Source organism: Equus przewalskii, chromosome 22 (assembly GCF_037783145.1).
Source record: "Equus przewalskii isolate Varuska chromosome 22, EquPr2, whole genome shotgun sequence".
Classification (NCBI taxonomy): Eukaryota; Metazoa; Chordata; class Mammalia; order Perissodactyla; family Equidae; genus Equus; species Equus przewalskii.
The window spans coordinates 33624554-34201269 of record NC_091852.1 but is presented as its reverse complement, the minus strand read 5'-3'; the positions used below and the strand labels follow the sequence as shown (position 1 = coordinate 34201269).

Sequence of the window (576716 nt, the reverse complement as noted above, 5' to 3'; positions counted from 1 at the left end):
ACATTGTACCAAGTCAATGAGAGTGATGTTTTGGGGCAGTCTTAGAATCTTTTCCAGAAAGGCGCTAATCTAATCAGGCCGAGTTTTAGGACAGAGCTGCCCGTTTACCAGCCAGGGAGACCTAGTGGATGAGCTACACGTGCAGTTCTCCGAGGGGCTGCCCAGATGGGTTTACAGCCAGGAACTGGCGATCCAGGAGCTTGGAGGACAGTGTTGATGCATTTGTCTGTAGCTCCCCTCGCCTGTTTGGCTAATCTCTCCACTCCGTTTTTGTCTCCCCTTTTCCAAGTCCAAGCCTTAAGGATTCAGTGTTTGCCTCTATAAAAATGAGCCCTGTTGGCCCTTTCTCTTTGATTAAGCAAAGAAGGGAAACAAAGCTGAGGGTCTGAGGCCTTGGGAAAGGTGTCTTGGGGAAGAAACTGAATGCAGAAGGCTGGAATCCCAGTCTTAACTCTGTCACTCTGGGCAAGTCGCCTCACCTCTCTGGGCCTCAATTCCCTCTTGTCTAAAGACAGGAGATTGGAGCAGCTCAGTATTCTTCACACTGTGCCCCGTGGAGCCTGGTGTCCCATGGCAGTGCCCTTGGAGCGGCCACAGGGACTGGGGCAGAAGTCAAAGTCAAGCAGCTCATGGTCAGCTTACAGATGAGTTTTTCCTGCTCTGTACCATGGTTTGATTTTCCTTAAATATGGAATGAGTAGCTCAACTTTCAAAATCAGAAGTTTTTAAAACACTAGACTTTATTTTTCACAGCAGTTTTAGCTTTACAGAAAAATTGAACAGAAAGGACAGAGTTCCCAAATACCCCCCCTCCCCTCCCACCTCTCTGAGCCCCCAGTTTCCTTTGGTAGCATCTTGCATTAGTGTGCTATTCTTGTCACAATTGATGAATCAATATAGATACATGATTATTAACTAAAGTCCACAGTTTACATGTGCTGTATATTTTATGGGTTTTGCAAATGCACAATGTCATGTACCCCCCATTATAGTATCATACAGAATGGTTTCACTGCCCTAAAAATTCCCTGTGCTCCACCTATTCACCTCTCTCCCTCCCCGCAAACCCCTGGAAACCACCAATAATTTTTACCGTCATTATAGTTTTGCCTTTTCCAGAATGTCGTATAGTTGGAATCATACAGTGTGTAACGTTTTCAGATTTTCTTCTTTCACTTAGCAATCTGCATTTAAGATTCCTCCATGTCTTTTCGTGGCTTGATAGCTCATTTCTCTTTAGTATTACGGTGTACCAGAGGTTATTTATCCATTCACCTACTGAAAGACATCTTGGTTGCTTACAAGTTGGGGCAATTATGAATAAAGCTGCCATAAACATTCCTGTGCAGATTTTTGTGTAGATGTAAGTTTTCAACTCATTTGCGTGGATATCAAGGAATGAGATTTCTAGAGCATAAGATAAGACATGTTTAGCTTTTTAAGAAACTGCCAGACTGTCTTCCAAAGTGGCTGCCCCATTTTGCATTCCCATCAGGAGTGAATGAGAAATCTTGTCGCTCTACATCTTAACCAGCATTTGGTGTTGTGTAGGGGTATCTAATAGGTGTGCAGTGGTATCCTGTTGTTTTAATTGGCAATTCCCATGGGTCATGATATATGATGTTGGGCATATTTTTATGTGCTTCTTTGTCACCTGTATATCTTCTTTAGTGAAGTGTCTTTTCAGATCTTTTGCCTGTTTTGATTGGATTGTTTGTTTTCTCATTATTGAATTCTTTGTATACTTTGGATACATGTCCTTTATGGAAGACGTGTTTTACAAATATTTTCTCCCACTCTGTAGCTTGTCTTTTCATTCTTTTAACAGTGTCTTCCACAGAGCAGAAGTTTTAGAACTGAGGAGTTTTCGAAGACAATCCAGCATTCTGGCTTCCCTTGGAAGTAGAAGCTCTGGTAGCACTGGGACCATCCCTGCAGGGCTGAAGCCATCTAGTGGGGCCTCTCCAGACCGGAATGTTCTCTCCGGTTCACCAGAATTGTGCCCAGCCCACTGCAGCTACACGACATGCCTCGAGATATTTGATTGGTGTCACTCTGGCCAAGGGGAAGCTCACCCTTATCTACTTTATACATTGGGTTCCACATAGGTTTGCTTTGTATAAAACTATCTGGTGCTTAAAAAGAAAAGTTTAAACATGATTGGCTTAGATGCTCTTCCTGCTCTTTCACACTAGTCCTACCCATTCATTGTCATATTTGACTTGAGTGAGAGAAGAAATAATTTCATAAACACTCTCTGCATGGCATCTTCTAATTAGCCTGTTGTGCCTGCTCCAACCCACACCATGGAGCACGACGTCTACATAAGGATCACCACCACATGCCATTGTGCCCACTGAAAGTGCCCCACACCAGCATTTATGCAGAGTCACCTCCTATGTAGGATGTATCATCTTATAAGGCAAGTAATTTAAACCCAAAATAACGAAAAATAGGCACCTTTATACATGCATTGCCCAGGAAGATGCTCTCATGTGAAGGCACATGAGAACTGAGAACAGCAGGAAACAGCAGATTGGAATAGGAGAGTCCTGTCTCTTGGCTCATACTCATTCTGAAGCATAAACGTATTGAGTCGGATGGTGGGCAAACTTGCTAGCAACACGCCCACTGCTCTCCTTCTCTTTCTTTCCTGAATTGGTGTACTTGACTTTCTCTGAGGTATAAATGGATGACATGAATCTGTTTTCACCAGGGCCACTGGTGCAGCTGGAGAAATGATTCTCAGGTTCTAAGAAGCATCAGTAAAGACAAATTCAGGGAGTCCAGCACAGAGGACTTCACAGCACATCAGAGGTGAAGAAATGTGTTTTGCACAAATGTCTCCTCCTCAGGCCAAGCCTGGTATGCTATTGTGTCTATGGTTGAAGTTATGTATGTGGAGGCCTGTAAAAGTTTGCTAGGCCTGCTGCAACAAAGGACCGCAAACTGGGTGGTTTATACAATCGAAATTTATTGTCTCACAATTCTGGAAGTCTTAAACCAAGGTGTCGGCAGGGATGGTTCCTTCTCAGGGCAGCTGGGAAGGATGTGTGTCCTGTCTCTCTCCTTGGCTTGTCGATGACTGTCTTCTCTCTGTGTCTCTTCATATCGTCTTCCTTCTATGCCTGTCTCTGCATCCAAATTTCCCTTTTCTACAAGAACACCAGTCATGTTGGACTAGGGCCCACTCTAATGACCTCATCTTAACTAATTACATCTGCAATGACCCAATTTCCAAATAAGGTCACATTCTGTGGTACTGGGAGTTAGGACTTCAACATACGAATTTGCAAGGAGGACACAATTCAACCTATAACAAGACCCCTTGTATAGGGGGACAAAAATGCCTTGTCTCCATCAATCAGTTGAAAATAGGTCATTGGGAAAGTGAATTCATGAAGAAAGTCCACAGAAGCAAACGTTAGTGATGGCATTCTTGGCTCTCTCCATTCTTCTAGAATCTTGCTCTCCTTTTTCAGCTAATACAGGCATGGTGGAAACAAAGAGTTGCTAAAAATAAAAGCAAGTTTCATTATAAGTCCCCAAGCCCTGCTCCAGTCTTCTGCCAATCCCCATGATATCTTTAGAAAAGCTGTTCTTAATGGCAGTACCATGAACAGACCCATCAAGCAGCTGTCTTGACCAGGTGAACACAGCTCTGAAGAAAAGGACAGTCTCCAAAGATATGGTCTCTGAAGCTCCTCACTTAACTTTGTGGGTTCTTGCAGGATTCCTCATTCTACTCCCCTGACCACCTTTACCACCACCCCAGCTGCCATCTCACCAACGGCTTTATCTATGACTTGGGCCTTGAGAGACTCACCATTTCCTTTCCCTGGTGATCTCATTCCACCAGCTTTTGACCCCAGCTCTGTTTTCATCTCACGTCCTTTGGTTTACCTTTTGGTGTTTCTGGCTTTTAGAGCATCCTTTTCTGTGTAGTCTCTCTCCTGGACTGGAACATATTTTATTTCCTTTCTGTGAAATAGTGAAGGCACAAATTAAAAGTGAAAAAGGGTGTTGGGGGAGAGGAAGAAGGAAGGAGCAATTAACAATGGATCCGAAAGACAGATGAGCAGTTTCTGGGTAGTGGAGAGTTGGATCGCTAGTGTGGCTGAGTGGAAGAAGCTCGGCTTTGTCATAAGACAGACACATGTCAGGGAATCTTAGCTACGCCAGTACCTGGAAAAATTTCATTACCTTTCTGAGTGTGGCTTTAAATGTCATCTAAACATCAACAACTCCCCAGTTGATGTCTTCAACCCTCATCTTCCACCTAAATTGGAGGGTCAAATTCCAACTTCCTTCTAGACATTTCTATTTGGATGTTTGATAGTCATCTCAGACTCAATATGTCCAACACCAAACTCTTAATTTCACCCCCAAATCTGCCCTTTACCCAGTCTTTCCCATCTTGGTAAATGGTAAGTCCATTCTTTCAGTACTCAAGTCAAAAATTTTAGGAGACATCCTTGACTCCTTTTTTTCTCTCACACCTCACATTTTTATCTCCCAGGAAATCTTTCTAGCTTTACTTTTAAATAGATCCAGAATCTGTATGCTTCTCAGCATCTCTATTCCCGTCACCCCAGCCTGTGCTATCATTATTTATTACCCGGATTATTAAAATTGCTTTCTAACTAGTCTTCTTACTTCTGTCCCCGGCCCTCCAGATGATTTCTCAAGCCAATGTTTAGAGCAGTCTTTAAAAAAAAATAAATCAGATCACGTCGGTCCTCCACTCAAGACCTTTTGTGACAGACTCCTAGCTGTCACCCAACATCCATTTTCCCCTCCTTCCGTTAATAACAGACCCTCCAAAATTTATCTGGGTAATGCCTAAAGACTATTTCCCAGCCTCCATTGAAGTTGGTGCACATGTGACTAGGTTGGAGCCATGTAACCAGGTTGGAGCCAGGTGACAAGTTTGGAGTCATGTGACTAGGTTGGAATCCATGGGCTGAGAGGAGAATCAACATATACAATGTCTAGACCACCCACTAAAAGAAGAGGAGGCCCCTGCACTTCCTTTTCTCCCCTCTTCTGGTGAGCCGTTGCCCTCCTCACACCCAGAGAAGGGTAGAGCGGAGCCACCCGAACAACTCTGGGCTTCCTACCTCTGCATATGACCTGAGAACTAGACTTCCATCTTACGACACCATAGCAGCTGATTGTGTGCACTAGCTGTACACCCTCCCCTGCCTTGCTTTTTCACTTAGTACAAAGTCTAAAACCTTCCCACCAAACCCTGTGTGAGCTTGCCCTTGACCAGCCCTGCAACTTCCTTTCTTATCCCCCTCTCCCTTGTTCTCTGTGCTGCAGCCACCAAGGATGTTCCTCCTCAGGGCTCTGCTTACATGTCACCTCATCAGGGAGCTCTGTCTGGCCACCTGATGGCACCTCCCACCCCGCTTTGTTTTTCTTCATCACTTTCATTGCTACTTGACAAGTAACTGTTGTCTGTCTCTGCCCTGTCCCACAAGACTGTGACCTTCCTGAGAAAGGGACTTTGTGGTTTTGTTGCCTGCTTTAAACCGCTGATAAATTCTCCAAATTATTGATTGGCTGAATGAATGAACAAGCTTCAGTTTCCTCGTCTGTGAGCTGGGAATGGTGATCTTTGCCACATAGGCTTGTGGGGAGAGTGGAGGAACATGCTGCCAATGGCTTCATGTGTCTGGCACTCGGTGGATCCTCAGGAGACATTAGTCACTCAATTTGAGAGACTAGTTCCTGTGACTTCCTGCCCGTGCACAGATGCGTGTGTTCCAGCAGGATGCTTTCCTATTTAGACCTGGAAATTAAAAAAAAAAATTTCTGAATCAGAGAAGTCCCTTTCAATAATATTTTCTGTGTTATAATATGTCTCTGTTCATTCATTACTTCTTCCTAGTCTCTGTCATGTGGGTCTCTGTAACATCCATTTATTGGCTCTGTCATTGATCCAGACATCCCTGAAACTGGCGACTGTTCCTCATCATCACCATGATCACGTCCAAGCCTGGACTTTTTAGAAACAAGCGACATCCCCAAGACGGCAACCTCAGGGGCTGCTCCCTGCTGACCATCTCTTTTAAGTTGGTGGGGGGAAAGTGTCTTGTGTCTTGTGTTTCTCCAACTCGAACAGAGCTATGCTGATTTAGCACAAATTTCCCATAAAAAGCTGGCCTCCAGGGAGCAGAGACTGAACTTGGAAAGTTTTATCCCCAAAGGAGAGTTTGTTGTAAAGTTATGAGTGACTGAAATGTGAGGGGCTGGAGCTGTTGGAAGGGGGGTTGAACGGCAGTGGTTTTACAACTCCTGCGATTACGTTTCCTCCCATGAATGCTCAACTGCTCCCCCATGCACCACCCTTCCCCATGACCCTTGGCCAAAAGCATCATTACCCTGTTCACCCGCTGAAAAGGAAGATTAGCACTGTTACCAACAAAGCTACTTCCCATGGTTAAAAAGAGGCTCTTGGATCAAGTTTTCTCTCTATGGTCACTGGAAATGACAATTCATTTCTTCTCCATCAGCCAAACACTCTCTCCAAATGCACACATGTGGATCCCATTGAAGTCAGAGAGGCCCCAAACACATTTGAGGCCTCTTCTTGGTGGCAAGAAAGTGAAGCTATAAAGACGAGCTCTAGAACAGGTGTGCATGAGCATGTGTGCGTGTGTGTATGTATGTGTGCGGGTATGTGTGTGCACGTGCACACATGGGTGCAGTGTTTTTACTAAAGCCTAAAACCTACTTTCATAGTTTAAAAGCAGCTGACCTGATTGTCCTGGGAATGCTCTCCTGTCTAATTGTTCTTTAATGTCTAATGTTCCAGTGTAAGAGTGAAGATGATGGAAAAGTTCTATTGACAGCAACTGCCAGCTTACAAAACCATGAGATCTGCAGATCAGGAGATAGAGGGCACAGTAGGTGACAGCAACATACACTGGTTTTGAGGCCACAGACGTATCTTCAAATCCCTATCCTGTCACCTCCTAGCTCTGTGCTCTTGAGCAGGTTCCTTAATTTCTCTAAGCACTAGCTCTCATGACTTCCTGCCTCCATAAAATGGAGATTAATATATTGTAAGTGCCTAGCATCTAACAAGTGCTCAGATGGAGGCCGTTATCATTTCAATAACAGGAGACTGGAGGACATCACCAACGCTGACCCCCTCCAGGACTCCCCCCACCCCGCCCCCACACACAAACATTCACACAAACACGTACTCTCAACCCAACTCTGAAACCTCTTAGGTGTGGCACATGCTTGTAAGAGTAGCTTTCTGGCCTCCAAGTCCTTCCCATTCACAAACCGCGACCTCTCGCCTCCACCTCAATGTGTGGAGTAGCCCAGGCCAGCAGTTTAGCGGTTCAGCCTCCAGCCATACTCAATGCCTGGCCCCACTTGGAAGTAGACCGGATTCTAATCTTGCTTCCACTCTTGACGGCCATTGTCCATTCTGGCTTAAATGTGACACGTGATGATGGCCATTTGTCTGCAGTCTTCACAGAGGTATAAAACTCAAGTAAAATAAGATGGAATAGATACCCTCCTAATATTCTGTTCCTTTCATGCACAGCACTGCTTATGGTTAAAGTCGACTGTGCACCGATTTGTTTAAAATCTGCCTCCTCCACTAGACTGTAGACTGCATGAGGCCTGCTTTGCTCATGATTGTGGCTCAGTGCAGAACACTGTAGCAGAGTGATTAGGACGTAGCGGGTCTTCAGTAAATGTTTGCTGAATACATACAACAATGAAAGGTAAAAAGAACTTTGAAAACTGCGAAGCACATACTAATGTCAGATACTATTATTATTACGAGACGTCACACAAATACCAAGAGATTGGTTACGGAGTTGCCCTGTTCAACCAATTTATGGTATTTAAAAGTTTTCCACTGTACAGTTTTTAGGCATATCACTTCTACATAAATGAGTATGCTTTTAGTCATTTCTATAGAAATTCAGCATGGGGGCCTGATTCAAGAGGATAAAATCCTGCATTTAATATCGTTTCTTTGTGAAAATATATTTTCTTTTCAGGTGGGCATGTCTATGTGAGGGCTATCTATGTTTTATCTTTATCCATTCACCAATTTATTCATACACTTAAGAATTATTTATTAAATTCCTGTTTTGCGCCAGGCACTGTATGAAATACTGAGGATATAATGATAAATCTGACCAATGGCCCTTGTACTCAGCTCACTGTCTGCTGGGGGAGGCTAACCCATAAATGCAGTTACAACAATGTGATGGGAGCTATAAAGGAGAGGTGTGCATGGACCAGGGGCCACAGAAGCACACAGGGGGAAGCATTTATTTTGGAACGGGTGAAGAGTTTTAAGAAGCCTTTCAGAGGAGGTGATATTTGAAGGATAAGTATGGGTTTCCCAGGTGAACTGGGTGAAGAAGATGCATTTCCGGCAAAGGGAAGAGCATGCGATCTGATGGATAAAGGAAGCTGAATAAGTAAAGAGACAGCTGAGATCATGAAGGAAATGAGCCTAAACCATCTGCCACCTTGTATTTCAATTGCATGGATATTTGTGGTTGGAAGTGGGTGCAATGAGCTTCTTTTAACTCCATATGTCGCCCCATAGCCAAAAAAGGACACCTGGAGCCATGGAAACAGGTCTTAGCAAAAGAATATCAAGGGAGGAGTTTTAGGCAGATACTAGCCGCTTGGCCCCTTCTGGGAGGGGGGTAAGAAATAATCCTCAGTGCTGGTTCAACCAATTTGGAGATGTCAAAACGCTACAGAGGACTTAATCTTCGAATATCACAAAGATGTTCCAAAGAATGGATGGAGTGATGGACGTTTTCCTCCTCCCCGGGATGCACAAATGCACTTTGGTTCAAAGCAGGGGACATTGTTAAAGACAACATTATTCTTGCAGAAAGCCAAACCCAGTGCTTTTGAAAGCCTCTGACTGCAATCTGCATGCTTTGCAATCTATGCATTTAAATTATTTTCTAAGCTGGGACAATGACACAAACATCCACAAAACACAAGCTGCTGTGGATAAAGTTGGGCTGCCTGGTCTAGTTGAGCTGAAAAGTGCTGTTGCAGGGTGTTTTCATTTAAAAAATTCTTCTTATTATTTTTTAAAGAATTCTTGTTATAAATAAAAAAAATTATTATTATTCAAGTGCATGCTGAAACTGAATCATGCCATTCTTACATAATTTTTCATTGGATTGTTGCAACCCATAAAGAAATCCAATTAAATTTCCCTTGCAGGCACAGGCCTTCATTCAGGGGGCCTTGAAAAAGCTGGTTTGTTGTATTGTATGGCAGGTCGATGAATCGAGAAGCAGAGAGAGCCTGTCCCATTTCTTGTCCTGTGTGACATGATGTGAAGAGAGTCTGCCAGCAATGTTTCAAAGAGCTGCATTATCAGACAACATAAAGGCCCTCCATCAGTCCTTTCTGCCGCTGTACCACAGAATATGCACATGCCGGTGTCTCCGTCCGGTGAACACTTTTGAACACTGTGTGGTTAACATACTGCTTTCCAGATCTCGTGAGCATTCACCATCATTATCCCCGACATCGGACCAAGGTTAAGAGGGGAGTGAGCCAGAGATAAGATGATGTTTTTGAAGATACTTTAAAGGGAATGTCCTGGAAGCCAGACTACATAACATGTGTTTTCATTACCTAAAAAGAAGGCAGAAGCCAGCGTGTCGCAGAATTATATTATTTTACGTTACTCGGTTTCTCAGCTGCTATCTGGATTGTTTATGTGTTTTCCTTCATTGATTTATATATTACGTGGGGCCTCAATTATTTCCAGACATACAGAATTTTTGTTTTTAAATACAAATTCTCCAGGAGTGGACACATACACACTTTTTTCCCCTCATCTTCCCTCTACTATAGAGAAAAGCTTTTCTAGACTTCAACCGTGTAACAGAAACTTCCTTTAAGATGTCAACCATGTTGTGGAATTCAGTCTTCTTGCTATCTATCATACTAGATGTGGAGAACTGAGGTTAGAGCCAAAACAAAGAGAAAGACACTAACACGCATGAGGAAGAAAGACGCTGCTCTTTGTGTCCCTTACCCGGCTGCTACCTGGAAATGATTTTACACTCTCTTTTCCCACTGGCTTGTTTTTGGTTTTGTTTTTGTGTTACTTTTCACGGTATTTCAGAAAAGTAGCAGTTGCCTAATTCTTTTCCACCATCATTCATCAGCAAACATGAGGAACTCATTTCACAACAGCGAGGGTTTTATAGGACAAGGATGGACCTTCAACTCTGCCCTTTCATATTCTCTCTTGGAACAGGCATATCTCACAATCAAATTTTCCAAATAATTCACTTATGTTTTTTTCCCCGTGCAAGGAATGCAGGCTTGTGTTTGTCTTCACTTTAACATGAAGCAAGATTTGATTGGTGACAAGATACATAGGCAGATATAATTGTTTTACTTAAAAAGAATCTTAGGGAGCAAAGTATGTGAGTGTTGGTCTGCACTTACTAATTGGGAAGCCATGCCAGGCTGTTCTGGGTCTAACGCTTGCAAGTTATTTGTGTGTCAGAAATGTTTCTTTAAAGTTGGAGTTGCGAAGTGAGCACTGGTGATTGTCACCCTTCTTCCCAGAGAAGTCTAGTTAGAGGAGGAAATCGGGTCGATGAAGCCATCAGAGGCGTGGAACACTTTCTTCTTTGTTTTGGATTTCCGGATTTCTTACCACAGAAAATTGCCACTTTTTTTGTTTTGTTTTTTTAAAGTACAGTTCTCTGAACTTGAAACTATCCAAGTGAAATGGAGTTGGAAAAGCCCCTCTCATGCAAACCTTATAAAACCCAGAGAAGATGTCTGTCAGTGTGTCTGCGTCTGCGTTTGTGCGTGCATGCATGGCTTCCCTTTAGAGGAACCCTCAATTCTTCCTTAGGTCACAAGAAACCCCCTCGCACATCAAGTCCTAATTGGACACAGACTTTCTCCCACAAACTGACCTGGGGTCCCCCAGAAACCAATCCTGATGAACTATCAAGTTTGTCTGGTCCTCAAGGGTCACAACCGCAAATCAGCCTTTTGCTGAATTTGGCCCATGTTTTAGGTTTTCAGTGAAACTTGAGCTCAGGGAAGAGCTCTTAACTTCAAATTTAGTTATGAGCATTTCCTCCAACATGCTCACAGTCATGCTCTTCTCACCAGGACCCCAAGACACACACACCCCCCACAGCACAAACACACATATCTCACTCACACACACACACACACCACAGCACAAACACATCCAACAAATACCCATATCTCACTCACACCACAGCACAAATACGTCCCACATACACACATATCTCACATGCACACGCACACACACACACACCAGTCCCAGAGTTACAATTTCACTAAAAAGGACAACTTCAAAAGGAATTGGATTTCAATGACTCTATCTTATCCTTGAGAAGAACCGTAACTGACTAACTAACTTATTTCCCTCAGAAAAACAACTCCCATTCTGAAAGCTTATTAGAAGTTTAAAACTTAGATAAAGGCTCAAATGTTGTTGTTCTTTGTAACGTGAGGTTTCATTTTCATCAAACAGCATTTACAAAATGTCCGCCAAGTAGTAGGGGAAATGGAGCAGAACATGGACCAAAAAAACGGCTCCTTTCCTTTCTGCACATACATGGTGGGATCTAAAAGAAATGAGGAGCTCTGGGGAACGTGGCCAAATAACTCATGCACTAGAAGATTAACTTCATGTCTAATCAAGCCACTCATTTGTTCTGAGGAATCTATCTGCACCTCATTTTGCCGTTTGTAAACCAGAGTTCCTCATCATTGTGCAGGAAAATTAAATCACCCCAAGCAGCTGGAGCCACAGGAGTGAGTGGACCAGGTTAGGTAAAGACAACGTCTGACACTGAAGACGTGGAACACTGAAAACCCAGGGGGCCGGGAAGTCACACCCCGCAAGGGGCAGGCATTGGGCAAATAGGAAAATAAAAGAATCTTAATTATGCGAGAGCCAAGGGAGCTGGGAGGACGAGAAGACACGTGTGCTTTGGATGTTGCTATAAGTCACCACTGTCCCTCAGTGGGCAGAATGGTCATTGGGAAGGAAACGGGATTTCAGAAAATCTTTGACAAATAAAAGAGGGAGCGAGGCAAACTGAGGAATAAAATGGCATTTTCAGCACAGGACTGGAAAGACATGGAGAAAGTGGTCATGCCCTTTTCTTAGGGGGAAAAGAAGGAGAGTATACGGTTGTAAAGTTATAAAGTTCTTAAAGACTTAAAGTTGCTGGTAGGAGACCTGGTCGCTCTCTAGGTCTGGAGGAGGAAGAATTTTGGGGTGGGGTATTGGGATGAAGCTGGGTTGAAAAGAAATGTTTTCAAGACCTGTAAGAAATTTGAAAGACAAAACCCTACAGAAATAGAAAAACATCTAGAGGTAACTGGCCTTGAGCTAAAACATCAAATAAAGGGTGGAGCTGTGGACTCATCTTTGTCCAGGAATTTCTAGTAAAATTTCACAAAGAACCAAAAAGCCTTAGGAACACACACACACACACACACACACATGACCCAGGAGAAAAATGCTGCAGTCAGGATTGCAGGGAACTTTATTTCCTTTGGTGCTGGAGACCTAGGATGCCTTTAGAAACCCGAGACTTCCCTTGGATAGTGACATGGTGGATTAAAGTGTTAGTTGAAAGAGGATTCCCAAGCTTAGAGTTCCCAGTCATCCTCTTTCACCTGAAACGAGCCAGTCCGAGGTTAGAGAGAGTAGACGTTTTGAGAGACTTACTGAGATTCACCTGCAAACCAGGTTTGCTGACGTTCTAGGGCTAGAAGAATTGATCTAGAGAGTGGGCCAAAGGGAAAGACAGGGGAGTTGGTCTTAGATTGGAGCCTTTAGAAGATGACATCAAGCCATTCAGAAAATAATTCCAAGCCAGGCCAGTTCTCCAAATGAGCCCAAGTAAATACGACCCAAGAAACAGCGGGGCCTGCCAAGCAGTGACCACACATTATAAGCAAAATTAGCCCATTAATGGGCTCTCCTGTCTCATGGCTGGATTGCTGCGCTTGCTACTGCAGGACCAGCCTGGCCTTGGATCCGCAAACCAGCCCCCTGCCGACCCTGGGCAGCCGCTCCACCAGGTGAGCGACAGAAGGTGGTGGAGAACTGGGGCTCGCCAGATGGCTGAGCCACGAGTAGCTGTGCTCAGCTTTTTCTTTCCTGCAAGTTCCTCTTAACCAACGCACTCCGTAACCTTCCGGAAGTGATTGCTGATCTGCATGTAAGTTGCCGAGTGTTACCTACAGGGGTGATTTTAACACGATGCCCCTCTTTTTTCCCCATGCAAAAACTATCTTTGAAAGATTTTCCAACAGTGAACTGAAACCTCGCCTAATGCTTTAGGTTGCTATAGCAACTTTTTCTTTTGAGGAATTGAAAGTGTTCGAAGGCTCTTCTTTCATTCATCTTTACAGCACAGCTGACAAATGACCAGGAGGAGTGAACATTGTCCCCATCTTACAGATGAGAAGAACGGGAATGAAGAAGTGTTAAATAACTAGTCTGTGCATGTCCAGAAAGCTAATACGTAGTGGACTCCCGATTTCAATTACAAATGGGACGACATATTCCAACTGTGCACTTTGGGCTCTGTTACAGAATGCTTTTAAGAGAAAAGAGGCAAAAAGCCTTTGCCCCTAAGTTAAGTAAAGTAGAGCTGTTTGTTGTATGCCACAGACAGAATTAAAATCCTGCCTTTGTAACTTCCCTAATGTGATGATGTAGGAGCCTGAATCAATGCTGCTCTCAAATGGGAAGTCATTATCATAATAATATTTATAACATTAATCAAAACAGTCCAATTAAACTCAAGAAACACATGTCACATGCTGATTTTTTGCCAAATATTGAGCTAGGCTTTTTAGAGATTGTATTTTATCCTTAAAGGGAGATATTATTCCCACATTTTATACACAAGGGAGTTGAGAAAGTAAAGGCTTATGAAGGTGTAATTGAAAGAAGAACTAACTTCCTGCCCCATTTCCCATCTCTCACCCAGAGCTAGGGAGGAGGATGAGACTGGTCCAGGAACCTTGTTTGGCCATGACAAGCTTTGTGTAGGAGGCTCTGTGAAGAGATGGGAGCGACCTCACATGAAGGAATCCAGGACTTTAGAGCTGAGAGGGGAAGTTAATGAGTGAGGGCTCATGGCAGAGCAAAACACAGTAGGGGGAAACAGGGAGAGCAGAGGTTGGAAAGAGGATAACACCACCGCTCACTCAACTCTTCTCTTACCACCATCACCACCAAAAACAACACCCTCACTCTCTGCAAATACATTTGAGGGAGACGACCCCTACAGAGCAGGGGAAAACGGATCCACGTTCGCCGGGTGCAGCAGCGGTGGTTCATTTTTTCCAGAGAACTGCGTAGAGACCCCCTCAGTCCTCAGAGAAGGAATGGACCCCCAGCTTTGGAGACGCTGGAGCAAACAGAGGCTCTGTGACCCCGAAGGACACACAGCGCATGAATGATGGAGCCCGTAAAACAATCCAGAAGAGGAAGGTCGCACCTGCCATAGAAATACAGAAGCTACACATGTAACTCAATTGAGGGAACAAGCCACTCAACTGAATGTGAACTTTCCTGAGGTTTTTTTTAAAGCCAGACAAACAAGGAGCCAGAAGCTTCTCATCCAAGTCTCATGCATTGTTTCCTTTGAAAGAGTCCTTCCCTTAAACACAGGCCTCTTTCCTGACTAAATATGTCATTTCAGCCCTGCTCATTCTGCTTGTTACCACGATGGTGCTAATTCGAGCATGGCTCACTTCAAAGTTGACACTGATCCTCCTCATAAGCAATTGTTTTTCAGCCGGACCCATCAGTGGCTCCCGTCAGCCCCTTTCAAGCATGGCGCCAGCTTTTTAAAATGCTGACAAGAGTTCCCCTCTGTTGCCTAGGACAAGCCATGGTTGTCCTTTTCAGACCATGTAATTGTCTCCTGTGGAGAGCAGACCCCCTACTCTATGGGCCCAGCCACCTGTCTTTCCCATCGCAGCAACTGGTAGCTCAGACTCAGGCAAATGCTGGGGAAAGTTGAAACAGTTTTAGAGGTTGGAGCCGGAATATAGTTTTGAACCAGAATAAAAACAAGACTGATTAGTGAAATCCACTGGGATCCTTAAACGGCTGCCCTGAAGCAGCAGACCATAGACCATAGGACTAGAAGGGTTTCCTTGTCTGTTTCTAGGGAAGACCAACCTGAGCTGCCACAATGGCAATCTTATTCCATTTGAAGGCAGTGGTTCTCCAACTTTAATCATCAGGGGAACTTGTCAAAAATGCAAATTTCTGGGCTCTATCCCCAGAAGTTCTGATTCAGCGAGTCTGGGGAGAAGCCCAGAAACCACATGTTTGACAAGCTCCCCTCTGCTTCAGACGCAGGTGGTCTCGAACAACACTGTGAAACACTGCTGTAGAGTCTTAAGCAAACAGAACTCTTCAACCTCCGGGACGAACCCATCTGGGAATTTCAAAGCCTTCAGAAAATTCTTCCTTCCATCTATTCCCGTGGGTTTTGGGACTCACAATGACAGTCCTTGAAAAGAAAATCAAGGCACTTTCTAAGTCAGAGGAGGATAGGAGCCAAGTGCCAGCCCCTGCTCCCTTCCCCAACTCTTCTCATCCCTATTTCCTCACAGGCACATCTTCCCTTGGGCTTCTCCAGCAAGGCCCGGAAAACCTGCCACCGAGCACGCTGAGGGAAGGAACATGTTTGCGGACTCAGTCCCCCCACTGGGAGAGGATGGATCTGGAGCTGAGTTATCAGCCAACCAGACCCAATCCCCGGGGACAGCCCTGAGGCAGGCATGGCCGCTGAGCCGTAACACACCTCTCTGTCACCTTGGGCTTCCCACCTCCACTTTTTTGGGGCTGTCTCAAATCTTGAGCTTCTGCCTCGGCCCCCCATTTCTCATCCTCCAGATTCTCTCCCTCATACTCCCAAACTCCCCTGGATCTCACGCCCTGACTTGAATGACATTCTCCTCACTATTTCCTGAGCACGCCATAGGACCAGGAAGGGGTTGCACCTATCATTAATGCTAATCACCCTGTGTTTCCAGTTTTTCACCCTCTACATACCAACTCGGTAGGACTGTACTTTCCCTTGTGTAACAGTCACGAAACTAGTTCTGGCCAGTGAGTTTTAAGCAGAATTTGTGTGGGTCAGTTCTGGGATAGAGCATTTAATTACCAGTGCAAAACTTCCTAGAGCTCTCTTTTCTCTTAGGCAGGGTGACTGGCAACATTTGAGATGGCGACTGCTCCATCAGCCTGGGTTCCCAAGTGACCATGATGAGCTGAGCCTCTTGCTGGTGTGCTATGTGCATATAGTATGTGTGAGAAATGAACCTTCGTGGTTTAAGTCACTGAGCTTGGGGATTGTGTTTCTACAACATAACTTAGCTTGTCCTGGCTCTGGAACGTCTTGGTGTGTTTTCAGCTCTTGCTAATCCCCTTCTCATGGACTTGAGTTCTTTCCTTTTATCCCTGGCTATCAGCTGAGACACTTCATGAATCACCAGACAGACAGATGGACCAGAAAAAGAGTGCAGCCCTGCCTGCTGTTGGGGTGAGGATTCTCCTATGTTCTACTGGTACTGTTGCTTCCCTCAGTATCACCTGTACTTTTATACCCTTGGCTCATTGCTTGCTCTCCAACCAGGTGCAATTCCTCCACCTTACACCTAACACCCTGGTAGGGCGGCTCTGCCAGTCACACTTCTTTCTCCTCCTCCTGGCCAGTGTTGCTGCCCTTTGATCAAAGCGTCTCAGACCCTGTTCTCACAATGACAGGAAGGTAGCTATCTTCACAATTTCCAGAGATAGCTTCATCACTAAAAGTTTTTGCCTAGAGTTAGGAAATTGTTACAAGTAGAGCCAACCTTACTACCTCTATTTTTTATGATGATGATAATATAACTGCTAGAAATAATTCACTTCCAGGAGTTGCCTTGTCTACCTCGTGTTCCGATTCCTAAGGACACTTGGCAAGTGACCCTCCTCTGCTGCAGGCTTTGGCAGCTCACGTGACTATCTGGTTTTGCAATGATGACAAATGAAATTACTGCAGGTCCTGGAGCCTTAGTCCCTGGAAACCATCAACAGGATGACAGCTCCTTCTATTTGGCTTGTAACAAGCTCTTCCAGGCAACTAATCACCAGACAGGGTCTTCCATCCAGAATGCAGAGTTTCTTAATCTTATTCTGAAGAATTAATTGTGTGACCTCAGTACTGGGATTATTCCTCATCAGGAATTCCAAAATTGCAACTCCGTGCAAAAGAGTAATTGTAATCCCAAGACAGGATGATATAAAAAGAAAAAATATAAAGAAGAGATATGCTTAAAAACAAAGTAAAATTTCTGAACATATATGAGTGTAAACAAGTATTTTCCCATGTAAATTTTATGTTACAATTACAATAAGTAGAACAGATTTAGGTACGAGCCAATGAAAAGGGGTTTTGCCGAGAGAAAAGATCATTTTTATTCCTTTTTCTAGGCCTTTCCTCTTGCCCCTGCACCTGGTAGAGGGCTTTGTACTAAGAGGGTGTTCAATTAATGCTTAATGAATTTGAAATGACCTCATGCCTAAATGTTTTGTGCTTAGTATACGTGTGATGTATGATATGTGTGTGTGTGTGCGTGTGTGTGTGCATGTGTGTGGGGGGTATGTGTGTGTACTTGGAACAAAAATACATAGAGAGAGATATAAAGATATGTGAACACTTAATATAAGGTGTTTATTCATTTCTTCTACAAATGTTTATTTAATATCTACCATGTATTAAGTAGTAGTCTAAGAATATAGACAAAGTGACTAGCCTCATGGTATCTATATTTTGAATGAAAGAGACAGGAAATAAATAACAAAAATACTGGTGTTATAAAGAAAGGTAAGATGAGGAAATGGAGAATGATGGATCAGGTGTTATAGGGTGGTCAAGGAAATCTCTCTGAGCAGAAACGTGAATGAATCAAGAGTTAAATATATGGCTCTTGTGCAGAAAACATTCCAGGAACATAAAACAGCAAGTGCAAAAGCCCTGAGGCAGGACCTGTTTTGTGTATTATTAGTGCCTATGTGATTAGAACAGAATGAAGGACAGAAAATGGTAGGAGATGAATTCCATGGAGGTAGGCAAGGGCCAGATCACGTATGGCCTTTTACGTCGTGGGGAGGACTTTAAATTTTGTTCTGAGTGAAGGGAAGCCACTGGAAGATTCTGAGCAAGAGAATGACAAGATCTAAGTTTTGAAAATATTTTCCCCTATTACGGTGCAGAGAATAGGCTGTGGATTTCAGGGGCCGGTTATATCTGGTTATATTGAGTTTCATTCTTCACGAATAAGAATACAATTGGACTTCCATCTCAAGGCAGGAAGATCACCAGAGAACTGTGTGTTTGACTTCCAAATGGATTCCTGCCTCTGTGTGACCATCCTTTTCTCTCAGAATCTCACCATGGGAACTTGGCAATCAAATCAAAGAATCAGGACACCAAAGATTGTTCCATATGGATTTGAGAACACAAGGAAGAATTCCTGGACACCCAGGAGAAGAGGAAAGGATAAAAGTAGAATTTGTACCACCTTGCTAGCCTATCCACCCTCAATGCCATAGCTAGTAATTCTCAGCTCTGAAAAGTGATGACACAGTATAACACCCACATTTACGGCATCTCCAGTTTTGAGCATTAACCAGGAGTGAGCCTCCTCTGATATTTTGGCTCCTCACCAGTTTGAGTTGACATCAAGACATTTTCAAAGGAGGGATAAAATATTTCAGAGGCTCTCCAAGTTAAAGTTTTCTTCGGCCACTAAGACCCTCACAAAATTGTTTGCCTAACATAGGCATGCCCCAGTAGCCTTTTGCAAAATACGAAAGACCTCCAGATCCCTTGTTTTTAGAGCATGAGGCTGCAGTCAGAGAGACAGAAAGCGAGAAAACTGTAGCCCACGAAAGGAGGGGAGTTCACGGGGCTGGTAGTGCCCTCTGAAAGGTTTTCATGCTCCACCAGGAAAAAGAAAGGCTTCTCCTCAGTCTGAAGTTGTAATTGGTACCATTTCTCCAAACTCAGACTTTAGGACTCACCTTGTCTCTGTGATAATTATCGAGAATCTTAACTTCTCTGGCCTTGGCTTCCTCCTTTGTCAGAAGAAAATGGAATTGGACTATATGATTTATATGTGATGAATTTAGCTGTAAAATTCTGATTCTCAGAATCACACAAAGAGAATCCAAACCAACATGTACCAAGACCAGTGACCTAGTCCTGTAACACGGAGATTCAAGCATGAACTCTAAGACCTACTCTAAGTGACTTTGCTCACTCTTACATATTTCATTTTAGATATTGTCCTGTTTTCATAAAGGAAATGAAGGCAGAAAGATGGAAGGAAGAAGGAAGGAAGGAGGATGGGGAAAAGAAACCCAAAAAATATGTAATTATGCAATTGGCATCCACTAGATAGAGAATAGCCTTCATTTCCAAATACCAGTGGAAATAGGAATTTCCTGCTATCCTCCCATGTAACCCATGTGTTGTTGTGGGGCTGGAAAATTTGACGGCCCTCACTTGCATGTCAACCCTGATGCTCACATCATTTTTTTAAGAAGACAGCTATTTTGAAAGGCACTTTGTTTTTCCTTTGCGTTTTCCTCTGACACAAGTGGAGAGAGTACATGTGACTGACTTCTGCAGTGGGTCTTTACATGGAAAATACCCTTTCATCTTGTAACCCACTCATGGCATTGGGAGATAGCTGGGCCACCATGGGGACTCTCTGACTATTCTACATTTGTCTTGCCCTTAACTAGTACTCGCTGGAGAGTGGATCTAGTGATCAGAAGCATCCTCTTGGAGACATCATTATTGGGATAAAATCCTGTTTAATCAATTCTCTGATAAAGCAAATAAAAAGGAAACCCAGATTTCTATGCAGAGGATGAGACCAATCAATTGACTTATTCAGACCTAAACAGCAACTTCGAGGGGCCCTCACCACCCCATCTCTGATTGCACTTCTCTGCCCGTAATGAGGTTCTGCATCCCGGGGTAACTTGACCATCTTGGCTCAAGTTGAGAAACACCTGTGGTATTTGAATCTCGTGGAGCCAGTGGCTCCTAAAACTCTGAAACACGAGAAGCAACATCTGTCTGCCTTTCTCCTCTTCCAGCAACCAGTCTGTGGCACTACCAGGGGGTAAATGCTGAATAAGGCCTGGTGGCTGGTGCTGAACAGGGGAGACTCAGCAAGGCTGTAAACACCACACCTTCAGCATGTGGGGCTTCCTGTCCAAGCTGGCTGGCTTCTCTCTTTCCTATCCCCCTCACACAATGGAAAGGAAATTTATTAGGCAAATTATTCCACAACAGAAATAGTGTGGGAGTCTTAACAGTTGCTGGTGCTTGATTTCTGGTCTGCAACATGTTAGGATCATGATTCGTAATGGCCAGAACCATTTGTCTTGTGTTTACATGCAGTCTGAGGGACACTGGCTAGGAGGAATTAGGGTGGTCATCTTGCTGACCGTTTACATCCAGCTCAACACAGAAGGTGGAGGCAGAGGGGGAAGTGGCCTAGAGACCAAGGGGAGAGAGGGCTCTGTGAGGGGGTCACTGGCAGACATGGCGCAGAGCTGATGACTTCCTTCTTGCCTCATTTTCTTGGGTTCTTCACCCTTCTCTAGGGGGCCTGAAGCTGGAAAAAAGTTTTACTTTCCAATTCTAATTCATCATTTCTTGAGGCTCTTCATGGGAATTTAAATTTCTCTTCCTTTTGTCTCTTACCTTTCACTGGGTGTTAGAAGGATCCTCAGGTTTCCGAGCACAGGCAGGAGAGTAATGAGGTCTTGACCCCAGACAGTGAAGGTAGGAGGTGGATGGCCTGGTCCTCTGGAGGCTGATGGGCACCCTGGCTTCTAATGTCTGGGAACCCAGCCACTCAGACCACACAGTGCTTGGTTTGGGAAAGTAGAAGCCCCAAATCCAATTTGATGCCCTTGGGGAATTTGTAAGTAAATGAATTTCTGGAAAGGGTCTCAGCGAGGCAACGATCTGAGAATGAAAGTGCTTTTGGAGTGCAATATAAAAGAACAGAGAAACCACAAGTGTGCTGGGCATTGCCCCTAATGCTGGACATCCCCATTAATACCAGTCAGATGCTGGTGCTCCCAATGGAGAAGGTTGAAAACTGCTGACCCGGGGGGCGAAAGATGATCGACCAGACTGCTTCATAGCATGCCTGGCTCTTCATAGATACTCCCAAATATTTGAATGATGCAGTGAGCAAGAGATTCACTGATCGTTATTTAACATGACACCCCTGCCGAGCATATGTGTTTTCAAATGGGGTCTTTGTGAGTAAAACCAGGGAGGGAGGCAGTACAGTGCAATGGCTGAGGGTGGTCTCCAGAATCAGGCAATCCTGGATCTGAGTCCTGGCTCCATCACCCGCTAGCTGTGTTATTTTCGGCAACTTGTGAACTTTCTTTAGTCTCAATTTCCTGGCCTGTAAATGGGGATTATACCAGTTCCTACTTCACAGAGCTGTGGGTAGGATTAAAAGAAGTAAAGTACAGCTGATGGTTCATTTTATATGTCAACCTGGCTAGGCTATAATGTTCATTTGCTTAGTAAACACCAAACTAGATGTCGTTGTGAAGGTATTTTTTAGATGTGATTAACATTTAAATCGGCAGATTACCCTCCAGAATGTGGGTGGGCCTCATCCAATCAGTTGAAAGCCTTCAGTGAAAAGACTGAGGTCCCCCAAAGAGGGAAGAATTGTACCTCCAGACTGTCTTTGGACTCGAGACTGCAACATCAATTCTTCCTTGGGTCTCCAGCCTGCCCCGCTGCCCTGCAGATTTCTGACTTGCCAGACCCCACCGCTGGGTGAGCCAATTCCTTAAAATAAATCTCTCTCTCTAGATGGATGGTTGGATGGATGCATGCATGGATGGCTAGATCTCCTATTGGTTTCTCTGGAGAACCCTGACTAATACAGTAGATACAAAGTACTGAGTACAGGTCCTGGCACAGTGTGTGTTCTGTAAAAGTTTTCTCTTATTATCACTAGTTCTCTAAATAATAAAGTTCTCCACACCTGGACAGAATTCCAGGTGCCCGTGGGAAGGTTATTAGGGGCTAGGAATTAGGGAGAACAGAAGACCTGCTCAGCAGCTCTGAGCATACAGTTTAGGTAGCACTAGTTCTGGGAGTCACCTTGGCCTGACACCTGCTGCCCCTCAGCCCCCCGCCCATCTAGGCCTCGCTCCCCTGCTGTCTTCCCAGCTCCTGGGCCCTCACCAGGGAGGTGATTTGCGATTCAGTCTCCTTGGCAGCTGCGTAGTGAATGCTGGCTTTTTTCTCACACCCCATCCCCGCAGCCCAGCCTCCAGATGTTTCTCCTGACCTTTCTTCTTTTAGACCCTGTTTGGTCAGACCCTGACCCAAACTCCCAGCGAGGTTTTTTGGTAAGCTATGCTTTTCCTCCAGAGTCTCTTTGACTCTGTTTAGATCATCACTAAATCATCTGAATCATCAGCTCAGTATGGAGCCACTGACATAGGACAGAGACCCCCAGCTCACCCTTCTCCCCTCTTCTTCCCTGGGGTGGCTATTATGGGCGGAGAATAGGAGAAAGGGGAATCCTCAGCACTAAAAGGCCCGTTGTTTGCTCCCTGAGCCCAGAGAATCTGCGTCTTCCTGCTTGCCCTTCTTCATCCCCCTGCTTTGGGCTCCCCTTGCCTTTCTGAGAGGAGCCCTTCCCTGTAATTCACCTCCACCCTGGGCGTTCTTCGGGCATTCTTCGTCATGAAGCCCTGTCCCTCTTACCTCGCTCTCTGGCTATGGCTCCAAGGACAGGTCTGTCAACAGGACTGGAAGCCATTCCACTGGGCTCCCTCGTTGCCTCATTCCCATGAGCTGAGGAACATAGGTCTGAGCTTCAGATACTTGATAATTCAGCTGAAGCCTCTAAAGAGTCTGTGGATTTGGGTGACTGTGGCTCCTGCAAGGAAGGCCAAGTGTGTGATGGCTGTGGTACCATCAAAGACCACTTATAGAGAATCATATTTTGATGGGCTCCAGCAGACCACCTAGGCCATGTCCTCCTTTGACAGAGGCAGTAGCTAATGCCCAGAGAAGAGAATAGTCCTAATTAAGGTCATGCAGTTCGCTGGGAGCCAAATTGGAGCATAAAGATGGGTCTCCTGATTCCACCCCAGTGCTCTCCACGGACTGCCTGGTACAGGCCAGGGAGATGATGGTCTCCTTGGCAATGACCTGGATACTGTATCCGAGGGTTGTTGATAGATTGATTCAAATTTTCTTCATTTAGAAAGTAGCAGACAGGACTTCCAGGTAGCTTGTAGAATTTGTATATAGACAGAAAGAGAAAGGAGAGGGAAGACCAGAATAGCCCAAGATCCACCCCTCTATTTGTTGATTCATTCATTGATTCATTCATGTGGTCATTCTTTTATTCCACTATGGATGTATGAGGATGCCCTGGTTTAACTCCCACCAAACAATCTCACGGGTTCTACCTTGGACAATTCCTGGCCATACTCCAGACATAGGAAGTTTGAGTGCTAGCCATAGTGATGGCCCCCCCCCCCCCAACACACACACACATACACACAACTTTGGCCAAACCAAAGCCCACACCATGAAGAAGAGAATGTTGGGGCTGAAGGGCCGGCTGCAGGTGAGGGCCTGCCGATGTGGGCTCCTTACCACAGATCTTGGAGTCACAGACTGCTCTCTCTTTCTCTGCTTTTCAGTGGGACACTAAACCTGGAAATCTGTTGGCTGCAGTGGCTGTGGCTGCAGTGGCCGTGGTTTCGGGGGTCCTGGGTGGACTTTGTGTGTGGTACCAGCCCTCCATGCTTCCTCCTTTCTCAGACCCACTCCTCAGGGCCTGACTGAGTGACCTCTTCCTCCTTCCTGGCCATCTCCCCTCGCCCCCACAGCTGTTAGAGCTCGGCCTGCCAAGTATCTCGGAATCATATGGATCACACCGCCCAGTGTAGGTGGGAAGGACATGGAGATGCAGTCAGCTTGGTGGGAAGGCCACTCCCAGGAGGCGATACTCTGGGGTCCAAGCCAACCCCACCCCTGAGTGATATTTTCAACATTTCCATGAGGAACATTGGGAAGGGCATTTGGCCAAAAGACCACCGCTCATCACAGCTCTGCCACTTAGAAACATGTCAGAGATTCTTTAAAGAGTCCCAGAGGCCAGTGCGCAGGGTGAGGGGAAGGAGAAGCAAGGAGACAACTTCTCTCCAAGGAGAGACTGAGGGCCCCGTGGCCCCTGAGAATCTAGTACTGCTTGTGGTCTGTCCCTGTGCAGTCCATCCAGACAGAGAAAAAAGAGGACAGAGAAGAAGAGTTAGGAGGCTGTGGGTTTTCCTATCAAGAGTGCAGACTTCAGAGTTGGACAGCCTCTAACACTGCCTAGCTCTGCGACCTTGGGCAAGTTACTTAACTTCTCTGAGCCAAATCTCTAAAATGGAGATAATAATGCCTCTCTTGCTGGGTCGGTGTAAGAATTAGAGAAAACATTTGCAAAGCAGCAAGACAGTGCCTAGCAGTACCTTAATAATGAGGAAGACAGTTGAAGTCTGGGAGCTGCTAGCAATAGGTTATTTTATGTTTATTCTTGGTAGAAGAGAATGGACATTACAGGTACAAACACAGACTGGGTCTCTGACTTCACGGCTCAGCTCCTTCCCCAGGAGAATTGAAGTCCTGTCATCTTCTCACAGGGGCAGGTGACTCACAAGACAGGATGCCAGGACATGAGTCACCGGCCCCACTGTCTCACGCACCTAGGTCCCCTTGGGTGGACTCTGCAGCACCCGGAGATCAGACCCAGCCCTGCTCTGCTTCTGCAGCCACAAGGTGGTATGGCCGGCAGCCATGGGAGAATTCTTCTTTTTCCAAAGTATGTTTGCTGTATAAACACGATCGTAAAGTGAAAGCCAAGTGTCGGCCATGGCGGGGTTGGAGCAAGAGCGGGGAGAGGCAGCGTTCCTGCGATGGCCAGCCGCACCCAGCCCGGCCCGGCGGTCAGTGTGGAGGAGGAGAGGTCCTGCATCCCATCATGCTGTCAGGCCGCACAGACCCTACTTTCTTCAAACTTCACTTGGCTAGGGCGATGGAGAGAGGGTCAGGGGAGGAGGCGGCGGCTGGGGGACGGAGGAGGAGGCAGCCAGGGAGTTAGGCTCAACTTCTTCCTCTCCCAGCCTCCAAGGCCTTGATGGACTCAGAAAAATAATCCAGCTTCCACTTGTCATTTGATCCATAAAATTCACCGCTTGGGTACTTAAGATATTCCCCTGGGGCTGCATCTGTGTGATTCAGATTCAAAAGCAGAGTTACTGACCCTGGAGATGGCTCCACCATCAAGTAGCCCGAAGGATGAACGGGGTGCTGAGAGCCCCTCTGGCTGTGTCTCCACGAGTAGAATCAAGCAGAAGATTGGAACAATGATTTTAGGCAGCTCCAGCCTCTGCTCCTTCAAAACACGAAATGCAAAAACTTGTGTAAATCAGGAGGAAGGAGGCACAGGCACTTGAATGATCAAAACAGCTGTCTCAACTCTCAGCATCATTTGGCTACGGAATTCCATCTCTGACGCCCTGCCCCTTGCCCTGTTTCTCATTCCCCCCACCCCCAACCCGACTGCCATGACTTGTGGGCTTTAAGCTCCCCCCCAAAATAATTCCAAATTACCACCAGTTCCAGCCCCCCGCATTCCATCCCTTGCCCCTCTCTGACTTGCTGGGGGAATTTTAGTTCTTCCAGGAGGGTGAGGAGTAGGAGGGGTTGAGGGCTCTGGAAAGGGTATGCTAGGTTTCGAATCGAATTCACATGTACTGTACTCTGTCTGTTCCGAAGGAAGGAAAACTTACGACTCGCAGCTGCGTTGCAACAAGCACGGGGATGAAGCCATCGAGGGCCCCCGCATATTTTCCTTGGCCTCGGCTTATGCTGTTGACATCATTTCAGGCTTCGCCATTCATCCACTGCTGTTTGGAGCTTGTGGCTGCGTGCGGCTGTGTTCCAGAGTCTGGGGAAGGTCTGATTGCAAATTGGGTGGTGGTGGAGATGGAGGTGGTCCCGTTGAGTTTGTCAAAACAAACAGAAATGCACTGAACCTTGCTTTTCCTCCACTGGAATGATGAGTGGAACTAACCCCCACCCCCTCTGCCCGGCCCGCTCCCCCAGTGCAAACAGATCCAGGCCAGGGCTAGCCCAGAGACCCAGAGAAGCCTTTGTTCTGTCCGCACTATTTTGGGGAACGATGACGAATGTCCGCCACAGGTAAGCTAAGCAGGAGTTCCAGTAGCAAATTCTATCACATCCTTCCAGACGTCACTCGGGCCGCGCTGGGCCCATCAGCATTCTCCTGCAAATCCTGGGGAGCAGGAAAACCCTGTTAATGGTTCCCAGAGGTCTCAGAAAAGAAAATGGCAATAGTAGGAAATGTTAATATTAGGAAACAGGGCATGTGCATAGGTGCCTGCTGTGCAGGATTAATAATCATTTTTAGGAGACAGCTCTTCTATACAGGGATGTTGTAAAGGAGAGCCTGTGTGAGCTGAGCTTCCCAACTTCTTGAATCTTCTCAATCCCGGTAGCATGGACTGCAGTTGGGCCAGTGGTCCAGACCGGGGGAATACTTTGAGGCAGGATTAGAGAATGCAGGTGGAGAGTGTCTCTGACCTACCCAAATGTTGCTTGCCATGTTGAGAATGTGAGATGTCATGCTTCCCACCACCAGCAAAGCTCTTGACTTTGTCACTGAGACAAAGCATGGCTTAGCAAAAAGTACCCAGCCTCTAGACACTGTGGAACTGAATTCAAATCCTGGCAGAGGCCACTCTTTGTTCTGTAGCAGCCAGGGCTTGCTCCTCTGCACAGAGGCAGGAATAGAAACACTTCTTTCCTTCCTTTTTTTTTTTTTTTGAGGAAGATTAGCCCTGAGCTAACATCTGCCACCAATCCTCCTCTTTTTGCTGAGAAAGATTGGCCCTGAGCCAATATCTGTGCCCATCCTCCTCAACTTTATTCGTGGGACGCCTGCCACAGCATGGCTCAATAAGCGGTGTGGATGTCTGCCCCTGGGATCCGAACTGGTAAACCCCAGGCCACTGAAGCGAAGTGCGCAAACCCAACTATTTTATGTCCCCAGCCGGGCCCCAGAACCACTTCTTTCTTAAACATCGTTTGACACAAAGGGCTTGTGGAGAGTGCTCAGCCCCAGCGATTTGTATTTAACTCAGGGCTAGAAGGGACCAGCGATGTTCTTGGAAATGTTTAACAACCAGTTGCTGGAGGGAAATAGCCCTGACTTGTAGCATTTGCCATTTTCTGTGGTATAAATACTCCCATTGTGGTCAGTTTCAAGCTACCAACTGTTGGGAGACAATTCATTGGTCTCTTGCATTTCTGCACATTTTGTGAGCAGAGGTACAGTTGTCCCTCAGTATCTGTAAGAGATTGGTTCCAGGATCCCCCACTGACACCAAAGTCCTAGGATAGTTGAGTGCCTTATACCAAATGGCATACTATTTGCATATAACCTACATACATACTCTTGTATACTTCAAATCATCTCTAGATAACTTATAATACCTAAGACAATGCTGGAACCACAGAACTCCAGGTCCCTAGAAGATAGGAGATAGGCACAATAGAGTCCTGATCTCTGAATCGATTCTCATAGATGAGCCTGGCTATGAAAAACATCCACAGTAGACTCTGCATAAGTGAGAACTAAACCTTTCTCATGGTACGGCATTGATAGTTATGGTTATTGGTTATGGTACTAGCACTATTTGCTCTGATTGATACAAGTAGTCATCACTATTATCTCTATTCATTGATGAGGAAACTGAGGCTTGAAGGCTAGTAGGTTGGTCTCATTACTAGTAAATGGCAGAGGCAGGATTCAAACCTAGGCCTGTCTGCCTCCGAAGCTTTTCGCTCTGCTCTGCTGACTCTTCATGACAAAGGCCCACGTGTGGCAAGGGTTCCGAGACCCCCAGATTCGCCCAGAGCAGGAAACAGGTCCCCCTGCAAGAGAAAGCTAGTCATCTTTGGAAATCAGTCCAGCCTCCAGGGAAGTCTGGAAGGAAGTCTGACCATCTGCAGCTTCCAGAAGATTGATTCCTTGTGTCCAAGCCACTGCTGTTCAGAGCAGGCAAGGATCCCCTGAAGAACTCTTAACCTGATGAGTATTGCGCATTCAGGACAGCTGGTGGACTAAATGAGGGCCCCCCATGGCCACCGAGAGACCCCTGTCACCATGGGATCGCAAACATTGCAACAATCCGGTAAGAACGGATGCCATGAAATTGCTGAACACCTGCAGTCTGCAGTCAGATGGGAGCTCCCAGGGTGTCAGAGCCATAATGCCCAGGACCCAGGAAGCAGCTGCCTGGCTTTAATTTCCAGAGTGTCCCACATGACTTAGGTTAGGCACATTTTAAGCACTTATTGAGCACCTGCTGTGTACACTACAACTGCAATTACTACTCCTTGTGAGACTGTTTCACACACTGACAAAGGATTTGTTGTTGTGATTTTTGGATATATTTAAAAGAAAAATCTGACTACAGTACTAAAATAAGGTCACATTTGGTTTGACATTTAATGAATCATCTTTGCTGAAGAGGATGAAAATACATAAATTCAGGACCGTCTTGGAAAATACGCGACACAGAAGTGCTGTGGGGTGATCAGAATGAAACAGAAGAAGTGAGGGGGCCTCATCCGGCTTATCCACTTCTGTGTCCCAGTGCCAACTTAGAGTCAACACTCGGAAAATATCGATGAAATGTTTGGCTTAGTAAACGAGGGTTTTCTGAGCTGTCTTGGTGGTTCTTACATCTTTTCTGGACCCTCAAGAAATCCGAGAGGTTGACCCACGTGCTAACTCAGGGTGGAGTGGAGGCATTTTTACTGTAGTCTTTCCCAGGATATTTGCGAAAACACAGGATGCTCAGCAGCAGGTCTAAGCAGCCAGGCACCTCTGAGCCTGTGCCCTGTGGTTCTACCATCACCACTTCCAGGTTCTTGGTGCCTCTGACGCAAACTGAGGAACACAGCCCGAGGTGTGAAAGTGGGGAGCGTAAAATGATGAGCTGCAAGGCTGGGTGCCTGTCTGCCGAGCTCTGGCAAATGCTCACTTCACAGACCATTACTTTCTCTGGGTCCTTCCCAGCTCCTCCCAAGCCTTGGCCTTCCACAGTTCAAGAGTAGTAATAGGAACTGATAATAGGAATCATTTCCAATCATAACACGTGGCCTGATCTTACTATAGAGTCATAGGGATTAAAATATCCTCTGTATGAAAGAAACTGTTTGTTTCATGATTTGACCTTTGGCAAACACAGCTGCTAGATTTCCAGCCATCTCCCCGGGCAGGCCGTTGCGGCGTGCATGGGGAAATTCCAGTGTGTGCGACACTCACAGGGGCCCATGCCCCATCGCAACTTGTTATCTTACTGCCTTCCCTCCTCCACTCCGCCACCATTTAGATTCCCAGAACTGGTACATGAGCTTGTTTCTCCCCTTCTCAAAGCCTTGGCTGGCTCCCCATTGTTTAGGTAAACTTCTAAACCTAAAATTCCAAACTCTTTTGGCATTAAATACTCCAAACTCTATACCAGTCTTATATGCTACTGGTTTCTACCGCTATTCCCACATCTAGAACCTTATGCTCTAATCAAAATTATCCATTCATTTTCCCTGAACAAATTCTTGTTGTTTAGTTAACATTAGAGTAAAATGTATATACAGTGAAATGCATGGATCTTCAGGGCCTCATCTGATGAGTTTTGATAAATGTATACAGCCATGTAAGCACCTCCTCAATATTTCCATATCTCAGAAAGTTTCTTCACATCTCCTTCCAGTCAATTCTCTCCCCCATAGGCAACCAGTGTCCTGACTGCTGTCACCATAGACCAGTTTGGTTGCCTTGAACATCATGTAAAGGAATCACACAGGATGTAGTCTTTTGTGTCTGGCTGCTTCTGCACAAAATTATGTTTTTGATATTCATACATGTTGTCACAGGAATTGGTAATTCATTCTTTATTTATTAATTATTACTAAACAGTATTCTGTAGTATGCATATGCCACAGTGGTTTTATCCATTCACCTGTCGGTGGATCCTTGGACTGTTGGTAGGTTTTGGCTCTTACGAATAAAGCTGTTATGATCACGCTGGCACAAGTCTTTCTGTGGACATATATCTTCATTAATCTTAGGTAAATACCTAGGAGTGGAATTGCTGGGACATAGGGCAGGTGCATTTTTAAGTTTGTAGAAACTGTCAAGCTATTTTCCAGAGTGGTTGCACCATTTTACACCTCCATCAACAATGTAGGAGATTGAATACACTCTTTGTTTTCTTGCCTCTGTGTCTTTTTCAATGTTTTCTCTACCTGGAGAGCCATAGGCTACAGCCTGACTCTCCTCCCATTAGCCACCTCTATTAAGCTACCTAATGTCTGTAACAAATGGACCCAAATTGTATAACACCTTAAACCCAGTAACGTCTCCTCTTCACTCACCTAGTGTCCAAGGCAGTTCTATGCCAGCAGGGTGTTGGGAGGGGAGTGGGTTTGTTGCACCCAGTCACTTAAATACCAGGCTACTGGCAGCCCTGCCATCCCCAAATAAAGCTTACAAGGTAACCCCGAGCATCAACACTTGGGCAATGGATGGAGAATGAGCGGATGGAGAAAGAACACCTTTTTCTTTACTGACTTGGCTCGGAGGTAACTATCATCATTTTGGCTAATATTTCACTTTGAGAATTAGTCCCAGGCCTCACCTAGATGATGCAAAGAAGGCTGTGGAACAGAGACCCAGCTGGGCAGCTGCTTACCAGCTACAAGTCTGTACCACAGGAGGGGGAACAGAAGTCTTTGGTGTACAGTTAGCCATCTCCACCACACCAGGGATTAAAGTCTGACCCTCCTTTCCAACCTGACCCTGCCTGCTGAACCTGCCCCACAATCCATGGGATTAATCCCTCCTTCCTCTATACTCCCATCATACTCGTGATCCCTCTACTACAGCACTTGTTAAGATCTGCCTTTCTTTACAGTCGTGTGCTGCATAACAATGTTTCAGTCAATGATGGACCACATCTATGACGGTGGTCCCATAAAATTTGTACCATATAGCCCAGGTGTGTAGAACGCTATACTATCTAGGTTTGCGTAAGTGCACTCCATGATCTTTGCACAACAACGAAGTCGCCTGATGACGCGTTTCTGAAAACATATCCCCATCGTTAAACAATGTGTGACTGTAGTTATTTCCATGTTTTGCCCACTAGGTGACATCCTCTTGGAGGGTTCTGTGGTCTGGCCATCCTGGATCCCAGTGTTTGGCACACAGTGGAGTCTCCCTAAGTGTTTGCTGAACTCACTGTGGTAGAGACATATGGCGCCCACCACCTACTCCTCTTGGTCACACTACTTGTCTACACCTCCGCAGTTCCCCAGCATCTAGCTGAGGCCATGTGACTTGTCTCACCAATGCAACATGAGGCACAGTTACATGGCACCCTCCAGGTTGATGCAGTAAGGAGCGGGTGTGCTCCCTGATGTTCTAGATCTCTTTCCCTTCACCTGCCAGCTGGATGTGGAAGCTCCAGTGGAGGACCCTACACCTGAAAGGTAGGGCCTGTGTCCTGAATACTTTGCAGAGCTGAGTCCCTCTGCCGACCTCACTGCTGAGACTGGGCATTGTTTGCTAAATAAGAGCCTACCCTGACTGACACTCCTGTTGTATGAACCGAGCCACTCAACTCAGGGAGGGACAACTGGTTTCCTTGTCTTTCCATTTCCTTTCATTACTTGCCAGGACATGGCAACTGGGTGACATCAGGCCCCATGCTGGTATGTGATGCCTGTGCCTTGGTAAAGAGAGTTTTCAAGGTGTAAGTTTAATTGTGATTTTGTAGCTAAAGCTGCTAATGATCCCTTTAAGTCTTAAATGTTATGCATTTTCTCCGTACCCCATTCAACTATAAGCTCTGAAAAGTCAGGTACTAGTCCTTTCTCTATACCCTAAGTATATAGCTATTCACTCATTTAGTAAATATTTACTGAGTGCTTGCTATATGTCATTCACTATTCTAGACACTGGAGATAGAGCAGTGACTTGAACAGACCAGGTCCCTGTCCTCAGTTGGAGGGACAGATAATAAACAAATAAATGTGATTGTTGAAAAAGCAGGAACAACAGACATTTCCTTGTGTAGCATTATGTCCTTCCTTTCCAGCTCCTAGCACAGGAGCATTTTTACATTTATGTGGGTCAATAACTGGTTAATGTGTGTCTCACCCACAGAGCTGTGAGACATGAGGCTGGGGGACCACTCTACCCCCAGCAGCTAGCACAGGCCGGCACAGAGCAAACACTCCACAAATATTTATTGAATCCAAAAAAATGAATAATTTTGGCAATATCTACTACCTGCTGAGGGTCCATTATTTTCCAGGCACCATGCAAAATGTTTGCACGCATTATCTCATTTAATCCTTACACCATTACATTGCACCATTGGTCAATAATAACCAAAGGAGTTATTATTATCTCTGTTTTACCTGTTAGGGAATTGGGGTTCAGAGAAGTTAAGTGTCTGGCCCAATGTTACATAGCTAGTAGCAAATGACAGACCTGAGGTTAGAATCCACACGCTTTCTTCAGGACCTCACTGCAACACAAAACAACAACGAGTGCTTTTTTATGTCCCACATATTCTTTCTAAACAATGAGGAGCAACAACTACAGGCCACTGTTTCTGTGAGCTGGACAATTCCTCCCCCTCCGCATTTGCCCTGGCCAGCCCAGGCCGCCATCCCCAGCAGATGGAAGATGTGCGCTTGTGGTAATTACAGACCATGTTGTCCTTTTCATTTATGTCTTCACAATCCAGCTTGACACCGTGTCATAAAAGTTTATGTACTGTGTTCTCTCCGCTCCTTACTAATATTCTCTGGCATTCTCCCTGGCCATCCAGAATCAATACCATCGCTCCTCTCTCAATAAAGTAGGGAGCCACGAACAAGGCCCAAATGTGCACAATGACTATTTGCAGCAATTAGACGTCACACTGAAAAATGACCACGCTGAAAGAACGCAGGCAAGATCTAAGGACCGGCACATCACTAATGTCCCTCCCTCACCAGGGACCTTGGAAAGTGGACTGCTTAAAAAAAAATACCCTCTCTCCTCTTACCTCTTCTCTTTCTCACACTCTGTCTCTTGCTTTCTCACAAGAGATAAGGAGAGAGAAGTGCATTCAAATTAGGGACCCCAGCAATCGATTTTTACTTGCAGTCGGTGGATTGTAATCAATGTTAATTAACCAGATTCTTTGTCAGGGAAGGTTGGGACAGGAGAGTAACTGCACAATATTTTTGACCAAGACAACGGATATTAATGGGCTTTGGTACCGTCAGAGAGCAGGAGGGAGAAGGAAGGAGGGTGCTGAGAGGCTCAGTGAAAGGTCACATGTGCACAGGAAGAGAAGAGACTGGAACAATTTTAAAGTGATCCTATCAATGGGCCCTGGTAGCCTTTTTTGGAAGCTGGAGCAGAGAAGCTCAGCTATTGGCACGTCCTTCGCCAAAGAGCAGGTTTTCTGCCCCAGGAAAAGTGGGCTTCATCAGGGGATGATTCCTACATTGTCAGCTAGGTTGGTGGAGGCCATCAAGAGCATGACAGGTGACTCAGGCCAAGCACATTCCCATCATGGTAATCACTCTTGGGCGTTGCTCAGACCTGGACCATATGACACAACGGGAAGAGCAAGGAATTTAGCAACAGAAAGTGGGTTTGAACTTTAGGAGGTGCCTCCCCGCTATGCAACTGTGGGCAAGTTACATAACTTCCGGACCCTCAATTCACTCACCTACAACGGATATGATTATGACAACTGACTTCATGGGCATTGGCACAAGACTCAGATAATGTATGGAGGCACATTGTAACATGCAACAGGAGCGTCAGCAGGTACCTTTGTTGTAAATAACAAGAACAAAACCCTAGGGCCTCTGATCTCCACCAGCCAACATGTGAGATGGGACCTGAGGTTCCTTTCTAATCTCTAATGATGTCGGAAGTGGTCTTGGCAGTTATCCATGCCAATTTTTATTTCAAAAGATTACCTATCTCTAAATGTAAGTGTAACATTGAGGAAAGGACCCCCAAATGTGCCAGTGCTACTTATCAATATCCCAGAGGAAGTGAAAGAAAATTAGAACAGTTGGAAATATGATAGAGCTGCCAAAAATAAAACCAAAAGTTGTATCTGGTTTTGAAACAGTGCATGAATTACAAATTTTTGGTCAATATAGACAAGAAAGAGAAGCCCATGGGCACTATGTCCTGGAGAGATGTAGCATGGCCAGGTTCTCTGGGCTTCCCCAACGCCATCTTGGTCAAATGGTGCCTCCACCTCCAAGAGAAACTCCCCAAGCCTTCAATCAAGAGAAGGACACCAATATTTTTCATGTTCTTCAAGTCTCCTGGGGGTGAGGGAGCACACTGGGGAACATTATAGCCGGTCATGTTGTCATGCAAGAAACAGATTCCTAATTATCCTAGGTGACCCCTTGGCCTCTGGGATGTGGAAGTCCTAACTGAGGTGATATACACTAGCTCTGCCTTTCCCAGGCAAAAGGAGGATAGATGAGGAGGAAGAGAGGAGCAGAGCAGTTTGTCCAAGCTTCACTGGTTCCATGAACTGTGCTGAGCATCTGCCATGAGGTAGCCCCCTGGCACAAGCTGGAGAACCAGGGGGAAATATCTTCTCTGCACTCACAGAATCCTGGGGTCAGCTGGAGGGAGGGCAAATTAACAGACAATCACCATGCAGGGCATGAGGGAGCGCAGAGGAGGGGAGCTTTCCCCAGCTGGGGCTGTAGGGGTTAGAGAAAGAAGGAGTCTCTAAAGAAAGGACATAATCAGTACAGAGAAGGACAAAAGAGCAGAAGGGAGAATGAACTGAGGAAACAGGAAGGAGAGAAAATCAGGAGATAGCAGGAAAAAAATTATTACCTCACCCCAGGATTTATATACTAAGTTCATATGCAAATCTTGTCTCATTGATCTGTGATCTCAGTGAATAAAGCTGCCTTTTCTGGAGCTATTGATTGTGAAGCAAGCTGAGAAGGCCAGGTCAGTCCTGAATAGACTTGGGGAGTGAGCTCACAGTGGGTGGGCCTTGCACTTAGAGAAGAGCAATCGCCTACCGTGACCGAAGGTGCATCCTTGAGGGAGGAAGTATCTTTAATAGTACCTCCTTTCCCAATGCAAAGAACATTGTAGTTTGCAAACAGGGCCACATCCACCATCTCAGAGCCCTTCTTGGCCTGGTCTAAGGGTGAGGAGACTCCTTTGGTCACAGGAGTGCTGTGCGGAAGCACATCCCATTTTCCTCAACTGTTCAGAGCCACCCATACTCAAGCCTTGGCCCCTCTGGCATGAGTGTTGAATCCCACTAGTTTCTGGGGAAGAGTCAGGAAGTCAGCCTGACTTAGGGGAAGAGAAAAGTTCAGTTTTGGATACATTCCAGCAAGCACCTAGGAAATACCAGGGGCCAGGAGAGAGTCTGGCCTGGGGCCAGGACCTGGGGGTCTTTCTCTTGCTGGAGCATTAATACTGCTGAAGTAGGCAAGCCCAGAGCCGGAGGATGTGGAAAGAGAGAGGCCAAGGGCTCAGTGCTGAAGCTTGGGAAGTCACCACATCCAAGCGTTCAGAGAAAAAGAGGGACATGGGAGATGCTGACTGGAGGGCAAGAGAAGAGCACAAAAAGGAGATCACGAAGGGACACAGGAAAGGAGAGAAATTCAGCCATATCAGAGCAGGTGAGCTGAGTAAGAACCATGTGGTGTGGATTTGGTGCTTATCCTGATTCAATGGCTCACCAAGCACCTCTTCGTTAGGAGTTGTAGTGGGACCTGTGAATACAACAGGCAGCAGAGCTCACCTGCCCTCGTGACTCTTGCAGTCTCGTGGCAAGACAGAGGACTTGTGGCAGGCAGGGCTTCTCAAACTCTGTGGTGAAGGACCAGTTGTTACTAGTTTATCACCTATCCATTGTGGATTGCTACCTTGTCACATCAATGTCAAGTTGCTATAAAAGTTTCTAAATGCCTACATTTCTGTACTTATCTGCTCACAGACTGACGTGGACTGCCTACCACATCTCGAGTAGCCTAGATGACAGAGATGCTGATCGCCTAACAAACAGCTGCTCTCTCCCACCTTTCCAAGGGCATCCAGTGTTTTTCAGGTGCTAAAAGACTTCATTTACCAGCTGAAGATAGGCAAGCAGATATCTCTTGGTAGAACTTACAGGAAAGTTTCATAAAGGGGGCCGACTCACCTGGGAGACATTCCCTTTAGTTCCTGCCCCTTTCATGGATGTGACAGCTTGCATTCCAACGGCCATCTTGCAAGCATGAGGCAAGACTAAGGACACTGGAGCAGAAAGCTTTAAGGACCTGGGTTCCTGTTGACCAAAAACAAATTTCTTGTTACATGAAAGAAACTTAAACTTTTATCTTGTTTGCACCACTGCAATTCTGGGACAATCACCAAGTGTATTTTTCATTTGTGACACGAGTTAACAGACGCTTACCACGTGAGGTGGTAAGTATTATTATCACAACCATTAGGAAGGACAGAGTACTATGGGGTCCAGAGAAATTGCCTCTAGCATAGGTTTGAAGGAGGGTTGGGGAAACCTATCTGAAAGAAGCAATGGCAGGTTGAAAACCTGAAGGAAGAGGAGGAGTTAACTAGGGAAAGAGATGATTGGAGAAAAGAAGTTTTTTTTCCAAGCCAAAACAATAAACCCAGTTTATGCAAAGACCAGGAGGTGAGAGGGAGTGGGGCCATCAGAAGAACTCAGAGTAGTTTAGTGTGGCTGGGACAAGAGTGTGAGGAAGGAGTGGGAAGGGAGGAAATAGTGGTGGTCTGCCTGAGGACTGTGGCTGCCAGGTGGTGGAAGGTGGTTGTCCACATGAAGGAAATCAGACTCCTGACCTTCTGGAAGCCTCTCTTCCAACCGAACTCAGACAGAAACTTTCACAAGACAGTGTCACCTGCTAGAAAGTCAGCTAGCAGACATTGGTTCTGGTCCTATCTCTTAGGAGGGGAATTGTGTTCAGTTTAGCCAAGTCACTCACCTCTTGGGGGTGACCCTTTCCAAATCTTCAAAACAAGCCTCATAATGCTGCCCTATCAACCTCACAAAGGGTTTGTGAACAGAGTCGTGATATCCTACAAATAAGGAACATAAAGATATCATGTTCAACCCTCTCATTGTACTGATAAGGAACGTGAAGTCCAGAGAAGTCGTCCCAGCTAGATGTTGAGAGCTGAGCCCAGAATTTCACTCTCCCAACTCTCAGGCTGTTATTCTTTTGCTGCAAATAGCTAAATGTTACGCACTTGAAGGGGATGGTTATTGTTCCTGCCAAAGGGAACACAGCAGAGCAAGATGATAGAGTTTCTTATTTCAAGAAACCTAGTACTTGAAGGTGCTTTGAATAACACATACTTTTGAAACTAACTAAATATTTGGAGTGTGTCTTCCCATCCTTCCTTTCTGCACTAAAAGCAAAAACAAGTCTCTGTAAATTGGCGGGGGGATTGAATTAGATAAAAGGGAAAATCTAACTCAGTAACCACAGATGTGAAAGTGCCCCGAAGTCATTAGACAAGATTCACATCTTTGGAGGTAACTCCTAAGTTTCCACTGAATCACTGAGAAAACACAGCCAACCTCCTTCAGTGACTTCACAATTCTCTGAAAAGATCATTGTAATCCACCTTCTTCAATCCAGCCAGTGACTCCTAGAGCCCTGTTGGGATGACCATTCTTTGGGGGAGTACAGGGAAAGTTCGTAACCAAATGAAATGATATTATAGTGGTAAATGTTACTTATTGAAAGTTTGCCAGTTACTTCGCTTGGGGTTCATACTAACCCTGAGCAATAGGAATTACTGTCCCCATTGTCTGGATGAGGAAACTGCCTGTATCCGCCACCGACTTCCTTCACATCCAGACAGTCATTAAGCCCTGTTGAATCATCCCTCCTGATGTCTCTTTCATGTGTCTTAGCTTTCTCAGTGCTTCCTGGAAAGTCTGGTGCCTTCTACTCTCTGGTAGTTCCTATCCACCCAACACCCTCCATTCCCAGATGGATGTGGGATATTTCTTAGGTATCATGGTATCACTACAAACTCAAAATTTCTAAACCACCAGAACTTGTGTTCCCTTGCAAACTCCCCCTTCATCTTTATTGTGAGTCTCTTGCCCAAGATTGAGACCACACAACCTACACTTCACCAAAAAAGGTCTATCCACAGACCCCTGAGTATACCTTGTACTTTCCATCTCTGCTCACGCCATTCTCTGCCCCAGGCTCTACTGAAATCTACCTTTTCTCTGAAATCTTCCCTGATCTTCCCAGAAGAAATTGGTTCAACAAGTATAGAAAAACAAATGAACAAGGATATTCACTACAACACTGTTTCTAGGGGAGTATATAACCTCAGAGAACTGAGTCCAACTGTTGATCAGTAACTGACATTACGGTATACACATACAATGGAATATTACGCAGCCAGTGAAAAAGTAAAACAGAGATAAGATATATCTATATGTCTTGATACAGCTCAGAGAACAGTATGTATAATATGTCCCATTATATAAAAACACATATTTCTAAATGCATAAAAATTCTGAAAGAGTACAACAAAATCCTTAATAGTGCCAATCTCTGGGATTAGAGATGGAGAAGTAGAAATTTTAGTCTCTTTATTCATTTCTATTTTATATTAAGTTTTACAGCAGTGAATTACTTTTATAATTAAAATTTTTTCCTTTTTGAAAAAAAGCAGTTCCCCCCCCCCTTTTGAATTACCTATAGCCCATAGCATACGGGGGGATCTGAATATGTCTGACACATCTTCTGTCCCCTAGGGCATGTAGCACTCTGTCTCACATGTCAAAAGCTGTCTGAAACTGGGATGTCTTCACTGATAGTAGAGCACTGACATAGGAGATTAAATTTAAAAGCCCTGCTTTCTGCATTCCCTTGTATATATTGTGGATGCTCCTGACACATAAACATGCACGTAATTCACCACAACTACCTTCACACACGTGGGTGGAAAGTAAACAAGGCAAAGGATGGATAACCATCTTCAAAGGGAAAACCTGGTCATCAGATTTGGAGAGAAGATACATAAAATATATGTAAAATAAGATACATAAAATAAGGAGGAAAAAATGAGGACGAATTTGTTGACTCTTACTCATTCCCTGTTTTCTCTTGGTTTTAAGGTTTTAAAATATTGTCTCTGGGAGATACTATATGATAACCAGAGTCAAAATCCATCACCAGTTGGGGCTGGCCCAGTGGCGCAGGGGTTACGTTCGCACGTTCCGCTTCTCGGCGGCCTCGGGTTCGTTGGTCCCGATCCCGGGTGCGGACACAGCACCGCTTGGCACGCCATGCTGTGGTAGGCGTCTCACATATAAAGTAGAGGAAGATGGGCACGGATGTTAGCTCAGGGCCAAGCTTCCTCAGCAAAAAAAGAGGAGGAGTGGCAGTAGTTAGCTCAGGGCTCATCTTCCTCAAAAAATAATAATAATAATCCATCACCAAGATAGGAGAAACTCTGTTTAAAATGGCAGAGAAGGGGTGGGGAAATATAGGTCCCTGAATCTACCTCTCCCTGGTTGGTGGGTTGTTGCAAGTCAGTGTAAATAATTTACACTGCTGAGTTATATTCTCGCATATCGGTCATTGTGGCGAAGTGTGAAACACAGACAGCCAGAGCATCTCATCAGAGGACCTTCTCAAGGACAGAAAACAGAGTGCCCAGTGCCCTTTCAGCAAACAGTAGGATTTTTTGGAGACCCAGAGGGGTACACCTAGGAAGTAGAGCTTCTAAGATAGAAATGTCCAGTAGGTTGAGAAAGAAAACTGGGCTCCCTAACTACCCACAGATAACAGCAAAGTGGTCTCAATGTCTGGACAAGGATACCAGTGTGTGGTGTCACTTCCAAAAGCAGCCCCCAACCCAAAAGATATTTTAGAATGTTAGTTCCACCTCCACTACTCTCCAGTCCTTGAGAGGTTTCAGTTCACCAAAATCACTTTGTGGGATTGTGATATGTACGGAGACAATACTTTAATATTCTCATCTGTTAATAACAAAGGCTTTATTGATGCCGGCTCTGTGCCTGTTAGGGTATAGAATAAAGAAGAAGAAGGTGAGAACTTGTGCCATCAAGGAACTGAGACAGACATGCAAGAATGCATAATTACAAACTTTGGTAGGATTTGATGTTGTACAAGGTTACAGAGGATTAGCCCATCAGGAAGTTCTTAGATGCCTCTTATGAGCCCTACCAATGCTGAGAACCGTATGAGCTACCAAAGAAATGGGAGATGAGGCTCAGGTGCTGTTCTTCAGGACCTTAACATCTTCTTAGGAAGAGCGAGTCTTTCAATGGCAAACAATGTGAGAACAAAAGTATAGAATAAAATACTAGAATACATGGTACAAAAATAAGTGACAAATTGAGGGTTAGGAAAAAGGAGAAAAAAGGTAGTTAAAGACTTCGGTTCAATTCCACAAACATTTATAGAGCTCCTTACTATGTAACAGGCATTAGGCAGATAATTGGGAGAGGAGAAAAATAGGACAATTTTGGACAAAATGGATTTCCTCCCCTCAGAGAACCTATAATTTAATAGGGCAGACAAAACATATAAATAAATACAATTAATACCACATGCTGTCAATTGGACTCAGGTGCTGGGCCCTACACAGTCCAACCAAGGACTGGTATGAAGTTCCAAATCAATTAGGAAGATTTCGGCAGCAAAAAAAAAATAAAAGGAAAAGAGGAAGGAGGAGGAGGATGAGCAGAAGGAGGGAAAAGAAAAAGGAGAAGGAGAAGAGGAAAAGAACGGAAAGGAAGGGAAGGGAAGACCTTGACTCAGAATGGCTTAAACCTAAGAAATTTGCTAGTCTCATAACTTCAAGTCCAGAGGCCGGGTGAGCTCAGGCTGATGTTCCTTTCAACTCTCTGCCCTGCGGTCCTTGTTATTGGTTTCTTTCTAAGGCTAGTTCCATCTAGACAGCAAGACGGCTGCAGGGGTTCCAGGCATCACTTCCAGATATGATACCAAAGAGAAAATAAGGGACAGTTGCTTTTAGAACTTTCTCTCTCAGAAGACCCCCAACAGACCTTTCCTCACATCTCCTTGGCCAAAGTCAATGCAGCCATGGAACCAAGACCACTAGAGTCACCTACCACAAGCCGGGCCCTATGCTAGGTGCTATGAATAAGACAAAGTCCTTGTCCTCAAGAATCTCATAGACAAAGTGGAGAAAAAGATAAGTAACACCTAATTACAGTACCATGTGCTATCAGAGTACTCAAGAGTGGCATCTCGGAGGGATGGGAGGGTTGAAGAAGAAAACTCTTGGAACAGTAAAGCTAGCTGGTGGAAGAGGAGGGAGTTACAGACAGAGAGAAGTAAGTTCTAAGGCCAGAGGCAGGTGCCATGAGTCTTGATCAGACCATGTTCTAGGCACCGCTGGGAGTGGCTTATTCCCAGTGCCTGGTGAACCAGCTGGAAAATATTAACCCCTCAATAAATGGCAGTTTGATGTCTGAACAAATGAGTGAACTAATGAGCATGGAGCATGAAACACAGCAGGCAGTCTCACACATCTGGTGGGAATGATAGGGGTCTTCCATGCTGTGCTAAGGAGTTTGAATTTTATTTTGAAGACTATAAGAAGCCATTGAATGTTTTAAGGACAGCAATAGTATAATCAGATTTTTGTTTTTATAAAGGATCATTCTTGCTGCAGTAGGTGAAAGAAAGACTGGGGGCAGTGAGATAGGGCAGCAAGAGTCTGCACAAGAACAAAGGTCAAAGAAGCTTCGAGACTAGTCCCCGCCACCCACCGGTGAGTCTATCACATAGAAAAACCTGGATCTCTCTTCCTGTTTGATCCATTTGGCAGAAAAACCTGGGAATCATCTCTGAGACATCTGACAGGGAATTTTTGCCTTCATTTCCTGAGCTCAACGGACTCCAGTTTGAAAGAATCAGTCCTTCTGCTCCAGCCTTTGTAACTGCTTAGGGGTAGTTGCGATGCTATTGCTATGGGACCTGGAGGCATCCTGTGAGAAGAGAACGCCCTTGCCAGTTAAAACAGACCAAAAACCCTATTAGCGGACCAGCTTCTGGGGCAAGGTGTTAAATACACCAAGACTTTTAAATAGTCCTGATCTCCTTCCTGTGCCTATGGTGAGTGAGCATGGGGTTAGCCAAGAGAATTCCTGCCTCTGTAAAGGACTCGCACCAAGTCAGCTCTTCCCTCCCTGCCTGCTTCCTGTTGCCCCAGCATAGCTCACTCCCAGAGACTGGTTGTTCTGGGCCCTTGTTTCCTCATCTGTTTAAAAGAAAGGCAGATTGGGGGTGAAGGGGCGCAAAACCTGCTTTAGCCTCAGGGAGCTGTTGAGGGTGAAGAACATCCTGTGTGCTGGGCGCTCTGAGCTCTTCAAAAGAGCAAAGGAGAAGGCATATTATTCATGCAAGGCAGTGTTTTCCACTCTCCTCACTGGAGAGTCCCTCACTGGGGAACGGAGAAGATGGAGCGTGGTCCCCCCACACCTTCTCCGCACACTCTCTCCCCGAGCCCGGCCTCGAGGAGGCTCCAGGGGGGAATAAATCGCCTGCAGCACAGCCCTGAGACAGGAGAAGCCGAGCCGCAGGTGTGCAGTAGGCAGTCCTGGAGGGAGCCCCGGCCCACGGCCAGCTGCGGTCTGGGCCAGGCTCAGAGGCTGCCTGCTCCCGGGCCCGGCTCCTCTCCAGGGAAGGGACTCTCCCACGGCCACCCCCACCCTCTTCACATGAGCCCCATCTCCAACCCCAGCTCAGAACTTGAGGCGCATTAATAATGAATCACTGGGACTTGAATTCAATTGGGCCAATGCACATTCATCGGGGGTAATAATCAGGGTTTTTATCCATCCTGCGTGTTAGCCTGTTTTTCCTTTTTGTTACAGTCACCACCTGAATAGGATTAGAGAAAACAAAATATTGCAATTCACCGGAGATCACATTTCCCTTTCCTCAACCTTTGCCTCCACTTGCTGCTGAAAAACAAAGGGAAGCCTGGGGCTGGGGCTCTGGCTGCAGAGGAGCCGCCGAGGCAGTGATGGGCCCCACCAGGCTCAGCTCCACCTGCTCATGTCCTCGCCTTCACTGGCTGGCATCGCTGAGCTCTCTCTGCCACATAAGCCCCAGCACTTAGTCAGTTGTTTACATAGCCAAGTGAGGGCTTTCGGCTTCCAGAAGGCCTGGCAAGGGCCAAACGTTTTTGCCTTGAGGCAAAGACTTCTCGGTGGAAAATATCCTTGGAGAGAAGTTATACAGTGTCTTGTGTTTTCACGTCAGGGGCTGGGGGGGGGTGGGGGGCGGCACAGAGGGCGTAAAACTCCCAACGCCCTCACCTATGCTCATAAATGGACAGCAGTGGGTCTTGAGCACCGTGACAAGCAGCTGTCTCTCATACATGCAGGCACATGCACACCCTACCCCCTGCCTTCCTGATGAGGGAGAGGAATTCGATGATCTGTTTTTGTGAGCACCCCATAGTGGTTTGGGGGCATTTCCCAGTTAGCTTCTTCTCTGGGACCATGGTTAGATCTGCTCGGAAGGGAGCCTTACTGGGATATTCAATATCGTGCATTTGTTGCTTTAAAAATACCAGTGCCCCAGGAAGAGAAGGTCATGTACTTCTTGTTGGCACGTGTCCCTAGACATGGTGTTTTCTTTGTCTTGGAGAACTGCTTAGGTTTAATGGGTGTTGCGTACAAAGTATGATGGGAATTTGGTGATCATTTCAAAAAAATAAAAAAACAAAAACAAGAGAAATCAAACAAAAACAGGCCATCCTCAGGGCTTGTCCAGGAAGATGATGAGAAGCTGCTTGGAGCAGTTCTTAGCCACCCTCAGGAAAAGCCTTTGGTGGCTCAGGGACCCTCTGGATGCATTTCGTGTCACAGAAGCCACTCTCTAGTGCTCAGGTCCTCATTGTCTCTCCATGGACCACTTGAGCAATTCCACTCCACTTCTCCCACATCCTCCTTCTGCTCCACCCTAACCAATACCATTCCTCTGTCCTGTGAGCTCTGGGAAGAAATATGAGTGTATCATTTCCTGGGCAACCGCCACAGAGGTAGGGATCTTATTCCAGGCATTTTCTCCTAAGACGTCCTGACTGAGTCTTACCCCTCAGTCAATCACATTAGATCCAAGAAAACAAGGCAATAATCATTGTCTAAATGGAAGGGTGGGGCGTTCCTAATGATCACTGTTTTCTTCCCTCTCCAGCAACCTGTCTGCGGGTGCTTGCTTTGGGGCCTGTTGATTGCAGTGGGAGGGTTCCATCCCTACCTTTGAGAAGAGACAGAACGTTGATCCATAAAGGGCCCTGGGCCTTCCACTCCTGGCCTGAATTTGCCTGGCCTACACATACTTTAAACAGGAATCTTCTTTTTTCTTTTTAAATCAGAGTTGCTGGCTTTTCAAGGCAATCCTAGAAGCAGATCCCCCAGCAAGGTCTGCTTTATCCTCTCAGCCTGAGCTCCTTAAGGGAAAGGGCGTGGTCATGTTCACCTCTTGTGTTGCCAGCACTTGGCATACAGTAAATGCTAATAATAGCCTAACACTTAGTGAGGATGTTACCATGCACCAGGCGCTTTGTAAATATTATCTCTCGCCCTTAAATATGCTGAATTGACCTTAACTGACCCACAGGTAGGAATGGCATCACTTTAAAGGGACATGGGGTAACCCAGATGTGGAATCAGAGAGGCGTCAGTTCAAAACCCAGCTTTGTCACATATTAGTCATTTGAAATTTGAAACTCTGGGCCTGAGTTTTCTCATCTTTAAATGGAGGCAAATCATGTCTGCCCTGGCTGCTCCACAGAGCTGCTGGGAAGCAAATGTAGAGAAATATTTGAGAGATTTCCTTGTAAGTTCTAAGGTTCCCTACAAATCTCGTGGTTTAACAGATCACACAGTGGGGCCATCATAGTTCGTGAAGAGGTATGATTTGAGGAAAGGTCACATTTCCCGAAATATCTTCCCCATTGATGTACCATGGATTGTTCCCTCTTGTCTGTCTTGTAACTCTCATGGCTGGCATGAGCAACAGCTTGAATAGAAAAAGAGGTTGTTGCTGAGTCACTGTGTCTATTGCTGTGTAACAAATTAGCCAGAACTGAGGCAGCTTTAAACAACAAGAAACATGTCTCATCTCACATAGTTTGTGTGGGTCAGGAATTTGGAACAGCTTTGTTCCGGGTTTCTCCTGGTGTGTGCGGTTAAGATGTTGGCTGCGGCTGCAGACATCCGAAGGCTTTATTGGCACTGAGGATTCACTTCCAATATAGTTCACCCACACGGTGCCGTTTGTTGGTAGGAGGCCTCAGTTCTTCTTCCTCTGAGCTTCTTCATGGGCTGCTTGAATGTTCTCATGACATTGTCCCTCAGAGCGAGCAGCCCAAAAGGGAGAGCAAGGAGGAAGCCAAAATACCTTTATGATCTCGGTTTGGAGGTCACATACTATTACTTCCACCACATTCTATCTGTTAGAAAGGAGGTGATAATTCTGGCCAAGACTCAAGGGAAGAAGAACTGGGCTCTACATTTTGAGTGGAGAACTGTCGAAGAATTTTTGGATATATTTTCAAACCATCACAGTCTCTATGAAAATTCACTGATTATCTTGGCGGCCTCTCCTATTAGTGCTTAACTGGGTCATCCTGGAGGGGGTGCTGAGATGGGGACAAGGTTCAAGATCAGGAGAGTTCACAAGTCAGACACAGAGATGAAGGACTCTAGGCTTTATGACCTTACCAGGTCATAAAGTAGTTTAGGGGGAGACGTTCATGACTGTGGGACATTCCCTGGGAGATCAGCTGCCCTGGTCTGGCCTAAAGGCTGACCACAGGTCTGTATCCTAGAGCAGTTAGTCTTGCTCCCTCCTTGTTGAATGGCTTCTTCTCCCTATTGGCAGGGAGCTCATAGAGTCACTCCTGGAAGGTTTGACTGGTTTGGGGGATGGAAGAGAAATCTTCTCCTTCAAAAGACATTTATTCTCCTGGTGTGAGTCAGTCCTATTTTCTTCTGGGCCTTGGCCCTCACAAGGGTTGAACAAGAGACTAAAGCAGGGGGTCATGAACTCAAGAGCCAAAAGGGGATGGTCAAAGGGAGCAAACAGATCCAAGAAACAATTACAAGTGGTAAGCTTTGAGGCAGACTGGAAAGCAAGTTACAGATAATTTCACACCAGAAAAAGAGAGCTCTCTGGATCTTTTAGGAATTATTGGACATTGATTCTAAACTAATCATTAGGGTTCCAGAAAACCACCATGACCCATAGGTAAAAATGGACGTTTATGGGAGTTCTTTGATAAACAGAATTTGGGGTGACTTCCATCTCTCAGTGGTCCCAGCACATCCATGAACGTATTCTTTTGTTATTTCTATAGTTCCTGAAAATGGAGTTTGAGCAAATACACTCAGCAACTGGCGGAATCACCTCATTGACTCGTTGACTTGTAGAGTGAGGGCTTTAATGATACAATAGGCAACGGAGAGGAACCTGCAGCCCTTCCCTCTACACCAAAATAATGAACCAAGAGCAATATTACATCCCCAGGGAACTAACACGTGTTAGTCCACCAACAAAGACTTTAAAGTTGTAAAGGTGGTGATCTCTACCGCATCTCTATTTAACTGGCCTGTTTGGCCTCTGCAAAAGACACAAAGAAAATGATAGGGTATTATTTTAAGCGTTATTGGATAATAACTACCATTAAAGCTGCTGTTCTAAATGTTGTCTCTTTACTCTGTAGGCCTGCTATATGGCTATTGATCTGGTGAATGAATTTTCTCTATCAGAAGAAGTTTGCTTTTACCTGACAGGAATAACAGCACATACTCACCATCCTGGTCATGGGGCCACAGTAATTTTTTTTGCTTTATGCCATAATTTAGATCAGAGGGAGTTTTGAGCCTCTTATTAACCCACAGAATATTATGCTGGACCACCGTTTAGATGACATCACGCTAATTGACCAGGCCAGTAAGCAAGAGCAGATATCCTAGACACCCTATAAAACCCGTGTGTGTCAGAGTTTGGGAGATACATCCATTGGAAATTCAGAGATCTCAGAGACATTTCTAGAAGTTCATATGTCTGTATAATATCAGAATATTTCCTCCAAAGTGACAGAAAACTTGTTGTCCCGTGGACACCTCAGCTCTAAGAACAAGCAATGCACTTATTGGCCCTCTTTGGATTTCTTTTATTTTTTTTTTTTAAAGATTTTATTTTTTCCTTTTTCTCCCCAAAGCCCCCCCGGTACATAGTTGTGTATTCTTCGTTGTTCTTTGTTGTGGGTTCTTCTAGTTGTGGCATGTGGGACGCTGCCTCAGCGTGGTCTGATGAGCAGTGCCATGTCCGCGCCCAGGATTCGAACTAACGAAACACTGGGCCGCCTGCAGCGGAGCGCGCAAACTTAACCACTCGGCCACGGGGCCAGCCCGGCCCTCCTTTGGATTTTGAAGGCAGCACATACCACACTCCTCTGACCCTGTTGCTGAGTAACACATAAGGTTACTATCTTTGAGTGGAGTTGAAAGCGGGAGAAGCTGATTCAGGCCACAACGCAAGCAATTATGCCAAGAGCTCTTCTGACTAATGAATCTAGTGGTGCTTGAAGTGTCAGTGGCTGTTGAGGATGCTATATGGGGCTTGTGCCAAGCCCTGAGAGAAGAACCATGACGGAGAGCTCTAGAGTTTGAGGGCAAAGATTTATCCTCAACATCACATGAGTATATACTTTTAAAAATCGAATTTACTGAGGTATAATTAACATATAATAAAGCGTACCCACTTTAGTACACCGTTCAATGATATTTTGATAATTTACACACCTGGAAAACCAAAGCACAATCAAGACAAGGAATATTTTCATCAAACCAGAATATTTCCTTGTGCCCTTCACCCCAAGCCCTCCCCCCACCTCCAGAACCTAGCCTCCACTAGGCAACCACTGATTCTGTTATTATAGATGTGATGTTTCTTTCCTGGGTTTTATATAACTAGAATCAGGCAGTATAAATTCTTTTGTGTCTGGATTTCTCCATTCAGTATAATGTTTTTGAGATTCTTCCATTATCTCACACGTATCAGTAGTATCAGGAGTTTGTTTCTTCTTATTAACGAGTACTCCATTGTATGGATATACCACAATTTCTTTATCCATTAATAAACATTTGGGTTTTTTCCAGATTTTGCTTCTCATGGGTAAAGCTGCTATAAATATTCTTATAAAGCCTTTGTGTGGACAAATGTTTTCATTTCTCTTGGGCAAATACCCAGGAGTGGAATTTCTGGGGCATATCGTTAGTGCATATTTAACTTGATAAGAAACCAAGAAAGTGTTTTTCAAAGTGGTTGCACCATCTTACATTCTCATCAGAAATATATGAGAGCTCCAGTTGCTATACATTCTCACCAATATTCCATATTGTCGATGTTTTTAATTTTAGCTATTCTAATGAATGTATAGTGTATTTCATTATGGTTTATATTTTCATTCCCTGATGTTTAATGATGTTGAGCATCTTTTAATGGGCTTATTAGCTATTTTTATATTTTGGGGGGAATGTTCAAATTTTTGCCTCTTTTTAATTTTTTTTTCTTATTATTGGGTTGTCAAAGTCTTCTATATATTCTAGAAACAAGTAATTTGTCAGATACATGTATTATGAATGCTTTCTCCTAATCTGTGACTTACAGTTTCATTTTCTTACTAGAGTTTCTCAAAGAACAGTATTTTTTAACTTTGATGCAGTTCCATTATCACATTTTATTTAATGGTTTGCTTTTGTGTCCTGCCTAAGGAAACTCGTTTTTCAGCAAAAGAAGCAAGGCAACAGACTGTGCTCATGGTATTCACACATATTACTATGTATCCCATCACCCCGAGGCAGCTGATCTTACAGAAGGGTAAAATGGACTCTCAAAAATCCAGTTCCAGCTCTATCTGGGAGATACCATACTCCAAGTTTTGAATGAGACCTGCAGGGGTGCAACATATGCTGTGAACCAGGGATCCATGTATAGTGTCTTTTCTCCTGTAGCCAGAAAATATGGATCCACTAACAAAAGCATAGAAGTAGGAAAGGAAACTCTAGTATTTCACCCAAAGCTCTACTTCAAAAATGTTTACCTCTCATTCCTGGAACTCAGCTGGTTTAGAGGCTGTAGTACTGAAAAAGAATTCTCTCACCGGGGAACACAATCATGTTTCCAGTGAATTGGATGTAAAGATTGTCATCTAGAATTTTAGACTCCTCATTCCACTGGATGCTCTTGTTCACTTCAGGTAAACCTGCCTGCAACCCTGACCCTGGACCTACATAGTTGAGAGATATTCATTCTCCTGTTGATCAATATTTCTTGCAGAATGATTGCTCGTGTCTCCCTCAAAAAGGAAGAGCAATCTGAGTGGGCCTTTGTAACTTATCCTTTTTGATGTAAATATGATTCAATAAAACACCTAAAATTTTGAAGAAAGTTGAGTTTACCACAAGAGAGGGAATTTTTTAGAGCCATATGCATATTTAATTAGTTATGACATATTATATGAAAAGACTAACACATTAGCTATTTTATTCATTGGTATAGATTATTTTTATGATGAACCTATGAACCCATTTGATATGATGAACCTATTTTTATGATGGACCCATCTTGCCCTAGTAGATGAACAGGGCTATGAGGAAGCTGGACACAAGATGGAGATGTTTCAATGGAGAGGGAGGTTTGGAAGAAGTCTAGGGTATGTGGCACCACTGTTCTTAGGAGAGTGAAAAGCTAGTGGTGGGGAAGAAAACGGAGCCAGAGTGTGCCGTAAGGTGGGCCTGTAGGGCCTTGGAGATAAGGTACTCAAAAAGAGACATAAGAAGAGGGTAAAATCAAACTTCGCCTGCCCAAAATACCTGGTCCCACCAAACAGTGTAATCTAATACACTCCACATATATGTGGGTTAGGTATATGTAAACTCCATATATACGTGAGTTAGGAAAAAGTCCTTGTCTGAACTCTGCCATCGCTTCAGGGAGAGCTCACGGTGTTGCCACTGCCTTCAGCTAGACCCTATGGTTCTCATCTGCAAAATGGGGAAATTAAAAATGGGTGAGGACACTATTCTATTTCTTAGTCTCACGGGTTTAACATGATATTTAATTGGGCCCTTTGATCATCTCAAATGATAGTGCATAAAGTATTTAAATTTATTCAGGCTGTTTCTTTCAGAGAAGTGGAAACAAAACATTCTCATCCATTAATCTTGAAGCTTTCCAATAAGGGCATTAAAAAAAAAATTATCCAACTGCCTAAACTAGGAGCCAAAGCTGGAGTTCAATCTTAGCTCTGCTGGTAACTTGTTCTCTGGCCTTAACCAAGTCACTTCCATTCCCAGAGACCTTATTTTGTCTACAGAATTACAGAATGAAATGTCACTCCCTCTATGGTCCCTCTCAGCTCAGATTTCAGTGATGTGGGGCCTTGTGCCATAACTTATTTTGGCCCTCACCGTGATCTGTCCCTGGATGTCTTGTCTCAGAGTTTGGAAGATGTGAATATCTTCTCCTGGCCATTTGTTGTAGAGGAAATGAAAGGCACAAAGTATGGAAATATACATTGAGAACGTTGTGATTTAAACATAATTATTCTTTGATATACTCCCACTCTATACCCATTGAAACTCACAGCTCTCCTCTCAGCTCCCCCGACCCAAACTTTTCCCCTAAGTTCAAAGACTCTCCCATGGGATTTGGGATAACCTGGTGAGGGGGCTGCCTTCAAAGTTTGCTGGAGTGGAAGAGTCTCAAGGACCCAGTGGCATTTGGAAGTCCTTAAGAACGTCAAGAAAATGTTTCAATAGTGGTCAGAATCGCAAATATTAACAATTTTTTTCCATTTATGCTTAAGCCTGTCAAATAGTATTATGTCATTGTTGGTAACATTCAATTCAGCAAAGTTATTTACATAAAGTGAATCAACCTGACACACACATGTTTTACATGTTTTATACATCATTTCCATGTTTCGTGGGATAGGTATTCATACTCAGTGGATTCATACTCACGATGCCAAATTCCTGGAAGAAGTTCTATCTGGGTCATCCTAAGCCTTGGAATTTTGTTCGACATCTGCTCATTCTGGAATCCGTGAAGTGTCTGTCCCCACATGCCTAGGACCATATTAACCAGTAATTTAGGAAGGAGCATAGAGCATAATATGTTGATGCCCATTTTGCAACCATGGAAATCAAGGCAAACATAAGTTAGGTAACTTATTTATTTATTTCTTTAGTACATAGAAAAGAAAAATAAAATTCAAGACCCTCCAATATTCACTTGTCAAACAGCAGGTTGCCAATAAATATTTGTGAGTGAATGCAAGAATACGAGGAAGTGCTTAAGTCACTGGATTAGACTGCCTCCCAAAGAGGAGCATAGCTGTTGAGACTGTGATGGGAAACTCCAGGCTCACCTAACTCAGCATGTCGCCCTTGTTTTATGAAATTGACTCAGGTGAATAGTTTCTTGTTTTGTTACTTACTGCGTTTGAAGCAACTGCCAAAGTCTATAAATTTTCAGCCCAATTTCTTCCAGCTTCTGAAGCTATAAACTATTTTATGATTGAAGTTTATACTGCTGACCCTGAGGTTTCCATTTATTTGTAAATAAAAATGTTTTTGTATTATTATGTATAACATGCTATATTTTATATTATATATTTGACATTAAAATAAACTATTTTATTTTATCATAATATCTGTTATATTATATAGAAATGCATGGCATATGCTATATTCCAAAGAAATGTATTATTTTAGAATAGCTCCTTTGACATGCCAGGCCCTACCTTGGTACTCAGCCTTCAGAAGTGGTTAAGACACAGATTCTTGACCATGAGAAACTCACAACCATGTAGAAGAGATGGAAATGTTAAAAAAAATTTTTTTTGTTAAAATGCAAAGAGAAAGTCTTTGTTTATAAGAAGTGCTTTTATGTGCATATATATACATATATGTGTATATGTATAAATACATATATTTATGTGTGATATATATCTATACATATAGGTAGATAGATATACACTCATACACACACACTTAAAGAGAGAACAAATAAGGCAAATATGGAAGAATATTAGCATTTGGGATATCTGGGTAAAGAATACATAGCATGCATCCTCCACGAGGCAATATTGCACTCAAAGGAATGAAAACTGTTCTGGGGGTAAAAAAAAAATCTTGCTTTTTACATATAAAGCATAGATATACATAGAGTCCATAAGGAGATATATGGTATATCTGTGGTATTAAAATTTCATGACAGAATGCAATTAGGAAAAAAAATGTCTAAAAGAGCTCTTGAGGGAGCAATAAGGAGAAAAAAGTTGAGAAACACCAGTACACAGGAATTCTCTATACTCTTTTTGCAACTTTTCTACAAGTCTGAAATTATTTAGGAACAGAAAGTGTACACGTTGCAACATGCCAGTGCTGGGAGAGTCATGGGAGCACAGATGAGGTGGCCCTAATTCTACGTGGGTGGTAAGGGTGCCTCTGGGTTGCAAAGTCCCCATCAGGAAGGTGACATTTGCCCCAAGTCTTGAAGGAGAATCATGAGTGTGCTGAGTAGATAAGGACATGGGCTAATCCCAACAAGCCTCAGAGGAAGATTAAATTCTGTATCATTTAGTCGTCGTGTTTAGCATATCTTACCATATTCTAATGAGATGCAAATTGATAAGCTATGTCTTTTCTAAAAGATGACTCACAATTAAATAACAATCCTTTATTAGGCAGAAGATCCAACTTCTAACTTTCCAAAGAAACGGGAGTTTGAGGGAAAACGACCTTCTTTCTTCTAGGATTCACTGTTGATCCGAACTCTCAGTCTCCAAGGGAATGCTTCTTGATTCATGATTCACAGGCTTGGGAAAACTTGGGGATTTGGGAGAGGGAGGGTGCCAGCCTGTGAAGTCTGCCTTTCGCTCTGATGTTGGGTTGGGTCAGGAGGCCTGAGAGTCAGAAGTTGGCTTTCACGTTCCAGAGCAGCAAAGCTTGCCTTTCTGTCCGCTGGAAACCCGACACTGAGCTGTGAAAGTGGACAGAGTCAGAAAGCGTGCTGTGAGAAGGGGCACAGACAGGGGCAAACGCTGGAAAAATTCTGCTTTTCTCTCCATGCCAGTTGCCTTTTGTTTGGACAAATAATTTGAGGAGAGAACAAAAAAGCGGCTGTTTGCTTAATGCCAAGCCACAAAAACATGGAGCCTTTCTGGCCCCAGCTAGGAGAAAATTCCTTGTCCCCGGCATTTCTGATGATTTGCTTTCTGATCCTACAGACTGAGGGGACACAGAAAGTACCCACTGTCCCTGGAGCCCACTTCACTGGCAGGGGCCACCTCACTCATTCATAACTCAGCAGGACAGGAGGCCGGGGAGGCCAGACAGCTCAGTGCCAGGCCAGGCCAAGCCAGAGGGTGGCTATGATGGAGTGGGGCGGCCTCACAGCAAATCATTAATGCATATAGATGCCCTACCTGCTAGTGGCCTCTTTTCTTGGCCAGAAGAATCTGCAAAAAAGAGTACAAAACATTGTGTTCAAAAGTTTTGGAGTTTGTAACATATACAGACTCATACACACATGCCCAGAAACACACAAACTGCTTGTGATACATACATTTGGTGCCAACATAAACAGGGCCCTGGCCAAAAACTGTGTTGGTTAGCAACTGGCCAATGAAGTGTTTAAAGTTAGAGGCCAACAGAAAAACCCAAACAGTGGTGTTTTTCCTAAACTTGAAATCACCAGTCAGTATTGCTTTTCCTCTGCAGAATGGTTTTCTAATATCTTCACTCAGGAAAGATCCTGTCTGCAAAGAGGCCCGTGACGGATTTGCTATTAGGTGAGTTCATTACCATAAATCCATCCAAGGCAAGTTCCAATAACAATTACAAGGCCATCAAGCCATGAAACCCAATGGCCGCTTTTAATTTGTGACCAGTGCCAGTGAAAGGGAGGAGGGAGGTGCTGGGTTTCTAGAACTGCCTGGTCTCCAAAGTTTATGGAAGCACTGAGGTCCCAAAGAAGGAAAGAGCAGCTTGTTGGGCCAGCCAACTGACACCTGGGAGCGTGGGCTCTTCCCACAAGCCCTCAGGGTCCACTCGTGGCACCATGCAGAGTGAGCACATCATCCTAGGGACACATCCACAGACCATGGAGGATCCTGTTCCCCACAATCTCCCGCCTTCAGATGTTAAATGCCCCTTCTCCTCTCTAATAAAGCCTGTTCCCAGGAATGAACTATGCCAATTATTTACCACTTAGTCTGAATATTTCTAAGTCACTGTTACCAGGTTAAAGGATGTGGTGCACTTGAAATCCATGGCCTAAGCCTTGACTTCTGCTAGAAAAACTAGAATCCCTGGCCAGCAAATGGAAGAGGATTTGGTAGGGATGAGCAGCGACAGGCTTTCTCCAAAGCTGTTCCCACTGCCTGTCTCTTCTTCCCTCTCAGCCTTCAGAGCTCAGCCTAATTCTCCATTTGTAAGTAGGTCAAATCCTTACAAGATGGTCTCTTGGTTCCACATACTCTCCTTAGCCCTTACGGAAGTCAAGATCCACATCTATACCTGATCATCATTCTCCCTCAAGTGCCTAGCCCAGTGCCTGGCATATAGCACATTCCAGTGAATGTTTGCTGAATGAATAAATCAATGAATGATTAAATGAAGCCTTGGATGGATGGATGGGTGGATGGATAGATGGATAGATGGATGATGGATGGATGATAGGTGCATGGATGAATGATGATTGATAGATTATGGAGTTACAATACAACTCCATTTGGGCCCTGTCCGTCTTCCACGATCCTGCCTCCCTGAGAACTCTCTTGCTTCAGTGCAAACTTAAAGAAGCCCAGTCAATAGGTGATGGTGTTACTGGATGCTCACGATGAATTACTGCAGTAGCAATGGAGAAAGGCCAAGAGAGCAACTGAAGAGAAGGGCTGGGAAGATAAAAGGCAGAGAGGGAGAAATAGAGAGGTTGAGAGGTGTGCGGAGAAACAGACCACGGGCAGCTGGAGGAGAAAGACAGGAGCTTTGGGGACCTAAAGGAAAAACAGAGGGAAGAGGGATGACGTTGCGGCCAGCAGTGGAGAGAGGGAATCATGGAAAAAGAATTTGTATCATCAGGAACACAAAAATGATAGGGGCTTCTCTAATAGGACTATAGGGAGGTGAATGTTGAAAGTAGGAGGCTTGTAAGAGGAAGAGAGAGAAGGGGAAGAATCATAACCAGAAAAGTTTAAGTAGCAGAGAAAGAGAGAAACAAGACGAGAGAAAAAATGCTGGCCCTGGGAGCTACAGAAGGGGTGCCCAGCCGAGAGAGCCAAAGCCACAGCCACTCTGCCAAGGGAGGAAACCTTAGGAGACCCACCCAGCCAGAATCTTGAAGTCTCAGACTTTTTCCACCTTATGAGCTGTAAATTGATCTATTCAGTGAGAGAAACCTGGTTTTTATTGAGTAATTTCCTCTGAACGACCTCCAGTTTTGAAAATGTCCCCAAAGTTCTCCGACCCTCCCCACCCCAGGTCCCTGCGTCAATGCCCGTAAATCACTGGGAGGCAGGCCCCCCTTGCTGTGCGTCAGGTCCCTTGGCTAATCCTGATATGGCACTGCGTCCTGCTTGGTGCAGAGACCTCGGACCTGTTTGTTCTGCCAGCCGGGTCCCAGCATGCACCTCACTGAGCTCCCATCCCGGCCGCTCAGGAGCCCCCAGCCACAGAAGGGATTTCTAACTGGTCTGGAGCCACATTCTCCGCCTGGCCTCGATATCAAGGAAATTTCTCAATTTTTCTTCTTAGCCCTCAAACGGGGCCTCTTGCAGATGCAAACAAGGGGCTCTTTATGGGAAACATTGCTCATCACTTGCTTGTACATTGCGTCTTTTATGCCAGCATCCCTCAAAGCATTTTCACAGACAAGTGTCATTGTCTCCCCCTTACAGATGGCACCAAGAGAAAAGCACAGAAGTTAAGTGGTTCAACAAAGGTCGCTCAAAAAAGTCAGAGCAGAGGTGGGAACAGAACCCAGAGCTCCCTGCTCCCAGGCCTATCCCTGCCCACTCCCAGGCCCAGCTGGCCTGGATCCAGAGCCAGCATCCGTGAGTGCCCTTCCCACACTCCAGCAGCATGCAAACCCCTCACCTTCACTACTTAAAGCTCAGAACTGAAACCCCGTCTTCCTAACCAAGATTGCACAGATCTTTGGATGGAAGGGGCCATCTTGCAAGATCAATTGAAGGCCGACGGACTTGCCAAGTCCCAGTCAGGTGCGGGGGGAGCCTGAGGGCCCCTCAGGAGGTGAGAGGCAGGCGTCAGGCTTGAAAAGCAATTGCATTACCTGTGTGGCTGAGGTTTTACTGCCTGCTCCATCTGAAAGTTAGCAAAGTAGTAATCAATGAAAAGGAAATATAATTGAGAAGATTAAAAGCTGAGGGTGGGTATGGACTGGGGAGGGAAGTGATTGCTGAAGAGGTCCATTTGTATAATTCAAAGGTCGATGCCTCTCATTAAACTCGCATCTCCAGACACTCAGGGGATGAAAGAGAATCTCTCCATGCTGACTGGCTGACACCTTACAGTTTCCTCCGGCCACTTTCAAGGGCAACGTGAGGCCAGAGGGATAGAAGAAGCTGTTGGAAAGAGAATTTAGGGGAATCCATAAACAAAAGAACATTTGGAGAATTGAAACACAAAACCTGGTCTTCCGACCCTTTTAAAAGAGATTTCTAAGTTTCTTTTAGATTACGAGGGCTGTAATGAAAGCTGAAACAATGCCCAGGGAAGTTCTAGATTGCAGAGCCTCGCCTTCTCTGTGTATATTCATACCTACCCCAACACAAACACACACACAAGTTTATCCTTACATGGAACGCTTGTGTTTCTACAGCTTCAGATCAGTAATGGACTCTGATTGACACCACATGTTTACTTGCAGAACTAGCAACCATATCTGCCTCTGAGAGAAGAGATAACCTTGTCCTCCACATTCCTCCCAGGGAAAGAAGGTGTGTAGGAGAGTGCATGCACGTTTGTGTGTGTGTGTGTGTGTGTGTGTGTGTGTATGTACACACGTGCGTGTCTACAGGTCTAAACTGAGACTTTGGGGCTCTGGGGCCCAGGAGGCCAGGTCTCTCCTGTCTGCCAGGACACAGGCACCAGAGCAGGCAATACTCTGGCTAGCCTTCCTTTCCTTGCTCTTTTTCTGTGGAGGTTGCTAACAAGAGGATGTCCAGTGTATCCGGGGCTCCCTTGTCCCTTCATTTCCTCTTCTGTCCTTGCTCCCTACACCAGGAACACCGACAAGTGTGTTTTGGAGATCATAGGATATAGATAGAGCTGCTAGATTTAGCAAATATATTTGTTTACTATTGCCACCTAACGTATTACCACAAACTTAGCAGCTTAAAACAACACAAATCTTTCTCTCACAGTTTCCAGGGGTCAGGAGTCTGGCGTGGTATGGATGGGTTTTCTGCTCAGGGTCTCTCGCACAGCTGAAATCAAGGTCAGCCAGGCCGCCATCTCTCCTGAGGCTCGGGGTCCTTCTCCAAGCTCCTTCAGGATGTTGCCAGAATCCAGTTCATTATGGGATAGGACTGAGGTCTCTGTTTGCTTGCTGGCTGTTAACCCGGGCTGTTATGAACTCCTAGAGGCTGACCGCTGTTCCCGGCTATTCGTGTGGCCTTCTCTGCAACATAGCTGTTTTCTCCTTCAAGGCCAACAGAAGAATTCTCTACTGCTTCGAATCTTGGACTTCTGTCTCTGGCCTTTAGAGCCAGACTTAAAGGGCTCCTGTGGTTAGGTGCAGTCCAGCCAGATAATCTCCTTTTCGATTAACTCAAAATCAACTGATTAATTACCTTAATTACATTTACAAAAGACCCTTTGGCTATGTAATGTAATCTAAGCACAGGAGGGATGTCCCAAATAGTCACAGGTTTCACTCACACTCCAGAGGAGGAGATTATACAAAGGTGAGGGTCACTGGGGGAGCATCTGAGAATTCTGTTTAACACAAAAAATAAAAACACAGGGTGCCCAGTTAAACTTGAATTTCAGATAAGTAATAATTTTTTTAGTATAATTATGCCCCATACAATATTTAGAACATACTTATTCTTAAACATTATTCATTATTTATCTGAAATTCAGTTTAACTGGGCATCCTGTATTTTATCTGGCAATCCTGGATGCACAGCCTCAGGGCCTCTGCTCCACATAAAGGCGGAGATTGGCCTGCAGTAGAAGAAGGCATTTCCTTTGTGAAGCAAACAGCAGTAGAACTTTCTTCAGCTGGGGGCCCTTCGGTGATAAGAGAAGGCCTCTGTGGCCTTATTTCTGCAGCATCGCATTCTCTGCTTCCTTCCCCCAGCTCCCTCAGCCCACGGCTGTCAACACCCTGCGAACACATGGAGAGCAATTGCTGTTCCCAGGCCATGTGCAGAAACGGGTCCCCGAGGTCAGCCACAGAGTCTCACTTGCCTAGAACCACAGCCTGGTGGGTGGGGCAGGGGATCGGGGCGGGGGGAACTTGGGGCGCACGGGGAGGCAGAAACAACCCCAGGCTCTCTCCCCTCCGCCCTGTGGGGAAGATTCCTGGCCCCAGAAGAAGCTCTTGCCCTTGAGATGGGCCATACAGGCTCTTTGGGCCGTGGAACTCTCCCCTGACCAGCAGAGGAGTTTTCCTTGTGAGTGATGCTTGGCTCTCCTCATGGCTGCTCCAAATCCCTGCCAGCAACACTTCAAACTCTGGCCAGCCCAGTGTTACATTTTAACAAGCCAGGCCCTATTAGCCTGATCCTAGGATGGGTTATTCTTTCCAGTTTTCACTAACAAAAATCCCCTTTTATTTGGACACTCAAGTGGCCTCTAGGAACGAGGCTTTCATGAGTTGCCAAAAATGTTCGGATGCGGCAACATTTGTGTGTGTGGCCAATTACATCGGTACCTCTGGGGCTGATCCCACAGGCCTTTCTCAGGCAAAATTCCTATGAACTTCCAACAGACCCGACCCCCCCCCACCCCCCCACTATTTTTCCTGTGCTCTATCTGCAAGAGGAGGTCCTGGGTGGCTGCCTGGGCGGCTGGAGATGGGCTTATGCATGGCGTTCTTACCCTTATGAAATCAATCTGAGTGGGGAGAGTGATTTATATAAGCCCTAGTCAATGCATTATTAGAATTAATATCATTATTTTGCTGCTTCCCTTTTTAGGTTTTTCCTCTCGTAAATCCATTTAGTTTGATAAGATTGGGCTCAGTTTTGGCTGCACACAGACTAGAGTGTTCTGCATGGTGAGAGCAAAGGACTGCTTGGTGAGTTCAGACAATGCCTCCATTGTTTTCTGATTTATTGAAAGCTCAGGTTTTGCTAGTATTACATGTACTCGTTTTGCAAAGCAGGGATTAGTGAGATTTTTTTTTTTGACCTGAAAGCTATCGCTGTACAGTGTTGGTTTCTCAGCGTCTCTAGTTTGTTGTCAGCTGCCTTTTCCACAGCCAAGTAATGGCCACTGAAAGGGTGGGTAGGTGTTTTTATAACCATTCTTTCTTTCCATCTTCCTATTTGGCCAACACACATTGACTTGTCTCATGTCTGCTCTGAGTTTCCTAACTGACTGCAGAAGAGGATCTGTTTGAGGCTTTTTCTTCATCATCACTCTTATTTAATACCTTGGTTGTACGGTCTTTCTTTCTTGTTGATGCTATCCCATTGCCAAACCAGTGCAGGTTATAGCCAACATGGGCATCTGGGCATATTCATGAGGCTTCAGATGCCCTCTTCAATTGGCCTCTGCATGCAGCTCATGCACAGGTTCCCTCTAACACCTGCTTCTCAGAAATTTGTTGCAGAGGAGTCACTAGGGTAACCTACGATATTTTTCTTATGAAAAGGACAATATCAGAAATGCTTAGAAATTAGTCTGCGGCAGGAAATCAGAAACAGCTGATTCATCTTCAAGTCCAATTACGCTCGCTTTGCCCTTCCTCTCTTTCACCCACCACACCTTCACCCCTGCATTTGCCACCCACCTGCTCAGCAGCCTTCCCAAAGCTCCGTGCAATGGCTTCACTACCTGAACCCCTTCCCTTTTCCTCTTTGTTCTGAAAATGAAACTCAGGATAATCAACTTAGCAGAACAGGGCGCATTCCCTGTTTTATTGAAAGCTGGCACATGCAGCTGCTCCTAAGAGGAATTTGGATGTTAACCCCTCTAAGGATGGCCCAAAGCCTGATGGGGCTTTGTTTTATTAAATCTTATAGAAATCGATGTTTAAATAAGTCTTAAAGAGATGGGGTTTGCAAACCCAGGCTCTTACATATAACAGTCACTCACTAAACAGTTGTTGAGTCAACTGGATTTAATGTCAATTAGTTTTCTGTTTTAAGAGAAATTGTTAAAATAAAAACCTTCCCCCAAAGAAAGCCTTTCCAAATAAGGGGTTATCATTATATCTTTAGTGACAATCCCATGTCAGAGCTACAAAATGAGCCCTCCCTGTCCCACTACTGGGAGCTGGGAATTCTCAGAGCAGCCTCAATCTTACGAGAAACACAACATGCCTACACATGAGCACAGCACGTTGCTCCCCCCATCCCAACTCACACACCATCTCTGGCTAATGCATGCAAGGCCATTTCTTCCAAAGGGGACATTACAAAGAAAAAGAATCAAGAAATTGCTTTTGGAAACTGAAAGGGATCTTACAAATGTTGGTTCTGGAATGCACGCCATTGAGACGGCAATCAAAGGTGGGAAAAACTTGACTAGTGGTGTTACAAGTCAGGAGCACTCATACTAACACGTAATTCCTTGTTCTAAGGCACTAGGTTTCATTTCATCTACGTCATTAACACGGTATTCTTGGAGCTGACACATTATTAGCCCCATTTTACATATGCCAAAATTGAGGCTCAGGGAAATTAGGTGGCTTGTCCCAAAACTCAAGGGGATAGACCAAAGCCAACTTTCTTGTTTTCCTCTGAAAAACGCTGTTCAGAATGAACACATTTTTTCTAAATAGCAGCTTTTATTCCCATATCCTTCCAACCAGGCTGTGAAGTCCTTGATGATGATGATGGTGATGATGGCAGTGGTGACCATATATTTTGACCCACTTCATTTCAAGCACTGTATTATGCTTGAATGTAATTTAATCTTCAAAATGACCCTGTAAATTAGGGTAATAATATTAGCCCCATTTTATTAGTTAGGAAAAAAAGGCTCAGAGATATTGATTAACTAGTCCAAAGTCATGTAGCTAAAAGATAGCCAAGCTTTGATTTGGACTGTGCTGTGTGTTCTCAGTAACTGTTGGGTTGCACTGAACAGAATACTTGGTTAGAAAGGCTAGGCTGATTGTTTTCGTGTCTCTTTCCCTTTAAAGCTCAGACTTTCTTTCTCCTCATTTCTTACAGTGGGCATTTCCAACTCCTAGTCCCATATAATACATCTCAGTGTGAAACTGACTGCTGCCAACACAGAGCTGACCATCTGGAGCATAATGCACGGTACAAAGGAGGACAAAATGTGTGCTTCTCTCTCAACACCTATGTTTGAAGCTCGATGTTGTCCTACCTCTGGCTTCTCACCAGTAACATAGATCAGGGCTGCCAAGGGAGATCCACCTATTTACTTCAATGAGCCTCATTGTAAATGATGCACCCTATATTCGATGCAGTCTTAGCAAGGTTTGCTGTGGAAAAACCAGCAGAACATAGAAGTGTATAGTCATGCCTCAACTACTGGAAATGTTTGTGGATCATTCTGGATAAGGATTCATCCTTTTTTGAAATAGTGTGGTTGCTCAGTGAAATAAAAAAGGCTGTGTTGGGCTCCTACCTCTGAAACACACTGGCTATGTAGCTTCAGGCAAGTTACTTAATTTCGCTGAAAATACTTCCTCACCTATAAAATGGGGCTAGTGCTATTCTACTTTCAGCTGCTATGAGGATTAAAATACACCTGTTCTGGCAAGGAGTAGGCCCTCGACAAATAATTGCTTTCCTTTTTGGAATATAGGGAATATAATTTGGCTTTATCTCCAAGATGCTAGTTTATGTAAATGGTACCCATCAAGTCCTAGACTGTGTCTTAACACAGTGAAGTGCTCAGAGGTTACTGACTTAAGTGGGATGCAATTCACCCTTGCACTAAGCACTCCAGCCCACCTGTGTGGACCAGCTTGTGTGGCTCTACCTTGACACTTGGGGGGTTCTCAAGGGCTGCTGAGTCTGTGATGGATGGTTCCAGCCTGCTAGGTTGGTGTTTCATCTCTGCCTCAGGCATCACTCTTCCTCTCTGTGGGTGTTACTCCAGTTTGTATCTTGCCTTCTCTACTCCTCTGTCCTCCAGGGATACTCTCTGTTACCCTCATAGCCTCTCTTCTTCTTTCTGATTTTCTGTTTTCTCCTTTTGCCTCCTTTCCTCCAGTTTTCTCAGTGTCAGTCCCAGTGAGACTCAGCTCATATCACTGCTAACTATTCCAGTCAGGGGCCCAGTGGGAAACGGATGGCACACTCAGATGCGAAGAACTTTTACAACGTGTGGGCAGAATGTACCACACAAGGGATGGTGCTGTACCCTGGGTCTAAAAACAAGGGAGCTGTTACCAACTGTAGGCCCAAAAGGGGAAGGGAGGGAATGGTTTCTAGAACCTGGAAGGAGAGTGTCATAGAGAGAGACCCCACTGGAGAGGGGCATAACCCCAGTTGAGAGAAGCAGGAGGATAAGTCCGCAAACCTTCTCTCCTCCCTCCCTTCCTTATCCTGCAAGGATTTCCCATTGGACAAACCCAACAAACCCAAAGAGCAAGGCTTCCAGACCACACAGTGGGGTGAAGAGGGTAAGAGTGTTTACAAGGGCGCAGGAACCCAAGAGAACTTGCCTTCTTCTGACCATGAACCCAGCAGTCACACATCTTCAATCTTTTACAGCAGCACTTAATTCTCCTTTGGGTTTGGCCTCACCATCATTCTAGATAGCTAGAAGTCTTTGGTGTGGGGGAGGGGGTGTGATAATTGGGGTGTGGCCGTCATTTTATGCGGACTTACAGGTTAAATTGTGTTTTCAATCCTCATTCCATTTTGCTTCCTTTCTTTAATTTACTATGGCCTGCTCTACATTTTATGGAGCTATTTTAAGCATACACAGGAGATCTTCTTGCCATACACAGGGAACAATCAATGTTCTCACTTAATAGTTCATTCTTTCATTAAATGCCCCAAGTAATTAAATAAAACATGAATAAATTCCACACTGATATTTGCTAAAGTTTTGTTTCCAGAGAATTTTACCTGTTGGAAGATATGCTGGGACCATTATTCGTTCTGATGAGCAATAAAACATGGAAACCTTCAAAGTCTATAGTCACATAGTACTACTTTCATTCTCGTATTCAGTAAGTGCCTAATAAGCACTACATATTTTATAGACATCACTTCCAGTATTGAAGTAGCCCTGTGAAGTTTTAAAGAAACTGAGGCTCAGAGAAGGTCAGTGTCTTGCCCACAGTCAGCTCGGGCAGAACTAGACACCTGATTCATCTGGCACCACCTGTTCTTTCTAGTATTCCCCACCACTCCGTCTTTCTAACATTTCTATGGGGAAGTATGTGATACAGAAAAAATATCCTAATAACTCACAGAGTTTTCCAAATTTCAACGCATGCACACATGTGTGTGTGAGAGAGAGAGAGGGAAAGAGAGCCAAGTGTGGATTTCAGAAGCTTGGGAGACCGCCTCTGAGAAAAGTTCTAAAAGAATGAGAGTGAAGAAGGAGAGAGAACTGGCAAAAATTAGAATCTTCTGTTCTTACCTCATTCCCCTGAGCATCCTTCCCAAAAGAAGTTCAGCCAGCCTTTTTCCATGGGCCCGAATATTTACCTAAGTTCTCCAGAGAAGCCGACTCGCACGGAAGGCGCTGTGTCCTGGCCCTGCTATGAGTCTTTGAGAGACACAAATGCTCCTGAAGGGCTTTCCCATCAGTGCTGGGGTCACACTCCTTTCTAATAATTTGTTCCTTTGATGACCTCCCTGTTAGCATGTTCAGATTGTTTCACGTCATCACACAATAAATATACTTCTTTGCTTTCACATTAGTTTTGGAGAAGGTGTGGATTGATACTAAGTCTCCTGAAAGTGCTCTGAATGTTAGGCAGGAAACCCACTTCCATATACATCCCACCACTCCCCCACCCCCATCCCAAAGAGCTCCCCTTCCTACCTGTCCCTTTTGGAATAACGGCTCTATCAGTCCATTTGTGGGCTCAGCAATCCTTGACTCCTGCCCTCCCCTCACATCCACATCAAAGCAGTCATCAAGTCCTGTTGGATCTGTGCCGTGAATCTCTTCCTCCTTCTTTCTTGCAATGGCTGCTGTAGTTTAAGCCCTTATCCTCTGTCTTTTGACACGCAATGAGTACTCCATGAAGATTTTTTGAATGACTGAATGAATGAACCATTTTGAGAATGATTCTCCTAATTATCTCTCCACTTCCTCTCCATGTTCCACTGAGCCACTGGTGTTGACTCTGTAATATTTAGATTTGATCATTTCACTTCCTTCTTTAAGCTATCTCCTAATGTTTGCTGATAGCCTAAGAGAATATTCCAAATACTTGAACACGACACAACAGAGGCCCCACCCTCCTTTCTAGGTTCTTCCTCCAGCCTACCAGGCACCCTTTATTCATTTATGCCTCCCTACCTTGGCTCCTCTCCACCCACAATGCTTATCACCCTACTTCTTACCATACCTCCTTCATTAGCATGAGTCCATGCTCTTAACCACTACACTGTGAAGAAAAAGAACTCATTGGCCCAGACTGGCTCTCCAGTTAGCTTTGGCTAGGGGAACAAAGCCGCTTATTATACACATGGCCAGCGAGTAGCACTCATTTATGGGGGTGGGCGTAGAAGGGTGAACCATTATTAACCAGGCAGTCATGTCAAATTATCTATTTCCTATATTGCTGTAGGACCATAGAGAAGACAGGCTCTATGTCCACGAGCTAGTGTGGCACACAAGACCCAAGCATCCCAGAGACCCATCTGCCAACCAGGAGAGGCTGAGGCAGGGGACTCACTCATTATTTTGTATAGCTAACATGGTTGTCTTGTCATTCACAATATAAAGAGACATAATCCTTTGCTAGTTCTTTCTGGCTCTTGATAACTCAGCCTTAAATTATTATGCACATCCCTAAAGGAAGGAGCAAAGTTTTAAAAAGGGAAATGGTGGACAACATCAGAGAGAGGAAGGGCACAGAAATCAGTGCACTTGCAAACTGGCTATTCTTTTCTTCTCCTTTCTTCACTGGAACCCCACATTGGGATGCATGTGAGATCAGAGTAGATTAGAATATTTCAAATGTCCTTGTCTTCAAAAGAGATGTTAGTGGCACTATATTAATGAATCGGATAGAAATGGAGTTGGTCTGTGCAGGGGGACTGAGAGCACTGCATGGCCTGCCCAAATACCCCTCCATGGTGGCCTGGGAAGCGCCAGGCTGGAGCACAGTTGGAAAGCCCCTGGAAAAGACCAGTCTCAGGCAGGTCTGCCCACCAGAGAGGACTGAATCTCAACCAGGTCAGGCAAAGGACCAGCCAGGGAGGGCACAGGAGGTCTCATTACAAGCTCGGGTTGAGTTTTCTATATTAGCTTTTCATCAAAGAATTCTCACAAAGCTGTTTTTCTTTTACCTTCGCAGGTCCCCTATTTGAGAGGAGAAAATGGCTGTATCATTTGTGGCCTGCGTGTGTTGTGTCTGGTTCCCGTGGTTTGTTTTCCTGCTTTGAAAACGAAACCGTTCATGGCTTTGAGATGGAAAGCAGACCACGTTTTGTCAGCAAGGCCATTCGTCATGTCCCCCAGAGGGGGCTGTGAACTCCCGCAGCCTTGCACTCTGCCAGTATGCGGACCACCCAGGACGTGGAGCTCAGAAGGCCACCAGGCAGCACTGGGCACAAGGCTCTGCTACCCAGCTGGCCTGAGGCCTCAGCCAGCTCCCACCTACCCCTGGGGACGCAGGTCTGAAATAAGCCAGTGTGATGGTCCGCGGAGACTAGATTCACCCTGGCAGTCCAGGGTGTTTCCAAGGTGGGCCCAGGGTAAACTTGCAAAACGGTCCAGAGCGAACAGAGCTTCTCAGATCCGCTTCAGAGCAGAGCCCGGTGAGGAAATCACTTTACTGCTCCGTTAAAAGTTGTTTGGCTATGTTTAAGTTGAACTCTCTTGTTTTTTACTGTTCTGCAGAAAGCTAGTTGTAAAACCCTCTGACATACAGTAAAGAACTTCTGTTAGCAAATGTCTGCTCCTGCTGGGTGGGAGAACCAAAGGAGGCATGCAGAGACATGGTTGCAAGAAGAAGTGCCTGACGCAGCTGTCCCGGGCAGCAACGCTGTCAGCCTCACCCGGGAACTTACGAGAAAGGCAGTGGTCTGCAGTGGCCCCCGCAGACCATGGGGGCTGGCAGCCTGGAATCTGCATTTATAACAAGATTCAGGGCAATTGCTATGCAAACTCATCGGAGAACCGGGGCACTGGGGCAATGTTGATCACAGGACCCCATGACCCGGGAATGTCGCTGTATACAGTCAGCCCAGAAGGGTGCTCTGGTCTCCAGGGAAGCAGAGGCAGCTGGGGCTGGGTCCCAGGGGTGATTAGCAGGGCCAAGGACGAAGATCCTGTTGCTTTGCCAAGTTGTGTCAAGACTGGAGACAATGAGCATAGCGCTCAAGCCTTCTGAATCCCTACAAGACTTAACTACGCCACTTCGACGTGGAACAACAGCCTAAGACGGAGTGGGAAGTGATTGTAATTGGGCTCAGTGAGGAACCAGTTAAGCCCAGATCCTCTATGTAAAACCTTGTTTACTCTTGTGTCTTTGTTGTTCATTTTTATGTGAAGTGATGACTGACTCACATCGTAATTTTAATAAAGACAAAGCTGTAATAGAACCAGCATGGGAGTCTGTGCTTTCTCACTTTCTCTCATTTAACCTGTTGGACATCATGTCTTACTCATCTCAGGCATACGCATCCAAGATACCATACCTTTCTCCCAGGTGGACTCCAGGTGCTCAGGAAGAGCCAACAGCATCAACGGGACTTCCCTTGCAAGCGCAGGGATAGCAAGCCCACAGTTTATCCTGCCCCTGGCATTGATCTGACCTTTCAGGGTTTCCCAGAACGTGTTGAAGCAGTCCCAGCCTCTCAGTCTCCCTCCAGCTGACCCCTGCCCGAGCACGCCCTCAGACCCAGCCTGCGCTCCAGGGATTGGCTGTGTTACCAGTTGCCCCAGAGCATTCAGTGCTTCGTCAGCTCCCGCACTGGATGGCGACTCCTGAGTCAGATTTCCTGGCTTCATGACTTCAGCATGTGTGGCCAAAGGGACTGAGCGGTCATGCTCTCTACAACATCTGGCACGCTGTCTCCTGAGCTTCATCTTGCAAATTTTTCGAAGAAAAAAAGCCCTAATTATCTCATTTCTTTCCCACTGGGTACCATGGTGAGTTTTGGTGGGAGGAGGAGATGCTGAAAAAAAATGGCTCTTCCTTCTTCCTGTGCATCATCTGTCTTTGAAATCCAGTGATGAAGATGTATGTGGGAGGGAGGAGGGCCTTCGAGAGGAGGACACATTCCAAGACCTACTGGCCCGAGCAGTCGGCTAATCATACGTTATCCACAAATGATTTATATTAATACAATCAGGATTCCCAGGGTGGGGGATGACTATCCCTGGCTATGGCCAAGTCTCCTTGGAAAAACAAAGACAAGGAAGAGCAAATGGCACAATTGGTGTGAGGAGGGAAATTGGAATTGGAGAGCAAGTAAACGATGAAAGGGGGATTTAAAAAAGAAACAGCTGGAGGGAAGAACCAGGGCACAATTCTCTGCTGCATGAGAATTGTTTTTTCTATTTCCCCGATCATCCCCCTTTTACTTTTAAAAGGAAAGGTATTTTTCCTCACTGCATGAATACCCTAGAAGTGCTTCACTGCATCAGACATTTTGGGAACTGTTGATTTAGGCATCTCTCTCCTTATTTCAGAATAAACTATTCTCAGCCAATACTTGAAATTCATTCAGGCTTAGTAGAGACTCAGTGAGTAGCTGGAATGAGTAATATTAATTTTTTTAAAAAATTAGCTTCCCTTGTGAGTGAAGTTGTTTGCTTTGGGGACAGAAAGGTTAAAGTGAGGCCATTACTGGTTTCCTTCTCCCTTCATTTTTATTTCCCTACTTTTCTGCTAAGAGAGCAATTTTTTTAATGCTTTTTGGTGAGGAAGATTGGCCCTGAGCTAACATTTGTTGCCTATCTTCCTCTTTTTTTTTTTTTCTCCTCAAAGCCCCAGTACATAGTTGTATATCCTAGTTGTAAGTCATTCTAGTTCTTCTATGGGGGATGCAGCCACGGCATGGCTTGATGAGTGGTGGGTAGGTCCACACCCAGGATCCAAACCAGCGAACCCCAGGGCCACCAAAGTAGAGCACGCAAACTTAACAACTTGGCCAAGGGGCTGGCCCCCTAAAAGAGCAATTTTTAAAGACTATCAAATTTCAATTAGGACTCATCTGCATATTTGTGTTCATCATGGATCCTGGGTCCCAGGTTTTCTTGCACTGTAGCAGTGTTTTGCATGTAGTGAGGACTGAAAAAATGTTTGAAAAATAGATACAGGTGGGGCTGGCCCAGTGGTGTAGCAGTTAAGTTCACAGGCTCCACTTCAGTGGCCCGGGGTTCACTTGTTCGGATCCTAGGCTTGGACATATGCACCGCTTATGAAGCCATACTGTGGCAGGCCTCCCACATATAAAATAGAGGAAGACAGGCATGGTTGTTAGCTCAGGGCCAATCTTCCTCAGCAACAAGAGAAGGATTGGTGGCAGATGTTAGCTCAAGGCTAATCTTCCTCAAAAAAACAAAGTAGAGTCAGGCAATGTCCTTGGTTGTCAGCTGATAATGACATCAAGGCCACTTCCTGCTGCATTGTCCTCTGCATTACAGGGGAGGAGCCTGGAAACACATTTCTCAGGAATCTTCCCCCTGTGGTTGTGGGTTAGAGTCTGCCTCTCAGAAGCCCTGGCCCAAAGTTTGGAAGCCAGAGTTCTCCAGCAAGAGTTCCAGGCAGACACGTGGTCAGTCAGCAGATGTGGGGGTTTCCAGGCTAGCTCCAGCAAATCGCATGCTCCAGAGCCGTAGGCCAGTGGTCCTGGATTCCTGGAGACTTGAAATTCATGGTGACTTCCAGGCAAGCCTGGAGAATTCCCCACTCCAGGGCTGCAGGCAGCTGGGATCAGCAGTGGGAGCTTCCTTGACCTGAGTTCCCCAAGCCTTCCAGCAGTTTTGTGAGCCTCTAATCCTCTGAATTAAAACTATTCGTGTTTCTAATACCTAGAGTGGCTTCTCTTTCCCTGATCAAGCTCTGAGAAAGGCAGGAAGCCATTGGAATGAGACGAGATCATTTAGGAGGGAGTGTAGACGGAGAAGGGGACAAGGAAACACAGGAGCCACTTCCTCCCTTCCCCCGCCTGGCTCTGCCTGACATGCCCTCTGCTGGGGGCAGGTGGGGGGGCCACCACTCCCCGCACCCCAGCCAGGTGGCCAGTAGACCACCTCTGGTGTTCCTCAGAGTTCCACAAAAATGGCACCCAGAACCAAACATGCTCTTTCCCCCATTTAAAGAAACACCCTTTCTTTTAAGCCTTCTGCTTTACAGATTTCAAACGTTAATAGCACAACTTCTGGAATCTATTGATTCAAGTTTAAAAGGAACCACCTGCGTCCGACATTCACTCAATGGAATATTCTGTGAGAGCAGAGGAACTCAAGTAGAAAAACAATGTTTCGGTCTCTTTAGTCTATTACTAATCTCAGCAAAATCGACTGTTTGCTCCCAAAGACAGTCGCTGTAAAAAGGAAATATGGTAAGATCACTAAAGGGAGGGGCTGAGCATGCCCAGCATATATAGACACTCAAAAAATTGTTAACTGAGTTCTTGAAATCACAGAGAGAATTCTCGGAGATATTGTTATCAAGACAAAATCATCTGTCTTAGATGCAGAAAGAGTATTGAAACTTTTTAACCCTCCCATGAGGGAGCTAACAACATCCAAATATCCTTTCAACGCCCATGCTTAAAGAGGCTCCGTCTCCTGAGAATCCGAATTTCTGGGTGTCCAGGAAAGAAAGGAATGTGAAACTCTGTCTTTCTAGAACCACGTCCACCCTTTTCCTAAGAAATATTTAACAATACTAAAATGATTTCACACGCATGCCAGCCAGAAAACCCCAAATAAACAGTTCCATTTTCCAACAAAGGGAGTTATTTAAAATCTCCATGGAATATCTTAAAAAATCAATATGAAGAACAACACAGGCAATATTTTGGCAATTCCCAGAGTACTGTTTCAAACTGTTTCTTCCTGTGATGGAAAGAGAGTGGAACTTAGAAGTGCTGAATTTGTGCCCCAGGACTGGCAACTTTTTAGTCAAGTGGCCTTGGGAAAAATTACTTTGCTTCCTTGAGTTGCTTTTCTTCAGCTATAAAATAGGGATAATGCATGTACCCTCCCGACCCCCCAGGATTATTGAGTATGAAATGTCTTAGAAAATAGGAATATTCTCAGCATAACCCATTACTAAAATCTTGTATTCCTGATTATGGTAACCCTATGCGATTGCTCAGATTTTAAGTCATCACTCTTTTCATAACAAAATAGAAACGCTTGATGACCAATTCCTATGGCATGGGAGTGGATAGTGATTTTATTCCACTGACTTATAAACAATGAATCTACAACCACACAACATTGCCATCACACACACATCCTTACAAATAGGAGAGGTGATCACAAAGTTGGTACGGCAACAGCTGGACTGTGAGTATGAGATTGTAGTGGACCATGTCCTCACTAATAAATGTCAGCTTGATTTGAATTACTTGCTAAAGTACAGCTTAGACAAAGCCAAAAAGGAAAACCAAAGCTTTCTCGATAAAATGGAATCCCAAAGCATAAATAAAAGATTCCACCTGAGAAGAATGATTTATTACTTCTCACTCAATAAAAGGATGCACAGTCCATTCTATGTGACCACATCTCTTAAGTTGTTTGCTACTGGTTTATAAAAAGCTCACGCATGTGTGTACATAGCACACACACACACACACACACACAAACACACCCCACAGACTCATAAGTTCAACTAAAAGGAAGACTAGAAGTTACACATTAGTTACTTGAAATGAAACTAGGAAAGTTTATTCTTTTCAAGAATTGACACTTCTTTGCCCTAAAAAAGCAAATTACCCCCCATCCAGGTCAGAAACACTGATGAAAGTTTATATCAGCCAAAGAGAACTGGGGATTCAGGAAAGCTGAGGTTACCAGTGCTTAGGCGTTAAAGTGAGGCAGTCACAAAAGAGACTTCATGTCTAAAACGTAAAAACCCGTCATTTCTAGCACGAAGATGTGAATGAATTTATTCTGCATCAAACCAATTTGAACCATATATAATTCATCTCCTCATAAGCTATTTGATTAGAAATGCAGAAATAACCATTTTACAGCATAAAATCCTTCATTCTCCAAGTTCTCTAGGCCACTAGAGATACGCTACTAGCAAGAATATTTACGTTTTTGTGAGGAAGACACCAACTACCTTTTCTAAGAGCAACCATCTAGAAACAAAAGGCCACAATATATTTTTTCTTTTGTTTTTAGTCATATGAAAATGAAATGTCTCCCTTTTCCAACATAATTTAGACAGCTTTACAAAACCAACATCAGATTTTTGAGGGTTTTTTAAGGTTCTTATATATCACTTATAAGATGTGCCCAGTTCACTGTGTGATCACCCATACTATATAATTAAAATAGGTGGAATAATTGGGATAAAATACTGGATCAGTGGAGAAGTCATTTGAGAGCTCAGTGAGCATCTCTGATTAGTGTTAAAAAAGCTAATCAATAAGAAGCAAGTACTTCAGTTTCATTAAACAAACACAGCCAACAGTTCACCGCTTAAAACATGGGCTTTCCCTGTGCAAACCCACCTCAGGAGCTCCACCACACCTGGTGAGAAGCCAAGATTCCTATTGTCTTAAGGATCTGTATCAATTAGAATGAGTTTGACTCTAAGAGGGGTAAACAATGAGGAAATGTATTACCTCACCTGGCAGGAATGCCCCAGGCTCTGTTGCTCTGAAATCTCTCAGTTTGGCCCTTCTGCGCATGTTGGCTTTGTCTTCAAGCTGGCTTCCTTCATGATTGCGAATTGGCTATCATCTGCTCTAGGGCTATATTTTTTCCTTGTTCATGTTCAGTGGGCAAGGGACAAAAATTCTCTCCCAACTGTGGATAAAAATCCTTCCCTTTAGTCTTTTTTGGCCAACTTAAGCCCCATGGCCACCCCGAACCAGTAGTTGCCAGAGACCATCAAGTGTGAATTGTCTAAGCCCTGTTGCAGAAGAAATGACCTGCCAGGGAGATGGAGCTGTTTTGAAGAGCTTGGACCAGGCAAGACTTACCCCTGGAGCTAGGGATTGAAGGAACCTCACTTGAGTTAATGGGCTGCATGGGGTGTGGAGGTTGATAATCTGACGGCAATCAGGGTTTTGCCAGGAAGGAAGAAAGTGCTACTAGTGAACAATTGACAGTGTCCATCTTGAACCCGATGGGCTTACCAGAAGAGGTGGTGAGAACAATCTTGCTCTAATGGTGTGTCTGGAATTTACGTGGGAAGTGGTCCACTGTCAGTAGGAAGGGGTGTCTCTGAGTGTAACTCGATATGCTTCCACCTAGCCCCAGGAAAATGGATTCTAAGTTCCTTAAGAGAGAGGGCTACAAATAAATTTAAATAGCCTGAAACTTTAGCAGAGCCTGTTATAAGAGCTATAAAATTAGTAGAAACAAAGACATTTCTCATATCAGCAAAATCAGGAGTAGCAGCTACTGATTGAGGACAGCAAGCAGCAGCGTGGAGACCACAGCAAGGCAGCAGCAGAAGAGCCCAAATGCCCCTAAGAAGACAAAAGTCACTCTGCTATCAAAAAGACGGAGACTTTGGAATTCTGTACTTCTGTTAGGTTAGGGTTCAGAGATGAAGAGGTGAAGATTATTCCAGAGTCCTGGGTTAATTGCTAAGAACACTTGCTTAGCCCCGCTTTCTCTGCCAGGCTGTAGAATAATGTTTCTCATAAAGGAGGATCTTCCAAGAACTCCCAAAAGGTGAGTAGACTGGAATTCTTAACTTGCTGCGTCGCCTTAGGAAGGTCGCAGAGAAGGAGACGTGATGGTGCCCATCTCGGGTCGATCAAGCTTAGAAGAAGGCGTGGCCTTTCGGTCTGAGTATGCTTTGATATTTCTATTTTGGAGCTAGAGAAAAAGAGGTAGGAAACAATTAAGGAGCTTTAAAATTCAAAGAAAACTATGGGCAAAGCAAGTTTTTAAAAATTTTTATATAGAATACACCAACATAAACACGCACGCACACACACAAACTGTTGCCTGAAATTTTCATATCATTGAGACCAAAGTAACTATTTGGCTTAAATCATCCTGAATTAGGTAGAAATGATAGAACTTCCTAGAAGACTAGCTGTCCACAACATACCCCAAAGAAGAAATCCACCATACAATGATAAATGGCCATGGATTATGAAAGCAAGATTCAAATAATTTTGACAGTCTCAAATGTTGAAAAAAAAAAACACAACAAAATGATTAGGGACAAATGCAAAGTCCGTTACTTCAGTTGAAAGAATCTACTATGCAGACAGAGGAATACCTGTTCAACAGCTGTGAGTTTTGATTGGGTCTGTCAGTTGACTACAAGTTTAATATGTGATCATTAGTGTAATGCAACTTCCGAAAAAATTAATGTAATATTTAGATCATGGAAAGCGATAATTTCACCATTTTCCAGAAAAGTGTGGATCAGACCACATCTGGGGTTCTGGATACCTGTGGTAGGGTAAGGGTAGTGTTGACAAAGTAGGGCATGTTCAGAGGAGGATGGCTGAGAGGTCAAAGGCTCAGGAAATCATACCATAAATGTAGCGGAGATGTCATCCTGTAGAGTTGGAAATACAGTCACTCTGTGTTACTCCAGAGAGCAAAGACCAAGGCAGCAGATTTGACTTCTCTATAAGAATCAGCGGACACCATTAAGTGCCCTATATCACACGCATGGAAGGCAAGAGGACAGACCCTGAAGCCAGTCTGCCTGGGTTCATGTCCTGGCTCTGCCACATACTGACTCTGTAACCTTCAGCAGGTTGATGAAACCCTCTGTGCCTCAGTTTCCTCATCTGCAAAATAAGGATACTGTGAGCCCCTTCGTCATAGTACTCTTATGAGGAATACATGAGTTATAAGTGAAATGCTCAGAACTATGTGTGGCAAGTCATAAGCACTGTATAAGTCTTTGCTATTGTTGCAGAGAACTGACTTTTTCATAAACAGAGATTCCATGTGTATTGGTTGGCTAAGGCTCCTATGAGAAAACTGGGTGGCTTAAGCAACAGAAATTCGTGGTGTCGCAGTTCTGGAGGCTAGAAGTTTGATTGTCACAGGGTTGATTCCTTCCCAGAACCTGTTGATTCTGTGAGAACCTGCTCCATGCCTCTCTCCGAGCTTCTCCTGCTTTGATGGCAATCTTTGGTGTTCCTTGGCCCATGGAAGCATCACCCTGATGTCTGCCTTCATCTTCACGGGGAGCTCTCCTTGTAGGAATGTCTGTCTCCATATTTTTCCATTTTATAAAGACACCCATCATAGCAGATTGGGACCCACACTCATTTTAACTTGATTGTCTCTGTCAAGACCCTATCTCCAAATAAGGTCACGTTGTGAGGTCCTAGGGGTTAGGACTTCAGCATAGGAATTTGGAGGGACACAATTCAAGCCATAACACCGTGTCACTGGGGATCTTTAAAAAGAAGCCAAATGGCCTATGATCAAGAGATGTTCCTAGTTTAATCCTGCAATGCAGCCGATCGAGGACAAGCTTTTACAAAACAATTATAGGTCAAACCAGGACTCCCAGCATGCACTTTGAGGTGCAATAAAAAGCTTGATTTCTTAACCCAGAGACCTGACTTGGCCTCGCAAATTACAGTGGTGAGAGGACAGAGCAATATTGCTTGGTCCTTTTTCCTGTAGAGACCACAAGGGAAAATATCTCTTTCTGACCCCTTCAAGGCTACATTCTTGCTTTAGCATTCTTTTTGCTCCTCAAGTACCAAACACGCAATACAGCAGTACCTATGGGGAAATAATATTCCATCACTTCTGGAGCACTGCAGACTTTTTCCATCCTCATCTCTTTTTATCCTCCAACAATTAGGGGGACCACGGACATCAAGTAGTTTCATGCTCATTTCAACGAGGGAACTGAGAGGTTAAGCTTTTAGTCTGGGGTCACATAATTAATGGCAGTTCTGTGATTAGGTTTAAAAGTTTCCTGATAATCTATCAATTATCAGTCGATTTATTGAACATCTTCTATTTGTTTAGTACTGTGCTAAGTATTGAAGATTGAGACCTGGTATCAGTCAAATCAAAGTCACTGGAACTTCCAGCATTGAATTAGAAGCCACATCAGCCGAGGCAAAGCAGATTCCTGCTCGCTCTTAACTAAGCCATGATCATAAAAGGTCTTGGGAGATTTTTCTCTATCTTGGAACAGTTACATGCAGATCACCCAACGGCCTTCACTTCAGCATCCCAGGGTAAGCCACATTTGGAAATGCTGTTTCCCTGCTCCTTGCTAGAACTGATCCCTTGGTTCTCCTTGCTGCACCTCAGCAAGTGCTGGAGACTGTGTCTCCGCTTGTTCCTCCAGACCCATACCTTGAAGAGGAGGGCGCTGCCATTTGGATTGGTCATCTTGCCACAGAAAGCAATGGCTTAGACTTTTCCTGGGCTTTGAAACCACCTCCACTTCTTAAACTCAGGTAGCAATTCAGAAAAGTGCAGGGGGTGCCTGTCCCATTTCTCCAGCGGCAGCCCATTAAATGAGTGCATCAGTCAGGTTTGCTGCATAACAAACAACTACAAAAAGATCTCAGTGGAAATCAACAAAAAGCTTTTTTTTCCCCACTCACACATCTATGAGTTGACAGGGGTTTAGCTGTGAGCTTCGCTCCAATCTGTGGGTTGCCATTAGATCTCCTCCACATGTCTCTGATCTTCCCTGGACCAGCACTTACCTGAGGCATGTTCTTTCCATGGCAAAAAGTGGGAGCACAAGAGGGCGAGCCCAACCTCACAAGTGTATTTCAAGCCTGTGCTCACATCCAAACCATGAACTCCCTATAGGCCAAAGTAAATCACTTAGTCAAGCCTGAAGTCAAGGGATGGGCAAGTACCTCCCCACCACCACCACGTAAAAGGTGTGCAGGGATAACACTGCTACAAGGGAGTGATGGATCAGACCAATAATTTGATCTGCCCTGGTAAGGCAGAAGCCCAGTTCTGCAGGTCACCCATGATGGCTTGCCCACTCGATACCTGCCCTTCCCACAGCACTGTCTTTTGACTATTGAGCTATCCCGCCTTCCCCTTTCCTCCCCAAATTCTATGACATCCCCTTTGCAAAAGCAGCTCCTCCCTTGTCCTGCTATTTTATTAAAAGCTTTCTGCAAGGCTGGGACGTTGAACAATCCCACCTGCATCTAATATAGGCTCATTCACTAACGCAACCCAGCGCTGTTTGCTTTTTTCCTCAGTCTGTTGCTTGCCCGTTGCATTGTTGTTGGCCGAGTTCCAAAAATCATAATAGGAAAGGGAAAAAAGAAACTATTTAGAAGATGATTATCCAAATATCCAGGCCATTCTCCAGGTAATGAATCCATATTGAGTGAGACTAGTGTTTGGAACAATAACGTAAGGGGAAAAGAAAATGAAAAATTCCTGTTAAAGTAAACAGGTCCTCCAAATCTACCTTCGCAGGCCCACAATATGGAGCCTCGTAGATTTAGTTGTTCTCACCTCTCCCATATTTTCAGAGCCATTAACCAGGGTGGACTTGTCAGGGTTTCAACAATGTAATTGTTTAGCTATAAATTTCCCTGCTGGCTACAGCCTGAGGTTTCCAATAATCACGGGCAAAGGCAGAAGTAAAAATAGATAGTGCACGGGGGGAGGAGGAGAACTCAGCATGAGGATTTACTGAGTGGGAGCGTGTGGGGTGGTGTGCAGAGAGGGTGAAGGCTGCCAGAGGAATAGGATGCTGAAGAGCCGGACACAGGCCCATGGTGGCTCTAGGTTAGATTGCGAATGAGTTTTCTGCTTCCTGACAGGATGAAAACAAGACTCAGCTGTTGCCTCTCTCCCATACGGTCAATCTAGAAGAACTATAGAAATAAAAAGCAAGAGTGGATTTTGGGGACTAACATAAAAACTGTGGGGAACCCCTTGGTAGGCTGAATACTCAGTGGGGACCAACCTGGGCTGAGGGTATCAGGTGAAGCGATGGAGAACAGGTTGAGGGACAGCTCTCAAGTTCTGCTCTTGCCCACATTGCCTTTGGAAGATAGTCACCTGCCCCACAGTGTAAAAGAAGCCAGTAGCATCAGCCAGGTGGGAGGCAGGAGTGGGTAAACCCAGGTCAGTGCCAACACCCTGTGGGGTGAGGCACTGATGAAAAGAAGCAGACTGGCCAGCTGGCCTTGAGCACTCACTCCTCTACCTCCTCCATGCCCCCTCGCTTCGGGTTTGGTGGATCATAATCAAAAGCTTGTTCTTCAAATTAATTTTGACTTACACCCTCAACAAGCAAATACAGTTACGTGGTGACTCAGTACATATACGGCCTGGACAAATGAAGGAAAATTTCGCAAAACAATGTGCTTATTGTTGGGATGCCTCTATATTTTTCAACCTATTTTGTTCTGTTCTATTTCTTTCTCTCTCTCTCTCTCTCTCTCTCTCTCTCTCTCTCCCATTCCCTTACTGGCTGACTCACTAAGTTGATTTCATGATCCGTTAATGGATTGCCACCCAGAGTTTGAAAAACTTATCCACAGGGATTGTTTCCTTCCCAAGTTGCTTTTTCAGAGCATTTAAGGGAGGATTCTGACCAAAAGTGTGGCCTAATGGAGAGTCAAAAAAGTTGGAGCTGTGGGCTACGGTTTTGTGTTTGGAGCATTCTGCCCTGGAGCTCGCCCCTGCCCCTCTTCAGGGAGCTGGGTTCAATCCCCTCCATCAATATAGATAACCAGACACGGAAACTGTTACTCCTAAAGGAAAAAACAATTCTAATATAGAATCCTATATTCAGCCAAATTATGGTTTAAATATGGGGGCTCAGTAGATATAATCTCAAGCACACAGAGCTTTAGCAGTTTGCCACACAAAGAACTATTTAGAAAACTCGGGTAAGAACTAAATCCAGGAGATTACTAAAGGAAATATGGGAAATAAAAGGATTCAAATAATTTAGTAGAATTTATTGCTGTCTAAAAGTTCAGGAAGCAAAAAAAGAAAGCGTGTATCCATAATGAGCCAGAACAAAAGTTTTAAATAATATCAACAAGGACATGGGTACCAAATAGACATGAGAATGTGCTAACATGTCCTTTCAGGGGAAGATTACAGATGGATGACAAACGATAAATAACAGATAGACGATGGATGGATGGATAGATGATAGATAGATCTGAGGTAGCTACAGGGATAAATAAATATAAGCATAGGAGAGAGAGAGACTCTCAGATTAGCTAAAAATTGTTTAGCATAAGTATCCACAATATGTGAGAGAAATTAAAAGAAAACGTAAAGGTGAAAGGATGAAAAAAATATTCAGGACAAATACGAGTCAAAGCCCAGAGTCTCAGTTTCAATATCTGACAATGGTATTCAAGACAAAAAAAAAATATCCAGATCAATAAAGCAAGAACCATATAACCATCATTGGCATATATGAACCTCACAATATAGATTCAACATATATAGAGTAACAATGATAAAACTGGGACAAATAGAAAACAAAGCAATATTCCCCACCCTCAAATAAAAGCACAAATGTAGTCACGATTGTACTTGCAGCATCGGGTAACTTCTCACTGCCCTCAGAACAAAGTCCAATATCAGGGCTCGTGAAGCCCCATCTGATCTGGTCCCTCTCACCTCTCCAGCCCCAAATTTCATAGCTCGCTCTCTTCAACACTTTCTGTAGCATTTTTAAATTGATTTTATTTTTCATATATGCCTCTCTCCCCCTTTCTTCCAAACCTTGTTGGTTGTTCTTCTATCTGGAACATCTTTCCTGCCTCTTTACCTAGCTAACTCCTATTTATCTAAACCATCTTAGATTAGATATTCCTTCTTCCACAAAGCCTTGAATGAACTTGTCCTTTCATAGCACCCCTCTCGCTTGTAACTTTCCTGTTTGACTGTCTATCTCCCTAACTAGGCTGTAAGGACTGTGAAGAAAAGACAGTGTCTGTGGTGATCCTCAGTGTACTTCTAGTGCCCAGGATACTGACCAGCATAGGAAAACTTTGTGGAGAGTCTTTATATAGTAACTGAATCCCAAAAAGTATTTGTATAGTAATAATGAAATTTTTTTAAAAAGAAAATCAGCCCAACTTCTGGTTCAATGTGGCAGAATTAGCATGTGCATTTGTCTCTGTTTCTTCAATAAAATACTTCACTAAAACACCAGTAAAATGATTTTTTAAAAATACATAAAATTGGGCTGGCCTGGTGGCATAGTGTTAAGTTCACACACTCTGTTTCAGTGGCCTGGGGTTCACAGGTTTGGATCCCAGGTGCAGACCTACACACCGCTCATCAAGCCATGCTGTGGTGGCGTCCCACATTCAAAATAGAGGAAGATGGGCACAGATGTTAGCTCAGTGACAATCTTCCTCACAAAAAAAAAAAAGCAAGCATTCCTCTAGAACAAAGAGAAAGCTATTGGAGATAGCTTGTCAAAGTCAGTAAAGATGAAGCCTAGATGGGGTGGGTGGGCATGAAAACTAAGAAGCAAGAAGCAAGATCAAAGCACAAACCACTGGAAAGTCTCAGTAACTGAAGGCGCTGGGTGTTTCCGAATTTAAGGGTAGACTAGATGGCTGAAAATAGCTTGATTGAACGTCTTTATGGAAAATGTAGACACACACCCCCATCCTCTCATCTAGCCCAATGATGCCGACAAACTACCCAACATCCAAGCAAAAGAAAAGAGGTTTACACTGTGGTTAGATCATTCCAGAAGGGCTCTGGACTTAGAGACAGGTAAAGCAGAGAGTAGAAGTGAGATGCCGTACTGACAACAAGATTAAGAAGGGTTTGACACCCCTCTTCCCAGTCCATCACCTACTTTGTCTGCCACACCTCAGAGAGGTGACAGGAAGGGACAGGAGATTGCAGACACTGACAGGTCCAGTAGAAAAGACCCACCCTGTTGACATCAAATGCACAGCCAGATTTGGTGAGGTCCACCACTCAATACTCCCACCTATGTGTGGGTTTTTCCACTAGCTTCTGGTCCCTCATTCTTAAATATGTATAAATATAAAGAATTTCTACTCTTAGGCACTTGAGGAAAACACTAACCTAAAAGGAAGAGACAAAAAGGGAATTCACAGGAAATAGAAACAAGGCAGAGAACAGAACAAATATTTTTTTTAAACAATCAACATAATTAAGATTCTAAGAGAGAGAAGAGAAATTTCTACATCTATAAAACAAGAACAGAGTGCTTATAAAAAGGATTTTCAGGGGCCAGCCCCATGGCCAAGTGGTTAAGTTCGCACGCTCAGCTTCGGCAGCCCAGGGTTTCACTGATTTGGATCCTGGGGGTGGACATGGCACCGCTCTTCAGGCCACGCTGAGGCAGCATCCCACATGCCACAACTAGAAGGACCCACAACTAAGATATGCAACTATGTACTGGGGGAATTTGGGGAGAAAAAGTAGGGAAAAAAAGGATTTTCAGCAAATAAGTAAGAGCTCTTGGAATCTAAAAATATAATTGACAGCTTTCTTGTGGGCTAGGACAGAATAATCTGTATAAAATGTGCTGTATCTCACCCAAAACTGTATCTCTGCTGACCTTTACCCAGAGCTCCTAAACCAACCCTGAGTATGTGGATGTTTTTCTATGCAAGGTGTGCCATCTTGGAGAGAAGGAGGCAAGCTTGGTCCTGCTCATCTGCTGATCCCCACTTCTTCATTTGTGTCTTAGTCCCAGGTCCAGTTTTCAGCTCCAATCTGTATAATTATTGATACTGCCAGGGACCCTCAGGTAAATAGAGATCAAAAGATTTGTGTGTATGAAACAGACTTGACTATAAAATGATACACAAGCTTAGAAAGGCCCAAGATCACATGGATAATGGAAAGAAAGTAAATCCTAAGTTTCCTGATACATCCTGTTTGTTCATTAATTAATTCATTTAAGAAATATTACAGCAGGGATAACAAAGATGGCTTATTTCTGCAGTAAGGAGCTCCCCATCTGGCCAGCAGAGAGGGAGGTAAGAAAGGCTGCTCCAAATGATGCTGAGATGGAGATCTGCTCAGGGGGCTATGATAGCTTTGGAGCGATGGCCAAGAAGGACATTATGACTGAGCTGAGTCCTAATGGGTAAAGCCAAGAGAAAGAGAAGGAGATGAAGAGGATAAAGATAAGGTGAAAGTGACCACTGTGCTTTGGGGACACTACAGCGGTTCGTGAAGTCTGAACAGCAAAGATCAAGGGTAGTCACAAGGCCAGTTGAGACTGAAGTATCAGGCAGAGTCCAGATCAGCCAAGAGCCAGTGTGTCATACAAAGGAGTCTAGACTTCATTCCACAGCCAGAACATAAGGAGGCTTTTAAGGGTTTTGAGCAGATGAGTGACTCTTGTCCAGCATATAATTCATTTATTGATATGAATTCCAGAAGGGAGAGACCATTGTGAGCTGGTGATTAAGCCTGAAAGAGATAGACGATTTAGGCTGATAAAAAGAGAAAGGAGATCACTTGGAAAAGGATATGGTGGCATGAAACAGGGTTGGGAATGAGAGTGTTGAGTTCAAAGAACAACCAGAAGAGCCCTCTACCTCAAGGAAATAGTGAGAGAAAAGGAGGAGGGTATGAAAGATAGGGCCAGGTGAGAGAAACACCAGATCGAGGAGGTTAGAAATGACTCAACATGTTGATGCTTTTTCAAACTTTCTACCCAACGGCAGAGGGAAAAGAATCCCAGAACTCTTGGGTGGTGGCTGAAAGTAGACTTTTACAGTCTCAGAACTTCTTTGAAATCTATGTTTAATCTTTAAAATTCACGTGAGTATTGCATTCTACTTTACATAAGATTGATCTGTTTTAATATAAAAATGTTTTTAATTTCTTTCTAGTTAAAGCACTTAACTTCCCACATCCCAAGAAACCTTGCAGTCAAATTAGTATTCCAGAAGGGTGCTCCTGTGGCTTCTCATGCTTCATGAATGCCAGCATCTGAGGGACCCGGAGATGCGCAACAGTGAGAAATCTGGTTTCTTCAGGCAAGCTGTGAGGTGAAAGGTATTTGAGGAAGTTAAACAAGCAGGAGTGTGCTGGATGGGTGGGACAGTTTGAAATGAGTATTTGAAAGGCAGGTAAGAGGGTTTTGAGATGATCATGATGAGATTTTAGACCAGAGGATGGTGGTAGATAGAGAAAAAAATGACATCCACAAGAGAAATTTTGGAAGACTTGATGGATGATTCAATATAGGGGGACAGGAAGGAAGAGAAGAAGGAATCAAAGATAATTCTGGCTTTGAACCAGGGGGATCAGATGCCAGGGTTGAAGAGGAGGTGGTTGAAAAGGGGGGCCCTCTCCTTCCCAAGGATCAGGAGTCACATTAACTTCAGGCAGCTGTGCATGTCCACGTGCATGAGGCACATGCAGAACTGTCTTATAGATGGCTGGACACGAGAACAAGATCTAAGCTAGATGCCCAAATGTGGGAGTGGGGCACGAGAATCTCACAGGGGTCATAGTTGACACCACAAGAGTGGATGGAAAGCCTGAGTGAGTAAGGGGAACAAAGAAGACACAGAAAGTTGAGGACTCACAGAAAGGGAGAGAGGGAACTCCATGCAGAAAAGACAGAAGCGGGTATCGACCCAACATATAAATACAATACTTTCAATTACAAGTAACAGGAAAAAATCCAACTGGATAAAGAAGAAAAGGGAGAAATTTCTTAGTTAGTATAACTGAGGAGTCCAGGATTAGATCCTGACCTCAGGTATGATTAGATCCTGGTGCTCAAATCATGCCTTCAGAAATCCATCTCTATCCATCTCTTTGTTCTTCCTTTTCCAGTGGCATCATTTTCAGACAGATGTTCTCATCACCGTGGCCCCTGGAAGCTCCAGGCTTTCATCCTCTCATCCCATCAACCCCAGATGAAAGAGAACTTCTCTATCCCAAAAGTTCCAACAAAAGTTTCCAACAGAAGTTCCAGGTTTGGCTCTGATTGGACCCTCTTGGCTCCACAGCCCCATCCTTAAACCAAACATGCTGGCCAGTCCTGAGTCACATGCCCCAAAGTCTCCCCGCTCAAACCGACATGAACTAAGCATTGGGAAAGGGGGCGTTGTGAAGTGAGAGATCATTATGCAACTTCCATGCAAAGAGGGAGTGAAGGCTGTCGGAGAAGCAGAGAGAGGGTACAGTGAGAGACGGGAAAGTTTTAAGGAGTCGGGAGATGGAAATAGTGGCCAGACATGTGAAATGTCATAGAAAGGGAGAGAGGGAACTCCATGCATAGAAAGTCCTAAGTGGAGGCAATAGAGGGCCCCGTCCCCTGGCTAGAGGGGAAACAGGGCAGCCTCTCTCTCCTCTTCACCTCCCTCCCGCCTTAAGAGAGTGAGTCTGAGGACAGTGAAGCCTCGTCCCCAGCTCTCCTCTCTCCCCGTTCCCAGCCTGGCATCCAGAGCCCCAGCGTGCAGCGCCCCTAACACCACACCCTTCAGAGCCACGCACAGCCACTTTGGCTGGGGCCCGCAGGCCTCTGGGGGGAATAAAAAGTCCCTCTGACTTCAGAAAGCAGCCTTGTAATGTGAGAGCCAGGTCCTTCCTGGCTGGTTTTCCCCACCACACACATCATATGATTCCTCCTTTCCCAGCAGGTAATTTTTCCAGTGAAAAAAGCACCCCTCCACTGTTCTTTGCCTGTGACCCACCAACTGTTTGCTGAGGCAGGACCAGTAACGCTCCTTGGCTGGACTTCAGAGTTCCAGTTCAGCCGGGGGTGCTAGGCTAGGATTTAATCAAGGACTCCGAGGAGCTCATGTTATATGAATCATGATGTCCCAGTGCGCCGAGACATCAAACCACACTTCACCCCTCACTCTTTCTTTCCCGGCCGCTTCAGCTCCTTGGTGTTTAAAGCAACATTGCTGCCAGCAGCTCATCTGGAACATTCTGGCACGCTCCCCTTTTCAGGATAGCGAGCACCCTTTACCTCAGAGAGCGAGGAAGAGAGAGTCAGACAGACAGACAGATGGACAGCGAGAGGGGAGTCCTGCAGACATCGTGGATGAATATGGATTTCGAGCTCCTGCAGCGGGAGGGGGAGCCATGGCAATCACATCCAATGTTGCACTCCGGCTCAGGATGGACCGACAGCAACTCCCCTTAGGAATCTGAGTGGGTTCTTTCTTGTGTGATGTTTTGAAGCATGTCAGCATTCCTGGGCACTGTCAGCCTCCTCCGAATGACCTGAGTGGGGGTGTGAATACCAAGCTCTCACCGCCTTGGGCTGTGCAGAGGGAAAGGCTGGGAATACTGTTTCAGACGTTTCCTCTCACTGCGAAAATCAAGGCAGAAATGGCTCATCCTCAGCTCCCCAAATACCCTTGAAGATCAAGGGGCAGATAAGCTAATCTATTATAAATTCTAATGCAGCACAGTTCCCTGACCAGAGCCTCTTCTCCTTCGGTGCCCCGAGCGTTAGCCAATATTTCATCAAAACCAGCTCCCTTGCTCAGACCCACATCTGCTCCTCCCACTCACCCCAGGAGGCTCGCTTGCTGGCGCCTTCTCTGTGCGCACACACACAGGTACACACACGCAATGTGCATGTATACACATACACACATGCACACACGTACATGCACACACATGTGCGTGTACTCACACATATACACGTACGTACACACACAAAGACAGAATCTGATCTTCCTTCCTGATTTATGACCCTACCTTACCCAATCTGGCTTAAAATGATCATTTTTCACTCTCAGAATGTTTGAATCCCACAAAAGGATGCTTAAAAACACCAAAATGGTAATACACACACACATGCATGCACACACACAAACCCACATCAAGGAGACTCTCAGAGCTTTTCCGTGAGAGACCAGTCTCTGAGAACTTGTCTCCTGGTGTCAGCCTCACCCCTTGCTCAGTGCAGGCCTAAATCTCCGGTGTGATAAAGGCAACACCCCAGCCCAACAGCAGCCCACGCTCTTCCACGGGCCGCGCTGTTCATTTCTCGCCGGCCAGGGAGTCCACCTCATCTGCTTGGAGATCTCGTACAGCCGCGTCAGTCCCTGCTCAGTCTTCATTCTCACTCCTGTAAAATGGATGTGATAAACGCCACCAGGAGTCAGGCTATGGGAATCTGTGTGTTAACACTGTCAGATCCTTTCGAAGATGAACACATAATTATCATCATTCAGCCCTGGCGTGCTGAGCCAGGAGGCAGGCAGCCTCAGCCTGACCTTGCGACCTTGTCTGGGGGAGCAGTTTAAGAAAGCCTTATATTCTAGTCGCTGGGCACAAGCAGAGAAGAAACGGACCCCATACAAACTGCACTTCCTACAGAATATACCGTATGATCTCAGGTTTCTATTGTACATAAGTACATAATAATAATCGTAAAGGAAAACCCCTCTGCAGTCTTTACTGCTTGCCAGGCGCTGTGTTCTACATGAATTAGCTTATTTGCTGCTCTTAACCACCCTCTGAGGAAGGCACTCTCGTGAAGCCCTAGTTTACAGATGAGGAAACAATAGCAGGAAAGTTAAATAACTTGCCCAAGTGGTGGAGCCAGACTGCGCTTTTAACTGCTACGATACGCTGAAGCGAGCAAGGGCGTGAACAAGCGAGCATGTGTGTATGCACAGAAAAGAGCCTGGAAGAAAACACAGCACAGTATCTTACGGTGACAGGTGGTATGATGACAGGTGTTTTTTGTTCCTTTCACTATAGTAGCTGTATTCTATCTAGATTTTCTCATTTGTACAGTGGACATGTATTGCTTTTATAAGAATAATTTTTTTTTTTTTGGTGAGAAAGATTGTCCCTGAGCTAACATCTGTTGCCAATCTTCCTCTTTTTGCTTGAGGAAGATTGTCTCTGAGCTAACGTCTGTGATCATCTTCCTCTATTTTGTACGTGGGATGCTGCCACAACATGGCTTGATGAGTGGTATGTAGGTCCGCTCCCAGGATCCAAGACTGCGAACCCTGGGCCGCCACAGCAGAATGCATGAACTAAACTACTACGCTGCTGGGCCAGCCCCAGGAATAATTTGTAAATGTGATTTTGAAAAAGAACCTCCCATTTCTATTTCTCAGACCACCGTTCTTTTCACCCAAAGCAGCAGAAACAAGAGGGCCAGTACTCACACTGTTAGGCAGGCTCAAGCTGTTCCTTAGACACAGCCATCAAAACAAGGCAGAATGACCGAGAAAAGATTCATCTACTGTTAAGAAATGTCATCATCAAGGAAGTGGAAAGTGGCCTCGTGCTCCCCAAATCCACCCACGCTCCCAATGTCCATGGACAGCGTCGGGGAGACAGTGGGAGGGATGGAAAGAGACCTAGTTGGGGGTCAGGAGACCAGGTTTCTAGACTTTTCTCTCTTTCTTTCTCATCTTGTGGGATCCAGACAATTTCTTCACTCTCTGAACCAGCTTGCTCACCTTGTGACCTCTGAGGGCCTCCTGGATTCTAAGATAAGGATATCTTAACATAACACGCTGTCCATGTGCCAATCACTCTCCAGGCTCTTCGCATGTGTTGTCTCCCTTAATCACCATAAAAAGCCCGTGAGGTAAATGTTGATATTCCCATTTCACAGATGGGAACCCTGAAGCTCCAAGACTAAATAACCTGATGAAGGGCATGAAGCAGGTGAGCTGTTGAGCTCGGCTGCAGACCCAGGTACATCTGACCCTGGATTTTGGAGTTCTTTTTGAGTTAATTATGTTGCTAGATTTCTAACGCCAATATTCCAGAGTCAAATGCCTGGCCTAATCCTCTAACACAAGCTATGTGTCAGACTGCTGTTGACATCATCATCGCTGCTTCTGGGGTTGAGTTTTAAGTAAAGTGCTCTGTAACTCTTACTCTATTTCGGCCTGCCGTTCGCTTCTGCCTTTCTAATCATGCTCCAAAAGTCCTGCAGGGCCTCCCAAGCTTCCCAAGGTGAAGGGGAGCCAGTTCATCAGGAAGAGAGCTCGGCTCCTTGGCACCCAGAGAGAGACGAATGCACATTAGCCCCTAGGTGCTGGCCCATAAGCTTTTCCCAGAATGGACCAGAAGCGGGAGGGAGGGAGCGAGTTGCACTGCACCCAGCCAGTTAGCTCTTGGGGCAGGCAGCAATAATGGAGAGCGTGATAAGCTGTCACTAGAAGCCAGCTCAGTTCTCCGAGGCTTAATGGTAGAATAACACAATAGGGTCAGACTAAAAAGGTTCCCTTATGAAAATTTTATCAGCAACTTTGGTAAATGGCTATGGGAAAGGTGCTTTGCTCCCAGGCAGACCTGGGACCCGATTTTACAAGGTACAGGCGGCCTGCATTGCATCACCCCCACAAGATATTAAGGGCACTCAAATTGAATTAACACCAAATCAAGCCGGTGCACTTAACAATACAAATGCACTTAAGGGATGCCTCAGGATGATTTGTGACTAAAGAAAGCAAAGAAGAAAACGGCCTGCAAGCCACAAGGGTGGTGTTGTGTGTCATATACAGGAAAGGCCATAAGTAGAACTTAGAATACCGGAAAACCATGAACTTCGGGAGCTCTCAAATACCTTAGACCCAGCCATAAAGTAGAAGGCCGCTTTTGTGGTATGCAGGAACAATTGATAAATAAATTACAGCCAATTTTCTTAGTGGCATGGTCTCCATTACCTCTGACAGCGGCGTAACTACTCTGCTAAGATGATAAGAGGCGAATAATGGTGTATCGGGTAGCGCCCCAGGAAATTCTTTGCCAGTTGCCAGGTCTCTTCATGACAGTGATGACACAAAGATCCTCAGTGAGAGCCCAGTGATGAGAAGTGACGGCTCGCCAGGCAGACTGTGACAGGTCCTGAAAAGAATGAGCTGAAAATGTCCCTGGCAGAGGGGACCCCAGAGTCGGGGCTGGCCCTTTGGTTTCTTTCGTCTTCCGTCAGCATTTGTCGGCGACACATTTTCTCCTTTGCTATCAAGCTCCCTCACCCTCTTCCCACACCCCTATTCTCACCCCCTCACCTTGTCTCTCAAACACACCCTGTCTACTGAGCTGGAAGACAATTTGGCCATCTTCGTAGACGAATGGCTCTTCTGAGATTATCTTGGAAACTTGGATACATTCTGGACTTGGGAGAAATCAGGGGGAAAAAATGGCCTCGCTGGGGATTCCTTTCCATCAAGTGAAATACACACAAAAGCATGCTTTTGTTATCCTTCCAGGAAAGAGCTGTCTCCACGCAGGGTCTTACTCTGAAAATGGGCTCCATTTAGGTCGGAGGTGGCCTAATTTTGTCAGAGCTAAAGCAATTGCTCTTCGAGTCGTGAGGTGGTTGGGAAAATGGGGCAGGCCGGTTCAGTTTTTCACCACAGAGGAAGAAGTTCTCAAATAGTCAGGACTGTTTCTAGATGCCGTTGTGTCTCAGCCAGGACTTGCTCGCTCCAGGAGGTGACATTATTATAAGAGAAACTAGGAGAATACGAAGGTCTTCACCTCTAGCATGAGCCACCTGGGGCCCTTGCTCTGCTCGAATTCAGCTGTGTGACTTTGGCTGAGTCACTTGACTTCTCTGAGTCGCACTTTCTCCTTTGTAACATGGAGATGTCTGCATCTTCTCTATCGTCCTCATGGCCTTGTTTGGGGGATGCCGCAAAAGTCATCAGGAAAAGATCTTTGGAAACTAGGAACCATCTACAAATATAAGGCACTGTTACAATGAAAATAATCCACAAAATACACATGCAGGCCCACTTCTTACAAAAACAGTTCTGGCTCCCAAGAAAGAATATTCTAACAGCCCTTGGTTTTCCATAACAGCAGCCTCCTCTCAGGTAATCAGAGGAAGACAAGAACAAACAAATGTGAATGAATCCACTGAAATCCCCAAATTTCACTGCATCAATTACTTTTTAGCTTCTCCCATGCTGAACTTTGAAGCCAAAGCAATGATTGGTGTAATTCCTGCCATTCGCAAGCACATCAAACACCCTGCAGGCTTGTGACAAGACGTGGTGGCATTCCAGACACACACTCTTCTGCAGACTTGACCCCCACTCAGGGCACCCAGAGTCCCTGCCCGTGCTCTGCCCTCTGTTCACTCCATTCCGCCACATGGCCCCTTCCATGCTAAGGGGTCAAGACTTACACTGCTTACTTCTTACCTATCACTAGTCCCCTTTCCTCAAACAACCTTCCTTGAAGCTCACAAATCATTATTCACCAGCGATTCATCCAGTCAACAAATATTTATTGAGTGCAGACTATGTGCCCAGTACGACGCTAGGTGTCAGGAATATCGGGCTAAATCAGAAACATCCCTAACTCAGGGAGCTTACTTTCTGCATCCTTGTCCCTTTCTTGACCCCATCTTTGGATTCTCTGTTTAGTTCTGAACTGCAAAGAGTCAAGCTGAGCACACCTCTCTAGTGAGGAAGCCCCTCCATCAATTGGAAAGGAAGCAAAATTTGTGTTGCCTGGAAGCCTGCATGTACACGTGGCTAACTCCATCCTCCAGACCCGTGGGGCAGATTCATTCCTGCTTCATCTGAGCTCCCATACACTCATACACGCTTCCATTACCTAATGTGTTCAATTATTTGTTTCCATGTCTCTCTCTCCCCAACACACTCTGGGCTCTTCAGGCTTGGGCACCCTGCTCATCTTACTCATGCCTGAATCCCAAGGGTGTATCACAAGGTTTGGGACTTAGCTGGTACTCAATAAGCCTTTGTGAAGGGAACGAACGAATGAATGAATGAATGAACGTGTCCTCTCACGGCTGTGTCTCTGTCCATGGCTATGTCCCCTTTCTTGTTTCTTTTCTACCATTCCCCAGGCCCAGCCTATGATCCAGGCATGCATGGGTGCTCAGTGGTGATCAACACAGGCTCTCTCTGGAGCATGTTGCGGTTGGTGCCTACTGGCTTGCAAGAGCAGATTGTTAAATATTCAGAAACTTTTGGAGCTGATTTTAAACTGTTGGTAACTTGAAATTGGCCCTGGTGGGAGTATTTACACGGTGGAAATCAGTGAACGCCACACATCAGGGATTTAGGGGGTCGTTTTTGCTTTCGTTTTTTGAGAGCCTGTCAGCACACAACTGCTCTGATTTAGCCAGACCTGGATTTGTGGCTCAGCTCCACCACTCACTAATTGGGTGACCTTGGACAACTTGCTTGATATCTCTAAGACTCAGTTTCCTTGTCTATAAAGTGGGGATGATAATTATGGCTTCATGTGGCTATTGTGAGAATTAAGTGACCTAATGTTTATAAAGGGTTTAGCACAGTTCCTCATACATAGTAAATATCCAATAAAAGCAATTTATTAGTATTAGCATTGATAACATTCCTTGGCTTTCAGTCAATGCATTCTTTCATACAATTTGTTATACTTTTGTCTTATTCACCAAAGGATTTGTGACAACTTAAAAAGGCAAAAGCCATAAAATAGAAAATATAAATTAAAAATCAGGATAAGGGAAAGTAAAAATTAAAACACAAAGTCAAAATCCCAATGCTGTCATGAGTGGATGGAATCTTGTAGAATAAGGCTCACTGGAGTGTTAGCTGGAAATTTCTTAAGGTGTTGCCAACAGAGTCACAAAGTGTCAGAATGGAAGGGGCCTCGGAGGTGTGCTGGTTCCATCCTTCACTTTACAGGCTGAAACCTGAGGGCAGGCAGGAGGGAAGCATTTCCTGAGCACTTACAAGCATGATGGCAGGTACTTACACTTTCATCATCTCCATGTCACTCCATTGGACAGATGAAGCCATGGAGGCAAGGGAAGGAACAGGCCTTTCCTAAAGCCACAGGCAGGTGGTGGGAGAACTGACATTGGGACCCAGATTCCCATTCCGCAGTCCACTGCCTTCGTCTCCCGGTGTACCACGCTGTCTCCTCACTCCAGGAAGATCCATTTTGTGATAACAGCTTCCTGAAGATCAAAAGATCTCTCAAGATCCAACAGCATTATACTCCAAGGGAGAAACTGCAGGCACTGGGAGGGAGGGGACTTCCCAGGGAATTTCCTAGGTCTGACCGTGACATATGAAAGAATGTCGAGCATAAGCCCAGGGTAACAACAGCTGCTCTTGCATAAACACATCCTCATTTTGCATTGGCTTTTGAAAAGAGAGCTGTGTTCTTAATTCCTATTGGTTTGTGGTCCACTCTGAAGTTCAGGTCTTTTTCTGCTGTTCTTGTAACTAGACTGTTTTTTCTAACTTCTACCAAGAGCTTCAACGTCATTCTTCACAAAACCTTCTGTCAGAGTGGTTAATAGGCACAGAAATCAAAACTCTTTTCCCTTTCTCTTCGCCTGAAGGAAGCAGCACAAAGCAAGAAATGGGTTAAAAAAGTAATCAACAGCATGGACATGGGAAGGCAAGGAAGAGGCTGCATGATCCACAGAGTGAATGAACCCACCATTGATGGAGAGTTGACAGCAGTGTCTCATTCATTAGGCCACCACCCTTGTTTGGCAGCAAGCAGGCGGGTGGCCCAGGCTGGGGGATCTATTTTATGAGGATCATGTTATTGCTTTCAGAGCTATTGCTGACCTCACACCAAATAAACACGTCAGCCACTTCGCAAGTCACGGTTCCCAGGTGTGGCATGGAGGCACCACGCAAGGACCCTTGTGGCATCGCTCCCTTTTTTCCCCGCCTCCACCCAGAAATGGCTCTCAAACTCCCGGTGTTCATACTAACGAATCTCTCTCTCCCTATTCCCTTCCCCAGATCATCTGTCACATCTGTCCAAGAGCTCATGACCTGGATCTGCACTGACATCTGAGTGTAGGGCGAGCCCCTAACCTCCAGAGAAACTTCTGGAGATTCTATATATATATAATTACTGTATATTGTATATATTATATTGTACATAATATATAGTACATTATAGTATATTATATGCAATGTATAAATATTGTATATTACTATCTAATATTATACATATCATGTGATATATATATATATATATATCCCTCAAAAGTTAGGTCGGGCACTTGTTTTTCATTTCTCTTTCCAGTTTTGTTAAAAAATGTGTTCTTTATTATTTGTTTTTCACACAGCAGAATTAACTGCTCCAGACTTAATCCCAGGTTGGCTTAACCACAAGCATAATTCTGAGGCCCATCACTCTGCCACCTGTTGGGTGAGCCTGGGTAACACTGACTCACTCTGAAGTTTTCAAGCGAGGCAAGCATGATAAACAGAAGATGTGCTACCAAAAATCAAAGAAAACCCCCATAATCCACTGGAAAGCCAACTCTAACGCTATTTGCGTTACCCACCATGTGGAAGGCCTCTCCAGATTTTTCCTCTCCAGGCACTGGTGTGCTCATCTGGGCATGTCTGTAGTTGGGCCGGGGTTCCTATAGAAGATTCATGTGGATTCCAACTCCACCACTCACCACCTCTGTGACCTTAGGCAAGTCACGTCGACCTTAGTCCTTTAAGTATAAAATGGGAATATTAATACCTGCCTTACGCACTTCACATAGCAAATACGAATGTGCTGTGGAAACAATGATGTGGGAGAAAAATGGCAGCTGTTGTTATTGTGAGAAGATCAAATGGGAGTCAAGCATGTGTTTCATCAGATGAACTCCGGGGCATTTGGGTCTCGAAGCATTTCTTTTGGAGCTATCAGGGGAACTATCACTGTGGAGGCCGGAGCAGACTGGCCTGCCTCCATGTTTGCGGGAGAAGGCTCCATCTTGGGTTGGAGGAGAGTGATGCATCATGGAGAAGCCCACAGCTTGCCCGTTGTCCAGAGAGCCAACTTGAAACCACATTCTTTAGAAAATACCATGTGTATACCCTGAACAAAAAGAATTCAAACACTTGGGCTCACTCTGGGACTGTTTTCCCGGGGCCAATCCTTCCTTGGAACGTTGCTGAGGAATGCGCCTTCCTCCTTACCTGAGGGAAACAGGAAGCGCAGCGGAGACAATTATAACTCTATTCTGGAGGTGAGCAACCGCCCCGGGTTGGCCTGTGTTTATTTCCCACCCCCTTCAGGCTTTCCCTGAAGCCTCCCAAGGGAAACAGGGTGGGGCTTGGTATCTTTGCAGGTCTCTGACAAGGTCTCCTTGTGTTCTGCTTCTCAAGTTTCTGAGTCAGTAACTGGTGAAATACAACTTGCAAAGCGCCTCTTTAGGCAGAAGGACCATTGAAATTCATGGCCTCCTCCTCCTCAGGGAGAAGGGCGGGCACTCATGTGGGGAAGGCCCCACGCTTAAACCCGTCTGGACGGGGCGAGGGTGACTCGGGCAGGCCAGCAAGCCACCCCGACATGCCCGGCTGTGGCTGCAGGGAACAGAGAAGGGCCTGAAAGATGGAGGAGGAAAGAGGCAGGCGAGTGTTCTCACGGTGCACGGTGAGGGGAGAGTGGAAGGATGTGGTCATGGGGAGAGAGGAAAGAAAGATGAATGGGGCCTGAGTCAGTCATAGGCTAAAGCAAACAGGAAGGTTTTAAAGTGAGATTTGAGGAGAGGAAGTGGTTCTGAGCACGGGAGGGAGAGAGTTCCAGAGATCTGTCTTGGAAAAGAGCTACTCTTCATTTTTTTGGATACTCCTCCTCATGTGAATATTTCTTGGCGGTACTGACAGACGGGTGAACCAATTTTTTATGATTTTTTTTTTTAAATCATAACTGGCTCCAACATTTTCCTAGAACTTGATGCGAAAAGGATCGAGCCTTTAGGTTTGAAAACATTCAGTGGATTCATTTGTGTTCAATTGCCTGCTGCCTGCTGCTCTTAGCAAACCCTCGGGGCCACCCAGACGAGGAGAGCCCAGGGTGGGGGTGGCCTGTTCGGCTGAAGTCATCTCTCTAATGCCACGTCCCCTGCACCTCAGTGGTCCAGGGAACGTGATCCCAGGAGAGCTCGGCATCTTTCTAAATCTTTCTAAATTGCCAGATGTGGAACTACGATTGGCTAAGTCCCCACATGGCAAGAGGTTCTGTGAGTGGTGGAGGGAGGGCAGAGGATGGAGGTGAGGGGTCTAGAATAAGGTGACACGAAAAGACAAGTGTTTTTTTGCTTGGCATTTCCATGGAAAGCGTAAAGACACAGATCCAACCAAATAAAGGGCAACCTTTGCTAGGTGCACAGTGCCCTGCCTTCTGTGAACTAATCTCAGGACGGTTCTAAAACTTCATTTAAAGGACTTAAAAGCAGCAAATCTTCCCAGTTCCTTGGGGGAAGTCCCCTTCCCAAGACAGTTTTTCAGAAATTGATCTGCTCATATTGTGAAAGATAATAAAATCCGCTGGGCTTCAAGAAATAAGAGGCTTTGCCTTTGTTTCTCGTTTCATGACTTTGGGAACCGAACCTTCATCGGCCTTATCTTCTCATCTAAAAAGTGGGGCTAACAAGCTTTGCTCTCACCTCAAAAGATACCACTCACATGCTTGGAACCCGCATGAAGACCTAGACGGGTATACAAAAGAATATTATTCCTAAGAGCAGAAGTTGTTGCTGAAGAATGACGAAGACCATCCGGGTTATTGTTTGTTTCTTTCCAGCATAAAACAGAACTTGGCCAAGAACAGGCTTAATGCTGGATCACCTTTTATTGAGCTAGAAAATAAACTATTTAAATAAAAACTCTGATGTTTTTCTGTGCTGTGTCCATATTCCCTATTATGAAGTCCAAACTCACTCCCACATTGCAATAAAATGTCAAGGCTTGATATGGTGAACACATTTAAAATGCCTACGTTATTTTTCACAACTTTATTGAGATATAATACACGTTTCCTTATATTATTTTTTGCACTTTAAACCTGCACTGCCAAAATACAGTAGTCAGTAGCCCCGTATGGCTACTAATATTTAAATTTAACTTAGTAATAATTTAGCACAATTAAAAATCCAGCTCATCCGTCACACTAACCATATTTCAAGTGCTCAAGAGCCAAATGTCGCTGGTGGCTATGGATTAGACAGTACAAATCCAGACTATTTCCATCATTGTAGAAAATTCTATCGGGCAACACTGCTCTAAAATGATATATACTCATTATAAAAATTTGGAAAATACATAAAATCAGGAAAAAGGTAAATATATTTCTGATTTTCCCACCACCCAGTGAAAACCACCATCAATATTTTGGCAGAGTCTTTACAATGTTTTCTTTTCCTGCACATCTGTTTTGTTTTGGTTTGTTTACATTACATGGCTGTGATCTATTGAATATGCAATGTTACAGTCGGCCTTTTTAACTTCAAAATCTAAGCATTTTTCCATGCTATTGCCTACTTCTCATAGACGTTTTTAATGGCTGCAGAATATTTCATCAAGTAGAGGTGCGATTACCCTCCGGCTAGGCCTGGAGAGGGCAGGCATTTGAATTTTTCTTGAACAAAATGAGGTAAAATTTCAAATTTGCTAGCTTTAAAAAGGGCCAGAGAAATCGCTTCGTTCTATGGTAGTGTCTGACTGATTGTATTTTACTAAGAACAGAGGCAAAATCCAGGAACAGCTGACTGAGGTCCAGGAATGACCCACTGGAAGCAGTGGCAGCTTCTTCTCCCTTCCTGAGCCTCTAAAGATGGCGGAGGCCACACGAGTGTCATCATGCGTGGGAACACCCATCTCCCGCCACTTTAGGGCTGTGCTCAGCAGATGCTAAGTAGGGGCAACATGCTGCAGAACGAGGGTAATCATCATGAAATTACACGTTTCATTTGCCAAAAGCTAAAGTAGAAGGCTTATGCTCTCTCAGAGCATTCCTTCTGTGTATACCATGAGCCTCACGGGTGATGTGAGTAGCTGATGAGGTGATTTACCTGCAAGGGCCCCACGCAGCGCCTGGCACACACTCTCCAGTGAGCTTCCAGAACCCCCATTCTGCTGGTCCTCCTCCTCCTGCGCTGGCTGCTCCTTCTCCATCCCCTTTGCTGGATCCTCTCTGCGTCCTGATCTCTGAGTGTCCAGGGCCCAAGGCTCTTCCTTTGGAACTCATTCTACTTACCGCATCTCCCCAGGAGATCTCAGCCAGCCTCGTGATTTAACCACCATGACGGCCCAGGAGGACCCCTGAATTTCTCTCTGCCTCCTGACCTCTCTCTGAACTCCAGATTCATATTCCCACCTGAACATCCCCTCTAAGCATCTCACAATTAAAATGTGATTTTACCCCTTTCTCCTCATCAAACAAACAAACCTGGGGATGCACTAATTTTCATAAACCCGGGTTCCTCCTTGTTCTCATCTTTCTCTAATACCTAGTTCATCATTAAATCCCCTAAATTCTTCCTTTCTCCCCTTCACTGCCTCAGCCGTGCCACTGTCCTCCTAACTGGTCTTTCTGCTTCCACGTGTGCCCCTCAGCGCCTCCCCACCAGGGTGGTTCCACCTGCCCACCCTCCCCCGCAGGTTTGGAAGTATGCGGGAGCAGTTGGAGTTGACACAAAAATGCTGTTTCCTTTAGTGCCTGGGGGACCAGTATCCTAAATGCCAGGATGGTCTTTCACAGCTAAGGATTATCCTCCCCAAAATGCCAATCACCCCCAACTGAGAAGCTCTGAACTGGAGTGATCTTTCTTCTTCTTCTTCTTCTTCTTCTTCTTCTTCTTCTTCTTCTTTTTGGTGAGGAAGATTGGCCCCTGAGCTAACATCTGTTGCCAATCTTCCTGTTTTTGTGGGGAGGTAGATTGCTGCTGAGCTAACAACTGTGCCCATCTTCCTCTATTTTGTGTGTAGGACGCAGCCACAGCACAGCTTGATGAGCCGTGTGTATGTCTATGCCCAGGATTCAAACCCTCCCCTGGCTCCCCATCCCACTCAGAATGAAATCCCAATTTCTTACATGACCAGGAGGCCCCCCGCACTACCCTCACCTCCCAGCCCCACATTGCCCACCTGCTCCCGCCCCCCACATGACCTCTTGCTCTCCCTGATCTGGACCTTCCGGCTGGCTGCTCCATCAGCCTGGGGAGCTCCACTGGCCCTCCCTCCTGCACTCAGGCTTCTGCCACAATGTGGCCTCCTCTGCAGAAGGCCTGTCCTGCCCTCACCATCTGCAACAGACCCCAGCCCCAGGAGCCAGTCAGTAACAGTCCCCTTTGCTGGCTTTCTCTTCGTTAACATGTGTTTACTTCTTTCTTTGTAATCTGTCCCCTCCATGTGAAGGTAAACTCCACGATGTCAGGAACCTTGTGCAGGTGGTGTTTTTTTCACTGCCACCTCCCCCAACTCTAACCTAGAAGCTGTTGGAGAGAAATCGCAACAATAATAAGCAACTCTCAGGAGCTCTTCCCACCTGCCAGGCTCTGTTCTGAGCCCTCTACCTGTGTTAACTGTACCAGCTTCCTACTCCCGCTGTAATAAATTACTACAAACTTAGCGGCTTAAAGCAACGCAGATTTATTACCCTGCAGTTCTGGTGGTCAAAAGTTCAAAATGGGTCTCACTGGACTAAAATCAAGGCATCAGGAGGGCTATGTTCCTGCTCGAGGCTCTAGGAGTGAATCTCTTCCTTGCCTTTTCTGGCTTCTAGAAGCTGCCTGCCTTCCTTGGCTGTGGCTCCTTTCTCCATCTTCTGGCTCTCCTGCCTCCCTCTTATACGTAAGGACACTTGTAATTTCATTGGACCCACTGGGATAAGCCAGGGTAATTTTCTCATCCCAACATCCTTAACTTAGTCACATCTGCAAAGTCTCTTGCCATGTTAGGTGACATACTCACAGGTTTCAGGGATTGGGAAGTGGGCATTACATGGGTCCATTATCCCGTCTGTCACATTAACCCCCTCTGGGCCATTTTTACTCACAACATTACTGTGTATTTTCCACACTAACAACCAGTTCTCCAATTCTCTGGACACCACCTGGGTGTCCTACACTAGCTACCTAATAGCATCAAGTCTCACAGGGTAAGGGATCAGTCCCCAAAGTTGTCCCCATTTCAGATGCCAGTTGCGAGTCCCAGGTTGTCACCAGTACTCCTGACTGACCGGCCATAAATTCAAGGGGTTCCCACAACCCCGTCCTCAGGATTGAGAATTCGCTAGAACAACTTACAGATCTCAGAAAAGCACTTTACTTATATTACCAGTTTATTATAAAGGATGCAACTCAGGACCAACCAAATGGAGGAGATGCACTGGGCAGGGTGTCGGGGAATGGACACAGAGCCCCCATGCCCTCTCTGGGTGTGCCACCCTCCCAGCAACTGGATGTGTTCACCAACTCAGAAGATCTCCAAACCCCATAGTCTAAGGATTTTTATGGCAGTTTCATCATGCAGGTGTAACCAATCGAATCACTGGCCATTGGCGATCCACTCAATCTCCAGCCCCTTTCCCCTCCTTGAGGTCAGAGTGTGGGGCTGAAAGTTCCAGGCTTCTAATCAAGGCTTGGTCTTTCTGGTGACCAGCCCCCATCCAGACACTATCTAGAGGCCCACCAAGAGTCATGTCATTAGAACAAAAGATGCTCCTATCACCTGGGAAATTCCAAGGCATTTGGGAGCTCTGTGTCAGGAACCGGAACAAAGACCAAACATATATTTCTTACTATGACACACTCACTACTCCTCCCAGCAACTCTATGAGGTAGGTACCAATACTGCCCTTGATTTACAGATGAGAAACCTGAGGCAGAGTGGGGTAAATCATTGTTCAAGGTCACAGGAGTAGTAGGCGGCACAGTCTGCCTTCCTAACCACCAGGCTGTAGGGCCAGCACTCAATGCATAGTATTGAAACTGGTTCTTCTTTATTTTTCTTACTTTTTTTCTTATGAATGAATCTCATCCCCAGACCCAGCTTGGAAAGACTCTCCCCATCAGATGGCAACCTGGAAGAGATTTTTAAACGGCTAGTTTGAATGGGGGTTTTTGGAAGATGGAAGCCAGCTGTTTCTGTATTTATCCCTCCCTACTTTCTTCTTCTGCCTGCGCTATTGGAAACACCCTGGAGGCCTGTCACAGTCAGCCTCCACTAATCAAGGAATCTCCAGCGTGGTCGAGGGAGAAGGAGAGGAGAGGAGAGGATCCTTGGAGAGTGCAAAGGATTCACTATAGCTAGATTGTCCGTTCCCGTCTAGCTGGGTCACTCTTGCTAATCGTTGAGAATTCACTCTAGATGTCACCTCCTCTGGGAGCCCTTGCTGACCTCTCCATGCAGATACAGCCTCCTTTCTCCTACATGCCAGCACTGGGCTTAGTGCACACCTGCTTGATAGCATCCATCACAATGTATCAATTACGTATTACGTATCTTTCCCCTACTAGCTAGAGAGTTCCTTGAGGGAAGGGACAATCTCAGGGTGGCAGGACAATGAGTTACCAGGGTATGGCTCTAACAGCCATGAGCAGGCCTCTCCCTTCACCCTCTCTGGCCACAGTCTGGCTGCTGTCTATGGAGCCAGTATCAGGACCAACCTCTGCTACTCAGGCTGGACCCCGGGCTCAGCGTGTGGACCCTGGGAAGGACCACATCCCTCCATGCACTCAAAGATGGGAAGGCCTCATGAGCACTCTTTGAAAAACAGCACTGAGCCCTGTAGAAAAAGGAGGGTGTGTTGCAGGAGGCAAAAAGGGCATCCTCAGGCCAGGCTACAGGTGCTAGGAACAAACACCAACCCCTCTCCCCCTTGACAAAAGCCAGCTCAGTCCTGGGACTAAAATAAGAGTGTTAATAGGGGGCAAGAAATTGAGTGCACCAATTACAGGAGAAGCAGCTTGCCTAGGGGAAGGGATGTCCAGATTTATACTCAGCGGTGGACTCCAAAATCTCCTGTTGGGATACTTTTGAAACTGTGCCCTAATACTCATCACTCCAAGAAGCTTGCGAAATGAAGAAGTGCAGCCACAATGAGGGAGCCAGCATCCTGAAGGCCTCAGCAGGTGTCAGAGTCATGCGAGGAGCTCTCTCTGGCCCAAGAGAGTGCAGCATTTGGGGATCCAGCCCTCATGACAAATAGCAACTTCTTTCACCATTGATAGTGAGGGACCACACTCAGGAGGCAAGGCTGACCCAAGCATTGCTTTTTGGAGAGGCAAAGGAGCATGAGGGAGAGAGAAGAGAGACAATCACTTCTCCGCCTACATCTGTGGCAAACACCCTGCTAAGCTGTTTGCATCATGACATCCTCAAAAGAAGCCTACGGCAAGGAAACTGAGGCTCACACGGGTACAGTAACTTGCCCAAGGGCACAGAGTAAGTGGCACAGCTGAGATGGGAGCCCTGACCTCTCCCTCCATCCCCCCAGATCTCTCCTTGTTCCTGACACTCTCCCACCCTAACAGCTCTCAGGCAGCGCTACCATGAGGTGGGAGGTGGAAGAAGATGCGAGATGGTCAGAAAGCTGCTGGGCGCTGCCTGAGGCTCAGCGGGCCTGGGTTCTGGTCCAGGCTCAGTTGCTGGGTGACTTTGAGCAGGTCCGCTGAGCTCTACAGCTTCAGGTTCCTCCCCTGTCTAGAGAAGAGCTGCCTGGACTCTCCAAGAGGCCTCCCAGCTCTAAAATGCTGTGGTCTTCAGACCTTACGCCCGTCGGTGAAGAGTTATCCAGCTACACCTCTGGGAGAAATTATTCCCGAGGATATGAGACTCAGAATGTTAAGACTTTGCAAACGTTACCATTCCAGCAACAAGGCGTGCATAGAATATTCTTGGCTGGGCAGGGCGATATTCGGCAGGAGCGGAAGTCCGTCTGTCAGCAGTGGGCTTAAACGGGGCTGGATGGCGAGTGGGGCGAGGGGAGGAGGGAAGCTGGAAAAGCTCACGGTCTGCTTGAAAAGAAAAAGAGTTTTACTGGGACCTGCTCACTCACTCTGGCTTTTAACGACCTCTCAAAATGTAACTCGGCGGGGAGGAGAGTAGGGAAGAGGACTTGTGGGGCGAACAGAGAGAAAGAAAGAGAAAGTGATAAAACTGGACAAATTCAGCACCAGGGGTCGTTGAGCACGTCAACCAGAGGACAGAGGCTACCACTGAGCTGGGCCCTGGGTAGGCAGGCCTGTAGTTGGCTCTTAAGAACATTTTAACACCAGAAATTAGGTTTGGGAAGCAAACATTTCATTTTAAAAATTGAAAAGCTCCAATATATATAATGCAGGGCTGTTAGTAAACCTCTCTGAGCCTCAGTTTCCTCATTTCTGGGGTGAAGAAAAGTTCATACCTCATAAGGATTTCTTGGGAATAAAATGACACAGCACATGTGTAACCCAGCAGTCTCTTCCCCCTGAAAGTGCAGTCACTCATTCGGGGGCAGGAAACAGCCCCAATGAGCAAGAGCCACATGCAGCAGCAGACAAGGACGGTCGGACTGTGCAGGGCCGGCTTTCCCCGGGGACAGCCCGGGGCGACATGCTAGAGAACCAGTAGCAGGGCATCAGGACCCGGACCGGGGAGGTCTCCTCAGAGCCTCTCTTCCTCCCTCCACAGGGCCCCGTGGGCTGAGCTGGGCAATTCAGAGGGAGTGAGAGTTTCCATCAGAACATGGGCTTCCCACTAGCCCATGACGGAGGGGGCTCAAGTCAGTTTTAGTTAGAAGAGGAAAGAGATGTGACATCACTGGATCCCAAGACGATGAGGATGCCGTAGTGGTTGCACACTCTGGATCGAATTGCTGGGGTTGCATTTCAGATCCGTCATGGCACGCTCAAGCTGGGTAACAAGGAGAGGTTAATACAGAGATTTTTTTAACCAGAGAGTGGGTTGGGTTTAGGAAAAAAAACAAAGGATGGGGTGGTCCCTGAGAGCTGGTCACAGTGGAGAGCTGTTGCCACAACAGGGTCCCAAAGGTCAAGGAGGGTCTGGCAGGTCGACCCCTGAGAGACAGCTCACTGGTGAAGGGGACAGCTGAGCAAGCCCAGCTGGGCTGTTGAGAACAGAGGGTGAGTGCAGACGGCAGGGAGAGGACAGCCTGGGACCCTCCTGGGATGGGATCCAAAGCGAGGCCTGGGGCCTGCTGACTGAGGACATACATTGTCCCCAAACTATTTGTAGATAAGGAAACTGAGGCCAGAGGGGCAGGGTGATGTGGATCGTCAGAGACACAGATGAGACCAGAACCCAGCACTTCTGTCTCTCAGTCTGGGGTTGTAGCCTAAATGCCTCTTTCAAATCATTGCTCATACTCCTGCCAACAGCACTTACCACATGCCAGCCTCTGTTCTAAGCACCTCGCATATAATTTATTTAAATCTTCACAGCAACTCCACTGGGTGTATCCTATTATCCCCACTTTACAGATGAGGAAACTGAGGCATAGAGAGGTAAAGCCACTTTCCCAAGGTCACACTAGCTAGTAAGTGGCAGACCTCAGAATTTCACCCCAAATCTGTGATTGGAACCACTAAGGGATAAGCGTCAGAAGCGACCCTTGAAGAAACTGAGGGACTGTCACTGAGGTAGCAGGACTCGAAGTAACTACCCATTTGTAGAAATGTGGGCTCACTGCCCACACCTCACCCAGTGCCTCCAGCTCACCCTCCAAGCTGGGCCCTCCAAGGGGACCTCCGGTCCTCCCTCCACAGCCGGCTCTCTCCTAGAGGGTCTGGTGGGAGGCCTGGGGCGGCACATGAGGCCTCACAGAGGACCCACGCCAGCCCGCCAGCCTGCACCTTTTCTGGCCAGTCCAGCTGCTGTGAGGAGTGCCGTCTGCATACAATAAGGGCTCCACACGCTCCACCAGTTAGTTGGTCAGGCAGCGTGTCCTGAGAACACTCTAGACCCTTTAGTTATGCTCCCCAGGAGGCTCACAGGACAGAGTGATGAGTCCTTGGACAGGAGGCTGCTCAGGCTCGCAGCCAAGGTCAAAATTTGATGGGTCAATCGGTGCTTCGCCCAACTTGTGAGAGCTCATCGCTGGACACAGCAAAGACTCACATTCTGCTCCTCACCCAGGCGCCCCCCACGTGTCCTTCTCCACTGGGGGCCTCTCCTCCTGATTGACAGATCTGCCAATGCTGGCACTGTGCTGATCCTTCCTGTGTCCCCACTCCCTACCCAGCCCAGAGCCACTGATTCTGTGTCACAAATGAGGAACTAGATGGCATAATAAGACAACGTATGGGGGGCAGAGCTCTTCCACAAGTATCACCTCATTTCACACTCATGACAAGCTTGGAAGTCAGGCAATTAATAATGGTAAAGAACTATTATTGATCTCTTCCTATGGGTCAGGTCCTCTTACAAGTTCTTCTTATGGATTACTTACACAGGTACTGTTGGTCCCTATTTTACATTTGAGGGAACTGAGGTTGACAGAGGACAGGTGCCAGGATTGGAATCCAGGGCGTGTTGACTCTCGATCACGGTGATACTCTCTCTCCTCCGATACCAAAGGACTTAGTACACCCGGACGAACTATTCGGAGTTCCTCTGGAAAGTGGGAGGAAATATTTTTGAAATTCCCAATAGAATCTGGTGGTGGTCAAATTTGCCTTTTAGAAAGAAAGGTCAGCAGGGACTCTGAGACAGGGAGGTCACTTCAGAGGGCACCATGGTACTGGGGGGTGAATAACCAAGGCCGCCTGCGTTAAAGCAGCAGCGGGAGGTATGAAGAGGAGAACGGTCTGAGAGATATTGGAGGTGGAATGAGACTTGCTGGGTGGGAGATGGGTGGAAGGGTGTGGGGTGAAAGGGAGAAGTCTAGGAACCCCCCAGATTTATGCTTTGAGAAGTTGTGTAGATAGGTGAGTCACCACCTAGAAAGATTACAGGAAGGGAGCAGACTTAAGGGCACTTGGAGGAAGACTAGTGGGTTCTGTCTGAGTTAGTGGGACTAGTTGAGTTCAAGGATATTCAGATGGAAATGTATCCTGTTAAGGACTAAATGTTTGTAACCCCCCAAAATTCACATGTTGAAATTCACATTCACCCCCTAAGTGATAGCATTAGGAGGTGGCACCTTTAGGAAGTAGACGAGGTCATGAGGATGGGGCCCTCATGAATGAGATTAGTGCCCTTATAAGAGTCACAAGAGAGTGCACCTCCTCTATCTTCTTTCTTTCCACCCTATGAGGACACAATGAGAAGCTGCAGATTACAACCCAGAACCTGACCTGAACCTGACCATGCGGGCACCTGATCTTGGACTTCCAGCCTCCAGAACCGTGAGAAACAAATTTCTATCATGTATAAAGCACCCAGTTTATAGTATTTTTATTATAGCAGCCTGAGCCAGGACCCCACTGCCCTCAGCAGGGTCTGAGCTGGAGATCGTAGACTTGCAAGTCACCCATCTTAAATTCAAGAACAAATACTTTCAAGTTGATGAGCTCATCCAGGGAAACTCTGAATGATAAAATAAGTACGCTAAGGATGTGTCTTTAGAGCCCATGCTTAAGGGTAACTGTGGGAGAGCTGGCCAAGGAGACGGGGAAGGAATGATAGAGCAAATGGAGAAAAGAAGCAGGTAAGATGCCCAGGGAACGACTGAAGGAGATGCTTTCCAGAAGGGCTGGCTTACCGTGTCAAACGCCAAGGTCAAGTGGAGGAAGACAGAAATATATCCATTGGGCATGGCCAATTTGAAGATCTCTGCCGGATTTTTGCCAGAATAGCATCAGTGGAACGGTGAAGGAAAAGGAGGCTCCTACAGGAAACTCCTGGAGACTAAAGCCACTGGGGCTCTGGGGACAATTCCACTTGTTTAGACTTTGGTAGAAGGGGAAGCAGCCACTCTTCCAACACAGCACACTCCTATAAAACCCCTAATTCCCCACACTCAGACCCCATTTCATTCCTCAGTTGGTTTTTTCAGCATTCATCCATGTGTTGGAGCCTCTTGAAAATGTTCCTCTTCCTAAAATATTCTGCCCCCCTCCGTCACCAACCCACTGGGAGAACAGAAAATCCATGCACTGTGATGCAGGGAGAGCTGAGTTCGAATCTGTGCTTTGCCCCTCAGTAGCTGTGTGCCTGGGGGTGGCCGCCTAACCAGTGTGTAACAGAGGTTAACAAGACCTTAGTTGCAGGGCTAGTTTGAGGAAGAAATGCGATAGCCCATGAGAAGCTGCCTCACCCCTAGGAGGCTCAAGAAACAGTGTTTTCCTTCCGCTCAAGTCTCTCCAGGCCCTGGCAGCATCAGTAGTCTGGAAAGGAGAGCCTGGGTTGCTCTGGCATTTTCTCAGAGAGGATTCTATGGGGGTAAAGAATGAGAGGGCACCTTTGATGGGTGGACGGGAGCTTGTAGAGTTAGGAGGAGTCACAGAAAACAAGTGTTTCCACCCGTGTTTTCTCAGGCCTGCTCCTCCAGCAGCTGTCTGCGGTCAGCCAACAACAGAGTGACAAAGATTCCACTCAGTCCTCTGCCTCTAGAAGAGGGGGCACCAGACACTCCAGCTCCTACCCACGGCACAAGGCATCCCGTTGGCCTTACCGTCTCAGCGCACACCAGCCAGATTTCTGACAGCCAACACCTGCACCTTGCCCAGGAGTCCCCATGGCTCCTGGGGTTCTAAACAAACCATGGGCCATTTTGTCTCCACTCAGGGGTATTTGGCACTGTCTGGAGACGTGTTTGATTGTCACAACAGGTACAGTGGGGGTTTGCTAGTGGCATATTAGGGGTAGAGGCCTGGGATGCTGCTAAACTGCATACAATCCCCAGGACAGCCCCACAAGGAATTATCTGGCTCAAAATGTCAGTGGTGCTGAGGCTGAGAAACCCTCCCTGGCAGGATGAAGACCCAGCTGCCCACAGTGGCCACGAGCCTGATGAAGCTTTTCGGTGGCCTCCTTCTCTTCCCCTCCTCCCTTCCCCACTCCTCTACTGGGATCTCCTGGGATCCCCTCCCAAAGAACCATTTGCACTCAAATCACTGTCTCTGGGTGTGCTTCGGGGGCCCCAAACAAGACACGCCTCCAGCTGTTTCTGCTCTGATTAAGCAGGTGGAACCCATCTCCCATCTCCCATTAGAAAAAGTGCTTCCCACCAGAGGAAAAAATATATTCTTCTCATATTTATAAAGAAAAGACAAAAATCCAGATGAATATGAGACAAACGGTGACCTCTTAGGACACACTCTAGAGAGCACTGAGAAGAACAGAGCCTGGATCTGGGCACCGTCCACCCCAGCCTGTGTCCTTGAGGACGTCAGTTTGAAGGAGGCTCCAAGCAATGACGGGGGCAGATTGGCAGCAAGAGGAGAAAGGAGAAAGGGCTTTCTGGGAAGAGAAGGCGCCCCTGTGGGTGCTCCCCAGATTCCACCTGCAGGTCGCAACACCCTGGGTTTCTTTCCCTTCCCAGATCAGGCTCACAGGGTCCCCTGGGAATTGTAACCACGACTGTGGAACATTGCAGGGAGTGCACGGGGTCCAGAATGGCTTCCTCCCTGTGCACTTCCTCTTTGTGGGAGGGAACAAAATGGCTGCAGATGTCTCCAACGTGAAGGGAAATCTTTGCTGGTGTCACGGCCGGGGGATTACATCTGCCTACAGTTACAGGATGTATCACTTGCAGAGAATTCCTTCCACAACATACTCAAAGACACCCCCCCCAAAAAGTATTAAATAGCTGGCTAAATTTGATCTATATTTTTCATTCTGTTTTTTTTTCTCCTGTGGTTTTTCACCAAAGTCCACTTGACATGCCATTAAAATAAAACTCTACGTATATGAGCAATAGATTTAAAAAAAAACTAATATATTGAACAACCCAATGTATACAATTTGGAAGAAGTAACTGGATCCTCTGCTCTGGCAGGCTGTAAACTGGGCTAGGGAGGGACATTGTTTTTCTTTTGGTCATTCTGCCAAGTTAAAAAGGAAGTTGGAGATTAGAACAAAATATTTAAATCAAAAATGAATCCTTCAATGAAAGTTGCTTGATCCAGTTTGCTACCACCCCCTGCCTCCCTTCCCCCTTATTGGAAGCATATTTCTCTTTGAAAAGAAGTGGTGTATTGTTGCTGAATAGAAGGGGGACAGCCACTGGGGAGACACATTGATCTCATCATTTTAAAAGTGGGAGATAAATGACCTAAGCCCTCTTCCCAATCAAATGCTGTTTCTGCACATTCTCAGAATAAATGGCATGGTTTTCCCTGGTGAGCAGTGAGTGCTCGCCCCGTCGCTGGGTTTGCCTATGCTAGCCAGGCATTCCAGCTCTGGGAACAAGGGTAAGTTCAACTAAAATGGACATATCTGAGTGATGCCGAGGCATCGCATTGTTTTTTGAAACTCAAGCAAGAATTTGATTCTTCCTAGTAGTGAACTTGTAAAACAGCCCCCGTATTAAGATTCAGTATTTTGATTTCTTGAAACCTCCCTCAAATTCACTACAAGAGATGGATAGATAGCTTAGGTTCTGCAAGGACTATTGTAGAAAAAGATCCAACAAAGGAGAAGTAAGGAACAGAGCCACATCCGATATCCAAAGACCGCCTCTTCCAGGGCATCCTGCCAGTCTCTCCTCAAAAGAATTCCATGTCTGAAGTGGCCCAAGTAAATGTGGTCCTTTTGGGGCTGAGCCTACTGAATATGTGTTTAAAAGAAAAATTCAAAAAAAAAATGCCGTGGGACTTTCTGACACCAGGTCTTGATTATTAGAAATGTGGTTCAGGAAATTAAGGAGGAAAAAATCAGCAAAAATGTGATTCTGGAAGAGCTCAAGCAAACAGGACACCAAAGTCCAAAGCTGATTTATTAAATGGGTTATCGTAACTGGCCAGGTTCTACACACTTTAGTACTCATCCTCATGATTCTGTGGTCTGCTAAACCAATGTGTCTATTGCTCTTCAACACCCTAAATAAATGTTGGTAATGTAGCCCACCAAAATGAGTCATACAGTCATAATAAATAAACAACGGACTCATCCAAGATACAAAAACATACAGGTACATTGATGGCATTAATAGCAGCACATGGCAATACATAGTAATAGTTTTGCTCTCCAGAGGCAAGAATGAGCTGTATTACACAATAGATTTTACAATAAACATTTGCAAATAATTTGTATTTTGATAGCGAACAATTATATAGAACCCATGTATATCCTGATTTTTCTCCCCAACCTCTCTGGCTTTACCATTCTGTGACATCGTGTATGTCAATGCTGATCTTGTAACAGACACAACTTGGATTTATCACACCTGCCTGGCTTAACACCTACACAATATCTGTGCAAGTGACATGGAAGCCTGGCATTCCCCCTTGCAAGCACTAAATATTTTAGAAGAAGGTTTTAAAACTGAAAAATGGCATCATCATCAAATGATCCTTGATAAATCCATGACTGGGTATCTCCCAGTGGGAGCCTTTTCCATGTCTACTTTTCTCACCTACAGCATGTCCTCAGCAGGAACAGCCACTCAGTTTTACCCAATGTGTGTGTGCATGTGTGTGCGTGTGTTTCTTCTGCCTGATCGTCTTCAGTGAGCTATTAGAAATGATAACAAAAAGAGAGCTCCGGTCCCTTAGAGCTCTCTTCTGTTCTTAGATGTAAACCCCAATGCCACCCTCATCCGTAGACAGACTGCAGGTCTTCATATCATTTCTAGCTCACCTGCTTCATAGTTCTTGATGGCTCTCATTCAAAAAATCTGTACTGAACATAGCCATGTCCCAGGGACAGAGCCAGACGCTTTGCCCTCATTGTCTCATGTAATCCTCATACTACCTGCCCTGGCAGGGGCTATAATTCATTTCATTTTGCAGAGGAGGAAACTGAGGCTCAGAAAAGTCAAGTGACTTGCCCAAGGTCCCTCAGCATCTTTACTCAGGCTGGCCCTGCCCAGGAGCCTTTCCTTGTCAGTGGCACACCACCTAGCCTGCGGGGGGGCTGTCATTTGGGTTGGTGGTGTCACTATTCTCTCAGACCAGAATCCTCAAGCTCCTCTTCACCAGGACTATCTGTTTCTTGCCTCCTCCCCAGTCACCTGTCATCACTCCCACCTGGGACAACCTCTCTGTCTCATTAGGCTGTCTCTGACTATTCATCTGCGCCTCTACCCACTGGAGCCTGGGCGCTGCCAACTCACAATTGCAAGGACAGTGCTTGGACCCCTCCAGGCTCCCAAGAATCTTGCTCTGCCATGAACTAGCTGTGTGAGTCTGGGAAAGTCATTAAAACTCTTTTACAATATCTTCACATTTATAATAGACATCACAATCCCAGCTCTATCTCTGGAAGAAAACTCAAGTGAAAATAGAATGGGACTCAAAAACTGAGATTTTGGTGGCATAATTCCCATGCCAGATTTTATCTCCAAAATGGCCCTGAAATGCAAATTTTCATCCCAATTTGCTTAAAATGTGGTGTTTCTGGATCTGAATCCAGTGCCTGATTTTTCCCCCAAAATTTCCCTCTCTGCCCACAAAGAATGAAAGTTGGTCAATCAACTTCCCCCTGCGAAGCCTGAGTTCATAGTCTGTGTTCCAGAAGGTGTGGCCAAGAATTTTACTCAGTAATAAACTCGGAATTTCTCATTTGTGAAATCACCAAAAAGGAACTTTCAATAAGGAGTCTTATTTTTAACACCTAAAGATCATACTTAATTATTCCAATCTTAATTATCTAGATTAAGTCATATTCACTGAGGTAGCCAAAAAAAAACAATTAAGTTTTGGAAGCATAAATTGTTGAGAATCCTGGTGCCCAGACTCTTTCGGATCAAATAAATACCCCAAAGCTTTCAACGCCTCCCCTTTGCCATGCAAAGAAAACCCCAGCTCCTCAGCCTGACTGCCCAGTCCACTCCCAGCCGAAGTCTACCTTTCCCACCTGAAGTTCATTTTCTCCTCCAAGAACCACATGCTGTAGTCACTCTGGATCATTTGCTCTCTTCTTTTAAAAGGCCTCTTCATTTTCCTTCCTCTGCATTTTCCTTCAGGCCCCACCCACCCTGAATGCCTCCCTCACTCCCCTTGACCTAACTAAATCCATCTAGTTCCAACCTCTACTTCTTCCGTGAAGCCTGCCCTGACGACGCCAGTCTGAACAGATCTCTCCTTCCGGTGAGTGCCGGTGGCAAGTTCATGCTCTTACTCACCTTCTGATACTTCTAGCATCATCTTGAACTATCACTAAACAACTTTCCTTTTCATATTTGAATGTTTGGTGCCCCATTCTGTCTACCCCAGAGCTAGCTAACCTAGTACTTCACACACAGTAGCCACTCATTAAAAACTTGATACTTAGATTTGACCCACATACTTGCAAACTACTCTCATCAAAAGAAATATTTCTCATGCATAAAGCAAAGGAATTGTAGATATCCACTCCATCAAATGTTTTTGGCTGAAAAGGAGGGAGTATCTTTCCACAGTCTCAACGGAAGCCGTGCGTGTGAATGTGTGTTTGGGGTACAGAAGTAGAGAGAGGCTTGTTAATTTTAAAGCCACATAGCATGTTTGGCTAAGACTATGACTCCATTTGTGTATTTCAACCACGTAAAATACACCCTGGGATTCTGGACTGAGAAAAATAGCCATATAAGGAGAAAACAAGACATTCTCTATAGCTGCCCTTGTAAAACACTCCATGATTTAACCCTCTGCTCGGACAGATCCAAGCTCCTGCACTTTACAACTGCAAACAATCAGATTCCTGGGAGGAGCTCAGCATGTGACCTGCACCATTGGGCACAAACGGATCGCAAACAAAACCTGACAGGTCACACACAGGGCAGCATGACCAAAGCTTTGCGACCGCCCGCCTTTCTCTCGGCGGTGGGCCGTCCCAGCCGGAGCAAGCTCTGAGATGAGCTCCAGCCAGAGACAGCTCTGAGGGGCTCATTAATCCTTCCTTCCTGCGAGAACACAGGGATCTGGGGTCTGCCTCGACCTTCCAGGTGACAGTCCATCAATTTGCAGAAACCTTCCATTGGGGAGGCGGGGGAGGGAGAAGAGGGGATCAGGAGAAGGAGAGAGGAGCTCCAGGAATAGCAGCCAGAGGCAGGAGCAGGTCAACTGTTGGCTCACCCCCCACAGAGTCCCGTGGCCCCGTGGTGCCGCGCGTGCCTGGCTGGGGCCTCTGCTCTGTGCTGAGGAGGGATTACAGAGCCAGGGGCCCACAGAGAGCCCTGCGAGCCCTCACTTTCACTCTCTTCATCTTGATTGCCATTGTAACACCTCTGTGAGATAGAGTTTTCTAGATGAGGTTCTGAGAGGTTCCAATGTCCCTCACATGTAATGAGTTGGGCTATGATTAAAAATAAAGTTTTATGCTGTGACTGACACTGCTCAGCTTCCTCAGCTATCCTGTTCAATCTCCTTCCTTGGAGCAGTAGAATGACCCCAAAACACGCACATACACACAGGCACACACTTATTAAGGAGCAAGGAAGATGGCTGCCCAGCTGGAGACCATGTTTCCCAGACTCCCGTGCAGCTCAGATTGGCCATGTGACTAAGTTCCAGAGAGAGGGACATGAGTGAAAGTGTTGTGTGCAAATTCTGGGCCACAGCTTTCAAAAGGCTCACCCTTCCGGTGGGCTGACATGCAAATGTGGGAATGAAGAGGAGGACAACACAACGGCAGGCAGCTTGGTGATTTTATGGAGCAGCGCCACATACCTGCCTGGTACTGCCGGCCCACCCGCATCTGGACTGCGAGTGAAGTGAAGAATCTCACCTGAGCCACTGCATTTTTCAGTGTCTTTATGACAGCAGTTTAGCCTGTACCTTGACTAATGCATGTGACTTTCTGCTGCCTCAGCTGTGTGCAGAGAATCTTGAGGCCATACTAGCCTGCACTAATTTAAAAAGCAGAAGGAAAAAAAAAGTCATAGCCAAGTTACATAACAGTCAGCAGGATTCACGTGCCAAAGTTACTCCCTCCCTGAGGCAAGGCTGGAACGGGCCTCATCCACATTAGAAGGTTCGGCACAAGTCAAAGAAAAGGTCACAGAATCCGCTCCCACCTTCCCAAAAAGAGTCTCCTGTGGAAAGTTTGCCTTCCCAACTGAATTTCATGGAGAGAGACCCTAACCTTTTCTGACCTGGAACCAGAAGTACTATTTGGACAATTGTCATTATCAACCCCAAAATAACTTATTCAAGCTTCTTCCTTATGACTCTTTACAATTTTCTTTACTTCTCTGAAAAGATGTGTTAAAACATCTCCTACTACGATTATATATTTGATAATTCCTCCTCGGAGTTCAATTTGTGCCTTTTATTTCAGGCTGTTATTGGGTACATGTTAGAATTATTATATTTGTATAATAATCTATATCCCTAATCATGAATTTTGCCCTAAAGTCTGGTATAAATGTAATTCCATCTTTTTTTTCTTGGTCTGATCGTTCTTTTGCCTTTGTTTTTTTTTCTCTGCCCTTATATTTTAGGTGAGTCTCATAAACCACGTAGATTTTTATTTTTTCATCCAAGTTAACCATCTCTGTGTTTTAAGTGACGCATTTAGTCCATTTATATTTACTTAGGATTTATTTCTGCCATCTTATTTTGGGCTTTGTATATACCTTGCTATTTAGGATCTTTGCTTGCCTTTTACCTGCCTTTTACTGCCCTGATCAAGTTTTCTTTATTTCCTCTTTTCCTTTTCTACTGCTTTGGCAATTATACATCTCACTTGTTACCCTTCCTCTCAGATGTTACCCTTACATTTTTATCACACATCCTCGACTTTAAAAACTATTTAGCATCTCTACCCACCTACCAATCTTCAGAGATCTAATCATCTCCCTCTCTTCTTACATATTGTTGCCCAATATTTCAGTTCCACATTTTTCTATGCTCTTAAAATTTGTCAATTTCATTGTTATTCCTATAGACAATGCTTGTTTAAATTTAATTTCCCTTCTTGGATCTCACTCTTTGGGTAGATTATCTTATTGACTTTTGGTTTCTCTTGTGCTGTTGAGAAGTCTCCTGTCTGTCTAATCATATTTCCTTTGTAGGAAATAGGTCTTTTCTCTGTGATTGCTTTAAGAACTCATTGGCTTTGGTGTTCTCAATTTCATTATAGTGGACTTAAGGTCTGGATTTATCCTTATTTATTCAGCTCATGGCTTTTTTTGTGCATCCTGAATCTCATGATCTTTATCTTCAACAACTGTTAAACTTTTTGTCTTTGAATATTTCTTCTCTTTCTTTTGTATTCTCCTCTTCTGAAACTCTTATTCTTTCTCATTCTATCTTCCATATCTGCAATTACTCATTCATATCTTTGTCTTTGTGATGCATTCTGAATTGGAATCAAATCTCTCTTCCAGGACATTAATTTTCTCTTTAGCCATATCTAGTCCATTAAAATTAATGACTACAATTATTACTTCTATAAGTTTTATTTGTTTCTTTTTCAAATATGTATTTTCTTTTTTCATAGTACCTTGTACATTTATTACGTTTTTAATTATTTTATGTCTATAAGCATCCTAAACATACTTATAGTCTCTGTACAATAGATCTATTATCTGAAGTTATTGGGAATCTGATCCCAATGTCTGTTCTATCTGTTGATACTCTCTCATGGTGATTGTTTCCCATAAGTTTTGTAATTTTGGAGGGTAAGCTTGTCTTCAGTGTGGCTTTATTTATGGGGATCCTGTGTGGCCTGGGCTGTGACTCAATAGAGAGTTTTGTATTTGGTTCATGACTGCACGGCATCATGGCCTAGAATCACATTTTTATGTTAATATCTCATATCAAATATTCATAGACCATATACATAGCATAAATTCAAACCTCAAACCTAAGTACAGCATTATTAGGTTCTTGGTTCCGAATTCTTGATTCACAGTTGAGAGGCAATTCTTTGTACCCAGATCTCTGGTTAAGACAGACAAATTTTTTTTGTTGTCTCCCTGTGCCAATGGCTTCCTTGGCAATGCCTCCATTTGGTCCATGATGGAGCCACAAAGCATAGGTCTCTGCATTCACAATTACTTGCCTTTCCAGTTCAAGTTCCCAAGATAACCAATGTAGTCCCTATGTCTTTAGACTAAATGTGGCTGGCTTATCTCAGGTTAGGAATCCACACCCAATACAATTAGCTGTAGACACTGACAGGGTCTCTTAGCACTTAAGGAACTCCCTTTGGGGCTGTTCTGGACAGAGAACTTCTCTAGAAAGAAGGCCTAGAGGAACGTAGGAAATGATCGTTGGAGGAAATAATTAGCACTCTGCAAACAATAACTTTTCTCAAATACTTCTCTTGTATGAGCTCTGCCCTCGGTGATTGTATAGCCTCCACTATGGGCATAAAATTGTTAAGTGTAAGAGTCTGAACTGTTGCAACCAGGAAGGTGTTGATAGCATCTCCCAGGAAAGATCAAGGTGTGCATGTTTCTGCAAGGCAGTGGAATTTGTTTTCAACTCAGTTAAATTTGGAAGTTACCATTCCACATAGCACCTAGCCCGGTGCCTGACATAGTAGATATTCAAAAAATATTTGTTGGAACAAAATATCAAACATTTCCTCCACTCTGCAGTAAGGAGATCATGCAGTGCACAGAGGCAGCAGGCAGAAAGTATTGAAAGAGACAGAAAGCTGCACGGCCATGCCAAGAGAAAAATAAATCTTTCCCAGAGAAATAAGTAAGTCAAAGCAGGCAGTTAGCAAAGAAGGCTGGAGGAAAATGACCTCTTTAAAGGCTCACAGCTTGGAGTGGACGTGGAGGGAGCACATACACCATGATGGAGAAGGTTCTTCAGTTCATAAATAAGGGCCCTGTCCCAGGTAGGGACATCCCACACAGACCCTCCCAGCATGGGATCACCTATGAACTTGAGTGTTACATTAAGATAAATTACAGGGGCCGGCCTGGTGGCGCAGCAGTTAAGTTCACACCTTCTGCTTTTCGGCGCCCCGGGGTTCGCCGGTTCGGATCCCGGGTGTGGACATGACACCACTTGGCATGCCATGCTGTGGTAGGCATCCCACATATAAAGTAGAGGAAGATGGGCACAGATGTTAGCTCAGGGCCAGGCTTCCTCAGCAAAAAGAAGAGGACTGGCAGTGGTTAGCGCAGGGCTAATCTTCCTCAAAAAAAGATAAAGTACACCCCACAAAAAACAGAAGCAACTCTGTTAGGAACATCTGCATAAGGGATTTAAGGAGAAGGAACTGAAAAAATTTTAAAGAGACCCACTGTGTTAGTTATTTGTACACATTAATACCCTTGTTAATAATGTACTAAAATATATGTAGTTGAAATCATCCTGTGGATTCCTTCTTCATACGTTATTTTCGGCTTTTGTGTTTAACACCCAAATTCAAGGATCTCTCCAAATGCTGTTATAAATAGATATGTGGGTTAGCCGAGAGCTGCAGCCAAAGTTTGGGAGCTAAAGAAGCAGTTCCCCCTAAAGGATGCAGCCTTACCCAGGATTTCTTTTTTCTAAGTCTGCTACTCATTAGATCGAGCCTACAAATGGAATCTCCAAAAGTTCCTTAGGAAAGTCTTCGGGGTGGCCATCTGGTTGAAAGGGGGAGCTAGCAGACTTGATTTGAAACTTTATGTGTCAAGTATGCCACGTTTCTATGCAAATTGTGCATTTATTAAGCTTGGCTTGGGGAGAACGGAGGTTAGACCTCATCCCCCAAGCTAATCTTTGGTCCCACAGAACCTGGAGACTGAACAGAGGACTCTGTACAAAAAAACTCTGGAGAATAAAACTCAGAACATGAAAAAGATGACTGCAGTGCCAATACAGGGTCCAGGGCAGCTTTGTAGGCAAAGTGTTGGGCTGTTTTGGCTTTTCAAAACACTCAAACCACCTGTCCCCCAGGATCACAGTGGTGCCATGCTGTCCCCTTGCCCGTTCTGATGGACAGAACTCACGACAGGAGACTTCCTTGATGAATTCAATAGAACTCAACTATGTCACAGACCTGGAACATCTAATACCGATAACGACCTCAACATTGAACCTTGGGTTGCTTTCCCAACAGTAGCTCCACAGTTGTTCTCAGATGAAATCAAATTACTGTGGAAAAAATGCGTCAGACCTCCCTTCCCACAGCGGGGTGAAAAGGGCAGCTTCCTGGGTTACCACCCGTGGAAAACACCATCTCACCAGCTTACAGGTGGTGTTATTCAAGCATGGGAATGCGTGGAATGTGTCAAATGTGTGTGTCAAATGTGTGTCAAATTAGGTAGCCTCCCTCTTGAAACCGTTAAATCTTTGCATCTCATTGTATGGAGGAATCATAGACGGGGCCACTGATGGGAACCCAGCAACATAACAACTGGAACCAAGCATCTCGATACAGAAACAAGGAGGTGACCAAAAGTGGCCCAAAGGCGGTGACTGAGCCTTGCATGTTTTACCTTCCTTTCCCCAGGTAATTCTTTCCAGAAATGCTACTGGGTGGCAGTCCCCCCACCCCTTCCAGCATTCCTGAAAATATTTAAGATATGGGATAAGCACTCAGACTTCAAATTTATATAAGACGCTTAGGTGAAAAGACACTATTCTGTGTATATTGAGCATTCAGAACTCTGGGGCAGCTTCAGGCTGGAAAATACCATTCCACTCCCCTCCCCACTGGTACTCCCTCTGTGGGCACCACAGAGAACCAGAAGGTACACTTGCTGTGGGGCCCCATGACTGGATGTCAGCCCAGAGTGTTGTGAGTCCCGGGACATTTCCTGAGGCCTCATTCAGTTTCCTCTCTCTCAGTATAATTGTGAGAAATAAAGGCAGTAACGACATCAAGCACATACTAAGTAAACCTTTCCATTTCAGGATCCCGTGGTACCTGAGACAATGTCTTGCGGTGGCTTTGTCCTAATCCTCTGCAGTGGGCACTTGTGTTCTTGCTTGCCCAGCTCCCATTCCCTCTTTCTCTGATGAGAGCTCCTCAATTTTCTCCTGGAGAACCTCTCTGCCATTGCTCATGGTTTGGGTGCCCTCCTCTGGCCAACAGCTGAGAATGTGACCCAAGCCAGACCACCTGGAATTGCCCTTCTGGGAACGTGGATCTGAGGCAGGAGGGCACCTGGAGAGAAAACCTTCAGAGCTAATTAAAGGTGGCTCTAAAGGACCTGTCTATCTGTCCCTGTTCTCCACACCCCTGCAGCTGCCCTGATCCTCACTCCTTCCTCAGGTTCTGGGAGCTACTCCCTCTCATTACAGTCAACTATCTGCTTCTTGGCGCCAGCGTGGACTTCTGTTCCTCGAATAATGTGTCTTGGTGCCCCCTTCCCTGCACAGATGAAGAATCCAATTCCCTGCTCATGGGAACCAATGTGGAAGCAGGACGAGAAGCAAGCCTCCAGACTGGCAGACTGTGCCCCGTCCACTGCACCCTCCCAGGGACTCTCTCCTTGGCCTCTTGCCTTCTCCTCCCTGCCACATCATTCTCCGTGTTCCACATCATTCCAACTCGCAAACCATCATCTATTTCAACTCTCAAGTCTCTTTTTCCTCTGGTACCAGGCTATTTTCATAAATCTTTCATTTTAAAATAAATCTTGGTGTCTCATTCACCACAACATTTCTAAAATTCATTCCTCTGCCCCATTCCTCTGCCAACGTGCTCATTCCAGAGGAGGGCCCTTCCCACTTGAATGTTGGCAACATCCCGGCCTCTTGGCTTCCTCTCCTGCCACCTTCCTCTCTCCCAAAGAGAAAATGAGGTTTGGACTTGGGTGGGTTGAAAACCCATCCATGCATGCCATGCATAACATTCCCTTCCTCAGCACTGATGCATTCTGAGACAAAAAGGCCTTTGATAATGTTTCTCTCGGGGTCCATTTGGCGCCATTTTGTGAATTGAGCAGCGTTGGCCAAGTTCCCCCTGCTGGAGAGTGAGCAGTGGTAAATGATGAAGGGCGAGCTCAGTCCCTGCCCAGGTCTATGGGCTGCCTATACAGGGGAGCCCTGTGATTTGCCACATCCTCATTCAACCCAGGGGTTGAGGGCATGAACATGGTACATGGTATCTATTCCACCTAAACATGTTTCACCTAATTGAGCCTCTACAAAAATGGCCCTGTTTGGCAGCCAGGGATCGTACCCACCCCTCAGGAAGTGGTTACATATTAGAATTCAGGGTACCTCTTGCAGCTGGGAAACACATTCTACAGGCTGTCCTCTGGGGGCCCATAAGGAATTCACACCTGTGATTAACTTAACTGGCCGCCCGATTTCCCTAAAGCCCTGTACAGATCCAGTTGAGGGAGCAGCTCGCTGGCAATGAACAACTTGAGTTTTTAAAAGAGAAATCAAGGTACAACAGATTCAGGTAATTTAGCATATCACAATAAACACTGTGACTGGAGCTGAGCTGGATTATTGCCGACATACACAACAAAGAGTGGGAATGGATATGTACGACCTAACACCTATTATTAGATTTATGCTGAACATTTTTAAAAGTTTTTCTGGTATGAAATATTGAATTTGCTATCCACAAGAAGTTTCCCATGCTACTTAAAATTAGATTAGTAATTTATTTTTGTGTGGTATTCAGAAGAAGCATGTTGTACAATAGAATGACCACATGTGTGGAACATGTGTTTGTGTTTCCGTTGGGAGAAATTATTTTTATAAATGCAGGCTGAAGAACCTATTTTTAAATGAATTCTCTTAAACTTAAAATTCATTTTAAAGCTAAGCCCCGACTACCATTATAAAAAGAGAGAGAGAGAGAGAGAGAATGTGGGCAGAATTCAACAACTACTTTCATGACTATGTTGCATTAGGTGAGTTCTCTAAATGATCTTTTAAACTCAAGGTTCTGGCTTCAAAACTAGATTTCATTCTCCTCCTTGTCTGTAGTGTAGTCTTGTGCCCCCAAAAGTTGAATCATGGGCAGAAGTTTCCAGTATTTTCATTCCCTCCCTGCTTTGAAGTCCATTAATCTTCATGTTGATTTTCCCTCCACCCTCTTGAAAAAATGTATGCGTCCCCAAGATGGAAAGCCAGGAGCTGGCACCTTGGGACGAGATCACATGGAATGGGAATGGCAAGAAAGGCCAGTGCCTGGCCAGTGTGGTAAGCCACCACCACAAACCATGGCCGGCATCTCAAGAAGGGAAGTGAGTCAGTCTTCTGAATTCTGTGGTGATGAGCCCCACAGCCTCTGTCACCCTCTTCCCTCCCTGTGGGTGCACGCCTGACCAAGCACGGGGCCTCCTGGTGTGAGGCAGGGCCAGACAGATGTTCTTTTGTCCTTGACACAACCATGCAAATTGCTGCTCTTGAGTATCAAGTGCTGTCCATAATCTTAATCTAAACTCACTTAAAATCAGCATATTTATTTCCAGTAAAGAGAAATTGAATAATACATGTCTACAGCGGACTATATAGTCAGGTTTTTTTGAAGTGACTTCAGAACAGATGAAATTACTATATACATATGTACATATGAAGAACAAACATGTATATGACTAAATAGGAATCTATTTAGTGTATTTGGGTGAATGCAATTGAATGAATCTATTCATCCGAACATTCCACCCATATAAAAACACACACATGCACAAGTATAATGGCTATAGAAAGTCAGACTGATGAGGATGATAATACTACCACTACCAACAGGTATCTGAAGAGTAGCTCAAATTACTAGTCCCAGTTGTCAAGGCATTTATAGTCTAATTAGTTAAACACACACACACACGCGCACACATGCACACACCAGTCATTGAAACCTCAGGATCTTATCTGATTCTTCCCTCTCCTTTACCTTGTGCACCAATTTGGTTCCCAAGGCTTGTTCATTCCACCTCCATAAATCTCATATTTACCTCTCTGTCTTTTCCTCTTCAACTCTGGCTCTTTCAGGCCCTCTCGCTTCTTCCCAGACTACAGCAGTAGCTTCCTTTCAGGCATAGGATGTTGCCTTTAAGAGTCCACCCACATGGGCAGGGCCGACAGAGGCACACACTCACCCCGCCACCCCCTGCTCTCTCAGCCCGAACAGACTATGTTAATTGATCCCAGTGCCCTTCCACATGGCTGCACAGCCCTTCGCAGCACAGCCCTCCAAGGTCACTACCAATTTATCAGAGTTCTTCTGGAAACAGAATTATTTCCCATCCTGATCTAGGTCCTTTAAAACAAGATTCTTCACCCAGGACTGAGCATCAGCATCACAGGTGCTTGAACAGCACCTAAGATCTAAATCAGGCACGAAAGGTGGGCACGATTTTCGATGTGCACTCTTCACTGAGCACTAAGTATTAAACGAACCCAAACCAGAAAGTTTTGGCCCCTCCAAATCCTCTCTCTCCTCTGCTTTTGCCACCAGCTGCCTTATAACCCTCACTGATTCCTACTCACATCTACAAATCTTGAACTTTCCCTTGCCAGCTCATGACATCTTCCACGTGGACCCCAGGTACATTAGGCCAAGACCAATACCAGGACAGATATATGCTCCACGAAGCAGATGTCAGGATGCGATTAGATGTGCAAAGTTTACCAGGGTAAAGACCGATGAGAGAAAGTGTGGAAGGAGCCAGGAGAGGCTGGGAGAGCTGTCATATGGCAATGCAGGTCTGACCCCATGAAAAGGAGAGAGAGAAGGAAGGAAGGTTGGGTGGAAGCCCCTTGACCCGCAGTGCAGTCCTAAGGCAAGTTTGCAAGGCCTTTGGGAAGTCCTGGAGCCAAGGTCACCCATCAGAGGAGTCTGGTGTCTTAGCTTGCCTGCTGTGCTGGGTCACTGGCTGAGAGCAGGCCACAGGAAGCACGGCCTGGGCTCAAACCCAACAACCTCAGGTGACAGCAGTTGAGGCCTCGGCCAATTAATAACTCTCCCCGCAGTTGGAAATCTGAGAGGTGCATTCTCAGAGCTGCCATACCAGGTAACTAACAGCAGCGAGGGCTGCTGGATTTAACAAATGAAAATACAGGACGCCAAGTTAAATTTGAATTTCAGATAAATAACGAATAATTTTTAGTCCAAGTATGTCCCATATACAAATGTCCTATATTTTCTCCAGCAACCCTAACGGCAGCTCTTCTGTACTAGGCTTTCTCTGTGATGATCCTTCATCTTTTCAGTCCTAACAGGTCTCTCCCCCACTGGTCTCTCTCCTACTCAGTCACCCATCCTCCCCACTCCTCTAGATCCTCTTCTGGGAACACTATCCTGGTCATGCCACCTCCCCACCCAAGAAACTTCCACTAGCTGCCATGGCTTTCAGAATAAACCTCAAATTCCTCGGGCTGACATTCAGCCTTATTTTGCAACCCTGATTCCCACTGACCTTTACAGCCCCTGCACTCCAATCAGACCAGACCTTGTGGTTATCAAGACACACCCTGCAGTTCCAGACATCCTGCTTCTGCTCATGCAAGTTCCCCTCCCTGGAATGCCTTTCCCAGAACAGCCTCCCCCCAGACCTCTGCATTTCCACATTTGACCTGTGCTTCAAAGCCAGCTCAAACACTGCTTTCCCCTTGAAGAGCTAAGCTATGTACACCATTGCCCTGCCCAGAATCCCTGACACCTAGTGACACAGGCAGAAGCCAAAATAACATAGAAAGACATACTTGATGCGCCCTGAATGCCAAGCTTTCCATACAGAGTGGATTTGAGCAAACAACATTTCTCGCTTCCATGTGTGGCATTAATATCAACAGCTCTTGTACAGCCAACAGGGTAAGTCATGCTTTTAGCCCGGGTGCAAATGTTTAATTAATCAGGCCGCCGTCCTTGTCCGCCCTTGACTGGGTTTCCCTGATGATTACCCACCAGAAACTCAGCCCTTTAATGCAAACAATGTCCTGATTAATTTTTTGTGCCTGCACCAGGTTAGGGGAGCAGGTCCTTCATTAGCGAGCCAGCCTGAACTGCATCGTTCGGTCCTGAAAACTCAAACCTCATTTCATAACAAGTGTCTTTCCATCTTCTTGTGTGTCAAACCTTTTCTTAACTCCCTTTCCTTTTTCCTAACTTTGATTTGGGGGAAGGAAGTTTGCATCCAGTGACTATAAAATATTAAATTGTGCTGACTTTAGCGGAGGTGTGCGGTTGACTGGCTGGTGAGTACGTGCCCCCTCCAGGCGCCATGCAGCCTGCACCCCTTCGCGAGGTGGGGTGTGCCCGCCCTTCGTGAATGGCACAGGCATTCACTGCTTCAGCTCTTGCTCTCTCCCCCACTAGAAAAGGGAGGGAAATCAGATGATGAAATGAAAACCTTTAAATAAAATATCATTCACACAAAGGAAAAGAATTTTCCTCTGGGTCATTATCAGTGGAAACCCAGTGAAAAGATAATAAGCACAAGATTCCTGATTAATTAAACATTTGTGCTCATTGTATGCAATTATTCTGGGGAAAATCAACTCCGGGACATCTGTTTACTCAACCTTGGGCTGAGAAACCCCCGCACTACCTCTGGCCTGCATCTCCAGGCACAGTGTCAAGCGCAGAACTGATAGCACGTAAGCCCGAGGAATACGCCCACTAATTTTCCAGGTTGGAAACAGATGACCGTGCTTCGTGAGCGATAAATTATGAAGGCTGAGTAAACTCGTAGAGGGTTAATTGGGGAAATCTAAAGTGACGATATATTAATATAATACATATTTACCAGGGTACCTAATCATTTTCTGCTACAATCAGACGTAGATAAACATTTTCATGAATGCTTCCACTGTTTTTGCTTTTTCCTCAGTGAAACCGCATTTCCCACTTTTTCGTTTTCACCCAGTGTCTGAGGCCGTTTGGGCTGCTCTATGAAAATACCACAGACTGGGTAGCTCATAAATAACAGAAATTCATTTCCAGATCTGGAGGCTGGAAGTCTTGGGATCAGGGCACCAGCACGGTCGGGTGAGCACCGTCTTCTGGGTTGCAGACTGCTGACTTCCTGCTGGGTCCTCACATGGCAGAAGGGTCAATGGACCTCTCTGGAGCCTCTCTGAGAGGGCACTAATCCCAGTCGTGAGGGCTCCACCCTCCTGACCTCATCATCTCCCAAAGGCCCCACCTCCTGATACCACCACCTTGGAGGTTAGGATTTTAACATATGCAGTGGGGATGGGGCACAAATATTCAGATCTTAGTACCCAGTTAGGTCTCCAGTTTCAGTGATTTTCCTAGTACCACTAAGCCCTTAATTGTCATCTCTGTCTTATCTTCCTCCCGTAGCAGTTGGGGCAGGTTTGTGAGGGCACAGGAACGGGCGGAAGTGGATGCTTCTCCTTTGGTCACTTGAGAAGCAAAACCCACAGGTCATAAACTGAGGATCAAGATTCAAGAGTAGGTTAACCGGGAAGTGAAGCGGAGGCCCATGAGGTCAAAGGGGAGGAGACTGGGGCAGGAAGGGAGCAAGGACTGGAGACCCACTGGCTGGAATCCAGATGCCTGGAGCAGCTGCGGTGACTCTCTGACAGTAACCTGAGACCCCCAGGAGGGGAGTCTGATTCTTAGCCAGAGACCCTTCACTGGAGGTGACCAAGTGAGCACAAATGTTTGAGGAATCGCTAATGACTGGGGGATTCTCCCTGTCTGTCCAACACAACGTGCATCTGCTGAGACTCTGGCTCTGGATGTCCTCAGATCTAGCAAGTCGAGAACTCCAAAACCATTAGGTTTCCGTGTGAGGAGACATGGGTTACCACCCACTCCTTGACCCTGGTCCTCTCCAGTGAAATGGGTGAATTAATCATACTGTTTTAGGAGGCACAGCAGCAGAGATGTGACTCCGGTACCTGGTTGATAATCTCCATCTGGCCATAATCGGTGGGAAGAAGAGAGTGGATAGGTAAGCATTATGATGAAAGGCTTTGACAGCATCTTCTCAAACCAGGATGCCCACCAAGGGACGAAATGAAAAAGCAAACAGTGCCCTCCATTTCTCCCACCCCCTAAAAAACAAAAAGAAAAGAAGAGGTGACTTGGGTATCCTTGGAGGTAAAACATCTTTTCAAAAAAGAGTATAACTGATGCAGGTGGAGTCTGTGCAGGAGATAGAAATGATCATCTTCCTGAGGTTGTCTATGGAGTGCCAGATTCTAAAGGGCAAGACATCCCAACATACTGGGCCTCCCAGGACTATCTGTGAGTGGTCCTAAATCTCAGATGCCATATGTGTAGATATACCTTCTCCATAAATCCTCTTGCTTATTGTTTCTATTTGTTACGTCCAAGATGCGTGGCCACAACTTCCTTTGGTCACCTGACTTGCTGGGATGGGACTACCTCTTGATTTGTGCTCTAGATTCCAGAATGGGGAGAGTTGTTCAGGGTATGCCTTTTTTTCGTTAGTGCCATCAAGTCTGCTAGCGACCCTGTGGACAGCAAAGCAGAACCCTGCCCAGTCTATTTGCAACATCCTCTCATCTTCCAGCACTATATCAGACAATGCTCCACTGCTATTCATAGGGTTTTCATGGACAATTTTTTGGAAATAGGTGGCCAAGTCCTTGTTCCTAGTCTGGCTTAGTCTGGAAGCTCCACTGAAACCTGTCCACCATGGGTGACTCTGCTGGTATTTGAACTATACCAGTGGCATAGCGTTCAGCATCACAGCAACACGCAGCCACCACAGTATGACAACTGACAGACAGGTGGTGTGGTTCCCTAACCTGGAAACGAACCAGGCCCACAGCCAGTGAGAGCACCGAATCTTAACTGCTAGACCACTAGGGCTGGCTGCATGGTATGTAGCAGAAGATAAATCAAACCTGTGAAAGAAAGTGGCCAACGGTCCCTGTTCTGGACCTGAACTACTAAGTCTGTCTCAACATACCAATAACTCTTACTCCCATTTAGAGTAATTGCTCTCATAAAGGGTCCACCTTCCCAGAGGTAGACAGGAAGCATGAGATGTTAGGAGCTGGCTCCTCCTAGTTCAGAATAGTCTCCTTTTAGAGTGGATGTTACAAGTTTGATTATGTGGATCTGGGCTAGTTTGAGACAGGACAGGATTAAGGCACTGTATTCCTTTCTATTGTTGCTGTAACAAATGACCACAAACTTAGTAGCTTAAAACAACACCAATTTGTTACTTATAGTTCTGGAGATCAGAGGTCCAAAATAAGACTTCCCATGCTAAAATCAAGGGGAGACAGGGCTGCATTTCTTTGCAGGCTCTAGGCGAGCGTGCATTTCCTGGCCTTTTCGAGTTTCTCGAGGCAGCCTGCATTTCTGGGCTCATGGCCCTTCCTCTATCGTCAAGAGTACCACTCCAACCTTTGCTTCACTCCTTACATCTCCTTTTTCTATCTTTGACCCTCTTGTCTCCCTCTTATAAGGGCCCTTCTGATTACATTGGGCCCACACAGACAACACAGGACAATCTCCTCATCTCAATATTCGTAACCACATCAGCAAAGTCCCTTTTGCCATGTAAGCTAACATAACCCCAGGTTCCCAGTACTAGAATGTGAACATCTTTAGGGGGATGGGAGGCATTATTCTGTCTAACACAGACACATCTGAACACTCAAAGGCCTCAGCTGCGACTGACCAGTGGAGTTCCTTACTGATCTTGAGATGGACAGCTCCTGGAACATGCAAAGTGAAAAACAAAAACATGTTGTATAGCAGTTGGTAATGCCCAATGAACCCCAGAAATTCACAAACATCTTTGCCTATTCTTCAGGTCTCCCACTTGAAAAGTTCTGACTCCTTGATGGACTTCATGCAAACATCTTGGCTGTGCTGAACATGCCCCAAGAATTCCATCCCTAGCCTCACAAATTCATTTCTTTGGACAAGGCCTGGGGTTGCACTGCCCCAAATCATGAGGGATAAATTAGGGTATCAGCTCTTAAGTCAAGGTGTCAAGCTTCCTTGTTTCTCAGGATGTTGATCATGTTGCCATACTAACAATGGCTCACAGTCAAATTCAAACAAATTTGAGAAAAACACAGTTAAGGTCCAACCTAATTAAATCTATTTGAGTCAAAGAGATTTTTTAATTTGAGGACCTGTCAGAGCCTCAAGAATTTCACGAGAGTGTTGTTAGTCAGAATGAACAAGCAGTTCAAATCACTAAAAGGGGAATATAGAATACAATGTACCCCTACATTCTTTGACCTCAGAACGCCTTAGTAGCAGGGCACCTATTTATGTCTTCTAGAACTTGGGTTCCGTGGAACAGATCTTGGACAACACTGAATCAGGATATTAACTATGGAGATGATAATGCTCTGTCCAGGGTTTGATCAGGGTACTGATAATTCAATGTATAGAGGGTTGTTTACTACTCTTCAACCTCTTGGTTGTGGGTGAAATGCCAGCACCCCAAGGTTTCACTCTACAAAGGCCTCTGCTGCAGGGTCTGCAACTGACTCAGCTGGTGGGATTGAGGAGGACACCATCCTGTGTCAGAAGCAGAACATCCCATCTTTCTTCTTTACAGAGAACAAAGGGGCCTGGAAAGAAAGCAAACGGGCCCAAAGATGCTATACCATCAGTTTATGCCTTTTTATTTGCACACGATCTCAAATTTAGGTTCAGCAATGAAGTATACCCACCTGGCAGGAATATGGAGAGACTACTATGTTTTGTATCTGAAAACATCTCCGGTAGACAACGTATTTTTCCAGGAACTCAGACACAGGACAGCAGTCCCCATTCAGGGGCTCCCTAGCTGAATCTGGAGAACTGGTGTGGCAAAGGGATGAGGTGGTTACCACCGGTCACTCGCCTCTCCACAGACCTAGTCGGCAAGAGCAGTGTATCCTACTGCTGGGTGGGAAGACTTCTTGGCCCTCAGAGCAGCCACAGTCACCCAACCCATGGTCCCCCTTCTGCAGAAATTAACATGACATTTCCATTCTGTCAGTTTGGACAGGATAAAGAGATGGCAGCTATAAGAACACGTGGGAGGTCTCCAGACTCCTTTAACTTCCCTTGAGACTTTCCTGGAACTGAGCCAGTAAATTCGATACCTCCCAAATGAATAATATTTTCCTTGTTTCAAAGTCTGTTCGGATATGAAGTTCCTTGTATACTCTACCGCTCACTGCTGGAGGGCCCATGGCCTCCCTCCAGTCATGACCACTCCATCCCCGGCCCATGTGACTACTTGCCCCTGAGCCTAATCACCTCTCTCTCCCTGGGTCCTACATAAGCTAGCAGCGAAGGTTCTGGGTTCCCTCCTGCATCAGTCAGGAGAGGCTTCTCAGGCTGCAGTAACAAACAACCCCCACATTTCAGTTGCATAATAATGCCAAAGTGTATTTCTCACTCATTCCGCGTGCTCATCTCTGGTCAGCAGGGGGCTCTGCTCCACACTGGCCTCACTGGGTCTCGGGCAGCAGATCCTGCACCATGTAGAGCACAGCTAGTCACATGGGGGAAGGGAGGAAAATGGAAGATCTTTTTTTTTTTTTCCTTTTTCTCCCCAAAGACCCCTGGTACATAGTTGTATATTCTTCGTTGTGGGTCCTTCTAGTTGTGGCATGTGGGACGCTGCCTCAGCATGGCTTGATGAGCAGTGCCATGTCCGCGCCCAGGATTCGAACCAACGAAACACTGGGCTGCCTGCAGCGGAGCGAGCGAACTTAACCAGTCAGCCATGGGGCCAGCCCCAAAAAATATGGAACGCTTCACGAATTTCCGTGTCATCCTTGCGCAGGGGCCATGCTAATCTTCTCTGTATCGTTCCAATTTTAGTATACGTGCTGCTGAAGCGAGCACGGCAGATCTTGTACTGACTCTCAAAGACACATTTTTTGCTCACATTTCATTATTAATATTTTTCATAGCAGCTATCCTTTATGGAATACCTAGTCTAGGTCAAACACGTTACAATCATCTGATCCCCACCACAACAGACTTTTGAGATATTTATTTCCTCCATTTTTCAAACAAGGGACCCAAGTCTTAGAGACATTAAGTCACTTATTGCCAATCCAGCAAGTGGCCGAAACTGCCTTTGAGTCCCAGTCCAGCCAGCTCCCACATCCCTGCTTTTAAGTAACGTGGCTTTCTCACTAAGAGAACTTTCTCCGACTTCTAAGCTTATTTATGTGAAAAATATTACAAAAATACAATTAAATCAGTTATATATTTAAAGACTTGTCTTATTGAAAGGGGAAAGTTTAAATGAAAAATGTAAAATATAGCAAAAAGCACATAACAAGTAGTGCAATACTACCTTCATCCTGGGTATTCGTCTGCTGGTGAAATTGCCAGCACATTTGCCTGCTTACCCTTATGAGAAGAACGTCATGTGTTCAGTAATTGTTTATTTACCTTTTTTCCCCAAACATCTTCTGACAAGTCTCTGAATAACTCATTCACATTTTAAAAGAGATTTTTCAGTGCCAGAGCCCATGGATGACATCTCTGCTGCCTCGAAGCCTCTGATCAGTGACATCAAGCTTTCCATTTGAGGTCCTTAAATCCATGCTCAGAATCAACAGAATGAATTTACACATTTGTCGTGCTTAATGCCTTGAGTCCTTCAGTTAACCAGTTGTAGAAATATTTGCATTTCCAGAATATTTTGATGTTTTATGGAGATAATGAAAGTGTATCTTTAAAATCCAGACTGCTCTGGAAAATCCAGAATATATGGTAGTTATAGATTGTAGCTGTTCCAAAACCAACAGTAGTGCTTAAAAAATAAAATAGGAACACCTTCCTTTTGGTATTTGTATTTTCTTGGTATAACTCAACTAATTAATTGACTTAGCATTGCCCAGGTAGAGGGTTATTTTTCTTTCTACAAGTGAAATTTCTCTAACTGTGGCTTGTCTTTCTCTATCTCTCTCTCATACGTACACCCCTATCACCCCTTACCTAAACCCACATTGCCTTTGCAGCTCAACTCTTGCCCTTGCCTATGAAACAATGATTGAATACACCCAAAGTCTGGGAGCCTTCTGTCTTCCTAATGACAGAAGTTGAAGTTCCTTCCATAAGGAATTGGGCTCTACTTAGAATGGTCCCTCATCCATCCACCTGCAGATGTCACCCAATTTACTTTCAGCAGGCGCTGGATGGGAACCATCAACTCACTTAGCTTTGTTCCCATCACTTACAAACATCTGAAGATGTTCATTCCAGGGACTTTCATCTGGTTCTTAGACAGGAGAAGCTGGAGAGACAGGTCAGAACTCAGAATCCTTCCTCTAGGTGTGCAGGGCAATGTGGTGCCATTCCATAAAAGTCATGGGGTAGGAGTCAATGCCCAAATCTAAGGCTTTGGAGAAGGACGTTGAAAGGAAACTGTTAATGTTTTGCCTTTGCAACAGACTTATTCCTACTTTCTTAAATTAATCTACTACTTCTTTAGATTTAGTCAGTCTTCCAAATAATCCTCAAAGTAAAAGCCTGTTATCCATAGGCAAAATTGTTCAATCTTGGCTGCTAACTCAAACGACAAAAAGCCATGACTAGAGAGGGATTTCTCTGGAAAAGAATGTTGGTGGGTCTGGGTGATGTCTTCTGAGTTCACACCATCTCGGAAAAAAGGCCATTCTAGGCTTTCTAAGGGTCCAGTTCCCCATAACCCTCTGTAGCTCCCTGAGTGTCAGCATCTTTCTGAAAAGCATGGTAAGGAGGAAAAGTAGAACCAATCCTCCAATGAACTGAGGGGGTTGACAAGGCCTCTGCATTGGAGCATGACTACGTCAGGGGCCATTCACATTATATTCTGTGTGAACAGTGATCCCTGGGGTTATGCAGCCCTAGAAGGTGAGCTGAGGGTAAGAAGGGAGTCTTTGATTCATTGCTGATTATGCTTAAATGATCAGAATTTATTCAATGAAGACCCAAGTTGCTTAAGAAGTTAATGAATGAAGAAGGTTCAAGTATTATCAGGAAGAGAAAATAATAATATTTGAATTACTATGCTGCTGCATTAGATACAACAAAAAATTATTTCTTGCTGTTGCTTCAATATTAATTGATATATGTACAAAGAAACCCACCTTAGACCTTTGGACCCCTCTGTGGTATGGCAACCAATGGAGTCATCTCCTGCCCTTTCTCACTGTTGCCCAGCCTCCAGTTTTGCTAAAGATAAGGCTGGCTATAAGCTTCTTAGAAATAATGACATCATGTCTTTCTCATTGCTCACAGCTTCTTCTACAAGTTAGTCAAGAAAGAACTTAAAAAATGACAATTCATTTAAGAGGCAATACAACAGGTTAACAAACATCACAAACACATCGAACAATGTTGAACATCCATTCTGCCCTCCTTCTCCTGGACTTTCCTGTACTTGAGAAGCTCAAAATCTCAAAACCACTTTTATGGGACTCCCTTGAAGCTAGGGCTCCAGAAGCGGTTGAAGGCAGAAGTGTGGTAAGGCTGTGTTTTGTGGTCCTTCTGCAGTTTCCACTGGCAATCGCTGGCTGGGCTCTCTGGTTTTCCTGTAGAGACTCCCAAGCTGTGGGGGCTTCATGTGGCAGGAGCAGTTCTTTCTGTGATGCAGTCTGTGGCACAGCCCTCCAAGTCATATATGAGAGCTCAACTGAGGCCTGTTTCTTCTGTAGAGCACGTAATGAGATGAGTCTTCCCCATAAACTGGATCCAGTGAATTCTGTTCCCTGCTACTGAACCTGACTGATTCCAAGTTCACCCAGCGTCAGTTACAATCAAAGAAATGAAAATTGCCTCCTAAAGTAGCAAAATGCGTTAATGATGCCATGTAATACTGGTGCAGATGCAATGAAACAGGCATTCTCAACATCGAAGGTTGAAAAACAAGTATAAACCCTTAGGAAAGCGATTGAGTATAAGAATCAAGAAATTTAAAAAGTCTATATCCGTTGACCCAGGTATCTTTCTTCTTAGAATCCTAATTTTAAAATATAGAAAAATGCTATATGTACTATGACACCCACTGCAGTATTATTTATAATAATTAGAAGGTGGAAGCAAGCTAAAACTACAGTCATAAGGAATGTAAAATAATCAGGTTGTCTGTGTGGCTTGGCCGTAGTAACATGAGGGTACATCTATATGATTCTACTAAATTTTAAAATCAAAATGGTAAATTTTTTGTGCAGTGTGATATGACAAGTAAAACATGCAAATATGCACGGAAAATATAAAGTCAACATGCCAAAGTGAGAAAATAGTATTCTCTGGGTGACAAGCTAGGCAGAATTTTTTTAAATTTCTTTCACTTTTCTGGGTTTTTCCCTTTAATTTCTTTAATTAAAATGTACATTTTTAAATAGAAAAATAAACTTTTTTAAAAAAAGTTATCTCTAAATGCACCAACATAAAACCTTTTGTGGCTAAGTTTCTACCATTCAAATTCATCATCCCCCTCCCATCATCCAATATTTATTAAGCAGGCCCTTTAATGTCACAAGACTCTACTGCCATGCATTGATTTTTATGATCTTACTGGAAAACTGCGAGGTGCGTGGAAGGGGATCTGTGCCTGGTGTCTGCATGCACATCATACATCACTTTGGGTTGCCAGACAGCCAAGGAAAAACACCATAAACACTAATTTTTACTCCTAGATGGCTTAGTAATTTGCTAAATTTCCTCGTAATTGCTTCTAATTATTCATTACATTAGAGTAGAAGGTGGTGGCTATAAATTTTCAATGAAAACAAAATTTAAATACAATGCATCCAAAATGTCTCCGCAGACCCAAGTGGCAACCTGTTTTCCTTATTAGGAAAATCTGACAGACACTGGCAACACATGCTGCTTCTTAATGTGACAGGGGAGACTGAGCCAAGAAAGCAACACTGAGAGTTTGATGGAGCTCTGTGAGGAGCCTGCAGAAACAGTGCACCAACTACCTCATTCAGGTATGGAAGCATCTGGAAGCTGACCTCTTCTGGGGCGGGGAGTTTTCTCTGCTCTCCTGCACCCTCCCTGTGAGGTGTCAGCATCTCCTGGTAATTCAGAGCAAGGCTTGTCGTTACTCTATTCATTCACTCTTCCTTTCATTCACAAAAGAGATACCAAGCCCCTGCTCTGAGTGAGGCAGCGCGCGAAACAAAGAAGACTCTCCTGAAGGAGGCTGAGGAAAGGCGACCTACAGTGAGACACCATCACCCACGGTGGTGGATTGCGCTCCGGAGTGGCACCATAGTAATGCTACCTGAGTTCTGAAAAGCTTCATGGAGGAGGTGGCAATGGAACTGGACCTTAAAGGACATTTAAAATTTGACAGGGTATGTATCTGCTGTGGAACATAGTAGGACAGTTCATCAAAAAGTTAAACATAGAGTTACCATATGATCCAGCAATGCCAATTCTGGGTACATACCCCAAAGAAGTGAAAGCTGGGACACAAACAGATGCTTGCACACCCATGTTGATAGCCACATTATTCACCATGGTCAAAAGGTGAAAGCAACCCAGGTGTCCAACAATGGAGGAATGGATAAAGAATGTGGTATATCCATATGACAAAATATTATTCAGCCTTAAAAAGAAAAGAAATTCTGACACATGCTACAACCTGGACAAACCTTGAAGACATAATAATAACTGAAATAAGCCAGATATAAAAGAATAAATATTGAATAGTTCCACTTACTTGAGGTACCTAGGATAGCAAAATTCATAGAGACAGAAAGGAAAATGGTGGTCAGCAGGAGCTGAGGAGGGAGGGACTGGGGAGTTATTACATCTGTCAGGGAAGATGAAAAAGTTCTGGCGATGGATAGTGGTAATGGTTGCACAACAGTGAGAATGCACTTAATGCCATTGAACTGTACACTTAAAATGGTTAAAATGCTCAATTTTATGTTATATATATTTTACCACAATATAAAAAGTATTAAAAAAATTGACATTGTAGAGAGGAAGGAAGGCACTTAAGGTAGAAAAACAACATGAATCAGAGCACAGAGGTGGGACAGGATGGGCCCCAGTCACGGAACAGAGAGGAGACCAATTTGATTGAAAGATATTGGACTCAAGAAGTGAAATTACCAATAATAACAATAGTAGTAACCAGCAATATAGCCTTTCAGGAGTGTTTATTATGAACCAGGCCCTATGCTGCTGACTTTTGCTAGCATCATCTCATTGTCTTCTCAGTAATCCATGAAGTAGTTACTTTTATTATCCTAAAGTTAGAGGTGAGAAATCTATGGCCCAGAGAGGGCAAATAATTTGCCCTGCAATCATCAGAGCTAGGACCTGACTGTGTCTCTGGCACCAGAGCCCATGCTGTACGCTTGTGCCTCCTGTGGGCAATGCGGGGGGAGAAGTGGGTTGGACCCTTGAACACCAGATTAATGGAGTTGGGCCTTAATGAGTAAAGAGAAGGGATCCAGGAAAGAATTTTGAGCAGCAGAATGGTGTAAAGAGAACTACATTCGGGGAATATTAACCTGTTAGTGAGAGATAAGAGGCCAGAGGGAAACTTGGAATTTTTCCAAGCAATAAATAATGACAACCTGACGGGAGAGGCTGCAATGGGAAGAGGGAGGTGGACAAGAAGCATCTTCAAGGCTCTGGAACAGAATAAATACGGAGAATATTTACCGGGTTTTAACACTGGTAAGATAGTGTAGCTATCAGAAATATGAAGCCCAGGGAGGGAAACAGGATTGTGAAGGAAGAGAGTAAATTGGGAGCATCTGGAATTGAAAATGTTAGTAGATCTCATTGGTGAAGATGTTCCTCAGGCTGTTGGGAAATGAAAGTGTCAGACTTGAGCTTGAGAAGTTCAAACACTCAGGCAGGAAACCTACGGCAGCCAGTGGGAGGGTTGAGATCCCAAGGCTGAAACCTACAAATTCAAACTTGTAGAAGTTCCTCAGATGCCGGCTGGCTCCCTGCCTGCTCACCTAGTTTACAGACTCTCTATCCAGGCACACCAATCCTGTCAATCATCCGTGAACAGACAACAAAGGAATATCAGACACTTGAGGAGATCTCAAATATGAGTAAGAAAGACCAAGATAAACAAACACAAACAAATGACCCGAGAGGAACTGGAGGTGACTCAGTGAACCAAAGTTACCCTCATTAGTATTCTGCAAGAGATTTGAGACAAAACTGTGTCCATGAAATGAAAACATTCTGCTATTATAAAAGAATAACCAGCAATCCATAAAGAATTCTTTGAAATGAAAATTATTAGTGTCATCGTAACAAAATTTCAACAGAAAATTTGGAGGCAAAGTAAAGGAAATATCCCAGAAAGCAGACCAAGTAATTAACAAAACCTAAGACACAATAAGAGAAAAGAGACCCAGATGATGAATCCAGGAGGGCCAACTTCTGACCAATGAAGGAAATAATACAAGAAGGAAAGCTCATCAGTCTATATGTCAAAGGAGTCCATTGAGTTTCCAGCACAAGAAATAAGAGAACCATACACACAGCCAGCCCTGATGGCATAGTGGTTAAAGTTCAGCACTCTCACCCACCATTTCAGTGGCCCAGGTTCACTTCCCGGTCGGGGAACCACACCACTTGCCTGTCAGCTGCCATGCTCTGGTGGCAACCCACACAGAAGAACTAGAAGGACTTACAACCAGGATACACAACCATGCACTGGGGCTTTGGGGAGGAAAAAAAAGAGAGAGAGAACCATACCTAGATACATCCTTGTAAAACCTTCACACCAAGGATGAGGGGATCCTAGAATCTTCCAGAGCTAAAAAGACAGGCCACCGTCATGGATGTTGCGGGCATGGGAACAAAGTGGACAGCTGGGGCCACACGTGAGACATTGTCCATGTGACGGCTTCAGTCTTGAAGGGCCTACCATGGGCAGCACAGAGGAAAATTCCAGTTAGCCAGAATTTAATTCCTTCCTATCTTTGCCCTAACTTGCAGGCAAGAACTTGCTATTTGCTGAGCAGTCCACAAGGGTCTGATGCTATCAGCAGGACAGAGTGATCAGGGAATGAAGGGAGAGCATCCTCTCTCATCATTTCCTCAGGCTCCACAAAGAAGGAATGGACACACCGGCCCCTTGGGAACAAGGATCTGGGTCACCAGGGTGTCTTGGTGTTAGTGATAAGGCCAGCAATCCTTGAGAAGACAAGGGACCTCTGGCTGATGAGCAGGGGTGAGATCTCCTCTAAGAAGAGGAATGCTTGAGTTTCTGCTGAGCTTCTCACACCCTGCTATAGTTTCCTGTTTATCTGTCTCCTCAATTAACTGTAAACTTTGGGAGAGCACGGCTCTACCTTATTTAGCACTTTTTACCTGGCACTTACCCAGTCCTAGTGCCTTGTTCAGTAAATGCTGAATGACTGCATGAACACATGGAGGAATGGATGAATTTCTCCTTTTCTTACAAAGAAAAGGTGACAGTGGCTGCTGGCCGTGCCTCTAAAAAGTATGCACATTCTGCTCCATTATTTTAAAAAACTCTGCATAATTGGGCTCCGTTGTCACTCCTAACAACAAAGAAGACCATTTTGCCTGTCATTCTTCAGAAAAATTGTGAATAATAAGTTCATATGGATTATTAAAACTTCACCTCTAAGAGAATTACACTGCAAAAAATTTAAAACATGGCATTTTTCATACCGCTAACTATCCTTCAAATTGCATCTTTCAGTCCTGTTTCCAGGACTATCTTCCTGTGGCTGTTCCTCAATGTCTGGGCTAAAATTGGCTTCTTTGCCTGTGGTTTTAAAATACATTGACTCACTGTGAGGGCTTCTGCTCAGATGCAAGATCAATACCCCTGCTTTGAAGCCCCATATTGGGACACCTCTGACTAACTCACTTCCACCGTGGTTTCCCAGGGATCCAACAATCCCACTCACCATCCTCATTTAAAGCCCAAATGCTGTCTATGAGCCCTCCCCTAATGGGCATCATGTACACGGAAGGCCAGTGCCCTTCATCCCACACGCATGAGTCAAGTTATAGGCCTCTGGCAGGAGCTTAAGTCTCCTCTCCTCACCTCCTCTGCTTCTACACATGGATCTAGATTGAGGCATTTCAGACCCCAGCCGCTCTTTCTCATTTGCACCCCCGTCCCATGCTCGCTGGAGTCCTGCTCAAAACCAATGACATCATTTGGTCTATAATGCTAAGGACGGAGTGGATTCTTCCTTAGAACTCCCATCTCTTGGGAGTTTCCTTTTTTGCCCTAGACCCCGCAGTAGTAAGGGGCTGCAAGTGAACTAAGCCAGATCTACTCTCAGGGGAAAATTCTTCCTCTCTCTTGCTCTTCCTCTTGTCACTAGCTTGGGCGAAGGGAATCCTCCATATGGTCCGCTCTGACTCCTTAGATGTTTAGATTAGGCTTTGACACCAAATCACAGTCAACAGCAACTCTTATTTGTCTAGATTAGTCCTCTACGCTTGTACTCCCCTCAGGGTCCTCAGAAGGAGGGATAGCTGAAGGTGTAGGCAGAATTTGAGTGTGAACATCCCGTGTCTTGCCCGTCTATGTATGTCTATAGACATCTTTTGATTCCCTATTTCCTTGTCACTTACCAAACCACTCTGGAAATTTCGCCTCCTCGGTAGAAAGAAGAGACTCTCCCTCACTTCACCTACTGTGTGTGTGAACCTGCCACAGCCACTGTCTCTAAGTCACACTAAATGTTATCTTCTCCTATTTCTTTTCCCTCCTAAAATCCACTTATGTATGATTTTAGCAGTATGTAATGAGACAAGGAGGCTGTCTCCAGCTGGCCCTCACAGAATTATAGCATTTGGTGAGGGAGGAGGTGAGGAGTGAATGGAGAGGGATGGTCATCATGGTCCCATCTCTGGTCCTCAGTTTTGCATGGTCTGAAGATGATGATTGGCTGATCCAGAAATCATTGGCTGATTCACAGTAACCAAACTTGTAAGAGATTGATGTATAAATCAGAAAGCCAATGCACTAATTTATAATGGCAGATAGAACTTTCCATTGACTCAAAGGTCCTATCTACTCTTGAGGGAGCTACCTTTCCAGGATCCAGCTGACTAGAGTACAAAGGTAGGAATCAGGTAGTTGACAGAAGACTGTGTCATCAGAGTGAAAGGAGTTGAACAATCTTGTGGGACATTTTGTCCAATTTCTGAAAAGCCTGATGGATTATCCCCACCCTTCTGAAAAAGTTTATCTGATCAATAGCCAGGTTACTTGAGTCCATTAAATACAGAGCCTGATCCCTTGAGGAAAACTAGATAGTACCCTCAAACTCAGGCTGCCCAGCTCAATTTTCCCTACGCTCTGTCCGTATCACTACCATCCTGATTAACGTGGTGAATGAAGTCTTAGAGGGCTGTTTTCTCTTTTGTATGTATTTATCATATGTCGTGTGTGTGTGGTGGTGGCTGAGGGTGGTCCTCCGTTCAATCACCTAAATTCAAAGGCTAGCTGATGTCTTTGTATCTCACCATTATAATGCTCACACTGCATATTCACCATGTTGGGAATCACTGACGTAATTTCTACATCTGTTAGTAGCTGTCAAAAAAACAACACAACAAAAATCTCCCAACTTCCTATCTCAGCCATTACCTTGCTGTGTGACCTTGAGCAAATCATTCACCCTCTCTGTGTCTCTTGAACAATATCTTCATTGAGGGAAAAGGGACCAAGTGATTTCTAAGGTCCCTTCCAGCTGTGATTCAAGGATTACATGTCTGAGATCAAGGTCCCCTTCTTTAAAAATCAAATGGTCACATAACACAATGGCTTCCTCATATCTCCTGGGCACACAGCGAAGGGAAATTTGCACTGAAATTGACTAGCGACGTTAGAAAAACAGCAGTGAGAAGGTGCCTAAGTGTCAAGAACTGTCTGGAAGGCCAAGTTCCTGGGCTCAACTGCGTGTCTTACTTAGGTTCCAAAATGATAACATTCACCTACTTGAGAAGCTGTTGGGGGTAGAGGGTGGGGGGGTAAATTTTATAACTATTAAAAAAGGCTCTGAATCACTGAGATGAAATGTACCATATAAGGACTAAATACTCTAACTGGGCCTTTTCTGTCTCATTATTTGCCAGTGAAACTAATCCTGCTGATCTCTAGATAACAGGGGAATTTAGAAACAGAATTCCACGCTTAGATAAAATCCAAATATTCACCCTTGGCCATTAATGAGTGTTATATGTATGAGAATTGGGGTGTCCTGTTTTCCCCTAACTACAAAGTGTCCCTTTGGAGCTCATATTTCACCCCTCCCTGACTCCCCCTGCCCCCCGCAATGCACTTTGCTAAAATGTTTACTGCGAAGGGGAGTCCTTGTGGAAAGGAGATGAAAAGGCCAGGGCTGTGTGCAGACACACTCGGTGGGGAGTCGGGATGGGTTTACAGTAAGCGCAAGCGCCCCACTGGGCCTGCAGCCTTTTACCTCTCACTGGGGGAGGGGGGCAGGGGGGCCTGCCATTGACCAGGTGCTGCAGCCCCAGAAATCAATTCAACACTAATGAGGGCTGCAGCTGGGAACAGAGAGGAGCAAGTGGGAGTTTGCAGATGATGTGGCCAGGCTATCTGAAGACACGACGGAAGCACAAGAAATGGCAACCACCACGTCTGTCCACTTCACCTTCGAACACTGCAAACTCAAAGTTGGGTAATACAAGCCAGTAGTGAAGGCCCAAAGCAGACGTTCAGATACAGGAGGCTTTCCTGGTTGAAATGGAGGTTTTAACTAATTTGTCAGCCCAGGGTACAACCAGCACCAGAGATGACAAATAAACAAAAAGAAAAAAAGATGATGCTGTTAAGATTCTATGCCCTTGAGAATGTGGAAAAATTCAGACAAGAAAAGGAAAAGTAACATACTTAACAGCTATTGCTCGTCTCTTGTAGACCAAGGATCAAGAACCGATGACCCATGGGAGAAATCTTGCCCAGTGGCATGCTTTCCTTCTTTGACCAAGTATTGGCTTTGTGTTGTGTTTCGTTCTGTTTTGTTTTCATTTTGAAAGTCTTTGGGGAGTTATCAGGACTGCATATTGTGTGACTCCAGGTGCGCGTTCCCAGTGTGGTAGCACCCCACTACCCCCCAGTTCACCAACTGCCCCGCGGCTCCCTTCCACTGAGCCACAGCCACACTTCTGTGACCTGGCTTGTCCCTACAGATGTCTAAGTTTGATATCAAGCTGTAGAATATCAAGGTTTCTTAGTAGAGCTAGGCAAGGGTCTGTGGACTAGAGAGTGACAGTGTGCTGCTCTTGAGGCTTGTTTGACGCTGGGAGTTGCCAGAGGTGGTAAATCTCCTTCCCCTGAGAGCTTTTAACATTATGCAAGAGTCTGGCCTTGGGAGCATGACTTGTCCCATTGCATCTACAGTGGAAGGCAAACTAGGTGTATTCTTTTTTATATAAATATATATATGATCCTACTATATAAATACATATATATCTCAGCTATATATATATATATATATATATATATATATATCAGCTTTGAGATATAATTTACATACTATATAATTTACCCATTTAGAGTATACGATTCAGTGGTTTTTAGTATATTCATGGATATATGCAACCATCACCAGTCAATTTTAGAACTTTCTCATCAACTTAAAAAGAAAACCTCTATTGGGGCAAGCCAGGTGGCACAGCGGTTAAGTTCGCACTTTCCACTTTGGTGGCCCAGGGTTCGCCGGTTCAGATCCCGGGTGTGGACATGGCACCACTTGGTATGCCATGCTGTGGCAGGCGTCCCACATATAAAGTAGAGGAAGATGGGCACGGATTTTAGCTCAGGGCTAGTCTTCCTTAGCAAAAAGAGGAGGATTGGCAGCAGATGTTAGCTCAGGGCTAATCTTCCTCAAAAAAAAAAAAGAAAGAAACCCTCTATCTTTTAGCAGTCAGTCCCACTCTGCCCACCCTAGGCAACAATTAATGTATACTCTGTCTCTGTAGATTTGCCTATTCTGGACATTTCATATCAATGGAATCACATAATATGTGGTCGTTTGTGGCTGGCTCCTTTCACTTAGCATAACGTTTTCAAGGTTCTTCCATGTTGTAGAATGAATCACTATTTCATTTCGTTTTATGGCCAAATAATATTCCATTTTATGGATATACTAGATTTCATATATCCATCCACCACCTAATGGACATTTGGGTTGGTTCCATTTTTTGCTATTATAAATGATGTTGCTGTAAACATTCGTGTCAAAGTTTTTGTGTGGACATATGTTGTCATTTCTTTTAGGCACACATTGAAGAGTGGAATTATTGCTGGATCACATGGTAACTCTATGTTTAACCATTTGAGAAACTGCCAGGCTTGTTTTCAAAAGTGGCTACATCATTTTACATTCCCACTAGCAATGTATGAGGATTCTGATTTCCCCATATCCTCACCAACACTTGATGTTATCTGACTTTTCTATTATACTCATCCTAGTGCGTATGAAGTGGTATCCCGTTATGGTTTTGATTTGCAAGATATTGAGCATATTTTCATGTGTTTATTGGATATTTCTATATCTTATTTGGAGAAATGTCTATGCAGATCCTTTGTCTATTTTTTAACTGGGTTATTTGCCTTCTTATTGTTGAGTTGTAAGAGTTCTTACATATTTTGGCTATGAGATTCTTATTGGATATATAATTCACAAGCATTTTTTTCCATTCTATGGATTATCTTTTCATGTCCTTGACAGTGTCCTTTGACACAAAAAAGTTTTTAATTTTGAAGACATTCAATTTATCTATTTTTTCTTTTGTTGCTCATGTTTCAGTGTCATATTTAATACTCCATTGTCAAATCTGAAGTCACAAAGATTTACTCCTACATTTCCTGAAGGTTTTACAGTTTATAGCTCTGAAATTTAGGTCTTTGCTCTACTCTGAGTTAATTGTTATATGATGTGAGATAGGGTCCAACTTCATTCTTCTGCACATGGCTATCCAGTTGTCCCAGCACCATTTGTCAAAACAACTATTCTTTCCCCATTGAATGGTCTTGGCAATCCTTCCAGGTTTCTGAAGATCTCTTCTAAGTCTGTAACATAGATGTCCCCACATTCTTAATCTTCAGAGGTCATCCCTTCCTTTAATCTCATCTAATACAGCCAGAGTTCCCATCTTTCATGAATGCAGAAATGTCATTTTTTATCAGGTTTCCCCCAAGTCTTCCTGAGAGCCCTCAGGAAATGCTTAGGTATAACATGGGTGTGTCCTAGTGGTTGCTTGTCCTGAAATGCAGCCATCTTGCTCTCTGGCCCCCAATTATTGCCATTTTGTCATGGCTTCTGACTGCTGTCCCTCTCCTAGGATTTCTGGGCCCCAAGCATGGCCACAAGCCTCACTCCTAATTCCCAGAGCACAGCTAAGATTATGCAGTAACATTTAACACAATTTTACTGAAGGCATGGGGTAAGCAGAAGGAAATTACAACACAGGAGCCAATAATACACAGTTGGATATTGGGTGTTGCTATCCTAGGTTCTACCCACCTTGTGATCCACAAAGCATCCCCAGGACATCTCCCACCTTTGTCCTTTGGTCATCACCCTAGCGCCAGCATCGCCAGACCTCCTCCCGATAAGCACGTCCTCCACCAGTCCCCATCTCTCCCTTTGTATGAAGGACAAGAAAACCTTTTCTTCCAAGTCACCATCATTATAATCTTACAAAGACGTAACTCTGCTCATAGTAAGGATTTTTAAAATATTATTATGGAGAGCAGTTTAGGTCCTCTTTATCTTAAACACTTTGTCCCAGAAAAAGATCTGGCTTTAACTTTGCAGAACTAAAAGGCTCACAAAAATGTCAATCTTAAATCAAAAGAGCTGTCTGCCCTCAGGTGGGAAGTCAGTATCTACTTCTAGCTAAAAAGGAAACTTCTGGCCACTTTGAAATTGAAGATACTCTGCCTCCTCCCCCTATTCTGGCCATCAAATAAGACGTCAAGTATTGGGGTACAGTCTCCGGGAACCCTGCTAGAACCTGGCGTATCACAATTGCTTTTTCTTAGCTCTGTTGTTGATTTTCCAATTAGAAATATTCCTACTTAAAGAATTAAAAAACCAAAAGAAGAGTTATGTCTTAGTTCCAATTTGGGCTTCAAGAAAATATATTCTTATCTTGGATATGCTATCATTAAGCTTTTTAATCATTTCCCGTATGGTTCTTTCAGGTAAGAAAGTGAGAATCACTTAGTAGTTCTAATATTGTCTAATATTGTCCAAAGCAGAAAGGCAAGCTCATACATCAACAGTCAAATTGGTAGAAAATTTAGAACACTCAAATGCCTTTAACAAGAATAATGTGAATATAAGTGACATGCATTTGTGTTTTTTTAAAATCCAGATAAAGTTCTGAGTTATTTAGCCCAGTATCATTTGGAAGGAAAATGGAACTAATTTTTCACAAAACATATTTTACTTGGGCTACTATCAAAATAAATTTGAGGGAAAAAATAAATCTTGAAAGCAGACTGTTAAGGGTAATAATCTCCTAGATCTAAAACACGCATTACAGGCAAATTGAACGTTCCAAAACAAGAATTTATCCTCCTCAATTCTTCATTCTTAAAATTCAGGAAAAAAAGGAACTATTTCCTATTCTGAGTAATTTATATCCTTACATCCCAAGTGCCTTAAGAGAGTATCCAGCATAGGGTAGAAACCTAAACAAGAAATTGTTGAATAAATAGAGTGGAAATGTGAATGTTCCCAAGTGTGAGTGTGTGTATGTGAGTGTGTGTGCTTGTGTGTGCGCTCTGTGGAGATGAGGTTTTTGCCTCTCCCCCGTATCTAGCCTAGCCCCTCCACAGAACAGGCCTTCGCCCACTTTCTGTTGAGTTTATGTGAATGGTTCTCATTATCCAAATTTTAAAATTCTATAATGCTCAGTAAAATAAAAACTTCTTGGACTGAATATTTTTCATACCCACATTGCTTGCACGCTACTCCAGGCCAGCCAAGATTTTGCAGGGATAAGCGTGCAGACGTGTCACTGTGGAACTAACGCGCAGGCGGCAAGGCCTGGGAAGGCAGCGAAATGTCTCTCCCCGGACTCAGTGGAGGAGGTGGAAGCGGGGCAGTTTAGCCCTCTCACTCCCCCTCAGTGCTCCCGGTCGCCCCGACACAGGAGCCGCATCACACAGAAATGGCTCCCTTGGCCCTTTCCTTTCCAGGCTTCTTCAATTCCCCCAGTTCTAACATTATTTGCATTCAAATGACATTTCCTGAATCCTGAATCTGTCCTAGGTGATGCGCACACCTAGGTCCAAGTGCGAGCTCACAGTACAGTGCTCATTCAGGACTTGAAGGCCAACAGTCTACCAAAAAAGCTCTGGTCGAGGGAGCACGGAGTGACAAAAAAAATGGCTTTGTAATCAATAGTAGAACATGGTGCTGAAAGCCACGGACACGGATGAGTTCGTCTCAAAAGAATATAGGATGAGAAAGGGAGAGCCTCAGGATAAGGCCCCAGGGATACCCAAATCTGCCTGCTGATTAGCTCCCCAGTATCCATCCTCCCTTATTCTTTAGTAATAGGGCCCTGATTTAGTCAGTTAAAAGACACTATTTCTCAGCATCTGTTATAGCCGGGAGGTCAACAGAATATAAGCCAAGGGGTTGTATGGGGCTTACGAGAAGCCTCTTTAATGATTCATCTAGAAAGTGCAACAGTTTGCCTTTTCTCTCTCCCTTTTGATGTCTCCTGGCATACAGATGTGATGGCTCCCGTCTTGGCATCTTGGACCATGAGGTAACCTTGAGGATGCTCAGATGTTGAAACAGAAAGATAGGCACTGGATCCCTGTATGGCCTACCTTTGGGCTTCCTTCATTCACGAGCGAGTTACTCTTTCATCTTTTTAAAGCTGCTGTTAATTTTTCTTTTCTGTTAAGTGGATCCACACTCCATCCTAACTGAAAAAGTAAGGCAGAAAAGGATGAGTCAAGAATGAAGAAAATGAAGGAGCAGTCATTGAGATAGGAAGAAAAACTAAGAGAATGTTTGTCATAGAAGCCAAAGGGACAAAAGTATTCACGAATACTTTTGTGAATGGTCAAAAGTGCCAAATCCTCCTAAGAGATCAAATAAGGCAATGCTAAGAAGTGTCCCTAAATATCTGTTGGCCTTAGGGGTCCAGAAGTCACGGGTGACTTTTATGAGACTGTACAAGTTCACGACTGAGGCAGAATCTGGTTTGGGGTGGGTTGAATGATGAGAGGTGAGGAAATGAAGATCACAGGTATAGGTAAATCTCTTGAGAAATTTGGCTGTGAAGGAGGCAAGAGATAGAGTGGAAGCTGGAAGGAGATGTGAATGGGGCCAAGAAAGGATGTTTCTAAGACTAATGACATGAGCCAGTCTTAAGAGGAACCAGGTGATAAGGAAATGTTAACTATATAAAGGAGGGGAGGAGTATCAATCCTTGTCCAAATCAGGTGCTACGGCCCCTCGTTACCAACACCTTCTCACAAGTCCCCTCAACATCTTTTCCCGTCTCCTCTTGTGTCTGGGGCAAACCCCATTGCAGAAGGAACCCAACAATTTTCCTGCTTTCACCCGAGCAACCACTGGAGAAAATCACACAGCTGAGCCGACAGGCCCCATCTAGCAGCATTCTTCCCGCTCTCGGAGATGAGATTTCACGTCTTCTTTCTTCTCCTCAAATCTCCACAGTTACCGCCCCACCCTCAGTCTGCTGACGGCCTCACCTCAACTTTATTGGAAAATGGCAAGCCTTAAAGATGGTTTTTAAAAAATTTTTCCACCTCAAACCTTTTGAAGTATTAAACAGTTTGTTTTCACCCACACCTCCTTGTCACACAGACCCAAAGTATTTAGGCAATTCAGGAGATGCACATTTCCTGGAGGAGGGTTATGGCAAGCAGAAAAGTCAATTCATTGTTTTTGAAACTTCTTGTATAGACAATAATCTGGAGAGAAAAGGCTTTGGGTTTGTAAGTTTACAAACTTTCTGAGTTTTATAGATCTTAGCCAGAAGATGTATGGAAATGTGTGTGCATGTTTTGGATTTCACAATGATGGGGGTTATGAGGGAAGCAATGTGCAATGTGACTCCCACACAATGAGGAATTATCCTGCCCCCACAGCCAATAGTGTCCCCATCCTGGCACTTCCTTGCCCAGTTTTGATAGTGGATAGACAAGGGCCTGAGAATGGAATGGTTATCAGGTGCTCAAATCCCTCAGGCATGAGGACTTGGGTAAGGCCACCAGGTAGTCACTGAGATGAGCAGAGGTGATAGCCAAGGGCAAGGGGACTTTTAAATAGATAGTGGAGGAGGGAGAGAATGAGCATCATTGGCAGCCCCAGGACGAAATGCAGCAACAGGGGCTGTAGTTTGTCTCTCTACCCTCCCTCTTCTAAATTTCCCCTCCGACAGTGAGGCCCACTGGCACCCTGGAAGAGCTACTCCCTGAGTGTATGTGGAGAAGAACATGTATGTGGTGGCCAATGAGGTGGCCCACTCTGATCTCCCCTCAAGAAAGAGCTTGCTGCTCTGCTGGAAGGAGTGCTGAAACTGAGCCTCCAGCTGCAGCACCTTTGGCATCCACAAGGGCGCAGGAGCTGAGGCCGTGCTCCTCTGGGAGCCCCCAGCTAACTGCTGAGCACAGTGGGGGTACTACAGTCTGGCGCTCTCTGCCCGAAACAGGCCTCCTCTGATAGGCATCTGGGCACTGGAGCTCGCTGTCGGATTGGCGCTGTCTGGTCTGCCTTGTGGTTAGGAGTCCTCCCGATCTAATCCTTCTTCCCGTCTTCGCCTCTTACAGGTGTCAGATCAGCACCACAGTCTGAGGGCTTTTCCTCCCCAGTCTCGATCCCTCCCCCTTTCTTTCACAGGCATTACTCCTCGATAAACTTCTTGCACTCCTAACTGTCTCAGCATCTGCTTCCCGAATGACCCACATTGACACGGATGGCAAAAGAATATGAGATCTGGGACACAGCGGGCAATCCCCTCACCCTGTACCAATTCAGGACTAAGCCTTGTTGATTACTCTTCTCATGATGTATTTGGTCTTATGTTCCATTTTCATTACCTGGGGTTTGAGCCTTTACTACAATTTGCCTTCACATTTATCTAATTAGGTGGTGTTTTAACTTATTACAAAAGTAATACAATGTAGAATTCAAACAGTACAGAACTAAAATTATTGTCTTATATTCCACACCTAATCCCCAGAGTTAACCATTAACTTGTATATCCTTCCAGATTGGCATATATTTTTATATACAAATGGGATTATAGTAAACATTGTTATGCAACTTACCAGGTACTTTTAACTTAAAACTATTACTTTGGACATATGAACATCTTTCTATATCAATATATGTAACTCTACTTCATTCATTTTAACAGCTGTTATCATAACTTAGTTAATAAGCCATGTCACTGAAGAACTTTTATTTCCAGGACTTGGCTATTATAAATAAGGTTGCTGTGACTCTCCTTGTATTTATTTTTCTGGGAACTGACACTCCATGTCCTTGTCCAGTTTTTATTGAAGTGTTTATCTTTTTCATACCAATTTTAAGACTACTTTAAATGCTAAAGAAATTGGCTCATTTTCTGAAATATGTTACAAATATTCTTTTTCTAGTTTGTTATTTATCTTTTGACATTGCTTGTGGTACGTTTTTCTCTATAAAATTTAAAATTTGTATGTAGTCAAATTTATGAGTATTTTCTGTTACGAATTTTATGTTGAGAGTCTTGCCTAGAATGACTTTCTCTATACCAATATTACAAAAAACAAATCACCTATGTATATTTCTAGCACATTCACAGTTTTAAAGTATTTAAATCTTTAATTTTCTGGAGTTTACTTTCGCATAAGCGATCTAGTTTTATTTTTTTTCCAAATGGCTGTCAGTTCCAAATGGCTTCTACTGTCATGTATTAAATGACCCATCTTTTCCACTGATTTGAAATACCACCTTTACACACTCTAAATTCCCATAGCATTTCTTAATTACTAGCCTCCTCACTCCCTTAGGATCCTTACAGAACCTGTGTTAATTGGCCATATGTGAAAAAACGAGATAAACAACAGAATGGAAACATTCACCTACATGTACATCAATAGGAAAGTTCTACAAGGTCCTCACCACTTTTACAGAGTGCTATGTCCATAGTTGAATAAGACGGTCCACTCTTCAGTGGGGGCCAGGCAAGCAAGCAAGAGGGCACGGATTGGGGCAACCTGAGTTCTTGTTGACCCCTTAATGTGAAATCCTTCCCATCAGAGTTCCTGGATTTTACAAAAGCATAGTAGTTTTTAATGAGAGCATAACTCCAGGAAAGCTTTGCACTTCAAAGCCTGTTGCTATTACAGCTGCTGTATTAGTAAAGTAAGTAGGAGGATCAGTTGCACACGAGAACTTTGAGTGTCTTCTGGCATCCCTCTGCAGCAAGACAGCCTTTCTGAAGGTGATTGCAGACGGACTTGGCCCTGCATCTTTGAAGTATGCTCAGTGCGGAATCAATTCAGGAACTCACAGATACTTGTTACCAGTTTGTGTTTATTCACATCGCAGAGAAGGGTTTAATTAATGGAATACATATTGGTCAATTCTTTGCTTTTAAACTTTACCTTTGGCCAATCAGCAGATCGATATGTATTTTAATCTTCTTCTGTTTTAGAACTGGTTTTAAGACTCACAGCAGAGGCCCAGATTTCACAATCATTAATTGCTATTATCGGCCCCTTTCATTTCCTAAACATCAGCAGTTTCTTACAATTCTGCTTTCATTCCTCTACTAAGTTAGCCCCTCTTGCTCATCACTTGTTCTGTAGTGTCTTTCAACCAAGGACAGAGTCCACAACCAGCCAATAATGGGAAGAAAAAGAGTGCCCTGAAATTCTCCATTGACTAACCATTCTATCTGACTTCATCAACAGCTGCCCACAAAACTCAGGAAGTAGTCTGGCCACTTCATGATGGATGCTATCAAGTCTTCCCAGGTTCCAGGTGGGCCTGCCAAAGGGTACAAGACTCATATTCTTTTTCTCTCCCTTTTAAATAACTATTGAATTATCATCTTTGGATGGCCAATTATTCAGCATTTCACAATATAACTTCCTTCTTCCTAAATTGTCAGTATTTTCCAGTATATCAAAGATTGGGGCTTCAGGAGAGTCTGCCATTCCCTCACTGCCTAATTTGGGTAGATCACTTAATCCTGTGAGTCTAAGTATCCTCAACTGTAACACAGAAAAACAATAGAACATTTCTGGAAATTACGAGATAATATGAATAATGATTTTGCACAGAGCCTGGCTACCAGGACACGTCCTAATAAGGGACTGTCCCTGTTAACAGTGTCAGTATCACTGGTGTCTTGCAGACTAAATTGAGGATACTAATAATGAACAAGAGTAATCTGAATGAGTAAATGGTCAGTTGTGTTCCCACCTGCGAACGCGTCTCTTACTCGATTTAGGAAGTAAGGGAAAAGGCACGATCCATTTAAAAACCCCCAAGTCTTTTCACTTGTTTCAAGCAAGACTATTTCCATTTGCCACATTATGGAGCCTCCCTTCTTGTGCAGCTCTTTGTATCCACAATTCCTTTGCTATTTTTATAGCTTATTTTATGCTAAACATAAAATTATACATGTTCATACAAAATTTAAAAATATATAAAAGTACGATGAAAAAAATTATAAAGAAAATAAAAATTATTCATAATTATACTTCTGGTAGTATTTTGGTGTGTTTTCTCTCAAATATGTACTAAGATAGATATTTATGTTATGTATACATGTAGAATCAAATCAAAGTCATTTTGCACATGGAAATACTTCTACTTAAAAACAGGCTTGGCCCTGAAATGTAAATCCAGTTGTTCAAAAGCCCATAATGACTTTAAACTTGGAACAACATTTGTTGTTGTTGGGTAAAATCAATCCCTTTTGCTCTGTTGTGTGGCTTAGTTCACATCTATGAAAATCTGTAAGTGGAAAGTCTATAAAAAGAGCAACTTCTGGGGTCAGCCGGTGGTGCCGTGTTTAAGTTCACACACCCTGCTCTGGCGGCCCAGGGTTCGCTGGTTTGGATCCTGAGTGTGGACCTGCACGCTGCTTGGCAAGCCATGCTGTGGCAGGCGTCCCACATACAAAGTAGAGGAAGATGGGCATGGGTGTTAGCTCAGGGCCAGTCTTCCTCAGCAAGAAGAGGAGGATTGGCAGGAGATGTTACTTAGCTCAGGGCTAATCTTCCTCAAAAAAAAAGAGCAAATTCCATATGCAGTTTTGTGTCGTATCTTTTTGATCAAACATCAAATCATGAGAACTTTGCAATGTCAGTAAATATTCTATGAAACCATGATTCTGAATACTGCATAACAGACCTCTGTATGAACACAAAATTTGACAATCTCTTATTTTGCTTTTACAAATAACCCTGTGATGCATATCACACAGAGAAATCTTAGTGTACACATCTCTGGTTATTTCCTTAGGAAAGATTCCTATAAGTTGGATCAAAGATAAGAAACGTACTTAAGAGTAAAAGATATACAGCCAAACGCTTTCCAGAATGATTGTACTTATTTACCTACTACCCACAGTGGCACTATTACTGATACAAAGTTATCATCATTCTAAAAATCCACTCTAATTAGATAGGCACGAAGCTGTATTTCATTCCATCCACTGTGGAATGCTTTCTGAGCCCCGGGTGTCTATACTTCCTGCGACCCTAATAGCCCTTAGGTCTCCAAATTATCTGGAGTACCTCACCTTTGTGCAGGGCCATGGCTTCACTGGCATTACCTTCTCTCTTGTCTTGCTGCCCACCTGCGCTCTCCTATTTCAAAGTCATACTGACCGGTTCTGCCAGAGGTGAGACCGCATGCAGTCTCCCCCAACACCGAGGACTACAGCCTCCCCAGGCTCTGCGCTGCAGCAGACTGGAAAGGGCTCTGCAGGCTGCCTCAGTGGTTCCGGATGGGAAGACGGCTGCTGAGCACAGTTACCGGTATCCCTACTTCAAATTTCTTCCTTATCTTACGGTGGGAGGTAAAGTTGATAGAGTAGTGCTTAGTTCCCAAAGGCCAATACACACACACACACACACACACACACATTTTAGTTCTTGTCTCCCTAACTTGGGGTGAATAAACATAAATGAAGTGATTATTATAGACTGTTCTCATCTCAGGCAACCACATTCATCTCAATGAGCAGCTTATTATAACTCCTTACACAATTATCTGGCAACAGAAAAAGAGACTTCCAAACAGTATTCAACACAACTATTTATCCAGGAACAACTGCCTGTGGGACTTTGGGAGCAGAACTGAGGATCCCTTAAAAAGGTGCTGAGCACCTATTAGCTGCTTTCCTAGATATTCTTTACATATATCAGAGATTCACACACACACACACACACACACACACACAAACCAAAACTTATCATAAAATCTGTAATACAAACCACATAAAATATAGGAAATATTTCATATTACCAGGTCTCAAAACATTAAGAAGAGAGTCTAGGAAATAAGCTACAAATAATAATAATATCACTTTTTAAGAAAGAAAAGCTAGATATTACTTGGAAATTAAAGATGTAAAAAAAAGAAAAAAGAAATGCAGAGGACTCCCATTTACCTGGCAAGTACTGTGTTCCAAGTACACCATGGTTCAGTTTACCAACGGACAGAGATGTAGGAAAAGAGAAAAGATACCAAGATACAAACTCAAAAAGTGTTCATTATTTAAGGGGAAAGAGGAAGAGGAGTCAGAAAAGAAGAAGAATCTATCAAAGAAGTAGGAGGATAACCAGGATCATGTATTTAGGTGGGAGCTGGAATAGAAATTTCTAGAAGTAGGAACAAATCATAGCTAAATGCTGCATAGGAAGTCAAGGACAAAAACTGCCACACTTAGGCAGGATTTACGGGTGGGAGGTGACCTTCAAGAGAGAAAGGAAGTTAATGTTTCCTGAGTGACTTTCTGGAGCTGCCCATTATTTCCTCCTCACCCCACAACACTTTCTTACAGAATCTACCATGTGCCACTCAGTCTCTTCCCATGGCCTCTGCTGAGCGGGTAATAGTCCACAGGCCCTCCTCCCTGGACACAGACGACTGCAGGGAGGTGGGCCACAAAGATTCAAGAGCTACAAGCTAAGCTGTTGTAGGTTCTTAAACTGGAAAATTATGTGGACCAGAGCTATGGTGGCCACGCCTGGGCCATGTGCAAATGGAGCTGAGAGCCAGTCAGCAGAGGGAGAGGAGCAGAAGCAGAGAGAAACAGTGACAAGAGCACAGGGAGCCTCAGAAACAGAGGAGAAAGAACTGTGTTGTGAGAAAGACTCCTTGCTTCCTCTGGAGGCTGGCTGCACGCCCTGCCCTGGGGTTCCCTGAATTATCCTACTTTTCCTCCAATAATTGTGAGTGGGATGTGGTGCCTCATAATCGAATCACCCCATCAGAGACAGTGACTACTCTGTGCCATTTAGCTGTGAGCTGAATATTCTCTCACACAATGCTCACGAGAGCTCGGTGAAAAAAAAAAGTGTCATTATCTCCCTTTCCCCGGAGAGGAAGCTGAAGTTCTTGAGGTTATATATCGTGCCTAAGGTCACACAGCTGCTGAGTGAATTGGTTCTAACTTCTGACACGACTACTCTGGGCCATAAACACAATACCAGCCCAATTAGTGCTGATTGATAAGAAGTCCTCAGAAGTGCATAAAGGCCGGGTCTGTGCTGTAATCTCTTCCTGGATATTACGCTATAAACAGAACACCTGAATTTGCATTACTCCTACATCAGCACTCAGTATGCTCCATAAAAGAGGAAGTGCGTCGGAGAGCAAGCCAGAAGCTTTGCAAAAGAAGTTTGCATTCTCCCGGTTCATGAAATAAACTACAACTACAATATGAACTTTATCAGAAGTTCTTAGAGACTCTAACAGAAGTATAAGGCTTTTCAGTTATTAAAAGAATTGAACGCTTTTCATTGTGCATGAAAAAAGACAAACTCCTCCCTTTCAAATTATTCTACTTTATAGTACAATTCCTTCAGCTTGGAGGAGAACTTCAGACACTTTTTCAAATAACCCCAACCATTTAATCTGTACCTTTAGGAAGTCATGCTGAGAGCATATGGAAAAGAGACGGACGGAGTCAGAAGCGGGGGTGGGGAGAAGGAGAAGAAAAGGTAAGATGGTGTTTCTGAAGTAGTCGGAACCTCCCAGTTTTTCTGGCCTACTTTAAAATGAGTTGGGTATTTCTGTCCACAAAGAACACTTAACATTGTTTAGGTAGCTACAACTTAAAAATCTTCTACTTGTCTGCTTCAGACAGATCTTTCTACCTATTTGTCATCCCCACCATACACAAATCAAGACTGCTTACATTAATTAGACACTTTCACCGGAAGTTAGGATGCTGTCTTAGTCAGCTCAGGCTGCTGTAGCAAAATACAGTATTGTAGAGTGGGTAGCTTAAACACTGTTTGTTTCTCACAGCTCTGGAGGCTGCAAAGACCAAGATCAAGATGGCAGCCAACTCAGCTCTCGGTGAGGAGCCTCCTCCCGGCTTGAGCAGCCACCTTCTCACTGTGCTCTTACATGACGGAGAGACTGATCTCTCTCTTCTTCTTGTTAGAAAGCCACTAATTCCATCATGAGGGCCCCATCCTTATGACCTAATCTAACTGTAATTACCTTCCAAAGGCCCCATCTCCAAATACCATCACACAGGGGGCTAGAGCTTCAACATATGAATTTTGAGGGGAAAGAATTCAGTCTGTAACAGAGGCTTTGAACTAGTTATTACAAGGAAAAATAACTGTGTGGGCAACACCTCAGAATGTCAGCCATGATATTATAATGGGATACAAAGGTCTGCCCGAAAAGAATGATACGCTTTTGGACAAATACTAAAGCCCTTCTATTTTAGGAAGGTTGAAGAAAAGATCTTTGAAGGTGGTTTCAGGCCATGAGAAATGGCTTTTAAGAAAATAGTTTTAGTAGATCTCCACTGAGAAGGAATCCAGAGTGGAAAAAATGGGCACGGGGGGAGCAGTACCTTACATGCAGGCTACTGTCTCAGGAACAGAATCCAGATGCTGAGGGTGCTGAGGGGGGGGGGAGGGTCAGCTGCTGCACCCCTCTCTGGGCTCTGAGCTAAGGAGACCGCTGGGACCAGGGGAAGCTCAAGAACTTTGACTGGAGTCCAGCTCAAGAATTGGTTCTGAAATCTTGAAAATAACATGTAGTTTCAGAAATTCAGCTGTTGCTTGAATTCACCTTTTGGGGCTGATAATCCTTGGTTTTGGAAAACCATTTCAATAGACCTTTTGGTTCTACAGAGGTGAAGGCAAGATCATAATTTGAAACAAAAAATTTCCAGAAAACATTAACTGCTTTGTGTAATTATATCTAAAACTCTCTTTATTACACATGCAGTTGTCTGTGAGTAGACTGGCTAGGAAGTAGGTTGGAAGGAAAGCTGAGGTTATTTCCCCACTCTTTCTAGGATTCGCTATATGGGTGGAGTAGCTGGACTCCGAGTAAAGAAGACATGCTACAGAGCACACCTATTGTGCAAAGGTAAGTTTGCCTCTGAAACATGGCAGTCACTCTGTGGAAGAGCTTTTCCTAAGAACATTGGGAGTCTCTATATTTATTTCCAGGTTTAAGATTTTTCTTTCCTATGATAAAAGCCCTTTCAGTTATTCTCAAGTCTTCATTAAAGTTTTGCTAAAAACTATAGCCTGGTCTTGGTAAAGAGATTGAATTAATAATCAAAAAACTCATTAAAATAGTAAATTTTATGTTATGTATATTTTACCACAATTTAAAAAAAAATTAATAGTTTAAAAAACTTCCCACAAAGAAAAGTCTGGGCCCAGGCAGCTTGACTGGTGAATTCTATTAAATGTATAATGAAAAAATTAACATCAGTCCTTCCCAAACTCTTCCGAAAAATAGAAGAGGAGGGAGAATTTCCCAATTCACTCTGTGAGCCCAGTATTACCCTGATATCAGAGAAACATAAGAGAAGAAAAGAAAACTTCAGGCCAATATGCCCCTAACGACTAGAGATGCAAAATCTTCAACAAATCCAAACAAACGGAATCCAGTAACATAAAAAAAGATTATACACCACACCACGACCAAGTGAGATTTAACCCAGGAATACAAGGCTGGTTTAACATGTGAAAATCAATCAGTGGAACACATCATGTTAATAGAAAAAGGACCAAAAAACCACATGATCATTTCAATAGATGCACAAAGGTCATTTGACAAAAAGGTAATTCTAAAATTCACATGGACATGCAAAGGATACAGAATAGCCAAAGCAATCTTGAAAAGAAAAAATGAAGTTAGAGGACTCACACTTTTCAATTTCAAAACTTAACTTCAAAGTTACTCTAATCAAGACAGTGTGGTACTGGCTAAGAATAGACATATATAGGTCAAGGGACTAGAACTGAGAGTCCAGAAATAACCCCTTATACTTATAGTCAAATGATTTTTGAAAACAGTGCCAAGATGATTCAATGGAGAAAGAACAGTCTTTTAACATATGGTGCTGGATATCCACGTAAAAAAGAATGAAGTTGTACCCCTACCTCACACTACATACAAAAATTAACTCAAAATGGATCGTTAACCTAAAAGTAAGAGCTAAAACTATAAAACTCTTAGAAGAAAACAGAGTAAATCTTTGTGAACTTGGGTAAAGCAGTGGTTTCTTAGATGTAACACAAAAGCATCAGAGACAAAAGAAAAAATAGGTAATTGAACTTAACAAAAACTTAAAGCTTTTGTGCCTCAAGGACACCAATAAATAAGTGAAAAGACAACTCACAGAATGGAAAAAAATATTTGCAAATCATATATACATAAGGGACCTGTATCCAGAATATGTAAAGAACTCTTGCAACTCAAGAATACAAAGATGAATAGATCAATTAGGAAGTAGGCAAAGAGGGGCTGGCCCAGTGGCGTAGTGATTAAGTTCATGCTCTCTGCTTCAGCAGTGGCCCAGGGTTCATGGGTTTGGATTCCTGATGCAGACCTACCCACCGCTCCTCAAGCCATGCTGTGGAGGCATCCCACATACAAAACAGAGGAAGACTGGCACAGATGTTAGGTCAGGGACAACTTCCTCAAGCAAAAAAAAAAAGAAAGAAAGAAAGAAAGAAACAGGCAAGAACTTGAATAGACATTTCTCCAAAGAAGATGTATAAACGGCCAATAAGCACATGTGAAGGTGCTCGACACCATTAGTCATTAGCAAAATGCAAATCAAAACCATAATGAGATACCACATCACACCACTAGCATGGCTATTGTCAAAAAGATGGACAATAGGGCCGGCTCAGTGGTGTAGCAGTTAAGTTCATGCACTCTGCTTTGGTGGCCCGGGCTTCACCAGTTTGGATCCTGGGTGCAGACCTATGCATTGCTCATCAAGCCACCCTGTGGTAGGCGTTCCACATATAAAATAAAGGAAGATTGGCACAGATATTAGCTCTTCCTCAGCAAAAAGAGGAGGATTGGTGGCAGATGTTAGCTCAGGGCCAATCTTACTCAAAAAAATAAAAATTAAAAAAAAAGATGGATAATAGCAAGTGCTAGCAAGAACGTGGAGAAATTGGAAACCTCACAGATTGCTGGTAGGAATGTAAAACGGTGCAGTCACTTTGAAAAATAGTCTGAAAATTCCTCAAAAACTTAAACTTGGAGTTACCATATGACTCAGTAATTCCACTCCTAGGTACATACACAAGAGAAATGAAAACATATGCCCACACAAAACTTGTACATGAATGTTCATAGCAGTATTCTTCATAATAACCCCAAGGTAGGAACAAACCAAATGTCAACCAACTGATGAATGGATAAAGAAAATGTGGTTTATCCCTACAAGGGAAGATTATTCAACCTAAAAAGGAATGAAGTACTGATATATGCTACAAGATAAATAAAACTTGGAAACATCATGCTAAATGAAAGAAGCCAGGTGAAAAAACACAATACATATGATTCTACTTACATGGAATTTTCAGAATAGGCAAGTCCACAGAGACCGGAAGCAGATTTAGGTTGCCAGGGGCTGGGGGGGGATGAGGAATGGAGAGTGACTGCCAACAGGTATGGAGTTTTTCTTTGGGGTAATAAAAATGTTCTGGAATTAAAACGTGGTGATGGTTGTACACCCTTGGAACATAATAAAAACTATGGAATGAATTATATGATATGTGGATTAGACCTCAATAAAGCTATAATATTTTTAAAAGATATACACGTGCTCTAATCTAAGTGTTTGAACTCTTACTTGAATTTTATGAAGTAGAAAAACCTAGTCAATGGATGACTGTCAATTGCAAAAGCTATTTAGTGATAAAATGACTCAGGGTTTCTACTCTGATTAACTTGATATTTAGGGAAGACCATGTTGGATTTCCTCAGGAGTTTCTCTTGTGAAGAACAGGGATTCTGTCTCCCTACAGATTAAAGAGAATCAGAAGCCCTCCAGATTATTAAATGACTCTGAAGCTGCCAATGGCGCCCACGTGCCAGGACTGTTATGTACAGCCCTACAGGTTGTGCACTAGACTATGTGTCATGCAGACTATGAAGTAGATGGTGCTCTTGAAGTTGTGCTTGCTGGCAGCCCTGCAATGTCCTTCAAGGAGTCTTGGACCCAGGCACACTGCAGTAAGAACAGCACCACCATTAATTATCTGACAGCACAATTTTAATCATGACTGTGAATGTGAACTCTGCTCCACAGGAATCTCTCTATAGTCATCACAGTACATATTTAGAATATTTCTCTTCAGCCCAGAGGAAAACTTAAGTGTATTCACAGGTGGTGCTTCTGTAACCATAAAAGCACTTACAACAAGTTCAATAGTCAGCTGTACATCAAGGTCACTAGAATGAACTGTTGCCTTTACACCTCAGGTCCTAAATGACTTGTGGGGTGAGTCTAAGTTCCAGAGCTTTCCATGCACAGTTTTACTGTGGAAGCCTCTTATTTTCAGACCAGAAGTGAGCTTAGACAAAGTAAAGAAAAATATTTTTTCCTTATTGTTGGAAGAAAAAGGGCAAAAATCAGATGTCCTATTACACATCCTATATTTATTTCTTGTATGGTACTTTTTACTAGGCATCCAATATGATTCCATCCATTCTGGATTGCATGTAAGATTCTTCCCTTATATGGATACCCCAAAACATAGAAGGGATCTATTGAGGACAGGTAGCTCCCCTTCTTTTCTTGTCATTAGTAAATATTTATGAATGTCTGATAGCTCTTAACCTGTCAGCTGAGTCTTGTTCAGATCTAAATAAGACTTTTTATTGTGCGCAGTTTCCTACAGCAGCACACCATTTCTGGAGCCGCCTCACTGGGAGGACTCTGTCAACAATCAGCATTTCCCTGGCATTAACATGCAATAAAAGACAATGAAGCACGACTCAATTAAACCGCAAAAAAACTGCCTTCAGATAACATTAACCCAGTAGTTTTCAAAACCTACGTGGGGCTTCTGCTGCATGACTAGCATTAAGGTCAGTGCTTTGAAAACAACTGCCTAAGCATCTAACAAACCCCACACAAGATGACTTAGAGGAAAGAGCAACACTCTGTTTTGATTGTCTCCATCCCATACTGTATCCAGAAATTTTACAATTTCCAGTATGCAGTATCAATTAGATCTCACCACTGAAAAGATTAAGAACAAATTTTCCCTTTGAGATGTCAGTGGAAATTTAATTTGCACAGAAGATACAGTTTGGGAGACGTTTAGAGTCAGATATATTTAAAACAAACAAACAAAAATTTTGCAGGGAATGGTTCAGAAAAAATATGTAAGCACGCACAATACGAACTCACAGGACATCTGATATCTGGGTATGTCCGTCAACACATTCCACAGGCAGAAAAGAGTCTTATAATAAAATTGCCGAGGTTCAAGAGAAAAGATGGAGCTCATCTACCAATACGTAAATGCATGTCTTTATATCTCACTTAACCAGGAGGGCTGGAAGTGTTCCTTATAGAACCAGGGGTTTTTGTTTGTGTTCATTTTTGCTGTATTTGAAATACTTAACACTCTAGGTTTAAATCTTCAATACTTTAGGTTTTATTATACCGAACATTTAATCATTTCAGTTAGAATTGCTCTCATTGGACCAAACCACTAGGAAAAAGCTTTATGATTTCATCCAAGTAAAGATGACATAGATTCCAATATTATACAATAAAAATTTTCAAAGATTTCTTTGTTTGGGGAAATTATTAAAATTCTTTCACTTCAGTTGTAACAAAAGGCATGGATAAATGACCAGGGGCATATATTAAACTCATGGGTAAATGGCAAAGGAAAACACTCTGGCACATTTAAGATATAATTTATAAACTCCAAATCATTATTTTAAGCTATGATTAATATAAATTCTTTCAAGATTAAATTCCTCTTGTAAGAAAGCTATAAAAATATGCCAACAGAAGTGGAATCAAATAAAAACAATCATTTAAAGTAGACCTTTAAGATAAATTTAATACATTTAAAGCATGATACCTTTTTAAAACTATAGAAATCAAAATGCAAATTGAAATCACAGGTTAATTAAAAAATTATCAGAAATGATGGCAATGGAGTATGATTAGGTGTCTCAATATAGACAACCACTGTTTATTATATTCATAAGCCAGGAATATAAAATGAAAACCTAAAAAAATTGTTAATTCAAGTTATGAAGGCAATTGATCAGGATGATTTGAACGAAGGAATGATTTTTCTCTTTGAAAATATTAAAAGATTAATGTATTAATCTTTTTTAAAAAGACTAAAAGTTTACTAGTTGTATTAGATTCCTATGGCTGCTGTAACAAATTACCATGAACTTGAGGCTTAAAACAACACAAATTTATTCTCTTATCGTTCTGGAGCCTCTGAGGGGAGAATCTGTCGTCCGCCCTTTCTCAGCTTCTAGCAGCGCGTGTGATCCTTAGCTCCTGGCCCTTCCTCCATCTTCAAAGCACATGGCTCCCATCTCTGCTTCCATCATCACATCGCCTTCTCTCCGTAGCCAAATCACCTTCTGCCTCCCTTTCCTATAAGGATACTTGTGATTGCATTTAGGGCCCACCTAGGTTCTCCAGGATAATCTCCCATCTCAAGACCCTGAACTTCACCACATCTGCAAAAGCCTTTTGCCATATAAGGTAATAGTCGCAGCTTCCTGGGATCAGGATGCGGATATCTTTGGGGTCATTATTCAGTCTACCAAGCCAGTCCAAAAACTATATTTTAAAATACCCATCTCCGTCCTAGGAGTTATACAAGTTAATGCTTTCTTGATCAGCTTTACTCAGCATCTGTCATTATTTTCCACTGAGAAGTTTTTGCTTGGTCAGACTGGCTCACCATCAATATCTTTCAACTGAGGCTCTGTCCCTGAGAATATCTGTGTAGTCTCTCAGCCCAAGTTAGACACACTGGGCAACACAAGAAGGGTGTTGCTTCCTTTGAAAGATAGGAACAAATGTCACTATTCTTTCCATTACTAGTCATATGGATGGATGGATGTGTTTTGTTTCATCTTGTCTAATCAATGGATTAGTGATCTACGCTTCAAACCAAAATACACTTCTCAAAATTATTCCTAACTGGTCAGGACAATTTAAAATTTTTTTCTCTTCTTTAAAACGTGCCAATTATTTCTGAAAGGCAGGCCTGGCAAAGTGGAAATAATGTGGGATTTGGAGTTACAGCTCTGGGCTTACTACTTACTAGGTTCTGTGTAATCTTGGTAGTCAAATGCACAACATTTTAGGTGCTCAGTTTACCAGATACTCAGTTTGTATTTTATGTATTGCATTGATAAAATGGTGATGCAAATACCTACTCCAGAGTTTTATTGGGAGAACATCAGAGTGTTGCTATAATGGCTGGAATAGAATAGCTGCTCAATAAATATTAGTTACTTTCCACCTTTTATATTAGAAAACCTGTCTACGAAAAGTGCACAGTTGGGGCTGGCATGGTGGCTCAGTGGTTAAGTTTGCATGTTCTATTTCAGTGGCCCGGGGTTTGCAGGTTGGGATCCCGGGTGTGGACCTATGCACCACTTGTCAAGCCGCGCTGTAGCAGGTGTCCCACATGTAAAGTAGAGGAAGATGGGCATGGATGTTAGCTCAGGGCCAGTCTTCCTCAGCAAAAAGAGGAGGATTGGTGGCAGATGTCAGCTCAGGGCTAATCTTCCTCAAAAAAAAAAAACGTGCACAGTAAAATAGGATCAATTTACCATTATTCAGGGAGATCTACAGAATGAATTCAGATATAACTGGTAAGTTAAGTAACAGGAAAATAGTAAGGATCTCACTAAGCACTTGATAACAGCATATACTAAAAATGTGAAATAACAGTGTTGCTAAGTTTTGAGTCAGGCATTTGGTAAATTAAAGTTATCATTCTATTGTTTAAAAGGTTATTTACCTATGTCATTAAATTATCATTGAATTGTCAATTCTCGCAATTTCCTACACTGTTTTGCATTTGTGTTATGTCATTCCAAAATGTTTATATTAAAAACGCTAGCAAAGCCTCAATAAGTAAGTGTGACTTAGGTATCAAAACAATAACTTTAAGAATCCCTTGGATAGTGATGGATGATACAGGTATTTTTCTAGATCACAGAAGTTTAGTAAGAAAATCCACATACTAAGGTGTAAAGGTAAAACTTCCTTTCCCCTACAAAAATATTTGAAGTCATTCTCCTGAGAACTGTCTACTTTATACATCATTCTTAAGGAGGTAAAGAAGCTGATAGAGCAATTGTCCTTGCCAACACAACACAGATCTCAAACATGCAGTGATTGGCCACTAAGGTGCTCAGAAGCAGTCTAGAGTTTCTCAGATCTCCATAGGATATGTCATTAAATCTTCTCCTCCTGCTGGGCCTGACTTCTGGGAAAAAAGCATATGGTATAAAAATTACTATATTTGGTAGTGAATACTAATGATTGCTCAGGAGGCTCATCCTTCAGTCTCCATGGCCTTTAGCATCTAGTTGGTTATAAATGTGACATGCTTTGATTTGATTTAATAATCTTTTTGAATTTATAGTTCAGAACTTACTGCACAAAATGTATCTGTAAAATCAGATACCCACATATAGAGAGAGACATATACATTTATTTTGGGTGATATCCCATTAACAAACTGTAAAATTAGGACAAGAAGACCAAGATCAGTCCAAGGGAAAGTTTACAAAGGTGCTTCTTCCTCTTAAACTGTAGGACCTGGAAATAGATTCAACAGAAACATACACATACACACAAGCACAGACACATAAGTGATATAGGGTAAGACTTTTTTCTACAGTGTGAGAATTGGATGCTCAATGATGTCACAACTAAAAGGCTATATATAGATTTCTATATGGGCAATATCTTAATCATTGTATGGAATGGCAGAAGAAAGTGTTTTGAAATGTGCAGAAATTATTCTATGATCTATATAAAAACAATAGCATTTTCTGTGTTACAATAAATTTGCAAGTTGAATTTCATTCATGTTACATTACACAGGGCATATTCTGTAACACTCAAAACCCAGAATGGTTAATAACAAGAATTCCAAAGAAAGAATTGAGAAAAATTTGGTTAAAGATGTAATTTTACTCCACAAAAACAGCTTTTTAAAGATTTATATAAAGTTAATTATACTGGCTCAGCAGTATACAAAATACGTGCTAAACAGTATGACAGTGACATGCTGCATTACCTCAGATGGCGTAAGTCATTTGGGTAATTTGGTTAATAACATAAATAGTTAGTATTGTATACAAATTTTATTTACTGAGGCCAATAAAAAAAAAAACTCTCAGAAGTTCGGTATCTTTGAATCAAATGTCACTGCAAAGTTAAGACAATGTAGATTCCATAATACATATTGTTATTTTCTAATGTCTCCATAATGAAAAATAATATAAAATATGGATTTTGTATCAAAACTGTTTGTCAAAAAGTACAGTTCACATCAGAAGTTAACATCACTGGGGAGTTAAATGATTAATACAAACACAAATACATATTACAAATATTCTTTTGTTCTTCACTTACCATGATGCAAACTGCGAGGATCTAACCTTTAAGGGTTAAAGAGTTTAATCAATGTCAATGTCTGATCTTCTGAAGGCGATGAAGAACAGTCTGTCTGCGATACCCAACAGAACATCACTTTGTCAAGCCACAAAGCGCCCAAAAGCTTGTCAAGTAAGTTACCAGAAACCTCTTTGTGGTTAGAACTCAGCTCCTTCCTGCTTGACCTATTATTTGATATTTGACCACTTGGTTGCAAGACACTTGCTCTTTCTAGCTGAAATGTCACTGGGGCATCTTGTCAGCTCCCCGACATCTCGGCCTGACATACAATTTTACTTTTGTGTGCTACAAGGCAGAAAATGCAGGGCAATGGCCTTGTTTTAAATTCTGTCAGCATCAAAGATGGGCGTCACTCTTGGGTCCTACCAACAACAAAAACAAAAAAGGAGTCTATTTCGAAGGTCAAAACAGCCATTACCTCGAAGTTTTTCAGCTTCTACTAAACATATTACCTGCTACACTGGTGTGGGAACTGTCCTTATACAGTGCCTAAACACACCACAGAAATCCTCCCGGCACAATTGCTCTACTTTCTTATCAAATGCAGACTTGATAAAAGGACGAGTTTTCAATGCCTGCAGGGACCAGATTCAGCAGTTAACTTAACTTGTTCAAATGGGCAAGTGGTATCATGTAGCTTTACAAGGAGCAACCTGACCTTCTCACATTGACCAGGAGTGACATTATTGTGCAGGAGGAGAAGCAGTCACATCATTTCTGTTTTGCACAACCTGCTTAAAGTTTGCAACTAAATGCTTGTCTTCAGTTGAGCTGACAAGAGAGAAGAGGGGGCTCAGTGAACCATGGCAGGGCTGCCATGAAATGACAGGAATCATTGGCATACATTTCAAATAGCTCTCTCAATCCTATTAAAGTATTGCAGTCCTGCTTTAAAATAGACAAGTATGAAACAACTTTGATAGATAGAGACTAAAATGGCTTATTGATTTTTTTAAGTCTGAAGGAAATTACCCAAAATGTGTCATTCTTTAACATTTAAAAATATGTTACATAAAAATGAGCAACTGTGATAATAAATAAAACTTAGAGGGGAAAAAGTTGGTTATTTCATTATTCAAGTAGACATAGACACCTGCACACATCAAGCTATCACCCAGTTTTTACAAACCCACTGCCACTTGTGCTGAAACAAAATTCAACTGATAAGAAAATCCCCCTTCAAAACAATTTTAATTGTACTGTTAACTCTTCTTGCATTTTTCTTTTATTTCATAAAGTCACAACCCAATCTGCGTTGGTCTTTTGGCATTAGCAGACATGGTCACTGGAGAGGACTGAGACGATGTCAGGGGCGCAGGATTTACGAATGTCTCCTTTAAGAAAGCGTAAGTTGCATCAAGTTCACCTTTCAATGGCAAAAAATCTCCAACAACAATTGTGTCACCAGGAAGAGCAGCTCTTGAAGGAATGGAGAGATTTGAATGGTCTCGTGATCCTGTCTGCGATATAAAAAAGAAAAAACTAAACGTAGAACTGACAACATTTAATTGGAGCTTAAAACCATAAACACAGAGGTGGACTAATAATCACTATAATATGAAATGAGGTAGAAATTGTCATTTGTATAATCTATATGATAATACATTAATATTAAATTACTTTCCAAGTGTGATTGAATCTCTTATTTATTCCATGTCATAAACTTCTCAGGACATCAGGAGTTTGCCCAAATACTAAAACATTGTATAAAACTTTTATAAACTTATTGAATCGGAGTCAATACGATCAGTCATTTTTACCTCTGCTTCTATCCGCTGGCAATTTACAAAAACCCATGCTAATAGTGTTTATTTCATTATGCTATATAATATGTTCTATATAATATGGAAAATTAGACGGCGTAGAAAACAAACTATGGATATTTATGCTTTTAAAATCTATCAGCCTGACATTTACTTGATGAATACAGCACAAAGAAAGATAAGTCAATCCTAGTGACCTCTAGAAAAGAGCACCCTGAGACATAAAATGCTAGTGCAATGAATATTTTGCCTTTGCCTTTAATAATAAGGCCACCACCGTGTTTTAATAAAAACTGGGGTTTTTGTTGTGGTGGTTTTTGGGTTTTTTTGCTGAGGAAGATATGCCCTGAGCTAACATCCACTGCCAATCCTCCTCTTTTTTTTTTTTCGCTTGAGGAAGATTAGCCCTGAGCTAACATCTGTGCCAATCCTCCTCTATTTTTTTTGTACCACCACAATGGCTGGTGGCTGGTGGCTGGTGAATGGAGTAGGTCTGCACCCAGGATCCGAACCTGCAAACCCAGGCCGCTGAAGCAGAGCACACGGAACTTAAACCACTCAGCCACGGGGCTGGGCCCTAAAACTGTTTTATTATAAGTATTAGGAAATCATGTATCAAAATATGAGATTGCAACATGAAAACAATTTGTCACATATTTTTAAACAGTACTGGTATCTAGAAACTATTGGAAATCAAACTTTGAAAACCCAAATACTCATGAAGTACTTGAAAACAGAATTAATATTTTGATGAAGCTATTCATTTAAGCCCCAAGGAACACTGGTAATCAGTAGTTAACATTTAACATGAATGAAATCTTACCAATAAAGCAGAAAGGTATTATTTTATGACATTCATAGATAGTAGGAAAATAGCGATCAATTGTATGACAAGAGTCTTCCAGATTTCCAGCAAATAAATGTTGCCGAGATAATAAGCCTAGTCATAAGTGTCTCCACTAAAAACCACATTTTATATTGCAGAGTTTTTTAAAAAAAATCTTTCTGGTAGATTCTCTTACAATTTTGACAACAAAATAGTGTGAACTCTAAAGATCAGCTTTATTATGTCATGCTATACAAAACAGTCTCCACACGTGAAAACAAGAGGGAAGCCATTGCCGGCGTTAGGAAAGTATTAGAAATTCAGCTGTTGTATGCGTTACCATTTTTGTGGATCTTTTTTTAACTACAACTGGAGAAAAATCAATGGCTGCATCTAACACCTAGTTCAGCAATTTTCTTTGATCTCTGTTCTTTTGATTTCTTGATACGCCACGGCAAGCCTACAGCTGATGGAAATCATTTCTTTTTATGCTGGATGTTAAAAAACACCTAAAATGGCCACTTGGCTGGCTTTATGAAGGAGAGGGTTTAGCTTCTCCCCATGGAAGGAAGGGAATTCCTGAGATCATGTGTTGACCCTGATTAGCGGCGCTGAAGAGGTTTCACTTGCACAACTTGAACGCTGGGCCAGAGCGTATCAGTTCAGACCAGAACAGAGGCATCTCATTACATCAGAGTGGAGGTGAACTTTAACTGCTGGTAGAACCACCTTCTCTGATTGTTTTAGCTGTGTGTCGGAACTGGCAGTGTCACTACCTGGTAGATTTTGCTGCTGTAAAGACTACAAGGCCATCTACTAGCTTTCCGTTCTGTCAGCCCTGGGGATAAGGAGAAGGCTGGAAGGTGGAGATGGTGGGGCCCAATTTGCTTCTTAATAGAGTTTATTTCTAGCATTAGTATTCTCTATCCTGATAAAAGAATACTGTCAGGGAAGCCTTCAACAGTTTGTTGTTACATCTTTATACTTCAAGCTCTGGTCTAAGAAAACTACATATGAAAAGAAAGGAGCGTGCAGAATCAGACAAGGAAGCTCAGGTATTCTCTGAGGGTATTTTCTTCTAGATTCTTCTAGACCACAGAAAGCTAACGGTGTCCAACTGGCCGATCACATCTGTTTTGCAATATTAGATATTCAAATTTACTCAAACCTATGTTCTGTCGTGAAGTTTCCTTTTTTTTCCCCGCGATTCTATCAATCTAGCACATGCATCAACCTAATTACACACCAGGAAGCCCGCCCTTCAGGGAAAGCCCGTACCTGCTCATTTCTCCTCAGTATTCTGCAGATCTTGGCACTGCACAAAGGGGTCTCTCTTTTTCCTTTTCTCCTCTTACTTTTTAATACAGTATGTCTATCTTCCACCATGCTGTCTAAAAGAATCTTTTAATCTAATATAACATTTTTTCACTAAAAAACCTTGAGATAGGGTATTGAGTATTTCTCTAGTATTGCACATCAGAGTCTAGCTTTTTGCATACTATCTTCTGACTTTATGTCCTAAATGTGGAAAATTGCCTAAAATAAAAAGAGGTTTCCTTAAAGGCTTGCACCCCTAAAACGTATGTCCTCTACCAAGTAAACAGGTTTACTTTTGTGTAAATGAAAATAAAAATTTTTTGTTGTTCTTACTAGGTCATTTGCTATATTCCACACACTGCTAGAAAATATTTTTTTTCATGAAATGGGATAAAATCTGATTTTAAGTCACTTATAAATTAAAAACAAGCCAGAAAAAATCCTGATTTGAGAATGTGATGTTAAAATAAGTAAATATGAACTATTTTTCTTGTTACAAACAATAGCCAGAAATACATCATAATACTTTTAATATAACACACAGAGAAAAAGACAGTTAAATAACTTTTTATCAGAGACCATTAAAAGTTAATATTTACCACCTGATCTTATATTTTAAATCTGTAAAATCTATGGTCATTTAAGCTACTTTTTAAAATGCTGAGGTGTTCTGGGAGTCTCTCATGTAAATCCAGATTTAAGCAATTTACAAAAAAGAAATTAGTTACCTGAAATAAAAGCTAGGTGCCATGTGAATCTTTATGGAAGCACTTTTATTTACTCAATAAGCTGTAAATGATTCTATTTGAACTGTTATAGTCCATCAGCTAAATATATATTCACAATACAAAATGTGTCTACTAAATTTCTGCATTTTAGAAATCTTATGAAATATAGTAATTGGCCATGTCCAATAGCCATTTTTCAAGACTTTAATATCTTCGTTTTCTAACAGTGTTTTTTCAACAAAAAATAAATAAATAAAGCATTAGGGTAATAATAAGATAATGACTCAATAAATTGTCTATAAATCAAAGCTGTTTTGCAGACCAAGGCTTCTGAAACAATGACACCAAGCCATTTGTCTCCTGGGTAGCATTTATGATCAAGTTCAGCCTTCCGGAATCTAGTATTATAAAAAGTGAGGGGCGGTGTGATTTAGCAGGCAGAAAAGTGTTGCATGGAGATTATGCTAGGCACACAGCATGGTGAAAAGAGTACTAGACTGGGGACCCCAGGACTACAGTTTCCCCCAGTTCTCTTACAATCTAGCTGGTCATTTTGGGCAGGTGAATCAGTCCTTCTCGCTCTCACTTCCCTTGCCTATAAAATGAGGAGCCAGACTCTTTCCAGTTCTGAAGTTCTACAGGCGCATCACAATTCCACCCATGATGGCGTATGTAACGTTAACACCTAACTTTGGGGGATGACCTTGACCCAGAAATCAAAGTTTCCCAAATATAATACTTAAGACTTTGAAGGGCTACAGATAGGCCATTCTTAAGGGGAAGGGATACATATTGCACACGATTCTAAAAGAAAAAAAGACAAACAGATTTAAAGAAATTAGCCACAGTTTAGAGGATGTGGCTTCATTCAGTTAAACTCTGTAGCGCATTTTTTATTACTTCGACCTCCATGATGATGTTTTAAGCTCTGTAAATTATTGACTGGTTTTATGTAGAGTGTGCAGCTCCATATCAACTGATGAAGGAATCAAAGTACCCACAAGAGGGCCTTACAGTGAAGGTCCCCTGCCATCTCTACTTTAGCTTCTGATGTGTTCTTACTGCCGGAGCCTCAGCACTCAGTCTCACAGAGTTTTCTTCCTTCCAAATACTTCAAGTTAGTGAACCAAATTCTACCTGTCTCTTGTCCAGTTCTGCCATGCTGAGATCATGGGACACTGCAGTTTACACAATCAGAGCTGGCAGTACTCATGTATAGTTTTCTCTTGTGCAATGCTCAATTATAAACCTTATACATATATACACACACAATACACACACACACATGCATGCAACTGATATATATATAGACACACATATATATACACACACATATATATACTCGCTATATGCATTCACATATACACATTATATATACATACATAGATGTGTGTAGATGTGTGTATATATATATATATATATATATATATACCAGCTACCACATCATTAAATATTTATTCCTTGTAGTTACCAATTCTAACTTTTAGTTACCAACACCAGACCAGCAGCAGTATCTTACGCATTCCTCTCCCCATAAGTCATTAAATCTTAGTACAGACAGTGTGTCTCTTTAGCTCAGTGACATCAAGATCTATGTGGTTATGTGAGTCAATGGAACATTGTAAAGGAGTCTCTAGGTAGACAGAAAACAACTTAAGAGGCATGGGTACCTAGAGATTAAGAAGGAAGGGTAATCACAGAGGTAGAAGCAAATCAAAAAACAGAGGTAGAAGATATTAACAACAAGCCTGATTCACATCTCAACAATTTTGTCCTCAGGCAGACAGTCGGCTTTGGTTCAAGTGCCAGAGCTCTTGAGTCAATCTATCTTGTTCAAATTCAGCCTCGACTACTTGCTTGATGTGGTAGATTAATTGGATTAATGGCTTTGATTCTTCATGCTTCCTTATGGGCATGCCCTTTGCTGTGTGACATTGCAGCCCTTTGCAGGCTGGTTCACTAGCTCTTTGCTTCCCTGTCCAGCCTCATGTGCCATCTCCTCACTTGCACTCTGCAATCCAGTTGCAGGGAAACTGCGAGTCCGTAAACAGGATGTTCCCATAGTTCACACCCGCCTCCCGTCTGTCCACTGTGTGGGATATCTTCTCTCCTTTGTGAGGAGAATGCCTTCTCCACCTTTCAGACTCTGCTCAAGGTTTCCTTCTGTAAGGGCTTTCCAGATCTTTGTCCCACCCTTCCCCAACTACAGTTAGCTACAATATCCAATCACACTTTTACGTTCCTTCATGAGCATTTATTTTTTTGTTTCTACTTATTTGTACACACTGATGTCTCCTCTATAAACTATGAGCACCTAATGTGATAGAGTCATGACTTTGCATTCCCAGCACTTAGCAGAGTATCTGGGACTAAGTAAAATTTCTAATTGATGAATGACTGAATGAACAAACTACTCATGTTATTACTTCATGGTTTTGGTCTTGTATTGCTATTCGGTTATTTCATATATATACAGATTATGTCCCAATTAAAGTAGCACAGTATAAAGGAAAGGACAGGGGCTTTGAGGTTGGAGGGACCTCGGGTTCCAAACTTGATTCTGCCACGTATTAACTATGTGATCTTTGATAAGTTACTTAACCTGTGCAGGCCTGCATCCTTAGCTGTGAAGTTGGAAGAATACTCCCTCACAGGGCTGTCATAAGGATGAGATGAAATAATATACACAAAAACGCATGACATACAGCAGCTCCCCTTCTCCACCTCACTTTCTCCGCTTCTCAAGTGATGATAAACTCCAAATTTATAATTATAGCTAACACATATTGAGCATATATGTCAGGCACTGTGCTAGGTTCAGCTTTCTAAGCATTATCTCAATTCTCACAACAACTCAATGAGAAAGTATTACTATTACCCTCGTCTTACAGCTGAAGAACTAGGGCTCAGAAGAGTAGAATAAATTGCTCCATGTGGCACAGCTTGGTAAGTGGTGAAAGGGTGGGATTCGCAATCTATCCGCTTCTTCTCCCCTATGTTTGACCACGACCTTATCATGCCGCCCAAAGAAGACACAGCCCGGGGTTATCTTATACCCAGAGCTGTTTCATACACATAGTAAAGGTTCAACAAATCTCTGTGAAACTGGAAAATAAAAGTACACAGACTGTACTAGAGGCTAAAAATAAATGTTTATATTTTTGATAACATATTTTATTATAGTTCAACATTTGAATATCCATGGTACTGGAGTAGATAAATAGATTTTATGGTATTTACATAAAACAAAAGTTCTAGCCCCTTCACCAAAGGAGCTTACATGTTGTTATATTCAGAGATAAAATTCAGCACTGAAGTTTTAAATTACACTAGAACATTTAAACTTTAATTTTAAATTACTTCAAAGATGTCTTGTGCCTGACAAGATAACAATTCCCATTTTCTTCTCTTAGAGGTTTAGATTTCCTGACATGATCGAGGTTGGAAAAAGAGTCAAAGAATTTTCCCAGATGGCTTTTGTTCTTTCTTTTCCTGCTCTCCTTCACATCCTTGTGTCCCCCGTCTGCTCCTGTCCTGGCAATTCTGATACACTTGACGGCAGAGAACGCCAGAAAAATGCAAAGGAGGTAATTTTTCCCCCCGTCTCCTACAACTATATATTCCCAAACAACTCAGAGAGAATTTTAAATGTAAATACATCCATATACTCAGGTATACAAAAAGGGTACAAAAATTGAATAAATAAAAACTTCAGCATACTATATAGAAAAATGCCACTGAAAAACTGAAATGACAAGCTGATAAAAATATGTGCAGCACACATGATGGCCATAGGGTGACTTTCTTAATTTACAAAAGGCTCGTGCAAATCAAGAAAAAGAAGAACCTAATTAGGAAACAGGCTAAGGATAGTGTATTTATTAAGACTGGGTTCAGCTGTATCAGAAAACTCAAAATGTTAGTGGCTCAAATAAGATAAAAGTTCATTTCTCTCTGATATAGCTATATGAAGCTAACAGGAATCCAGGCTGCTTCTATCTTGGGTTGCACAGCCTCAGTATGCTGCTTCCACCTCAGGGTCCAAAATGGTTGCTCAAGTTCCAGCCATTATGTCTGCAATATAGCCAGAAGAAAGGAGGATGAAGCAAAGAAAGAGGAACCACTTACATTTAAAGACACTTCCTAAAATCACAACACTGCTGCTTATATCATTGGCCAGAACTTAGTCCCATGGCTAACTTAGCTTCAGGAGAGTCTGAGAAATGCAGCTTTTTTTGTTTAGTGGCCCAGGTAATATTCAGAGGTTCTATTACTAAGAAAGAAAGAGAAAACAACAATCAGGAAACTACTGGCAGCCTCTGCCTCAGACACAAATTGGCTGTCTGGTAGGGAAGGGAGGAGTACAAATAACCAAAAAAATACAAAAAGTGCTAAAACTCAATCATAATTAAAGAAATGCAGTACAAAATGTGACATTGGAAGATTACTTTTCACCATCAGACAGGCAAAAATTTAGATGTCTGCTGATGCCACAGCTGAAAAGAGAGGGCAACAGGCAACTTCATACCATGTAGGCAGGGACGTAAGCTGGTGCCACCTTTTGGAAAACAAAACAAAATTTAAATTGTACCTGCCCTTTGATCCAGCAATACCACTGCTAGGCATTTCTTCTATGGCTACACTCACAAAAGTTCACCAAGACGAGTATACAGATATATTCATTGAAACATTTTTTATAGAAAAACATGTTTTAAATGAAACTAAAATGTTCATCAACGGAGTGCTATATAAGTGAAGTTTGGCACAACCATAGAATACAACAATTAAAACAAAACTGAGGTAAATATAAATATGTAAGTACTGATATAGAGGTTCAAAACAATGTGCGTGTGTGTATGCGTGTGTGTATAAAGAGAGAGAGAACCAATCTGTATTTAAAAAAAAAGCATAAACACACATACATGCATACATATACCTATTTTCTTTTTGAAACAAGAATCACAAGAAACTGTTAATTATCTTTAGAAAAAGGGAATAGATTAGAGTGGGTTAGGAGGAAAAAGCTTAGAAGTTCAAAATTTTCTTTCCATGGTTTTTTTATCTGTAAAACTGTTGGCACCATGAACAAAGGCTATGAACTAGCAGTTCACAAAAGTAAAAACACAGCTGATTAACAGTAAATGAGAAAAAATGGTAACCTAATCAAAAATGGAAAGTAAAATGAGATGTTTATTGCCAATCAAATTGAATTTAAAAAATTAAGATACTAAATATTAATGAAGGCATTATGAAATGGACATTCACAAATTGCTAGTGATTGTGTAAACTAATAGGACCATTTGGACTATAGTTTGCAACTGTCTTAAATAGTTAATATCATTTGATCCAACAATTCCATTTATGCTTAGGTTCCTTCTATTAATAATAACAGACAAAAATTGGAAATAATCACATATTCAACAATAGAAGTACGGTTAAGTAAGCTATAGTCACTTGATGGAATATTATGACTATAAAATTTATAGTTATAAACTTTTGGAGAACACGGACAAACGCCTAGGCTTGACCAGGGGTCAGCAACCTTTTTTGTAAAGGGTCAGATTATACATATTTTATGCTTTGCAGGCCATATGTTCTCTGCCACAACTACTGAATGCTGCTGTTGTAGCCCCAAAGCAGCCACAGACAATATGTAAATGAATTAGTACGGCCGTGCTCCAACAAAACTGCGTTTATGAACACTGAAATTTGAATTTCACGTAATTTTCATGTCATGAAATACCATTCTTCTTTTGTTTTTTTTCCCCCAACCATTTAAAAAGGTAAAAACCATTCTTAGCTCGCAGGCTGTACAAAAGCAGGTGGCCAGGAGATTTGGCGCACAGGCTGTACCTCACCCCCCACCCCTGAGCTAGACTGAAGAAGTAAAAGGCAATGTGCAAAATTACATATGATACTTGCTTCGAGGTACTGGAATTGGTGGAATTTTTTTCCTAAATTATTTTCCAATTATCTACAATAAGCATGCCTTACTTTTATAACTAAAAACGCTTTATTTAAAAAGATGAATTTTATCTATACTGAAACTCATATTTTAGTATGGTTATGACTGAGCTGTGCGGTCAAGATGAAAATGTAATTGGTTTGTTAGGGGTCTCAGAAGGTGCGTCTTTAAACAAGTCTTTTGCAAGTTTTGAAAAGATTTTAATTTAGCTAGTAACACTTTCTTATTCCAACACTTTATCTAACTCATGTCTACAACCTGACATTAAGTAAACACATAACACGGATGATTTTACGGAGTAACCTGTACCCCTGCCCTGCACAAACGTGACTCCTTACGTAGAGAGGCTACTTACAACTTGTGTGCCTTCATTTTACTCCAAATAGCACTTCCAGCTGCCAAATTACAACTTCTGTGGTCAAAATGTACACATGTCCCACTCTCTCTGGGAACTATTAGGCAAAAGTTTTCTGACCACTTTTTCATTACTGAAGAATTTCCTCTTAAAGTTATAAACCTTTTTAACACAATGTCAAAAATTTAGCCATAATCTGGAAGCTATAAACTTAGACCTTTTAGCAGTATGTTTTTCTCTGCATGGAATTACTGAGCACGCGCTCAAGTACAGAGGAGCAGAGGAAGGAAAGAACCATCTAAAATTTAAAGTTGTTTGAAAGAGATGACTTTCCTAAATCATACTAACATTGTAAGCATCTGTCAGTCACATAACTCAATAAAACTGGCAATAAATTCACATTTTAACATCTGAAACCCACGTTTTCCACGCCCCTCCTTTCACTGCTGTTTTAAACCATGTTCCCTCATCATTCCACTCTATCACACCTAAGATCCCTAGCAATTCTTCAGGAGATGTTGCAAACACTCTTTATTCCCCACTGGGAAATAAAGGTGTAAGTCCTGTACTCCCGAGGTCTGTTGACTCCTTGGCCAGTGCCACATGGGCCTTTCTGGAGTGACGGGTTATCTTCAGTTAAAAGAATGTGGTCTCTTTATTTCTCAGCAAGAGAGGGACACTTCAGATATAAGACAAATTATGTGATCTGGGGTTCACATCTGTAGAATGCCTTCAAATCACAATGCACTGGGGAGAAAGTTCCAAAACAAACCACTTAGCTGGCAATGACGCTTCCTTTACATGATAGGCAGGAATGTTATTTCTAATAGAACCAGGCCATTTCCAGCAGTCTCAAACCAAACACATCTCTAGGGAGAACATCCTATAGAACTGTGAGAATAATGCAGCAACCACAAAATTCCAAAGAAATAGACTATGGATTCCATTTCAGGAATCTATTCCCTTCATGATCAATTCCACCTGATAGATTTTCCCCATGGTTGCATAACGCACAAAGCATATCTAAACCTACATCCATCATTAGTATCCTAAATTAGCTCTATTTCTTAATTCTTGCAATAGATATCTATCAAGTGCTACAACGTCCCAGATACTGTTCTAGGTACTGGGACACAGCGCTGAATCACACACACACAAATTCTCTGCCCTCAGGGAGTTCAAACTGTCCTCTCTGCATCCGGAGCCAGTTCTCCGTGAATGATAATTTGCTGAAATCCTATGTAACCACACAACTGTGTTAAGTTTTGCTGTGTGACGGCACTGAGAGTTTGCCAGTCTCGTCATTCTGTGGATATAGACAACGTCCCAGCAGTGAGTCACATTTCCCTGGTACTGCCCTGATCTGCTCACACAAGACCCCAAGTGCCCCTGTACAGGCCCCGTCCAGAGTTGCTGGGCATCTGCAATCCCTGCACCAGGTCCTGCCTCTAATACAGTGGAGGCTCACTGTGCCATCCGGGGATGTCTCTACACAGAACTGGCCATATGCCCACCTTCCCTCTCTGTCATCGGAAAACAGTGGCAACTCTGACTGGAACCCAGTGTCTCACAATGTGTCATAAAACATTTCTTTCAGCTTCCACCTGTGGGTATCCTTTTCTAAGAGTCCAGATGCCAGTCCGTAGGCCTGCATGCAGAAGAAGGACGAGGGAGTTCTCTCCACTTCCCATCTTGTCCTCTGGGTACCTGCCCACAAAACCTCCACCAGTCAGTCTTTCAACAATCACCAAAGCCCTCATTCAAATTATTCCCTAAGAGCCTGCACACCAGTTTTTCAAAATGGCCTAAACTTGCTCGAAATGCAGTTTGGGCTCAGGGTAGGGTAGCCACAAGATAATGATTTTGACATAGCCCTCAAAGCTCTTTACTAAAATTTTTTCATCAATTATTTGTAAGTGTCTCTTCACCTTCTCTAGCCTAAATGCCCTTTTAATTTCTGTAAACAAGTCATCCCTTCAGACATATCTCTATTTCCTACTTCATCTCTTCTTTATTGTATATTTGCTGATTAATTGAGAATATCCAAACTTCTATTGAAGAGAAGAAAAAAAAATAGGATAGATGAAACTCCTAAGTGTTAAGCAGAGAGAATGAATCAGCCCAGTAGTCTGTGAGAATACACAGAATCCCTATGTTAGGAATGGACAGCAAGTTAGTGACCTGTAATATAGGTTATTTATAGACAGAAAGGGATGGAAAGACCACATCATAAGGTAGAGATATGTCCTCTCTGGGCTAATGTCATCCTTAAATTGGCCCCAGAACTGCAGATGAAGCCCAAAGCTGTCCAGCAGCCTAAGTGGCAGGCTACAGCTATTGGCTAGAAATATCTGTCCTGCCTCCGTCCTAAAAGGGAAGTGTGGAGAAGTGGCCCCAGGCACCTTCTGTCTCCTAAGCCCCTTTTCTCAAACCCCCACCCTGGTCCTCATAACCTCACGAAGAGTGGAGAAGGCTGATGCAGCCAAGAGAGACAGGTCAGAGGAACCCTGCATAACCAAGGAGTCAGGGAGTACGGTCCCTCCCCCTCCTGGCTCCCTACCTTATACTTCTTGCTGTGTGTTTTAAATTGATTTGATAAACCATGTGATTTGAGTACCTTAATTTGGTCTGTGAGAGCTTCTGTTCTGTGACCTCTCGGATGACTTGCCTGATAGTGTACTCGGAGGCTACCGTTGCATCAATCGTAACTTCCCATAAAACACCTTTGTTTCCAAGTTCTAATCAAAATGATGATCCTGAAGCATGCCCTGCTTTCTCCTCTCTCGGAGTCTCTTATTCATGCTGCTCTTTCTACTTAAAAAGAGACTTCTTCGTCAGACTTTTACAGTTTTTCCTGACTCACCTCAGGTCTCACCTTGCCCCCAAACGTCCCCTGCCCCCTCTCACCTCACATTTGGGGTCCATGTCCGTTTTCTGTGCTACCACAGCATCCCCCACACACTTTCATGACAGGACACTATAATCTGCTGTTTGCTTGAACTCATGCTCTTCGATACAGAAGCCAAACATAGTTACTTAATTTTAAATTAATTAAAATTTAAGTTAATGTAAAATTAAATTAAAATTCAGTTCCTTGGTCACAACAGCCATACTCCAAGTGCTCAACAGCCACATTGCCCTGCCGGCTCAGAGCGGTCACAGCTTGAAGGCACAGACTATTTTGTTTGTTCCTGTATTACCCCTAGTGACCGCACACAGCAGGTACTTTATACATTTGCCTGTCGTGGAATGAGTGGGCTCCTTCTAATCTACACTCCAAAGAAAGACAGTAAGTATGGCATGTTCTGAGATTAAACTTTTTCTGAAAATATTTTTATCTCACAAAGGTTAATTTTTATTCTTTAATCTAACTTTCTTCAAGTCCTCCTTTCTAGAGTGTCTAAAGTTTCAGGACGGACCTCACTGTTCCTTTCTGTCTTATCTCTCTTGACCTTCTGGTGAGTGTCATTATGGCATTTGACCTTAGGCCACTCTGAAAAAAAAGGAAAGAAGCCTGTGACAAAAGACGAGAGGGCAGTCATCCTGGCACATGTCCATTCTCAAGACACCAGGCAGGAATCCCAGCTCTCTTGCTAGATTTTCTATATCAGAGGAAAAGGCATTGCTTATTCTCCTGCTTTCATTTTCAATTTTTATACTCTCTTGAGAAAAAGATTCTATTATAAGCTAAATTTGGAGGCAGTCTAATTGTTTAGCGTAAACCTTCAAAGTTCCCTTCGAGTTGAATGTCTATCTGCTTGGGCAGAAAAAGGGAAAAGAGGGAATTTACATTCACTTTGCTAAACATTAGCATCTTTTGTTCGATCATTTGAATGCAGGACAGTTAAGGGGAAACAGCTTAGGGAACAAGAGTTGACACATACAGTGTAAAATCTTTTCAGGTGCTTGGACTCAATGAGGGAGAAAGTGAGACGGAACCGTACCCAGCCTCCTCACTGCGCTCCCGTCTGCGGGAACTTTGTGACAGGTCTCTGTCTCTCAGCTACACTTGACTGGCTTTTGCTGACATTCAGCTGTCAGACAGCAACCCTTTACCAGGCCCCTAACATGCTCCACAGCTTCACCCAATTAACTCGCTTTCACTTGACACAGCAGCAAAAAGCTTCATAATAGGTGGTCAAGGTGCACGGTGTCTGCCTGCCCTCGAACCGCTCACACACAGCAAGATGTTTAACTACTTTTCTTCTTGCCTGCGTGCTCAGAACTAGTATGACTACAATTTAGTCATTTCATATATCGAATTGGACAGGAATCTAGGAAATATTACAGTGATGCATTAAGCTGCTCAAAAACAGATCTCTAGATGACTCAAGTTAAATTTCATATCAGTTCTTTAGGCCCTTCTGAGAGGAAGGTTTGATTTTTAGATTACCAAAATTTATTATTGACTCGCAATCAACTTATAGTTAGTTTTTCCACTAGGTCATTAATAGTAGTATTGTACAAAGATGACCTGGCACAGAAAAAGAGCATTTGACAAGTAAAGGCAGAAAGGTCTAGGCACAATTCAAGAGTAAGGAATGCAGCCTTTGCTCATAAAAATGCACTTGTTTTTGACAAACTCAACAATAATTTTGCTGTAAATTTTTGTCATGCTACTTAGTCTTTCAGATGAAATACATTGTACTTGAAAATATGTTTGGCTAAGAAATAAAAATTTTTATACTTCTTTTGAAAACCGATCTGACCAATTTACACATTCTCTCTCATCTCCCAATATGTTCACACTTAAGCATATAATCAGTTTTCATTTATTCCCACTCTGAAAATTATGAAAGAAACAATGTTACCAAAAAAAAAGTAACGTAAACTGTACTGCTTTTGGAAACCTACATTTGTAAAGCTATGTGATGAAGAGGCCACCAGAAAAGTTACTTAATGATAGGACTCTCTACTATTGACATGCAAATGCAGATCCTTATAGTTACGATTAAGACAGAGTTACGATTTCAATTCCAAGTATCCTGTCAATAATCAGAGCTGAACATCTAATTACAGGGATGGGGCATTCTAGCCTCCCCCCCCCGTGAACTAATCCTAGTGGATTCACACTACTCTACCCCAGGCAAAGCAGAGTTCAACTACACCTTGCCATTCGGTGAGTCTGAGAAGACTCCACACTTTTGGAGTCAGGTCTTCAAGTAGCACTCCTTTTGTGACATGCCTTCAAATTGAAGGAAATCTTTCTTTTCATAAAATGCCTATTTGTTGTTTTGAACACTGCTCCCTTCTAACCAGGAGCTCAAGGCAGAGGCAGTTCCTGAGTGAATTCCTGGGCAATGAGGAAATCACCCTGCATCCATTTTATTCCTTAAGTCCTGTCAATTATTCCATCTATAACTATCTAGAATCTAATCCTTCTCCATCTCCACTGCTACCCCCTCACACAGATAATTCTCACTTCTCACTTGAACTTCTTTAATATGACTCATCACAGTTCATTACAAGCATTCACGTATATGTCTGTCTTCTCACACAAACCATCAGACCCCTCTTAAGGATGTAATATAACGCAATGCTGAAGAGCGAGGACTTCGGGAGTACACTACTTAGGTTCAAATCGTGGACTCTCTACTTGATAGCTTCTTCATCTGACAGGAGGAGATGATAACCTAATTTCGATAGGAGAATGAGGATTAAAGTAATTAATATACACAAAGTGCTCAACATAGTAGCTGACACATAGTAAGCCTTCAATAAATATTGGTGGCTGTTTTATTCTTACTATTACATCTTTAGCACTTGGCAAAGTATGTAGCACATAGTAGGTACTCAATAAAGACTTGGTAAAGGAATAATTAAGTACTTCTTTAATTATTGCTTCATTTCAGGATGGTATAAGGAATAAAAATTGTTCATAAAGAACGGGATGGATTTAAAACTTTGAGTTCTGATGGTACCATTTTTATAGAATAAATAAGAATTGAAGTACTTACATTTTAAAAAATCAGTAAGAATTGTCTTAATTTTTTCTGAACAGATAACAGAACCAACAGAAAGAGAAAAAAATTTAAGTTCTTCTTTGCTCCATAGGCATTTTTTATGTATCCTCCTATTTTAAGGATTCAATGGCTTGCTTATCTAATTTGAGGAAGACCTCATTATTTACAGAATTTTTAAAGAATGCAAATAAACTGTTTATTTGAAATGAAGGTTCTATTTGGACACCATTAAATTTTTTTTAATTCCTTTTTTTCCCCTGAAAATAGCTTTACATTTTTCCATCCCAAAGTTATTGAACATCTTAACTAGACCAGGAATTTGGATTGATAAAATATAGGAGTACTTCCCAGGCTGAAATGCACCCAAAATGACAGGTCATGTTTTGTTAATATATGTCCCTTAAGTAAAGATAGATAAGAGAACAGAATTATCCTTTGCAATCAAAAAAAATTACTAGTATTTTTTTCTATCCTGATCATCATGTTTATTATGTTCTTTTTTTTTATTGCAGTAACATTGGATTATAACATTAGATAGCTTTCAGATGTACATTGTAATATATTCCAAATTCTGTGTAGATTACATCATGTTCACCACCCAAAAACTAATCATAGTCCATCAGCACACATGTGAGCCTAATCACCCCTTTTGGCCTCCCCCTCCCCCCTCCCCCTATGTAACCACCAAGCCAATCTCTGTTGCTATGTGCTTGTTTGTCGTTGTTTTTATCTTCTACTTATGAGTGAGATCATACAGTATTTGACTTTCTCCCTCTGAGTTATTTCACTCAGCATAATACCCTCCAGGTCCATCCACGTTGTCACAAATGGCCAGATTTCATCATTTCTTATGGCTGAGTAGTATTTCATTATGTATAAATACCACATCTTCTTTATCCATTCGTCCCTTGATGGGCACCTAGGTTGCTTCCAAGTCTTGGCTATTGTGAACAATGCTGCAACACACATAGGGGTGTACTAGTATTCTTTTTTTATAAATAGAGTATAAATAAAGATTGGCCAAACTTTAAAACTTAATTTCAGTTTACAGCTACTCTGAATAATGCCTTTCGTAAAACTAAACCCCACCTTAAACTTACCAACTGTATTAGTTTCCGAGGGCTGCCATAACAAATGGCCACAAACTGGGTGGCTGAAAAAAGTAGAAATTTATTCTCCAACAGTTCGAGGCTAGAAGTCTGAAATCAAGGTGTCAGTAGGGCCGTGCTTCCTCCAAAGACTACGGAAGAACCCTTCCTTGTCTCTTCCAGCTTCTGGTGTTGCTGGCAATCCTTGGCATTCCTTGGTTTGTAGCTGTGTCACTCCAATTTCAATCTCTTTCTTCACACGCCATCTTCCCTCTCTGTCTCTCTGTCTGTCTGTGTGTCTCTCCTTATAAAGACTCAGGCCACTGGATTAAGGGCCCACCCTAATCCGTATAAACTCATCTTAATTTAACTGATTACATGTGCAAAGACCCTATTTCCGAACAAGGTCACATTCTGAGGTTCTGGATAAACATGAGTTTTCTAGGGGACTTTATTCAGCCTACTACTCCAACTATTAACATCATAAGACAGAACGATTTAGGGTTATTATTCTTATAATTTTGGGCTCAGGGTACATATATAGTTCTATTTCAGACTGTTTTAAATAGCTTAAATATTAGTTCAGGAAAACCTTGTGGACTTCCTAGGCCCAATTAACTTTTAAAGATCATTGTTCATGAACACCATTTCTGGTGAAGACATATATTTAGTCTTCAAATGTTACTAAGCAAATGGAGCAAATAGTTTCTGAGGAGTAGTTATATCTTAAAGTGAACTAACCATTTTTTCATTTCCAACTGCTTAATATTTTACTTTCATTATAAACCAAATACATTCAGAAAGCAGTAGGGTCTTTTTAAAGTGTATTAAATGATGCCATGATAAACATAAACTTTATTCCAAAAATTCCACAAACACTCTATGAAAGAAGGTTTTTCTTTTTTTTTGGTAAGGAAGATTGGCCCTGAGCTAACATCTGTTCCAATCCTCCTCTGTCTTATGTGGGATGCCGCCACCACACAGCTTGAGGAGCAGTGCTAAGTCTGCACCAGGGATCTGAACCTGCAAACCCCCAGCTGCCAAAGCAGAGTGTTTCCTTAACCACTACACCACTGGACCGGCCCCAAAAGAAGTTTTTAGGTGTCTATGAATGTTAAGGTCTCAGAATTTCTATAATATATGCGCAACTATAATTTTCTAATAAGTACATGCAGAAATGGTTTATAACATGGTGATACACATTGCTTGTTATTCCATTACCCAAATTCATGTTGTAGCAATTTGGTGTCTCTCCCAAATCCCAAAGTAGCTTGATTTGCTAGGATCATGTTTTTCAATTTTTAAATGAACATAATTTTATTATAATAGGATATTATTTATGCAGAAGAGCCAGATTAAAATGTTAATTTTACAACCTAAGAAATAAAACCCCTGCATTCAGAAAAAATTATTAAAATATAAAAGTATTATCTCCCCCTGCCATCAATAAGCCAGGCATTTAACAACAGATCTTGAAATCTAACTAAATAACATGTTTAAAGTCAGAGACACAAAAATGCCCATCACAGGGTGTTCTAATGCTAACTGCAATGCTCTGCCTGAGGTACTGTGAGAGGAGGTACTTTGAGGCCCTGGTAGCTCCTGCCTACTTTGAGAACAAGTAAAAATTTTAATTCTATGGTCAATTGATTAGAACATGATAGAAATGGCATTAATAATAACAGCAAGGACATTACAGGTATCCTTTCCTTTAATCTTCACACAAGCCTAGAGAGAGGAGCTATTATTATCCTCATTTTTATATATGAGGAAACTGACACATTCCTGAGGAGGCTGTAAACTGAACCAGGATCCCATGGTTAGCAAGGGGTGAAGCCAGGATTTGAATATTCCCACTCCAGCGCCCACACATCAGCCACTATGAATGGACTCTTGGGTTGGTCTGGCTGTGTCCAAATCTTTGCTTCAGCAACTGGTAAGCCATTCAATATGGAGATAATAATAGTACTGAAAAATAACACAGACCCACAGGGGTGTTGCAAGTATTACATAAGTTAACACATATTAGGTTCTGAGAATGTCGTCTCACGGATGGAACGTACGGGATAAATGTTAACTAATCTTCCTCCTCCTCCTCTTCCTGCTCTGTAACAACGTGCTAGCTTGGAAACCACTTACATCAACAAGCCTGTTCTGTTCCATGTTCACAGACTGTGCCTTTGCCTGGAAGACACTTTCTCTTGGTCACAGAGGGGCTTCAATAAGAAAATATACATCACTTAGGCCAAAAAGAAAAGTGGTGGCCACAGTGGTTTACAAAGAGCCAGCAGCCTCAGCTCTTTGGCTTACTAGCTAGATGATGTTGCATAAATATCCAACCTTTCTGGATCTCATAAATAATACCTTTATCACAGAAAAAGTTATAAGGTTATGTATATTGATGCATTTTGAAAGCTGTAAAGAGTTATAAAAACAAACAAAATTATCATCATTATGAAAAAAAACCCGTCATAGCTTGACCTTTATTGTGCGTAAGCCAACAGCGTCCTGTTTCTGCTCACACAGTTCTCCGTGTCCAGAATTCCACCTTCAAACCCTATCATTCCCTCAAAATCAAGCTCAAATACAAATTCTCAAAAATATTCCTTAACCACCCCAGTCCAAAAAACTCTATCTTTTCAAACTCCATGAGCACTTATCATCTTATTGCTTTACGTGAGTCCGTCCTGACTAATCAACTAGATTATAAGTTCCATCAAATCAGAGACTGTTCATTATGCCTTTTTGTACCCAATCCATGTACAGATACAACTATCTTTCTTGCATAAAACATGGAAGGAGAAAGAACTCTAAAAGATTTCAGAACTTTTCAAAAGGGAACAAAATTCATTGACTGATTCAACAAACTTTTGTTGGGCACTTAGTAATGAGCCGGGCACAATGTGGGTACTAAGGCCATAAGAATGATTAAACACAGATCTGACCTCCAGACTCCAAGCTGAGCAAAATCAAAAAGGTACAGAGGGGCCGGCCCGGTGGTGCAGCAGCTAAGTTCAAACATTCTGCTTTGGCAGCCTGGGGTTCATGGTTTGGATCTCAGGTGCAGACCTACGCACCGCTTGGCACGCCATGCTGTGGTAGGTGTCCCACATATAAAGTAGAGGAAGATGGGCACGGATGTTAGCTCAGGGCCAGTCTTCCTCAGCAAAAAGAGGAGGATTGGCGGCAGATGTTACCTCAGGGCTAATCTTCCTCAGAAAATAAAATAAAATGTACAGAGGCCTGCAGGCCTTGATCTTGATCTAGTTCTAGACATACAGGTCTGGTCTGAATGAGCAGCAGTGATCTGGCAAACTCCCTGAAATGTTGAGTTGATTCTTGGGAGCTGACCCTTTTTATCTCTTTTCCTAAACTGGTAAGAATCAGTAAAAGAGAGAGTTTACCAATGCTCCCAAGATCTCTTCAAAGCCAAGGACAGTCCCTGGAGCTGGCTGGAACCTCAGAAGGAGGTGGAATGGGAATAGGATAGTCTGATAACTCGAAAACAAATTTATAACACCAAGTGCATAATAAATCCCATCATAAATTATTGAGGGGCTATATCTCAATTCTCCTATATGATCCCAATAAATATAAGACTTTTTAAGCTGATATTTATTTATTTAATAAATATTAACTCATTGCTATTACATGCTTAATTGTTATATGATTTCATGTCGATAAGTCTGGTTTTTTGGGGTTCCTCTTGTTTTTTTCTGGGTTTTTTTGCTGAAGAAGATTAGCAACCCTAAGATAACATGTGTTGCCAACCCTCCTCTTTTTTTTTTTTCACTTGAGGAAGATTAGCCCTGAGCTAACATCTGTGCCGATCTTTCTCCACTTTATATGTGGGTGGCTGCCACAGCATGGCTGACAAGTGGTGTAGGTCGGCGCCCAGAATCCAAACCTGCAAACCCGGGCTGCTGAAGCAGAGCACATTGAACTTACCCACTATGCCATGGGGCCAGGCCCAGTAAGCCTGTTTTTTTAAACATACAGTGCTCTCATCATTTACAGAAATAAAAGCAAGCACAATTTCTTATGATCCTTTATGTGATTTACTCCATATGCATCTCAGAAGTTCTGAATTCATAAATAAGTGTTTGTTTCTGGCACTGACCTAAAAAGGTCTTTTTACATTTCCTTTTAAAGATTTCTGCTTCTCTTGTCCTTAAACTGATGAAACTGCCCAACTGCCATATGCCAACGCTAGGGTCACTGAATTTAATGCATCAATGACAATAGTGACAAAGCTGTTAACAATGCTGAGAAACACACATGGACTGTAGAATCACTATTACGTTGCCATGAGCTTGATGGGAAACAGGAATCTTCAGAGGGAAAACTGACACCAAATAGAGCTGACAAGACAGCCAGTAGTTTAACGCAGGATCCGTCCCCTTGCTCAGTTTGGTTTGGGTTCAGCAGCAAGAGTTCAGGGTTCAGGGCTATTCTCAGGTGGGCTGACATTCCTACCACCAGATTCTTAAACTGCTTTGTTTCTTCTTCTGTTTTTATTTTCTAATTTACTGTTCTGCATTGCTATCAATGTTGTAGGAGCTCCTGATCATAGTTTAAAACTTCTAGAACACCCTATATCTTTCTCTGAATTTCTTATGGTAAAGAAAAGTAAAAGTTTTTTTTTCTTAGAGATATAGAAGGTTGACATATAAGGATTATTTGTTGCAGAAATTATGATTTCTACTAAACTAAAAAATGTATCTGAAAGCACTCTCTTTACTTAAACTTAGAACTTAAAAGGATAGTTTTTTAATTCTTTGTATTATTTTCAAGGGCTACAGACGGTCTACTATTATATTCCTCATCATCACCTTATACTTATTTACTGTACTCCAATAGCATGCTGGGTACTGAATAAGATATAAACAAAGACACAATCCCTGACCTCAGGTGGACAATTCAAATACAACCACACATCAGAAATTTCGTTCCTTTCCTATTTTCCTTCCCTTAAGAAAGAGGATGGGGAGAAACCATAGAAACGACATTCCCAATAATAACCTGACATAACAGATGATCTTAATCATAAAGAAATTCTGAAGCACAAATTTGGCTTTTTGATAACCGAACTTCCAAACAGGCTGGTGAACCTTAAGTTAGGCCACATAATTTGGAATTTGTAATGGAACTTTCAGCAAACTATTCCTTATGTCCCAGATACTGTGCTAATAACAACCTGGAGTAGAACAATCTCTTATTCACATGACACGTCCACTCTAATAGGGCTGGTCAATTAACAATCAATTACAATAGGGTATGATTAGTGTTTTAATAATATAATATGGTATTTTGGGAGAGACTTCGGGAAAAAAATCAACTAGGCATAAGGCAGAAAATCATATTTGAGACGACGGAATCAGCATATAACAAGGCTGGTGAGAGGGACAGTCTGGTACTAGTTTTTACTAAGTTAAGTGAAAAACAAACCAATTTAAGTAAAAAAAACCCCACAACTAATAGATTGGTAACCCTACAAATGCTAGAACTGATAACCTTATTAGGTCTTTCCATTTTGTGCTTAAATTGGCTTATTTTATATTTGTGTAATTTTTTTCTAAATGACTTGTTAAAAGAGGGTTTTAAGCTGCTATGTATTGTCTAGGATATCTTTCAAACTACACATTGTAGGTCTTGAATTTCAATAAATGTACACCCAATTTGAATAAAATTTCACAATTTTCTCTTTTTAATACTGAATCTGAAACACTAAAAATATAAAAGTGTTGGTATAAGAATTTCGACCAGATAAATGAAACTTATGGATCTGATGAACATCATCTGAAATAAATTTCCATAACTGTTCTTTTTTTTGGATTTCTTACTACCACTGCATTTCAACATCAGTGTTCTTTAGCTTCCTATCCATCCAATGATACACTATGGGAGCAAATTAAGTACGAATAAGAATAAAAACAAGTTAAATTATAAGAATGGTTAAAATCATGGTGGTGTCCAAAAGTGCTGAACTAAGAAATAAACGAATCAAGTGTTGAATTTGGAGAACTACCTGTGAGCTCCACTAACCAACATACTGACTTTCTATGCATTTGGGGGCTGTCAACATTCCATTCCAAAGGTGAAAATATTTAAATACTTGTTTTATTTATTAATCTAAAAACGCAGAAACTGAAATAGATGCCATTACCATCATTAATGAGGTGAATCCTCTGAAACAACCTGCCAGATGGGGTAAGGTAACACTGAAGTGACACAAATCCCTGAGACAACAGCCTTTAATTTGTACCTACATACTTCTGAAGATTACCAAGCAGAGTAGAAGGTTGTAGAGAAATAATAAAATGAAAGAAAAAACATTTGCTTAGATCTGGAAGGCATCTTAGAGATCACCTGGTCCAATCTCCTCCTTTTACAACTGTGGAAAGTCCCAGAGAAGTTATTCACCCAACATTACACAGCTAGTATGGCAGTGCCAGGATTAAGTTCTTAACTCTTGACACCCCAGTCCAGCCTGCTTTCCATTGCACAGAATTTGGAGAATATCCCTTCAACTCCTCTGTACCTCAAAAATAATAGGTAGAAATGTTGAAGAGACAAAGCTATAGAAGCAGTGAGTATGTATGAGTTGCACTGAGGGAGACACAGAGGGAAAATCAGCGAAATGTTTGATAGATTGGCCAATTTTTATATCCTTGTTGGTTCCCAAGTTTGGTTTGCAAGGTTGGCTTTATACAAAGGGTCCTGTCCTTATTCCCAATAAGAAATTCTGTGAACGTCCCTACCAAGCGGGAAGTTGAGAAGTCAAGTCAGTTATCATTGTACTTTCGTTCCCTTGTAAATTCCCTTCAGTCATTGAAAAAGAGAAGCGACCATAACTGACTTGAAGATTAATTGGATAAGATTTTGAGATCTACAGGTAGATCAAAGACTGTGGGTAGGAAAGCCATGTTTCAGTGTAGGACTCTGAACAGCCTATACTAGGTTTATGAAAGTCAAGAATAAGATCTGGACTACAAAACATATGATAACATATGATTTTATTTCTTCAAAGGTTAACTATACGATTTTACCAAAAATATGTATATCACTATTCTCCCCCAAACAGATGATATAAAGTAATATATTTAATGACAAAATCAGCATCAACAATCAAGATCTTGAACAGTAGTTCCTAAAAAAGTTTATGCATAAAGTAAAGCAAAAATATTTGTTAGAACAAACAGGAACAAGTCTTAGTTTTAGGCTTTCAAGCAGCCATGAAGCAAGTAAAAATGATTTTACAAAGTACAGAAGTTATCAGATTATCACTCATTCTTTTTATTTTCTTTTTTTGGGGGGCGAATTGAGTATATAATCTATACTTTATGACATGTTTAAATAACTACTTATTTAACAAATCACTGTTCTGGTGTGTCTTCTTAATATAAAAAGGGCTTTCAAACTTTTTAATAGCAGAATCCTTTGGTTAAATGAAATCTTATTCAGAAATTTAATTCCTAAATGAGATAAAAGTAAAGTTACCCTCCTTAGAATAGGGGTGGATGGTGAAAAATCTTTTCTCTAGGCTTCCCCCACTCCCATCCTGAGGTATCCATATGACACATGGATAAATAAGATGATGAGATTTCCTCAACGGCTGTTTCTAATAAATGATATACCCATACACTTTTCATGCTTTCTTAATATTGAAATAGTGACCAATGTAAACTCTTTTTAACATTGTTAAAAAGCATTACTACACACCTGATGCCTTCTGTTATCAGTGCCATTAAAATAAGAAACAATGCGGTTATAAAAACTGGATTATTTTAATAACCTTACTTCAAATTTCTGATTTTTTTACCTGCTTTAGAAAAAACACTTAGCATATTCTAAAGAATTGCAGGATTTTATATTCAAATAAATACAGATCAGGAACTAAAAGTACATGAACCAGGATATTAAAAAAATTATTCCATAGGCAAAATATAACAATACCCCAAAATAATGAATACTTATATCTATATAGAATAAGATATAGAATATCTGTATAGATATACAAATAAATCTAGTTTCAAAACTCCTTCTAGGCTTTTTTCTTTTCTCCCAAAAGATGGTTATATTATCAAGAAAAGGCAAAAACAGAGAATTCATAATTATAATCATAAGAATCTATAAGATCCAATATGTCATTTAATAAAATATTTTTTTAAATTGTCATAAGCCACCAGGGGGATTAACAAAATGATGGATGAAAACAATCACTTTTTTATAATAAAATTAGATATAATCTATGCCGTATACATTCTATCTTGCACATTTTTTTCAACCAAATTCATATTTTCAGTTAGAATTCATGAGAAATAAGATGGTGGGGACAGAAATATACAGCTGTAACCTTAGTTGGCCCCTCACATTCTGGAAGGGTATCTTTCCAATTGGTGTCAGGCAAACATTGATATCAAAAGGATATCCAAAAGAATAAGCTGAATTCAGATTCTATCAAAGTATGCCCTAAGCCAAAGTTCTGGGAAACTAAGATAGCTATTTCTTCCCAATTTCTCAGCTAACACAGAATCTTAAGAACAAACGCAATACTATATACCAAACTTCAAACCAGTATAACATGGAAGGATGTATACTTTCAATTCTCTGTGCATAAGGCAACTTCAAAAGGAAAGAGGAAGGTCCTTTTGTTCTAGGTAAAAGGCCTTAACCGTAGACCTAGTGAATTTGTTAGTCTTCATACAGTCATTTTTTACTAAAATAAAAAAAAATGGCTATTTTTTAACGGAAAACTAATAACACTTTTATTCAAGTTTAATTGCTCTTGTCTCTTAACAGTCTAAAGGCATACTCAACATAAACTTGGCCATTCTTAACGTTTCCCTACTATTTCATAATCTGGAATCCATTTTCCAAGAAAAATATCTATTTCCATCTTTAGTTAGAGCGTGGGCTTTGCACACACAGACAGGGCTTCCAACCTAGATCCCAAACAACATGATCTTGGGCAACTTATGTATTCTCTCTGGAACTGAGTTGCCTCATTTGCAATACGGGGAAATATTCCTCTCATAAGATTGATATTAAGATTAAATTAAATAATAGATGGAATATATATAGTGGTAACGTGTCTCTATAGCATCTGGCAATTAGAAGATGTTGCTGATATTATTTAGATTATGGGACTACTAATCTAAACTCAATTTTGAATCAGTTACCTCGCTTTCTCTTTCAAGACACACATACTGTATCATCAACACAACTGTTCAGCCCCCCATTCCTCACAATTAGTTGCCTAGGTATTAACTCTTAATTCAACTTGAACAGAAGTTTCCTTGTCCATACCTGGTGCCGAGTGAATTAGTTAATCGTTCAATGAGTCTGACTCGTAGAAAAAGATGGGCCTTGACCACCCACTTTGCTGGATTTAATGTCTTGGGTGTGGGAGATTTCATTTTAAAGAAATCATTTAGCTCTCTCTTGGGTATTCGGTTTGGCATAAATCATGCATTTTCAAGCGAAAGTTTCTTCCAAAATTATTATGAGAATTACAACTCTTTACATTTGTTGTTCAACTGCCCATCTTACATTTTTAGTATTGCTTTCTAGTTAAGGTCAACTTTTAAAAATATTAACAAAGAAAAACCATTCGTAGCATATAAGGGGTGTTTAAGATATCTAAAATACAATGGAACTGGAACTACTTTAAATATGTAGTTATAATATTTATGATATCAGTGACAATTGTATTGAAAATTCCAAAGCATTGGAACCGTCTAGTTATTAAGACTTCTACTTCCCCTGCAGGTGTAAATACATGAGTCTAATAAGCTTTCTCACTATGAAAAAACACACTTACATTATATTAAAATATTAAAAACTATTTAATGAGGTTCGTTTCCTTCCAAAAGTAAACTGAGGTTGTGTCTGAACCAGCTTGAGGCAAGGGAAGTTTCAAACATAACGTTTTTAAAACTAGCCATTATTTCCCATGTTGAAAAAAATCGCAATTTTATTTCCTAACAGCAAATGAAACTGTCAGGAAAATTTAGGTGTAATAAAATTGGGTGGTTAAACCAACATGCTGGACTTGAAATAAAACTGAATTAAAGGAATTAAAATTAATTCTTCTGTCAGTCAATCCTTTAAAAATACTGTTCAAAACTTACTATTTTTACAAACAATTTCCCTGTTCTTGATAAAGTGCAAAGTTAACTATCTCCTTAATGACCATGAATAGTGCTGCAGTTGAAATTGTGCATCAAACAATAGTTTGCATAAAAATGTGTTGCTTCTGGCAACTTTTCTGCCTAAATAAAAAGTTGTCAAGCAGGGTGACTTTGGTGGTACAGAGTTTTAAAATGGTGGATTCAGTCCAAGGTTAGCTAATAACGGCTGACATGCCCTGGAATCCTGAGGCCTAAATCAACATTGTTTTCACAGCTGTAATTAAGCCACCTAATCAGAAGCACATTTTGACGGGACAGTTTCTGGAAGCCAGACATTACAATTTCTTGTGCCTGGAGCGCAGCGGCTCATGAGAGGTCCTCGTTTAATTTCAGGTTAAAAAGAAGCGGTGGCGGGAGGTGGGGTGGGCAGTAAAAGAAAAAGACTATTTTTTTTTTTAGCAACATACAACTGTTGAAATGAAGCAGGCATGTGTGTTCATGCCTTGACCAGCTTTGCAGCCCACCCTCCTCTGGCTCTCCACTGAGTCCCCCAACTCTCAAGTGGCAGCTGCACACAGTGAGATGAAGCTTCTCTGCCAAGATCAACAGATGAGCTGGTCTAAACTGGCTCTCTGTGTGTTCTGATTGTAAATTGTGCTGGTGATGATTAGAGAACTCTAACACAGGATGTCGACTCTTAAAACTGTCCAGAGAAAATAATTTTTTTAAGTTCAGGAAAAATTTTTTTTAACTTTTTTTGTGGCTTGGTGCATAGTGTTGTGTCTATAACTTTCATATGATTCAAATGAATTCACCCAAATTAAGCAACTCGGTTATTAAAAAAGAAAAAAAGGAGTCCATGGCTTGGCTCATAGCAGGGACCGTCATCTTGGGTTGTTTATGTAACAGTGCTGTTGAGTGTGGCTGTCCACTGGCACACCGGTCATGTGCTTCTACCACCTGCCAACTGAAGATATTCCGAAAAGGATGAAAATCTAGGCTGTGATAGTCATATCTTATCAAGTAATCATGTTGATGTCTTTAAAACAGCTAAATTACCAGCTGAAGTTGTTTTCTGCAGCGTTGTTGCATTGTGTAACATTTAAACTTTCAACCCCAGAGGCCATTGTAAAACCATCAATATGAAGGCACTAGTCACTGGAGTCTGATTACATTTAGTTCTGCATTTTAATTACATATGGATTCTATTAACTAAACCTTTTGCCTTATAGGCAACATTTTAATCAAATTACTATAATTTTCAAATATGTTACAATAGTTTGACGAGTTAAAAGTTCACATTCCTAACATATTAAATATCAAAAAAACTTTGCATAAAGAAAAGGAAATACTCCTTACAAATACGTTAATACATTTTCAGACTACTTTGGGGACTTTTTGACTACCTAGTTACAAGCTATATTGTGAGATTTATATAACTGATATACATTTGTAAATGGGTTATTGGTGTTGAATATAACCAAATTCAAAATATAATTATGTTGTTATAAATTCAGAAACACACACTCATTTGATTGTTGTAAACTGAAGCAAGACCAAAACAAAATATGGCTGGAATCTAAGTATTCAGAATCAGTATTTGTAACTTCAGTCAAAGAATTTTAGAGCTGAGAGGGAATTTGGATTTCATCTAGTTGAAAACCCAGGTTTTTACAGCCAGGAAAAACCAAGACCAAGGAGATCGTGTCACTTATCTCCCAAAGCTTTGTGGTGAGCTGATAAAGCTTGTTCTAGAATCCAAGCTCCCCTGATTCTCTGTCATGCTACTTTCCAGTAAAACACATTGCCATTCTCTGTAAGCAACAATCTAGCTGCCTATCCCACACCACCCAAGAACTAAAAGAAACATTTTTTTAATGTGATAAAACATACACAACATAAAATTTACCATTTTAACAATTTTAAACTGTACAATTCAGTAGCATTAAGTACATTCACAGTGTTATGCAGCCATACCCACCACCTTAGCTGTAAAACTTTTCCATCACCCCAAAAGGAAACATCATGCTCATTTAACAGTCATTCTCCATTCTCTCCTCTCCTCCTACCCCGTCAACAACTAATCTGCTTTCTGTCTCTATAGAGACAGAATACTCCTATTCTGGACATTTCGTATAAATGAAATTGAACAATATATGGCCATTTGTGCCTGGCTTCCTTCATTTAACATAATGCTTTCAAAGTACATCCATGTTGTAACATGTGTCAGTACTTCATTCCTTTTTATGGCTAAATTCCATTGTCTGGATATCACATTTGTCTATCCATTCACCAACGGATGGACATTTGGGATGTTCCAATCTTTTGGCTATTGTGAATAGTGATGCCATGCACAGTCTCTATTTTCTCTTTTTTTTTCTTTTTATGGCATTCCTAGTTGGTGTGAAATGGTATCTCATTGTGGTTTTAATTCATATTTCCCTACTGATTAATAATGTTGAGCATCTTTGTATGTGTTTGTTGGTCATCTGTGTATCTTCTGTAGAGAAGTGCCTATTCAAGTCCATTGCCTATTTTTAAAATTAGGTTGTCTTTTCATTGTTGAGTTGTAAGAGTTCTTTACATATTAGACTATAAACAGATATATGATTACAAATATTTTCTCCCATTCTATGGGGTGTTTTTTAATGCACAAAAGTTTTTAATTTTGGTGAAGTCTAATGTGTCTATTTTATTCTTTTGCCACTTATGCTTTTGGTGTCATATCTAAGAATCCATTGCCCAATCCAACCTCATGAAGATTTATCTCTAAGTTTTTTATTAAGAGTTTTAGCTCTTGCATTTAGGTCTTTGATTCATTTTTAGCTAATTTTTTATATGATGTGAAATAAGGGGTCAGGGAAATATCTTTTTGAAAACAAGCTTTCTATTGATTTGTGTAAATTAGGCTTCTATTTCTGAAACAAACCTCACATACTCTTACTTTTTGTTAGGCCAGGCACAGTTAATTTTAATTTGGTATATCATCGTTATCAACAAACATTTACTGAGTACCCACCATGTTAGTAAAACATATCACACTGTCATTTTTCTCTATGTGGATAAACATGCAGAAGGAGGAGTCCAAAAAAATCTGACGAAGTTTAAAATTATTTACGTGGTATGCTTAAAAAAAGTTCTTTGTCAAAAATAATTTTTGGTTTCTTTTAGGAAGAGTGCTGAAGAGGAGAAGAAACATCCAATTTACATTATTTGAAAGTATACTTACTTAAAATTTTACACTGGTATAATAATAAATAAATTATTCTATGCATTCTCATTAAGTGTTTGCTAGAGAAATATATTAAATATAGTTATATGGGAATTAATTTAAAAGAAAATTTTGTCTGGGAAAAATTTGGGAGGACCCTATTGTTTGTGCAAAGTATATGTTCTATAACAAGTATGTATTGAGCAAATATTATTGGAGTGCTCTTCCAACTAATTTCAATTCAAATCAACTAACATTTATTGAAGTCAGATCATAATAACTGATTATAAAAAATGAATAAGATATCACTTCACAGACTCACAACATTGTAATACATACACAACTAATTGATTATATAAGCCAGACTATTATATAGTGCTCAGACAGGTAAATACAGGACAAATGAGCATAACAAAGAGAACCCTTACTTCTGCGTGGGGAGATGAACTAAAAAACCAGATGGAGTCAGATACAAAATGAATGTCAATGATAAAGAATATAAACCTTACCATGAAGAAAGTGTAGAGCCAAAATATGTTTTGAGTCAAGCTATGGCCTGACCATACCTGTGTGATGGAAAGATAACTCTGACACTAATGTGGCAGACAAGATGGAAGAGGAAAATCTAGATATGGGGAAACGTGTTGGAAAACCATTGCAATAACTCAAGGAAAAGTTAATGTGACCACAAGAGTAGAAAGGAGAGGATGAATCTAAGAGATCTGTGGTGGCAGAAACAATAAGACTTAGCAATTGATTAACAATTGGTGGTAGAGGGAAAGTGGAACAAATGCTAAGGGTTCTACTTCAGGCTGCAAGGTGGATAGTTATGTCAGATAGGGAGCATAGGGAAAGGAGAATTTGGAAACATGGGGAGTGGTAGAGTTGGATAGATATTCAGTTTGGGACCTCAGTGAGTTTGAAGTGTTTACAGAAAATCGAAGAAGAGATTTCTGAATATCAAACAGGCAATTGAAAATCTCAATTGAAATTTTCATTCTTGCCACTCCTTGCTCCACCTTTATTATATTTCATCACTGAAGAATAGAATTGTATAAATATATTATATTTATTATATATGACTTTTTATATTTATACTTACATGTAAAATATTATATATCTACAAAATGTTTATTTACTGTACAAATTATATTTATATAGCATACAAATTATTTATATAATTAATATATTACATTTATGTATTTATATAAATATAAAATTTATAATATCATGCCCCTACAGTCACTATCTAGATATCATTCATCATGAAAGTGGCTTGTCTTAAACTGCATCATACAATAAAATAAAAGACTAGAAAGGAGGTACAAGGCCAATGGAACACGTATTATTACCTCCAGGCCCTTGTGTACTATACAAAAAAATCTTGAGTTTCTGGACTACAAGAAACCTTTAAAAGTCTAGAAACGTATGTCAAGAATGAAGCGTAATGTCTGCATGTTGACTGCACTGTCCCACCTTTTGATATTTTATGCTTCCCTTGATGGGGCTCAGGGCAGGCTGCTCCAAAATATGCCAAAGTGGCACAGTGATTATTTTGAACTAGAGTTACTTGAGAAACTGCCAGTGTAAGATGGACACTCTGACCCTCCTCTCTGTCCTCCTGAAAGCAACAAATAAATCTCCCACATGAAAGGTACCCTTCCTGCACCAGGAGGTAAAGAGACATCCTCATCCCCAGAGATAGGGAATTCAGGGCCAAGAAGTCTATGTAAACAAACTCTGCTTAGTTTCTTCACTAATTAGTACCCACACCTAAGATTCTTCGTTGTTAATTCTTCACACATTTATTGTTCCTTTGCCTAAAAGGTATATAAACAGCCTGCTTTGGTCACTTCCTCGGTCCTGTATTTATGAGGCCTTCATATGCACAAAATTTTCTTTCTTCTGTTAATCTGTCTTGTGTCAATTTAATTATTAGATCAACCAAAAGAACCAAAAGGGACAAGGGGAAATTTTCCCCTCCCCAACACCTTTATTTAGCTTTGTTAGCATCCAAAGGCCAGAGCTCAAGCTTGTGATAAAAATATGGGAGAATTTAATGAGTATCTAGTTAAGAAGCATTTAGCAAGGGGTAAAATGAGTGTCATTATGGCATCAAATGTAGGTGAATTTTGAGAATAAACAGGAAAAAATGAAATTTGGAGTCAGGAAAAGTAAATACACAAGGTAAAGGGAATAGACATTTTGCAATGCAGTTGTCGGAGGCATCTCAGGCAGAGAGTTCCTCAGAAAGCTGAGGATCACAGCTTACAGGCCACACTGATTGGCCCCCTACTCCTCTAGCCACATCTCTCACAATCCTCCGTGTAATTCACTCTGCTTCAGTCATACAGGCGTCATTCCATTCCATGCTTTCCCCGTCAACTCCTACTTCATCTTCATTTTTTTCAAGTAAGATTTCAATTCCTCAAGTAGGCCACACCAAGCCCCGGGTACATGCTCTCATGGCACTCTGTGATTCCACTTAAACAGCCTTCTTTTAATTATTTGTATAATAATTGTATTTTCAACTATACTTGAAGTGCCTTGATGGTAGAGATTTGTCTCAATCCATAATGCAGTCTCATAGAAAGCATCAGAAAAGGAATCAGAGTCCTTGGGTTCCAATCTTTTTGGGTTCTAATTAAAAACCGGGCAGCGAGACTCCAGAATCTGTACTTTATCCCACTGAACTGCACTGTATAGCCTCTCTCAACAAATTAAGTCATGGCTTATGGTTCATTAAAAAAAGCTTTTTTTTCTTGAAGGGCTAAAAACCTCAATAATAAACATCATGAATCAACTGAGATAAAGCATTTGAAAGTTTATGACAGCAACTCACAGAGAGTAAGTTACTGCAATTCTGTCAGTTTCTTTATCCACACAACACTAGTAGTAACAAAGAATCCTTCCTCTCTCAAGAAAATGTAATAAAAACAAATGTGATGGAATATTATTTGAGAACTTAAGAGAAAGGAGATTCTTATTTTTATCTTAACTGAACCAAAATATCTAGACCTTTCACCTTTATGAACATTATAATACCACTTTACAACTATCAAATCTGACATAATTTGAGCAATGATGCGAAGATATCACTCCTGCAAAGACACTAACTAGAACACTCCTCTGATTTGTAATTTATTATTTTTTCATAAATAAAGTATCATAGAATTAAAAAACATACTGTTTAAACATACAGTGGCAATGAGGCACATCAATACTGGAGCCCGAAGCATCATAATTCATAGCAAAGTATTTGGGTTTGGCATTCTCTCTTTCACAGATTGAAATATCATGTGTTTTTCTCCACAGCTGTGGGTGTGCTGGTCTCCAAACACCCACATGTAATTGGTTCTGACTGCTGTACTGTTCTCTACTGGGCTATATGGGTCTCAAAAGCTCTTTACTCAAAGCCCTTTCTGGTTACTATTACTCAAGATAAAAGCTCTAGAGCACCCCTAAGTTAATGGGTCAAAGACCAACATACTGAAAATGTTACAGTACTGGCAAGTGTACAATTGATGAGAACTCTCAGATAAACTCCAGCATTATGATTACATGTTGCTGAACAAAAAATGAAAATGTCACCTAAAGAGGGATAAAGTTTTTAAAGATGACTATTCATGTCTACAATATGATCGATCTCTTGCATTACAAGTGTGTATGCATTACAACACCATGATATATTAAGTTTTTGATCAATAATGAATTGTTTTTATTCTTATCAGGTGAAAGGCTGGAAAAAACTGTAATGAGAATATACTGACTGTCCTTAGTTCATTAAATTAGTGATAACAACAACTAGCATTAATACCATACTTAGTATGTGCTAAAAGCAATGATTTAAGAGTTGTTTTATCTTTTGCCTACTCAGAAAAAGACTTCCCCATAGTTACATATATTACATATATTTCTTAAAGCTATACGTATAGCTTAGCTGTAGGAAGTATATGTAACTATAAAAAATTTTCTATGTGTAGGGAAGAACACTAATATTTATTGAGCACCTGCTAATACGCCAGACATTCTGTCTTTGTTCAATCCTCACAACAACCCTACAACGTAGGCAATTTCATCTACATGTTACAAATACAGAAACTGATGCTTAGAGCATGGTATAGATAATAAACAACAGTGCCAGAAAGCACACCCGGGCTTGCCTGACTCTAAAGCCTGGTATGAGGGACCTATGGGAAGGAGGCGATGGTGGGAAGGGTGGGTACTGGAGAAAAGAGCTAGTTCATCTGAGGACCCCATAATAGAGTTTTGAGGATAGCCAAACTAACAAATACTAGAGAGACCAAACAAGAACAGCAAGAGCACAATGGTCAGAGATGGAATCAAATCAGACTATAGAGTAAAAAGCAGGGGTTGGGTGGTGCAAGAACGGATGGGGGAAATATGGAGGTGGCGTTTGGAGTGACTGTTGCAAGCAGTATTGGACTTCAGTGGGTACAGGCTGCTTGGGTGAGTTGGATGTCTAACTGAGCAGGGGAATGGTATGAAAGTAACAATACATTTTCTATTATACAAAGAAATGCATTATATAATTCAACTTGTTAAACATATGTACTATTTTTAGGCCTATTCCCCAGAAGAAAATAAAATATATATTTTGATGCTCTTCCCCCTTAACAAAGTATCAAATTGTCATACATTCTTCAAAGACTCCCACAAACATTTCGTCTTCTCAGTGTCTTCTTCTGACGATGTTAGGCAGAATGAAGTCCTCTCTCATCCGTGTTCCCATGTCTATTTTTGTGATTTCCTTATGTGTCTATTTTCCTCACTGGAGGAGAAACCCACAAGGGCAGAGATGATCTCTTAACACTTTGTCCCCATAAAACAAATAAAATGGTAGACAAAAATCCAAAAATGTCAATAATTATATTAAATGTAAATGGTCTAATCACCCAATTAAAAGTCAGAGATTGTAAAATGGGTAAATAAACCAAAACCAAACTATGTCTTTCAACAAGAAATCCACCGTAAATATAAAACATAGATAGGTTAAAAGAAAAGGACAGAAAAAAATAAGTCATGCAAATGCTAGTCAAAAGAAAGCTGGCATGTGAAAAGGTAAGCATTGAAATTACAAAAATGGACAGAATAGTGAACTGGGCCAAAACCAAACTTCTGGAGGCCTATAGTTAAGAAGACAGTGAAACACGCTCAAGTCACTTCCATCTTAAAACAGAACTCCTTTAATCTTCTGAACACTCCACTCCTATATCTCATACCTAACAGCTAAATCCTTGAGATAGTTGTTTAAATTCACTCTTTTTTTTTTTTTTTTTTGTCAACTCCCACTTTTTTCTCCACCTCTTGCTGAAAGAGCCCTTGCTAAGGTTATGAAGGGCCTCCAAGCATTAAATCCAAAGGCCATTCTCAATCTTCATTTCACTTGATCTTCAGCAGCATATGACACTATTAACATGTCATCTTTCTTAAAATATTCTATTCTCACGGCATCATACTGTTTTGGTTTTCCTCTTATGTCTTGGCCTGTTCCTTCACAGCCTCCTTTGCAACCTTATCCTCAGGCATTATTTGTTGGAGCTTTTCAAGTTTCATTCTTAGGCCTTTTTCTCTTCTTACTCTATAACCTGTCCCTATATAGTCCCATTCTTCCAACAGTTTCAAGTCCTATATGACAATGCTTAAAATTTATATCTCCAGCTTGCCATCTTGCTTGAATTTCATATCAAGCAGCTTTTTTGACATCTCCAGTTGGATGTCTCAATGTACCTCAAACTTAACATACTCAAAACTAAATTCACAATATCCCCTGCTATTCCATTGTTTCCCCCTCAATAAATGAGGTCATTGATCCATTTCCAAAAGCAAAAAACCAAGAAATTGTCTGACACGCCCCATCTCTTGTTCTTCACATCCAAGTGTTTCTTCACACTATAGCCAAATGATTTTTTTAAATGCAAATCTGAGCACATCACTCTTTCTTTAACATTTTCCAATGACTTTACCCTTGCTCTTAGGACTAAGACAACAAAGTCTGACCTCTGCCCTTTTCTCCAGTCCATTCTCATCTTAGACTACCCTTGCCTTTGCTCTCTTTATTTCAGCCACACCGGTCTTTCTTGAGTTCTTCTTTCCATTCCAGAGACTTTGTAGATGTTCACAGTCCCCTCCTCCTGGTCTGGAACATTACTCTCTTCCACCCGTGGATAACTCCTACCCAGTCTTCAGATATTAGCTCAAGCATCACTGACCTGGAAAAGGCTTTACTGATACAACTGATACACTAGTCTAGGGCAGACTCATTTGTTTAAAAAATGCTTATACACTTAAGCTTTTTTTCTTTCAGTGCACTTATCTTGGTTAGTAATTACACCTTAATTAGTGTGATTCCAAGAAAATAATTACTTCCATTATTAGATTTTAAGCTCACGAGAACAAGAATTATCTGTCTTGGTTCACACAACATCCCCAAGAGCAGAACTGTGCCTGCCACAGAATAGATGCAGAATAAATACAGAACTGATGGATAAAGAAAAGAATTAACAAACAATAATATAAAGAAGGAAGAGTTCAAGCAAGTAGAGGCAAGAGAGCCAATGAAGGGCAAGTCTATAACAAGTGAAACGAACAACATGAGTGTTTAAGGAAGAAAGTAGTTAAAAGTTTCCTATGTTGCAGAAAGATTAAAAGGGATGAGAAGGAACTAATAAAGAGACAGAGCAAACAGAAAATTATTGGTGACTTTTGAGAAAACAGTTTCAGTGGAATGATAGACTCCGAAGCCAGATAGCAGTAAAGCTCAGGAGTAAATGGGAGGTGAGTATACAGAAGAAGCAAGGATAGACTCCTTTTCAAGCATGTGTCAATGAAAGGAGAGGGAGACAGGCTGCGGAAAGGGCAGAGAGCTCATCCATTGGAATATACTGATGCTGATCATAGATGAGGAGTTATATGCTCAAGGCTACAGTAGGAAGCTGAACAAAATGACAAGGTGTGCAGCTGAAGATGTTAGGCTTGTAAATAATCTTTTCCTGTGGTGCAATCCAATTACTTTCTAGCAAGATAGTGGTGATAAAAATAATAGCTAACTTTTTCGGGGGGGACTACTCACTAAGCGTGAGGCAAAGTTCAAAGTACTTTAACACTGTGCACTAGACCTCCCAACATCTCTATTAGGGAATGGTATTGTTGTCCCCATTTTACTGACGAAAATCTGAGACACAAGACACATGATTCGCAATTGACAGAACTGGAATTTGAATCTGGATTTATCTGACTTCTATGGCACACACTATTAATTGGTTAACGCAATACCCATTTATTCCTCATTCTCTCATCCTTTGACTAACTATAGCTAGGGGTGGCCACATGACCCATTTCCAGCTAATGGGACATAGTGCAAATATGTTTGGAGCTTCTTTGGAAAGCCTTCCCTTTTTAAACATATAAATATTTAAACATATATTTATATATGTATTTACTATCTGTTATCTATTAAGTTTACATTAAAATTTATAAATATTTAAATAAATATATAATATAAATATTTAAATATATTTTTAATGGAAAGCCATATATATATAGCACAGAAATTGCTGGGCCATCCCATCTCTCTGACTTGAATGTGATTGCAAATCCTAGAGTTGGCTGCTGTCTTATGACAAAAGGGAGTGGCAGAGAAATTACAGAGAAGTTGAACCACCAGACTATGACAATAGCCATCTACTTCTAGACTTCTTGCTATGTGAGAAAAAAATCTGTATTTTTTAAGTCACGTTAGTCAGGTTTCCTGTTACTTATGCTTGATTGTACTCCTAATGGATATAATTCCAAAGCCCATGCTCTTATCTACCAAACTATATCACCTGTCATCTATGAAATACAGAGATTAAGGCTGTTCTAGCTCCCTCAGAGAGCTCTTAAGGAGTTAAAACTAGAAAATGTATATACAAACATCTTGAAGAATAACAATTATTATACAAATGCATTACTGTTTTAAAAATAGTGATTTTCAACTAAAGGAAGAGACCAGAGAACATACATCTCACAGAGACATGGGATTGGGCGACATTCTTCTAGACAAACACATCAGAAATTTTTCACATTACATACATTCCCTTTGAGAATCACTGCCAGGGTGAACCACTTCTCACTAATGAGATGATGAGCATATTCTCAGGATGTGTTCAGAAGGAAAACAAAAAAAGTATAGAAGCAGAAATTTATTATGACAGTGCAGTATATTAAGGACACCTCCACTAAAACTTCAGTAGCATAATAATTGGTAAAAAAATTTTTGAACCCATGGGGAAACAATCCCACCTTATCAAGTATGGCCTTTCTTAAAATACAAGTAATTATTTTTATATGAATAACAGCAACAAACAATAAATAATAGTTAGACCCAACAAAGCTGACATGACTTGAACTATATAATATATTATTAACCAGTAGGATCAGGAAGATGTGTTTCAAAGAAAGGCTAGAATAAAATCCAAATACTTGTTCAAACCTTCAAAAAAGTTTCCTCTTCATTTTAATTTCTCTTGGTGGAGTCAAATTTACTATTCTGTCTTTAAGAAATTAACAAAGGCATTTAAAAGACTGAAGTTCATATCTCATGTCTTAAATAACCGGTTTCTTCACTTACTGAATAAATTACTACTATTTTTCACTCGGTAAACATTTGTTGAGCACTTATCGTGGGCCAGACTGTTCTTGGATCTAGAGTTCCTTCAGAACAGCGAAGAAAACACCCAAAATTTCTTGTGTTTATGCAACTTATATCTACTGAGGGTAGGGAGCAAACCAAAAGCAAATAAATAAAATACACTATATATCAAATGATGGTAAGTGCTATAGTGAAAAAATAAAGCAAGGAAGGTGGCAGGTAGATAAGCAATACGGGGAGAGAATGAGACAGTTTTAGGGGTCAGGGAAGAGGGTTGGTGGTCTCAGTTTTACACACTGTGGTCATAAGGGTCTCCCTGGGATGCTGACACTTGAGCCAAGAACTCAAGGAACTGAAGAACCAAACCATAGCTGTACATCTAATTTCTTTAATTGCTAACTCTTCTTCTGTTGAATATATCATTTGAAATGGGTCAACAGCTGAATAGCAAAATGATATTGCTTTTCCCTTACAAGTTACCCTGATCCATTGTACTTAAACCCAAAGGAAAAAAGACAGTCCAATTATAGGTAACCCTCTGAATCTTACCATTGATATATCTCCTTTTTGAGAAAAAAGTTCAAATGTTTCTTTCATTCCTTTATGTCACAAATATATTCATTTTTTGATACTCCCCAAACACATATTTGAAATGTAGAAAATTTTGTTTAGTCTTAAATGAGCCCAAATTTCATCATGGGCTAAAATTTTAAGATATAAAATGACTGCTGAAACTGAATTTTAATCATATAGATGAATCACAACACGCATCTTTAGCTAGGCATGTATTATGGATAAGTCTAGTTTTCTACAGAGAATAATCACATGTTCTAATTACCATTTTGGTTATACGCATAATTAATAATATTCTGTCTTAATGGGACACACTGAATCTTCAGACAGTTGCAAGATTTAACTATGCATACTGCCAAATCCAACTGTCAGCTGCACTGCCAAACACAAAGGAATCTTGATGTAGTGTTTTAGCATTGATAACAATATGCATATCTTTACACACGTTACAATGGAAAAATTAATTGCTTTTCTTCCTTCAAAATTTTCTCCACACTAATAATTTTATGTTGTTTGATTGATCATTTACCCTAAATTATATATATTGGAGAGTGATCTTATGAGCAATAAAAGCATGAATGTAAATGTAACCCAAGATCCAAAGAAGAAAAACATATGCAGGACTTACTGATTGTAAACTTTCATTTTCACGTAAACAAGCTGTGTGAAGTTCTGATTTCAAGGTTGCAATGTGACTTCGATGAGATGTCATTTCCTTCTCTAATGTAGCGATTCGAGCGCTCGCAAGCTGGTAGACATCCATGAAACTTTTAATCACAGCCTTAAGAAATAAAAACAATGTCACATACAATTCAAATAAAGCTGTCCCCAAAGGAGAATTCCCATAATTTGGAAGCAAAATCATTAAAATTTTAAAATAAACAACTTTTCATCTTTCTTTAAAATAATAAAGCTAAACCTTACATTTTATATTGAGAACAGTGAGTATTTTAAGAAAGTTTGGGAGAAAATAATTGAGATTTCTTTTCCAGAGTATTTATTTAAACAAGATGTACTTTGATCTATTGTGCTTAAAATTTAGAACGCACTTTTTAAAGACGGCACACTTATTTTCTTTGTAAAGTTAAATTCAAGTTGTAATTTGACCTAAATTTCAATCTTAAGACACACAACAGATGCATATATAAGCAAGATATTTCCAAATAAGCTGAGTTAGAAAATTTTCAACCCACCTAAAAAAACATATGTTTTGAAACAAAAGGAGTTGAAATAATCCTGTGATTTTTTTAAGAGTAAATAATGTGATTCCTACATTGTAAGATAAGCATAATTACTTTCATTCATATAACAGAGGAATGCTCTTGCATTAGACTACATAAAATAAAATAAATGACACAAGCAAGTGCTAGTAAATTTTTCTCTCCTCTAAATAGTATAATATTCAGGTGATTGTCGGACCTCCATATTATTGTTTAATCATATTTTACAGAATTTTTTTCTTCTAAAGCAATCTGTAGTGAATTTTAAGCCCAAGAATACTATTATACCTTTTTTAAAAAAGTCTTTCTAAATACTTCAAATGTAGCAAAATAAAATCAAACAGTTCAAAGACATATTCAAATATAGTGTTATATTATTTACAAGAAAAAAAAATCTTCCAATCACAGCCACAACTTAGTAGAACGGCAGACAGTCTGAGAATTTCCAAGTTATATTCAATCTGAAGAGTCTGATTTGGGAAAGCTTTGAGAACTAGATATTTGAACAATTCTAAATGGATATGAAATAATAATTTGGTGAACAAAGAATAAGAAACAACGTACATAACGTCTGAGACACAGGTTAGTTATTTGCAGGTAAGAGTAAGAAAATTCACACCTTTTTTGCCTATCAAATTCCTGTTTGCCCTAAAAAATCCAGCTCAGACACCATCTCTTTCCAGAAACCTCTCGTGGGGCTAAAGGCAGTGTTAACTTCTACTCTGGCTCCTTGTAGGTCCCTCATCCTTGCTTCTCCTCGGCATTTATTGCTTTAGCAGAAATATATGAGTTCACATGTTTATCTTTCCTAGACTGAGGAGCTCCTTATGCCAGCTATTAAGCCTACTCATCTCTGTATCTTCAGGGATGACAGTGGCCCACAGTGAGCACTCGTTTGAACGACTGACCGACTGAATAAATGAATGAAAAACTGAAAAAGATTTTTAAAAACCCACAAGTTGAAGCCATGTATTGACATAGAATACCTTACAGGAGAGGAGGAAGATATTTGGGAAAATATAATCTTAACATTCTAATGAATAAATTATTAATCATACTTTAAGTCAAAAAAGGAAGCAAAAGCATAGCTGTTTACACAAAAGTGATTCTATTACCTAATACTAAACAAACATGGCGTGCCCTCATGTTTGGGAACATCTCACACGTCCTAAACCTACCTTACCCAAATTGGGGTCATTTCAAGGTAAGCTTATAGCTAATACTAACACAAAATATTTCCCTGGGTTTCAAAAGTATGTAAAAATCAGAAACTATAAAATCATATCTAGCTCCTCCTATGCCAAGTCTGTCTCCACTCTTATAAATTCTTTCACCTTTTCCACTGAAACAGTGGACAGGACTCACAAGTCCTATTTTCGCCTGGCCCTCACTCTGCCACTTACTTAGCTCTATGTTGTTGGGCAGGCACGTCACCTCTCTGCACCTCCATCTCCTCCACGAAATGCGAAAAAGAGTCATTATCTTGCCTACTTCCAAAACTGTTGTAAAACTCAGAAAATCAAAAATTTTAAGCAAAGCCAATTCTGTTAACCCTTCAACTACATTGCATGTAATATAAGAAAGCCCTCTAAAAATGATAAACTACTGAATTTCATTGTGGCATTACTATTGCTCCATTTTTAAAGTCTCCACTAAGATCTTAATGAGACAATCTGGGATGGGGAGGTTCGTATACATATGTCCTTGTTGTCTAGGGACCTAAAATGTATAAAAGGCAGAAAAACATGCCTTCTGAAATGTTTATTGAATAAAAAAAGTACCCTTCCGTCAGTAATAGCATCCTGGATTATTATTTCACTGGAAGTCACAATAGAATTGGCCTCTAATATTTAAGGATAAAAAAGTTCAACATCTAAAAAATTATCCCATTTCCTAAATTTGGAGAAACATATTTCACAAATTCTTACATACACGATATTCCAAAAGGAATAAATAATTAAATGATATTCCTTCACACCTTTTTTTAAAAAAATAAAATGCTTTTTTGAGAAGTTACATCTGAAGTTTTATATGGTGGATGGAACACAGTCATGATTATTTTGGCTCCTTCTTTGATCTACTTTTAATAGCTAAATTCTAATATTCTGTACAGTATTAAAAGAAACCACATATTACTTCTTTATAACACTAAGAAGAATATAACAATAATCTATTTTTTGCTTAGGATTTAGAATGTTAAGCATCTAAAATCTTTAAAGCAGTATTTCATTTGAGAGATGAAAGCAGTTTTTTATAACACTTACTATACGTTTTTTCAGAGCAGCAGCATTTACAGTGATAAATACAGAAAGCATGTTTCATGGTATTAATATGTATAAAATATACCATACTCTTCTAAAATGAAAACCTCTTTCAGAACTGAAGGTATGGAGGAGTGTCAGTGAAATCACAAAGTTATTCAAAGAAGCCACAGATCTTTTGAGGAATAAAGAATAACTTCCAGTATTAAAAAGTGATTCAAACCACGCAATAAAGGATGCCAGTGAAAAATCCAACTCTTTAACATAAAGGAAAGGTGCCAAGTTGGCAGAAGAAATGGAAATAGTCTGAATCAACTGACGGGGTGGGAGGTGGAGGGAGCAAGCATCTCATGACCTCCCTATGAATCTCCTAAAGGTAACTATCACAACACACCTCCCTCTCATATTAAAACATCACACCTTTCTACGTCAGGAAACAACGACAGAATAGCATGATAGTGTGTCCAGCACGCCCAGCATTTGAGAACTCATCCCGAGTCATCCCCGGCCCAGGGGATTTTCACTATGCCATGCGGTGAGATGTAGCTCAGTGGGGCTCACCTGCTCACATGAGCAACAGAACAAAGGATGGTTTCTGGACAAGAACAGCCTTTTGTTTTAGAAATAGTCTATAGCATTTATAATCAACATAAGATGAGAGAATCCAAACACATAAAATTTCACATCCTACCCATTTTAAGGAAAAGTATAAGTGTTTCAGAATATTAAAAATTCTGAGATACAAATAGGTGGCTGTCACTTGAGGACTAGGATATTATTTCTCTAACTTGTTATGTATACATTTTTATATAGCTGAGACTAACTTAAAATTGGACTTCAGGGAAAATGGCAGCCTTAGGAACCTGATGCTAGGAGAAGAACGTCATAAGGCCTCGATGCCAAAATAGTAAATCTTTTATTTACATTTTTTAGTAAGTAACTGGGAAACAAAAACCCCTGACTTTAAATTATATAACCATAGAAATACTTCATTTCTCTCTATATACAACGTAAATATACCATGTAAAATAGATATACCAGGCATACCAAATATGTGAAATATAGTAAATTCTCAATAAAATGAGGATAATTATTCCTACCTTATAAAAGATCTTGTGGGTATTAAGTGACTATTAATACATGAAGAGATCTTAACTATCTGGCACATAGTAAATACTCAGATAAATGTTAGCTATAATAATGATAACGACATCAAATTAGGAAAATTACTATTTTAACTCACAAAAGAAAGATTCAATATTTCTGAGGGCTATTATTAGACATAAGTATTTTAAATATAGGATATTCTATTCATGTTGAACATTGAATATGTTAAAATCCTCTCAAGCATAAAAAATTTTTAATGAATATTTACTTCCTAACAACTTCCCATTGATAATAAAAGTTACTATTTATGACGCCGTTTCTAAGGAAGAAAGCCTTACAATGACAACATGCTTGTAGTCTTTAGCATCAAATTTTGTTTGTTGGCACCTGGAATTAAAGGAAAATTATTTTCTTCATTATCCAAACATTCCTCTGGTAAAGCTGCTCATTCAGTAGGCTTACTTTCATTCCAATATTTTACAAAGGTAGGGATACGGCAGAGAATGAGAGTTAAAGGGCCTGTTACTAGTCGTGTACGAATAGCAACCCTGTTCCCAATTACGATCCAGTCTAAGATCTGGAACTGGACTCTTTAGTCTGGATGTTTGGTTCCTGGCCCTGTCCACAAATATTTGGCTCCCCATGACACTCCTGTACAAGGTCGTGTAGGAAAGGCTGCAACAGAATGGCAGACTACCATCTACCTCCTTGCTTTGCCACATGGAACTGGGTGGGTGTGCATGTGTGCATGCATAAAAGCTGCTAAGATTGATATCAGTTGACAAGAATAGAAAGTACAAGGGACCAGAAACACAATTTTAGAGCAACTCTATCCAAAACACAAGCATGAGAACACTCCTGCAAAGGTGCAGCCAACCACTGGTGGGCTTGCAGCTAAGCACAAACGGCAATGAGAAGTGGGGGAAGGGCTTAACCTTGCATCATCAATAGACCTGAAACATTTCACTCTCAACAAAAAGTTATTACTAATGATTTTTAGTGAAAGAAATATGATTGTACATGCTTTATAATTTTAAAAATCTTGTGGTATAACTTTTGTGATACAGCAATTTGGAAGTCTAATTCTGAGTCACCATCCTTGCCACTCCCACGACACATGGCTCAATAGGTAAGATGCAAATGGCAGAAGTGCAGCATTGGTTGTGTTTATCAAATTGTGACACTCAGGTTTCAATCCTGTCTATCAAACAAAAGTTTTAACTGAAATTTTGGCTAGAAAATTTCCAACTTCCCTGAATTAATCAATTCCTCTTTTAACTAATATATGCTTTGTTTTTATACCTTTAACAAGTACATTTTATATTAAATATATTTTATACATTTTATATATATAGTGTGTGTGTTTGTGTGTGAGGAAGATTGGCCCTGAGCTAACATCTGTTGCCAATCTTCCTCTTTTTGCTTGAGGAAGATTGACCCTGAGTAATATCTGTACCAATCTTCTTCTATTATGTTTGCCGGATGCCACCACAGCATGAATTGATGAGTGCTGTGTAGGTCTGCACCCGGGATCCAAACTTGTGAACCCCAGGCCACCAAAGCGAGCACTCGAACTTAACCACTATGCCACCAGGCTGCCTCCTATATTTTATATTTTTAACAAAGGTTCAAAACACACTCTTTGATTAGGAAATTATGCTTCTGAACTTCTCATGTGTACATACATAAATTTTTGTAGATTTGGACCAGTTTTTAGGAAAAAAGTCTATAATTCTGGAAATATTTCCAAACAACTATTTTGATAATGCTTTCTCCATAAAACTCCTTGAATAAAGTAATTTTTTTCTTTTAACAAATGTTACTTTACCTTGATGTGACAGAATGTGCTTTGTTTTGGTGGTTTTTAAAAAATAATTTCTAGGTAGCACACTTTTGATAGCCACTTGCCATCCCAGAAAAGTTCTACAGATTTGGAACCCCTCTGTTTTTGTTAAAGAAAACTGCATAATTCATGCTCAAGTTTAAGAGTACTTTGAAGCACTGTATCACAAGAAAAACAGCAAATTTTATATAGAAGATTTAAAGACCACCTCCTATCTCATTGTAAACTATTATAAAGATTACACTATGTAAGATAATTTAATCTATAAATTACTTAACCACACAGGGTATATAAGAGTTCATGTTGAAACGCAAAGTAAATAAATGAGTGAGGATGGCACTCTCAGCCTCTCTGCATTGACTCCCTTGAGGCTACAGGCTGTGCTATGGCCCCAAAATTGCTGGCGTTGCTGTGACAGTCAGTGAGCAAATATAGACAGGTGTTTGAGATCCTTTCAGGTTGAGTGTGATAAGCAAAATGCTAGGTTGTTTTATTCAAGTGTCTGCGTAAGGAGTCTTTAGGAGTTAGGGATAGAAGACTGGTTAGTCTAGTCCAAATCTTTACCTGAAAAATAGGTAACACTTAAAATAGAAAAAGTTTTGTTCTCCCTTTGTTTCTAAAATATATGTAGGTATGTATATAAATTTGCATATATCCCCTGTTTTAGTTAAATGTTAACATACTACACACATACCCACACCCACTCACAAATACACACGTATTTTATATATACATAAATATATATATACTTTGCTTTTCTTCTTTTCCTTTTTATTTTGAAATAATTACAGTCATGTGCCACCTAATAACTTTTTGGTCAATGATGGACTGCATATGCGATGGTGGTCCCATAAGGTTATTACTATATTACCATACAGCCTAGGTGTGTAGTAGGCTATACCATCTAGGTTTGTGTAAGTACACTCTACGATGTTCACACAATGAAATCACCTATTGATGCATTTCTCGGAATGTATCCGTGTTGTTAAGCGATGCATGACTGTATAGATTCACAAGAAGTTGTAAAAATAGTACAGAGAGGTCCCTTTGTACCCTTCGCCCAGTTTCCCCCAATGTTACATCTTAAATAACTTTAGGACAATATCAAAACCGGAAAGTTGACAGTGGCACAATGTATATGTATAGTTCTGACATTTTATCACATGTGTATATTTGTGTAGCAACCACCACAATCAAGGTACGAATTATTACATACCACAAAGATCTCCCTCAGCTAACCACTTTATAGACATATTAACCCCCTCCCCCAAATCATCCCTAGCCCATGGTAACCGCTAAATATGCTAGGTCTGCGCCTGAGATCCACGCCTGTGAACCCCCGGCTGCCAAAGCGGAGCACGCAAACTTAACCACTACGCTGCCAGGCTGACCCTGGAGCTTGTCTTTTAATTTTTGTAGCAGAATATTTTGCAGAGCAAAAGTTTTAATTTTGATGAAGTTCAATTTGTTGATTTTTTCCCTTTGTGGATCGTTTCTAAGAACTCTTCACCAAGCCCTAGATACCAAGGATTTTCTCCTACATTTTTTTCTAAAAGTTTCATAGTTTTATGTTTTACATTTGAATCTATGATCAATTTTGCCACCAGGAATCACCAAATGAGTTGGAACATATGGGAGTCAACAAAGCCTAGGCTTGACCAAATCTTTGCCCAAAGGTGTTCTCACTTCCTCTACAGTTCCCATGCTCCAAGGCGTGCCTGGATCCCAGTTCTAACAAGTTACCAGGTACCCTAACAACAACAGTTACCAGGTGCCAGACATCACATTATGAGCTTTACATATTCTCCTAATTCTGGCAATAACCCTGTAAGACTCATATTATCTCTATTTTATAGAATAAGAAACTAAGGCTCAGTGATGCTAAGCACCTTATCCAAGGGCACCTAGCTAATAAAGAATGAAACTGGGATTCAAATCCATGTCTGTCCAATTGCAAAGCCCATGCTCATTCCATGCATTGCAAGTTTTCCAGTTTTCTTTGGATTAGTTAGTGGTTTTTGGTTGGTTTGTTTTGGGCTGTTTATCATACAAAGTTTCTCAGTGAAATCAGTAGAATTAATCTAGGCTTTGCAAGTTTCGCAAAATTGCACGGCTAGTCTATCACAACATTCATATAAATGTCAATTTAATCCATGTTCTCTTCTCTATTGACTGAAAAAGGTAAAAAGCAAAGCCCTCTTGAATTCTGCTATGAAACCAGGATTTTCAAAGATCTCAAACTCATTAATAACTATTACACTACATTGATGCTGAGCTACCAATTTTTGCTTATGTAATGGAAATAAATATTTATTTCAAGTAAAAGAACTTCAGATGATATTTTCTTGGAGACTTCATTCTGTTAAATGGGTTCAAAAAATATTTGTAACATATTGGGGGCTGGCCTAGCGCGGCAGCGGTTAAGCTCACACATTCTGCTTCAGTGGCCAGGGGTTCACCAGTTCGGATCCCAGATATGGACCTATGCACTGCTTGTCAAGCCATGCTGTAGCAGGGATCCCACATATAAAGTAGAGTAAGATGGGCATGGATGTTAGCTCAGGGCCAGTCTTCCTCAGCAAAAAGAGGAGGATTGGCAGCAGACGTTAGCTCAGGGCTAATCTTCCTCAAAAACTAACAAACAAAAAATTTGTAACATATTAATGAACCTCTATTCTAACCAAATATATCATGTAAATCTACATTTCCCCCAAAACATCTTTTGATTCTAGAAAAGTGTAATTTGAAAGAAGGCTGTAAGATAATTTTAATGCAAAAAAAAATTAAACTTACAAATTATAGTAATTATAATTTGTGGATAATTAAATTATCCACACAACAGAAGATTATTTTGAAAAAGAGAAAACTTGGCAAACAACTTCTAGTGTGTTTGACTTATATATGCAAAATGACAATGTGTCATGCATCTCTCAGCAACCTGACTTAAAGATCTGATACCATCAGTAAAGAACTTTCAAGCAAAATACCAAGATAGTGCTATCCCAAATCCTACCCACACAGGATTAGCTCATCTGACTCACAAATTCTCATTCTGAATGAGATCCACGTATACTGGATATACATACAGAGGAATGGGACTCTGAGAAGTTACATTTCATTTCCATCCTACCTACTAAGATTGGGGAAGGATTTCATCTTGCCAAATCTGGAAAATTTCCTAGGCAGGAAAAATTATCTTTCCTTTATGTAGAAGTTAGGATTTTGGTGAACTATGTTTCTTCCCCCTCTCTCAAAGAAGATGTTTTCCCATTCCTGGACAGCCCACTTTTGACCCTAGATATCCTAGGGGGTTTGTGTGCATATACTAGAATTACTATGTTTCCTTTAGAGACTGGTCTGGGTCACTGCTGTCCACTTAAGATTGTGGACTCACATTTATTTAATACAGGGCATGGTTAAAACCACGCGTAACTAGGTACTGAATGCAATGTATTCACTGATACAGAAATGCTTTTTAGTGGTGATGGTGACAATGATAAGGACAGTAAATGTGTCAGATTATTAGAAGAAAAAAATTTACTGCAAATGCACAACTGAAGACAAAATAGTATGAACTGACTTAACACAATGTTGCATATAGTTCAGGTATGTTTTTGCTGGTGTTATTTTATATAAGAAAAAAAGAATCAGTTCATTTTCCTCTTTTTGCCATTTGAAATGGCCCTGGACTTGATTTAACCCATTACTCAAAATTTTTACTGGCACCACTTTGAAGGATGTAAATATAGTAGCTTTTCAGGTATGAGAAGGAGTCCCATGGGAAAACCATATTCAGCAGAGTTGCAGAATACTTTTGCAACAGATTTTTTTTAAATGATGTTTTCTTTGTATCATGTTTAGACTCTAAACTTTTTTCTGGCCTCCATTCAACCATGGCATATACAACTTAAATGTGCCAAAAACAAGAACAATTCTTTTTCAAATATGTTATTTCCAACCAGAATTGAATCAAAGCCCAACTTGAAGCTAACTGCAGTTTCTACATCGATGGTAGTTACTGCTCTTATTATGCTAAAGGTTAATACAAAGAGAAAACAAAGGGATAAGAAATGACGTTGGTTTCCTACAAGAATATAGAAAAGGAATCATCAAAATAATCAGAGACTGAAAAAAAGGTTCCTCTTGGAAACCCATGCCTATGGACATGAAGCTGTAAAAAGCAACCGTGATCTTAGAAAAATTCTAAGAGGAATGAGTTCCTCAGCAGATACTGCCTGATCAATAATAATAATAATAATAATAATAATAATAAATTGCCTTGCTTTAGGGACTTAAAATTTAAGTAATATACAAAATGGTCATCATATAGGTAAATTATAGAGTTGGCATTGGGTTTATTAATGTGTTGCAAAACGGCCTAATAAACGGCCTTCATAGCAAACCATGAAGAAGTTGAACCTCATTACTTTAGCTCTCCATCAGAAAAAGATATATTATTACAGTTACAATTTCTTAAGCACCTACCATGTCTTGACATCACCGGGAGCTTTACAATGGATATTTTATTGACACACAGATAAGACTTAGTATGGTATGAGTGATAGGTGAATTTTTTGATTCAATTGTAATGGTGTGAGCTGGAATTCAGGCAGTCTGGCTTTGTCCAAATGTCAAAACCATAACGTCTGGCACTGATACGCAGAAATGTTTGAACTTTTGACATCTGAGTATACTGCTTGGAGATCACAGTTACTTTGACTATTTTCTAATTCTCATCAAGTAATAGATACACCCGTGCAGGGTGATTTAGCTTCCTCACCCAAAAGGAGGGCATTTTCTAGATACACTAAATAAAGTGTATATGAATCTGAGCATCGTCTGTTTTCTGTGGCAACATGCATAATCTCCAATTTTTACACTATCCTTGAAAAACAGGAATTATTTAGCACAACTTTACTTATAAAGCTACTGAGGCTCAGAGTCCATAAATAACTTTCTTAAGGACATATTGCTAATAAGTGGCACAACTGGAAATCAGGGGTCCATCTGATTCCAAACTCCTTGCTCTTTTCCTTAATATGCAGACAGTTCTGCCTGTTTAAAAGGCCACACACTTGAGAAAACCTCAGTTCATTCATTACTGAATTCAATAAACACTACTGAGCACCTATTATGTTCTAGGTGCTGAAGACACAGTGGTAAAGAAGACAAAGCCTTGCCCTCATGGGTCTTACATTCAAATGAGAGGCAGAAAATAAATACATTAGGTCAGGGCTATCAAGAGTGAAGGGAGAAGGGAGGCGATTTTAGTGAGGAGAGAAGACTTCTAAGAGATGACATTTAAGCAAAGACAGGAATGTAGCTGTATAAGAAGACAGGAATGGTTAAGTTCTCCTTCACATTTTTTAAGTTGGAAAAATAGATTTTTAAATTTCATATTGAAACTGAGTGGATAAAACACTAATAAAGAAAATTATCTCCTCAAAAAGCCAAATGCCTCTCCTTGTTTAAAAAAAAAAAGTTTTTTGAGCAGGAGGGTTGTAAAACAAGGTTAGTGACACATTCAGGCCCTTTCCTGATCTTCAGATCTCCCAAAAGCTCCTAGCATACATGCTGGCACTTGATGGATCCCATATTAGTGCTGGTTTTCTTCCTCTTGTATCAGGAACCGTAACATTCGAGGTTTTTTTAATTCCTCCTCCCAGCGTGTGCATTCGTCCTCTGCCATCTCAGCCATCAAGCGCAGGTCTGGATGCAGAGCAGGGTTCCACACACACGTGTTCAGCTTGATGAAATTAACAGGGAATACTTGTATTCTTCATTTCAGAGTTAGGGAGGCTTCCAATTTCAGTAATAATGTGTACTATATTGAGAGTGCCTATTTATCCTCTTCAAAAGTTATTTGGGATGTAAAAAAGGGCACTTTACATTCCAATAATCTCTTTCTGATTTATACTTTTTGGAGACTGAATCAAGTGATAACTAGAACTGCCCGTTTGTTCCATAACCAACCTACAAAGATCCAATTGCCTTAGTCAAATTTGACAGTGTACCAAAGACATATCCTAATTTTGATCTTTTGGGGGTTCAGTATACAAATTTTCTTAAAGGAGTGGTGTTAATACAAAGAGAAAAGGTATAGAAATAAATGGCGTACCAGGCTGAGAGTTAGCTGTCCACAACTAAAGCAAAACTGCTCAGTTCATTACCTCAAAACAAGCAACTTTCAGAAAGTGCACTTGATCTAAGCTACTGAAACAGAGTAAATATACCCACACTGAGTGCTTCGTCTTTCCTTTTTCCACGTAAAACTGTTAGCTTTATAAAAGAATCTCAGCGAAGAACATCCACAATTGGTGTCTTTAAATTAATTTGGAAAAAGATGCTAAAAAGCCATTTAGCTGGAATTATAAGAATTTGATGGGCTTGTTTGTGGTTTAATTAAATCCAATATAAACAATTTTTAATATACCTAATAAATACAAATCAGTAAAGAGAGGAGAGAAAATATTTTATGCTTTTATTAAGAGTTTATTTTATTACCATGGTTATTTTCAGATTCTGATACATCAAATTGGTTTGGGAATCTACATGCTTCTGTCAGGGTTATCATCTACTTCAATAATCCCTATAATCTCTACTCTATAACCAAATTCATTGAAGTATGTTAAACTATATCTGTGAAAAAATATTGTTGCTATATTGTTTTAAGGACAAATTTGTTCTAAGGTGCTTTCTAATACTTTACTAAATCAATGAATTTACCTTTTGTACACTATGAAGGAACAAATAATAAGATTGCCTTGAAATCCCAGAGAGATCATAATTTATTCACAACATCACAGAGCTTCAGTAGCTGAAAAGAATCTTACCAACCATTTAGTTCAACTCCGTGTGCAGATGAGGCCATCCCATAGATTGCACTGCTGGAAAGCTATCTCGTGACTGAGATTCAAACTCCAGAGAGTTCCCATCTGTATTTCATGACAATGACATTTTATATGAAAGGGGATTTTTAGTACATAACCTTCAAGGCCCACTCAAATGCCACCTCCTCTAAGAAGCCTCTCCTAATTTTTCCAGCAAGAATGAATTTCACTATTCTCTAAAGGGCAGGCTACGGTACTTTATCTACGCCTCTCCTCCAGCAATCATGCTTTCCATCTCATAGCACTCTGAAATTTCATATTCCCCTCAGAAGGATGTTTGACTCACCTTTACATCCCAGAGCATAACACAATTCCTTGCACTTGGCAGGTGCTCAGTACATCATTAAATGATATTAGCCATAGCCAAATCTATACGAGCAGGAGAGCTGACCATTTTATTTTTTTAAGTTAATTTGCTTGCTCACACTGGTTTCTAAATACTCTCAAACGATATTTCCATTTTTCCTCTAGAGTAAGTGGAAGACCTTGAAGCAAAGACCATTCTGGTTCCTAAGCTTTCTATGGATTACCAGGAGGCAGGGATACGAACAATCAGGCCCTTGGACTCCCGAGAGATGCTACTCTCTTTACCTAGAGCAATTGTCTGGATACTAGAAGAGGCGGCTTCTCCAGACCCTTTAAGAGTCTGCATCATCTAAACCAGCAGGAACAAATTAGAAGGATAGGTGAGAAAAGATAAGCAGATTATGTGACAAGGAATTTCATCCTTTCTACTTTCAGAATATAAAGTGAGAGGGGCCCCAAAATAACATCTCAGACACATGTCACACAGAAAGAAATGTGCCTTTAGTTTGCAAACAGGTATTAGATACGAGCAAAACAAGAGCCATATCTGATTAGTATATAATACAAACTCAACTCTTTGAGTTTCAGATGGCACAAACTACTATGAAATTCCTCTATGACTCAAAACAAAAAGCAAGAGATACTGGATATTAAATTTAAATTTCACCCCAGAATACCATCCCACAGACTGAATGTGCCTCACTATAAGAAAAACAAAAGGCTTGCAGGAAGCAATAACACTCATTATTTGTGTGGAATCTGTTTTGTAATACTCATACAGTTCTTACAATCCCTTATTTGAAAGTTTGGGACCAAATGTGCTTTGGAGCTCAGGATTTTTCAGATTGGGAAACAGGGCATATACCATATATTGAGTAACACTCTCACTGGGATCTGAGGCCCCAGACTCTAATCAAATACATTCTACCCCAAAACATTTGAATAATCCCCCTTGAGGGGGATAAACTGAGACGATCAAGAGCTTCATGTCAGTTCTTCTCAGGTTTTGCCACAAAATTAGGTCAAATCAGGTTTTGTCTCCGAGCCAACCATTTCTGTGGGCATTTTCCTGCTACCTACCACTGAATGTTAACAAGAAATCATTTCACCTCTTAATTTGTAGTAACTAAAAATTGGGTGATAACATGAGACACCCAAAACTTTCAAAGAATTTCTTTGCACTTGTTGAAGAATCATAACGTTCCTTCACTCATACACACTGTTTCAGCAATCATCATCACAGCTGCTGTCTGCTGAGGGCTTTCTGTAAGATCCTGCACTCATTGTCTCACAGAAATTTCTTTTCTATTTTGTCCTATGACATAATTTAAAAATGTACAAAGTTAAACTGCATGTTTTAATTTCATCATAATTTCCTTCTCTATTTTAGAAAGATTAAAGACATGGAGTTTCTTCTTTTAGATTTTAAATTTTGTGGTTAAATCATTCTATCAGATAATCATTCAACCAAAGATCTAAGGTCTGAGAACTATCTTAAGCTTTATTGGCAAAGACAGAACTGATGCCCCTTTTAAATATGTCACAGACATGATTTAGGCTTCTTCAATGTCCGTTTGCTAACCCTCTACCACATGAACAGAGCCTAAGCCTCCGCTTTAGTGCTTGGTTTTCTATGTTTTCCTTTTAATCCTTAAATGAAGTTATACCAAGTCAGATTCATTTTGATTAATATGCATTATAAAATATATTCCAGACAAAATATTGCTCTGCAACACTGAAGCAATGGCATATACTCCACAGGGAAAATCTGCTTGCTGGTGTGAGTTAAGCAGCCCTCACTCAGAAAAGAAACCAAGATATTAATACTTCATGTTTTCCTTAGTGAGTCACTGCTTAGGTTAGTCTTTCCCCAAAAAGTTATACTTCTTTGTAGTCAGCACTATGAGATTTCTGGCCATTGAGATTTAAAAAAAAAAGCAACTCCAACTGTTACTAGAAGGCTCTGAAACTGAAAAGCATTTAAAGCTTCAAAATTACCCACTCTACATTTCATTGGTTACTTAATATACAGCACTTATGCAACCTCAAATAAAATATTTTTAAACTGTGATTCTGACAATTCCAAGTTTAAGTAAGTGGGGAGAGGAAGATTTATTATAATTTGAAAAGATTTAGGATCACTTTTAGATCTCTTTTTCAATTCAACTCTCTTTCTCTCCCTCTACACACACACTCTCTCTCTCTCACACACACACACACTCTTGAGAGTAGTAATAATAGTGTTTAATAAAATTTAAGGCATCTGTGGAATTATCACGAGAAATTACTTTTGTCCCTAGTTTTAGACTGAATGATTTACTGCATTTCCTCTAATCCTTAAGTTGCATATTCATTGCTGTATTTTCCTCTAACTGCTGTCACTTAAATTGTCATGTAGAATAGGGCAAATCAGGGTCAGTTTATATAAGCAGCATCAATCTGAAGAACTTCACCAGTCTTTATTTCAAGGTATTATGCAAAGAAAACTGACATTAAGAGAGCCTTAACTGACAGCAAACGAAATCAATCAGCAAATCACTAAGCCATAATAAACTCACTCAATTTGCAGATAACCCTTCCTTTTCCAGGTCTTCACCTAGGCAGTCCATCAAACACTGTTTTTTGTCCAAGTAGCGAAATGAATAGCAATTCTGATGTAGCACTTGAAAGTTCAAGTGCTCACAGGCTTCAGTCTCTCAATAATAAGCATTAAAAGGTATTACCTAGTAGAGTTATACTTGAAGAGGCTTCAAATATTAAAAAAAGAAAAGATAAAGAAAGGGTCAAGTTTGGGATTTAGCTTTTGCCTCTTAACATTAATGACAGAGAAATTATGTTCATCTCATCCAGCAGCTTTTCTACTTCAAGCTACCCAGAACTAAAAGTTATAACCTGCCCTCCCCCCCAAAAAAGCTCTGTGCTTTCATTACGTTTTGTGATTTTGTTTTTGTTTTTTACTAAGTGTGTCTCAAACATTTCAAATACAGGCAAATGCTGTCACCATTTGAGAGCTAAAATTTGAAGTCCAAAAAAAATTTTTTTAATGGTATAAATAAAGGGAACAAAATGAGTTCAAAGAAAATATGAAAACAATAGTAATGCTTGAATTGCTTTGTATAATAATTACTCAAACAGTAGTATAAGACAGGCATTCACTAAAGTGTTAGCAATGGTTTTACACTGAACTGTAAGGAAACACTGAAGTGGTGAGACGTTTTACTCTTTTGATTGAGCATGTTGCTACTAAAGTGAAACTTGTATCAAACAGGTCATCAGTCAAAAACCTCCAAGAGTTAAAACACCAAAACACTTCTCAATATATTTAGGTCACTTTTCCTGACCCCAAGCCTGTTTGCAGTTCAGACCAATGCAACTTATGTTAACTTAGCATTTGATAATGTAAAAAGCACCCTCGCATGCACACTATCTCATCTGATTGCCCCACAATCCTGGGAGCCTTCAAAAGCAAGACAGGCTTCACTGTCTCCATTTAAAGATGAGGAAATGGAGGCTCAGTGCTGTTGAGTGACCTGCCGAGGCGGTTCAATTACAGAGCCAGGACTTCAATCCAGGCGTTCTGACTCCACATAGGCTTCTCCAATACTACGTTGCTTGCCTCTTCTCCCAGCAAACGGAATTATTTTATGCTGTTAGGAAAGTAATTCCCATTCTGTTCAACATGATGTTTCCAGCAAACTCAATGACATACAGAAAATTGCACAGATTCATGGTTAGCAACTTCCCTATAATCTGATTTACTGGCTTGTCTCTTAGAAGGGCAAAAATCGCAACCTGAAATTGAAAACTAAGCAAGCTTACACCTGATCAAGGAACATTTATATGACAAATATTTAAAGGGAAACAATTAAAAAAATATCTATTAGTGTTGTTTAATTTTTAAAGTTCCCTCATACATGTCGTGTGACCCTCACAATCACCCCAAGATGCAGCAGGGCAGCTATCGTCATCTCCATGTTACAGATGAGAAGCTGCGTGTCAGAATTAAGGGCCAAGAGCTCACAGAAAACAGTGATTCTAGGAGAGAATTCCAGTAGCACTTTCAGCACCACAAGGATGATAACCCATACTCATCCTTCACAAGAAAGGACAATGTTGTGTTCCATGAGAACAAGACAACAATCGGATAAAATACTGAGAATTCCTGGTCCTGGGTAATTTATGTGCACAAGGGGACAGATTTCATCTGTTCTATGGCCAATCCTACTACTTTCTGGCAAAGCTGCACAACCTCTTCAACCTTCTGTGATACTGACTCTGCTACGTTTTTATTTCTTCCTAATTATTCTTCCCCATAACAAACAAAGGAAGAAATGACAAAAATGAAACTGGACAAAGGACTTTATGAATCATGCCTAGTTTTTAAAGAATTCCTATCAGATTTTACTTAGTGTTGCCTCAGATCATTCCCACAGGGAATAATTCATAAATATTTTCAGCTGAGTTAAGGAGCAAGGAGCTACGAGATTCCTCAATATGAGATCCTGTGTAGCAGAAGCTTTTTACAGATGCATTTCCTTGCCCTCAGATGTCTTCCTGTCATTTTCAAAAGGCCAAGAGGTGAAAGTCCCAACAGGAAAAAAACCCTGTTGTTTCAGACCACTGCTATCTGAAATAAAGCCATGACACAAGATGTAAAATCTCATCTGCTAAATATTAAAAAAAAAACTTTTCAGAGCTCCTACCTTTAACAGATAATGTTTAGAAAACTTAGCTATCAGTTTTGCCCAAGACTATGTTTTAACAATAGATATGAAGAAAAATACTTTTTTTACAATAAATCTTTTAAAATAAAATATGAGGACTAAGAAAAGAACAGTAGCAGACATAACCTGGTAAAATAGGTGGTGCAAAAGAGCAGAATTTTACTTTTTTTTTTTTTTGAGGAAAATTAGCCCCAAGCTAACACCTGCCACCAATCCTCCTCTTTTTGCAGAGGAAGACTGGGCCTGAGCTAACATCCATGCCCATCTTCCTCTACTTTATATGTGGGATGTCTGCCACAGTGTGGCTTGATAAACAGTGTGTAGATCCATGTCCGGGATCCAAACCAGTGAACCCCAGGCCACTGAAGCAGAGCACAGGAACTTAACAGCTACAACACTGAGCCAGCCCCCATAATTATACATTTTTACTCTCAAGATTATGTTCTAAAATTCAGATTGATGCATTCTCCTCCTCTACTCTACCACCAACAAAAAAAAAACCCAAAAAACAAAAAAACAAGTCAAATAGGGACAGGAAGGGGAGGAAGGAGGACGAGAGAAAAGGAGGGTGAGAAGACTTCTGTGATGATACCAAAGCTTTTCTAAGAATGGCTAACCTGCTAGGGTAAGTCTCCAGCAAAGTTTTCCTGGTCATCAAAAACTAAAATCTTAGGAAGAGATACAGATTGAGGGCAAGGCGCAACTCACAATGACCATAAGCAATGTTCAAATGCCATTATTTAACTATCTAGTCATGGCTATCCCAATTTGTGACACACCCTTACACACTAACATCTTATTTCTCGCGATATTTTGTTTCATTTACCCTTGCTTACAGCTCTATTAACCAGGAAATTTTGAAGAAACTTAATGTCTGCTTGTGCATTATCAAATCTTCAGAGTAGAATCTAAAATTTTGACTAGTAAATAACAACAATGCTTTTCCGACAATATTCCATCAGAAAATTCCATTTACTCTTCCTGGTGTCAACAGAAAAATCAAACTCACTAATTCTTATATTCACTCTCAAGTTAGGCCTCAAATCTAGAACACTGAGATTTTTCATTGGCACAATTTACATTCTGTAGAACTATACACGACAACTGTCAAGCAGCTAGACGGACAAAGAACGGCATTTTCCCATCACAATGCATTTATTCTCAGATGAACTACATGATTTTTCCAGCCAACTGTTTTCCCCTAACAAACAGCTCTTCTCTGGGAATTACTTTCCAACCTTTGAAGAAGGTAGCATTTCAACATTCTGTTTGATTCCACAACCCAATTCTAAAATCATTTTATGTTTTTTAATTTAAAAGACATTTTGATTTTAGGATTTAAAGAGAATTGTACAAACTCTCAAAGATAACACTTTAGATAACCCCAAAATCTTTTTGATACCTTATTACTAAAATGATCCCACTTACCAAAAAGGTCAGATTTCCAATAATCTCAAACATTCAAAGCACAGTCATGGAGCCAGAAATAAATGAAAAAGAATATCTGTGAGACAAACAGCTGTCACAAATATATTCTCTTTCCTTCACCATGGAGACTCTTAGACTGAACCTGGTAACTCTGCAAATTAAAGACCCAGCGAGAATGGGCATCTGAAAATCAGGGAGACCTAAATTATAAAAAGAAGATAAAACCTTCTTTTAGTATCAGAAAAGAAATAATGATACTTTTTAAAGCAAACTAAAGAACTAACAGACGTCGTTTAGGAGTAAACTGCAGTCTCTTTCAGGGGCAATTGGGGAATATATCGAAAGTCTTAGAATGTGCCTAATCTTAGATGCAGCAATTCCACTAACTTATCCTAAAGAAAAAAATAAAAGATCAAGGCAAAAGTTTATGCAAAAAGATAGTGATTGCCACCTTATTCATAATAACCGAAAAAATTAGAAATAACTCAAATATCCATCAATAGAAAACTGATTCTATACACTGTCGTAGAGGCATGTAGTGAATATAACACAATCATCAAAAATGGTGCGGGGAATCTACATTTACTGACAAGAAAGAGATCTACGATATCTTATTAGGTTTAAAAAAATGCTTACAAAATAGTGTGGCCCAATTGTTGTTTAAATATATATAGAGATATATATAAATGATATGTACATTAAGTGTTTGTATTTATGACTAAAAAATAAGTAGAATAATTAGCTGGAAGAATATACATACACCAAAATGTGAACACTGGTTATCTCTGAATGGCAGACTTTCAACTGATCTTAATTTTTCCCTATGCTTTTTAGAGTTTAATTTCTTATTTCATGGTCATGTACAAACTTTATAAATTTTTTTTTTAGATTTTATTTTTTTCCTTTTTCTCCCCAAAGCCCCCCAGTACATAGTTGTATATTCTTCGTTGTGGGTCCTTCTAGTTGTGGCCTGTGGGACGCTGCCCCAGCATGGCCCGATGAGCAGTGCCATGTCCGCCCAGGATTCAAACCAACGAAACACTGGGCCGCCTGCAGCGGAACGCACGAACTTAATCACTCGGTCACGGGGCCAGCCCCCAAACTTTATAATTTTTTTAAAGCAAACTTTTAATATTAGTAAAATTTCTATGAAGTTATTATAGTGCTTGAAGGCAAATGTCATTATACACCTGAGTATATTATAGTATTGTTATAATATTACAGTTTATATCTATAATAATGAACCAGCATAATAATTTTTAAATAGGTATATTATAATCTTCTTATTAAAAAAAACAGCACTTGACACATTTAATCGCAAGATTTCCATTCAAAATGGCTGGTTTTCATGTTTTAAGAAATAATCAGGTATCTGAAAATTCACTTATGTGAATGGGATAACATGAAGAAGAAGACATCTAAATAACACGATCTTTCAAGTGAAATTGCCTAACATCTCTTTAACGTCCAAAAATGGAGAAATTTCTTGCACATCAATTAGAAGGGTGCTGCATTAAGCAGTGTAACAGAGAACACATGTACAAAATTACCAAGAGTGATTCTTGATATTTTTATTCCCTGACAGTTTAGGTACAAACAATTATATCCTCCTTCTATACATAAAATAATAACAAAATTCCCTTCAAAAAGTTCTTTATGATTTAACTTTATAAATACAACAAAATAGCTGGAAGAAATTTCTATGCCTGGAAAATAAGTATAAATGTAAAAACCATGGCATCCGAAAAGTCATGAGTACAACACATAATGAAAAACAATACCAAGTAAGGACTATGTAATGACACGGTGGCTTCGGGTGATTAAAGGATTACTGTATTTATGGGGAAGACTCTGTTGTTTAGAATCTTCATAAATAAATGGTTTCAAAATGAAGCCTTCTTAATGAAGTGTTTATAAACATATATTTATAAAATATACTACATTTCCAGAGGTATAGTTATTATGCCCTAAATCTTAAACACTTTTATGAGATGGTTTGGGGAACTTTTTCTCTTAAATGAAGTGGGCCTAGAAGTAAAAAATTGATACCAAGTCTCGTAAGGCCACGCACAGCCTAATCAAAGCAGCTCCCTGAGTCAACTTGTCCAGGGGCTGAAATCAAGTATTCATCACCCTCACATACTGAGGGCATCCTCTGTGCGAGGCATGGTCCTGAGCTTGAGTCTGCAGCAGTGAACAAAATCAAGTGTCTGGCCTTATGAAACTTTCATGTTAGTGGATAGCTAACAAATATTGAGGGTTTATAATGTACTTGTCACTATTCTACACACTCTAGATGTACTAACCCATTTAATTGTCACACTAACACTGAGTTAGAAACTCTTGTTATGTTCATCTTACAGACGAAGAGGCCGAAATACACAATTTAAGTAATTTTTCCAGTTAACTTCTTTTGGATTTCTATTCTCTCCACTATTTCCTCGCAAACGAAACTGTATTCTACAGACAGATGCTACCGTTATTCTTTTTCCCTCTCAGCCATCTTAAAACACACACACACAGACAACAGTACGCCATGGTTTACAAAAGGCAGAAGGGGATGATTAAAAGCATGAATGCACCAGTTACCCTACTCACTGGATATGTGACTTTTAGCAATTTTCTTCACCTCAATAAACTTCAGCCTCTTCCTTTGTAAAATCGATAAAAGCAGAGCACCTATTATTCATAAGGTTGTTGCAGGGATTAAATGAGATAGTAAATGTAAGGTGCTTAGCACAGTAACTGGTACCGAACAAGCACTCAACAAATGTTAACTATTAATATTGTTCTTTGTTTTTTATTGCTGAATGGAGCTGGAGACATAAACAAACATTTATTGGATGCTTGCTAATATTTGCTAAGTATTAAAAGCATTACATATCATAATTATTGAAAAAACACAATTCAAAGTACAAGATAACGAGTAACAGGTATTATTTTTATAAAGTGTGGGCAGAATATTTTTTATTACAAAGTCATCTGCATTCACACTGTGCTGGACTTTTCAGTTAAAACTAACTTGTCTAATCTAGGTGTTTTTATTTTTTTTCCAGTATTCTAGTAGGCTGATGTACTGTTATTTGGGACATAAAAGCACAAGTATAATGGTTCTCACGACACTGGAGGGTTTCATTGGAGTCATGGCCCCATCAGAACAGCAAGTAACATGGAAAAGTAAATAGGGAGCCAAAGTTGATCTTCATTAAAATTATTTAAAGCTTCTGAAGAAACAAGGAAGAGTGAAGGAACCAAACGCAAAGATATAGAGGAAAAGATCCTAAATAACCATGCCTCAAAATACAACTCTCCCCCCCAACACACACCTTACAAGTCATGAAAACAAGACACTGCCACTTTCTTCATTTTTTACAACGGGTCCCCTAATGGCTGCAATATAACAGCCCCCACACATTGCCTGCGTTCTTTGTGCTGGCACTGTGCTCTCTACTTTACACACATTGCCTCACACAACCCTACTACCAGCCTGAGAAATCAGTAGCATCCCACTTTTTTGCAGATAAGGAAATTAAGGCTAAAAGCTAGCAGATCTCAGAGACTAGCTGAAGGAATTTTATCCGGTAGGAGAGCATCAGTCACGTGCTCTTCTGGGTCCAGAAAGAAAAGGCAATCCACCCATCCTCCTTGCCTTTCAATCATGCTCACTGATCTTCCTTCAATGCAGGATTGTGTCTATAATAAAGCCCCATTGGAAGAGACAGACAGTGTAGGAAAACTTCACCTCTGACTGCTCTAAATGATGGTTGTGAGGGTGACCAAACGGTTCACACACTACCACATGCTGCATGGTGATCCTCTCCTCATCACAACCAAGCACATGCAGTCTAAATAGTCCACTTTATCAGCACAGAGTACAAAGCTAAGCAAATCCTCAATTCCTAAATATGTAGCCACTCAGCATAAATATACATATTTATATTCTGCAAAAAGGTGAAAAGTAGAGTTCTATAATATTAGCCTGCCAAATGCTAACAAAAGTTTTTATCTCTGAATTTGTCTACAATAAACATAAACTATAACCTACATCATACATAGATGCATAATGAATATTTTGTAAATGGAAGAAAAATTCCACTATAGATTTCAAAGGTTTTACTCTTACCATTTAACATAGATGTCTAGATGTTCTACTGCTAGATTTAACCAGTTCAGGTTTTGCAGTCAAATACACCTGGACTTAAATTCAGGCTCTGGGCCCTGCCACTTACTGGCTATTGATCTGACCAGAGTTACCTGTTGTAGTTGTTTTTCAATTGTAATGTCATCTATTTAACAGGTCCATTGTGAATATTAAATAAGATCATGTATTTAAAGAGCTAAGCATGATACCTAGTACATTGTAAGTGCTCACTGAAATGGTGGCTATTATTACTATAATTAAGGCCTTCAATCACTACAGTGCCTTTATTCTCAAAGTACTCCAAAGCGTATCGTTAGTTGTGTGTGTCTGTGTGTATTTGTGAAAAACACTATTATGGCCCAAATCATGCGCTCTTCTCTGCATGGAATACTAAGCTACAATATATACATTACTAAACTACAATGTATATTACAGCATATCAGTGCAAAACTTACCCAAGTATTTTAGGTATGTGGCAATGTGCACAATAACTATTTTTATTAGAACTTGGAAAGAATAGCAGTTTAAAATATGGGTCTCCACATTTCCTTCTTGTTATTCACGGATGTCAGAACCACAGAGAGACTATGCTTTGCCCCCAAAAATGGCATTCCTAGGAATCAGTCTTTTTCCAAATCACCAAAATCTAGAGTTTAGGAGGAGTCTTTATTTGTGAATTATGACAAGTACTAAGCCCTGTGAGATTCTGAATCAAGATAGTCAAGTAAAGGATTATTTTGCAGCCACTAGAAAAATCTCAAATCATATTGTACTTGTGGTTACAATGAATTCATCAATAATGATAATCAAGTTTAAAACATACATCTTAATCTTGTACTAAATAACCGTACAGTATTCTAGCTTATAACTGAAAATAAAAATATTTTATGCTAAGTTTTACAATTACATATACATTTTAGATATATTGGTGGGCAATCTAACGAAAGAAATGAGTGTTTTTTCTTTGTAGAGCATTTATTTGGGTACTAATAACAAAACAAATTAGGGCATGGAGCATGTAGAAAAAATTAACATAACTCCACTTGGACTGACATTAATTTTACACAAAATTAAAATTTCACAGGATCATAAACTGAAGAATGAAAAAGTTTAATTTAAACCTCAAAATGTGAAACAGAGACTAAGTTTTAAGAGATATTTCTCTTTTAAATATACTGAAAAATCTAGAGTGCTATGGAACAAGGACAACCTCTTTTGAAATATTAGGTTCCGTATAGTTTACATAATGTAGACAGATTTTTCTAATAAAGGCATTGGGTATTGAAAGGAGAATAAAGCACACACTGAGTTTTGTTTTGTCCAATTAAAAAACTTTTTAATCCTAAGGAAAAAAATGCTTACAATAACACAATAGTAACCTAGACTAGAAACATACCTGCAGCATCTGAAAATGAATATGTTTTTGAAAATAATTTTCTTGATTAAATTTCTTTTAAAGTTATTTGAGGTTTTATGATTTGCTGCTTTGAGTTTTATAAATGAAATAACCAGTTTGCACACATTATAATGTTCATTCAAACTAAACTTTAAAGGGTAAAATACTCTTTAATGCCAAGTACAGTTGCGTTCTAGATTTGCTGAAACTAAATTATCACCTAAGAAATGTTGGATATACTACGGAATTAACATTGAAAAATTTCAAATACCTCTCCTGATAATTTTATCTCAAGTTATTTATTTTAAAACAATAAGAGTAACAAAGTGAGACTGGCTTCAAGAAGTAACAGCCTGGTTCTTATTGTCCTCTGCTGATAGGAAAGTATTTCCTTTTAATACTGTAGTTAGCTATAACACACACATTTTTCCTTGGTAAAAATACTATTCTGGTTTAACAGGCTAGTTCTAGACTTTAAAAAAACAATTATTTATAAAATGTAGTGTTACATGATAGAAGAAAAATTATTTGCATCTCCTTTAAGTTATTCACAATACTTTGAGGCTTTCATTCTCTCCAGTTAGTGCAATTTATTTTTCCACACGTCTCAGCAGCAAACAATGTTATTTAGACTCTAACCTGGCACGCTACAACCTCTGGCCCGCCCTTGAGCCCCTCCATTGCAAAGGTCTCCAGGTGCAGTTTGGGTAGCTGCAGGGTGAAGTCATTCCTACTTGCCGCAGTCCGTGACAGCGAGATCTGATCTCTGACCTAAAGGGAAAAAAACAGCATCAATGGTAATTCCCCTTCAGACACATTAACTGGGATGAACTGGGTCCCCTTGAGCCCACTGAGTGGACTTGCATTGATCGCTGGACCTGAAATCCATGAATAAATTTAGGACTAATTGATTTTTCGTTGCAAATAAATCTCTAATTCAGAGTGCTGGGGGAGAATGTTAAGAAGAAAAAGCATCCTCCTGCTTGAAATAAGGGAGGGAAGAAGAGTCGCTGGAGCTCTTCTGATCAGAGGTTTTGAATTATTTTTTCACTGTTCCTCCCTCAAAAGAAAAAGGAAAGAAGGAAAAAACATCCACAAAATCGAAAACAAACAGCAGTCTCCTAATTATTATCCATTTCTTAATAACATGTGTAATTTAACTGGTATTAATTGGACAAGATTATCGGACAAGATAGTTATTAGGTACTAGTCTTTAAAAAGAAAACTTCAATACCATGTACCCTGAAATAAAAACAAATATACTCAACACACAAGGAGACTTGAAAATTTATTGGTAAGAGGTTTGTGTGCCCTTCTTACTCATTAAGCTGAGTCTTAACAATTAAATACATATCAACAAACTCGGTCATGCAACTTCTAAATAAGATAATGGATAAAATCAGTAGTATGTGGACTACATTTTAAGCGTTCGGAAAGGTAACAATACAAACATATCATAGATACAGGAGAAATACCAATTCTCCAGCCAGTATTGGAATCACATGCAGTCGATATTACACTGCCACCTTCTGGACAAAAGAGAAAATACTCAAGAGAAAATACTCCTTATAGAATATAAATAGATATAAGAAAATGTTCAGAAACAGATATTTTCATTTTTAATTTCTAAACTTAGTTAAAGCCTTAGAATTCTACAGTTTAGTTTGGTTTTAAGGTCAATAGGGTCTCATTTTTAATCATATACTTTAATGATAGAAGTTTTCATATGTAAGCATATTTTCTAACTTTCCTTATGCCTGAATTGGTTTTAAAAATTTATCTCTTTGCCACCATATATTTGATAAATATTATACAACTAGCTTAAAGCCACAGGATAAAAAGAGTTCTTATGAAGTAGCAAAGGTCAAAAATGGGGAGAACTAAAAAATAACACTAATTGCTCAAATAAATGTATCTATTTCTCTACTTGAGCAACTTCAAATGTAACTTGGCAACAACATATGTTAGAAAAACCGCTCCTTCATTTTTCAATTCTACTTAGGCAGCCTGTTAAACTGTTTGAATTATTTCTTATTTTATGAACAAAATATCATACTACATAGGGTTTCCTTAAACCAGCAAACACACACAAATGTGATGATGTCTTTAATTGTTCATGCAATTCTATGGGCATAAAAATCCTTATACTTCCAAGTTGATCTGAAGAATTTCTGTCAATAAGTGAATGTCAAAGTGTAGGCTGTAAATCCTACACTATAATGCAATTTTTAGAATAGTGTGAGTATTATCTGCACGCTGGAGTCCAAATTTAGAATGTATATTTATCTGTAACAAACATTTTCCAGAGTCTTCAGTCAAGATGAGAACACTTTTAACTTACATAACATAACAAAATAAATCACATTTTACAAATACATTTGCTTTAGGTTTTATATTTTATACGTATGGATACCTTCTCTTGCTTTTTTTTTTTTTTTTTTTTTTTGTCACCAATGTGCACTCAGATAAAAGAAAACATTAATGTGGATTAAGGTACCGAGAATTTATCAACATCAAACCACTAGTGTTTTGCCTTCTACCCTTCTGAACCATAGTCAATAGATCTAAATATTTTACTGCACCCTGGCCAATTCATTGTTTGATGTTTAAAAACTCACCCAGAATCAAAGAAAATTTATTAAATTTGAGCCCCCAAATGAGATACTATTAGCTTTGAAAGTCAAGTTTAACTGCGATATTGATGATTCTCTTTTTTCTGTGACAAAATTCACTAGGGAAATCCTGGATGTCAAAGTACAAAAGCAGATTACTAATACGGGCAAAGCAGGGAGGGGGCACCATAAGCAGTGTAGGTATAATCCACAACACAGTTCGTGCACTGGGGTCCTTTAACCCGATTAATATCAGGCACCATGCTTCATCTGTGATGCTTGACATAAGGAACTTACAGTAAGCCACATTTTATATTCTCTAAACAAACTTTCTGAACAATATTAAATGGAGGCATTTGGGGGCATTAAAACTGTGATTTATTGTCAAATTAACATTTTCACTACAACTTTATTTAACTTGTCAAATTAAAGAATTCTTTATCTTAGAAAAAGAAAACTCAAAATGCAGTTGCTTTGCTAAACCTAATGATGGGCATCATATACATTATTTGAATAATATGCGTGTGTTAATACTTTCATTTAGCTATAAATTATCTGTTGAATGTTAACAGTGCCGGCGAGAGACAATGACTCATGATAGATATAATATCACAAATATTTCTACTAAAATTTAATTAAGAGTGTTTTCCACTTTTAAATTAAACCAAAACTTTGAGAGTAGGCATCTAAAATGTTCTCCGAACATTTCTAGAAAAGCTTTTTAAGTCTTGAAATAGGATTGGCTAGGAATTCTTTTATTTTAATGGGTAAGGGGAGTGAAAACATGATGTTGAGAGAATACAAAACAGCCAACACTAGAACAAGAAAAAATATAATGCTGCATGCAGCCAAGGAGCAGGAAGGAAAGATGACGAGGAAGAGAAAAAGTGGAAAGGTGGAAGGGGGAGACTGTTGAGAAAGAATGCAGAAGGCAAGTTTGAATTTCAGGGTGTGAACAAGCGTAAACAGAAGAGATTCAACACAGAACAGTAAGAAAAAGCACTCTCTCTTATTGTATTAAATCTGTCCATGAGAAAAATAGAACAGGCGGGCTGAGAACAAAGTAACTAAAAACAGAAAAGAGAGAAGTAGGATTTGTTTAGGAAATACTGCCCTTTATACAAAATTATTCCTTTCCAACATAAAAATCTAAAATAAATTTCTTCATTGGCAAAAAATTTTGAAGTAACAATATTAGAATAGGAAAATCATTTTTTTTCCTAAAGGAAAAAGTAGGCTCACCTTTTAAAGTACAGATTTTAGTGTGAATTAGGATTAAAACCATCTTTATCATTTGTCTATGGATTAAATTATAATTTCAAATTAATTTTAAATTATAATTTCAAAAGCCAGTCTTTAATTTTGTTTACAGCACATCATTATTCATCCTACAATTAAGATTCTATACCCTTTTCACTGTGATTTATCTATAGATGTGAGCAATAACAAATATATTTACAATGTTTTTCTACTTCAAATGGCTAACAGTTCATTTTTAACCTATAATGAATTTTTTCATAGAATATCACAATGTAAATCTCAATTGTTAAATTACATACATTTTATAACATGCTACACAACTGTACAATTTCATAATATTTTGACACAGAACAAAGAAAAACATGCCTACATTACTCCATTCTAAAATTCTGATTTTTAGAGTTTACTTTCTTCCTTTCATATTACATACTTTCAGACAGCACATATTTCTAATAAATATGTCAAAAGAAACAAGAGATGTATGAAGAAAAATAAATGAAACTTTCAAGAAGTCAAAACATTGCTATAAAATATATATTTATTTTATTGTAACAATCTAGTTCCAGATTTAAGTAATTCATAAAATCCATGTGTACTGTTTCTACTCCTCCGATTAGCCTTTCCTCACAAGCCACTAATCTATTTTCTAATTTTCTGTATTTCTACTGTAACACCAAAAAGGCTATTTCTGCTAGATATATCAACTATGAAATTAAATTAGTTATTTTTAGAAAAACTGCTCAACTCTCAAAATGTGAACCTGCATCTTTTATCATGCACAGCTATAAATCTCTCTGGACCCAAGGTTCCAAATAAAAAAAAACAAAACCTTATGAAATGTAGTACTAGCCGTGTTTTTACCAATAGGATACCAAAGAAGAAGTAGTAAGGATTGCAGATAGAAAGTCAGATACACTTAACACATGTAAAGAGATCTATACAATGCCCGAATCTGAAATATGTAGGAAAAGTAACTGATATTAGGACCATACATCATAGTCTTAATCAGCCTAAAATTGTATTTACTCCAATTTATTATGGCCTCCATTGATTCAAAATAAACATTCTGACCAGAGATATTCCCATCAAACACAGACCTCCACAATATTTCCTGTAGCCTCCATTCTTAACATTGTGTTTATGTTTTACTTTGCCTCCATTCCCTGCCTTCCTTTGCCCTACTCCCTTCTCTGTACCTCCTTCTACTTCTATTGATTCCTTGTTACTTTCCTTTCTCTCTACTCTATTTTTCATCCTACACACTAGAGCAGCCTATGCACTATTTTTCAACCTACGCACCAGAGAGCAGTGTGTAATTGGCACACTACAGCCCACGGACCAAATCCAGCCCACCACCTGTTATTGTAAATAAAGTTTTATTGGAACACAGCCACACCCATTCATTTATGTATTGTATTTGGCTGCTTTCCTGCTACAACAACAAAGCTGAGTAGTTGAGACAGAGACCAGATGGTCCACAAAGCCTAAAATATTTACTATCTGGCCCTTTACAGAAAATGTTGGCCATCCCCTGCCTTGGAGGTATAGAAGGAAAGATAATATTTTTCACCATCTATAAAGTCTTTAAAAATGACCACATCTCACCAGAGAATGTATGACAATTTCTAGTCAGTCAACCTCCTATTACTAACACAGGGTACCATTTCACAGACACTTTCTGGCTCCTTTTTGCAAATGTTTCATGAAATAAGTGTACTATGTCCTGATGTATTTTCAAGTTTTATATAGTCTAATATACAACTTGACTGAGTCTAACTTTCCTGGCACAACTACTGTCACCCATCCTAATATCTAATCAACAGAAAATTTGGTTAAATAAGTAGAAGAGGCATCCAGGAGAGCCTTTTGTAAACAGAAAGAGGAGGGAATCAGCCAGAGCTAACTGTATACTCTGTAATAACACCAGTAACAAGAAAAATGCTATGCATACAGAGGCTCTTAGCAAATATATGGTCAAATAAGAATGTTATTCTAAACTCATGAATGCTACAAGGCAGCAGAAAGAGAAAATAATAAAAAAGACATTTAGACAGTTCCAGACTCTAGTACGTGCCTAGTGACAGAAGCAGGGATTAAAGCATATTAATACATTGGAAATGACATTCATGAATTGGATAGTTATATCTAAATGGATATTTTCCTATTTCTTTACTTGTTCCTTGATACTATTTAATTAATGCAATGGATAGAGTACACTACCAATTCTATTAGTAATAATACTATTAGTACTTCCAAAAATACTTCATGCTTCTCAAAGTACTCTCCACACTACCTCACTTGATTCTGCCATCCACCTTGCAAAATAGCTACTGCCATCCCTAACGTGAGGGTACTGAGCCCAGTGTTCTTAGCACCAAATAATAATATCTCTTGATATTTATAATGAACAGTTAATAGTTAGGAAACTGTTTAAGATTTTGGTACTTCTTCTATTTCCCTACAAAAAAACACCACTAATTTTTTTCCTTTTCTTTGTCCCTTGTCTGGCAATCTTAACAAAAACATTTAAGTTTCATAAAAGTAGTTTTGTGACAAGCAATGGAGACTATTACTTAAACATCTTTATGCTCTTCAGTAGTTTCATTGGACCTGAGGGCATTCTCATTTGTTCATGTTTTCTCTCCCCCACCCTTCTCCCCTCCAACACACACACAATTATTACACTGAGAGACATGTTACCTGTGTAGCCATCATCCTTATACCACGGTTACAATCTCACATGGAAGATCCCCAAACTACGATGTCCCAAATATATGCAACAGTTCCTGCTGTGCTCCATACCTATGGGAAGGAGATCTGGGCACTCCCTCAGCAGAAGCAGGCACTCCAATGGCACTGCAGCAAGCACAGATACTCATAATTTGAAAAGACAGAAGTGAGAAACTAGTTTCTTTTGCTGGCAGGTCATTTAACTTAACCTACAACTCTGGAGCAGAGCCAAAACTCTCCAATGACCGCCAGCTGCTGTCATCAGAAAAGAGGGCAAAATCCACCACCACCAAAACCACCCCACACGTTACAGTTACATCCCAGTTATGGAACCAAAACACTGATCTCTTGAATCAAATTATCAAGCTGGCCACATCCCAATTAAGGATCTGAAAAACGGACCCCTCAAATCAAATTATCGAGCTGGAAAATAAGGTGATTTAATCATGGACATCTTATAAATGCACTGGGCAGCATGATGAATCTGTGGTGTAGGTTATATACTATAGAATGCACCCCACAAATAGATTACAGTGACCTTGAGCTATTTAAACAAACACAAAACTCATACTTGAAAATAGAGAAATGTATTTATGAATTGTTACAGTACTCCAAACAGACATATTTTCTTTCCTAGGATAAATTATTTCAAAGTATAAAGACAAATGCACACTGAAATTATTTAGATGGGTTTAAGCTAAAAACTGTGAAGCATATATACATGAATTCTGCAGTGTCTTATCTTTAGTTTGCCAAGGTTTTTAAATCCCTCCTGAGCTGGAGTACCATTTTTAGCTTGGTTAGGTCAGAATGACACTGAACAATATGAATGATGACACACAAGACAGCTATATGGACAGAGTTGTCATCAGCAAGCCAGCTGTGCTAACGCCTGTATGTCCTGCACAGCTGATCTCCAAAACTAGGATCAAGAAACCCAGAATGGAGCGAAATTCATAGATATAAGTAACATTTAGAGAGTCATAAATGAGTCACTAAAAATTGGGTTTTAGAGGCAAAAGATCATGTTTCAACTTTTAAAATACTAGCAGTTTCATAAATTAAAAATTATTCTATGGTCTTTGTATTCCTTAAAAATGCACTGAAAACTAAAAATCAGAGATAACTACGTGTTATCAAATATTCCGGTTAACCATTTTTAAGATAAGATTATAAAATGATATTTAAAGATTTGGCTATGCAGAGTCTTCACCTGTCAGATAATTGACTCTATTCTATCCCACAATCCACTCTAACCATAGAAGTAACCATCCTTCTACTTCACAGGAGTCAAACTAGGTGTTACCTATAAATTCTTTGTTAGCATATCTCTGTTTCTTAGAAACATTCTTATAATTGAATTTAGGTTTTCTCCTCTAGCTCTTGATTAGGCAAAGTAAATACACATGCTATTTTAAGTGATCAAGTAAACAAAGCAGGCTACAATATCAGCAAGACTTCCACTGGAATCTAGAAATGTCTTTGGTTAGGTTTAGAGACCGGGTGATAGTAAAAGTTTGACTCATTCAACAAACATTCATTAAATGCCTACTGGGTACCAGGCACTTTGATAGATGCTAAGGATATAAAAATTAAGGAGACAGAATTCCATCCCTCAAGGATTTCAAAGTCTAGCAGCATAATTAATCTCTCAAAATGCATTTCCTAACCTCCCATTTATCTATAATGTCTTGTTTCTCCTGTCAATTGCTATATCGCCTTCTTTCTTTGCCAGAGAGTATTATGTTAATCAATCTCAAACCTTTATCTTTAGCCTTGACTTTTCCCCTGAGGTTCAGACTCACATATCCTGCTGATCACTCCACATTACCTTAAACTTGGTATTTCCAAAACAAAACTCATCATTGTCTCCCTACTTCTACTAAAAAAAAGTCTGCTCCTCTTTTTGTAATTCCCAACATCAGTTAATCACACTGTCCCATCCTGGGAATCGTCCTGCCCTGTTTTTCTCATCCTCACAGGCCATTTTACTAAATAGGTTTCATATCCTTGCCTCTAATACCACCTACCATCACTATCCTGCTTCAAACCTCATCCAGCCTACATGTTCATGGCTCTTAAAACAACCTTCATTACTGCATCCAGTCTGCAAATCTGCCCTCCAGAGCCCAAATTCAACAAGGAAATCTGACCAGATCACTCCAAAGTTTAAACCCTAGTCAACTCCCTACTGCCTCCATGATAAAGACTCAAGGTTCTCAGAACATCAAAAAAGTTCTTCCTGACCTGGCTTCCACCTGCCTCATTCAGCCTCATTTCTTGCACTCTCCCTGCACTTAATGCTGAACTGAGGCTATCTGGCTGTTCATGCTTCCATGAACTTGCACAAGCTACTCTCTCTGCTAGAATGACTTTCCCATCTTTCCTCACACTTCAAAACCCCATCCAGGCATTAATTTTCTTATAAGAAACCTCCAGCCAACCCCTGGGTTTTCTAAACACACCTCATAGATGAGTAACTCTATCTAAATGGATATGGAACTGCATCTTATGGATGCATATTTACCATGGTATACTGGAATTATCTGTCTCTACCTTGAGGGAAGGGACTATGAGACATATATATATATATCTCCCCAGAGGAAGGTACAGTTCCTGGCACATAATATATACTCAAAAAGCATTTGTAGAACTCAACCATTTCTAGTAAATATTGTATTTGACGGATTAGCAGTTTTAAGAAACTTTACTGTAGAAACAAATTCAAAAGGGTGTCAGGAAAAACTCCTGTAACTTCCTCGTTACTGTTCCAGTGTCATTTCAGCCTGATAAATTTACAGGATTTATAGATGCAAGGTCTTCTAGAGTCTTTCAGGGTTTCTGAATTGTGACTTTCTGTATTATCTTTAGGAAGATTTACTGAAAAGGCATTTACCAATTCTCAATAAACATTCAGAGGTGCCTTTAAAGTTCCTATTACACTATGATCATACACAGGAAACACTTTAGTTAATTCTTCCAAACTTGTAGGACTCAAGCCTCAAGAATCCAGTCATCCTGTTAATTCAACAATAACAAAAAATTACTATAAAAAATGTTAAGATTCTTCTCTACATTCAAATTTTATCCAAATCTACCTACTTTTACCCCCAGATATAGTAAACAAAGACATCTCTCTACTAAGCACTTGGTTAGTGCCCAATAAACGCTTCTTAACTTAATTTTCTCATACCTAGCCCTAAATAATCCAGACATTATCCTATCCATCCAGTTATTACCCCATCCTGAAAATTATTTTAATATAATTATTGTAATTTCACTTTTTTTCCATACAATAGAAATATTTAAGCATGTTTAGAGAGGCTCTTGATTTTTTAAAAATTCAATTTCTGAGAGCCCGTATTATCAGCAATATTAGAAGCCTACTGGTAAAGTTATTAGGAAAATAAAAGTATATGATTTTAGTGAGTGATATTAACAAAAATGGTAGAGTAAGGTGCTCCAAAAAACCAGTCCCTCCACAAAAACAGCGAATAAACTGGCAAAATTTGTCATAATCAACTTTTTCAGAGCTCCAGAAACTAACTGAAAGTTTACAGCAACCAGGAAAAACTTAATCAAGAAACAAACACGTGAATCTTTCTATTTAAGAAAATCTCTGTCAAAATACTAGCTGACCACTAAGTTAACAGAACAGAGATTTCAGTGGCCACACATGACAAAGAATACAGACTTTATAAAATTAGTTCAGAAAAGTCACTAAACAAGCAACAACTTCTAGAGTAAGCAGAAACAACACTGGAGATGGGGAGAATGTGGTTTCCAAAGTCACCACACTGTCATATTCAAAATATCCTTTTTTCAACAAAAATTATGAAGTATGCAAAGAAATAAATTCTGGCCTATATACAAGAAAACCAGAAATTAATAGGAACTGTCCCTGAGGAAGTCTAGACATTGGACTTACCACACAATCAATTATTTTAAATAGTCTTAAAAAGTTAAAGGAAACCATATATTAAAAAAAAAAAGGAAACCATGCAAATGATGTCTTCCAAAAGAGAAAATATAAAGAGATAGACAGTATAAAAAAGAACCAAATAGAAATCTTGGAGTTGATATATTCAAAGTGCTGAAAGAAAAAAAAAACTATCAACCAAGATGTCTACATCCAACAAAAATATTTTTCAAAAATGAAGGAGAAACTAAGCCATTCAAAGATAAACAAAAGCCAAAGGTGTTCATTACCACGAGACTTGCCTTAGAAGAAATGCTAAAGGACGTGCTTCAGCCTGAAATGAAAGGATACTAGACAGTAATTCAAATTCATATGAAGAAATAAAGAACACTAGTAAAGGTAACTGCATAGGTAAATATAAAAGCCAGTATTTATGTATTTTTGGTTTGTAACCCCTCTCTTTTGCCTATATGATTTAAAAGACAACTACATAAAACAATAATTATAAACTATGTTGATGGACACACAATGTATAAAGATATAATCTGTGACAATAACAACATAAACGGAGGGATAGAGTTATATAGGAGCAAAGTTTTTGTACACTGTTGAAATGAAGTTGGCATTAACTCAAACTAGATTGTTGTGAATTAATATGTTAATTGTAATCTCAAAGGCAACCACTAATAAAATAACTAAAAATTTTTGGTAAAACGAAGGAGAAGGGCATCAAATGTTATACTAGAAAAGATCTAACACAAAAAAGAGGAGTGGTCTAACATAGGAATTGAGGAACAATATAGACATAATGCATATAGAAATAAAGGAAAATGGCAAAAGTCCCTCCTATCACTAATGACATTAAATGTAAATTGATCGGGGGCTGGCCCCGTGGCCGAGTGGTTAAGTTAGCACGCTCCGCTGCAGGCGTCCCAGTGTTTCCTTGGTTCGAGTCCTGGGCGCGGACATGGCACTGCTCGTCAGACCACGCTGAGGCGGCGTCCCACGTGCCACAACTAGAAGAACCCACAACGAAGAATACACAACTATGTACCGGGGGGCTTTGGGGAGAAAAAGGAAAAAATAAAATCTTTAAAAAAAAAAAAAAAGTAAATTGATCGAACTCCTCAAGTAAAAGTCAGAGATTGGCAGAATAGATTTAAAAAACATGATCCAACTATATGCTGTCTACAAGAGATTTATCTTAGATACAAAGACATAGATAGGTTGAAAGTGAAAGGATAAAAAAAAGATATTCCATGCAAGTAATAACCAAAAGAGAGCTGGAATAGCTATACTAATATCATACAAAACAGACTTTAAGACAAAAGTTTTTACAAAAGACAAAGAAAGATATATAATTATAAAAGGGTCAATCCACCAAGAGGATACAACAATTTCCAGATACATTTGCACCTAACAACAGAATCCCAAAATATATGATGCAAAAACTGAGAACATTGAAGGGAAAAGTAGTTCAACAGTAATAGTTGGAGACCTAAAAAGCTCACTTCATCAATGGATAAGACAACTACACAAAAGATAACCAAGGAATTAGAAGACTGGAACAACACTGCAAACCGGTTAGACATAACAGACATATGCAGAACACTCAACCTAACAATAGCAGAATACACATTCTTTTCAAATGCACAATAACATTCACCAAAACAGGCCATATCCTGGACCATACAACAAACTTTAATAAATTTAAAAGAACTGAAATCAAACAAAGTATCTATTCAAACCATACAGAATTACATTAGAACTCAACAGTGAAACAATAGCTGGGAAATGCCCAAATATTTTGAAAACTATACAACACACTCTTAAACAATGAATAGGTAAAAGAAGAAATCACAAGGAAATTAGAAAATACTATGAGACAGATGAAAACAAAAATACAACATAGCAAAACTTATGAGATGCAATGAAAGCAGTGCTCAGATGGAAATTTATAGCTGTAAATGCCTACATTAAAACAGAAAAAAGATCTCAAATCAGTAACTTAACGTTCCATCTTAGGAAAGAAGAAAAAGGAAAGCAAACTAAACCCAAAGGAAAAAGGAAGGAAATAATAAAGATTGGAGTAGCGATAAATGAAACAGAGAATAGAAACCTAATAGTGTAAATCAAGAAAATCAAATTTGGTTTCTTGAAAAGATCAACAAAATCAAGAAACCTCAACTAGACTTACCAAGAAAAAAAGATTAATAAATTACTAAAATCAGGAATAAAAATGGGGACATACTACTGACTTTAAAAAAATAAAAATATTTCTAAGAAAATGAATACATATGTCAAAAAACCAGATAACCTACACGAAATAGACAATTTCCTAGAAAAATGCATCTACCAAAACTGCCTCAAAAACCCAGAAAATCTGAAAAAGTCTATTACAAGGAAAGAAACTGAATCAGCAATCAAAAAACTTCCAACAAAGAAAAGCCCAGGACCAGATAGCTTCACTGATGAATTCTACCAAATGTTTAAGCAATTAACACCAATACTTCTCAAACTCTCCAAAAAATTGAAATAGAGGGAACACTTCCTAACTCATTCTATGAGGCCATTATTACTGTGATACCAAAGCCAGACAAAGATATCACAAGAAAACTACAAACCAATGTCCCTTATAAACATAAATGAAAAAATCCTCAAAAAAAAAAAACAACTAGCAAACCAAACCCAGTGGCATATTCAAAAGATTATACACCATAACCAAGTGGTATTTATACCAAGAATGCAAGAATAGATCAACATATGTAAATCAACCCATGCAGTACACATTAATAGAATGAAGGAAAAAAACATGATCATCTCAATTGAGACAGAAAAAGCATCTGACAAAACCCAACACCCTTTCATCATAAGAAAAATTCAAAAAACTAGGAACAAAAGAGAACTCTCTCAATTTGATAAAACACATGTATGAAAAACCTACAGCTAACATGATACTTAACGGCGCAAGACCAAAAGCTTTTCCTCTACAATTAGAACAACACAAGGATGCCTGCTGTCATCACATCAATTCAACATTATACTGAAAGTCCTGCACAGGCAATTAGACAAGAAAAAGAAATAAAAGGCATCCAAATTAGAAAAAAAGAAGTAAAACTATCTTTACTTGCAGTTTACCTGATCTTATATATAGAAAATCCCAAAGAATACACAAAAAAATTGTAAGGCCTAATAAATTCAGCAAAGTTGCAGAATACAAGATCAACATATAAAAATCAATTATATTTTTATATGCTAGCAATTAAGAACCAGGAAATGAAATTAAGAAAATCACAAAGAATAAAATACTTAGGAATAAGTTTAAACAAGAAGGTGTTAAAATCTGTACACTGAAAACTACAAAACATTGTTGAAAGAAATTAAAGAAGATCTAAATGTAAAGACATCCCATGGATCAAAAGACTTAATATTACGATGGTAATACTTCCCCAGTTGATCTATAAATGCAATGCCTAACTATCAAAATTCCCATTGCTTTCTTCTTCAGAAATGGACAAGCTGATCCTAAAATTCATATGGAATTATAAGGAACCCTGAAATGCCAAAGCAATCTTGAAAAAATAACAAAATTGGAAGACTGACACTTCTCTATTTCAAAATTTACTACAAAGATACAGTGGTCAAAACAGTGTGGTACTGATGTAAGGACAGGCATATGGATCAACGGAATAGAATTGAGAGTCCAGAAATAAACCCATACATCTATAGTCAATTGATTTGCAACAAGGGTGCCAAGATCATTGAATAGGGGGAAGAACAAATAGTGCTGGGATAAATGGATAGCCATGTGAAAGAATGAAGTCAAATCTTTACATCACACCATACACAAAAATTAACTTAATACGGACCAAAGACCTAAATATGAGTTAAAAGTATAAAAATCTTTGAAGAAAATATAGGGGAAAATCTTCATGATCTTGGATTTGGCAATGGATTCTTAGAAATAAGACCAAACACACAAGCAACAGAAGAAAAAAATTGGACTTCATCAAAGCTAAAAATTTTTGTGCATCAAAAGACACTATTAAGAAAGTAAAAGGACAACCCACAAAATGGGACAAGGACGTATAAAGAGTTACTGTGTAATGGCTACTGGGTTTCTTTTTGGGTGAGGAAAATATTCTGGAATTAGGGAGTTGTGATGGTTGCACAACATTGTGAACGTATTGAAAACCACTGAAGTGTACAGTTTAAAATGGTCATTTTTTTAAAAAGTTCCATAGTTATGGTTTTTGCAAAATAGAAAAAGCAGTTGAGAGTTCAACTAAATAGAGAAGTGTTTGTATGAAAAATGCACCTCACGAAAAGTTGTGATGACGATTTTGTTTTCTCTTGTTCTTATTTTTCTTAATCCCAATAACCTGAAATTAGCCCAAAAAAAGTTTCTTAATAAAAAGTTAACTTCTGACTTACATTAAAAATGGGCATAATAAAATATATATATTTAAATTCAATTAAAATAAAACTTCTGCTTCTTTGAAAAATATATGCTTTTAAATGAAAATGACTGGCCTTCCTTATTAAATACTAGCATCAGTCCCAAATGAGACTTAAAATATAATATCTAGTCAACTGCTTTGTATTATACAGTTTTAGGATTTGAAAAGTTGAATGCAACGTGTCAAATTTAAAAACTAATAACATTAACAAAATGTAATTTTTTTCCTAAAAACAAAGACATTCAGTTTAAGTTCTTTAAAATGTTAGAAAAGAAACAATGTTAACATGAAAACAAGTTTTTTCTATTTGATTATTGTCAGAAGTTAGTATTAAAATTCAACTCAGAAGGTAAAAAATAGTTTTATTCTAGAACAACTGATGTGAAAACACATGTGCTTGAGAAATATAAATAGCTATACTATTTGACTGTGTACAGTAAACTTTGCTAAAGGGTCTGGATGTAAACACAACCATTTTTACAGCACCATGAAAGAGCCTAGACCCTCCTTCTATACTACTGTTAGTTTCTCCAAGACACTGAAATGCCACTGCACGGCCCAAGGTGGCCAGAAAAGCAAACCTGTGAACTCCCGCATGAGGACAGGTGGGCTGAACCAACTGAGAGCTTCAGAGGGACTCCCTGGGCCACTTCCTTATCACCAATTCCTTCTCACCCAAACTTCACAGAAAAGGGAATTAGCCCAATAATCAATCGACCTTTCCTAAATTTTCACTTCAAGCTTGAAAAGTAATTTACAATTTAAAAACCATTATATAATTAGAAAATTCCAAATACATAAATCAAAATAATTAACTATTAAATTTGAAGGCAAAGAAAGCCAGAAAGCAAAGCAGATCTAGAGGACTGCAGGCCAGTGCTGCGGACGCCCGTCTTTCCATAAGACACGCAAATCAAAAGACGAACTGCAACTGAAGAGCTGTGTGGATATAACTGTCCCGTTGCAATCAGTCTTTATTATATTTAAAAAATATATTTTGCCATTCTCATAAGGAACGGATAAGGTACAACATTTATATTTCATATTGATAATGGTTTTTCTCTGATGTCAAAGTCCAAGACAGCTGCTATCCCACTTTTTTTTCCTCCAGCTGGGAAGATGAACAAACAATGAGATTTCAAAGGCAAAGTTAACTATATAAAAAGGTATGCCATATATATGACAATTGATTTTTCCTACCCAAAGTCTTACCAAGTACAAAAAAATCTAATGAAAGATGTCTCTTTTCCTACAAATTTAAATTTCAGATTTTTAGCATATACAGATTTGATGTGACTATATTTAAACTATACTGACTAGTTACACTTTTTTAAATGGAGAGGGGGAGACATCATAGTTTCAAACAAATATTACTTAAAAAAAACAGCACTCAGAATATTAGATCTTTTTTTCAGAATGCTTTTGGCATTATGAAATAATGCTAATCACTTTCAATATCTAAAAGAATACAGAGGCCCGGTGTTTCTAAAATGTTAAAATGTATTAAATATTAGTTTGTTCATGTTTATTTAATATCTCCTTAAAAAGGTTAGTTTTTAGGGTATTTTTAATTGATTTACAAACTATATTATATAACAAATTTGATTCACAAAATTATTCTAAATATGATTCATTCATAAATCCCATATATCTTAAAAGTACTAGGTATTTATATTTTCAACAAATTGCCTATTAGACAGTAACAGAAACACACAAATAAATTTCTCTATTTTTAAATAATGAAATAGTGAGAACATTGAATCTGAAATGCTAACAAAACATAGTTAGTTAATATATTAAGTTTTTAGTAATAGCATGTTATCCTTGTTATGGTGCTCATCACTACAAATTAAAAGTCAATTTAGCATACAGAAGTAATTAAATTTGAGAATAATATAATCATATTAAATGTATTAACTTTCTACTTTAAGAATATATTCTTATAAGAAGGTAAATTACAACTTGAAAAACATTACTGCCTAGTTAAGGTATATGAGTACTGCCAAGTACAATACATTATGTCTCTCCATATACATATATAGGATAGTAGATTTAGGAGTGGTAAGAGGTTAGACGATGTGGTCAAACATTTTATTATTATGAGACATGTAAGAATCTTAATGACCTCTGGTTCATGCAGCAAAGACCACAAGTAATTCAAGTGCAATTATACCAGTTTGGGGAAACCACTATTTTCATAGTTTTATTAAGTACATAAAGTGAATTCTGAAAAATAGCTATGCAATACAGCATTGTATAATACATTTTCAGCCATTTAAAAGAATCTTTCTGTTGATTTATTTTTAAAGAAGTATAAAATGAATTACAGTACTTTGCAGTTGATAAAAATAATGACTAGGAGAACTGTGTCATAATATAAATTGAACAATATGTAAGAAAAATTACAGTACCTTATGAAGCATATTTTCTACTGTTCTCATATGATTAGCAACACATTCTTTGTCTCTATAAAAAAATAAAAAATTAGGTGTTAGTAAAACCCAAGCCTTACTACAACTGTTACACATTTTAGCATAAGTCACTATTATTGAAAAATAAAGGCTGGTTATCATTGTACTCCTTCTAAAAGTGTAAAACTTAAACATATTTTCATATTTAACTGGTATATGTTCATATTTAACTCATATCTTCAGTTATGCCTGCCATAAATTAGAGGCGGGAAATCTCAAGGATATCTTCAAAGTTAAAAAAAAGTGAAAAAGAAAGAAAAAAAAAAGAAATTATGATTACATTATTGATTTAAAATGTGCTGGAAAGGCTAAACTTTTATTCTTTTGGTTTATAATGAACAAAACTTTTAAAATCTTAGTGGTGGTGATATATTTATAAATGACCATATTAGGCAAAATAATATTTTCCTTTCTACATAGACTTTTTATGCTATAAAAATTGCACAAAAATCCTCTATGACCCTAACTAGAGCTATGCAAAGTTACTAATTTCTTCTATCACTTTGTATACTGAATTTAGCCTAAATAATGAAATAAAAAGTGTGAATGAAAATGCTGAAGACAAAAGTTTAATGGTAAATTATAAATTGAGAACTGTAAATAATGTATTAGCTCTCCAAATTTCAAATTAGCTTTCTTTAGTGTTATAAGAACATGCATCCATGATCACAGATCATACACATGCCAAATTCCTGAATTAGTAGCAAGGTTTGAAGACACAATATGAATCTGGAGGTTTTCTAATCTTGTTTTCATTAATCCCAGAATTTTCAGAGCTATAAGACACACTAGAAATTACCTAGGCTAAGCTTCTCCTTTGACATTGGGAAAATAAGACCAAACAGTGACAACAAAAAGCTGATTTAGTCACACTTATATTTTTTAAAAATGACAATTACATATATCTAATATGGTGGTGCAATGTTATAGAGCTTTACAATTTTCAAAAAAACTGCTGGTGGCAATTGAAACATGCCAGTATTTTGGCCTTGTATAAACTCATCTTTTCATTACCTATGAGTGATTTTCCAAGCCCACTGGCAAAGCTGTGGATATCCTAAGATTGCAAATTCTCTGTTCCGTGATTTATTTTACAGACTAAATTCATATTTCATGATGTTTTATGCTTAAAAAGAGAGTTTGTCTCAGAAAAATTTTTAATTAATATACATGTTTTTGAAAGTACAGGAATCCAGAGTTCCAAATTTAGAAATCACTGAGTTTATTAAAATTAAGCGTTTGTTTAATCCATAAATAGATTTTCTTTAAGCCATGCTATTGTACAAAGGACTGTCTTAAAGTATTCCATAAAATTTGATGTGGGGCACAAATAAAAATACCCAAGAGAACTGTTCAATTTGAACTTCACAGTGTATGTCAACTTGATTACCTGGTAAAAGGAAAAACACTCTCATCACATTTACATCGTTGCCCACTCTGAAAACTGTACATTTTTTCTGTTTAACATATTAGAATACACAGCTATAAAATGAAATGAATTTTCCATGATGAATATGTTTTTATTGCACTTAAAAAGATCCAATGATACACATGTTGATTGTATACTAACATTTCCTTATGGAAATGTTACTTGCAATATTAGTATACTATAATATACACAGAGCAAAACTTGGAGGGCAGTAGGACAGAAGGGGATGAGCAATATGTGATAGAAGAAACTATGCAAAACTTTCAAATAAAGAGTCTTACATTTCATATTAATGAAAACATAGTTTCAAACATGTAACACTACAACAGAGCCCAAAGTACACATAAAGGTTATACAGAAACTTATGCTTTTCTGAAGTCTCTCAATAAAATATACATTTAGTATATTGAGTCAAGAGTTTTCTTTTTTGAGGATATATCAGAGAATTTCAAAGAAAGACAGCTGTACTTTTGTTTTCTAACACTGTATTATCCAGGGCTAAAACCCGGAGCATGAAAGTAAGAATTGATCTTTTGTCTGTTTTAAGTGATCTCCCCAAGGTCCAAATGCTCACTTGGCTGCCATGCGGAGGGCACTCTCTGCATCATGGATGTTCTCCTCCAGTCGACGCTTGTCCTGCTCCAGCTGGGTAAGATGTCTATTGAGCTGACGCAGAGATTGATCTTTTCTTCTCAGCTCCATCTTTGCCTCGGAGAGGCTCTGCAAGCAGACAGAAAACAGAGTTACTTGTCAGCCCTGATAATTAACTTCAATTTATGCCATAGGCTATTAAACAAAGAAGGATACAGACTGACTGAGAAGTAGACTTGGGTCATTACACATCAAGGTTTAACAAATTTTCTGCAAAAATTTTACATACTTACTAATTAGAAATGATAGAACTGCTAAGATTTTGAAAAATGTTTAGCTACAAAATACAATTCTATTTTATTTTTTAACATACTGCCAGGCAAATAAATTTTACTCTTTGTAAAAACATCTGATTATAAAAATCTCAAGTTGCATTTTCTTTTAATGATTAAAAAAACAAAGATTTCAGGGGTGAAAGCATATGAAATTTAGAATCTATTTAAAACAAGAACAATCATATGCCCAAAGTGTGTATGTGATTGAGACGAAGGTGGATTGCAATACCTACAAGAGAATGGGGAATCCAAGACTTAATAGCACCACTGCTTTCTTTATAAATATATCTATAATAGTTAGGTGGCTATAGATGTATCGGTGAACAAACAAATCAGACTCTAAAATAAAATTCACTTACTTCCCATAAATAACTCTCACGTCAAGGATAGCAATACAAATGTGATTAACATGTTTCAACAGAGAAAGTTTTGAATAATACTTGCATTTGGAATTATTTATATCCCATAAATATTTTCCCGGTCACAGAAGTATAAAATCTGTTGATTGATATTTGCTATTTGCTTTAATCTGAAATATTCACCTAGCACAAAAATCTCAAGATCCACGTGTACAACTTTATCTTGGAACTTTAGGGCTAAAGGTCTTAGAATCAGAAACTCACAATTTAAAGGAATATTTTCTAGACCTCATTTAAAATTCTAGGATGTAAAACAGTATAGGGACCAGAGGATCCCTTAGCACTAAAAGCCTCATTCCTTTGCCTATGAAGTTTCTACAATATGAGCTTATCAAACAGTTTTTCCATTAAATTTCTTAGACAGTGAACTAAATAATTGATTGCATACACATAATATTTTTTCTTCTTGCTCAGAGTTTAGCCACACATTAACACAACGATGCTTCAAATATCCAGTAAAAAATAACCAAAATGCGAGGATTTCAAATTCTTCTAATAGTATTCTGTTAATGCATTCACAACAGGTAGTATAAAAAACTCAAGCTGCCTGCATAGAGCTAAAACAATTAATTCAGTCTAAGCGCTAGTAAACTGAAAGAAATCACCAGTCAAATCAGGTATATAAAAATGTTAAAAGTTTTTAAATTGAGTATTTCACTTTTCAAACAGTCAAGTTGCTATCAAACACAAGTCAAAAAATTAAAAATAAGCAAATTGTGACTACTTATTAGATATCATATTTTATTTTAAATCTTTATTATTAACAGAACATCAAGAACATCCCATGATGGAAACAGTCTCTTATTCAAACCAACTTTAAAAAGACAACAAAGAATAGATTTTTAAAAGCCATGCTAAACCTACTTATTCTGTGCCAATGTTAAGATATTTAAAGGCATTGAAGTGTCACGAGATTTCTTTATTTAAAAAAGTAAAACTCATTTGAATCCTTTTTTTTTTTTTTAAAGATTTTATTTTTTCCTTTTTCTCCCCAAAGCCCCCCGGTACATAGTTGTGTATTCTTCTAGTTGTGGCATGTGGGACGCTGCCTCAGCGTGGTCTGATGAGCAGTGCCATGTCCGCGCCCAGGATTCGAACTAACGAAACACTGGGCCGCCTGCAGCGGAGCGCGCGAACTTAACCACTCGGCCACGGGGCCAGCCCCATCATTTGAATCCTTTTAAAGGCAGTATGTCTGACATCTTTCAGGGAGTGAAAACCGCTATTTTTCAAATGTGAAGATAAAACTAATGATCCACCACCAGTTACACATAAAGCTTGAATTCTTTTTCCAACAGAAATGATAGATTTGTGCCAATCCATTCAAATTCTCTTGCTCAGTAACTCTTATGACTAGAGGTTTATATTTGTGAGGAGTGTTCAAGATATTGTCTCCAGCCTTGTCCAGATTGCAGCTCACCAATCTGAGAGAACACATGACCTTGGAATCATTGTAAAACACAACTGACTTTTCAGGAATCCTACGATACCCTTTCAAAGAAGATAAAACTCACAGCATTAGAATTTTTACGATGATCTAAATCTTCCTGTTTCCTCTGGCTTTTATCTTCATCTCTCAGGGGCAATGGGAGGGAGCCACCAACCTCTTCTAAAGCCTGCACTATTTCAGAGAGTAGCAGAATAGCCTATTTTAAGACTGAAATTACAGAAAATAAACAAAAAGTGGTATAAACAAAGTGATATGGATTACACTTCCTTGGTTTGAAAATTAGGAGATAGGGGGCTGGCCCAGTGGCACAGCAGTTAAGTGCGCACGTTCCGCTTTGATGGCCCAGGGTTCACGGGTTCAGATCCCAGGTGCGGACATGGCACCGCTTGGCATGCCATGCTGTGGTAGGTGTCCCGCATATAAAATAGAGGAAGATGGGCATGGATGTTAGCTCAGGGCCAATCTTCCTCAGCAAAAAGAGGAGGATTGGCAGCAGATGTTAGCTTAGGGCTGATCTTTATCAAAAAAAAAAGAAAGAAAATTAGGAGATAATATAGTTTTTGAAAAAAGGATAATTGTTGTCATATAACTTATAGACACAGAATTTTCATTTCAAAGAGTTGAGGGACATCACAATGGAGTCTATATACATCAATGGATCCTAAGGTTCATGGAGATGTGTACAAAACACCAAGACATAGAAAGTGATTCAATAATATGTCTTTTCCCTAATAATCACCTTTTTTGTTTTTGATGACAAAAATAGAATCTTTAGAAATCCTAACACTGAGCTTTAAAGAAAGAAAAATGTATTTACATATGTGTACACATATATATCATATACAAACATATGTACCTACACCATACATAATATATATTATAGCAGATATATAAAATTTTAAGTTCAGCTTTTCTTTTCTCCTGTTCAGATTTATCTAATTAAAACCCATGATAAACTTTATGGACTCTAATATTTCTAACCGAATGACTGAAACCAAGAGGGTGTGCCTCTAGGCAGCAAGGCAACAATGATAAGCAGCAGGTTAGCCACTAATTTCTCAGCGAGGGTAGATTGTGAAAGTGTGATGTTCTGATATCCAAGAAACTGTTCAGGAGAGAATAGGATAAATCAAGTTTAATAACTCTGCTCCTAATTGTTCCCCCAATGCTCAACTCTAATTACTTGGAGAACTCTCCTGACTGTCACCTGATATTAAGTTGTTGGCAGCTGAGCCTGGAACAGCGAGATAATCAATAAACATTTAGTGGGGAGAAGAATGAAGATCCTGTTAAGCAGTGGGAACCTGCAGCACCCAAAGCCCTTCTGCTCATGAGAAAACCTATGGGACAGCCATAGTGATTGCAAAGCAATAATCCAAAGCACTGTTTTTAGGCCTTGAGGCCTTTAGGCAACAGTACATTTGAGGAAAAAAGGTTAACACGGTCACCCTAATTACAGCCCACTTTCACATACTTCATATATAAGCGAAGACAAGCCAATTAGGTAGAAAGGAAGATAAGGGAAGTTTTATTTGTATACTAATTAAACCCCTGATGAAATTAAAGGAAAAACATACAGCTCTGTAATTGTGTCTGAGAAAGGTCACTTCAGGTTCAGTTATCAGAACAGCACAGCCTTGAGATATTTCACTTAATCCACAACACAGCCCTCATTTTGTACTCAGGTCTTAATATTTACAAAAAAAAAATATTCAAAGCCTGATACTGCATTTATCTTTAAACTGTGTTGTGAACAATTTTAGCTGTTAGAAAGTTAGTGCTAAATATGATAATGAGAGTCTTTAAAAAGACAAAAAAAATTCCACCTACACAAGAACCAATGCCACACTATGATTTATCAAAGATCTTGAGTTTTCACTTTAAATCAAAAATGTTTCAAAGCAAAATTTTACAACAAAATCCAAAACTGACTGTATTTCAAAAGCTATTCTGCAATATATTTATTGTATTTCTTTTTAGATGATGTTTTGCTCACCTTCATGTAAAACTGTCATAGTCCAGGAAAAAAAGTCAATGCTTTCACTAAACTACTCTTATAAGAAGATATTTCTACATTTGATTGTTTTCTTAAGATGGTCACAAAAAGTATTTACTACTCATGAAAGCTAGCAGGAAAAATAAGGATACCAAGTAGAGGGAAAGCTTAGGGATAGAATACATGGCAGATATGAATATTAAAAACATATGTGTTTAAATGTCTTTTTTCTTATCTATAGTTTCTGAAGTGTGTATAATAAACATGTATTACTATTGAATAAGAACACAAATTTTTTTTTAAGTCACATAATTTCATACATCTAAAGCTTTAAATGTTTATTAAGGCTAACGTTTTTAAAAATGAATTGTAAATATAAATTGAACTTCTATTAGTTTGCACCTATGATAAAACTTTGCGCAGTGGAAATATTTTTAACTAACAGCTTTATTGAGATATAATTCACAAACTACATAATTCACCCTTTTAAAGTATACAGTTCAGTGGGTTTTAGTATATTCACAGAGTTGTGCAACCATCATCAGTGGAGGTCTATTTTGAAAAAGAAGTTCTTTAAAAATAAAAACCACAAAACTTATGAAAACGATATGGCTACCTAAATATTGAATGTCTCATTCACCAAACCCTAATTTTAAACTACACAAGATATACAAAGTTTATAATTTTGTTCAGTAATAGTTTCAAAAATATAAAGTTTGTAACATGAATTCCCTGAATCAGAATATTTGATTAATAAATACGGTTTAGAGGCCTGGCCCCGTGGCCAAGTGGTGAAGTTCACAGTCCGCTTCGGTGGCCCAGGGTTCCCCAGTTTGGATTCTGGGCGCAGACCTAGCACTGCTCATCATGCTGGGGTGGCGTCCCACCTAGAAGAACCAGAACAACTTACAACTAGGCTATACAACTATGTATTGGGGCTTTGGGCAGGGGGAAAAAAAAAGAGGAAGATTGGCAACAGATGTTGGCTCACAGCCAATCTTCTTCGCCATAAACACATACATAAATAAATAAATGTGGTATAGCACAAAAGTTAAAGTTATCTGAAAGAATGGGCACAACTCTCCAGTTAATATTTCTGGATGTTACGGGCATCATCCCACACAGTTCCTTCTCATGAGGGTACAGTATAGCAGTGCTTCAGACCATTAGGCCAGCTAGGAAGACTGAGCCCCAGGGGATATCGCTTTTATAGATTTTCTTTTGTCTAATGGGAAATATGTATGGATCCACATTCCTGCAGACTAAAAGCTAATGGCTAATTCAATTTGGTGTAAAAGTTAGCCATACAAAATGAAAGGCAAGACAACAACACAAGTGTTATAAAGAACTAAGCTACATTTCCTAGGTCAGGAAAAAAGCATCTCTAACTTTTTTTTTTAATTTACTGCTGTCTGCCTGTAACTTCTGAATAAACATTCCTAGATTGTGATAAATTGGGTAAAACATCTCAGGGCATGAAAACTAATGTCGGAAAAGGAAACAGCACTGTCTTCAGCCCTACTATTATAATGTGACAACTAGAACGCTATATTAATCAAGAACTGAGTAACTGCTGAGTGGATCAAACTGTGCAGGTTGCCACAGAAAGTATAAAGTTAAAATGATACAACCAGCAAGTCTACAATGGGCATACAAGTCAGGGATGAAACTAAAGAATAAGAGATTTTACAATAAAGCTTGAAAATCTGCGAGAGAAGCAATTAGAGAATTTACAATAAATATACAATAGTAAAAGATCCTGGTATGTGGTAAAATTTATATAGGAAAATTTCAGTCTTAGTATTCTATATTTTATATGGATAATTTGAAAGAAAAGTTCTGCAATTTTAAGTCATCTTCCTTAGGGACACATCTTTCATTATTTTCTCACAAGAATCCCAGGCAGAAGGTAGATGACATATTTATAAACTGAAGTTGAAGATCAAATAAGTCACCCACTTTTGGGGTTGAATAAATGACAGTTCTAGTTAGAATTCACATGTCTAGTAAGACAACAGATGTGAAAGTATCCTATAAATCGTAAAAGGCTACATAAATTTAATATGCATAACTAATGCAATACTTACACTTCTACATGTAGTATCATTACATAGTCTTGTTTAAATCCCCACCTATATGTGGCTACTTATGAGTTTCTGTATTATTTCTACATCATCATTAATACATATACATAGTATATATAAAAATATATATACTTTTTAAAATACCTATTTCTATCACACTTGAAAAATGTAAAAGAAAATTAACAAAAACAAGTATAAAATAAGTTATTTTTATAAATAGGCCATATGGTAGATGATTATCAAAATATGGAGCAAATGAGCGATGAAAATTCACCTTTAAAATTTCAAAGTATGCTGTAAGATTTTGTTGTAAAATGCTTTATGATTATTGGTACCATATTCTCACATATTCCTTTGAAAACGTCCTCCTAAATTTCATTAATATAAAATGAAAAAGTTAATCCTTCCCAGTCAACTAGCTGAAAGTGATCAACAGTAAAACATAACGGAAAGAAAAGGAACCTCATAAAAGTGTTCAAAAGATACTGAATGCTGTTTGTTCTAAGCCTCAAATATATACTACAAAATTCTGGCAGACTAAAAGTGTCAGAACATAATGAGGTAATGTGGGAGAGAAATAGTTAAAGAACATTTTAAATGACAAAAAAGAGGATAATAAATAGAATCGTGAGCGCTCTCTCAACTGGAAAGTACACTCAGAAAAGTACAGAACAGACAAGTGGTAGCTAGATTTATTGTGACACAGGGCATGTAAGCAGTAACGTGGCAGTAAGGTTTTCTCGGAGTGTAAAACAAACTGCATTTAGCTGCACTACAGACCTTATGAGACAGAAACTAGATGCAGGTGACAACCATCATGATGTTGTTAGAACAAAATCAGTTCTTCTATGACCTCTACCTTCTCTCAGTGAGTCTCTGAGAAATACACGGGGAGAGAATACACATAGGTTCTCCTGTTGGACCTTGTCAGCTACAGACTACCCATCAGGTTCCAAACACTTCACACAGCTGACGATCCTAGGCTTAACGAGGTCCAAAAAGTTGCTGAATTCCCTGGTAATATTTTAAGTGAGTCAAGTTATGAATTAGGTTGTAGAAAAATAACATTTAGAATTAAATGCTGTTTTAAAATCATCTGAGAATTACCTAAAACAACTGTCTAAGAATAATTTGAAAGAATATGAATAATTTATATAGGGCTTCATATAGGTGGGTTCCTGACATTTAAATAAAAAGAATTGTTGGAAGAATTTTTCAATTTCAAAAATTCTTTTTGTGATGTAATTGAATAATAGGGTAGGTAATTCTAAATAATAATTAAAATACTCTCACATTAATATTTTCACTGCATTACAGAATTTAAATGACCATTTATCTAGAATATGCTGTTTATTAAATAATATTAATAAAAGTAAGTCAAATATTGGCTGAGTAAAACTCAATTATTTAAGAGAATCTGAAGGTCAAATTTAAATTAGAAAAATAAACTTAGGTTCTTTTAAAGTTAAATGTAAATGAAACAAAGTCTGAGTCTTTTCTTAAAAGTTAATTCATTGGATGAATCTTTGTGTATTTAAGTGTCTTACCACTGATTTCTATCTCAGTGTTAGAGGTATATTCACAAGGGGAAAGTTCTGAACAGCAAACGTTTACGAACATTCACTACCTGAAGCGTCTCACCTTTGTATGAAGGCACTAGGTCTGTTCCTGAACAATGCCTGTCCCTGTAAGTATTCAATAAATGTTCACTATTATAACTTATTTCCCCCAAATCCTGGGAGAAAAAAATAGCTGAGGGACAAGTGAACCACATCATCATCATCATACAAGCATTTTACAGCAGCCACATTAACTCCTTTGATTTCTCATAGTCCAGTGAGGTAGATCCATCATCAGTCCTATTTTTACCCAAGGAAACTAAGAATCAGAGAAGTTAAGTCACTTTCCCAAGGTCATGAAACTACTAAGTGGGTTTATGCCAAAATGTGAGCCCAAGTCTTCTGAATCTAAACCTTTTTTCTTTATCACCACAATGATATTAGTAACCATCTCACCAGATTTTCCATAAAATCCACTAACTGGGAAATCCCCATGGAAGTGTAAAACCAGTACTTCACCTATTTATCAAGTGCTCAGTAAAGTACTGCAATCTATTTAAATGGCTGCTTTCCATTTATAGTGAAATGAACTCCAACAAGGACTTTAGTGTAATATAATGAAGTACTTTCAATGAAAAATCAAAGCATAGGGGCCAGCTTGGTAGGGCAGCGGTTAGGTTCGCACGTTCCGCTTCGGTGTCCCGGAGTTTGCAGGTTCGGATCTGGGGTGCAGACCTACACACCGCTTGGCAAACCATGCTGTGGTAGGCATCCCACATATAAAGTAGAGGAAGATGGGCATAGACGTTAGCTCAGGGCCAGTCTTCGTCAGCAAAAAGAGGAGGATTGGCAGATGTTAGCTCAGGGCTAATCTTCCTCAAAAAAAAATAAATAAATAAAAGCATACACAACTGAAGATTCCTTGTGTGAAAGTAGGATCACTGTCATCACTTATAAAATGTATAATGAAATGAAAAATAAATGTTTACAAAATAAGGATGAATTTTATAGCACTCCACTATAGTATGGAATTTTATATCTCAATACCACATTGTGTTGCTGCTTTTTTTTAACCTTTCAAAGAGCATTGGAGATCTCTGCATCTCTTTCTTTTATAAGTTAGCAACAATAGCATTGAATTTTCCCTGCATATCTTGCAATCTGGCTGCCTAGTGTAACATCAATATTTTAAATATTTATTACAGGATCTCCATGCTATCACAACAGTGTATCAAGCTCTATAACATCAGCATTTGTAGCTAACTCCCCCTGTTAAGGAGATTTCAGCTGCTACGGAAAAAGTCATCTATGTGACTAATTTAATCCCAGAAATGCACAGATTATATTATAATGTTATAGTAACAGAAGAATTAGTAATTAGTACAAAATTCATTAATCACAGATAAGAAGTAGAGCTGCATTTGATTTAAAAGAAGTTCATTACACTCACTCTGAAAGGGATGAAAGAGAGGAGATGGGGACAGGAAGGGAACTGAAAGAGAGGTCAACGATTCAAATACAGTAGCTCTGGTGCCACTCCAGGTCATAAACGTTTACCTGCAGCAAGCCTGTGAGAGGAAACAGGGACGAAGCAAAGCGCAACCACAGCAACACCTGCTGCTTCACCTAGCTGCCCTCGCCTCCCACGCACCTGATCCGGCCAAGACTCTAACAGGGAGGCAACAGTGAGACAGAGTCCCCTGAATAAAAAATGTACTGTCATTCAACTTGGCCCCGAACATAAAGCAACTTCTTCATTCGGTGCCCAACTGAAGAAATGGCAACATATTCCAACACAGAAGAAAATCTGGCTGTTTTGGATTTGTTTAGAATATGTCATCTCTAATTTGCCCTTCCAGAAGAGACATTGTAAAGGAATAAAAACAAATAGAAACAGTTCATTGAATTGGGTAGACTGAAAGGAGTTAAAAAAAACAAAATAACTCAATCATTTTTCTACTATCAAGTATCCCCTGTTAGATTTCCCTAAGGGATTCTTAAAGATATTTTTGCCTATGCAAGATTTTTGCCTTATACACTGATTCTAAAACCTAACCTCAACACAGGAGGTGACTCTACGGTATTTCTTTGTTCATTCAACATACATTTATTGTATGCCTCTCCATGCCAAAGCCATAAATAATAACAATAACAATAATAGCTAACACTTCCTGAGTACTTACGCCAAACATGAATACGAGCAGTCTTCATAACAACTCTGTGAGTTAGTACTACCATGATTTCCATTTCACAAATGAGGAAACTAAGGCACAGAGTTCAAGCAACTTGACCAGGACTACACAGAGCCAGAGTTCAAAAGCAGACAGTCTGACATATAAATAAATAAATACAAAGAACATACTCCTATCGGAAATGACTTCCTATCTAGAAAGATGAGAAGAGGTTTTAAAAGCAGCTAGTATTAAATCTGGGTGTTCAGTGTTGTGAAGAGCATTCTCAGCAGAATAAAATGGTGTGTTCTGAGAAATACAAGAGGTAAGGTACGGCTGAAGGATAAGGAACTATTGAGAATGGCAGGAGAAAAGACCAGAAAGTTACATATAGGCCAGATATGGTCAGAAAACTAGACTTTTTCACAAATGACATTTATACAGTGCTCCAGAGAGATGCATCCAGACATCTTAGGGGAAACATTTGAAATAGTGGACTCCCAACCCCCATTCATCTTTCAACCAGAATTTGCTTTAATGTTTTCTACGAGCTTTTGTATAAGATGTTGTTCAAACAAGGGTTCCATGGCTAAAACGTTGTCAGCTATTATCATAGAAAGCCATGGGAAGCTGCTGAAGGAAGCTGCCGTGGAGCAGCATTCTCTGATCTCTGTCTCAGGGATCACATCTACAAACCATAGCTGCCAAATTAGGATAAACACAAGAGATCATTCTGGCCAGACTGCAACAGCTCATTCACATCTTCAGATGGACTCTAACAAGGGTTTAATAAGATTTCACTTTTGAGGATAAAGATTCAGTGATATACCAGATAAAAGAGGATTTTAAAAAGAACTGGCTTGTAACAGATAGTTTTCCTTAGTATGCTAAAGAGCATTCTATCAAATTCACTTCTACATTACTCAGAGAGTACATATTAAATATTTACTTTTTATAAATTCAGCATCCTAGCCATATATTTTCTATTTCTACTAATAACGATATGAATTCCCACAAGTTATTTGAATCATATGACAGAGAGTCATAAACTCTGAGTCACAGTAGAAATATATGATGAAAAGAACATATTATTTTAGGGGCACCAAAAAGTGAGTTAATAATTAAACTTAGTGATTATTTTCTAAGGAGAACTACATTATTTGGTCTATAGTTTAAAATTTTTTTTTTTAGATTTTACCAATAACGAATTGGTTATTATCTTGGGCTATTTTGAAGAAAAAATGTTTAGAACAAGGTCACCACTGACAATAACCATTAAGTGAGGTTTCTAAATAACTAAATGGGTTGGTACCAGCTCTCCCATTATGTGATAAATGAACCGTGAAAGTTATTTTTTTAACATATCTGAGCGAAATATATCATTTTTAATCCCGCTTCATGCCTATGAATCATAGAAAAAGAGACTGAAGCTGACTAAATAGGTTATTAAAACAAAGACAAAGGCTCACATCTAAAACAAGCACAGTTTCAGCAACAGTTAGCAAGTTCAAACAAAGTACTAGGAAAAAGCAGAGGGCTGGGCCCAAGCCTCAGTGCAATTTCTTGAGAAACTGTGCTTAGCAAAACTTCTTTGTTCAGGTACTAACAGTTGAAAATGTATATATTCCAAGGAAGTAACTTGATACAGCAAAACACGTTATTTTATAGCTTTGCTTCAAACGAAATTTTCCTTTGTGAGGATGTGTACGTGTGTGTGCATGTACCCAAGTGTGTGACACACATGTATACATACATACTGAATAAATAGTGCTATTTGGATTACAAAGCGCTTCCTGTAAAATTAGCATGGTTTACATTTCTGATCTGTCTGTAACCAACCCATTTACCTGAAGAAAAACACACAGCTATTCCGCCTTCTAAGTGAGCAAGATCACCATCTATGGTGACTCCTAGAAATGTCAGGCATGTGGCTTCTGGAGCCTAGAAAATGCTTTACCAAAATGTGTTTAACCGAGTCTAGACAGTCTAGAACACTCACATTTATTCAAAGAAAAACAGCATAACACACTGAATAATCTTCTTATTTTTATACTAATAAAAACTCTAGGGCAAGAGACAAAAGTGCCAACTAGACATTACGGCTCACTATTTACAATTCTCCTAACAAACCAGAGGAAAAGAGCCACATATGTTAGAATGTAAAGTTATACCAAATTTGGTCAATATGGTTAGCTAGAAAACAGATTCTTTATCTTTTCTGTATTTTGTAAAGTAAAAAAAAAAAAACATAGTTATTATAGTGGATTGCATTTGTTTCACCTCCCTGAGGGGAAAGTATACTCTCCTGTCCTACTGATGTCCAGCTTGACTCAAATGACTTTCTTTGGCTGATGAAATTCGGGCAGAAGTAAAAAATGTCACTTCCTAGCAGACACAAGACCAGCAATGCCATACATACAGACATCTACCACAAGATCAACAGGATCCAAGATAAGAGCTGCTCTATTAGCCTTATTCATAGAATGAGGAACCCAGGAAGCAGCAGCCCAGCTGATCCATGACGGGTACAACAGGTGAGAAGTCACCCGAGTAAGGCCACTGAAAGAAATTCTGGAATCACTTGTTAACAACATTACACAAGCTTTCCTGACTGATACAGTTCTATTCCCACATATGGCAAGTTACTCTAGAATTTGTACAGTTATGAAATCATCAGTGGATACTTTAGAAAATCAGTTTCCAACCTGATTTAATACTGGACCATCAGAAGAAGAAATGAATTTAAATATTAAAAACTACAGCAAGTCATTTGATTTTTAGTCAGTATAAAGATATGATAAAAGTATATTGCTACCTTACAGGAAAGTGTTGAGTTTGTACACTACAAATCAAAACAAATTTATCTGTACAACTATAATTCATAAATAACATGTTCTTCCAAAGCCTTCTCTAACTTATGTATGGTATTATCATGTTTTAATTTAATATTTTCCACTCTAAAAGATCTAATGAGAAAATATATCTAAGAAATTCTTTGTTCTTTTTCTTTCCCTTATTGAAAATAAATTATACTTATTGACATTTAAAAATGGCCATATATATTTATAAATCTGAAAAGGGGCATTATAATACTGTAGAACATGATATCTCATATTCTTAAATACATATATGATATACATTACTAATATGCATGTAAATACATAAATGTATACATTTAAAATTTTGAAAGTTATACACCAAAATGGCAACAGAAATACTCTTTTCTTTTTTCTTATTAGTATTTTTCCATTATTTTCAGCATAATATGTATAAACTTTATGCAATCAAAAAATGCAAATTCATAAGATTAACTTTCATCACAAAATCTTAGTTTAAATTTATATACAGGATATCATAACAATAGTAATTGAAATTGATTTTCTTAAATGTGCTTTACTAAACAACAATAAGAAATTACTCAGTTTTATAATCTCTTATCAAATGATGAAAATTTTATATAACTACACACACACACACACACATATAGTTAAATTTAATCAATATCATTTATCCAATGCCTTGGAAAGAAAGTTTCAATGATTTGTCTTCCTTTCAAAGAATAAGCAATAAGGACCTTAGTATTTCTTCAGCTGATAGTCACATCATAATACACAGCCATCTGATTTAGGGGATTTTGTCAAACCCCCTCTTGTAATTAAAGCTGCATCTTTTTAAGTCTTTTAGCCACGACACGGCATAGAAGCCCTAAATCCACATTTTTTACAAATAAATGATTTTCTAAATTCCACAAGGACTCTATGTCACACGACTTAGATCAGAAAAACAGATGAATTCTATTTCCATCACAGAAGTGCTCTTGATGATTGTGGTCCACTTTGATACTCTAACTTTACTCCTGAAATAAGATAAAACCACTATCAAGGTATTTCCTGTTTCATCTATCATTGTGATTTTCCTTGTTGGTACTCTTAAAGACAATCCTTGTAAGGCGCATATACCTCCCTAACTATGTTTTGGAATTTGGCCAGGTTTTTGCTGTAGAAGACAAAACTGACAAATGTGCTTTATCCTTTACAGTTTCAGGCATTCTAATTTTATAGAGGTTAATACCACGTTATATAGTTTTCTGGAATTAAAACATAGAAAATAATACTTGCCAGCATTCCATTAGATCAAAGCACTATAAAGTCATATTCATTAGGTAACCCTTTAATTGTGAAAATACTAACATAAAATGCAATTTATTAAGATAAGCAAACACCGGTCTTTTCTGATAGCACGTTAAGTTAGTGATGTAGCAGTGAAATATTACTAAACTTCCAAATATAACTTGAGCATGTTAATTAAATGTTTCCTATAAACAGAAAGATATCATGATTTAGACTACATAGTTCCACATAGGGGTAAAATTACCTCTAAAAGGAATTAAATACTGCCACCTAATCACGTCAGAAATATAATCATATGATTAGATAATTACCTCCAAAGTCTGAGGCATTTAAATTTACGCTCATTCGGTTACAAATGTAATATCCTAATGCTGGTTACTATAATTGATCAGAGTTAAATTAATATTTCAGAAACAAAATCATCACTAAGTCTCATGAATGAAAACTAAAGCACATTCAGAGAGTAAATAAATTTTGGTTAGCCCTTTAACTTATATTATACTCTTTACTAATTTAAAAATGGGCCCATTGAAACAGCAAATAAAAGTATTTTCATAGTTAACCATGGAATATTTGTAATTAAAGTATACAGTTTGGGTCATTTTTCACATCAGTGCATTCGGGGGGATAATTTTTTTCTAATAGAGAAAGTCTTACTATTATCCTCATCAATAAAAATCTCTGGGTTCAGTTTCCTATTCTACCAATTGCCAGCCCCACAACCTGGGGCAAATTAAATTCTCTGTGCCTTGGTTTCTTCATCTACAAATTACAGACAATAATATTTATCTCCAAAATTACTTTAAAGATTAGGTGAGATTACTTTCAAATTACTTAGCAGAGTGCTGAGAAAATAATATCTAACTCAAGGACAGATGCTAACAAAACTTACACAGTCCCTGAAGCCACAGTGCACACAGAGGTTTATATGATCACAGAGAATCCCTCTGAAGTCAGTAACAAAACAAACCACTGAGCAAATACAAGTCATAAGATTATAAAATTGCATATTTATATTAATAAAGTATTTTTAGTGTATTACCAATTCAATTAATCACATGGGAAATTATTTAAAGAAACTAAAGACTCTCATTTAACAATGGCAAAAATTAACTTCAGTCATTACATATTTTATGTGGCATAATATAAATGTAAAAATATCACTTACGAAATTACAATTAGTTTACATCACTTGAAAATTCTGGTTTTCAGACTGAAATGTATATTTCAGACTAAAATGCAGCTTCATTTAAGCATGGAGTGCCGAGAGATCAAATGCCAACCGCAGCTGAATAAAGTCAAATTAGAAGAGAAAGAGATTGGACTTGTACATCATTGAGAAGTAGATTCACATGTGAATGCTCACTGTAGACTTATTTGTCCTTTCTATTGTGTTTCACAATCAAAAGTTTAAAACTAAAAATCTTTATAGACTTAAACTTGAGTGGAAAGGAAACAGAAACCATGGGGAAAAGTTGATTAAGACGAAAAGTAAAGGCACCCAACGGAAAATTCCTTGTAAGTAGTACTTCTTTACAAAAAGCAAGACAAACAAACAGGAGGGCAGGGCAGGGGACAGAAAAGAAATCAAAGCCAAAATACTCAAACACCTTTTAACTATAAGGGACTTTAATATTGCAACAAAACCAGAGAAAGAAAGAAACCCGGAAAAGTCACACACATTGATATTCAGGCTACCAGGAAAAACATGATTTCAAACATTTTTTTAAAAGGCAGTTTTGTAGGCCTATTGATTCCTTGTGCACATTTCAAGGTAAAGTAGTTACTTTGTAGTTGCCTTAATAATATAACAAAGATCTCTCAGGAATCCAGATTTAACAAGAACCCTCTCTATTTTTTGAAAGAAAATCTAAAGACAAGTTACAGCTCAAACGAACTGGAATAAATGGTATGCAATTGCATGTGCTTAACATGCATCTACTTAAGTAATAATCTCATTTTTCTTCCAAAGCATAAGTCAGTAAATCTTTCCTGCTGCACTATAAATTCCAAGGTCATGGACAGAGATGTTTATTAGTATAATTACAATGAAGAAATAATACCATTAAGCCTCCAGTTCCAGGTTTCATAAGTTAATAGAAAGAGAAGATTAAGAAAGTGTCAAGTGTGGTTATAATTCTTTAGACACTAAAAAAATTTCTAGTATAGCTCTCTTCTTTTACATGATCTAACTTTTCTAGTTTCATTTTCATTTGATCTTTGAAGTTGCTAACATTTTTAAAAAGTACTTGCAAAGTACAGTTTTGTGATCATAAAAATTAAGATATGGCCTTAAGAAAAGAGGGGGAAAGAGCCAAAATTGCTAAATGGCTGAAAGGAACTCATTTATAATATAATGAATCACTCAACTTTAAAGAAATTCTTTAACAGGATCTCCATGTTCAATTTCTAAATACTTAAGATTCTACACAATTCTTAAACAGTGTTTGAAATCTATCTCTATAGAACTGCAAATATGCACAGTACCAGTAGCTTCTTGAGTGCCCTCCAATATCCAATGGCTTCACTTTCTACTCCCAATAATAAGCAGAGAATCAGTATTTCAGAGAAAAAGTTTTTGACATTATAGTCAAAGACTTTGGGACATGGTTTCACATGAGAAAGAGAATTGCATTAAATGGAAACATGTAACTCTCAACGTCTGCACTTCCTTTTATTATGGACTTTATCATATTAGAATTGATTGAAAAGACCAGGTAGTTGTTGTGGGGGTTTATTTGTTTTGTTTGGGGGAAATCGCTTCTTTAACATGCTTTCCTTCGACTAAGCAGCAAACGGTACTACAGAACGTAGAAAATAAATGCCCCTGCTGTCTTCTGTCACTAGAAGAATACATGAATGATAATACTATAGAGTTTGTGCATGTACACTCTGGTTATAGCATATCTGAGACATTTCAAGTTAAAGGAAATCTCAGCAGGTCATCCAGATCTGGTGGATCTTTCATGTCCTACCTCTCATAACTTTTCACCACCGTTGAAAAAAACAATAATAAAGATACTTTCTTGTAAGGATATTTAGTTTAAACCAGATATTCACTTAATGCCTGAGTCACTTATGAAATTATAAAAACATCCCAAACAGCAATCCCACAAGGAATTTTCTGGGCACCACCAGTTGTATCACTACTTGAGGACCACCGACCCGCTCAGATCTCAATAAGTCTAGAGGAACACCAACCCCTTCAGCAAAGACAACAGAGAAGTTTATTACCCTTAATAATCTCCATAGACTGCCTCAATCTCACTCATTCCGTAGTGAGCTTCTTTTGATATTTGCTACCATCATGACACACAGTCTTTACAAATAGTTTTAACACAGTTCTTACACACAGTTTACACATATCTTTAACATATATAATATGAATCTTTTGCATAGTGAGTTTTGCAGAATCTTCTCAGTAAGAGAGAAAAACACACGGCAAGCAGAACTGATAGCAATTTAATTTTTAGATGCTTTAGACCTTAAAATTAGTAACTAACTTTCATGGTGCCCTGTTTAGCCAATCTCACATCTTCAGATCTTTCGTCTCTCTCTTCCTTTCTTTCTGCTCATTCTCTCTCATCTTCCTGTGCTTTCGGCATCACGGCTTTCAGTTCAGACACACTTAGGTGGTCCCAATTTCTTTAAGCTTCACTTGACCATCATCATCTTTCAACTTACCGTGTATCATCTTTTCTTTTTGTCCTTGTTAAATCCCCAAAAGTAAAAATCTATGTCTACTATACTTTCATTCCCCATCCACACACCAGATATAATAAAAGAGTAAGAATTTTGGAGACAACAGATCTAAATGTAAATTACTACTTTAATATTTACTAGCTGAGGAAGCTTGGTCAAATTACTAACATCCCCGAGTCCTGTTTTCCTACTCTGTAGAAAAGGAAATTATGCTGCCTATATCATAGGTGGTTGTGAGGAATGAACATGACAATATGTTTCAAGTTTCCAGCAGACAACCAGAAACAGTAATCCCTCAATAAACTAAATGCTTGCTACCCTTTGCCATATGAAATCTTGCCTGTGGTTTCACTACTCTCCCAGCAGAGGCAGGACTCAACATGCTAGTGTCCAGTTCCCAGCCTCTTCCATATGCCAGTCAAGGAGAAAGCTTCACTTATGAACTAAAGGTATACAAACCCTGTTGATTATTTTTTCAAATCAACAGAAGCTAATTTTCTGACGTGTTCTTAGAAAAGAGTGAAATAATGTTACAGAGAAAAAATAGTTTTAATGTGAAACAACAATTCTCTGACAACTACAATTTTTACAAATAATATCATTCAGTCTTCTGTAGTCCCCTCTCTCTATGATGGCCCTCTCTATTCTGCATTACACGTAAGTGTACACATAGCTGTTCTTCCCCAGTTAACTGAGATGTACTTGAGGACAGGAACAGCTATTTGCTGAATAAATCTTTTCTTTGAAAACTATCTTCTTTTAAAGAGTTTCTACATATAAATCTGTGCATATGAAGAAATATTTTAAATAAAGTTTTCAACATATATTCAAGCTTACTATACAATATTTCTGGGCATTTGATATCATTGAACATGCTTTCAATGAAATTCATCACATAAGACTTTTCTAGGTCCTGTTTTTCTCTACCTCCTCTTTTCCTTACTGCCTTTCAAATTTAGATCTTTCCTAAATTTATCTGCTATTTCTTTCACATCTTCAAGATATTTCATCTACTCCTTACATCTTTGACTCTTTACTACAACTACTAACTATACATTCCTCACTCAGATATGTGATCATCTCAAATTAAATGAAACCAAAAACTGAAATCATAATCTTTCTTGCATTCCTCAAACTGATCCCTCACCCTATTTCTCAATGTTAGAAATAGTATTAATCTTACAAGATAAACTATTGATTCATCTTTATTCCTCTCTGTTCCTATTCTCTCTACATTTACTCTGCTATGAAGCCCTACCATTGAAGACTTATAAGAAAGAAAGGCCCTCATCTCAGGTTTTTTTCAATGGGTCGTAAGAAATAACAAGATGAATCCGCTTCCCTCATTCTGGCCCAGAGGAGAGCAGGTCAGGTATGAAGAATTCTAACATTAATTGCTCAGGCACGAAGAAAGGATACTTAGAAGCAGAAAAGCTTACTCAGCTACAACAAACTATAGGTTCAAAAATCACAAGATCTTTGAACCTAAGGGACCTAGTCAACATAAAAAAAGACAAAACTTAGGACACCCTCACCCAATTAGCTTAATCAGATTAAAAGCACATATATACAAAATTAGGAATAAGGAGCTGATAATATCAGATAAATGTAAACTTTTAATGATTACAAAGAAAGGTATGGCATATTCCTAGGTAGATGTGAAGCACATTTTCAAACTTGAATGACATGAAAGATTTCTATAAAAGTAAACAGTCAGGCAGCAGATTCAAAAAGGCCCAAAGTCCAGTTCAAGATGAACTTCCTCTCCTTACCAAAACTCCACGTCAGGAAAAAGTATCAACCAACAACAGCAAGAATAAAGGGAGAAGGGCCACCAACAGAAGAAAGATTTCAAGAACTGTATATGAAAGCCAGAAACTGCTGGTAAAGGAAGTGCAGCAGAAGCAGGTTCAGCCTTCGGCCTAGCGTGCACGTGGAAGACGCGTACAGAAAAGAGGAGTGGTGCTCGACACCCCAGAAGAGGGTCAGGACGGGAAAACACAAGGCACAATACTTGAACGTCTACACTCAGAATGACCAACCCCCACATGCTCCTCCCCCAACCATGCAGAACCCACTGGAAACAGACGTTTACCTGCAAGGGAGAAAAAGAGAAAGTTTATTCCATAAAACAGGCTAAAACCAAACAAGAATTGGGTGAGTTCTCTAAGGCAGCACCACGCAGCTAGGTGCCTAGTGGCAGTGCCACAGAACAAAGACCAGCGTATTCATTTGGGCGTCACCCAGCGTAACAGCCAGCTCATAGCCCATTCACTCTAAAGGAAAGACAACCAGTCACCAAGTCTTGTCTCTAAACAAAACGCTCCAAATCAGCTGTTCTTTTTCTTCATTCTTCATTGTGAATGACCAAACAAATCTAACCATGAATTTGAGGAAAGCCTTGCTTCCAGTTACTAGGACTACATGACAAATTACTCCAAAATGTAGTGGTATAAAACTACTATTTATTAGGCTAGTGGATTCTGTGGATCAGGAAACAAAACAAGGCACAGCAGGGACTGCTGGTCTCTGCTCCTTGATGACTGGAGCCTCAGCTGAAGGCTGGAGTGTGAAGTCAGCTGCAGGCTCATTCACACCCGTCTGGCAGGGGACGCTGGGGCCTGCAGCTGAAAACAGCCATACACAGTGCACCGTGTGACCTGGGCCTCTTCAGAGAATGATGGCTGGATTCCAAAAGAGCACACTGAGAGTGCAGAGGGAGTCGAGAGCAAGAGGGGAAGGAAGAGGGAGAAGCCGCGTTCCCTTTCACGACAGGGTCCTGAAAGTCATGCAGGGTCACTTCTTCCTTATTCCACTCATAGGGGCAGTCACAGAGCCCACCCAACTCAAAGACAGGGAAACAGACTCCACCTCTTGATGTAAGAGTGGCAAGATTCTAAAAGCATTTGTGGGACCAGAAATACAGTTGTGGCCATTTTCGGAAAATACAATCTCCCACAGCCTCCAACATGAAGGAAAGAGATCAGTGGAACCACACAAAAAATACAGAGACCTCAGAAGAAGGAAAGAAAACTTAAATAATTGTTTATTGTCTGTTAAACACACAATAAAAAACTACAGCTTAAGAATATACAGAAACTATTTTTTAAAAAAAGGATGTTATCAAAAGAGAACCAGAGAATTCTTAGAAATTCTTAGAAATTAAAAGTATGAGTACCAATATAAAGTAGTTAAAAAATTTGAGAAACTTGCAGACTTTACTAGAATCTAAAACAAAAAGACAGAAAATATCAGAGAAAATCTAAGAACCATAGAGGATCAAGGCAGGATTTTCAACTTCTGACAGACTAACAGGAGTTCCAGAAAGAGAGAAGATGAAAAAACACAGGAGGAAATGAGGTTGAATTTTGAAGTGTCTATCAAATATTATTTCACAAAGCCAAGATGTTAATCCTCCCCAGGCTTGGCATCAACCTCATTTGGGTACTCACCTGCCACCAACTCTGAACTGAACTTGAAGTAGTCTAAATTACAAACACTCGCTTGAAGAAAAGCATTTGAAAGCTAAATGGCTGCAGATTAAGACACTGCTAGAATTACTCCAATTTCCATTTTGAGATATTTTAACCAATTTTCTTTTTTAAAAAATCCCTCAGAGAGAGAAAATAAAATGCCCCAAACTCTGAAAGAAAATGCTGTATTGGAAATGGAGTGGGCTATGATGTTGGGCAGAACCTGAGTTCAAATCCTGACTCTAAAACCTACAAATATGTGACTTTGGGTAAATGTATTAATAACTTTGATCCCTAATTCATTATTTATAATTTATATCTATGTATTATTATATCTTATCTTTCCAGGTAATTGTGAAGATTGCAGAAAATGTACATAAAGCATCTAATTCATAATGGTTACATTATTAGCATGATTCAAAATCCTCATGAGAATCCACAGGTGTGACAGCCACATGCCCACTCTGCCCACATCATCAAAGAAACACTCTCTGAACTAATGCCAGGATGACCGATCTACCTTGCCTGGTCTCATCTCACCTTGTCTGTACTTTGAATTATCAATCAAATGATTGCTGTTTTTAAGGCAGGAGGCTATAGCAATAAGAATTCTGCAAGCACAAGGCAAATCAATACGTTCTATTCCTAATAGTGTGAACTAGAAAAGTATTCTCATCTGAGATGCAGTCATAGATGGAGGAAGAAGAAAAGCTGGGGTGATTCGCTTTATTTTCTGCTTCCATGCCATCAGAAGAGAGACATGGGACAGTTAGACAAAGCAGGAGGAAAGCAAACTCCTTCCAATTTTTCGTTAATATTACTTCCCTATGTATAGCAAAAGATTACCGCCATCCAAGTCTGAGAATTCAAGAGGCAAGCTAACATTTTAACAGCAGTGACCGCTTAGATAAAGACTTTCTCATAATAGTACTGTCAGCCATGTTGGGATTCAGACAATGATCTGACGACTAAAGGCTGTCAGAGTAAATTAGAAGGGACCATTCTAACCAAGGTGTGATGATGAGTCTAAGGACAGACAGCAGTAAAGGAATAGTAAGAAAGATATCTAATTGCACACAGATGTTTCTTAAAGAGGTTACCTGATAGAAATCAGTCAGCTTCCTGCATGAACTTTGCTCCGTTCAGCTATTCTAATAGATTTTTCTTAATTACAAGAAAAGAAAACCTGTGAAATTCACAGTTCTAAAGCACAAGCTTTGAAAATTCAAACCCTAAGATCACGTGAATGAAAGCACTTGCCACCACCTGCGGGCAGCACACCACTAACTGTTTGAAGCCACCTAAGGACAAAGAGCCAATAGAAGACTGAACATGCAAATGACAAAGACCACACCTACAACATGTCATAGAATAGGTTCCTAACAATATGCACTCCAAAATACAAACATACATTCAGAAATGCATACATATAATTTAGATGTTTACACATAAAATTAATATGTAAATAGAAGAACATAATTACATATAAAATTATGCTGTATATAAATTGCACTTTGCATGTTATAACAAATGTATAAATAAAATATATGTAATTTATTTATATAAAGTCTATAATCATATAAACTATATAATTGTACAGTGTGTTATACATATAACCGAATATGTGTATATATAGCTATATATACATATGAACATGATTGGAAACTGAAGAGCCGGTATGTCATTTTTCTATTTAATAAAATGGAAATTTGGAAAACAAATTGTACAATTTCTTCTTGTAAAGCTAAGAACAGAATTTTTTCTACCATGTAGCCTAATGCAGAATATGGACAAATGGCTTGAGAGGGGAAAATGAGATTCATTGCTATTGAGTTTTCTTTAAGAGGGCAACATGACAGGTAATAGGAATATGCATATTTTCAAGTCTAGAAGTAATAATGTCTGTTTTAAAACTAACCTAAGAATGATTTTTGTTAAAAGGCAAATAATTGTTTATTCTGTTATGAAAATATTCTTATAATACACAAAGAAAACATGTAGCATTTGTCAACTTTCCCTTTAAATAGGTATGAAGCATTTTATTTTTCTTAAATATAAAATATGAAAACTTCCTGCTGTGACAAATTAATAACACAATTTTTCAACAGTAACACTCTTCAAAGCTATTAAGGGCCCAAAGGGAAGCCTTTTAAGCATTATTAACAAATGCATTTGGCTTTTATGTCAAAGCAACTTCATCACGTGTATTGTCAAGTTCTTTGCAACTATTTTTGTTTCTTCATCTATACAATGTAAGTAATACATTACTTAACATGTTGTAACTTAAATAAAATAATATCAAGTGTCTTACAATGTGTCTAACAAAAGTATATGCTCAGAAATGTTAGTTCTTCCTCTTTTTAAAACTACACTACAAATAGCAAATTAAGTTTACATAAAATTATTTGAACAAAAACATCTGTGTGGGAGAAAATGCATTGTTGCTTTTCATGCTCAGAGCAAAACAAAATATATCCTTCCTTATCTGTCACACTGGCAAAGGTTCTTGGTTTTGATTTGTTGTTATTGGTGTGTTAAAGATAATATCTAATGATATGCAATGTTGATGACAATGGGGTCAGGCAAGTGTTCTTATATACCCTTTCAGATGTATACACCAGACGTAAACATCAGATCTGAAAAAACAGTCATAGCCTTAAACACATACACACTACTTTAAAGTACCTATATCTTTTGACTCAATAAATCTGCTTCTTGAGCTCTATCTTGAGAATATAATCAGGTACGTCATCAAAGACTTAATTATAAGATACTCATCTTAATTTTTAATAGTGAAAAATGGACACAGTCTGAATATCTAACAACAGGAAAATAGTTAAATACATTTCAGCACATTCATAAAATGGAATATTATATGGCTCATTAAAATAAGTTTTTAAAATAATCTTAATTGCTCAATAAATGTCAATCCTATTCGTCCAGTTGCTGAGGATCATCCTTGATTCATTCATTTGACACTTCACATCCAATCCATTAGAAATTCTGTAATTTTTACCTTCAAAATGCAAATAAATCAGAATCTCACCACTTTTCATTCCTACCATCCCATTCTAAGCCACCATCATCTCTGGTCTAGATTATACTGTTACCCTATAACCAGTCTCTCTGTTCTCACTTTTGCATACCCATGGCCCATATTCTAGTAGATGCTTGCATGACATAAATATAAATGTAAATGTAAATAATGTCACTCTGCCAAAAAACAGAACACAAAACTACATATACAGCATATCTCCAGTTTTATTTGCCAAAATATTAATAAAGGTTTATATGGGTGATAATGGGATTACATACAAATTATTTTTGTTTTTTCTGTGTTTCTAAAGTTTTTCTTACTGTGAACATGTTTAATCAGAAAAAACAAATTAAGGTAACATTTGTAAAAAATTTTATACAAAGTTGAACTCTATGATGCAAAATATTTTAAGTAGTATTCAAAACATGATCTAACTAAAGGTAAATACTCAATTAAAATAAATGATAATTTTAATCTCAAATTACTATTCATTGAGGACAAATTTAAACATGGAAAAAGTGTCTTAAAATTATATATGAGAATCTGCACTTTGAACAAAACTTGTCATATTAAGTTTAAGCAGAGAAGGTATTTTATTGCATATTTTTCCATTGTTCAGTCTAACAAAAATGGGAATAACAACTTTTTATGCATCTTCCAGCTTGAATCTTCTCTGTTAAACTATTATTTTTAAAAAATTATCTGACAGTTGTTGTCTTCTTACTTCTTTTTTCTCTGACCTTGAAATATAATTGACTACCCTATGGGTCTCAATGGTATAAGTCATTAGGAAGATAAAAAATATATGGGATTAAAGTAAAAAATGATAAGACTTTTAAATTAAGTAATGACGTTAATAATCCTACTTTATGAAAATGGGTTATGTGATAGATGTTAATTATTATTATTATCAGGGTTTATCAACTAAAAAATGTTTAAATTTTTTAAACTAAATTAATTTTGGGCTCTTTTGTTTAAAAGTTTACTACAGAAAATATGATGTTATAAACCAATGTCACCTCAAGTAAAAAATAAAGAAAAGAAAATATGGTTATTTGTCCAAAATTATGTAAATAAATGACTTCCTTGCAACATTCACAATTTAAACACTCAGAGTATGGCAAATAATTTTATTAATAATATAAAGGTTAGGGCATTTTTTAAATAAAAAGAAGGTAAATATTCATAAAATATGACCCTTTGCCATAATCACTACAACTCTAAAATATCTCTGCAAATTATTCCATTTGAAATTTGAAAAATATACTCTTTTTTCTTCTTATTTCTTCTTTCTCATCCATAGTCTAAGTGTAACTAAGTTTTGAGAATGGAAAATAATAAAACACAGAATTCACTTTCTATTAAAATTGAGACATGAGCTGATAAAGTGAAAGCAGCTGCAAGCAGGTAAGGAAGGATACAAGGAGCAAGGAAGATGCATGAGTCTTTGAGAGCCTATGAGGCTGCTACAGGCTGATGGGATGGAAGACAAGATAGCAGAAATAAGCAGATGACAGAAAATGATGATGAAAGGGGGCATAAGAATAAGAGATGGATCAGAGGTAGACAAAGTAACTATTTGGGAGATTGGTTGTAAATAAATCTTTATTTTTTTCCCTAAGCCATTCTCTCTCAGCCAATGTCTATAATTTTTTCATGGACAGAATTACAGAATTGTGACAATTTAGAGAATTCAAGATTTTATAACAGTTTCAGAAGGTCTCATCCATTGTCATATCAAAAATCTCACCAACCATTAAGATGTAGGTATTCTTTTCAATTAAATTCAATATATTCTCCACAAAGCCAAGTACTGTACTTTCCACACATTAAAGGCTCAAATATATGTATTAATTAATTAGATAACCAGAATTTATTTTTTAAGAAAGATAAATAGGAGGTTATTTTTTTAACTTCACAGAAAGATTCTTTGCTTTATTAAATGATCCTATAAATATAAAAATATACTAAAACTTTCCATAAATAATAAACACATCTAGTGTGTTTCAGATGTAACTGAAAGTTATAAGGAATAGATAACTACCCTTTACCAAGACAAAATAAGGAAATATAGTTATAGCTTTATTCTAATCCTAAATGATTCAGTCATTCTTAATGTCAAACTTACTAGGGAGAGAGCAAAATAAAAAAATCTCTTTTCATATAAGCAATGTCAGTTCAGGGAAGTCATTATGTCATTCAGTTTCTGTAATGTTCCCATTGTTTGCTAGCAATTCATAAATTAGTATCATTTCCTAATTTTTTATTTATAGGAGTCTAATTTACTCCTATACTGTCCCCCCCATCAGCATATTATCTATGAGCCCATGGTTTATTTTATTTTTAACATATTATGCAAACATCAAATATATTCTCAAAGAAGTGCATCATCAAATTACAATGTGTCAGCTAACTAGGACAGACCAACTCACTGGGGGACAACGGAATGGATTGTCAGAAGATGAGCCCAGTCTTAGGCTGGTACCAGCTACAGATAGCAGAAATATTTGAGGAGATTGAGCCTTTTAAGGTGCTTTGTTTTTCAATATTTATCTGTAACTGATTAATGCTAGGAAAATTATCCCTTTCCAAAGGAATACCACAAGTGCCAAGAGGAATACCACAAATGCCAATACCATGGCATTCCCAAAGGCTTCCAGTTATTGAAAATGCAAACCACAGGTCCCTACTCTAAAATTTAATTATCTTGACCACTTGTTATTTCACTGTTTATGTAAATGCAAACAGTAACTCTATGGTTCGACTAAATTCAACGAAAAATTATTAAGTTTCAGGTAGACACCAAAATTAGCTCTACCCTGTCAAGAATTCAGCCTCCTTACTCCAATCTACAATAATTTAAAAGTTGACACAAACCTACTGCTCATCAGCAGATGAATAACTAAATAAACAATAACTTATTGATGTATGGAATTCTGTGCATCAATTAAAATGATAAATGGATAGGTCATTTAGGACTTGTTGTTTAAGACTTAAAGAGTATAAGGCTACTTGAGTGCAAACGTGTGGTTTCTTGGCAACACAATTGCCTCAAAAAGTTGGTAGGCTTTTAATCTGTTTGCTTCCAGTCAGTGCCGTGTGCCAATAAGTACACCAAGATTCTTTCTTGGAGGTTACCCCCACTACTGGTTTCCTTGTCTCCATACACCCATGTGCGCAGGGATAGCGTGGGTACTCGAAGTTAATGGTGGTTACCCTGAGGCCATACAAGATAACGGGTGAGAATAAGAAAGCCATACCTCTAATTTGTTCTTTGCCATGGGACTGAATCATACTGGGCTCCTTCTAGACCCCAGATTTCTAGACTCTCTCTCTTCCCTTTTATTTATTCTCATGAGCTAACATTCTTTCCTGGATTCATCTCTGACATGCAGTACCTTGTTCAAAGCAGAATGTCAAAGCCAACACACATTATCATCAATTCTTTCCAACCACTTCCCCTAGAACTAAAGGGGAAGGTTGCCTCCTAAATCATCATGAGTATATTTTATTAAATGTTATGCCATGGCTTAAAATGAATTTCCATCTTTCCACCTCTGATATCAGTTTTCTCACCACAAACTGCCTGATCTCTACGCCAGTGCCTCATACTTTAGGTATTGGTTATAGCAGCAACCCAATTTAAGGTACAAATTCTGTATTAGCTCCCATAAGCATTTTACCCACAGGTTCACTCCTTCACTAAAGTAACTCTGTTTATTTCGATCATTCTTTCACCTACTCTGTTAACATGGAGTGTCTACCACTCAACAGAACCTGAGATCTCCTAAACATCAAAATATGTAAGGCAGGATCCAAGACAAAATGGTTAGTATAAATTGTTACTAAATTTAAATCCAAGCTTACTTAAAGTCAAGGAAAAAATAAAATACATTGGATATTTAGCTTTCATTGTCTTATGAACTACGCCATATTAAATAAAGAAATGTTGCCTAAAAGAAGTGCTTCAGAGGTTCAGCAGCACTAAAGATACTATAGACCAGGTCAACAATATAGAATATCTCAAGAATGGACTAGGGGGTGTGGAAAAAAATGAAAAACAAACAAATCCTTGACTAATTCTACTTTTTTTCATACAATATTTTCTATATTCATTTGTCTATACTTCCCAATAACAAAGAGGTGTACTGTCTAACTAATTATAGTTCCTGCCTTCAAAGTATGTTCCCTTCACTAACTTAAGAGTTCTTAGAGAACTTTGTAACTATTAAACTAGCAGTTCCATTCACTCAAGAGCAGCATCAGAAAGAGCCTCTCTTTCCTAAGCCCTTTGGCTCTGAAAGGTTTCTGCCTGACTAAAAGAATACTGCAGCTAAGTTTCAGATTCCATGACTAATGGGTCTACTACAGGCCTAGATGCTTCACATGATACCTGTCCTTTACACCAGCACTGTCCAGTAGAACTTTCTGGGATGACAGACATTTTCCGTACCTGTGCTGCCAACACGGCAGTCACTAGCTACAAGGCTACTGAGCACTCGAAATATAGACAGTGTGACTGAGAAACTGAATTTTTAATTAATTTAAATTTAAATAGCCACATGTGACTACCACACTGGATAGTGCAGATAATATCTAGGCACTGGACTCCATTATATACATTGGAAATATTGCTCATGACAAATATATCTATGCTGATTCTCAGACACATGTATCTGGTTCACAGTTTTGTTTTGTTTTTTGAGGAAAATTAGCCCTGAGCTAATATCTGCCACCAATCCTCCTCTTTTTGCTGAGGAAGACTGGCCCTGAGCTAACATCTGTGCCCATCTTCCTCCATTTTATATGTGGGACAGCTGTCACAGCATGGGTTGATGAGCGGTGCATAGGTCCACAGGTCCACACCCAGGATTCAAACCAGTGAAGCCCAGGCTGCCGAAGTGGAGCACATGAACTTAGCCACTATGCCACTGGGCTGGTCCCTCTGATTCACAGTTTTTGTCTCACTCCAATATCCACTCCACCATGCTATGGGTAACCCATTTAAAAATCTGACCTCTCCATTTTCCTTACCTCTTCATCGCCCCTACTTCATACTCCAACTCTGCACCCTGTTACCCCATGAACTTGTTCTGCGTCCAAAACCACTAATTCTCACTCCGATATCCACTCCACCATGCTATGGGTAACCCATTTAAAAATCTGACCTGTCCATTTCCCTGACCTCTTCATCGCCTCTACTCCATACTCCAACTCTGCACCCTGTTACCCCATGAACTTGTTCTGCATCCAAAACCACTAATTGAGCCACCCTGCTGTCTGATAACAAACAAATATTCTTTCAGGTTTATTGTTTAACTATAAATTGTATGACCATTCATTGATCTCCCAGTCCATTAGCCGTCTCCCTTCTTCATTTCCCTTTTAATCTAGGTTAGACCCAATGGCCAATTAATTTAATAATACTCTTGTTTGCACTCTATCATCCCTTACCCTTCTGCCTTCCTGACTAATACATCCACCAAAACTCCAACTCTTCAATAACTACATGAACCCATTTTTCACTGCATACATCTAAGCAGCCAAATGCCTTAAAGCCAACTATTATTACCACCAATTAATGATCATTCTCAAAAGAGCACTCCAATTATATTTCTGCCTAGCACTCTGGCTATATTTCTACTGCTGAATAGGTCTCCCTACCCTCTACAATGACTATTTGACTATTTCAAATCTTCTCTACTCTCCAACTGCCTTCCTCCTCTAAATACCCTCCTCATTCAAGGCATATGTTTGCCTGCTTCACAAAAAAAGAAGCATCATTGAGAACATTTACCAGTATCTCCCCTCATCGAACCCGCTCTTTTTCTACATATACAATAAGGGAGGCATCCCTCCTATCTAAAACCAATTCCTCCACTTGTACCTTGGCTCTTACATTTTCCAGGCTTCTCAAGAATCTTACACCAGTGGTTCTCAAAGTGTAGTTACCCACATGGCTAAGTACTGAATACTTTTCAAAAATAAAGACATGCACTATAAGAAATGCTAAAGGAAGTTCTTCAAGAAGAAGAAAAATGATACTAGATGGAAACATAAGTCTTATATAAAGGAAATATGGCTAAATATGGTAAATATGTGGGCAACGATAAAAGACAAATGTTTCCTTATTTTTTTCCATTTCTCTAAAAGTCTTATTTACCGTTTAAAGCAAAAATACTAACAACATATTGTGGGGTTTATAACATGTGTAAAAGTAAAAATCTATGACAATGGCAGTAAAGAGAATGAGAGAGAAGAAATCAAAGTATATTGCTGAAAGATTCTTACATTATACATACAGTGATATAACACTATTTGAAGATAGGCTGTGACAAGTAGAAGGAGCATATTGCAAACAATAGAACAACCCCTAAAAAATAAAACAAAGATGAATACCTAATTAGCCAACAGTAGGGATTTTAAAAAGTTTTAAAAAGTACTGAATACCTCTAAAGGGCTGGATAGTAAATATTTTAGGCATTGCGGGCCATATGCTCTCTGTTGCAACTGCTAAACTCTGCCATTGTAGTATGAAAGCAGCCCTAGTAAATATGTAAATAAATGGGCATGGCAGTTGTCCAGTCAAACTTTATATACTGATGGTGGGCTCAACTTGACCTGTGGGTGATACTTTGCTGATCTCTGATCTAATAAGCTTATCCCTTAATAGACAGAAAAAGAAAAGAAAATCTAATCCAAAGCATATAGAAGAATGGAAATAATAAATATAAGAACAGAAATAAATATCATAGAAAACAAACAATAGTGTAAGTTAAAGCCAAAAGTTGTTCTTTGAAATGAACAACAAAATTGATAAACTCCTAACTAGAGGAAAACAAAAAGAGAGAGAGAACACAAATTACCAGTATCAGGAATGAAAGAGGGATTAATTATCACAACAGATCCTACAAACATTTAAAAAATAATAATGAAATATTATAAGCAACTTTATACCAATAAATTTAATGTCTTACATGAAATTGACAAGCTGATTCTAAAATTTGTATGAAAATGCAATGAAACTAAAATAGCCAAAACAATTTAAAAAAAAAAACAAAGTAGAAGACTTAAATTACCTCAAAAATAGGAATTATAAGACTTCCTATAAAGGCACAGTCATTAAAACAATGTATAATTAGCATAAAGGAGGACATATAGATGACTGAAACAGAAATAAAGTCCAGAAGTAAATAAGTAAATACACACATACACACGCAACACAGGGGCCAATATAGAGGCCAAGGTAACTGAAGAGAGAAACGATCTTTTCAACAAATGGCACTGGAACAACTAAATATCTATATGGAAAAAAAACCTCAACACTTACATCAAACCATATATAAAAATTAACTCAAAATGAATGACAGATCTAAAGGTAAAAGCTAAGTAATAAATTTTCTAAAAGAAACCATAGGGAAAATCTTTTTGACATCAGAGTATGCAAACATTTCTTAGATAAAATACAAAAATGCACACAACATTTAAAAGTTGTAATGTGAACTGTTCAAAATTTAAAACTTCCACTTGAAAGATACTGTTAAGAAAACGAAAAGGTAAATCACAGACTGGAAGATAACATTCTCAATATTATTCTGAAAAGGACTTTTACAGAGAAGATAGAATTCTTACAACTGAATTAAAAACCCAACAACCCAAAGTTTAAAATGCCAAATTATTTCAGCAGATATTTCACAAAGAATACATACGAATGACTAATAATAAGTACACTAATAAATGCGTAACATCATTAGTTATCAGTGAAATGCAAATTAAAATCAAAAAAGATACCACCACATAACCACTAGAACAGATAAAACTAAAAAGACTGACAGTGCCCGGTATTTGCCAGGATATGACGTAAACGGAACTCACACTCCAGCGCTGGTGGAAACGTAAACTCGTGCAGCCCCTTTGGAAAAAGACTTTGGCAGTTTCTTAAAAATTGATTTACTCTTACCATGGTACCCAACAATTTTACTCCTAGATCTTACCCACGAGTAATCAAAACATGTATCTGCATAAGGACTTGTACAAGAATGCTCTTAGCACCTTTATTCATACTAGACCTAAATGGAAACAACCCAAACGTCCATCGACAGATGACTGGATAAACAAATTGCTGCATATCCATATAATGGAAAACTCCTCAACAATATAAGGAAACAACATAGATGAATCTCAAAAACGTTACACCAAAAGAAAGAAGTCACTCACAAAGAATACATCTTGTATGATTCCATTTATGTGTAACTCTAGGAAAAGCAAATCTCATCTAGAGTGATTGCCAGGCTAGAGCAGGGTGAGGGTAGAAAAGGGAACTGAATGGAAAAGAGTACAAGGGAAATTTAGGGGATAAAGGAAATATCCTAAATCTTGACTGTGGTAGTGGTTACACGTATGCATACATGTGTCAAAATGCACTGAGCCATACATATTTAAAGTATACATTACATTGTTATAATGATATCTCAATAAAGTCATTTTAAAAATTAAGTCATTACTCTTAGGATCTAATTGTCATTCTTTTCTAAGTAATCCTTTTCTTCCACAGCTTTTAAGATTTTCTCTTTGCCTTTGTTATTCTACAGCTTCATTATTATGTTTCTCGGTACTTATTCATTTTTATTTATCCCGCTCACAGTGGGTTCCTTTAATCTGAGAAGTTACTCTTTCTTAAAATCTATAAAATTCTCAGTCATTCTTGCTCAAAATCTTGACTTGCCCTAATTTTCTGTTTTTGAAAATTTATTAAACCTATTTCATTCTATCTTATCCTACTTTCATTCTTTTATTAAATCTATCTCATTCTCTTTTTCTTCTCTATTAACTTCCTGTCATCCATCACTTGGTCCCTCTGCAGAGCATTCTGGGTGATATCTTCAGCTGACTTCCAATTCACCAATAAGTTTTCACCAGTCTATCCAACGTTCAAACCATTCGTTGAGTTTTTAATTTCAATTTCTTGTCTTTCATTTATATTTTCATTTCTTGTCTTATCATTTCTATTCAAATCTTATCTCTTAGAATATTTAAAAACACTTAAATTATCTTTTAAAGTATGTTTCAACACTTTGAATATTCCTACCCTCAAAAGTGTACATTTTCTCATTTGATATGCAATTCATTTCTTTACATAGTTTGTAATCTGGAATTTTCAATAAAATTCTTTTGAGTGTTCTCTGAACTATAGAAGCTATATTCCAAGTTTCCTTCTACAAGGTCACACTGGTTCTACAAGGGTTGGTCCATTCTGAAGACAATTTCTTAGCTGAACAGTCCTTGGACATACAGGTAAACTAAGACCTTACATTCATTTGTGGCACAGGCTTGGGGTTCCAATTTCTTTGTGAATTTTTTCCTACTCAAAGTCCAGAGTAAATATCAAATTACCCTGTAGCTAGTAAGCAGGGGCTTTCTAGGCCCCATTTCACAGTAGGACAACCCTTCCAGACTACCTTCACACAGGTAGCTCTTTTCTAATCCAGAGGGCTTGAAGCCTAGATTTCCCTAATATTATGATTATCAACTCTAGCCTCCAGCTAGGTTTATACACTCCAAGGAGCTATTTAGACTTGAGCTCCTCTCACCATTTGGTTTTGGATATCGTCTTTATTTCTAGTATCTAGTATCTATTTCTAGTATCCAAGCATTTTGCTTGCTTTCTTTCAAGCTTGGCTATATACCCCACAATTCATTTGTTATATTCTATCTAGTTTCCACTTCCTGTTTTTGAAATGAGAAGGGAAGCCTTTCCACATTAAGCAAAACCTTGACACCAAAAAATGACAAGGACAGTATGAGAGAGATAAATTACAAAACAATCACAATTAGGAACATAGATTTAAAAGTCCTAAGTGAAAAATTAACAAACTGAGTGAAGCAATGCATTCAAAAAGAAAAATCATCACAACCAAATTGGGTTTATTTCAGAAATGCAAGCCTGGCTTAACATTAGAATACTGAATAATATAATTCAGGGGTCAGCAAACTTTAGATAGGAAATACTTTGGCTTTGTGTGCCACATACAGTGTGTCATGTATTCTTCCTTGGTTTTGTTTGTTTTGTTTCTACGATCCTTTAAACATGTAAAAAACATTCTTAGCTCACATGCCATACCAACACAGGCTGTCAGCCATAGTTTGCAAATCCCTGATAGATTTCAACTTGCTAACAGAATAAGAGAGAAAAATCATAGGATTACCTCAACAGATGCATAAAAATGTATTTGATAACATCCAACATCCATTCATGATTTTTGAAATTATGCATAATCTAGGAAGATAACTCCCTTAAGCCAGTAAGGATTATCAACTTAAAACCTGTAGGAGGGGGCTGGCCCCGTGGTTGAGTGGTTAAGTTCGCGTGCTCCGCTGCAGGAGGCCCAGTGTTTTGTTGGTTTGAATCCTGGGTGCAGACATGACACTGCTCATCAAACCACGCTGAGGCAGCGTCCCACATGCCACAACTAGAAGGACCCACAACGAAGAATATACAACTATGTACTGGGGGCCTTTGGGGAAAAAAAGGAAAAAAATAAAATCTTAAGAAAAAAAAAACCTGTAGGAAAGTTGGTTCTTAATGGAGAAATGTTAGAAAGATTCTCTTTAAGACTGAGAACAAGATGAGGATGCCTCCTGTCTCTACTTCTACTCACTGTATCCTAGCCAGTGCAATAAGGTAGGAAAAAAAATTGAAGGATTAAGCTTTGGAAAGGAAAAACAAAACTGTCGCTACAGAGCAAGTAATATGATGGTCTGTGCAGAAAACCCTAGAAAGTACAGATAAAGTACTATTCGAATTGACAAGAGAGTTTAGCAATGTGGTTGAATATAAGATTAACGTATCTCTCTGTTTATTCATGTGTCAGTTTCTTGGTTGATCTTAGTCTGTAGGGGCTCCTGAAGGAACTAAATTAGGCAGGCTTTCTTCCAGAGAAAATTTTACATTAGCTTCTAGCCACTACTGACACGAGATTATGCCATTCAAGTTACTAGGCAATTCCTTAAAGCGCGAATCTCAGGTACGAGGCCCGATCTGCTGGTAGAGCCCAAACTTTAGTCTCCTACTTCCAGCACTGGTTTTGCTATTTGCCTGCATGGTAAGCCCAGCTTCTGTTCACAGTGCTAAATGCGATTTTTGCTCACTTGGGTTTGTTGGTGTTGTTTGCTACATTTTTGTCCTTAGAGATTTCCTTTACTCTTTAATGCACTGCTGTAATACAGGAAGTGTCTTATCCAAAATCTAGCTGCATCATAATGAGAAGACCATTCCTATCATCAAGTCAAAAGCATGATTTATTAAAAGTATTACCTATAGAAGAACGATTAAAAACCAAATCTCAAAATGTTAAGAGCGATTATTTTCAGATGATAAGATATCAGTAACTTGTTTTCTCTTCTGTATTTTCCATATCTTCTACTCATGATCTTATTTTGTTTTTATAAAGAAGTAGCAGCAATACAGTTTTTTAAAAGAAGTTACACACAGGACACATTAAAAAAACTATTTGCTTAAGTATTATTGAAAAACACACAAGAATATTTATCAAGCATATACTTGCTTTTCAAACACTCTCAATTAATTCTCACAAAAGTTCTGCAACTTAAGTATCATCATCCTTAATTTTGCAGAAGAGGAAACTGAGGCTCAGAAAGGTTAAGTTATTTGCCCAAGTGGCAGAACTGGGATTTGAATTTGGAATCACGTGTTCCAAGGCCAGTGCTTTCTACACTGAACCATGCTGCCTCCCACAAGAGAGCATTTTCACATTACCACCTGCTAGTTCTAATTAAGAGACGGTAATTAAACAGTTCTCCACTCCTGACAACAATATTTAAGCTACTGGCATTTTAAAGAAATTAATATGAGCAGTTTTTTATCTGCTGGAAGACACTACACCTAAACACAAACTACAAGCTATTACGAAAAGAAAAGACTCCAATATGACACAGTTATGGGCTTTTCCAAAGTATACTTCATCTATTAATGGAACGGGAAGCACAAAAATGTTGTTCAAGGACCAACGTATTTATAAGAATGTTCACCTTGACTAGTAATCACAAGAAATACAAATTAGGATAATAACAACATATTGATCAAACTGGCAAAAACTTTTTAAATAGTAATAGCCAGTTTGGGTAAAAAATGAAACTCTTGTACATTTTAGGAGAGAACATAAGTGGTAAAAATTTGCTGTAGCCCACTTGATAATATTCACACTTTAAAACTTACATGGCTTTTAATGTCGTAATTCCTCATCTAGGAATTTATCCTGAGGAAATAATCACAGATATGTGCATAAAGATTAAGCTACAGGGTTGCTCGTCTTAGAATTACTTACAATAGCAAAAAAGAAAAAGAAAGAAAGAAAAAGAAACTGAAATGAATCTAAATCAACAATAATAAGAAATTAGGTTAATAAATTATCTATATTCAAAGAATTCCATCAGCCATTAAAGATGATGACACTGCTATATTTATTAGCATGGAAAGAAATTCTTCACATGATGTTTTAAAAAAGGAAATTAGAAACTAACATATAATAGTATGGTTGTATTCTTATTAACCTATATTAGGTTATATTTCTGTATTTGCAAAATGTAAAGTCTGAAATAATATATATCAAAATTTTGACAGTAGATATAACTGGTGATATGATTTGGGATTATTTAAATTTTAACTTTTATTCATCAATATTTCCTTATTTTTCCACAATGAATATTTACTACTTGTGTAAAAGAAACAAGGAGAAAAGAAAAAACACTGATATCATAGAATCATATCAGTTGGTAAGTAAAAATGTTTACAACTAGGATCAATACAAATAAGTCACAAAACAGTATATTAGTATGCTCTCACTTATGTAAGAAAAATGATATATGTTAGGTTGAGCCATATGAAACAGCTTGCATTTGTCTGTTTTTTTACTTATAAAAACAGCAATTTCAAATGGTTCAACTTAAAACATATATTAGGAAAAATATACTTTAAAATGTTAATAGTATCCTGCGAGTTTTTTCTTCTTCATATATATTTCCTTCTTTAAATTCATCTGTATTTTCTTCTTTTAGTTTTCAATATATTCTAATTTTTCCGAAAAACTAAATCCCATTTTCAATATTTACAGGCCAGGAGACCCTGAGCAAATCAACTGAACTCTCTCAAGTTTATTAAAAACCAATGGGAATAATAGTAGTAGGTAGTTTAAGAGTGAAGTAAGGTATTTCACGTAGAGACTGCAGCATGGAGCCTGGCATGCGTATGCTGTCAATCAATGGCCCATAGAATGTGGAAGTTGGGAAGGCAGATATGAAATCTGACTCCTTAGGTCTACCACTTATTAATGGTTGTGTAACTTCTGTAACCTTTGTGTAGCTCAGTTTTTTCCTCTACAAAATGGGAATAACCCCATAGAGTTTGTGTGAGGATTATATGAAATAATTGTTTATAGAGTATTTAGCATGGTGCCTGACAAACAGGAAGCTCTCAATAAATTTTGACTATTTTATTAGTAGTATTAGTATCAGTACTTAGCTATTAGAATAAATATATAATATTTGTATAATAAATTATATAGCTCTGAGTTGCTTACAGTATCAGGTATGACAACGAATATAGAGGCTTTGTTTTATCATTTTGGTTATCCTGGAATAAGCTGTTCCATTCTAGTGTGTACCACCCCACTAGTGAAAACTCCACAAGTATTATAATCATAAACTAGAATTCTATTATATTTTATAGTCAACATTTCCAAAAGATACCATAGTGCTAAATCCATGAACGAAATTTTCTAAATGACAACTATTTTATTGTAATTTCTCCTTTCCCTTCTAAATACCTTTCCCACAAATATATAACAGGGAGAACAATTCTTCCTGACCAAACTTGCCTCCTCCACAAACATGCGCTTATATAAGAATCAGAGAGACTAACACTCAAAATCTTTCAAAATCCAAAAGATTCGTGGAGTTTCAATGTCCAGAGGGCATCAAACAAGAAAAAGAAAAGAACCAAGAGAGGAAGAAACAAGGAAGATAAATGAAACAAAGAAGAAAATTATTATTGGAAAAATTTCCACTTTGCTTTCAATTAGCATGTAAAGTCTACTTTTACATTTTCAATACATGTGAACGCATGCTTGGAACCGAGGTCCCAGAATCATGTTTCATTCCATCCTTTATAAGCTCTTATAGAATAAAATTTCATATCTTGGGATCTATTCCCTATTCAGCAGACATACACAATTCCCTCCAAAGACCCACACCTCGAGGACATGAACCATTACGTGAAGGATGTTTTCCGACCTTAACAGCTTCTCCAAGAGTTTGGTTTTTGTCAGCTTCCTCACTGGAATGCAATTCAAGTCTATAATTCAACTCCTGTAGCTGTTGTGCCTGTTCATTCAATAGCATTTGTGCCTGCTGCTCCCGAAGTAACGCATTATTCAGCTCTTCACATGCACTTTCAAACTTCTCATGGGTGATCAATTTCTGAAAAAAGGAAAAAAAATTTAATTACAAGCTGGCTGCATTGTTGTACCATTTAATATTCAGAACTATATTTGCTAACATAAGGAGTGTAATACAAACATTTCTTAATGTCTGATACATGACAAAAAATACAATTTGGTTTTTTTCTAATTTCATAAGTCAAGATAAAAAACATCACTCTGGTTTTTAAAAGCACAACAGCCATACTCCAAAAGTTATCATTTTTAATCAAATAAAATCTTAGGAAACTTACTTCAAGTTCTAAATAATTCCATAACGTTCAGTTTAAATGTTGGTACGTGAGCACTTTTTATAAAGATTAGGATTGTGGGAATTAAAGCCTTCAACAAGTCCCTAGCTTTTAAATGATCACCTGAAAGTCTGTGTACATTACCACTCTGGGTCTCCCAGGTCCAACATCCCCTCCTTGGAGAGGCCTTACCAAACCATACTTCCCTGGCTCCACCACCTCTCACATTATCATACCTCCTGCTTTTATTTTCTTCACAGCCGTTGTCACCATCTAAATTCATCTCATATAGCTGTTCACTTTTTTTATTTCCTGTCCACTCCCTGCTACCAACCAAATATTTAAGGATGTGAGCTCCACTGGGTAGGGACCTCGTTCAGCTTGCTCACCCAACACACAGAAGAGCACCTGGCTCTCAGTAGGTGTTCAGTAGACAGTTGTTGAATGAAAGAATATTCATCTATAAACATACCAATAAAATTGTGCACTATAATATACAACACAGTTTCTACAATATCCTGACTGCTTTGGAGAGCCGAGCACTCCACTCTGGAATAACTAAGGATAGTTCTAGACTGGCCATCGCTTAAGGGGTATAGAATCCAGGGCAGGATACACTTGTATTAGCTCCTGTTCAAAACATTTAAGCAAATGAAAATTAATTACAACAAACAAGAGACATCTTGATCTTGAAGTACAAAGAACAGGAAAGTTTGACAAAAGGTAGGTAATCTGAGAAATATATATGGAAAACCACCAGGAACCATGCAGGTCACTTCATCACGCTAAGTGTGCATGTATCTATTTAAGGCTGATAAATTTCCCATTGTTGAAAAGAATTTGAGGTGGATCAATATAATTAACCATAAATATAAAGCAAACTGATTTAAAATTTTTAAAAATCTAGGAGGAGGGAAGAGCTGAATAAACATCCTATTGATTCTAGACATCTGGAATATGTAAATTACTGCAGTTGAATGTGGACTTTCTCTCTGAACTTTCTGACAAATGAGACAAATGTGTTTAGTTATAGTTTCCTCACGGGCCAACAACAGCAAGCATGCAGTTCATGTAGAGAGAAAAACTGTTGCTGGAACTAAGTTTGAGGATAAGTTTATTACATGGGTCTTTCTATATCACAATATATTAGCACTGAGTTTTACTTTGGCACCAGCTACCTTGCCTGCTACCTCCTAAAAGCAACTATATTTTACTATTATTTGCCTTTTTGAAGGTGTATATAATGCATTCCTCAACACTGATTAAATTTTAAAAGTAATGAATGAACAACAGCGACGGTGCAGCATAAAAATAGATGCCTAAGGATTTACCTAGGTTAATACAAAGTAATAAAAATGATCACAAGTCACACGGGGAAAGTTGTCTCATTTCCTGAGAGTCATCTAGTAAAGGTGTGTCTAATACATGACTGATACTTGGACAGTGTTTGATTTTAGGAAACATATCTTTTTACTCCTCTTAACAGTTGCCTCACTCTCCATATTGTCCTATTACAACTAAACACTCCACTTTCTAACCATCAACTCTGACAGCCTCCTCTCAGCACTCCAGCTCCATCTCAAGTCTTAACATCCTTCTATTCCCTGACACAATAGCACTCATCCGGCTCTGGTAAACAGATATTTTTGTACTTCTTCTACCTTTTATTTGTTATGTTTTTTAAACTTCCACTGCTTGCCATCAGACCATTCTGTCCTTTGCAATCCACTTGACCTCTATAAATCATGATCCTCATCATTTTGCAAGACTTTCCCACTCCTACAAAATTTCTCCTTTACCTAAAAACTTAGTTGATTTTAGCCTCTCTTTTGTCCATTTATCCCTCCCAGAGACTGGCACAATTCTGTTCGCTCTTCTACAAGTAAATCGGATCAAACAAGTGTAACAATGGAAATTAATAAAGAAGTGGTATGTGAAAGCAGTTGTAAGGAGCTAATAAACCAACAAAAGGTCATGGGAATTAGCTGGTAAAGAACAACTGTCAGTAGATGAACATGGTATTGCAGAACAATGAAAGTACTGAATAGCTTTTGGCAGGCAGGGTGTTCCCTTTATGTTACAATTTTAGACCAATTATAAAAAAGCTACTTTATTTCCCTCCTACATACTTAGCCTGAAATCAGTGACAGATGACGGTTGCAGGGACATTCCCCAATTTTTTTAGAAGAAAATAGCATCATTTTCCATCTATTTTGTTTTTAATAAAACAATCGTTTATTAACACAGCTAGATATGAACATTAATCACTACAGTGAAGTGGCTAAAAGTATGAGTTTTGGAGACCAACTACCCAGGTTCAAATCCTGTCATTTCCATTTACTAAATGTGTGACTTTGAACAAGTTACTTAGCTGCTCTGTGTTCCATATTCCTCATCTATAAAATAAGGATAATCATAGTATCAACCCATTATTAATATGAGAGGACTAAATGAATCAACATCCTAAACTGCTTAGGGTCAATGCCTAACACATGGTCAATACAGTCATTAAATGTTAGAAATCATCACTTTATAATTGTATACCTTACAATTTTAAGTCAAAATACAAAAAATGACATATCTCATTTTCTCAATTATTACCTAAATTAATCTTATTTTTATTTCTAAACTTTAGTGGAAGTAATTCACACTAAAAATTTCCTGGAACATACTCTCAGCTTTTGCTGTAAGCCGGTTATTCAACCAAAGTCCTTACCAGAAGATTCTGTCACCTTCCAGGAACTTTTCTTCAAATGCCAATCTTCTCTCTAGATTATAGAAACCGAGTCCTGACTGCTTCCAAACTAATCAAAGACGTTAGCCTGTTTTCCTAATAATTAACTATGAACTAGAAATTCACATTGTGTAGAATACCTAGAATTCTTCATACATATTCCAGGGAACAACATACATAATCTTCCAATTTTCAGGAGAGTCACTACTATACAAACCTAAATATAGTTGACTATATTCTAAACCTCAAATTGCATCAATGGCTGTCTCTTTCCATTTTGGCAGACCACCTCAAGATCCCAAATTTAATTAGTATATACAATTGAGGAGCTGGCCCAGTGGCACAGTAGTTAAGTTCACACACTCCATTTTGGCGGCCCAGGGTTAGCAGGTTCAGATCCTGGACGCAGACCCAAATGGTGCTCATGAAGCCATGCTGTGGCAGCATCCCACATACAATATAGAGGAAGACTGGTACAGATGTTAGCTCAGGGCCAATCTTCCACACCAAAAACTAAATAAATAAATAAAAGTATAATCAGCTCTATACGATTTAAGTACAATGGCAAAAAAAAGGAAAAAAATTAATACCTATGAATAGTGGAAAAGTCAAATGAATTTTGATACATTCATATGATAGAATAGTATTCAATAGTCTATAACGAAATTAATAATAAATGACACAGGAAAATACAGTATTTTAAGTAAATATATATATTTATACATATATTTTTGCAAATTGTACCTGCAAAATCATTCCAAATATGCATGCATAAGGTCATGCACATGCACATACACACAAAGAAAAATGTGGGGACAAAATTCATCCACACTTAAACAGCTATTGGTTCTGGTGGTAAGATTAGAGTGATCTGAGCTTTCTTCTAAATGCTTTCTTATGTTTTTATTTATGGCTATCACATATTACTTTCATAATCATAAAAAAAATGCTGAAGCAACTCCTAAATTTTACCTTCTCTGAACAAAAAAACTAAGAAAGTGAGGAAAAAACTGTGGTGTCTTTAGACATTCACTGACAAGAAAGCTCTTACTATCTTCAATGAGAAGGGTAATTCACAATTATCTGACTTGTGAAATTTATAGGAACTTTTTGCCCTTCGAAGGTACAGCTATTTCAAATAATAACTAACATTAGCAATTTATATGATACAGGATTAATAACTGCTATCTGCTGCTGCCTCTGGTTCCACAAATGTTAAAACTACAAATTCCAAATTAACCATTTAAAAGTACATTTAAACTGAAGTTAAACCTGCAAAACTTAGGTTTCCTAAAGAAAGGAGCACTAAAAGGAGCTTGTTGCTAGATGTGAGCAACTTATGAATATAAGTACTCATATTTATATTAGCTGTCATCAGTTTTATGCAGCTTTGAAGTTTCAGGGTAATCTTTTAACTCTATATTATTACATCCACATTAAGAACAGCAATGTTAATAACTAACCTGGGTGCAAATAAAATATGTGGGTATCTCCATTTTATTGTGCTTCATATATTTACAATTTTGATCTTGATCTAATGTTATTTGGCATATAGACTTTCTTTTCTCAGCTATCTTCTGCTTTTTTAAATAATATATATAAATCCTTGATGGAAGTTAGACAAATTGAACACTTCTTAGGAAAAACAATTTCATTTCACACTAAATAATCCAACTTACTCAAAATATTCAATATAAAAAGAGAAGAGGGGAAATTCCACCCCCGACTCCAAACAGCAGGCTCCTCAATTGGGGGCATTTTACTTATTTATTAATTTTTACTATACATTTGGAGGTTTATGTGCTATAGCAGTTAAGCTATCCTAACTAAAACTTACACTTTTTCTACACTTTCAGTCACAGTACACATTTTAACAGGGCCACAAGTTCTGCTGGCACAGAAGCTGCACTTTTTTTTTTAATTTTTATTTTTATAGCAGTAACATTGGATTATAATATTATATAACCTTCAGGTGAACATCATAATATATTTCAAATCCTGTGCAGATTACATCATGTTCACCACCCAAAGACCAATTATAATCCATCACCACACACATGCACCTAATCATCCCTTTATCCTCCTCCTTTCCCCCTACCCCCCCTGGTAACCATCACTCCAATCTCTGCTGCTATGTGTTTGTCATTGTTTTTATCTTCTACTTATGAGTGAGACCATACGGTATTTTACTTTCTCCCTCTGACTTATTTCACTCAGCATAATACCCTCAAAGTCCATCCATGTTGTCACAAATGGCCGGATTTCATCATTTCTTATGGCTGAGTAGTATTCCATGGTGTATAAATACCACATCTTCTTTATCCATTCATCCCTTCTTAGGCACCTAGGTTGCCTCCAAGCCTTAGTTATTGTGAATAATGCTGCGATGAACATAATAGGGGTGCATGTATCTTTATGCATTAGTGTTTTCAGGTTCTTTGGATAAATACCCAGCAGTGGGATAGCTGGATCATATGGTAGATCTATTCTTAATTTTCTGAGGATACTCCATACGGTTTTCCATAGTAGCTGCACCAGTTTACACTCCCAGCAGCAGTGTACAAGGGTTCCCTTCTCCCCACATCCTCTCCAACACTTGTTGTTTCCTGTCTTGTTAATTTATAACAAGACTGAAGTGAAGTGACATCTCATTGTAGTTTTGATTTGCATTTCCTTAATAGTTAATGATGTTAAACATGTTTTCATGTACCTATTGGCCATCTGTATATCTTCTTTGGAGAAATCTCTGTTCAGATCTTTTGCTCATTTTTTAACTGGGTTGTTGGTTTCTTTGTTGTTGAGACGTGTGAGTTCTTTGTACATTTTGGATATTAACCCCTTATCTGATACATGGTTTGCAAATATCTTCTCCCCATTGTTAGGTTGTCTTTTCAATTTGTTGATGGTTTCCTTTGCTGACCAAAAGCTTTTTAGTTTGAAGTAGTCCCATTTGTTTATTTTTTCTTTTGTTTCCCTCACCTGGTCAGACATGGTACTTGAAAATATGCTGCTAAGACCTATGTCAAAGAGCGTGCTGCCTATGTTTTCTTCTAGAAGTTTCATGGTTTCAGGTCTAACATTCAAGTCTTCAATCCACTTTGAGTTGATTTTTGTGCATGGTGTAAGATAATGGTCTACTTTCATCTTTTGCACGTGGCTGTCCAGTTTTCCCAACACCATTTATTGAAGAGACTCTCCTTTCTCCATTGTATGCTCTTGGCTCCCTTGTCGAAAATTAGCTGTCCATATATGTGTGGGTTTATTTCTGGGTTCTCAGCTCTGTTCCACTGATCTGTGTGTCTATTTTTGTGCCAGTACCATGCTGTTTTGGTTACTATAGCTTTGTAGTATATTTTGAATATACTACAGGGAGTATGATACCTCCAGCTTTGTTCTTTTTCCTCAGGATTCCTTTGGCTATTCGGGGTCTTTTGTTGTTCCATATAAATTTTAGGATTCTTTGCTCTATTTCTGTGAAAAATGTTGTTGGAACTTTGAGAGGGAATGCACTGAATCTATAGATTGCTTTAGGAAGTATGGACATTTTAACTATGTTAATTCTTCCAATCCAAGAGCACAGAATATCTTTCCATTTCTTTGTGTCTTCTTCAATTTCTTTCAACAATGTTTTATAGTTTTCAGTGTACAGATCTTTCATCTCTTTGGTTAAATTTATTCCTAGGTATTTTATTCTCTTGGTCGCAATTGTAAATGGGATTGTATTCTTAATTTCTTTCTGCTACTTCATTGTTAGTGTATAGAAACGCAACTGATTTTCGTACATTGATTTTGTATCCTGTGACTTGACTGTATTCATTTATTAATTCTAAAAGTTTTTTAGTGGATTCTTTAGGGTTTTCTGTATATAAAATCACATCATCTGCAAATAGTGACAGTTTCACTTCTTCTTTTCCAGTTTGGATCTCTTTTATTTCTTTTTCTTGCCTGATTGCTCTGGCTAGGACTTCCAATACTATGTTAAATAAGAGTGGTGAAAGTGGGCATCCTTGTCTGGTTCCTGTTCTTAGAGGGATAGCTTTCAGTTTTTCTCCATTGAGAATGATATTAGCTGTGGGTTTGTCATATATGACCTTTATTAGAAGCTACACTTCTTTAAACATCTGGTATAACTCTTTTTTTCCAATTGAGAAAAAATTGACATATAACACTAAGTTTAAAGTGTACAATGTGTTGATTTGATGCACTTATATATTGCAAAGTAATTACCACTGCAGCATTGACTAATACTTCTATCACATCACATAATTATTATTTCTTTCTTGTGGTGAGAAAGATCTAGTCTCTTAGCAATTTTGAAGTATATAATACAACATTGTTGGGGCATTTTAGAAGTTTTCTAAAGAAAAAGAAATCCTATTAAGGGGATTTTGAATTATTTGAAAAAGCAAACATAAAAAGTTAAGGAAAACAAATACGCATTTGTTCTCTGATAGGGTGTGTATGTGTACATGTATATATACATACATATATACACATACTGTCAGAGCAGAGCTCACCAAAGCCACAGTTTTTTAAATCATACATACTTACAGTCTGTTTAAATTCATTTAATTGCATTTGGAGCCCCTGGGCTTTGTCAAGCTCCTTTTTCATTTCATTCACATTTCGTTTGAATTCCGTGACCTCCAAGCGCAGTGAGCGGCGCTCAACTTCTGCTGCGTGCAGTCTTTGTGTAAATCCAAATATTTGCTTCTGTAATGATGCCGTGCTTTTCTGTTGTCAAACAAAAGCAATTTTACAAGCAGTAACTACAGATTTACTAAGAAGTCAATAGCAATGACCATTTTGCCAAATTAAATGTAACTTACGTTATACAGAGAACAATACCATCTGCTACTGAAACTTAGAGGTGAAAGCTGTATTTTTTATGTGACCAATAATTTGGCTCATATGAAATGAACAACTAAAGAAAATAAATAATCTGGATGGCAAGAAAATGTAATTGACAACTGTTTATGTCTCATAGAATTCTGTTGCCCTATACTTATAGAGAATAGTAAATTCATAACTCATGCCAGAACTTCTGTATTTTGATATTTTGGACACTTATTTGGAAGCAGCCAGCCCTCGCGGTCTACTAGTTAAGATTCAGGGCTCTCACCACCACCGCCTGGGTTTGTTTCCCCGTCAGGGAACCACTCCACCCATCTGTCGGTTGTCATATTGTAGCAGGTGCGTGTTGCTGTGATGCTAAAAGCTCTGCCACGGGTATTTCAAACCAGCAGGGTCACCCATGGTGGATAGTTTTCAGTGGAGCTTCCAGACTAAGACAGACTAGGAAGAAGGACCTGGCCACCCACTTCCGGAAAAATCAGCCACAAAAACCCTGTGAATACCAGTGGAGCGTTGTCTGATACAGCGCTGGAAGGTGAGAGGATGGCGCAAAAAGACCAGGGTTTCACTCTGCTGTACACAGGGTCGCTAGGAGTTGGAATCAACTGGAGGACACTAACAGCAAATTTGGAAGTGCTTTTATTGCTTATATGAAAAGATTACATGAAATCTAAAGGAATCTAGAAACACTGAGGTACAACTAATTTAAACTATAAACATCTGATTCAGAATTAAATTTTCAAATCCAAAAGTCACTATTTACTGAAATTGTATACATACCAAAATGGGCACATAGCCACGAAGACCGTATTTCAGGGCCAGTGTGTTTACTTTATGAAGTCCTCGGGCCAGCCTCTGAACCAAGGAGTCTTTTTCTACATATGTAATACTCCAGCTACTATGCAAAGGTATACTCTCCATCGCCAGACTAATTTTATCCATGAGTTTTGCAAAAGAATTCTTGGCTGCACCTACAAGTAAATGTCCACAAATTCTGGAATTTGGATCTTCAAAAAAAGACAAAAAGACACAGAAAAATGTGAATTGTCTCTTGTTCATTTCACAACACTGCCAATCACAACACAATGAAAATATTTTCTCAATTATATAATTCCCATTTACCTCTGGGAATTCATTCAAAAAGTCCCCTCCCACATAAATTTTCACTATGAAAAACATAATTCACTTACTAAACAATACATTTATCTAAAGAAATCTACAAAATTTACATATGGTATGTCTTTCACACTGAACAACATGACACTAAAAATTTATCATCACCCTTTTCTTTGTTTTAAAACCAACATAAATTCATTTTCTATTTACAACTACCAAAGCTTGTTACCTTAATGTCATACTATTTATATTCTCAGACAAGAAAATATAATTTGCCTTATTCCAAGGCAATTAAAATTTTACAGCTACAATTACTTATTTCCCCACAGGATTCTGGTAATCATCTCTCTCATATAATGGACTTAAGGTCCCAGCATATCCAACATGGCATGCTTACTGCTAGATTCATCAGGTCTGTAATTAATAATTGTGTTTAATGTTGATAAATAAAATTGTCAGTGCTCTTTCTACTAATTGGTATTCCAGATAACGGTTAATAGGTTTATTTATGCCTTAATAAAAGTCGTGTAATTTAGTTTTCCCTCTGCTAGGCAGGTCTTAATCTGTCATTACTTGTCTATGATACTATCCATGTAAAATGACAAGCATGAAGAGATTATGTAAATTCAGTAGTATACCATTCTACATTTCAAGAGCCTCTGATGCTGGAGTTAATTTAAATCTTATCTTTACATCATAAGCACAAAAAAGCATATTTGGCCAGTTTTATCAAATAGAAAAATGTTTTATAATTCTAGGAATACATATGTTTCAACACTAAAGAGCAACATTGACTGAGAAGGTGATCAATCAATGGTTTTCTGTGTCATAAAGAACCATCTCACAGAGGCCCTGTGTTCAAAATTTGAGCCTTATTTTATTTCTTTTATTCTTCAATGTATAAAAGGAAAAATAAATCTTTAAATTTATGCAGCAGTCAGAATTTGAAAACCACATTGCTTAAAAGTTATACATAAAATACAAATTGTTAATTGGATAAAAGCATACTATCCTCCATTTGGATTTATTTCTGTCAGTTATTGATGAACTGACTTCTAAGAATATAATATAAGGTAATATAAGTTTAATTCTGTATGCCTCTCATAAATACTGAGAATCCCATGCACAGAAGGTATACGAAGTATAACTAAAATACACAGTTCCTATGTTAACAATCATATTCTTAAAGTAAATCATGAATGAAAAAGAATTTAGCATTATATACAGTCAACATATAATGCAGAACACTGAGTTTAAACAATTACTGTACTACAGTATGCATTTAATAGGTCGCTGCTGAATAAATGACAAACAGGAAAATTTACTTATTTCTATATAATATTCAATATAATACATTATTCCAATACCTAATATATGTATTCCCTGTTTCTCCAACTAGTTTGCAACTCCTTAACTGTGTCATTTTTCATCTTAGTAAACTTTTTACCTTCATTGTGCTAGCCTAGCATATATGAGTATTTTTTACATGTTTGTTGGATTAATTATATTTATTTTTACTTCCACAGCAGCTGCAACAATGCTGAATACAAGAGTGCATTCAATGATACAAAGAGAAATTATTAATATTAACTTTTAATGTATGTCAAAAGTTATTCTTTTTAAATAAATTTGATAAAAGCTCATTGAGGAAATTTTCAGGAATATAAAAGTAATAAAATTTTCACAAAGAGCCTTTAGAAGCAAAAGTCAACTAAAATTAAATTTTAATGAATAGTGGTTTTTTTACAATATCACAGAAATGTGTTGGGTATACACTAACCACTCTGAAAGGTGAAATTAAGTGACAATACAATTCCACAAGGCATTCTTCTGAATTTTTAAGAAGTAGGAAAAAGGTACACACTCTAAGTTCCTGATCACTACTTTCATGAATTACAGAAAGAGCACTAAATAATTTATGCTTTGAGGAGTAAGAAGTGTTTTTACGACAACTTCACATTATACAGTATAGAGTACAATTAATTCAATATTCAGGAAAGGAAGAAACAAAAAAATTCTTTAGTGACACAGTTGTAGAATTATTTGTATAATGATACAGAAATAAGAGAAAAAAATAAGGTCACTAAAATTCCTCACGTCTAAACTTGTCTAGACTATTTAAAATGTTTGACTTGCTACAGTTAACAAATTCTTATTTATGTTAAATACATTTGTTAATTACTTTTCCCCTATTTAATAGCATGTCTCAAGAAAGAAGAGGACTCTATGTTCTGCAATTACTTTTTCCAATTGAAGTGGCAATATTGCACATCTAAGGTTAAAATCTTAAAAACAAATTCATAAAGAATTATTTCAACCATTAGTTCTAAACCTGTGGACTACAGATCTTGGGCAGCGGGGAGGGGAGGCTGAAAAGTTATTATGAGAGTTCCACCATTTTTAACTGAAGTAATTATTGCCATTTGGTCTTTATTTAGCCTTAAAAATATATACAGCATGAATGCAGCCAGCCTGGTGGTGTAGTGGTTAAGTTCACACACTCCGCTTCGGCGGCCCAGGGTTTGCCGGCTCAGATCACAGGTGTGGACTTAGCACCACTCATCAAGCCATGAAGTGGCGGCACCCCACATATAAAATAGAGGAAGATAGGCACAGATCTTAGCTCAGGGTCAATCTTCCTCAGCAAAAAGAGGAGGATTGGAGGCTGATGTTAGCTCAGGGCTAATCTTCCTCAAAAAAAAAAAAATATATATATATATATACACAGCATGAATAATATATGCTCATGATGTTGTGAGGATTTAAATTAAAACTTCTTTAAAGCATTACAGAAGTCAATTGCTACTAAAAATAACAACTATATGTGCGGAGAGAGCAGTCCACAATATATTTTCTTACTAAAATGGAGTCCTGACTCTCAGAAAGATTGAGAAACACTCCTTTAATGAAAAGAGAGAATGGTGAGTAATTATTTAATTAATATATGTAAATATGTAATTATTCAATTTAATAATGTTAGTTATGAGTATAATAATAATCAGCAGTAATAATAATGAGCAATGTTAATAATAATGTTAAAAATGTTAATCATGCATAATGTTAACTGCATTAAATTCTGACTCAATTCTGTACACTTGGAAACATTTTGTTGTCCTTGACATCTCCATCTCCCTTGTCATCTTCCCCACATCCTGTCGTTAATGCTTCCCCAATCTACCCAGTTTTCTCTGTGACCATGGCCTTATCTCACTTATATTCTTGAAAGAGTCTCCCTACTCTTCTCCAGTCTTGCTCTTCTTCAATCCATCCTCCACTGTAGATAAAGTGACTTCTAAAACACCAATAGGATCTTGTCACAACCCCTGCTTTGAAGCCTCAATGAGCCTCTTCAGATTTAGGAACAAATCTCCAACTCCTTAAAACACAGCTCATAAGGCCATACATGGTCTGATCCTTGATTACTTTTCCAGGAACATCTTTCACTATTATCTCTTTTACATGCAACTCCTTTCAAGTGACCTCAACACATCACAATCTTAAAGCATTCCTCTGAGCAAAAATATTGCTTGTGTCTCCAAACAGTTAATAATTCGGAAAGAGTGAAAATGGATATCAGTTTCAACCCTGATAGCCAATCATTATGATAAGATTCAAAGCAGTGTTCTATCTAAAATAAATTTCAGGGGTCAGCTCGGTGGCGCAGTGGTTAAGTGTGCACGTTCTGCTTCTCAGTGGTCCGGGGTTCACCGGTTGAGATCCCAGTTGCAGACATGGCACTGCTTGCCACACCATGCTGTGGTAGGCATCCCACATATAAAGTAGAGGAAGATGGGCATGGATGTTAACTCAGGGCCAGTCTTCCTCAGTGAAAAGAGGAGGATTGGCAGCAGTTAGCTCAGGGCTAATCTTCCTCAAAAAAGAAAAAAGTTTTAAATGAAAACAGCCCAAAATACTATTAAAAAAAAGTAATGAGAGAATTCGTCTAGCCATATTTGTTTTTAAAGATTGGCCCTGAGCTAACGTCTGTTGCGAACCTTCTTTTTTTTTTCTTCTCCCTAAAGCCCCCCAGTACATAGTTGTATATTCTAGTTGTAGGTCCTGCTAGTTCTGCTATGTGGGATGCCACCTCAGCATATTTCGATGAGCAGTCCCAGGTCCGCACCCAGGATCCAAACCAGCGAAACCCTGGGCTGCCAAAGTGGAGCGCACGAACTTAACCACTTGGCCACAGGACTGGCCCCTGTTTAACCATATTTAAAACATCAAGATATACTCATGAAAGAACAGTATGGTACCGGAATTAGAAGAGACTGGGAGACTAATGGAATAGACTAGAGAGACAGGAAATAGATCCAAGTACTTATAATAATTTAATATAAATGAAATGGCATATCTTAATTCAGGAGGGAAAAGATGGATGACTAAATTAAAAAGTATTGGGACTAGCTGCTCATTGGACACAAACAAATCTTAATTATTTCCTCACTACTTACACTAAAAATAATTCCAGATAAATCCAAAATTTAAAGTAAAAATTGAAAATACTAGATCAAAATACGAGCAATACAACCTGAGGTAAGGCTAGCCTTTGTAAGTGAATCATCAAAAGAAAAATCATAAAGTGAATGATTAATAATTTCAATCATATAAAACTTAAAATACATGAAATTTAACTACAAACTGGAAAAGTTATTTACATTATATATGACAAGGTGTTAATAAGTGTGATAGACAAGGAGTTCCTATAATTCTATAAAAAACAAACCTAACTCCACATATATGAACATAATGAGATAATTTGTAAGAGAATATGGACAGATACAGAACAAATGAAAACAAATGCAACCTAACCATCAAAAGTGCAAATAACAATACAGTTTCTTTTGCCTTTCAAATTGATAAAGATGAAAAAGACTGTCAAAACTTTGTGTGCCAAAGGCATTACGAGGAAACCGGAACACTCAATACAATCCCTGGGAATGGAATGTAAAGTCTTTTATGAAAGACAGACTTGGCAATACTGTCCAAATGCAAAATACGCAAATTCATTTCTCAGGAATTTAGCCAGGAAAATAATTGTAGAAGTGTGAACTGATTTTATGCACAAACATGTTAATTACAGCATAATTTACTACAGTATTGTTTAAAATAGTGAAAAAATAAGAAAAAACACTAACATCCATCAATAGGGAATTCACGGAATAAACTATGATACATATACACAATGGAATATAGTGTGTGACCAAATACAATTAATGATATACCCCTACTTTATTGACATGGAAAGACATTTATTAGCCACTGAGTAGAAAAAAATTACAATGAGGCATGACTGTATGATTTCCTCATGTAAAACTGTGTGTTTGTGTGTTCACATGTGTACACATGTATGAGAGATTTGTAGAAATCATCAAAGTGTTAAGAATGATTGGGGATGGCCCTTTGGGTGATTTTTATTTCTTCTATGAAGGTTTCTGTAGTGTGTGAAGTTTTTACACCAAGCATAGGCACTTTTTTTCTTTTTTTTGCTGAGGAAGATCAGCCCTGAGCTAACATGAGTGCCCATCTCCCTCTATTTTGTATATGGGACGCCACCACAGCATGGTTTGATGAGCAGTGCATAGGTTCATGCCCAGGATCCAAATCTGCAAACCCTGGGCACCCCCAAGCACAGGCACTTTTACAGAAATAACAAAACTATTTTTACAAAGCACTGTGCACGGCCTTCCTAATTCAATCATTAAACAGCCAGTCATAGAGGAGCTCCTATGTATAAAGGCACTGTGGAGGCAATGGGGATAGGGAACCTGTAACACTGATTAAGAATCAATAGCTCTTCTTTCTACCAGTATTATTTATAAATAATACTATAGATATAAATGCCCAATAGTAAGACTACCCAAAAACGTATCTTGACTTAGACGAATAACATTTGGGGGAAAGATTATCTAAAAGTAGAGTTCTTGATCATTTTTGTCCTGTAGACACCTTTGGTAGTCTGGTGGAACCTATGGATCTCCTTTGCAGAATAATACCTTTAAATGCATAAATCAAAATATGTAGGATTACAAAGGAACCAAATTTTATTTAAACACAGTTATCAAACTGTTTTGTTTGATTAGTAATGTGTCAAATGTAAGACAATATATTTAAAATATAGACTAAAGTTAATTTTCTTTAAAGACATAGTTGTCTTTAAAGATAATTTTAAAGAAAGCAAAAGCTGTTGCTTGGCCAAACCACGAACATTGAACTATGAGGTGATCTTTAAGAAGGCATCATTGGGGCCAGCCTGGTGGTGGAGTGGTTCAGTTCACATGCTCTGCCTTGGTAGCCTGGGGTTCCTGGGTTCAGATCCCAGGCGCAGACCTACATACCGCTCATCAAGTCATGCTGTGGCACTGTCCCACATACAAAATAGAGGAAGATTGCCACAGATGTTAGCTCAGGGACAATCTTCCTCAAGCAAAAAGAAGAAGACTGGTAACAGATGTTAGCTCAGGCCCAATCTTCTTCACCAAAACAAAAAGGCATCATATATGCCATGTTCATCTTGGCCATCAAATTGGGTTTTTTTTAATATTCAAAAGTGATGAAAATCCCCATTCACAAATAGATACTGCTGCAATGTAATTAAACCTTCTACAGTTCCCTTTCAAGGTAGAGGTAGGCTCTCTCAAAAAATACCAGAATTCTCCGAGGCCTTTAAATTCAAAATCTATCGTGGTAACTTTCTTCTCCTAAAGTTAGTGAGATCTTTTGCTAGGTCAACACATTCAATACAATTTACATCAGAAAGAAAAACGACAGTTGTATGGTGATGGATATAAACCAGACTTCTGGTGGTAAATATGACATAGTCTAGAAAGGAGTCAAAATATAATAATGTAAACCTGAAATTTATATAATGTTATAAACCAACGTTATCTTAATTAAAAAAAAGAAAAAGGATTGTGAATCTATGGTTCAAATTTGATGCTACAAAGATAGAAGGAACTTTAGTAACTCTTTTGAAAGAGTTATGAAGTGTTTCCAGGTGCTTGAAGGTTGCTCTTTCAAAGAAATAACAGAAAATGTGGCATTTAGGGGAGACTGGAGAGCAACACAGATGTGAAGAACATAGACGCCCACTACTAGGTGCAAAGTTGTCCTGATTCTTGGCCAGCTACTTTACATCAGCATCCGAGTGCACACAGAAGACTGTGATTACACGCCATGTATGTGACAGGTCCCGTGATTACTGATTAGTAAAGATGAGCATAAACTTTATCTGAAGACAGCTGCAACAACTGTATTCCAATATGAAAATATCCGTGATTTCTATCGGTAACAAACTCATTATGCTGGCAATATTATCACGATCTGTCACCACCACCCCAGGTTAAGAGACCCCTTACCTAAGGAACATATTTCATTGTTAGTGCCGTCCAGTCGATTCCAACCTTTAGCGACCCTGTGTACAGCAGAGCAGAACCCTGCCTGGTCTTTGTGTGCTCCTCTCACCTTCCAGCGCTGTATCAGACAACGCTCCTCTGCTATTTACAGGGTTTTCATGGCCAGCTTTTTCAGAAGTGGGTGGCCAGGTCCTTCTTCCTAGTCTGTCTTAGTCTGGAAGCTCCACTGAAACGTATCCACCATGGGTGGCCCCGCTGGTATTTGAAATACTGGTGGCATAGCTTTCAGCATCACAGCAACATGCAGCTGCAACAGTGTGACAAGTGACAGATGGGACATATAGTTCCCTGACCAAAAACGAAGCCGGCTGCAGCAGTGAGAGTGCCAAATCTTAACCACCAGACCACCATGGCCGACTAAGGAATATACTAGTCAATCATAAACCTATAACCTTGAGCCTCTGCCCTGAGTCAACTTAAATAATAAGAAAGCTGCACCCCTGGACTACTCAGAGGACTATAATATAATATTAGGCTGTCAGTTCTTACTGAAGATGAATATAAGTAACACTGACAAGAAAAAACTTCTGCATCTTCTATGAAGTAGCTTTTAAAGACAGAAACTGTGATGTTATTCAGTATTTCTAATATGATAATCCATGTTATAAATTCCTCTTAAGGTTTAGTAGCAAAAAATAGTTTGTTCCATATGTTTGGAGAAATAAGAAAGCATCTCACATCTGGGGAAAAACAAGCAGCTCAGTTTAGCTAAATTGCGGGTTTACTGATGAGAGCAGTGGGAAGTGAGACCGTACAAACAGATGAGAATCAGATCCAGAAGAGGCTTGTACGCCCAACTGAAGAGTAAGAAATGGAGACCAATACTGCTGCTGATTCTGAGGACAAAGATAGGTGACAGACCAAGCACTGCTCACATGCAATCACTCATTTAACCCTCACAACAGCCAATGAAATGGTACTATTATTACAGTTATTTAACATAAATGAGAAAAAGCGAAGAATGAAAAATGGTATATAGAATGACCCAGTCATATTGAAATACATACAGAACAACTGGAAATAAGGACACATAAAGATTAATCATACTCTCGGATAGGGAGATTACAAGAGAGAGCTTATAGCCATATTTAAGAAATACCTGTTAAGCTGCTATAATTTTTTTCTGGAACAAAGTGGGAGTGCAAAAATATTTCTAAGTACACATATAACATTTTAGTATAGATTTGAGGGGGAATGTTTTCTTTTGTTCTTTTACAAAAGCCTGAAAATGTAATTATATTGCTTTGTTAGTATCTGGATATTCAACGAGACCTTATAAGAAAAGGTTTCAGGCTCTTAGAGTTTCCTAAAAACCACATACAAATTGCAAAGTATGTTAAAGCCTCATCTATGTTTCTTAAAATAATTTTGATTTTGTACATTATTTTAATAAATAATTAACATTATTAACAAATATTCTATAAAAGTTGTGACACTGGAATTTTTAGTCATGAACACTGCCAAGGATAAATTATCTACTCAAAAATTTTTCTTAAAAATTATGATAGGGAAAAAATGTTAATTTAAAAACCAAAACATCTGTTCACTGTAAAGTACTTTCAACTCTTCTTTATGCTTAAAAATTCTCATAATAAAATGTCTGAAAAATATGGGAAAATGCAAAATTAATAATAATAAAAAAGATTATCACAAAATAAAAGAAAATTGAATAATTTAAATGTGGTTCCTCAAAACAGACACTCGTAGCTGAAGTACCAGGAATGATAGACGGTCAGATTGTACTTGTTTCAGTTTCAGATATGAGTGAAATTATGTAAATAACAAAATCCTCTAAGTGACTTCTTCTCAAACTTTACCATGCACATAAATCATCTTGTTAAAATGCAGATTGTGACTGGGGAGCTCCAGAGTACAGTCTGAGATTACGCATTTCTAACACATTCCCGGTAAACGCTGATGCTGCTGGTCCACAGACCACACTTGGAGTAGCAAGGCTCTTTTTATTACTTGTTAGGATTCAATAAAGTCTTAAAGTTTCTAAATATATGCCAATAACAACTTATTAATACAAATATCTTTACTTACTGCTTTGAACTTAAGTATGAAATCCCAATGCTATGCTGAATACAACCCAGATTTCTGAATTTTGCCTAAGAGTTGCAATGACCTTTAGAAAGTTAACTCAAAGTATACAATGAAAGAAGGTTCTGCACAGTACTAGCAGGGGCATGTATATTTGGGTCATCTATCTTCTAGATGATTAAGCTTCAATTATAATTGAAATATGTAACAAAATGTATGAACATTCTACCAATACCCATGTACTCCTGCATTTGTTCAGAGATATTTCAAAGCAAATCAGCACATTTGTTTCTATCTTGAGAAATTCAATCTGGACCAGTCATATGAAAATGTTCAGCTATCTAAAGTGTTCTTTAGTCCATTCCCATAATGATTGATATCCCAGCGCTTCAGTGGAAGTAACATTCTCCCCTGTTTGAGGTAAATGATCTCTTGCAGGCACACCATTTGGATACCTGGAAGAGGTCATTTATCTCAAGTGGGCAAACTCTTTAATGAAAGCAAGAAGGTTGCCACCTGTCCAGTGTTTACAGAGGCAACATGGAAACTGGACTCTTTGCCCACTGCCTATAAAGACATCGTCAAAGTTTAAGAAGGTAGCAAGGGCAACCACCTTCAGCACTTTCTGAGCACTGAATTCCAGTTACCTTTACTGAACTTCCAGTTTCATGAAAAGGTATAAAGTAACATACTAGTCCCATTGAAAAATCAGTGCACAAAAGGGAGACAAAACAGACATTTATTGGACAATTACATATACAAGGGACCTGGCTAAGCAAGTTACATTTACTCCTAATAACCATATGAGCTAGAAACTTTTCCTAGTTAAATTTTACAGATGAAGATATTGAGGCTGAAAGGAATTGAGTAATTTTCCCACTGTCACACACAGAGTAAACAATGAAACCCAGATTCAAACCTAGAGTCCAGGTTCTTAATCCACACTCCACTATGTATCCAACATGTTTAATTTTCTCTCCTAGACAATTTTTAAATTTCTCTCTTAGATAGTTAGTACTAGGTGTATAATTCAGAACTTACTCTAAAAAGATAAGAACGTAATTTTTAAAAACAGTAATTTACTTTTTTTTTTACCTTAGAACAAAGATAATATGAGAAGCAATACAGTTATTATTTAATATAGTAGAAACTACTACTTGGTATTGGCATACATGTACCAGTTTTCCCCGGGGTTAAAAGGAAGAAAGTAACAGTGATGCCATCAATATGTGGTCCTGACATGTAAAATGGTTTAAATTTCAGCAAGTTCTTCAAAAAGGAAGAGAAAGATAGAAAGAAGGAACAAAAAAGAAAAAGTATAATTCTAAGAAATATCTTCTTTCATTTCAGAATTTTCAGATTATGTCCTAAAAAAGACTTTCCCAAGATTTTGCTATTTCAATTTTCCACTCAGCTGAAAAAATTAAGATACTGCTCATAATATTAGATGATTCCAGAGACAATGAGTCAATTACAAATCAAAGCTGAAGTGATATTCCTGATACCTGTCCTATGATGAAAACATCCTATGGTGAATTGGTTAAATAAATTACAGAACGCCCAACTGATAAATATTACCCAGACATTACATACACTCTCTAGAAATGGAGAAAAATCCTAAAAAACAATGACTTTTTAAACTGAAGCCATGATTGTGTATCATAGGCGAGCACAGCACCACTTCTGCGATACTCTTGCCAAGAAAAGCATAAACTGAATCTAATCATGAAGGAACATCAAACAAATCAAAATTGAGGTATTTTCTACAAATAATTGGCCTGTAATCTTCATGGTCATGATGGTGAAGGAAAGACTGAGGAGCTCTTCCATAATGAAGAAGACTAAAGAAACATGACTAAATGCAACACGTAATTCTAAACCAGATCCTTTTGCTCAAAAAGACATGGTCAGGACAACTAGAGAAAGTCAAATGGGGTCTGACTGGTAGTAATGAATCAATGCTGGTTGCCTGATGTTGAGCATTGTGTTCCAGTTATGCAGAAGAATGTCTTTGTTTCAAATACACACTAAAATACAAGGGAGTTAATAGAGCATCACGTCAGCAACTTGCTCTCAAATCATTCAGCAAAAGAACAGTTTTCTGTTTATACTTGCAACTTTTCTATAAGTTGGGGTTATTTCAAAACATTTTTAAATGAAAACATAAAACAGTGTGTGGCGTATGATATCATTTATATCATGTTAGTCTGTTAGTGGATGGATGAGTCGGTGGCAAGAAGGAAAGAAGGAAGGAAGCGAAAGGTAGGGGAATGGATAGAAAGAGAGAAAGAGGGATAAAATAGTTTGGAAGAGCATATACAAATGTTAATAGTAACTCTTCCTATATGATGGGAAAATATTTTTGTTTTTGTTATTATTGTTCTCCGATTTTTTTCAAGTTTTCTGAATTGACCAGTTTTCTTTTATAATGGAGGCAATAGAGGTGGAGGAAATTTGTTTCTAAAAAAATGCATCCTCTCTATTGCAGACATCATTGATTAGCTGATTCATTCCATCCACAAACTCTTCCTTCTCTTTTGCTAACTTCCAGCTGGCCAGCTAGGGATAAACATGTGATCCATCCAGGCCCATGAAACAAGAGCAGAAGCCTGCGGAGAGGGGGCCAGAGCTCTTGCCTTCAGGATAAAAAGGGATATATTTAGCAGCCAAGTGCCTTCACATTTTTAAAAGCTTTCTTGAGACATAATCCACATAAAATTTACTCATTTAAAGAGTAAAATCAATGATTTTTAATGTATTCATAGAGTCACACAACAATCCTAACCATATTCATTAGCAGTCACTTTCCACAATCCCAAGCCCCTCCCCAGCTTTAGGCAACCTCTAATCTACTTTCTGTCTCTAGATTTGCCTAATCTGGATATTTCAAATAAGTGGAATCACAAGATAGGTGATCTTTTGTGACTAGCTTCTTTAACTTGGCAGAATGTTTTCAAGGTTCATCCACGTTGTAGCATGTATCAGTGCTTCATCCCTTTTTATGACTCAGTAATGTTCTATTGTTTAGATATCTATCCATTCATCAGTTGATGGACATTTGGGTTTGTTTCTACTTTTTGGCTATTATGCATAATGCTGCAATGAACATTCACGTGCAAGTTTTTGTACTTATGTATGCTTTCATCTCTCTTGGATATATACTTAGGAGGAGAATTACTGGAACATATGATGACTGTATGTTTAATATTTCGAGGAACCACCAGACTGTTCTGTAAAGCATCTACGTCATTCTTCACTCCTGCCAGCAAGGTATGAATGCCTTCACATTTTGTCCTTCCCTTTGCCTTCCTGCCCAAACACAATCCTGATGCCTGAAAGTACAGATGCCAGCTCAAAACTAAGGCACACAAACACGAAGATTCTGAGGATGACTGAACAGAAAGACACAGTCTGGATTTCTACCTACCTCCAAACTTCCTATTATTTGGGAGGAAAAAACTCTATACAATTAAGCTACTTTAAGTGGGGTCTTCTGTTAGTTACAAAGAAAGCAGACCTATGATGGCCCCAAACATACATCATTGTATTGAGAGAAAGAAATTTCTTCTTGATCTTTATATACTAATTTATAACAAAACTACATTTTAAAAAAGTTAGAGTTGTATGTGATGTGTAAATTGTCTTGAAATTTTGAGATAAACGAATGTATTTTCATTTGGTTTACTCAATTTTTATGAAATTTCTTTGTTACTATTCAGCTAGTGTAATTAATCTTAATAATGACCAATATTTGAACTAAGTAAGCAAACTAGTAAACAAGACTATGCTAAGCACTTTACAAATTAACTCATTTAGTCCTCTCAACAACTCTGAGGTAGGTAATACTTCTATTCCCCTTTTACAAATAAAGAAACTGAGGCACAGAGAGTTTAAACTTCTTGCCCATGTCACATGGCTAGTGTCAGAACCAGCATTCAGTCAGGCAGAATCTCTGCCTGACCCTACAGTGTGTCGCCTCCACTGTACACCACTTTAGCAATTTTACAACAGGAAATTAATCATTAGTAGTCCAAAAATGTATACAGGTAGATGTGTGTGCCTGTGTGTCTTCACTAATGTTATACACTACTTTCATGGCGAGATGGACAGTAACTGAACAAAAATTTTTTTAGCACCCACTATACGCCAGATATTGCACAAAATATTCAATAAGTGTTATCTCATTAAATCCTCCTAACCACCAGGAAGATAATGCCATCTTCATTTACAGGCAAAGAGTCTGAGGCCCAGTAAAATTAAATAAATTGCTCAATTTCACACAACTTTTGTAACTAGCAAAGCTGGATACAAAATCAAATCTGCTTTGTTCAAAGCTAATGCTCTTTCTGCTATACCATAATGCTTGCCTATTTAGATTATTCATACACTTAAGTTATAAACTTAACATGACTACATAAGCTGTTATGGCTTTATATTTATTACGCTCATTATTATCTGTTGATAACCACTCATATACTTTAACTGTCTGAAAACATTTTCCCATCTTTTCAGCTAAAATATCTGAAACTTCTTCTTCTAGGATACACTTTAAAATGAAAACACATTGCCTGGAAAAGATAGTATATTAACCCTTCATCATGTTTTGAAAGAATTATTCTATAAGCCCAGCTAGTCATCTCTGCAGAAGGTCTACGCTGATCATTTCTGTACTAGTGCAATAATACTCAATTATCTGTCCAGACCATATCCTTTCTAATACTCTTCAGGACTTCGATAAATTAATTATTCTTCCCTTCTAAGCAACAATCACTTTCTCTTCCCTAAGTAGTGTTTTTAGCCAACAAAATTTAGAGGCTTCCTAAAAATAAGTTTCCCTGAACTTGCTATTTCCTCACACTACTGGAGGTACAACCAGGTCTAACATTAAAGACAGCTCTGTTCCTGGAGGAAGGCAAGCACTTACAGTCACCACTCTTGGGCTACCTTCTACTTGATAGGTCTTACCTATACATATTTTTATCACAGTCTCAATAATAATTGTGTCAATATTTTAACTTAAATGTGTTGCAAGGAACCACTTTGGGAAAATGTGCTCAGGGGGAATCACTGCCTCGTTTTATAAAACCTCTACAATCTGATCCCATGCCAATGATCCACCATCTCCCACTACTCCCCAATATGTTTATAATAGAAAATACATTTGAGTAATCACTATCTACAAGCCAGGGCTGCTAGGCATGGACTTCCATTCTCATCTCTTTAACGTCCCTTCCTCCCATTCTACACTTACTCCTACCTTTCCATCTCGGCTTAAGCTATGCCCTTCATCTGAATACCATCTCTCCTCTCTAGCGTACTATCATTCTAGGCCCAACTACATCATTAGTTCCTCCCTGAAGCCTTCTCACTTCTCACAAGCCCACACTGAGCTGCACCTTCTATGGTTTTTTACTTTTAAAGCCTGTACTTCCTCATCCAGCCCTTGATTACGTTCTGCCTAAAGTTGTTCATGAGTTGTCGTTTTTGTTCTATAACCGTTGTGTGCATTTTCCAGAGGTCCAGATCAAGCCACATATTTTTCTTTTATCTCCTAAAGTATAGATAGCACAATAATAAGGAAAAAAATATATTAAAGTAATAATAAACAAGATTATAGCTTAAGAAATGAATCTACTTTTAAGTGTTGACGTCCTACAAAGAATATGGCTAACACAAACCATCTGTTCATTAAAATAAATCCAAAACCTTTTATTAAGTTCTTTTAAGAACGTAACAGTTTTGCTTTCAAGTTATAATACCAACATCCTTACAATACATTTATTTAGACTTTTATTTCAGACTCCAAACCCAGTACGTTGAGTTTTTGCCAATACATGAAATATGCACATTGCTTACCAACATCAATGGCCACAACCTAAAAATAATCTTTGAATCATAAGTTTTCTACTATAAGAGGCTAGGTTTAGATATTTGAAATCATAATAAATGATCTATATTTACATGGCAGAGTTGTCTAAAGAATTAAATTACATCCTAATTATTATTTCATTAATGCTTACAATATTTCATTAAGCAGGCAACTATTAAAAAGTCCATTACACTATTTTTACTATTAATATGTCTGAAATAACCATAATTAGCCCAATGACATAGCTTAACCAGTAGGTAACTGTACGTTATTCTTTTAGGGTAGAGAAATTAGTTTTCATTGAACCTTTCACATAAACATATCATGCAATCTGAGCCATGAAAAAATAAACTTGAATTTTAGACCTTTGGAAATCACTGATTATAGGTGGTTCCACATATGGTGGAAAAGAGCAGACCATTCAACTAACGCTATTTAAAATTAATTAGAAAAATTAAAAACACTTCACCAAATGAGAGAGAAAAGTTTTCTACTGGTTCAGTTATTACTTAAACTTCTAAAATTTACAGCCAGAAATAGAAAAAAAAGAAGACTAAAACATTGAAAGAATATTACCAGTATTACTTAAAAAAAAAAAAAGCAAACCATGAGCTTTCCACAGGAAAATCAGATCACAAAGGAAAAAAAAAAAATGTGGATACATTAACCAAGAAATGCCACTAAATAATTTCCCCATAAAGACAAAATTACCCATCAAAATTTACATTAATTCTCTACTCATTAAATATCTATTTAACAATCTCTCTGAACCTGAATAAAAGAAAGATGAGAACAAATACATTTTCTTCCTAGATGGTTTATTAGAATTTGTACCATAAAGCATTTCTCGACATTTACTTTTAAATGTATTTGCAAGGACATAAAAGAGAGAATCACACCTGTTTTACTGATAATGTCCTGTAACTCAGCCATGGAAGTGATGATTGCAGCTAGAAGGTCAGAACTGGTGAGCCAGCTGAGCGCTTGCACACAACGTAACTGCTCCTTTTGATGTTCTGCAAAAATGAGGAAAAACCATTATGCAACACTACAAACATTGATGGAAATCCATGTTTCAAATTCAGTGTTTAGCTATTTAAGAAATAGATCAAAATTTGCAGGCAGAGCTTTGCCTGGTGCAGAAAAGTCTACAAGAAATGTTAGATTTGATCAACGTTATTTATTTACGTATATATATAACTGTTAACTGATATTTTAAAAAAAAGAAAAGAAAATTTTCTTTAGTTCTACTTATAGTACTTAATAGCCTACTTTTTAAAGTTAAGAATTGAAATCATTGTTTCCTCAGAATAGTCAAGCATTAAAAAAAGAAAATTAGCTGGAAAGTTTATATGTGTGTCATTTGCATTCCATTCTTCAATAGATTTTTAACTCTGATCATTTTATACTCATTTATAAAAAGTCAAAATAAATTATACTGCTGATTAATTTTAAATAGGGCAGAATCTCTGGATTGGCTTAATGGAAAAATTACTGTGTAAACTCCACACTTTACTATGAAAAGAGCATTCAAACATAAAGAAAGCTAGACAAACTTGAAATCATATATATTTACTACTCTATATTTTAATTTTTATAATAAAATATCAAAACCTAATTTATACATAAATATACATTTATCCATACACACATACATATCTACATACGTATGGGACTATGTTGCATGATTTGACATCATAAACGATTTTTTTAAATTTTTTCCATAATGGCCAAACATATTCACATTATATGTCACTTATACTCAACTTAGATTTTTAAAAGCACAAATTATCTTACTTGGAAATTTATGCTTGTCTTTGGGCTCTCCTGTACACACTAACATGCCTATGCCTTCTTTGAAACTTTCCAACCATGTAAAAAGAGAGGCACACGATTGGCCCAAAATCCTGAGTCTGTTTGCTGCCAAAATTGCAATAACAGCTTTCCGGAAGACACGTATCAATCCTTTGAATGGTTTTTTCTTCACCTTAGCTTCCTCTTGCTTCTTTTCCTCTACAGATGACAAAGCCTGGGCTAGAGTTCTGACTTCCAACTTGAACAACTCAAAGGTGTTGACCTGCTCTTGGAGAAAATCTCTCTGTGTAGATAAGGCACATGATCGTCTATAGAGAGGATACAAGGCACCAGCCATCAATGCACAAGCCGCCAGCAAGGATGTTTGCTCCCTTTGAGTCTGTGATAACACGTTTTTGAAGTGTGAATTTTCAAGAACCAACTGTTCATGTGACTTTTCAATACGATTCAATTTTTCCATATTTTTTTCAGCAATTTCTTGAAATTTCTATAAAAAGAGAAGTCAAATAATGTATCAGATCATGAAACAAATAAGCATTTTATTAATTCCTCTTTATAGAAAGTAAACAAACTTTTACTGACAACTACTTTTTTCTTCAGAAGATGCATGTTCTAAAACATCCAAAAAATACATGTAATAGAGCGACAGTGGGCCAGCTTGGATCTGAATGTGCACATTGATTTTTAAATCCTGTTACATAGAAGCTTTACATAAAGTAGAACACATAAATTTAAAAGTACTTCATGAATTTCCTGTACCTCATGCATAAACACACACAGTAAGAAAAAAATTTCTCCTCTTCCATTCCCTGTAATTTCTCTTCTTCCATTCCTCACCAACTTGTATTTCCACTTTAAACAGAAGTTACACCACCAATAGAGGCTTTCCTATATGTAAAAAGACCTTACTTTTTGCCAAAATAAGCAAAGGGTTAAATCAATGATACAACACACAGCACTTGACTGTCTGAAATTAACTAGACGAGAGGGGACTGACTTTCAGAGCATACACACTTCTTGGATTTCTTTCTTACTTCCCCCAGACAGAAGGCTGTACAAGGTACAGCTCCAGCAGTGGCAGGAAATACTATTTGTGAGCTGGGCCTCAGCAGCTCTCTGGTCCTTTTTTCCTAATCAAGGCACTTACAGTCCAAAACTTAATTTGAAACACAAAGAAATTTTTACTGCAGACACCATATTTTCATCACTAGAAAACAATCCAGTTCTCCATGAAATCTTATGCCTAATCATTAAGGAACTGCTGAGGCAGAGTAAATTTTAGAAGATAACAAGTTCACTTTCCTTTACTGATTCCTTTATCATTCAATGAACATTTATTGATTACTCACTAAATTCCTTGTGCTAGGAAAATAGACAAGTAAATCAATTATTGTGGTATAAAGCTATGATAGAGGTATGCCAGATTGCCAGAGGTGCACAAAAGGGTGTTTACACAAAATGACGTTGACAGTCTTTTGGAGGGACATGACAAAGGACAAGTGGGACTGTGGTATGCAGTAGAAAGAATAAAGAAAAAAAACCCTACTCTACCAATAAGGAAACTAGCCAATAGCTACCCTATCATAATTTAATCTAACGTGATTTAACAGCTTCTTTTGGATCTTTATTTAGCCAGGCGAGCTGCCCTGACTTGGTCATGGACCCTTCTTTTTAAAAGCAGGCCAAGGGAGTTCAATTTGAATAAGGGGGTCAGCTGGAGACAGAGAGAAATTGTGTTCTGTATATGTATGGCAAAGTGAAGTGTTGTGTTCATTATGAGAGAATCCTTTTAGGGGCACTAAGGAAAATATTTCTCTTTGTATCATTGGTTCAGACTGTAATCTGTCTTAAATTTAATGTTGATCTTTGAGAGAGGTTTATGGTGAGTCCGTGTCTGATGCAAGAGTGACCCACTGAACAAGAAGAAGAATCAAAGGCATTTCTGAAATTTACATTGGCAGGAAGACTCAAAACTGATCAGACTTGGAGCAAATCATACAAACTCTTGACTACTCTGCAAGATTTGGGTGTCAAAGCCTACCACGGACAATACTGATAGGCAGACGCCAAAAAAAGTCAAAGTTGTATAAATACACTGCTGAGGAAAGTAACTCCTGGCCAAAATCAATCCTAAGGCTAGGGGATGAGGTTTCCCAAAGGTGGATAGTGAGTAGAAGGAGGACTCAGAGGTACAGTCCTGAGTACAAAAGAGTAACAAAGTATTGAAAAGCCACTCTCAGAGGATTCAACTTCTTAAATGCTTTCCCTTGGGCAGGGAAAAAGTATATTTTAGACACAGTTTTAAACGTTTCTATACTATACTTTAATACCCTTTATATACTCCAACTCTCCTCAAGTCTGATCCAGCCATACCTGTGGTAGTACTACGGGAAATAAAGGAATGGAGAAATAAAGGAACTGTGGCTTACCCCTCACCACCTCTCCAGTGACAGCCAGGCTGTGGCAGCAGCATCCTGTCAACGGGACTGTGTCCCAGAGCTCCACGTGAACACCACTAGCAAAGGAAGCAGAATCCCACCAGGAGCAGCTGAGAGGAGCAAGAAACTCTGAGAAGCACTAGCCAGGCGACTGCTTGGAAGAAACCCTTGGAGAGACCCTTCTAAGGGAGGCCACCTTGAAGAAAAGGGAACACTGACACTTTGGGCGTAGCTAGAGAAAGCAGGGAAACTAGCTTGTGGAAAAGTAAGAGCCAGAAAACAGAATAATGTCTTCCAAAGAAGTACAAATAGTTCAGAATACATGAAGAAAAGAGGCGACTGATGGAATTTGAGAAGTAGGTAGATAATAGATGAGTAAGCTAAGGAATTTAAACTTCATCCAGAAAGCTATGAGAAGCCGTAAAATCCTGGAAGAGTCACTAAGCTTTAGTAAATGGACGGGAGAATTGGAAACATTAATAAAGACTGCCAAGAGGAGCAGCAGAGTTGCAAGGAGTCGGGGTAGAATGAGAGGAGTAAAAGGAAATTACAAAGGCTACTTCTATATTCTCTCCAAAATCAATTCCACCAGTTCAATTAAAGGAAAATTATAGAAAATCTAGGATAAAAGAGGCACACTGGTCATAGTTAGGCAGTGGAAATAAAAATGAACCTGATCAGGTTCTAGGTGGCTGCCTATTTACATATTTACAAATCTCAAAGGCTCAAGCAGAAGTGGATTTTCAACAAAAATTACCTTTTTTGAATAACAAAAAAAACAGTGAAAAGATATATTTGCTAGTGATATTTTAAGTATTTCAAAGTCATTGGTCAAAATCAAATGGATTGTTGAAGGAGAGCTCAAAGCAAAGTAAGCCCATTACAGAGAAGATTTAATTCTAGCACATGATAGATCTCAGTCTCTTCTACTGCATACAGCTGGTCCACTTCCAAAGACCATCAGGTTAAAGCTAAAGGCATTTTAGAGAGGCAGCCAGAAACAGGCAGGCCTGGGGTAAGGATGAGAGAGTAATCAAAACATGGCTAGAAATGGATAAAAATCTAAAATACATTACAAAAAAAATCCACTTCTCTCTCTGCAGAGAAAACAGGAACACACTGGAATTTCTGAAAAACAGAACTGAGATTCTGGACTTACACAATTAGTGTTCATTTTAGGCTACCTACTAGAAGTAGCAGTGATGTAATAAAGCAATTTTTGAAGAGTCTCGTGTCATTTTATGGCTGCCAAATTTTGATCATTTGTAGTAATTATATATTAAAAAGTGCTGATTAATATTAATTATTACCACTAGAGATGATTTCATGAGACTCTTCGTATAATTTGTATTGTAAGAAAGAGAAGCCATTCACAAATTGCGAAAAGAACAAAAATAGGGCTAAGAATACACGTGGAGTCTGTTTATAAACAAAAAAAAACCTTCAAAGATCGTTTAGTTATCTAACAACCATCTGTTGTCTTAAATCATTCTTGGTTTAAGTAATTATAAACAAGATATCAAGTATCAAGGCTTATTTTTTTAAAATTCAACCAGGCCAATATTCAACTAGATAACTAGGATTAGCAGAGTGGGCTATTTTAATTAAAGATTTAAAACTAATGAAATTAAACATTTAAGTTTTTAAAGCTCTTATTGACAAACAGTAGTTTAACAAAAAAACAAAACCTCACTAATATTAATACCTAATGAGAGTTTTGTTAATTTCTTAACAATTACATTTCTGCATCCCTGGCATCTCCACTGAAATCCAGAATCACAGATCTGACTGCCCGTTAAGCATCTCCACTTAGATATCTCATAGCCATCTCAAGCTAAAATACCAATCCAATACTGTTGACTTTCCCCTAACCATGTTCAGAATAGTCCTTTTTATATAAGTAGACAGCACCAACATCCAGCCAGTTGTTTCAGTCAAAAACTTTATAGTCAGTCTTAACTCCTCTTTCTTTCACTCTATCCTCTGCATTCCTAAATCAAAGCCATCAGCAAGCACAGTTTGGTTTACCTACAAAATACATCCAGATCCATCTCTACTGCTACCACCCTAGTTCTAGCTATCATCACCACTAGTATTCATGCTGGTGTTGCAATGCTACCTTCATGTCAGATTATATTGCTCCTGCCTAAAACTCACCTATCAATTTCCAATATGCTTATAGTAAAATATCAAAATATATTATATTTTGTATATATTTACATGTGTATGTATTCTTACATAAGGAAGTATCCCTTGATTCTTATTTATTAAGTGTTTTTGTCAGGAATGTGGGTTAGATTTTGTTAAAGCCCTTTTCTGAGAGATAATCAAGTTATTTTTATTCTTTTGTTTCTATTAAAATGTCAAAATATAATAATGGATTTCCTAATATTGAACCATCCTTGCATTTCTAGAAGCAAATCTACTTGATCATGATTTATTATTTTCTTAATAAGATGTTAGATTCTGTTAAATGAGACCCATCTTTAGTATTCTTTGTTCTAACTTTAGCAGGTTATGTATCAATATTGTAACAGTATGTAATTCTCAAATGTAAAACTACCTTTGATGTATATAAATGTATATGTGTGCATGTGTGTGTTTGTGCAGATATAGGTAGAGATAGAAAGAGAGACATTCTAAGGTCAGCATCTTAAAAATCAAGAAATACCTAAGGTACTCTTACCAAGTTTAGGAGCAAGGCAAGTACTAGTATTTAACATTGTACTTGTGGTGTTATTAGCCAATTCAGTTAGGCAACAAAAAGCAATTTGAGACATATGAATTGGCAAAGAAGAAGTAAAACTACCTCTATTTGTAACTAAATCTAGAAATCCCAAGAAAACCAATGATATAACTAAATAACTCAAACAGTAAAAAAAGTTCAATTAAGTTAGAGAATATAACATTAACATGCAAAAATCAATAGCCTTTTGTTCTTAGCAGCATTATTGACAATAACCAAAAGGTGAAAAAAATACAAATGCCTCTCAGGGGATGAATGGATAAACAAAATGTGGTATGTCCATACAATAGAGTATTATTCAGCTATAAAAAGGAATGAAGCACTGACACATGTTACAACATGGATGAACCTTGAAAACAGATACTAAGAGAAAGAATACAGACATAAAAGGCTATATATATATATAATTCCACTTATATGAAATGTACACAGTAGGCAAATTTATAGACTCAGAAAACAGATTTGTGGTTGCCAGAGGCTAGAGGAAAGGAGGAATGGGGAGCTACTGCTTAATGGCTACAGAGTTTTTGTCTGGAATAACGAAAAAGTTCTGGAACTAGATAAAATGGTGATGGTTGTACAACACTGTGAATGTACTTAATACCAATTTATTTTACACTTTTTTAAAATGGTAAATTTTATGTAGATTTTATGACAATTTTAAGAATCAAAATTTGTATATATACAAATAAACAACAAAAAATAAGATAATGGAAGAAAAAAGCCCATTTCCAATTCCATAATAAAAAAGTAGCACACTTAGGAATAAATGTAGCCCAAAATGTGCAAAATCTATTTGAGGAAAAGTTTTAAACACAGTTGAAAGAACCAAGAGAACACTTCAAACTTCAATAGGCCAACTTAATATCACAAAGATGTCAATTCTTTCTAAGTAAATTTAAAATGTAATAAAATACCACTAAAAAACAAAAACAAGGTTTTTTTCTGGAGCTAGGCAAGCTGATTTTAACTTTGAAAAAAAAGGAAGCTGATTTATGGCCTCAGTGGAGGATGAGGTCAGCATCATGGCAGAGTGAGCTCTCCAAGTAAACTCTCCCCCAAAAGATATAATGAAAAAGACGTACATATTCCAACAGAGGACATCCACACAACACAAAAGACATCTGAGAGACCCGTGCAGCCACACGTAGGAAGGTGGAGGAGCTGCAGCCAAACCCCTGAAGTGGAGGAGCTGGAGCCACCCCCCTGGATCAAGGTAAGAGAATGCTTCTCTTCCTCACGGAAAGATAGTGACCCGGGGATTACACACAGCCACAAGGAGGAAAGCGGGGAGGGAGTGGTGGCCCTCCAAGGGAACACCATAGATCCCTGAAGTTCCTCACAGCCCAGAGAAAAGCCCCTCACAGAGAGGACTAGCTATCACGGGGGTGTCTGCATCAAGCCAACTCCCCAGGAGACCAGATAGCAAGGGCAGAGCGAGAAGCCCCCAAGATCGCACAGGAGAAGAAAGTGCTCCTCTCCCTCCCGCCACAGTGCAGCAACTTGGAGCTGTCCCCTTGGTTCATAGCAGGCTCAGAATATGCCCTTGACCCACACCTAGTGGCGAAAGGTGGAAGTGGCAATCAAATACTACCACAATGCAGAAGCACAAATATACGACCTCCAGCAGTATGAAAAATTATATTAAATCTCCAGACCAGAAGAAAAATGAAAAGTACCCAGAAATTAATCCTGAATACACAGCAATCTATAACCTAAATGACAGAGAATTCAAAATAGCTATCATTTAAAAATGAGTTGAAAGAGGATACAGATAGATAATTCAATGAGTTCAGGAGCTACTTCACAAAAGAGATGAAACTATAAAGAAGAACCAAGCAGAAACATTGGTGATGAAAAACACAATGGCTGAGATAAAGCAGAATATAGATTCCCTGAATGGTAGAGCAGATATCATTGAGGAACAAATCAGAATGATTGAGGACAAAAATTTAGAAATGCTTCAGATGCAGGAGGAGAAAGAACTAAGAAGAAAAGAGAAATGAAGAAAGTCTCTGAGAATTATCCGACTCAATTAGGAAATGCAACATGAGGATTATAGGTATTCAAGAGGGAGAAGAGAAGGAGAATGGAGTAGAAAGCTTGTTCAAAGAAATAATACCAGAGAACTTCCCAAACCTGGGGAAGGAGATGGAAATTCACATGAAGGAGGCCACCAGATCTCCTAATTTTATCACTGCAAAAAGACCTTCTGTAAGACATACAGTAGTGAAGCTGGCAAAAGTCAATGACAAAAAAAAAAAAACTCAGGGCAGCAAGGCAGAAGAAAATAACTTACAAGGGAAACCCTATCAGGCTTTCAGCAGATTTCTCAGCAGAAACCTTACAAGCCAGGAGAGAGTAGAATGATATATTCAAATTTTTGAAAGACAAACACTTTCATCCAAGAATACTCTATCCAGCAAAAGTACCCTTTAGATACAATGGAGAAATAAAAACGTTCCCAGATAAACAAAAGCTAAGGGAGTTCATCGCCACAAGACCAACCCTACAAGAAATCCTCAAGAAGGCCCTCATACTTGAAAAAAAAAAATGAAGAAAGGGGTTACAAAGACCTGAATAAGGAGATAAAAAAATCAGAAAATTGGAGCTACGCAGCAGAACAGGTTAGCAAATACTTATGTAAAACATTAGAAATAAAGGGAAGGAGGGGTCAGGCCTGTGGCTGAGTGGTTAAGTTTACACACTCCACTTCAGCGGACCAGGATTTCGCCAGTTTGGATCCTGGGCGCGGACATGGCACCGCTCATCAAGCCATGCTGAGGCAGCATCCCACATGCCACAACTAGAAGGACCCACAACTAAACATATACAACTATGTACCAGGGGGCTTTGGGGAGAAAAAGGAAAAATAAAAAATCTTTAAAAAAAAAAAAAAGAAAGAAAGGGAAGGAGGGAAGGAAAACACCAAAAACAAAGATGATGTTATCATTTTAACCACAAACTCACAACACAAGATGGAATAAGATGTGACAAAAAGCAATGTAGGAGGGGAAGGGGAAAGAGACTGAATCGGCTTACTGTAAGGAAATAAGCGGTCATCAGAAAACAGACTATCTCATCTACGAGATTTTGCATACAAACCTCATGGTAACCATTAAACAAAAAAGTAATCAGAGTCACAAATAATAAATAAGGAGAAAACTAAGAAATCCAGCCTAAAAAACTACCTAACCAAATTGGTAGTCCAAAATACACAGGACGAGAAACAAAGGAAATGCAGGAGAACTGGAAAACAAATGGTTTTGTCTGTTAAAATGGCAGCATTAAGCCCTCATATATCAATAATCACTCTAAATGTAAATGGACTGACCTCTCCAATAAAAAGACACAGAGTGGCAAGATGGTTTAAAGAACAAGACCCAGCAATATGCTGCCTCTAGGAAACACATCTCAGCTCCAACAACAAACACAGACTCAGAGTAAACAGATGGATGACAATACTCCAAGCTAATGGCATACAAAAGAAAGCAAGTGTTGCAATACTTATATCAGACAAAGTAGACTTCAAGATAAGATAGGTAAAGAGAGACGAAAAGGGGCAGTATATAGTTATAAAAGGGACACTCCACCAACAAGACACAACACTTATAAATACCTATGCACCCAACACAGGAGCACCAAAGTACATAAAGCAACTATTAACAAACCTAAAAGGAGATATTAACAACAACACAATAAGAGTAGGGGACCTCAACACTCCACTCACATCAATGGATAGATCATCCAGACAAAAAGTCAACAAGGAAACAGTGGAACTAAATGAAATGCTGGACCAGATGGACTTAATAGACATATATTATTATATATATATATATCTCCACCCAAAAACAACAGAATACACATTCTTCTCAAGTGCACATGGAACATTCTCAAGGATAGACCATATGTTGGGAAACAAGGCAAGCCTCAACAAAATTAAGAAGACTGAAATAATAACAAGCATCTTTTCCAACCACAATGCTATGAAACTAGAAATTAACTACAAGAAAAGAGCTGAGAAAGGGACAAAGATGTGGAGACTAAACAACATGCTACTGAACAACCAATGGATCACTGAAGAAATTAAAGGAGAAATAAAAAAATATCTGGAGACAAATGAAAATGAAAACATACCATACCAACTCATATGGGAGGCAGCAAAAGCAGTTCTAAGAGAGAAACTCATCACAATACAGGCCCACCTTAACAAACAAGAAAAACCCCACATAAGCAAACTACATTTAACTGAATTAGAAAAAGAAGAACAAAAAAGCCCAAAGTCATCAGAAGGAGGGAAATAATAAAAATCAGAGCAGAAATAAACACAATTGAAACAAAAAAGACAGTAGAAAGGATCAATGAAACAAAGAGCTGGTTCTTTGAGAAGATAAACAAAAGTGACAAACCCCTAGCCAGACTCAGAAAGAAAAAAAGAGAGAAAGCTCAGGTAAATAAAATTAGAAATGAAAGAGGAGAAATTACAATGGATACCACAGAAATACAAATGATTATAAGAGAACACTATGAAAAGCTATATGTCAACAAATTGAACAATCTAGAAGAAATGGATAAATTCTGAGACTCTTACAACCTCCCAAGGCTGAATGAAGAAGAAATAGATAATCTGAATAGGAAAATCACAAGTAAAGAGATTGAAATAGTAATCAAAACATCCCCAAAAACAAAAGTCCAGGACCAGATGGCTTCCCTGGTGAATTCTACCAAACTTTCAAAAAGGATTTAATACCTATCCTTCTCAAACTATCCAAAAAATTAGGGAAGATGGAATATTTCCTAACACACTCTATGAGACCAACATCACTCTGATACCAAAACCTGACAAGGACAACACAAAAAAGGAAAACTACAGGCCAATATTGCTAATGAACATAGATGCAAAAATTCTCAACAAAATATCATCAACCTGAGTACAGCAATACATCAAAAGGATCACACACCATGATCAAGTGGGATTTATATCAGGGACATAGGATGGTTCAACATCTGCAAATCAATCAATATGATACACCACATTAATAAAATGAGAACTAAAAATGACATGATCATCTCAATAGATGCAGAGAAAGCATTTGACAAGATCCAATGGCCATTTATGATAAAAACTCTTAACAAAATGGGGATAGAAGGAAATTACCTCAACATAATAAAGGCCATATATGACAAACCCACAGCCAACATCATTCTCGACAGGGAAAAACTGAAAGCCATCCCTCTGAGAACAGGAATAAGACAAGGATGCCCACTCTCACCACTCTTTTTTTTGAGGAAGATTAGCCCAGAGCTAACTGCTGCCAATCCTCCTCTTTTTGCTGAGGAAGACTGGCCCTGAGCTAACATCTGTGCCCATCTTCCTCTACTTTCTATTTGGGACACCTACCACAGCATGGCTTTTGCCAAGCGGTGCTATGTCCACACGCAGGATCCGAACCGGCAAACCCCGGGCCACCAAGAAGCAGAACGTGCGAACTTAACTGCTATGCCACTGGGCCAGCCCTTCACCACTCTTATTCAAGATTATACTGGAGGTTTTGGCCAGAGTAATTAGGCAAGAAAAAGGAATAAAAGGAATCCAAATAGGAAATGAAGAAGTGAAGCTCTCGCTATTTGCAGACAACATGATCTTAAATAGACAGAACCCTAAAGAATCCATTGGAAAACTATTGGAAATAATCAACAACTACAGCAAAGTTGCAGGGTACAAAATCAACTTACAAATATCAGCTGCATTTCTATACTCCAATAACGAACTGACAGAAAGAGAACTCAAGGATACATCCCATTTACAATTGCAACAAAAAGAATAAAATATTTAGGAATAAATTTAACCAAGGAGGTGAAAGACTTATACAAGGAAAACTATAAGACATTATTGAAAGAAATTGATAATGACACAAAGAAATGGAAAGACATTCCATGCACATGGATCAGAAGAATAAACACAGTTAAAATGTCCATACTACCCAAAGCAATCTACAGATTCAGTGCAATCCCAATCAGAATCCCAATGACTTTCTTCACAGAAATAGAACAAAGAATCATAAAATTCATATGGGGCAACAAAAGACCCTGAATAGCTAAAGCAATCCTGAGAAAAAAGAACAAAACTGGAGGCATCACAATCCCTGACTTTAAAAGGTACTACAAAGCTATAGTAATCAAAACAGCATGGTACTGGTATAGAAACAGGCACACAGATCAATGGAACAGAACTGAAAGCCCAGAAATAAAATCACACGTCTACGGACAAATAATCTTGCAAAAAGGTTCTAAGATCTTACAATGGAGAAAAGAAAGTCTCTTCAATAAATGGTGCTGGGAAAACTGGGCAGCCACATGCAAAAAAATGAAAGTAGATGACTACCTTATGCCATACACAAAAATTAACTCAAAATGGATCAAAGACTTGAAAGTGAGACCTGAAATCACAAAACTTCCGTAAGAAAATATAGGTAGTACATTCTTTGACATCGATCTTAAAAGGATCTTATTGAATACCAAGTCTTCCCGGACAAGGGAAATAAAAGAAAAAATAAACAAGTGGGACTTCATCAAACTAAGGAAATTCTGCAAGGCAAAGGAAACCAGGATCAAAACAAAAAGACAACCCACCAACTGGGAGAAAATAATTGCAAATCATATCAAACAAGGGGTTAATCTCCATTATATATATGAAGAACTCACACAACCAAACAACAAAAAAACAAACAACCTGATCAAAAATTGGGCAGAGGATATGAACGGATTTCTCCAAAGAAGATATACAGATGGCCAATAGGCACAGGAAAAGAAGCTCAACATCACTAATCATCCGAGAAATGCAAATCAAAACTATCCTAAGATACCACCTTACACCCATTAAAATGGCTATAATCACTAAAACAAAAAAGAGGAGAGGTTGTGGAGAAGAGGGAACCCTCATACACTGCTGATGGGAATGCAAACATTTAGCCACTATGGAAAACAGTATGGAAATTTCTCAAAAAACTAAAAATAGAAATACCATATGACTCAGCTATCCCACTACTGGGTATCTATCCAACTTGAAATCAACAATTCAAAGAAACATATTCACTGCAGCATTATTCACAATAGCCAAGATGTGGAAGCAACCCAAGTGCCCATCGACTGATGATTGGCTAAAGAAGATATGGTGTATATATATATATAATATACATACATATAATACATATAAGAGCATATATATAATATACATATATATACATATATATAATATATATATAACATATATATATATAAATGGAATACTACTCAGCCATAAAAAACAAACAAAATCATCCCATTCGCAACAATATGGATGGACCTGGAGGGTACTGTGTTGAGTGAAATAAGCTAGACAGAGAAAGACAAACACCACATGATTTCACTCACATGTGGAAGATAAACAAACACATGGACAAAGAGAACAGTTGAGTGGTTACCAGGGGAAGGGAGCTGCAGGGAGGGCACAGAGAGTGAAGGGGAGCACCTATATGGTGATGGACAAGTAACAACGCAACAACTGAAATTTCACAATGTTGTAAACTATTATGGACTCAATTTTAAAAATAAAAAAAAGAAGAAAATTGAGGGGGGTTAGCCCTACCATATATTAAAACACACAACAAAACCCCTAATTCAAACGTCACGTTACTTGTGCACGAATGGACAAAAAGACCTATGAACAGAATGGGAAATCCAAAAACAGATGCAAGCACAAAAAAATTCAGTGATAAAAGTGGCAATTCAAAGCACTGGGGAAAAGACAGACTAAACGGCTTTGGGACAATGGATGCTTTTTAAAGAAAAAGATAACATTTGATCCATACTTCATATCTTATACAAGAGTAAATTCCAAATAGACCACAGATCTATATGTAAAAAATGAAACCACACAACCATTAGAAGAAAACATAGGTAAATTACTTAACCTTGGTGTAGAGATAAGATTGCTAATTATGATTAAAATTCCAGAGGCGTTAAAAAAAAGATTGATCAGGAGCCAGCCCAGTAGCACAGTGGTTAAGTTCACATGTTCTGATTTGGTGGCCCAGGGTTCGCCAGTTCGGATCCCAGGTGCAAAACTACACAGTGCTTATCAAGCCATGCTGTGGCAGGCATCCCACATATAAAATAGCGGAAGACGGGCACAGATGTTAGCTCAGGGCCAATCTTACTCAGCTAAAAAAAGAGGAGGATTGGTGGCAGATGTTAACTCACGGCTAATCTTCCTCAAAAAAAAAAAAAAAGATTGACCAACAGAGAAAAAATGCCACATTGGTAGAAATTTGTTCTCATTTCAATTCACTCCTGTTAAAACGCAAGTCTCGATGGATACTGTGGGACCTCTGATTTCTCTGTTACGATGGTAATAGCTTGGACATTATAGTGCTTACTGTGTTCCAGGCACTGTTCTAAATGCTTTACATATATTAATTCCTGTAATCCTTACAACGAGCCAATGAGGAAATGCAATTTTACAGATACTGAAATGAGGTTTAGAGAAGTTAAATAATTCACCCAAGGTCCCCCGGCTAGGTTTATCCAATCTCCTACTGCCTTAAGCTCTTTGTCTCTACTGAACCAGGTTCTCCTCTCAAGTCAACACGCCCACACAGCGTCTTCTGTAAAGACTTCACCTTCCCCCAAGATCCTCAGCTTGATGAAAAAGGAGAGAACAGTCTGCTCCTTCAGGATCCAGACATGAACCTCACCACCACTTTCCACAATTTACCCACGTTCTCTAGCAGCCCCAGGTCCTGTCCCTTCCCACTGCCCTAACGCTATTCAAACTCTAACAATCTTCAGAGCCCACTCTACATCTACCTATTCCATGACACCTTTTACTGTCATTCTCACTTACACTGACATTGACCTTCTCTGAACTTAATTATACCACTCAGGCATTTCATTCTTACACTGCTCCTTACTTATTTCATGTGTGTATATTTACCCTCCCTCAAACACAATAGAGTGCTAGTTCCTAGAGGCCAGGAATTATTCACCATAGTGCTGTATACCCTGTAGGTATTTGATAAATAGTGAATGAATTAAATGATCCTCTATAAAATGTTCCTTGGTGATTAACACAGTGTTTTGCCCATAACAGGCACTGAATAACTACCCAATGAATAAAAACCTTTACAAATGTAAAGAGAAAAAAATATAGGAGCTGGCCCAGTGGCCTAGTGCTTAAGTTCTGCACACTCCACTTCGGCGTGGACCTACAACACTTGTAGGCAACCATGCTGAGGCAGCAACCCACATACAAAATAGAGGAAGATGATGCAGATGTTAGCTCAGGGTGAATCTTCTTGAAGCAAAAAAAGAGGAAGATTGGCAACAGATGTTAGCTCAGGATGAATCTTCCTCAGCTAAAATAAAACAAATTTTTAAAGATAAGAAAATATAACCAAAAATGATATAATTTCCAAATATAACTTGAAACTTATCAACATGTCAGAATTCTGTTTTAAATTAATTCTGATATTCCACAGGGACTTTCAGAGGTATTGCATTATTTACTTTGAATTATTCTTGAAGAACAAAGCTTGTTTGAATGTAAAGCTGGAAACAGCTATAAGAACAAATTTTCCTTAAAAAAAAAAAACCCTATGTTCTTTACCCAAGGAGATTAAAGGCCAATATTTTTTAAACAAACATAAGGAACATCGCCTTGAAATGGGACAAAAGCATTCCTAGTACTAAAACAGCCTTGTGTTTAATTTCAAAAATAATATTTTCAAATTCCCTCCAAAAAACATTATCTTGAAAAGATTTTTTTTTAAACCCTGAAAATATGGGATGTATATCTCTTACACAGATTTCCTTGGCATATCAAAAATACTATTTAATTTCACTGGTTTTCCTTTACTCTCTGATAAATTCAAAGTGTACCCAAAATGGGGGGCAGAGGACAGCTTCTTTCCTTAGTGAATCACGAACTTACTTCCTGAAATACACGAGCTCTAAGGGACACCTTATTGGCTTATAGCAGTGCATGAACTCTGAGACTTTGGGCTAGAAATTAGACATTTTCCTAGGGAGTAAAATTCTTTTTTATCACTTTTGCTTGCTGAGTTCTTATTCCTTTTTTCTTAATTTTATTTTTTTATTTTTTGCTTGAGGAAGATTAGCCCTGAGCTAACATCTGTGCCAATCTTCCTCTATTTTTTTTCTCTTCTTTTTCTTCTTCTCCCAAAGCCCCCCAATACATAGCTGTATATTCTAGTTGTAGGTCCTTCTAGTTCTGCTATGTGGGATGCCGCTTCAGTATGGCTTGATGAGCAGCGCCATGTCCGCACCCAGGATCTGAACCAGCAAAACCGTAGGCCACCACAAACTTAACCACTCAGCCATGGGGCCAGCCCTGTGAGTTCTTATTCTTTATGTTAGCAAAAAGACAAATTGCAAGCTGGGCATTTAATGACACATATACATCAAAGGACTTCATTTAAAATGTCTTATTTTTATGTTACATATCTTTTCTTTTTATGCAATGGTAATATTTTAAAACAAAATAAACATAAATTCACGTGCTTTTACTATGATGTAAATGTTTCTCATTAAAAATAAAGCACATCTTGTGGAGAAATTGGAACCCTCGTACATTGCTGGTGGAGATGTTAAAATGGTGCAGCAGCTTTTGAAAACAGTTTGGCAGTTCCTCAAAAAGTTAAATATAGAGTTACCATATGACCTAGCAATTCCATTATCTGGGCTTCTTATATAGATACTCAAACCCCATAATGATTACTTACTTAACTTAAAAACACTATCTTCATTTTGTGAATTTAGCATGTCGAAAATAGTATGTGCCAAAAATGGTATGTGCCTGTGTTCCCTCTTCTGTTTGTAAGGCAATACAAATTATAAAACACCCTTTACATAAGTCAAGCCCTCAAAAGAACAGAGTTCTCCTTATTCTTAGACTAAACGTGTTGATACAGGCAAGATGCCTGATTTGCTGATTGTTAAAAGATATTACCTCAGACTGCTGGACAGTTAGCATACCTCTCACATCTGATCTGTCTCATGTCTCCCCTCCTTCTGGGCTTTCAGATCCTGGCAACAGGGACCAGGTTGGCTCCAGTCACCTCCAAGAAGCCTTCAAACTTTGACTACCTCCTCTTCTAAGTTTATAGCATCCTTTGGCAATTAATTACACACAGCCTTGTGATAAACCTTATACTATTTAATATTTCATGAGTTTATATAGTGCCTCCCCAACTACATTTGACAATTTTGAGGAAAAAACTAAGTATTACACCTCTTTGTTAGTAACACAGTATGAAATACAGTGTCCTATATGTCTGGTACATAACATGTAAAGTATTTTTTTAATTAATACTAACTACATTATGTAGAAGTTGCCTTGATATTCTTACCTATAGCAGCAATTTTGCAATACAGTATACTAAAAATTCATTCTCTCAGAAAAAAAAATTCTGAGAGGAACAAGAGATAAGGGGCCTACCATTTGTGGATGGCTGACAGTGTGGCATTGTTTAGCTTTTTCATACAATACTCTGTTTAATTATTAGTTAAACAAGATTCACTCGGAAACGTGAGTTCAAGAAATATAAAACTGACTTGTCACTAGACATATTTTCAGACCTTACTTTATACACAAAAATAGCATATATTTACAAAATAAACCAGGTTGCAGCACAGTGAAAAAAGGACTGGAAGATAAGCATGATGATGATTTATTAAAACAGCACAAAACGGGGCTGGCCCCGTGGCCGAGTAGGTTAAGTTCGCGCGCTCCGCTGCAGGCGGCCCAGTGTTTCGTCGGTTCGAGTCCTGGGCGCGGACATGGCACTGCTTGTCAGACCACGCTGAGGCGGCGTCCCACATGCCACAACTAGAGGAACCCACAACGAAGAATACACAACTATGTACCGGGGGGCTTTGGGGAGAAAAAGGAAAAAATAAAATCTTTAAAAAAAAATAAAAATAAATAAAAATAAAAATAAAAATAAAAAAAACAGCACAAAACATTCACTTTGTGATTTCTAAATGCCAAGCGAGGCGCTAAACACTTTACACTTGTCATCTCCATTCTAATCCTACCCCTGGGCCTTCCTCACTGCACAAATAAGTATCAGCTCTCTGAACCTTAGCTTCTTCATTTGTAAAATGGATATGCTTCTATGACCTATCCCATCTGGTTGTGGTGGGGCTCCCGTAAGAGGAGGCATGCAAAGGTATGCAAAAGTGTTGAAAAATCTATCCTGCATTATGCAAATTCAATTAATATTATTATTATTAAGAGAAACAATTTCTAAAGCAATTATTTGAAAAGCAGTCAGAGGACTGTCCAATATTTCATTAGAGGTGCCCACTGACACCAACGCACAGTCAATCAAAACACACCATGCACAGGACTGTGTTTGACTTCTTGGGAATCATTTCCGGCAGACCTATCAGCTCCAACAATATAAAAAAGCTGCACTTTATCTCTGGATACTTTTGGAATTCAATTAAAAAGAAAAAAAGTTTCAACATCTAATCACACTTCAATGACTAACCCAGACTTCTTGCCAAATGTACTCCTAATACCATGATATAAAGGAATAAAACCGAATATAGTATGATGAACCTGAATGTCTTTGATTTTTGCTCTCCATTCTAAATTCACTTGATTTTAATAAAATGTCAAATAAACCTAAAGCGTTTACAATAAACATTACATCAAGCGTTAACTATACTTAACTGATAGTGAAAAGTCTTTACTTCTAGAAAGGAAGTTCTTGTTCCACTAATTTCATCTTTTTCAGATAGAAAAGAAAGAAGAACATAAATACTAAGATTACAAAAGCCACGTTAGTAAGAGGAAGGTAATATGGCACTCAGCCCAGATGCTTCAGTAGGCATAGATGCTTGAGATATATTTACGTGATGGCTCCAAAGTATTTAAACTCAAGAATTACCCAACCATTTGGCTAGCACATTTTACCTAATGCTAAAAACATGCTGCGATGCTGAAACCAAGCTTCCTGTTCTACAAGTTTCATTTATCTAACAGCATTTCCACTAATTGTTTTAAAGATTACACATTCAAAAGCCTTGTAAATAACTCTACTACATTTTTTTCAGATAAAAGCAATTCAAATCCAAAAACTGTTTTTTATTTAACTACTTGTCCTTTACTAATCACTTCTTTACAATATCCAAACATTAAACACAGGGCTTTATAGATAAGTCATTTATTTTCCAGCAGACAGCCTCTATTAATGGCTATTTTCATCTGACAGCAAACATCCTCTACAACCCACAATCCTCTGCTACAGCTGGAATTTTCCCCCTCGTGTCCTTATCAACATAATTTTTGAAAATGCATTAAGTACTTTCAAATAAAAATATTTTTATTTGCATTGCAGCTTTGGGGAGAAAAGCAGAGATACAGAATTAATCATAACAAGATTTTCTAAAATAAAATTTATAGGTCCTATAATATGCATTATAATAGCAGTTTACCAAATATAAAACTTAAATGAATTGCTGCTATGTATTCAATCATATTTTATGAAAATTCAAATATGTACATAAATAATATAGACTATATGCCAATATATAATCTTAATGTACTTTTAAGAATAATAAAAATAATACTTTCCATTTGCATACTCATGGATCAAAACCTAGGCTGTTATACAATCTTCAGGGAAAAGACTTCAGCAAGAACTTCTCCTAAAAAATTCCCTTACTTCAGAAAGTGAATTACTCTGCCTTCCTGCAGATTTAGAATAAAAGAAGTGAGTTCAAAACACTGAGAGAATATGAAGCTAGAAGACTCACACTACCTGATTTCAAGACTTACTAAAAAGCTACAGTAATCAAATCAGTGTAGAATTGAAAAAAGGATAGACACATCAATAAATGTAACAGATGATAAAGTCCAGAAATAGACTTACACAAATATAGTAAATTGATTTTTGACAAAGGTACAAAGGCAAGTCAATAGAGAAAGGATAGTCTTTTCAACAAATAGTACTGGAATAACTAGACATCCATATGCAAAAAAAAAAAAATGGACATCAACCCGTACCTTACATCTTTATAAGAATTAACTCAAAATGGACCATAGGTCTAAACGTAAAACCTAAAACTATAAAATGCCTGGAAGAAATAATACAAGGAAATCCTGGGGACCTTGCAAAGAATTCTTAGACACAACACTAAAAGCACAATACATAAAACAAAAAATTGATAAACTGGACTTCAAAAAATTTAACAACATTTGCTCTGCAAAAGTACGGTTAAGAGAATGGGAGAAAAATATTTGCAAATCACATATCTGACAAATGGCTTATATTCAGAATATATAAACAACTCTCAAAATTCAGCAATAAGAAAACAAGCAACCCAATAAAAAGTGAGCAAAAAATATGAACAAATAATTCACCAAGAAGATACACAGGTGGCAAATAAGCATAAAAAAAATGCTCAACACTCTTCATTAGGGATAAATGTAAATTAAAACCACAATGACATACCACTACGCACCTATAAGAATGAATAAAAATAAAAAGAAACGATGATGAAACCACAAGCTGGCACAGATGCACAGTAATTAGAATTCTCTTACATTGCTAGTGAGAATGAAAAATGCCATAGCCACTTTGGAAAACAATTCGATAGTTTCTTATACAGTTAAATATACACTTACCGTATAACCCAGAAATTAGACTCCAAGAGTAATGAAAACTTATGATCACACAAAAACCTATCCATCAATGTCTAAAGCATCGTTAGTCATAATTGTCAAAAAATAAAAATAACCCAAAGGCTCATCAGCAAGTATCTGGATTAAAAAAAAGTGGTACATCCATACCGTGGAATATTACTCAGCACTAAAAAGGAATGAACTACTGATACATGCAACAATGTGAATAATTCCCAAACATATTTTGCTAAGTGAAAAAAGCCAGACTCAAAAGGCTACATACTATATGATTCCATTTATATAACATTCTGGAAAAGGCAAAACTGTAGGGATGGACAACAAACCTGTGGTTCCCATACGTGGTCAGTTCTTTTTCCACAAAAGAGCCAAGGCTATTCAGTGAGAAAAGTAAAGTCTTGAACAAATGGTGTGGAAACAATAAATGTAGAGGGAAAATGAACCCCGGCCTCTACCTAACATCACACACGAAAATTAATTTGAGATGGATCACAGATCTAGACATAAAAGCTAAAACTATAAAACTTCCAGAAGAAATGACAGGAAATTATCTTCACAACCTTGGGGTATAGAAAGATTGTTTAGCACATAAAAATAAATACTCAAAAGAGAAAAAGATTTATAAGTTGGATTTCATCAAAATTCTAAAACTTGTGATCATCAAAAGAAAAATTAAAAAATAAAAAGGCAAGTGAGATATTGGAAGAAAATATCTGTGATACATATGCATGACAAAGGATTTGTATCCAGAATATATAAAGAACTCTTACAAATCAGTAATAAAAACACAAACAACTTTTTAAATTGGCAAACACTTGAAGAGACACTTCAGAAAAGAAGAAATATGAATGGCCAATAAGAATATGAAAATTGCTCAACATCATTAATCATCAAGAAAACGTGAATTAAAATAACAATGAAATACCATTTTAAAACAACTAGAATGGCTAAAATTTAAGAGACTGACAATATCAAATGTTGCAGAGGATTAGAACAATGGAAACTCTCACACTTTGATGGTGGAAATATAAAATGATACAACCATTTTGGAAAAAACTTTGATAATTTTTTATAAATGTACACATATCCTATGACCTAGCAATTGCACTCTTAATCAAGAGAAATGAAAAGATATGTCAACAAAACACTTGTACAGTAATGTTCGTAGCAATTTTATTTACAATACCCAAAAACTGGAAACAATCCAAATATCCATCAACTCACAATCTATCAAATTGTGGTATAACTATAAAATGGAATACTATTTGACCATAAAAAACAATGAACTACTGATACACACAACAACATGGATGAATATCAAAAAAATATGTTGAGTGAAATAAGCCAACCACTAAAGACTACATACCGAATGATTCCATTGACAGGAAATTCAGAAACAAGTAAAAGCAATCTATGATGACAGGCATCAGATAAATGGTTGCCTATAGGGAGTGGAAACTGACTGCAAGGTGGCACAAGAGAACTTCCTGGGATAACGAAAACGTTTTGTCTTAAATGGGGTGATGGTTACATGGGTCTTTACATCGAACACAACATCAAATTGTACACTTAAGATTCACTGTCTGTCAACATTACCTCTAAGAAAAATAAAATAAATTATTTAGACCTTTTATTTCAGTAGTAGAAAATGCAGAACATATCACATGGCATCCTGCATACAGTGAACAAATGACTACTTTTAGAGAGTGCAGTAACTCATTCAAATTCATAGAGAAAGGCATAAGTTCATATAGGGCCCTTATGTCTGGGAAAACAGAATGATCTTGTTTTAAGTAATCTGACACTGTTTATTGCCAAACGAATAAAACGGGTTTTTTAAATTAGACTTATCTAAATAAATATAAGCATGAATGGACCAAATAAAGAGGTTAACTCCTGAATCAAGCACGGGAAGAATATACAATCTTCTGGTTCCTAAGTATCTTATCTTGAGAACAAGTGACTTTTTATTAAATTCAATAGAAAAAATATATACACTATTCCATACTGTATAATAATATCATTATGTTATTCTTGATTGGGCAGAGACGATAGTTAACAATATAAATTATGTTGGCAATAATTTGTATAGGAAAAAATATGGTCATGTTAACTACCCATAACTTCTGTTCTCAATCAAATCCAAGAGAAGACATGATACATCTCACAGTCAATAATTTTGCTACAGGGTCTACAACTCTATAACTCTAGTTCTCATACAACGTTAGGAGGTATGATAAATTTCAACCCCAAACGAATTAAAATGATAGTTCACAAAGGAACTCCTACAAATGGAATAAACTGGGTAAAAGAATATCTACACTAAAACTGATAATATTTTACCAAATCTCTTAAGCTTTTATTTTAAAAATAAATAAATAAAATTTTAGCATTTAATTGATCAATGCCTTTTGGGATGTTTCAACCAAAACCCATCTACTTCCAAACTTAAGTGAAAAACAATCCTTAATACACACACACACATCCATTTGGCGAGGCGGGGCGGGGCGGGGGGGGGGGTTGTGCAATCATGTGTATACGTGTCTAATAAGTTGTGTGTGGTTCTCAAGAAGTTTTAAACTGATTTGGAACTGATACTAAAAGGAAACACTTGAAACAGTAGAAGACTGAGCATTTCATCTTTTAAAGCTCTTCGGAGAAGCAGCATACCTGTGCCCTCTTCTGCACCTCCAGGAGGAGTTCCGAATACTGCAGCTCCAGTTCCTTCTTTTGTTTGTGCCAGCAGCTCTCTTGGGCTTTGATCTGCTCTGCCACTTTGTTAAAGGTGTCTTCCTGGGTCTGCTGAAGCTCTCTCATCGTATCAGATTTGTTTTTACAGATATACTCTAGATGACTTATCTAAATGGGGAAATGCAACAGAGAATGAAATATGCTCACAAACCATCCTTTGTATTACCACCCCCAAAAACCATCTGAAGTTTTCTACTATAGTTTATTCCTTAAGATCACATAAAAATTTTAAGTTAAAATGAAAACCAAAGAAATTAAGAAACAGGAATTAGTAGGGCAAATTATATTTTAGCAGAAAATGTTATTTGTACACTTAGGTGACAAATCTTTTATTTTTCTCTTTCAAATAAAGTTACTCATTCTATAATCAATTTTACTGAGAAAATTAAGACTGTTCTTACTTCTAGAACCAAAGCTCAAGCTATTCAGATATCTCAATGGGAAAGGAAGTGTTTAAATGAGACTTACAAATCTACAAACATTTTACATATAATAAAGCAGACCTTCCAACCATTTCTTATCTCACATTCAAAATCCTGCAGAGAAAATCCTAGTCATCTAGTACATATGACAATTACTGATATTTTGAAACTATGAAAAACTATTAAAACATAACACCATCTCAGAAGGTTAAAACATGTACTCATTTTCATTATCAGTAATTTTCAAACCCTTTATACACATATTCACAATCATGAACAGCATCTGTGCTTCTCACAATTTATTCCCTCATTTCCTCAATCTCAGTGTCTATGGTTGTGTTTGACAATCAGACAAAGCTAAAATGCTCTCACCCTAAAATCAGGCCAAGATGTTGTTTCATTACTTCAACAGATTAAAAAAAACTTAGAGAACAGTTTTTCTTTTCATGTCCCTTAAGAGCAAATGTAATTGCAACTAAGATCTGGAAACTAGACCATGTAAATACAGGTCTAACCAGTTCAAGAGATCCATGATAAGAATCAATATCTTTAATGGTGACATATGTTGGTCTGCTAAGCCATTTCAATTTTCTATAACCAAAAGGTCTTTAAATTTTTTTTGAAAGACTTAATTCCTAGGCTTGTGAATGATAAAGTGATCATAAAAATCTACTGTTTTCTCCTACAATACATACTTCTTACATTCTAAAGCACTGAATGAGTTTTGTAATATATATTATTTCAAGAAATAAGTCATAAACATAATTTAAAATTTTTAAGTGCTTTTAAAGGAGCACTTCGTTATTTCCTAAGCAAAGAATTTTAAGATCATGTTTTTGCATAACTGTATCTTGTTTCTATTTTATGCTAACATAAAGAGTTGGTTTATTAATGTAAAGGACTAAGTTCTTTGAATTGCTTCATCAGTAAGATTAATTTATTTTCTTTTAATTAGGTCCCTGTGGCTAATACTGGCTAGTAGTATTAGCATGTCCTGCACAGAAAGTGGAGCTTAGAGACTTCATACAGACTTCAGTCACATTTACATGCCCACAGCAATGGCATCAAACTGAGTTGTAGACAAGCCATAATTAATGGTACTGAATTATTAACATCCAAATTCTTTTTGAAATAAGATGAATGTCAGCCCCTCTTAATGATACTGTGATGTGGACAAATGTCACTGAATTTAATAGAGGTATCTGGTGCCTGAGGACAGTTACCTTCTCATTAGCCCTGTTGAGGTCTGCGATCAGGGCATCAACATTCTCCTGCAAGACTGCACAAAGCTCAGACCATGAGAATTTATCCAGCATGCCTTCTGGTTGTTTCATGAGCACACAGCCCGCTATCAGGTGCTGATACAAGGTATGAAGGAAGGTTAGCTTCTCCTGTAAGGACAAAGAGAAATTAATTCCAGTATATAAACATTGCAATGACTAAACACATAACACACATGGTGAAGAATTTATTTCAAAAATCCAGAAAGGAATTAAAATACTCAAGTCTCAGAATATTGTGATTTTGGTGACCTTTTTTTTCACATTTCAAACTGAGCAATAGATATAAACTGGAAATTGCTTACATTTGGTATTCAAAACCAAAATCTGAGGTCTAGAAGCCAAAAGACAGGGGTTCTGACCCCAGCTCAGCTACTACTGAGTAAATGCCTGTTCAGGCCTCACCTTCCTCAGCTGTAATGGGAGGTACCTGGACTAGTTGTTTCTAAGCCCTTCTAATTGGAAGTCAGTATAGTAATTCTATAATTTCATATTTTCATTTGCCAATACAGATGTTAATTAAGTAAAAAACCCAATATAGAGAGGAGTGTTACTCAACTCTGTCAAAGAAAAAGTTATACCAATATCTATACTTTACATGTACACAATTACTCAGCTTTCTTCCTCCCCCAGAGATTGCAGTTTACTTACCACTTATAGGAAATCTATCCCAAGCCCCTTAGGCAAAGCAGACCGTGATATGAAAGATATGGAAGATGGGCTCATTTGTTTTCCTCACTTATAAGTTCATATAGGATTTGGCACACCGGGCATTTGTAGGTGTTTAAATACTACAAAGTAACAGGCCAAAAAAAAAAACAAAGGACATAGCTGCCCAAGACACACTTTCAAAAGTGTCCACTTAGAAATATGTAAAAAAAAAAAAAAGTCATTTAAAATTACATATACTGCAGTAACTAGACTACCCATTGTTTAATGACCTGGAAACACTATCCTGTAGAATTCAGTAAAAAACTGATCCCATCTTGAACACACAGAGTTTATCTAATAAAATGCCAAATGGCTGTTTTTATAAGGTTTTTCATCAATGAAATTCCAAAGAATGGAACTTAAGACAAGGTAGTGTTGAAACTGCAAAATGAACATTTCATGTAGATAAAATAAGTTCCCTCAAGACTTTTTTAATAGATCAACAGGAAAAGAAAACTTTTAAAAGGAAAAAATTTAAGAGGAAAAAAGTGGAAATTCTTATCTTCCAGATAAGAAAAACTGAATATAGCATACATAAAGGTTTTGTCATTAGAAATTGTGGGGAAAGTTTTCCTATATATTTCAAAACGTATATCTTTAGTTCTCCTTATATGCCACCTTACTTTCGTCCAAATATAACAATTTAAAAACCAAAAAAAATTTGAATGTGTAGTTAAAACCACAAACTTGAGTTAGGATATCAGAAGAATCTTCATAAATATGCCATGTCTTTTTCTTTTTTAAGCAATTAAAAATGTCTTTTGCATGTTCAACTGGGTTGAGATATTTTTAAATCTTATTAAATATAACTAACCAAATGTAACATTCAGGCACTAAAATCTTTCCCGTCCTCATTTTGCCAAGTGATTGAGTTCATCCTCAAGGATAATTCATTGTGTCGCCATTATGTCCTTTCTGCTTGGGCTGTGATAAACCATGCATGGTAGTCATCCATTTGGCGTGAAAAGAGAATCTCAAGATCCAAAACCAATTCACACACGTTGAAGCCAACCACAGCGCTGTAGACACGCTGACTTTACAATGCAGTCAGGCTTCCAGTTTCCTTCACTTTAATCATTATCTGATGTGTAGAACAATTCCAGCCCCTTCATGTGGACACAATTTAAATCCCAGACTGGAAGAAGAGTGGAAAGAATGTTTCCTTTTTACTCTCTTGGCATTCATGTTCATATTTGTTGGAGTAATGAACTCAATATGCAGGACGACTCAGACAAACCAGTTCCACACTAGAGAGGCTAGCTCCAGATCCCACGGGTAAAAGAAAATATAAGATAACAATTCCATTCACACAGGCTCATACAGAATATGAAAGTTTTGTCATAATATGTTAAGAAGCCATTAATAAATAAAAATGGATAGGCAACTCTCTAGGGCATCTAAATAAAGTTTTAATTTTGTGGGACTTGTATTTTTCTAAATTTTGATTAATACCCTATTACTATAAAGAGTAAGGAGGCTATTTATTACAGTAGATATTATTCCTGTTTTGCAAATAAGGAAACTAAGATGTGGAGAGACTAAGCTGTGTGGCTTGTGCATATTCACACAGTTTGTAAAAAGAAGTACCACTATCCAAGTCTAGCTCTTTCAATTACAAAAAACATATTCTTTCCACCAGGCCAAGCTACTAAACTACTGAAATAAAAAGTAACTTTGTCATTGGCAAACAGACAAAGCTTGAAAGAACTGTTATGAGCATAGCTGCTTGAGATATGATGCTCTGAACAGAGAAAATTAATTGTACAAGTGATAGAAGGGTTAAATTATATTACTTCTCTCACAAAAAAGGATGACACAAGAGTAATGGAGTGACTGATTTTGCAGCTGGCATGAATATTTCAAAACAGTCAGCTCAGAACAATTTTTTGAATTAAATCACCTAAGAGTAAAAATAGTCACTTGATGTATGTAAATTTAGAAATCTGAGATTAGTGAAAGGCCTTTGCCGACAGTGATCTTGTCACAGGTAATACCTCCGTGTCCTTATGGACAGCCTGGGAAAGCTTCTGCAGTTCACTTTCAGATTGGGCTGCTCGCGCCTTCTCTTTCTCCCAACAGTGCAGCACGTTTTGTAGTTCCACTTTTAAAGTGCTTATTAGAGCCTCTCTGTCGGCACATTTAGTGCGTAAATGACTTAACTCTTTATTGACATCAGCCAGTTTATCCTGAAGGTCCTGTCAGAGATATCAAATAAAGAGGTTGCACGAAGCCCGGCCAGTAAAGGAGTGGGGGTCCAAACACAAATACATACTGAAGACTGCCAAAGCTTTAACGTAAAAGAAGCACAAAGGCAAGCGTTTGATTATAATACTCAACATCAAGGTATTTTACTGAATGTATTTCCTAAGTATAATATTTTAGCTTGAAAATTAGAAAATTTGTTGTTATAACATTTAAACATAAAATGTTAATAAGATAGCTTATTCCAGAAAGCTCTTTGGAAAGGGAGTTTTCCTTTCAACCTATTATAAAAAAATAACTTGGTAGGCTCAAAAAATTTTAAGTAACATGTAAATAACATTTAAAAAATAAATCCCTTACATTTAATATAAAAACATTTTCTTCCCAATGACATTCCAAATACTAATACAAATCTCAAATATGTGGCATAAGACTCTGCTGAACCATTTAATCCTTAACCTTAACAAATTCTACTGGAGTATGTCCATGACAAACGTAACATGAACCAACACTAAAAAATTCCAACAATACTGAGCAACTCTGAGAGTTCCTTCAGTATAATTTTGCAAAGATGTAGTACCTAAAACTAGTGCAGAAAATAAAATAAACTGTTGTCCTGGATCTTAGCCAGGTGTGGTCTCAGCCCATCACTAGGCATGATGTACTAAAAACAATGGCTCCACCCTAAAATGATGAAAATTGACTCCAAATACTGATGTGCTTATGTAAAATATGTTTAATATGTATCTAAGGATGGACTTTAAATCTTAAATCATTTTTTCAAATCTATAGTATTATAATTAAACCTGGAAATGAATTTTTCCTCTAAACAAAACAATTTCTAATCAAGATTTTTTTTAATGAAAACATTTTTGTTACTATGATCAAAAATAAAAAATTAAAATTATATCCAAATGTACTTAATAAGAAATAGGAAGATATATTTTCAGATACATCTACTTAAAAATATTCTCTAAATAATTATATTTGTTTCTTAATACAAGAGGAAAAAGTTATTCTAAATCATAATACCTTTATATTTTTAGTGTGAGATTCTATCTTCTGTTTGGTAGAATCAAGTTCATTAGATGTCTTTTCTTTAGCATCATTCATGCTCTTTAGCTGATGAAAGAAAATGTAAGTAACTTTTTTATATTTTTCAAGGATGGGTAACTTGAAAGCCAATCTTTAAATGTGTTTCATGCGGTTACTTACTATAAATTTTTCAATAGTAATTAAGAGTCTTAAAAAATTATTTCTTTTGGTTAACTATGTAACGTCTGTCACAAGCTCACATGGCTAAAAAGAAAAGAAAGCATTCAAGCTTAAAATGTCAGTGATGCCATTGTATTTTTCCTGATGTCTGGATAAAGGATTTCATTCTTACTGTAAACAAATATAACTTTATTCTTAAAATCCTACTGGACCAAAATGCCAGAAGCAGTGGCATCTATAAGGAAAGAATAAAGGGCAGAGCAGAAGACTGCTCTGTACATCATGAGGGTATTCACTGGTCTCTCACTCCATATGACAACTTCAGGGTCGGTCACATGCAGTCCTACTGGGAAGGCTTGTGGCAGGTCATCAGTTGGTCCTGCTCTGCTTGTGATTTATTTTCTTTGACAGTTCATTCTTCTTTCTGTCAGATTGCTCTTTTTGCTTTCTTTGCAGCCACCCCCTTGGTCTCCCCACTGCTGTCTCTGGCACTGGTTCACAACAAAGCGCATTACTAAGCCAAAGCCTGCTGAGTCGACTTTTCAACTGTGCTGAGGATCATGTGACATTCATCCTCCCAAATAACAATTCGCTGTGGGTAATATGTTCCTAGTTCCCCAGCAGCCTCCAGACCCAGGCCTCAGAAGAGGCTCATAAACTACTAACGACACAAGTTGTCTTGTCTCACTGGGAAAGACTTAGCAATATTTGTTCTTTATAGAAATTTAATTATTTCAAGAGTCACTTCCTTTACGCCTTTGAACAGTTACAGAGGGTATTAAGAAGACTCACTTTTCCTTCTTTGTTCACCTTAGTAAACTAAAGTAAAATAAGCCTCTTCTGAAATGTGAACTGCAATGGTTTCATGATCTTTATAGTATATGAAAGAAGCATATAAACAGAAGGATAAACACTAAATTCCATGCTATGTAGCTTGTTTTGGTTCAAACAATCTGTTGTTTTGCTAATTGTATTTAATGTAATTACTTCGTATTCTCTAATACAAGATGTAACTAAGCAAACTCTTCAATTTTTAAAGTATAAATTCATAAAATATTTTAATATCCAAGAAAATTATCAACCCACATATATAAACAAAACAATAAAGTCACATAAACAATACAAATGAGATAATAAGTAGAAGCACGAGCTTTTTCAATCAGCAAACTAAAAGCTTCCAGGCTACATTTGTTTTTAAAAACTTCTGACAATATTTTACTCCCTTTAGAGAATGCAAACTAACTTCACGTTTTTATTGACTTCCACAATTTGTAGAAAACTTAACCTAAAATATTGACAAAACCTAAATTTGCACTACCCACTCCCAATTTTATAAAAACACATTTACATTTAAATATAACACATATTAACTTCAATGACTTGCATAGCTTTTGTTAAATTAAAATAGATAAATGTTGAAGACCAAAAAGTGACAGTCTTTATAACATTGAAAATAATAGTGTGAGTGAAGAGTTACACAAACCTAAGTGAGACACGACTTTAGGCCACACTGAAAGAAAGAACAGTGACAGACAATTTATTATTTTTTGTATCTGTGAAGCTGTCAATTCAACATTCCCAATCTTTCTGACCTTTGTAACAAGCAAGGAATACGGACTGCTGCAGGCCGAAGGCTATATGTGTGGAGCCAAACAGTGCGATGTTACCTCATTAGATGCATCTTCCAGCTTGTTCTGGTAATCTGTCAAGGTACGTCTCAAAGTCTCAAGGACAACAGAGAAGCTGGGAGGTTTATCTTTGTCCTTGTGGATGCCTAGAGAAAAATATAGGATGAAAATACAGTCTTAAAGTCACAAAGAGACAAAAGCTAAGCAAATAGTAACAGAGCTATTAAAAGTGGATAAGAGCTGAAAAGATATTATGAAACATTGAGCGGAATCTTATTCTCCAAAGTGTACTGCTGTAGAGCCAAGTATTAAATAGCCTTTCTAACAAGTGGTCAAATTAAGTTCATAATATATCAAGTTCAAATTTATGGCTACTTTGTACCTTACCACGGCCCACAGTGTAGTTAGTAGTGAGCTCTTTCTTTCTTTTCTTTTTTTTTTCCCTATCTCCTAAGTAACTGAAGTGTTTGCACACACCTGTTATCCAACAATTAACTGAACAGTCTACACTAACATTGTTTGGGAGAGTTATGTACACTTATGTGTTTCTGATCAGTCAGGCCTATTTTGCTTAAATAATAATTTCTGAACCCAAAAGCACATAATTTTCTGTTATACTTGGAAATATTCTTCAATCCTTAAAATTCTCAAGTTACAATTTGAAATAAATAATAAAAATGCTATTATCTACAGAGGCCCACATCATGTTTCAATTAAAACCCTTAAAACGGATACTCATTGTAAAAATACGAGTATTTCCATATTATGCCCTCAAACTATTTTAATTTAGTTGGCCATAAGTTAGTTCAGCTAATCAAGGTCACATGGTCAAACGTAGTTCAAAATATTAATCCAAAATAATCAAAAGTTTAGTTTCAAAAACCACTTTAAATTGATTGCTTATTGTAGTACTCTTTAACTGTTAAAAAACAAGTAGCAAATTTAAAAACATTCTTATTAAAAATATTTTCCTTTCCTATTATAACTTCTCCCTATATTTTACAATCTAAATATTTCAACAGACAAGAAACGGATTTTCAACAAAGATAATTTTTAAAAGAAGCATTTATAATATATGTTTTACTATTCATTGATTCATTCATTCAACTAATTTACTGAATTCCTACTATGTACTAATCCTAGGCATTAGGCACATGGAAGTGAACAAGATTGGTGTAGTTTCTATCCTCATAGAATTTACAGTCAAAAAAGAGGAAGAGAGGGGCCAACCCCATGGCCAAGTGGTTACGTTCATGCGCTCCACTTTGGCAGCCCAGGATTCATCAGTTCGGATCCTGGGCACAGACCTACATGCCATTCATCAAGCCATGATGTGGCCATGTCCCACACAGAAGAACTAGAATGACTTACTACTACTACTTACATAGAAGAACTAGAATGACTTACTTCCCTAGCTGGGGCTTTGAGGGGGAAAAAAAGAAGAAGATTGACAACAGATGTTAGCTCGGGGCCAATCTTCCTCACCTCAAAAAAAGAAGAAAGAGGCAGAAAGATAATAAATAAATAATTACATGAAATCATTCATTCATTCTTCAAGTATTCAATTGCTGGAACTTTGGGGGATGGGGGAAGAAGGCAGTAATAAAGGAAAGAAAAGAGGAAGAAAGGGGAAAAGTTATTTGGTTGATGATAAACCAACTTTATTAATCTCACAGTATTGATGATATTTAGTGTTTTAATCATGGAAAAAATTTTATTAATAAATTTATTACATTCATCAAGGTATAATTTAAACACTATCTTATGTATGAGTACACCTCAGATTTTCTTAAACAGAAGAATATTTAACTTAAAAACCCAAAGTAATACGGAAATAACACATATTCCAGCTAGGGGGGAAAAAAGACTCCTCTGAGCCATGATAATGGAGGAGACAGCGCTCTTTGTAATGACTATGAGTTGGAAAGACAACTCATTAAAAATTTTATTAAAGGTCTTACCAAATATATTTTTTTAAAATTGCTCTCTTGCACAAGATAAAAAAAAAAAAGTAATGTATAATTCTTTTCTTTTGCTACTACATAAGTAGGCCATGAATAAATCATTCAAGGACACTCGGGAAATCTGCTGGCTTTTGCAATAAGAGAGAAAACTTCCTGTTAGAAATTCAGAAGAATAAACTCATCTTAATATGAGTGTTGTGGGGTAAGGGGACAAAATGCCCTCTCCTTACTGACCCATGCACATTCTTATGTTCTACATAAAACAAATTTTTTTGCCTGAAAATGTTTATACAATAAAGTTCAGCTGAAGTACAAAGTACACTTTATGTCCCACTCACATCTATTACAAAAAGAAATACTTACTGGTCCCTTAACGTAACAAAATGCTTACAAATAAAAAGAAAGGGTCACTCAGGACCCAGGAACTTATTGACTAATTGGATTTAACCTAATAATATTCTAATCACTACATAATGGCCCAAAAAATAATAGAGTACTAAAATTATCCTAGCAGAGGAAAGTCTAAAAACTCACATACAAAGAGAAGTAAAAAAAATCAAATAGTCATAAATGGCTTTTCAGTGGTCAAAGTCCAAATGAGAAACAGAACACTTCAGAACGTTTTATACTTCAACAACAACAACAAGAAATCTTCTGTGTTTCTCTGTTCCTCCCCCTGTACATGTGTGTCTCTGTACATGGATGCCACACCATGCTTTCACATCACCACTGCCTGTTTCAATCTCTCTCTCTCATTTTTAATATGTTTAAAGTCTGGGTACACCTTGGCAAATCTTTTCTTTGAATTAGTAGCCCACAGGAGGGAGTGGGGTAGAAGAAAAGGTTCTAAGCTCTCTTCTAAATGTTTCCTTTTAGACAATCTCAAAAACTAAATATTTTTATGTGACTCAGATAAACCACTGTTTTTCAAGCTGGTGTTATCAGCTCAGTAACATATAGGTCCACAGTAGAAAGAATAAGTTGTAATGAATGAGGTGAGGCTATCTCCTCCACCTTCTCAACCATTCTCTTAATCTCCTTAAGTCTCCTGCAAGACCCCAAAAGGGGAGAATTATTAAGAAATAATGGAGAGAAAATATAAGACAAAAGATTGAGCTTTTTGTTTTTAAAGATATCTATTACAGAACATGAGTAGTCGAGTTCATCCTTACAACAAACAGGAAAAAAAAAATCCTGTTGCTTGATGTTGATTCTTAGTCACATAGTAAAACACAGAAAATAACATTCAAATGGGTTTTATTTTCAACTGAGAAATCCAAAAATTCAATACGTTAATGATTAAGAAAATTTCTTTTTCATTTTAAAAGCACTAAATATAAACATGTAGCAGTCAGTTATACATTCCAAACTCAGACTACATTCTGTATATTAACTCATCTTATTCACTGAGATCATAAACAAACATTTTCATTATCTTGCAAACATTGATGCCCATTCTGGAGTTTTTAAGGAAAATGGCTCATAAATTTTCTAACATATAGAGAGTATTATGCAAGTCCTGCTCACCCACCCCCAACTACATCTCCCGGGAAAGTCCAAAAACCACTTCCTTTACCAAGGTGAGGGGAACCCCAGGTCCTTGATAAGTTCTGTGTTGCTAGAAGATCCTGGGTAGCAGTGGGAAATGGTACCATCAAGCTGGGCTCCCTGAATTCAATAAGGATGATGGGATCTCAGGTGAGACAGGCCAAGTGGTAGCACTTAATTTCCAGAGACAAAATGGACATGGTTACTATAATGAGCAGTGGAATCAAAGCAACAAACAAAATGGTTTTACCCATGGAGGTTGCTGGCATTGGCTAACTGATCGTGGTGTTCCTAGGAGTAAAATAGACAGGCACTCTAAGTGTTACTTGATTTGTATAAGTAGAAAAGCTCTAAGTCTGATTACCAGAAGCAAGACTTAAACCAACACAAAAGAGACTCTTGAGCCTCAACCAGTTCTCAGACTTGAGCTGGTTCACAGACCCAGTGCCCCTTGAATGAAGAGGATGGGTCCCTTTTAGGAACCCTCACATACTACCAGAAGACTACACTGTAAATCTTCCTCCCAGCCTTCCTCAGAGAAACATGCAACCAGTCACCGGGTGATGATGCACTGGGGAAGGGGCATTAAGTACACTTATCAGGGATAACGCAACACTAGGTCTGAGCTGACACTAAATCCTGGAGATCCAAAATACCACTGTGGTTCACTACTTAGGGCAAGCCTAAGTTAGGAGCTTACAGAGGTCAGTGATGAACTGAGTTGTGCCTAAGGTCTATCTCCAGTGGGGCCAACAGGTACCTGAACCCACCTCAGAGTTATTTCTGGGAATAACTCTATTTTTGGGAATGCACAGTTAGAAAAGACAAATGCAGGAACTAGCACAATGTCCATATTTTGGTTACCTGACCCATTGAGTGAGGAATTCACAGAGGAAAACCAAATAGGAAAAAAGCAGTGGAAGTCGCTAGAAATTTTACCTACCAAAATAATAAATCAAAAGTAATACCACATCCCTAGAAAGACTGCAGAGATCCTTACAACAAAAGAGTCATGGCAGCAAGGATGGAGGTAAATACATGGGCTCAGCAACATAGACTTCCATTCACCAAGACTGATACGATTACAAATGCTTTATTAAGTATCACTTAATAAAGCAATGCTTTATTCTTACTAAGAAAATTAATTCTTACTTATTTGCTCCAGATAGAGATTTTCCTTCCCCGACCACAATATCTCTGTTGAAATTGTCATCCGTGAATTTACAAAGTACCTTATTCACCATTACATTTTCAACATAGCATTACTTCTGACCAAGAAACTCATTTTACAGCAAACGAAGTATGGAAATGGGCTCATTTTCATAGAATTCACTGGTCTTACTATGTTTCCCATCATTCTGAAGTAGCTAACATACAGAACAGTAGAATGGTCTTTTGAAGATTCATGGCGCTGGCTGGATGGTAATATTTTATGGAATAAGGATAATAACTTCCAGGATACAGTATGTGCTCTGAGCCAGCAATCAATATATGGTGTGTTTTTACCACAGCCAGGATTCATAGATCCTGGAATCAAATGTTGGAAATGGGAGTGGATCATCTAACTGTAATACATAATGTTCCACTAGTGAAATGTCTGCTTCCCATCCCAGAAACTGGGCTTTATTGGTCTAAGTCTTAATTCCCAAAGGAGAAATGCGTCTACCATAGGACACAGCAACGGTTCCATTAAAATGGAAGCTGAGTTGGGGCTGGCCCAGTGACACAGTGGTTAAGTTCATGCACTCCACTTCAGCAGCCCACGGTTCGTAGGTTCAGATCCAAGGCACAGACCTGCACACCACTCATCAAGCCATACTGTGGCAGCATACCACATACAAAAAATAGAGGAAGATTGGCAACAGATGTTAGCTTAGAGCCAATCTTCCTCACCAAAAAAATAAATGAAGCTGAGAATGTCACCTGGGCATTTCTGGACTCCTCATGCCAGGAAACCAAAGAGCAAAGAAAGTTCTTCTGTATCAGGACAATTGGTCTTGATTATCAAGGGAAAAGTGGTGTAAGGAATAGTATGTCTAGAATGCAGAAGATCCCACAAGGCATCCATTAGTATACTCATGTTCTGTGATAAAAGTTAATGCCCCAACAATCCCACTTCTGGGTATATATATAAAAGAATTGAAAGCAGGGTCTTGAAGAGATATTTGTACATCCATCTATTCACAATAGCCAAGAGGTGGAAGCAACCCAAAGGTCCATCAACAGATGAATGGATAAACAAAATGGGATTTATATATATAATGGAATATTATTTAGCTTTAAAAAGGAAGGAATTCCTGTCACATTCTATAACATGAATGAACATTGAGGACATTATGCTAAGTGAAATAAGCCAATCATCAAAGACAAAAACTATATGATTCCACTGTATGAAGTACCTAAAAAATAGTCATGGGACTGGCCCCGTGGCCGAGTGGTTAAGTTCGCGCACTCCGCTGTGGTGGCCCAGGGTTTTGCCAGTTCGGATCCTGGGCGAGGACATGGCAGCACTCATCAAGCCATGCTGAGTCGGCATCCCACATGCCACAACTAGAAGGACCCACAACTCAAAAAAATATATACAACTATGTACTGGGGGGGCTTTGGGGAGAAAAAGGAAAAGTAAAATCTTTTAAAAAAAAAAGGCATGCTTTAAAAAATAGCCAAATTCATAGAAACAGAAAGAATGGTGGTTACCAGGAGCTGGGGGGAGGGAGAAAAGGGGATGTGATGGTTAATAATATTATGTGTAAACTTGACTGGGGCATGGGCCCAGATATGTAGTTAAACATTATTTCTGGGTTGTCTATGAGGATGTTTCTGTCTATGAGGACTCACATTTGAATCAGTCGACTGAGTAAAGCAGATTGCTCTCCCCGACATGGGTGGGCCTCATACCACCAATTGAAAGCCTGAAAAGAACACAGGCTAAGTAAGAAAGAAGTCTCTCTCTGCCTGAGTGTCTTCAAGCTGGGACATTGGTCTCCTACCCTTAGATTCAGACTCACACTGAAACTTACACCCTCGGCTCTCTGGTTCTCAGGCCCTCAGAGTCATACTGGAACTATACCATCGGCTCTCCTGGGGCTCCAGCTTGCCAACTGCAGATCTTGGATTTCTCAGCCTCCATAATCATGTGATTAATTAACGATCCCATTAAAGAGGGTTGAACACGTTCAGTGAACTCACTCCCTTGGACTTCACAAACCAAAGCCAGGAGCATGATGAAGTAGGGCAAATTCAGTTTGTAAACCTTAGTGAATTGGGAGGTGAGGGAAGTAAGAGAGAAGAAACTGGTAAATGACACCAAAAGAGGCCTGTGCACTGCTCTTATATGCATTCTCAGCTTCTCAGTAACCCAGGAATCTCTAGATAAAAGCACCAGTCATGAGGTTCACAGGAACAATTAAAATTCTCAGGAAGATACTAGATCTAGGCAATAATCCTTTATTAAAGAAATAAAGGAGGAGAGAAGAGAAGAAAAGTCCAATTTCTTGTCCTGATTTTCCAAAGAGCAGTCCCTGAGACAGCACAATTCCTGGGTGATATATACATGCCTAAAGGCATCAAACACTGTTGCTATTATTTCCTAGGGTCCTTCAGCTTCTCCAGTCAAAAGAACAAGAATACCTCTGGAGTATGACAAATGATTTCCTCAAGGAAGGAAAGGTTGAAGAAGGTTGGAGGGGTCTGTCTCAGTCAACACAAAAGTCAACCACCCTGAGGGGGACCCAAGACTGAGCCGCAAGAAAAACCTTCTTTCATGAACTTAATGAAGGAAAAGTCACATTCTATATGTTTGCTAACATCCTCAGGCAGAGGTGAAACTGTTTTAGAAGAAACACTTGAGGCAGAAAGACTACACGGGTTCAAAGTGGGAAAGGATTTCTCCCCATACATACCCTACTATATGATTTTCCACCAGAAAATAAATGAGATATGAGCAGCTTTCATGCTTCAAATTCAGTGTAAAGTAGAAAACAGAAATAGGATATAAATGTCCCTGATCAAATAAACTGAGGCTATCTTGTCTAATGATAGTAGGCAATCAAAGGGCCATTTCTATGACCCATGTTAGATTGTACATCTTTTCCAGTGAAGGACAATCTTCTTGGTGACTCCTTATGGATTACTACCCAAAAGATTGCTATAATTTGGAAAGAAACTCCAGGACTACTTTATAACCTCAAAAATTAAAATGTAAAATAGACCGTCAACTTGATATTAATTCATTCATGCTTTTATTGATTCATATTCAACAAATATTTATTGAGTGCCTTTTTTGTGCCAAGTATTGTACTAGCTGCTTAAAATACATTACTAAATAAAAGAGACAAAGATCCTTGCCCTCATGGAGCTTGGATATTGTGATAGTTAATTTTATGTGTCAACTTGACTGGGTTAAGGGATGTGCAGACAGCTGGTAAAACATTATTTCTGGGTGTGTCTGTGAGGGTGTTTCTGGAAGAGATTAGGATTTGAATCAGTAGACTGAATAAAGAAGATCTACCCTCACCAGTGTGGATGGACATCATCCAATCCACTGGCCCGCCCCACCCACCTCCGGCCCTTCCCCCACTAAAAGAAAAAGGCAGAAGAAGGGCAAATTCTCTCTCTTTTTGAGCTAGGACTTCCATCTCCTGCCCTCGGACGCTGGAGCTTTTGGTTCTTGGGCCTTCCAATTCCAGGCCTTACATCAGCAGCCCCAAGATTCTAAGGCCTTTGGACTCAGACTGAATGATACCACTGGCTTTCCTGGTTCTTCAGCTTGCAGAGGACAGATCCTGGGATTTCTCAGCCTCCATAACCATGTGAGCCAATTCCTGTAATAAATCTCCTCTTATATATATCTACATATCTCCTATTGGTTCTGTTTCTCTGAAGAACCCTGACAATACAGATATAATAACAAATGCACCATGTAACATGTTAGAAATGTTGGACAGCAATAAGCTATGGGGAAAAAATAGTAGAACAAAATAGGGAGAGAGGTAGTGAAGCAAGTGGCATGGGAACGGATAGTGGGTAAGCCTCAGTAAGAAGATGTGATTTGAGCATAGATTTAAGGAAGACAAGAAAGAGAACTATACAGCTATATCTAGGTGAAGAACTTTCCAGGCAGAAGGAATGGCCAGCACAAAGGCCCCCAAGGCAAGAGCATGCTTGGTGTGTTCAAGAAACAGCAAGAGGCCAGAGGAGTCCAAACAGAGGGAGGGAGAGGGACAGTAGTAGGAGACGAGGTCAAAAGGGTGATAAAGGATAGGTAGGGGCAGCCCATGGTCGAGTCTTGCAAGCCACTGCCCGCACTTTGGGGTCTACTCTTAGTGAAATACAGAGCCCAGCAAGGTTTAGAGCATGTTAGATCATTCTGGTGGCGATAGAGAAAACAGACTGGAGGAGGGCAAGGTGGAAGCAGAGAGAACACTAGCCAGATGGGAAGGAGGTGTTGGAGGCATTAGGAAACAAGGTGCAAACTGTCACACTGACCATTGGTAAGGAGATCAGGTGAAATCTCTACGGAAACAGATGCCTGAATGTCTTGGACTAACTGAAACTTTACCTTATCTGTCACATGAAGATAAGCTGATGGGTTGCTCTTGCTTCAGAAAGATTTCTTAATGTAGAAGACCACAAAATCTGAAGAAGACAGGGAATAGAACACTTGCCAACTACTGTCAACTCTGGACTAAAATTCATTCAAGAAAATAATTTTCATTCATTCCATTTTAAAGAGCAAGTCAGAAATTTTTTTTGTAACCATCCCTCTAAATTTCTACCATGGATTACTTTTCCTGAAATGGGGGGCGGGACAGAGTATATATTTAGCTGAAAGGTATGAAGAGGTAATAAAAGGGGGGAAAGCACGATTGCCTACTCATCATAGCTGCAAAAAAAAGGATCTCTCTGGAAAGCTTCCCCAAGATAACTGAATTAACTTTGTAATAAATTATAAGGCTGTGCTACCATCACATAGTCAGAATATGTCCCTATTTGAAACAGACTTTTTCTCAAAGACATAAATATTGTGAGATATATACATGCCTATGTATATCTCACACACACATACACACACACATATCCTTTTATTCACCTAGGATAAGTTTTTAAGTTACTTCATTTGGGAAGAACAAAATATTTGGTCATCTTTGTGTAGCTGAAGCCAGGTCTAATGCAGTAGGCAATCTTAATTGTTCAGGCTCTTCCATAAAATAAAATATTGAGCAATAAAGTTTATTATTTATGTCCCGCTTAGAGAAGTAACAAAAACCCAACCTGAGCTGGTGTAAGCAAAAAGGGCGTCCTTACAGTTAGACAGGATCGTTTCATGGAAGCCAAGAGCAAGAATGAGATCAGGTCCCAAGCAGGTAGGTGAATTAGTCAGGGTATCAGCAGGGAAAGAGATGGCACACTGAGAAGAGTTCATCAGAAGAGAATTTAATGAGGAGACTACTTACAGAAACGTGGACAGGTTAAGAGAAGCAGTAAGATATGATGAGGCACCAAGAACAAGCAAGAATGGAAAACCAACACCATGCCTAAGCCTAAAGGGTCAAGTGGAGGGAATGTCACCACAGTCCAATACAAGCCACAGCTGTGGAAGAGAACCTGCTTGACAGGAGCTGTGGCTGCTGAAAACTGAAGCCACTACAGGAATGCACTGGAGCAGAGGGAGCAGGAGAAATAAATACTCTGACTTTCCTTTCTTTCTTTTCTTATCCTTCTTCTTCCACGCTCTTAACCTCCTGCTGGTAGACCCACTGTCTAAATCTAACCAGAAGCCAGAGGGCAAACGAGCCCAGATCATGCAGTCCATAGAGGTCAGCCTCTACAAGGCAAACCAGAGACCAGAGAAGAACAGTTCTCAGGGGGTAAAAGAGTGAAGAACCACCACAGTACAGAAACAAAGACCAATCTACAAGAGTACAAAATCACTAATTCAGTGCACAGTCCCTTTTCCAGAAATTCTTTCTCTGTAATATAGAGGGTTTGCATATATACGGGAAACTAGGAAGTTAAAAAAGGGTGGTTACTAAAAGATAAGTATAAAAAGAAAAACTTTAATAGAAGACAGTTCTTTTTCTATAGTCTTAGTAATAGCTTGTAAGTTGCTTTATTATCAATGATTTCATTTTAAAACTCAAAGGAGACATGATCTGACCATTCTTAGCTTTTCTAATTCAACTCTGAGGAAATATTTAAAATAATATTGAGGCATAAGATATGCTATGATAATAACTTAAAATTTTTTAAAGATCCTAATACTATTAAACAATGCTACATTTCAATAATAAAACAGTACCATTGCAAAAGAAAATTTTATTATCCAAAGCTTCATGAACTATATTTGAAAACTGGATATCTATTTTTTATGTCACTTTTATACTCTTTGATTTTTCCACAGTAAGAAACTATGAAACACTAATGCTTTTGGAAAAAGTTTAAATAAACACAAAGAAAGTTACACATTAATTTCATAAAATTACTGCTAAAAGAATATCAAGAATAAAAGCAGACCCCGAAAAAGATAATAGCAAAGCACACTAAATTTCTGATAGGTCACCAATAGAGATCTGTAGATGCACAAGGTAAAAATGGGCCTTGATCATATATTTCTGCTTTTTTGAGGACAAGGAACTTTCCTGAACTTCAGAGTTTCCTAAAGAATTCATTTGCCAGATACCTGTTTGATTCTTTTAAAAAACAGTCGTGGAGCTCAATTTTAAAGTGTAAGGAATTCAATTTTAGGTGCTTTTTGAGGAACATAACTGAGTCAGAAAACAACTAAATAATTCAAGGCCAATAGTATGGCCAAAGAAAACAGAGGTAAAAAAGTAAAAGTACTTCAGTCAGAACTACTATAGCACATACAATGGCATAAACAGAAAAAATTAATGAAGTAGAAACCATGAACAGCATTCATGAGCCGACTAATGCTTTCACTAGTTCCCAAAATATGCCTACCTAATACACAATTTTTATAGTCCTTTATCATATTAAGTGTGCTAATACTAAAGTCAAAACACTTTACCTAAGCAAAGCACTCTTATCTGGAGAATATATACGTATGGTAGTAGGAAATGAAGGCGAAAACCAGCTTAGAAAGCAATAGTGTAGAATATGCACTATGTTACAGCCTGTGTCCTACATAACCTTTTGAATGTATGACCTTTAAGTTGCTGAAGGTTGCCTCAGAATTTGGCTCAGTTTGATCGAAACATCTGTTCCCCTTGCAGGTAGACTGTAAGGACTTTTTTCTCAGTTGGATTCAGAACACAGCAAGTGAGCCCTTGTCTGTCCAATCATACAGACCCCAACACTTGTAAATCAAGTTCTGGGAGGACAACAGCAGGTCCACATTCCATCACCCTTTCCCAGCCAGCTAGGCCAACTGACTGCTGTGAGAACCGCTCTGATCATGTCATCAAATCAAAACATGTTGAGATGAGGGACTGTAAGAGGCATCTGCAGAATTCCCAAAACGTAGGGACTTTGGAACATTGACAGATGCATCTGTCATTTCATACCTTCAACTAACCTGATGTCCACTGGCCCGACACAGGAAAGCTGTCCAAGATCGATTCCAATTCTTTCACATTATTTTCACATGTCTCTACTAGAAAAGCCTGGTGCTTCTTAGCCTGTTAATTAAGAAAAAAATTACACATAATAAGGTCACACATTATAAGAGCTGCAGAGTTTTTGGGTGAACATATACAGCACAATTAAGTACAATCTGATAATTACTCCATTTAAATCTATTATTAATAAACCTTTTTCTATCTTAATCATATCTTTTACTTGGCTTACTGTAACAGTGTACAAGGTCTCAATAACAATTTACTGAGGCCTTAATGCCTGGCATTATTCTAAATGTTTTATATGTAGTAACTCTTTTTATCCTCACAAACAAACCTATGAGGAAAGGGCTATTATTATCCCAATTTTACAGATAAGAAAACTGAGACACTGAGGAATTAAGGAACATGGTTGCCATCACGTGGCCAATTGCCAGAGAGTGGTCAAAAGTGAATGCAGGGGCCCGTCCCTTAGCCGAGTGGTTAAGTTCTCTCGCTCCTCTTCAGAGGCCCAGTGTTTCACCAGTTCAGATCCTGGGCGCAGACATGGCACCTCTCATCAGGCCATGCTGATGGGGGGGTCCCACATAGCACAACCAGAGGCACTCACAACTAGAATATACAACTATGTACTGGGGGTCTTTGGGGAGCATAAGAAAAGAAAAAAAAAAAGATTGGCAATAGATGTTAGCGCAGGTGCCAATCTAAAAAAAAAAAGTGAATGCAGTAAGACCAATTAGAGACCTGCAGCAGTCTACTCGAGAGGCGATGGCCGCTTAGGCCAAGGTCTCAGCAGTGAAAAAGGGTGAGGGGGTGTGTGAACTGGAATGATACTTGGAAGGTGCAAAGGCCAGACCTTGGCAACATTACACTGGATCAACTACATTGATGGGATTAGACTGGATTGGATTGAACTAGATTGGACTGGATAAGGTTGGGAAAGTGCTCAGATAAAAGGAGGAGTCAAGACTGATCCCAAGGTTTCAGGCTAAGAGAACTGAGTAGATTTCAGTTGTTGAGTGAGAACAATGGAGGTAGAGAAGGTCTTATTTTGGCTGTTTTTATTTGTTTATTTACTTGCTTGTTTGGGGTGGGGAGTATGAATCTGAATTCTGTTTCAATCATATTCCATTGGAGACACCTTTAAGACACTCCCAGTACCAGCACAAAGATTGGCAAATAACAGGCCCTAAATAAATATATTTGAACTAACAAAGAACAAACAAAGTAGAAAAATATGGAAGGCAGCTGGACATAATGGTGTAAAGCTCAGAAGAGAGGTCAGGCATAGGTTTGGGAATCATTTACAGGTATGACCTGAAGCTTTGCCTTGAGAGTGTTTGATAGGAAGAGAAAAGAGCCTAGGACAAAGCCTTAAGGAACTCCAGAATTTAATAGAAAAGAAAAAGCCAGCAAAGACTGGGAAAAAAAGGAAGAAAAAACAGAAGAGTATAGCATCACAAAAACCAAGATAAGAGAACATTTCAAGGACAGAGTTGTATGTCACAGAATATTCAAGCAAAATGGAGACTAAAAAGTGCTCACTGGGCATGGAAGTTATTGGTCAGCTTGATGAAATCTGTCATAACCCAGACTGCAACAGGCTAAAGAGGATTAAGCCTGAATTTTTTGGGTCTTAATTGATTGAGAGATAAGTAAATAGAATCAGGAAGTTTAGATAACCCTTTCTTGGTAAGAAGGGAAACAGAGATAAAGGCAGTAGCTGCAAAGGAGAGTGGGTCGGAGAAGAGGTTTTTTTTAGTACGTGAGAAACTTACGCACATTTAAAAGCTGACAAGCCTGAGGCACTGGTGAAGGAGATACAGAAGAAATGGGAGAACAGCTATCACATGACAAAAGTACATCCATAAAATATGCAAACTAATAATTATTTCTGTAGACGTCAGTTCAATTATCACTTCTTCGGAAAAGCTATCCTTTACCTCCCTGACTATATCAATTCCCTCTATTAGATTCTTCTCAGCACTCATCACAATTGTGATTCTATGGTATTCGAGTAGGTCTTTTGTTAATGTCTATCTCATAGAATATAAGCTCCATGAGGGGAGTAAATGTAATCTTTTTTTTTTTTTTTTTTTGGCCTCACCAGTGTATCTCCAGCACCTCGACAATACCAAGTATCTAAAATAAGAGTTAAATAGTTCAATAAATTATAGTACGTTATCAACAGAAGTCTGTTAAGTCAATTACAATTCATCAACACAGACTTAAAATAGAAAGCGGAGGCTCTTCTTCATGTATTAATATAGAAAGACCTCTAAGCTCTGTTGTTAAGCTAAAAACAAAAGAGGGGGTGAAAAAAGTGTGTTCTAAAAATAAATGATAGAAGGTCTAACTGAAAGCCCTCTGAGTTAGGATGCAAAACAGAAGCAAAACCAGACTTCAAGTTTCCTGCATTAGCAAACCATCACTAAGACTTTTTTTAATGTTGTAATATTAAACAAGTTAATAACAGAGGGGAAAAAAAGAAGGGGAACAGTCTGTTTAATATGGTACCATTTGTGTAAAATGTGTGTGTGTGTATATTTGTAAATGTAGTGAGAATCTCTGCACAGAATCACAAGAAAGTAGTAACTATGGTTGCCCCTGGGAAGAGAAGAATCTGGTGGCTAAGGCCCGGGAAGAGAGAGGTTTCATTTTTCACTGCACAACCTTTTGCATCTTTGAAATCTTGGATCATGTGTACCCATTATCTATTCAAAAATTTCATTAGATTTTTGAAAAACAGTAAATAAACAAGCTAACAAACAAAGAAAACACTTTTCTACAGAAGATATACATGTACTTTACTAGAGTATTAGGAAAAGCTATGAGGACCAATTGAGTTAAGAGGCCCAGATGGAGATTTCTGGATATTATCAAAACACAGACTCACAGACCAATGTAAGGTTCATATTCATAGAAAAAGAAACACCACGTTTCAGTTGTTAAAAAATAAAAAAGTAAAAGCATCAAAATGGAATATATTACCAAGGGCCACCAAAGTTTATCTTAAAAAGTATTTATAAAGCACCATTTATATATATATAAAGATAATACATTATAAAGTTACTTTTATTTATCAAATATTTAAATATTCTATTAGAGGTCAGCCCGGTGGCACAGCAGTTAAATGCACACGTTCCGCTTCGGAGGCCCAGGGTTCGCTGGTTCAGATCCCGGGTGCGAACATGGCACTGCTTGGCACGCCATGCTGTGGTAGGTGTCCCACATATAAAGTGGAGGAAGATGGGCACAGATGTTAGCTCAGGGCCAGTCTTCCTCAGCAAAAAGAGGAGGATTGGCAGCAGTTAGCTCAGGGCTAATCTTCCTCAAAAAGATAAATAAATAAATAAATAAATAAAAAATATTCTATTAAATTCTCTGAGTTTACCTACATTATGACAGTTAAAAAAATAAAGACAAATAGAAGGTAACTCAATCCTCACAGGTAAGTTTTATTTACAGTTGGCTTTATAATTAAAGAAACTTTAACATATATAATTTTTTAAATTTAAAAAATTTTTAAATTTTATTTATATAAAAAATATATACTATGTATAATTTTTCTTCAAATAGGATCATGTATAAACACTACTATATAACTTACTTTTCCATTCTTAGTATGTCTCTGACATCTTTCCATATCACAAATTTTTTTTAGTTGCATAATACTCCATTGTTTAGATGTATTGTTAATTTAACCAGTCCCCTACTGCTAAGATTTATAGGTTACTTACAATTTTATGCTACTAGTGGTAATACTACAATACACATCCTTGTATGTGTACTTGCATATCTTTGCATGCACATTCAAGTATATCTACTCAACAAACTAGAAATAGATTTGATGGATGAAAGGGTAAGTACAACTGCTTTTAGACAACTGTCACCAAATTGCTCTCCAAAGAGTCCCATCAGAGCATACTGTCACCCAGGGGAGTCCCTAAAACATTTTCCACGTCTAAGTTGTGCCTGCTTATGGGAACCAAGGCAGAACATTGCCAGATGGCCAAACAGCAGAAGCAGTCCAAACCAGAAAGGTCCAAGATGGCAATGGGGTGCCATGTGCAAAAGGAAATGTGTGCAAAATGGAAGGGAAGATCTGCGCAAGCCCCAAATGGCCTCGCCCCGAGTGATGACTCAGAGACCCCCTTCCCCTTCACATCCCATAAGAATTCTTCTCACCTTCCCTTTGCGGAGAAGGTGTTTTAGAGCATGAGCTCTGCCTCCTCCACTCATTGATCAATGAATAAAGTTTCTGCTCTGCTATTTGGAACCTGGTCTTGCTCTATTTGTGTGATCAGCTCCTGGCAAAAGGACCCACTTGCAGGACACTGGTCCCTTAGGGCTCAGTAACAAAACTACCATAAACAGTATAAATGCCTATTTCCCAACAGCTTTCCAATGGTAAGCATTTAATGTGCATTTCCTTTTTTTTTTTTGAGGAGGAGGATTAGCCCTGAGCTAACTGCTGCCAATCCTCCTCTTTTTGCTGAGGAAGACTGGCCCTGAGCTAACATCTGTGCCCATCTTCCTCCACTTTATATGTGGGATGCCTACCACAGAATGGTGTGCCAAGCGGTGCCATGTCTGCATCCTGGATCCAAACTGGCAAACCCTGGGCCACTGAAGTGGAACATGCGCACTTAACCGCTGCGCCACCAGGCCGGCCCTAATGTGCATTTCTTAATTTTAAATAAGATTAAGCATCTTTTCATATATTTACTAGGTATCTGTACTTCCTTTTCTATGACTGTCTTTTCATATCATTTGCCCATTTTTATATTACATTGTCATATTTTCCTTAGTGATATATAACAGTCCTTGGGAAATTACGGAAACATTCCCTTTGTCATACATGTTGTAAATCATTATTGCAAATTTGTCATTTGTCTTCCAACTATATTCCTAAACATAAAGCTGTAGTTTTTTAAAGATTGTATTTTTTTCTTTTTTCTCCCCAAAGCGCCCCCAGTACATAGTTGTATATTTTAGTTGTGGGTCCTTCTAGTTGTGGCATGTGGGACACCACCTCAGCATGGCCCGATGAGCGGTGCCATGTCCACACCCAGGATCCGAACTGGTGAAACCCCGGGCCGCCGAAGCAAGTGATCAAATTTATCAATAATTTGCTTTGGGACTTCTAGATTTTGTGTCATACTTTCCTTACTCCAAGATTACAAAACACTTAATTCCCTTTTTCTTTCAGTGCTTTTTCATCTTCCTCTTTTATGGCTCTTTCATCAATCTAAAATTTGTTTGATACAAGCAATATGGCAAGGATTTAGTTTTATTTTTTCCTCTTATGTATAGCCAGTTATCCAAAAACTATTTATGGAATAATATATCTTTAGACACTGATTTGACATTCTATGATATTGTGATTTATAGTAAGAAATATATATATTTGGTCTTCCTCCATGGTTCCTGGCACACAGCTCCCTAAAATCCTTGTAATTTCTTAATGAGAGCCATAAGGGCATCTTTTTTTATAATATTTAGTTTTGTTCCTAGTTCCTCAAATAGCTTCAGAGTGATAAAGGTGAAACGGGTGTCTTTAGTTATTCAGAACAAATTCCTTTCAACCACAACTGAGTTTATGTTAATGTGGTGATTTTTGGAAAGCCCCTACATAACCAAAGGATAGGGGCTGGTTGCCAGGAGACCCAACCCTGTGATTAGAGGGCTGGAACTTTCAGCCCAACTTCCCCAACGTCCAGGGAGGGGAAAGGAGATACAGGTTGAATCAGTCATCAATGGCCAATGATTTCATCACTCCTACCTACGTAATGAAGCCTCCATAAAACCCCAAAAGGACAGGGTTTGGGGAGCTTCCAGGGTGGGGAACACCTGGAGACGCAGGGAGGGTGGCAGGGCCCAGGAAGAGCACCGAAGCTCAGGGACTCTTCCCACATACCTTGCCCTATGCGTCTCTTTCATCTGGCTGATCCTGAGTTATATCCTTCTATTAAAAACCGGTGATCTAGTAAATATACTGTTTTCCTGCATTCTGCGAGCCTCTCTAGCAAATCGATCAAACCTGAGGAGCGGGTGGTGGGAATCTCTGACTTACAGCCGGTTGGTCAGAAGCACGGGTAACAACTTGGACTTGCGACTGGCATCTGGATTGTGGGGGACAGGGGCAACTATAATTGTTTTATAATCTTGGAGTAAGGAAAGTATGACACAAAATCTAAGTACATAGTGTCAGAATTGTGTCAAAATAGAGGATACCTAGCTGATGTGGCAGAATTCCCTGGTGTGGGGAAATCCTCACACACTTGGTGACTAGAAGTGTCTTGTGTGAGCAGTGTTGTGTGTAGAGAGAGGAGACATATCAGAGTGTGTTTTTCCTTAGAGTTAAAGTGTTTTCCTTTACACAAACCAATTTTATCATATACTAAGCTCCCATACATATTCATAGCTATTCTTGAACTTTCTATTCTGTTTCATTGATTTCTCTATTTTGTCAGTACCAAAATTTTAATTACGGTAACTTTATACTTTTTTAAAATTTTACTGAGCTGAAATACAATTCACTCTATTAAAGTATACAATTCAATGTTTTTAGTATATTCACAGAGTTGTGCGACTATAACCACAATCTAAATTTAGGACATTGTTGTACCCACAAAAAGATATGCCGTTCTCCATTCTCTCATCACCACCCCAAGCCCTAAGCAAACTCCATTCTCATTCCTATTTCTATAGATTCACCTATTCTGGACACTTCATATAAATACAATCATAAAGTATGTGGCCTTTTATGACTGGCTTCTTTCATAAAGAATAATGTTTTCAAGGTTGACCCATGTTATAGCATGTATCAGTTACTGTATTCTTATTGCCAAAAATATTGTATGATATCAATAAGCCACATTTTATTTATCCATTCATCAGTTGATGAACATTTGGGTTGTTTCCACTTTTTGGTTATTATGAAGAATGCTGTTATGAACCTCCATGCACAGGTTTTTGTGTGGATGTAGATTTTTGTTTCTCCTGGGCACATACTTAGGAGTGAACTGCTGGGTCACCTGAGCACTCTAGGTTTAACTTTTTTAAAAACTGCCAAATGTTTTTCCAAAGGGGCTGAACCATTTTCCATCCCCACCAGCAATGTATGAGGGTTCCAATTTCTCCACATATTCACCAAAACTTGCTATTGTCCACTTTTTTTATTACAGCCATGCTAATGAGTGTGAAGAGGTATCTTATTGTGGTTTTGATTTGCATATCCCTGACTAATGATTTTGAACATCTTTTCACTTCTTATCAGCACTTTGTACATCTTCTTTGAAGAAACATCTATTTAAACTTTTTACCTATTTTCTAATTGAGTTATTTCTCTTTTTATTATTGAATTGTAAGAGGTATTTATATATGCTGAATACAAGTCCTTTATCAGACATTTGACATGCAAAAATTTTCTAGCATTTTGTGGGTTGTATTTTCACATTCTTTAAAGTATCCTTTAAAGCATAAAAGTTTTTAATTTTCGTGAAGTCCAATGTATCTACTTTTCGTCACTTGTGTTTTTGGCATAGCACCTAAGAAACCTTTGCCTAACAGTTTTGTAGTTTTAGCTCTTATATTTGAGTCTATAAACCTTTTAACTTTCATGTAGGGGTTCAAATTCATTCCTTGGAATGTGGATACTCAGTTCTCTCAGCAGTATTTGGCGAAAAATACTATTCTTTCCCCACTGAATTGACTTGGCACCCTTTTTGAAAATCAATTCAACATAATTGTAAGGGTTTATTTCTGCACTCTCAATTCTTTTCTATTGATCTGTATATCTTTCATTATGCCAATACCACATTGTCTTGATTGCTATGACTTTGAAGTAAGCTTTAAAATTGGGAAGTGTTACTCCTCCAACTTTCTTCTTTTTCTAAATTATTTTGGCTATTCTAGGTTTCTTGCATTTCCACATGAATTTTAGCACCAGCATGTCAATTTCTACAAAAAGCGAGCTGGAATTTTGATAGAGATTGTATTAAGTCTATACATCAATTTCAGGAGTTCTAACATCTTAATGGGTAACAATATTAACTCTTACAATCCATGAACATGGGATGTCTTTCCATTTACTTAGGTCTTGTTTAATTTCTTTCAGCAATAATTTGCAGTTTTGAGCATACAATTCTTGCATTTCTTTTGTTAAGTTATTCCTAAGTATTTCATTCTTTTTAATACTATTATAAATAGAATTATTTCCTTAATTTCATTTTTGGATTGCTCTTGCTAATGTATGTAAATACAACTGATTTTGTGTATCAGTCTTGCATTGTATCCTGCAACCTTGCTAATCTCATTTGTTAGTTCTAATAACTCTGTGTGTGTATATTCCTTAGAATTTTTTAATATACAAGATCACATCATCTGCAAATACATAGTTTACTTCTTCCTTTCTAAAATGAAAGTCTTTTATCTCTTTTTCTTGCCTAATTGTCCTGGCTGGAACCTCCAGTACAATGTTAACTAGACGTGGTGAGAGTATACATCCTTGCCTTGTTCCTGATCTCGGAGAGAAAGCATTCAGTCTTTCACCATTAACTATGACGTTAATTGTAGGTTTTTCATAGATCCTCTTTATCTGTATGAGGAAGTTCCTGTCTATTCCTAGTTTGTTAAGCATCTTTATCATGAAAGGTTGCTGAATTTTATCAAATGTTTTTCTATGTCTCTTGAGATGATCATTTAGTTTTTGACATTCTACTACTAAGATGTTTTACACTAATTGATTTTCAGACGTTAAACCAGTCTTACATTCGTGGGGTAAATTCCACTTGATCACAGTTCACAGTGCAAAATCTTTTTTATATCTTGCTGGATTCACTTTGCTAGTATATTGTTGAGGATTTTCACATCTATAATCAAAAAGAATACTGGTCCAACTTTTCTTTTCTTATGATCTCTTTGTCTGGTTTTGTTATCAGGGTAATAATACTGACTTCACAGAACAAGATAGGAAGTGTTATCTCCTCTTCTGTTTTTTGAAAGAATTTGTGAAAAACTGGTGTTAATTCTTCCTACATTTAGTAGAATTCACCAGTGAAGACATCTGGGTCCAGGCTTTTGTCTATGGGAAGTTTCTTGATTACTAAGTCTATCTCTTTACTTGTTATAGTTCTGCCCAGATTTTCTATTTCTTCTTCATCAGTTTGGTAGTTTGTGTCTTTTTAGAAATTTGTCCAATTCATCTAAATTATCTAATTCGTTGGCATACAGTTGTTCAGTTTCTCTTAAAATTCCTTTTATGTCTGTAAAGTCAATAGTTGTGTCCTCTCTTTCATTCATGATTTTAATAATTTGAGTCTCCTCTCTTCCTTGGTCCCTTGTGCCAGTGAGTCTTTCACTCTGCGTTAATGGGTCTTGGGGCATGTTTTCAAGTCTGCCTCACATCCTGTTCTGAGTGCTCCTGAGAGGTTTCAGCCTACCACATGCACAGAGCCTTCTCAACCCCTAGACTTAACTGCGACCCCAGTAGGGATCTTCTTTGCTGTGTTTCTCTAGTTCTATTAAACTTCTGCCTGCTCTGTTATTTCATTGTATCATAAAGGTACTAGGTTCCTTTTAATTGCTCTTCACCAAGATCCATATTGTTTTCAACAACACCCTTAAACAAGGGGTTCCCCGTTCTCTATTCCAAATAAGGTCAGTCCCCTGAAGCAGAGTTGCAGAGCTCTTTCCTCTTATAGCCAGCCTGCTTTTCCCCCTGGACATTCCTCTGTGCCACTGCATTGGATTTGGAGATGGTGACCCACTTTTCCAGAGGAACAATCCTGATCTATAAGTGACCATTAGGGGGGTTGCAAACCCTGGTCTTCTGGGGTAGGAGGAATTGGCCCCAATATTCTTGGTCTGCTATACCTGGGGTGGGAGCTTCCACATTACAAGTGAGGGCTGAATGGAGGAAGAGAGATTTGGTCTTCTCAGACATGCCTGCCTGGAATAGAGTTGCTACAACACAGGGCTCTGAGGGATGAGAAATTCTAGCAGTCTGCCCTTCCCAGGATGACACCATAGCCCCAGCCTGGGAGCTAGGGAGAGAGGAAGGGCCCATCTTCTTGGCCACATCCACCTGGGGTAGAGCTTCTAGAACATGAAGCAGAAGTAGAAAACGGGTCATGGAATGGGTCATCACTCAAATGCCACAGACTCTCACTGTTCTTACTGAAATTTAATAAATGTTCTTCTTTTTACTATCTTGAGAAATAATTTTTACATACTATACAATTCAACCATTTAAAGTATATAATTCAACGGTTTTTAGTACATTCATAGAGTTGAACAACCATCACCACAAACAATTTTAGAACAGTTTCATCATCCAGAAAGGAAACCCCATACCTGTTAGCAATCTCTCCCTATTTCCCCCCAACCTCCCCAGCCCTAGGCCACCCTAATCTACTTTCTATCTCTATAGATTTGTCTATTCTGGACATATCATATAAAGGGAATCGCATTTTATGTGACCTTTTGAGTATGGTTTATTTTACTTAGCTTAATGTTTTCAAGGTTTACCCACATTGTATCATTGATCAATACTTCCTTTCTTTTTGTGCCTGAATAGTATTCCATTCTATGAATATACCAACTTTTGTTCATCAATTCATTCATGCATTAGTTGACAGACTTTTGGGTTGTTTCAATTTTTTTGCTGTTATGAAAAATGTTACTATGAACATTCTTCTACAAGTTTTTGTGTGGATGTATATTTTCATTTCTACTGGGTATACACCTAGGAGTACAACTGCTAGGTCATATGGTAACTCAAATTTTAACATTTTGAGGAACTTCCAAACTATTTTCCGAAGGGGCAGCATCATTTTACATTCCCAGCAGCAGTGTATGAGGGTTCCAATTTCCCTACAACCTCAGTAACAATTATTATTACCTGTATTTTTTATTATAGTCATCCTAGTATGTGTGACACAATATGTCATTATGGTTTTGATTTGCATTTTCCTGATGACTAATGATATTGAGCATTTTCATGAGTTTATTGGCCATCTGTATATTTTCTTTAGAGAAGTCTGTTCAGGTCTTTTGTCAGTTGAGTTTTTTTATTGTTGAGTTATAAAAGTTCTTTATATATTCTGGATAAAACTCTTTTATCAGATATATGATTTGCAAATATTTTCTCCCAATTTATGAGCTGTCTTTTTATTTTTCTGATAGTGTCCTTTGAAGCACTAAGGTTTTAATTTTGATGGTTAGTAGATTTTCTTCAATAAAAGTTTCTACTATGCCCTAGGACAATTTCCAGAGCTTTATATGATTGTTGTGTTGATTTTTTTAAACTTTTCACCAGTTAAATTGTTTTTCTAAGTAGAGGGCTCACCCAGCTCCTTATTCTATCATTCCAGGAGTTCTTCCTCCCTCCAAAACATTTTAATATCCTAAAGGTTTAATCTCTCTTAAGTCTTCTTAAATAGTATTCTCCTAGTATTATCACATAATTATCTTTCCAGAGGAACTCCAGCATCATATTCACAAGTTACACACACACACACCCCCTCTGTTATGTCAATACATATATTATCTTTAATGCTTATCAAAACTCCTCCACGATAGAGATTATTAGTATCATTTTACAAATGAACAAACAGATTCAGAGGGCTAATATCACTAAAGGTCACACAACTATTATGAGATAGGGCTGGGATTAAAACCCAGATCAATCTGCCTCCAAAATATACGTTCTTTATATTATGCCATGCTGACTGAGGTTAAGTCCCCATCAATACTAAGGAATAAAAGTTCACAGAAACACAAATGTAGAAAGAAAGACAAATTGCATACTTGGAGTCAGCTTAATACAAAGGTTCAATTAAATTCCTAGCTCAACAATAATCCTCTTCCAAGTGTAGGGCTCAATCCTGACTGAAAGATGAGCTAAAATTTCAATGCAATTATAGTTTAAAATTGGATTTAATGTCAAATTAGCCATGAAACATTAACAGGTGTAAATTTTTTCAAAGAACAAAGAAGAGATTTGATCAATGACAAGGCTTAAAAGAATTAACTATGCTTTAAAGTTGCCCTTACATTTATACTTAGTCAAATTACAACTTTCTACAGAGATATCTGGCTAATAGTCTTATAATATAGACAATAGAAAATTTACTTATATTTAATAGTTAGGTTTACAAACAAGCTAATGACCAGAAAAATTGTCCTTCTTTTACAGTTGACAAATATTTTTCCCCTAATAAATTGTTTTGGTTTTATAAACGAAACTTCCATTCTTCATTCATATAGCAAAAATGTTTGGGGTTTTCTTTTTAAGTATGGATTGGACTTATATTTAAATTTTGTTTCCAATGCTGTTAGTTCTCTTAATAGCCTTTTGATGTGCAAGAAATTCTAGAATGAAAACAGAATCTACAGCTAAAAAAACAAAACCGTTGGATTGAAAATAAAATGCCAACCAAAGATAAAATACTAAGTTTCTAATTTTTATTTGACATGTTTTACCATGTGACATAAAGAGTAAGTTCAGGTTAAATGTTAAATTATTGACTGAGCAAATCATGTAATTTGAAATCCGTGGAAGTTTAAAAGAGAGAACTGTAGGATAAAAGGACTCACTTCTTTTTGCCTTGGACGTAATTCACATAAAGAGTTTGTTACTCTAAGAATACAAGTCCCTTAATGCTATGTTGGCTAACCAGATGACATTTAGATGAACATTTACTGATCACTCATCATGAACCAATGACTACTTTAGAAGTCATGAGGAATCCACAACCTGTGTAGACAGAAGACTAAAAATATCAAAATATTCAAAGAAATATCAGAAAAATTTGTGACCAGCAGACCTTAATGTATTATTAAAAAGGAGTCAAAGTTCGTTATAAAATATCTTTAACCAGAAAGAACAAATAAGATGACAAAGAACTACATTATATTTCTACCTTGGTATACCATATCTTACACATTGCTAAAATGAATGAATTTCTGGCTTAACCTGGCACGCCATCCTTTTTGTTTCTTTCATAATCATCATATCTTTCTTTGAGTCTGCAAAAACTTATTCCTCACTTTTCTGCTAACCATCCATGAATATCAAAATTGGATAGGCATGTAAACAAAATTTTCCAATGAAAACTCCTGAAGAAACATATAAAAAGCACATGCAAACATTTATATCTAGAAATTGGCAAATGGGCCCTGCTGAACTGCAATGGAAAAAGTTGACTCAAGCCATAAAAAAATAGTAAAAGCAATTAAGGGACACTTAATAAGGTTTAAAACAGTAGAAAAAATAATAGGTAAAAAATAAATAGAAGTTTTTTTAAATAAAATTAGAACTTTAAACATAGGTTGAACTTTTGAAACAGTGATACATAATGCTTATAATTTCTGAACACTTTTGAACTCAAGTAAGTTTTTAAATTTTTAATTTAAATATATTTTAAGTTATTATGAAGCAATTCTAAGTAAAAACAGGAGCATCAGAACCTATAATCAACATCATGTACTTTTGCTCCACAGCTCACCTTTTCAGCCTATCTTCCACCTTGTTACCATTCCAGACCCAGTGCATTTGTAAGGACTCAGGGAGAGCTTGCTCAGCTGAACTGAATTTGATCTCATGAGCTTTCCAAATCATCACCATCTGCAGCTTCTCCTTGATCAGATTAATGATAGCTAACATCTCTTCTTCATAAAACCGTTTACTATTTCTTTCCCTCCTTGCTTGCCTTTGCTGCTTCCAAGGATATGAGCCTTCTATGATCCTAATTGCTTATCTCACATGATGAAATGTCACCCTCCCTTACATAGCTTTACAATTAGTTTATTTTTCAGTAGACACTACCTTCCATTCTGAATATGGGCCTTGACATAAAAACATCTCCCTCTCTCTCTCTCTCACTCTCTCTTTCTCTCTCCCTTTCTCACATACACATACATACACCATTTTATTTTTTCACAGGTCAAAAATGAGATTTGAATTTTCAAAACTCAGTAATGTATATAAGAATAAATTTCAAAAAGCTTTATGCCCACAATATAAATTTAGGAAGCCAATCATATAATGAATATTTACATACACAAATACAAACACACACATTTGATGAATACTATTTAATAGTATTAAATTTTTATGGGCCACTAAGAGAGAAAGTGATGGTTATATTAACAAAAACAATGCTTATATATAAATACTACTCCTATTCTGAGAAAAAAACGGGAATCAACAATTTTTTAGTGAAAATTCAAAATAGAATATATTTTAGCCCATTAGCTTCGAATGCCTCCTGCAAAATCAGAAATATGTCCTTCTAAAGCAAACCTAATAGGTCATTTGAAGCAAAGATATTATCAAGAAACATTAACTTTTCCACAAAGCATAGCAATCAAAGCACTTCCCAAAATCCTATCTAATGCTGGCAATCACTATTATTATATAATCAGTCCAGCCCCCAGAGTATAGGGAAAAAATATACACTTGACTATTTTCAATCACAAGTTGTTTAGAGAATAAAATATTCTTTGAGCAAAACCTCATGAGAACTAGAATTCCCTTTTCAATATATGGTCTCTCCTAGAGCTGTAACTAAATATTACTGAGTGGCAGAAAAACAAATCTCAAGAAATGATGGACTTAAAAAAATTTCATTGTAGAAAGCACAAAGCAAGTCCTAATAATACCAATTTGAAAATGATAGTTCCCCTGCTTCGAGAGAAGCAGATATAAAAACTCACAGTAATGACTAAAAGACCCAACTGGATCTCTTGAGCCTCTGATGGACTTTAAGAAGCATGATCACTAAAGCAGCTTAAACTAGAAATTCAGTTTTATTTGGTAGTTGATTAAATCATTATTATATTCATAGATCTTGAAATTAATAGTTCAATTTTAATCAAAACCTTTTGAAGCCAAATTCAATAGTGTATAACACAGAACATGAAATTAATTTTGTTAAATCCTTAGATGTCCTATGTTGAAATTCTATTAATTCCATGACATTAAAGATAATAATAATATACCATTCATTTACTAATTGTATCCTTTAAATCCATACATCGAATAGGAGGAATTTCATTAATATAAAAGTACAATTAAAGTTGGCTGGGTTTATATTTTGTCCTATACTATTACTACAAAATTATTTGTAATCTATTTCTTGAAATGAGGGAGCTATCACTTTCCAACTGGCTTATTAACACTTTGTGTATCCTGACCTGGATGATCTCTAAGGCCTCTTCCAGCTCTAAAAGGCTATAATATGCTACATTATACACGTTATCTTTAAGTCTCAAAACTTCCTGAAGTCATTGCATATTATTAACAACACTTTGATCTCTCTAGTAAACCCAGAGAGGAAAGTGGCTTTAATTTTCTCTTGCAATGCAGCAGAGAAAATAAAGACCAAGACTTGAATAAGAGCCATGACCATGGCCTAAACTAGAAAACAAGCTGTTACCTCAAAGGGAGAGAAAAATTACCTGTAAGTAATTTATGCTTTCCATCTATATTCTATAAAATACTGAGACTACTATGTTCAAAAGAAATATAACTGTGGGAAAGCCATACCAGGGTACACAAGATCTTGGGATGTCATTAAAACAAAGGCTCATTTCCAAAAGCAAAAGATAAAAGCTTCCTCTTGGGTCATTTTCTCTTCAGTCAAAAGCAATTATGAATTCACAGCAAAAATAACAGCCAGATTCTGAGGATGCAGAACTAGAAAAACTCCATTTTTTATGGTTTAAAACTTTTAATTTGACAGATATCTCTTTATAGAGAAATTTTAACCCCCCCACAAAAGCCATTAGTCTATTGAAAAAAAACAATAAAGGAATATGTGCAAGAAAAATATATTTAGGAAAAGTGATGAATTTTTAACAAAAAGAAAAACATTGCACTTACTATTGAAAGAAATAGTATTTTGATTAAATAATTTTTAAACTTCATATTATAGGGGGTAGGCCCTGTAGCCAAGTGGTTAAGTTCATGCACTCAGCTTTGGTGGCTCGGGTTTTCGCCCATTCAGATCCTGGGCCCAGACCTATACTCCATTCATCAAGCCATGCTGAGGTGGCATCCCACCTAGGAGAACTAGAATGACTTACAATTAGGATCTACAACTATATTCTGTGGTTTTGGGGAGGGAAAAAAAATTAAAATTAAATTTCATACTATAGTCAGGTAAAGAGATGGAGAGTAACAGTTCTAATAAGCATAAAATGGAACAAGCTAAAAAAAAGACAATAATAGGGGGAAAAAAAAGGAGGAAAAGAAAACAGAAAGATGGAAGAAAATAAGACCTACAGCCAGGGGTTTAAGAGATGAAAAAATGGAGAGGAATATATAAATACTTAGGTAGAACCATATAAACTGCAAATCACTTAGGTTGCAACCTGCATAAGTTTTCCAAACATCCCATTAGCTCTTCAGCAAAGAACTATTCACAGATCTGCAACTGCTTTTAGTAACGCATCAAGCTTTGAAGAAACAGTCTACAATCTACAGCACTATGATCAAAACAATGGTGTTCTGATCAACAACAGGATGAGTGCCAAAGACCCAAACAATCAAACAACGGTTGCTAGTGAGCTGCACCTTGCCTTATTTCAGACCTTCCACCAAACTGTAAAAGTTATAAAATAAAAACCTGTTGGCACCAAGTAAATTTTTTAATCAAAAAGCACATACCCTCTGTGGTGAATTAAGCCAGCTTCTTTTATTTTGCATCTAGCCACTGGAGTCCTGGAACGCTCAAATTAGGAAGATTCATGCAACTTATATTGCTGATTGTGTTTTTGCTGTTGCCATCTCAGTTATAACTCTGGCTCACTTTCCAGACTATTGAGTACAGTGTCTAATAAGCAAGCACACCAAACTCAAGACTCAGCTTAATGACTCTGACATGCTTTTCTCCACCACTGATTCATCCTTCAGAACGGGGAGTTCAGAGGTGGGAGGGCCACAGAATTTTGGGTAGCACATAACAGTGAACAGGCACCAGAGTATGCTACACCAAGAGCTCTGAACTTTCTAAAACCCCACATCCAAACTACTCCAACAATAAATTCAACCACAGAGCAAGCAATGATATCAACCCCTGACTCGTAAAACATTGACTATCTTGAGTTGAATGGAGACTGTATATAACATTGGATCATTTGAAACTGATAAAGAGTATAAATTTTATCCCATCATTACCGTTCCATCCCATCGTTACCTTTCTATCTGGGCAGCATTGGTTTGGCCACCTCTTCTTAGTATAACCCACAGTCTCCAGCTTTTTTTGACAAGGAGAAAAAATATTCATTTTCCTCAATAACTGATATCACTGAGTTATGGGCTATAACTGAAAGTAAAGTAGCAAGTCTGTGAGGAAGGTATGTTTGTGGGGAACAAAACAAAGAGGAAATAGGGCATTACTCTACACTTTATGCCCTCCCTGTTGGGGTTTCCAGGAAACTGCAGGAGTATGCTGCATCAACCAAATAAATCCACCCAACAAACGTTTATTGAGCCAAGTACTATAGTGGAAACTTAGAATGTAAAATGAATTAAGTTAACCTCAAAGCATTCACAGTCTCTTGAGAGAGATAATACACATCAGCTTTGGATGATGTAATGATGAAGATGCTAAACTAAGTATTAAAGAAACAAAGTTGGGAAGGGGCAGAATTCTGACTTTAGGTGGATGGGAGAGTAGGGAAAGATGGGAGAGTAGGGAAAGATGGAATGGAGGAAAGCTTCCCAGACTGCAAGATATCAGAGAGGGGCGTCACAGGATATACAGGAATTTGTTCACGGAAAAGAAGAGAAGGAGCATTTCAGCCAATGTGGGTCAAAAAAATGAACAGTGTGAACAAAAGGTGGAAGATATGAAAGTATATAATGTGTTGAGGAAGCCAAGAGTACTCTAATGTGGCTGAAGCAAGACACTCAGTAAACGATGGCAAAAGAAGAAGCTGGAAAAGTTAACATGGAGCCCAAAGAAAACGGCCTTCGATTACATGACAAGCAACTGGACTTTATTCTGAAAGCAACAGGGAAACATCAATGGTTTTTAAATAAAGGGAGAGTGACAAGATCAGATCAGTATTTTAGAAAGATAAATTTGGTGATGGTGTGAAAGCTAGATTATCAGGAAATAGAGATAGAGTGATCAGGTACAAAACGATTACAAAAGGGAGTCTTTGAAATCATTAGACCTATTCATTATAAACCCTGATCCCCCCTTCACCTAGGTAACCTTGTTTTATACACACACACACACAAAAAGAAAAACCCTGAATAAATTTTAAACATTCTATAATTCAGAGTTTTCACTAATTCATTAGTTTTCCCAATTATTCCAAAGAAGAGAGGTTTCATTATGTACATCTTCGTTGTAAGCAGCATCTAAAGTTTTGAAAATTTATATCAATGTTACTAAAATTACTTTCACACTATTATCTCACAGCATGTAGTGAGGAAAAAACCTGTTAAACATCAAATTTGACCCAATAAAGTAATTGCCATAGGGTTTTCTTTTTTATACTTACCATTACAAGCTCTTCCTGCAATTCACTGCAACTTTTTTCATTATACTGGAGTCTCTTTGAAAGGTCTATAATTACTTTCTTCTGTTCCTCGATCTCTTCATTTAGTTTCTTGTTTTGGGAGAAATACTCTCTTTCTAGTCTGAAAAGTTAGAGTGTCAGAGCAGGTTCTTCAAATATGCTTTTATCAAGTCCTATTATACACCTTTAACATAAGTGGCAGATGTACTATATATCACATTTTCAAGCCAAAAGGCTTTTAAAGACCACCTCTCATTTTTTCAAATAAAAAGAACTGCACATTCTTAAATGAAAGACTCTAATAGAATAATATCTCCCCACTTTTGTTAGCAGATATTTGTACCAAGCCCAAGGTTATAAGCTAATAGATTTAGTTATGTTGATTTGGTATCACCATTATCTTTGATGAACAAAACCCACCCATCACAGTTCAGTTAGCTCAGAAACCACCTCAAAACAGAAACCAGTCCCATCAAGTAATTTTCAAATTAAAGTATAACATTAGAAATGGAATAAGTGTTTATTCCTGAAAGTCCATACAAGTGAAACTGGTGTGGTGCTATGGAAAACCCAAAAGCAAGAGTAATCGCAAATCATATTCACTGTAAAAAATATAAATTTCTCTTCAAAGGATTTGCCTTCCTATTTAAATTTTCCTCAAGCTGGTATTAAACTGTATTTACATTCTTGTGTGGATATATGATGAAGGCAGCTTGGAAGTATTTCACTTTAAAATTTGCTGTAGGTAATCCATCGAATGAATAATTTTAATTCAAATTAAAATGTTACCATTATTTTTAATCTGAGGTCTTCCCAGTAAATATAGCAGACCCATTTCCTATGATTTTTAAACTGGAATGCGGGAGATAGGATGATGCAGTATAACCAAATCCACACTACAGTCAGGCCGTAACCAAATAAAGAGCTAATTTTTGAATGGCACATGATCTTACTCTGAACAGTCAACACTCCTTTCTCTACAATGGAACACAGACAATTCTAGTGCCAACCCTTTTGTATATTCCCATTTAGATCAAGGATATTCCAAGGTAGAGTAGCTAAAACTTAAAATAAAAATGTATAGAAGGATTAGACACTAAATTTATATAAATCTCCAGACAGTGGAACTGAACAGCAAAAACAGATCAAAGTAGAGAAAAGATAAGAAAATCAATCCAGGAATCCCAAAATACAAATAATAGAAGTTCCAGAAAGAAAAGGCAAAAGAAAATGGAAGGGAAAAAATCAGCAAAGTAATAATGCAAGAGAATTTCCCAGAAATGAATTACTTGAGTTTCTAAAATTGAAAGAGCTCAATGAGTACGCAGCATGTATGAAAAACAATCCATGCCAGGCCCATCATCATGAAATTTCAGAACACTGAGAACAAAGAGAAGTTGCTGCAGAGTGTCCAGAGAATACGGAAATTCATATATATTATTATTTTATCATGTGTTATAATGTAATATGAGTAAACCATTTCTAGATAGTCGCCTGTTTCCAGACTTGGTGGCCACTCTGCACGAGTTTCCAGAGGAAAACATGGGCCACATACAAAAGATCAGGAATCAAATGACTTCAGACTTCTTGACACTAGAACTGAATGAATAACCAGTGAAGTACGAAAGAAGGTAGAGATCGAAAAAAGACATTTTCAGTATGTAAGTTTTAAAATTTTTCCTCTGATGTGGACTTTCTCAAGAAGCTACTTGGAGTAAATCAAACAAGAAAGAAGGCACAAAATCAGCAAACAAGAGATCCAATATTGAAGAGAAGTAGAGGAAATTCCAAGGATGATGGTGAAGGGAAGTCCCAGGATGACTGAAAAGGGAGCCTAAATAACAATTTATCCAGCATGGAGATAATGGAGAAAGGAGTCCAGGAGGGATGACTCTTAGACAAAACTTACATACGACAGACTTTCTGAGGTGTAGCAACATAATTAGAGATTTTCAGTTCTGTCAGAGAGTTTAAGAATAACTCAAAGATTGGTGCACATAAACTAATACAATTTAAAAATGAAACAATTATTAACTATTCATTCCTTTGATGATTCAGCAAATCTTCAGTTAGCAGCTCTTCTGTGCCAGGCACTATTCTAGGCATTGGGAGACAGCAACGAGCAAAACAAAGTTCCTCTCCACATCAGAAAACAGACAATAAACAACAAAGAATATAATAAAATGTGCTATAAAGAAAAATAAAGATGAGTTACCCAAAAAAAGTGGTTAGTTGGTGATAATTGGAATGCAAAACTTGAGTAAAATTTTTCAAGCACCAAAACACAAATAATAGCAAAACAAACTTAAGAAAAAAATTTGCTTTGGGGTCAAATTAGAAGAGCACACAGGTTAAAATCTTAGAATCGTTCACAGGTATCTCAAAGTTCCTCTAGTCCAACCTTTGCAGGACCCTCTTCTTCCTCAATATCCATGGCAGAGAGTCATCCACCCTCGGTTTTGAACTTCCCAATGAGGGAAGCTCACTGGTTTCCCAAAGAAGCCTATTATTTCACTGTTGGAAAAGTGTAATTGTCGGGGGTACAGTCTGACTTCTTTCAGTTTCACTTGTAGGTCCTAATCATTACCTCAGAGCAACAGTAAAGAAGTCTGCACTGTATTCTACATAAAGGCCCTTCAAACATATTTATATATAAATGTGCAAGTTCAAGCAGTGGTTCAAAGAAAGTAAAGGAGGAGAAGGCCTTAGAACAACATTCACAGAATGTCATTTGAGTCACCCTAGAGGAAGCAAGAAAGTTCAGTTCAGAATTACTGGTTTAAAATATTATAAGCATTACTAATAAAGGTAATCATAGTTAGAGTTTTAAATTTTTTCAACTTCAATATTTCAAGTGCCATCTTTATGATTTTTGCCATACTCATAATAATCACTACTACTTAAATAATACTTTTCTTTGACTCACCTCTTTACTTAAATGAAGTATTTTAAAAGGAATCTTTATATTACTGCTATAAATGGAAAACCATTATCTATTTGTCATAAATAGAAACTAACATTAAAAATAAATACATAACTCTAATGTACCAACCTATTATCATGTCATATACTACTAGTGGGAGGCATATCACCCTCTGGGGGGAAATGGTTTAAAATGTCTATTATCGACTTTTTTTTAAACATATTAAAGAATTATAAACTTCTTAAAGCAACCCACAGAACATTCCAGATGAAAGGCTTTTCAATTGAAAAAGGTTAAAATTAGTAGAGTCAGAAAGATCCTGACTCTGCCACCTATTAGCTGTCTGTCCTTACCCTCCTTAAGCCTCAATTTCCACATCTGTAAGCCAGAGATAAAAAGAGGAGCTGCCTCAGGGCCGGCCCGGTAGCACAGTGGTTAAGTGTGCACGTTCCACTTCGGCAGCCCAGGGTTCGCTGGTTTGGATCCCAGGTTCAGACCTGGCACCGCTTGGCAAGCCATGCTGTGGTAGGCGTCCCGCATATAAAGTAGAGGAAGATGGACACGGATGTTAGCTCAGGGCCAGTCTCCCTCAGCAAAAAAAAAAAGGAGGATTGGCTGCAGATGTTAGCTCAGGGCTAATCTTCAAAAAAAAAAAAAAAAAGAGGAGCTGCCTCATAGGGTGTTAAGTAAATTAAATGGACCCATGCAATGCCACGCACAAAGTGAGCCACAATGCATGCTAGCCACTAGGAGCAGTAGTACTCCTACGACTATTATTTCTGCAGTTTGAGAAGATTTGAAACATCTATCTCCACATAGACCATTTTAGGTGGCCTAGAAATCAAGGTCTTTAAAGATACTGTATTACATCAGGAAATATAATATAAAATACATTAATATACTTACTTCCTAGTGTAAGTACTTCATTTTTGAGACTACTTAGAATAGCCATGATACTTCAAAATCCAAAAGAGCATTTCCATATTTACCTATACAGGGAAGTACAGCTATGTTTCATCAAGTCCTTTACCTCCAACCTACCACTGCCATTAACAGGAGTTAGATCTAAAATCCTGCACATTCAGACTTATATAGGTTTCACAACCTCTTGATATTTAGAGAATTTTAAAGTAAAACACTTACAAACTTAGTTTTGCAAAGGTCTCTTGTGCATTATGCTTTTCTCGCTCATAGGCACTTTCAACTTCTTTGAATTCATTCTTGATCATTTCCAAGTCAGCAACAGCTTCTGCTTGGCTGGCCTTTTCTACCTGCAAAGCTCCTTCAAGGTCTCGAATCCGTAACTACCAGATGACAGAGAAGTCAGGAAAGCAAGTAAGGGAATGCTAGCGTCAGTCTCAAACTGAGGAGAGTAACGGATCAACAGCAGGTTATCATTCATCCAAACATTTCTTTCTTTCTGCTTTGGTTTAAAAAGGAAAATAAACAAGACAGTTTATTCTCTTTCTCCACATGCTTAAAGGAAGGGAGGACAAGTGAAAGAATGAAGAGTGAACTGTGCTATGAAAAAGGAGAAGCTGACACAATATACCCCATCCCATCAACGTGCCTCATCCTGACCTACTAATCCATTTGGACACTTCTTTTATAAAACATGACAAATCAAGTGGGTTTTGAAAACTCAAGGGAAGTATTCTTCCTCTCTTATGAGAAACACATTACATGAACATCTTTATAAGCCTAAGAAAGTTAATAGATCTCTTTATTCCTGGAGATTTCTTACTGCAGAAATGTGAAGTTTTATTATCAAATAATAGTATTTGACTAAAATACTTATGGGTGTAGTAATACGACATCTAGAATTTGTTTCAAAATAATCTGGGGGTGGGGAGTGGAGGAGGGCAATAGATAAAACTCAGTTGGTCTGAGGTTGTCTTGAGCCTGAATGATAGGTACACGGCAGGTTCGTTTTACCATTCTCTCTACTTTTGCATATAATTGAAATTTTACATAATAGGATACTTTAAAAACTAGATTCCCTATATACACCAACAGTAGAATAGATAAACAAAGTTCATTCCCATAAAAGAATAACATGTAGCTGTAATCAGGCTACAGAACAGTTTCCAAAAAGGAAGCTCTCTGTGTAGTGTTAATATACTGAAAAGAGGAAGGTCCAGATCATTGTATATCGTATTCTAAGGTTTGGAAAATGAAGTGGAAAAGGTAAGAATAATTAACAGGCAAGAGGGTAGAGCAAGGGGAGGGACAGGAGTGAAAGCAAGAATTCTCCATCGTTTAATATTGTTGTGATTTTTTAACTATGTGGTTATTTTTCCTTCTCAGAAAATTAAGTTAAAAATTTTAAATAGTTTACTAAAGTTCAAAAAAAGAAGGGGAGTAGAAAAAAAATGCTTCACACTAGATAGAAAATGGGATTTAGGACCATAACGGGTTTGAATCCCAGATCTATAAATTAACTTATGTGAACTTGGGCATATTACTAAAACTCCAAAAACCTGAAGTTCCTCATCTGTAACTGGTAAATAACAATAAAAATAATGTACAGACTATATACTTTACAGCATTGCTCCAAAGATCTGAGACAATATTTATTTAATATTAATATTTACTTAATATTAAATATAAATGGATAATATTTATTTAATAAAATTAAATAGGTACTTATTAAGCATTTAATATGTGCCAGGCAATGTGCTAGTACACAAGATGTATACCATAATCATGAAAATATAGATATACAATCTTTGCCCGTGTGGAGCTCACAGTCTTCAGGAGAGGACAGACCACACAGAATGTGGTAGGCGCTCCTGTCACAGAGGCACAACAAAGGGCCTGAAATCAGAGAAAAGCTGTGAACTCTGCATGGGACAACCCTCCCAGGGGATGGCAAAAGACGACCTGAGCTAGGAAAGAGGAACTCGCCAAAAAAATGAAGCCTATGACGATATGAAAATGTTTCACAAATTAATCTATACAGATAACAATCACCAGAATTATTATTTCTAATTATCCAAAAATATTTTGGAATAACTGAAACATTCATTCTTACTCTAAAGTAAGGAAGTAAAATAGATAGGTAGATACAACTTTGTAAATTTTCAAATTTGGTCTTTTAAACTTTTTCTTTGCTGTTTTGTCTAAATCCAATGTTTATAAGTAAAATTATAAATCGAGGAGGGGCTGGCCCCGTGGCCGAGTGGTTAAGTTCGCGCGCTCCGCTGCAGGCGGCCCGGTGTTTTGTTGGTTAGAATCCTGGGCGCGGACATGGCACTGCTCATCAAACCACGCTGAGGCAGCATCCCACATGCCACAACTAGAAGGACCCACAACGAAGAATATACAACTATGTACTGGGGGGGCTTTGGGGAGAAAAAGGAAAAAATTTAAAAAATCTTTAAAAAAAACCTATAAATCGAGGAAACATTTTCTTCTGTCTATACTGCTATCTTCTTTCAGAAAATAAGCATACTCAATCACAAATGATAAACCAATCCAACTGAAATAAAAGTAGACTTCAATTACCGATTTTGAGTCAACTCTTTTGACTCTACTTTCTCCTTTTTATGACACAGCATCCAAACAAATTTAATAACAGAATACTTCTAAAATACACTTAACTAGTTTATGATAAGATGGTGATTAATTACAACTATTTAGTAGTCTCATTTGCTTTTAGACTAGTCTGAAATGAATTTTACTAGGTGTACCTCACTGAAAATACTTGTCAATATTTATAGATATATGATTCAAATACCACTTTTGCTTTTTTCCTAAGTCATAGCACTTAGTTAGATATCAAATATGAATTTTTAACTATATGAGTAAAAATACACATATAATAATTTTCATTTTTATACCTATTAACTATACATTCCCAGTGATATAGCTACAATGAAAAACTTCATTTTGAATTATACTTCTTTCATGAATTTAAAAGTTTAGCCTTATTGCTCATTGATGCCATTTTGGGTGATTCAATTATTTTTTTTTAAAAAAAGCTCAACTTACACTCGTTTGCTTAATATACAGACATACTCAAATACATGAGTCTGAGAATTTTGCAGGTAAAGGGGGCATTTCATTAAAGATAAAAATCAAATACATTTTGTTATAAAATTCTTACAAATTTAGTTGCATCTTATATTAAGACCTGTTTAAACAATAAGGTAAAACTGTAAATTCTATTAATTAACATTTAATATAGAGAAAAAGTCTGAGTCTTAAAAAAAATACAAATTAAATTAAGGAACTTAGACTTACGGAACTTTATGTAAAACTTTATCTACAACATAGGCTGAGGGCAGACTTGGTCCATGGGCTATAGTTTGCCAACCCCCCATTAAAATGCCTTCACTTCTCTTAGAAATTCCTTCTCATTCTCTAAGACATAGGGAAAAGGACACTTTCCTAAGGATGCCTTCATTCAATTCTCCTCTCAGGTTTAATCCCTCTCTTGATTATGTTCCCACAGTATTCCAGTATTTCATATTTCACCTATACATTTATCTACACATAGATGTGGATATATAAATATAGAGAGAGATAGTATTTCTGGTAATGGAAGGTAAGTCCCAAAAGGAGCTCATTCGCCTTTTTATCTTCAGCTCTTAATATAATCTTAGGTGATATGCACAGGATATACACTCAATAAATGAAAGTGCATTTTTTTAAGATTTTATTTTTTTCCTTTTTCTCCCCAAAGCCCCCCAGTACATAGTTGTATATTCTTAGTCGTGTGTCCTTCCAGCTGTGGCATATGGGATGCTGCCTCAGCATGGCCTGATGAGCAGTGCCATGTCCACGCCCAGGATTCGAACCGGCGAGACCCTGGGCAGCCGCAGCAGAGCGCGCAAACTTAACCACTCAGCCACGGGGCTGGCCCCTGAAGGTGCATATTTTTTAAATGTTTTCAAAAAGAAATTCATCCCGTGGCTGTTGATAAAAAGAATACTCTGATCAGCTAATCTTTCTGTAACCGGGCAGATGGTAAACATTTTGGACTTGGCAGGTCTTAGGGTCTCTGTCACAACTACTCCACTTTGCCACCATAGCACAAAAGCAGCCACAGATGAGACAAAACTCCACAAGAACAGGCCGTGGGTGAGACATGGCCTGTGGGCTGTAGTGTGCCAACTCCTCTAATACATCAAAGATTCTCCTCAACTACATCCCTACAGGAAATCGTGTCTTAACAATATGCCACCCATTCTAAACGAAAACCTTAGTTCTCGGAACATAAGGCTGTTTTTCCCCAGCTTAATAAAGCCCACACAAAAAATGTTTGTTTACATTTTACCTGAATAATTTCAGAATTAAATTTTGATTCCAAATGTGCTGCTCTTTCTGCTTCAATATTTTCTTCTAATTTCCTCACTCTTAGAGTAGTTGCCTGAAAACAAATTAAAAGTTAAAACTCATAAACATTGGTATTTAAAGTGGACATGGATCACTATATTCCCAAATAGCTACTAATACTTTAGATTACCATAGCCTCATTTTTTTCACTTTGTAGGAGTGTAAAAGTCATGTAAAAAAATCAGGTAAAAACCATACTCGGGAAGAACACTCCAGAGCTTGCTTTCTTTTTCTTTTTTATTGAGGTACAATTTACATATAATAAACTATATATATTGAAAGTGTATAATTTGATACGTTTTGAGATATATATATACATGCACGAAATCATTGCCACAACCAAGATAGGAAATGTTTCCATTAGCCCTAAAAGATTCCTTGTCTCCCTTGGTAACTCCTTCATCCGGCCCACACCACCCCACCACTATCCCCAAGGAACCACCAATCTGGTTTTTGTCACTATGGATCAGTTTGCATTTTCTCCAATTTTATATAAATTGAATCATACAATGTGTACTCTTTATCGCTTGGCCTCTTTCTCCCAGCATGATTATTCCGAGATTCATCCACGCAGTTGCACGTATCCATAGTTCACTCCTTTTTATTGTTAAAGTGTCCCACTGTGTGGATACACCACGCTGGTTTATCTATTCACCTGTTGATGGACATGTGAGTTGCATCCAGTTTGGGCTATTACAAATAAAACTGCTATGAGCATTTGTGTACAAGTCTTTTATGGACAAACACTTTCATTTCTCTGGAGTAAATAGTGAAGGGTAGAATGACCGGGTCAAATAGTATGTTTTATGTTTAAAGTTTAATGTTTTATGAAACTGAAAAACTGTTTTCCAAATTACTTCCAATTTTATGCATCCTCACTAACGCTTGCCATGGTCATTTTTGGTTTTTTCTGTTTTTGTTTTTTGGGGGTTTTTAGACATTCAAATAGGCACATAACGGTATCTCATTTTAGTTTCAATTTGCATTTCCCTAATGACTAACGACATTAAGCATCTTTTCATGTTATTTATTACCCATCTGCATATCTTCTTTGGTGAAGTATCTCCTCAAACCTCTTCTCCATTTTTTAAATTGGGTTGTTTGTTTTTTATTATTGAGTTTTGCGAGTTCATTATATAATCTAGATACGAGTCATTTGTTGGATATGTGATTTGCAAATATTTACTCCCAGTCTACAGCTTGTCTTTTCATTCTCTTAAGAGTGTTTTTCACAAAGCAAAAGGTTCACTAAGATAACATTTAACATATTAAGTTTTCAGGCAAGAGTCCACTTCTGGCCAGAAGCAGAAATCAAGAGCTTTATTTCTGAATGCCATTTTTGTTGAGAAAATGCAACCCTGGGAAGCACTGGCTTCCTAGTCCCAAAGAGGGAACTGGTCATCACCAAAAGCCTATTAGGGTCTGGGCAGGAAGGGTTATGGCAACACCACCTGCACATGTCTCAAGATACCAGCAGCAAAGAACAGCCATGCTGAGAGTCCTGTCAAATACAGACAGTGGGATAGTGACGGAGAAAGACATTACTAATCTGATTTTCTTTCCTAGCTAAAATTTGGGCAAGAAATAAGTTTCTATTCATTATGTTTATTCTATCATTTAGCCTAAGGTGAAGCTTTTTTTAAACGCTCAATTTGATTAATTTGATTTTTTCCCTTTTTCTCTCACCATTTCTTTTTGTTTACAGACAGAGATGGTAATGGATCATAACAAGAAGGGGCATAAATTAAAAGCCGGATAATCCACAAACTAATCAAGCAGTCTATAAATAAGTAAGAAAAGACTACACTTTTCTTTGAGCAAAGTAATTCCCGTAACTTCTGTTAGGGTGCAGAGCATAAACACAGATATCTCTTCTTCTCTAGAGGCCTCTTCAGATATCACTTGCTACTAATGGCCTTCATAGTCAAGAAGCAACTCTTCTTAGGGACTTAACCACTTTGCGTTTCACAAACATGAAACCCAAAAAATATTTTTTACACTGAACTATTTGCTTTATTTAGATTGTGCAATCCTGTCAATCATAGTTCTTAACGAGTTAATACACTAGAAAAGATCTTTTTCCAGAGGGCAGATAAAGCAGTAAGTCCAAATATGATCCTTTTGGGTCTAAAGATAATTTAAATCCAAAAGAATAAGTTGATACTTTAAGTATAATCTCTTTGAAGGTAAAATCTGATATTTATATCCACTGAAAGAAGAAACTAGCACATATTCATAGTTTAGTCTGAAGACTCAAGACATTCAGAAAAACCGGAAATGAGGAAATTTGGATATTTAATACTAAGAGATTTTAATTACTTTTTTATGTGTGATAACAATTGGTATTATTTAAAACTCCTAGCTTTTTAAAATACATACTAAAGTGTTCACGGATGAAATTATATGATGCCTGGATTTGTTTTAAAATCATCAAAGCTGAGAGTTATAAGTAAGGGGTTGGTTCCCGAAAGAATATTGGCCATAAGTTGATAGCTGTTGAAGCTGAGTGATAGGCACAGAGAGTTATTATAGTGTTCGTTCTACTTTCATGTGTCATTGAAATTTTCCATATTGAAAATTTTTCTTTTTAAGATTTTATTTTTCCTTTTTCTCCTCGAAGCCCTCTGATACACAGTTGTATATTTTTAGTTGTGGGTCCTTCTAGTTGTGGCATGTGGGATGCTGCCTCAGCATGGCTTGATGAGTGGTGCCATGTCCGCGCCCAGGATCTGGACCAGCGACACCCTGGGCCACTGAAACGGAGTGCATGAACTTAACCACTCGGCCACAGAGCCAGCCAATGAAAATTTTTTTTAAACAGCAATGAAAGCAAAGTATTAAGGTTAATGAGAAAGTATGGTGCTGGTATCATTATTTACCCAACAAAATTATATTTTGACAACAAAAGATTATTAGAATAAATTAAGCCATTTATACCTAAACAGCAAAAGTAAATGGGAAGGTGGGAGTTTAAATCAATCAATTCCTACCTATATTGTTGAAATATTAAGATAAATCAAAGAAAATATTCCCTTCATACTCACTTTCATCTTTCTCAGGACATGTTTCACACCAAATATTAATCCCATAGGATGTTATTAGCTATTATACAAAAAAGCAATTTCATCATCATAAGCATGTGAGAAACAAAGGACTAAAGCCAAACAATTTTCTTTACTAAAGGACTTCTCGAAAAGTCAACATGACAATCCTGAGAAAGAAGAACAAAGTTGGAAGAGTCACATTTCCTGATTTCAAAACTACTACAAAGCTACAGTAATCAAAACAGTGTGAAACTAGCATAAGGAAAGACATATAGATTCACAGAAAAGAACTGAGAGTCCAAAAATAAACCCAGGCATCAGTGGTCAATTGATTTTTGACAAGGGTGCCAAGACCACTGAATGAGAAAGAATCATTTTTCCATTAAATGGTACTGAGACAACCGAATATACACATGCAAAAGAATAATCTGGACCCCTACTTCACATCACATATAAAGATGAATTCAAAATGGATCAATGACCTAAACAAAAGAGCTAAAACCATGACACTATCAGAAGAAAATACAGGGGTGAATATTCATGACCTCAGATTTGGCAACAGATTCTGAGATATGACACCAAAAGCAGGGACCACAAAAGAAAAAATAGGGGCCGGCCCAGTGGTGCAGCAGTTAAGTGCACACATTCTGCCTCAGCGGCCCGGGGTTCAGCAGTTCGGATCCCAGGTGTGGACATGGCACCGCTCGGCAAGCCATGCTGTGGTAGGCGTCACACATATAAAGTAGAGGAAGATGAGCAAGGATGTTAGCTCAGGGCCAGTCCTCCTCAGCAAAAACAGGAGAATTGGCAGCAGATGTTAGCTCAGGGCTAATCTTCCTCAAAATAAATAAATAAATAATAAAATAAAAAACAGATACATTGGACTTCATCAAAATTTTAAACTTCTCAGCATCAAAGAACATTATGAAGAAAGTGAAAAGACAACCTAGAGAATGGGAGAAAATATTTACAAATCATATATCTGATAAGGATTTAGTATCCAGAATATATAAAGAACTCTTACAACAAAAGACAGACAAATCAATTTTAAAGATGGGTAAAGGGCTTGAATAAAAATTTCTCCAAAGAAGATAAGCAAATGGCCTATAAGTATGTGAAATGATGCTCAACATCATTAGACATTAGGGAAACGCAGATCAAAGCCACAAAGAGATACGTCTTCATGCCCATTGTGATGGCTATAATTTTAAAAATGGAAAATAATAAGCATTGGTGAGGATGTAGAGAAATTGGAAATCTCATACACTACTGATGGGAATGTAAAATGGTACCACCACTATGGAAAACAATTTGGCAGTTTCTCAAAAAGTTAAACAGAGTTACCATACAATCCAGCAATTCCACTCCTGTTTATATACCCAAGAGAAAAACATGTTCAAACAAAAACTTATACACAAATGTTCATAGTGGCGTTTTTCATAATATCCAAACACTGGAAACGACCCAAATATCCATCAACTGATGAATGGATACACAAAATGTGTTATATCCATACAACAAAATATTATTCAGCCATAAAAAGGAATTAAGTACCAATATATGCTACAATATAGATGAACCTTGAAAATATGTTAAGTGAAAAAATCAGACACAAAACACCACATATTGTATGATTTCATTTATATGAAATGTCCAGAATAGGCAAATCCATAGAGACAGAAAGTGTGTTAATGGTTGCCACTAGCTAGATGGAAGGAGGAATGAGTACTGACCGCCAATGGGCATGAAGTTTCTTACTGGGGTGATAAGAACGTCCTGGAATTTGATAGTGGTAATGGTTGCACAACTTTGTAAATATACTAAAACACACTGAATTGTATAAATGGGTGAATTTTATGATATATGAAGCACATCTCAATGAAAAATTTTTTTAAAATCCCTGAGTGGAAGAACCAAAGACAATGTCAAAGAAGTGACACTCACCTAAGTCAAGCTTCTTGATTTGTGAAAAAAATTTCCCTCTAAATGCTGACTTTGAATTCTTAGAACAAGGGACCCCCATGGGTTGCAGGTATGAACCATGGTGCATACTATACCAGAGAAATTCTTATGTTGAGCCAGATTAAAATGAGCATTACCCTAGGTAGTCCGAACACTAGTTAAAAAAAAAAAAAAAAGTTTATGTAAATGCCACAAGATGAAGTTCCTATCCTTAAAGAATTAGGCAACTTTCTCAGCATTCCGGCGCTCATTTTAGACTCCATAAGTCAGAAGTCTAACCAGTCACAACGAAATAGCCCACAGACAATTGAGAAAAAGGATCAAAACAAGCAAAACGCTAATAAAGGGCAGTTATAGGGAAGAAACTAGGCTGATAATGTTAATATGTATTTTTTCAGATTCCAAAAAGCATATGTGTAAGCTTCTCTATCAAAATAATACTCTTATATTTTATTAAAATGCAAACTATTCAGTGATTCTAAGATAAAAGAATCAACAATTCAAGTCTTCTTTCCATTTCTAATGTATATGTTATGTCATATTAATTAATTATCTGATTTTCACTCTAAAAGTCAAGAAGAGGTTCTATTTTTCCTGCCTAGACCAAAATCAAATAGGTTGAAATAATAAACCAGAGATCACATCTTTATTTTCATACCCTCTTGTTTTAAATGAAATGTCCAGAAGAAAACAAATTTATAAACGGTTTATTATTACTAAAAGTATCAATTAATCAGAAAGGACAGCAAAAAAAATCTTCAAATCTTTAAACAAACTCCTTCCAAGAGTGGGCTTTGTTGCTAGACATAATTAAATGAAAGCCCTCGTAATACATCTATCTTTTAAACTTTTCGTCTGGTGAATTAATTCTTACATCCAGCAGAGGGTGCTAGAGGAACATCAACATGCTGTTCACAGAATTTGTTTTCCGGTAAGACTGCCTAAGAGAACTAGCACAACCATCACAAACTGTCTCATTAGGATCCAATCCCAATATAATCAACAAAACAAGGGCAGGAAACACAACAGAATTCAGATCAAAATACAAAATCCAGCACAAATTCATATGTACCACAGATCAATTTAACTATATACAAGTTTGCCTGTAAGGCAAGTATTACGTGTCCGCTCCCTAAGATGATGAACAGCAGAGTTCTTCATGTAACACAAAATGATCCCAGATTTTATCCTTTATTAGACGGTTGTCATGTCCTTCTCTACCGCAATACACTGCCAAGAGATTTTTATTTCGGTAAATACTACGTGTTCATTGTACCTTTTTTTTAATTTATGACTTAAATCACATTAAGCTCAATTAGATAATCCACTCGAGAAAAGTGAGTGTTCATTCTTTGAAGAAGGTAATATAGAGACGGATGGGTCGTGTCCAACTCTGGTACGTGCTATTTTATCACAACTCGGGCCATGAGCTGCCAACTCCAGTTCAGCAGCAGAACTGAAAATGCAGACGCAGACCACCTCTGTTCTCCCCAGCACTGGTGCTCCCATGGCTTCCACGGCCTGCTGCAAAAGTTTCACAGACGTTATGAAAACGTGTGTACAACAAATCTGCTGAAAGACTGGGCAAAAACAGCTCCTGCTACATCCTTTCCTCCTTAAATAGAATATATCCAGCTCAGAGGTATACATGAACTTAAAGGAATTAACCAAACAGAAAAACTTGGATACATGCAATTTAGCCCACTAAACTGGCTATCAAGAGAACAGGGGAGGAAACATCACGCAAGTACACACGAGTGAGAGATTTCTCAGCAGTGAGTTATATAGCACTGTTTCCAAAACGGGTGCACAAAGTTTACCCCAGAATATCAACAGCTGTGTAAATAGAAAGCGGCTGTTTATTTTTTTTTCCAGATTTCATCACCTGATATTTCCCATTAATGGACACTTTCACAAGTAACCAATATAGTAATAATTCAGCTTCAAAAAGATGATTCTAACAAACTGAATCATCATAAACTGATTAATTCTATAACGGTTACTTTAGTGGTAAGTATACTTTGTTATATGTGAGTGGCCATAAATAATTTATTATATGTGTATTCACAATTAACCACATACCTATTCCCTACCTGTGTTGGGGGGGAAAAGAGTAGTACTGTACATTGATGTCTTAAACTGAAGATGTCAAAGTACTTTTCATTACCAAAAAAGACATCTTAAAGGGTCAAAGTTTCTAACTATTTGACAAGTATCTGAAAAACAGAAGCACCATAATATCATACCACTTAACTTGAGTCACACATTGTGGAGTCATAATGAAGAACAATCTATGAGTCCTTTTTTTTTTTTGAGGAAGATTAGCCCTGAGCTAACATCTGCTGCCAATCCTCCTCTTTTTGCTGAGGAAGACTGGCCTTGAGCTAACATCCGCGCCCATCTTCCTCTACTTTATACGTGGGACGCCTACCACAGCATGGCGTGTCAACCAGTGCCATGTCCACACCCGGGATCCAAACCGGCGAACCTCGGGCCACCAAAGCGGAAAGTGTGCACTTAACCACCGCACCACCAGGCCAGCCCCTATGAGTCCTTTACTATTTATCATCCTTGTCCTAATCAAAGAATTTGAAAAGTAATGTTATTATTCAATTAGTCTGACTTTTAATATGGGCTCTTTTTTTTTTAAGTAAGCACTCATATTGCTGAGTGTCATGTCTACACGAAAGAGTGTACTTATATTAAGGTCATTAATGATATCAATCCTACAATTGAATACTAATATTTTACAGTTCTCAAAGGAGTTTCATATGTATTTTGTCATTTGACACAAGAGTATGGTATGTTTTACAATACAATATAGTACATAATATTTTCAATCTTTAAGGCATCTGATTTGAAGATTTGGCTTTTTTTAAGTAGCTCTCTTACTTTGCATGTAGGCAGCACACTATGTGAGAAAAACAACTCTAGTCAGAGGCAAAATTAATCCTTTTGTGACTCAGAACATGGGAACTGCTGGATTTCTACCCAGAAATCCAAACATGTTATATTTATTCCTAACCCCATTAAGTGAATGCTACTTTATAAAAACACTTACAAGATTATTTTTTAAAAAAAGGAACAAGTTTGCATCTTTTCATGATAATCTCATTGATATTTACTTTACTAGATATGCCAACCAAAAAGGAAAATGGGACATTTAAAGAGCACCTACCATATGCCAGAGACCATGCTAAGTCCTCACCCTTTAATATAAGGCCAGAGGGGTGCTGACACATCTATAAGCATTTCCACTGTAAGTAAGGAAGAGAAGACCTTTGTCGTGGATGAAGACTGAATTGCCTCTAAGGGACACTCCTTATATTTCTCTGCTATGAATTACAGTTCATTTGCAACTATTTCATTGATAGCCAAATCATACTTGTTTTCCAGAATCCTCCAGATTACTTTACATAAACTGGCTAACTTAAAGTGTTCCTCACTCTAAAATTACACAGCAGATTCAAGCAACAGCTGAATATACAAATATTCAGAGTTCTCTGTGCAGTCATGCTGACCATGGTTAACTGTGCAGTTTCAGGAGAGGAACCTCAGGGTTAGTCACCGAGGATGGCAAAACAATCAGAGGCTTAACGCATTCAGAACAGGCAGATGAAGGCAACAAGATGACTATAGGAAACAAAATTGGAGAACATAGCAATTATTTTTATTCACAAGGAATGCACAATGAAGCATATCACTCAAATTATTAAGCAGTTTAAAGGGAAAAAAGTTATTACTTGTAGGTATACTGAAAGAAACCACAGATAATGGAAATAGGAAACTTCAGGAACATAATTTATAGGCCACAAATTCTGAGTAGCAGGGTAATAAATTAACTTAGCATCCTTAAAAATCACCTTTACCTTTTCTGGCAACAAAAGCTTCAGTATTTAACAAATTTTTTAATGAACTTCCAATTTTAAAATCCATTATGAATATAAATACAAAAATGTATAAGACTTACAAGCATAATTGTATAACCCAGGTAATTTCATCATTTACCTACTTTATAGTGAGTAATCAACAAAAATAGGTGTTTAAAAATAATTCCTACAATCACATGATGACTTTAAAAAGATGAGACATATGAGCTGGCCTTTATGGACAATATGAAAAGTGAGATTCATTTTTCTTTTCCTTTTTCACTTGAGTGTAGAATATGTGTAGAGAAAAGGCTATATTCTACCCTTTTTATGTTACTATAATATAGAAAATGACTGACAGAAGCAATTCAGAATTTATTTGCAAAGACTGTTCTCTCTCCACTGTAATCTTCACAAGATCCTTCAGTTCTCTCGGAATTAGGTTTGCATCTTCTCTTTTCTCTTTTCTTATTGAGTTAAGCTTATTTCCCATGATAAAAAAAAAATTCCTCTAGTTGCAAAGAGGTTTATAAAAGCCATGGATATTTCTTTTTCCAGTTCACTTTTCCCCTGGTTCTGTGGTATCTAGCACCACATTTAGAAAATTGGATTGGGAGTTGGTTTTTTCTTTTAATCTAAGAAACTATTGATCCATGTTAAGATGATTAAGCCACACAATGGTATATAGCTTATCAGATTGAAAAATATATATATATGTAAACTTCTTTGGCTCAGGCACATGAAGAAATCTGCTTTTCATGAAATGCAACTGTTAAAAAGCTTCACTAAAATTTAAAACATTTATTAGGCTAAATGTCTACTATATTAGTTGCTTTAGAATGATATTACTGACATTAAATAATGTGTTATATTAAATTAAAATTTTAACAATTTTCCTCTTTATTATTATATTACATTAATCTTTTAAAAAATACTACTGACAATTACTTAAGTACCTAGAATTACTAGTAGTTAATGTCTCCAAAATTGAACATAAAATTAGCATAAAATACTCTCTAGAAATTCATCTTCTCCTTCATTGTGTCATCTTCTGTTCAAATAGCAAATACAAAAATACACTCACTTAAATACAAAGCAAAATTTTTAAAGGTGTCTAAATATGAAGAAGCATAGATAAGTCAGAGGACTATGTTTGTCCACTTATAAAATTCTTATAAGTTGAACAAAAATAGAGACTACCTGGACTAACCTCAAAGCTTCAAATTCTCCAAAAGTAGAGACCTGGTCTTACAAAAGTACTCACAGAGTAGCTAAGAAAAACTACAAAGTTAAGACTAGTCTAAAACAATTATATACATACCACATCAATCAATAAAAAAAGAAATTGAGGCAGGTAAGTATTTACAATGAAAAAGTCAATACTGAGTTATCCAAAAACAAATCCGAAAGTTTAGGCATTAGACATTTCCTCAATTGAGTCAAAATGGGCTTACCAAGAAACTTATCAACATGGGCTTATCAACAAAAAAGAAATCACTGTTACCTAGTACTTCTTCATACCTATAAGTCAATTAAAGCGTTTTTAGTGATGATCATAGAGTTTTACATCATCCTTAAAGTGACTTCTAAAGGATTTTCTAAAATTCTAAGTATATTCAGAACTTTAACTCTATTCTAATCCTTTTTTAGTAGGCCATTCACAAACCACATAATGTTAAAAAAAAATGATGACATAAAATATGATATATTCCTGAATTTACTGGCCTGAAAAAATGTTCGGCACAAGTGACAAATAAGCTAAAAATATTACCTAGAAGATAATTTCATTTTTATTTATCTAACATTATATAAAATTAGACCATGTGTGGTAAAAGTATGAGTAATTTTTTTACCAAGTTCATATTTGGCATTATTACTGAGAGTTCCTATATAAGCCACACACAATTTCCCCTATTATTAACAACTTACATTCATATGGTACAAATAACCCATTAAGAAACAGACAATGGATCTGAATAGATATTTCTCCAACAATATACAAATGGCTAATAAGCACAAGAAATGACACTCAAAATCATTAGTCATTAGAGAACTGCAAAGCAAAACCACATCAGATACCATTACTCACCTACTAGAGTGGCTATAGTCAAAAAGACTGACAATAACAAGTTTTGGTGAGGATCTGGAGAAATTAGAACCCTCATACATCAGTAGTGGGAATGTAGAATGGTGCCACCACTGTGTAAAATAGTCTGACAGTTCTTCAAAAAGTTAAACATAGAGTTACCATATGACCCAGCAATTCACTCCTAAGTATATACCCAAGAGAACTGAAAACACGTCCACACAAAAACTTGTACACAAATGTTCATAGAAGCATTATTCATAAAAGCCAAAAAGCGGAAACAACACAAATGTCTATCAACTGATGAATGGATATACAAAATGTTGTATATAATACAATGGAATATTATTCGGTAATAAAAAGGAATAAACTATTGATACATGATACAACAAAGATGAATCCTGAAAATATCATGCTAAGTGAAGAAAAAGTCAATCACAAAAGACCACATACTGCATGATTCCATTAATAGGAAAAGTCCAGAATACACAAATCTATAGAAGCAGAAAGTAGATGAATGGTTGCTGAGGACTGACAGGGATGGGGAACAGGAGAGTCATGGCTAGTGGGTATGAGGTTTCTTACTGAGGTGATGAAAAAACATTCTAAAATTGATTGTGGTCATAGTTGCACAACTCTGTGAACATTCTAAAAGTCACTGAACTGCACACTATAAGTGAGTGAATTTGTGCATACAAATTATATCGCAATAAAGTCTTTTTAAATATCACCAGTATGAGAAATTAACCTTCCAAGCATCCACCTCCACCCCAACTAGCCAAACAACTATCCCTCCCTAATCACTACACAAACTGGAGGTTTATTATCTGGAGAACGTGAATCTAAAGCAGAGGCTGAACATAGGGATACATGGGGTGGGGAGGAGGGGGGGCGTGCAAGACTGAAACCAGAAAAAAGTCTGCATTCTGAAGATACCCAGATTCTTCCTCCATTTTCGGATCACTCTTTGCAGAAACTAAAGAAACAACAGAGAAAAGATCTATAGATTGTAACATTTCAAAATGTCCCAGTGAATATTTGGCACATCGCCTTATGATCCTACAGTGAGGCTTCCCTAAGACCAATACTCATATATTCAACTGCCAACCCAACAGCTCCACTTGGATGTCTAGTGGGCATGTCAAATTTAGCATATCTAAAACCTAACTCCTGATCCCTCCCAAATCTACCCCACATGCAGTCTTTGCCAGTGACTAAATGGTAATGCCATTCACCCATATGTTCAAGCCAAAATCTTTGGCATTATCCTTTACTCCCTTTCTTCCCTCTCACAAGCCAGGTCCAATTAATCCACAAATCCTATTGGTTCTATCTTCTAAAATACATACAAAACTGACCACCTCCTCTACCACTACCTTGGTCTAAAATACCATAATCTGTCATCTAGATTACTTTAATAGTCTCCTAAATGGCCTCTTAAACAATCTATTCTCCAAAAAGTATAGAGAATGATGCTTTTAAAACAAATCAGAGAGGATATGTCACTCCTCTGCTCAAAACCTTCCAATGGCTTTCCATCTCACTCAGGAAAAACGTCCAGGTTCTTACAATGAACTACAAAAGACCTTCAAGATTCTATAAAATCTGCCTACCATTCTATATATCCTACTAGTCTCTCTCTTGCTCATTCCATTTCGGTCACAATGGCCTACTTGCTATTCCTCAAACATTCCAAGCACACTCACATCTCACGGCCTTTGCACTTTCTATTCCTTTTACCTAGAATGTTCTTCCCCCAGATATCCACATGGCTCAATCCCTTTCTTCCTTCAGGTCCGTGCTCAAATGCCATCTTATCAAGTCAGCCTTGCATGACCACTAACATAAAAGGGGAACCGTCCTGTCCCATCACTCATTACCTCCCCAAGTCTGCTTTACTCCTCTCCACAGGGCTTATCGCGTTTTGTTTCATTTAATGTGTGACTCTCTCTGACTAGAGTGTCAATTTCAAGAGGGAAGAGGCTTTGTTTTGTTCACTGCTATGCCTCAGAAGTGTGCCTGACACTTTCAATAAGTATTTACTGAATAAACATGAATACAGTAGCCATAATATAGGAACAGGATGCCATAAAAATGGTACAGAGAACAAGAGCTCTCATAAATTTAAAATAAAAAAAGAAAATATTCAGGGCTGGCCCATAGCACAGCAGTCAGGTTCACACATTCCACTTCGGCAGCCCAGGGTTCGCCGGTTCAGATCCCGGGTGCAGACATGGCACTGCTTGTCAAGCCATGCTGTGGTAGGCATCCCACATATAAAGTAGAGGAGGGTGGGCACAGATGTTAGCTCCGGGCCAGTCTTCCTTAGCAAAAAGAGGAAGATTGGCAGCAGATGTTAGCTCAGGGCTAATCTTCCTCAAAAAAAAAAAAGAAAGAAAAAGAAAATATTCAATTAGAAGATAAAAGTAAAGTCAAGTAAATCTCCCCAGAAGGAACAACAACAAAAAGACAGAGAAAAAGACGAGAAAGGTAAGAAAAGTAAAACATCAATCCAGTTGGTCTAACACTTGAATAATAAAAGCCCATGAAGGAGAGAGCAGAAAAAACCCAAAGGAGAAAATTAGGAAGAAATAAAACGGGCGAATTCCTCAAAATCAAGGATATGAGTCTCCTAATGAAAATGGCCACCAAATGCCCTGCATATTGAATAAAAAAGATCTACACTAAGAAAAATTGTTTTGTTTTTTTGATATTCTAAAATTTCAGTCAGTGGGAACTTGACAGCACAAGTAACTTGGTGTCTTCACAAATACATCACAAGAAAAAAAGAAAGCTACAGATGGAGGACCTATAGATTAAAAGAGATTTTTAAGAAACGTATCAATAAAGTATAATGTGTAGACTTAATTGGAATTCTGATTCAAACTAACTGCAATCATATACATTTGTGCCATTTGTGAGACAATCTGAAATTTGAATAATGCCTGGACATTTGATTATATTAAGTAATTACTATTAAACAACTTGAGTTTGATAAAAGACCCCTTATTTTTTAGAAATCATAATGAAAATTTTTTTTTTTAAGATTTTATTTTTCCTTTTTCTCCCAAAGGCCCCCCCGGTACACAGTTGTGTATTTTTAGTTGTGGGTCCTTCTGGTTGTGGCACGTGGGATGCCGCCTCAGCATGGCTTGATGAGCAGTGCCATGTCCACACCCAGGATTCGAACCAGGGAAACCCTGGGCTGCCAAAGCAGAGCACACGAACTTAACCACTCGGCCATGGGGCCAGCCTCGAAATACTTAAAGCTGAAATGATACAATGCCTGAGATTTGTTTCATCATAATAGGGAGAGAGGAAAGTAAATGGGGGATAAATGATACAAGATCGCCCATAAATGTATAATTGTTGAACCTGGTGATGGGTACATTAGGTTCATTATACTACTCTGTCTACCTTTCTTATATATTTAAAGTTTTCCATTTAAAAAAAAAGTTTAAAAAAAATAGAGGATGAAGAAAACTTTCAGAGGAAGAAAGTGAGAAAAGAGTCACCAACAAAGGAGCACAAATCAGAACGGCATCAGGTCTCTCAACAGCAACAGAAGAGACTGGGAATCAGTGAGTCAAGGCCTTCGAAATCTGAGAGGAAATGTCTTTCAACCTAAAATTCTATCTTCAGCGAAATTATATCTACCCTAATACCTTATTGATAAAAACATGTTCAAACATGCAAGATAACATAAAATTTAGCTCCCATACACCCTTTCTTTAGAAACCACTAGACCTTGTATTCCATTGAAACAAGGGAGGCATGGGACCTAGGAAACGGGATCCAACAGAGGGTAAGGATGTCCTGGGATGATGGCTGTGTCATAGGCCTAGAGAGACATGGAGGATATGGGGCAGGAGAAAGAGAGGCCCAGAAGCATGTGATAATTTTTTGAGGACAGAGCCTGTAAATTTGCCAAATGGGACTCTGTCAAGGTTTTATAAATTTACGCTCCTACTAGCAAGGTATGGGAAGTTTTAACACCACCCTCACCAACACTGGGTACTATCGCTGTCTTTAATCTTAGTATTACAAGTGTTATAGTCTTTCTTACATCATGACGAGGTTAAACATTTTTCATGTGTTTGTTGTCCGTCTGAAATTTTTCTTTCAGGAACAACAAAAGACCTCGAATAGCCAAAGGACTCCTGAGAAAATAGAACAAAGCTGGAGGTATCACACTCCCTGATTTCAAATTATACTACAAAGCCATAGTAACCAAAACAGCATGGTACTGGCACAAAAATAGACACACAGCTCAATGGAACAGAATTGAGAGCCCAGAATTAAACCCACACACTTATGGACAGCTAATATTCGACAAGGGAGCCAAGAGCATACGATGGAGAAAGGAGAGTCTCTTCAATAAATGGTGTTGGGAAAACTGGACAGCCACATGCAAAAGAATGAAAGTACACCATTCCCTTCACCATGCACAAAAATCAACTCAAAATGGATTAAAGACTTGAATGTAAGACCCGAAACCATGAGACTTCTAGAAGAAAAGATAGACAGTACGCTCTATGACATCGGCCTGAGCAGCATATTTTCAAGTCCCATGTCTGACCGGGCAAGGGAAACAAAAGAAAAAATGAACAAATGGGACTACATCAAACTAAAAAGCTTCTGCACAGCAAAGGAAACCATCAACAAAACGAAAAGACAACCTAACAATTGGGAGAAGATATTTGCAAACCATATATCAGATAAGGGGTTAATATCCAAAATATACAAAGATCTCATACAGCTCAACAACAAAAAAACCAACAATCCAATTAGAAAATGGGCAAAAGATCTGAACAGAGATTTCTCCAAAGAAGATATACAGATGGCCAACAGGCATATGAAAAGATGCTCAACATCATTAGCTATCAGGGAAATGCAAATCAAAACTACAATGAGGTATCACCTCACTCTGGTCAGAATGGCTATAATTAACAAGACAGGAAACAACAAATGTTGGAGAGGGTGTGGAGAGAAGGGGACCCTTGTTCACTGCTGGTGACAGTGCAAACTGGTGTACCCACTATGGAAAGCAGTATGGAGTATCCTCAGAAAATTAAGGATAGATCTACCATATGATCCAGCTATTCCACTGCTGGGTATTTATCCAAAGAACTTGAAAACACAAAGGCATAAAGATACTTGCACCCCTATGTTCACTGCAGCATTATACATAATAGCCAAGATATGGAAGCAACCTAGGTGCCCATCAAGGGACGAATGGATAAAGAAGATGTGGTATTTATACATGATGGACTACTACTCAGCCATAAGAAATGACGAAATCCGGCCATTTGTGACAACATGGATGGACCTTGAGGGTATTATGCTGAGTGAAATAAGTCAGAGGGAGAAAGTCAAATACCATATGATCTCATTCATAAGTAGAAGATAAAAACGACAAAAAAAAAACACATATCATTGGAGATTGGATTGGTGGTTACCATTGGGGAAGGGGGGAGGGGAGAGGGCAAAAGGGGTGATTAGGCTCACATGTGAGGGGATGGACTATAATTAGTTTTCGGGTGGTGAACATGATGTAATGTACACAAAATTCAAAATATGATGTATATCCGAAAAAAATAAAATAAATTTTAAAAAATTTTCTTTCATATCATATCTTCTTTGATGTCCTTGGTATATTTTTTTTATAAAGGTTTTCCCCTTTTCCTTACCAAAGAGTAGGGGATTTAGATATAGAGATAAGACAGACATGGAAATAAAGATATATTTACCCTTTCCTGTAAATATTTGTCTCATTAGGTTGTCTTTTTATTTTATTTGAAGTAGGGGTTTTACTTATGTACGACTTTAATTTTTCAGAGTCAAAGCTATAAATCTATTCCTTTATGATTTTGTCCCTCTGCTTTAATGATTAGTAATAAGTCATACTGCACTCAGATCACAGAAAAATATTAATCTAAATTTTCTTCTTCTTAGTTTATCATTGCTTTAATGTTCCATTCTCTTTAATCCACTGGAATTTATTTTAGAATATAAGATAGGAATCTAATTTTACCTTGTCCCAAATAGTTAGGCAATTGTTTCAACACAATTCTCTGAATAGTCTTTCCCATCTTCACTGATTTAAAACTATATTTTACTATACTAAATTTTTATATATAGTCTCCTACTGGCCTTTCAGTTCCATCTCATAGAAAGTCTGGTCTTAGAATTATTGTACTTTCTGGCCACTCAACAATCTTGTCCTCTTATTTTTGGTACCAACACCGTGATTTTCTCTATAAGAATTTTTTTCTTTAGTAGAAATGAGAGAGATTTATTTGCAGCAAGTTACCTCTTTCAATCATATGTTCTCTTTCTGGGATTTGAATCCTGAGTAAAGTTACAAAAACAATGAAAATTATTGGTACCAATTCATCCCACTTCATCCATCATTTGTGCTCCTAAGACCTCTGGAGATGCTCTGGGAGTCACAGGCTTTCTGAGTCTGACTCCTCAGTGTTCCTCCTGATTCTGTGACTATGATTCCCATATTCTTTCACCAAATTCCCACTTTAAGTTAACCAAAGTTGGTTTCTGTTGCATACAATCAAAAAACCGCAAATGGCACTTCACTGAATCTTCACAGTGTGTATGAACTTCTGGTATAACAAGTCTCCAGTCATTACTCTTATCAAAATGTATTAGAGACTTGCATCCGGCTCTTTAGTCTTCCACATGAATTTCAGAGTCTGTCTTCCCAAAGTAATTCCATTGAATTTTTTATTGGAACTGCTTAAACCCATAGTATCATCTAGGGAAAATTCACTATCTTTACAGTGTTGTGTTCCCAAAATGTCTCACCATTTTCTTATAAGACTCTCAGGTAAATTTCATAATTTTTAATGTATTTGTTGTTAATTGTATTCCTATTTTGTCACTATGGTGAAGAAAACTTATTTGTATTTTATTCTCTGATTATTGCGGGTATGTAAGAATGTAAGCATAATTGTTATATACTATTTTCTTCCTGGCCTCCTTATTGAATGTTCTTGCTTGTGTCAATAATTTCAAAGTTGATTTTCTTAAGTATCCAGAGTTATAAGCATATCATCTGAACACAATAAGAATCATACAGCTCTCCTTCCAAAAATTATCATTCTCATTGCTGTTCTTGCCTTTACGTATATCTTTGGCTAAAATTCTCAGAACAATGTTAAATGACAGCAGTGAGTCTAACAAAACCACCTCTAGCATTTTATCATTCAATTCTCTTTATACATGTTTATTTACCTAATAACAATTACAAATTATGTTTAGAACAAAACTTCATCTATTAGAATACTTAATTTTCCATAAAGCAAAAGGAAATTTTAAAAACAATTAAACTGGAATTCTCTTAAGATTAATTAAAGTGATTATCAGTATCACTGCCTCATAAAAATCATATTTTTCATTTGTAAACTGATGCTCCTTCCCCATCTGAAGTCTTACCTTTTCTGAAAAGCATTCCACAAAACCATACAGCTACTATACATGATTCAAACTGCAAAACTAGAACTGAATGTTATGTGTATAAAATCCTTTCCTGTGTTACTTCCTCAACCTTATAATGTAAACAATTACCCTCAAACTTTCCAAATATTCCATGAGAAGTAATTGTGAAAAATGGATAGATTTTAAAAATTAGGAGCAAAATAAAATTTACTGTGATACAAAATTTTTCAAAGAAGCCAAATATTCAATAAAAATAAATGCAAAAAAATAGCTTTATATTTTATTGCAGAGTAAAACTTTCTCTGACCTCAAATTACTGACTGGGTAACATATATATCTTATAAAAGAATGAGAAAATATACCTCAAATTCTTTTCTAAGACGTTCCTCTCGTTGAGTACTAAATTCAAGCTCATTTGTTTGTCGCCGTAAAAGGTCAGAGCAGTCCATGTGTTCAGCTTCTAATTTTTCTACTTTCTTGTGCATACTTTGTACAGCATTATCTTGCTCCTAGAAAATAATTCATTTTTGCATCAATCAAGTGTATAAGCCCACAATGACTAAAATGTATTCTACAGAAGGAAGTGAGTGAGTAAATCTGTGCTTCAACCATAATAATAGGTTAATTTATATAGGAAAGAGGGAACTAGATATTTTCCAGCAACATTTCAGAATATAACATTTCAGAATAAAAAGCACTACTGGAGTTATATAATTTAAAACATCTTATTAATACATATTACAATGGAAAAATGTGTATAGCTTACGACAATGTTATGCTAGTTCAATTAGGGTATGTACAGAATGCTGTAGTTCAACTGCCAGACGTAATGTTTCCCTTCTCATTAAAATTTTAAGGTATTTAGTAATACACATGTATAGTGCTCCTTTGTGTGATAAGGAGTGATTAGCTTGAATGCCTAATAATGACCCTTGAGAGATTTTTATATGAGCTCATGGTACTTTATGCTTATAGCTCTTAAAGTTGCATCCACTAGATGGCTATGTTTCATTTCCTCTTCAGTTTTCAAATCTTTGCTGCACTATTGAAAGAAAAATAACCTCAGGTGATCTTCTACTGAAGTCTCTCAATCTCTTTTTCCAACTAAACTCAGAAATCAGAGTTGAATTTTATCGTTCAAACACAAAGTTAACAGACATATCAAAGATATTTCCACAGTAACTAATCTAGATTCATCATTCTCATTTAGGGTCTTTCACAAAGCCCTCTTTCCCACCTTTTCCTCACCAGCATCATCTTATTCTGGGACATAAACACATATGTATTTATACATGCTTCCAATATAAATAGCCACTCAGAAGGTATCATCAGAATCTGAATGAGACTATTGCAAGCACCAAATATAATTCTCTATAAAAAGATTCTAGTATGAAAAGTACCCAGCAGTATAGTCCACAGTCAAAGGGTGAAGAACAAAAATCAATTTAATTCTTCTCTCCATATCCCTCATTCACAAGATTACTATTTTGTAGCTGACTACAAATGAACTCTTAAGAACTATTTTCTTCAGGTAATAGCAATTTCTTAATATACAGAAGTTCATCTACTTACACATTGTCAATCTTTAAGTAATCATAGATAAGAGCAAAGCTGAGTACTAGAGCAAAAGTGTGCCAACACTCCTGCAACCAGCAGATAGCACTTGCAGTTTTTATAGTGACACTCTGGATTTGGGAACAAATGGTATTATGAACAGCCTTACGTAAAGTAATTTCATCATAAGAGTACCTTCACATATGAAAGGAAATTGGGTTTGGTTCAGCTTTATTTTTGTTTTTGGTGAGGAAGATTGACCCTGAGCTAACATCTGTTGCCAATCTTCCTCTTTTTACTTGAGGAAGATTGTTGCTGAACTAACATCTGTGTCAATCTTCCTCCACTTTGCCTGTGGGATACTGCCACAGCATGGCTTGATGAGCGGTGTGTAGGTCCATGCCTGGGATCTGAACCCACAAACCCCGGGGCGCCAAAGTGAGAACACGCAAACTCAACCACTGTGCCATTGGGTCAGCCCTCATGAAAGGACTTTTAAGACCATTAAATACTGTATAAGATACTATTATTATTCTACATGATAGGTCTCCCTCCCGTAAGCAGTTAATATTACATCTATTAATTCAAATTCACTGTTACATTATATGCCTTCTTGACTTACAAATACATAATCTCCAACTTTCAATCCTTCACTTAGAGTACGCTGTATATATTTAAATGAATAAACAATAATTTACAAGGTTAATCACAAAGTAAAACCCAATAACTTAAAACAAAAACAAAATAAAGTCCATAACCAAAAGATGCTTGTATCCTAGTTGATGGCAGTTATTTCAAACAATATTTATTAAATAAAGCAAAAGAAATTAAAGTATTCAGGAAGTCTCATGAGATTTATTTACAAGAAAATATGACTTGTGATTCCCATTCGATTGATAAATAGTATAAAAAGACAACATACAATCATTCCAAATACCAAGACCCCAAACAGAGCATGCCCATCGTTCCATGCGAGTTTGAGTTTAATCCTATAAAAAAGAACAGCTGGAAAATCAACGGCTGATCAGTTAGGGCTTACTATGTTTATCTTGGTGAGATTCTAACTTTATGATACTTGACCCATATTAAATATTATTTATCAAATAGTTTTTAAATAAAAGTCCTTCAAGATGTAGATGAAACTCTGACCCAACAATCACAGTTCAAATGCAGAGGTCAAGTACTCATTAATATTATGTGATAATTACTACACATTCTTGGATATGGATATAAACACATACACACAGTTTTTACAGAAAAAAACTGCTTTCCTCAAATAGTGTACATTCTTAGGAATTTTATTCACATATCCAAGAAACTTATACTGCATAATTAAGTTAACTGATTACATAATTAAAAATTACACTGATTTTCTAATGTTAAACTCACTTGGAATTTATTGCATAAAGGCTTTTTATATTATCCTTTTAATATTTTGCTGCATTCAGTTGGCTAATATTTTGTATAACATTTCTGCATTCATATTCATGAGGGAGATTGGCTATAATTATCTTTTCTTGTGTCCTTGTCAGTTTAATAGCAAGATTTGTCAGTTTGGTATGTTATCAAAATTTTTTCATTCTCTGGCAGAGTCTATATAAGACTGAAACTATTCGCTTCTTGAATGTTTCTTTTTATTCATTGGTGAAGCAATATGGGCCTGGAATTCTGACTCGATCAGGTTTTCCACTCTCTATCTCTTCTCAAGTTAGTCGAGGGAGGCAGAAGGAATATATACATATCTGTTGTAAATATCCAGCCAGACAATCCTACAGCAAAAATCATGGTAGGAAGAGGTAACCCAAACACTCAGAGCTTCTAATAAGCTTTTTAGTCCCCCACTCTTAAACATAAGAAAAGGTGATATTTGAAAAAATTCTCCAACATAAAAGATGACACCTAAGTCAAATGGGGAGGGGAAAAAAACAACCTGAGAGAAACATACATAAAGAGAAGAAACCTTCAAGATCTTCAGAGAACATAAGCAGTTCCAGAATGGCAGAGTTAAGGACCACGAAAAATTCTTTCCTCCATAAAGCAACAAGAACACTGGCAAAAAATGTCAAAATCAAATTTTTCCTAACTGGAAATTAACCAAAGGCTTGCAATAATCCAAGAAGCATTTATTCAAGAAAATCAGTTGAATCTCGATAAGAATGGCAAGCTTTGTGACATTTTAACTTGCCCAATCCCATACCCCATTACCCCAGCTCCTGATAGCCTTGAAAATCAACAGCCTCAATACAACAGCCAAGACACAGAAACAACTTAAGCGTCCATCAATGGATGAATGGATAAAGAAAATGTGGTGTAGGGGCCAGCTTGGTGGTGTAACAGTTAAGTTTGGCACACTCTACTTTGGCAGCCTGGCTTCACAGGTTAGGATCCTGTGCGCAGATGTACCCTACACATCAGCCACACTGTGGCAGTGACCAACATACAAAATAGAGGAAGACTGGCCACAGATGTTAGCTCAGGGCGAATCTTCCTCAAGCAAAAAGAGAAAGATTGGTGACAGACGTCAGCTCAGGGCAAATCTTCCTCACCAAAAAAAAGGAAAGAAAGAAAAAGAAAATGTGGTGTATATATATCTATACATAATATATATATAGTGGAATTTATTCAGCCATGAACAAATAAGAATGTACAACTGAAATTTCACAATGTTATAAACTACTATGACCTCAATTTAAAAAAAGTGAATGGCAGAAAAGACGACAGCCAATAAAAGACATCAAAACAAATTTAGAAGACAGACAGCAAATGGACAAGTGATAAATGACTTAGGGTTCAGCCTTTTCAACTTTGCAAACACTTAAAAAGAGAGGAGCCTAGAAGCCAGCTGATTCACATCCGCAAACCATTAGAAATGGGAAGCACCAGTTATTCCTGAAGCCACCACGCCATGGGGTAGAAATGAACACAGAACATTGTTGCAAGCCTCCATAAGCTGCAGTTACTTACATCCTCAGGTCATTGCTGCCAGCTCCCTCTCTGGCAAATGCCCCTCTCCATCCTGGAAAAGGGAAAGAGTTTACTAACTAGACAGGGTGACCCAAACAGACCTGAGATCATGAAAACCAGACACAACTCGGGGTCACGGTAAGATATTTTATGAAAAATTAGGAGATTAGGTGAAATATGCATAGCGGGCAGTGAGAGCTCACAGCTCCCTTTCTCTCTTCAGCTCCCAGAATACAGACTCCTGGGCTTAAGGTACTAAAAGCACCACGAGGAGACTAGAAGACTCCTTTCTAGGAAACCACCTGTTCACAAGAAAAGAGCTACAGATACCGGCATTTTTAAGGTTCCCCAATTAAATGGAAGGATACCACACATACAGAGCTTCTTCTCAGCTTTTTAGTGCCTCATTCTTAAATATGAACACATAGCCAAAGAGCATCAGACATGTGAGAAGAGCTTCTCTTGTGAAACTCACAGTCTCCTACAAACAAATGGGGCCAAACACTGAGAGAATACAAAGATAATCAAGGAAGGAGGGGAAAGCCACCTTCAAAACAAATATGACTTACATCCTCACAGAGTTAAAATAAGATATTACAAACATGACACAAGAAGAGTCTACTATAAAAGGGTATAGTCAAAGAACAAGAAATTAAAAACCCAAAAGCAGAAATGAAAATTCAATACAAAGGCTGCAATATAAAATTGAGGATGTATCCCAGAAAACAGAGCAAAAATATAAAAGAATGGATAATAGAAGAAATGCGGACTTTAAGGATGTCAACGCTACACCAAATGGATCTATAAGTCTAATCCAATTCCAGTCAAAATTACAGCAAGTTTTCTTGGTGGAATACAAGAAGCCAATCCTCAAACTCACATGGAAGAGTAAAAGGCTAAGAATAACTCTCCTCTTCCCCCCAAAATATTAAGAATACAGAGAGGGGAACTTGCCCTACCAGACACCAAGACTTACTCTAAAGCCATGATAAATTTTTTAAAATTTAGTATTGATTCAGAAGTAGACAGACACATAAGCATGTGAACAGAGCACCCAGGAACCAAGGCTTAGATATAAAAAAACTTGGTATATGACAGAGACACTATAAGTCAGTAGCTGGTCATAGAACAGACAGTTGAATAACTGGTACAAGGACATGCAGTTATCCACTAGGAAAAAAACAAAATTAGATCCCATCTCATACTATATAGAGAAAAAATATATACTCTCTTTATGACTTTAGGTTATATAAGATATAAAAAGTACAGTCCATAAAGGAAAAGACGGATAAATTCATCTACATTCAAATTTAAAACTGTACATCAAACACAATGTAAATTTACTCCATGTCTACACAAAAAGGAAAAAGATGTTTGCAATGAGGATCTAAATAACAAAGGATTAGTAACCACACATATAAAAAGCTCCTATAAGTCAATAAAAATATACAAACAATCCAAAAGGAAAAAGGGAAAAAATACAAACTGGCAGTTCACAAAAGAAGAAATATGAATGGCCAAGAAACATAACATGTCAATGTCAGGGAAATAGAAATTTAAGGAAGAATGAGATGGAATTTCACATACATTCTACTACAAAAGAAATTAAATCTGAAAAATACCAAGTGTTCAAGAGATTGTAAGGGAAGAGAACTCTTCTCTCAAATTAGTACAACCACTTGGGAGAATAATTTGGCAGATATTTTACCACCTAACAATTGCATATACACTAAATACATACCCACATAAACAAAAACATTTGCTATTCATGGACGCACTGTCTGTAATAATTAAAGTTTGGAAAGAACTTAGCTCTCAATCTATCGGGTAATGGGTAAATTAATTATGGTATATGTACAGGTTAAAATATAGCAGTTAAACTGAATGAGCCAGAGTTAGTTTAATAACTTAGATAAATCTCCAAAATACAGGTGAAAAAGACAAGCTGGACAAAGATGCATACCATATGATACTCTATGTACCTCATTAAAACACACAAAATATTAAAATAATGTAATATACTATCAACGTATAACAGAGAGAAAATTAAACACCAACTTCAGGATGATGGTTATCTCTTGGGGTGGGGCGGTGGTAGGACAGTGAAGTAATTCAGAATAGTCAGTCTTTAATGATATAACAATTTACTGTTTGTTTGTAATTCTGAATCAAATATGTCAAACACTAACATGGTCCAGACAGTAAGTATTGGCATTATTAATGGTAGTGGTTGGTTATACTGGTATTGGTTATATCAATATTAATATTAATTTTATTAATATTATATACAATATTAACATTAATGTTTTTTAATTTTCAAATATTTACTTTAAGTTCATGGTTTTATCAACACAATTCAAGTCTGGGTGCATTATAACATACAAGAAAATCCCAAAAGAACTATAAAATACCCCATGCAGTTATACATCAAGATTAATTTGCTTCGTCCCAAATAAATTTTTACAATTTTTGTCACAGAATTTATTTTCCAATCAAACCAAAAGCTACCTGGATCCTTATAGTGAAAAAGTAAGAGTGTGTGTGTGTTTGTGTGTTTGTGTGTGTGTCAAATAAAATCATATTAAGGCCAGTGGAAACTGAGGGAGTTTTTCTTTTTTCCACTAGAGGGAGGTGTTGAACTTAAAATATTTTAAAACGAGGCTTGTTTTTGAACTGGCATTTAATATCACAGGAAACCACATTGTTTTATTAGAAAATGAACTTGCTTTCTTTCCACATCTTCCAGAAACATAGCCCAAAAACACAATTCTTTATATGTACTCATATAAACAACATTTCTCACACTCCAAAACATGGTTTCAAGTCTAAAGAATTATAGAATTAGAAACACATCAGAGCTAAAGTACTCCTCCTTCCTAACTTATGAAATATATCAGCATGGTTAGTCCCAACTTTAACTAGTACATCATTATCTCCCGAAAGAGGCAGAACAAGCTCCCCGTCTCTCAATCCCCAAAGCCAGCAGAGCTCTGTGGTCAAACATAGTGTTTGCTGCTGTAGAGTAGAAACTGGTACTAACTTTGTGGAATACCTATCATAATTGTATATCCATAAGCTTGCAGACCAAGCAATTAGACTTCTAGACATTTACACAGATAATCACTTGTACAACAGCTCAAAGATACAGACAAGAATGTTAGTGAACCATTTTTAACTAGAACAAAAAATTTTGAAGGAAATAAAATGTCCATGAATAAGGGATTCCTTAAATACATTAGGAGTTTGCAAACGACAGAAAACCGTGAAAACACTACAAGAATACTGTAAGGACATCAAAAGACGGACACCAAATATTACAGAGGCTTACAATTTCATTTATGTAAATACATTAATATATGTTCATATACTCTCAGATGAGGAGTGGGATTCCAGGGGGAGAGGGCAAAACCCTCACTTTCTGCTTTTAAATTTTCCAAAATTAGAGGCATTTTTACAATGAGCACAATAAATAGTAATTTTGTAAATTGAATATTAAGATATTTCCTGTTTGGTAACAACAAGCAGGACCAGTGCCAGTGTCACTTTCTATGCCATTTGCTTACACAGGGCACCAGCAGTTTCCCAGGAAACTAGAAAGAAATGCTCCTTGCTGCCCTAGATCATCTAAGGCAAACTTCTGAAATACTTCCTTTTCATGGAACTCCCTGCAAGCTGTCCCCAGAGCATAATTGTGCTTACCAGGTCATGTCGCACCCCAACCGCTAATAGCTGTCTTATCACACAGCCCACCTATGCCTAAGCCTGGTCCCATACCTTCCCTACTGCTTCTCCACTCTTCCTCCTCTTTCTTTAGTTTACGGTATTATTTTCCATCTACAATTCCCATGCTCTTTGCCATCACCAGCTCTCCTGCTCCCTAATCACTAGAAACATAAACCAAATTTAGTCAATGAATGAGGAAGGGATCATTTTATTCCCTGGTTGAGTGATACAATGTTGAAAATGAAGTAAATACAAAAAACATACATTCATCTTCTAAATGCTTTCAATATTACTGATAGATCATACATTGAAATGAACTGGAAAAAGTGACAAAGGAAAGGGTACGCTAGTTTAAAAACAAAGCTTTACCACTGTATATCCCACACAGCCAACCACAGAAAAGCTTATGGCAAATAAGCACCCTCAAAGTGCACATTGCTATTGCAGGAATGAGAAAAAACAAATAAGAACAAAACAAATGTTCATTTCAAATAAAAAATTTAAATAAATAGAGATAAAAAAGAAAATTCTTTTTTTTTTTTTGGTGAGGAAGATTCACCCTGAGCTAACATCCCTTGGCAATCTTCCTCTTTTTTCTCTTGAGGAAGATTAGCCCTGAGCTAACTTCTGCGCCAATCTTCCTCCGTTTCGTATGTGGGACGCCTCCACAGCATGGCTGACAGTTGGAGTAGGTCCGCACCCGGGATCTGAACCCACAAATCCAGGTGGCTGCAGCGGAGCACGTAGAACTTTAACCACTCAGCCACAGGCTGGCCCCAATACGGAATTTTTATGTTTATCAAAAGAGGGTATGCATTTTAAAAAATGAGAAACACTTTCTTAAAAACTTTTGCGGTAACTCCACTGAGAATTCTCAGTAATATTCCAGAGAAGTACACCTCTATTTAGCACTTTAATTACTAGTAAAGAAAGGAGAGATGGCATAAAATTGAGATTTTCTTTTTACAGCAGGTCTGAATTCTAAAGCCCAGATGAGAGAAATATTACACCAGCTTTGTCTGTTAAAGATGGGGTTTCACTTAGGTTTTTTAAAAATTTATTTTAAAAACTGAATTCCCTTAGAGATCTACATAGAGAACGCTATGTGATACAAACCCCCAATTACAGGATAGAAACCTAAACCCATTAGCAGCCAAGAGAGAAGAGAATTTCAATCTATCCCTCAAGTTGTTTGAAAAAAGATCTTTTATATAAATAGTTTCTTAAGCTTGCTTTATAAAAGGAAAATCAGTTTTCTTTTGTTAATATAAAAAGGACAAGAAATTGAGAGACAGAGCTCTGAACAGTTCAGTTATAAAATACAATAAAATATATCTCACAAAAGGTGGTAGTAACTAAGGAATATATTCTCCTATTCTCCACACATAATAATTAAAGACTGGTGCGGAATTTTAAATTATTTTAGTACTTTATAATATAAAATCTGGTATAATCACATAAGTTTCATCTGATATTTATAGGATTGACCAGGAAACTGCACCAAAATCACATCATCCACACATTTAAATATAGGTCTCTGAACAGTATTACAAGTTTCAGGCGTCTAACTGGTGGCGCTGGAGATTTCTGAGTGTTTAGAAATGAAGGGGTTATTTTCATTTCATAGTGTTTGCTTGTTTGTTCCTTGTGACCTTTAAGAGAATTAGCAACAACAGCTCAAATGTCATCTGCTCTGTGACGATTTTTCCCCAATCTCCAAGACAGTTGATCAATTTCTCTTTTATGGTCCCATAGCATTTTCTTCGAAATGTTACTATATTAAACAATATATTTCCTGTCTTTACATGTCTCTCTCTGTTAAAAGATCTTCTAGGACAGAAATCACATCTTAATCAATTTTATATCCTCAGTACCCACAGCAGGAACTCAGTAAGTACTTAGGGAATGAATAAATGAATGAATGAGAGAACTAACTAATGACACAAATTACAGACTATCTAAGAATATCAAGAGGTCTAAAGAGTGATTGCTACATCTTTCTAGATTCTACAAAGGGAGGCACTGGGAAGAAAAGCATTGCCCAAAGACCAAAGGTTTGGGAAAGCTGTGGCTTTCTTGGTATTCTGAATACTTACATACACCATAAATTCAGTATTTCACTGTTTACTGCCAGATTTCACTCTTAAAGAAATAGAGTGCCTCCTATTCTCTGTCCGTTTTTGGTCGCCTTCATCTTATGAAGTTGTTTCTAACACAAAGCTACTCCAAAATTTATTTTAGATAGATATTTTTCATTCTGTGAAAAATGCTTATCCTTGACATTTATATAAAGACTATATTTCAATTTGTCATTGTGGGTAGAAAACATGCTTTTCTTTTCACAAAATAAGTAATAGAAGAAACGATGAAAAATTATTTTGAAATTTTAAGTTAGTTGGTTAATGAATTAATAGTTTGAACTTCTATCTCTCCTTCAAAATGTTTTATATATAATCTGCTGAAAAAACGCAAAGTAAACCAGAGCAAGAATCTGGCGACTTGTAGTCCTTCCCCATATTAATCACTCAGTCTGTGATTTGAGTAAGTCATAAATCTCCATGTGCTCATCTATAACGGGAGTTGGATGTAATCAGTGATTTTCAAACTGGACTATTTGAAGCCTTGAGGATTCTGTGTGTTGGGAGGAAAGGGTTTAATACAACATGATTAAGAATTTGCACTTCTTAAAAAGAGTTCAAAAATGACTACACGATATGATTTATAAGCATCCCTTAATATCCAAAATCCAATTATTCTATTTCTCTATGCTATTAAAGACTGCTAACAGTCTCATATTTTAAATTGGAAAAATAAAATACCAAATGTATATCTGTTCCTCTCAGAATCACATAACTTATGGAAAGGAAGTCAACCCAACTCTGATTCTAATAGTATCTGTTGGTAACAGTTGCCCATATTGTCATGTAACCACAAATGAAACAGGCCTTCTGGAGACCAGAGACACATAGGAATTATTTTCACCCTGAGTAAGCTAGGCAATTATTGCACTAACGTAATTTTTAATACCACAAGCATTTAAAAAAACTTATTTAAGGAAGTTAAGTACTATTTTTAAAATACCTGTACTATAAATTGTAACTCTCTTCTTTCTGCTTCCCATTGCTCTGCTTGTAATCTAAACTCCTCCAGTGCTGTCTCCCTGACATGGGACTCCATCTCATTCTTCTCCTGCTGATGTTTTTCCAACGCTTCCTTTATATGAATAAAATCTTGCTTTACTATGAGATCAATAAAAGTTATCTTCCTTCCTTCATCCCCAATTTAAATGTACAAAGGGCTCACCTTACCTATAGACTATTAAAATTCATTATATTTATGTTAAAATCATTAATAGAACTTTTTTTTGAAGATTTTATTTTTTCCTTTTTCTCCCCAAAGTCCCTCGTACATAGTTGTATATTTTAGTTGTGGGTCCTTCCAGCTGTGACATGTGGGATGCCACCTCAGCATGGCTTGATGAGCAGTGCCATCTCCGCACCCTAGATCCAAACCAGGGAAACCCTGGGCTGCCAAAGCGGAGCACAAGAACTTAATCTCTCGGCCATGGGGCCGGCCCCAGAACTATTATATTTTGATCATCAGAATGTACATCTGAATAAGAAACTATGGCTACCCTTTTAATTTAAGCAACATTTTATACATACATATATATACATATAGACATATATTTAACCCAATTTTTCTAAAAAATTTAACTTCTACGATATGATAAAGAAACAAAAACGAAGTAGATTATATGTAATCTATATGTAAAGTAGATATGTGGAAAGCTCTAATTACATATGAACAAGCTGTTTGAATTATCTCTGATAATTTATATATAAATCTGACAGAGAACACTATCTGCAAAAGGGGAGGAGGAAGGAGTTCTGTGTAACAAATTAGGATAAGAAAACTCTAGAATGTTAAAAATTTGAAAAGTCAAAAAAATTTTAGGATTGGACTGTAATTTCGAGTTCTACAGATAAACAACATTTGCAAGAGGCTTTTCTTTTGGGATTTTCCTAGTTGTACTACATGTACAAGATCTAATTTGGTTAAAAATCTCAAAAATATAAAACGCTGGTTTCCTGAGAAGCCCAATTTTCTAACCTATAGGGTTTAAAATTAAGTCCCTATTAACACAAGGAGAAAGATTCTGTGGTTTCTATGAGAGAGGGAAAGCTTCTGTGTCCAGTAGTGTAGGTCATCTGCATAATAAAGATTGCCCTCAGAACTTTCACTAAGGAAAGCCATCACAAAGAGCCTTGAGGCTTTCTCCCCACACCCTAGGGCTAAATAATGACTCATATTATACCCCAAGTCCCCAACGGTTTCTGTACAGATCAGGTCAAAGCCCACAGCGGAAAATCAGAATTCTCCTACCAAACAGCTGATCGAGATCACATCAAGATCTTATAACTTGAGGTGCAGGCTGATGGACTGTAAGGAATGCCACCACCACTGGCCTTCTTCCCCCTTAGCACCAAGACATTTTATGTGGGAAGGTTACACAGGGCCACCCAGGGACTTGTAGCACTCATTGCCACCTAAACTTCCCTCATTCAAATACTATGGAGCCCCTGTGTATGCCAGGCATTGTTCTAGGCCTAGGAACATGGTAGGAAGCAAGAGACACAAACTATGACTATTGACGTGGAGGAAATCAAAAGTAACCAGTGGTAGGGGCCAGCCGGTGGCACAATGGTTAAGTGAGCACGTTCCGCTTCTCAGCAGCCGGGAGTTCACTGGTTCGGATCCCAGGTGCGGACATGGCACTGCTTGGCAAGCCATGCTGTGGCAGGTGTCCCACATATAAAGTAGAGGAAGATGGGCGTGGATGTTAGCTCAGGGCCAGTCTTCCTCACCAAAAAGAGGAGGATTGGCAGCAGTTAGCTCAGGGATAATCTCCCTCAAAAAAAAAAAAGTAACCAGTGGTAAATGGAGAGCATTTTTATCAAGTATTTTTCTTACTTTAAACTGATACTTCAAAGAAATGGCAAATATAGGCAAGTCAAAATCTATCTTCTAAGCTGTTGGCACTTTTAACTTTAGACTATACTTTAGAGAGTAAAAAGGAACAAAAAATGGGAGAATAAATAGCTCACAATAATTTTAGTAAAAGGTCATCAAAATTTTACACATCATATCTATATAGAATGTGTTCTATACAGATAATGAAGCTTACATCAGATATATAAATATTTTTCTATATTTATTGTATATTCAGATGAAAATCTAGAGCCTTTATTTCTAAAATTCCAAATTTTCATGCTGCTGGACCAAAGGGGCAGTAGGTTCTTGTAATAGGCTCATATAAATGTTTTGGAGTTTTGTATTTATTTATCTTTGCTGAGGAAGATTCACCCTGAGCTAGCCAAGCTTCCTCTTTTTTGTATGTAAGGCACTGCCACAGCACAGCCACTGACGTGTAGGTCTGTACCCAGGAACCGAACCGGGGTCACCAAAGCGGCACACGCCAAACTTAACCACTAGGCCACTGGGGCTGGCTTGGGATTTTTTTTTTATTTTGATCAGAGATCTCAAATTGTTTTTCACAAAAATAAAGAATATATATATTAATATATTACTAAAGCATATTACAAAAGAGATCAGCAAGAATGCCTCTAAAAAGTAAAGAAGAGAGGAAGGGAGGTATGGAGGGAAGGAAGGGAAGGAGGGAGAAAGAGAGCGAGGGAGGGAGGAAGGAAAGAAAGAAGGAAGGAAGGAAGTAAAGAAGGAAGAAGGAAGGAAGGAACAAGGAAGGACCAAGGTAGGCAAGAAGGAAATCAGACTTTTTTTCCTTTCTGGTAGCTGTTTTCCTTTCCAAGGATAACTTCAAATAACGTATAACACATCTCAATGAATAGCATATATAGCAAAATTCCTTTATAAAAAATATTTTACCTGTAGAGTTTTCTCTAGTCTGCTTTTTTCTTTCACAAGTAAATCATATTCTCGATTGCAATTTTGAATTATATTGTCTCTTTCCTCCAAATCACGTTCAAATCTTCTGCACTCTTCTTTCCATTTTTGCTGGGAAGTCTGGAACACTTTCTCGATCTCATTTGCCTTTCCTTGAAGTTCTGTATTCTGAGCTATTAAAAATATAAAAGAGTAATAGGTATATCTATAACCATAAAAACAAAAAACCATTAAGAAAACATAAAAACCAAAAACCTAGGCATTAGAGCTGATTCCACTTACAGCGTGATCTTAGGACAAAACATTTAACCTCTTCATACCAGTAAACTTTTGAAAAGCTCACTGTTCCAGAACCAATCTATTCTGTAATATCTCAATCTCCTCTTTCCTCCAGACAAAGATGACTTTGCCATGAAACGGCATGACATATTCCTAGAGGCACACCCAAGTAGGTGCCCCTCTAGTACAGTAGAAGTATGACATACTCCTAGAGGCACGCCCAAGTAGGAGCCCCTCTAGCACAGTAGAAGTATGACATACTCCTAGAGGCACGCCCAAGTAGGAGCCCCTCTAGCACAGTAGAAGTATGACATACTCCTAGAGGCACGCCCAAGTAGATGCCCCTCTAGTATAGTAGAAGTATGACATACTCCTAGAGGTATGCCCAAGTAGGTGACCCTCTAGCACAGTAGAAGTATGGCATACTCCTAGAGGCACGCCCAAGTAGGTGCCCCTCTAGTATAGTAGAAGTATGACATACTCCTAGAGGTATGCCCAAGTAGGTGCCCCTCTAGCACAGTAGAAGTATGGCATACTCCTAGAGGCACGCCCAAGTAGGTGCCCCTCTAGTACAGTAGAAGTATGACATACTCCTAGAGGCACGCCCAAGTAGGAGCCCCTCTAGTATAGTAGAAGTATGACATACTCCTAGAGGTATGCCCAAGTAGGAGCCACTCTAGTACAGTAGAAGTATGACATACTCCTAGAGGTATGCCCAAGTAGGTGCCTCTCTAGTACAGTAGAAGTATGACATACTCCTAGAGGTATGCCCAAGTAGGTGCCCCTCTAGCACAGTAGAAGTATGACATACTCCTAGAGGCACGCCCAAGTAGGAGCCCCTCTAGTACAGTAGAAGTATGACATACTCCTAGATGCATGCCCAAGTAGGAGCCCCTCTAGCACAGTAGAAGTATGGCATACTCCTAGAGGCACGCCCAAGTAGGAGCCCCTCTAGTACAGTAGAAGTATGACATACTCCTAGAGGTATGCCCAAGTAGGAGCCCCTCTAGCACAGTAGAAGTATGACATACTCCTAGAGGTATGCCCAAGTAGGTGCCCCTCTAGCACCGTAGAAGTATGACATACTCCTAGAGGCACGCCCAAGTAGGTGCCCCTCTAGTATAGTAGAAGTATGACATACTCCTAGAGGTATGCCCAAGTAGGTGCCCCTCTAGCACAGTAGAAGTATGGCATACTCCTAGAGGCACGCCCAAGTAGGTGCCCCTCTAGCACAGTAGAAGTATGGCATACTCCTAGAGGCATGCCCAAGTAGGAGCCCCTCTAGTACAGTACAAGTATGACATACTCCTAGAGGTATGCCCAAGTAGGAGCCCCTCTAGCACAGTAGAAGTATGGCATACTCCTAGAGGCACGCCCAAGTAGGAGCCCCTCTAGTACAGTAGAAGTATGACATACTCCTAGAGGTATGCCCAAGTAGGTGCCCCTCTAGCACCGTAGAAGTATGACATACTCCTAGAGGCACGCCCAAGTAGGTGCCCCTCTAGTATAGTAGAAGTATGACATACTCCTAGAGGTATGCCCAAGTAGGTGCCCCTCTAGCACAGTAGAAGTATGGCATACTCCTAGAGGCACGCCCAAGTAGGTGCCCCTCTAGTATAGTAGAAGTATGACATACTCCTAGAGGTATGCCCAAGTAGGTGCCCCTCTAGCACAGTAGAAGTATGGCATACTCCTAGAGGCACACCCAAGTAGGAGCCCCTCTAGTACAGTAGAAGTATGACATACTCCTAGAGGTATGCCCAAGTAGGAGCCCCTCTAGTACAGTAGAAGTATGACATACTCCTAGAGGTATGCCCAAGTAGGAGCCCCTCTAGTACAGTAGAAGTATGACATACTCCTAGAGGTATGCCCAAGTAGGTGCCCCTCTAGCACCGTAGAAGTATGACATACTCCTAGAGGCACGCCCAAGTAGGAGCCCCTCTAGCACCGTAGCAACTCTACTGCTTTTTCTCCTATTCAAGAAAATAAATCAAATGTCTTTTTAAAAAGACTGTGACTTATACTGCTACTTTCATTAAGCACAGATTACAAACTTTGATATTTGACCACTGGCTACAAATTAGTTGTGACACACCTTTACCCACGAGACTGTCACAACACTGAGGCTGGGAACCACTGCTTCAACCCTTAGAACTAAAGTTATTCACTCCCCCAAGTTAGGCTCAAAGGACCTCTCATCCTAGTATTACCCCAACAATAACCAACACCTCGGAACTCACTTCGGCTGCTGCTCTGTTTCAGCAACTAGAAAAGAAGTAATCAAAGGCTTCCAGGTCCGGCTCCATCACCCACCACCAGCTTAAACCTCTCTGACTCTCTAACCCTCACTGAGAAGAGAATCCCTCCTAGTTAAGTTGTCATGAAGACAAAATGAGGAGATATATACAAACACACTTGTTAAACAAACAAAAATGCCACCATTAGTAGTATTATTCTTAAATTATTCTTATTATTCAAAAAGTTCAAAAGTCATAGGCATAAAAGGCACAAAAAGTCTCCCTCCCATCCAGTTGCCCTCTCTACAAAGCATCATTCCATGGTCTAGCATCCAGTATTGCAGCAAGAAGTTTGAGGCCGTTTTGATTCCTGTTTCTTTGCATGTGGCCCATTTTTCTTTTTTCTTCTTCTTGAAAGCTTTAGGGTCTTCTCTTTGTCTCTATTTTTTCTGAAATTCATAATGCTATGCCTTCAGGGGGTCTATGTCCTTCCATAGTGGTGAATACTCAATGGGCCCTTTTAATCTGGCAACTCAGAACCTGAGTTCTAAGATGTTTTCTTACATAATTTAATTGATGACTTATCCCTCTCTGTTTTCTCTCTCATCTTTTTCTTTCAATATTCCCTATTATTCAGACTGTTCCTCAAAATTTTTTGTCTTTTCTCTTCTATTTTTCCACTTCTGTCTTTTTTACTCTAATTTCTGGGAGATTTCTTCCATCTTTATCTTCCAATACTTCTACTGACATTTTTCATTTCTGATTTCATATTTTAATTTCTAAGAGCTTCCCTTTTTATATAGCATCTGGTTCTTGCATCATGGATATTCTCTTCTAGCTCTGAGGATATTAATACTACTTACTTGTTAAATCTTCTCCCTGCAGAGTTTCTGGTTCTTCCAAGTTAATTTTTTTCTCTCCACTTTAGAGGCTTTCCTCAAGTATCTGGTAATTCTTGGTTGTGTGCTCTCAACTAAGAGTAACTATAAGGCTGACACACCTTATATACACCCATTTACCCACCACCTAGATTCTGAGCTTGAGGGTGGAGCTTGGCAATGGTGGTCTTCACTGGAGGAGGACCTGGTTGGCCCATTTATTAGGAGATCCTCAACATCGGTATCATTATGTTTTTCCTCTTGGCTTGGTCAGTTGACCTACAGAAGAGTCTTCCAAGCTCCCACCTGGACTGTAGAAATCTGGGTGCTAGCTTTTGGGGAAGCCAACAGAAAAAGGAAGCCAGAAAGAACAGTTCCTCAATATTCAGCATTGAGTATGCCATCTTCCTGCATTTGCCACTCTGGAGACCCTCTATTTTATCATCTCCAGAAACTAAGCCTTCCTCCTAGGAAGTGGGAGTAATCCCAGAGTAGCATGCTCTTGAGAAGGGGATCTAAGAATCTAACTGCCTCTAGAGCCAACAGCTTTCATGTAACCCTCTTTATTTCACCCACTACTACAGTTCTAATTCCTAATTCCAAAGGTATCTGGTGCTTCCAGTTCATGAGCCTTTGACTATCTAACAAGTTATCTGCCAACTTTCCCCACTCCTGGCTTAGGATTCTGACATCTCAAGTCTGCTAAATCAGTTATCCCTCATCCATTTGCTTTCCAGCTTCCAAACTTTTCTCTGTTGTCACATCTCCTATTATCTCAATCGTTATAGGATTATCCCTTTGAATATCCCACAACTCCATTAGGTTGTTTTTTATTTTACCCTCAACATTTTATCATAAAAATTTTCAAAAATACAGAAAGTTGAAAGTATTATACAGTGAATACCCATAAACCCAGACTAGACTCTATGATTTTTAAGATTTTACTATTTTTGCTTTATCAGACATTCATCCATCTATCCATGCATCCATTCATTTATCCATTCATTAGACCATCATACTTTTTTATGCATTTCAAAGCAAGTTGCAATAAAGTACATTTCATTCCTAAATAACTCAGTATTCCTATCAATAACTAGAAGTCAATATAGTTTTACTTTTCTTGCATGTAAAATTTACAGATCATAAGATGCACAGATCTTAAGTGTACCATTCAAAGAGATTTGCAAAATGCATACACTCATGAAGCCCTATCAAAATATAGAATATTTTCTTCAATCCAAAAAGTTTCCTCATACCTTTTCCCACTCAATCCTCACTGACGACCCATCCCAGAGGCAACCAATATTCTGATTTATTTCACAAACAATTAGTTTTTTCTGTCCTAGAACTTCATATAAATAGAATCATACAGGATGTCCTCGTCTCTGTAAAGTTCCACTCAGCATAAAGTTTTTGAGATTCATTCATGTTATTGCATGTATCAGTAGTTGGTTCATTTTTAGTGCTGAGTAGTATTTCATTGTATGAATATAACATAAATTGTTTCTTCATTTTCTTGTCAATGGACATTCAGAGTTTTTTTCCACTTTGGGGCTGTCATGAATGGAGTTGCTATGAAATTCTTATACAAGTCTAGACAATTGTGGACAAATGTTTCTTGGGGGGAAATACCAAAGAGTAAAACTGCTGGGTCATAGGATAAATGATGTTCATTTTAAAAGAATATGCCAGTTTTTTCCCCAAAGTACTTCCATCATTTTACTCTCCCACTAACAAAGTAGTATAGGAGCTCCAGTTCCTCTACATCCTCACCAACATTTGGTATTGACAGTCTTTTCAATTAGAGCCATCTGATGGGGATGTTGTGACAGTCACTGTGGTTTTAACTTGCAGTTCCCTGATAAGTGAGGTTAGCCATTTTTGATGCAATTAATGGCCATTCTATCTTCCTCTGTAAAGTGTCTGCTAAAATCACTTGACTTTGGGCAAGTAACTTCCCATTTTCCCTGGACTTCAATTTCCTCAAAATTAAATGAAAGTCATTAACTTGTATATCTAGTGCCTTTCAATTCTTATATCCCTAAGTTCCAGGTAGTGGTGTAGTTATTAAATGCTACAGTTAATCAAAAATACTTCTCACCAAAGGCAATAACCCAAGACAGTTGGTCAAAACTGACTGTAACCTTTACAATAATAATAACATTTGTTTAGCCCCGTGCAGTTAACGGAGCACTTTCATTTTCTCATTTCATCCTTAAAATAACCTAGGTTCAAATATCAGTAAGTAAATGGTAAAACCAGGACCTAAATCTAAATCTTCTGAATTCATGTTCAGTGTTCTCAATTCAAACCTACTGTGTATAAGAGTATTCACAGCAACATTATTCTTAACCAAAAACTGGACACTACCCAAATGCCCATCATAGAAATAGATAAATATAAGTGTGATATGTTCACACAATGTAATACTAAACTCAACATGGGTGAACATACAAACACAATGTTGAAGGAAAGAAGCCAGATACAAAAGAGTCCATACCATATGATTCCATTTATATAAAGTACAAAAGAGAGGCAAAATTAATCCATACTATTAAAAATCAAGATAGTAGTTATCCATTCTGATAATTTTCTGGGATTTCTGTTTCCAGATCTTGGTTCCATGATCTGGGTGCTTATTATGAGTTGTACACTTATCCAGGCACATGTCTTTATATATACTATACTTAAATAAAAAGTTTTAAAATGTTCTGATGCTATATAACAGATAACTTTTGAGGATTAAATCCAGTGACTTTTTCTTTCCCAGGCCCCACCCAGTGGTTCCTAAACCTGGCTCACCCACAAAATTGCTTGCAGTGCTCCTTGACCATACTGATTCTCAAGTTAGAGATTCTAATCCAGACTATATCAGACTAGGTCTGATAGGAGGCCTAGGATAAACGTTTTTTTAAAAAATCTCAACGAGGGGCCAGCCCCATGGTGTAGTAAAGTCTGGCGTGCTCCACTTCAGCAGCCCAGGTTCACAGGTTCAGATCCCAGGTGCAAACCTATACCACTCATCAGCCATGCTGTGGCAGCAACCCACATATAAAGTGGAGGACGACTGGCACAGATGTTAGCTCAGGGTTAATCTCCCTCAAGGAAAAAAAGAGGAGGACTGGCAACAAATGTTAGCTCAGGGCTGAGCGTCCTCAGCAAAAAAAAGAAAATTTCAATATGATTCTGCTGTTCATTCTGGAATAAGCGCTCTAAAAAAGATTAACGGAATTTTTCCATACATGCACAACATAAAAAAAATTATTTTAAAGTAGATGAAAGTTCACAGAATTGCCAGAAGACTTTATACTCACCCAGAAGTCTGTCCATCAAAGGGCAGTCAATGAATCAAAACCCTACCTCTAACCCTATATGGAATGTATACACAACAACAAGCAATGATACACAATGAGGTTACAACCCTAAACACAGGAAGAAATGGAAATAGTCTTACCACAGAGTTTTTCTTGGATCCTATGTGCCTCAGCTAATCGCTCTTCAACAGCCCGTCTTCCAAGACCAGCTTCCTTTCTAGCCACGGCCAGGTCATATTCCAGACTTTGTCGCAATGCCTCTCCTTTTTCAACCTCGGATCGTAGCTTAGCAATCTGGCTCTCATAGCTTGCCAGCTAAAAACAGATTTCTGATATCATGAAGCAATATTAAAATATGTCTCCAAGATTATGAGATCATGCACCCAAACATTTAAATTTCTTAGAGAAACGTGTTTCTATAATATTTACAAGATAAGAATTTATAAATCTATACTTTCTGAAAGAGGGGAAAAGAAGCACTAGCCTTACTTATTAAATGACACTCATTAATCTTTGTTATTTTAGAAAATCCACTACAGAAAACAATAAAAACCAAAAGAACTTTTATGAACTTCTCACAAAAACAAAGAGAAATCACAAGTTTTAATCAGAAATAGTCATACCTAGGAAATGAAAAAAATACATGACATATAGTGAGCACTTAAAAATTCATTCTCTCTTCTCTTCCTTCTGTTTCCTAAATGAAATCGAGAAGCAAATTACATCAAAGTATAATTTGGTAAATATTGCCTATATCATTTCTCTTGATCATGACATTATTGATAGAGCATAAAGCAATAAAAGTGCCAATTTTGAAGGGATTTTAATGAACTAATATCTAATTTATCTAATATCTAGATAACCAGGTATCTAATGACTAGATCTAATTTATCTAATATCTTTCCATGAAGTAGTGTGACAGAAGACAGATCAGAGAGTTAGAGCAGGATGATTCATAAAGTCCTTTCCCACTTTGAAATTCTAGTATCTAATCAATAATTCATTAAATAATATTAAACACTTGCTATGTGTCAAGTACAGTGAAAAATATAATAACATGATAGAGTCCCTGATCTCAAGGAATGAAATGCTATAGAAAGCCATATGGGATAAGTTTTATAAAAGAGGTACAAATGTTATGACAGTTCAAAGAAAAGCAAAATTATTATTGCTGATGGGAGAGAAAGAGATGGTGGATGAGGGAGAATGCTAGAAAGGTATCATGTAGTAAAACATTGAGACTTTTTCTTTCCCAGCTACTACACCAGGCTAGAAACAGATGGTCCAATCATCAAATAAGAAAAGACAAAAGGATTTCTGAAGGGCAACATCAGAAATTCCCATAAGTAGCTGTTAACATGCAGAGTGCAGCAGGAGGTACACTTTTCTTCAAAAAATAATAAAAGAATAAAATAATAACTTCCAATTGAAATTTTTAAAAATTTTAGAAAAGCAGGAGTGACATCAGTATCATGGTGGAGTGAGCTCTCCCCTTGAACTCTCCCCTCTAAGATACAACCAAAAGGACATTCATACACCAACAGAGGATATATACAGATCACAAAAGATGTCTGGGAGACCCACAGAGCCATACACCTGAAGGTGGTGGTGGGGCTGGATCCTCTGGAAGAAATGGAAGGTGATCCCCAGGAGCTCCATGGAGAGAGATGGGCCATGGCAGCACAAAGTGCGCAGGTGAAAAGGGCATCCTGTCCCTGCCCGTATTCCAGCCCCAGAATCATCCAGAGCACAGTGCAGTGAGCAGGTTAGTGGAGCGGGGGTGGGGGAAGGGTGCAGGCACTCCAGCCCTAGGTTCACCTGGAGCAAGGCGCAGAGAGCTTGGCAGTGGTGATGGGAAAAGTGAACAGCCCCAGAGTCGTCCAGAGCACGGTGCAGAGAGCTTGGCAGCGGCAGCAGAGAAAGGGAAAGTGCACAGTCCTTTCTGTACAGAGCGACAAGCAGGGGCAGAGGGAAGCACTGAGGAAGGAGAGTACCCTCCCCCGTGCCTGGTGCTCCAGATCTGCCATCGATCAATTGCTCAGAGAGAAACGCAGTCAGTGGCTGGAGTTGGGGAGCCCCTGCTCATGCCAGACCCAGAATACACAGTGCCTGATCCCCATCCTGTGACAGTACGTGGCAGCTGTGACCTGATAAGAACACTATGATGAAGCAAAAATCTACCCCATCAAGCAGTATGAGTAGGTATATTAAAGCTCCAGACTAGAAGGAAAGTGACACGTACCCAGAAACCAATCCTGAAGGAACAGAAATCCGTAAGCTAAATGACAAAGAATTTAAAACAGCTATCACAGAAAAAACTCAACGAGTTACAAGAAAACACAGAAGGATAAACTAACAAATTCAGGAGCTTCTTCACAAAGGAGATTGAAACCATAAAGAACCCATCAGAATGTTAGAAATGAAAACCACAGTGGATGAAATAAAGAAAAATCTGGATTTTCTAAAGAACAGAGCTGACAATATGGAGGAGAGAATCAACCAGTTAGAGGATAGTGCTATAGAAATGCTTCAGAGGAAGAAGAGAGAACTAAGACTAAAAAGAAATGAAGAAGCTCTGAGACAAATATCTGATTCAGTCAGGAAATGCAACATAAGGATTATAGGTATTCCAGAGGGGAAAGAGAAGGAGAATGGAGCAAAAAGAGTAAAAAGGTTGTTCAAAGAAATAATAGCTGAGAACTTCCCAAACCTGGGAAGGGAGCTGGAAATCCACATGAAAGAGGCCTCCAGATCTCCTAACTTTGTCAATGTAAAAAGACCCACTCCAAGGTATATAGGAATGAAGCTGGCAAAAGTCAAGGACAAAGAAAATATACTAAAGGCAGCAAGGCAGGAAAAAATAACTTACAAAGGAACCCCTATCAGGCTTTCAGCAGATTTCTCAGTAGAAACCTTACAGGCTAGGAGAGAGTGGAATGATATATTCAAAATCCTGAAAGACAAAAACTTTCAGCCAAGAATACTCTATCCAGCAAAAATCTCCTTCAGATATGATGGAGAAATAAAAACTTTCCCAGACTGGGGCTGGCCTGGTGGCACAGCAGTCAAGTGCGCACGTTCTGCTTCAGTGGCCCAGGGTTCACCTGTTCGGATCCCGTGTGGACATGACACCACTTGGCAAGCCATCCTGTGGTAGGTGTCCCACACAGAAAGTAGAGGAAGATGGGCATGGATGTTAGCTCAGGGCCAGTCTTCCTCAGCAAAAAGAGGAAGATTGGCAGGAGTCAGCTCAGGACTAATCTTCCTCAAAAAAAAAAAACCCTTCCCAGATAGAGATCACCCCCAACCCCCGCAACAAGAAATCATCAAGAAGGCCTTCCTACCTGAAAAAAAAAAATAGAAAAGGGGCTACAAAGCCCTGAGCAAGGAGATGAATAGGTAGGTAATAATCAGAAAACAGCAGCTCTCTATCAGATCAGGTTAGTTAACACTTAACTTTAACATCAAGGATAAAGAAAAGGAAAACATCAAAACAAAAACGATCTCATCTTTTTAACCATACTCACAACACAAGATGGAAAAGGATACGACAAAGATAACTTAGAACGGGAAGAGAAAGGGGATGGAATCAGTATAGTCTAAGGAAATAAGAGGCTATCAGAAAACGGACTATCTCAGCTACAAGATTTTGTATACAAACCTAAGGGTTAACCACTAAACAAATAAATAGAACAGAGACATTTACAATAAACAAGCAGAAAACGAAGAAAACCAACAGAGAAAACTATCTAATCAAATAGGTAGTCCGAAATACACAGGACAAGAAACAAAGAAAATGCAGAAGAACTGGTAAACACCTGATAAGATGGCAGTATTAAGCCCTCAGATATCAATAACCACTCTAAATGTAAGTGGATTGAATTCCCCAATCAAAAAACACAGAGTGGTAGGATGGATTAAAGAACAAGACCCAAAAGTATGCTGTCTCCAGAAAACACACCTCAACTCTAGAGACAAACATAGGCTCAGAGTGAAGGGATGGAAGACAATACTTCAAGCTAATGGCAAACAAAAGAAAGCAGGTGTTGCCATACTTCTGTCAAAGTTTCAAGATAAATCCGGTAATGAGAGACATAGAGGGGCAGTATATAATGATAAAAGGGACCCTCCACCAAGAAGACATAACAGTTATAAACATGTACGCACCTAACACAGGAGCACCAAAGTACATAAAGCAACTACTAAGAAACCTAAAAGAAGATATCAACGACAACACAGTAATAGTAGGGGACTTCAACACCCCACTTACATCAATGGATAGAACATCCAGACAAAAAGTCAACAGAGAGATAGTGGACTTAAACAAAAAACTAGACCAGATGAACTTAATAGATATGTAGAGAGCACTCCATCCAAAAACAGCAGAATACACGTTCTTCTCAAAAGCACATGGAACATTCTCAAGGATAGACCATATATTGGGAAACAACGCAAACCTCAGTAAATTTAAGAAGATTGAAATCATATCCACTATCTTTTCTGACCACAATGCGGTGAAATTAGAAATCAACTACAAGAAAAAAGCTGGAGGGGCTGGCCCCGTGGCCGAGTGGTTAAGTTTGCGCGCTCCGCTGCAGGCGGCCCAGTGTTTCGTTGGTTCGAATCCTGGGCGCGGACATGGCACTGCTCATCAAACCACGCTGAGGCAGCGTCCCACATGCCACAACGAAGAATACACAACTATGTACCGGGGGGCTTTGGGGAGAAAAAGGAAAAAATAAAATCTTTAAAAAAAAAAAAAAGAGTTTTAAAAAAAAAAAAAGAAAAAAAAAGAAAAAAGCTGGAAAAGAAACAAAACTGTGGAGACTAAACAACATGCTACTGAACAACCAATGGGTTGTCAAATAAATAAAGAGAGAAATCAAAAAATATTTGGAGACAAACAAGAACGAAAACACACCATACCAAGTCTTATGGGATGCAGCAAAAGAGGTCCTAAGAGAGAAATTTACAGCAATACCAGCTTACATTAACAAACAAGAAAAATCTCAAATCAACAATCTTAAACTACACCTAACAGAATTAGAAAAAGAAGAACAAACAAAGCCCAAACTCAGCAGAAGGAGGGAAATTATAAAAATTAGAGCAGAAATAAATGAAATTGAAACAAAAAAGACTGCAAAAAAAGACCAATGAAACAAGGAGCTGGTTCTTTGAGAGGATAAACAAAATTGACAAACCCTTAGCCAGACTCACTAAGAAAAAAAGAGAGAAGCCTCAAATAAATAAAATTAGAAATGAAAGACGAGAAATTAGAATGGATACCACAAGGGCTGGCCCTGTGGCGGAGTGGTTAAGTTCACACGCTCTGCTTCGGCAGCCCAGTGTTTCACTGGTTCGGATCCTGGGCACAGACATGGCACCACTCATCAAGCGACGCCAAGGTGACGTCCCACATGCCACAACTGGAAGGACCCACAACTAAAAATATACAACTATGTACCGGGGGGCTTTGGGGAGGAAAAGGAAAAATAAAATCTTAAAAAAAAAAAAAGAATGGATACCACAGAAATACAAAAGATTATAAGAGAATATTATGAAAAACTATAAGCCAACTAACTGGACAATCTAGAAGAAATGGATAAATTCTTAGACTCTTACAACCTCCCAAAACTGAATCAAGAAGAAATAGAGAATCTGAATAGACCAATCACAAGTAAAGAGATTGAAACAGTAATCAAAAACCTCCGCAAAAATAAAAGTCCAGGACCAGAGGACTTCTCTAGAGAAATATACCAAACATTCAAAGACAATTTATTACCTATTCTTCTCAAACAAACTATTCCAAAAAATCGATGAAGATGGAAATATTCCTAACACATTCTAGAAGGCCAACATCACCCTGATCCAAAAACCAGACAAGGACAACACAAAGAAGGAAAATTACAGGCCAATATTGCTGATGAACATAGATGCAAAAATCCTCAAAATATCAGCAAACTGAATACAACGACACATTAAAAAGATCATACACCATGATCAAGTGGGATTCATACCAGGGACACAAGAATGGTTCAACATCTGCAAATCAGTCAATGTGATACACCGTATTAACAAAAGGAGGAACAAAAACCACATGATTCTCTCCATAGATGCAGAGAAAGCATTTGACAAGATCCAATATCCATTCATGATAAAAACTCTCACTAAAATGGGTATAGAAGGAAAATACTTCAACATAATAAAGGCCATATATGACAAACTCACTGCCAACATCATATTCAACGTGGAAAAACTGAAAGCCATCCTGCTGAGAACAGGAACAAGACAAGGGTGCCCACTCTCACCACTCTTATTCAACATAGTACTGGAGGTTTTGGCCAGAGCAATTAGGCAGGAAAAAGAAATAAAAGAAATCCAAATAGGCATGGAAGAAGTGAAACTCTCGCTCTTTGCAGACAACATGATTTTATATGTAGAAAACCCTAAAGAACCCATCGGAAAACTATAAGAAATAATCAACAATTACAGCAAAGTTGAAGGATACAAAGTCAACATACAAAAATCAGTAGCATTTCTATACCCTAATAACGAACTAACAGAACAAGAACTCAAGAATACAATCCCATTTATAATCGCAACAAAGAGAATAAAATATCTAGGAATAAATCTAACCAAGGAGGTGAAAGACCTATACAAGGAACACTATAAGACATTACTGAAAGAAATCAATAAAGACATAAAGAAATGGAAAGATATTCCATGTTCACTGATTGGAAGAATAAACATAGTTAAAATTACCATATTACCCAAAGCAATCTACAGATTCAATGAAATCCCAATCAGAATCCTAATGACATTCTGCACAGAAATAGAACAAAGAATCTTAAAATTCATATGGGGCAACAAAAGACCCAGAATAGCCAAAGCAATCCTGAGAAACAAGAACAAAGCTGGTGGCATCACAATCCCTGACCTCAAAACATGTTACAAAGCTATAGTGATCAAAACAGCAATGGTACTGGTATAAAAACAGGCACATAGATCAATGGAGCAGAATTGAAAGCCCGGAAATAAAACCACACATGTGTGGGCAATTATCTTTACAAAGGAGCCAAGAACATACAATGGAGAAAGGAGAGCCTCTTCAATAAACGGTGCTGTGAAAGCTGGATAGCCACATGCAAAAGAATGAAAGTAGATCATTATCTTTCTCCATGCATAAAAAATAGACTGAAAATGGATCAAAGACTTGAAGGTAAGACCAGAAATCATAAAACTTCTGGAATAAAATATAGGCAGTACACTCTTTGACATCAACCTTAAAAGGATATTTACTAATAGAATGTCCACTCAGACAAGGGAAACAAAAGAAAAAATAAACAAGTGAGACTTCATCAGACTAAAGAGCTTCTGGAAGGCAAAGGAAACCAAGATCAAAATGAAAAAGGAACCCACCAACTGGGAGAAAATAATTGCAAATCATATATCCGATAAGGGGTTAACCTCCCTAATAAATAAAGAGTTCACACAACTGAACTACAAAAAAATAAACAACCCAATCAAAAAGTAGGTAGAGGATATGAACAGATCTTTTTCCAAATAAGATATACAGATGGCCAATAGGTACATGAAAAGATGCTCGACATCACTAATCATGAGGGAAATGCAAATCAAAACTACACTTATATATCACCTTATGCCCGTTATAATGGCTATAATCACCAAGACAAAAAATAATAAATGCTGGAGAAGTTGTGGAGAAAAGGGAACCCTCATCCACTGCTGGTGAGAATGCAAACTGGTGCAGCCACTTTGGAAGACAGTATGGAGATTTCTCCAAAAACTAAAAATACAATTACCTTATGATCCAGCTATCCCACTACTGAGTATTTATCCAAAGAACTTGAAATCAACAATACAAAGAGACTTATGCACCCCTCTTTTCACTGCAGCATTATTCACAATAGCCAAGATGTGGAAGCAACCCAAGTGCCCAATGACCAATGATTGGACAAAGATGTGGTATATATATACAACAGACTACTACTCAACCATTAAAAAAGACATAATCATCCCATTCGCAACCACATGAATGGACCTTGAGGGCATGATGTTAAGCAAAATAAGCCAGACAGAGGAAGACAAACACCATATGATTTCACTCATAGGTGGAATATAAACAAACTTATGGACAAAGAGAACAATTTAGTGGTTACTCAGGGAGGGTGGGTCACAAGGGGTGCAGGGACACATTTATATGGCATTTGACAAATATTAATGCACAACTGAAATTTCACAATGTTATACACTATTTAGACCACAATAAAAAAATAAACTACAAAGATAATATCTCCATATTTTTTTATACTGTCTTAAAAGATGATGCAGTGCTTTGGGCAATACAGTAAGATAATAAAAGGATGATGTAATAGTGAAAAAAAATTTTAGAAAAGCAAATGTCTTCAGAACACTTATACTTACAAAATAAGAATTTACAAATATCTCTTAACAGTTAAAGAAGAAAATCATAGGGGCCAGCCTGGTAGCATAGTGGTTAAGTTTGCACACTCTGCTTCAGTAGCCCAGGGTTCACACGTTCAGGTCCCAGGTGCGGAGCTACACACTGTGCATTAAGCCATGCTGTGGCAGCATCCCATGTACAAAAAAACAGCGGGAGATTGGCACAGATGTTAGCTCAGCAACAATCTTCCTCAAGCAAAAAAAATAGGAAGATTGGCAACCAATGTTAGGTCAGGGCCAATCTTCCTCACCAGAAAAAAAAAAAATCATAGAACAATCTTAATTACATATTCTAGATAACTCCATTTGTTTCAGAACCACTCTACCCCTCTCTGCCCACTCCCTCTCTCTCCTCAAAAGAATAAAGAATAACATTTGGGCATTCCTGGTTGTGCCAATCATTTACCTATTGGCCCTCAGATCCTCTCCCCATTCTTCTCCAGCATGTCTCACTATTGTAGGAACTCCATTTCCCAGGCTGCCTTGATAGCTGGCTTCCCACGTGGTTTGACCAATGGAAGGCACTTGTGGTGGTGTTGAGGGCAGGAGAGAAGTAGCCAAGGCATTTCTCCCACTCTAGATCTACCTCGAGCAACATCTCCGTCTTCTCTGTGGCTGCAAATTCCTTCTGGATAGTCCATCCTTCCACAGCCCTAGCTCCCTCTAAATGGTCTGGCTTTTACCAACCCTAGGAGTGGAAGCAGCTTCCTAATGTTGCTACCCTCTAAGTTGCTTTAACATCCCCTATTTGTCTTTTCAGCTCTTCTAGTACCTACGTAACCAATTCCCTCTACCAACATCCCTTTGTCGAAAGACCTGGAGCCGTTTCTATTTTCCTGACTGGACACCAATATTACCAAGTAATATTGCTCTTGGTATCAGAAATGGTCTCAAGATGGGCTTCTGATACAGGGTTGCAAACCTAGATGAGCTAAACACAATGCAGAAAGGGGATCCTAGTGATCCATGGCATACAGTGAGATCACTATTATTTAAAGTATGTGCAGTTGTTTAGAACGAAGTGCCAGTTGAGGATGAACCTTTGGGAAGCGCAGTAGCAAGTGCTCTTGACCGTTATGGCAGAATTGTTTACTACAAGACCTGTGGGGTGGGAAGGCTAAAGCTGACTACGCTAGAGAACTTACAAAAACAAAATGATAACCTCAACTTTTAAAAAATCTCTTATTTCTTGTAGCCCCAGAGCAAACCAGGCTAAGGGCCAGACAGAAAATCTAATCACGGGGAATGCAGCATTACACTACAAGTTGAATGAAGAGCCTCACCAAGTTTCTAACGTGAAGAGGGTATCAAGGAAGGAGATGGGATGAGCGCTTTTGGAATTAGACAAACCTAAAAACTGAACTCCCAAATCTCCCCGGAAACATCCCTTACCAACAAAAGCTGCCTCTCCTCCCTGTCTGAGGTAAGTAGCTTTCCCTTGCTTAAAGACTTAGGAATGACCAAACCTGAAGTAGCTGTCTTGCAAGAGGATTTGCAAGACCCATCTCCACCACTCTTTGTTGCCATAGATAGATTCAGATCTCAGCATGCCACAGGAGGAGAAATGTTCAGTCTGCTCCAGGAGAAAATAGTTTGTATGGCAAAAGAATTCCAAGATCTTGCTAATCTTGCATTAGCAGGAAACTGCAGAACATACTATAGAGAACTGATTTGGATTTAATAAGCTAGCTCTGAGAGTTTGCCTGGATGGGTGACTGGAAATTGAATTCAACATCAGCCTACAATCATTTAATAAGGTTAAAATGCCAGTACTTTCCTGACATAATCTGGAGATTTAAGGAGATGGGGGTGGTTTTATTACGAGTAAACCAAAACGTCCCTTTTCCCCGACTACATCCTCTTCCAGGGCCTAAAGGACATTCTTTTCCTAATTAAAATGCTATAAAATACACTGGAGTAGGCAGCACAAGCATCATTAGAAAGCTCTGGTGGCTAACCTCTACTGCCAGAGATAATAGTAGATGATGGAGATAATGGTGGGGTATGTCACAATTGAGACAGACTCCCCAGTTTCAATCAAAATGATGGCATTCCAGAGTGGCAAAGGCTACGTGGTAGCAATTAACCATTAGAAACAAGGTGAGCACAGTTACTATAATGGACAGCAGGAGTACAGTAGCAATCAGAGCATTTTTGACCTCCAGGTATTGCGGTAGTATCAATTATCAAGGTGTACACATGAATTAAAGAGATAGGCAGCCTTCTCAAGAAGCACTATCCAATAGATATTCAATGCAAATCTCGTGTAATTTAAATTTTCTAGTAGCAATATTTTTAAAAGTAAAAATAAATACATGAAATTAATTTTAATATTTTATTTAGCCCAATATATCCAAGATTATCCTTATTTCAATATGTAATCAATATGAAAAATTATTAGTGAGATACTTTACATTTTTTTGTACCAAGTTTTTGAAATCCAGTGTGTATTTTACATTTACAGCACATCTTAATTCAGACTAGTCACATTTCAAGTGCTCAAAAGACACAAGTGGCTAATGGCTACCACACTGGAGAAGCAGTTCTAAAGCATTATTTGATCTAAACAAACAGAAAAACTCTAAGTCTAGTGAGCAGAATCTTGACTTGACCCTCCAAAATATGAAGTCATACCTCTCCGTCAGTTCCCAGACTCCTTGACTAAAGCTCCCTGAAGCAGCACTGCCCCAAGTATATACTGTACATGTTCCCCCAAGCCTTTCCCAATGGGAAAGGCAGAAGCTTTGAACTGGAGACTAGCATATACTCTGTCTCCCACACACAGGTCCAAGAATTAGGGGATGGAAGTGGGAGTGGCCTCTCTCTAATAACCTAGCCTCTAATAACTTTATCGTCCCCTCAATCCTTGCAACTTTAGGCTTTAATTTTTTCATAGAGATCTTAATTCCTAAGGGGTGAATACTTCCACCAAGTGATGTAACAAAAATTATCCATTTTGATACATGCTACAAAATGAATGAACCTTGAAAACACTGCCAAGTGAAATAAGCCAGACACAAAAGGACAAATATTACATCATGCCATTTATATGAGGTATCTATCTAGAATATGCAAATTCATAGAAAGTAAATTAAGAGGTTACCAGGCACTGGGGGTAAGGACAGCTAGGGAATTACTGCTTCATGGGTGCAGAAGTTCTGTTTGGGATGATGAAAAATTTTGACAATAGTTACTGGTGATGGTTGCACAGCACTGTCTGCGACTGAACTATACATTTGAAAAGGGTTAAAATGGCAAATATTATATATATTTTACCACAATAAAAAAGTAAAAAAAAAAAACCCATTAAGTTGGAAGCTTGGAGACAGCACCATTAAGGAATCAAGCTTTTCAAGAATAAAGGGTTGGTCACTCTACCAAGGGAAATGCTGGCAGAGGGTAAGGGGAACACGGAATCGGTTGTGACAAAAATGATAAATATCAACTTAGAACCTTAGGACCAGCTCTAAGCATTGCAGCAACTTTGCATATTTGTTACTACTGATGTTTTTTTCTTTGCTCCTCCCCTCTGGCATTACATAAAGAATGTTGGTGGTGTTTAACTTTTCAATTGAATTCATGAGACATCAAATTATAAGGATGTGATGGTGAGGACATGAATCATCTGTGAGATGAATGCAATGACTAATAAGCCTTTCTGTCTCCCATTTTGGAAAAGGTGAAAGCATCTTTGTATGGAGGATATTTGAGTTGCAACTTGCAATGTTATGTAGGAACAACATATTGTATGGGAATTACATATGAGTAGCAGGGTGACAATGAATACTGAAGAGCAAAAGGTGTGCACTGTCAATCATTTGGCTGTTTGATCTTGGGTCTGTTCCCCAGCCCCTTTCTTTCGCTCTACTCTATTTTATCACAGAACTGTAATTCCCATGCTCCACTGCCAGATGGCTCTATGTCCGGCCATGTCTCTGACAGTAGCTGCACTTTGTTTGAGGTTCCAGCTCCCCATCCATCCCCTCCAATATCCCAACACTAGCTGAACAGCTCCTACCATGGCTCTACCTCCCACCAGACAGCCCCAACCTTTGGACTCTAGGAACATCATCTCCTCCCACTGGCCCTCTGGCCTAGAGGTGGTGGCAGTTTCCTGCTATTACTAATCTCTGGGTGGCCTCATCATTCCCTGTTTGGATTCCTAAGTCTTCCACCACCTGTACAACCAATTCCCTCTAGCAATGTCCCTCCTTTTCCCTGATTGGACCTTACCTGATTTCCAGAGCTACCCGCATAGCTGATAGAAACACATCTGCTGTCCATGAGGTTTTCTCACTCAAGGTTCAACACATGCACTAAACGATGCAACAGCAGCAAAATGGGATCGCCCTTCTTTTTTAAAACATGTCTTCATTCTGTTAAGTTTTTATGCTCAACCAACTATCTTAGAACTTCCTCTCTGCATCTTCCTCCATATCTTCCTTTATGCCCTCTAACGCATATCAGCCCTAAAAGAAAGGTTTTTTACCATTTTTACGCCATGACCCTCTTTGGCAATATGGCCCTTCTCAGAATAATGTAATTAACTGCATAAAATAAAATACACAGGATAACAAAGAGAATCAAAGTACAAAAACAAATAAATAATCTAAAAACAAATTTGTGATGTCGTAATCTATGTACTTCTTCTTTTTTTTTTTTTTCTTGGTGAGGAAGATTGGCCCTGAGCTAACACCTGTTGCCAATCTTCCACTTTTTGTTTGAGGAATATTGTTCCTGAGCTAACGTACATGCCAATTTTCCTCAACTTTATGTGTAGGATGCTGCCACAGCATGGCTTGATGAGAGGTGTGTAGGTCCATGCCCAGGATCCAAACCCATGAACCCCAGGCTGCCAAAGCAGAGCACACAAACTTAACCACTACACCACCAGGCTGGCCTTGACGTACTTCTTTAATAACACATTAAATAACAAGCTCCACCTGCAGGTCTAATAACCATTGTAATTTCAAAGTAGTGACAAGTATAAACAATATTTCAAAATATTGGCAATAACTGAGTTGTGGTATGTATCTGTGATTTCTACTGATGATAAAGGCAAAAGTACTGCTAATACTATTATGGTTTATTGTGAAAAGGACTGGCTGGGTCAAACCCTTCATAACTGAAGGAAATGCTCAATATGAGTTAGAGGTTAATAAAAATAAAAATGTAATTTTTCCTCATCCAAGTACATGGATTCCCTGATTTCTCTGTTTCTGAGGACCCCAGCTTAAGAATTCCTCAGAAGAAGACTAGCTGGATCAGTCAAACAACATCTTCAGGTCCCAAAGCCTAAAAAGCTCACTGCTTGGTCTTAGGTTTCTAGTACCTTCTGGCTAGAGAAAGTTATATGTTTCTTCTTCACCTCTCCCATCCTCATTTCTCTAGATTTTCTTACTCTATCATCACTATCTGAGCCAATGAGATAGATGAACAGCTTCACGGTCTCTTGTCCTGTTTTATACATCCATATTATTGGGCTCAAATGATTCTAAGAACCACTACAACAATGAAAACCTTGTGGCATTTTCCCATCCCAATCATCCACATCAATGCAGCTTGGTCTCATCTAGAAGCTGAGTCTATAAGCACCTCCTCTCCCTAAACCCTCTGCCTACTAATAAATCTTCCCAACATTAATCTATTATTTCTATACCTACCAAAGAAAATTAAGGCTCAGAAATATTAAATAGCTTGTCCAAGAACCCACAATAATAAAACTCCTAGAGAAGTCATTTTAAAGATTTTTAAAATTTAATTTAATTTAATTGTTTTATTGAGGTAAAATTGACACATAACATTATATTAGTTTCAGGTGTACAACATAATGATTCAATATTTGTATACATTGTGAAATGATTGCCACAGTAAGTCTAGTTAACATCCGTCACCATACACAGTTACAAAGACTTGTTTTCTTGTGATGAGAACTTTAAGATCTACCTCCCTTAGCAACTTTCAAATATGCAGTACAGTACTGTTAACTATAGTCACATGCTTTAAATTACATCCTCATGACTTATTTCTTTTATAACCAGAAGTCTGTACTTTTTTGTACCTTTGACCCCTTTCATCTATTTCACCCACACCTGCACCCCCCCACCCCTGGCAACCACCAATCTGGTCTCTATACCTATCAGCTCAGTTTTTTAAAGATTCCACATATAAGTGAGATCATACAGTATTTCTCTTTCTCTCTCTGACTTATTTCAACTAGCATAATGCCCTCAAGGTCCATCCATGTTGTCGCAAATGACAAGATTTCATTATTTTTGATGGCTGAATAATATTTCATTGTATTCCACTGTATACCCATTTTCTTTATCCATTCATCCATCAATGGACACCTAGATTATAAAGACATTTTGCAACAATCATCCAGCATGACGTGTGTCAGCATTAGGAGTATCCAATAAGACAAATATATGGCCTTAATTTTTGGATAGCTTCATTCCTCTCTGCCTTGCTTTATAATGGGCATATTTGGCGATTATATGGCTAAAAAAAAATTACTACACAATATAAGTAAAATCATCTAAACAAGTAATTGAAGCAATAAGAATGAACAGTAATATAAACCTTCAGTTGAACCCATTATAACTGCCTGTTTGAGGAAATTCTCTTTCTTCTCTGAGATAATTTCCTACCTCTTTAAAGTGAACACATACTTCAAAACATTTTGATCAAATAAAAGAGAATAAATATAGGGTTATGCCAAGAGAAATCTGATGACAACTTCAAATATATGTAAAAGATGAATGATTATCATGACACTAATATTCTCAAGTAAAATGCATATTTGGTTTTAAAAAATAAGCTTCAGAGATGAACAATTAGCACACATTGAACAAATACCACTTTATATTCAGTATGTACTATCACAACATTAAAAAAAGCAATTACTTCAATTACCACTTTAAAATTACCTCAATTGCCACTAAAAATACAAATAAAATAGTCATATATTCTTGCTTGTTATTTTAATCAGAAACCACTGCTCCTTAGATAGCCTGAGAAAATCATTTTTTCAAACATTTATTCAACACACAGCCACTGAGGCCCTACTGTGTGTGAGGGAGTAACGTGAGAGATACAGAGACAAAGTGTGGTCACTTCCTTAGCTCTCAGGAAGCTTACAGACGGAAGCAGGCAGGGAAGTGTGAAAAAAGAGTTTCAGCTCTACAATATCTGTAACAGCAACATGTTATGGGAGAACAAAGGAAGGAATAATCAGTTCACCTAGGGAGGTTTAAAAGGTTTCCTGACAGAACAATATGGGAATTTAGCAAAAAGAGAAGGAAAACACACTGTTTATGCTTAACTGTCAATAAATTACAGCTATTACTACAGTGCACAGGCACTTCACAAATTCCATTTCACTTAATTATCACCACAACCCTTTGGGACCAGCATTTCACAATGAGAAACCAATGATGTACAGGATAAATAACTCACCCAAGGTCACATATCTTGTAAATGGAAGGGCCAACAATGAGTCTAAGGCATGTAACTCAATATTCCTTCCACTACACCAGGCTGCCTAAGCTGAGTTTTAAGAATGAGCAAGATTTCAATAGAGAAAAAAGGAGAAAACAGAGCAAAAAACACAACAGACAGATGAGACATAAACATACAATTCATAAATTATCTTAGAGGGAAAGAGAACAATTGTCCTTGGAATATGTACATATACATATGAGATATATATTTATATATACACACATACTAGTAAAAGATATAATAATATAATAAAACAAAGAAACTAAGATAATTTATGAATTACACTATAAATAAAAATTCCATACTCAAATATACTTAAGAGATTGTTCCATGATTGAGACCACAAGGAATCTACACTAAGATTCCAAAAACATCTAGTTTACAAATGCTTTAGTCAACAAACACATTCATCAATTAATACTTTTTATCAAGCTTAACCCATTAATTAAAATAAATTTAAGACAACACATAAATAAACATAATTCATTAAATTTCTACTTTAACACTTCTACACTATTCCACTGTATTAAAAAAATATGTTTTCTTTATCATTCCCTTTTTAGCACAAGAATGTTACAGTGATAAACATTAAACATGAAGTTTGTAACATGAAATAATCTAAAATAATCAAACTCTACTTTTAACATTATTTGAGAGAAAAATAAATTCTACCTCTGCATTGTGTTTAGTTGTTATTTCTAATTTTTCTTTCTTAGCCCGATGGAGTTTCTTTCTGAGATCAGCAGTAACATCTAAGTCTGTTTCACTTTTAAGCATTTGTTTTACATCAGATGAGGCATTCTTTAACCTATAAAATAAGATCATAATAAGATATAATTCTCATTAAGTTATATATCACTACATTTCTGGTATTTCTGATAACTTTTTTTTCCAAAAAACACAGGGAACATGATACGGTCCTTGCCCTACAGAAACTTACAGTCTAGTAAAAGATGTCAACTGCAAAAGCTAGGTAAAAACGCAAAGCAATATATGACAAGAAACAACACTGTCCACTGGGAAACCACCACGTTGCTCAAGATTGGTACCTTTTTAAAGACTGTCTGATCCTATCATGAGCTGAGTAGTTTTGGAAGAGATTGAGTTCTTTCCTTTTTACATTTTTAAATGATATATTTCATTGATTGTAAATGCAATACGTATTACAAAAAGAAAAAGCATAAATAAGAGAATACAGATTCCTGCTTAAAAACAGCAGACTAAAGCACTCTACTCTCTCCAAAAAATTAAAATTAAAATTTTAATTAAAACAACAGCAAAGAGAATTTAGAAGTATAAACCCACAAGGAGAAAGAGCACAGAAGACAAAACAATAGCAATAACACATTGGAAGCTGGAAAGCAAGTAGACAGGTGGTAAATGATTTACATAAGACAGTTGAATTCAAAGCCAACAGTGGGGAAATTAACCTGATTTACACCAGAGCCCCAAAAAATGCAGTTAATTGGAAACACCTTTGAAAAGGGGGTAAATGTAGAGCAGAAAACAGGAGAATTGGTTGAAAGTCTGCCAAACAAATAATGAGATCCTCAGATCCTCTACCCTATAAACCACACAACTGGGTACCAATTTATTCCCGACTCTGGCACAACACTAGGGGTTTATTCCCTGGAGATGATAAAACAGAAGGTCTCTGGATTGGAGATTTCAGATATAAATGGAGTTAGGGCTCCAGACTAAAAACAAGAGGCTCAAGTAAAAAGTTATCTAATAAATGAGAGCCCTGCAGAAATGGGAAGGGTCTTTCCTGGAGAATCTAACCAACAGGGTGAAAAAAAACCTAAAGAGGCTAATACCAGGGGTTCTCCAGCAAAACAGCTTAACCAGATCACCTACAAAGAAAGCCACAAACAGAAAAAGTCTCACACACTGGGCTTCCAACCATCTTTTTAGGCCCCTACTTTTAAATACGAACAGATAGCTAAGGATCACCAGAAGTCAGGAGGCATCTAATATGAAAGACAGATACGGGAGGGGGGGGCAGTACGGAAGGGTGGAAGAAGCCCTTGAAGACAATGCAGGGAAAAGACAACTTTAAAAGAGAGAGAGAGAGAAACTAACATTAATATCCTCAGAAAAATAGGAGAGAAAATAACATTCAGAAAACAAAAACTGGACGTGATAAAAAACAAAATACTCAGAGAACAAAAAAGAGCTCTGGGAAATCAAAAACACAAACTAAGAAATGAAAAATTAAATAAACAAATGTAAAAGAACAATCTCCTAGATGCCTGAAAAAATTCTGAGGGAAAATAATTCCCAACTTAGAACTTTATGCCCAAGAAGTTACCACTCAAAGACAAGGGTAAGAGAAAGACTATTTCAGATCTGAAAGGCATCAAAATATTTACCTCCCATGAACTTTCTCAACAGGATAATGGAAGATTTGCTCCACCAAAATAAGAACCTAAACTAAGAAAGAGAAAGACACAGGATCCTAGAAGCAGAGTATTTAAGACAAGAAAATAGCAAAGGGATTTCCAAGATAGTGAAGAAAGGACACACCAGTGACAACTGTGCAGCAAAGCCCGTAAAGGGCCATCTGTCCCAACTGGACTGGCCCAAGCTGCCAGGAGCGATTTCTTTAAGATGATGAAAACAGAAAACTACAAAACACTTGCACTATTTGAACATAGTGAGAGATTTATACAACTTGGTTGGAGTATGAAGTTGAATTCATGATTAAGTTCACAGAATTTAAGCAAACTAAATGATAAATGAGACAACTATTAAATCCAAGGAAAACAAAATGTACAAGAGAGAAAAATTATTAAAAATTAGTATATGGCTCAACTGGGAAGTTTTCATAATTGTAATAATGTAAACATTGAATAACTAATCTAAGCAAGATTACAATATCACTATAACCACTATATGTGGAAAGGAGAGAAAGGGGAGGCATGAATGAATGAAAACTATGATCTTCTGTACTGGGGAGTCAGCAGATAATGGCAAAACCTGGAGAATTAAATAGAAATATAAAAAAATTTTTTTAAGAGATATAGATTTCTGGGGCTGGCCCGGTGGTACAGCGGTTAAGTTCACACATTCTGCTTTGGCAGCCTGGGGTTGGCTGGTTCGGATCTCGGGTGCAGACATGGTAGCGCTTGGCAAGCCATGCTGTGGCACGTGTCTCACATATAAAGTAGACGAAGATGGGCACAAATGTTAGCTCAGGGCCAGTCTTCCTCAGCAAAAACAGAACGATTGGCAGCAGATGTTGGCTCAGGGCTAATCTTCCTCAAAAATAAAATAAAATAAAATGACTTGTAATGTATGGTGACTGATAAAAATTAGACTACAAAAAAAAAGAGACATAGATTTAAAATCATCTCAGAGAGATGAAAAAGATTGTTTCTAGGGAACAAGAAAGTGATCTGTCTCAGGAAATCAGTACTGCTATTTTCCTAAGAGCAGTAAGTAAGCTTTGCAGAACAATAAGATTCTTCAAATGATGTGCATATGCAATAGTAATTTTTTAAAATAAGACTAAGATAAAACAATAGAGAGAATCAATGAAACCAAAATTTGGTCCTTTAACAAAATCAACAAATTTTATAAACATTTGGATAGACTGACAAAGAAAAAGAGAAAAGATTCAAATTATAAAAACAAAGAATGAAAGAAGGAAGACACGACTAACATAAAAGGATTATAATAACTACTCTAAACAACTTTACACCAACAAATTAGACAATTTAAATTCCTACAAAGACAGAAATTACCAAAAATAACTCAAAAAGAAACAGAAAATGTGAATAGACCTATAACAGATAAAGATGTTGAATTAATAATTTAAAAGATTAACCACAAAGAAAGCCCAAGTCTAGATGGTTTCAATAGAAATTCCACCAAATATTTAAAGAAGAAATATACCAATCCTCACATTAGAAGAGGAGGAAACAATTCCCAGCTCATTGGTGTTAGTCTAGCATTGCCTAACACCAAAGTGAGACAAAGACCTCATAAGAAAGGAAAATGATAAACCAATATCCCTCATGAATACAGACGCAAAAAATCCTCACCCAAACATTAGCAAACCGAGGCTGGCCCTGGAGCCAAGTGGTTAAGTTCGCACGCTCCACTTTGGCGGTCCAGGGTTTCACTGGCTGGGATCCTGGGTGCGGACATGGCACAGCTCCTCAGGCCATTCTGAGGTAGTGTCCCACATCCCACAACTAGAAGGACCCACAACTAAAATACACATCTATGTACTGGGGGGATTTGGGAAGAAAAAGGGAAAAGAATAAAATAAAATAATAAAAATAAAAATAGGGGCCGGCTCAGTGGCACAGTGGTTAAGTGCGCACATTCTGTTTCGGTGGCCCAGGGTTCACCAGTTCGGATCCCGGGTGCGGACATGGTACCACTTGGCATGCCAATACTGTGGCAGGCATCCCACATATGAAGTGGAGCAAGATGGGCACGGATGTTAGCTCAGGGCCAGCCTTCCTCAGCAAAAGAGAGAGGAGGATTGGCAGTAGTTAGCTCAGGGCTAATCCTCCTCAAAAAAATAAATAGATAAATAAAAATAAAAAATATAAGGGGCTGGCCGAGTGGCATAGTGGTTAAGTTCACATACTCCACTTCACCTGCCCAGGCTTTGCCAGTTCAGATCCCAGGCATGGACCTACGCAGTGCTTATCAAGCCACGCTGTGGCAGGCATCCCACATATAAAGTAGAGAAAGATGGGCACAGATGTTAGCTCAGGGCCAATCTTCCTCAGCAAAAAGTGGAGGATTAGTAGCAGATGTTCACTCAGGGCTAGTCTTCCCCAAAATAAATAAATTAATTAATTAATTAAAAATACATTAGCAAACCAAATCCAGCAACATCTTAAAAAGATTACACAACATGACCAAGGGGGATTTATCCCCAAAATAGAAAATTGGTATAATGTCTGAAAATCAATTGGTGTAATATACCATATTACTAAAATAAACGACAAGAACTACACGATCATCTCAACTGATACAAAGCATTTGACAAAATCTAATACCCATTTGTGATAACACCCATTTGTGATAAAAACTCTCAACAAAATAGGAATACAAGGAAACTTCCTCAATCTGATACAGAGCATCTATGAAAAACCTACAATTAGTATCATACTTAATGGTGAAAGACTGAAAGCTTCCCCTAAGATTGGGGACAAATATGATGTCTGCTATGAATACTTCTATTCCAAACTGTATTGGAGGTTCTAGACAGTGCAATCATGCAAAAACAAAAATTAAAAAAGCACAAAAAGAGAGAAATAAAAGGCATATATATTGAAAGGGAAGAAGTAAAACTGTGTCTACTTGCAAAGGACATGATCCTGTAAGAATATCCTAAGAAATCCATGAAGAAATAAAAAGACAAGGACTAAAAAACAGTTTCAGCAAGGTCACAGAATATAAGATCAATATACAAAATTCAGTTACATTTCTATATACTAGCAATAAACAATCCAAAAATGAAATTAAGAAAATAATTTCATTTACAACAGCATCAAAAAGAACAAAATAGATTTAGGATTAAATTTAACCAAAAAGTGTAAGACTTGTACACTGAAAAATATAAATTACTGTTGAAAGAAATTGAAGACCTAAACAAATGGAAAGACATTCCACATTCACATTCATGTATTAGAAGAGTCGATATTATTACAGTGGCAATCCTCCCCAGATTAATCTACAAATTCAACATAATCTCCACCAAAATCCCAGCAGGCTGTTTTTGCAGAAATTGACAAGCTCATCCTAAAATTTATATGGAAAGGCAAAGGACCCAGAAGAACCAAGACAATCTTGAAGCACAAATGGGAAGATTTTCACTTACTAATTTAAAAACTTTACCATAAAGCACCAGTAGTCAAAACAGTGTGGAAATGAATTAAAAATACACATGTAGATCAATGCACCAGAATTGAGACTCCAGAAATAAACTCATACATGTCTGGTCAATTAATTTTCAAAAAAAGTGTCAAGGCAATTCAATGGGGAAAGGATGGTGTCATCAACAAATGGTGCTGAAACAACTGGATATCCACATGCAGAAAGATGAATTTAGACCCTTACCTTACACCAAACATAAAACATAACTTAAAAGGGAGCACAGCCCTAACTGTAAGAACTAAAATTATAAAACTTCCACAAGAAAACATAGGAGAAAAATCTTAAATTAGGCAAAGATTTATTAGATATGAAACCAAAAGCACAAACCCTAAGAAAGAACTGATAAACTGGACTTCACAAAAATTAAAAACTTTTGCACTGCAAAAGACATTAAGAAAATGAAAAGTCAAGCCAACAAATGGAAGAAAATATTTGCAAACCATACATCTGATAAAAGACTTGTATCCAGATTACATAAAGAACTCAAAGCTCAATAACAAAAAGACAAATAACCCAACATAAAAATAGGCGAGGGGCCGGTCCAATGGCCCAGCGGTTAACTTCACACATTCCGCTTCTCAGCGGCCTGGGGTTCACCGGTTCGGATCCCAGGTGCAGTGCGCACAAGGCACCGCTTGGCAAAAAGCCTTGCTGTGTTAGGCGTCCCACATATAAAGTAGAGGAAGATAGGCATGGATGTTAGCTCAGAGCCAGTCTTCCTCAGCAAAAATAGGAGGATTGGCAGTCGTTAGCTCAGAGTTAATCTTCCTCAAACAACAACAACAAAAAAATATGCAAAAGATCTGAATAGACTTTCAGCAATGAAGATATATAAGTGGCAAAAAAGCACATGCAAAGATGCTCAACATCATTACTCATTAGGAAAATACAAATTAAATCACAATGACATATCACTTCACACTCTCTAGAATAGCTATAATCAAAAAGTCAGAAGATAACAACTACTGGATATGATGCGGAGGGACCTCAAAATTCTCATACATTGCTGGTAGAAATGTAAAACGGTCCAGCTACTTTAGAATACAATTTGGCAGTTTCTTCAAAAATTTAACACAAATTTACTACACGATGTAGCAATGTTCCTCCTAAAAACCCATCCAAAGGAAATGAAATCATATGTCCACATAAAGACTTGTACACAAATGTTCATAGCACCATTATTCTTAATAACCAAAAAGTGGAAACAGCCCAAATGTTCATCAAGTAGTGAATGGGTAACCAAAACATGGTATATCTACACAAGCAAATATTATTCAGCAATAAAAACAAAGTACTGATACATGTTACAACATGATAAACCTGAATAATATGCCTAGTGAAAGAAGCCAGCCACAAAAGACCATATATTGTATAATTCCATTTACATGATTTGTTCAGAAAAGGCAAATCTATAGAAACAGAAAGTAGATTAGTGGTAAATAGGAGAGTTTAAGTAACTTCACTTATCCAGATTCTAGAATTCTGAAGAGTAATATGGCCATTAAAACTTATGACAGGGGTCAGTCCCGTGGCTGAGTGGTTAAGTTCACGCACTCCGCTTCAGCGACCCAGGGTTTCGCTGGTTCGGATCCTGGGCGCGGACATGGCACCACTCGTCAGGCCACACTGAAGTGGCGTCCCACATGCCACAACTAGAAGGACCTACAACTGAAAAAAATATACAACTATGTACCGGGGTGATTTGGGGAGAAAAAGCAGAAAAAAAAAAGAAGATTGGCAACAGTTGTTAGCTCAGGTGCCAATGTTTAAAAAAAAAAACAAAAAACTTATGACAGACGTATGTTGATATGATAAGATATTCCCCCAAAACTGAAAAGGGAAGACACCAAATAATGTGAAATATTATTCTAATTTTGGAAATATGTATTTATGGGGCCAGCACTGTGGCCAAGTGGTTAAGTTCACGTGCTCTGCTTCAGCAGCCCGAGTCACCAGTTTGGATCCTGGGCGTGGACTCACACACCACTCATCAAGCAATGCTGTGGTGGCATCCCACATAGAAGAACTAGAATGACCTGCATCTAGGATATACATCTATGTGTACAGGTTTGGGGAGGAAAAAAAAAGAGGAAGATTGGCAACAGATGTTAGCTTAGGGCCAATCTTCCTCAAAAAAAAAATATAAACATATATACATTTATATGTTCATAAGAAAAGGTCTGGATAAGTATATACCAAAATACCAGGTGTAGTTATCTCTAAGCAGTAGGATTATAAGTAGTTTTCTTGTTTTATTCATTTGTATTTTTTAATTTTTCTAAAAATACCTGTATTATTTGCATTCAAATATACATATATACAGGTACATATATAAAACAGAAAATCAGAGCAAGAAGGAACCTTGAAGACCCTCTCTTCGGCAGTTTTTGAACCATACTCCACTGTGGCGGTGAAGAACAAGCTGATAAGACCTCACTCTCAACCCTTGCAACATTTGATAAAAGAAAAAAAGTACTCTTTGAGGTGAAAGTTTGGCAAAGAAAAAAGTTTCTATGTTATTCATTTATTTTCTACCTTGTTCAGAAAGGACTTAAGGTAGCTCCTAAAGGTAGGTGGAAAATGTTCCTATAGCAAATCCTATTTATAGGTGAAGTACATGTTAGTCATGGGACTTGCCCCACCCACACAGCCTTGCTGAAAAGGCAGTCTACGCCAGTTCTTCTTACACTAAACATGAGCAAGGACTATTCCCCCCACCAAATGACGCCTTTGTCAAAGATATTTAAAATGGATTACTAAAAAAGAAATTTTAAAAACAGATAAAATACAACCCCAAGTGTCTTATTATTAGATTCAACAAACAGAAAATACCCTGTTACATGATCATAAAAGTTTCAAAATGCTTACTTTCAATTTCTGCACTTATTTCTTTGTAAACCACACTTTGGGTTTCACCCTCCAAAATGGCTTCATTTTATATTATAGACTCAGAGTTTTATATTTTTCGCATCACAGGGGAATAAACCAAAGGCAGGCACCTCACCCAAAGGCAGATATCAATAGAACAAAAAAGATGAGCAATAGCAATTCTTGGAGTATAAACTCCAAGTAAAGGCGTTAGCAACAGGAGCCAAAACTAAAAGAAAGCTTGAAAAGAAGTCATGAACTAGAGTTGGGAGAATGAGGAAAGAAGAGGAATTGGAGCCACAGAGATTATGGCAAGCCAAAGTAATGACCACCCAGAAATGTGAATAAGAAGAAACATACAGAGAAGAAAAGATGCAGAGAAACGGAGGAGACTAAGCAAGTCTCAAGGGGCAGGGGAAAGACCTGTGATTGTGTGGACCGAGGTAGCGAAGGAGCACAAAGAGCAGCACAAAGTCTTCAGGTGCAGCTCCCGTTCCCATGAGGCATCATTCCTGCTCCTCCAGTCCCATGAAATTTCTACTCCCCTTACCATTCCATGAGAATTCTTCCAATCAACCCCTCCAACACTTACTTCTCCCTGTTCCTTGCAACAAAAGCATTCCTTGACTAAAGGAAGAGACAGGAGGCTTACCTTTGGGTATCACCAGTGGCATTACTTGAAGTGTTCAAACTCATGATACGTTTTCCAACTCTTTCAAAATACCCCACTGTTTCTTAATGATATACTTCGTTATTGATGATTAAAACTGTCCAAGATGTCTGTGGCTTACAGGTTAGAGGGGCTGAAGTCTGTTAAAATAGTAAACAATATAATATGGTTATATATGTGAATCCTGAGACTACAGGTGATTTTTCTTTTGTTCTTCGACTTATTTGTATTTTTTAAATTATTGTCTAAGAAACACGTAAATACTCGTATTTTTAAAGCCGTGATGTTTTCTTTTGAAAAAAGATTAGAAGCAAAAATGACAAAATGTTGGAAAGATGTTCCTTCTTGTAAGAACAAGTTAATACTATTAGATTATTTTAATTTCTCAAATAAAAAGAAAAAATAGTGTAATAAAACAGTGACAAATTGTTCTTGAACTAGAAAAAGAACATGTAGTGCCTATCTCTAGGGCACAGAATTCAGTTTGAAAGATAATGAAGTCCAGGGACATTTTTGGGTCCCCAAAGTTTTTTCATAAATGAGATATTTTTGCTGCAATGTTACAATCAAAGAGGCCAATGTACTCCCAAACAAAAGATCTCATGGTAATTTTCAAAGGCCTTCTCCCAAGGGATAAACAGGAAGAAGAAAAGAGGAGAGTATCGTCACTTACACTGGCCTTCTCTCTGGAACCCTCTTCTACCGCAGATACTCCAAATGAGATAGAGCCAACCATTTAAAGTAAATTACTTTACTACAGTATGAAGGAATCTCTGGGTAAACATTTTAAACAGGAGTGGCAGGAGTCCCACATATAAAACAGAGGAAGATGGGCACAGATGTTAGCTCAGGGCCAATCTTCCTCAAAAAAAAGTCTAATAGGGGCCGGCTCCATGGCCCAGTGGTTAAGTTCAGCACTCCGCTGCAGTGGCCCTGGGTTCGGATCCTGGGCGCGGACATGGCACCAGTGGTCAGGCCATGTTGAAGCAGCATCCCACATCCCACATCTAGAAGGACATGCAACTAAGATATACAACTGTGTACGGGGGGGTTTGGGGAGATAAAGCAGGAAAAAAAAAAGTCTAATATTCTAAGACCATGAGCTTTGGACTCAGAGAGATCTGAGTTAGGATTCCAGTAAGTACCTTACAAGTATGTGGCCGTGGGCAAGTCACTTAAACACTCTGAGGGTGTTTCCTCATCCATAGGAAAGGAACAACTATATCAACATATATATTTGAGACTTAAATAATATATACAGCACATATACAGTGCTCAGTCACTGTCAGTTTCTATTGCAGAACAAAGAACGCTCTGAGAAAATATAATGATCCCAGATAAATGAAGGGAATGGGTGATACTTGGGGTGATTTGGTCCAGAAGAAAGATGTAATAAAAGAATTGTTGGGGCCGGCCTGGTGGTGCAGTGGTTAAGTTCGCACGCTCCGCTTCGGCGGCCCGGGGTTCGCCAGTCCAGATCCCGGGTGCGGACATGGCACCGCTTGTCAAGCCATGCTGTGGTGGGCATCCCACATATAAAGTAGAGGAAGACGGGCATGGATGTTAGCTCAGGGCCAGTCTTCCTCAGCGAAAAGAGGAGGATTAGCAGCAGTTAGCTCAGGGCTAATCTTCCTCAAAAAAAAATAAATAAAAAAGAAAAGAAAGTAAAAGAATTGTTTAGTGAAATTGTAGGTGCAGAGTAATATCTTGAAGACCCAAAAAAAAAAGGTTGAACTGTTCTGTCCTCACTCCCAATAAACAACCCCCCTTCAGAGAGACCACTGAAGGAAAAGGACTCAAACAAGCAACTGAGACGTAGACTCAACCACAGCGCTGAGAACTGACTAATGGCTCCTCTAGACAGATACCAAGGGATCTTTAAAACAGTCAGCAATTCATGTGGCTGACAGTAGCACAGTCTGACCTAGGACAAAGAGGATGGAATTTTCACCCAGATGGGGCGGGGGGGAACCACTTCTCCAAGGACCTAAAAGACTAAGTCTGGGAATAGTGGTAGACAAACAAATACCATTGTCGTTAACTTACTGAGCACCTACGACAGTGCCAAGCACCGTACTCAGTACTTTATATACAGTACTCTGATCTTTACAACACTGCAAGGTAAAGATCATCCCATTGCTCAAAGGAGAAAACTAAGACTCAGAAATGAGAAGTAACTTGCCAAAAGACACACAGTTACAGGACCAAGATTCAAACCCATAACTATCTAACTCTAAAGCCTAGGCTCTTTCTACAAGGCCACTGTTGCTACAAAGAGTTGAACCATAAATCATCTTACCTCAGGTTTATTATCCTCATTTCAATTAAGGAAACTCACCCGATTCGAAGAGGCTAAATGATTTGCTACTAAGTGGGAGACAATGAGGACTCAACGAAGCTCTTCTGAAACTAAGTCCCAAAATATTTTCACCTCACAACCATGCTCCCAAACTCCAGAGAAACTGCCTTCAGAATGGACGTAAAAGACGTAGAACTTAGAAGGAATGGACTCTTCCAGACTGAAGAGTAATGTCCAAAGTTCAAAAGTACATATATAAAAGTTTCCATTTTTGTGAAAAAGACTAAATACACACACACGTGTGTGTGCATATGTGTCACAAGAGGCACAAAAAAGAACCTCTATTTACCTCACAGGGGAAGAATTTACATAGTTAGGGTCTTAATAATGTCTGTTATCTTTTGCTTGTTTTTATCTTGGGCAGAGAAGTGTAGGAAGAGGTAGTTTACCAAATTTTAATACAGCTATTTTAATAAAGCTATATTGAAGAGAATCATCATTGTTCAGTGCATTATTTTGGTATCCAACATCTTAAAATCTGAATGGTCTTCCAGAAAGTGTCTTTTATAGCTCAGGAGCAAATTTAGCCAATTTCCAGATCATTGACACAGATAACACAGTAGACAGATAGTTCCCATCATCTCTGCTCCCTGGTGTTTCTCTCTTGTACGATACTCTCCCTTCTTCTGTGGGCAGAACTTGACTTGCTTGTAAGCAACAGAATAAGGCAAAGGTGATGGGATGCAGAATATGGCAAAGGTGATGGGATAACACTTCCATGATTACGTTATGTTATGTAAGACTCTGTCTTAGCAGACTAAAGTGACAATCTCCTGCTGGCCTTGAAGAAGCAAACTGCCATGGCGTGAACTGCCCATGGAGAGGGCCACATGGCAGGGAACTGCAGGCAGCCTCCACCCAACAAGCAAATAAAAAGTTGGATCTCTCAGTCATATACATGTCAACAGGAAATAAATTATGCCCCCAAGAGCTTGAATGGGCTGGGAAGCAGATTCTTTCCACTCAAGCCTTCAAATGGGAACACAGCCCAGGCAGCATCTTGACTGCAGCCTACCGAAACTCTGAACCAAGGGTCCACCTAAGCTGTGCCCAGACTCTTGACTTACAGAAACCAAAAGATAATAAATGGGTGCTGTTTTAAGCCACTAAGTTTGTGGTAACTTGTTACACAACAATACAAAACTAATATGGATAAGAAGCTTGAAAATGCTCTTGCAGAGTTAAAAAGAAAAAAAAAGAAGTTGAGTGACAGGTAAAATACAAAACAGCGTTCTCACACCAGCCCTGCTTGTCTAAGTCTTTTATAAAGTCTCTTTGTTTTTCTATAGTTTAATTTCCTTATTAACTTAAACGAGGGAGTTTAAAAACCCTATCTAAGGTAACTACAAAGAAAAACTAGAAAATCATGGGCAACATTGACAACAAAAAGAACCATAAAATACAAATGAATAAGGGCAAACCTCCAGCAGCCACAAAACCTGCATGGGAGTTGAGGTGTCTACAGAGGAGAAAGCAGAGGGAAAGAACAAGGCTGCATTTAACAGAACTCCCAAAGAGTCAAGAGATACTTAATGGAAAGCACAGTAGGCCAATTTGAGAGCAGCAGATGAAACTGGGAGAAGCCTGCCCATTCCAAGAGTTGACACATGAAATGGGTACATGGTAAGAAAGTCTTCATGAACTTTCAACACTGACCTGCCAAGGCCTCCTTCCTGGACAGGGGCCCACACTAAAGAGAAACTGCTGAGGATGGAATCAAAATTGAGCAGGACGGGGAAAATAAAGACAAAGTAAAGAGATGGCCCAGACCAAACTGTAGGAGGAAACAGGGCCAAGAAATGTGAGAAAGCAAGCCATCATAGTTTTTAACACTCACAAAAAACAACACCAGACAGCATTCTATGAAGTTCAAAAAGCTTTCCTGAACCTTGTCCCATTCTCAAAGTTCAGATAAATGAATCTTCCAGAAAAATAAGCAAAAGAGAAGTAGTGCAGTCAAATCTCATACAAAGTTAACGTAAGAAAAAAGAGAGTTAGGAGCAGAGCAGAATCCAACAAATGAAAGCATAACAGAAAGACATGCCCACAAAACAGTTGAAAACTATCACTTACTATTTTAAAATGAGCTAAAAGACATTAGCAAAATGGTATAGGACATGAAAGAATAGGAATCAGAATTCAAAAAACTCAGAAATAAGGTGACAACTATCAGAAAAAATTAGAAATAAAAGAAAAAATCATTTCAGTAATGAAGACTAAATTAGAGGGAACATTGAGAGTAAACAGATACGACAAAAACGCCTTGAAAGATATAGGAAATGAAACACGAAAAATGTTTAAATAAAAAAATGAAGGAAGAGATCAAAAGGATTCAAAAGACAGACAAATTACTGAAAAAGAGGCAAAGAATAACCAACATGCAGATAACAGGAGTCCTGAATAAGAAGATCAAAGCAAGGAGACAGAACAAACACTAAAAACTGTAATTCAAGAAAACTTTCCTGAAATACAAAAAGATTTTAATCTGCATTTCGAAAAACAAACTGCACATCTGAGAACACAGCACAACTAACACAATGATACATTCTAAGATAATTACTGGACTTTAATAAAACTGGTACACAAATATTCATAGCAGCACTGTTCATAATAGCCAAAAAGTGAAAACAATCCACATGTCCACCAACTGATCGATGGACAAATAAAATAGGAAATATTATCCAACCATAAAAAGAAATGAAGGGCCAGCCCTGTGGCCAAGTTGTTAAGGTTCCACGCTCCACTTTGGCAGGCCAGGGTTTCGCCAGTTCAGATCCTGGGCGCGGACATGGCACCGCTCATCAGGCCATGCTGAGGCAGCATCCCACATAGCACAACCAGAAGGACCCACACCTAAAAATATACAGCTATGTACTGGGGGGCTTTGGGGAGAAAAAGGAAAAAAAATAAAATCTTCAAAAAAAATAGAAATGAAGTATTAATACATACCACAACATGAGTGAATCTGGAAAACATTATGCTAAGTAAAAGAAACCAGACACAAAAGGCTACATCTTGTATGATGCCATTCATATGAAATGTACAGAATACACAAATCCACAGAAATAGAAAGCAGATTCATGGTGGCCAGAGGGTAGGGAGGGGGGGATTGGCTCTGACTGTTGATAGGTACAAAGTTTCTTTTTGGGGGTGACGGAAATGTTCTGGAATTATGTAGTGGTGATTGTTGTACAACCTACTGAATATACTTAAAACCATGGAATTATATACTTTAAAATGATGAACTTTATGCTATGTGAATTATATCTCAATTTTTAAAACTCCTCATCATAAAAAAATCCTAGCTAAAGTCTCCTTTAGCACTCTTCTTTTCTTCCTCTCTCTCTGATATTAGCTCCTGATGACACTAGGGCTCAAGGGCCTACTTCTGTGTGTTTTAGGAATATTAAACCAATGAAGAGCCAAAGTTAGGTCTGTGGCTTAATTTAAACTACAAAGGGATTTCTATGCTATTGAACATGGCAGAGATGTAGCAAAATCTCCCTTTTCATCCACCAGAGTGAAAAGAAAGCAAGGAAACATGAGGAAAGTCAAGTAGCTAGGTACAGCAGTGAAAATGTCAGTGGAACAGTAAGCTAAGTCAAAGAATGCAGGGTCCCCACATAATATGTGTTCCTAGCTTTACCTGCAACTTCCCTATCAAACTCCACAAGTTAAATACTCAGGTTAATCTGCATGAGTAATTAAAACTTCCTTATGTGATGCGGTCAGTGTCAGCCTTTGTCTTCAATATCTGTGTAACTCTGTAGACAGTGCTTTCCACTTGAAAATATTCAATACGTCATTATCTACGAACCAATTACCTGATACCTCAAATCCATTGCCTGCTGTTATCATTCCAACTATGACAAACATCCCTTCTCCAGACATAGTGCTAAGAACTTTCTATAGATTATCTTACTTCACTCTCCACTAACTCCAAGGGAAGATACTGTTAAGATCCTCACTTTATACCCGAGGAAACTAGGGCTTAAAGATAGTCAGTCACTTTTCCAAAGTCACATCTCTAGTAAGTGACAGAGTCTGGATTCAAACCCAAACTGGCTGACTCCAGAACTCTGCTGTGTGCCTTGCTATTGGCCTTCAAGACATGGCTCATCCCCAGCCAGGGAGCATGTGAGACCTCAGTTATCAGGGAAGCACTCCTGCTCCCTGCTGCATATTTCTCAAACACAGATGATTCTTCTCCCCATGCAAACTAACTACAAGTTAGAGTCTTCTTAATGAAAGATGACTCAGACCTCTGGTGGATTCTCAATCCAGATGGCACTTCCACAGGCTTCGACCAAAACCAGGCCATCCCACAGCAGTGATGGATACAGGCAACGTTTAGATCAGCTTTTTATGTTAACGTATGAATAGATCAATCTTCTTTTGGTAGCGGAGTTGGACTAGTCTCACCATTCTTATTAAAATAGATGGGGGGATGTTTATGTATACCATTCTTCAATAAGAAGTTTTTTAGAAATTGGTCATAGAGCAATTGAGGCCAAAAGACCAATTATCTGGACATCCTGAGAAGTACCAGCCAGAAAGACAATTCTACTTTAGACTTCAGAGCCACTGCTGGTACAAAGTTTTCCTACCCCACATCTGAGTCCTTCAGCAGGTCATCCTGAATGTACTCATCTCCCAGTGTGTCTGCACAGATCACGGGAAAAAGGAGGGGGAGATGATGAAAAGATAAAAACTACAATACTGAGCACTTACTACATGCCGGATACTGCACTAAGCATAACCTGATCTCACTGAATCCTCCCAATAACCCTATGAGATTATTATGCACATTTCACAGATGAGAACACTGAGGCTTGGATAGTTTGACTAACTTGTATAAAGATGCTCAGCAGGGGGACAGCGCAGTGGTGCAGCGGTTAAGTGAGCATGTTCCACTTCTCAGCGGCCCAGGGTTTGCCGGTTCAGATCCTGGGTGTGGACATAGCACCGCTTAGCAAAAGCCATGCTGTGATAGGCATCCCATGTATAAAGTAGAGGAAGATGGGCATTGATGTTAGCTCAAGGCCAGTCTTCCTCAGGAAAAAGAGGAGGATTGGCAGTAGTTAGCTCAGGGCTAATCTTCCTCAAAAAAAAAAAAAAAAAAGATGCTCAGTGGGAGGGTTAGAACTCAAAGCCACATCTCCTGAGTCCATCTTCTTTCATAACACAGTGGTGTCTCCAACCATAACCACATCTGTGTTGGTGATGTCTGAAGAGTTATATCTGAAGAGTTACATATTTCACCTTTAAAGGGGATGTTTGGTTCCTTCAAAAGAAGACCAAGACACATGGGCGGAGACAATCAAAGAATTTTAGAATTAAATGGGACTTTAGAGACCAAGTCCATCCTTCTTATTTGACACATAAGGAATCTAATGCCTGGGGAGCTTAGGTTATTTGCTCAGGTCACACAGCTAATCAAAGTCGGCCAGGACTAATCCAGAAAGCTCCAGCCTAAAACTACTCCCTTCATCTTTCCTCTTAGCAGGTTGCACTGCCTTTCTTTCCTCTTCATATCATGGGGAAAACATGTTCATTTCCTGCTCTACCATTGTTTTGTTGTTAGCAGGCACTAACTGTTCAATAAAACAAATGACAAATGACAGGTTCTTTTCTGCAAGACTATGGGAACAACTGCAAAACATCGATTGTATAATGTATTCAAAAGAGTCGGACACCAAGTGAAATGGCTTCTCAAGTAAACTTACGCAGTATCATTTGAGATCTACTTAGAACGAAAAAACATGTATTTGCCTAAGAAAATATCATAATGGAATAAGGAACAGTCAAAAGGATACTCCACTTCTGCAGAAAATTTACAGCCTCAGAAAAACTCACGGCTGACTTTTCTAAGTCTCTTAAAGTCCTGAAGGGTAAGCAGGAGAAGCTACAGAAGACAGCCTAGCACAACTCACTCTTCCGTTTAGCAAATATTTATACAGTGTCTAGTGTGTGGCTGGCATTTTTCAAAAAGGATGTCAAAAACCGTGGTCCTTGTCCTCGAAGGACTTACTGACTCTCGAGAGGGAAAGAGAGCGGCAGTCCGGAGTTGTAAACCTAAGCAGCTCCAAGTGCAGGCCCCCTGGGTCCTGCCCTCTGGTCCCTACCCAGCTCTCTGGGTACTGCGGCAGCGGTTTCTGGCTAGGATGCTCCAGGGACATCTTCCTCCAAGTGGGCGGGGAGGCCCTGTCCAGGGAGCTGGAGGCGTGTCCCCACAGACGACGCGAATTGCCCCAAGGACACCTCCAAACTAACTCGGGGTCCCCCATAACTCTCACCGAAGCCCCCTATACCGTTCCTCTCAACACCTGCCCGCCAAAGTCGTTCGCTTCGAAGCCCCCACACCCCGTGGTTACCTCAGGGGGCTCCCGTGGTCCAGACCGCACACCCAAGACCCCAGAGGCGGCTTCAAATCTCAATGGTAGAATGAGGCCCAGGCAGATGGCGGGGGTCAGAGCATAAACTGTTGGAAACTGACGGACTCTAGGACCCGGGGAGGGGGAACAAATAGCAAAGGGGACTTCAGGGGACAAGCCCCACGGAGGTGTTTACAACGGCCACTTCCGGAGACCTGACGAGCCTCGCAGACCTCCCCAGACTTTCGCTGGCCGCCCGGGCCCGCCCCTTCCTCCCGCCTCCCGCAGCCCGCAGCTCCAGGAGACGCGCTCGGAGAACGCCGGGCTCCGATTGGAGGAGCCGGGCCCGCGAAGCTACGGCGGCTTCGCTGAACGGCGAGCTGGCGCATGCGCCGTTGCTGGGGAGCGGCGCGCTCGCGATCGCGCGCGGTCCCGCGCCAGGCGAGCCCCCTCGGCGCGAGACCGCCGCTGCCCACGCTCCAGTGTGCCATAGTCAGCGTGAGGTCCCCAGGTCACCGTCTCAGCATCCCCAGAGAGCGGACTGACTGCAGATTCCTAAGCCCTAACCCTTTTACCCGCCTACCGAATCAAAATCTTGGGAGGCTGGATCCCAGATCCTGCATTTTTAAACCAGCTCTCCTGCTGATCCTTAAAGCCAGTACAGCGCCTCGGGGTCCGTGGACGGGTGCCAGAGCCGGGGGGAAATCCTCCGGGCTCGGCTTCTGCGCCAGGGGCTGGTTTCCCGCTGTTTGGACCGCTCTTCGCCTGCACGGCGCTGCTTGTCCCCTCCTCCCATCCCCATTGTATCCCAGCTTGTGGTTGTAAACAGGGCCGGAAGAATGCGGGTCAGTGCGCTGATGCGGTTGCAGCGCCTTTCATTATAAATATTACATAACGAAGTATCTCTCAAAAAAGTCCTTGGAGCCTTAGCAAGTGTTCCGTCTCTTTCCTACCCTACCCCCACCCCCGGCGCGCGCACACACACGCATACACACACGGGCGCAAACACGCCTTCCTCCTGTTGATAATTTATACTTTGGTTTCTACCAGTAGCTGCCTCACAATCTGCTGCGGCCTCGAGGAGATGGGAAAACCAAATCCTCTTTTGTTCCTTGGCGTTTAAAAGCCTGTTCTCTAAAGAACAATGCAAATTGGCAGGATTTTGATTAAGGATTTTTATCTTCACCGCCACCGCCTCCTCCTCCCAAAAAGGTGTTTAATATAAAATGAGCCTTTTATGCTAACATTGTCCCATGTTGATTGTAATCAACCTGGAAACCAGGTGTAGGGGCCGTCTTTCCCTTGTCTCGCTGGGGAGAGCCAACGGTCATAAATGCACATATAAACTGAGATTAAAACCACCTTGATGCCTCTAACACTGAAACTTTAATTGGTTTGAGTTTAGTCCTTTGGATTTAAAAAGAAGCCCATCTCTCTTCGTAATAATTTAGACAGAAAGAGGATAATTGCTTGAAAGGAAAGAGCTTATGAAAAAGAAAAAATAGCCCACTTTAACATTTAGAAATGAAATGGAAAATTACATAGACTAATGAGATTAGGGCTTTTTTTACTTTAAAAGTTTTAAATAATATTTACAAGGTTTCTTATTTGTTTTAACAAAATCACAAAATTGAGTATTGTATGGCAATAAATACCAACTGTGCTATACTGCACACTTTTTTAATGAAAAATGGATGCAACATGAAGACTTGCAATCTTCATTTATTTGTTCATTCAACATTTATCAAATAGACTATATACCCAGCCTGGAGCTAGGTGATAGAAACACAAGATACATAATATAGGTACAGTGGGAATCAGAAGAGGGATATGTTAATATCAACCCTGAGCACCGCGAAAGACTATGAAGAACTTTGAACATAGTCTGGGAAGATGGTTATGGTTCACCAAGCTGAGAAGGAACTGGAAGACATGGAAGCTACAAACACCAGCACAAGAAACAGTTTGAGGCTTTTGGAAAGCTGGAAGAAGCTCTCTATGCGTCCGGGGTTGGGCAGGAGTGAGCTATAAGTCTGGAGAAGTAAGCAGAATCCAGATCACGGAGGCACTTCTCGGTCATTAGTTTATCAAACAATGAAGCTAATGAAGGGCATTAGGCAGAAAAGTTACAATAATTACAAAATAAATCAGACTGTTTTAAAATCCTTGGCGATTTTTTATGTTTTTCTAATTGTTACAAGGTCAATTCTCTGTTGTCTGTTGTTTGCCTAACATGCTATTACTACTTAAGAAAAGCTGTAGGTAAAGATGCTAATACACTTCCCTTCTAGCCTCAAGAATTATAATACTCACCTCGTTCTTTTCTCTTCTTTCTACCAAGCCTTTTGAGATATTATTTGATCCATCTCTACCACTCCACCAAAACAGCTTCCAAAGTCACTGACCTCATTGCCAAACCCTGAGCCCTTAAATTCACTGACACTTTGATCCTCTTCAGATTTCTCTCCAGCATAAGTGTGTTGACCTTAAACAAATAGACAGCTAGTTATTTCTCCAGCAAAAATGGGTTTTTTGGGGAATCAACAAAGAATTACATGGGGATCTACAACCATGGGGAAGTTGCAAGTTCCAGCAATAAGGGGAGGAGAAACTCTGTTATAGAGAGGAAGAGGAAGTTAGGAGGGTTGTTATAAACAAAAAGTCCACTGGAGGAATTGAGAGTTTGAAGTATAGCAGCTTTTCACTGGCTGAGTTGTGACAGTCTCTCATTGGCTGAGCTCTTGCTGGGCATCTTCATAGAGCATGAGGACCTTTCCTGGGTGTCGTGTCCCATGTCGGAGGAAAAGTGTACAGATTGGAAACCTATTAAGGTCGCATTCAAGTAACAAGAAGGGGTAGGAGGGAGAATTCTGAAGCATGTTTTTTCCTAAAGTCCGTATGTTAGCAAGATCATAGGCATTGGAGATTGTCTGAAGCGTTATATCATCGCCAAAGGTTTGGCAGATAAACTTCCACAAGCTTTGTCCAAACACCTTGGGAAAGCTGTCTCACCAGCTGTCATCTGCTTAGTGCCAGGAAATCTTTACTTTTAGGTCATCAGATGATGTGCAGGTCCAGTCAGGCTTGGCGCTTTCTTTAGGTGTGTCACGTAAATCCAAGAGTCTGTTCCCTAGAGTTTTGCAACACAAGGGTTAGTTTGCAGTAACTGATAGAGGCCTTTCCAGCAAGGTTGAAGAGCCCGTCTGGAGGTGTCTTTTCCAATAGACAAAATCTCCGGGTTGCAAGGTGTGATGCTTAAGGTCTTCGTCTCCCTAGAGTGCACTGTGAAAGACTGCTCCACCAAAACATGGTTATTTTTAATAGAAGCAATTAGGCCTTTGCAATTTTGGAATGTATCTCCTTTTATCAGCTGTGGGTCAAAAGAGGCAGGAGACAAGTGCATTGGGCGTCTGGTGACTATCTCAAAGGGTGAGAGTTTATGAGTTCCAAAGGGGATGGATCTGAGATTTAGAAGGACCAATGGCAATGCTTTTGGCCAAGCTGTCTGGAGGGTCTCTACAAATTTTGAGTCTTAATAATGCCATCAGTATGTTCAACTAAACCAGAAAATTGAAGGTGGTAAGTGCAATGAAAAGTGTTGTAAAACCAGCCAAATAGTGCAGACTTAAAGTACCTGACCAGTAAAATGAGTTCCTTGATTACTCTGAAGTTCAAGAGGAGTTCCCTAGGTAGGGATAATCTTTTCCAAAAGGACTTTAGCCACAGAAGAGGCAGTAGCCTGTCTGCGTGGGAAGGCTTCTGTCCAGTGAGAAAACATACAGACCATGACTAAAACATATTTATATCCATGAGACAGGAGAAGTTGTGTAAAATCCATTTGCCAGACTTCAAATGGTCTAGTAGGCAGCTTAAAATGTCCAGGAGCAGTACAAACGAGGTTTTCCTGGATTGTATTTTGGACAAGTGGGACGAGAGAGATCGGCACTTTTGTGGCATTATTAATATTTCCCCACCAATATTGATTCATGAGTGCTAACGTTTTGTCAGTAGACCAACGGTTAAATGCATGTACAGTGGTTAGGAGTGGGAATTTTAGAGTCTCTGGTAGGGCTGGGTTGTTATTTGGTCCAAACCAGAGCTTTCTCTTTTTATCAAACCAACAATTGTTGAATTTCCACTCTTGTTTTTTGTTTTCTGAGGCCAATTGTTGGGCTTCTCTAGCCAGTTTTTCTAAGTTATCATTTAGGATAATAGCCCTTTGGACCATGACATAGGTTTGGCTGTGGTTGGTTCCTTTAAGAGTAGCATTCCTTGTGGAAGTATCAGCAAGGTGATTTCCTTTAGCTTTTAAAGAGTCAAGTTTAGAAATGCCCCAGGATCTTAATAATATGTAAAGCAGCAGGTAAAAGTATAGCATCCAATAATTCCTGAACAGAGGGGCCATTTTTTATTTTATTTTCACTGGAAGTAAGGAAGCCACATTGTTTCCACAACATTCCAAAATTATCAGTTACTCCAAAAGTGTATCTACTATCAGGATAAATCTTGGTAGTTTTGCTCTTGACTAAAGAATGAGCTCTTTTATTTTTTTTGTTATCTTTTTTTTTTTATTAATGTTATGATAGATTACAACCTTGTGAGATTTCAGTTGTACATTATTGTTAGTCATGTTGTGGGTACACCACTTCCCCCTTTGTGCCCTCCCCCCACCCTCCCCCTTTTCCCTGGTAACCACCAATCAGATCTCCTTGTCAATATGTTAACTTCCACCTTTGAGTGGAGTCATATAGAGTTCGTCTTTCTCTGACTGGCTTATTTCCCTTAACATAATACCCTCGAGGTTCATCCACGTTGCTGCAAATGGGCCAATTTTGTCTTTTTTTTTATGGCTGAGTAGTATTCCATTGTGTATATATACCATATCTTCTTTATCCAATCATCAGTTTCTGGGCATGTAGGTTGGTTCCACGTCTTGGCTACTGTAATTAATGCTGCGATGAACATAGGGGTGCAAGGGACTCTTGGGATTTCTGATTTCAGGTTCTTAGGATAGATACCCAGTAATGGGATGGCTGGGCCATAGGGTATTTCTATTTTTAACTTTTTGAGAAATCTCCATACTGTTTTCCATAGTGGCTGTACCAGTTTGCATTCCCACCAACAGTGTATGAGGGTTCCTTTTTCTCCACAACCTCTCCAACATTTGTTGCTCTTGGTTTTGGATGTTTTTGCCAATCTAACAGGTATAAGGTGATATCTTAGTGTAGTTTTGATTTGCATTTCCCTGATGATTAGCGATGATGAACATCTTTTCATGTGTCTATTGGCCATATTTATATCTTCTTTTGAGAAATGTCTGTTCATGTAAGAATGAGCTCTTTTAAGTCATGTAATTTAGCTCATCGCGCCGAAGTAGCCACAGGTAAAGGTGCTGCCTCCGTGAAGTCAAAAGGAGTTGCAATAGCATACCCAGAACAATATTTGCCATTGTCACATTTTAAATAAGAACCATCAGTGAACCATGAGAAGTCACTGTTACTCAAAGGAGTTTCCTGCCGATGATCATGATGGGTCAGAGGGTGCTCCGTCAGCATTAAACAATAGTGAAGGGCTTTGTCAGTAATGGAGGGGAGAAGAGTGGCTGAGTTAAGGTCGTTACAATATGCAAGAGTTATTAAGGAGCAGTTAACAGAAGGATTTCATAGGAAGTAAGGGGGCTGACGGAAATGTGTTGAATGTGATGAGAATTCAGAAGGGCTTCTACTGCATGAGGTACAAAGATGGCTAATGAGATGTCACAATGATTTCATCAATGGCCTTAACCAAAAGGGCAGTAGTAGTAATGACCCTAAGGTAAGGCAGGTATCCCTGTACCATAGGGTCAAGTTGCTGGCTATAATACCCTATGGGTTGATGGTGGTCCCCATGTTTTTGGGTGAGTGCCCCAAGGGCATTCCCTTGCTTTGCATATATGAAAAAGAAACATGAAATCTGATAACTGGGATGTCCAAGGGCAAGTAGGTTCATCCATCTCACCTTTAAGGCCTTAAAGGCTATATTGTCCAGTTCTTCCCATAAAATTTGGTTGAGGTTGTTTGTTCTTTAGTAAAACATACAGAGACCAGCTAGCCCAAGAAGACATCATGGTTGGCATTTAGCTTTAGGTTTTGGGAAACTTAGGACACCATTGAAACCTATCTGGATCTAGGTGTAGCCCTTGTTCTGATATCAGATGCCCTAAATAGCAAGCCTGGCTTTGGCAAACTGCAGTTTCTCCTTGGTGACCTTATGTCTCTGTCACGCTAAAAGCTTTAGCAAGTGGATACTGTCTTCCTGTGAGGAAGCTTCGGAGGGAGGGCAAAGAAGCAAATCATCTACATATTGCAACAAAGTAGAACCCGTATGGAACTTTTTATCATCCATATCAGCCTTCAGGATTTGTGAAAAATAACAAGGGCTCTCAGTAAAACTCTGAGGCATTACTTTGCAGGTGAATTGTTTTCCTTCCCAAGCGAAGGCAAAAAAAAAGTACTGACTACCTTCATCAACTGGAATGCCAAAGAATGCAGTGCATGAATCAATTACTGTAAAGAAGTCAGGCCAAAGGCTGAACAGCACAGTTCAAATAGAGCAGCCTAATGACTAAGGAGTTAGGCTGAAGGCTAATCAGCACAGTTCCAATACAACAGCCCAGTTCCAGAGGAATTGGGTCAAAGGCTAACAGCATAGTTCCAGGGAAATAGTCCAGAGGAACTGCACTGAAGGCTGAACAGCACGGTTCCAGTGGAACAGCCTGATTCAGAAGAGTCCACCTGAAGTGCCAACCAAGTAACAAGGCCTTAACCAGAAAAGGACAAAGCCTTAAAATAGATCCCAAATAGTCTGGAGGGCTTCAAAATGCAAAGACAGCAGAAGCTTGGATCCAGGAGAAAGACATCCTCAAACTCCAGGGGCGTGAGAAAAGCAGTGAGCTCAATGGGCTCTGTGGGCACTAACACCTGTTTGTCCACCAGCCTGAGAGTTATTGGGGTCTTCTGTGGATCCCTGTATGGGCCACCAAATGTTGACCTGAAACAAATAGACAACCAGTTATTTCTCCAGCAAAAATGGATTTATTTGGTATCACTAAAGAATTGCAGTTCACGATCTGCCACTGTAGTGAGCCACGTGCAAGTTCTGAGCAACAACAGGAAGAAAAACTCTTTTACAGAAAGGAAGAGGAAGGAGGAAGGCCTATTGTAAACAGAGAGTCCATTGGCGGAATTGAGAGTTTGAAGTGGAGTGGCTTTCCATCAGCTGGTTGTGATAGTCTCTCATTGGCTGAGCTCCTGCTGAGCGGGAAGAGGAAGTCTTTCTTCTTGCTGTTGGGCTCTTCTATCATCTTAGGGCATTAGATCTTCCCTTTCTGGCCTCCTGACTCCATTTTAAATGAGGTTTCTGTTGATTAATTTTCACAAGAAACCAATTTTCTTGGCTTCTCCTACCCTCTGACCTTTTAGCTGCTCCTCAGGGAACTGTTATCCCCTTCTTGCCCCTCGAAGTGATATTTGCTCAGTTTGACAGCCCTCAACTTTCATGTTTTGCCACATAAGCTTCCTTGGTGATGTGATCCATTCCTGCAAGAGTGAACTCTAGGTCCACAATCTTCAATTCTTTATGTCCATCTCTGACCTCTCCAGAGCTCTTGTTTTGAATTTTGAACTCATTCGAACAGTGCCATTTTAATGTCCGGCTATATTGAATTCAATATATGTAAAATTTAATTATCTTCCCCGACGGCTCCCTGGAACCCCTCAAACTACTGTTCTATTTATAAAACTTCTGATCTCCTAGACACGCAAATGAAAAAAACCCAGAGAATCTTTTGTTCTCTCTCAAGCTCTCAGTTCCTACATCTAAGAATCACTAACTCCTACTTACTTTTTAAGTCTCCTGTCTTCCTTCTGCACCTACTTCTAAACATCTTCATTTATTTGTTTCCTTATTGCTTTATATTCAGACACTTGGGATCAAGACCTTCTCTGTGGCCTGATGCAAGTCACTCACCTCCCTGTTCTGTGCAAATTCTCAACATTTTTACAAGTTGTCAGCTAACATCTAGGGCATTTTTAAACTGACAAATATGAGAGGAGAGGATCAAAAAGCAGAAAAAATCAAAAGCAGGCCTAAAGGCACATGTGTACCCTTCTGACACTAGGGCAGTATTATGAGCTGATTGTATGCATGTGAGCCTCAGGGTTTTTTAAGCACCAGATGAGCCATATCCTTTTGACCCTTCAGTAACCTCCCCAAGAAGGTTCAAACACCAGGTGTTTGATTATTATGCTGCTTTTTGGTATCAATTCTTAGAACTGCAAGGCCTTGCCATAATTGATGCTCTCAGTGGTTCTGGTCCTTTGCCTTCAATCCCTATTCGGTATGCTACAACAGAAATGATTCTTCTACAGCATCACTCTGATTGTGTTACCCTCTTGATCAATTCTTTTAATGGTTCCAGTTCTTACTGGATAAAACCAAGCTTTTTCCCCATAAGTCAAGGACCCCTAGTCTTATCCCTACCTGCCTTTCCAGCCTTGCCTTCTCCTGTCTCACAATGAATATTTCCTCTCATTCACACTAGCGATGGAAAACACAAAATATCTGAGAATAAATGTAATAAGAGGAAGGCATGGCCTTATATTAAAAATTTTAAGATATATAGGTTAACATAAAAGATTTAAATACGGGTAACCTTATTTATTAAACACGTAATATGTGCCAAGCACTATGCTAAGTGGTTCCACATTTATTCTAATTTTTTTCAAAAATGCAAATACCTTTATCATTTGCTCTGATAACACACAGTCACTTAAGAAATTAGGGCAATTGTAGAAAAGTGAAAGTCTCCCCAAAGTCCTACATTTCTATCCTAGATATAAAAACTGTTAGGAGTGTACTATATTTCTCTAAAGTTAGGAGTATGTTATATTTCTTGACATACATATTTTGATGCATAAATTTGTTTTTTTTGTAATTTTTATTTTTTTCGGATGTACATCATATTTCAAATTCTGTATACATTACATCATGTTCACCACCTGAACACTAATTATAGTGCATCCCCTCACATGTGACCCTAATCACCCCTTTTGCCCTCCACCCTCCCCCCTTCCCCAATGGTAGCCACCAGTCCAATCTCCAATGCTATATGTGTTTTTTTTTTTTTGTCGTTTTTATCTTCTACTTATGAGTGAGATCATATGGTATTTGACTTCCTCCCTCTGACTTATTTCGCTCAGCATAATACCCTCAAGGTCCATCCATGTTGTCACAAATGGCCGGATTTCATCATTTCTTACGGCTGAGTAGTAGTCCATCGTGTATAAATACCACATCTTCTTTATCCATTCGTCCCTTGATGGGCACCTAGGTTGCTTCCAAGTCTTGGCTGTTGTGTATAATGCCACAATGAACATAGGGGTGCAGGTATCTTTACGCCTTTGTGTTTTCAAGTTCTTTGGATAAATACCAGCAGTGGAATAGCTGGATCATATGGTAGATCTATCCTTAATTTTCTGAGGATACTCCAAACTGCTTTCCATAGTGGCTGCACCAGTTTGCACTGCCACCAGCAGTGAACGAGGGTTCCCTTCTCTCCACATCCTCTCCAACATTTGTTGTTTCCTGTCTTGTTAATTATAGCCATTCTGACCAGAGTGAGGTGATACCTCATTGTAGTTTTGATTTGCATTTCCCTGATAGCTAATGATGTTGAGCATCTTTTCATATGCCTGTTGGCCATCTGTATATCTTCTTTGGAGAAATCTCTGTTCAGATCTTTTGCCCATTTTCTAATTGGATTGTTGTGGTTTTTTTGCTGTTGAGCTGTATTAGTTCTTTGTATATTTTGGATATTAACCCCTTATCTGATATGTGGTTTGCAAATATCTTCTCCCAATTGTTAGGTTGTCTTTTCGTTTTATTGATGGTTTCCTTTGCTGTGCAGAAGCTTTTTAGTTTGATGTAGTCCCATTTGTTCATTTTTTCTTTTGTTTCCCTTGCCCGGTCAGACATGGGACTTGAAAATATGTTGCTCAGACCAATGTCATAGAGCGTACTGCCTATCTTTTCTTCTAGAAGTCTCATGGTTTCCGGTCTTACATTCAAGTCTTTAATCCATTTTGAGTTGATTTTTGTGCATGGTGTAAGGGAATGGTGTACTTTCATTCTTTTGCATGTGGCTGTCCAGCTTTCCCCAACACCATTTATTGAAGAGACTCTCCTTTCTCCATAGTATGCTCTTGGCTCCCTTGTCGAATATTAGCTGTCCATAAACGTGTGGGTTTACTTCTGGGCTCTCAATTCTGTTCCGTTGATCTGTGTGTCTGTTTTTGTGCCAATACCATGCTGTTTTGGTTACTATGGCTTTGTAGTATAATTTGAAATTGGGGAGTGTGATACCTCCAGCTTTGTTCTTTTTTCTCAGGAATCCTTTGGCTATTTGGGGTCTTTTGTTGTTCCATATAAATTTTAGGATTCTTTGTTCTATTTCTGTAAAAAGTGTTGTTGGAACTTTGATAGGGATTGCGTTGAATCTATAGATTGCTTTAGGAAGTATGGACATTTTAACAATGTTAATTCTTCCAATCCAAGAGCACAGAATATCTTTCCATTTCTTTGTGTCTTCTTCGATTTCTTTCAACAATGTTTTATAGTTTTCAGTGTGCAGATCTTTCACCTCTTTCGTTAAGTTTATTCCTAGGTATTTTATTCTTTTTGTTGCGATTGTAAATGGGATTGTATTCTTAATTCCTCTTTCTGCTACTTCGTTGTTAGTGTATAGAAATGCAACCGATTTTTGTACATTGACTTTGTATCCCACAAGTTGACTGTATTCCTTTACTATTTCTAAAAGTTTTTTAGTGGACTCTTTAGGGTTTTCCGTATATAACATCATGTCATCTGCAAAGAGTGACAGTTTCACTTCTTCTTTTCCAATGTGGATCCCTTTTATTTCTTTTAAATTTATGTTTTAAAAGAATGTACTTTGTTTATTCATTTATTTTTATATTTATGCACGTACACACACACACTAGTAGCAGACACTGTTAGTTTTTTATCTATTCCTTACCCATCCTTACTGATAAACCCTGATTTATTTGCAGTAAAAATAGGTAGAACTCCAGGAGCTGATACTCCGATCATGCTATCCTGTTTCCTGCTGCCAGCTACCGGCTCTCCGATGCTCCCTTGTAGCTAGGATTGGCTCTGTGACCAGTTCTGAACAATGGAATCTAAAGGTGCATGTACCAAGGCGAGAATAAAGAGCCTTGATCCTCAACAACACTCTTTAGTTGCTGGCCCCTTCTTGAACTACCTACCACTTCTGACCTAAGCAATAAGTGGCCTTAGAGTTCAAGTCTGTGCTAGTCCTGTTTTCTGTTGCTTGAAGGCATTGGTGTGCTGATTTCCTTGATGTAAATATTCTGAATACTGAAGCCCTAGCTAATTTCAAGCCACTAACATGCAGTCTCTGACTGCAGAGTTAAGAAGAAATGTGTGCATTCGGTTCTCAAGAGCCCTGTGCTGGCTCAAGCCCGTCGTAGAAGCCAGATCTAGCACTTCACTGCTGCAAGCCAAGCAAATGCTCCCTGATGCGTTGTAATTCTATGCTTTTTTTTCCTAGACAATATAGCATAGACCCTTTTCTATGTCCATGTGAAAATATATACCTTTTTTTATGGCTACACTGTAATCTATTTTATGAATGCCCATCAATTTTTTATCCAGTCATCTATGTTGTTTTTGATTTGTTCCTTTACTTAAAAAATAAAAATAAAAATACTGTCTTCGTAGGTATATTCTGTATACTTGTCCTTTTGAAGTCATAGTATAAATTCCTAGAATAGAAATTGATGGCTAAAAGGATGAGCATTGAAAACTGAAACCAACTTAATTGCCTGTCTCTATCTTACATAGTACTGGGACTAGACATACTTTCCTGTATTTATGTTAAACAATTCTGGTACCAAAAACAACTTGGTTGCTTGTTCCAGTCAATACTTATTCCTGAAAGATAAGACTGGGAACTTACTAGATTGTTTATGAAGACTAGCAGTTTACTTACCAAGAAATGTTTCAAAACCATTGCTTTACTGTGCCCACTAATCTGAGGCTATTCTATCCCAAAGTCTGTCTAATCTCAATCATTGCCCTGACTGGCGAGACCCTCCCAAAAATTATTCAGCCCAACCCCCAAAAACCTTAAAAATAACTTGTCTTAATTTTTTATTTTGAGACCCTACTAAGGCTCAGTCAAGGTGGTGTTCCTCCCTGCTGCAGTAAATTAATAAAACTTAACTTTGCTTCAACAACAGTTTTTATGATGTGTTTTTGAGGAGTCAACATTTGATAGCATATTTTAAGCTTTACACATAGTACTAAGTTATCATCTAAGAAACTGTATCAATTTAAAGAGATATCAACGCTGTATGAGAGTGTCTACTTCTCTTTGCCCTTGCCAGCAGTAGATATTTTTGTGGTATTGAAACTTCCAATATGATAGGCAAAAAGTGATACATCATTGTTTTAATGTTCTTCCAATTTGCATTTGGTTATTAATGAAATTCAGTAACCTCTAGAGATGCCACTTTTATCTTACATAACTGGAAGCATAAAACTGCTACTCCACCTACCCCTGCTATCAGAAATTAAAGAGGAGAATTTACCAAGTCTAAGAATTTAATTCATAAGCTTACGATGAATAATTATAAAGCTGTAGCCAAGTCTTTGTAGATAAGGTAGCATCCTTTAAAGAAACATATTGAGTATTGAGTCTGTTTATTATTATTCCTAGCTGATATGAAGAGCACAGTTTGAAAGCAGAAATGTTAAGGGGTGGGAGTGAGGACAATGATGGAAGAAAGGAACTAAAATCAGTATGTATCACAATGTGCAGTAATTACTCCAATATGGCTAGCGATCCCTCTACAAATTATGGGCAATAAGAAAGTGTTCCTCTTCCTACTTGTAAATTTAGACTAATACTCTCCAATATTTATCCTTAAATGATCTGAATGTATTTATTTCTAATTCCAATGTTACCCCCCCAAGAGACTTCCAAAAAAATAATAAAGAAGATATGTGCATTTATCTCTGGTGGAAAGATCTGAAAGAGGTCCAGATTTGTTTACAACCTGTATGGGCCTGCTAGACAGGATTTCATCTCCCAAAGCTCACCTTACACTTCCCTGTTGAAGCTCTGAGCTATTGTTCTAGATGAAATAATTCAAATTTAGAGAACTATATTTCAGGGCCAGCGCAGTGGCTCAGCAGTTAAGTTCGCATGTTCTGCTTTGGCGGCCCGGGGTTCGCTGGCTCAGATCCTGGGTATGGACCTACGCACCACTTGTCAAGCCATGCTGTGGCAGGTGTCCCACATATAAAGTAGAGGGAGATGGGCACAGATATTAGCTCAGAGCTAGTCTTCCTCAGCAAAAAAAGAGGAGGATTGACGGCAGATGTTAGCTCTGGGCTAATCTTCCTAAAAAAAAGAAGAGAACTATATTTCTGGGGAATAGAATGTCTCCCACAGTAAGACTATCTTCCTGTGGTTAGAAAATAAGATTTCCCTAAAGGGAAAAGGAGGTACTATGGCAAAAAGGAGGATGAATCTGAGGACTGAGGAGAGAAGTTAAGAACCAAGTGAGTCCACAGTGAATTCCTAAGAAGTGTGTGACTTAGTGGGCATCTTTGTCTCCAGCCTTGTGAAAAGTCACATTTAACATATGGTTTTAAATGTTATAACTCTTGTTAGAGAAATTGACAACTTTACAGTCAGAGTTGTAGATGAAATTAAGGTCCAGCTCACAACGGGATGCGAGGCCTACCCCATATTACTCTCTTCAAGCCCTCTCTAGAAGCCCTTGTGGAGACACCAGCATTGATGAAGAGGTACATGCAGTACATGAGCTCCAGGTTGTGAGCAGCCCAAAGGAAAGCAGAAGTACCATTGAGGGACCCACCAACAGAGAAGTAATGGTCAACTCGGAAACAGCTGTGAGACAAATCCCTCCGCTTTTAAAAAATATACTTGAGAAGGATGACCCTTAAAAGAGAATGAAAGTTTGCGATACGTGTAGATGTATTTCCAGATTTTCTATCCTGTTCAATGGATCTATCTATCTGTTTATGTGCCAGTATTACACTGTTTCAATTATTGTACCTTTGTAGTACATTTTTTATTTTTCGAGGAAGATTAGCCCTGAGCTAACATCTGCCAATCCTCCTCTTTTTTCTGAGGAAGACTGGCCCTGAGCTAACATCCGTGCCCATCTTCCTCTACGTTATATGTGGGACGCCTACCACAGCATGGCGTCCCAGACGTTGCCCTGTCCGCACCTGGGATCCAAACCGGCGAACCCCGGGCCACTGAAGGGGAACGTGTGCACTTAACCTCTGCACCACCGGGCCGGCCCCTGTAGTACATTTTTTAACTGCTAGATAATATTCCATGTACGAAGATAGCACATTTATTTATCATTCTACTGGTGATAAACATTTGGGAAGCTTTCAGTTTGGGCTACTATGAATAATTCTGCTATGAACATCTTGTACATGTCTTTGATGTACACATGTATACATTTCTGTTGGGTATATACAGATTGGAATCACTGGGTCCAAAGGTCTAGTAAATATTTAAAGCTAACTTATCCTGCATTGAAGACTTTTGTGGACCCTTCTGAGACCCCTTGCTGGATCCTCCACCTACAATGCCTATAACATGGACCACAGAATTTCTGTCTGCTGCTTTCCATTCAGCTCCTGGTTTTCCGATAGTACTCCACATAGTCTCTCTTTTGGACTGTCATTGCTTTTTGCTCAAGTCTTCTTGGTCAGGAGTCAACAAGACTCCATTCTGCCCCACTGTCTATGGTTCCCTACCACAGGGTTCGTGGATCAAGTTCTCTAAGAGATCTTCTTAAGGCCTCTGACTTGGAAGTCGAGAGGAACTTTCTACCTCTGTTGCTTGGTGCGTTTGGGATGCGAAATATATCATAAATTTTTCTGTAAAGAAATCTCTTCAGAACAGTCCTTGAATCTCCACAAACCTGACCCTTTTTAATGCTCTTAGAGTGAATATGGGGTCCAAAATGTGTTGTTATTCCTTTGAAAACCTGCATATTGGTCTATCTCATGACTCATTTTGAAACTTATCCCTCATTACTGTCAAAACTTCATGTTTAATATCCTACCATGTGATCATTTTTTCTACTTTACTGTATTAATAGGATGTTACATTAATATTTTTTAACATTGAGTCATCTTTGCAATCCTGAAACTACTTGATCATAACATTCAAATTTATATTTATTGTATCTGTAATAACTGTTGGATTTGAGTTGCTACTTTTTTAATTTTATAATTATTTCATAAATGAGATTGGGCTATAGTTTCCTTTTTCATGCTATTTTTATATGTTTTGGTGTTAACATTATACGGGATTGTAAAATGAATTAGAGATCTTTTCATATTCATCTTCAAATACTATAAGAATAACCTTTTCTTTAAACAGTTGATAAAAACTCACCTTTACATCTTCTATGCCTGGTGTCTCTTGGAGAGGAAGAGTTTTGACTTGAAACAACCACTAGGACTCCTAGAAATAACCGTGGAAGGATTTGAAGAATCATGTTGGAATTTGAATAATCACATGTAAGAGTAAGAAGAAGAGAAATAAAGTTGCTACTGTTATTGGGATCTTTTTTTCCTTTAATCATAGAGAAAATATTTGCATTGAGAATTGCATAAGGCAAAGCTGTTTGTTACACTCAACAGAATCTTACTCTAGATATATGAAGCAATATCTGTTATCTTTGATGCAATAGCGTACTGAATAATTGAAAGGGCTGGAGGAAAAGGCTCTAGGCTAAGTGTAGTAGACGGTTACCTTGGTGGCCTATAATGAAGCATGCTTCTTGGTTGTCAAACCCTTGTGGAGACCCTGTGCCTTGAAACTGGAATGGCCCTGTGACTTATTTTAACCAATAGAATGTAATGAAGTGACACTGTGCCAGTTCTGGGCCTAAGTTTTAGGATGGCCTGGCAGCCTTTGCTCTTGCACTCTGGGAAAGCTATTTGCCTGTAAGAAGTCCAGCTATCCCATGGGAGAAACCAGATGCAGAAACAACATGGAGAAGTAGAGACACGAGACTAGATAGTGAAGACCTGAGGAACCCAGGCAATTGTGAGAACTACGGCCCCAGACATATGACCCACGTTGAGCTCTTCCAGCCGGCCTCCAGCAGTTTGAGTTACCCTCACTGAGGCGCCAGACATGCAAGTGAAGAAGCGAAGAAGTCATCTTGGATGGCCCAAGCCCTGCACCACCACATGGAGCAGATATGAACTATCCCCCTGTGCCCTATTCAAATTCCTCACTCACAGAATTATGAGAAATAATAACACAGTTGTTTAAAGCTATTAAGCTTTGAAGTAGTTTGTTACACAGTAATAAATAACCAGCTCCCAAACTCTGAGGGGGAAAAACTTGCAAGATCATACCACAGAACTGACCTGGTAAGAAAGTTGCCACCACCGCCAATCTCAGAAACACGCTGCCTCTGCGGGTACTTCTGCCAGCAAAATGGCTGCTTCCCACCCTACCTGTGTCATCACTTCTGAATCAAAGGCTTGTGCAAATGCTTCTGATTGGTGGACTTTAGGTCACAAGTCTAGGAACAAGAGAGTCTGGGATAATATAAGGTTGGGGATTCTAATTTTGAGAAAGCAGATTCCTGCTGTGGAGAATTATCAAAATTTGAAGAAGCTCTTCCAAAGATTCTAAGCAGTCGAAAAATTTTTGACCCTAAAGAACTGTCCTAGAAAGTCAAATAGTTTGATGGTCACACCCAAAGCCCTTATTTTTATTTCCGTTACGGTTTATTTGACTATTTTTGTCTTATAATTAATAGTGTATTATCCTTATATTCTGCTCATATCCCCCACCCCACCTCTCATTTCAACTCCTTTTAGACTAAGGGCAGATGTCAGAAGCGAGCTGCAGGAGCACCTTGAAGCAGCAGACACAGTTCTGCAAAAGAGTGCAAATTTGGATAAAGCTTTAAGGTCCTTTACAAGCTCCAGAACCTTTTGCCTTCTACAGGTGGTTTATCTTGTTTCTGGTTTTAGAAATCATCCCATGTTTGTATTCACTTCCATTTTTTAAGCAGATTTATTTATATATTTATTTATTTTAAAGATTTTTATTTTTTTCCTTTTTCTCCCCAAAGCCCCCCGGTACATAGTTGTGTATTCTTCGTTGTGGGTTCTTCTAGTTGTGGCATGTGGGACGCTGCCTCAGCGTGGTCTGATGAGCAGTGCCATGTCCACTCCCAGGATTCGAACTAACGAAACACTGGGCCGCCTGCAGCGGAGCGCACAAACTTAACCACTCGGCCACGGGGCCAGCCCTTAAGCAGATTTATTGAGGTGTTTTTTTACATGGCAGAAAATTTATTCATTGCATGTGTACAATTAAATTCGTTTGTGTGTTTGTTTGTTTTTTATAAATTTACAGAGTTGGGCAACCATCATCACAATCCAGTTTTATAACATTTTCATCACCAGAAAATTCCCTCATGCCTGTTACCCACTCCCACCTCAACTCTGGGAAACCACTGATCTGTTTTCTGTTTCTGTAGAATTGCCATTTATTGACATTTCATATAAATGGAGTCATATAATATCACATACATTTTTAAAAGAAAAAAGATTCATATTTGTTTTGACGTAAGTAATGTATGTTTGTTCTAGAAACCCTAGAAATACAGGTTTAAAAAGAAGAAGAAAAGTCTGAAAACCAATTGTAACTGGACTGCCAGGAGCAACTGACAGTTAAGATATTGGTATACATAAAAAAGAGAGATGAAAGTCCAAAGCGTTTATTGTGCTCCACAAGGAAGGCCTGCATGATCTGGAATCTTTAAATGTCATCTGATGCCTTGTTCCCACCCTCCTCTCCACACTCCAGCCAAACAGGTTTTATTTCAGTTTCAGGAATATTCCACACTCTTTGCACATGCTATTCGTCTTGCCTGAAGCTCTTCCTTCACCTTTTGAATGACTAGCGCTCTCTCTTCCTTTGAGGGGCTGTGTAAACCTCATCTCCATAGAGAGGTCATGCCTAAATTAGCCCCAAACTCACCCTCCTCTGCATATGTTTCCTTCACACCGCTTGATTCAACCTGAAATCATTTTATTCATTTGTTGCTTGCTTTTTTGTTGGTTTGTCTCCTTTACTTGACTGTAAATTCCACAAGGGCAGAATGGCCAATATCCGTTATGCTTACTGTTGTAATCCTCACCCTCTCACCAAACAGATAAGTATTACTGGAATGAATGAGTTGATAAAGCTATTTGTCTTCTCTGTGCCTCAGTTTCCTCATCAGAAAATGGAAAATACTGTACCTCTCTCATAAGATATCCGTGAGCACACGACAAGCATGCAATCATTTATTGTTATTGTTATTATTATTATCATTAGTTTAGGATCTTTTGGGAGGACTTTTTTGATTGCTTCATCCCTTTTGCATTTCTCAGTTTTTATTTTAGTTTTGCAATTTCATTCTCTTAGAATGTCCTATTTCTTTGGGTTGTTTAATCCTATCCCCTTCGATGTAGCCGGTGTAGTAAGAAGGCCTAGAATCTCATCCTTCCACCCCCACCCTGTCTAGAAGACCAAGGAGAATTCAGAGCAGGGCCCAAGATTAAGAACACAGAGGGGGTAGATGTTCTAGACCTGTTGCCCTATGCGTTCAAGAGAAATGCTTCCCTTTCCTTGTCACTCTTTTTATTGGCTTCATCTTCCTGAGCCTCTTTTCAACTCTAGACAAGTTTCCATGGCCCCTAAGAATGGACAAGTTGGGCCTATTTGTAGTGAGATTTGAGGCTACAGGGATTAAAAAAAAATACTACAAGATCACCTGAGATCCAACCCAGCACAACAAATCCAAGGGTTACACCCAGGGGATCCACGACACAATGACAAAGCAAGGAACAGTGTGCATTACTGAGCTGTTCTCTGTTCATATTTCTTCATGAGGTAGACTGCTTACCAAGGTCAAAACTCTCCTGCTGGGGCTGGCCTGGTGGCCTAATGGTTAAGTTCATGCACTCCACTTCAGTAGCCTGGGGTTCACAGGTTCAGATCCCAAGCGCAGACCTAGCACCATTCATCAAGCCACGCTGTGGCAGCATCCCACATTAAATAGAGGAAGATTGGCACAGATGTTAGCTCAGTGACAATCTTCCTCAAGCAAAATAGGAAGATTGGCAACAGAAGATTAGCTCAGGGCCAATCTTCCTCACCAAAAAAACAAAACTCTCTTGCTCACTCTCTCTTTCCATTAGGGTCATGACTAATACATAGAACATGCTATTTTTTTAAAATACCTCTCTATCCCAATGACCTAACTTATTAGAAAAACCAGTGTTCTTTTTAGGATGAGGAAAAAGTTCTGGAGATGGAGAATGGTGATGGTTATACAACAATGTAAATGTACTTAATGCCACTGAACTGTACACTTAAAAATGCTTAAAATGGTAAGTTTTACATTGTATTTTACCACAATAAAAAAAAAGAAGTGTTCTTTTTAAGATAGTTACCCTGGCTTTTGTAAGGTATCGTGAAATAGAAAAAAACACGAAATCTCTTGAAAGCCTTATGGTGCCATATTGATAGTAAATTAGAACAGGAGATAAAGATAAAAATTTAGTATATCTCTTTCCTCCTTTTTGTTCTACCCTAACCAGGAAGCAAGAAGTAAGAGTGGGTAAAAAGATACTAAGTTAGAGGCTGGCCCAGTGGCGCAGCAGTTAAGTTCACACGTTCCGCTTCCACGGACCGGGGTTCGCAGGTTCGGATCCAGGTGCACTTGGCAAAAGCCATGCTGTGTCAGGCGTCCCACGTATAAAATAGAGGAAGATGGGCATGGATGTTAGCTCAGAGCCAGTCTTCCTCAGCAAAAAGAGGAGGATTGGCAGCAGATGTTAGCTCTGGGCTAATCTTCCTCAAAAATAAATAAATAAATAAACTTGAGATACTCGAGCAATCTTTGCTGGACTGAGGAGCCTAAACTGAACGAGAAGCTGAGTTTTGCATCCTTCAAAACTGATTCTATGCCTTAATTTTCCCTTTATCTAAAACGTCAGTGAAGAAAATGACTGACAGCTTCTCAGCTCTGCACAGCATTAACGACCCTTTCCTCAGCCCTTCAGACATGTGAAGTTTGACACACTTGAACTTCATAGTGAGCACGGTCATAGTTCCTTTTTCTGTTCACACACACAAATGTAAAATTATAACTATCGTTTAAGCAGTTTATGGTATTTAATTTTTATACGAAGAGGAAATGTGTAAGTGTTCTGAAAAAATAAAATCCCGTATGTCTGCATAGTCCTCAAAACACTGTTCTGGCATTCATCAGTGATGATGGTGCATACGGATAAAATGCTCTCAAACCACTGCCAGGGTATTGATTACTCATGCCATTAAATTACAGATTTTATGATGAGAAAAGCAAGCTTGAGTGAATGCATGTAACACTAAATAATTCTGAGTCCCAGAAGTCCGTGTCACTGAAACACTACAAAAAGAAAGATAATTTTTCTTTTTTTGAGGAAGCTCAGCCCTGAGCTAACATCTGCTGCCAATCTCCCTCTTTTTGCGGAGGAAGACTGGCCCTGAGCTAACATCCGTGCCCATCTTCCTCTACTTTATATGTGGGACGCCTACCACAGCATGGCTTGATGAGCGGCGCTATGTCCACACCTGGGATCCGAACCGGTGGTCCCCGGGCCGCCAAAGCAGAATGTGCGAACTTAACCGCTGTGCCACTGGGCCGGCCCTGAAAATAATTTTTGAAAAAGACAGTAGAAATAAAATTACAGCCTTAGTTCTCTTAGCTCTGTATTTATATTTTCATAATCAGTGTTTCTCCCATCTTTAAGTGGTTTAAAATTATTTATATCTTCCTTTACAAACATATTTATATAGCTTTTTCAACATGATTTATTTAATATTGTTCAAATCCTGTATAATCAAACAACTAATTTTTCTGTTTTTAGCTCAATTATAATGTAAATAATAGAACCATATTATGACAATTTGGAAAGCTTATACAAAGTTCCTTGATTGGTAAAATAGGTAAATTGGTAAAACTTACCTTGACTGGTAAAAGGTAAATGGAGCGCCATAAGGAGACAGGATTCAATCCCTTCTCTGAACTCTGAGGGTTGCTTATTTGTTGCTCTATGTTGATATTTTTTACTTCTTCTCATGCTTTATAGATATTTTTGTATTTTGAGCTCCTATGGAGTAGGATGATATCTTAGATGTTCAATAAATGTCTGCAGTTGAATATATATTAACATTATTGTAATAAATTAATAAATACATAAATATAAATAGTGTATAATTATATACATTATAATAAATTAATATAGATGTATATTTATATATATTTTTGTTAAAAGAAAAATGGTGGAACTACATTACTCAAAGATAAATTACCAGCTAGAAGTAGTGATTCATAAACATGCTTACGCAGGAAAGGAGAAGCTGGATGTATTAGAGAATGTACAAGAATTATACCCAGAATAGAGAAATGGGAGAGGAATGACAACAGAAACAGAAGAACCAAGAGCAAAAAGAAAAAAATGACCAGTAAAAGTTAAAAGACAAGACTGCCTGGGCAGTATTTTATAGCCTAAATCCAAAGAAGGGACCCCTTTTTCCCTCTAGGAGGTGAGTACCAGGGCCAGGGAAAACTAGCTTGCACAATGAGATCAGTGAGGACAACGTGTGATTTGAGAATCAAACTATTGGCTAGGACAAAAGGGATGGAAGAAATGGACTAAGACATAGTCCCAGCTCTCCAGGCAATACAGTCATTCTAATACTCCAGTGATTAGAGATTCGACTTGCATTTGCATAGTTTACTTAGTGTGGTGGTTTGTTCTATGTCAACTTGATTAAGCTGGATTACATTTCCCAAAATTCCCTTCCCTGGAGAATTCCAAATTAGAGTTGGCCAAAAGAAGAATTTGAGACACATTTGGAAGGTAGAAATGAAGCAGCAGTCATTACTCTGAAGGTCATTGTGGTTAGATGCAGGAAGAGACAGATGTAGAGGTTGTCCTCATTCTCTCCCAATCCCCATCTGGCTCTTCTTCCCAACTCCTGCACTTGTTGACCAACAATGGTCCCAGGCCCAATGCCAGATGCTTGGCAGCTGACCCACAGAGGTGGTACCTGAGCAGAGGCACAACATCCCACAGGTCTCCCCTTAAGCCTTCCCTACACAGTCCTATTTTGGCAGTTGGCCATGACTGGTTTCTCAGATTGACTCCTTAGTTACTACCTCTCTGATCTTCCGATATACCTCCCGGACCTTCACGTCTCAAGTTTCTCCCACAATTGTGTAAGGTCTACTTCTGATACAAAAGAAAGAAAAAAGGAATTCTTCTCCCATAACTCATAGTGGTTCTGCCTCCTCGACTGAAAAAGTTATTAATTTCAGAAAAAATTGAGCTAACTAAATAATCCTTGAATAATTATTTTTGGTTTAAAATCCCCATTCAAGAACTCTATTTGTTTTTTTGGGTTTTTTAAAACTGAAATATAATTTGCATATAATATCCTATTAGATTCAGACATACGTCATAGTGATTTGATATTTATATATATTACAAAATGTTCACCATGATAAGTATAGTTACCATCTGTCACCATACAAACTTAGTACAATATTATTGACTATGTTCCCTATGCTGTACATTATATCCCATGGCTTGTTTCATACCTGGAAGTTTGTACCTCTTAATCTCATTCATCTATTTCCTTGCGCCTCCCACCCCTCCCCACTCTGGTAACCACCAGTTCACTTCCTGTGTTTATGAGTCTATTTCTGTTTTGTTTTTAGATTCCACATATAAGTGAATCACATGGTATTTGTCTCTCTTTTTCTGGCTTATTTCACTTAGCATAATACCCTCTAGGTTCATCCATGTTGTGCCAAATGGCAAGTTTTCATTCTTTTTTGTGGCTGAGTAATATTCCATTGTATACACAGTCATGCGCTGTGTAACAATGTTTCAGTCAATGACAGACTACATATATGACAGTGATCCCGTAAGATTAGTATTATACAGCCTAGGTGTGTAGTAGACTATACCACAGAAGTTTGTGTAAGTACACTCTATGATGTTCACACAACCACGAAATCACCTAACACATTTCTCAGAACATACCCCTGTTGTTAAGCAATGTATGACTGTATATACCTCATCTTCTTTATCTATTTATCTATTAGTGGACACTTAGGTTACCTCCATATCTTAGCTACTGTAAATAATGCTGCAATCAACATAGGGGTGCACATATCTCTTTGAATTATTGTTTTCATTTTCTTCAGATAAATACCCAGAAGTGGAATTGCTGGACTGTATGGTACTTCTATTTTTAATTTTTGAGGAAGATTTATACTGTTTTCCATAGTGGCTGCACCAATTTACATTCCCATCAACAGTGTACGAGGGTTCCCTTTGCTCCATATACTCACCAACACTTGTTATTTTTTTGTCTTTTCGATAATAGCCATCCTGACAGGTATGAGGTGATGTCTCATTGTGGTTTTGATTTGCATTTCCCTGATGATTAGTGACACTGAGCATCCTTTCATGTGCCTGTTAGCCATCTGTATGTCTTCTTTGGAAAAATGTTTATTCAAGTCCTCTGCCCATTTTTTTAATCGAGTTGGTTTTTTTTGATATTAAGTTGCATAAGTTCTTTGTCTGTTTTGGATATTAACTCCTGATTGGATGTATGACTTGCAAATATCTTCTGCTGTTCAGTAGGTTGTCATTTCATTTTATTGATGGTTTCCTTTGCTATGCAAAATTTTTTTAGTTTGATGTAACCCCATCCATTTATTTTTTCCTTTTGTTGCCCTTGCCAGAGGAGACTAGTCCAAAAAAATATTGCCACACCAATATCAAAGAGCTGACTGCCTATGGTTTCTTCTAGGAGTTTTATGTTTTCAGGTCTTACATTCAAGTCTTTAATCCATTTTGAATTCATTTTTGTATATGGTGTAAGATAGTGGTCCTGTTTCATTCTTTTTTTTTTTTTTTGGCTGAGGAAGATTCACCCCAAGCTAACATCCATTGCCAATCTCCCTCTGTTTGTATGTGAGCAGCCGCCACAACAGGGCCACTGACAGGTGAGTGATGTAGGTCCATGCCTGGGAACCAAACCTGGCCTGCCGAAGTAGAGTGCACTGAACTTAACCACTGGGAAACCAGGACTGGCCCTCCAGTTTCATTCTTTTGCTTATAGTTGTCTAGTTTTCCCAGCACCATTACTGAGGAGATTGTTCTTTCCTCATTGAATATTCTTGCCTCCTTTGTCATAGATTAATTGATCATATGGGTGTGAGTTTATTTCTGGGCTCTCCATTCTATTCCATTGATCTACGTGTCTTTTTTTGTGCCAATACCATATTGTTTTGATTACTATAGCTCTGTAGTATAGTCTGCAATCAGGGAGTATAGTATCTCCAGTTTTCTTCTTCCTCAAAATTGCTTTGGCTATTTGTGGTCTTTTGTGGTTCCATACAAATTTTAGGGTTCTTTGTTCTAGTTTTGTGATAATGCCACTGGTATTTTGATGAGGATTGCATTGAATCTGTAGACTATTTTGAGTAGTATGGACATTTTAACAATATCAATTGTTCCAATCCATGAGCACAGTATATCTTTCCATTTATTGTGTCATCTTCAATTTCTTTCATCAATGTCTGATAGTTTTCAGAGTACGTCTTTCACCTCCTTGGTTAAATTTATTTTTAGGTATTTTATTCTTTTTTTGATGCAGTTGTAAATGGGATAGTTTTCTTAATTTCTCTTTTTGATAGCTCATTATTGGTGTATAAAAATGCAAGTGATTTCTGTACATTAATTTTGTATCCTGCAACTTTGCTGAATTCATTTATTAGTTCTAATTGTTTTTTGATTGAGTCTTTAGAGTTTTCTATAGATAGTAACATGTTGTCTGTAAATAGTGACAGTTTTATTTCTTCCTTTTCAATTTGGATGCCTTTTATTTATTTTCCTTGACTAATTGCTCTGGCTGAGATTTCCAACACTATGTTGAATGAAAGTAGTGAGAATGGGTTTCCTTGTCTTGTTCCTGATGTTAAAAGGAAAAGCTTTTGGCTTTTCACCTTTAAGTATGATGTTAGCTGTGGGTTTGTCATACATGGCCTTTACTATGTTGAGGTATGTTCTTTCTATACTCAATTTGTTGAGAGTTTTTATTATAGATGGATGTTGTTTGTCAAATGCCTTTTCTGCATCCATTGAGATAACCATATGATTTTATCCCTTGTTTTGTTAATGTGGTGTATCATGTTGACTAATTTGTGGATGTTGAACCATCCTTGCATCCCATTTGATTGTAATATACGATCCTTTTAATGTATTGTTGAATTTGTTTTGTTAATATTTTGCTCAGGATTTTTGTGTCTATGTTCATCAGGAATTTTGGTCTGTAATTTCTTTTTTTGTGGCATCCTTGTCTGGCTTTGGTATCTGTGCAATGCTGGCTTCGTAAAATGAGTTTGAAAGCATTTCTTCCTCTTCAATTTTTTGGAATAATTTGAGAAGGAAAGGTATTAACTCTTCTATAAATGTTTGGTAGAATTCACCTGTGAAGCTCTCTGGTCCTGTCCTGTTGTTTTTGAGAGTTTTTAAATTTCTGATGAAATTTCATTGCTTGTAATCAGTCTATTCAGATTTTCTATTTCTTTACGATTCAGTCTTGGAAGGTTGTGTGTTTATAGGAATTTATCCATTTCTTCTAGGTTGTCCAATATGTTGGCATATAATTGTTCATAGTAGTCTCTTATGAGTCTTTGCATTTCTCTGGTGTCAGGTGAAATATCTCCTCTTTCATTTCTGATTTTATTTATTTGGGTCCTCTCCCTTTTTTTCTTGATGAATCTGGCTAAATATTTATCAATTTTATCTTTTCAAAGAACCAGCTTTAGTTTCATTGATCTTTCTATTGTGTTTTTAGTCTCTATTTCATTTATTTCCAGTCTGATCTTTATTTCCTTGCTTCTACTGACTTTGGGCTTTGTTTGGTTCTTTTTCTAGTTCCTTTAGATATAAAGTTAGATTGTTTATTCGAGATTTTTCTTATTTCTTGAAGTAGGTCTGTATTGCTATAAATTTCCCTCTTAGAACTGCTTTTGCTGCATGCCATAGATTTTAGAAAGTTTTGTTTCCATTTTCATTTGTCTCAAGGTATGTTTTTTCTGTTTTTTTGTGGGGAGGAAGATTGTCCCTGAGCTAACATCTGTGCCAATCTTCTATTTTATATGTGGGATGCTGCCACAGCATGTCTTGATGAGAGGTATATGGGTCCACGCCCAGGATCTGAACCCATGAACCCTGGGTCACCAAAGTGGAGTGCGTGAACTTAACCACTATGCCACCTCAAGGCCCTGTCTCAAGGTATTTTTTTATTTCCTCTTTGATTTCTTTGTTGACCCATTGGTTGTTTAGTAGCGTGTTATTTAGTCTCCACATATCTGTGTTTTTTCCAGTTTTCTTCTTGTAATTGATTGCTGGTTTCATACCATTGTGTTTGGAAGAGATATTTGATATGATTTCAATCTTCTTGAATATTGAGACTTGTTTTGTGGCCTAATATGTGATCTATCCTGGAGAATGTTCCATGTTCACTTGAAAAAGTGTGTGTATTCTGCTGCTTTTGGATGGAATATTCTGTATATATCTATTAAGCCCATCTGGTCTAATGTGTTATTTAAGGCCACTATTTCCTCATTGATTTTCTCTCTGCGTGATCTATCCACTGATATAAATAGGGTATTAAAGTCTCCTACTATTAACGTGTTCCTGTCAATTTCTCCTTTTATGTTTGTTAACATTTGCTTTATATATTTAGGTGCTCCTATGTTGGGTGCACAAATATTTATGAATGTTATGTCCTCTTCTTGGATTGACCCCTTTATCATTATGTAATGCCCTTCTTTGTCTTTTGTTACAGTGTTTGTTTTAAAGTCTATTTTGTCTGATATGAGTCTTGCTATCCCAGCTTACTTTTCATTTCCATTTGCATGAAATATCTTTTTCCATCCCTTCACTTTCAGGCTGTGTGTGTCTTTAGATCTGAAGGGAGTCTTTTGTAGGCAGCATATAGATGGGTCTTGTTTTTTGTTTTATCATTCAGCCACCCTATGTCTTTTGATTGGAGCATTTAGTCTAATTTCATTTAAAGTAATTATTGATAGGTATGTACTGATTGCTAATGCCAATTCTGGTTGTTTTTGTAATTCTTCTCTGTTCCTTTCTTTTTCTCTTGATCTCATCCCTTGTGGTTTGATGGCTTTTTTTAGTGTTATATCTGGGTTCGTTTCTCTTTATTTTTTGTGTATCTATTGTAGGTTTTTGGTTTGTGGTTACCATGAGGTTCATATATGTCTATGTATATACATATATATATATATATATCAGTCTATTTTAAGCTGATTGTCACCTAAGGTCAAATGCATTCTAGAAACACTATATTTTTACTCCCCCCTCCATGTTTTATGTTTTTGGGGTTTTTTTTTTTTAGGAAGATTAGCCCTGAGCTAACATCTGCTGCCAATCCTCCTTTTTGCTGAGGAAGTTTGGTGCTGAGCTAACATCCTTGCCCATCTTCCTCTACTTTATATGTGTGACGCCTACCACAGCATGGCTTGCCAAGCGGTGCCATGTCCACACCCGGGATCTGAACTAGTAAACCCCAGGCCGCCAAAGTGGAACATGCAAACTTAACCACTGTGCCACCAGGCTGGCCACCTTATTTTATGTTTTTGATGTCATATTTTACATCTTTTTATCTCGTAGATCTCTTAACTACTTATTGTTGTTATAGTTGACTTTACTACTTTTGTCTTTTAACCTTCATACCAGCTTTTTAAGTGGCTGATCCACTGCCTTTAATATACGTTTGCCTTTACCAGTGAGACTTTTTTCTTTCATACATTTTCTTATTTCTAGTATGGCCTTTCCTTTTCCACTTAAATAAGACCCTTTAACATTTCTTGTAAGCCTAGGTCAGTGGTGATGAACTCCTTCAGTTTTGGCTTGTCTGGAAAACTTTTATCTCTCCTTCAAATCTGAATGATAACCTTGCCTAGTAGAGAATTCTTGATTGTAAGTTTTTTCCTCTAAGAACTTTAAACATATCCTGCCACTCACTCCTGGCCTGCAAAGATTCTGCAGAAAAATCAGCTGATAGTAGTCTTACAGGGTTTCCCTTGTATGTGACTAGCTGTTTTTCTCTTACTGCCTTTAAGATCCTTCCTTTAACTTTTGCCACTTTAATTATAATATGTCTTGTTGTGGATCTTTTCTGGTTTGTTTATTTATCTTGTTTGTGCTTCCTTGAAATGCATGTCTGTTTCTTTCCCCAGGTTGTAAAAGTTTTCAGCTATTATTTCTTCAAATAAGCTTTTGCTCCTTTCTCTCTTTCTTCTCCTTCTGGGACCCCTACAACACAAATGTTAGTATGCTTGATGTTGTCCCAGACATCTCAAAGTATCCTGTTTTTTTAAAATTCTTTTTTTTTTTTGCTGCTCTGATTGGGTGTTTTCTACTATTTTGTCTTCCAGATTGCTGGTCCATTCTTCAGTATCATCCAATCTGCTGTTGATTGCCTCTAGTGTATTTTTCATTTCAGTTATTGTATTCGTCAGCTCTGATTGCTTCTTTCTTATATTTTCTAACTCTTTGTTGAAGCTCTTACTATGTTCCTCCATTCCTCTCCTGAGTTTGATGAGCATTTTTATGACCAGTACTTTGAACTCTTTATCAGGTAAATCACTTATTTGCATTTCATTAGGCTTTTGTTTCTGGGGTTTTATCTTCTTCTTTCATTTGGAACATATCCCTATGTCTGTTCATTTTGTTTGACTTTCTTTTTGTTTTTATGAACTAGGCAAAACAGGTACCTCTCCTGGTCTTAAAGGAATGGCGTTGTGAGGAAGTATCCTCTGTGTAGACTGCATGTGCTAGGCAGCTTTGGTAGGCCAGCAGGAGCTAGACCTGGTGTGGGTTGGAGGAGTCCTAGATTGCATTGTGCTGGGGCCACCACAATGGGATGGCTGGGACTGGAGCAGCTGTGGACTGGGGGACCCCAGGGTGTACTGCACAAGGGCCTCCTTGGTGGGATGGCTGGATTGGGCAGAGGCCAGGAGAGTACCAGGACATGCTGCACTGGGGCCATCTTGGCTGGATGGCTGGAACTGGGGTGGGTACAGGCAGAGGGCCTGTGGTATGCTGTTCTGGAGCCACTTTCAGGGGACAACTGGAGCTGGTGTGGGCCAGGGGCCCAGGGCACACTAGGGAAGCCTTGGCAGGCTATCTAGAGTGCCTGGACCATGCTCTGCCTGTGCTATCAAGGTGGAGGGGGAACACAAAAAGTGGCTGCTTGCCAGCACCTCCGACCCCAGAGAGAGTTCCTTTAGTTCCCTGCCCATTTGGCGATTCTCTAGGATTGATAGATGGATTTCCCACAATCGCAACAAAAAGAATAAAATACCTTGGGGTAAATTTAACTAAGGAAGTGAAGGACGTATATAATGAAAATTACAAGGCCTTTCTAAGAGAATTGGATGAAGACATAAGGAGATGAAAAGACATTCCATGTACATGGATTGGAAGAATAAACATAGTTAAAATGTCCATTCTACCTAAAGCAATCTACAGATTCAACGCCATCCCAATCAGAATCCCAATGACATTCTTTACAGAATTAGAACAAAGAATCCTAAAATTCATATGGGGCAACAAAAGACCCTGAATTGCTAAAGCAATCCTGAGAAAAAAGAACAAAACGGGAGGCATCACAATCCCTGACTTCAAAACATACTACAAAGCTACAGTAATCAAAACAGCATGGTACTGGTACAAAAACAGGTGCACAGATCAATGGAACAAAATTGAAAGCCCAGAAATAAAACCACACATCTATGGACAGCTTATCTTTGACAAAGGAGCTGAGGACATACAGTGGAGAAAAGAAAGTCTTTTCAACAAATGGTGCTGGGAAAACCGGAAAGCCACATGTAAAAGAATGAAAATTGACCATTCTTTTTCACCATTCACCAAAATAAACTCAAAATGGATTAAAGACCTAAAGGTGAGACCTGAAACCATAAGGCTTCTGGAAGAAAACGTAGGCAGTACACTCTTTGACATCAGTATTAAAAGGATCTTTTCGGACACCATGCCTTCTCAGAGAAGGGAAACAATAGAAAGAATAAACAAATGGGACTTCATCAGATTAAAGAGCTTTTTTAAGGCAAATGAAAACAGGATTGAAACAAAAAAACAACCCACTAACTGGGAAAAAATATTTGCAAGTCATATATCTGACAAAGGCTTAATATCCTTAATATATAAAGAACTCTCGCAAATCAATCACAAAACATCAAACAACCCAATCAAAAAATGGGCTGGAGGCATGAACAGACATTTCTCCAAAGAAGATATACTGATGGCCAATAGGCACATGAAAAGATGCTCATCATCGCTGATCATCAGGGAAATGCAAATCAAAACTACACTAAGATATCACCTTACACCCGTTAGAATGACAAAAATATCTAAAACTAATAGCAACAAATGTTGGAGAAGTTGCGGAGAAAAAGGAACCCTCATACACTGCTGGTGGGAATGCAAACTGGTGCAGCCACTATGGAAAACAGTATGGAGATTCCTCAAAAAATTAAAAATAGAACTACCATACGATCCAGCCATCCCACTACTGGGTATTTATCCAAAGAGCCTGAAGTCAGCAATCCCAAAAGTCCTGTGCACCCCAATGTTTATTGCAGCACTGTTTACAATAGCCAAGACGTGGAAGCAACCTAAGTGCCCATCAACAGACAAATGGATAAAGAAGATGTGGTACATATATACAATGGAATACTACTCAGCTGCAAAACAGAACAAAATCATTCCATTTGCAATAACATGGATGGACCTTGAGAGAATTATGTTAAGTGAAATAAGCCAGCAAGAGAAAGATAATCTGTGTATGACTCCACTCATATGAGGAATTTAAAACTATGGACCAAGAACAGTTTAGTGGATACCAGGGGAAAGGTGGGGTGGGGGGTGGGCACAACGAGTGAAGTGGTGCACCTACAACATGACTGACAAACATTAATGTACAATTGAAATTTCACAAGATTGTAACCTATCAATAACTCAATAAAAAAAAATGGAAAAAGAAAAATAGATGGATTTCCTTCATGTATAGTCCAGGTGTCCTTTAAACTGCTGTTTTTTTGCTCTGTCCCAGGGTGTGCAAGCCTGTGCACTGTCCCCTCAGTGATATCCTGCCCTACTGCAGGTTGCCACGTGGTGGGTGGGGTTCCCATTAACACTGTGTCTCCATCTCTCCTACTTGACTCTAGTGGTCCCTTTATTGTTTGTTGTATAGAAGCTGTTTGTTCAGCCCTCAGTTTTTCTTCAGGAGGAATTACTCTATATGTAAGTGTAGATTCAGTGTGTCTGTGGGAGAAGGTGAGTTCAGGGGCTTCCTTTGCCACCATCTTGGACCCTCTCTCTCTATTTGTTGTGTGCAGCAGAAACATATGAATTTAGGAAGACTGTTACATTCCTCTGGTGTGAAGTATGAAATGACTGTGATTGGATCTCTGATCTCAAAGATCTTCCAAACTAATTAGAGAGACAGAAGATTTATGCAAATGGATTATACAGATATGTATGCATATGTATGGCAGACATCATTATTTGGCTAACTGAATTCCTCTTCACAACCCTTTTCTCACCTGTACTTTCCAGCTAGGAGTGGCTATGTAACAGAATTCTGTCCAATGAGACAAAATAAGAAGTCTGGTGGATGTGACTTTTGGTAGAGCTTCTGTTTTCTAAATAAAAAGAGATGGACCTGGTTAGCCTATCCCTTTGTTCTATGTCATTTCTTCCTACTTAAAATTGAGATGTGGTTCCCAGAACAGCAGTCATCTTCTGCTCATGAGTAGACCAGTCAGCGTGATGAAAAGGTCAAGTGAATTGAAGAGACACTGGCCCTGAAGTCATCCAGCTGCAGTGCCACAGTCTCTCTCTTAACTTCTTTTGCACAAGCCACTATAGCAGTTTTCTGTTAATTAAAGATGAAAACATTTTAAACTGAGGCGATATGTTAATTTAAAAATGAGTACTACAGGGGCCAGTCCGGTGGCACAGTGGTTGAGTGCACACGTTCCACTTCGGCGGCCCGGGGTTCGCCGGTTTGGATCCCAGGTGCAGACATGGCACTGCTTGGCAAGCCATGCTGTGGCAGGCGTCCCACATATAAGGTGGAGGAAGATGGGCACAGATGTTAGCTCAGGGCCAGTCTTCCTCAGCAAAAAGAGGAGGATTGGCAGCAGATGTTAGCTCAGGGCTAATCTTCCTCAAAAAAAAAATGAGCACTACAGACAGTAGAGAATATGGGATTTCAGAATAGGATGACAAGGGTAAGAAGGAAGGATCTAAGAGGTGTAACTAGGTTGGACTAGCAAGAGAAGAAAAAAAAAACGAATAAGCCGAGAGTAATTGAAGGACATTTCTGAGGGTGATAATGTGTGAAGAAAGGCACAGGGAGAAAAGTGTAAAACAAAAACCAATAGCACACAAACCAGCAGTCACACTTCTTAGTATTTACTTGACATTATTCCTTGGACATAAGGAGTTGAAAACTTACGTCCACACAAAACCCGCACACAGATATTTATAGTAGTTTTATTTATAATTGCCAAAATTTGGCAGCAACTGAGATGTCTTCCAGTAGGTGAATGGATAAACAAACTGTGGTACATCCAGACTATGGAATATTATTCAGCACTAAAAAGGAACAAGAGATCAAGTCATGAAAAGATCCAGAAGAACCATAAATTCATATCACTAAATGAAAAACACCAATCCAAAAAGGCAACATATGTATGATTCTAACAATGTGACATTCTGGAAAAGGCAAAACTATAGATACAGTAAAAGGATCTGTGGTTGCCACGGGTTAGGGGCAAGGAAGGCATGAACAGGTGCAGCACAAAGGATTTTTAGGGCAGCGAAACTATTCTGTAGGATTCTATAAAGGTGGGTACATGCCATTATACATTTGTTAATACCCACAGTATGTACAACACCAAGAGTGAACCCTACTGTAAATTATGGACTTTGGCGGTTAAAAACACCAACAAAATAGCAAAGATAAATGAGTCATATGTCATCAAGCAGTCCTTAGAAGTACAGTTCTGTTAGTGAACTTTTTCCTTTCTAGCTGGTTGGATTTTAAAGCCAGCTACAGTATAACCATATGCATATATGGAAGACAATTTTTTTTAGACTGTAAATATATCCAAGAAGATTTCACCAGATGCTGTACGACGCACATTATATATTTATCATTTAATTTAATTCTCACAGCAGCCCTCAAAGGCAAGGGTTATTATTGACATTTCACTGATAAGAAAAGTCCCAAAAAGACTTGCCTAACATCACATGTGTGGGAAGTGACAGAGCCATGATCAGAACTCAAGTTTAACTCCTAAGCCTGTGCTCTCTTTTCCTAGGCCACATCAGAGCTTTGACTATTTATTTCTTCTCTGTAATTGAACATCCAGCAGGTGACTTTCTTACTTTTTCTAAATATAAAATTAAATTAAAGAAAAAGCAAAGCCTCCAGTGTCTGGCTATCAGAGCTTACCCTCACACTCCCTGCATATCAATGAGCCCATAAGAAAGCATATCACCGAAATGTAGCATAGTACAATATTTACCATCAGTGCTCCCAGGTGAGGGCTTTCCAGGAAGAAAACGTGGGAATTCCATTATCAAGTAACCTTAGACTGATGGATAAAAACCCTTCTTAGAAATTCACAAAGCAAATTAATATATGAATGGCTCTGAGAGGTCCTACTCTAAAGAAACCTGCTTAACTTTGTTTGACTCAACATTTCCCAAATCCGCTTGTCTACACTATTCCCCTTTCCCCAATTTATACCATTTAATTTCTCAAGATAAATGACTGTTCTCAGAACATACTCTGGGAAGGCTGACCTAGAGGAATCCAAGGCAAAAAGGCAACGAGGGGTCATTCTACTTTCAAAGCTACACCTCTCAGCTACCCAAATCAGGAAGTAAGTGAGAACACACAGGAAAATGAGGAAGAATGTACGAGAAAGAATAAGGAGGTGAAGAAGGGAAAAGGGCACAAAAAACAAGCAGAAGAGAAAAGAGGAGCATGGTTCACAGACATGTGGGATAACCGAGACTAGATGTGGAGATGTAAGAAAGATGCAAACCAAGCATCTGAGATAAGATGTGATTACAGGGGCTAGCCTGGTGGTACAGCGGTTAAGTTAGCATGTTCCACTTCAGTAGCCTGGGGTTCGTTGGTTTGGATCCTGGGTGCAGACACGGCACCGCCTATCAAGCCATGCTGTGGTAGACGTCCCACATATAAAGTAGAGGAAGATGGGCACGGATGTTAGCTCAGGGCCAGTCTTCCTCAGCAAAAAGAGGAAGATTGGCAGATTTTAGCTCAGGGCTAATCTTCCTCAAAAAGGAAGGGAAGGGAAGGGAAGGGAAGGGAAGAGGGAAAGAAAGAAAGAAAGAAAGAAAGAAGGAGGAAGGAAGGAAGGAAGGAAGGAAGGAAGGAAGGAAGGAAGGAAGGAAGGAAGGAAGGAAGGAAGGAAGGAAGGAAGGAGAAAGAAAGAAAGAAAGAAAGAAAGAAAGAAAGAAAGAAAGAAAGAAAGAAAGAAAGATGCGATTACAGAGGAAGCTGTGCAGGGATTTAAAAGACTATACTGGAACAGAACACAGCCTAGAACAGGCACCAACAACACAGGCCAACTGTCAGTCCCTGTCCTGGGCCAGCTTCTTTCCAGCTGTTCTCATGACCACCCGGACGCATTAGTGCTTCTCTTATCCTGTGTCAGAGAACAACCCTCCTCAGGTAAACCAGCTTAGCAGTGTATCTAGTCACTGCCTCATAAACTAGTGCATCTTGGTTTCCCTCTCCTAAAGGCCTCCTAAAGTTCCACATGCTTATTGATTTCCAGGCCTAGACCAGATTTATGAGATCTCTGACTGAGCTAGCTCTGATTATTACTCTTTATTTTCCCCATATTCTTACTAACTTCTCCATCACGAGGCCTAAAGTATCACACATAAGAAAACAGTTCAATAATTGGGGTTCACATGAAATTTAAGGTATGTTACTAATACTGTGTAATAATGTGGGGAATTATGCATAGTCTATGTAAAAGATGTGAAGGAAGGGATTATTATCTCTAAATTTTTAGGATAAGTAAAATCTCATTTAGAAAGATCTCTATTAAAATGGCTAAAATGAATGTATTTGTAATCAAAGAAAAATGTCAGTGCTTTTAAAGAGTTAATCTTCAAATACATGAAAAATTCTCAAAGTCAAAACAAAAACAAATGCCCTAAGTGTCTTCTTACTTGCTTTCTCAGCCTAAAGGACAAGGGAGTTCCCTGCCCCTCCCTCTCATTCATTCAGCAAATATTTATTGAGAAAAATTTTATTGAGTGTCCACTAAATGCCAGGCACTGATCACTAAGATAGTGCCTACTTCTAAGTAGTTTCAAGACTAGTAGGAAAGATCGTAAATAGAGAAATTATGCCACAGTGGGGCCGCCCCGTGGCCGAGTGGTTAAGTTCTTGCGCTCTGCTTCAGCGGCCCACGGTTTCACCAGTTCGTATGCTGGGTGTGGACATGGCACTGCTCATCAAGCTATGCTAACGCAGCATCCCACATGCCACAACTAGAAGGACCTACAACTAAAAATATACAACTATGTACTGGGGGGCTTTGGGAGAAAAAGGAAAAATAAAATCTTAAAAAAAAAATTCATCCTTAAAAAAGAAAAGAAAAGAAATTATGCCACAGTAAGATGAGGTCAGAAGCCTTTCCAGAGTGATTTTTTTGGGTTGAGTCCTTTAGGACTAGAAGGAGTTAAACAGAATGGGCTGGTGGTGGGGACAAGCTGGGGAATGGGGGGGGGGGTGGGTAGAGGGAGGTTGTTCGGAAATCTGAAGCTGGCAATACTTTCAAGTCCAAAGGCAGAAGGTGGAAGGATGCTGGGCTGCTTTTACTTCCAGCATCTTTTTCTAATTATAAGCTCTTCTGCCTGCAGCACTGCCAGCCCCCTGCTCCACCTAGAGGTGGTGTAGGATCACACAAAGGCGTGGACTTGAGAACAGATGGGCTGGAACGTTGCCTGGGACACTTGGTGTGTGATTTGGGACAAGTTACTGAACTTCGGTGAGTCTGTTTTCTCATCTGTAAAATGGGAATAGTAGCACCCAGATTAAATGAGAGAACGTCAGTCAAATTTAGCTCTCCTTTCTGCCTCCCCCTTGCTTCAGTTGTTTTGGAAATTGTACTCTTTCTCCTTACAGCTTTCTCATTGCTCCTCTAACCTGTATCTTGCTATACTTTTCCTGGCATCCCCACTAAGAAGGCTGACTATGGGGGAGGGGTGAGCCAGGCTCTCCTGGGGAGGAGGGCAGGCTCACAGTAGCTCAGAAAAGCTAAGTGGCTCTGCTGAGCCCGGCCCTCCCTCGTTCCTCCCGCTCCCGTTGGGAACTGCTGCTCCAGGGATCCTGGGCTTTTGTTCTCTGCAGGCTTAAACTACCACCTGTTTTGCCCTGACTTATTGTTTAAAAGGTATCGCCCATTTTCTACAGTCTATCACAAACTGAAATTGCCAAAACTTAAAGATAGCAAGAGCTAAGTTTGTACTTTCTTTTTTTAACACTAGCACTAAAACATCAATGCTTTTCCATTTTCCTCTATTTTCCATTTCTTATCTGAGGACCTCCACCACACAATAACTATACCTTCCTTACTTCTTGTTTAGCACTGATAAAAGGTTATCTTTTTATATTAATCATAATTTATCCATTAAATGTCTTCCCTACTTGATTTTAAGTTCCTGTATTCCGTAGTAGCCTCTATAGCAGTAGTTTCTCAAACTTGAATATGCATAAGAATCACCTGGGAATCATGTTAAAATGCAGATTCTGATTTAGCAGGTCTGGGGAGGGGCTGTGTTTCATCTCACAAGCTCCCAGGTGAAGCCACTGCTGGTGGGCCCCGAACTGCACTTGGAGTTGCAAAGGCCTTACGGGGCCTAGAGCAAAGTGCCCAAGAACTAGCTGCTGGATGATGCTTTGGTCTCTCCTGCTCAGTGTCTTGGAATTTCTTCAATACATCTTTCTCCACTTTTTCTTGTGCACGATTTATGACTAACAGCTGACAATTATTCCTTTGTGTACTGAGCTGTGCCCTTCCTTTCCCCTTTCATAGTTACCAGTCTCATCCAGAAACGGGTCACTTAGGGAGTACAATAGTAACCTCCAGCCTCTTTCTACTATCACCTACTTTGTAGCAAGCAAGAATAACTTTTTAAAGACTCATCTTTACCCGGTTATTGCTCAGCAACCTATGGCAGCTTCCTAGTACACATCCTATCAAACTCAAGTTCAGGATGAGAAACTTCAAGACATTTTTCCAATCCTGCCCTCTCCTTTGCCAGTCAGCTTCTCTCTTTGAACCACTTGGGACCCTCCGCATATTGCAGGACATTTGCATTGGGAACATCTTCATTCACTTCTTTTAAAGGCATGTGCATCTCTTTCAAAAAATTCTTCTCAATTTTTACCTACTTAATAAAGCTTTTTCTGATTTATTCCGAGTTGTGAGTCCTTCATTTAAAGGAGTATGAGCTACATACTAGTATTTATATACTTTAATATTCTTACGCCTTTTTCATTCTGTTTTAAACGGGTATGTGTGCTTGTTGTTCATGCCCAGCACCTGAGAGCGCTTGACACACAGTAGGGACTTTTTTGAGTGGTTCAATGAAGGATGAAATAAATAAGATTTTTATTAATTTTCAAAATGCCTTATTTACTACGTTTATTTGGCATCTGGGCGAACATTAATGGTTAAATAAAATTAGACAATTCTGATGACATAATTCTGGTACAGTAAAAATATTAAAATACCAGCTCACATCAGAAGGCTGGGCATATTACTACCAACATATTAAAAAATGTATTGGCTAAGGGATCAAAAAGTAAAATAATTTTAGAAATTCCTTGAAGAGTATTTTAAGAGAGAAAACATTTGAGGTTTAGTAACACTTCCACACTGTACCACCTACCAGCTACCATTCTGCGAGGGAAACAAAATTTAGATGCAGCTGAAATTTAGTACGGGCCCAAACCCACATCCTATCTAAAAGGCTTACGCTTTCCTGTCATTGTTTTCTACCCTTCACATTTTGCATTCGTTAGGATTGCATTTTTCTTAATAGTTCTTGCTGCTTTAAATGTAAAAGAAAAGAAATGGGGCTTTCTCATATTACAATTTCAAGGAAAAGGAGACTGCAAGGCTCATTCAGCGACGTATCGGAGGCCTACAAGCTGCACACCCTGCCACGGCCTCACGCTCCGATTTCTTCTATGGGGTTTTGTACAGTTCTTTTTTGGATGGTGCAAACCGCGCAAGTGCAGCATTAAAGCCGCCCCCGACCCTGGGAAACGATGGGAGAACATACAACTTAGGCTCTCCCTAACACACGGCCAAGGGCTGGAGGCCCGGATACCCGCCCCCAAACCCCGTCCACAACAATCGTTTCCTCCCTCCCCGCCTTTTACATACAGTACACATACAAATACACACACGCAGAGCGGCCAGCAGGGGCGGGCCGGGCCCGACCACTCCGCAAACCGCGGGGGGGAGCCGCGGCGGGCCGAGCAATTTTCGCCCCCTCCTCTCTCCTTCGCACCCGTCTCTCTCTCCAGCTGGCTGCCACTGTTAACCAGAAGCGGACTTGCGCATGGAGGGGCTTCGGAAGTTCCGCTTCGGAGCCACACACCTTAGGTGGGTGCTGCGTTGTCCCCCCTCCCTCGGCGAGCAGTTGGTCCCGCCCCAGTGCTAGCGGGCGCCGAGCGGGAGCCGCGCGGGAGCAGCGCAGCGACGGCGGCGGCAGCGGCGGCGGCGGTTGCGATTCGGAGCCGTTGAGACGCCCCTGCGGCAGCTGGTGGCGCAGGTGGCTTGCGTGGACGCGGGCAGAGGCGGCCGGCCCGCCACCGCAGCCTCAGCGCCCGCCGCCCCGGCAGGTGAGCGGGCGGCAGGCACTCGCCCCGCCCCCCCTCGGTGGCCTCGCTCCTGGCTGTAGCGGGGAAGTGGCCGCGGCCCGCTGAGGAGCCGAGGGGCCGCCGGGGCCGCGGCCGTCGGGAGCAGGTTGAGCAAGAGGGCGCGTGTGCCTGGCAGGGGAGCGTTCCCCTTGTCTTTTGCCATCTTTTTTTCCCTCTCCCCCAGACCCTCCTCTCGCTCGGAGCTGGTGAAGAAAGATGGGGCGGGAGGAAGGGGAACGTGGGGCTGAGCAGCATCTCTGGCTCAGGTGGTGGCGTCTTTTCGGTCGTCGAGCGGGGGACCTGCGGAAACCTGGCGGGTGGCTCTCGGGCTGCGGAGGCCGCGCACTGGCGGAGGAGGAGCGGGAGGCGGCTCTCCCCTCACTCTCCCACCCCCGCCCCCGCCCGGGCCTCCCCTCCCCCGTCCCTCCCCGTGCGGCCCCTCCCTCCGGGGTTCTCGGCTCTAACCGCCCTCCGTGCTCTCCCTGGCAGGCGCGTCGGGACACCGAGGCATCCTCCCCCTCCCCGCGCCCCGGGAGCCTCGGCGCCCGTCCGCCCGCATCCCCGCGCCGTCCGCCCGCCGCACCTCCTCCCGGGGCTTCGGACCCCCGGCCTCGCCCCCGAAACATGACTCGCGATTTCAAACCTGGAGACCTCATCTTCGCCAAGATGAAAGGTTATCCTCATTGGCCAGCTCGAGTAAGTGATTTACAGCCTTCGCATTTAGCGGTGCTACCTTCCTCCGAGGCCTACTTCCTACGCTTTCTCTTCATTTTTTTTTCTTCTGTTCTCTCTCCCTCTTTCCTTTACTCATTTGTAACCTGAGCTTCCACTGTAGTTTTTTTTTTCCACCAGTAATCTCCCATGTAATTGTGAAAATCCAGGGTCTAATTCCTTGTGGTTTGTTTATCGCAGACTTTGACAGATTTTCCTAATCTGAAAGATCTAAATGAGATGCCAGTTAATGTCCCATTATAGGTGGAAATAATCAAGAAGGGGTTTTATTTTGAAAAATTAATGAAACATTGACATTTTCCTAATTTTGAGGAAAAGGCAAAATATCAGTGGCATCTATGCAGGCTCTGGGATGTCGAAGAGTTATATGTATTTAAATTGGATGTACAGGTATTTTTTCGTATGTTTTGTAGTTGTTGAGGCCTTCTGTATTTGCTTGTTTAATAAAGAGATTTAGCACTGGATAATTTTAAACATTTTGCAATAAGTTAGCACCAAAGAGGATCTAGAAAATTTATTTTCACGATTTTTTATTGGTGAAGTTTGCCTTCTGACCTTGAAGAAGTTGTTTTGCTTCTTTGATCGTCTCCCATAGGCAAAAGAGGAGTAGACCTGGATTCCTGGGTTCACACCTAGTGGTACAGAGAGAGGATTAAGGACCCAGGATTTTTTGTGGTATTTAGAAATTGAGACTGTATCTAAGCGCTATTTTCAGAAAAAGAGGTCTTTTTGTTACTTTATGGTAGGGCTCAGGTTCTAAGAAAGTGATAGAACCTAAAAAGTGTTGAGATGCTTTATTTAGATCAGTAAGTTCGAGATCCTTCTTAAATGTAAACATGTGATGTTTTAAAGTTGTAATTTCCACTAATTTACTCTTCTTTGAGGGGTGTTTTTTAAAAAAGATAATTAAATCCTATAGTCTTAATTATGTCATCTGGGAGGAAACATACCCATTGGTTACGGAGAATCATGGAGTGAGTTGCTAAGTGCTATCCAGGTACAAAATGTTTACTGTTTCTTGATTTTTCCCATCTAGCTCTTTACAGACTCCGGTTTACAGGTTTCCTTTCCTCCAAGTCTGTCAAGTGTCCCTTTTCAGTGGAGTCTTACTTGAACAATCCTTAATCATAATTTTTGTCTGTATATTTGACAACTCCAGTCTATTTCCTTTGTGATAACCTTTTAATACTTATGTGCATGCTTTGACTTCCAAATAGATTGTAAGCTTCCCGAGGGTAGTAGACATAAACTGAAGTTCTTTATCCTCCTACCCCCATGGTCCCTAGTGTACAATCATGCATTTATAAAACACTGTATTTTGTGTTTAAATAGAGCATAGGGAAACTGGCCAGGTTTAAGGCTCCTCCAAGATACTTTCTTCATGGTTTTAGCATCCTTATTTATTTTGAGGTGTTATAAAATCTGAGGGTATGGGATAACATCTATATTCAGATTTCAGTGCCACAATGCAGTTAAAAGCCAAATGGAAATGTTTTAAAAATGATCTACTCTTCCAAATCATCCTCCCCATAGGCTTCAGTATGTTAGGTAACCAAGAGTTAGTGCTGATAATTTTTAAGTCTTGCACATTCTTGTAATCCTATACCAGTAAAAATCGTTTTTAAAGTCAACTTAAAAAAGCTGCCTAACATTTATTAAACTCTGTAGGTGCTGGACATCTGCACAGACTTTTAAAGGTGTTTGCTAGCAGATGGAAGCATATGAACTGGGTTGACGGAAATTATCCCTTAAGACCTCTAAGGTTTTTCACAATTCTTGGGGCCTTCTCACGAAGTTGAAATGACAGGTATAATCGTTGTATAGGTGAGGAAATTAAAGTCCCTAGGGGTGTTGAGTGGTAATGCTTCTGTTGATGTCTGAAACCTCGAGACTGCCAACCAGTGAGATCACCCTCATGGTCTTCAACGTGGCAATGTATGTAGAGCATAGTAGGCCCTCTGATGGTCTGCTCCGTTCTTTACAAAGTCAACTGATGCTTTAATTGAAGCGTCTTTGGAATTAGGAAAATTATGAGAAAGGAATGTTATGATGAAGTTTAAATAAATGAATAGGTAATGAAATAAAATAGAAATGTTATTAAATTCTTGTTAGATACTACTACCTGATGGCTTTAACTCTGAGGTCTGCTTTCCCTTTGCTCATAAGAGAAAGTAAGAAATATGCACATGTGTTAGACATAACAGCACCTGATATTTTCTTCCCTACTTAATTAGAAGGATTGGAAGAGGAATGAAAAAGGAACAGGTAACCTCATGATTCAGCCATGTAGGTGTAAGATCTTTTCAGAAAATGTGTTTCAGACTTTGAGAAATAATGCTTTAAACTTGTTAATGTCTGCTTTTACCTTACTCTGATATTGCATAGCCTCCCTGCGGAAATAGCATTTAGGATTTCTGAATAGATTCAGATTCCCTTATCTGAAATGCGTAGGGCCAGGCATGTTTAAAAATTCAGAATTTAGGGATTTTAGAAAGGTAGTGCTGGTACCTATGCCATATATTTTGCTTCTGGTAAGTTCTGGGCTGGCACGTGATAATCTAACACAATATTTCTGCAGAGAAGCATCGGTAGAAACACTAGTGGATAAGAGAAATGATGGAATAGCTTCAGTGTCAGTCTAGGTTTTCCCACCAAACGAATTTTGAGAAATATCTTGATTTTCAGAACTTCTTGGGTTTCAGAACTGGGGATAGGAGATTGTGGACATGTAAAACTGGTCCACTTTATATCAGATCCCTTTTGGATGTCTTGTTTTCTGTTTATTCTGGTGTGTTGAGGTGTATATAATTTGAAAGTTTTTAATTTTTCTGATCTTTCTTTTAGGTAGATGAAGTTCCGGATGGAGCTGTAAAACCACCCACAAACAAACTACCCATTTTCTTTTTTGGAACTCATGAGACGTAAGTCCTTTTAGCTCTAAAGGCAAATCAGAGTTAATTTAGCAGAGTCTTTAGGCATAAAATAGAAAACAAGTAAAGATAAATTCAAAGGGAAAATAGTAAAGTAGTAGGAAACTTGAAAATCGTCTTTGAACTTTGGGAAAAGTCTTCAAGTATCCCTTTTTAAATTTATTTTTAAGGTAGAAAAATTAGACACTGTAGGTTTAACTTTCATTGGGGTAGATGTTTCCTTAATCATAAAAGGACGATACATATGGATTGTGTTAGCAACAAGGAGAATGACTGCTGGACGCAAGTATGTAAGGAAAGTTTTAACAAGCCATTCAGTGCTCATATTTAGTATAATAAGCCCTTTTCATAACGACAAGCTGGCACCCTATTTTAGATTTGTGATATAAGCCACACAAATGGTGTATTGTGGGGAAGGTGAGAAGAGAGCTGGTTAATTCCCTTTGTGTGTATTTATGTGGTCCCAAGAGCCACTTTGAATGCTCTGCTGCCCCTGGTGGATATGTGGACAGAGAACCGATTTGGTGACGCAAATTAATTTTTCAAAAATTGCAACTGAATATTGAACTGTTAGTTCTAGGTGCATAGGATTGCTTTAGAGGCTATCTCATTAATTTTGGAAAATATCCTACATACTTATAATTTAATAGCCTTATGAGTACTATATAATCTCACTGACTTTGGACTTGAAATTTAGAATTTGCAGTAATTTTGGTAAAGTAGGCTTGTTTACCTGGGACTAGGAGAAACAAAGCTGTTGAGATTCTAATTAGAATTATGTATTCCTGAGAGTGTCTATGCTGGCAACATTTGGTTTAACATTACTTAGCTACTGTGTGAACTTTTACGTAATTTCTTTCAACAGCCTTATTAAGATATAATGTATGCCATAAAGTTTACTTGTTTCAAGTGTACAATTTAGTGGATTTTAGTGTATTTACTTCCATACCCATTAGCAGTCACTGTCCATTCCCTCCTCCCCAGCCCCAGAAAACCACTAGTTTACTGTCTGTCTAGATTTGCCACTTCTGGACATTCATATTCATGGTATACAGTGCCACATAATTATTTTCTTTAAAATACAGTTTTGAGTCCAGAATTGGATTGGTCTTCACCATAATTACTTTGAGTTGGGTTTAGGTATATCCTATATAAGTTTAATTTTGTAAGAAATGATGAATTTCTGAGTCCATGGGATAATCTACCATTTAAAAAAAAATTCTTCCATAAATTTTATAGGTAAAGATATCTTTTAATGAAAACTTTGTATACTGTGTATTGGAGTAGGGGTTTTCAGAATGTGGTACCAGGTCACACTGCAGTAGAATCACATGGGAACTTTAGCTAGACATGCAAATTCTTGGACACCCCATCTCAGACCTACTAAATCAGAAACTGACATGTGGGGCCTAGCAGTCTGTTTTAATAGCCTTCCAGATGATTCTGATGCATGTGAAGTTTGGAAACACTGTATTGGAGTACTGTTAGTAGACAGTCCTTAGAACTTTTCAATTTTACAAGTTTAGAATTTTTTAAATTTGATTTTTCTGAAATGGGACAGATTTTAGACCTTTTATATACTTATAGTTCTATAGAACACATAGTTCATTCTTATGTTAAATTTAGAAGAGTGATCATACCTTCACCAACATTTAAAAATGAGGATTTTTATATTGTAAATATCTGTAAATTTTAAAACAAACTACACCAAATAACTAAACTTTTATAAGCATTCTTTGGTTAATAACAAAACAGTAGTATAAAGCGGTTAATGAAAACAATGAATTATTAATATTCAAGAAATTAGAATATATTAAGGAATTAGAATGTAACTTTAAAATTAAGCTAATGATACTAACTTTTTATTTCAAAGTGCACTTGCAATGTTTTGTGCCTCAGTGTTCTAAGTATACCATTTATCTTTGGACTGGCAGTGCTGCTGTGTCTGTTGGTTTGGTGACTTAACTTTTTTTATACTTAAGGTTAATTTTTAGAAACTAGATCTTTGATGATTTGTCTTTTTACCCCTTGAAAGTTGAGAGAGTAGTTATTTTAACCTTTCAATTCGGATTTTGCATAAATGGGAGTTTACTCTAACAGGCTGTAGTTAGGGAGATGGGAAAGGAAGAACATAGAAGAAGAAATGGTAATTTGGAAAACTGTACTCACTCATAACTAATTTATAGATTAGGATATTTTTTATTGTGAATTTAGAGTAGAATCTTTTTGTAACTGCATTTTTTCCTGGCCTGCAAACATCTGATTTTTCTTAGCATTTTATGACATTCACAGTATATTCATCCAGCAATCAAGTTTTGAATATTAGACAATAATGAGCCCTGATGTATGCCAGCTGTGACCATATATTAGGTATCTAAAAACTCACATATTCAAAACAGAGTCTTAGTAAATGAGACTGACGTGGACCCAGTCCTTTGCTGGACCAAAAGTCTTAGTGCCTTCCTTGATTACGTATTAGTCTTTGCCCTTTGTCCCCACATCTAGTCAGCCAGCGAGTCTTGTTCTTTTCCTTTAAAATGCGTTTTGATTGTCCACTTTTCTCCATCTCCTTTACTACAACTCAAGTCCATGCCACAGTTAACTCTTACAAATAGTGTCCTAACACCAGCTTTGTCTCAGTTTCCACTTTTCATATATAGTCAAAGTGATTTCATTTTCTTTTTTAAGATTGTATTTTTCCTTTTTCTCCCCAAAGCTTCCCGGTACATAGGTGTGTATTTTTAGTTGTGGGTCCTTCTAGTTGTGGCATGTGGGATGGCGCCTCAGCATGGCCTGATGAGTGGTGCCATGTGCTCGCCCAGGATCCGAACTGATGAAATCCTGGGCCGCTGAAGTGGAGCACGCGAACTTATCCACTCAGCCACGGGGCCGGTCCCATCAAAGTGATTTTTGTGTCCCAATCAGATCACGTCATTTCCCTGACCGAAAACCTCCAGTGGCTCCATTATTAACATTAGCAACAAACAAAACCGCCAGATTTTGTCTACAAGTGCTGTTTGTAAGACCATATATGAACTAGCCTATCCTTACCCCTCCAACCTCATCACATTTTACTGTTAGATAAATGTGCTTATCTTCTCTCAGGTCCTTCTTGCTTATTTTCCCTTTGTTGAGCAATGCTTTCAGATTTTCAGTCATTTAGATCTTAGCTCAAATCCTCCTTTTTATGTGTATTTTCTCAATTGTAATAATGACTGAAATTTTTTCCTTCACTCATAAGTGAAGAGCATGGAGAGCAGGGACCTTGGTTTTTGTGTTTGTCATCATTTACTTAAGTGCCTGGTGCACAGTAGCTGTTAAATACATATTTGGTGATAGATTGAAAGCTCTATGCCCTGGGTAAAATCATTTGTTGATTTTGAATTTGCTGTCCATTAATGAATATTTATATGTAGTGTTTAAAACAAGTAGATCAGAAGACTGTCTTTGAATCTTAGCTGCCTTACTTGCTGTATGACCTTGGGCAGGTTACTTAGCCCTGTGTGCTTTTCTTCCTTATTTATAAAATGGGAATAATAATATATTCCACTTCAGAATTTTGGGGTGCAAATAACAAGATACTACATGAAAAATGCTTAGAACAGTGCTTGACATGTAGTAAACACTATATAATTGTCAGCTATTATTAATTAAAGATAGTCTTGCATATTATTTTTCCAAGACTAATAGCTGTAGTGTTGTTAAATTGTTTGAAATGCTGTTTGAGTTTTGCTGGCTTATTACCATTGCTAATTGAGGGAATACTCTCAGAGATAGGGTCTCTCTCTCTAAAGTCTAGAAAATTTACATGAAGATGGTGTTCTTGCTGCTTTTATCTTCTTACTGCTCTTGTCTTAGTGCAAGGAAGTTGGATTCTCTGTTCTAGGAACTTTAAAAATGTCCATCACAGGCTGTTTTAAAACCTGCCTAATATACAGTTTTAGGAGTGAAGGTGAATGGGGAGGTACTGGTGGTAGTCAGTTTTTCATATAACCTATCCACAAGAAAAGAATAAAGGTATGAATCATAGGATAAGAATTTATTTTTTTCTACAGTGGTTCTTGTGTACAACTTCTGCATGTGTTAGTGTGGGACTTTTGTCTGGTTTCTTGTAAGCCTTATACCAAATGACGAGAGGAACTGTTTGTTCATCTCTATACCAGAGGTTTATGGCACATGGTAGATGTATATTCAGTTGTTTATTGAATCATTTTCTATTATAAAGCATGCTGTTGTAAAATATAAAATCTAGTTATGAAACACTGTTTCATATTTTGTGATTTAATAATGGAGAAATGAAGCAGCAAGTTAGAATCAGTGTTTTAGAAAGTAGGACTTTCTGTTTCGTAGTGTTATTTGGCAACAGTTAAATGTGTTTTGAGCTTTGTATCGTCAGCTCTGATAAGCTTTCCCGTTTTTTATATGCAACTTCTGGTTTGCTTTAAAGGAAGAGTCCTAGCTTTGCGGTAACTGAGCTTTGGAGGGATACATGTTGGTGTTCTTGTGCCTTTACACATTGTTTACAAAAGGGTGAATTTAGAGAAGTAACTGCTTTTCTGTGTACTTGTATTCTGTGAAAATTGGGATACACAGGAAGACAGGGCCTTTAGGGGTATGCCACGTAAGAAACACATTTGCAGGATTTAAGTTGCTTCAGAATTATATAAAATTAGTACTGTAGTTAATGATTTGATGTTTTCTTAGGATATTTTACATTAGCCTGGATTCTTGTGGGCTTTGACATTGGTATTTGAAGTCCGAGTTCACAGGTATAGGGATATGGCATCGATATTTTATTGGTAGATGTTTCAAAGACTGTATTACAGTGGATAAGGGAAACCCTGAATACCTTTTTAAGGAACATTGTACAGAGTTGAGGCTCTCCTGTATAGTAGATGACCTTGCCTGACTCACTTAATCTTTCTGGCTTTTAGTTTTCTCATCTTTAAAATGAGGATTTTGGTAGCACAACCATAAGGACCCACAACTAGAATATACAACCATGCACTGGGGGGCTTTGGGGAGAAGGAGAAGAAGAAGAAAAAAGGAAGATTGGCAACATTTGCTAGCTCAGGTGCCAATCTTTAAGGGAAAAAAAAATGAGAATTTTGGTGATCCCTAAGTTTCTTTTCAGTGGGTAAATTTAATTAATGTATGTTTTTTCATTGTTAAATTTTTTAAACAACATAAAAGGATAGTTCTATACAAAGAAAACAAATCATTTTTACTCCTGTGTTTTAGAAACACCCCCTAAACTTTTGAATGTTGTACTGTGTTTTCTTTGAGATGATGATGTCATGTTAAGATGCAGTGCTTTGAAGAACAATAGAGCTGCGGCCACGTAAGCCCTGCGGGACTGGTGATGGCCGTCTACAGACTGGTCCAGGCCCCTTTCACCAAGTGGGTGGGGTTGCATCCCCAGGGAGGGTTCTGTGTGTTTTCATATTTTTTTAATTGAAATGTAATTGACATATATTGTGTATATGTTGATTTGATACATTTATAAGTTGCAATATGATTACCACCATAGGGTTAGCTAACACCTCCATCGTGTCCTATAATTATCATTTCTTTTTTATTAGGAGAACGTGGGAGGATTCTTTTTTTGTCCACCATCTTTTTCATCTAGGTTTTTTGAGTCTCATTAAGGTGCCCCTTAGTCTTGAGCATATCCTTTGACTCAGCAGTTCTACTTAGAATTTATTATGAAGATATGTGCAGAGATTGAGCAATATGTTTATTATAGCTGCATTACTTTATAATAAATAAATAAAAATTTGATATAGAAAATGGTCCAACAATAGACAAATTAATTTTGGGATAGTTATTCAATGAAATAGTATGTAGTTGTTAAGTAATTGTTGACATTAAAAGATGTTCATTTTAATTTGAAAAAGTATTTATGGATGCATATGTATCAAATACATTAAAATTACATATTTATATGTATATATACAACTAAAAAGTGTACTGAGGGGCTGGCCCCATGGCTGAGTGGTTAAGGTTGCATGCTCCGTTTCAGTGGCCTGGGGTTCATCAGTTTGGATCCTGGGCGTGGACCTACACACAGCTCATCAAGCCATGCTGTGGCATCATCCCACATAGAAGAACTAGAATGACCTACAACTAAGATATACATCTGTGTCCTGGGGCTTTGGGAGAAGAAAAAAAAAAAAAGAGGAAGATTAGCCACACATGTTCGCTCAGGGCCAATCTTCCTCACCAAAAATCAAAAAAAAAAAAAAGACTGAAAACTGGCTGTCTATAGTTGGTAAAACTATGGATCATTTTTGTTTTCTTTGATAGGATATGATATTCATTCACTCAAAAATATTTTAACAGTTTTATTGAGATATAATTCATATCCCAAACAACTCATCCATTTAAAGTGTGCAATTCAATAGATCTTAGTATATCCAGAGAAGTAGTGTGGCCATTAGCGCAACATTTTCATCACTCCGAAAAGAAACCCTGTACCCATTAGCAGGTACTTCCTGTTTCTCCCCAGTTCTCCCTCCTGTCTTGCTGTAGGCAACCACTGATCTGTTTGCCTGTTCTGGGTGTTTCATATAAATGGAACTATAAAATGTGGTCTTTATGACTGACTTTTTCTGCTTAGCATGTTTTCAAGGTTTGTCTATATTGTAGCATATGATAGTACTTCATCTCTTTTTATTGCCAAATATTCCATTGTATCGATCTACCATATTTTATTTATCCATTCATCAGGTGATAGATTTTTGGATTGTTTCCAATTTTAAATGTTATGAATAATGCTGTGGAATATTTGTGTACAAGCTTTTGTGTGGACGTGTTTTCATTTCTATAGCCGTGGAATTCCTAGGTCAAATGATACTCCATGTTTAATCTTTTGAGGAATGGCCAGACTGTTTTCAAATCAGCCCCCCACCATTTTACAATCCCATCAGCAATGAATGAGGATTCCAGTTTCTCCGTATCTTTGCCAAGAGTTGTTATTATCTGTCTTTTTTATGAAAGCTGTCCTGGTGGGTGTGAAGGTAGTATCTTATTGTGGTTTTGATTTACATTCCACTTACAGCTAACGATGTTGAGCATCTTTTCATGTGTGAATATTTTTTTTAACCTTTGATACATAACATGAATTATTTATATTTGTAAAGGTCTTCTCTCAGTTGGAAAGGCATAGTTATTTAATTTTTGGTATAGTGATAAAGATGTACATTTAAGTATGACATCATGTGAACATAATAGTAAAATAATAGAAAGTAGAGCTTGAAAACTTGAATCTGGAGGAGCAGCAGGAGAATTTTTTTTAGAACCTATTCAGCAAAATTAAGAATAAAGGTTAACCACGTATAATAAAAAGGTATATGTAGAACGAGGTGGTATAAAACCAAATAAGTGATTGCATTATGTGACTAGATCAAGTTCTAGTAAGACTTTGGATTGGATTAATAATCTAGCTGTGTCTTACTTTGTGAGACAAGGTTCAAACAAGACATGGCCAAGTAACAGTATAATGTAGTCACAAAGGAAGCAAGAATAGCAGTATTGCTATTTGATAAAAGTAGAATTTAAAGTCGAAGCATGAAGAGGAGAGAAGGGTACAGGCAGTCCTTAGCTTTTCATAGGTCAAGTCTACATGCATATTGGTTACCATGGTTTAGTTAAATCACACCAGTCCCCCAACAACATGGTTCAGATTTCGCTTACCCCGGAATATGAACTGTAATTGCATAAACTACAAAATTTGTGGCTAGCTTTTCAGTGCACAGATGAAGGTGTAAATAACAGATGCATAGATGTCACTTACTTCAGAGTCTTGGTGTTGGGCAGTGTGCATCTGTCTCTCAGTTCATGCATAGACAGCGAAGTGTAGTTGTGTTGTTGCCTCTGTCTCCATATACCCACCCAGGTTACATTAGATAAAACCAACAAAATAGGGAATTGGCTAAGAAAGATGAAAGGGCAGCAGAGAAACAAACTGATAATGCTAGAAGTGAAATTTGAGTTGAATGTAAGTGGACTTCTAGAATAAGTAGCTAACCTTGTGACTGTAGACATGCTGCATTTGGAGAGACTGGATCTGCACCCAGAGGAACATAATTCACAGCAAGCTCAGCAACATAAATAGGGAAAGTGGTTGTGATGAAGAGGATGAAGATGTCTCAGAGGATGTGACACCAACAGAAAACATTAAAGATACTTCACAACATTGAAAGTGCACAGGATAAAATGTTGGAAGCTGATCACGATCAGACTTAGAAAAGAGTATAACAATTTGCCAAAGCATAAAAAATATGGCCACTCTGTGTCATAAGTTATATGAACTGTTCAAACTACTCTTCAGCTTTTTACAAAGAAATGAAACGCTTTGACCTCGAGGTTTCTAATGTTTTAAATTACAGTGTACTAAATAATTTAGTATTTTTTTTTTTTACTTTTAACACTAATAGAGTGTTTAATGTTTTGACAGTTTTTAAAGGTTATGGAACAATAGTAATTTTTCCCATTGTTTATTAAGCTTGCCTTACATGATCATTGTTATGGTTTCACACTGCCACGCAATGTGAGGACTACCTGTTTTGAGAAAAGAAAAATAATCCATGTAAATTTAACTCAGACCTTTATATGCTAAATAACATCGTGGTAGAATCAGTCTTCTCTTTTGAATAGCTTTTAAGTTTAGAGTCATATCTAAAAATGCCCTATGTTTGAGGTTTTATTTATTTATTTTTTCCTTTTTCTCCCCAAAGCCCCCTGGTACATAGTTGTATATTCTTTGTTGTGGGTCCTTCTAGTTGTGGCATGTGGGACGCTGCCTCAGCGTGGTTTGATGAGCAGTGCCATGTCCGTGCCCAGGATTTGATCTGTTTAAGGTCTTAAAACATTTTTCTGGGGCTGGCCCGGTGGCGCAGCGGTTAAGTGCGCATGTTCTGCTTCAGCAGCCCGGGGTTTGCCGGTTCGGATCCTGGGTGCGGACATGGCACCGCTTGGCAAGCCATGCTGTGGCAGGAGTCCCACATATAAAGTAGAGGAAGATGGGCACGGATGTTAGCTCAGGGCCAGTCTTCCTCGGCAAAAAGAGGAGGATTGGGGGCAAATGTTAGCTCAGGGCTAATCTTCCTCAAAAAAAAAAAAAAAAACCCGTTTTTCTGTAATTTCATTAAGTATTTAAGATCCCTTCCACTTCTTGAAATTCCTGTTGCCACCAATTTTGAGCCCTTTGGGGATTTTGAACTATAAATGAGGGTGCTGTCTTTTTATATTGCTGCTTAGCATCCAGTTTTTTCAGTCTTCTTTCCAGCTTCCAGATCTCTGTTGATATCGTCTCTCTTGTTGTTGTCTTTGGCCTTATGAGTTGTTTTTGTGGACTTTTAGGAGAGAATTTGTGTTGTGTTGAATTGCTTTGTTGTAACTGGAAGTGTACTTCATTCATTTTTTTGCTGAGGAAGATTTGCCATGAGCTAACATCTGTTGTCAGTCTTCCTCTATTTTGTATGTGGGTTGATGCCACATCTTGGCCACCAACACATGGTGTAGGTCCGTGCCCTGGAACTGAACCCAGGCTGCTGAAGTGGAGCACACCAAACTTAACCACTAGGCCACAAGGCCAGCCTGGTATACTTTATTTTTGATGGAGGTTTAACTCAGGTCATTTACTTGGAGTTTTAAACTGATTACATAGTAGGAATTGTTTTACTGTTTTAACTAAATGTGTTGTTTTTCTAATTTGAGATTATGGGTAGGAATGAATGAGGCCTAGTAAAAGTTTGAATTTCTGGATCAAATGAGATGATGATGATTTAAGTGTGCCTTAATCGATGGTGCAGTTAAGATACATGGATATAATGAATATTCTTAAATTACAGAATTTAAATAGTAAAGCTGACTTTTATATGCATTGAATATATTTAAATAGAGCTCTCAGTCTTTAAATTTTATCTTAAAGCCTTTTTAAATATTCGAACTAGAGTGTTAACTGTAGTCATTAGGTCCCTAATTCTTAAAGAATTTCAGCAGATAAGGAATTTGTGATATGTACCTAATTAATAATTAATCTTAAATTGTAGCACATTTTAGAGGAAATGAGTAGTAATTTGGTTTTCCTCTTGCTTTGGAAAATACATGTCTATCAACCATCTCATAGCAAATAACTCATATATACTGTGCATCTACCTTTATAGAACTGACAGACTTCTATAGAACTGACTGACCTAGGGAGACATAGGGGCTCTGTTCCGGAGAATATATGTAAATATATAGGTGTATGTACACACAGCAAAACAGTTGATGGTCATCATTCACAGATTCCGTATTTGTGGATTTACTTGCTTATTAAAATTTATTTGTAATCTCAAGTCAGTGCTTGTGGCACCTTCATGGTCATGTCTGTGCAAAATGGCCCAAAAAAATGAGGAACTTGATACACACATTCCTAGCTAAGGCTGGACGAGGCAGTGCTCTGCCTTCTTGTTCCAGCTTTCAGACGGTAAACAGGCGTCCTTTTTGCAGTCATGTATCTCCATGGTTTTTGTATTTTTGTGGTTTTGTTGGTCATTTCGCTGTTTATAATAGCCCCCCAACCGTAGTGCTGAAGTGTTATTTAGTGTTCTCAAGTGCAAGAACGTTGTGCTGTGCCTTGTAGAGAAGGTATGTCATGAGCTGTTGGCTGTGAGTTCATTGTTAATTAATTACCAATATGTATTAAATAAGGTGTCGTTAAACAGAAACACATAAAACAAGGTTATGCATTGATTGGTTAACTAAAATTTTGTGACCAGAGAGAGGCTCACAGGAACCTATTCTGTATTTCCCCTGGAGCAGTGGTACAATATTTACTAATTCAGTGTTCACAGTGACTTCATCGAACATAATTACCACAAATACAAAAATTCACTTTTTTATATATATGTGTATGTGAATGAACTAATGAACCAGTTATAGCATCTGATTCTTTCATTGAATAAAGTAAAATTCTTAACACATATTCATTTTACTCTAAAAATTTAAGATGTGTGTATATGTATATACAAATGTAAGAAATATACATATAGTAATATACCTTGTTGACAGTGTTTTATGAGTTGTGGAATATACCAAACTACTTTCAAATAAAATTATATTTGGACTGCATTTAAATATGTTGATTAATGCAGTTATGTCACATAGTTTTTTTTCACTTTTGTGCATTTTTTTTATTGTGGTAAAATAGACATGAAATTTACTGTTTTACCATTTTTAAATGTACAGTTCAGTGGCATTAAGTACATTCATATTGTTGTGCAACTTGCATGTTTTTTTAAAATAGGATTATGGATCTAGGAGCTTGTGACTGAATTTAATAAAAGTATTTGGAATTAAATATAATTACTTGTGTCTACCCTTTAATTATGTAAGATTTTTAATGCATTTTAGATTAAGAATTTTTGATAATTGCATCATAGGGTAGTGCTATTTAATAACTTATTATATATTTGAGATTGCTTTGCACTCACATTTTCCCCTCTCCTTTTTTAGTGCTTTTTTAGGCCCAAAGGATATATTTCCTTACTCAGAAAATAAGGAAAAGTACGGCAAACCAAATAAGCGAAAAGGCTTTAATGAAGGTTTATGGGAGATAGATAACAATCCGAAAGTGAAATTTTCAAGTCAACAGGTGCGTCATTTTATGTCACGTTTAGTTTAGTAGTATTTATTCAGTCTTGAGGAATAATCACTATTCTAGCTGTAGGAAAATAAATACTAATTTAAGAGCCTTGCGAATTTCAGATTAAATTGTTCTTATTTGTGAGATTGAACCTTGACCTTTCATATCTAGATGAACTGATGAAAATATTATTTGCATGGTTAAACAGATCTCAGAAAGCTGGGAAATATTTGGTTATTTAGCTCCTGATTGAGAGTTTTTGTTTAATGTGTTATTGAATTTAAACCCATGTGTACTGTTCTCTTAAATTCAGGTTTTGTAACTTGAAGGGTGTGTGTTCTTTTTCTTACTTGCTTTAATTTCTAAATCTGTAAAATTGTATTAGGAAATGATCCTCACTTGGGTTAAGTTAAATATGTGACAAAAGTACTTACAGCACTATGCAAATTACACTTAATGTTTTTGGTGTCTAGAAGAACATCCTTAAACCTCCTTTGTATTCTGTTTTCCATGTGTCCAGAGCTTTTGTTCATTTATATTAGACTTGAGGTAGTAAAAAACCAGGAAGAGTATGAGTAAAGAAGTAGATGGCAACAAATTGAAATTTTTGCAACTTTCTACTTTTAAACCTATGTTTTTTTACTTTGCATGTGTCACGCTTTTTCTTGTCTTTGAGAACTTTTCAGAGGCTGTTATGTCTGGAATGTTTGTCTTTCATTGATGCTCCAAGGCTGCATTAGATGATCCTAAATGCCTTGATTATCACCCAAAACTCATTTGTTAGAGTACTCATCATGTCGTATCATAATTGCTGGCTGTACTTGTCTTAACTACCACAGGCGTTGACTCCATGAACAAAGACGTTGTATGTCCTATGTGCCTGACATTATTCTGTGTGTGGGAAGAATAGGTATTCACTAAATATTTGTTGCATGAATGTAAGAATGGATGAATGGTTTCCCATCATTATTGCCTTGACTGTGTAATGGGAGTCCAAGGAGACTGAATTGGTTATTTCCTGAAGCTAACATTTTGTAACTTCACTTGGATCACGTGTCCTGTGATTCTACCTTCAAGGTCTCTCTCATCCACCAGATCGCGCAGCTTGGTCACCCTGTTCTCTGTTCTATCTACCTACTTAATCTCCAGGTAGTTTTCACCACATATACTTGGAATTTTCCATTTCACAATGAAATTTTTAGTGGGTTGTATGTATGAAACCCAAGAATTTTCTGTCTTTAACAAAAGTACAAATGATTGTCCTGGTGTGATGTACTCTGTTCTCTGCCCAGATGCATCCTTAGTGGCATATTTCTAGGGTTTGGGAAAGGCCGTGATGCCCATACTTACACAAGACAGACAGACAAAAAATGGCCATCATAATTTATGAAAATTTCTGTAGTGCTATAAGTAATTTTGAAGGCATTTTTACATTTTTTTGTTATAACTTCATAATAATTTTGTGGGTTATCAGCATTGCCTTTTTCACAAAAGAGGAAATGGGTTTACAGTTTAAAAGTTTAGCTAGAGTACATGGAACTGGAAAGGGGCACAGTTTGGATCACAGTGCTACTTTGTAGATCTGTGCGTACCCTCACCTCCCAAGATGTGCTTTGTTGCTTCTGTTACTCATCTTTTTGGTTGGTGTTAGTAGAGTCTTGGGCCCTAGATCACCCACTTAAGTATCTGTCATCCATGGGGTACTTTTAAAATCTAGTGATGATTACTGGACTTCCACTTAGTACCTGTTAAATCAGAATCACTTAAGTTTGGGTCTCAGGAATCTGCATTATAAATAAACTAAGTTTGAAGTATAGACTAATCAAAGTCTTTAAATAAAGCTGTGATATATATCCTTTGCAGAAGCTGTTTGTCTTAGAGTACATAGATAAGCTTGTCTCTCCAGAATATCTCAGTAGCTGAATACAGTGCAGGTCTGTGCTATTCTCAATCAACTTCCACTGTATCTTGTTGGATATTTGTTGGTTAGAACATCAGAATGGTGTTCTTTGTAATATCCTTTCATTTCAGCCTCGTTGTTTTATCCTCTGCACTTGTATATATTCACCTACAGGAATCCAATCCCTTAATAAGACTTAGAAGAAAATCAGAGCATTTAAAAACTATTTAAAAATTGTATATATTAAAAGCGTCCTATGGAACAGAAATGTGGGTACTTTTCTAACTTCCTTGCACACAGGCTTTTGATTTTTCATGGGTAAGAAATTTTAAAGTTGGGGTAAAATCTTATTTTGTCAAATTAATAGACTTGATTGTTCATAGGCATCAACTAAACAATCAAATGCATCATCTGATGTTGAAGTTGAAGAAAAAGAAACTAGTGTTTCAAAGGAAGACACTGACCATGAAGAAAAAGCCAGCAATGAGGTGTGTTTGACTTCACTTGCATTTTAAACCCATTTTGTTGCAAGGAATAAATTGTAAAATAAGTTGGTCACTTGATCACAAAGTAGAAAGTACTCTTAAAATTTCCTTGTGTAAATATTAAATTTGTATTCTAAAATAATTTTTGCATCTTTAAGATGCCTGGATGTTTCTTTGAAGTTACTTTGCTGTGCAAAATATGAGGTCTGGCTGTAGGAGAGTGGTTACTGTCAGGGGTTTTTCTTTGTTTTTTTTTAAGATTTTATTTTTCCTTTTTCTCCCCCAAGTCCCCTGGTACATAGTTGTATATTCTTCGTTGTGGGTCCTTCTAGTTGTGGCATGTGGGACTCTGCCTCAGCGTGGTTTGATGAGCAGTGCCATGTCCGCGCCCAGGATTCGAACCAACGAAACACTGGGCCGCCTGCAGCGGAGCGCACGAACTTAACCACTCAGCCACGGGGCCAGCCCCTGTCAGGGGTGTTTTTAAAGCAGGGTATTGTTTGATGGATGTACTGCAAAGGGCATTGAACCAAATTTTTAAAAACCGTGGTTTGTTTCCAACTCTCATTATCTCTGGGTGGGGATGCTCATTTAGCCCTTCTAGGCCTCATAAAATGGTGGTCAGATCATCGCCCAAGTCTCAGTCATCTCTTAAAATTTACAGCCCTAAAGTTCCAGATTCTACTATAGAAAAAGTGGCTCTGTAAATTTAAATAGACAAACTTCCTATGTACTAGCAAGGGTGACTTCTGTATTTGATCTGACAGAGGAAAGGTTTTTGGGGCAAAGATATTGGCTATTTCACTTTATAATGATACTGTTAAGACTTTTAATGTTTATAATTTCAAATGTCGGAGAAGCAAAACAAGTTTCCCTATTACTTTTAATGAAACGTGTCTGTGGCTTTTAGTTTTAAGAAATTTTCTTTCATGGGTCCCGGCCCCGTGGCTGAGTGGTTAAGTTCGTGCATTCTGCCTTGGCGGCCCAGGGTTCTGCCAGTTCGCATCGTGGGCGCGGACATGGCACCGCACATTTGGCCATGTTGAGGCGGTGTCCTACATGCCACAACTAGAAGGACCCACAACTAAAATATACAACTATGTACTTGGGGGATTTGGGGACAAAAAGCAGAAAAAAAAAGAAAAAATATTGGCAACAGTTGTTAGCTCAGGTGCCGATCTTTAAAAAAAATAAAAATTTTCTTTCAGTCTTGATATAATTTGTTCCGTTTCATCTGGTTTTTTTTTTTTTAGGATGTGACTAAAGCAATTGACATAACCACTCCAAAAGCTGCCAGAAGAGGGAGAAAGAGAAAGGTAATTTTACTGCTTAACCACAGGATCTTAAAAGAATTTTTATTTTAGTTGCATTGAGGAAGAATAGAGATAATGAAACCTTACTATTTAATTTAAACTTGGCCTTTTAGTCTAAATCCTCTAATTTTTTTAAAGGGTAGGTTATGTCGTTTACTTATCTGTGTATCTTTTCCTAGATATAGCACCCTTAAGATAAGTTAAATGGTGAGGGAAATAAAATGCACCAATTTTCATTTCTTTTAATGACACTGCCTCAAGTTTTCTCTGTAAAATGGATAATATATACTCATAAGGTTGTTGAGAGGATTATGTGAGTTAACACAAGTGAAATCTTCATAATAAATCCTGGTACATAGTAACTGCTATGTAAGTGTTGTCTGTTATGATGTTGTTGTTACTTCACAGCATTGTTGCATGATAGGAGAGTATGTGACAGTTCAGGACTAGGTACCTCATGATTGTAATCAGTGTGAGTTTCTTCTCTATATGAAATTCTGTTCATCACAGCTTTTTCTGACCTATTTATGTCTCAGGCTCTTATTGTATGCCAGAGATACAAAGAAAACTAAGAGTTCAGTATCTCGAGGAAGCAAAATATGAAAACATAATTACAGTGGCAGGGGCTGTGATAACTTTAACAAGATTTTAAAAGATGGGCAGAATTTTGTCAGTCATATGAAGGAGGGGAAGGAGATGTGAGGCAATTTGAATAGTATAGGTGTAGAGAAAATTTCATTCCAAACATTTCAAGTATTGCATTTCAGTATTACCTGACTATAAAGTTTGAGGGAAAAGGGTACAAAAAACCCCGTGTTATCCTGAGGAACTTGAACTTAGAAAAAGGAAGGTAAGCCAGTGAATCATTTAAAATTTTAGATGCCTCCTCTTTTAAAGCAGTATGAAGGATGGGGCTTCGCTAATTCATTCATTCACTTTCCAGGCACAGAATTGAGCAGTGAGTAAAGAAGAGGAGGTCTCAGTTCTCATTGAACTTAGGTTTTTGTTGAAACAGACAATAAATACATAAAATGAGAGTTAAAATGGGGACTTAGGATAGTGACTTGGGAACTAAGTTGTGAAAGGCCTTTCTAAGGAATTAGCATCAGATTGGAAGGGCAAGAGGGGCCTTATGTTATAGCAGGTTTTTTAGTAGTGTGGGTGAGATGGATTTAAGAGCACTTTAGGAGGCACAGTGGATAGTTGATTGGAAGTGGGTATAAAGGGAGGGGGGAGGAATCTAGGATGACTCCAGGGTGTTGGCTTGGGTGACTAGATTAGGTTCTGAGAATGCAAGGGATGTCGGTTTGGAACAGAGGCATGGGGAGGAGAAAGTGAAACACCTGTGGGAATTGGACTAAAGATATATATTGTTCTGGAACCAAAGGGGGAAAGGTAAAAGTTAAAGATGCAGTCACTTGCGGAAAGATTGGATAATAGATAAAGTAGTCAAGGGAGAAATTTACTGGGGAGAATGCAGAAACCAGAACCCCAAGGGAATATAATTGAGTTGACAGGTTGCTTTGTAAAATTATGACTGAGAATGAACTGTCAGGAGAAAATGTAAGAGAGGCTAAATCAAGCTAAACAAGAGAGCAGAGAGTTTAAGAATGAGGGAGTGGTCGGTGGTGTCCTGATGTAGAGGAGGCCACTAGGATATTTGACATGTAGGCTCCCCCTGGATACTTTAAGGTCAAGTGGTAAGGATAGATGAAGTGGGTTGGAGAATAAAATGTTTGAGGTTAAAGTTACACTACTTTTGAAACCTTTGAAGGGAAAGAGAAAGAATGTAGCAACAGGGATTTGCAAAGAGAGTGTTTAAAGTGAAAAAATATAAGTAGAGGCTTTAACACTTTTACTTTGCAAAAGTAGGAAAGATCGGAGATGTGGAAAGAGTATAAATTATTGTATGTAAGCCTATGCTGGATGAGAGAAGGGAGGGCACATTTGAAGGAACTTTGGAAGGAGATGGACATTTCATTCTTTCTAACATTGAAAGGCCTTGGAGGAGGCTGTTAATTTCTACGGAGACTGGGAAATTAAGAGAATTCCTTTCTGTTGGCTACAGTCTTCCTTCTCCCCCACCCAATTCAAAAGAAAACTGCACGTATGGTATAAGGCAGGAAGAAAGGATTGAAAGTTTATGCTAGTGAGGGGAGAAGAGGAGAGCATGACAACAGACAGGGTAAAGGATTAATGGATGGCTTTGAGATCCCAACTGAGAGTGCATAAAATGAATAAACGTCTGTAGGATTTTTTTAGCGGGGCTCAGCAACAGGGGATAAGAGCAGGGAAGATGAAGTTTTATAGTCATCCTCTGGTGGAGATTTGTGGGAGCGGTGCAGCGAAACAATTTGGAGGGCTTAAGGATGTGTGTGAGTGGTAGTCCCATGAGGTGATTTTGGTAGGCCTTAGGTAAGGTCATGAGAGGAGTAGAGCTAGACGGTGGGGTGGGTAATAAATGGGGAGAAATTGTGTCAAAGGGTTAGAGGTCTTAGTGAGATCAGGTAAAATATGGAATTAATTTTCAGTCAGAATATTTGCATTTAAGATATTTAAATATATGTATATTTGAAATAACTGTCCTTTCTCTGGATAAGTTATTTCTTATTCTTTGATTTTATTTTCATAAGGAATGATTTTGCTATAACAGTCAAGAATACGTGTCCATGGTAGGGCTGGTTTTTGCTTAGTATTAGTGTTAATATATTTTTATTTATAGTATTAGTTATTGAAGAACTTGTTACCTCTTAAATTGGTATCTCCTCAGAATGATCCGTTTTACTTGTAATTCTCATGCGGTGTCTTGATTTATTTCCAAAAGCAGAAAGTGTGAGTGAAGAGGGTTTTTCTTGCACTGAAGAGCTCATCACTTTGAACTGAATTTTATTGAACTTTTGCCCTCTTAATTCCTCAGTGGTAAAGGAGCTCTCATAGAGTCTTGGGTTCTCAACCTTTGGTACCTGGGGAGTTTGGTAGATGCCTGGCTCCCTACCCCAGAGCTACTGATTCAGGATTGGGGCAGGGCTAGGTGATGTGTAAATTCTTAAAATGCTAGAAATGCACCTTGAGCTAATGTTTAGGGAGTAGTTCAAGGGTTACCTTCAGTGAGTTTATTGACTTTTAATAATGCTTTGAATATGCATTATTCCAATTATAAAAGCAAAAGTAATGTTTAAAAAGCTTAAAAAAGAAATGGATGAATTCTTAGAAGTGGGATTACTGAGTTAGATTTGTGTATTCTTTATTGCTGATATTCATAACAATATTAAGAAAGGTGTTAGCAGTCTGTTGATTATTACTTACTGATCATCAGTAATGGATATATGAATGATTCTCTGCATCCTTACCAGTACTGGGCATTATCTCTTAAATGTTTGCAGATCATACCTAATCGGTAGTTCTTAACCTTTGTTCTCTTCTAATGCCTGAACCAAGTAAACTGATTCTCGTTTGGTGCTATTGTCTGTTTAGGGGACATTATAGTTTGCAAAGGGTGATTGGAATTTCTTACTCTGTGAGAGTAAATCTCTTTATGAAAATAAGAATAACTCCTAGGGAAGACCAGCAGATCTCAGTCTCAGTTCAAAAGTAAAACGTATTTGTATTAACAAAGTTAAGAAGTGTATCAGCAACTTCTTGCATTTTCTAATACAGTCATGTGCTGCCTAACGACATTTCAGCTACAGACCACATATAAGATAGTGGTCTCCTAAGATTAGTACCATATAGCCTAGGTGTGTAGTGATTTGTGTCAGTGCACTCTGTGATGTTTGCACAATGACGAAATTGCCTAACAACGCATTTCTCAGAACATATTCCTGTTGTTAAGCGACCGCGTGACTGTATTAGAATACTAACTTAGGTTCTGTATCATAAGTACACAATGTAAAGTGTTAGCATTTTGAGATACTCAATGAAAATACATTTATAAGCAATGTATGAATTGTTAGTGTAATTACATCATACTTTGGTCACCATTTTGCATTAAGAATATTAGCTTTATTTTTACAAATGACTTTTAGGTTCAGAATATATAAAAAGTCAAATTTTTTGTTTCCTAGAATTGTTCACTAGAATTATAAGCTAAGTTTGGGGGTGTCACTCTGTGAGGAGTTGACTGTTGAAAAATTATAAAGATCATATAGAAGTTATGCTTATACTTGAACTCATTATCTTAGAGTAGCGTATTTTTGCCATTGATTTAAACTTGAAATGCCTACTATTTGCTGAATACGTTAATTAAATCTTTGTGATTCAGGCAGAAAAACAAGTAGAAACTGAGGAGGCAGGAGTAGTGACAACAGCAACAGCGTCTGTTAATCTAAAAGTGAGTCCTAAAAGAGGACGACCTGCAGGTAGGATTTTTAATGTTTCAATCTCTGGCTTTTGATTAATATTCCAGTCCATGAAAGTGTTGTACCTCAGCTGCTTTGGAATAAGTGGATAGGCAATTGGTTCTGTACAATACACAAATCTCAAAGGGGATGAACATGATTGTTTCTGCCCTGTGTAATAAAGTATTTAAATATGAAATAATTGCTTGGGACTTTTCTCATTTTCTGTTTTATCCCTGTTGTATTTTCCTCCAATAGGTGCAAATAAGGCTGTGTTGAGGTTTCAATTCCATGAATGATAGGTTTATTTTACCTCCTACTTTAGAAAATACAAGCTTTCCAAATGGAGTCATAATGAAAGCAAGGGAAACATCATTTGAATAATTAAAGCTATTAATATTTTCAATTATTGCATTCTTTGTGTAGGACCTTGACAATATGCAGCTATCTTCAGCACTGCCTCTTTAAAGTATTTTCCTAATTTGGCAAATTGGAAATAGTTTGGAAGGATCTGCCTCTAATACAAAGTAAAAACAAAGAAAATTAACCAAAATAGAGCCAGGTTTTTTTTCTACTTCATAATAGGATTCTTGCTAATAAGGGGTAAGATGAGTAATACCCAGAAGAGAAAAGAAAAAACTGAGAATTTGTTTACGTAATTTTTATGTTGGAATTTAATATTGTAATGGATCAAATTAATGGTGGTGGTAGAAAATTCAGTGAATTCAAAAATGTGAATGTACATATACACATAATATTGTAATATGCATATGAATATTGGGTGTAAGTCCTGCTGTCTATTATAAAGTTGAATTTTGTGATATTCCTGTTAAAACAACAATGAAGGGTGTTCTTTTAAGCCCTCTCAGCCATACTAAGGACAAGAAAGTTATTCTGTTGATGTGCCTCTTTCAGTTTTCTTCTGTTGCTCATTTAAACCACTGGGGGGATATTATCTTTAAAACTTAAAATAATTGTAATAAACCACGAATATTCTTAGTATATCATTTATAATCTTTGTATGTGAGATTTCCATCTTAAAGGGAAAGCTGGTAGTTACAAATTTTCTTTTCCTGTGAATGTTAGCTACAGAAGTCAAGATTCCAAAACCAAGAGGCAGACCCAAAATGGTTAAACAGCCCTGTCCTTCAGAGAGTGACATGTGAGTTTAATTTTTATCGTATAATTAGTTACTTAATAAATGAGACATTTCACTTTAAATAAGTATAACTTTCTGTGTGTTTTTACCACTTTTATTTTACAGGATGTTTGTTGCTATTACAGTTTCTGTTTCTAAAAATTATGGGGAAAACTGTTGAAAAACTTTTATTATGTAAAAGGTAATATTGGGGAATCAGGAAAAATCTGATGCGATTTCATTAATTAAGACATTTTCTTCATATATAGGATATAAAGATACTTAGATATAATGCAGGGTAAAATCTGTAATAGGGAAATTGGGCAAGATTGTATGTTTAAGGAAATTTTAGACAAAGTATTTTTGAAGGAATTTCCACAAATCTTTTTTAGCTCTTCCAGAATAAGTTTTATTTTAAAATAACACTAAAATTATTTTTGTAATGTAAATTTAAAATTTTAAAGTATTTTTTGAATGATAACTACTTAGTTGTCAACAAAATAATCAGGTTTTTTTCCTTGACACTTTTCCCCATATGGATCTTGTTTATGTTGGCTTTTCTGGGTAGAAACTTCACCAGAAGGAGTGTATATTTAGACAACGAGAGCAAAATGTTTTGTAGCTTTTGTGTTTAAAGATTGTATAGAGAAGGCTCAAGTAAGTATGTTATTTAAAAATGTATTTACAGTGTTTTGAATGAAACATTTTTATAGGAAATTTTAGTTACAGAATACTGGAGTGTTGGTACTTTTCAACCACAATATGTTTAAAGAATTTTATTTTACTACCAAGCTAGCTGTTAAAGTATTCTCAAAAACAGTGGCACAAAATTACAACATGGTTTTAACTACTGCAGTGAAATTAAGAAATTAGGTACATGCAGGTGAGTTGGTTTTTGTTTCCAAACATGACAAATAAATCTCACTCATCCCCTCTGTAAGTAAGATGTCTGATCATAGCATCAGGCAGAAAGTCTCGGATTTCATGATCAAGGCCTTATGTTGGAACTAGAAATACAAGTATCTGCTCCCTTCTCACCTTCATACACACATGTAGATGTGGGATAGGGAATCAAAATAAGTACTACTTCCATTTGGAAAGGACAAGATCAAGAGGCACACAGCAGTCATTGTCCCTAGGAAATCTGAATGCTGGGAAAATATTGTGAGAGCCCCATATTTTAGATATAAGGAATGTGCCCTTGATTGGGCCTCAATTTTCCCTGAAAGCATCTTCCTAGTCCATATTTCTCCATGGCTTTTGGCTGATTCCTCTGAGAGTTCTCTGCTTTTTCAGTATCATCTTTTGTTGCATCTGAAAAGGTCTTGGAGAACATTACCCTTTCTCAGCTGAGTTACTTTCTCAGTGTGCTTTCAAACTATAGGGAGTTGGGGGCCCATGGTTCCTTTTTAGATCTCCATTACTTTCTTTTGATGCAGGCTGGTGTCACTTTTGGTAATAACACTTCATTGTTGGGGTTGTGTCTGTTTCATTCTGCTCAGCTTCATGTGCAGTGAGTGTACATCACCAGACATGCTTATCTTTTTATACTTAATTACAGGCACCTTGAATTTACAGGTTCTCCTCAGAAGAGACCCCTTGCTCTCTTTTTCCTAGAACCAATTGTCCATCTGAAGGATCAAAGTAGCCCAATTTGAATTCTTAAGGAAAGGCTGGCAGCTTATACCCTTATTGGATCTTTGACCCCAGTCTTTGTCTGAATGTGAAAATCTTGTACAGGGTGGAAGTGACTTTCAACACTGAAATTTTTAAGTTCTCCTTTGTCATCCTATTATTTTTGAACTCATCTCTTTCTTGAAGTGCCCTATCAAAAGCATCTTGCTAGGGCCAGCCCCGTGGCCGAGTTCACACGCTCTGCTGCGGCGGCCCAGGGTTTCGCCGGTTCGGATCCCAGGTGCGGACATGGCACCGCACATTAGGCTATGTTGTGGTGGCATCCCACATGCCACAACTAGAAGGACCCACAACTAAAATATTCAACTATGTACTGGGGGTATTTGGGGAGAAAAAACAGGAAAAAATAGTATCTTGATAGTAACCAGCTAAAGATGCCAGCATAAACAAGGTCACTGAATAAATTTTCTTTCAAGTTATCGTAGGTGACAGTTTTACCCATTGTATAGTAAAATATTAAGGTTTTCAATTTCCCAGTACCAAAGCCATTGTCACATGTTTTAGGTTTTTATTACTGGTATCAATTTCTCTGTTAATTGAGCTTTTTTGCTAAGGTGATGGACAACCCCAAAATAGCAGTAGTCTACAATATTGATTTATTATTTATGCTATATGTCGGCTGGGCATTGACTGTAGCTACTCCTGGCTGTGTATCTGGGCATAAAGTCAGTGGAGTGCAGAGCTCAACTATTTAAGCTCTTTTGAAACCTCTGCTTTCCACCATGAGAATAGCATGTATCTGTTAGTGACAGCTTCTTTGCAGTGGGTCTTGAAATGATAAGACAGTAGAACAGAGCCCAGAAGAGCTGAAACTGTCTCATAATCCTCATGTTAAATAAATATTTGTTATAAGCCGCTGAGATGTCTGGGGTTGTGTTTGCATTTTTAGCACAAGTTTTCGCTTGTGTTAACATATATTAAAAGACTAAAGAAATTTACAAATACAATTTTCCTTCTGTACCTTGACCTATTAGAAAGGGAAATTGTTAGTATGGCGAAGTCTGAAGGAAGTAAGGAGGACCAGTGGGAAAAGACTCATTATTTGTAGCAAGCAGTGATAGTTATGGTTTATGGGAATTCTCTGCTTTGATAATGTTAAAAAAACCTCGAATAATAATCCCGTTTCTTAAGACCTTATGATAGACTTTTTAATTTATGTTTAAAAAAGAAAAGAACAGCTGCATGGTATTCCACTGTGTATGTATCACGATTCTTAAGATCTATCCCATGTATGAATACATTCTTTTAAAAACATTGTCATCTATTGTTTTGTACATGTGCAAATGTATTGGTTAGAAGACATTTCTCAAAGCAGAGCTGCTGGGTCAAAGGGTATTTGCATTTTTAATATCTGCTTCCTTCTGTAAGGGAGTAACAATTTGGGGAGGCAATTGGTCAATATCTATTTAAGAGCCATAAAAATGCTGTTTATATTTGACTGTCTATTCCCATCTCCATGAAATTGATTATCACAGTATTTACATACATGGAAATATTGAAGAAAGTTGAATGATTTTAGTTGCATGCTTTTCCTTCCATCAGTTAAAAGGTGAAACCCATATGACATTTGAAAATAAGCATACCCAATGATAGTTATGTGACAAAAAAGTTTCTGAAAAGATAAAAAGTGAATTATTTTTGTTCCAGTTTAATAATCTCTTAAGGGTTCAAGGAAGCAGTTGTCTGGTAGGTCATTGGATTTGGAATTGAGACATTGGGCAAATTGTTTGACCTTTTGCATCGTCATTTTCTTATCTGTCCAGTGGAATGGATTGGACTATATGATCTGAGTCCCTTCCAGCTCTCAAATCCACTGATGTAATTGTGTAGTTTGTAAAAATCTCAGTGAAATTCCTTGAACAGTAAAAAGGTTAGCAACAGCTCATCGAAGCTTCACGTGGTATTTCTTTATAGGATTGCTGTAGTTGAACGTATCCATAAAATTATGTGGTTAGCATTGGCATCATTTGATTGTCCTTCTAGAGCCTACTGTCATAACATAAATACTCATGTTAATTTCTGCTGTACACAGTTAGTATAAATATCATCCAATACTAATACTAGGATTACTGAGCAGTTTTTGTAGTTTGACCTGTTTAGTGATGTCAGTGAAATCCAGTGGTGATAGGAATGCTTAGATGCAGTGAGTTCAGCCCTGTTTGATATTATGCTTACTTGGCCGTATATTTTACCACTGTATGCGTAAGTTGGGAGCCTTTGCCCTTGCAGGGGATATTTCTTTGAATTCTAAAATGACCATATTTGATCATATACAATTCACTTCTGCAACTTTTTTCCCAGGGTATCTACTTTTTAAACATAATTTATAATAAATATGTAGAATATAACCTCCATAAGATGCAGGGATATCATCCATTTTATACAGTGTTGTATCCCCAGAGTCAAGAATAGTACCTTGGCATATAAGATGGTACTCCATGTTATTTTTATCAATGAGTGAATCACATTACAAAAAACTTGGAAAACAAATGGGAAAATCACTTGTCTGCTACATTAATGGCACTATAGTTTTTGTATCTTTTCATTTATTATATGAAAAGGATGGTTCTTCCCTTTTATGGTTGGATGGTAAAGACACTCCATTATATTTTACTTAAAGGTATTTTAAATTAGTCCTTAAATAAAAAATAAATTATAGCTTATTGTTATCCAAAATACTTACTCAGTTGACTGGGAGAGTATGGTTGAAGGAGAAGTATTAATGATACATGAAAGTTCATTGTCCACCCTTGCTCTCTCTAAAATAGGGTAACTGAAGAAGAAAAAAGTAAGAAAAAAGGGCAAGAGGAAAAGCAACCTAAAAAGCAGCTTAAAAAGGATGAAGAGGGCCAGAAGGAAGAAGATAAGCCAAGAAAAGAGCCAGACAAAAAAGAGGGGAAGAAAGAAGTTGAATCAAAAAGGAAAAATTTAGCTAAAACAGGGGTTACATCAGCCTCTGATTCTGAAGAGGAAGGAGACGATCAAGAAGGTGAAAAGGTAGAACATTTATGTACCCAATAAAATATTTGTTCTACTTTTAGATTCCTGTTAGTTCTTAATCTTAGTAAACTTTCAGTGTCTTTCAAAGTCTAACTTTTATAAACTGAGTTTCTTTACCTTTCTGAATAAACTTGAATTAGCTGTGTTAAAATACATTCTAGATTTCTTACCTTTTCACAAGAAATGGAAATTAAATATTATATAATAAACTTCCAAAACCCCACCTAGAAAAGGTAGAAAAGTTAGAGATTAAGCAAAATAGGCTGTGAGCAAGGAAGACAGATATAAAAGAGGTGCAATTATATATATGTATTTTTTTTTCTATTAATTATCCCAGTGATACTCTTACCACTCTTTTGACCTATTTAGTGTTCATTTATCAATGGTACTTTATTTCGATGCCACAGTTTGGGAATTTCATTAAAGCTATACATATCCTTCTCTGTAGAAAAAACAAGTTTTGTGTATAGCCTTGCAGATCTACACACCCAGGTTGTGTAGATCTGTTGTTTATTTTTATCTGATTCGTTAGTACTTTAGAAACCAAAAATTTTCAAATCGAATAGGATGAGCAGTCTACTTATCAGTAAACACGTCCTTAAGTCAAAAATCATAGTGTAGAGGCAAACAGCCTGACGTACTTCATTTTAACCAAAGAACATTACTCCTATTGTGCAGAAAATAGATTTTAATTCCCCAAATCATCAAGGGAAAGTTAAACTTAGATAGCAGCAACATATGTAATTCTGAGATTTTTCTAAATTAGTAGTTTTAAGTATTTATTCCTTAAGAAAACCAGTTGCTTTTTTCTCCCAAGATTGTAATCATAAAAGCACTAGTCACTTGACTTAACAGTTAACTCATAAATCCATCCTAATTCTCAAAACAGAAGAGAAAAGGTGGAAGAAACTTTCAGACTGCTCACAGAAGGAATATGGTGAAAGGACAACATGAGAAAGAGGCATCAGATAGAAAACGCAAGCAGGAGGAACAAATGGAAACTGAGCAGTAAGTATTGTTTCCTAAATTTTGTTTCTTAAGCTAGCATGAAATGTTCAAACAGTAGAATCTCATTTTCCAGACCTTATGAAGCCTTTTAAAGAAGCAACTCTTCCTTTGTGTTAGAAAAACATCTTCAGTATATGATAATCGTGTTTCAGTCTTCATTCTTTTCTGAGTAAGAGGATGAAATTCACTGATGTAATCACCCTGTGAATTATTTTTAATTTAATCTGAAAGTGCAGATGGATTTAACTGTTAGTGGCTTTCCAGAAAATGGCCTCATCCTCTATTACTTGTATAGTGTTAAATACAGAGAGTGGTGATAATATATTGGTGGAGAAAGAAATATCCTTAATTTTCATACCACCATCAGGCCTCCCCCAAAAGACCAGCCAAAAATAAGAAGAGCACAGTTGGAAATCCAAGAAGCCAGTAAAAGTAAATCTAAAAGGCTGACAGGGTTTGCATTAGATGTGTGCCATGTAAATCAAGTTCCAAGCTGATTTCTCTTTTAAGTTTTGATACTTGGAGACAACATATACTTAGCATAGGGGAATTTCTTTCCCCTTTAATTTACTCTATAAAATAAGTGTATTAGAAGGAAAACAGCAATGGCAATGATGATTACGCTTCATGTGTTGTTATGTTTGTTTTCCTAGTTATCTTTAGACTGTCCCTTCGGGGTTCTTTCTCTGACAAGCGTTTCTTTGTGAAGCGCCTTGCATTTTTCTGACTAAAATTTGTTTATTTTGTTTTCGTGAGGTGGTGATTTTAGAAACATGTTCTAGGTTACTAAGACAAACCTAATGATAAGCAGTGAAACTCTTTAAAGTATTCTTAAATAATTTTGTACTTTTTCTTTATTTACAAGTATAGCATTTGACTATCTGCTTTCTTAGTTGTTTGGAGGATATATAAGCAGTTTGAGCTGCTTGAGGGAGTAATTTAAAAATTGATCTAACAGTCAGAAATGTTACTCCCTCTAATTGTTAGATTTTGATCATTTCTGTAAATATTGAAATTATTTTGTTACCTGCCCTCTTCTATCCTTTCACTGAAAAGTTGGACTGTGTGTTGCTTTTAACTTTATTATGCTCCCAAATTAAGATATAAAATTAGTTGTTGATTTACTAATCTAGCCCAACCCTTCTTCAGTATCTCAAAGTTATCTTTATGTGTTTCAGTTTCTTTTGAATGTCCTCCGAATGTAACTTTCTCAAATTCTAATATTTGTGTTTTCTTTCCTTCTCCTGTTATTACAAAACTTTGTACTTGGACAGTTTTGCTCTGTAAAGCATTTCAGATGCAGCTTGTGTGAAATGCATTATGCAAAATAAAGTTTATTGTATTGTATTCCCAGCCAAACAACATGTAATCTACAGTAATAAAAAATATATCTCATTTTGGGCTCAAAGCATTAATCCAGTTACTGAAAAGAGAATACAAGTGGAGCAAACAAGAGATGAAGATCTTGAGACAGACTCATTGGACTGAATTTCCCCCTCCCCCCCCTTGATGGAAGAATGTTCCAGATTCTAAATTGAGGACTTCATTAATGGCATTATTACTGTGTTATGATTGTTAAAAAAAAAAAACTTCCTGTAAGGTACACACTACATACTAAGGTCGGCCATCATTCCTGTTAAGTTTTTTTTACCAAGCTTAAAATGAAGCTTTGTGTTTGGAAGTTATAATAAGGTCAGATGAAGATGGTGGTTGTACATTATTTCATTTAGAAAATATAAAACTTCATTTTGTTTAAGCTAGGTGTTAAACTGGAATAGCTATTCTACCCTAGAGAATGGGGCAGCTGTGCCCTTCCCTTGACATTCCTTTGTTGTTTAATTCTTTAGAATCTTAATAATTGTTTTTTTTTAATCCTGAGAGATTAAACAGTAGACTTGTTAAGAAAACAAAAATGAAACTGTAACCAAAATTTTAAAATAAAGTTTTTTAAAAAAAAAACAAACTGATTTTTAGATATTTTTTTTGTTCTTGTCTATTTGAATTGGTTTATAATAGGGCCCGAACTCCAAGCCAAGGTACTAGAAATGATTAAGAATTCATTTTTAAATGGTTATTTTTGTGATTTACAGTAAAATGGTAATTTTATTTGTGAAACATGTAAATGTTAGTGAATGTCATTTAAGTTTGATATATTGGCAAAGAAACTATTTTAATATAAACTATTTAACCTTGAAACTGACTTCACACCTCTCAATTATCTATCCTTTGGAGATGTGGGAACAATTAAATCAGTCTATTTTGAACTGCTACTCTTAAAAATAATTGTGATGTAGAATTATGAAACAAAGGCATTCTTTTCCCACTATGACCTGTTTGACCATTGACCACGAGATTGGTCTTTTAACAACACACTGTTGCTGGGAAAAAACTTCACCATGACGACTGTTAAAATTATTTTGTGATGCTACTGAAAAATTATATTGTTAGAGTATTTATTTTAGCATGTTAATTTTTACATGTTTTGAGTTTTATACTTACAGTAGTTAATACTAATGTTGTGGCATTGCAGCATTCTAAAAATCAGTCAATTTTTGTGATCTAGGCTACTGACTTAAATTTTAACTTTTACTTAAGGGATTGTGGGCATTTGGTAATCCATCACAGAGTTCCAATATTTTGAAATATTTGTGTTAACATTTGATAGGCAGAATAAAGATGAAGGAAAGAAGCCAGAAGTAAAGAAAGTGGAGAAGAAGCGAGGTTAGTTGTTTCATTTTCTAAAATGTATAAAATTATGTTAAACATAGAAAGGAAGTTATAGACACTTAATTTTTCATGTATAAGTTTTGAAATCAGTCATCTTATGTTCTTAAATCCTACAAATAGACTTTTTCAAACCCTAATGGATTCTATATACATTGCATTGAATTTTAACTGTAATCAGGTGAAGATGCTAAGGAGTCGTGTTAATGCTCATTATCTGATGAAGTCAAATTTTTGCAACATTGCCAAAAGCTACATGTTTTCCCATTTTTGACAGATGGTTTCAGATAGATTTTCTATTTTTGGTCAAACTTGTAAGGTGAAGCAGGTGTTTAAGGTTGCAGACTGCTTATTTTAGAAACATATGCAGCTAGACTTCTTTTTGCTTATATGATGAATGTGACTTTCCTAAACCAAATAGTAAAAATGCCAGATAACTTCTTCGTGACGTAGGCAGACTACTAAGAACATTTTTTAAAATTCACCAAACCTTTCCATTATATTTTGCTTAGATGATACAGAAATATTGGGTTTGGAAAAACTATTTACTGTGTTTCACATTTTAATTTATAGAAACATCAATGGATTCTCGACTTCAAAGGATACATGCTGAAATAAAAAATTCACTCAAAATTGATAACCTCGTAAGTGTTTAATACCTCATTTAAAAATACAGTGCTGCTTTTATAGCTTCATATTTTATTTTCTCACAAGATTTTTGTAAGTATGTGTAAATTTAAGGTAACAGGGTCTGTTACTGGTTATTTTTAACTGCCTTGTTTGAGATTTTAAAAATAAACTTTAGAAATAGATTATATAGGTTGTGGTGATTAACAGTTATGAAATCACTGTTTTGTCATGAAGGATGTGAACAGATGTATTGAGGCCTTGGATGAACTCGCTTCACTTCAGGTCACAATGCAGCAAGCTCAGAAACACACAGAGATGATTACAACACTGAAAAAAGTAAGTGATCTGGAGTTATGCAGAAATTTTAAAATTTCCTTATTATCACCACTTCATTAAAAAGTAACTTTAAAAAAATCAGGAAAACAATTATGAATGTGTATTTTGTTTTCTCAGATACGGCGATTCAAAGTTAGTCAGGTTATCATGGAAAAGTCTACAATGTTGTATAACAAGTTTAAGAACATGTTTTTGGTTGGTGAAGGAGATTCTGTGATCACACAAGTGCTGAATAAATCTCTTGCCGAACAAAGACAGCATGAGGAAGCAAATAAAACCAAAGATCCAGGGAAGAAAGGGCCAAACAAAAAACTAGAAAAGGAACAAACAGGTAAGTGGGAATAAATCCTTCACAGGGACTGCTTTTTAAAAATGGCTTTGATGTACAATCTGCTTAATACCTTATCTACATTAAATGACGTAAAAAATCAAAGCATTTAGCAGAATGTAGTAAAGTGCTCAACCTTAGCTTCTGCTTTTTAATCCAGTTTAAGTTCTCATCAAGTTTAAATTAGTTGTAGTTAAATACTACTACTAGTAGTGGTTGTTAATCCTCTTTTCATTTAAATTAGGAAAAATTTCTAACCTACACACAAGTAGAAATGAACTTCCCATGTCCCCATCACCCACCTTCAGCAATTATCGATAGATGATCATTGGTTTTTCATACCCCCGTCAAGTTTCTCTCTGATACCCCTGAGGATTATTTTGAAGCAAGTTCTAGGTACGCCATTTCAACCATAAATATTTTAGGATGTATCTCTGACACACTCTTAAAACCACAGTACCATTATCCAGCCTCTAATTCCTGTTATTAAATGTCTTAGCAACAGCTGCTTAATCTAGAAACCAGCATTCCAAAGGAGTTGGAATTTTTTACTCATTTAATAGGGAATCTCCTTAGAGATTTGTTAATGAAGTAAGATATACAGGGAAGTCCTCATAGTTTAATTAGTAATAGGGCACAAAATCATGTTAATTAGGAAATACTGCTTTTGACACTTTGTTCTAAAATACCAATATTGATAAATACAAAATTTTACTGTGATTCACAGTTGTTTTTTCTAAGAACTAGAATAAATCGTAATGCTCTAAAGAGTTGTGCCACCCATAGTCTTCCTGATAATGGTAACATGGAATAATCAGATTAATACTCTACTTCTTGTACCCAGATATATGTAGTAACCTTGCTTCTTATTGTGCCTCACCTATCACAAGGATTACAGTGTAATTTCAAATAAAATACATTAAGTATTAGAAACTTCAGGGCCATGTTTTATTTTTGATTTTGGATCTTGAGAGACCATCTTAAAGTTTTAGAAGATCTAACAGTTTTTCCGCCGGATCCTTCTAAAGGTTCAAAGACTCTAAATGGAGGATCTGATGCTCAAGACAGTAATCAACCACAACATAATGGAGATAGCAATGAAGACAGCAAAGACAGCCATGAGGCCAGCAGTAAGAAAAAGTGAGGACATGTTTTAATGGGTGGTAATGTGTGCTTTTGTTTAATTTTTAAATCATATTCTTGTTCCAAGGTTGTTTGTAAAGGGGGTTGTATTTTGATCATTCCCTGAATTCAGGAAGAAAGATAAAAATCAAAAGGGCAAAATTTATAACTAATTTGCCACCGTAGTCAAGGGAAGAGAGCTAGGTAGGAATCCAGTTTTAAAAAAGAACTATTCTTCCTCGTACTCCTTTCACTGATACACCTTTAATAATGACTCATGTTCATACTTTCTTGAATTGTGACACGATAATACAAAAATCAGATCTAGAATCACAGCCTCTTTTGTATTATAGTACCCACTCTAAAATAACTAGATAGGGAACTATAGTTACCCAAGTCTTGGTTTGTTCTGTTTAAGAACTTGGAATCAAGCATCCCTAATTCCGAAATGCAGGAAATCTTGCGTGTGTGTATATCATCCCTTCTTTCTACTGAAGTTTGTAATATGTTGGTATCACTGATAAAACACTTTCATGTAAAAGACAATTCATTTTAAAGCTAGAAATGATGGAAAGGGCCTGGGCCATGATGCTTCCCTGAGTTATTTTGCTTGATCTGCATATTACTTTGGGAAGAAGACACAACAGGGTAAAACAAAATTTTGAACACAAAAAGTCAAGATTTTGTTTTTTTTTAATCTTTTGGTGATTTAAAAAACAATGCATTTAATGTCTTTTTTTTCTCCTGAGGAAAAAAGCCCTAATCCCAGTTGTCACACCTTTCTGTCCCCCTTTTCTGTAGGCCATCCAGTGAGGAGAGAGAGACTGAGATATCTCTGAAGGAGTCTACGCTAGATAACTAGTTTGACATACCTGGAATATAAAGAACATTTGAGAAGTTTGTAATGGTTTTCATTTGAAATATTTAGACTGCTGAAAGTTTAAAATTTTTATAAGCATAGGTTTTGATGTTTAAAACTTGTTTTGAGGGAGAAAATCCCTTTATCTTTGTTTAAAAGTAATTAAACATTATTGCTAATTGTACTTGTGCAGTATTAACGGCTACATTATACAGTAAATGTGAGGGAAAATCCATTTAGGAAATGTTAAACTGCTTTTCCAGACATTGGTTGTAGCGTATTTTCAATTAGTGTGTGTATGTTAATGTGTAATTGATAGTAGAAGTTACATTTTTAAAACTGCTACTTGTATAAAAACCTTTCCTCTTTTTCCCAAATACTGTGGGTTTTGTGCATAGTTTTTACAAATCTTGGATTTACCAGACTGTCTTTTCACTGTTTGTGGGTTTTGTAGAAGTTATGCATTTTTATGGTAGATAAAATGTTACTTCTATACAAGTACTCACTCCGTTCTTTTATCAAAAAGTTAATTTTAATCTCACAGTCTACATTGTGCTATATTCTCCTGCTGCTTTGTAACAATGTGTGGTCTGTATGCCTTTTTGTATGACAACTAGATTATCCAACTGACATGGAACTGACATTCTACGGGGTACAAAACTCACGTGAACTTTCGAAGGTAATTTAGTTTTGTGGCTGGGAATTCGAGTCACATGACTTACCTGCAGAGAGCAGACTGGGTATATATAGGAATGGATCTGGCTTTAGGGGTCAACCATCTAAGAGCCCTTATAGGCACCAGTAGCTGAAACTGAAAACTAAATGATAAAAGTTTATTTTTCAAGGAATGTCTCAAGTTGCTGAATTTTTTAAAGTCACTCATTAAGGAAGTCAGTAAGTAGTATTTTTTTAATTGGGAACAAACCAGCCATGATGCTTATGCAGTAAATAAAAGTAAATACTATATAAGGAAACATAAGGAATTTTTATTTCTATATCATACATGTGACAGGCTTGCAAAAAGGGGAATCATTCGTTGTTCCGAGGCAGCAGACGAAGTAAAGGAGTGCTGTGATGGTCTGTATATTCATATATGGACTAATCAGGGCGAACTGAGGGTAACACAAATCTACGGAAAACTTAACACGCAGAATTTCTAAGAGATTTTGGATATTAGGTCAGTTGGTGGTTTTCAGTAGCTGAAAGACTTTTCATGTTTTGAAATTATGAATATGGGGAAAAGGCTTATACCAGTGTTTGCATGTGACATGCATTTATGTTTTGACCTCTCGGATAATTGTTTTCATCTATAGATGGAAAGTTTTAATTATTTTAATAATTGGTGTTTTGCTTTCGAGAGGTCTTACAATGGAACTAGGACCCACTGTTTCGAGGGAACTCTTGCTATTACATTATATCTGTTTGGTCCTTAATACAATTTAAATTTGGACAGATTTATTCTAGTTAAGCCATAGGTGTCAACATGTAAACTTGTTTTGATTAAAGAATTTTTCTATCAAACTCTACTAGTAAATTACTTCTTTACAAAAAGTGTGTTGGAATTCTGGATTTGCTTCTAAGGGAGTAATTTCTTGGTTAACTTGGCATAGAGATTGTGTTGTTTGGGGAGACAGGGTAATTAAAACGTAAGCTCAAAATGATAAAAATAAAGGAAATGTTATTTTTCATTCCTCCTCCCTTTTTTTCTGTGACCCAACAGATCTAGATAGTTTTACCAAGAAACCACAGCAAATTCAAATTCTAGAGAGATACATAGCAGCTTTCTGGATAATCTGTTTGCTTGTGTGGGCTGACCTTGCTCTAACCAGTTATTTATGTAGTGTTAAAACACACTTGCCTTCTCTTTTATCTGAATCTTCATTTTAAGAAATGTTTCTCTTTGTTGCAAGTTGATTCACAGATAACTACCACTTTCAGGAGCATTGCCTCAATTTGTGTATTTGGTCAAAACTCCACAGCTGAACAAGTCACTAGGGGATAATTTAAATGAGAAGCTAGCAAAAAAGACAAAAAAACAAAACAAAAAAACAACTCTTTTTGGTATGTATAAACAACACCTATTTCTTGGTGCTTTTTAACCACTGGATAACATTTAAAGAAGTAAATTATGCATGACCCAGCAGAATCAACTGTTGGAAGGTTTTCTCGGCTGCCTAGGAGAAATTTCAGATGTAATATATCAATTACAGAACCTGAACGGGATTTTGTATGTGTAAATAGCTTGAAAAGCCTTACAGTTGCTGTTATATCCTGTGTTTTAGTAGGATGATTGATTTTACCCAGTTTTTGCTGTTAACTGATTGTAGTGTACCCACACACACTTACCTGGCTCAAGATGTCAGGTCAAGATGAAGTCTGCCATCTAGTCCTATACAAAAGCGAAGGCTCCGCTAACAACTTATTTTGTCCCATTGGCTAGAGAACGGATGATCTATTGGAAATAGCAAACCCATCATTACACCTTAAGAAATGAAGCTTCTTTATAGGTAGAAATGTGTTTATATTTGTGCTATGTAATGATAAATGGAACAAAGGTCAAATTATCCTTTAAGCATACTGAAGCCTGAAAAAGATGTTTAAGGAAATAAATACCTAAGTAGTGATTTCATGCATGACCATCCACTATTTTATCAAAATCTAATTCGGTTCAAACTACAGAGGATGTTGAAAATTCATGACAGTTTCATATTTGCTTTTTTCTTTGTAGATGTACTCAGTCATGTTGTGTTTAATACTGAATTTCGCAGGTATAAAATCCCTGATTCAAGACATCTTTTATGCCTATTTCAAATTCAGGAGCTTCTTTTGACTTGAACTTGGTGGGAGACCTGTATAACTGATACAGTGGCAAATTCTAGGAGTAACCTAGTTAGCTTTTCCTTTCTACATTTCACCAGGAAACGATAAGACAAAGGTATCTGAGCCTTTGTAACTTCAGTTAAAAAGTTAACCTTAAGAACCAGCAGGATAACATTCTCAATAAATGATACAACAAGAATTTCAACAGCAGTTAATGTTTTAACTGACAATCTTCCTTTTATGAATTGATTGGCACCACATGTGGATTACTGCTTCCATTATGACAGTTCACTTCCTGGGATTTGCCATTTTGAGAATATGAAATGATGAGAATGAATAAAAGTGCACAGACCCTTGCATACTAATTAATGCAAGACCTATGAGGAATGCAGTGTAAAAATAAAGGAAGCAAAAATGCATTTTTACCTGTGGAACTTTTGGAAATTGCATAAATCTATGGTTTTCCAGCAGAATTTTCAATCTGTTAAATTGAGCATAACTGGAAACATGAAAGTAAAAATTGAGGCAGTAGCATAAGCCAGTGTACTGACTTAATCAGTGACTGAGAACACCGCTAGACATACCGGAAACAGGCGCTTGTCCTCTACACAACAGGTGACTTAATCGGCTATGTGGCATTTAAGTCCATAAAACATTTCACTGTCAATGTTTCAGACAGACAGGCTTAGACAGTCTTCATCAGTTTTTGATTTATATGGTAAATGTTCTTAGTCATCCAGGGAATGTGGAGTTCAGTCACATTTAAGACAACCTAGAAGAGAGAAAGTGAAATATAAATATTACACATTTAAAATGAACTATTTTATAACATTTCTAAAAGTCTTAAACAGAAAGTTTCCACCGAAAAACTTTTCCAGAAAAACATTTCAATATAGATAGCTACAATTTTTTCTGATGATTTAGGCTTTGGAATGTATCAAAGTTGTTCCTTGGACCAGAATGATAGAAGAGAATAACTAGGATTTTCATAGTAAGGGGGCCGGAAGAATGGAAGAGCTGTGCCAGAGGAACTCCTGTGTTTTCTTTTTGCAAAAAGAATACTGGGTATTACTGCTCAAGAACGTGAGCCAGAGCTAGCAATTCCCAGGACTTACTATGTCTCAGTGGTCATACTACATAAAATCTGTGATTTTTTCTAAATCATAAAAATGTTAAATTAACATACATTTTAAACTCAGCATTTGTGATTCACAAGAAGTTCTTGTCAAGAAGTGAAGCTTCAATTTAAATGTTACTTCTGTGAAGGTATGAGTATATACTCAAGATCTTTTTATATTCATTATTCATGAAGTGTTTCATTAAAATGTTCAGTGGTCTATATTCTACCCAAACAAAACCTAACTTGATTACAAAAGAGCCCACTGTGAGATTAAATTACACAATAGCTATTCTTAATACTGTATTTTTAAAATAAACTTTTATTCTTAACTTCTCCCTTATTGTCATTACAGATATTTGAAGCATCTTTACCTTGGAAGCCTCAATGGTACAAGGTGTAGCTCTCACATTCTTCAAAGAATTTTCAAAACTGCCACCACTTGATGTATTATTCATTGAATTTTGCTAATGATAGATGAGCAAAACGTACTCTGGATACAGAATGAATAGGCAAGCCACAGACTGGGAGAAAATCAGAATACATGTATCTGACAAAGTATTTATATTCAGAATATATAAAACACTCCTACAACTCAATAAGATAAACAACTCACTTAAAAATGGGCAAAAAGCACTAACTGAAAACTGTACTTTGGAATAAATACTAAAGTAATTTAATTTATTTCTAAACATCTAAATGCAATCAAGTTACTTTGTAAGACAATCTGTGATTTGAACTTTGGGGGTTGGGGGGCGGTGGTAACTTTAGCTGATTGTTTCAAGTGGATCCTGCTCCGTAGTGGCATTTCTTGGAAATAAAGTCACCATCCAAGCGTAGTTATTTCACAAGGGTACACTTGTTATTAGTTAAAGGTTCCAGGATCAACATAAGGATAGGCGAGGAATTCCCCCAGTTTGTTGCCTTCTGAATCATAGTGGAGCATTCGGAAGCAAACATCACAAAAGAAACATGGGTCCTCAGGTGCAAAACTGTCATTGTTTGTCACCCATCTGTAGTTAAAAAAAAAAGGTATAGCATTACAATCAACTTTCTCATGCTGTAAGTTATGATCTGTAGTAATATGTATACATAACATTCCCACTATTGCCTTATCATTCTATCTTAATACATTACAATAATCCTTTATATGAGTTTCTATATATATATAGACATATCACTACCAAAACTGCATAAGGCAAAAGGGCAATTAACAGAAACACTGCAGAAAGCTGTTTCTCTGAAAGACTTTTTAAAGGTAAGTAGAGAATAATAATAGATATGTATTTGAAAGCATCATATACTTTTGCCATGACATACCTGTACTCCAAGTAACTTTTAATATGAACATCATTTTCTTCTAATAGGCCATCTTGAAAAACCAAAATAAATTAGATGCTACAGGCCTGATAAACTTTTGCTTAATTTATCTTTCTAACTGGTAAATTATTACTGGTTAATGTGAAACTCCAGCTGTTTTACCTAAAAAAATGTTAGAGTGTATACAAATGGGAATATGGGCAACATTATTCAACTGAGGCTTGCTTTTTTTTTTGGCCTGAGATGTTACTGGTCATAGTAAGATGAAAATGCTATGTTTTGGTCTACCTCAATTCTACATCTCATGGAATGCTTTAACATTTCCTGATTTCCATTTTGATCTGATAAATAATTTATTAATTATGTTTTCTTATTAATCATTTAGAAAAGCATATTGTAAGCGAGGAGCCCAAAACAAATTGATGATACTAAATTCTTCCCTTTTCCTCTGAATGGTTTTATGATTCTGATCCACAGTTAAGAAATAATCTAAACATGCAGAATCATGTACAGCAAAAATTTTATAAAACCATACTTTGATCTCATATATGAAATGCTGTTAGGTTTTCATGGAAGAAAAGCTGACTTTGTAAACTACAGACAAGAGGCAGAAAGAACATGGCTCCCTGATGACACTGAGCATTGTATCAACCAAACTAGAGTCTGCCCTACACCAGACTTCCACTGTACGTGGGAATTCATTTCCTTATTGTTTACAACGTGGGTGTAACCTACTAAAGTGACCTGCAGCACTTCCCTACTAGATAAAGCACTTTTGTATTATTTATACCCCAAAGCATAAGTCCTCAGATTCAGAATAGAAAAGAACTGAAATACCAAAAAGGAAAAGTACTTGACAAATGAAAACCAATACTTCTCAAAAAATAGGTATCACTTACCTGGCTGTGTACATTTTACAAACAAAACATTTTCTGGTCCATAGCCAATGCTTTTTGATAAGAAGGGGATAAAGTGTCCTATCCAAGCAGTCATCACGATGCACAAGCCTTTTGTACATGAGAAAATAAATGAAGATACTAAGTACAGTTTTTGTGATCTGTATAGAAATATATCTGTACCTCAACATTAAGAACACAGCAGGTCTATTTTTCAAATTTTTGCTTACAAAGATACACGAACAAACTGACTTGTTACACTGGGTTTGACCAAATAGTCTTCCACAAAACACTATCTCCAAAAGAGCATTTTGGATTAAACAATGTTTTCTTTCTTGTGGAACTTCTCAAATCTCTTTATGATAGTGTGCACTGTAACTCTAAGAGGGAGATACTGTATGCAGCTTTTCTTAAATGTATTCCATCAAAAGAATCTTTGCTCGATACTTCGTACCTTTTTTTTGGTGAGAAGGATTGGCCCTGAGCTAACATCTGTTGCTAGTCTTCCTCTATTTTTATGTGGGATGCCACCACAGCATGGCTTGATGAGCAGTGTGTCGGTCCACGCCCAGGATCCAAACCTGCAAACCCCAGGCTGCCCAAGCAGAACACATGAACTTAACCACTACACCACTACACCACTGGGCCAGCCCCCTTTTTTTATGGAACATAGTTTGAGCAACTGTTTCATTTAACTATTTTATCTAGCTATTTTACCTAGATTAACTGGTTATGTGTTACTACATGGCTCTTGTTGCTTACTGTCCCCCTTATTAGAATCCAAATCTGGCACCTGGTATAATGTGAATTGGTAGGACTTTAGTTTTAGGTGTCAGAATTAAAAAATTCTAAGTGGAAGTCAATCTCCACTATGCCACTAATAAGCTGAGTGGGTTTGGGTAAATCCCTTAACCATGCTCAGATTCTTTTCTGAAAAATGAAGGGGCTGATAAGAATATTCTAAAGGCCTCTGACAGTTCTAAAACTTGATTTTTCTTTTTGGTAAGAAAGAGCAGCAATATATCAACTTCACCAGAAAATGATTATTAAACTTTTAAGTTTGTCAACTATTAAACTGTGGAATGGCACTGAATTAAAAAATCCACCTGTAAGATAAAAGTGACTTTTCTGGGGCTGGCCCTGTGGTATAGTGGTTTAGTTTGGCGCACTCTGCTTAGGCAGCCTGGGTTCACGGGTTCAGATCCCTCACAGAGGCCTAGACCACTTGTCAGCCATGCTGTGGCAGCGATCCACATATAAAATAGAGGAAAGACTGGCAGAGATGTTAGCTCAGGGCTAATTTTCCTCAAGCAAAAGAAGAGGAAGATTAGCAACAGAAGTTTGCTGTGAGCTCAGGACTAAAATTCTTCAGCAAAAGAAAAAACAATGACTTGTATTCTAAATTAGGTTCAAAAAACAACTTAGGAAAATCCTACTGCAAATGCTTAATAGGTGTAAATTGTTTTTCCAAGTTACCTTGAGTTTAAGGAATGACACTGGACAGCAATATGCCTGCACTCTAAGAAATGGAAGGAAACTAAGATCATCAGAGAAAAGTGGACTGTCTTCCATTTTATGCTTATTCTGAGGCACATTCTCCTTCAGTGAGTGGAAAAGCAGACAGAACAGCTTATATAACATTTAAAGAACACATCATTGAAGAAAGAAACGTACATAATTAAGTCATATAAATCCATGAGGTGTATGTGCTCTCGTGACTCTTGCTTCAGCAATTCTTCCACTAGGGCAACTGTTTTCCATTCTTAACTGTTTCTTTTTAATTTAGCTCCTCAGCACCCCTCTACAGAACTATTGTAACTTTGGTTGAATAGAATTTAATGTTTAAATTATGATGAGTTAATACTACTTCCACCTAAGCTACACAATTGACTGTGGGTTCCTCTTACTGTGTAACACTATGTTTTCCAGCTACTAATTCTCTCACGTTTACATTTGCTTAGGTTTCAGTGTACCTGTCACTAATTCAGTTCCCTGTTCTCTGAGAGAACGGGAAACGTACTCTCCACGTGGGTTATGCACCAATGGGAGGTCTAGCAGTTCTAGAAATCCTTCCTGGGTCCCCCGTCCTGCTCCAATCTCCGGACTAAGCTGTTCTCTAGGTCTGCTATCCAACCATCATTCTGGGACTTCTCTTTCCTATCATTGAGTTCCTTTTATGTCTTATCTATTCAGCTTTGCATTCCATGTTTTTCTTTTTTAAGGTTTAGTCTTCATGTGAAGTACTTCCTCTGGTAGCTTCCTGAGAATGAGTGCACAGGAGGTAAATTTTTGGAGAGTGGTCACTAAGATGCAAGAAAAGTAAAAGCAGGGACTTTCTAAAAGCAGTTCCTATTAGTGGGATAATAACAGCATGGGTATATCATTGCTCCACAAAAAACCTTTAAAATGGCCTCTCAGAAGAATCAAACCAGGGAAAGAGCAGAGCTCATTCCTATATATTAGTCCTCCATAAATTGAGATTGCCTGAGTGAGGAAATGAATAGCCCTATTCATGAGGAAGAGAGATAGCAGCTATACAACATGTGTGATTAATCCCCAATCTCATTTTAGACTACTTTAGTTCTTCCCACTTCAAACCTCTATCAAAGCATCAAGACTTCACATTTGCCAAAATTAGAATTACTCTTCTCTTCCCTTAGTTCTTTTTATCTCCTTTAACATTTTGGCAAAAAGACAAGGAACCTAGAAAAACAGTTTTAAATTAGTAAAGCAAAGGGCCTACAGGAGATACAAAGTGGATGACAACTACCTTACTGACAGCGTCTAATATACAAATGGAGATACCTTTAAAAGTATTTACAGATTTCTAAAACCTTCTAATAAACAGTAAAGAATTTATTACAGACTTTCCAAACAATGAACAACAGGATGCAAATGGGTGCAGAGTTGGTCATTGCATGGAAAGCAGATACTGACTTTTGCTGCTTCCGAGCCAAGCGGCAGCAATGATTACTTTTATTCCTCTTATTTAAAGAAAAAAAAACCTGTTCTTTTTATACTGTGAAATAAAGAAGAGAATAGAACAAAGAACAAAATGTCCCGAGTGCTGCCACTTACCTTATGTCGGTAATGACAACAACATGTTCACAGTCTCCCTGGTGACAGTATAAGTAAGGAAAACCCAGTTTAATACACAAGTCATTGAAGGTGAAATCTTCCATGCTTGCAGTCTGAAACTTTCCATAGCCTCTATCATGCGACTCTGACCACTCAATGATGGTTCTGAGGGGGGAAGGTGAAGAAGTATCATTGCCCCACAGAAAGCTCACTGTGACAGAAGACGGTGTGTGACTGCAGCACTGCACAAAACCTGGCTCCCTCGATTGACTGGATAGTTGCCATCGTGAGATGAAAACTGAAGTGGTTGATACAAGTTGGAATTAGGAATTCTGAATTTTTCTTCACTCATACAGCAGCAGTTCTCAAAGTGTGGTTCCTGAGACCCCACAAGGGTTCGTGAGGTTAAAATTATCCTTACAATAAACCTAAAATGTCATTTGCCCTTTTAAGCTCTTATTCTCTCATAAATGACCAGTTTTCTGGAGGCTACGTGATGTGTTATCACTTCAGATCAAATGGAAAATGTACAGTGATGCCACTCTTCTCGTTATTTTATTTTGGAAAAGTTATTTTTCACAAAATGTTAATTGTTAACCTGTATTGGGATTATTTACATTAGTTAATATTTAAAATATTTTTTAGTTCAATTTCTAATATGGTAAAATATTGATAGTTATAACCCACATAAACAAAAGCTCTTTGGAGTCTACTATTTACAGTATAAAGGAGTGCTGAGACCAATAAGTTTCAGAACTGCTATATTAGAATACAGATACAAAAGGCTGTAATGAAAGAGAATTTATATAAACAAAAAATATGCATATATACTCTAGTTGCTAGGACACAATAAAAGTACAGTCTAATACTAGATATAGATTTTTCATGTAAGTACTTAACCAACTATATATATATATATATACCTACATATATATACACTCATCTAGGACAAACGATAGTTTACATTGGACATGTAGAAAAAATGGTGAAAGATTAATTTACTGCTATCAACTAAATATGAAGACAGATGAATAAAATGTTGAAGTGGAATTTAATTTTTTTTAGATGTATCTAAGGCTCAATACAAGATTTACTGTAATTCCTAAAATAGTAGATAATACATTTAAAAAATAATTCCGGACAGCTGGCAAAGGTCTTGAAATGGTCTATTTATGCCTTTAGTAGGAAAATTTTCTTTTTCGAGTAAAAATTTTTGATTAACCTTTTAATTTACTTGATTACTAATTTACGATTACTTTTTGATTAATTTTGATTATTAGTACCTAGGCCAACCAGATGAAATAACTTTGAAAATATTTTCAAGGTTGACCCCAAAGCAATCTTAACAAAATAATTCCTTGGCAAAGAGCCTTAAGAGACCACTAATAGGAGTTGTGGAGATAGCATTATTTTGAGAACTAGAAACAGGAAAGACTTGGAGGAGACTCTTGGGAACTTACCTGCTCAAATCCCTGCACTCGGGGTATCTTCTATCATTGTAAAACGTTCCTTCAAAATAGAAGAAGGCTGACTTGTAGAGGTCCTACAAGAAAACAGATGGCATCAAGGGAAAGTTCACTAATTAACAATTATGAAATTGCTCTAAGTATTAATTCAAAATTTGTATGTCATAAAACCATACTAATTATGTTTTAACAATAACTTTATGCAACTCACAGAATAGGCTCAGCTTATTAATTTAATATTTAATGGGAACCTCCTATGTGACAAGGATTGTGTTAGTTACCAGAGATAAAGCTGTCAAGACATGATTCTTGCTGCTATTTTCAGTTTTATCATATTGCTGTTTTAATCACTAGGTTTGATTTAAATTTATATAATCTCCTGAGATTCATGAAAGGAATCCAATTAGAAATGAAATAAACTTCAATATTATTTTATTATATGAATACACAGCAGTGAGTTATTTTGGATAGAACAAAAAATTAAACAAAGTCACGTCTTTGATGTTTCCCATAACAGCAGTGATCATGGAGAGAGGTTTTTCTGTCATTTAAAAACTAATTTCAATGTGCTTTTATCAAAATTCTCTCTTTATATTTTCAGTAACTCTTAGGCAGAATGTGAATTTCTGCTCTCACTTAAGCAGTCTTGCCCAGAATACCACAGTCACTGCACAACTGGTCTGAACCCTCAGGTTTCCTAACCTTCATATACCAGACCTTCCATCAGAGGGGCGTCTCTTAATCCTGACTGCATGGCAGAATCCACAAACATCCAAGACCACGTTTCACCTCAGGTCCCTTAAACGACAATCTGAGGATGTGACACACACAAACATCCAAGACCACGTTTCACCTCAGGTCCCTTAAACGACAATCTGAGGATGTGGCCCAGGCACCAGTGTTTTCCCAGGACCCCCAGGAGACTCAAATGTGCACCCAGCGTTGAGAACCACTCTGTCAGACTTGTCTTTCCCCATATGTGTAGAATTAGACCCTTGGGTGAGGGTCAGAAGACCTGGGTTCTTTTCCTTAACCTACACCTAGTCCTCAGACCTCAGTTTCCTCACCTGTAGAATGAGAGTAATATCTGCCGTGCTATCTTACAGGACTGTGATGAGAATCAAAAGCAGTTTACGAACTGTAAAAAAAGGTAAGTTTCAGGTAATAAGATAATTTTACCCTAAAATAGCCTAATTCCTCTCCTACTTCTCTGAAGCTTCTATTTTTCTTAATTTTCTTCATTCCCCCAGTTACAGATATCCAGCATTGGCATCAAACACCCTTACAAGACCGGCTGTGCTGTTTCTCCTTGGACTGCTCACTAAATCTCCCTGATCCTGCTTCCTCGTGCAAAACATGAGTAACGCCATTACTGTCTTTCCAGGCGGTTGTACAGATAACAGGATGTGACCTACTATAAAGCCACCTCTGGCTACTCAACACAAAGCCTGCATATGCTCCTAAACCCCCAAAGAGGTGAGCTGAGCTAGGGTCCAAAATAAAGGTTCTGAAACAATAACTATTGCCTTATTTTGGAATCAAAAACAAAGTTTGGTGTATATAAAATATTTTTCATTACAAAATGCTTCTATAGAACTTCACCTTGGGGGCCGGCCCCGTGGCCGAGTGGTTAAGCTCACATGCTCCACTTTGGCGGCCCCGCGGTTTTGCGGTTCAGATCCTAGGTGTGGACATGGCACCGCTTGTCAAGCCATGCTGAGGCAGCGTCTAGAAGGACCCACAACTAAAAATATACAACTATGTACCGGGGGGCTTTGGGGAGAAAAAGGAAAAATAATCTTTATAAAAAAAAAAAATGTCAGGGCTGGCCCCGTGGCCGAGTGGTTAAGTTCGCGTGCTCCGCTGCAGGCGGCCCAGTGTTTCGTTAGTTCGAATCCTGGGCGCGGACATGGCACTGCTCATCAGACCACGCTGAGGCAGCGTCCCACATGCCACAACTAGAAGAACCCACAACGAAGAATACACAACTATGTGCCGGGGGGCTTTGGGGAGAAAAAGGAAAAAATAAAATCTTTAAAAAAAAAAAAAAAAATGTCATCTTGAGTGATTTAGGGGATCTTAATGCCTTTGGCATAGGGGAACACTAAAAGAACATGAATGTTTTCCATCTAAATCCTAAATCATCCATTAATAACCTCTTCTTATCTCAGTATACAAATGGATAGACCAGTTAATTTTTAAAGGTAACCAGAGATCCTCACTAACTAGTTTCCCTATTCTGTCAGCTAGTTTAGCTGACCAAGTTCCAAGGTGGGTATGGGGGAGGAATCACCATCCAATATGGAAAAACTTGTCTAAGAAGTTACTTCTGTTGTTAATGTTACATAAGAGTCTACTATTACAATTTTCATATTATAAACAAAGTAACTTTCGATAACTAATATGATCATTTGAACTAAGTCGTTATTTATAATTTTAGGCATCAATTGGTCATTTATTCTCTTGCTAACATTCAAATCAACTACATTAGAACTTCAGAAACAGTCCTAGGATCTGCTGTGAGGAAAATGGTAATGGAAAGAAGTGCTGGAGAACACGGGTAAAGAAATTTTTACAATTTAGTTTATGTTACTGTTTTTCCTATATCAAGTAACAGAATAATATGTGTGTAAAGGATTTTCTTAGAGCTTCTCTAAGAAAGACCCTAAGAGATTACTGACAAAAAAAGATTAATCTGGGGCCGGTCCCGTGGCCAAGTGGTTAAGTTCCCGCGCTCTGCTTCGGCGGCCCAGGGTTTCACCAGTTCAAATCCTGGGTGCAGACATGGCACTGCTCGCTCATCAAGCCATGCTAAGGCGGTGCCACAATAGAAGGACCCACGACTAAAAATACACAACTATGTACCCGGGGGCTTTGGGGAGAAAAAGGAAAAAATAAAATCTTAAAAAAAAAAAAAGATTAATCTGAGCAAGGTAAAAACGATCAACAGATCAGACATTTTAAACATGAGGGAATATGTAAAAAAAAAAAAAAAACTTAAGCAGAAAATACTGGCACTGATTTTATACGTATATTTTAAAATGCACTCCATTCTTGAAGTACTATAGTCCAAAAACAAATGTTAGCAAAACATTACATTTTAGACATAAGCTTTTAAGAGAGACTTGAATATACTGGCCCAATTCTAGTCTTCTCACGTACCAAATCAGTCAAAGAAAGTATTTTATTCAAAAGTCTTGCTTATCGGCTGGAATAAAGATTCCCATTTCCCCAGGGCAAGAACTGCAGCTTACTCCTTGTTCCACGACTACCAGTGGAACACACGCCAAATATCTCCCTGTCAAAGCAAGCACTCTGACTTAAGGACTTATTTTCAATTTTGTTAGATGTGACAATGGCATGAGGTGAAGAGATGAAATAGTTCTGGCAAAATGCTAAGAACTGTTGAAGATGGGTAATGTGTACATAAGGGCTCATTATACTATTCTCTTTCTTGTGTGTGTGTTTAACATTTTGCAAGGCAAAACTTAAAAAAAAAACATCATAAAATAAAAATACCAATCAACGAAATAAAAATCTTTCACGGGCCAAACAACTGTTAGCATCGGCAAAATTTCACTTATTTATATGGGTTCACCTTTCTAAAACAGCTGGAGAACAAGGAAGCAAATAAAGCAAGTCTATGAACAGGCAAAGTTTCCACAAAGTCCATGTACTAGAAGCTCGTCACTGATCACAGCACAGCTCAAGTTTCCGCTCAGTAAACAAGGGTGGGAAAAACATCGAAAACCAGACATAATGCTAACGCGGCACAGAAAGCACATGGGGCTTTGAAGGTGAGCTGACAAGCGTCTGGATCCAGCTTCCGCCACTGCTTATTGAACACAGGCACCTCAAGACAATGCTCCGCCCCATCTTCTTCTTACCTGTAAAATGGTGATCATTCTTTCCAGAGACAGCGTATTGTACATCTAGCACATGGTAAGTGCTCAATAATCAGAGGATATTGTTTAACAGATGAAAGAGACAGAAAGAATAAAACAGCAGATGGGTAAATATTTTAAAGTCTGACTGTGAGTCATCCAGCCCCCTGCTTAGGAAGCTTTGCTGAAGGCATCATCACTGATGTACAAACACAATAAACTAACCCAGCTGCTTAAAACTCTCTCCAGGGTTCCTGGAGCTAAGACTGATTCCCAGATATGACTCAAACCGCCTTGAGCAAGTGATGACGCGGTTGGAACGAGGAGGATGAACTCAGACTGTTCTTATTAAACTGATTTTATAAAGTTTATAGTTACACTTTTTTTGCAGGGTTGAGAAACTTTGCAGAACATTGCTTCTCCTTTAAAAGAAAAGAGAAATCTCTTATTTCCCGGTCTGCATACAGCCTTGAAACTCCACATATTTCTCTTTCATCTAATCTTTATCTCCAAGAGCACTAGGATGGCAAACCTAAAGAACCCAAATATCTTAAAACCATTTTCAACATAACTCAAAAACTATTTAAGTGACATCTATGTGAGTGATGCTAGCCTCCGTGACAGTCACCAAAAAGAGTGAAACACAGCCAGCCTTGTGGGCAGACAGACATCAAATAGTATCAGCATATTATTATAAGCTCCAAAGTGGACAAATGAAATGGTGCCACAGTCACGAGGAGAGGAGAGTCAGGGAAAATTTCATGTAATGAGTTTTGAGCTGGCTTTGGAAATATGAACATGAACTCACCAGATGGAGGGAGGGAAAGGGCTTCCTACCATGTTCAAACACTCAGAAGCATAAAAAAAAAGTATGGCCTGCTTGAGGAAGAGAAACAAATTTATCACGGCAGGAGCCTAAGGTGTAAAAGTAGGGGGTGAATAGTATGGAAAGTTAACTTGGGATTCATCATTACAAAAGGTCTTATAAATCAGCCTAAGGAGTCGACTACAGGCACTGGAGACCTACTGAGATTCTTAGATTGGAGAATGACAGGATTGATCGCTCTTTAAAGACTTAATTTTTTTTAAAGCAGATTTAGGTTTGCCACGAAATTGACAGGGAGGTACAGGGATTTCCCTGCCCCCACACATGCACAGCCTCCCCCATTACCAACATCACTCACCAGAATGGTACATTTGTTACCAAGGATGAACCTACATTGACACCTCATAATCACCCAAAGTACACAGTTTACCTCAGAGTTCACTCTTAGTGTTTGATTTGTTTTTGGAAGACATCTTGAGTGGCATGAATAGGACACTCTAAAGGAAGGAAGACCAGTTAGGAAGTCTCTACAATAGTTTCAGAAGAAGATGCTGAGAAGCTGAAGTAAAGCACATGACAATGGAAAAAACAGAATCTGGAGCTATTAAGGCAGAATAAACAGGAATGAAAAGGGAGAGTGTCATCTGAAGAAAAAGGGAGATGGCAGAATAACGAGTTTCATATTAATTTAAACCTTGAACTTGAGGTATCTGTGGTTCATTCCTTTATTCAGCAAATAACTGGGTGCTTCCTCTGTGCCACACATCAGCATAGCAATAAAAACACATCACTGAGCAAAACAAAGTCCCTACACTCGTAGGGCTTATATTCAAGTTAAGCAAGACAGACAATACAGGATGTCAAGTAGTGATAGTGCTACTAAGGAAAATACAGCCTGACAGGGGAAGAGAATTGTAATCTGGATGCTGTATGCAAAGACCTCTCTGTTGAGGCAACATGTGAGACCAGGAAGAAACAAAGGAAGGAGCCATCTGAATATCTGGGTGTTGAACATTCTAGGGCAAGGGAACACAAGATACAAAGGCTCCGAGCAGGAGCCTGCTTAGTATACATGAAAAACAGCAAGAAGGGCAATGTGGTTTGAAGGCAACAACTGAGGGAGAAGCTGTTGGGATATGAAGTTAGGAGGGAGAAAGGGCCAGATAATGGACCGTTTGTAGACCACAATAAGGACTCTGTACTTTACCCTGGATATTAGAGGAAGCCTCTGGAGATCTGACTGATACTTGAACAGCATCCTTCTGGCTGGCACAGTGGGTAACTAGGAGGGTGGATGGGGGCAGGGAGGACTGTCAATAGGCTGCTGCTGGAGTCCAGGCAAGAGATGATGGTGGGTTAACCAGCCCGGTACCAGTTAAGGATCACACACATGGGCAGATCCTAAATATGTTTTCAAAGTAGAGCCAAAGCACTTGCTGATGCCTTCAACGTGGGATGAAAAGGAGGCAAGGATGACATCAAGGTTTTAGCCTAAGTAAGCAGGTGCAGAATGGGCGTATTTACTAAGATGGGAGCACCGGGAAAGGTATAGATTTGAGGGGAAAGAGAGATCCAGAGTTTGCTTTTCAACATATTAATTTGAGATGGCTATTAGACATCTAATAAAGAATGTCAGGGAGGCTGTTGGATATTTAAGTCTGGAGTTCAGAGAAGATGTTGAAATTGGAGATATAAATCTGGGAGTCCTGGTATTTATAGCTATGAATCTGGACAAGATCACCTAGGGAGCATATATAGAGGAGAGGTCTGAGGATTGATTCATAGGGCTTAATAATATAAATCAGGAAGATGAGAAGCATCTAGCAAAGGAATTGAATCAGTCAGATAGGAAGAAAATCAGGTGGGTATAATGTTCTAAAAGCCAAGTAAAGAAAGTGTTTCGAGGAAGGAGGAATATTCAATTGTGTCACAAGCTGATGAGACATCAAAGATGAAAGCTAACAATCTATCGTGGCATCAATAAAAGTGATTTTGGTGGAGTGGCAGGAACAAAAGTGAGTGCAAAATAAAGTGGGGAGAGAAAAAGAGAAACTGAATTTAGGTACTATTATTGATTCATTATTAACTATTATTAACTCTTGAGTCAGTTTGCTGAGAAGGAAGCAGAAAGACAAGGTGGTAGGTGAAGACACATGATTAAGAGGAGGTTTTAGGATGGACGATATTCCAGCACATCTGTTTATAGATGGGAAAGCCAACAGAATGGAAAAAACTGATGATGCAGGAACAAGAGGGGATAATTACAAGAACAAAGTCCTTGGTTGTGCAGTCAGGGATGGGGTCCAGTGGACATGCAGATTGGCCTTAGAGAGCAGGTTTAGTCCATCCATTGTAACAAGTGGGCAGCAATGTGTACCGGCAGATGGGTAGATGGCTAAACATGGGTAAGAGATGACGGAAAATTCTTCTCTGATAACTTTATTTTCTCAGTGAAATAAACAGCAAGGGTTTCAGCTGAAGGTAAGCCATGAGGAAAAGATGTTGGCAGTTTCAGAAGGAATAAAAGAGTTGCCTTGAAAAGTGGCAGCGTGAATCCACAAGAGAAGTGCAGTAAAAATGCCAGGCAGCACTGAGGTTAAGTGGAAATGTCCAGTAGGTACTTAAAATAATGGTCTGGAGAGGGCGGCCCCGTGGCAGAGAGGTTAAATTCGCACACTCCACTTCAGCGGCCCAGGGTTCTGCCGGTTCGAATCCTGAGTGCGGACATGGCACTGCTCATCAAGCCATGCTGAGGCAGCATCCCACATGCCACAACTAGAAGGACTCACAACTGAAAATACACAACTATGTACCCGGGAGCTTTCGGGAGAAAAAGGAAAAATAAAATCTTTAAAAAAAAAAAAAAGAGAGAGAGGAAGAGATAGGCATGATGGAACAGCACAGAAGAAGAAAGCATTTCCTGGAATATTTACAAGCCTGCTAGAGTAATCACTACCTCCTTAGCTTATTATTATTATTTTCTCTTATTTTATGGGGGTAAAAAAACCCCATCTTACTTTACTGATGTGCTCAGGGGCTTGATCAGGAGTGTTGCTGAATTCCCCACCAATCTGGAGGTCACTGACACAGCAGATTGAATCTCTCAGTTCTGTAAGCTTCTGACTGCCCAATACCAGCATCGTCTGATATGGTTTGTGTTCTTTGTGCTAAAAGTCAAATGGTAAATAAATAAGTGTTCACTTAGAGACAAAGCAATTCAACTATAAAACTTGATATGACCAAATCAAAAGTTACTAGTTTTCTTAAGTTATCCTCATTTTGGTGTTCTGCATTTTCTTAGATTCTTATTTGTCTACTTTGCATCCATTAATTACAGGTCCAAACTAATGGTCAAAGTTGTTTATACCTCCCCTGTGATCCAGAGCCTATATTCTTTTTTATTTCTTTTAATTTAATTTTATTTTTCCTCTTTCTCCCCAAATCTCCCAGGTACATAGTTGTATATTTTCAGTTGTGGGTCCTTCTAGTCGGGCCATGTGGGACACGGCCTCAGCATGGCTTGATGAGCGGTGGAATGTCCGCGTCCAGGATCTGAACCCTGAAACCCTGGGCAGATGAAGCAGAGCGTGTAAACTTAACCACTTGGCCATGGGGCCAGCCCCAGAGCCTATATTCTGAAACCACCTCTTTTATCTAACTCTCACACACCAAGCCAACATTCCCCTTGTCCTAAATCAATCCAGAGCCAGGTACCAGGCAACTAGGGACGGCCCCTATACCCCAGAGCCCACTGGAATTATTCAAACTAGCCAATCCTAAACTGTTGACCCTGTCCTACCTTGCCTTTCTTCAAAAAAACCCCAATAAAGGCTGTGGCCTGTGCTTTTCCCTCGATCCTTGCTGCCTCTCGACTGACACTTGTGCTTCCCTGTGGCCCTGCACAGTGTGGCTTAGCCCCTCCTCTCAGGAAATGTAAGTAATGAAAATCTTCTTTCAGGGGCTGGCCCCATTGCCAAGGGGTTGAATTTGCACGCTCTGCTTTGGTGGCCCAGGGTTTCGCCAGTTCGAATCCTGGGCATGGACATGGCATTGCTCATCGAGCCATGCTGAGGCGGCATCCCACATGCCACAACTGGAAGGACCCACAACTAGAAATACACAACTATGTACCAGGGGGCTTTGGGAAGAAAAAGGCAAAATAAAATCTTAAAAAAAAAGCCAAAAAACTTCTTTCAACAGCATTAGCCTCTAACGTTGGCACTCAGTCACCTGGGTACATGGGTACAATTGAGACACTCGCTGCTATGGTCTGGATGTTTGCATCTGCCCAAAATTCACATGTTGGAATCCCAATGCCCAATTCGTGATGGTATCAGGAGGTGGGGCCTTCGGGGTGATTAGGTCATGAGGGTGGCACCCTCATGAATGGGATTAGTGCCCTTATAAAAGAGATCCCATAGAGCTCCTACCGCTTCTGCCATATGAGAAGTCTGCCACATGGAAGAGCACCCTCACCTGATATCCTGGCACCCTGATCTTAGGACTTGCAGCCTCCAGAAATGTGAGTAATAAATTTCTGTTGTTTATAAGCCACCTGGTCTGTGATATTTTGTTACAGCAGCTGGAACAGACTAAGATACTTGGCAACAGAACTTTTTTAGTTTGAGCTAAACTTTACAATCAAAATGCTACTAAAAATGACATTAGCCTAAAGAGCCTTTAGAATATAACTTCATCTGCAGCACTGTCTTCTAAAATTTCCTGGAAGATTACCTCATTGAAATCAAGCAATCTATACGCTACCCTCAGGTTATAAATCCAGAGGTTCAGTTTTATTGGTTTAGTATAGTTTAGTTTTGTTTGATAATCTGAGTTCTTAATCAAACAAGGTAATTGGTACTAACTATATCCCAGATGCTTCATAAAAGCCTATTTATTCACAAGTGGAATTTATGTATAGTAACACTGCAATTAAACCTTATCAAGGCTTATGACACATCTATTTGGGGAATCAAGAATACATACCCTCTGGGCTGGGACAGAGTTCTTTTTATTAGATACTCCTAAGAAATTCCTGGATACCCTCGACCTGTTACTTTTCTTTATTTTCATCAAAGAAGCACCATCTTTAGCTAGTTCACTAAGTTTCCAAGTATTGTGAACTGATGAGCAAAGGTCACCCTACTCCTTCACCAGTCACCTAATCTGCAAAAAACCCTTAAGGATTCATATAATTAGAATCATTGTGGATTTATATATACTTTCAGTTGCTTCTAGTGCAGAAATCAAGTATATATTCCAACACTATAATCAAAATCATATTTATCAAGAGATTATTTGAAACTTGACCTTATTTATGATATTCATTATTAAAACAAACAACCCAAAATTACAGCCAGCATTTCAGATAAGATTGCATATGCCTGCATTTATTTTGAGTCCCCAAGGAAGGTGATTCTTCAAATAATTAAATGCTTTGACAAAAGTCACTCATATTATCTGTGAAATTCAAAAGATTTTACTACTCACCTTATGAAAAATAACAGGGTACAAGATATTCACAGACAGGATAAGCTCCCCTTCTTCAATCATGTCTGCGGGATTTTCAGGCTTTTTTCCTATGGCATGTGACTCCTAAAGGAGGAAAACGCATTAATAAGAGACCTTAAAATCAGATGCTGTGACCCAGATGAGAGGCAGTGTGGAATAATGTCTATACGCAAGGGCTGGAGTCAGACAGCCCTGGGTTTGACTCCTGATTCTACTTCAAGAAAATTGTTAAAACCTCCCTAACCTTAAGTTACATATTCTGTAAAAAAACAATAAATATTTATTTTACAGAACTCTTGCTGGGAATGTGTACGTAAAGACTCTAATAAGATTTTTGGCAATAAGTGCTTAGCAACTGATGATAAAACAGAGCATCAACTAATGTTGGTGTAACGCTGGCACTTACAACACTTTTACATGCCTCCTTTCGTATTATTATGACATACTTTTGACACATGAAGCTCAGAGGTTCAGATTTACCCAAGTAAATCAGTGAGTTAGGATGCAAATACAGATTCATTTGACTCTAAAACCTCTGCTTTTTACAACGTTGTCACATCTTTAATACATCACCCTCTTTCATATGTGTTTAATAACTATAAAATGGGGGCCACCTGGATGACTGGATAAGAAATAAAGGTGCAAAAGATGTTTTAAAAATAAGTGGAAGTGACATCACACATAATGGCAGAGTAGGAAGGTCTAGGGATCAATTCCTCCACCAAAGCAACCAATAAGATGGAAAGGAAGATGGAAACCAACTATTTTGAAGTCTGGACCTGATCAGACTCTTATATCAACCAGGGGAGTGCTTGACGAAGGGATAAGCTGCTGATCTTCCACAAGGAAGCAGAAGGTGCAGACCAATGACCACCCCCATTCCTCAGCTCCATCACAGGAGTGTAGATAGCAGCCCATGTTCCTGGAGCAGATGGCTGAGGCCAGGACAGGCAGTGGGGACCTTGTTCTCCAAAAACTGGGGTTGTGTGTTTTGGTTGGTCTGGCAATGACCTGAGGGCCTGGTGCACACACCTGCCTCGGTTTGGGCCCTCTTGTCAGCAGTGGCTTCCCCTAGGAGCAGCTATTGGAAAATTTAAAGAAATAGGGCCCTTTTTTTTCATTTGTGGAGACAGACATTTAAAGAAATCTTGGCCAGGTCTCTGGCTGACCACAGAAATAATGAAACAGAAACATCAGTGACTATACACAACAAGGAATACACACATTGGAAAAATAGTTAGGATAAGTCACAGATACCTCTAGCCCTCAATAAGGAAAAAAGCATACTCAGAATGTCCAGTTCTCAATAAAAACTTATAAAACACACAAAGAAACAGGAAAATATGGACCATTCACAAGAAAAAAGAATTTGACAGAAACTACCCCTGAGGAAGCCCAGACACTGAAATTACTAGTCAGAAGACATTAAATCAACTGTCTTAAATATAGTCAATAACCTAAAGGAAACCACAGACAAGGAACTAAAGGAAATCAGGTTCTTCAATATGATTAACAGCTGATTTCTCACCAAAAACCATGGAGTCAAGGAGGCAGTGGTTTGATATATTTAAAGCCATGAAAGAAAAACCCTGTCAACCAAGAATTCTATACCTGGCAAAACTACCCTTCAGGAATGAAGGGGAAATTAAGACATTTTCAGATAAACAAAAGCTGAAGGAGCTCGTTACCAGTAGACTTGCCCTATAAGAAATGCTAAAGAGAGTTCTTCAGGCTGAAATGAAAAGACCTTGACAGTAACTTGAATTCATATGAAGAAACAAAGAACACTGGGAACACTAACCGCAGAGGTCTATGTGAAAGCCAGAGTCACTGCACATTTGGCTTTTAACTTTTTTTCCAAAAGCAAATGAATGAAACAATATTTATAAATTTATGTTAACAGACACATAATATATAAAGGTGTAATCTGTGACAGTAACAATATAAAAGGGAAGGACTATATGTATAACAGAGTATCTATGCTTCAGGATACTACTGAAATAAAGTTGGTATTATTAAAATTAGCTTGTTATAATTTTAAGATGTTAATTGTAATCCCCAAAGTAACCACTAAGAAAAAAGTAGGACATATACAGAAGGAAAGAAGGGAAACAAAACAATACACCATAAAAATTCAACTAAATACAAAATAAGGCAGTAATGGAGGAATTGAGGAACAAAACAAAATATACATACAAACAGCTAAGTGCAGAAGTAAATCCTTATCAGTAATTACTTTAAATGTAAATGGACTAAACTTTCCTATTAAAAAGGCAAAAAGACTGGCAGACCGGATTAAAAAAAAAACTTGATCCATCTATACACATTCTACAAAAGACTCACTTTAGATATGAAGACACAAAGAGGTTGAAAGTAAAAGAATAGAAAAAGACATTCCATGCAAATAATAACCAAAAGAAAAGCTAGGATGGCTGTATTATTGTCAGACAAAATAGACTCTGAGTCAAAAACGGTGACAAGAGACAAAGAAAGACATTACATATAATAAAAGGTACAATCCAGCAAGAAGATACATTAATTATAAACATATATGCAGCTAACAACAGAACTCCAAAATATATAAGGCAAAAACTGAGATAAATGAAGGAAGAAATAGATGGTGCTATAACAATAGTTGGAGACTTCAATACCCTATTTTCAAGAATTAGTAGAACAACCAGACAGAAAATTAATAAGGAAATAGAAGATTTGAACAACACCATAAACCAATGAAACCTAACAGACACAGAGATCTTCCTCAACTTATGATGAAGTTACATTGAAATAAAACCATTGTAACTTGAAAATATCTTAAGTCAAAAATGCACCTAACGTGCCAAACACCATACCTTAGCCTAACCTATCTTTTTTTTGTTGAGGAAGATTAGCTCTGAGCTAGCATTTGTGCCCATCTTCCTTTACTTTACATGTGGGACACCTGCTACAGCATGGCTTGATAAGTGGTGCTTAGGTCCATGCCTGGGATCTGAACCAGTGAATCCCCGGCCACTGAGTGGAGCATGCGAACTTAACTGCTACGCCACCAGGCTGGCTCATGGCCTAACCTATCTTAAATGTGCTCAGAACAATTACATTAGTCAGTTGGGCAAAATCATCTAACACAAAGCCTATTTTATAATAAAGTGTTGAACATCTCACAAAACCTATTTTATAATAAAGTGTTGAATATCTCACGTAATTTATTGAATACTGTAACAAAAGTGAAAAAGAGAATGGTTGTATGGGTACAGAATGCTTCTAAGTGTATCAGTTATTTAATTATTGTGTGACTTAATTAATAATTGTGTGACTGACTGGGAGCTGTGGCTCTCTGCTGCTGGCCATCATCATGAGAGAGTATCATACTGCATATCACTAGCCCAGGGAAAAAAATCAAACTTCAAAATTTGAAGTACTAATTTGAAATACAAAATTTGAAGGTTTCTACTGAATGCATATCACTTTCACACCATTGTAAAACCAAAGAATTGTTAAGTGGAACCATCGTCAGTCAGGGACTGTCTGTATACAGAATACACCCATCCAACAAAAGGAGAATACATTCTTCTCAAGTGCACATGGACCATTTTTTAAGACAGAGCACCAACTCTTAATAAATTTAAAAAGATTGTAATCATAAAAATTATCTTTTTTGATCACAATTCAATGAAACTAGAAATCAGTACAATGAGAAAATCTGAAAAATTCAGATATGTGGAAATTAAATACCACACTCAAACAACCAATGGGTCAAAAAGGAAATCACAAAGGAAATTAGAAAATACCTTGATGGGGGCCGGCCCCATGGCCGAGTGGTTAAGTTTGCGTGCTCTGCTTTGGTGGCCTGGGGTTTCGCTGGTTCAGATTCCAGGTGCAGACATGGCACCACTCATCAGGCCACGCTGAGGCAGCGTCCCACATGCCACAACCAGAAGGACTCACAACTAAAAGCATACAACTATGTAGCGGGGTGCTTTGGGGAGAAAAAGGAAAAATAAAATCTTTAAAAAGAAAAAAAGAAAAGAAAATACCTTGAGACAAATTAAAATAAAAACGCAACATAAGAAACTTAATGGGATGCAGCGAAAGCAGTACACAGAGGAAAACATACAGCTGCAAACACCTACATTAAAAAAGAATAATCTCAAATCAATATCTAACTGTATACACTAAGGAACTAGAAAAAGAAAAGCAAACAAACCCAAAGCTAGCAGAAGAAAGGAAACACTCAATACTGACTCAAGAAGAAACAGAAAATCTGAATAGACCTATAACAAGGAGACTGAATTAGTAATTAAAAATCTCCAAACAAAGAAAAGCCCAGGACTAGATGGCTTCACTGGTGAATTCTACCAAACAGTGAAAGAAGAATTAACACCAATCCTTCTCAAAGTCTCCCAAAAAATCTGAAGAGGAGGGAATAATTCCTAACTCATTCTGGGATCAGTATACTCTGACACCAAAGCCAGACAAAGACACTACAAGAAGACTACAGACCAGTATCCCCCATGAACATAAATGCAAAATCCCTCAACAAAATACTAGCAAACCAAATTCAGCAACATATTAAAAGAATTATATACCACAACCAAGTGGGATTTATCCTCAGGACGCAAGGGTGGTTCAACACATGCAAATCAATCAATGTATTACACTACAGGAACGGAATGATAGAAAAAAAAGTATTTCAATTGATGCAGAAAAAGCATTTGAGGGGCTGGCCCCATGGCTGAGTGGTTAAGTTCGTGCGCTCCGCTGCAGGTGGCCCACTGTTCCATTGGTTCGAATCCTGGGCGAAGACATGGCACTGCTCTTCAAACCACGCTGAGGCAGCGTCCCACATGCCACAACTAGAGGGACCCACAACGAAAAATATATAACTATGTACCAGGGGGCTTCGGGAAGAAAAAGGGAAAAAATAAAATCTTTAAAAAAAAAAAAAAGAAAGAAAGAAAAAGCATTTGACAAAATCCAATACCCTTTCACAATAAAAACACTAAATAAACTAGGAATAGAAGGGTACTTCCTCAACACAAAAAAGGCCACATATGAAAAACCCACAGCTAAAATCATACTCAATGGTGAAGGACTGATAAGGATGTGCACTTTTGCCACTTCTATTCAACATAGTACTAGAAATTCTAGCTAAAACAATTAGATAAAAAAAGGAAGAAAGGGAAAAAGGAAGGAAGACAGAGCAAGGAATCAAATAGGAAAGGAAGAGATAAGGGGCAGCCCCATGGCCGAGGGGTTAAGTTTGCACGCTCTGTTTCAGCAGCTCAGGCTTTCACCAGTTCGGATCCCAGGGGCGGACATGGCACCACTCATCAGGCTATGCTGAGGTGGCGTCCCACATAGCACAACCAGAGGCACTCACAACTAGAATATACAACTACGTACTGGGGGTCTTTGGGGAGAAGAATAAAAAAAAGATTGGCAGCAGTTGTTAGCTCAGGTGCCAATCTTTAAAAAAAAAAAGAAAGGAAGAGATAAAGTTATCTCTCCAGATGACATGCATGATTGTCTATGTACAAAATCCTAAAGAATCCACAAAAAACCTGATAGAGCTAATAAACAAACTGAGCAAAGTTGAAGGATATAAAATCAACATACAAAAATCAGTTGTATTTCTATACACCAGCAATGAATAATTTCTAAAGGATATTAAGAAAACAGTTCTATTTAAAATAGCATTGAAAGGAATAAAATACTTAGGAAAAAATTTAATGGAAATGAAAGACCTGTATGCTAAAAAAGTATAAAACATTGCTGAACGAAATTAAAGACAATCTAAATAAACTGAAAGACATCTCTTGCTCATGGGTTGGAAGATTTAGCATTATTAAGACGACAAACCAAAATGATAAACAGATTCACTGCAATCCCTATCAAAATCTCGATGGTGTGGTGTTTTGTTTTTTTTTTTCTTGCAGAAATAGAAAAACCTACCCTAAAATTCATTTGGAATTTTAAGGGAACATGAATAGCCAAAACAAATCTGGAAAAAGAACAAAGATGGAAGACTCACATTTCCCACTTTCAGAAATGACCACAAGCTCCAGTAATCAAAACAATGTGGTATTAGGATAAGGATAGACATACAGACCAACGGAATAGAATAGAGAACTCAGAAATAAACCTATATGGTCAACTGATTTTCTACAAAAGTGCCAAGACCAATCAATAGGGAAGGACAGTCTTCAACAAATGGTGCTGGGAAAGCTGACTATCAATATGCAAAAGAATGAAGTTAAAACTTTACCTTATACCGTACATAAAAATTAACTCAAAATGGATCAGAGACTTAAACTAAGAGCTAAAACTATAAAACTCTTAGAAGAAAACATAGGGAAAAATCTTCACATTGGATTTGGTGATAGTTTCTTAAGTCTGACATGAAAAGCAAAGATAAAAGAAAAAAACAAACTGAAGTTCATCAGCTTTTAAAACTTTTGTATATCAAAAGACACTATCAAGAGAGTGAAAAGACAACCCATAGAATGGGAGAAAATATTTTAAAAGCATATATGTGGTAAGATCTAGTATCTAGAATGTATAAAGAAAGACCTCTTACACCAAAATAACAGAGAGACAAACAACCCAATTAAAACACTGGTAAAGGACTTGAATAGACATCTCTCCAAAGAAGATATACAAATGGCCAGTAAGTATATGAAAAGATGCTCAACATCACTAATTATTAGGGAAATGCAAATCAAAACCATAATGAGACACCACTTCACACCCACTAGGTATTATCAAAAACCAGATGGGGCTGGCCCCGTGGCGGAGTGGTTAAGTTTGCATGCCCCACTTCAGCAGCCAGGGGGTTTGCAGGTTCAGATCCCGGGCGCAACTTAGCACCACTCATCAAGCCATACTGTGGCAGCATCCCACATGAAACAGAGGAAGATTGGCACAGATGTTAGCTCAGGGACAATCTTCCTCAAGCAAAAAAGAGGAAGATTTGTAACAGATGTTAGCTCAGGGCCAATCTTCCTCTCACACACACACAAAAGAAACCCCAGAAAAATAACAAATGTTGAGGAAGATGTGGAGAAACTGGAATCTCTGTGCACTGCTGGTGAGAATGTAAACTGATGCAGCTGCTGTGGAAAACAGTTTGCTGGTTCTCAAAATGTTAAACCTAGAATATTACCATATGACCAAGCAATTCCACTCCTGGGTATATACTGAAAAGAACAGAAAACAGACTCAAACAGATACTTGTATACTAATGTTCACAGCAGTGTTATTTATAACAGCCAAAAGGTGGAAATAACCCAAATGTACATTAACAGATGAACAGATAAACAAAATGAGTTATCCATACAATGGAATATTATTCAGCCACAAAAAGGAATGAAGTTCTGATACATGCTACAGCCCCGACAAACCTTTAAAACATTATACTAAGTAAAATAAGCTCAACACACAGAAGGACAAACATTGCATGATTCCACTTACATGAGAGATCTACAATAGACAAACTGATGGAGACAGAAAGTCGAATAAAGGTTTGCCAAGGGCTGGGGGAAGGGAACACGGAGAGTTACTGTTTAATCAGTATAGAATTTCTGTTCGGGAGGAGGAAAATGTTCTGGAAATAGCAGTGCTGGATACACAGCATAGTGAATGCATTTAATGTCACTTTATTGAATACTTGCAAATGGTTAAAAAGATAAATTTCATGTTATTTAAATTTTACCATAATAAAAAAAAATGGCAGTGACCAGAGATGCCCTTATGCACTATCAAGTGCCCAAGACAGCATCTGGCACGTGGCAGCTTCTCGAGAATATGTGCTGAATGAACCCATCATGTCTACTAACACTTAATTCCTCCTTACTCATCATCTTAAATCTTTCTGAGGATTTACACAAGAGATGATGGATTAGCAAAGAATGTGGCTAAACCAAAATCAGGAAGAGAATAAAAATACCAGGAGTAGGGTGGCGAAAAGGCACGAATTTAGCCTAATACAGAGAGTAAAACCAAATTAAAAGCAAAAATAAAGGCAGAAATCTGAAAGAGTCAAATATGCCATGATTTGAATTCTGTAGGTCTTTTCTTTCTTCTAGTTCCGAGTCCCAGTGAAGCTTCTCTAGTTTGTTTTCAACTAAGCATGTCCAGTATAAAGCCACCATACCGTCATCATTAACACCCAGTTCCAGAGAGGTTGTTGTTTCGTGGGAAAAGGTGAAAAAGATGACACTCTTACCATCTCGTAAGCAAATGTTTCTTGTCTGCAGACCCGATCTATTGTTATGGTTTCTTCCCGATGTTCTAGGAGCTTCTTTCTAACCCTGTTATAGACCCAAGAAAAATCAAACTTCAATATTCTTTACTGGATCTTCCCAAGTATCCTTAAAATTTAACTTTTTATTTTGAACTACTTTTACTTTATACTTAGAGAGAAGCTGCAAAAATAGCACAAAGAGTTCTCGTATATCTCTCACCCAGCTTTCCATATGTTAACAACCCACATTATCAAAGAATAATTATCAAGACCAGGAAATTAACATTAATACAGTGTTATTAACTACAAATCTTTTTTGAATTTCACATATTTTTTAATTTAATGCCTTTTTTCTATCCCAGGATCTATGCAGGACACCACAGTGCATTTTTTTTTTGGCGGAAGATTAGCCCTGAGCCAACATCTGTGCCCATCTTCCTCCACCTCATATGCGGGACTCCTGCCACAGCATGGCCTGTCAAGTGGTGCCATGTCTGCACCCAGGATCGGGTCCGCCGAAGCGGAACGTGCGCACGCAACCGCTGAACCACCAGGCCATCCCCCAGATTGCATTTCTTATTTCTCCTTTCCCCTCCAGCCTTTTGCAGTTCTGCAATCTCTCCTCGTCCTTCAGGACTTCGATACATTCAAAGAGCTCTAAGAGTTACTTGGTGGAATGTCCTTCAATGTGGGTTTGACTGCTGTTCCCTCACGAGTACAGTAAGCTGATGCATCTTTGGCAAGAACATCACAAGAATGATGTTGTCCTCCTCACTGTATCACGGTAAGAGGTTCATGATGTTAATATTAGTATGTCTTATTACTGGCAAGTGTTTACCTTGGAAAAGTTCCTATCTGCCAGGTTCCTACACCAGAAAGATACTTTCTTTTCCTTTATACTTGCTAAGTATTTGAGGGAAGATACTTTGAAACTATGCAAATCTTACTTCTCAAACTTTCACCCAGGAATTTTAGCATTCAAAAGTAGTTTTGTCTGCAACATTTATTACTGTGCTATATGCCTAATGGTGCTTATCTATTTCCCTTCTACATTTCTTCCTTGACATTATGAGGAAGACCTGTCTCTTTCCTCCCACTTACTTATTTGATTATTTATACTAGTGTGAACTCACTGAAATTTATTTTATTCTCCAGGTTAAAATCTAATACTATCATTATTTTGTTGTTCAAATTGTTCTAGCTTTGGCCATTAGGAGCTCCTTCAATTTAGCTCCTGTACTTTCAACAAGCCCTCATCTTTTTTTTTGAGCATTTCCTGTCCTTACTTTCTGGTACCATAAGATGCTCAAGGCTCACCCTGTCTCAGCCCTGGAATCAATCACTTCTCCTAAGAGCCCTAGTTCCTTTATTGGGAGAGGTGTTTATAGAGACGAGGGGTTCTCCGTGCTACTGCAATCACAGCTTCCAGGCCTCTCAGCAGAGAGATGTAGGAAACATACATAGGTATGCTAACCCACACATGTACAAATATCTGTATTTGTCTATTTGTCATATATTTAAAATCATAAGTTTATACTGATACTTCTAATCCCAAACAAAAATCACAGGATTGTTTAGCCTTCAACCTTTCCTTGTTTATAACTTCTTTCTCCATAAGTGAAAAACCCAGCTCCTATTATCTATAATCTATTAACTTATTTGTTCAATTCTACAAAATATAGTTTCAGAATTGCTAACCTACCCCTGTGAGAAACACTAACTCATGAGCAGTTCTTTCTGTCTTCAGCCTTATAACACCGAATCAAGACACACTTCTGTACAAACTTAGTTCTTCCTTCCCTGCTCTCTTCAGTAGTGTTGTTACTCATTTGGAACACTGTTAGGCTCATTGGTTAGTTTTTGTATTCTATTTTGGGTTCCACCACCCCCATTCTGGTTGGTTTTAACTGATTACTTTTGGGGTGTGTGAAAGATATGTGAAACATTACTATGGTTCTAAGAGTCAGAGTTATAAAAAACATACATACTCAGAGAAGTGTCATTCCCTCTTTATCTCTAACCTGTTCCCTTTCCCTTTTTTTCTACCCCTTTCCCACCACACCCTGTAGGCAACCAATCTCTATAATTCTGGTTTATCCTTTCCATTTCTTTTGTTCAAATAAGCAGATACCTGTGTATTTTCTTATATCCCTTTCTGTATCAATCTGAGTTCAATTAGGAGAAAAAAACCAAACAGTAATTTGAACAGAGAAAGCTTAATCTAAAGTATTATTAACTTTAACAGAGGATTGGAGAAATGAGGGATTGGCAAATAAGAGAACTCTAGAGAACACAGGAACAGGAGATACAAGGATTACCCTACCCCTTGGGCTGAGAAAGAGTGCCAAGGAAGCTTCCCTCTCCTTCCCCCAGGACTGAGATCCGGACCTGCCGGACAGGCCTGGCTGACACTCACTTGACGGCAAAGAAGCTATGCTGCTCCGGCAGGGGAACCTGCTAGAAATCTGCCCTCAAAGGTGGCAGGAAAAGCTATTCAGAGGAGGTGTCAAGGTGAGAGGAGCAGCAGGAAAAGCTGCTGGGCCAGGGGTGCTACCACTGGGTACTGCAGGAACTGGGCAGGGGGAGACTGTGTGTGCGGCAGGACCCTGCTGAGCCAGCACATCGGACGGGGAAGCAAAATCCTTTCCTCCTGCAAACTCTCTCCTGCACCGTTTACCGACAAAGCTTAATACTGTGGCAGCTGGCAAAAGAAAAATATGTAAAGGGCCAAGGCCCATTTTTTTCAGAGCAGGCAAACAAGGTAAATTTATAGATGAGAGCCAATATAAACTGATACCTGGTGAATCTTCTTTCTTATATGAAGGGGAGTATACTTTCGGGCTTTGCTCTTTTCATGCAACAGTATTTCCTAGAAATCCTCTAGTGCGTCACCCTCCCTCACCCTTTAGTAGAGCTGCACAATGCTCTGCTGTGTGGACGTCCTACAGTTTGTTCAAGACTCTCCTATGTATGTGTATTTATGATATTTCAAGTATTTTGCAATTACAAACAATGCTGCAATGAATAACCTGTACATCATGTATTTTCATATTGTTGGAAATGTGTCTTCAGTACAGATTTCACTGCTGGGTCAAAAGATAAGTGCCTACGTAATTTTGTGTTAGGCATTACCCAGTTTTCCTAGAGAAGGGTAGTACCAACTTGCATTTCCATCAGCAATGTCCAAAAATGCTTGTTTCCCCACAGCCTCATTAGAAGAATATATCGTATTTCTTGATTTGTGCCAGTCTTGATAAGCGAGAAAAATGTATCTTAGTGTCATTTTAATTTGCATTTCCCTAATTATGAATATGTTTGAACATTTTTCTCATATCTAGGAGTCATTTTTCTATCTTTTTTGTGTATGAAATATTGGTTCATGTCTTTTTTCATTTTTCCATTGGGTTTTTGGTCTTTACCCCTCAACTTTCAAGTTCTCATACATTAGGAATATTAGCTCTTTGTAGTATATGTTATATTTTCTTCAAATTTGGCAGCTCTCTTTTGACTTTGTTTATGGTGTTTTTTTGTCATGCAAAATTTTTATCTTTATGTTGTCAACTTTATCAATCTTTTTCTTTTATTACATCTGGATTTAAATTATACTTAGAAAGTTTTTCACCATACCAAGGTTTGTATGTTTCATTCTTTACATTTCGATCCCTTGATCCCTTTGGAGTTTATTCTTTTGTATAGTGTCATACTAAATTTCCGTATGTCTTTGAATCTAACTGGATTTTCTCTTCTATTTGTCTATTTATGAGCTAGTACCCACTGTTTTAACTATAAGAACCTTGCAGTATATTTTAATATCCGGTAAAATGACTCACCCTCACAATTTTCTCCCCCCCAGGCAGAGTTTTTCCTAGTTATTCTTGGGGATTTTCCATATGAACTTTATTATCAACTTGTCTAACTCCATAAAATAACCAATACTTTTGGTATTTTTATTGGAATTGTACTTAATTTATATGTTAACTTAGGAAGAACTGACATCATTACGATGTTTAACATTTCTATCTAAGAACAGGATATCTTTTGATTTTTTCAAGTCTTTTTCTGAATCTTTTGGGAGTGTTTTAAAATTTTCCTTACCTAAGTTTTACACCTTTCTTGTTACATTTATTCCCAAGTATTAACTTTCTTTTTGACTATTGTAAATGGGATTTTTTTCTACCATTATGTCCTCTGATTATTCATTCTTTGTATCTATGAAGTCTACTGGTTTTTATATACCAATTTTGTAGCCTGTTATTACACTAAATTCTTTTCTTGTTTTTCTTGTTTCTTGTCTGTTTTAGCATTGACTTTTTTTTGGCTTTTCCAGATATATTATCATATTTCCAAACAGAGCTAGTTTTTCTTCTTTATATATTCTTATGCTTATAATTGATTTCTCTTGTTAAACTGCATAGCTAATACTTATAGTACAATGTTACAAAGAAGTGGAGACAATAGGCACACTTGCCTTGCCCTAGATTTTTGTAGAAATGCCTGTACTGCTTCTCTGTTAAATAAGATACTAACTTTACAACTCAGGTATATCTCTTCTGCCTTGTTGGAACAGCAGCCCTCCAATTTCTATTTCCCTGAAAGTTTCTATCATGAATGGGTGTTGAATTTTATTACAGGTTTTCTCAGCATCTCTGGAAATAATCAAATGATTTTTTTCCCTTAGATTCATTAATATGGTATATATTAATAGATGTCCTAATAGTGAACCAGCCTTGCATTCCTGGAATACACTTGGTCATGGTGTATTGTTTTCCTAATATAGCACTGGATTATTTGCTAATATTTTCTGAGTGTTGAGTGATACTAGTCTCAAGTTTTCTTCCTTTGTCATGTCTTTATCCAGTTTAAGTATTGGTGTTACGCCTGCCTCATAAGAAGAATTAAGCAGTTTTTCTTCCTTTTCAAGGCCCTAGAGCAACTGGGACTATCTGGTCTTTGAATGTTTGGTAGAATTCTCCCGTGAAACTATCTAGACCTGGAATTTTTGTGGGATAGTTCCTTAAATAACTTTCTGTTTTTCCACAGAAATTAGTCTACTTAAGTTTCTCCTCTAAAATGGTTAATTTCAGTAATGTGCATTTCCCTATAATATTATCCATTTCATCTAGGTTTTCAAATTTATTTCTGTAGAGCAGGGATCAGCAAACTTTTCCTTAGAGCCAAATAGTAAATATTCTAGGTTGTGAGCCATATGGTCTCTCTCATGACTCTGCAACTTGCCATTACAGTACAAAACCAGCCACAGACAATACATAAATAAATGGGCAGATCTGTCCCAATAAACCTTTCTGTAAAAATCGGCCAGCCAGTCAGTGGGCTATTTGCCAACTCCTGCAAAGTAGTTTCTCACAATTTTCAAAATTTGTTTCACTGGTTGTTTCTCCCTCATTTTGTATATTTGTAGTTTCTTCCACTTTTTTCCTTAAGTTAACCAATGGTTTACCTATTTTATGAATTATTTTCTCTTTTTTTTTTTGAGGAAGATTAGCCCGAGTTAACTACTGCCAATCCTCCTCTTTTCGCTGAGGAAGACTGGCCCTGAGCCAACATCCATGACCATCTTCCTCTACTTTACATGTGGGACGCCCGCCACAGCATGGATTTTGCCAAGTGGTGCTATGTCCCCACCTGGGATCCGAACCGGCGAACCCAGGGCTGCTGAGAAGCAGAACTTGGGAACTTAACCACTGCATCAGCCCCTATGAATTATTTTAAAAAGGCAAGATCTTGATTAATTAGATCCATTTTTTTTCTGTTCTTTTCCTCATTAATTCCCGCTTTTATCATTATTATTTCTGTCCTTTTATTTTCTTTTGGTTTACTTTACTGTTCTTCCTTAGTTTTCTGAGCTAGAAATTTAATTCACTTATTTGTATTATTTTACTTTTTAATAGACTGTTTAGGGCAATGACTTTCCCTCTAATAACTGCTTTAAAAGTATTCCTTACCTTCTGATATGTGGTGTTTTCAATGTCATTATTTCTTAAAAATTCTGTAATTTCAGTGTGTATTTTCCCTTTTGCTCAGGAGTTATTTAATAAGTTTTACAATTTCCAGGTGTAACAGTCTGATTTTTGCTTTTGTTAGTAAATTCTAGTTTTACTATGTTGTGATCAGAGAGTGTTGTTTGTAGTATTCCTACTTTACAGATGTTACTGACGTCTCCTTTGTGACCTAATATACAATCAATTTCTGTGAATATGCCATGTAGTCTCTATAATCAGGTTGCAAATTATATAATTATATGTGTGTGCATATATCCCTAAGACATATCCTACTTATTATGTTATTTAAAGCTCTTATCTCCTCACTTATTTTTTAAACATTTGATCTGTCTTGTGCTGAGACTGGCATATGAAAGTGTCCTACTGTTATTGTGTTTCTTGCCTCTCCTAGTTTTGTTTTATAATGTTGGTTGCTCTATTACTTGGTGTACATATATTTATAACTATTCTATTTTCATTGTGGTTTGTGGCTTTTAGCATTAAAAAGTGTCCTTTGTCACATTTAATGTTTTAGGGCTTGAATTCTAACAGTCTGATATCAGGACTGCTAGATCTGCTCAATTTTTCTTTCCATTTATCTGATATACTTTAGCCCAAGTTTTATTTTTAAAAGATTTTATTTTTTCCTTTTTCTCCCCAAAGCCCCACGGTACATAGTTGTATATTCTTCGTTGTGGGTCCTTCTAGTTGTGGCATGTGGGACGCTGCCTCAGTGTGGTCTGACGAGCAGTGCCATGTCCGCGCCCAGGATTCGAACCACCGAAACACTGGGTCGCCTGCAGCGGAGCACGCGAACTTAACCACTCGGCCACAGGGCCAGCCCCCCCCAAGTTTTATTTTTAAATAAATCACTGAATCACTTTATTTTAGATATGTCTGTTGTCTCTGCAAAGTTTTTGTTTTGTGAGCTGAATCCAAACCCTTTTTGATAGACTGTGTAAGACTGAGGCCTTTGGTCTCAATTCTATCACGTTTTCTTTTTTTTTTTTTAATATTTTATTGTAGTTATTTTTTTTTTAATATTTTATTGTAGGCTTTTTTTTTTTGAGGAAGATTAGCCCTGAGGTAACATGTGCTGCCAATCCTCCTTTTTGCTGAGGAAGACTGGCCCTGGATGTTGCTGAGCAAACATCCGTGCCCATCTTCCTCCACTTTATATGTGCGACGCCTACCAGAGCATGGTGTGACAAGCGTTGCCATGTCCATATCCAGGATCCGAACCGGCAAATCGCAGGTGGCCAAAGCGGGACATGCGCACTTAACTGCTGCGCCACCTGGCTGGCCCCATCACATTTTCTAATTACACATATTTCATTCTATTAGTTGCCTTGTTCATTATGAAATATGTAGTTTTTGATGGTCTATTTTCCAGAAATTGAGAGAGGTTTGGTATTTGTATATTTATTCCAGTGGCTACCTTCATACTTACATATTTTTTAATGTTCTTCATTACCCATTTACTTATTTAACATTTTACTATGTAGTTTGTTAAGGTTGGGGGGACATTTTCCCCCCAGTATTCTTTAAAACCACCTAATGCCCACACATTATCCTCTTCCTAGTTTCTCACCCCATTTTTTTTAGATGCAGTCTTCTATTTTGTTACAGTACACGACATCTGTACATTAGCCTTCCATTCTCATCCTTACTCTATTAGTCATTTTGCTGAAAATTTCCCAGACATCATTTGGTTGGATGAAGCTCATCCTCTGGTGTATTTCTAAGAAATGCCTGGTGGGTGCAGAATTACGCAAGTCCCTGTATGTGAAAAACTTTTTTCTATAGCCTTGATGTCTGAGGGGAATCTCAGCTGGAATAAAATCCTTGGTTCACACTTTGAGCTATCAGAAAATCCTGCTCCACTGTGGCCTCCTTTGTCCGTCTGTTTTGCAAAGTATGATGCTAATCTAATTCTTTTGCTTTGTAAATTATGCGTTCTTTTTGCCTGGAAGCCTTGATAATTTTATCTTCATCTCTGAACTGTAACAGTTTTAACTAGGGTATGTCTCCGAGCTGATAATTCTGGATTAATTTTCCCAGGTACCTAGTGAGCCCTCTTAATTTGTAGAATCAAGTTTTTTTTCCAATTCTGGAATTTTTTCTTAGACAATATTCTTAAATATTAATTTTGCTCAATTGCTTTGTTTTTCTTCTTCAGAGACTGACAATATGAATATATTTTGTCTTCTTTGTCTGCCTTCCATTCCCACTACTTTCTCTGACTCATTTAATGTCTCCCTTTATGGCATTTTCAAACTCTTGCTTGTATTCATACTTTCTTCATTGCCTCTTGTTAAATTTTTGTCTATTCTCCTTAAGAATCTCATAATTCATGAGATAATTTTGTCTTTTTCTTCCATTTCCTGAGTTCCATCATTTTTTTTCATTTCTTCTGTTTTTCTTTTCTATTCTTAGTTTTAAAATTTCAGATCCAAAGTGTTTTTATATCCTCAAATGCTTGTTTCAGTATATTCAATCCTGTTTGGAGTGCAGAGTTAGACCTTTCTTGTTTCCTAGTTATTTTCTGGGGGAAGGGAGGATTTCCTCAGTTAATCTGTGTTATTTCCTGATTATCTGCAATAAATTCTCTATGGATTTTATTTCTTCCTATTCATTTTGTGATACTTGTGGGGGGATGGTTTAAAAGATTTCTAGTTTACTGATACCGTTTCCTGTCATTCTAACAAAGCCCAGGTATATCAGTTTTCTTTTTTGTTGTTTGTTTTGATAGTAAGGTAAGAGAGTCCTCCAATTTTATGTTTCTCTTTATCTTGAAGGACTCGAAAGTTTCCCCTTTTCATCCTTCAAATGGCACAATGAACAGTGCTTTCTTAGCCAGAGAAGTGAGAGGGATGGGCAGGCTAATTTACCTGAAATTAGTATTGTATTAAATGTAATGTTGTTGAAGCTTTTGGAATGACAGATAAGTTTCAGTATCCATGTGGTAGCAATTATCTCCTATTCCTAGGAATTAAAATCTTCTCTTTAAGTAGTCAAAAAATTTCAGAAGTGCTGAAGGTAAGTTATTTAGCTTGCTATGGATTAAGGAGATCGGCATACATCAAAGGAGAATCAACCCCTACCAACTGCCTTTTTTTCCCCCCTTACATGCATAAAATGAGTCAAGTAGCTCCTCTGATAGGCAAAAGAAAAAGTGCTAGAAATTGATTTATTTTATGCCATACTCAAGGGATCATATACTTAGGTTTTGTCTTCATTTTTATGTTTTTAAGTTATTGGTGCAGAGAAAAAAGGAAGGTTTAGAGAAAGAACATAGAGATATAGATTTTGACTTTTGGCACAAGTCTAATTTACTTGTGGCACTGTTAAGATTAATATTAGTCAATTTTTTTTTCCCTGAGGAAGACTAGACCTGAGCTAACATCTGTGCCAATCTTCCTCCACTTTTTTGTGGGTCACCCCCATAGCACAGCTAACAAGTGGTGTAGGTCTGTGCCTGGGATCCGAACCCGCAAACCCCAGACACCAAAGCAGGGTGTGCCAAACTTAACCACTATGCCATGGGGCTGGCCCCAGTCATATTTTAAATATAATAGTTTCAAAGTATATCAAAATAATCCCAGCTGAGGAATGCTGTACTAACTCCTTTTACATTATATTGTATATATATTTCTACCCATATTCCCTATGGAAGAGACTAGAAGACAACCATGGAGATGTAGTTGATCTAGTAATGGAAAACAGCCAGAGGAAGCAATGTGGAAAGTAGTCTATAATTACTATTTAATATGGCTTAATAAAATCATTATAAACCAATTACTATGTTATTAACTATAGTAAAAAAGTATGCTTTGTTTACAATTATCAGCAACCTTCTTTTATTTAAGCCAATCTCTAAAAATCACTTCCTTAGGTTTATGAAAGCTTCATTTATTCCACTCATTCTACAAATATCTACTGACTCCCTATTATGTGCCAAAGTTCTTGGAACTGGGATATAGTAGTGTACATGACACATACAGCATATAGAACTTTTAAGTTTAGCTAAGACGACAGAAAATTAAACAAGTATATTATAAGTGTGATGAATATTTCAACAGGGAGGTAGTATCGGGGGCTATATAAGCAGAAAGTGGACCTAAATGGAGTCCTTAGTCCTTCAGCTAAGACTGGAAGGATGAGCAGAAGGCAGCAAGACCAGGGGGATAAGGAAGAGAGAGTGTTCTAGGCAAAAGCTTGGAGTGAGAGAGCACATTCCAGGAACTGAAAACAGCATAGTGTGGCTGGAGTACTGCAGAGATAGAGGTGAAAAGATCAGCAAGATCCATTCCACAGGGGCCCTCGTGAGCCACTTAACTCAGGACTTTAGCCTAAGAGCCACTGAAAGGTTTTAAGAAAGAGAGTGACACAATCAGATGTGCATTTTAGGGAAATTCAACTAATCAATCAACAATAGTTAAAGAGAACCAATTGGAGCAAAGCAGTACAACAGGCTCAAGGGCAACACACAGATGGAGGAGTTTGGATTCTCAATGAGCCTTCAAGGACTTTAGAAATGTTAGAAGATTTCTAGATATTACAAGTGCATCTATTCCCTAAGGGAGAGAGCTGGGTTGTAGTAATATGGAAAGGAATCTTAGGGTCTCAAAGATGGGGTAGGTTTTAGATGGGAGAGGAGCCATGTACATCCTGAGCCATTTCAAAGAGAAAAGTGGTTGAAAATAAATCTGGAAAGGCAGATTTGGGCTCTATGTGGAAGACTTCAAATATCTAAGTAAAGAGTCTGAAATTTATCCAGGTAGGAAAGGTAAAGCCATTGACAATTTCTCAGCAACAGAGCCTGCTCAGGTGATAGCATGATGGATAAATCAGAATGAAAAAAAAGACCAGACCTAGGAAAGACAGGAGCCTTTCAGAGTGCTCCAAGTGCTGCTGATGTAAAAATTAGCAGTGGGGATAAGGGAAACAGACTTGGGAGTTACTACAAAAGAAACCAACGTAGACTTGAAATACCTTCCTGAATTTCTAAGGTAGACAATAGAAGGGCAGGATCAAGGATGACAACAGAGCTGAACGGTGTGAAACCAGGTGGGCTACAAACTGGAAATTATATATCACACGCATAGTTTCTCTATAGTAGTATTAGCATAAAGCAGTGTTTCTCAAAATGTGGTTGGCAGATCGGAACTGATCTCTGGGCTATTTGTCTTCCAGTCAGGACAGAAAACGAGAGTAAGCATTTAGAAACATTTATAGCAATATGACAGCAATTTCACTGTGGAATTTTTCTTTTTACTATCGAATTTAAGAAAAAATTTGGACTTTTATTGTGTTTGTCTTTTCATTCCATTTTTCTAGTAATTCATTTTCATCCTATTTTACAAAAGTATAGATCTGTCAAAATTTTAAAAATAATAAAACTGGTCCTTTCCCACAGATAGTTTGAGAAGCACTATCAGAGTATTTAGCGGGCACCTGAAACCTAGCTAAGTGGGTTAACTGTACCTTTGTAAACGCACACTCAAAAACAGACACAAATTTGAATGTGGACTGCATATTAGAGGGTATGTATTTACTGCTAATTTTCTCAAGCGTAGTAATACCACTCTGATTATGCAGGAGAACGATACTTTTAGGAGCTATATGCTGATGTATTTAGGGGTCAATTATCATGATGTGTGCAACTTACTGAATGATTCAACAAGAGAAAAAGACAGGAGGTATCTCAAACACATACAGCTAAAGCAAATATGGTCAAATGTTAACAATGGCTGAATTTACGGGGTGGGTTTATAGATGATAACAATACTATACTTTTAACTTTTGAATAATATAATGTTGAAAAATATTTAAATAAATAGTACATCATAAAAGCAAAGTCTTCCATACCCCAAAGTCACTAGGTCAGTATCCTCTGGGATGACTTCCGGATCCTCGCCTTCTTCAAGGCACTGCAGTTTATCGAGGCTAAAACAAAAACGAGAAGCAATCATGCATCTTGTCCATAGCGAGTCAGGGCTGTGTCCTAAATACATCAATGAATAATTAAGTTTTAAAATCCAGCAGGCGGCTCACAGGAGGCCAGTTCAAGGCAATGATTTCTGTGCCAACATTCTACAAAGAAAAGAATAAATGGCCGGTTGATGGTGGCCAACACTGTTAAATGGAGAAAGAGCTCGTTAAAAGTTATTTTTATATTTTTCACCCCAAATAAGGTACTTTTGGGGAAAACTTTATTAATAGCATACCAGGGAAGTCCCCCAAAGAGACCAGTTAGCCAAGGTTTTAAAACTCCTCTGATTAACTCTCCTTCCAGCCTATTACCAAAGCTCCTCCATTGTCAAAGTGTCTGTCAATGGTAGATACACCTCGCTGTTACTCTGCTTTTCTATACTAACAAGCACTTTAAAAATTAGCGAATAGGAAAATTAATCTTTGATGCAGTTCTCTCGTCCCTTCACTCCAACTCGCAGAAATTGTGCGTTCCGATCACGAGATCTGGTTCCGGCAAGTGGAAGGCTCTGAAGGCTCCCCGCTACTCCCAGGAGTAAACGACCGGCCCTCCCAAGGATGAGTCCCAGGGGAACGCAGGAGCAAGGCTGCACCCACTTGGCCCCAAGAGCAAGAGCCCCTAGGCCCCGCACTCACCCGCACACCGCTCTCAGCTCCGCTGCCGCCTCCAGGTTGCAGCCCAGATCCCGGGCCACCGCGGCATCCTCCCGGCCGGCGTCGGCGACCCCTCGGCGCCCGGGCAGTGCGGGTGCCGGCGGCTCCTTCAGCGACAAGTCCCCTGACCCGCGCAGCCGGCCACGCCACAGCTCCCCGAAGGCACCCACGTGGAAAGCGCGCGTGTTTAGCTCGGGAAGCTCGTACTCTGGAAAGTTGCTGCCGCCAGCGCTGGACATGGGATCCTGTCTGCCGCCCACCCCGCCGCACGTTGGGCCACCCCGGCTGCTTTCAGCCATGTTCGCCTCACTCCCTTCCCTGCACAAGCCGGGCGATCAAGGCCTCGCGGAGTGTGATGGGACTTGTAGTTGCGCGTGGCCCGCGCTGGCAAGCAACTGGGCTGCGCCGCCGAGCTTCAGACACTACGTTTCCCAGCAGGCCCCGCGTCGGGCCCGTCCCCGGGCGCGGCCCCGCGAGGCCCTGAGCGCAGGGCTGAGCGCATTGTTCTCCGCTCGGGGCGGCTCGGGGGCGGTTGCGGCTCTGCTTTCTCCGCAGCCTGTCGGCCTTGGTGGCCGGCCCCTATGGTTCAGTAGCGTCGCGCTCGGCTGGGCAGGGCGGCCTGGCCACGCCCTTCGGTCCTGCTGTTTGCTGTCCTCGGCCCGGGGTACGAGACTTTTCCTTGACTCCAGAGTTCGTGGGCTGCGCTGCTGCCTCGCTGCCCCAGAGCCTGAGAGCCGTGGAGCGAGGGCTGAGCCCAGGGACATGACCGGCCCTCCAGAGCCGGTTCCTTCAGAGCCTCCCCAACGCCCGGGGTGCACCTATATACCTTGTGCATTGCTGTCGGCACACACAACAGTGCTTGTTGAGCGTCTGCTATGTATCACTGTACATGATTAACCCTAATGTGTATTTTTAAACGCCGCCCTGCTGGTCTGGTGGTTAAGATTGGGCGTTCTCACTGGGTTCCTATCCCGGTCAGGGAACCACACCACCCGCTGCGTTGTCATACTGTGGCGGCTGTGTGTAGCTGTGATGCTGAAAGCTGTACCACCGGTATTTCAAACACCAGCAGAGTCACCCATGGTGGACAGGTTTCAGCGGAGCTTCCAGACTGAGACAGACTAGGAAGAACGACCTGGCCACCAATTTCTTTAAAAGTTCACCAAGAAAACCCTACGAATAGCAGCGGAGCATTGTCTGATAAAGCACTGGTCTGATACAGCACGAGAAGGTGAGAGGATGACCCAAAAGAACAGGCAGGGTTTCTGCTCTGCTATACACAGGGTGTTGCTGGGAGCTGGAATCTCTCCTGGCACCAGCAACAAAAGTATTTTTAAAAATCACATCTGCCTTTCCAGGTAGGGCCTATCATCCCTATGTTGCTGCTGAAGAAGGAATTAACTGCTAGGAAATAGAAGCAAGATTGGCACTCAAACTGTCTTGCTTCAGATGGAACTTCCTCCAACTCTCAGAGGCTCCAGAGGCGGTACCAGGACATACAGAAGCCCTGGTTATTTATTTATTGGGATAGACTTCATATATCATATACTTCACCCATTTAAAGCATTCATTCAATGGTGTTGGTATATTTACATAGTAGTGCAACCATTACCACAATCAATTTGAGAACATTTTCACCACTCCAAAAGAAACCCTGTATCTTTTAGCTATTACCCGAGTCTTCCCAACTCCTCCAGTCCTAGCCAACCACTAATCTTTCCGTCTCTTAGATTTATGTATTCTGAGCTTTTAATATAAATGGAATCGTATATGTGGTCTTTTTGTGACTAGTTTTTTTCCCTTAGCATATTTTCAGGGTTTATCCATATTGTAGCATGTATGAGTATTTCTTTCCTTTCCGGGGCTGAATAATACTGCATTGTATGGACATAGCACATTTTATTTATCCGTTCATCAAAAGGTTGTTTCTGCAATTATGAATCCTTATTCACTGCTACGAACATTCATGTACAAGTTTTTGTGCAGACATATTTTCATTTCTCTTGGAGATTGATCTATCTAGGAGTGAATTCCTGGGTCGTATGATAATGATATTAAACCATTTGAAGAACTGCCAGACTGTTTTCCATCAGCATTGTATGAGGATTCCGATTTCTCCATGTCCTTGCCAATGCTTGTTATTATCTGACGTTTTTGTGTGTGTGAGGAAAATTGGCCCTGAGCTAACATCTGTGCCAATCTTTCTCTATTTTGTATGTGGGATGCTGCCACAGCATGTCTTGATGAGCAGTGTGTAGGTCCATGCCTAGGATCTGGACCGATAAACCCTAGGCCACTGAAGCAGAGCATGAGAACTTAACCACTACACCACCGGCACAGCCCCTGTCTGACTTTTTGATTATAGCCATCCTAGTGAGTGTGAAGTGATATCTTGTGGTTTTGCTTTGTATTTTCCTGGTACCAAATGAGATTGAACATCTTTTCATGTGCTTGTTGGCCATTTATATATGTTTGGAGAAATGTGTATTTAGGTTGTGGGGGATCAGAATTGGCCACCCCAAAATGTGTCTCTTTGGCTTGATTATTTCTAAGGACAAAAGACTCTGAAAGATACTTTGACCTTCTACCCTAACCACCTAAAAGAATTTAAGATAGAAGATCTGTTCCAGGAAGGAGATAATACTAAAAGATAACTATAGTCTGATATAAACAAGGTGTGGTAGACAGGGAGGAACCTAACAAGGGCTTTTTAATCAAAGTCCCCTCCATCTCTCACTGTCTTTGCAAGGCATGGTCAACATTTATCATTTACCTTTCCATCTCCATGTAAATTACCTTCCTCCCCTTTGAAGTCCCAAACCACTGCCCCCAACATCCTCCTTTGTCTTCAGCTGAAGATAGTATTTAAGGTAGTAGCTTCTGCCATTTTGGCAAGTTACGGTTTTCCTGGGTTTCTCCCACGTATGCATGTTATTAAACTTAGTTTGATTTTCTCCTGTTATTCCGTCTTGTGTCAATTTAATTCTTAGACCAGCCAGAAGGATCTAGAGGGTAGAGGAATAGTTCTTCCTCCCCTACAAAGTCCTCTGTGCACTTTTAAATTAGGTTATGTGTCTCTTTATAGGAGCCCTGGTATTCATCAGTACAGCGTGGTAGGAGACATCTGTTGTTCTTGTCTCCCTAGTGTTCTGTTTCATAGAACTGGCCTTCCCTGCTCCTTTGGCTCTTCCTGGGGCTACTAATCATAGAAGATCCCTTCCCATTCTGGCCACAGTGATTGGCTCAAAGATGAGCAAGTGACTCAACTAGAGCCAATCAGAATCTTCCTCTGGGATTTTGTCTATAAGCTCAGAAATTCTCCCTCTGTTCTGAGGACCTAAGGATCTACCCTAGACACAGGCTATAGAAGAGTTATAAGGAAGAAAGCCAAGAGTTTAAATAAACACAGACAGAAGATGGAGAAAGAGAGAAGTCACATGACTTGGAGTGGTTGAGGCCATCTTCTCCCCTAGACTTGCCGTCATGTAAACCAGTAATTTTTTTTTTTGAGGAAGATTAGCCCTGAGCTAATATCTGCTACCAGTCCTCTTATTTTGGCTGAGGAAGACTGGCCCTGAGCTAACATCTGTGCCCGTCTTCCTCTACTTTATATGTGGGACACCTACCACAGCACGGCTTGCCAAACGGTGCCATGTCTGCACCTGGGATCTGAACCGGCAAACCCTGGGCCACTGAAGCTGAACATGTGCACTTAACTGCTGAGCTACTGGGCCGGCCCCAGTAATTTTTTTTTTTTTATCTTAAGCTGGTTTGTGTTGGATTCTCACAACCTGAAGACAAATAGTCTTCCGTGGCCTGTAAGACGTGGTCCAAATCCCTCAATGGGGGCAGCTGTTGCTCCAGAGAATGAGGTCACACTTCAGGTGCAGGAAGTGTGACATATATTTGGAGATTTAGTAACTTTGGCTTCAGGAGTGGAGACCACAATGGTTCCTGGGTAGCAGTGTCTAGGGGCAGGACTAAATGAGCATAGCAGGGGAGTGTGGTTCATTGTCACTGTGAGGTGTGGCGTTGGGGAACAGCAGCTCAAGAGGCGTGGATGGCAGGGATCAGTG

General features: G+C 38.8%; 3 protein-coding genes, 3 long non-coding RNA genes and 1 other non-coding gene across 25 annotated transcripts; 2 read left to right on the top strand and 5 right to left on the bottom strand.

The window, feature by feature from the left end:
• Positions 1-53087: 53087 nt before the first annotated feature.
• Positions 53088-58027, bottom strand: LOC139078707 (uncharacterized). The gene is made up of 3 exons (XR_011531727.1): positions 57809-58027; positions 53851-53883; positions 53088-53405 (listed from the first exon to the last, which is right to left on the bottom strand). It is a non-coding gene; the product is annotated as an uncharacterized lncRNA (long non-coding RNA).
• Positions 58028-91140: 33113 nt separating this feature from the next.
• On the bottom strand, positions 91141-120585 carry LOC139078744 (uncharacterized). Of its 2 annotated transcripts, XR_011531787.1 has the most exons (5): positions 120479-120572; positions 105281-105443; positions 104027-104190; positions 93141-93299; positions 91141-92165 (listed from the first exon to the last, which is right to left on the bottom strand). It is a non-coding gene; the product is annotated as an uncharacterized lncRNA (long non-coding RNA). The 2 variants fall into 2 exon arrangements; XR_011531786.1 differs by lacking the exons at positions 104027-104190; positions 105281-105443 and having other exon boundaries at positions 120479-120585.
• A 7642-nt stretch (positions 120586-128227) lies between these two features.
• LOC139078817 (U6 spliceosomal RNA) lies at positions 128228-128334 on the bottom strand. Its single transcript, XR_011531929.1, has one exon. It is a non-coding gene; the product is annotated as a U6 spliceosomal RNA (small nuclear RNA).
• A 33326-nt stretch (positions 128335-161660) lies between these two features.
• CCDC171 (coiled-coil domain containing 171) lies at positions 161661-456261 on the bottom strand. 13 transcript variants are annotated; one of them, XM_070590716.1, is made up of 26 exons: positions 455989-456222; positions 446655-446812; positions 437906-438041; positions 421387-421561; positions 414521-414711; positions 411695-411826; positions 400735-400881; positions 381898-381990; positions 377760-377920; positions 373676-373814; positions 355111-355213; positions 343102-343208; positions 341252-341341; positions 340012-340212; positions 337250-337417; positions 335524-335712; positions 312942-313446; positions 312044-312160; positions 295482-295708; positions 294399-294581; positions 286678-286863; positions 247998-248143; positions 245935-245989; positions 229182-229313; positions 203855-204007; positions 161661-164111 (listed from the first exon to the last, which is right to left on the bottom strand). In XM_070590716.1, exons 2-26 carry the CDS (start codon positions 446696-446698, stop codon positions 163890-163892), a joined length of 4002 nt encoding a protein of 1333 aa, XP_070446817.1. In that variant the 5' UTR covers positions 446699-446812; positions 455989-456222; the 3' UTR covers positions 161661-163889. The 13 variants fall into 13 exon arrangements, with proteins under 13 accessions (XP_070446817.1, XP_008518476.2, XP_070446820.1 ...); XM_008520254.2 differs by lacking the exon at positions 455989-456222 and adding an exon at positions 455406-455823; XM_070590721.1 differs by lacking the exons at positions 161661-164111; positions 455989-456222 and adding exons at positions 170438-171359; positions 455406-455823.
• Positions 456262-494447: 38186 nt separating this feature from the next.
• PSIP1 (PC4 and SRSF1 interacting protein 1) lies at positions 494448-532524 on the top strand. Of its 5 annotated transcripts, XM_008520251.2 has the most exons (16): positions 494456-494649; positions 495157-495363; positions 498244-498320; positions 509832-509970; positions 512245-512349; positions 513600-513662; positions 517921-518017; positions 519083-519158; positions 523598-523826; positions 524719-524837; positions 527503-527558; positions 528135-528205; positions 528426-528527; positions 528645-528858; positions 529884-529995; positions 530779-532524. In XM_008520251.2, exons 2-16 carry the CDS (start codon positions 495292-495294, stop codon positions 530837-530839), a joined length of 1593 nt encoding a protein of 530 aa, XP_008518473.1. In that variant the 5' UTR covers positions 494456-494649; positions 495157-495291; the 3' UTR covers positions 530840-532524. The 5 variants fall into 5 exon arrangements, with proteins under 5 accessions (XP_070446226.1, XP_070446227.1, XP_008518473.1 ...); XM_070590124.1 differs by lacking the exon at positions 529884-529995; XM_070590125.1 differs by lacking the exons at positions 527503-527558; positions 528135-528205; positions 528426-528527; ... (1 more) ...; positions 529884-529995; positions 530779-532524 and adding an exon at positions 526247-526445 and having other exon boundaries at positions 494448-494649.
• Positions 532525-535426: 2902 nt separating this feature from the next.
• On the bottom strand, positions 535427-573376 carry SNAPC3 (small nuclear RNA activating complex polypeptide 3). Of its 2 annotated transcripts, XM_070590127.1 has the most exons (9): positions 572623-573376; positions 571864-571941; positions 559976-560060; positions 551734-551838; positions 549261-549410; positions 541528-541610; positions 540068-540232; positions 536993-537100; positions 535427-535786 (listed from the first exon to the last, which is right to left on the bottom strand). In XM_070590127.1, the coding sequence occupies exons 1-9, from the start codon at positions 572937-572939 to the stop codon at positions 535639-535641; spliced, it is 1239 nt and encodes a 412-aa protein (XP_070446228.1). In that variant the 5' UTR covers positions 572940-573376; the 3' UTR covers positions 535427-535638. The 2 variants fall into 2 exon arrangements, with proteins under 2 accessions (XP_070446228.1, XP_070446229.1); XM_070590128.1 differs by lacking the exon at positions 549261-549410 and having other exon boundaries at positions 572623-572972.
• On the top strand, positions 540668-543052 carry LOC139078564 (uncharacterized). Its single transcript, XR_011531576.1, has 3 exons — positions 540668-542327; positions 542392-542683; positions 542784-543052. It is a non-coding gene; the product is annotated as an uncharacterized lncRNA (long non-coding RNA).
• Positions 573377-576716: the final 3340 nt, after the last annotated feature.

Excerpts from the sequence above, each read along its gene's own strand:
- PSIP1 (XM_008520251.2), top strand. The coding sequence starts at position 495,292 with ATGACTCGCGATTTCAAACCTGGAGACCTCATCTTCGCCAAGATGAAA. Across the intron at positions 518,018-519,082 it reads TAAAAGAGGACGACCTGCAG|CTACAGAAGTCAAGATTCCA; the intron begins GTAGGATTTTTA and ends TGTGAATGTTAG. Across the intron at positions 529,996-530,778 it reads GAGGCCAGCAGTAAGAAAAA|GCCATCCAGTGAGGAGAGAG; the intron begins GTGAGGACATGT and ends CCTTTTCTGTAG.
- CCDC171 (XM_070590716.1), bottom strand. The coding sequence starts at position 446,698 with ATGAGTTTGAACACTTCAAGTAATGCCACTGGTGATACCCAAAG. Across the intron at positions 400,882-411,694 it reads AGTTACAATTTATAGTACAG|GAGCAAGATAATGCTGTACA; the intron begins GTATTTTAAAAA and ends ATTATTTTCTAG. Across the intron at positions 373,815-377,759 it reads ACCTTTGCAAAACTAAGTTT|ACTAGAAAGAGAGTATTTCT; the intron begins GTAAGTGTTTTA and ends CTAACTTTTCAG.
- SNAPC3 (XM_070590127.1), bottom strand. The coding sequence starts at position 572,939 with ATGGCTGAAAGCAGCCGGGGTGGCCCAACGTGCGGCGGGGTGGGCGGC. Across the intron at positions 571,942-572,622 it reads GAGCTGAGAGCGGTGTGCGG|CCTCGATAAACTGCAGTGCC; the intron begins GTGAGTGCGGGG and ends TTTTTGTTTTAG. Across the intron at positions 540,233-541,527 it reads GAGTGCAGGGATTTGAGCAG|AACCATCATTGAGTGGTCAG; the intron begins GTAAGTTCCCAA and ends TTCCCCCCTCAG.